At 37.6% G+C, this 576716-nt stretch overlaps 26 protein-coding genes, 2 long non-coding RNA genes and 1 pseudogene across 56 annotated transcripts in view; 8 read left to right on the top strand and 21 right to left on the bottom strand.

Moving 5' to 3' along the window:
* vars1 (valyl-tRNA synthetase 1) overlaps positions 1-11280 on the bottom strand; it is a 14348-nt gene extending 3068 nt beyond the window's left edge. The window contains exons 1-24 of the mRNA XM_058747049.1: positions 11144-11280; positions 10156-10500; positions 9795-9938; positions 8873-9080; positions 8563-8678; positions 8404-8479; positions 8219-8319; positions 7029-7156; positions 6667-6831; positions 6465-6546; positions 6167-6286; positions 4140-4248; positions 3969-4057; positions 3793-3883; positions 3581-3705; positions 3380-3483; positions 2025-2183; positions 1859-1949; positions 1669-1774; positions 1483-1553; positions 730-855; positions 441-545; positions 277-345; positions 101-179 (exon numbers count right to left, since the gene is read on the bottom strand). Coding sequence (XP_058603032.1) covers positions 101-179; positions 277-345; positions 441-545; positions 730-855; positions 1483-1553; positions 1669-1774; positions 1859-1949; positions 2025-2183; positions 3380-3483; positions 3581-3705; positions 3793-3883; positions 3969-4057; positions 4140-4248; positions 6167-6286; positions 6465-6546; positions 6667-6831; positions 7029-7156; positions 8219-8319; positions 8404-8479; positions 8563-8678; positions 8873-9080; positions 9795-9938; positions 10156-10500 — 2809 coding nt within the window. The 5' untranslated portion in view covers positions 11144-11280. The remainder of the gene's footprint in view (positions 1-100; positions 180-276; positions 346-440; positions 546-729; positions 856-1482; positions 1554-1668; positions 1775-1858; positions 1950-2024; positions 2184-3379; positions 3484-3580; positions 3706-3792; positions 3884-3968; positions 4058-4139; positions 4249-6166; positions 6287-6464; positions 6547-6666; positions 6832-7028; positions 7157-8218; positions 8320-8403; positions 8480-8562; positions 8679-8872; positions 9081-9794; positions 9939-10155; positions 10501-11143) is intronic.
* Positions 11281-12230: 950 nt separating this feature from the next.
* Positions 12231-16167, bottom strand: LOC131522596 (uncharacterized). Of its 2 annotated transcripts, none has more exons than XM_058748205.1 (2): positions 15533-16167; positions 12231-14327 (listed from the first exon to the last, which is right to left on the bottom strand). In XM_058748205.1, exons 1-2 carry the CDS (start codon positions 15827-15829, stop codon positions 13032-13034), a joined length of 1593 nt encoding a protein of 530 aa, XP_058604188.1. In that variant the 5' UTR covers positions 15830-16167; the 3' UTR covers positions 12231-13031. The 2 variants fall into 2 exon arrangements, with proteins under 2 accessions (XP_058604188.1, XP_058604189.1); XM_058748206.1 differs by having other exon boundaries at positions 12231-14324.
* Positions 16168-16300: 133 nt separating this feature from the next.
* On the bottom strand, positions 16301-20780 carry ino80e (INO80 complex subunit E). Of its 2 annotated transcripts, XM_058748208.1 has the most exons (8): positions 20262-20771; positions 20106-20176; positions 19962-20014; positions 19805-19877; positions 18838-18955; positions 18484-18582; positions 18084-18292; positions 16303-16424 (listed from the first exon to the last, which is right to left on the bottom strand). In XM_058748208.1, exons 1-7 carry the CDS (start codon positions 20340-20342, stop codon positions 18086-18088), a joined length of 702 nt encoding a protein of 233 aa, XP_058604191.1. In that variant the 5' UTR covers positions 20343-20771; the 3' UTR covers positions 16303-16424; positions 18084-18085. The 2 variants fall into 2 exon arrangements, with proteins under 2 accessions (XP_058604192.1, XP_058604191.1); XM_058748209.1 differs by lacking the exon at positions 18484-18582 and having other exon boundaries at positions 16301-16424; positions 20262-20780.
* A 1222-nt stretch (positions 20781-22002) lies between these two features.
* Positions 22003-29520, top strand: si:ch73-54f23.4 (zinc-binding protein A33). Its single transcript, XM_058746327.1, has 6 exons — positions 22003-22198; positions 22430-22525; positions 25079-25312; positions 25735-25757; positions 25885-26000; positions 27022-29520. Exons 1-6 carry the CDS (start codon positions 22133-22135, stop codon positions 27582-27584), a joined length of 1098 nt encoding a protein of 365 aa, XP_058602310.1. The 5' UTR covers positions 22003-22132; the 3' UTR covers positions 27585-29520.
* A 127-nt stretch (positions 29521-29647) lies between these two features.
* si:dkeyp-77h1.4 (cell surface glycoprotein 1) lies at positions 29648-42922 on the bottom strand. Of its 11 annotated transcripts, none has more exons than XM_058746314.1 (11): positions 42839-42922; positions 42728-42769; positions 41382-41449; positions 39846-39898; positions 38800-38820; positions 38424-38696; positions 37134-37430; positions 35936-36223; positions 35664-35842; positions 35123-35224; positions 29648-34975 (listed from the first exon to the last, which is right to left on the bottom strand). In XM_058746314.1, exons 4-11 carry the CDS (start codon positions 39889-39891, stop codon positions 34007-34009), a joined length of 2175 nt encoding a protein of 724 aa, XP_058602297.1. In that variant the 5' UTR covers positions 39892-39898; positions 41382-41449; positions 42728-42769; positions 42839-42922; the 3' UTR covers positions 29648-34006. The 11 variants fall into 11 exon arrangements, with proteins under 11 accessions (XP_058602297.1, XP_058602295.1, XP_058602301.1 ...); XM_058746312.1 differs by adding an exon at positions 40103-40205 and having other exon boundaries at positions 42728-42919; XM_058746318.1 differs by lacking the exon at positions 38800-38820 and adding an exon at positions 40103-40205 and having other exon boundaries at positions 42728-42919.
* Positions 42923-43096: 174 nt separating this feature from the next.
* Positions 43097-53864, bottom strand: mdc1 (mediator of DNA damage checkpoint 1). Its single transcript, XM_058746328.1, has 10 exons — positions 53736-53864; positions 53181-53321; positions 52491-53081; positions 52317-52401; positions 48776-49986; positions 44709-48106; positions 44443-44625; positions 43944-44069; positions 43737-43847; positions 43097-43645 (listed from the first exon to the last, which is right to left on the bottom strand). Exons 2-10 carry the CDS (start codon positions 53311-53313, stop codon positions 43436-43438), a joined length of 6048 nt encoding a protein of 2015 aa, XP_058602311.1. The 5' UTR covers positions 53314-53321; positions 53736-53864; the 3' UTR covers positions 43097-43435.
* Positions 53865-54777: 913 nt separating this feature from the next.
* On the bottom strand, positions 54778-62051 carry tubb5 (tubulin, beta 5). 4 transcript variants are annotated; one of them, XM_058746322.1, is made up of 5 exons: positions 61967-62051; positions 60062-60277; positions 57999-58107; positions 56804-56914; positions 54778-56685 (listed from the first exon to the last, which is right to left on the bottom strand). In XM_058746322.1, exons 2-5 carry the CDS (start codon positions 60116-60118, stop codon positions 55628-55630), a joined length of 1335 nt encoding a protein of 444 aa, XP_058602305.1. In that variant the 5' UTR covers positions 60119-60277; positions 61967-62051; the 3' UTR covers positions 54778-55627. The 4 variants fall into 4 exon arrangements, with proteins under 4 accessions (XP_058602305.1, XP_058602306.1, XP_058602307.1 ...); XM_058746323.1 differs by having other exon boundaries at positions 56804-56911; XM_058746324.1 differs by lacking the exon at positions 61967-62051 and adding an exon at positions 58774-59010 and having other exon boundaries at positions 60062-60185.
* On the top strand, positions 62039-71670 carry flot1b (flotillin 1b). The gene is made up of 13 exons (XM_058746326.1): positions 62039-62160; positions 62772-62826; positions 64500-64575; positions 65563-65653; positions 65738-65881; positions 66955-67074; positions 67980-68075; positions 68168-68320; positions 68425-68606; positions 68750-68795; positions 68886-69023; positions 69103-69267; positions 70448-71670. Exons 2-13 carry the CDS (start codon positions 62784-62786, stop codon positions 70469-70471), a joined length of 1278 nt encoding a protein of 425 aa, XP_058602309.1. The 5' UTR covers positions 62039-62160; positions 62772-62783; the 3' UTR covers positions 70472-71670.
* Positions 71671-71824: 154 nt separating this feature from the next.
* ddr1 (discoidin domain receptor tyrosine kinase 1) lies at positions 71825-114258 on the bottom strand. Of its 3 annotated transcripts, XM_058746307.1 has the most exons (19): positions 113879-114257; positions 97584-97736; positions 93099-93201; positions 89763-89991; positions 89519-89666; positions 89286-89388; positions 88144-88330; positions 85497-85746; positions 84553-84666; positions 83798-83845; positions 82519-82679; positions 81543-81744; positions 80815-80928; positions 78175-78470; positions 77890-78017; positions 76000-76197; positions 75664-75928; positions 74925-75074; positions 71825-74835 (listed from the first exon to the last, which is right to left on the bottom strand). In XM_058746307.1, exons 2-19 carry the CDS (start codon positions 97678-97680, stop codon positions 74695-74697), a joined length of 2934 nt encoding a protein of 977 aa, XP_058602290.1. In that variant the 5' UTR covers positions 97681-97736; positions 113879-114257; the 3' UTR covers positions 71825-74694. The 3 variants fall into 3 exon arrangements, with proteins under 3 accessions (XP_058602290.1, XP_058602292.1, XP_058602291.1); XM_058746309.1 differs by lacking the exon at positions 80815-80928 and having other exon boundaries at positions 113879-114258; XM_058746308.1 differs by lacking the exon at positions 83798-83845 and having other exon boundaries at positions 113879-114256.
* A 14263-nt stretch (positions 114259-128521) lies between these two features.
* gnl1 (guanine nucleotide binding protein-like 1) lies at positions 128522-137166 on the bottom strand. The gene is made up of 12 exons (XM_058747828.1): positions 136958-137166; positions 134638-134791; positions 134384-134520; positions 133056-133207; positions 132281-132352; positions 131797-131989; positions 131602-131700; positions 131332-131514; positions 130624-130802; positions 130342-130516; positions 130067-130207; positions 128522-129767 (listed from the first exon to the last, which is right to left on the bottom strand). The coding sequence occupies exons 1-12, from the start codon at positions 137028-137030 to the stop codon at positions 129517-129519; spliced, it is 1809 nt and encodes a 602-aa protein (XP_058603811.1). The 5' UTR covers positions 137031-137166; the 3' UTR covers positions 128522-129516.
* A 318-nt stretch (positions 137167-137484) lies between these two features.
* znf384b (zinc finger protein 384 b) lies at positions 137485-149351 on the bottom strand. 4 transcript variants are annotated; one of them, XM_058745995.1, is made up of 12 exons: positions 148503-149350; positions 147499-147557; positions 146898-147126; positions 146693-146782; positions 145990-146129; positions 144699-144772; positions 143838-144062; positions 140506-140673; positions 140302-140380; positions 139003-139161; positions 138565-138907; positions 137485-138472 (listed from the first exon to the last, which is right to left on the bottom strand). In XM_058745995.1, the coding sequence occupies exons 2-11, from the start codon at positions 147550-147552 to the stop codon at positions 138587-138589; spliced, it is 1539 nt and encodes a 512-aa protein (XP_058601978.1). In that variant the 5' UTR covers positions 147553-147557; positions 148503-149350; the 3' UTR covers positions 137485-138472; positions 138565-138586. The 4 variants fall into 4 exon arrangements, with proteins under 4 accessions (XP_058601978.1, XP_058601977.1, XP_058601979.1 ...); XM_058745994.1 differs by having other exon boundaries at positions 137485-138907; XM_058745996.1 differs by lacking the exon at positions 146693-146782 and having other exon boundaries at positions 137485-138907; positions 148503-149351.
* Positions 149352-149521: 170 nt separating this feature from the next.
* On the top strand, positions 149522-175908 carry LOC131521365 (uncharacterized). 2 transcript variants are annotated; one of them, XM_058745992.1, is made up of 16 exons: positions 149522-149916; positions 150162-150277; positions 150596-150750; positions 150959-151082; positions 151192-151313; positions 151674-151760; positions 152998-153087; positions 153192-153280; positions 153750-153978; positions 157902-158024; positions 158119-158284; positions 162641-162693; positions 163007-163276; positions 166448-166526; positions 168563-168682; positions 172886-175908. In XM_058745992.1, the coding sequence occupies exons 1-16, from the start codon at positions 149827-149829 to the stop codon at positions 172905-172907; spliced, it is 1935 nt and encodes a 644-aa protein (XP_058601975.1). In that variant the 5' UTR covers positions 149522-149826; the 3' UTR covers positions 172908-175908. The 2 variants fall into 2 exon arrangements, with proteins under 2 accessions (XP_058601975.1, XP_058601976.1); XM_058745993.1 differs by lacking the exons at positions 162641-162693; positions 163007-163276; positions 166448-166526; positions 168563-168682; positions 172886-175908 and adding exons at positions 161077-161162; positions 161374-161712 and having other exon boundaries at positions 149543-149916.
* A 146-nt stretch (positions 175909-176054) lies between these two features.
* cops7a (COP9 constitutive photomorphogenic homolog subunit 7A) lies at positions 176055-182318 on the bottom strand. 2 transcript variants are annotated; one of them, XM_058745999.1, is made up of 8 exons: positions 182184-182318; positions 181241-181363; positions 179986-180061; positions 179638-179726; positions 179188-179390; positions 178969-179074; positions 177576-177745; positions 176055-176380 (listed from the first exon to the last, which is right to left on the bottom strand). In XM_058745999.1, exons 2-8 carry the CDS (start codon positions 181361-181363, stop codon positions 176341-176343), a joined length of 807 nt encoding a protein of 268 aa, XP_058601982.1. In that variant the 5' UTR covers positions 182184-182318; the 3' UTR covers positions 176055-176340. The 2 variants fall into 2 exon arrangements, with proteins under 2 accessions (XP_058601982.1, XP_058601981.1); XM_058745998.1 differs by lacking the exon at positions 182184-182318 and adding an exon at positions 181450-181570.
* Positions 182319-182994: 676 nt separating this feature from the next.
* cldc1 (C-type lectin domain containing 1) lies at positions 182995-190020 on the bottom strand. Its single transcript, XM_058745661.1, has 6 exons — positions 189664-190020; positions 189438-189539; positions 185690-185851; positions 185397-185548; positions 184661-184782; positions 182995-183238 (listed from the first exon to the last, which is right to left on the bottom strand). Exons 1-6 carry the CDS (start codon positions 189758-189760, stop codon positions 183073-183075), a joined length of 801 nt encoding a protein of 266 aa, XP_058601644.1. The 5' UTR covers positions 189761-190020; the 3' UTR covers positions 182995-183072.
* Positions 190021-192956: 2936 nt separating this feature from the next.
* On the bottom strand, positions 192957-199563 carry LOC131521952 (zinc-binding protein A33). Its single transcript, XM_058747123.1, is given in 7 exon segments — positions 192957-193640; positions 193643-193972; positions 194168-194276; positions 198339-198428; positions 198550-198783; positions 198903-198998; positions 199105-199563. Coding segments are annotated over 7 exon segments (1377 nt in total). The 5' UTR covers positions 199516-199563; the 3' UTR covers positions 192957-193533.
* Positions 199564-200357: 794 nt separating this feature from the next.
* On the top strand, positions 200358-204184 carry LOC131522024 (E3 ubiquitin-protein ligase TRIM62-like). Its single transcript, XM_058747235.1, has 6 exons — positions 200358-200856; positions 201093-201188; positions 201458-201691; positions 201903-201976; positions 202080-202195; positions 202961-204184. Exons 1-6 carry the CDS (start codon positions 200368-200370, stop codon positions 203479-203481), a joined length of 1530 nt encoding a protein of 509 aa, XP_058603218.1. The 5' UTR covers positions 200358-200367; the 3' UTR covers positions 203482-204184.
* A 13186-nt stretch (positions 204185-217370) lies between these two features.
* LOC131521444 (zinc-binding protein A33-like) lies at positions 217371-220118 on the top strand. 2 transcript variants are annotated; one of them, XM_058746149.1, is made up of 6 exons: positions 217371-217638; positions 217894-217989; positions 218133-218327; positions 218419-218489; positions 218592-218707; positions 219580-220118. In XM_058746149.1, the coding sequence occupies exons 3-6, from the start codon at positions 218142-218144 to the stop codon at positions 220116-220118; spliced, it is 912 nt and encodes a 303-aa protein (XP_058602132.1). In that variant the 5' UTR covers positions 217371-217638; positions 217894-217989; positions 218133-218141. The 2 variants fall into 2 exon arrangements, with proteins under 2 accessions (XP_058602132.1, XP_058602131.1); XM_058746148.1 differs by having other exon boundaries at positions 218094-218327.
* Positions 220119-221104: 986 nt separating this feature from the next.
* Positions 221105-282240, bottom strand: LOC131521442 (obscurin). Its single transcript, XM_058746146.1, has 10 exons — positions 282128-282240; positions 281299-281601; positions 280850-281195; positions 266052-266359; positions 265656-265964; positions 235023-235337; positions 234595-234897; positions 231160-231240; positions 221395-221451; positions 221105-221242 (listed from the first exon to the last, which is right to left on the bottom strand). Exons 1-10 carry the CDS (start codon positions 282186-282188, stop codon positions 221151-221153), a joined length of 2175 nt encoding a protein of 724 aa, XP_058602129.1. The 5' UTR covers positions 282189-282240; the 3' UTR covers positions 221105-221150.
* On the top strand, positions 247135-291790 carry LOC131521443 (uncharacterized). Its single transcript, XM_058746147.1, has 12 exons — positions 247135-247178; positions 247262-247374; positions 247614-247925; positions 253639-253947; positions 285184-285498; positions 285684-285992; positions 286330-286431; positions 286879-286962; positions 289168-289196; positions 289311-289385; positions 290474-290542; positions 290736-291790. The coding sequence occupies exons 1-12, from the start codon at positions 247162-247164 to the stop codon at positions 290841-290843; spliced, it is 1842 nt and encodes a 613-aa protein (XP_058602130.1). The 5' UTR covers positions 247135-247161; the 3' UTR covers positions 290844-291790.
* A 6096-nt stretch (positions 291791-297886) lies between these two features.
* LOC131522087 (uncharacterized) lies at positions 297887-304587 on the bottom strand (annotated as a pseudogene).
* A 1577-nt stretch (positions 304588-306164) lies between these two features.
* On the bottom strand, positions 306165-321840 carry setdb1b (SET domain bifurcated histone lysine methyltransferase 1b). 2 transcript variants are annotated; one of them, XM_058747806.1, is made up of 22 exons: positions 321587-321840; positions 320013-320241; positions 318668-318831; positions 318541-318584; positions 317871-318168; positions 317516-317717; positions 317368-317441; positions 316878-317068; positions 316584-316713; positions 315364-315499; positions 315136-315267; positions 312154-312442; positions 311494-311846; positions 310718-310834; positions 310420-310589; positions 310026-310217; positions 309237-309401; positions 308411-308583; positions 308150-308237; positions 307596-307834; positions 307385-307473; positions 306165-306764 (listed from the first exon to the last, which is right to left on the bottom strand). In XM_058747806.1, the coding sequence occupies exons 2-22, from the start codon at positions 320237-320239 to the stop codon at positions 306647-306649; spliced, it is 3591 nt and encodes a 1196-aa protein (XP_058603789.1). In that variant the 5' UTR covers positions 320240-320241; positions 321587-321840; the 3' UTR covers positions 306165-306646. The 2 variants fall into 2 exon arrangements, with proteins under 2 accessions (XP_058603789.1, XP_058603788.1); XM_058747805.1 differs by having other exon boundaries at positions 309975-310217; positions 321587-321838.
* Positions 321841-323527: 1687 nt separating this feature from the next.
* On the bottom strand, positions 323528-324661 carry LOC131522527 (uncharacterized). The gene is made up of 3 exons (XR_009266546.1): positions 324367-324661; positions 323891-323955; positions 323528-323799 (listed from the first exon to the last, which is right to left on the bottom strand). It is a non-coding gene; the product is annotated as an uncharacterized LOC131522527 (long non-coding RNA).
* Positions 324662-326907: 2246 nt separating this feature from the next.
* Positions 326908-339571, top strand: znf687a (zinc finger protein 687a). 2 transcript variants are annotated; one of them, XM_058747544.1, is made up of 12 exons: positions 326908-327419; positions 328190-330245; positions 332360-332438; positions 332570-332654; positions 334856-335040; positions 335143-335334; positions 335478-335640; positions 335724-335951; positions 336431-336543; positions 336661-336763; positions 337677-338133; positions 339266-339571. In XM_058747544.1, the coding sequence occupies exons 2-12, from the start codon at positions 328205-328207 to the stop codon at positions 339301-339303; spliced, it is 3684 nt and encodes a 1227-aa protein (XP_058603527.1). In that variant the 5' UTR covers positions 326908-327419; positions 328190-328204; the 3' UTR covers positions 339304-339571. The 2 variants fall into 2 exon arrangements, with proteins under 2 accessions (XP_058603527.1, XP_058603526.1); XM_058747543.1 differs by having other exon boundaries at positions 326909-327419; positions 337677-339571.
* An 830-nt stretch (positions 339572-340401) lies between these two features.
* On the bottom strand, positions 340402-355741 carry otoa (otoancorin). Its single transcript, XM_058747279.1, has 29 exons — positions 355608-355741; positions 355377-355471; positions 354286-354307; positions 353921-353957; positions 353674-353803; positions 352666-352734; positions 352273-352463; positions 351982-352145; positions 351694-351774; positions 351223-351347; positions 350919-351061; positions 350243-350351; positions 349928-350149; positions 349686-349847; positions 349394-349534; positions 349253-349308; positions 348429-348549; positions 348191-348309; positions 347901-348036; positions 345241-345434; positions 344883-344973; positions 344408-344573; positions 344084-344283; positions 343818-343970; positions 342219-342361; positions 341958-342094; positions 341755-341852; positions 341097-341307; positions 340402-340906 (listed from the first exon to the last, which is right to left on the bottom strand). Exons 1-29 carry the CDS (start codon positions 355660-355662, stop codon positions 340827-340829), a joined length of 3651 nt encoding a protein of 1216 aa, XP_058603262.1. The 5' UTR covers positions 355663-355741; the 3' UTR covers positions 340402-340826.
* A 2286-nt stretch (positions 355742-358027) lies between these two features.
* Positions 358028-362564, bottom strand: LOC131521374 (RIIa domain-containing protein 1). Of its 2 annotated transcripts, none has more exons than XM_058746010.1 (5): positions 361530-362564; positions 358653-358821; positions 358360-358436; positions 358220-358266; positions 358028-358140 (listed from the first exon to the last, which is right to left on the bottom strand). In XM_058746010.1, exons 2-5 carry the CDS (start codon positions 358731-358733, stop codon positions 358076-358078), a joined length of 270 nt encoding a protein of 89 aa, XP_058601993.1. In that variant the 5' UTR covers positions 358734-358821; positions 361530-362564; the 3' UTR covers positions 358028-358075. The 2 variants fall into 2 exon arrangements, with proteins under 2 accessions (XP_058601993.1, XP_058601994.1); XM_058746011.1 differs by lacking the exon at positions 361530-362564 and adding an exon at positions 359064-359208.
* Positions 362565-419781: 57217 nt separating this feature from the next.
* On the top strand, positions 419782-445192 carry LOC131521687 (uncharacterized). Its single transcript, XM_058746636.1, has 6 exons — positions 419782-420069; positions 420525-420619; positions 420886-420939; positions 422830-422973; positions 436930-437030; positions 437118-445192. Exon 6 carries the CDS (start codon positions 443579-443581, stop codon positions 445190-445192), a length of 1614 nt encoding a protein of 537 aa, XP_058602619.1. The 5' UTR covers positions 419782-420069; positions 420525-420619; positions 420886-420939; positions 422830-422973; positions 436930-437030; positions 437118-443578.
* Positions 445193-453124: 7932 nt separating this feature from the next.
* Positions 453125-479417, bottom strand: LOC131521373 (uncharacterized). 3 transcript variants are annotated; one of them, XM_058746007.1, is made up of 7 exons: positions 475240-479417; positions 460848-461002; positions 460192-460329; positions 460041-460065; positions 459807-459839; positions 457948-458050; positions 453125-456318 (listed from the first exon to the last, which is right to left on the bottom strand). In XM_058746007.1, the coding sequence occupies exons 1-7, from the start codon at positions 475364-475366 to the stop codon at positions 456270-456272; spliced, it is 630 nt and encodes a 209-aa protein (XP_058601990.1). In that variant the 5' UTR covers positions 475367-479417; the 3' UTR covers positions 453125-456269. The 3 variants fall into 3 exon arrangements, with proteins under 3 accessions (XP_058601990.1, XP_058601989.1, XP_058601991.1); XM_058746006.1 differs by lacking the exons at positions 453125-456318; positions 457948-458050 and having other exon boundaries at positions 458092-459839; XM_058746008.1 differs by lacking the exons at positions 453125-456318; positions 457948-458050; positions 475240-479417 and adding an exon at positions 464729-466056 and having other exon boundaries at positions 458092-459839.
* A 58047-nt stretch (positions 479418-537464) lies between these two features.
* LOC131521686 (uncharacterized) lies at positions 537465-552972 on the bottom strand. Its single transcript, XM_058746635.1, has 8 exons — positions 552642-552972; positions 548409-548572; positions 547579-547713; positions 547415-547439; positions 544933-544965; positions 538014-538119; positions 537822-537872; positions 537465-537636 (listed from the first exon to the last, which is right to left on the bottom strand). The coding sequence occupies exons 1-7, from the start codon at positions 552970-552972 to the stop codon at positions 537827-537829; spliced, it is 840 nt and encodes a 279-aa protein (XP_058602618.1). The 3' UTR covers positions 537465-537636; positions 537822-537826.
* A 14088-nt stretch (positions 552973-567060) lies between these two features.
* Positions 567061-567516, bottom strand: LOC131521375 (uncharacterized). The gene is made up of 3 exons (XR_009266281.1): positions 567393-567516; positions 567255-567277; positions 567061-567180 (listed from the first exon to the last, which is right to left on the bottom strand). It is a non-coding gene; the product is annotated as an uncharacterized LOC131521375 (long non-coding RNA).
* Between the last annotated feature and the right edge of the window lie 9200 nt (positions 567517-576716).

Below are 576716 nucleotides of genomic sequence, written 5' to 3'. Positions count from 1 at the left end.
TATTTGTTAAGTACACTAATAAATTCACACTGTGGTGCACTTTGTGTACTACAATAACATTGCGTAAACTACTATTTCTAATACCGTAAGATTTTTTTACCCTGACTGGTGTAAGCACACAGAGCAAATCTGAGCGCATCTGTCCCGCATTCAGGAATTCCATTGGGATAGTCAGATTTCTACAGAGCGGACACAAACAGAATAGAATAGAAAAGCATTGCAGCAGTTAAGGGTACAATAAGAGATTTTAATAAATCTTAAGGAACCAGGTTATACCTGTCCCTGTTTGGCCTTCTCAATCTCCAGAGGGTCTAGATTGCTGTCTGCTAGCTGCACATGAAGACCCTACACATACACACACACACCTCAAATTAATTTTGCGCAATAACACCTTATGTAGCCACGTGGTGTTGCTGGAAGAACTGTTGTTGTTTAGTTACCTCCAGTGAAATGCCAGTGATGACGTCCAGAGGGTCGATGACGTTACCGAGAGACTTGCTCATTTTCCTGCCATGGGCGTCCCGTACCACTGCATGCAGGTACACCTGAACAAACACGCCAGGTTTATACCACAAGTTACGAAACATAAGTTAGTCGAGCTTTGACTGCAATGACACTGCAAGTTCGGCAGTTTAACAGACACTCACTTTTAAATTTTATTGCTCCAGGAGCTCCAAAAATAAAATATAGAAGATATTTAATCTAAAACACACACATCAACACACCCACCTCTTTGAAAGGTAGTTTTCCGGTGAGTTTGAGGCCCATCATGACCATACGAGCAACCCAGAAGAACAGGATATCATGGCCCGTCTCTAACAGTGTGCCTGGGTAGAAGACTCTCAGATCCTCTGACTAACACAAATATATTGCAAAATTACATAATCAGTAAGTCTAGGTATTGAAATTATGACATAATAGGACATATTGTCAAGATTTTGACAATATGACATAACAGCACCCAGGGACCCCCGACACAAAGAAACTAGACTTTTTTCTCTTTGTAATATATTGCTTATGTAATCATAATATATCATTAGAAATGTAACTATGATATGTTATGTTGTGTATCATATATCTATCTATCTATCTATCTATCTATAAAATAAATATTACATTATATATATACACACACACACACACACAAACAAACACACATTGCAGTGCAGCAATATCATATTTTAAATAACTAATTTTATTTCATATTTAAAAATGTAAAATTAAATAAAAAGTACAAATAAAATAAGTAAATCTGGTATTAGGCACTTATAAAAGTAATACAAAATTGTGTTCAACAATAATTAAAATTAAATTAACAATAAAATAAATTAAAATAAATCTAGCATTACAACAATCAGTCCTAGACCTAGTTCCGCTCATTTAGACTGAGTTTAAACTACATAGTGCCATTGCAGTCTTACATATTGCTTAGCGACGTGTGTGTGTGTGTATGTGTGTGTGTGTGTTGTATTAATATCTGACCTCAGTGGGCCAGCCAAAGATGGAGAAGGGGAAGATCCCTGAGGAGAACCAAGTGTCCAACACATCCTCATCTGAAACACAGACAAAGATGCTTTATTGACGCCAGGGGGTAAACACTGACATAAACAGAACAGGAGGAGAAAGCGACTCCGTTGTAATGAGAGCATGTGTATGTAAGACTCGTACCTTGGCGCAGAGAGATTTTGTCTGCAGTGACATTGAAGCGTTTGGCAGCGTTTTCTCTGGCTTCCTCCTCTGATCTCCCACTGACCCAATAATGTCCATCCACATCCTAAGCACAGACAACAACATCTTACTTCCCACCATCTGTGTGTATCCAGTGCACATACTGCAAGCTGCATGTGGCTCCTCTTACCTCGCCTGGTTTGACTGACGGATCATTCACAGTCACAAAGTACGCTGGTATCCTGTGACCCCACCACAACTGCCGTGAGATGCACCAGTCCCTGAAACCCAAAAAGCGTTACCACACACAGAAAAGACTCCAGCAGAGAACAGCTGGGCTGAGATAGACGGATCACCTGATGTTGTCCATCCAGTTGAACCAGGTTTTGAGGTGGTGGTCAGGGATGATCTTGAGCTCTCCGTTTCTGACGACATCTGCGGCCTGCTTTCCCATCTCTCTGCAGTCCACGTACCACTGAGGCTTCAGAAGAGGCTCCACTATGTCCTTAGAACGGCTGAGAAACACACTCAAAACCTTAATACATGTTAACATAACAGCTGTTATGTCTATTCCAGGATTAGATGGCATTTCAACATAAATTATGAATATATTGGAATACATTTTTCATAAATTATAAATTACAACTTATTTCATTGTAATTGTAATCCAATGGGTTGAATTTTTATGTAGCTTTGTTGTCCATGTTGTCCACCTGTCCATGTTTGCCTCTGCATAATTGGGCTAGCTTCTATCAAGTGACAGATGAATTAGCACCAAAATACCATATTTTGTCTTGGATTTGCAGACAAAAAGGGAAATTTTGCTAAACTAACTAAAAATGATACAATCGTTCAAAAGTTTGGGGTCAGCAAATTTATAAAGTTACAAATATATATATATATATATACACATATACATATATATACACATATACATATGGGTAGTTGACGTATCAATGTGTCCTATGGTGTGATGGAAAAATGTAAAAAGAAATTAATTAATAAAAACTCTAACATTGAAGATAAACCTCTCTCATGCTATTTGTAACTAAGAATGAAAATACATTTTTCTTATGGTATTTGTATGTTGTTTTTTGTACATTTTTTCTATGTCACTCCAATTTTTATTTGTCAACTATATCTCACTATATTGCTGTTTGTATTCTTACTGACCCCAAAATAAAAAATTTTTAAAAACCTGTGTATAACATTTCAGTAAATATAATGTCTGAGAACAGTTTTCAAAAATACCTGACAAAGCTTTTTTAAAGTATAAACTAGTAACTAGCAAGATTACTGTTTTGCGGTGAAGTTTACTTTGTTATTGTATGGCAGCTTCAACAATGTACTTTTAAAAATTGCATAATTTCTTCCTCTTTAAAAATGTATTAATTTTTGGGGATCTTGCATTGTTTACTTCTTTGTTATTCCACAAGGAGGCACTTGCACACCTGCAGTTCCCATCTAGTGATAAATACATGTTTGGTTGTCACTTTCTAAGTCATTGCTTGTAAAACACAATTGTATCATTTTATTTTTTTAGTTTATGCTTTAAATACAATGTTGTTTATAAAGATACATAAAGATTTTCAAGTAATATGACAGTTTGTAAACATTTTCAATTATGTTTCCATTGGCAGTACTGTATCCTACATGCCTGTCCATGACCACCTAGGAATATTAAGGAGTTGAGTGGGAGTTAGTGTCTAACCTGCAGACGGGTACCACCATGGGATTGTCTTTGACCTCCTTAAACTGGCCCAAGTCCTTCAGAGCCTGGAGCACAGCTTTCCTCGCCTCAAAGCGCTTCATTCCCTAAAACACCAGAGAAATGCAGATTATTCAAAGAACAATTAATTGGTCTACCCCGGTGTGAACAGGGTCAAATATATCACAGTATGTGCGTGTCTACCAGGAATGGAGGAGGAACACTGATGAGGAGGCCATTTTCATCGAGGATGTTGATGAAGGGCAGTTTGTGTCTCTCTCCCACCTCATAATCATTATGATCATGAGCAGGAGTGATCTTCACAGCACCTGAACAACGACACCATATTGTAGACTAAACACTGCCCAGAGAAAGACAATCTTACTGAAAATAACTTTCTGTCCTCCGTTTATTACCTGTTCCAAAGTTCACATCCACAAAGTCATCAAACACAATGGGCATCTTTCTGTCACAGAATGGGTGAACAACCATCTTTCCTTTGAGATGCTGGACAGAAAAGAAGCTTTCAGTTAACTTAACTCAAACGTTTTCAGACACAAACAGAGTTTTGGGAAGAAAACTTTTGTGTCACCTGATATCTGGAGTCATTAGGGTGGACGGCAACAGCTGTGTCTCCAAGCATCGTCTCAATACGGGTGGTGGCCACTACCACCTCCTCATCTGCAGCAGAACATTTCATTTTAAACACATCTGTATATCTCCTCAGTGCATCTAACCTCATTTCTCCTGACTTAACTCTCACCTGATCCTTCGACCTTGTAAGAGAAGGACACCAGCACTCCAAACTCAACCTTCTCTTTATAACCCGGCACAGGAAGAAGAGTTCGCCCTGTCAGCTCCTTTTTATCGACCTGGAACACAAAACTCATCACATGACCTCAGTAGAAAGAGACTTGGAGACTGTTAGTGAAGATGTCATTTCAGTCATCAGCCACTTTCCCACATAAACTTCAGCTGTTGTAAAAACTGCTGGATATTGTTTTCAACTAAAGCTACCATCTAAAAACTACACTGGCAAGCTTTTACTTGTGTTGGGATGGTTTTAAACTCAATTTTAAGAAAGTTTTCCAAAACAAATCATTGTTGCGGTGTCACTTACACTGCCGTTCAATAGACTGGGGTCTAAATGAAATTAATATTTGTATTTAGCAAGGATGCTTTAAAGGGTTAGTTCACCCAAAAATGAAAATTCTGTCATTAATTACTCACTCTCATGTCGCTCCAAACCCGTAAGACCTTCGCTCATCTTCAGAACACAAATTAAGATATTTTTGATGAAATCCAAGAGCTTTCTGACCCTGACAGCAATGCAACTGAAATGTTCAAGGTCCAGAAAGGTAGTAAGGGCATTGTTAAAATAGTCCATTTGACATCAGTGGTTCAACCTTAATGTTATTAAGCTACGAGAATACCTTTTTTGTTTTGTTTTTTCAAAAAAAAAGAAAGAAAAAGAAATCAACCAGTTCCTCTCATCTGTGTCAGTCTTTGATGCGCGTTCATGAGAGCACCACGACTCGTGAGTGATGCTGCTGATGCAGGAGCCGGCATTCTTTATGCACAAAATGTATTCTCATAGCTTCATAAAATTACGGTTGAACCACTGATGTCACATGGACTATTTTAACAATGTCCTTACTACCTTTCTGGGCCATGAAAATGTCAGTTGCGTTGCTGTCAGGGTCAGAAAGCTCTCAGAATTCATCAAAAATATCTTAATTTGTGTTCCAAAGATGAACAAAGGTCCTACAGGTTTGGAACGACATGAGGGTGAGTAATTAATGACAGTATTTTCATTTTTGGGTGAACTATCCCATTAAATGGATCACAAGCGACAGTAAATTATTAATGCTACAAATGATTTCTATTTCAAATAAATGCTGTTTTTAACTTTATATTCAAAGAATCCTGAATAAATTTTTCTTTTTTTTAAATCACTGTTTCCACAAAAATACAGTAACACAGCTCCTTAAAATCCAGCTTTGCCATCAAAAGAATACATTACATTTTAATATAAAAACAGTAATAATATTAAATTGTAATAATATTTTACAATATTATTTTTAAACAGAAAGAATGTTTTGCTGTAATTTACCACATAAATGCAGTCCTGGTGAGCATAAGAGACTTGTTTCAAATAAATTTAAAAAATCTTACAAACCCCAAACTTTCTGAACATTAGTGGCAGTGGATGAGTTTTCCCACTCAATTAATCACAGATGGGAGTGACTAACATTGAGACGTCAAAGCCATAACCACAGCCACATCACCCTGCAGCCAAAGACTGGTTGCCCACTGAAGCTAAGCAGGATTGAGCCTGGTCAATACCTGGATGGGAGATCTCCTGGGAAAACTAGGTTGCTGCTGGAAGAGGTGTTAGTGAGAACAGCAGGGGGTGCTCACCCTGTGGTCTGTGTGGGTCCTAATGCCCCAGTATTTTTACGGGGACACTATACTGTCAAAAAGCAGTCTTTCGGATGCGACGTTAAACCAAGGTCCTGACTCTTTGTGGTCATTAATACTCCCATGGCACTTCTCGTAAAGAGTAGGGGTGTAACCCCGGTGTCCTGGCCAAATTGCCACCACTGGCCCTTGTCAATCATGGCCTCCTAATTATCCCCATCCACTTGATTGGTTCTATGACTCTCTGTGGGAGAGAGACCCCCCACCCACATGATTGTAAAGTGCTTTAGGTGTACAGCAATTCACAATTAAGTGCTATATAAATGCATCGTTCATTCATTCAAAGTTTGCATGCAGATATGAACGTACTTCCATGTCAGAGATGGCAGAGTTGAGGGTGCAGGACCAGTTGACGAGTCTCTTGCTCCTGTAGATCACACCCTCCTCATGCATACGTATAAAAGCCTCCTGGACCGCAAATGACAGTTTCTGCAAGCAGACCATATTACACATGATTACAGACCAGCCATCATTAAATAATGACACTTTAATGCTAAGTTGCGTAAAGCTGGTTAACAACAACCAGACTTTCCACATGTCATTTAACACATGAATTGTGTATACCAAGTGCATACCAAGGCATGTTTGGGTTGAACATTGTACTCACATCATCCATGGTAAAACAAGCTCTGTCCCAGTCCAGAGAAGAACCTAGCTTCTTCAGCTGGTGATAGATGCGATCACCCTTTCTGTTCGACACCGAAAAGAAGAGAAATTTGTTCATATAATTGGAGCTAAATTTATTATTTATAGATCTAATGGAATTATCCATCTCCATTCCAGAAATCTCCTCAACCTCTCACACTCACTCGTTCTTCCACTTCCAGATCTCCTGGATGAAGTTCTCTCTCCCGAGATCGTGTCTGGTCATCTTTCGCTCTCTCATCAGTTTCTTCTCCACCACCACCTGTGTGGCGATACCAGCGTGATCACAGCCGGGATTCCACAGTGTGGTCTCTCCTCTCATCCTGTGCCTGCATCACACCAAAGCAATCCCATTCCACACATCATTACTTTTGACTTTTGTAATTTATGATATTGGGCTTATGCTTTATTAACAATAATATGCCTGTCTATTTTTTAATAACTACATAGCAAAGTTAATATTACAGCTTATAACTAATATCTATAACAATTGCGTTAATTATTTATAACAATTATGACTGGTTACCATCTTGTCAGGCTATCCTGAATAGCATTGGTCAAGGCGTGACCAAGGTGGAGGGATCCGGTTACATTAGGTGGAGGAATACACATCATGAACACTCCATGTGGGTTTGGCTCACTCACATTCTTCCTCTGGAAGCAGAAATAGAATTAAAAAATTGACACTAGTACCATTCAAAAGTTTGGGTTCGGTAGGATTTTTAAAAAAATGTTTTTAAAATAAGAAAAATGTTTTGCTCACCAAAGGCTGTGTTTATTTTCTCAAATACAGTAATATTGTCCAATATTATTACTATTCAAAAGAACAGTTTCCTATTTGAAAATATTTAAAAATGCAATTTATTCATGTGATGGCAAAGCTGAATTTTTTTTTTTTACTTCAGTCTTCAGTGTCACATTACCCTTTAGAAATCATTCTAATACGTTGATTCTTTCTTATTATTATTAATGTTGAAAACATGTTGTGCTTCTTGTACTTTTGTGGAACAGTTGTGTTTTTGTGGAAACCATGTAAGAAAGAAAACAAAAATAACGACTTTATTCAACAATTCTTCTCCTCCTCCACCCTATAGCACCATCTTGAAGAGTATTACATATGTAAACGATGTATTCTGTTCTGTGTCAGCAGCACCATATGCAGATATGCTGTTTACGTTGTTTCCGCTTTGATCTGATTGTAAACAACGTATTCATTGCATATGTTTACGTACGTGATACTCTCCAAAATGGCGCTATAGGCTGACGAGGAGGAGACAAATTGTTGAATAAAGTCATTATTTTTGTTTTCTTTGAACAGAAAATGTATTCTCGTAGCTTTGTAAAGTTACGGTTGAACTACTGATGTCACATTGATTAATTAACGATTTCCTTGCTACGTTTCTGAACCTTGATCGTGCAAGGATCCTTGCTTTCTATGGGAGGGTCAGAGAGCTCTCGGAATGCATCAAAAATATCTTAATTTGTGTTCCGAAGAAGAACGAAGGTCTTACAGGTTTGGAACGACATGAGGGTGAGTGACTGCATTGTGAATGACAGAATTTTCATTTTTGGGTGAACTATCCCTTTAATCTTTCCTTGCTAAATAAAAATACTAATTTCTTTTATCACTCTTACTGACCCCAAACTTTTGTATTATAGTGTACCTACAGTGTCTCAGGATGAACCAAAATACTTTTGATTATTTTTATGTCATACCCCATATTCAGGCTTGAAGAAACCCTGTTTTTCCCACCAGGAGTACCAGGCCGCTTCCACATACTGAGGACTGTAAGAATCAGGCAGAGGACTCAAGACATCTGAAACACATGAAGCAAGACACATAAGACGTTACATGACACATTTGAAAAATACAATTACTGCTAATGGAAGCAAAAACACACCTTTTTTCTCTCCAGGCGGTGTGGGGATGTTGTAGGTGATCACACCCAGTTCCTTCTTCTCAGGTTTGGCCTTTTTCTGTTGGAGGGAACAGAATAAGTTCAACTGTCTGTCTATCTCAGTGTTATTAAGAGAATAAGATGCTGAGATCATCACTCTACCTCAGTCTGAGGCTGCATCTTCTTCTTCTCTTCCATCTCTTTCTTCTGTTGAAACTTTTCCATCTTTTCTCGCTTCTTGGCCTCTTTCTTCAGCTGAGCCTCTGTTTTAGGAGGACCTGAGAAAAACAAGAAAACCGATATACAAACAAATCATTCAGACAACTCCTAAAAGCCATTCAGACTGTGATAAGATCAAATCTATCTGAAGTTACAAGAATATATCAGCTGATGTTTTAATCTACTAGTTTATAATGATCTTAAAATACATACAAAACACTATTCCTATTCTTCAAATCACACACATCCTTACCGTTAGCAGGTGTGCCGTCTGGTGTAGCCGCTTCAGAAGCAGCAGTTGCTGTGGCATTGACAGCAGCGCTAGGTTTGGGTGTCACAGGCACCATTTTCTCACACAGTGAGATTTTACCCAGCACCTTCAGGAACTGTGGCTGGTTCACACAGGTATCATACCATCTTGTCACATTCACCAATGACTTCCTGTCTGCAGGCTCCAATGCCTTCAAAAGAAACAAACATACTAATAATCAGGAATCAATCATTTTTGACAACAATAACAGCAAATTAAATATAAATGTAATACCTGTATAATAATAGAACTAAAACTATACTAAAAATAATTTTCATGAATTGAAATAAAGCTAAAATACACTAAATATTACACACACACAAAAAAAAAATGTTGGTCTTGGCATCTTACTGAAATCAGTTTAAACTTAAGCAGTAAAATTGCAAAAATTAAAAAAAATATATAAAAAATAAAGCCATAAAGAAATATATATATATATACACAAATCTATATACAGAAGTCTACATAACAAATTAAGTAAAACAGATTTTTAAAAACCTTTTCAAAATATTAATAAACTATGAAGGTATTTAAAATAATACTAAAATAAAACTAATCGGGGGTGCGTTTCCTGCCTGACTTTCTTCCATTAAGCAAAAAAATGAAAAATTTATTTTTGCCCATACAATGAAAGTCAATGGCATGCAACATTGTTTCTGGATTCCACTGACTTTCTTTGTATGGCCAAAATATTTTAAATATTCCTCAAAATGTCTTCTTCTACAGAAGAAAGAAATACAATACAGGTTTGCAGTGGCATGAAATATGATGGTGAGTAAATGATGACAGATCTGAAATATTTTTAATAATACAACCTGTTATAATAAAAGAGTTAAAGTGGACAAGCATACAGATGTGTACTCACATATTTAAATGGCAGGAGTGCTGCCACAGCAACAGCTATATCCGCCAAAGTCACACCCTCTCCTACGAGGAACGTCCGTGGCGCTAGAGTCTCATCTAGAGCTTTGAGAACACGCAGCAGCTCTGCTTTGGAACTCTGCTGGAGCTAAAATGAAAGATCAATTGATATTACATCAAAAGTAATGATAAAAAATAGTGCAAATTCTTTTTTTTTATTTAACGAAATATAAAGGTCTAAAAATGAGGTGCTGTGTCCTTGGAATGTGTTTTTTGCTGGCTATCAATCAACACATGGCGCACACACTGATAATTAGAGCATCAGGTGATAATGCATAAATAGACCTGTACAGACAAATACATACCTTCTTATCAACCCCCATGATCCTCAGCAGAGGGAATGTCACAGCACAGGCCACCGGCATCAGCTCGTTCTCAGCAAAGCTCAGCCATTGCCAAACCTGACTCTCCTGCTTTTTATTGCTGCCTGTCCGGTTGCCCGCTGTTGCCAGGTACCAGCTCACAGCATTAGCACCGGAGAGCACGGTGCCCCCCGAACCCACTAAGACCAGTGCAGGACGAGATCTGGCCACCTCAGCCGGAGGGTCCTCATGGACGATTCGTGGAGGAGATGAACAGAATTCAGCAGCGATCAAGGGCAACAAACTCCTGAAGTCATCAGGGTGGGAAGAGATGTATAGAGTGTCCATCTGACAGAGAGATATGAGGGCCATGTCAATTAATAATTACTTTTTTTTTTTTGGAAAATAAGTGAATGTTTTGTAAAATTCGCTTAAATTTAAAATTGTATTCAATTTCTACAGTTTTGCGTACTGTTATATCAATAATATTCCAACACAAAGCTTTAATACGGAAATGAAAGCAAAAGTATTAGAATGTCAATATTCTTTGTCAACTAACAAAACCCTTAGGATATTACTTCACTTTTTACTTTTATATACACATTTCATTTTGTGATCTAAGCCTCATCACTTTTACTTTAACTGTGCAAATAACAAATAAACTGTAACTCTCAGATCATATATAGAAAATGAGCTCACTGAATTAAGATTCCCTTAAGTAATTGTATTCATTTTAAGATCGCAATAAACCCTTTTACTCAGTAATATTTGTATGTTTATATTACAGTGTAATGCTGCCATAATAACATGAGTATTTTGCCGTAAATATAGACCGGCTAATTGGCTAAACGCATGATGTGTTTATTTCAGCATAGCTATGACTGCAAAAGTCAAGAAATTACAAATGAGATACACACACTTATGGTTATATCGATCAGCATAAATTCGGCAGTATCTGTTAAAGTCTTGTTGAATATCATTAGCAACTCACCTGTAGGCAGCAGTGGGGAAACGTCAGCCTAAATCCAGCATGCAGAGGACCCAATGCTTCTTAAGCGCTGCCGTAAAGTGATGTAAACGGTCGTAAAGCGCATCCGTCTGACGCAATAAATGTGTAACAGATAACTGTGTCCGATAGAGGCGCTATGAGCTACAATTACACTCAACGTTATGATGTAAACCACTGGAAATGAGAACTGATGGGCAATGTACAAATTAAACAATGGAAAGATTGATTAAAAAACAGTAGCCTACGCTGTTGCCAGTAAAGAACATTATTTGTAATTTTGAATGTATTGACAAAAGTATTGACAAACTTTTAAATTTTATGATTTTCAAGAGCAAATATTCACACATTTCATCTCATTAGCCTTTTTGTGACGATCTTGTCTTTTTAAATCAGGGGTTTTCAAACTAGGGACTGCAAAGGAGTGAAAAAAGAAGTAAAAACAGATAAATAAAAATAGGATTAAATAATATTAAAATAGGATTAATAAATAAATAAACGAGTAAATAATCAAATAAATAAAAATTCATTAAGTACGCCTAAGCAAATGAATACATCTAACAATACAGAAGGCTACTTTAATGAGTAGAGAAAAAAATGTATGTAATGAAACTATTATTTATAGGCTATTAAACATTTTCCAAGTAATATTTTAGGCATTTATAATATTAATTTCACAGCACTGGGTCTTTATAAAATAATTTTTATAGGTACCTTTTACATTTTAGGATGGGAGTCTCTTACACAAGGATGATCATATTTGGACATCTATGAAAACTCATCACAAGAAAAATATGGCTATAGTTAAATATTATGAACCTGTATATGTACTTCTTTTTTTTTTTTTAAATCACTTAAGGGTTTTGCTTCACTATCATATTTTACTCATGTAAATTACTGGTTATAATAAAAAGTGCTTTTCTAATAAGTGATGTATATTAAAATATTTTTATATTTTCCTCAACATTCTTTGCTGTTTATAGTCTTATTCAGTAGATTTATATTGATTACCTTGAAGAAGGTCTTGTGCTATAGATTAGACGATAAATGACAGAAAGCATGACTCACAGAGAAGAGGTTTTATTGCAGCATATAAACTATGACACAGCAAGGTCTTTATATGTCAGATGAAATTACCAACATTTCACAACAATTACATAATCCTTCTGACACTTGATAAACATTTCTCAGCACCTTGAAAGCGTTACAAATCACCCTGCACCTTCCTTTTTTCAAAACATTAGGAGGTTTATGTAGGTATTTTAAGGCAGAACGTAAAGAACGGAGGTTTCATGATTCATAACCACATGCCATATGGTTAATATTCAGTGTGCAGCCTGACACTTATAGAGCGCAACTGTCAGGATCCGGAAGTAAAAATCCCATTCAGTTTCTCCATAGGGGAATTGATTTTTAACAGTAACTTATAAATCATTAAAGACAGACCTACTGTGAGCTACAAGATTGGTAATCGATGGTATATGCTTTTGCTGAAGCCATCAGTCCGCATTATTTCTACTTAATTTTTAAAAGCTCAATTCCAAACTACATTACGATTCTGCAGAAAAATCTCCATTAGTTGGAGAATTGAATATATTTGGAAATATATCACATAAAATATATGTTTAGTGAACCTTTTCAAATACTATGTTTCTTTAAATCAAAGTTCGTAATGTTATGATTCACCTACAGTAGTAGATAGTTAGCTTGATTCATGGCTTATTACTCCTTAAAGACTTCTCTATGGGAAAAATAACTAGGAAAAATATTTCCGGAATCAAGGCCGCTAAAAAAGTGGACAGGCACTAATTCACTATTTGTGGTGTAATATGCAAATAAGGTCTCAAACACAGGCATTTACACACGTGTAAGTCTATTCACCGACCACTTCAGATTTCAGCAAGTCAGGCGTTTGCAATTCAGATGATTCCCCTGAGCTCCCTCCAAAAGCTTCCTGGACATTCAACAGTGTATTGTCCACTACTCTGCATATGATGGATGCTACAGTGTTAAGCATGTGGCCCACCCCCTTTCCACTTCTCCAGGTAAGTTTTCCAACCCCACTTCCCACTGTTGACACCTGGTGGCCCATTTCTGAGGATACGACACATAGGTAATCTACCATCTGATCCAAGACTGACCCGAGAATCATCCTGATGATCCTAAAACCATTCCCCACTGTTCCTGTCATGATTCCCAAGGAATCCGACGCCAGAGTGCCTGTCCCTATGAATCCTTCCTGGAAAGCCACAAACAGGCTTTCGGCTAACGGACTGAGGCAGGCGTAAGTCGTGCACACGCTTGTTTCTCCTGTCTGGTACAAGGTGTTCAAGATGCATGAAATGCCAGAATACACTCCTGAGACCAAGTTGTTGACCAAAGTGCAGCTGTCACCAGGCACCGAGGCCAGAACAGCCAGATCTTCCTGAAGAATGTAGGTTAGCTGGAAGGGAAGGTTAGTGACTCTGTTTACGATCGGAGAGAAAGGGGCATAAAGGAGATAGATGGTGGAAGACAAAACTTTGAGGAGGACAGACTCTGAGCTCTCTGTCTCATTGGTGCTCTCTTGAATCTCCATGTCTGAGCTCAAAGATGTGTAGCTTCGGGCTTCACCATTAACGTGCTCCGAAGTCACTTTCTCTGTTCCTGATTCTGATGTTTCTGCTTCCTGAGAGTTGTGTTCGCCAATGTGCTCTTCTTCACTTTGCACATCAGAGTTGGGTGTTTCGATGCCATTCGGTCGCTTTTTCAAGAGTGATGCAAGTTCCTCTTCGCTCTGATGTCCTACTTCACCACAACCTCCTGAAAACAGGCCTGTGACTCCTATTAGCTCCTCCAAAGCCTTAATGCTGAGAACCTTCACGTCCCCCTCCTTCACTAGCCCAACACTGAAACTACCATCTCCATCTGATGCAGCACAACACACTGCTGACCACAACAGTTTCCCCCTGCACTCATTTAAACCACCTAAACCAATCTGCACGTAAATGTCTCCGCTTGTCTTTGAACACCTTGGTATGATGGAGCTCCGTACAAACTCTGCTGTCAAAGCATCCCATTTAAAGAGAGGGTAGTTGTGATGGGGTGATGGGGTCTCATTGGTGGTTCCTCTGTACAGAGCTGGGATGGCCACAGGGGAATCGTCATTGATCTCTTCGTTGGCATCCTGCTGATGGGTTAAAAAAAAGATAGGTACACTTAATTATTTGTTTTTTAATTGCAAATGTATACATTAAAATGCATTTCTCCACGAAAAAAATATTGTATTTTTTGTTCCGCAGATAAAAAGATGTACAGTTTTGGAATAACATGAGGGTGTGCAAATAATGACAGAATGTTCTCTTTACACAAAGAATTTGAAATTGCCCGTTTTGTGGCTGACAGAGAGGAATGAGATGTTTGTTTTGAGGTGTGACTGAAAGAAACAACCTGTTCTGAGTCAGTTTCATGAACAGCCTTGTTAATTAAATGCAGTCATATAGTTGTAATGAGTTAGTTTGCATTCTAGATAACATCAATCTATCAGTCTATTTGTTGCACTTGTCTGTAAGACTGACCATAATAAAGAAATTAAAAATCTTAAAAATGTACTCAATATATTGATGCTAGATTCTGGGGAGCTGCACCACATGGCATTTTACAATTAACCTTGTCTTGTCATAAAAAGGTCCAATTATCTGATATTTTAGGAGACTTTTTGGCTTTGACACACTCTCTGTGATGTTATTTCCTGTTTGTTTTCAGCATGTTGGTTGCACATGACTGATTTTGCAGACATGTTTTCCAATTTGTATTAAGAAATGAAGCAATTTTGTTAAAATCTTAAAAAATTGTTTTATTCTATGTAAATATGTATATATTTAGATATAAAAAATACACACTGGAATACAACACTTGCAAGAGCAGCATGTTTTAAATCTGTATATTAAAAAAGTAAACCAAACAAATTAATAATAATGATTATGTTCTTTAAAAACACTAAATTAGTGCCAGTGTGCAAACTGCATTTTTATTTTTTGAATAAATTAATAGAAATGACAAAAATACGAATCATGTTGTTTATCCTACAAAAAATGATCCATGAAATGGTACGATTTTTCTCTTCCGCTTGACTTGACAGCCTTGTACATTTGCATGTCAGCAGAAACTGTAATGAATGTCGTTTAGCAAGACCACCTCTGTGGTCAAAATTTCAGACATCTATAACCTGTACTTAAACTCATTTAGTACTATAGCTCTACCCGTTAGATAATAACAACCAACACTTTATCACAACAATGCATTTTTTAGCAAATCTATATATGCTCAAATCTTCCTCTGAAGTCAACACAAGCTCCAAGACAGTGACTAAGAGAGAGAAAAACAGTGTCTCACCGTGCTCTGCTCTCCTCTGCCCCATCCATTATTCAAGCCGAGGTGAAGGGCTGTATAGATGGTGGTTTGGCAGTTGGCATTATAGAGCGATGCAAAAGGCCGTCCGGTCAGATGTCTGTAACACCTCTGCTCCAAACCCAGTTCAGACAGTGAGTGTGGAGGTGTGCTTCTGAAAAAACACTCTTGACACTGGAGGAACCCTGGATCAAGATCCGTGTGTGTACTTGCCCGGACTACACCACCGTTAAACAGCACTGCAGAGATGAACACAGCGAGTCTGGGCAGAGCAAACAGCATGGCCGAACCCCTCAGTACAACGAAGCAGAGTCTGCAGCTAACAGTGCTGAACTAGCAGCTACACAAAACAAGCTCCTGCTACACTCTCTCTCTCTCTCTCTTCAGCTATGCAGAATGAGCCTGGGCACAATCTCACCTTCTTCATCCCTCCCCCTTTCACTCTCTCGCTCTCATCCATCCCTCCCTTTCTAAATCACACTTTCTGACTACACCTAGTCTTTAGTATTGCTATAATGCACACAAACCAGTACACACACCTCTCACACGCCTTAACGATTACCTGTGTGCCAGCATTCCCCAGCATCAACACTACAGCATGCCATTTTTGCAGCTAAAGTCATTTTTATGGCCAAAAGAACATTTTGGCATCATCTACATGAAAAATGTCCAGTCATAAACTTGGAATTCCACAAATCAGAGGTGGTGCATGAAAACAGGTGCTGGTGTATTGACTCAAACTCTACTCAACAAAGTACAGACAGAAACACAAGGGAACATTTTAAATATTTAATTAAAAAAAATAACAGAGGACATTAAAAATACATTAAATGAGAATGATTTTGAAAAATGTTTTGCTTGCAGTTTCTTTTGGCATCTGTGTGAAGAAAGAAATTTGAATTGCATTAATTTTATATATTTTATTAGAGACATAAATAATCATGGTGATAAACTGTTAGAGGTACTGTCGTGTCTAGTTCATGTTCAGCTGGTGTGTGTGTGTTGTGTGTTGTGTGTGTGTGTGTGTGTGTTTTATAATCCCACAGCAACTTGCCTGGACTAGTGTTGATGTGCTCCTGGGTAAAATGGGTGTGGCTCTCTCAATCTCAGGGTGTTTTTCTCTCTTTGTTCTGCTCACTGACTCTTTTCCCCCCTTCTTATTGTCTAAATGCTGTCGCGCAACTATACATTTATGGCACACTTACAGGTAATACATCGCAGCTCAGCAGTCTTTAAAGAATAAGCCTATCCAGTATCTACAATGAGTCAGGAGTTTTTTGTAACCCAATCTGTTATACAACTAAACGCCAACATAACACAGATCTAATTTTCTTAATGACGAATCACAAAATCCTTTTTACTTGGTCAATCTCCAATTTCCCACACAGGATAAATGGAGTACCTACCTATCTGAAAGAGTCTGAATAATCTAATAATATGTTTATGTAAGGTGTGCACAACAGGTTCACAAAACAGGGCTCAACAATAACAAATATTTTTGGTTGTCAGGCCAACACTTTCACCAGCCCCACCAAGAAAAAAATGACCAATTATTATACTTAGCAATGTATTTTTATATTTGCTAGAAAGAAAATTGTATTTTTATTAAATGGTAAGTTTTCTTTTACATTTTTTTCAGCTATTATTTTCTTTTCAAAAGGAAACTAATATTATAACTCCATAAATGCATACTCACTTTTGCTAGAAAGGAATAAAGCAAAACATCTGTAGTTTTCAAGTCATTCTTACCAAAACGGAAAAAAAAAAGAAGTCATTTTTGCCATTTAACAAAGCCACATATACACTACATTTACATTTATGCATTTAGCAGACGCTTTTATCCAAAGCGACTTACAGTGCATTCAGTTATACATTTTGTTTTATCAGTATGTGTGTTCCCTGGGAATTGAACCCACAACCTTTTGCGCTGCTAACGCAATGCTCTACCACTGAGCCTCAGGAACACTACTGTTCAAAAGTTTAGGGTAAGACAGTTTTATTTAAAAAAAATAATAATAATAAAAAAATAATAATACTTTTATTGAGGAAGTATGTATTTTACATAGTTACAAAATATTTCTATTTCAAATAAATTTTCTTTTGAACTTGTCTATTAAAATCCTGAAAAAAAATAACCATAGTTTCCACAAAAATATCAACCAGCACAATTGTTTTCAACACTGGCAATAATAAATAAATGTTTCTTGAGCACCAAAAGATTTTTGAAGGATCATGTGACACTTAAGACTGGAGTAATGGCTGCTGAAAATTCAGCTTTGCATCACAGAAATCAATTACATTTAATATTATACTAAAATAAAAAAGTTATTTTAATATTTAACAGAATTTCTGTTGATAAAATAAATGCACGTTTGGTGAGCGCAAGATAATTTTTTCAAAAACTTTTGAATAATAGTGTATGTTAGCCAGCTAGATAACAATATCTTGCCAATCTTATTGTTGAGCCCTGGAAAAGCATCTTGTGTGTATTTTGAATGAAATAAAAAGCTCACAGAGGCCTGTATTTGTCTATTACCTTCACTCATTGGGTATGTCAATAACCAGCTCTGCCTCATCACCCTCTCCTCTCTCCTCCTCTCCACGGTCACTCTCTCCTTCACTCTCTCCCTCCTCCTCAGCTGCATCCTCACTCAGCATCTGCTGTGGTACCCAGCTGAACGGCCCACTCGCACCCCCAGCTGCACCACTGCCTGCAGGGTAACTGGATGTGAGTGGGCCAACCACCTGAATAAGAGGGACAAGCAGAGAAATGTTTGTTTTGACCGCATTTCAGAAACACAAATAACTAAAATGTATGAAGAGAAGTTACTGTAACTGTAAAATTATTACAAGACATGACAAACAGTGTAGTAATAAAGGCCACATGAATCTAGGCCATTGTGTTTCCAGGGTCAGCCTCTCTGTCCCTCTCTCACCTTCCCTGAACCGTCTTTCCTGTGTTTGGCCAGTTTTGTTTTTCTCTCTTTCTTCACTCGCTCAGCAGAGGGAGCCAAATACTCAGGAGGGAAGGGTAACTGCTCACCCAGAATCACACACACACACACAACACAAGGCCACCAAAGAGTAACAGTTATTCCCACAAACACACACACACACACCCAGAATGATGTGTGTGAAGTCCATATAAACCAGGTGAGGTGATACAAAGACAAAAAGAGAGAAAATGAATAAAATGACAAATTAACAGGTGACAAAAACAATATGAGTAACTGAAAAATATGAGTGCAGTATGAGACTATGAAGCGCACATGGAGGTGTGATGTACTCACAGTGTTGAGATACTGTGCCGGAGCAGATGACTGGAGAGGAACTGCACCAGAGCGGGACAGGAGTGAGAGATGAGGAGATGAGGACGACGGGACGGGAGGAACTCCAGGACTCCTCCTTCTAAAAAACAAATAAATAGATTTATTGAAGACACAGAGCCATAAAATTTAAAATACAAGGCACATGTTTTCTTGGAAAAAAGCAAAACAGAAAAGTTGCCACACCTGTCTCAAATGTAATTGAATTTAGCCACAAGCAACATTTCAAACTAATTTGTTATTTTAGTTGAGTACGTATCTTTTTTTATTAAATGAATTAACATTTTGCATTCAAAATTTATTCAAAGCTATTCAGAATTGCATTATCTGTCACTGCCTATGAGTTACTATGTTCTATGAAATCTTGTGGATATACAAGTTTTTGCTTTCACAAATCTTTTCCAACCAGATGGTTATTTCTTTTAAGGAGCATATAACTGGAAAATTGTACATTTTTAAGCTCAATGGGTGATTGAGAGGTAAATAGGCAGAGTACTACAGATTAGCATTTGCACTACAAAAACAATGCAATCTTATGTAATTCTGACTATGGCAAAATTCAAAAGACACACATGCATTAGAATGTTTATTCAACAACCCATTAAAAGTCTCTGCACTAGGTCGGTAAGATTTATTTTTAATGTTTTTTTAAAATAAAGACATCTCTTATGCTCACCCAGGCTGCATTTATTTGATTAAAAACAACGTAATTACAGAAGTATTGTAAAATATTATTACAATTTCAAATAAATGTTTTCCATTTAAATGTATTTTAAAATGCAGTGTATTCCTGTGATGGCAAAGCTGAATTTTCAGCATCATTACTCCAGTCTTCAGTGTCACATGATCCAGAAATCATTCTAATATGCTGATTTTGTGCTCAAGAAAATCTGTCAAATCCACAAAAAAAATCCACTTGTTGCAAACTCACTTCTTCCCTGCTTCCCTGTCTCTCTCTCTGGCTCCTTCTCCATCACTGTCTGAGGAAACTGTTGCATCAGAGTCTGAAAACAAAAACACTCTTAGCACACAAAATCCCTTGAATATTCCTTGAGGTTTGCAGACGATTATTTTCTTTAGAGACCTACCGGAAGACTCTTCATCCACCCTTTCATACTGCAACAGTCTGTCCAACAGAAAACTGACACAAACAAAAGTGTTTAATTACGTGCATGAGGGTCAAACAGGAGGAAAGCATTTGATAACTTTGATAACAAGACTACAGGTTTTACCTTTTGTCTCTAGAAACTTTTAACAGTTTCCTCTGAGCTCTTCTCAGCTCCTCCTGAAAACACTCTTGCTCCTGAACAGAAAATGAAGCCAGAGGGTTAACAACAGTCTGAAATGATAAATTTAAAAAAAAATTACATTGAAAAACAGATACTCACATATACCAGAAACTTTAATTTGCGTTTTAGATTTTTGTATTTTCTCTTGTAATCCACCTCTACTTCAGCTTGCCCGTTCATTTCTATTACTTAAACGAATATTTACGGTCGCTTTAAAACGGTTTTGCTAGTTTATATGGGTTCGAGATCGAAACTCTACTGTTGTCCTCCAAATGTTAATGTCTATGTTTGTCCAGAAAGATCTAAGACACTCAAACAGATTTAAGAAAGTACTGCTGCTCTGCTAGCCATGCTAAAGTTACATATTCAGCAAGCTAAAGAATTAACAAATTATGTATTTGTCGAGTATAGCAAACAAGTCAGAATCCACAAATTAGAGAATGACAATGTAATAATCTATATTATGTCAAACAAAACTACAGGACATTTAACGATGACAATAAACACATAATCTCACGCATGTCATGTACAGCGCCGAACCGCGATGTGCTCTTTGTTTACTTCCGCTTTCTACGTAATACGCACAGGAAATGGATTCTGGAGTCATTAGTCAATCTTCAACTAGAAACGAATCCTTGAGTTAGAAAAGTATCCTTTAGCTATTAAGTTTTTTTCTCGATCATCCATTGTTAGAGCACATCCCAACAGTATAAAAATAACAACAAAATATAAAATTAAGTTCAATTTACATTAACAATAAATGCATTAAAATGAATTAATATACACGTAATGAATTCAATTCAAATTCAAATTAAACTAAAAGGTAATTATTTCGCTGCTAAATCAGGGGTCGGTGTCCACTAGGGGGCCTCAATGACCTTCACATCACATTTCTTTTTTATTTGTACCACCAATACTGTTGGTTAATTTATTACTTGTTTTATTACTTGTTTTGTCATCATTGCAGTAGAATTACCAGGGGAAATAAATTGGGTCCCTAGGTCTCAAAGAATAAAAAGAGAGATACAGAGACACTACCCAATATCATTAAGTTCTAAAATAGCTTGTGTGATTCTGAAGTGTCTTACACGCGTGTTGTATGTGACTGTGCTTTAAAAATGATTGCACTCTCCCTTTTACTGAGTCTGCATCTCGGCAGTCAGACACTCAGGACAGGTCCATGAATAATACATTGCCTTGGCTGAGCAGTTTTCACAGAGAGAGAGAAAGAGAGAGGTGACGTATTCCACAAAGGATTTTTTCTTGTCATACAACTCTGCCCTCGACTATTCCACAGAAATATTCGAAAAATCTTCGCCTGACAGACTGCTCTTTATGAAACATAATCTTCCTCTGTTTGCACATACAACACAGGCACATAGTCTCTCTTTCTCTGCTGTTATATTTCATTTGTGCGTATACACACACACAAACAGACAAAATCCTTGTGTCAGACCCCTTACAGAGTGAAATATAAGCCCCTCACCAGCCCTGCTATCTGTCTTGCTGCCTGTAATAGTCTGCTTCTGTTCTCTGACGTTAGCTCTTGTTGCAGACAGAAATAGAATATCTCTTCCCTCACTTCCATAAATCGCTCGTGTGGTGCAGTGAGACAGCTGTGGACCCCACAATACCTCCCTTTGCTTTTCTTCTTCTGTATTGACATGCTATTATGTAAAGTCAAAGCCATTACAGACATTATATTGCTTTTTATTTTTTAAATGTAACTGGTTTAGATCAGTCGAATGTGTTGGTCACCTCCAGCCTCAGAACCAATCAGTCTGTCGCCCTCCTTTGATATATTGCCCTTATATTGCCTTTGTCCTTCCTCCTCTCTCTCTCTCTCTCTCTCTCTGTCTGTCTGTAAGAGTGTTTATACACACCTATCAGTCAGCTTGATTTAACCCTTCTCTCTCTCACATGTGAGATACTAGAGTTCTGTCTGCTTTGTTCTGACAAGGAAAACTGGAATGCACACAAATCACATGAAGGACACAAACAACAACTTTAACAACTCTCTCCTCGGTGCACAAAAGGTAAGAATAAAATGTCACCTTCATATGTCATGGCAAGGTGAAATACTCAGAGTGAACTGTTTTTATTTCTAGACGGTTCCAAGTGGGACGAGAGTTTGTGGTGTTTGCTCTTTCTAAAGTATAAAAAGAAAATATTTTGTTTAGGACTATGCAAACTGTTCATAATATAATTAGTGTACTTACTAAGTGAGATTGTTACACTAACTGACTTTGTGCCTGTTTGTGTTTCAGGAGAAGCTTATTCAGGCAATTAAAAAGATCAAACATGAAATTGATGAATGTTATGAAGCGGAGAACGAGGCCTTTGTGGACGCACTGGAGGTCGAGGTAATGCCTGATTTACCTTGGTAATATTTATATGTGACTAAAAGAGTATAATGGACTTTTCTTCATAACATAACTTACTGGCTGACATGGAAAGATAACTCACAAAACAAAAATATGATAGGGGTGATAAGGTATGTGATCACCCCTTCCAAAAATAGTCATGGCCAAAAATATCGGCACTCTTGCTAAATATAATCAAAGGAGGCTGTGAAAATTAATCTGCATTGTTAATCCTTTTGATTTTAAAAATTCTTTCATTGGATAAGAATTTAAAATGGGGGGAAATATCATTATGAAATAAATTTTCTCTAATACACATTGGCCACAATTAACGGCACCCTTATATTCAATACTTTTTGAAACCTCCATTTGCCAGTTTAACAGCTCTAAATGTTCTCCTATAATGCCTGATGAGGTTAGAGAACACCTGACAAGAGATCAGAGACCATTCCTTCATCCAGAATCACTCCAGACCCTTTAGATTCCCAGCTCCATGTTGGTGCTTCTTCCCTTCAGTTCACCACTCATTTTCTATAGGGTTCAGGTCAGAGGACTGGAATGGCCAGCAGAAGCTTGGTTTTGTGCTCTAGCAATTATCGTCAATTTGATTTCACAGATACCATTTAAACTAAACTGAGCTAAACAATGACATCTCTGAATTCAATAATGAAATGCCATTAACTGAAAATTGAGTGTTTAATCTTATCATTATACATTACTGACATTATACATTGCTTTGACACAATCTGTATTGTTAAAAGCGCTATATAAATAAAGGTCACCTGACTTGACTCAGTGACCCATTTTTGAGGTTTGTGTTTGGATTATTGTACGGTTGGAAGATCCAAACACGGCCCATTATAAGATTTCTAACAGAGTCAGTCACTTATTGATTTTTTTATCTGTTGGTATTTGATAGAATCCATGATGCCATGCGTCTAAACAAGATGTCCAGGACCTCCAGCAGAAATATAGGCCCACAACATCAAACATACAGCAGTATATTTCATTGCACACAAAGGGTGCTTTTTTTATCCCTGTGTTCACCAAACCCATCCTGTGTCACGATCCTCTCTGGATCCAGGGAAACGAGGGATAGAACCAAAACTTAGATTTTATTTAAACTCAGGAACACAGGAGACATGGAACATCCAAAAAGACAATTAACAGCTGACAAGACGACAGGGAAACACAGGGCTTATAAACGGAACAAAATCAAACGAGGAGAACTGTAACAGGTGGGGAACAAATCAAACACCGCTGGAGACTAAAGAACTCATAATGACAGGAACAGGAACAAACCAAACATGGGCACGAGAAGAGGGGAAACACAAGACACGGGAAGACAGGACTGACATCCTGTGTTTGCTGCTAAAAAGCCCATTTTTAGTTTCATGATCTGACCATAGAAGCCAGTCCTGTTTGAAGTTCCAGTCGTGTCTGATAACTGAATATGCTGGAGTTTGTTTTTGGATGAGCTAGGAGAATTTTTCTTGAAACCCTCCCAAACAACATGTGGTGATGTAGGTGCTGTTTGACAGTTTTCTGACGCCGAGACTCAACTATTTTCTGCAATTCTCCAGCTGTGGTCCTTGGAGTGTCTGTAGCCACTCTAAACTCTCCTTCTCACTGTGCATTGGGACGATATAGACACACGTCCTCTTCCAGGCAGTTTCGTAACATTTTATGTTGATTGGAAATTCTTAATTATTGCCCTGATGGTGGAAATGGGAATTTTCACTGCTCTAGGTCTTTTCTTAAAGCCACTTCACTAATTTGTGAAGCTCAATTATCTGCACATCAGAAATATATTCTTTGGTTTTTCTCATTGTGATGGATGATTAAGGGAATTTGGGCTTTGTTTTCCCTCCTGTTTATATTTCTGTGAAACAGGAAGCCATGGCTGGATAGTTTCATGTTCATAATAACCCTGGAGTGCTCAAAATTGTGAATATGAATGGGAATATACTTCTAGGGGTACCAATAATTGTGTCCAACATGTATTTGAGAAAAACATTTATTTCATAATGATATTTCCCCCCATTTTACATTCTCATTATCCAATGAAAGGTTAGATTTTTGTGATTTTTTTTTTTTAAATAAAAGGTCAAAAGGATTAACAATGCAGATCAATTTTGACAGCCTTCTTTGATCATATTTACCAAGGGTGCCGGTATTTTTGGCCATGACTGTATATAGGTTTTTTTTTCTTTTTTGGTAAATTCTAAACTTTTTTCTTCAGACCCCCAGCACCATTTTACAGCTTTTTATATGGCCTGTTCAGAAACAGTTGACATTAATATTTAAACAACTCTTGGTGTATATCATCCTCTAATTTGGCATTTGGCATGGGTTCTACAAAACATACAGATCTACAGTATTTAAAACTCCTAATGAACAATTTCTGGTATTAAATTTGAGTAATAACTTCATTAGTAAGCTAATCTCAGCCTACTCATTTTTCCAGAGTTATTAGTCTTTTATGTTATTAGTCTCTCATCCTTCGTGTTTCCCATTAAGTCATTAATGTCTCCTTTTTCCGTTCTTTCACAGAACAGATTTGAAGTGATAGAGCGTGAAATCCGAGCAGAGTTCCAAAACCTCCATCGTTTCCTGGATGAGGAGGAAGAGACGGATCTGGAACGGCTGAGGAAGGAAAGGGACAGACGAGTGAAGGTCTTAAAAGAGAGAGAGAAAAAGATTGGCATGCAGAGTAGAGATCTAGAGAAAGCCATAGAGACACTGAACTGCAAACTGCGGGAAGATGACAGCCCCAAACTTTTGAAGGTGGATTTCCATTTTAAATTGTATAAACTAACAGACTAAGCAGTAAAATCTTAAGTAGTGTTGTGACCAGCACTGGGAGATAAATAATACCTTATCCTCTATGGATTGTCTAATTAAAAGGTTTTATTTTATTTTATTATTGTGCATTTAATTGTTATGAAATCATCTACTCTGACCACATCAAATATGTACTGTAAAATACTAACAGGGTTAGTTGCATAAGTCGTGCAGTAGACACCCACAGAACATGCTAGATGTCATTTGACACTGTTCAGATCAAGTGCGAAAAAATCACATGATTGAAAGAGTGAGGAATCTGAAGAGCTGACTGCTGCAATCAGGCAGTGAAACGTGTTTGAATCTGAACATTCTTGCTCTAAACACTCTATTTTAATTTTAATATTTTATTTTAATCTATTTAGGAAATCAAAGAGCTTCTGAAAAGGCAAGTGTCTTTTTGATTTATTCTTTCTCACTTGGTCTCTAATTCTCATATAATCTTAATCATTGTTGTTACTTTTCTCATTCTGTTCACCATCTACCTCTGTTCTCGCTCTGTTTATCTTCATTAGATGTGAGGTGAATTTTATTCGTCCTCCGCCAATGGACAGCGAAATTCTCTCTAGTCAGTTTGTGGGGCCCATTCAGTACCGGATCTGGAAACACATGAAAACATCCCTCTACCCAAGTACTAAGACTAAATTTTAAATAATATTATTTTATTACATACTAAAAAGAAATCTGAACTATTTTAATTCTCACTATAGTGGTGGTGGTTAGGTTCATGCCAGGTGCTCTAATCTTTTGAATCTTTTCATCAATGATTCATTAAGTCACTATTTCTGCAGGTAACATTGCCACCAGTTGGTGGCACAAAACAAGGAAGATTTGTGTTATGAGACATTAAATGAAGTAATTGAAACATTCGGTGCGTCCAAAATTGCATACTGAGTAGGTACAACATTTGAATTGAACTTTCTTCGCAGCTGTTAAAACATATGCTCTATTTAGGATGAATTTGGGTATTATGACTGAATTTCGGACATACTATGTCCGCCATGTTGTTACTATCACATGACCTACCATACGTATTTTGAAGTATTTTATTTCGGACGAGTTCATTCAAGTCATTCAAACTCAAATCACTGATTTATTCAGTGAAGGAATTATACGTTCAGTAGGATGAATGTATGAAATACTTCAAAATGCTCACATAACATGCTATTATGCCAGTCGTTGAAAGAAGAAAAGCAGTCCATCAAGAGACTCTAAAAGATGAAAAATATAAGTTAATTTCAGAAAGAGTACAATAATATTTCATTTTACAAATAAAACAGCACTACTATAGCCTAGTACTGTAAATCCCTGCTAAAAAACAATATAGAAACCATCACAGAAATTGTTATGGTTTTACTGGTTATATTGGAACTTGTATTGGTTTTAATGGAAACTGTAATGGACCCTGTGGGTTTCTGCTATTGGCTTGTTAAAACCATTAAATCCTATTGGAATATGTCCCAAAAACGTTGATGGTTTGTAATGTTGTAGTGGAAACCATTAGAATTTCTTTGATGGCTTCTATTGTTGTTGTTTTTTTCAGCAGGGCTGTAAGGTAAATGTGTATTGTTTGTTACATTAAAAATATTGTACTATAGATTACTGATTAATCTGATGTAAATCAATTCTGAATAACTTATTTGCATACACAGACATATCCACGTTGACTTTTGACCCTGAAACGGCGCATCCCCTCTTAACCCTCTCTGCTGAGTTAACTTCAGTGACTTTCGAGGAAGACAAGGTGCTGCCCAACGAGAATCCAGATGAAAAGAACCCGAAGCACTTCCACTTCTATTATTGCGTGATGGGTTCAGAGGCCTTCACTTATGGGCGTCATTACTGGGAGGTGGAGGTGAAAGGCAAAACCGCCTGGCGAGTGGGTGTGGCCAGAGCGGACATACCCCGTGGAGAGATGGATTCTTCCTCAACGATAAACGGACTGTGGACACTGTCCCTCAGAAATGGCTCCATCACGGCCTGCACCCACCCAAAGCCCACAAAGGTGCTCTCACACACCCTCCCCATCCGCATCGGCATCTTCCTGGACTGTGATAAAGAGGAGGTTTCTTTCTACAATGCTGTCACCATGACACCACTCTTCTCATTCTACATAGGGACTGTTCTAGTGCCGCTCTATCCATTCTACAACCCATGTGACACAGATGAAGGAAAGAACTGCGCTCCTCTTTCCATATTTCATCCATCACTCTGAGGGATTGACATGGATGTTTGGTTACCACTTCCACTGCTGACACAGTTTGAAACGCTGAATTCTGATCACCTCGAAGCTTGTATGCCTGTAAAGCTAGAGCGGTTTTGTTGTGTAGTTGTGTTTGGCTGATCTGTTTAAGTAACACTAAACAGTGGCTGTATCCCAAATCGCCCCCTATACCATCATTCACTATTCATTACTCCACTAATATACGTCACTGAATAAATGTAAGAAATTAAAGGGATAGTTCACACAAAAATAAAAATTTTGCCATCATTTACTCACTCTCGTGTCGTTCCAAACCTGTATGAATTTCTTTCTTATGTTGAACGTAAAAGAAGATATTTTGAGGAATGCTGATAATCAAACAGTTGACTTCCAAAGTATTTCTTTCCCTACTATGGAAGTCAATGGGGACCAACAACAGTTTGGTTCTTTAAAATTCTTCACAATATCTTCTTTTGTGTTCAGAAGGAAAGGAAGTTATACAGGTTTGGAACGACATGAGGGTGAGTAAATGATGACAAAATTTCCATTTTTGGGTTTATTATTCCTTTAAGTGGGCAAATTCGAACTCTGAATGAGCTCGAAGTGCCATTTTCTCTAAGGATATTCTCTAGCAGCTAGCTGTTGAGTATACATTGGTTGTCCATTTGTTATTTAGGTGCATTATGGGATTAAATGAGTACACATTACACTTTTAGACATGAATTCAAATAATGCAGCATATAAGGGTATGGGGCGATTTGAGACACAGCCAGTGAGATTTGCTCTAGTCAGTTTATGTCATCCATTCAGACTTAAAAAGCAACGTTGAGATTAGATTTTTGCAGTGCAGTTCTTTATAGAACAAATTTCTCTTACACATAAGGAATATTTCACTCAGAAATGAAAATTCTGTCATTATTTATTTGTTTCAAAACTGTATGCCATTACTGTTTGATGTCATGATGTTGATTTTGAGACTCTCGAAAACTAGTGAGCTTTGATTTTATTCATGTCTGGCATGCACCATATCTGATTTGAGAGCTGCGGAGGAGGGGAAGATGATTATCAGCGAAAATAGTGCATGACTCACATGGACAACATTTATAGTGCTTTTTTGTCCTTTTTGAAGCTTGACAGGCTGTGGTCACAGTGAACTATCGATGTGTAAAAATAAAATAAATAGCAAAAAGCAATAAAAATGTATTTAAAAAATACGTATGAGTTTGGAATGTTGGATCTTGTCTAATCTCAAAAGCTAAGCAGGGTTTGGCTCGGTTAGTACTTAGATGGGATACTGCCTGGGAATACCAGGTGCTTTATCCTCGGGTGGCATGTTGGCTCAGTGTTAACCTTCACAGCAAGAAGCTCCCTGGTTTGAGTCCCAGCTAAGTCAGGAGGCCTTTTTTGTGTGGAGATTGAATGTTCTGCCTGTGTGGCTTATTTCCGAGTGCTCTGTGATGGACTGACCATCTGTCCAGGGTGTTTCCCTGCCTTTAGCCCAAAATGCTGGGTGGGCTCCAGCATCTCCGTGACCCTACACAGGACAAACAGTTTGGAGAACGGACGGATGGAGCTTGGAATGACATTAAGGTGAATAAATAATAATAGAATTTTCATTTGGGAGCAAACTATTTCTTTTTATTTTGATATATTTGTATGCAAATAAATAAAATACACGTCATTTATCATGCAAACTGTTTGAAAGTCACCTTTGTGCATGTATTGTATCGTAATAAGTGTACTTGCACAATAAAAATAGAAAGCCGTGAAAAAAAATGGTGAACTGTTTACCATTACTTGTCTATAAATAAGCTAGACAGGTCTGTTGCATTATGCCAGCTATGTGCTGTTGGAGTGACAAAACAAAAGAGGGAGGGTCTCTCTACACCCTGCCAGCAACCGGCCAGGGAGAAGTCAAGAAAAAGCTAGAGAGACAGATGAGTGACTTTGAATGAGATTGACTACAAGGGCAGAAAGCACTATCTTTTTGCAAATGTCTCACAGCCACAGGAGAGCCATGTCAGAGTGCCTTTATAACTGCTGTGTTACAGGTGTTAGGAGAAAAAACAACACACTTTGAAACATTTTAAAATCATTTATTATCATTTCTAGGCATGAAATAAAGGAAGTATCACTTCTTTACAAAATGTTTATGTGTTGTGTTTGTGCAAAAAGGAAGAACGGGGACTGATAAACTGTAGAGCATCACTCAGGTGGAATAAGGAGAGGAAAAGAGAGGCAGAAACCTCTCATGCACCTGTGGAACACAACTGCACGTTGAGTTTACTTAAAACACGCACAACACCACAGGATACTTGGGCTTCTCTATACATTCTCACCGCTCATTTTCCTCACTCTTGAGAGATAATTCCACACCCATTGAATTCTGAGTATTGATTAAAGGGATAATTCATCCAGAAATGAAAATTGGTTTGTTTACTCACACTCATGTTGTTTCAAACCTGTACTTTGTTCTTCCTTCAGAGACTTCAGTTTTAGAACGCAAAGATTGTGAGTGAAATATTCTTTTCTGGATGAACTATCCCTTTAATGCCCTTTAGAATGTTTTCGACCAATCAGGTCTAACCAATGGAATGGAAAGATATAGGGTGACATATTAAATGCAACATTTTCAGTGACATCCATAGCAGGGATGTTTTACACAATGGAATTATCCAATCAGAGACCTGCAGAGCCGTGCGATACATGAAAATCAGAGTACTTTTAGACATCTACACACTACCTCCTACATATGCATGACCACACTAGCACAGACGGGCACTATGGGAGCGTAACTCTATAGCATGCAATGACGATGCGTCGTTACTTTATTGTCTGAATTTTGTAAAGCACTTTGAGCAAGGGAAAAGCGCTATATAAACTGAATTACTATTCCAGTGGTGTAGCCTTGAGCGCTGACTAAATCAAAGTGACCTGTAACACAGCTATCTTGGTATCAAAACAGATAGCAGTCGGGTATCACAAGACAGCATGGAGTCCGTTCTGATAGAAATCTCGCACTGTGCACTCTCTTAAATTGAATCTGAATTTAATACCACTTAAAAAGGAACAGCAATTACCAGCCAGCCAGGGAGAAAAAGGACATTGCTAATTGCATTGAAATGACAGCTATCCAATGGAGTTTCTTGCTAACACACTGACACACACAGACATACTCACATGCACTTGTACAAACACATACAGGCCTCCTGATGTTGCCAATGATGAATAACATCTATAATCTCTCTTCATAAATACCAAATTGCACCCACATACATACAACACACAAAATACAAAAACAGACAGTAATCATGTCATGATACAAGACTAATATTAGTGGCAGTGTCCTGAAGGGAAGCGAATATCTTAAGCACGATAAGACACTGTGATGATTCAGGGAGGATCAGAGGAAAATTGATTTTGCCTGGAAACCTGTGTAATGTGCATTACTGGGATGCACTTAAGAGTGACATCATTTGCTGGAGATGAAAGTATTGGCATGTGAAATCAAGCTCACGCTTAACAGCCAATGGGATTAGCTGAAGGGAGCACACTACGTTCATAGGTTTTGTATTGTATAAAAAATGATAAAACCCCTCCTGTGTCTGCCTGCCTGTGAATCATCGTGAGAAACGAAAGAATCTGGAACTTAGAGGCCAAACTACAGAACCTCACAATACATACTTCAAAACAAGTTATTATTATGCATGTGTACATGTATCAGTGTGTATCTGCACATTTTTATATTGCTAAGATGTTCTTCAATACTGACTCTCTCTCTCTCTCCAAACAGAGAGTGTGTGTGTGGGGGGGTAACTTTAAAGGTGGACTCAGTAATTTAAAAAAAAAGCGTTTTACAGCTAAACAAATTAATAACACTTTTGAAATATGTTTAAATATCAGCCCAAACTGCTGTTTTTTTTTTTGTTGTTTTTTTACATGGCGTAGAAATCACATGACTAGCTGAATACTACTTTATCTCTTTATCTCGAAGACCCCTCCTATCATTAGACACTTTCATTCATTATAAACTGATCACAGTTGACAGAGCATTTCTACAATCTAAAACTATTGGTTTTGTGTTATTCTACCTCCACACCACTAGGTGTCAGTGCGGGTCCAAGACCAGTTTCAAGTGACCAGTGCAACGAACAAAAATTACTGAGTGCATCTTTAACATCACAAAAATATGGTTCAGGTTTGCTCATAAGCCATTTGAGTCAGATTTATTTACTATGCATCAAATTTGGTCACAAATCAAATTTTGTTTTGTCACATCATTTTACGTTTGAATGCTACAGTGCTCCTATGGTTATGACATCTAGGGTTTGTGATATTTACATTATGAGATGTGACACTAAGACTATATGACTTTCAAGTGACATTTCCTTGCACCGATATTAAAACAGCTGTTAAAGGCTGAGAAAGAACAAGGCCATTTTCAGAGGTTTGTGAGAAAGGCATTGCCAAATATCTGATTGAGTTTTGTAAACCTTAGATTGCATTTCAAACCTTGTGCTTTGCCAAAAATCTCTATATATATTTTTTAATTTAATGTCAGCATACATTACAATGTTGTTTAATTAGTGGTTGAGTACTTTAGTCAGGCTTAAATGTGAGGTAGTGATCATCAGTTAGAAAATCTACCCACAAACCTCCAGTCTATCAGATCTGCCCACACTTCAAGACGTTGATACGAATATCGAGTTAGCTACCATCCCCACTACTCACTGTGATTTAACATCAGCTCCCACAGATAGTGTGGTATTAGCGGGTTCCTGGACTCATACAACATTAACAGGCAGTGGTGTTCAGGTTTTACTGGAGGCACCAGGAATATATGTAAACTGATATGTGAGACTGTATTGTCTAACAACTATGACTATAAATCCAAAATTATTTGTGGAACATTGTAGCAACACAAACAATCCAGATCTTCTTACAAACCATGTCCACTTGCTCCTCAAGCAAATTTTACATTCTGCTTGCGCCACTTTTGCGCACTGTATTTCAGCATAAAAAAGTGTCTTATTCACTAACCACCTGCAATCACTGCCATTCTTTTTAACCCAAACACACCTGCTTTTCTGTAATTTGTCTATGTTTGAGTACATTTTTGATTGTGGGATTAATTCATCAAATGATGAATGAAATAATCACATGATGGTATGCAACCGAGAATGCTTTTTACATTTTAGAAAGCCAGTTCAGGTGTTTGTATCGCAGTGATTTTCGAGATTCTGTAAGGTGCCAGTAAAAGTACAGCATATTGCAGTAGTCTGCTGTATCCTCCACAACTGAGCACTCACTCAATATTTTGTCGCATTTTCCTCTTCACCTGATTTGCATAATTGCTTTTGTGAACCTAGCGCCAAAATGGTGCTAGGATCAATTCATTCCAATCACAATGCACCACACAACTCACTAATGATGGAGACAGCCTCACTATTTAGATATATCAGACACAGCTCACTCAATGAAGCAAACCTGTTTACATATACTGTTGCCAACATCTGTTTCTGGTCAACCATTTTTTTTTTCATCCAATTTTTAAACAAATTTTTTTAACTTCGTGGAAAGAGTTCAACAGCAATATTTTTGTTACTGACTGAACAGGAAATGTGCACTGTCACATCTCTGGACAAGAACATCCATAGGTTGGATTGATAGAAGAAGATTCTCAAAAATGTCCTCCAGGCACAGAGTCACAGATTAGTCTATGAAGGATTGTGATTATTATTATTTTTTTTTTTTTTGGTGAAATGGTATTTCTTCCTTCTGCTTTGCACTTCTGTAGTTCCCTCATTCATCTCCCTTGTCAAAATGACATGTTGACTTGCATGGGTCAAAGTGACACATGATTCTTCCACTTTTCCAGTCCTCTGACAGCAGAAGGTTGGTCGCTTTCTCAGTATTAGTCCAGCTATTTGGATTCTCCGACTGGTCGAAATGAGGCAGAGATGATCTCATAAAGAATGAAAATGACTAATGTCCCATGTTCCTGTGTGCCTTTCCCCAAATTCAACCACAGTAACTTGGATTACGGAACTGATAATATAATTTATTTTCTCAATATCTTCATGCAGTGATGTATTATTTCTGTGAAGGGAGATTTATCTTTGTACACTTTCTTGGAATATCCCAGACAGCCTCCCTCATTCTGTATTAAATTAGCCAATGGTGTAAGGTCAGAAATGCTTCTTCTCTCGAACTCTGCTACAGGGTGATTACATATTAGTAAACTGAGTGGATTTACAGTGGATCTTTCTATTGATGCATGTTAATTGTATTAAAAGTGAGACTCAAAAGACTGAGACTGAACCCACCCCCTTAGGAAGTCATTTAGCTCTTCTTTGTTGTTAAGACTAGTGTCTCGATTGTCTGTGGTGGTTAATACACTAGGAGGAGGCAGGAATGCGGCTGTGGTTTTAATCTCAGTTGGTGGCAGCTCCATCAGTGCTTGAAGGTGGTGCACTGTCATTGGGGGCAGCCGAGTCTAGACCTCCACTGGAGATGAGCTCAGGAGTTTTGACTGAGCTTTTCCCAGTATCAGGGGTTTTGCCCTTCACATCCAGCCCAGGAGATATGGGTGCACTTGGCTCTGACTCGATGTCAGCCTTGGATTCGGGAGTACCATTTGTGGTTGGTTTTGAGTCGAGAATCTGCGAGACTGGTGGTTTAGACTGTGGAGTAGGTGAACTTGGTTTAGGCTCAGGAGAAACCAGTTTAGGATCCGGAGTCTTGGGATCAGGTGTTGGGCTCGCAGCAGGTTTCTGTTCAGGAGTGCCAACTTTAGCTGGTGTGGGTTCAGGAGTAGGTGAAACTGCTGGTTTGGCATCTGGAGTAACAGCTGGTTTTGCTTCAGGAGTTGGTGTAACTGCTTTGGGAGGTTCAGGGGTTGGACTTGGAATTGGTTTAACTTCAGTTGTTGGTTTCGGATCAGGTGTCACAGGTTGCTTGGGATCTGGTGATGGGCTTAAGGTCGGTTTTGTTTCTGGTGGTGGTGAGATGGTCATTTTCGGTTCAGGTGTAGCTGCAGGTTTGGGTTCAGGTGTTGGTGTGACCGCAGGCTTAGGTTCAGGTTCAGGTGTTACTGCTGGTTTGGGTTCGGGAGAAGGTGGTGGAGGAGCAGTCAACTTGGCCACGGGTGCTGGTTTCAGATCAGTGGTTGGTGCTGGTTTTGGAGGTGAGGGGGCTGTCTTTGACTCTGGAGCTTGGTTGGGAACGGCTTTGACATCAGGGGCAGCAGAAGAACTCAATGCATCAGAATCTGCTATGGCTGCTGTTGGTGCATCAGTGTCACTGTCAAGCGGGAGCCCAGTGGTATTAAATCCTACTCCAGAGTCACTGGTCTCCATGTTCCTCTCTTGAAGGCTTGGCTCTTTAGTAGACACCTCCAAACCCTGAGGAACATACTCAGAACTTAGCGTTCCTAGAGCATTTTCACAACATTCAACATAATTCAGCATTTTGTATAGAGCAAATGCTTGAGGTTTAGATATACAGATAGAACTAGTGATTAAAATGTCTTTCAGTGTTCTGGTGCTCACCTTAATGCTGACCTCTGTGCTTTGTGATTTCTCAGTGATGTCTTCTTTCTGTGACAGGGCCGGGGCTTCATCATTCTGACGGGTGCAGGCATCTTTGACAACCTGCAAAAAATATGAGCACAGTGCTTAGCGAGTAAAACTTTTTTCTTTCTCCTTTCATGTTGGAGATGACAAGAAATACGAATATGAAGCATAAGGCAAATGTTTGTACTTTACATTTCTCACATATTGACACTTCAGCATAATTATTCAAGTAATTTAATATACTGTAACTTTTTTTTGCCATACAATATTCACAGAAATATCCCATTCCATTTTGGCTTTGATCATTTTCACCTTTCATACAAAGACATAATTATAAAGATTGATAAATAAAAATGAAAAATGAAATTAGCCTCATTTGTTTGGAGATGCCACTTATTTTGTATCTTATATCTAATTCAATGACATTCGTATATTTATAAGTCCAAACACTGTTTAAGGCCACTGAATATTCAATTGTTTTTATTCATATTTTGGTGGCGAGATAGGTGGTAAATACCTGTCTGAAGGCATCTCCCTCCACTTTGCCTGCATTCTGGGCTTTCTCCTCAATGGCTCTGGCCTTTGCTGCACGTTTGCGTATCTTCACCAGACATGACACCAAGCACACCAACAGCAGTAACACCAAAAATGCCACCAGAGCAATGATAGCAATATAGAGTTTAGGAAGCCTGTACGCTGAGAGAGGAAGATACACATCAATAATTCCAAAACATGAACGTTAAATTAACTTTTCATTTCATTTCCCTTTGTCACATTGTATATCCTCACGTTGTATCTCCAGGTGGACATCAGACACCAGGAATCCCTGACGGTCAGTCACACTGAAAACTCCAGCATCGCTGGCCCTCACATCCGTCAGAAGACAGAAAGAATCCTCCAACGAGAGACGACCCTCAAGATCCACGTTAAGAGGCAGGCTGAGCTCTCCGTTATCCATAATCAGATACTTATGTTTATCAGACTGAGGGATGTACAGAAGGCGAGCTAAAGAGCTATTCATGTGCAAGTTTATTTTCAGAGTGCCACCGTATGAAAGGGTCTCAAATATCTGATGTGCTGGTAGAAAGAAAGAAGGAAGGAGAAAAAGAAAGGAAAGCTGTTACTAGAGCTAAGATGATGTCATGAGAGCGAAGAAAGAAGAAAAAGAATCGTCAGGGAGGAGAAAGCATAAATATTTTAGGGAATAAATGCTGCAGGCAGAAAATGACAGACTCTATTCCATCTGTCTCTCTTCCTCTCTTTGTACTTCCTTTCTTTTTATGTTTTATAATGTACCTGAAGAGTTCTCTGCAGACTGTACACTTTCAAAAATAAAAGTTATTTATTGGCATCAATGGTTGCATGGAGAACTTTTAACATTTATGAAAGCTTTCCATTGCACAACAAGTTCTTGATAGTGGAAAATACTTCTTGTTCTTTACACTGGTTCTTTTAAGAACTGTTCACTGAAAGATTTTTTGATGAACCCAGAATGGTTATTGCATGACATTGCTGCAAAACAACTTTTAGAAGCTTTTATTTTTAAGAGTGTATATTACATACAAACAACCTCCTGTTGTATATTTCACACTCTCAGGATACCAAAAGTTTTTGTATGATGAACGCTAAACAGTTTTCCTACATTAGTTTCATATATCTCACATCACTCTGCGGCCTCTTTCTCTTCGTGAAATCAAATAATATCACCACAAATCAATACTTCCATTTATTTATAGACAATGTAATGTGCGGGGAAATGCACAGCTCTTCGGTTATAATTAGTGCAAAATAAATCTCTTCAGAATGATACAAGAACCTTCTACTTCACACAGTGGTCCTATTTATCCTTCACATATTTTATTTCTCCTTCAAAATGTTCTCCATAGCTAATCATATATTAATATTGTATTGTATTGATTAGGAAATTAATATGTTATTTGAAAATAATATAAGTGCGTTTTGCCTTCTCTCTTCTTCCCACTCTCACCTTTCACGTTCAGGCAGATCTTCTTCTGGACTTTCCCAATGGAATCACTAAAGGTGTAACTGCCTTCATCAGCCCCTGTAACGGCATGCAAAGTGAACTTTTGAGGAGTGATCTCAACGCGGTCCAGGTAATTCTCCTTGGGCGTTCCGTCAGCATTCAGCAGCTCGTCAGCCGGCAATGATGTCTGATTGGCCTCCACAGTGCTGTGGCGAAAGCCCACACGCACTGGCTCCGAGTTATCATGCAGTGATACATGAAAATCTAAGCCGTACATAACGATGACCTCACTTGAGCAATCTGGAAAAATGAGAGAGAGAAAGGAGAGGAACACATGAGACGGTACTTGCCCTGCATTTGAAAAGTGTATAGTATGAACTATTAGATAAACTACTATATACATTGAAATTAAACTAATGTAGCAGGAACAATTGTTAGTTCTAAATACATCAATTATCTGTACTCCCCCTTAAAATTGGTATTTTGGTCTGTCCCATGTCAGATGTAGATGCCAGACCTTCTCGACTGTATCCAACAAAATCAAAACATCTTCCAATGAATTGACATTCAGTTCATTTTAGTAAAACAAATTTGAATTGTTAAAAATGTTATTATTTCAAACAGAAAACAAGATTATTTTGCTTACCCCATTGGCAGATTATTTTTACTTGTTTCAAGCAAAAACTCACTTAAAGTAAAAAAAATTTTACTTCTTGATTTAAGAATTTTTAGATATTGTGGCTGGAAACAAGACAAAAAATCTAAGTAAGAAAAGCATTTTTTGCAGTGTGGGAAATATACGTTTAGCAGTAACTACAAACCAGCATATATTGAATGACAGCTTTGCTTTATTCTTTTTAATTTAATCCATTTTATCTGTTTAATTTGAACGTTTATTAGGAAAAAAACGACGTTGCGTGACTGCAAACCCCATAAATAAAACAGCTCATATCATCAGCTCAGTTTGACTTTCCTAAGCACTTCCTTTCTCTGACTAATTGTTAAATAGAAAAAAAAGCCAAGTGCCAGTAAGCACAGCTGATAATGGAAGAAACCGATAGCTGGGTAGAGAGAAAAAAGGATCTTTAGGTAGAGAAGAACGGAAGGCAACCAGAGTGGCTTGACAGAGCTACAATTACTGCAGCAGGTCATTAAACCTCCCTTACTGTTCACCACATGACTTCCTATAATAATGGAAGTCACTCAGAGCTATTCTAGGGCGTATGTGTGAGCGTCCAATGTAGTGTACAAGTACAAAATGTGCGAACAATTTTTTGGTAAATTATGCACTACCTCTAACATAGAGTGTGATGCGTGTAACATCCTCTGGATTTTGGTTAGATGTGATGGTGTAGACCCCTTCATCACTTTCTCCAACGTTCTCCAAGATCAGGTGGCTCGAAGCAGAGTTGAGTTTGGCACGGAGATCCACCACCTTTCCAGAACTCATCAGCGACTTCTCTTGGCTTCGGGCAATCGAAGCCCGGAACGTCACGTCAGCTCCATCGGCCGGCACGGGGATATGGAAGTCTTCCCGAAAAAACAGAGTCTGAGACATCTCTTGGGCTACAAGAAAAACAAAGATATATATTTGGGTATTTTACTTTTCACTTCTTTTTTTTTTTAATAAACAACAAATATTAAAAAGCAACTTGTGTTTATGTTTTACCTTTCAGAGTTGCAGAGAATGCTAAAAAGCCAAAAGCACAATTTTTTGATTAACAAACACATTCATTAGCCAAACTAATGTGACATCAACTAGTCAAATCATACAGAAACTGACAATGTACTTTATGCAATATTTGAATATTCATTATTACTACATTTACATTCATTCTTTTGTATTTGGATAATTATTTTTTTATTTATTTATTTATTTAATAGGGACAGTGCTCATTAATCAACAGTCAAAATACTGTAAATAAGCCAAAGTTGGCCCAACGGGCTAATTTCCATCTGTTGCTCCTTGCCGGATTTTAAAAAAGGCAACCTAAAATTAAAAGAAATAATTGAACACAAGTAACAAGACACATTTGTTAAATGAATTTAGGAATCAATAATGAAAAATGAACCACTGTTCATGACACCGTTTCATACTGTCTGACATTTTTAACGTATTAATATGACAATTCATAGGGAAAGACATTTTTAAAAGTTTATTTGAATATTTTAAAGAATTAAAGAACATTTTTAGTTAACACATGCCATTTGATAAGAGTTAAAGTACAAATATTAACTTTTCAAATCACATGTAGTAATTTACTGTCTTTTTCTATTTGGAAATATGACCACACATTTCAACTTTGAGTTTTGAGTTGAAATTCCAATCTACAAGTTATGAAAACTACAGCTTTCTATCAGAAAATGCAGTATGGCAAATATACCCATTAGAGATGGCACTTTTAATTCCCCGGGCATTTTGGGTCAGATATTCATTTTATAACTAAAAGCTATGTACGTATGGTATACAGTCCCTGCAAGCGGGTACATTCAATACTCCCATGCCGTTTGTGGGAACATTACAGCACTTAGAGATGATGCATTGAGCATCAGGGCTGTAATTTAAAAAAAAAAAAAAAAAAAATTACAATAGCTATTAGCATGTCAGAGCCACTGACCTTAACATTTCAGTACAAAAAAACAACACTTAAGTTATGTAATGTTGATAATGATACAGATCAAGCACTGAATGGATTCACAAGGAATCTTTCTTACCTGAGTAAAACAGCATGCTTAAGATGAGCAGCCTCAGATTCTGCATATTGGCACTGAAAACATTTACACATAGAAATGCATTTACATTCAAAGAGGATTTAAATTCTAAACACTGACATTGTGAATGTGTAAGTTTCATTGGTATGTTGCTGAAGTTCTCTCACATTCCAGCTAGACAAAAAAGAAAAAACTGATAAAAATCAATTGAGTGCTTTGATGTGGAGCTGTGAATAGGGTGTAACGGCAAAACAACTTACTTTATGTTAATGTTAGACAGATGTCTATGGCTCTGTTTTTCAGCTTTTATGGCTGATGTGTCAGCTCTGGCTTAGATCATCAGGCCATGGATCTAAAAGGGCTCTGTTGACAAATGAGCCTCTTTAAAGAGCTATTTGGACATGTCAGTAATTGTGGGTTTATTGGCTTGTCTTGTGCGTTGCTTATCTAACCAACATTGATCTGGATTCTCAGAGGGATTTATAATAAATAATAAGCAACAGTCTTGTTGCTTCAGTTATTTTATTATTCAGATTCCCAGTTAAGAGATCTCAGAAATACATTTCATTATTAATTATACTTTTAGATAAAGCGATGTCTGTATAAATGGAACGAGAAGCATATGACATCAACTGGGTGGATCATTATCTTCATAATCAGAAGGAGATTTAATGACTGAAGACATTAAAAATGTGAGAGAAAATGAAATCAGACTCAGTCTGTTAGCCTGGCTTGTTCTACAAAAAGTCTCTCTCTGATGTTTAAAACTAAATAGTGCGTTTCAATTCAGCAGAAAATGCAGAACTTTCTTTTCAGAGCAGATTCCACGTGGGCCTTCTCATAAATACTATTATTTACTATTTTTTATGGGTTTTAAAAAAAACATTTAGCCAATTAATCATTTTGGAGTAAAAGATCAAATAAATATATTGTCTATAGAAATAAAACGATATTGTTAATTTTCATTACATTTACTGGCCTGGAAATTTTTTTTTTTTTTATTCACTATTTTAAATTCCCTAAAATATTTTTCTGTGACAACACTTTATAGTTGATAATGACACAGAAACCCTTTTAAATTATAATTTGCACTAAACTTACACTTAACCTAATACATAAATTATAATTCATTTTAATTTTATTATAGGTGGTAATGGCAGGTATGATGTATGGTAATCTGTAATGTGGAAATATTAGGACAAACACATTAATTCACAAATGAAAGAAGCCAACACTTCATGCATAATGACATAGAAAGAATCTTAAGAAAACCTTTGCCAGGCCAGACATATTAGACAGCGAGGAAAGCATCCAGAACAGCAGACATGCATTTAGGCCATTCAGTGATTTCATAACAGACTTCTGCCCAGACGCTCAACTATTGCATTTGAACATTTTATTGCCATTCAGTTGCAAAAATTAGAAAAACAGCAAATGAGCTTCTCTCGCTCTCTCTAGACAATAAAACACATGTGCTGATGTGTAAATGCGTCAGCACTATTTTAGTTTCATATGGACAAAGCCATCTGGTCCACTTACATGCTTTCACTCTCTCTCTCTCTTTCTCTCAGTATGACACCTCTTACAGCAAGCTCACAGTTCCTCTCCTATAAGACACAGCATGTATAAAACATGGGCAATGTGGAGGTAGAAATGCAGACTGGGCGACAGGAAGCTCACACACAACATGCTTTTCTCCTGAGTACAATGCAAAAGCTGAATAGGAGCTCAAATCAAGCTGCTGCAAATATATGAACTGCAATATTGCATATTGGTAAATTACGCCAGTAGCAATCTGTGTAAACCAGGGAAATAAAAAGAGATGAACAGGAGCTCAGGGAAATCAACTTCAACCTTTGGAAAGGTGCTGTACCAAATTCATATGTGGTTATTGATGTTAGAAGCAGGTCGTCTCCTAAGAGACCAGGATGGGGCATCTGGAAATTACTTCCAGATCATACCATTTAGACTTATTTGACTACACTATCTCCTGGATCATAATCTATTTTAAAGCCTTGAATTAGATCAGGTCAAGGCGATACTGTAGTTAAAAGGGTCTGATATATGACATGAAAGGCGATGAGATCATGGCTGTGTCTCACAACCTAGTGAGCTGACTACCTAGGCTCCATTTTTAGGCATCATTATGGTTGAGAATATGGCGTATGGTTCAGCATCTGAATGGGTTTTGAGACACAGTCTGTATGTGTTATAAGCGGCGGGGGCGGCGGCAGCTCACATCTCCCCTCTATTTCTGACGAAAACCTTGTGTTATGATCTTTTCCCCTCCCAATCATAAAACTATTTGCCAGTCAAACAAATTTTCTGTCGGTCACAAGCTGAGAAAGATCGCCTACACATGTAGGGGTTATGATGGTGCACAGACGACAAAATGATACAGGCCAGTTGAGCCGCAGTACCGGCAAAATGAGCTGTGCACTCCCTGAGAATACAAAATCTAAATTATTAATTGCATTATTAAAATTATATTTATAGCTTATCGCGATAAAAAGGTCTATAATTATAATATTTGTTCTCATCGTTAATTGTCCTGTAATTTAATCTCAATGCGTATTTTAATAGCAACATTTCATGTTAATACAGGATGCTGAACCGGCGCTCGCGCGCTGACGGGGCATTAATGTGATGCTATGCAGAAACACGCGCAAATCTATTCTTCAACAAGCCGAAATGCTCCTCTAAATGACTAAATATGCATCTGACACCTTATTTCATTCGCTTTCCAACAGCAAACAGCAACTTTATCCAATAGGAAAAGTACCAGACGAAGCAGAAACTGCAGAATTTAACCCTTCAATTCCTGCAAGCCAAAGCCAGCTGCCCATTTATGACATCTCTGCCGCAAAATTGACATTCTCCCTTACCGTGTTCACCGCTCACCTCCAATATCCTCCTCAGCTGATAGTCTGTAATAGAAGGAAATTCCGTTATTCGTTCCTTTCTATCTCGAAGATCACTTAAGGACTAAGATGCACCTTAGGAATCTGTCCGGTATCTTGCAGCGTCTCGAGTGCGGTCGGTAGAGCCCGGCGCTTCAACCCCTTATGGGCGTGTCAGCGGATCTGAACACACACAGCCAACCTTTGCAGAACCGACGTGAGGGTCTTTAAGGTGTTCTTCAGATCGATTCATCACTGAGGCCAACGCCCTAATGAATATAAATGTGCACTAGACCATTTTGTCGTTTTTATCTACATTTTGTTTCTATTTATGCACAGTTTTTGAATGCAAAAGGGGCAAAAACTCACAATTTTCCTTTATTTTGGCTCTGAAAGCGTTTATTGAAGTAATACATTAAAAAATGAAAGGAGCTCATTCTCCCAACACTAACACTCATCATTCATTGGCATCCACCTCACACCCTCTCCAGCTCTCACATTCACAGAAATCAGTGGGTGTGTGGTTACAAGTGTAGCAGCATCTCATCTAACCCATTACTGTCTTCATAAAACTGAGATATTATGTGTCACATATAATCTTAAGCAATCTGTACTTAATTGTCCATGTATCCGATTCAATCACAGACTGGAACAAATGCATTACACAAGAAGTCCTTTCCTATGTCATTGTCACTACTTCCTTCGGCCCCTAGCAGCAGCTTTGGGGGCCGTAGGCTGATTGGACGTGTTGAGAGAGGAAGTGAGAGAATAGGCCTGCAGGTCAACTCTCTGCTGCAGAATGCCAGTCAATAGGAACTCTGTGCTGACCACGGGCAATGACATACTCACTGCTTTAACACAAAGTGCCCTGTCCTGCTCACATGACACCACCACAGTGCGCTCCTAAATAAAAAGAGGGAGAAATCGCAATAAAATATGAGAATATGTAACATGTGCATTGAAATAGGAGAATATATGCATTGGCTCTGGGTACCTTGTGAGCAGAGGGCATTTTGGGGAGGAAGCGTGCTCTGCAGCAGGTGATGATTTCTTTCATTTGAGATGGTTCCGGCATCACAGAAGGGGTTACGTGAATCTCATAACCCTATGAAAGCAAAATTAAAGGAGAAAATGTGTGATGCGAAAGGTACAACTTGAGGCTTGGGCTTGATATGCTAATGTGCTTGTGAGGGACTTATACCTTTAAAAGGGGTTGAGTTTGAGCAGTCTGCAGTGACGTCTGTAGGCTGAAACTAAACTTTTTTTCCTGCTCGGTGTCTTTCAAAATATATTCATCAGTAGAAAGGAAATGACCAGCTTTTCCACACTGAGAGAGAAAGAGAGGATGTTGCCATGCTTGAGTTGAGCTCAAAATAAAGTCTGTATTATGTACTAGTTACACAGCTAGAAACCCTTAAACAGCTTCTCAAATATACACATAAAAACAAATCAGCAATATCATTAGAAACCATTCTTGATCAGGAAATGCATGGACAAAACACATTAACAAATTTCTGGGTTCAAAAAAAAATAGTGTGGTGTGTGGGTAAGGTTATCGAAGCTTCGATACCAGACATGGTGATGGTCTATCACACTATCAACCAATTAAAGATGCAATATTTATACTGTTAAAATTCAATTTAACTTTTTTAAAAGGTATATATATACCAGGAATATTCCTTTATTATACACTCCCTCACCTTCTTTAGCCAATCAGGAGTCACAATTGGCAGCCCTCTGGCAACAGCGCACAAAAACTTAACAGTGCGTCTTGCTTTATCAGTCACCAGGTGAGTCATATCGTTCACTCCTTTCGCCAGACTTCCACCTAACCGGGAGACGACCCTTTCTCCGTCCTCATCTGTCAGCCCAGTGAATAACACCTAAAAGAGAAGATGACAGATTGGTGTCAGCCACACAGCGATAAACCTGTTAGTAAATGTCTGTATTTGAGGCTGCGTGTGACCTTGTGCGCCTGACTAGCCACAGATCGCCTTGGAGTCTTGGGTGTGGGTGAAGGAGCCTCTTCAGGGGATGTGCTAGTGTTGGCTGCTCTCTTACGACCTCTGCTGTTGGTTTGGGGTACAGCAGTGTTGTCTTCCACCACCTCAGCATCTTGTTCACACTCATTGTCCATCCTGACATTTACATTCTCCGCACCAGAACGCCTTCCTCCTCTTCCCCTGCCTTTTCCAGAAGTCTTAGCTTGGGAAACAACTTCTGGTTCTGGTAGTTTCATACTCTTCCTGCCTCTGCCTCTTCCTCTTGTCCCTTGGTTCGAAGGTCCGATACTATGAGCAGATCTTTCAGAACTTCTAGAACTGGAGCGGGATCGGGATCGGGTTGTTGAATTGGAGTCCTGCTCTGTGTCTTCAACTGCACCAACTGCTCCTCTCCTGCTAGACTGTCTAGCACTGATGGGTTGCTCATCAGCTGTCGGTTTCCCTCGGCCCCTGCCCCTGCCTCGCCCTCGTCCTCGTCCCCTCTGGCTGGACACCTCCTGTTGTGAGGATACAGACTGATCAGAGTTCTTAGAGGAGCTTGAGCAGCGGCGTGTTCGTCTGGCTGGAGGAACTAGAGGAGCTTCTAGTTCTGTCTTGTCCTCCTCATTCTTCTGTTTCTGATGGTTTCTCTCCTTTGTCTTTTTTTGTTCTCTTGCTCTCATCTGAAGTTCCTCATTTTCTTGTCTTTCCTTTTCTACTTGTTCTCTTTCCGCCTCTAATCTTTCCTTCTCTTTTTGTGCTTTCTCCTTTTGAATACTTTCCTCTTCTTCCTTTTGTCTTTTTTCTTCTAGTTCTCTCCTCTCCAACCTTTCCTTCTCTTCTTTTTCTAAATGTTCTTTTTCCTCTTTTTCCCTCTGAAGTCTTTCCTCTTCTTCTTTTAGTCTTTGTTCTTCTAGTTCTCTCCTCTCCCTTTCCAACCTCTCCTTCTCTTCTTTTTCTAAACGATCTTTTTCCTGCTGAATTCTCTCCTTTTCTTTTCTCATTTTTTCCTCTTCCCTTTTCAGTTGTTCTTTTTCCTCTAATTCCTTCTGCTCTCTTTCTAGTTTTTGTCTCATTTCGGTTTCTGCCCTCTTTCTCTGTTCATGTTCTTCTTGTTTCTTTCTCTCATACTCCAGTCTCTCCTTTTCTTCCATCTCTAACCTCTCTGTCTTCTCTCGTTCTTGGAGCTCTTTCTCCATCCTCTCCTTCTCTTCTTGGGTATTCTTCTCCTCCAATTTTTCCTCTTCTTCCTTTTCACTACACTTCAGTTTCATACCTGTCCGTCTGGTTCCTCTCCTTGTGGTTTTTTCTTCATCACTCTCTTCCTCGTCCTCAGACAATGCTTTCCCCCGCTTTCTTTTTCCTTCCTGCCCTTTTCTAGTTTTACCTTGGACTTTGCTAGATACAGTTGTCTCACTCTCCACCTCTGTCTTATCTTTCTTCTGTCTTCTGCTACTTCTGGCACTAGGTTCTTCTTGGGTGTTCTCCTTCTCCACCTCTGTCTTATCTTTCTTCTGTCTTCTGCTACTTCTGGCACTAGGTTCTTCTTGGGTGTTCTCCTTCTCCACCTCTGTCTTATCTTTCTTCTGTCTTCTGCTACTTCTGGCACTAGGTTCTTCTTGGGCGTTTTCCTCGTCCATGGGCTGTGTTTCAGCAACACTGAGATTAGAGTTTGGTTCAGCAGACTGTGCAGGTTCACCTTGATCTTTTTGTGTTCCTCTGCGGGGTCTTTTGGATCTGATGCCACTCAGATCTTCATCCCTTTCAGTTCTATCCTCATGAACAGGCTGCGTTTCTGTGTTAATGGAAACGGAGCTGACGGCAGCTTCAGCAGGTTGTGGAACGTTGTCCTCTTTTACCTGCCTTCCTCTGCGGGATCTCCTGGATTTCACTCCGCTGTTCAGATCTTCATCCCTTTCGATCACTTCTTCAGGAACTGGCTGGGTTTCTGTGATAGTCTGATGAACAGCAGCCTCAGCAGTTTGTGTTACCTCGTCGTCTTTCTTTGGTCTTCCCCTGCGTGAACTTCTGCTTGCCATCTTGCTGCTGAGGTCTTTTTCCTGTCCTTCATCGTCCTCATACATAGGCTGTGTTTCATCTATGCTGACATGGGAGCTTGAGGGTATTGGGAGTTCTGTGGATCTGTCTTCATCTATCTGTCTGGGGCTAAGCGCATTAATCAGATCTTCACATTGTGCCTCTTCTTCACACATAGGTTGCGTTTCAGCAATAGTGACACATGCTTTCAGGTCTGTTTCAGCAAGTTCTGGAGATTTTAATTCATGTGCTTGTTGTCTTTTACTCTGTCTCCCAGAGCTGACTTCACTTTTTAGATCCTCAGTTTGTTCTTCCTCACACATTGGTTGTGTTTCTGTTATAGTGTGATCAACAACAGCCTCGGCAGGTCGTGGGACTTCCTTCTCTTTTTTTGGTCCACACCTGCGTGATCTTCTGTTGGACATCTTGCTGCTGAGCGCTTTCTCTTGTCCCTCATCGTCTTCACCAACAGACTGTGTTTCAGGGATGGCATGATTAGAGGCTTTTTCAATCTGATGCACAGGCTCACTTTCGGTTTGTCTTCTGCTGACCTCATTGTTCAGATTATCCTCTGGTGCTTCCTCTTCCTCAAACATTGGCTGTGTTTCTGCGATGGTAATATGGGCACTGGAAGGTTTTTCTCTATGACTACTGCTGACCACATAGTCCTGATCTGGTGCGTCTTCATTATCACACATTGGTTGCGTTTCAGCTATAGTGAGATAGGAGCTGAAGTTGTTTTCAACAAGATGTGCAGAATCATATTTATCAGCCTGTTGTCTTGTACTTGGTTTCTGAAATCCATCCCCACTCAGATCTGCATCTGTTGCCTCTTCTTCCTCACACATGGGCTGAGTTTCAGCAATTACAAAACAGGAGCTGGTGTTTTTACCTTTGTGTACTGTCCCTCCACCACGGGATCTCCTACCTCGTTTCATGTTCTCCTCCTCACCCTCTTCCGTTTCTTCAATGGTGTCAGTCATGAGCTGGGTGGGCTCATTCTGATAAAACTCTTTGTCTTCTCCCCCCCAGCCAAGTTGTGTTTGGGCTGTGAAGAGAGAAAATGGCTGCGTCTGCTCCTCCCGTTTTGGGGTGCTGGCTATGATCAGAGTGTCTGCTGTGGAAAGGTGAGAGTCATTTTGTATCTCTTTATCTTCCTCCTCCTTGTCATCATCAGGCTTTGCTACTGGGATGAGCTGAGTTTCAGCAGTTGAGAGGTTGGAGTAGGGTTGGGTATGGTTCAGAGGCTCCTGCTCTTCCTCCATGTCTGTCTCTGTTCCATAAGCCTGTGTAGCCTCAAGATCAAACTGCTTTGGCTTGAGCCTAGCACTGGTTCCAGCAGTTCCTAAAATTGACATATAACACAATACCATACAAGGAATTGTATGGGTTCATTATAAATTAAGCTCAACTTATAGCATTAGTGGAGTAATACTGATTACCACAAAAAATTAGTTTGACTCATTCGACTCAAAAAGCTACAGTGAAACAGCTACTATGGAAGTTAACAAGGCAAATCCTTGGAGGATGTAAAAGCAAATATTTGAAGCCTATAATTCTAAGGCAATTTTTTAATTAATTCTTTGGTTAAGATTTGTGCTATGTTGCATTTAAAGTCATAAGAACGAAGTTATAAAATTGGATATATCAAGCACAACTGGACAAAACAAGCAATTTATCATACTAAAATCAACATCAACATATATTTTTCAAATATTCACATCTTGTGGCTATAGTTTTGCAGTTCACATACTGGCCCTATTTTCTTCCATTGTAAGTGCCTCACCGTAACCAATTTTTTTTTTTTTTTAAGAAAATTTGAAAATACTTGCTACTTGCAATTAAGTATTATGCCCCTCTAACATACTCTGGCAACCAAGTCTGAAACCCATTTCATAGGAAATATAAAAGGTTTTAAGAATTTACTGTTTACTGAACTGTACTGACTACATGAATGAATATTATAATTTAAAAAAAAGAATGAGAATAAGAAGGAAGTGAGTGGGATGGTTACCGTATGCTTGTGTGGGCAGTAAGTCCCACTCTTCTTCTAAGTGGCCAAAAGCTTGGGTTGGTTCTTCAAGATTAGTCTTTGCTTGAGAATGATGGTCTTGCTTTTTACGGGTGCTCTCTTCTGATTGCTCTGTTTTGCTATCTACAGAAACCTTGTGACTCTGTGCGGCCTTCACAGATTTGCCTGGTAAATGTTTAAAAGGATCCTCATCATCTGTTTCACTGGTTGACAGAAGACCTCTGGCCTTTACCTTTTCCTTTTCCTTGTCCTCATTCTCTTCATCTACATCTGTGTCACTGTCCATGTGGAGCTCTGTCCCTGGAGCTGATGTAGGCCTGACATCACTTCCCTCTCCAATGGGATGTGAGACCTCTTTTGCAATAGGAACCTTCATGGGATTATCATCTTCAACATCAGTGTCACTGTCCATGTGGAATTCTGTATGTGGTGGTGCTGCTAATGGAGGACTTTCTGTGACTGCTTCCTTTTTGGAGACATTTTCAGTTATAGAAGCCTCACTCTCCTCAACATCAGTATCACTGTCCATATGAAGATCTGATTTCACCTTTGGAGCTTCTTCAGTGTAAACCTTTGGTTCAGTCTTGCTTTTCTCTTCCTCATCTTCTTCAACATCAGTATCACTGTCCATAGGAAGTCCAACAGAAGAGACAGATTTATCAAGAGTTTCTGCTTCTTGAGCCTGTGGTTCAGCCTTACTTGCTTCTGGTTCCTCTTCCTCAACATCAGTATCACTGTCCATATGAAGATCAGCTGAAGATGCTGGACCCACCTTTGGAGCTTGTTCAATCTGAGCCTCTGTTTCGGTTTGATTTTTCTCTTCCTCTTCTTCAACATCGGTATCAGTCTCCATATGAAGTCCAACTGAAGATATAGATTGTTCTAGACTTACTGCTTCTTGAGCCTGTGGTTCAGCCTTACTTGTCTCCGGTTCCTCTTCCTCAACATCAGTATCACTGTCCATATGAAATTCAGCTGAAGATACTGGTTCCACCTTTGCAGCTAATTCAGGCTGAGCCTCTGCTTCAGACTTGCTTTTTTCCATGTCCTTTTCTTCAAAATCAACATCACTGTCCAGATTTAGGACTAGAGGACCAGGCTTAGATGACTTTGAACAAGGCTCATCAGGGGTTTGCCTCAGTCTGAACCGGTCTATGGAGGCTGAAGATGGAGTGATGGAACTTTCATCCTCACTGATAAGGAAGAAAATATGGTGAAGCTAATTTATTGGGAGATAATATATTGCGATCAATAAGTGTACTGCACAGTTTATAGCATTAAGGTGAATCACACAAGGGCAAAAAAGGTCTACTGTTAATAGTTTAAGAATATATGATGTGTAGTTTACATATAAGTTACTTTTAAACCGCACAGCTTTCTGTTGGTCTACATGGTCAATTTGTGTGAGCAACTTGAACCCAAATTTTTGGTTGCATGGTTTTCTACTAAAATGACTGGATTTTGTTGGTGTAAACAGTATATGCAAATGCACCTTCAGCCATGCAATAGCAGGGTTGCACTGAACTTCAAACTGACAGATTCCATTATATATATATATAAAAAATTCTGATTTATCACATTAAATGTTTCCTTTAATATTGGCCATGTATTTTATGGGTGACTAGGTAGGTGTGACATGAGGGGGATTATCACATTTTATGTGCATTTTTGCCTTATTGACCTTTATAATTTGGACAAAGACAACTGACAAACAAACATTATACAAATATCTTCTTTTGTCTTTCACAGAAAAAGGCGAGTAAAACAATCACATTTGGATGCACTAATATATATATATATATATAGTGCCCTCCAAAAGTATTGGAACAGTGAGGCCAATTCATTTATTTTTGCTGTAGACTGAAAACATTTGGGTTTCACATCAAAAGATGAATATGAGATGAGAGATTAACATTTCAGCTTTTATTTACAGGTATTCATATCTGGATCAGACACACAACTTAGAAGATATCACCTTTTGAACCCACCCATTTTTCATGTTACCAAAAGTATTGGAACATGTGACTGACAGGTGTGTTTTGTTGCCCTGGTGTGTCCTATTAATTGATTATTCAAACAATAAATAGCACTGAATGTCTGCGCTCAGTTTCAGATCCATGCAGACTGCATTTATAGTTAGTTAGACGTGTAACCAACATGAAAACCAGAGAGGTGTCTATGGGTGAAAAACGAGCAATTGTGAAGCTGAGAGAAGAAAAATCAATCAAACCATTGCACAAACGCTGGCAATAGCAAGTAAAACCATTTGGAATCTCCTGAGGTAGAAAGAAACCACTGGTGTACTAAGTAACACACCTCGAACGGGTAGATTTAGGAAAACATCAGCAGTTGATGACAGAAACATTGTGACGGCTGTAAAGAAAGACCCTAAAACAACTGTTAGTGACATCAGCAACAACCTCCAGTGGGCAGGAGTGAAGGTCTCACAATCTACTGTTCGCAGAAGACTACATGAACAAAAGTACAGAGGCTACACCAGAAGATGCAAACCACTCATTAGTGAGAAGAATAGGAGACGAGCCTCAAAAATTCTGGGACAAGGTTTTATGGACTGATTTTATGGACCAAAGTGATGGAAAGGCTAGTTTGGAGAATCTGAAACACAGTGTACACAGGTGTACATTATAGTACACATTACACAGGTAATGTAATGGCTTGGGCTTTCATCGCTTCTTCTGGGACAGGCTCAATAATCTTCATTAATGATGTAACACATGACGGCAGCAGCAAAATTAACTCCGAAGTCTTCAGAAATATTTTGTCTGACAATTTACAGAAAGATGCAACCGAACTGATTGGGAGATCCTTCATCATGCAGCAAGATAATGACCCAAAACATAGTGCCAAAGCAACAAAGGAGTTCATCAGGGCAAGAAGTGGAAGGTTTTAGACTGGCCAAGTCAATCTCCAGACTTAAAACCTGTAGAGTATGCATTTTACCTGCTAAAGAAGAGACTGAAGGGAGTAACCCCCCAAAACTGAAAGAGGCTGAGGTGAAAGCCTGGAAAGGCATCACAAAAGAAGAATGCAAAAGTTTGGTGATGTCAGTGGGTCACAGACTTGATGCAGTTATTGAAAGCAAAGGATTTGCAACTAAATATTAAGTCTTATTCACTTTAATCTAGTTTAAGTCAATCTGTTCCGATACTTTTGCTCACATGAAAAATGGGTGGGTTCAAACAAAGGTGATATCTTGTAAGTTGTGTGTCAGATCCAGATATGAATACCTGGAAATAAAAGCTGAAATGCTGATCTCTCATCTCATATTCATCTTTTGATGTCAAACCAAATGTTTTCTGTCTACAGCAAAAATAAAGGAATTGGCCTCACTGTTCCAATACTTTTGGAGGGCACTATATATTCAGACAAAATTCTATGGCGTTATATCGGTTACTCTATATAGTAACACATCAACATTACGTAATCGTTTTATGTGATGTTTTTTTTTTTTACTAGTTCAGGGGAAATTAGAAGGGAACATTAAAAAACATATTTAACTTGCCTCTCTGGAATGACTTTTTTTGCAGGGGTCAGGAATGATGAATTTGTGGAGCTACACAGATGAGAGGAAGACGCTGAGTCGGAAACTATAGCAATTAAGAAAAAAGAAAGCAAGCATGAAAATAGTGTGTTATTAAATCTTCCAGTAATATGCTTTACATCTCCAATTACCTACCAAAATCTTTCCGCTCATCTGGGGCACTCTCTCCATCTGAGTCTGATTCAGGCACCAGGGTGATCTCCGGCTGTTTGTGAGCTGACTGTGGTGAACTCATTTTGGGTTGTTCATCCTCAGGGCTCCATAAAGGCACAGGAGGCAAAACGCTCCTCTCTTTCACATTCAACCTATTCCGCACCCCTTTACTCAACTCTGACTCCGAGTCACTGCTTGATAACGCTGGACTTAATTTTTTCTCCTTTTTGGACACACCTCCTTTCTCTGGAGTTATGCATGTATCTTTCTTTGAGATCTTCAGGCCAGTGTACTGACATGGCACATCAGCGAGCACCACACTCTCTCCCTCGGTCAATGCGTATCGGACCTTAGGCGTCAGCTTGAATCTGCCTTTTCTGGTTCCATTCAAACTCCCCATGTCCCATAAAAGTGCTTCCACATCATCACCGTTACCGAAACGATCGTTGCTGGAGCGGAACACTGAGATGGAGATGACAGCATGCCGACTGGATACAGATCGGGCCGGAAACAGAACAGAACAGGCAGCAGGATCACGACCAATGACATTCTCTCCGATGTAGAGAGGGAATTCTGATTGAAGAGAGAAAAAGAGAAGGCAATATCATAATTTCAATAATGCACAGATAATATTAGTTTCTAAGATGTAAGTTAGTCTATAAGAACACTCACCTGTCTCTGGTATGTGGTCATTTTTGAACACCTTTAGTGTTGCTAACTGTTCTCTTTCTGGTCCTCCTTTCTCCTCCTCTTCCTGTTCTTCTTCTTCAGAGAAGGGATCGTCGATCTGCTGAGTGGCATCCATCCTCCTCTCTAGTTAAAAGAACACAAGTGTTGTTACAATGAAAATACGGTTGTCATAAATACCACCACAAGGTAAATATGGATGTTTTAGGCTCTATACACACAAGCAACATATTATACAATAGTATCAGCATTCTCTGATGAATAACGACGCATGTGTGACAAACAGTTTACTTTAACACACTTATTATGATATAAGGACATTACTATGACTTTCTAATCATTTCGTAATCGAATAAAGTTTTCATAAGTGACACACTGGCAACAGTGTCTATTTGGCTAGAATTTAATGTACTAATTTTCAGGAATATTTCATTAGAAATAATGTTTCCCTTCAAAATGCAAAGGAAAACATGCACGATTATCATTTTTTTTATGTTTGTACTGATATATTGTGTGTGATCTACTAAAATGTGCGCTTACCTTATCATGCAGAACACTTGGAAACCATTTCCTGAACACTAAGACACGCCCTTAAAACGAGCACTACTGATTCGCTAGTCAAGCTGTCTATCAGAAACTGAGTCTGCACTGATTGGCTGATAATGCGTCACTGCGGCTTGATTGGACATTTGAGGATTAGAAGGCGCCTTTTGTCCATGTTTTCCGCGCTTTCTGCAGAGGGGGCGTGTTTGAAAGTGTTTTTTTTAATTTATTTTTTCTTAATCCATTTGGAATTTGAGACGCAATAATTTAGATATTTCTTACTTTTCTTTACATTTGAGTTTTTAACCTCTATTTTAAAATAATATGTTATATATAATATATAATATATAAAAACAATGAATGTTTATTAATGATACAATTTTATTTATTTTACATTTTAGATAGACACACTAACACATATGTGACCCTGGACCACAAAACCAGTCTTAAGTGTCAATTTTTCGAAATTTAGATTTTTTCATAATCTGAAAGCTGAATAAATAAGCTTTTTAGGATTTTAAGATTGTTAGGATCAGACAATATTTGGCCGAGATACAACTATTTGAAAATCTGGAATCTGAGGGTGCAAAAAAAAATCAAAATATTGAGAAAATCACCTTTAAAGTTGTCCAAATGAATTCTTAGCAATGCATATTACTAATCAAAAACGACATTTTGATATATTTACAGTAGTAAATTTACAAAATATCTTCACGGAATATGATCTTTACTTAATATACTAATGATTTTTGGCATAAAAGAAAAATCTATAATTTTGACCCATACAGTGTATTTTTGGCTATTGCTACAAATATACCCCTGCGACTTAAGACTGGTTTTGTGGTCCAGGGTCACATATTACCTAACACTACTGTCATATGTATATTGTACTTTCCTATATCATGTGTTTAATGTTTTCATTAAGGCAGAGTTTATGTAAGTGCAAACCTAAATGTGACTTTATTGGTACAACCTGAGCTTCTTCAGTGATGTGTATGGTGTAAATGCAGCAAAAACACACCAAAAACCAAAGCAAACCTTGATTTTTAATGAAATTGTTTTCATTTTTATTTTGTTTTTTTCCAGAGGCTCAGTTTTTTTCCACACAGGGACAATCAATGAACATCAAAGCATTTAAAATATGTAATAAAGAATATTGAGTAACACTCAAAAGTATGGGCTCAGATATGAGATGGTGAAAAATTTGCACCAACAATCAATTCAACATTCTAAAACTCTCGTCTTTCCATCTGGATAATCTAAAATACTTTCCTGTATCGTCCATGTCATTAGTCATAGTCATTCCTCCTGTAGACGTTGGCTGGCGTCCAAGCGAGGTTAAGATTCAGTAAATAACCCTGTTATTCTGAACCTTATCTTTCTTTCAATCCGTTTCTTTTCCTTCATCTTTCACACAACATACTTTTCCAAACATTTGTCTAAATACTGCAATCAGACCCGCTGAGGTCACATTGAAGTGCCATTATCTCACAGAGTTGCCCTGTTCTAGTGCAAAAATAACAAAAGAAAACATTGAAACATTGAAACCGTCCTCCAAACCCCACCATCCATCCATTTATAACATTGATTCTAACTGGATGTTTGCCACTTTATTCTTCCCTGTCCTGTACAGAGAGGACCTGACCATCAGAATGGTAAAGAAATACACAAAAAAAGTGAGTGATTTATAATGGTAAACACTGTTATCCACCCATTCCATGTTTAAGAACATTCTTTCTGCCTTCCTCTGGTTATTTTTGGCCCCGTTTGTCTAGTGCTAATTTCTACTTGATTTGATAGAGACACTAAAAGTTGTTCCATATGCGTTTTGCTACATGTACTCAAACTTGTACACACTACCACCTCCCCAAACACCTTTTGTTTACTTCTTAAGCATCCTCATCGGCCTCTTCCTCAAATTCGCCTTCTTCCTCGGCGGTGGCGTCTTGGTACTGCTGGTACTCAGACACCAGATCATTCATGTTGCTCTCAGCCTCGGTGAACTCCATCTCGTCCATCCCCTCTCCCGTGTACCAGTGGAGGAAAGCCTTACGCCTAAACATGGCTGTGAACTGCTCGGAGATGCGCTTGAACAGCTCTTGGATGGCCGTGCTGTTGCCGATGAAGGTGACGGCCATTTTTAGGCCCCTAGGTGGAATGTCGCAGACGGCGGTTTTGACGTTGTTGGGGATCCATTCCACGAAGTAGCTGCTGTTCTTGTTCTGGACGTTCAGCATCTGCTCGTCGACTTCCTTCATGGACATGCGGCCACGGAACACGGCGGCGACGGTCAGGTAGCGTCCGTGTCTTGGATCACAGGCCGCCATCATGTTCTTGGCGTCGAAAACTTGCTGCGTGAGCTCAGGCACGGTGAGGGCGCGGTACTGCTGGCTGCCTCGGCTGGTCAGAGGAGCGAAGCCGGGCATGAAGAAGTGCAGACGGGGGAAGGGCACCATGTTGACGGCTAATTTGCGCAGGTCAGCATTCAGCTGGCCGGGAAAGCGCAGGCAGGTGGTGACACCACTCATGGTGGCAGAGACCAGATGGTTGAGGTCGCCGTATGTGGGAGTGGTGAGTTTGAGGGTGCGGAAGCAGATATCGTATAAGGCTTCATTGTCTATGCAGTAGGTTTCGTCTGTGTTCTCCACCAACTGATGGACAGACAGTGTGGCGTTGTAAGGCTCCACTACGGTGTCAGAGACTTTTGGGGAAGGCACCACGCTGAAGGTGTTCATGATGCGGTCTGGGTACTCTTCACGGATTTTGCTGATCAGCAGGGTACCCATTCCAGACCCGGTACCACCACCAAGGGAGTGAGTCAGCTGGAAGCCCTGCAGGCAGTCACAGCTTTCAGACTCCTTACGGACCACATCCAGGACAGAGTCAACAAGCTCCGCCCCCTCTGTGTAGTGGCCCTTGGCCCAGTTGTTACCAGCGCCGCTCTGTCCTGTAATGTGACACACATCAGACTGTGAAGGTGAAGCATTTCACATCCTTCGCGTTTGCCATTTTAATTGTATATTTTGAACATATTTTGCACATTTTCTTTTTTGCCAGTCACTCACCAAATACAAAGTTGTCTGGTCTGAAGATCTGTCCAAATGGTCCTGAACGCACGGAGTCCATGGTGCCGGGCTCCAGATCAACTAGAATAGCTCTTGGTACATATTTACCTCCTCCACGAGAGACAGAGAGACAGAAACAAGGGGAAAAGCAGACCAGCTCAGTACACATAAGAAATTAAATCTCTAAAAGAATGTATTTTAATGTATCTACATGTAGGTTTAGGTTTAAAAAAAAAAGATGCAGGATATGATGAGGTAAGATGCCCTCTTCATGTTTATTTTTTCGTGACCTCTAGATGTCACCAAGTCTTAACTCAACACATTTATTGAATGGTTATTATGCTTTAATGTTGACTTAATTACAGTGGTGTACAGTATTTATATTAGTAAAAATATTGTTTTATAATCAAATTTAAAAATTAAAAAGACACCCCCCAGAACTGGGGCAAAAGGTTCCCCGTGCAGTGTTGTTGCTGGTGTTAATTTAATAATTATTATAATTCATGGAGTTTTAATATAATTATTAAATATAACATTTAAAATAATTATATTCTATTCTATTCATTTAATTTAAATCATTAAAAAAGATTTAAAATGAGGTAAAAATAGGAAAAATCAGGCAGTTCAAACTTTCAAGTCCCTTTTTATGATTTTCAGATTTTGCTTTAGAAACCAAATTAGCAAATCTATTGCCATAAAAGTCAGCATTAAACAGAAATCTTTTCTTCTCCATCATGAGGTGTTTCCCAGTTAAACAGCTTCTCTCACACAAAAAAAATAATAATAATAATTTTGGGCTGGACTTTTCTCCATCGGGAATTGGTTGGATTGTTGGATGGACTGTTGTTGTTTGCTGCGTTTGTTTCATGTGAGTGACAGGTTTCTGGAGAGGAGGGATTTTGGTCCCGCCCTCACGCCAGGATACACATCATCAGAGAGGAGATGTCATGGGGGGAGGGGGTAGCAATGTTTTTGATTTCGATTACGGTGGTATTTTTTAATGATGTGCAGAGATAAATAATTTATCATAAAAATATAAACTTTTTTTTTTCTTGGTGACTTTAATAATATATTAGTTGATGTATCATCATCCTGTACATGCTAAATGCGTCTCTAAATATGTTACACTTTAGCAGGAAATGCACACTGTTCTTAAAGGGGCATCTTGCCCCAAACGTGTGTCTCAGTAAAGTACCTGTAGCTTCGTTGTAGTAGACGCTGATTCTGTCCAGCTGCAGGTCACTGTCTCCATGGTAGGTTCCTGTTGGGTCAATCCCATGTTCATCACTGATCACCTCCCAGAACTGCAAACACCACACAGCAATTTAAAGCATCTCCCCACATGCAATTAAATGTAACTCAGTATTCATTTCAGCAATTCATTTATGCAAGGCTACATAAAATCGTCCCATAAACCACATTTGAAAAACTGTAAACTAATCTATTGCTAGTCTGTAATCTGCAATGACTGGAATCCGTTCAATGAGTTTTAGCTGAGAAAGAGGCTTTATGGATGTCTAAATCATTAATTCTATGTTACTGTCCAAGTGACCTTAATCTGAGAGAGAATCGGAGGGAGAGAGGGTTGAGATGGACTTAACAAGGCTGCGAGTAAATGGAGAAAGAAAAGATTGTTCTTGGGATATATTGAAAATAATTGTTTTGAAAGAATGGGGCCAATAAACTAGAAGGCGCTGACTGACAAAGCCCTACTGTGACCCTGTTCTGACACTCTCGCCTATCAAAACCTGTTACTCCAGGCAGCCTACATTTCTGCTGTCATCACATCATATCATCATAATATACTGTGCTGACACATATGAAACCTATTTGATCTTTTTAAAATTAAGATGATTATCCCATCTTTCTTGAATACACTAAATGTGGCCAATTATTTAATCCACAAAATCAAAGGTCCCATAAATATGCAATTAACTCATTAATTATTCATATTTCATTTATATCTGTACCATAGTGGGGATGGGCTGCAGCTGTTAGAGCCATTAAGTCCATTTGTGAATGCCTCCTCCTCCCCACCCTGACCTCAGATGAGTTCAACAGACACTCACAATCTCATCATTTGAAAGGCATGTCGAAGTCTTATGAAGGATGAAGACGATTTAACCTCATTTTTGATGCCACAGAGGACGTGTGCATCTTTAATGAGGCCATGGGTGTGAATATGTCCTTGTTGCCGGCTTTAATCTCTGTGTTGATGTGATAGAAAATCAGATTTAATGGATTAATTGGATATTTAAAATTCATAATACTTTTATTACAACAATTAAAGTAAAAAGATAACTAATTTTAGCGCAAATTAAACAATGACTCTCACTAAAATAACGCGATTTAACTTCATAATTTCACGTTATTAGTCTACTTGTTAGTCTAAATGTTCATTGTTATTCTCCAGCGCCCCACCCTTCCCATCATCCACCGTTGGACCACTTAAATCACAGCGGTCAATATCCACACATCGATAAAAATACGGATTTAGTTCAAACTTAGACAATACTCTCTAAAATAATTTCCCGTGAAAATGATGTAGAGGTATGCGGTTGTAATATTAGTGCCACGTGTCACGGCTCGCGCACTGGCCCTGACAGCTGTTTAAAGGGCTCGTGACACTGATAACGGGTAGTCATGGTAATTACTGAGAGCGCTGCTGTTCACATCGGATCCGCCACACCCGGTGCATTGTAAAGAATGAGAGAAAGAAAGAGGACAGACCCCCCTTTCCCCAGCGAACCCCTTCACCCACAGCTCTGATTTACAGACAAAGAGATTTATAGTTGGAGTGTGCGGAATTTGAGCATCATTTATATGAAATAGTGGGAATGAAAGAGGAGTGGGACCCGCATATTTTAGGCGTGAATAAAAGGGGGTTCAGATGAGGGAAAAAAGACAAAGCATTGCAATGGAAAAAAAACTTTTCTTGCAAATAAACTGGGTCTGCTCAACTACTCAACTGCTCAACGTGTTGCCATAGAGTAATGCATTATTAATAACCTCTGGCTGCAAAGCAAAATAAAATAGGCATGTTATGCAAAATATGCCTTAATATATCTAATATATCGAAAAACCATAAGTACAGAAAATAGTTCTATTTTAGATCAGATAAAGATTTGAACTAGAATAACATTGGCATTCTTTACATATATTGGATTCATTGTTGCATTCTGAGACACTTGTACTGTTATTTAGTCGTAGATGCTAAATATAAATAACTCACTTTATACTCTGAAAAACTGTTCTTACCTTGGCACCGATTTGGTTTCCGCACTGACCGGCCTGGATATGAACAATCTCCCTCATTGTTAGAAATTGTGTGAGAAGTTCTCAAATAAACTTGAAAAGTAACGGCGAGGCTCAACAATAATTTGGTAAAGCCGGACAAAGGCTTTATATTCCTGGACTGTCTCCAGAACGAGGCTGGAATAGTAGTGGGCGGGGCACGACTGGATGTTGAGAAACCTGATTGGTGCAAGACACATTTTAGTGGCGGGGATTGGAGTGCAGACCGGAAGTATATAGGGAGTGCCAACAAGGATTGTGTGTAGAATATAGAGAAAAGTCTGCTGGTGGTATCCAATTGTGCTTTTCTTATTAAAATGTTCTAGTCACACTTTTAAATCAAATCTCCTTTGTATCTTTACTATCTAGACAAAATGTGCTCTTGAACAATTGCTCTTCTATGAAAATAATACACATATGATATAGTCAGTCATTGTTATGGTGTATAAATATGTTATGCATTATTGTTTAACTTTTTGTTTAATTTTAATTAATAAAGTTTACCCACTAATTTCTTTATGGATACAAAATGGGGACAATGATAAATATACATTGACTGGTACAGAGCATAAAAGATGGGAATAGTCAAAAGCTCGCTGCACTGACAAAGCCATTATGGAGCTGATGAACCTGAGACAGTGAAAAGAGTATCAGAGAGACTGTAGACTTCCTTAAGGGGAGACACTGCAGGCAAAAACACTGTTTTTTTTTTATGCACCTGTCAATTTTGAGATTTTGGGCTTTTTGGTTTTTCATAAAGTGTTTTTTCAGACTAGTAGAATGAAAACATCCAAAAGACACTGTTAAGTGTCTATTTGTGTCAATAGATTTCAATTACAACATATATATTTAAAGGCTGTTTTCTCAAAAAGAGTTTTTTCTCCTACACTGAGCCATACATCTCCACTTCAGTAGCACTTACACACACCAAACTTTACATTTTTATTTCTGTCTATATCCTGAAGGTTTTTACAGAGGGATTTGTTCATATATAATTTGCTTGATTATATACAACATTTTAATCCCCCAAAATTGTCAAAATATAGTGTTTTCTGTCTGTTCTAAGTATTTTCTGAATTATGGAGTGACAAAATGAGATACCCAAAATTCCCTCTGTAAAAACTTTTGACTGTAATATGTCAAAAAAATTAAACAAGAATTTTGAAACTGACTTCATCCAGTGTTTAGATTTTTGTACTAGAAATGTATGCAAATTAGTGCCTATTTCATTAAATAATGCCTCATTTGAATATTTAAACCTAATATTTGAGAAAACTTGTAATACAAAAAATGTTTGCAATTATCAATGCAATCAATCAACTAGGTAAGTAAGGCGATAACTATTAGTTAATTTTTTTTTACCCTATTCACCTGCAGTGTCTTGCCTTAAGTAACTTAAATATATAAGAATAGTCTAAAGGCATCATGAAAGGAATAAAGAAATATACAGAAAAATGACCTGTTTTGTGGTAAACATGTTCCTTAGTAGCCCACTCTGGACTTCTCACATTTGCTCTCACATTTCTCACAAAAATTATAACTGAAACAATTAAAATACTTAAAAAAAATAGCTATGAAATGAAAAGTCCAAATTATTAAATATAAAGTCATAGTTATGACATAGGCTACATAAATCGACTTTTTAGATCATTATGACTTATTATATTATAGTATTTCATAATATTTACATAATTGTGATTTAGAATCTCATAATTATTACCAAAGCATGATTTTAAAAGGATGAATTGGGCGTATTTGTTTAGATATCTAAGAGCAAACAAATGAAGGTGTCTTATTCCTCAGTTCACAGCAGAGAGCATTCTTCTTACTACTCTGTATGACCGTCGTAAATCCTAGTGAACTACCTACCTAGGCTGCATTTTGCGCATCGCGAACGCCCACAAGTGTAGTGAGGGTGGGGACCTCACTAGTTTTGAGACACCTCCTCAGTGTTGTGAATGGGCGTGACCGAGTTTGCGTGATTACGACGAGCTTTCGCCGTTGACCAAAGTGAGACAACCCGAGCCACATTTTCTTCGTTTTTTACGAAACATCAGCAATCGGTAAGAACTTATGGGCTTATCTAAATATCAAGAAGTTTCTGAACTTGTGATTCTCAACACCAAAGTGAACTTTAGTCGCTTTAAAAACAGCATAGCCGCTGCTAAGCAGCAGCCAAGCATTTCCTGTTCTGTCGCAAAATACATTAGTGCCTCTAAACACGTAACGTTAACGTTGCTAGGAGTTCTACATACATTCTATTCGCAGGGTTTGTTATTGTTTGTTTTCAGACCGTTTTATTGCGAGAGATACGTTTATTTATCGCCGAGGGTTATTGTTTTGGGAATAGTTTTATATGAAGATTTGTAACTATTTTTTTTTATCTTAATGCGTATTGTGTAATATTCTGCATTTTTAAAATTTTACATTTGTGATGTAAACTAAATTATTGCATAGCATTAACAGGTCCGTGATTTGAAAGTGAAAAAAAAGCTGTAGTTGATTTAAAAAACACACTCAAATGAGAGACATAAATTAGAAGTCAATATATTTCACTGAACTCTTGAGATTAACTAGTTCTGTCTGTGTTTTCTCAGATGTCATCTAAAATATTCCCAGCACGTGCTGATCTAGTGACTGATGCCTTTTAAATACTGCTGCTTTCTTTCTTCAGATCTAATTCAGGATGTTTTACACCTGTGGTCCCAATGAGGCGATGGTGATCTCAGGTATGCTGCATCTGTTCGGCTTTATTACACAGTTATGTCAGTTATGTATATAAATAAACATAATTAAAAATCCTCCTTCGAGGTTGCATATGATGAGAGAGAACTTAAAATTTAAGCAGCTGTTGATTGATCCGGATAGCTTATAACTAATGATTGACACCCATGAGACTTTTACAAGAAACCGTTCTGTAATGATCCTAAAGATCAATGATATTGTGCAAACTACATTCTTTTCTTAAACAATGTCCAATGCAGAACTGGTTTCAGCTGTTCATGTGACTTTCATTCACAGGTTAAAACAGACACAAAGTTCACTGTAATGGTTGTTATTTTTTGTGTAGATAAATGTCAGTGGTTACACATTAAAATGACTTTAATGCTCAGGGGAAAAACCCCAGCAGGCTCACATTTACTACAACAAGGTTAATGCAGTCAAACCACACTGTACAGAGGGGCAGAATATAAGTCACCAGTCACCATTATGTCTCTGTCATCCTCGTTCTCTCTGTAAACAGTTAACATGTTGCTGGAGACATGCGATGGTAGGAAGTGTGCTAACGAGTGTCTTTACTAATGTTGGAAATCCTGCACGGGATTGACCTTGTTTTTTGAATGGAGAAACATTTTGTGTCGTAATTTCTGAAATGTGTGTGGGTGGATTTGTGTGGATTTCCAGCAATGTAATGTTATGATGACATACGTTTCTCTGCTGTTAAACTAGAAGTGTGTCCTGATAGTAAAAGTGAATCATTTGTAAAGTGGTTGCCAGTTTTATTCATAGGAATTGGCTTCTTTTTTTTTTTTTTCATTTTTAAATGTTGTTAAAGTAGTAAAAGTAAAAAGACTCTTATTGCATTGATTTGATCAAAAATACAGTAAGTCATATTGTGAAATATTTTTACAATTGAAAATAACTTTTTTTTCTACTTTTATATGTTGTAAAATCTTAATTTATTCCTGTGACGGCAAAGCTGAATTTTCAGCAGTCATCACGTCAGTCTTCAGTCACATGATCCTAAAATGCTGATGTGCTGCTTACTATTTTTGTGAAAACTGTGATAGTTTTTTTTTTTTTTTTTTTAGGATTATTTGATGAATAGGAATTGCAAAAGAACAGCATATATTTGACATCATTATTTTTGTATTATTTCTTACTAAATGTATTAATTTCTTTAAAAAATCTTACTGACTCCAAACCTTTTTTAAAATAAATAAAATAAAATAAATATAAAACAAAAAATATAGTTTCATGACCAGTAATATTTATTAAGTATATTGTGCATCTATATATTTCTATTGGTAGAAAATGGTTATTTAATCATGCTTTCCACTTTAAAACACTTTATTTAATTATAATGATTTCAATTTCTAATAATTTATTTAGGCAAAATAGTATTGAACTGTATTATTGACCATTTATCATTTACTAGCCTTAAAATAAAAAATAATGATCAACTTATCTGTATCTGTCATTATTTTAATATAAGAGCGTTTGTATTATTGTTATATATGCACCGTTATGGTGTTATTAAATTACTGATACTATAGTGTAAGATTTTTCATTTTGGATATACCTCCCACCCCTAGCTAGTAAATTGCCACTTAGTATGTTTTCAATCAAGTCTTGACACTTTATACCAGCAAATAAAATCTCTTTATGTTGTCTCTTTCAGGATGTGGCCGCTCTCCTCCTCTATTGATTGCTGGTGGAAGAGTGTTTGTTTTTCCCTGCATTCAGCAAATCCAGCGGTATGTATAGAATTACAATAAAAGACGGATTATTAGAACATGTTAGTGCAAGAACACACGTGCATAGAAACCATTCTGTTTAACCAGATGCTGCAGTGTGAGTCACTAATGTAATTCCAGAAAGGACTAAGAGTCTCGGGCCTCATGAATGATGGGAATAAGATCAAGAGGCGGTCCTGTGTGCAATAGAGACTCCACTTGTGTTTACATTAATCTCCACGTATATTAATGAATCACTCAGTCCTCAAAGAATACTTTCTTCTCATTTTGTAGATCACTGCAGTGGTTTGTAGATTACTGCGGATGAATTTGCTTTAGCTCCACCAAGTCTGTTGATGATTTGATTACTGTACATCAGCAGTCACATCTGTGAGGTTAAGCTCAGCCATCAATGTGCAGAACTAAATGTGGGTGTTGCTTAATTTTGGGGGTGGGATTATCTATTTGCCCACATAATGGGAGACAATAGATATGTTTGTTTATGGAAGCTTGTTTAAAGGGTAATTGCAATATTTCTTTCTTGCAATGCTAAGTTTATATCTCATAATTCAGACTTTTTTTGTAATTATGAGAAAAAAAGTCACAAAACAGATGTTCACTCAAATCTGAGAAGAATAGTCAGAATTATGAGCTATAAACTCAGAACTGTGAGAAAAAGTTGCAAATATCTTTTTCATTTTTTGTTTTGTGGCAGAAAAAAACTGAATTGCGAGATGTAAACTGAGAATTCACAGCAAAAAGTAAGAATTGCCAGGAAAAAAACACTAAATTGAACTAAAAACTAAAAAGTCAAGATCTTTATTTCTTTTAATCTTTTTATTTTAATTTTAATTTTTTTTAAATCCATTGTGGAAACAGGCTTCCATATTCATGAAACCTGTGTGGGTAATCAAACTTTGAGCAATTTCATATGGATGGCATGTATATCTGCCTTGATTTAAGAATGGTTTGTTTGTAAAAAAAAATTACATTTTTCTTTGCTCCCAGGATCTCTCTCAATACTCTGACTCTGAATGTGAAGAGTGATAAGGTCTACACCAGACATGGAGTACCAATCTCAGTAACGGGCATTGCCCAGGTTAGAGACAAACACATTTTACAATCATTTGTTGCACACATATGTTGTACAGTCTGTAAGCGCTGCTGTTCATGTGTTCTGCAGGTGAAGATCCAGGGTCAGAATAAAGAAATGCTGGCCGCAGCCTGTCAGATGTTCATGGGGAAGTCCGAGGGTGAGATTGCACAGATTGCCCTCGAGACCCTTGAGGGACATCAGAGAGCCATTATCGCCCACCTGACTGTGGAGGTACTGCCACGTGCTAAAAGAGCTGTTTGTATTCTGTATCACACACAAAGAGATGGAAGAAACAAACTTTTATAAGAAGATTTCAAAGAGGACTGGAGGGTTTTAGTGCTGAAATAAACAAGCAAACTTTGCTGACTGAAACATGTGATGTGCAACTAACAGGGTTCCCACGGGTCCTTGAAATCCTTGAAAGTTTGTGAATCTGATTAAAAATTTTCAAGGCCCTGGAAAGTTTTTGAAAATAAACAAACATAGATACAGGTCCTTGAAAATTCCATATTACTCCCTCCGGTCCGCTATGCATACTAGCTTGCTTGATTTACGTTGCACATTTATGCGTTACGTTAAGTGTTTCCCACGTGAGGTACTTTGTGTTGTTCATTGCCATGACGTTCACACGCACACGAAACTACTAAGATGGTACCTCAGCGTTTCACAGACGCACCGTGAAATATTGCAAAAATAGGCTGAAACGTGATGACTGGAAAATGCAAGTTTCAAGATATTTGGCTCACCAAAGAAGATTACAAAGAATGGCTTGCCAGAGATCCAAAGGATGTAATGTTGAATTGCTTTGCTTGTTAAGATAATGTAAAGCCATGAGGCAAGAAAAACTTAAAAGCGTATTCATATATCTTAAAACTTCTGGTTACATGAGCCTAAGCTCTTTTCAATAAAATCCATGCAAAAGTTAATATCAGATCATTTTAGAATACAGTATAGTATGTACCAAATATTATTCAATTGTATGCAAAACAGAAATACGACAAATATCAGATTTCTGTCATATGGCCAAAAATAAATGCAAAAAAAAAAAATTTGCTTTTTTGCATAGTTGTGTTTGACACATGAAAACTGTAACAATGTATCTTACAAGGTGACGCGATGTAACCTTTGCTCTCACTTGAAATGTGTCCCCACATTAAGTCCTTGAATTTGAGGGTATTGGACCTGGAAAGTCCTTGAAAGGTCCTTGAATTTGAAGTTAACCAAGGTGTGGGAACCCTGAACTAACCGTTCTGATGCTGTTAGCTGATTATTTGTTATTTATTGTACAATCTTTCTCTCTGTAGGAGATCTATCAGGACCGTAAGAAGTTCTCAGAGCAGGTCTTTAAGGTGGCTTCCTCTGACCTGGTCAACATGGGGATCGGTGTGGTCAGCTACACGCTTAAAGATGTGCATGATGATCAGGTGACTATAATCATGCACCACACACCCTAAAATACAAATGCTTGTAGTCATTGTGATTTTATTTTTTATTATTTAATTTTTTTTTAAAGGTTTTTATGGTCACCAAGAATGCATTCATTTGACAGTAGTATTGTGAAGTGTTATTACAATTTAAAAGAACTACTTTAATTGAAATATTTGTAAATAAATGTAATTTATTTTTGTGGAGTTTTCAGCAGCACTGACGCTCCAGTCCAGTAATACATAGACCATTTGAAATCACAGCATTTATCTGAAATAGATCTTTTGTAACATTATAAGCATGTTTTATGTCACTTTTTATGTATTTAATGAGTCGTTGCTAAATAAAAGTATACATTTCTTCCAAAAAAAAACATTTCATGACCTCAAACGTTTTAAAAGGTAGCATATTTTTCTTTAATGCGGAAGTAAGCCTATATCAAGAAGAATAACAGCTTGCAGTAAACGGTAAAACTGTTTTCACTGCAAACCGTAATTAAGATAATACATTAAAATAAAATGGTAAGACACACCAATTTTCAATATCAAGCAGCACAACTAGCTGTTTTGTACAGCTAAAAATAGCTGGATGTGGATGAGACCGGAAACTAGACCCATAGAATTTATAAATAGCCGGGCCCATTCTTACGGGAAGAAAAAGGTGGATAATCGTAATAATATGTATATATGTATATCAATTCAATTCAGTTCAATATTGCTTTATTGACATGACTGTAAAACATACAATATTGCCAAAGCTTGAAATATATGTGGAGAAATATAATAACAATGAAAAGATCAAAATAATAGAATAAAAACCTTATAACAATATAAACTTAAATAAACAGTGTAACAAATAAGAACTTATTATCACTCACCTGAAACTCACTCGGACTTCCTTACAGAATTATCTAAGCTCGCTGGGTAAAGCTCGTACTGCTCAGGTGCAAAGAGACGCCCGTATCGGTGAAGCTCAGTTCAAGAGGGATGCTGTCATCAAGGTGAAAATTTGACATATTTCTGTAATCATTGATGCTTGTATAAACATTGATGTGATGGATAAAACTGTAAATGTGCTTGTTTGTGTATGTAGGAGGCTCACGCCATGCAGGAGAAGATCTCTGCTCAGTATAAGAATGAGATTGAGATGGCTAAAGCCCAGAGAGACTTTGAGCTGAAGAAAGCCGCCTATGACGTTGAAGTCAACACCAAGAAGGCAGAGTCTGAAATGGCCTATCAGCTTCAGGTAGCAAATGATATTCAACTTGGTTTTCACAACTAGGCAAGTACAACAAAAACGACAATTAAGTCACATCTACTGACATATTCACTCGCCGTCATTTGCATTAGGTGGCCAAGACGAAGCAGCGTATCGAGGAGGAGAAGATGCAGGTTCAGGTTGTGGAGCGTACGCAGCAGATCACTCTACAGGAGCAGGAAATCAGCCGCAGGGAAAAGGAACTGGAGGCCAAAGTCCGGAAACCAGCCGAGGCCGAGAGATACCGCATTGAGAAGATCGCTGAGGCAGAAAAGTGAGAACCGAGGGTCCAAAAGTTTTGGCGTTTTGTCTGATTTAACGCACATCTGTGCTTTAGTGGAAGCAAATCTGAAGAATAGAACTCATAGCTTGGTATGATAGTCTCGAAAAGCCATTTAATGTTCTCTCATCTAACAGGCTTCAGCTGATAATGGAGGCAGAAGCTGAGGCGGAGACCATCAGAGTGAGTTCACGAATCTCCTCACACGCTTGTTTTTTGCCGTTCACTTGTTTTTTGCCACTCAACATACATCTTTTCCTGTCTCTCTTTCAGATGAGGGGAGAAGCAGAGGCCTTTGCAGTGGAGGCAAAGGGTCGGGCTGAAGCCGAGCAAATGGCCAAAAAAGCAGATGCTTTTAAGCAGTACAAAGAGGGAGCCATGGTGGACATGCTGTTGGAGAAACTCCCACTGGTTAGTGCATCTGACCTTTTGAATGTCAGTAAATAAGTTGAATGATAAGACCACTTAATAATGGCCTCCACTCCTCTAGATGGCGGAAGAGATCAGCAAACCACTCTGTGCAGCCAATAAGGTCACCATGGTGTCCAGCGGTGGGTCAGAAGTGGGCGCAGCGAAGCTGACAGGAGAAGTTCTGGAAATCATGAGTCGCCTGCCGAGCACAGTGGAGAAACTGACTGGAGTCAGCATCTCACAGGTGACCGTGCTCACATCAGCAATTAAATCACTTTAGTGCTGATATCAGGCAGTAGATCACATGAGCTGCGACGTCTGCATTCCCTTGGCTAGTTGCCATAATTTGTTTTTGTTGCGTCATCATTTGTCTCTTTCACATGTCACTGCCTATAACCAACTATCATCAAAATGGAACTAGGGAAAATATTGGTCACACTTCATTTTAAGGTCCAATTCCTGCTATTAACAAATCATTAACTACGATTTTTGCCACAATAATCTCCTAATTTGTTGCTTATTAATAAGTAGTTAGTAAGGTAGGTGGGTTAATTGGGTAGGATTAAGGATGTAGAATATGGTCATGCAGAATATGTGCTTTATAAGTACTAATAAACAGCCAATATGTTAATAATAGGCATGCTATTAAGCAACTAGTTAATTGTGAGAATTGGTCCATATACTAAAGTTACCAATATACTATTTAACTTGAAGTAAAATGCAGTAAAAGTCTAGTTTAAAATAATCAAATTTCTTCACTAAAAAAATCTAAATTTACAGTATTTATTTTGTTAGTGCACATTGTTAGTCTTAAGGTGAACAGGCTCTGGAATGGCAGTCCTTCTCTGATGACATCAGTTTGATGGTTTGGGCAGAATATGCTTAACCACGCCCCCTCCGTTAGTTTGCTGTGAGTGAGAGATGAGAGGAGGAGCGCAAAAATAAAACCCCGCCCTCTATTCAATATTCCGCTTCAGTTGGAAATTCGTCACTGTACTGAAAAAAGTTGGCAGCAACTTCCAGTTCTTATATATTTAAAATTAAATATTAATATGTAATTATTGTTAATATATCAATTATATTTTATTTATATTTTATTAATTATTTATATGGACCTGTATAAATACATAATAACAAACAGCAATATTGTCCAGCGTATATATTTTTGTTACCGAAACGTTTAATTGAAATAAGACCGTTTGAACTGATTCAGGAAAATGTCTCAAACTTAATAACTCTAACAATGCTATTAAAAGTATTTTAAACTTAATGGCCAAATGAAAGCACATATTTATTTTTGCAAAATCTTCATAAATTGACTTTCTTGATTAAGAATTGCTCCTTAAGATTCCATTTGATTACTATAGAAATACAGTAAAAATGGCTTTTAAACACTAAATGTTAACTTCTCTTTTTTTGGCCAGGTTATTTCAACCCGCATGGGCTAATGTAGTTCATGGAGAAGGAATCGGGTCTGATCTGCTCTGATCGTGGATCTCAGCTCTTCCTGTCTGTGTGCATGCCTGTGTTTGTACTGAACCTGGAACATTGAGGACCTTTTCGTTTTTGTAATCCAGCATTTGTAATATTCAGTTTTTATATTCTGTTTTGTGAATTATTTTATCACATTATATGATCATTTTGTAAGTTAGGTGAAACTACATGATCTGCTCTAGAGCCTCTGTTAATGGTGAATATTCAGGGAAGCAGGGCTGGTCTTTCTTTCAGTTTTGAATAGTTTTTGAATAGAGCCACACGCCTGTTGCTTCTGGTACAGTTTCTTTCAAAACCAAAGTGCATTCAAGTCAAATGCATGTAAATTCACCTGAAGTGCATTACTGAAGCCATAGTCCATGTGCATGATGCCTTATATCTGCAGACACTGAAATGTGATGCTTTATTCTTGCTGTTTTAAGATTTAATGGTCCGTGAAGATTTTTTCCTGTAAACTGTTGCACTAGAGTTTGCAGGCACATATTGAAAATGATTTGGAATATAATACATTTTTTTGTTACGGTCTGTGTGCTCAGTAGAGTGATTTATGCAGCAAGTTGAAAAGTAAGAGGAGGTGGAAAGTGGGTGAAGAAAAGAAACCCTTTGATTTTTGAGGTCGATGAACAAACAGGAAAAAAATAAGAGGAAACTGGTTAGGTATTTAACAAAGGCTGCAGTCAGACATGTGTCTGCGGCCACAGAAACTCCAGTGAAGGCTGTTGGTGGTTTCATTTCTCATATCAACATAGTCTTTTTGTTTTATCATGCTGCTGTGTACTTCACACTAAAATCAACTCAACATTACCAAAGGTAAACCTATGCATCTCAGTTTATGCCTTCAAAGTGCCTCAAAGCTCTTTTTTACTTCCTCGCTGAATCAACCTGCCCTGATTGTGTTTCAGCAACAGGAACTGTGATATGTCATGTGATACTTCCTGGCCTTAATGACTCATTTCGTTCAGAATATTCAATTTGTTTGCCATTAGTTTGTTTTTATTGGTGTGAAGACTCATTATTGTTTTTATATGAAAAACTAACCCAATTTTATGTTCAGTGGTGATATAAACTGAAGACCTATATAACCAGGCTGAGATTTATACATATCAAGTATGTACTGTTTATTATAATCAATAAACTAGTAGTGTGCGCTGTACTTTATAACTTTACTGCTCTGTGTGAATGTGTGTGTTTGCACAAATGTAGTGTTTTTAATGCTGTTTTGAGTATGAATGTGACATGACATACAACTTAAAATTAACAAATTGTTTTTGAGCGTAAATGAAAACAAGCACCCGATTTCACTTTATTTGAAAAGGTTACTTTATTAAAACACCTACAAAAATAGACAACACAGGCAACGACACTGACTAACACAGGCAAGGAGTCTAAAACAGAGACAGACGGACCCGATTAATAACAGATAGCAATATTAATGAAGAAAATTATGTCCCATGAAGTATTTACATTTTTCATTATTTATGAAACATGAATAGCTGAGGACAGAACATGCCCAAAACTATATTTATAAAAATACAATAAAGGTTCAGGGCCTCAGTGTACCAAAAAAAGGTTAAAGGTCATTCAATAAGCATAATCAGCATGGTAATATAACCATTTGGGAATCACATTCTTCTGTGTATATTACAGTATACATGTTGTTTTCCACCCCCACCTACACACACAGTCTTGCTCTTAAATGAGGAAGAGGTGGCATCACCACACTAGGTTCAAGTTAAATCTACAGTCTGCTGTATGCAATTATGTACTGTAGCTTTAAGAGAGTTTCCTGCAAGTGTCCTACAGGTTTACATAGTAAATTCAGGACAAATGCTTTGCTAATTTTTCTGTTCATCCAGTTCATTTCTCATTATATAGCCTAGGCAATAACTTTGACACACTTATTGGTATAAATGTACATGGCTGTGACCATTCTGCTTTTTCTCTCACTAAATTCCTCCAGGCTCATATTCAGACTTTACAAATAGTCAATTGGTAGCCAATTCCATACAATTCCCATCCAAAAGCATCTTTAAATTCCACACAGAATATACTGATGCCCAGAAGTTCAGGGTGTGCGTTCAGCTTATTCAAGTCAGTGAAAGTCATTTTTTGTATCAGCAAATAAATCACATTCACACTTAATGCCCATTCACGCCAAGAACAATAACTACATTGTTGTCTAATAACTTTATATTTATCATAAGCATGTGATGCAATTATTCTGCCACTTTAAATGCTCATGCTCTTTAAAGTCAGGTGGATTCTCGTTGGCTGTCAATCAGCTGGAACATTTTTTTTTTATTTTTTTTTTTTAAAGTGATTCCAATGATATAGTTCCTTTGTGTCATTATTATTGTGGTTGTAGTATGGACTTATTATTAGAATTCAAAATATTAAAGCTTTATAGTTATCGTCCTTGGTGAGAATGGGCCTTAAAGAACATTATCATTGGAATTACTTTCAGAATATATTTTTTCCTAGCTGATGGATGATAAAACATCGACAGCCAATCAGAATCCACCCAGCTGTTCAGTGCTTGACTATTTAAAGTGAACGACAATATAACTCCAGCAAGTGCTTATAATGAACAAAACATTATCGGCTTATGGTGTGAATGCTATATAATTATCGTCATGGTCATTGTTCTTGGTGTGAACAGGCCTTTATAGTTAATGAAGGGAGGAGTGACTATAAATGGTGAGATAACTGAGGAAAGGCCCACTCAAACTAAGAATGAAAGCCATACCAACACATGATAATGCTCTGTTTATTACAAGCAAAGGCTGCAGTTTTGTCTTTGCAACTTTAAATGCTTAAGTTCCTTAAAGTAAGATTCTGATTGGCTGTCATCAGTTGGAAAAAAAATCATTCTGAAAGCGATTCCCACCATATTGACATCATTATAGCGGTGGAGTGGGTTTCCTTGTTCTTACAGAATTATAATGATACTTCACAATTGTAGTTTTTGTCCATGGTCTGAACAGACCTTAAGGGACCATTTAGGGGTGAAGTCACAAAAATCCATTTTCTATTTTGGCAATATCATGTTATGAGCCCGTGTTTCACATATCAGCCACTGATGTACATAATTATTTACATAATGTAAATAATTCAGCCATTTATGTACATAATTTTGAATAGACACCAAAAGATCTTTTAAATGTGTTATGGACATTTATAGACACTTTAAATGGTTCTTTAAAAATGATTTCATATCAATGAGATGAAAACGTCCCACTCAGTGTTGAATGTTTAACAATCTGTGAGCATTTCTTAATGATGAATTACCCTCCACCACAGAAAAGACATGAAAAATTGGCTTATACATCCTCAGATTGTCTACATGACTACGAATGCTAGCAAAGTTAGACTGAATTTACTGATAAAAATGTTATTCACTATTTTCACTTAATATGCAAGTAGAAAAACTATTTCTGTATTTCTGCTATTGTACGTTTTAATACGCATATCTGCCAAATGTTTCCCTAAATGGACAGTTTGTAGAGCCGTGTGCTTTTGTGCGGCCTGTCATCTAGCTATGAAACCCTCCACCAGTATATATGATTATGTTTTGAGATCTTTTCAGTGTTTAGGGAATGAAGAGACAGTTTTGATACAGGTTAGAGGACCAGATTTAAGGTTCAGAAGCCAAGCAACATTTTATCCCAAAATCAATCTCACATTATTCCTTTTAGACCATCGTCGGCGCTTGGTCATCATTACTAGACCTCACAGAACACAGAAGACTTCAGTTTTACAGCAGGAAACATTTACAGAGAGGTTTCATTCTTAGGTTCACAGAGAAAATATGAGGCAGAATAGTGTTTCAGAAAAAAAGAGCCATTTCTGTGGTGCATTCTGGGAGATTTGTGTCTCTGTGAAACAAAATACTGTGGAATAGTGATGTGATGAGTATTGATAGTGGGGGAACAGCGAGTCTAAAATGATTTGGCGATAAAATGTTGCTTGAAGAGTTCAGGATTTCAGGATAAGGGATGAGAAGTGGGTCATTTAGGGGCACCGAACCTGCGGCTTTTATTCGCCCCCAACCCAACCATCAAAAAATACACTAATTTACATAAGAGTGCTTAGCCGTGTCTGCTTAAAAACACACCACCAGTCTGTGGTCCACACACACTTTCTTACATTCTTCCGCTTTTCATCTCTCTGTCACTTTCTAAACCATGTTCATGGCGTCTTCGGTGAGGAAGGAGTGAATGTACGCAAAGGAAGGCCGTAGTTTACAGTCTCTGTTCCAGCAGCTAAGCATCAGCTCATACAAACCCTGTGGGCACACAGCCGGGCGAGACAGGTACACCTGATCCAGAGAGAGAGAGTGCGTGAGTGAGTGAGACTGTGTCAATGTTTTTCTTATGAGGGTTAATAAGTGTCAGCAAACACACATACCTGTCTGCCCTGGTCTCTGAAAAACTCTCCTGCGTTGTCAATGACCTGTTCATCGGTCATGTGACTGTACGGCTGCTCCTGACACACACTCAGCATCTCCCATAGCGTCACGCCGAATGCCCACACGTCACTCGCCGTTGTGAACTTCCCCTACAATAAAAAAAAAAAAGATGGGTATGCAGAACACCAGTATTATGTACATTTGTGAGCTAATAAATCTGAATATGCATATGGCATGTTGTTTATTTGACTTTATTATATCCAGTGGGGTCCAAAAAGAAAGAAACATGCTAAAATTATATTTACGATTTGTGACACTATGCATGTGAGCTCCATTGTTCAGATAAAAATGTTTCAAAGATTTTTTTTAATAAATGTAAATGCTACTTAATAAATATAAATTACGTAATTAAATTCAATTATAATAATGCAGAAAAACATGAAGCATTTTCAATAGTGGTCGCAAATCTTTTGGACCCATTATATATTATATTTTTATTTATTAATAAATTTGTAAAAATTCAACATGTTGTAATATATATATATATATATATATATATATATATATATATATATATATATATATGTGTGTGTGTGTGTGTGTGTGTGTGTGTGTGTGTGTATATGTGTGTGTGTGTGTGTGTGTGGATGAGTCAAGCTAATCAATAAAAAAAGGTTTTGCACTAAAATTCCTGTATATTTTCATTTATTGTAGAAAAGTTACAGTTTGTGTTCCCACCATGAGGATGCACTCCCATGCCATCCAGCGAATAGGCAGCACAGCTCGTCCCTGTATCCTGTAGTAATCGCCAGCATAGAGGTTCCTGCTCATGCCAAAATCAGCTATCTTTATCTGGCGCTCTCCGCCGCGGTCCTCCCCCTCCCCCTTCTCTCCACCCACCAAGCAGTTCCGCGTGGCCAGGTCTCGGTGCACAAAGTTCAGAGACGACAAGAACTTCATTCCTGATGCGATCTGACTTGCCATGGAAATCAAAGCTGGGTAGCTGAGACAGAGAAAGACATTTAACCTTCCACACTATGCATTTCTATTGCATAACATTGTGTGTTTGTGTACCTGATGGTTGGTGTATCATGTGAAGGTCCGGTCTTGTCCAGCAACACTCTATGAGAGAGGTACTGATTGAGGTCGCCGCTCTCCATGTACTCAGTGACCATACACAATGGGTCGCTGCTTACACACACACCCAGCAGGCTGATTATGTTCGGATCCTTCAGGCGAGATAAAATCTTCACCTCCTTCAGAAAATCATTCCTGTTGAAAGAAGAGCATGGAAAGAATGAGAGAGTAACAAAAGAAAGGGAAAGGACAGAACATTAAAGAGAAAATTCAACATTTTGTCAACATTTACTGAATGACATGAGGGTGAGTAAATGATGACAATTTTCATTTTTGGGTGAACTATCCCTTTAGGATATGAAGTGTATGAAGAATTTGAGTTTACTACAGTTTTATAAAATAAACAACAGGTATTGTTTTACAACTGACAACGTTTCCAACCAAATCTTAAAGGGGTCATATAATGGTACATGCACTTTTACAAGTTGATTGTACTGAAATGTGTGTTAGCAGTGCCTGTACACAACCATCATAAAATGATAAAAATCCATCCAGTGTTTTTTTTTTAATCTCCTTATTTGTTTTACCCTGTCTCAAATCAAGCCGTTCGACCGTGTGACGCCACACGGTCGGACGCCTCCCACGATGGTTGATTGACAGCAGTGTTTCAACACAGACCGCCCTTGCTCGTGAGCGAGCTGTCAATCATAGTCCGCGTCATTGTTGATATACGCTGGAGCTGTCTATGAGCAGAATGGCGTCTAAGCGATTGTGGTGTTCTGTTCTCGGTGCAATAATGAACACAGCAGTCATTTTGATGTTCCTAAGTCCGAACCGCTGAAGACACAGTGGCTGAGTTTTGCTTTTGAAGGAATATTCCCCATGAGCAACGCCAATGTTTTCATGTTTGCGCGAATCATTTTTCACCAGACTGCTTTATAAATGAAGGTCAGTATAAAGCTGGTTTTGCTAAGAAGCTGCTCCTGAAAAAAGAATCGGTACCAACTATTCGTGTTCCTGCTGAACCTCCAGAAGAAGTGAGTGTAACGTTTAATTAACCTTTATATTAATCTTTGCAAATCGCTAGCACGCTTCATGATGTATGTGGCTAATGTTTACATTCAGGGTACATGCATGTTTTCTATTCTGACGTTCTCAATATAATAAATAATCCCACGTTTATAATGAACAAAACGTTACGGTTGCACAGTATCCTCAGAGACTCCCGCTGCCATTCTTCAAAATATACCCTCAACTGTTGTCAAGGCAACACTCCACGTGTGTTGTGTCAAAAACGCCCCACAGAACAGAGGGGCGGGGCGAGCAAAGCTCACTAGCATTTAAAAACACACGCACTAAAACGGTGTGCTGAAAACAGAGCTGTTTTTGAGCAGGTAAAATTAGTGTTTTCTTACAATACTAATGAGAATTTTTAATTAAAGTATATTACAAACTTTCAATTTAGACCCTAAAGAATCATATTAGCTTGTACAAAAATGGCATTATATGACCCCTTTAAATTCTTTACAAAACATATGCAACAATAAGATAATACACCTTCGTATGCCCCTCTACACCTAAAGTGTACTAATATATCAGTTTTTTTTATTTATTTACACAATTAAACTTTTGAATTGCTCATATGGCAGTTCATTGAGGCATTCAAAATTGCATTAAAAATATTTTTAAAAAGTAATAAAAACAAAAAATAAAAACAAACTGAATACAAATTAATCAATAATTTTTTTTGTCATGTTAAAACATGACTTGCATTGTTAAGGCCAGATGGAGTAACATTTCAAAAACATCACAATATTTATAACATAATATTTAGAGAACTAAAATAATAATAATAATATATATTTTTTTCAATAATAATTCAGTTACCTGGCATTTTTAGAGGCATCTGGCCTTAAAATCTTCACAGCCACCAGCAGAGGGCGCCCTTTCCTGACATTAAATGGGAACTCGAGGTTTGCAAGGTCCTGAGGGTTTTCAATCTCACACAGATGAACCTATAAGGAAACATACAATAAATAGCTTGTTATACAGGAAACAATATTATTTAAAATGTCTGCTTTTGGCCACACATTAAGGTTTTTGAAATAAAGATTTCCTTAAAGCAAATAGAGGTGTTTTTATTTGTAATATTTATGTAATAATAAATTATACCTCTCCAAATTGTCCTTCTCCCAGCTTTTCTTTGAATACAAGTCGTTCCCGTGGCAACTCGGGCAGAGATGGACAATCAGTGGGCGTGGCTGAGAGGGCGGGGACTGCATATGTATTGTTACCACTAACGCCTTGCAGACTAATGATGTCAGCTTCTGCATAATGAGGAACGCTTCCCCCGCCTCCGGATGCTTCTCCATAATGAGCCGCTGACAGGCCAGGGGGCGGAGCTCCAGGGTAAGGAGGCGGTCCCTCCTGAATTGGTAGGCCTTTATCAACCATATCAATAGCACATGCTGAGGGGGGAAAAAAAGGTACAGAAGAAAAACTTTGAATAGAGAGCTAATCAGCCTTATTACATAATACTAATGAGTAATTATGAACCACACACACATGCACTTAAACACTCACATACACTGGAGAGGACACATTATGTACACGCATACTGTGAAAACACTAACATACTCCTGTGGGCTCATACGGTACCTCATCCCTGACAAAATCATAAACTACCATTTTGGGTTTTTTTGGCCCTGTAGACTTAGAAAACAAACTTTTACTTTTGCTCTCACTAATTTGTCCACTGACAATGTCAAACAGTGGACATACTACTGTTCAAAAGTTTGGGGTCAGTAAGATTTTTTTTTTTTTTTGAAAGAAATGAATCAAGCACAAACATTTGATCGAAAGTGGGATTATTAAAAAAATCTGTCAAATAAATACTGTTCTTTAGAATATCCTGTTCATCAAACAATCTGGTTGCCACATGTATATTAAAGGGATAGTTCACGCAAAAATGAAAATTTGCGCTTAATTTAATTTACTCACCCTCAGGCCATCCAAGATAGGTGAATTTTTCTAGTAAATCTTTACTGTTCTACTGAATTAAAAAAATAAAAATAAAATACATATTGGATGGCCTATAGGCAGAGCTGGGTAGATTACTTACAAATTGTAATCCGTTACCGATTCCAAATTACATGACAAAAATTGTAGTTAGTAACGTAATCCATTATATTACACATTTTACACAGATCTAGAGAGATCTGTTAGTGTTTAATGTTCTGTTGGGATTTAAAGGGTTTCTGTTGTCTGTGTTTTGTGGGTCACCATTGTGCTGAAGAGTAGAGTGTGTGCTTCAGTCCAGGAGAAGACCAAGAAACATTGATGTTATGCTGCATGTTGATTTATTTAAAGGCAGTAACTAAAAAAAAATAAAGTTTCACAGAGAATGTTTCACAATGATAATCCAGGAAATACCTGTAAAGTAACAGTTAAAAAAAAAAAAAACATTTAAGAAAAAATAGGATGTTTTACCTTAATTTTACAGTTTTTGTTTGGCAGCTAATTGCCAGTCATTGACCATTTAAAAAATAATAAATAAGATAAAATAAATTAAATTAAATTGATTTTTTATTTTATTAAAAAAATAAAATAAGTTCTTTAATCATTATTTCCATTGGTACAGTGTAGACTATTTCAGAAAGGAAAATTTAAAAGATAAAAAAGAGAAATTAGAGAGAATCAATAAATGATGAATAATTTATTGCTATTGTGTGAATAATATGTAATCATGTAATCAAAAAAGTAACTGTAGTCTGTTTACGAGTATTTTAAAATGTAACTTACTCTAATTACAAGTACTTAATTTTTGGAATCTGATTACGTAATCCAGATTACATGTAATCAGTTACTACCCAGCTCTGCCTATAGGGTGAGTAAATTTCAAATTTATTTTTTGGATGAACAATCCCTTTAAGCAGCACAACGGTTTCAGTGTTGTAAACAAAAATGCAGCTTGAGAACCAAATCAGCATATTAGAATGATTTCAGTTTTGCCTGACAGGAATAAATCACATTTAAAATATAGTTGTTTTAATTTGAAAAAATGTTGCATAATATTTCTGTTTTACTTTATTTTTGATCAAATAACTGCAGCCTCGAACATTAGATAATTAAATTATGGATTGTGTTTAATACCATTTTGTGGTGGAAATGATTCAACCCTTTAAAAAAATAGAAGTCAACAATATCTAATTAAGCTTAATATTTTCCCAATTTTTATCAAAAAAGATAACTGAATACAATTGCAGTTTTATTAGAAATTAGACATAAATTAGTTTATCATTTTGTTTTCTTCACACATCACCTCAAGAATCACTAACTCTGCCTCCTTGGTAAACAAGTACATTAAATCTTAATGCTATTATTTTTTTTTGAAAAGTTGAGGATTTTTTTTTTTTTTAATTGAATAATTAATGTTTATTTCATTCTGTTAGATCATCTTAGTTTTAAACATACGGATTCATATTTTTTGTGGAGGATTTTCATATTGCAATATTGAAAGTTTAAGTCTGGTGCCACTACAAGCTTCCAAGACAATTTTAAATGTGTCCTTCAAATAACAAAAGATACCAATTTAAATCTTTTAGTTTCAATGAAAATCAACCCCAGAGACATAAAAGTCCCAGAAACACATAACACACTTTTATGAATGTTTAATATCCTCTGTGCTGTTCTGGGGCCATTATATCACTCTAACCGTTACCTTTAGGACTTCAGGGGACTTTAACTGCTCCCTGGGGAGGACACCACCCCTCGCCCCTTTTCTTAGGGCAAAATTAACCCCCTCTCTCTTACCCTGGGACAGGTTTTGGGGCTTTTCTTGCTGGCTGTGGCAGTTTGTCAGCCTGTTGGGGCCATGTGTCAGGTCAGACAGGAGGAGATGATATGCTGGGTTGTTTAACAGCAGTGCTAGGAGGACACACACACACAAATCCCACGGACACACGAGTCCACGAAAGGCACGACAGTGTGAGCGGTCACCACATGAAAAAACACGACACGAAATGGCACAACCACAACCACAACCAAACCACAGCACAACACAACACAACACGAGACGACACAACACAACAACAAAACAAACAACAGGGCCGTTAAGGGGTGACAGAGCAAACCAGTTACATGTGAGATGCACAAACACAGCAGGCAGTGTTATCATTGATAATGACGCAGGCTGTTAATCATCTTTTCATTGGTCAGTCCATTATGGGACATTCGTTTATGTTAATTAAGATATGAAAACAATCACACAATGATTCAAAAATGAAGTATTCATCATGAATGCAACTATGGAAGGAAAAACAGATACATTTGAATACAAGTGGGGTATGAGTGAAATAAAATCTCCCTCCCTCCTCTCTCTGTCAGATAGGACAGTGGCTCTTTGTGTTTGGGTTGTGGATTGTCCTAAAGTACTTTTTCTGATGTCGTTTTGGCAGTGCTGTTCACTCTCCATGGTGACTTACTGAGTGAGGTATATGAATGCTGAGTGTGCGTGTGTGTGTGTGTGTTTTGTGTGTCACCTGTGCTGTCACGTTGCTCTCGGGGCCGCAGTACAGTGCTGGGCTCCTGGTATTCTCCCTCGCGGTCCCGGTCGTCGGGGAAGGTGTGTATCCGCTGGTAGCGGCTGGAGTATGTGTGGGTGTTAGTGTTATTGATCACCACATTGTCCGATGGAACCGAAAGATGAACCCGCAGCTCGTCGCTGGAGAGGCTGCCTTGGGCCTGGATACAGGGAGACAAAATTAAAGAGCCATGAAATCAAATTTGGAGTTTTGGATGCTATAACAGATAAATGCAAATAAAATGCAGTTTTCTATTATGAGAAAATGAATCAAACAGATAAATTACAAAAATATTTAGCTTTCATACAACAGTCTAAAAACAGGCCAGGCCGATATTAAGTATTTTCATGGTTATCGTTCATTTTCAACACCGATTTGTATCAATAGTTTAAAAGCATTTAAAGAACATTTTTGTCAGAGTCCTTGTAATTCTTAATTTTGATACACATTCTCATTTTTACACAAGACACATATACATATATATATATACATACACATATATATGTATGTATGTATATATGTGTGTATATATATATCTGTTATCGGTCTACTTGATCTGTAATAATCAGCATAATCTCTGAAAAACACATATCGGTCGACCCTTAGACAGTAGTGGCATTCCTGAATGAATCAGGATGAACCTTAAATGTTTTCAAATTAATATGTTGACTGAATAATTTAACGACTCACTCAAGATTTTACTTGATTTGGTGATAAATTAATCAGTGTTTTTGAATAAATCACCTCAGTGAATGATTCAATGACTTACCAATAAAGACAAATCACTTATTTTATTCCTACATGAATCAGTGCTTATAAACAAATCAGTTAAACAAATTTAATGAGTTAATGACTCGCTCACAAAGACAATGATACAAACACTGAAAAGTCCCAGTGCTTTTAAACTGTATAAAAACATAGTTAGGAAAAACACCTTGCCAAGTAGTTTCTTCCAGTACTGCCTCCAAAGTATGACAGCTATGACAGCCAATAGGAGCAGGATAATTCCAACCAGGCAGCCAATCAGGATGGCTGTGTTGCTGCTGTCATCTTTGGCCACAGGTAAGCCCGCCCTCAGAGTGACAGCAGGAAACTCTGTTAAAACCAAACACAACAGTTTTATGATTAAGTGTTTATGTTAGTGTAATGCCATTCTGACATTACAAATGATTACAAACACCATAAATGAGGCATTTAAAGACCTACAGTGTGTTTAGAGGGTAAAACCAAAGCTTATCTGTCCATTACAGCCACCTTCTTATCTCAGTGCTGGGTTGGGCAGTGATAAGTAAATGCCTTCATGGTCACTGACACAGTTTGTGTGATTTGACTTGCTTTCTTAGCTTTCTTATACACTGTCTGTCTGTGTGTGTGTATGTGTGTGTGTGTGTGTGTGTGTGTGTGTGTGTGTGCGCGTGTGTTTTTATGACAAATGAGGACATAAATTTGTATAATGACAAGGGTATGACATAGGTATTACAAGGAGAAGGTGACTTTTCAGGACATTACCCCATGTCCCCACTTTTCAAAACACTTATAAATCACACACAGTGTATTGAAAATCTGAAATAGCACAAAGTTTCCTGTAAGGGTTAGGTTTAGGTGTAGGGTTGGTGTAGGTCAATAGCACATACAGTTTGTACAGTATAAAAACCATTATGCCTATGGGATGTCCCCACTTTTCACAAAAACAAACGTGCGTGTGTGTGTGTGTGTGTGTGTGTGTGTTCTTATGTTGGTAAATTTAGGAGGCAGCTGTTGTTTTGGGGGACTGTAATAAGCTTTGACGGGAGTAAATGAGCTGTGAGAGTGGGCACAGTCCTAAAGCTGAGGAAACTGAAGTTAAATCAAAGAGGGACAACAGCAAGGACAGCTGGAGCAATTCCACAAAGATACTTTATGAGTTTGGCTATATGAAACGCTCAAAACAATAGAGCATTGTTAAAGTCAAGGGGGAAAAAAACATCCGAATCATGCAAAAAACATTCTCTCCAGGCTTCAAGATCGACACGCATGCACACACACAACAACCAACCACATTCTCAAGGGATTTTATGAAGGCAGGGTTTTCAATTGTAAAGAAGTTTAGAGGGGAGCATTATAAAATGCCTCTGTACTGGTAAACATGCCATAAAAATCTAAGACGCAAGAATAAGTATTGGAGACGGTACTCTTTTCCTCCCCTTGTCCTTCTCTCTTTCTCTCTCTCTCACCTGTTTGTATGCTGCTGGGCAGCAGTGAAGTAATGGTCATGAGGAGGTCTGGAAAAATGAGGGTGTACAAGTCAGAAGAGGGAGAATTAGAGAGACAGGGGTTGGTGACATGGGAGTGCTGAAAGGTGAGGTAGGGCAGACTGTGAGGATGGGATGAAGCTAGGCCTTTTCAGTTTGTAAGGATGCATTTTCTCAATAATTCTCCAAATAAACCACATAAACAGGGTTGGAAATCAAAAAATGAAAAAAATAAAATAAGTAAAATTTGATTGATTGATTTTACGTATTTAGTATCCTTGGTCCAGAGTATTTTTTATTTATTTTTTAAATAAAGAGGATTGTTGTAATTAAGGGTACTTTATATATATAGGCTTTTATTATTATTTGTATATATTTACACAATATATTATATATTACAAATAATAAAATAAGTAGTTTTGTTTTTGTCTTGTACATAGCAAAATACATTCTACAAAAACAATACAACTTCACACACACACACACACACACACACACACACACATATGTGTGTGTGCTTATATGTGAAGCGGTATTGTACTTTTACAACATATTCTTAAACAATTATTGGGTGGACAACATCCAAAAATACTAAAAGTATCATAAAAAAAAAATCATTACGGAAACAAAATCTTTGCGATTCCATTCCAATACTAACAATCAGCACTAATGCAAACATGGCAGGGCAGTGCATTGCATACACACTACGTGGAGGGGTTGACATGCGTCCGACTCACCGGTGGGGCTGCTGGTTCCGTTTGCGGTGCTGGGGGTGTGAGGAGAAGTAGCATTGAGAGGACGAGTGCTGGAGGAAGGCAGAGGAGGAAGGATGGATCCATCCTCAAATGGCACTGGAGACAAGATAACGGAGATAGAAAGAATTAGATAAGCAGGCTTTATCTCAGAGCCAAAATGATCAATATTCAAGCTTTATCTCTGTCTTATCTACAGACCCATCAAGTACGGGTCTCAAAGTGAATGCGACACCAAGTCTCACTTTTTCTCCAAATAACTGTTGTCAGCTGTAAGTATCCTCGCAAGTCACATTATGATGATTTGCTCATATTTTGGTTGATATCGACCAACCAATCAGAACCCAAAGTCACACACTCTGAAGAATTATTTAGTTGACAGTACTGTGTTACTTAATTTGGATAATTTAGCTATATTTCATTAAATAAGTGCATAAGCATGAACGCAAAACATTCAGAGAAGTCAAGATTTTCTTTGGAATTCTTTGTGGCAAAGGATCATACTATTCATTGCTTTCCTGCAAGAAAAGACATCTTAAACCAGTCTAAGCTGTTTTTGTTGGTCTCAGCTGGATTTGGGGCACTCTTCAACTGGTAAGGCTGGAAGACCAGCTCGACAGGACTGGGAAACCAACTAAACTTTTTTTTAGACTAAACTAAGTTCAGACCACAACATTAGGTTGGTTTAAGATGATTTAGCGGGTTTTTACACAACTCTCTAATAAAAACTCAACCAGCTCAACCGTCAAACTGCATAATAGGAAAAAATCCCACAAAGCACTTTTTCTTCTCACTTTGGTCTGAACTCAAATCAAACAGCTATGTAATAGGTCTAATAAATTGCTACTATATACTTGAAAGTGGCTGCAGAACTGTAATGCTAATGAGCCACAGTACTTTGCTGTGAGAGGTCAGGAGTGTGTTCATACTCGAGTAGAAGCTTATCTCGCTGATGAGGAGCCAGCGGTCACTGAAAGAAAAACGGCAGCGGAGAATTTGCGCCGGTCGTCCTCCGAGCGGCAGTGAGATGGTGCGGGACGAAGGATCATGTAGGTCAGACAGCGGCACTTGAAGACTGAATGCAGGCTCCGCCCACGGGCTCAACAGGCTGGCCTTAAACTCACACACCACTTCGTTGAACACCCGCACATGCTGAGTGTGTCTGTGATTACTGTGCACCTGAAACAGACATTTAAAAACAAAAACTGCAATCAGACACAACAAGACTGCAGGGAACAAAAATAAAGAGCAGTGGGAAGAATGGAGAAATAAACAGAAGTTATTACTACACAAATGAAGAAAAACAAAAGAAACAGGGAGCGAATGAGAGGTGGAGGGCAAGAACATATATAATGTGACAGGTTAGACATTAATGGTGCCGTTAGGTCAACGTGTAACTGCGCACATGTGTGGAAACACTTACTGATACATGAAACAAAACAAACTGCTACAACAGTGCCGGAGGTTAATGCATAGCAAAAGCTATCATGGTGACACCTCATAAGTCTCTTTCTCTCACACACACACACACATTATATATATATATATTTTTTTTGTAAACAAAATAAAGATTGTTCGACTACGTTTACAAGAAAATACCATTTCAGTCTTTCTACTTAAAAATCTATTATTTGTGAAATTTACAAGCAGTTTCTGAGTGAGAACTGTTTTAAAGTAAATCCAACAATGATTTATTCTCGGTGTGTGGCAAACTTTGCACTGGAGTTAATGAAGCAATTTCAGATTTGATTTGTAGAGGTAAAGTGCCGGTGAGCCTGGCGGTATTCCAAAACTGCAGGAATACAGCCGGAAATACTCTAAACAAAGGTCTGGGAGAGTGAGCACAGGGAGGCGACATAAATCATCTCGCAAAGGCACGTGAACAAGTGCTTGTTGTTATGGGAAATGTTTTAATAGGACCTCTGGTCCTTTTTCTTAGTATCTTTTGGGAATCTGCTGCAAGACTTGCAGGAAGCAAGTATTAGAGAAAGTGTTCAAAACATTGGGAAGCTGCAGGAAAAACAGGGGGCGACATGGGAGGATTATGGCGTTTCTGAATTGTCGGAGAGAAATGAATGAAGAGAATGCTCTCGAGACCGGAAAAAGCCAGAAGTGGTACAAACACATTAGCATTCCTGGTCAAAAAGACCCTTAAAAATGACAATGCACTCACACAAACACACACATGCAAATAACAAACTACAGAAATAATTATGGCGCCACAAATTGGATAACAAAACACACGGATGCCTCTCAGAATCACACAACCACAAATGCAAAGCCACAGGCAGAAAGACGAACAAAAACAAATCAAATGTTCATTAAAGGGTTGAAGGATAATGACAGACTCCTGAGGGCAGATTTACTGTGGGCAAAGCTTCATTACTGCCCTACTAACTGACTGAGATGAATTCTGGGATAGCGCTTGCCGTCTGGCATAATGGAAATTTCAGGCTGAAGATGAACAGCAGATCATTTACTCACCCTCATGTCATTCCAAACCTGTATGACTTTTTTTCATCTGCAGAACACAAAAGAACATATTCGAAAATATCTTTTTTTATGTCAATGTAATTCAATGTTATTTTGGACCCTAATGACTTTCATTGCATGGACAAAAACAGTTATTTTGTGTTCCGCAGAAGAAAGATGAAGATGAGTAAATGATGGAATGTTCCGTTTTTGGGCGAACTATCCCTTAAAACGTTTTTTTTTTTTTTAAACACTTGTATGTAAAAAATGTATACAAAAACTTATGGATGTCTAAAAATTGACTTGAAACTATAGAAGTCTCAGAAACTCAGAAATTACTGAGAAAAAGTTCTAGTATCATTTGTTTGCCTTGCTGTGATATTTTTTGTATCTAAAGCAGTGACATTAAGACATTTAAAGTGTGACTTAAAGGGACAGGTCACCCCAAAATTAAAATTACCCCAGGATTTACTCACCCAGCGTTCCAGCGGATGATGCAGGATGTAGCACGCAGTGTAAGCTCCCGTGAGAATATGCTAGTCTCACAAGAACCAAGTTTTGTTTACAGCAAAGTAAAACCAGTCTCCTCTTGTCTTATATCAAAATCCTCCGTCTTTTTTCTTTACAAATCCACATTGTGTACTTCTAGCTCATGACTGGTGTTTTGTTTTGCTTTGCTCTCTCTACTGCGCCTCCAAGTTCGTTACCGCATTCGCCTACGTCATCCGCTGGAACGCCATCTCTCGTGAACGCACCCATGTCAGTTAGTGGAAGCTAGAGATTACGCTTTATAAAGTTTTAATTGTGGATATGTTTCTTACACAAATGCATCGCTTCACTTCACAAAGCCTTTATTAACCCCCCGGAGCCATGTGGAGTACTTTTTATGATGGATGGACACTTTTTTGGCCTTCAAAATCTCGACCCCCCCATTCACTGCCATTATAAAGGTTGGAAGAGCCAGGACATTTTTAAGATAACTCTATTCGTCTGAAAGAAGAAAGTTATATACACCTAGGATGGCTCGAGGGTGTAATTTTCATTTATGGGTGTATCCCTTTTAAGTGTCCAAGCATATTTTGGGCTGCTTGTACACATACTGACCTGCATGGTGTGAAAGACCCGTGTTTTCTCGAAGTGAAACTCAATGTCAACAGTAGGCTGGCCCAAGGTTTCTCGATTCCAGCCGACGTAATCATATCCCGGCCACACTCTCAGCTCTTTACTCTCCATGAAATCATTCCCACCTAAAACACCATCACACAACTGGCCCAATCCTCCGAACATCACCCTGCGGAGAAGAGAGAGACATAAGTCATTAGGTATGTGCACACACACAGATGCATGTACTCACATACATGTTGGAATTTCCCATGCATACACATCTGGCTAGTGTCAAACGTTAGTTTAGCTATTGCAAACATTTCTGCTCCATTAAAACACATCTGGGAATGTTTCTACACAATATTCGTCAACCCCACCTGACAGATACACATACATACATGAGAAAGGGCTCTGGACTTTAACACACATCACAGAAAATTAAGCCTGACAGGAGCAGGTGAGATTTGAGAAGTTTACCTCTCAACTGCTTGTTTCTGACACACAGCATGAACCTAGGGTTGTGATCCAAGAAATCGTTGTTTTTTCTAATATTTTTTAAAAAATATTTAAAAATCAAATGTTTTGTACCATCAACGGTTCTAGAATGTGCATTCTTCTACGATTCTAAAAGACTTTGCAAGTATGATTCCAAATGCACTCTGAGCCAGTTCTTTTTAGCAAATCAAAAACAGTGAAGCAACCAGTGAATCTAAATACTTTACAAATTAATGACTTTTATAAGTCAATTATTTAAGAAAATCAAACACATCCAGCTTATGACCTATTTGATTTGAGAAAGTTATTGCGTAAAAAAAAAAAAAAAAAAAAATCTATTTATTTACTTGTTTATTTTTAATGCAATTATTCATTAATTTATGACAATATTCATTACTTTATGCCATTAATCATTTATTTATTTAGGCCAAGGGAATCTTATAATCCCCATCCCTACTTCAAACTACTTGTTTGTTGAGAGACAAGAAGTTGATGATTTAAAATTATATTTGATGGTTTCTACATGATTTTAGTTACTAACTTGATAGCACACGTACAATTTTCATGCAGATATAAAACACTTGTAGGAAGTATGAAATTGCATTCTTAAAAAATGAAAATAAAAAGTTGTGTGTTGTGTACATTACCCTGTCTCTTTACTGCCATCATAGATGGAGTCATTAAGGTAGACAGGAGTGCCTGACAGGTCCATCACATGACCCACAGGAGCGGTGTACGCCTTTAGTCCGTCTAAAAGAGAAGCAGCATGTCACTCAAAGGTAAACATCATTTTATTGTAAAATGTGCCTGATGTGAATGTAATTGAGTTGAGTGTGTGTGTGACCAGGATGATGGATTGCTTGTCATGTGTTGGACTCACCCTTCCAAACACAACCGTAGAGTTCAACTCTTAGACACACGCTCATCACACGGTCTGCCAGCGGGAAGAAGCGCACCATGCGCGCTATGATGGGCGGACCTAGGTCCTTCAGGACCACATCATATGTGTTCTCGTTCCCTGACACCACCTGAGCCAAAAACAACACAGAATAACTGTAAAATATCTAAGATCCAAATTCTGCTAACAAAACTTGATTATTAAAGTTCATACAGGGGTTACAAACCTCCTGTCCCCAGCGGTCCTTCCATGTTATCCAGTGTCGTCCATCACGAGAGTAACGCAGCCGGTAACTGCGTGCAAACTCACGCCCGAGCCCGTCTGCGTGGCGTCCCTGTGTGCCCACCAGAGACAGGAAATGAAGCTTGCGCAGATCCACCTGCAGGTACTCCGAGCCGCTGGGAAACACTGGACCAGCTGGACACCATGCACCGTCCCCCTCTCCAGTACTCAACCTAAGTCAGGACACAAACATACGTATTATGTACAAGCTCAAAATCCTGAAAGTTATCCTGAAAATAACATTCAAAATAATTCTCAAACAAATCTTATATAAAACAAAAAAACAAAACACCACAACACAAAAAGCTAAATACAACAACACCACAAACCAAAACAAGCAAAACAAAAAAACAATAACACGACTCAAAAAGTAAAATACAAAAACACACAACATACCAAAGAGAAAAAAAAAAAAAAACACAAACCAAAAGACAAAACACCACAAAAAACACAACACAAAACAAAGTAAAAATACAACACACAACAAACCAAGCAAAAAACAAAAACACAAAAAACAACAAAAAAATAAAACAACAACAACAAAAAACACTACAACACAAAACAAAGTCAAATACAACAACAAGCAAAACAAACAAGCAAAAGAAACAAAACAAACCATTTAAATACAAAAAATAAATAAAAATATAAAAATCAAATCAAATCAAATCAAACAAATAAAATAAAAAAAACTGCAGGCTAATGAGGTGATATGTAAGAGGTGAGGTCTGTGTATAAACACCATTACCTGGTTTTGCTTTCTCGCATGCCTCTAACACATACACACAACCATCTGTATGACATTTAGGCCATTCCCTCTTTTAAACTTCTTAACACACTTCACTCATTAACACAAGTAAAAGTCTAAGCTGTCGGCTGGCTCAGCATCAGTACTAAACGTTTCTCACTCATAGAAGAAAGAACAACACTAAATGTCTCTGCATTCAGCTACTGATATCACATAGGTGACGAGACACTGATGACAGACAGTGGAGACCACAAACACTCAAACGAAAAGAGAAATGCGCCTGAAATAAGATATTCCAGTGAGGTGAGGGTACTGTCACCTCACTGAGACCTCATTGTGACACAGCTGAGATCAAGAAACTGAGACCAGTCTGAGACATTTCAGATTCACCCTAGAATCTTCACCATGACCTCAGAGTCACAGAGACACACGGATCAGTCTCACAGACCCTTTCAAAATCAAAATGTGTTTTTCCATGAATAGTACACTTAAACCATCACAGTTCAGTCAAGTAAAAAGATCAGTGTTGGTCCAGATCCAATTTAAAAATTGCAAGTGCAACAAAACTACAAACAAGGTTTGCTCCTGCAGAACATTCCACCTCTAACCAGTTAACAACGTTTGTTTCCCTGTAATATTGTTTATTCTTTGGTAATTTAATCTGTGTTGCTGCTTTTCTTTTGTGAAGAGTGTTAGCTTGTATTTAACTTAATACACAGAGTTCAGCAATCGTGTTCTTGAAGTAAAAATCCTATTTATTTTCTCCAGAGGGGAACTGATGTTTAACATTAACTTATAAACTGTTAAAGACAGACCTACTGTAAAGTACATGGTTGTTAATCGATGGTATATGCTTTTGTTGCCATCAGTGTGCATTATTTCAATTAGTTTTTTAAATAATAGTGTTTAACAGTTGAAATTCACGTAAAATTTCATTTCCCATAATTCTGCAGTGTCAATAGAAAAAGGTGCAGCACTCACTCTTGAAGAGGTCAAAACTTTATTAATTACAATTATGTCTGATGAAGGCCTTGATAACGGCCAAAACGTCATTTTAATTAATAAAGTTTTGACCTCTTCAAGAGTGAGTGCTGCACCTTTTTCTATTGACATGGCTTTTTGATTTGTGGTTGCACCTCCTCTTTTGTTGGTAGAGCACCTCTTTTCAATAATTTCCATAATTCTGCAGAGAAATCTTCCCCAATCAGACAATCAGTGTCCCTATGAATCAAAACAAATGATGTAATGCTAGAAACTATATATATATATATATATATATATATATATATATATATATGTGTGTGTGTGTGTGTGTGTGTGTGTGTGTGTGTGTGTGTGTGTGTGTAAACAATGAAAAATAAATATGTAAAATCAAAATCTTTACACCAATGTCTTTTGTGATGCCTCATAAGTTTTTTTTTTTCCTTCAATAAAACCAATAAACACATTATTTTTACATTTGATATTTTCATACTTTTTTGCTTCAAGTCAAATTTGGAAATGTTGTGATTCACCTCATAGCTGGTTGGTTTTGTTCATAGCTTATAACTTTTTAAAGACTTTTTCAAAATCTCGGTAGGGAAAATGAATGGTGAATTGTTACCATATACTTTTTATACCATTTTTTAACACAATGAATAGTATACATTCATTATACAGAAGTCTTTGCACATTGTTTGAAGGACACCAATGTGCCAGATGTGGAATACATGTTCAAAAGATTATCAAAACATTTGTTAGTTGCAGCTCCTCTTCATTTGGTCTTTCTCTCATTGCATCTGTAGGTCTTCAGCATATTGTCACACAGCTGTTCTTCTGGGAGATCATGTGTGAGAACCCACCCTAACATTCAAACATCACACACACCCCCTAAAGCGCTGTATCCCCACCATAAATCCCATCTTCAGCACCTCTCAGCACCCCATCATTCCTCTTAACCTCCACCCTCTTTCTTCTTTATTCCCCTTCTCCGTTTAAGGCTATTTGTCCCTCTCCCTTGCTCCATTTTTCCTGTAAGCTCCTCTCCCCTCCATTCAAAATCCCCCTGCTGTCTTAAACAGAATGTGGACTTAATAACAACCACATGATCTGTGTGCTGCCAAAAAACAGAAACACCCCTCCCGCACACACATGCTTCTATCTGTTTCAGGGAGGAATAGTGACGCTAACCTCAAAGCTTATTAGACAGTGTGGTTTTGTGTCTGCTTTTGTGTTTGTTGTGTGTGTGTGTGTGTGCGCGTGTGTGTGTGTGTGTTGCGTCTGCTACCGTGTGTGTGGTATTGGCCTGTGTTCAGCAGCATGTGAGTCTAGTCCAGACAGACAGTGCTGTAATGTCATTACCTAATGCTCTATATCAGGATACGCTCCATTACTGACATCTCATGTAACCTAATCACGTCCCCTCATGAGCCTCACAGAGCCCACGAACACAAACAACCAACCACAAATCACAAACACAAAATCAGAGTGAGAATACTTTATTATGCACGCAGCTAGAAATCAGTGTGTGAATTGAAAGCATGTGTTCACACTTACCTGCCATGTTTGGCCTCGGTTGAGTCAGACCAGGCACTGGATGCGGTGACGTCAGAGTCGGGTATGGTGCCATCCTCCATCCCCAGAGCATAGCGACACTTAGCTGTGTGTTACAAAAGAAAACACTTCAGACAGGCTCTGAAAACACACTCCAAAACTAACTTATGAAACACACACATAATGAAGAATCAGGATTGTGACAGAACGGTCACTAAAACACTTTATTTTAAGGTCCAATTCTTGCTATTAACAAACCATTAACTATGACTTTTGCCTGAATAAACTCCCAATTTGCTGCTTATTAATAGTTAGTAAGATAGCTGTTAGGTATAGGTATTGGGTAGCATTAAGGACAGGGCCGCATTAATGCACAGGCTTACCTGGGCTTAAGCCCAGGGCCCCGGGCTGAGGGAGGCCCCAGTGATGCCGGAAAATATTGTAACCGCATTTTATAATGAGTTCACTGTTCCCTTAAAATTGCGCTTTATCGGTTTGCTTTGAATGCATGTGCGGGCGTTGCACGTCCTGCGCGAGAAGTGTCAGCCCGTCAGACAAGAGAAAAATTGCTAAAAATTTGGGCACATTTCGTTTTTTACGAAAATAATATGTATGAATGAGAAAATAATGCGGGAAGTGCTTGATGTTAAAACGAGATTAAGCGCAATAGGCTAAGCCACAAAAAAACCCCCGTAAAACCGTTGTGGAAAAATCGGATATCTGATAACATATTAGTTTAGCTTACTGTTTTAGATCTTAATATAGATACACCTCAAACAACGAAAGAAAGGAGGGAATTTCTCACTGCTCTTGACTGAATATCTTTTGTAGCTGTATTGATTGTACTTAATACGCTAAAGACTATGCAATGAGCATACTTACATTTGACTATTAAATTTCTGTATTAATCTTACTTGAATGCTTTTGTAAAGTAGATGTAAAATGAAAAAAGTAAAGCACTGTTAATTCCATTTTTTTCCATAGGCCTATTTTGTATTTGCGCTACTGTTGTTAATTTGCACCTCTGTATTTTTTTTTAATAACAAAGGTAAAATAACAAAAAGATTTGATTATTCATTTGCTATGGTAATTAAATAATTGGAGGAAAAGATGAATTGTGATGCGTAATCATAATCAAACAAATCGTGAGGCAACTGAAGATTCGCCCATAAGGGCTCAACAGTGGTTTAAATTTTTACTTGCCCTGCCACAAAAAAATATTTTTGATACCAAAATTATAGATACCAGTTAAACTTTACAATTCTTGATTCCAACTGAAGACAAGGGAACAGTTAGTAAGAATTAATTATTTATTTATTATTGACGACTTGCGCTTTGTGATTATCAAGATTGAGTGAATGTAGACTGTAGTTCTTGTTGATGAAGGGCCCCTCGAGAGGTAAAGCCCAGGGGCCACTTACAGTGTTAATGCGGCCCTGATTAAGGATGTAGAATATGGTCATGCAGAATATGTGCTTTATAAGTAATATATAGCCAAAAAGTTAATAATAGGCATGCTAATAAACAACTAGTTAATAGTGAGAATTGGTCCATATACTAAAGTGTTACCTAAATTTGTTTTAACTGAAATAAAGCTGAGAAGAAAAAAAAAGTATGTTTAAATTAAATTACTAAAAATACTTACAGAACCCAGTGAAATAATTACAATCAAATTAAAACAAAATTATAAAAATAATTCTGAAAATCTAAAAAATAAAAGCCAATTCAAAAATAATTACAGCAAAATTACTAAAACTAAAATGAAAATAAACTGAAAATCTAAAAATAAAAGCCAATTCAAAAAAATAATACTACAATAACACTGCATCTGACACACACTCGTATTTACCTAGCTTTTTCTATCTAGATGACGGTATATCATGCACTTCTATTCTTATTTTTTTATAAAGATAATAATTATTATAGACTAACCCAAACCCTACCCTGATCAACTAAAGAAAAAATGGCAATCAAAAACAAAACAAAAAACAATAACAAAAACAAAATAATCTGTCCATTCAGAATTTTTCAAACTAGGGACTCTGAAAAGGGTACACCAGACATTTGAGAGAAAACTGATGTTTATATTTTACACAAGTAACATGTTAACCTAAAATATATATTAAAATATATATTAAATGTTTTTTTTCCCACATTTACTAATAATAACAACAATACTAATACTAACAGTGTGGTAACCTGTTTAACATGACAGCCCTACAACAACATTTACTGGTTACTGATTATTTATTGAGTTATTGATTAAAAAACGTTAAGGACATCACTGGAGCAATGTTTTATCAGTCTTGTCTGAATTCTTGGGATATTTTTCTCCTTAAAATATAGGTAAATAAAGTCCCACGCATGGCACAATGTCAAACTCTCACAAAAATACCAACGCAAGGTTGCATTGTTGGAATTACTTCAGCAATGTCTTACAGATGTAGCACAGCGAGCAGAAAAAATGAAGAGATGAAATGAGGACAGTAGAGAAAATTTCTGGCACAGACACAGCACTGAAATCATCCGCACGGATCACATGTCAGTCCTGCCTTTGTGTCAGTCCAGAGGGTGTGCCTGTCAATGTGAGCTGAAGCTGGGGGTGATGGCTGAGGTTTTGGGGGGGGACGTACTCAGTTGCTGTAAAGTGAGTCATGAGATAAGAATGCAAAGGCTGGAAAACAAACCCTGCCCAGCCAGTGAGACCCTCTCACACACACACACACACACACACACACACACACAGAGAGAGTCATACTATGGACAGGTGCCTGTTTCATTACATCATCACTCCGCAGCCAATAAAATGCTCTCTCTCTTCCATACTCTCTCTTTCTCTCTCCATGACTCTTAATCTGTCTATCTCACACATCTCCAGCTAATACAGAGCAGATGAGAGCTGCGCTTTACAGTCATTCTGAATTATAAGCAGATGTCTTCTAGTTTCAACAATGAATGGTCTCGGTGACACGAATGCAGTCATTTTCTGCTCCTGATCTATTTGCACCTCCACGTTCATATCTCTCTCCTTAGGAAACACATCGTCCTCACTAAATCAACTGTCGCACTGGGTGATTTCACTAAATCTGGGGTTTTATACCTTGGGGTGTGAAAGAGGGTGGGTTTGTGGAAAATGTTAGGAGGAAAAACTGAATTGAAAGGTTGGGGTCAGTAAATTTAAACCAAAATTAACAGTAAAAGACATTTATAACGTTATTAATAAATGCTGATCTTTTGAAATTTCTATACACCAAATAATCCGGAAAACAAAACATATAACGGTTTCCACAAAACTATTAAGCAGCATAACTATTTCAAACATTGATAATAATAAGAAATGCAAATCAGCTTATTATCATGATTCTCTAAAGATCGTGTGACAGAAATATACTCGTCCACAGACACGACTGTGACACTGAAGACTGGAGTAATGATGCTGAAAATTCAGTTTTGCATCACAGGAATAAATTACATTTTAAAATATATTAAACCAGAAAAGAGTTCATTTAGATTGTAATAATATTTCACAGTATCCACTGTCCACTGTATTTTATGAAAAAAAAATAAAATAAATAAATCCTTGGTGTGCATAAAATACTTCTTTTGAAAATCTTACAGATCTTTTGAATAGGAATGTATAAAATTAGAATTTTACATATTTTCGGATTTATATAATTTGCTTTGGCTTCAATGCAATGTCTTTATCTAATATGACGCTTAAAATATTTTACAGACAATATAAATGGGCATTTTACATGAAATTATACTGCTGCATTTATATTTTAGTATGAAGATCATCATTTCTGGGAGACCTTAGTATTATACAATTTGAAAACTAAAAGCAATTAAGCTACTTTTTGCACTTAGTATTTCAGTAAAAATAAAAAAATAAAAAATTGTCTTATTCATTAGCCACCTGCAATCCAGCTTAACCAGATGCTAAATGAGCAGAAATAGTGCTGCAATTATCTGTTTGACCTCAGTTATAACGGCACATAAATGCACCTGACGTGTGCTAGAAACTCCTCTATCAGAGCATTTCAATTCATTTTTTTTTTTTTTTTTTTTATGAATTCCCCCACTATCTCTCCTTTCTCTCCTCTCCTTTTCAGTCTCTGGCAAGCTAACATGCAGACGCTCCAGCTTATTACATGATTAACTATCAGTAACCGGTCATGGAGAAAAACACTGCAGCTCATACGCATGAATCATAAGCCTTCATTCAGAGACCGAATATAATGACTTCTAATGACCACAGAAACATTTCACAGGCATTAAAAGCACATTAGAAACCCCAACAAACACAGGAAGAGAGGACAGGAAGAGTTTAAAGACAGGAGAGAAGACTTTAGGACTTTGGGAGGACCCACACATCCTCAGGGTCGGACCACAAAACCACAGTTAAATAAAACTGAGAAAGGGTGTTTCTCACACTAGCTTTGATGTATGACAGGAGCAGAAAAGCATCAGAAAACCTGACATTCTTACCAGGGTCGAAATGCCAATCCACGTCCTGAGCCGCAGTCCAGGAAACGAGGAGGACAGTGAGGAGGGCAGGCAACAACGGCAGCATCTGTGTTGCCATAGCAACAGTGACACCTGGTTACCTGTCCAGAGTTGAACTATCTTCTACAGACATACCTGAGGAAGAGAGACAGAGAAAATGAGTCAATTACATTTACTTAAGTGTATTAATCATTCATTTTAACAATAAATTGAATCTATACGTTCCAATACCCTTACCCTTTTCTTTTTTTTGGAGCCTGTTTATTTATTAGTAGGTATACCTGGCTGTAAAGTTTGTGTAATTCTGAGCTGTTGTAATTATTAAACATATAATTATTTAAAAACATTATAATAATTATAATAAAAAGAGGGTTACACTTTAGTATAGGGACCAATTCTCACTATTAACTATTAGCTAGTTGCTTATGAGCATGCCTATTATTAACATACTGACTTTTGATTAGTACTTATAAAGCACAAATTCTGCATGACCATATTCCACATCCCTAATCCTACCCAATACCTAAAATTATCAACTACCTTACTAAATATTAATTAGGAGTTTATCGAGGCAAAAGTCATAGTTAATGGTTTGTTAACAGTGAGAATTGGACCTTAATATAAAGTGTGACCAATAAAAGAATAACTTTCCACATACTGTACTAAGGATGCACAAAACATTGACACTGTATCAGTTGTAGGCTGATATTACAGTTCTAAAATATATTGGTAGTCAATATTATTTTTCTTTCGGTAGTTGTTTTTAGTTTTCATTTTCCCCTATTTTACAATTACATTTGCCATCATCAAACATTCACTCAAAAGTTAATATTTAAAAACACCAACACATATCACTGTTAAATGTAAACTTTTAATAACACCATTAAACACTGTTTTTTACTGCACACTATACTTCTGTGATGCCTGAATAAATTTGTAGCATTTAAAATCCCATTTATACTGCATTTCCAAATTCCATAGTGGAACTGTGCTGCTATGACAGTTATATTTCTATCCATTCAATTTTAGGACGAAATATGATCTCAGTTATGATGTCAAATGAAGGGAATCTCCATCTTTCTACAACTGATGAAGTCAGTTGGACTGAACAGATATAAACACTTGAGATCACTTCATTTACACTGGTGGTCCATCAAGCTTAGAAATTCTCCCAAACTCAACATACTGCATTCCAACAGCCACATGTATCAAAACACATTAGAAAAAGAAATGACACAGCATGCCATGTTTTCCATTAACACCAACTCCTTTTCTCTGTGAATATGGGATTTGTGTTTGCACATTAGGTTTCTTTTTTAACTGATACATTGATAATAATGCAAAACGTTTCTTGAACACCAAATGATTTCTGAAGGATCGCGTTACACTGAAGACTGGAGTAATGGCTGCTGAAAATTCAGATTTGCCATCACAGGAATAAAAAACCATGTCAAATAAAACAGAAAACAGGTATTTTAAATTGCAATAATATTTCACAATATTACTGTTTTTCCTGCATTACTGATCAAATAAATGCAGCATGGTGAGCATAAAAGACTACTTTCAAAAACATGAAAAAAATCTGAACGGTAGTGTTATATGCAGTGTTTTTTTTTTTTTTTTAAATCACACATGCTGTTATTCCAGCATCGTCTGGCATTGCTGTTATTCCATCCCCATTAAAACAAGGTCTCTGCGAATATGTGATTTGTGTTTGTATATGTGTATATGGAATGGGGTCTGTGAGTGTGTGTGAGGTGGCAGCTGTCCCGTGCGGAGTGACAGCGCTGGTTCTGGGCTCTGTGAAAGAGACAGACAGCTGATGCACAGCTGTGCAGACACAAGGACAAAGAGAGTAGAAGAGAGTAGAATCTGAAAGGAGGTGTGGAAGAGGTGTAGACGAGGCATGCATGTAATAGACCCAGCTAAATGGACTGCGTGTTAGTGTGTGCTTGTCATATTCAACATACTCTGTCTGTCTGTCTGTCTGTCTGTCTGTCTGTCTGTCTGTCTGTCTGTGTGTGTGTCTGTGTGTGTGTGTGTGTGTGTGTCTGTGCATAAGTGCAGCAGCCAGTGCAGCTGTCCTGAGCTTGAGACAGGCGGTGGCCAACACACACAAGCTGCAAGTGTTTCCAAAACCCAGGGAAAACAGAAAGGAAGAGAGAGAGAGAGAAATATCAGTCTGTGTGCCAAATAATTCGCTATTGTAATGCAAGTTTGAGTTCATTACAGTTGGCATAACGAATCCTCTCAAGTCTGTTGACAATAAGTGCCATCACTGTTGCATAACCTTAGCAACCTATCAACAATTTCAATTAAGCGAATCCAAGTGATTAATACGGATTAATACAAAATTAATACTCGCCAAGCGTCAAAGCGTGTAGAAATTGACTTTGGCGAGTAAATAAAATAGAGATAATTGCCAGTTGGCTGGTAACTTTATTATGCACTGCAACATTACCTCATCCAAGTCAGATTTTAAAAACAATAGTCTGAACTTATCAAATATTTATAAAATCAATTAATTCTTATGAAAAAGTACCCTATACTTTCAAATAGAGTACTGAATGGAATGCTTTGTGGTATTTAATTGCCTGTTTTATAGCTGAAATATATATTAAACGCAATTATCTGAACCTTACTTTTCTGACCCAGCATGTACATCTTTGAATGTAATTGAAAGTAATTGAATGTAACTTCTATTGTATTTAAAATATGGTTAAAGTGTACTGCCAAATGTACAGACAGGCATTTATATTAAACTAAAACATACTTTAATGTAATTTCTATTGAACCATGTATTCATGTATTTAAAAAATATATATGTAATAACAGACTGTAATGAAGTTGCAATTTAGTGCATTTAAAATACATTTACTTTAAAGTTATAATTCACTCAAAAATGAAAATTCTGTAATTAATAACTCACCCTCATGTCGTTCCAAACCCATAAGACCTTCGTTCATCTTCGGAACATAAATTGGGAAGTCGTGGCCTAATGGTTAGGGAGTCGGGCTTGTAACCTGAAGGCTGCTGGTTCAATTCTCGCGCCGGCAGGAATTGAAGGTGGGGATTGTGAATGAACAGCACTCTTCACCTTCGATACCATGACTTAGGTGCCCTTATTACCCCTAAATGCTCCCCGGGCGCTGGAGCAAGGCTGCCCACTGCTCCGGGTGTGTGTGTGCACTTGTTCACTACTCACTGCTGTGTGAGTGCACTTGGATGGGTTAAATGCAGAGCACCATTTCGAGTATGGGTCACCATACTTGACAATACGTCACGACTTAACTTAATAAATTAAGATATTTTTTATGAAATCCGAGAGCTTTCTGACCCTCCCATAGGCAGCAAGGGAACTACCATGTTCAAGGCACAGAAAGGTAGTAAGGACATTATTAAAATAATCCATGTGACATCAGTGGTTCAAGTGTAATGTTCTGAAGATAAACGAAGGTCTTACGGGTTTGGAACGACATGAGGGTGAATAATTAATGACACAATTTTCATTTTTGGGTGAACTGTCTCTTTAAATTTTGTTAAGAAAAGTGTTTTAATAACGTTAAATAATCATGAAAGTATGTTTTTATAAAAAATAATAAGTGGCATTTTATTTCATTAACAGTGCAGTACACTACAAGTGCACATTCAATACAATTAAGCGTACTTATTAAATGTTGCAGTTGCTTGTGTAAAATATGGCAATTATAAGACTGGAAGCCCTGTTTTACTGTAAAGGTCCAACCATGTGTTTGTTTACTCTAGTCTAGAATGCTCATGCACATTAGCTTGATCAACCTTTTTTATTTAATTTTTTTTTTTTGACCTTAAGAAGCACAATTTAAATTGTTGTCAGATTTTATTTCTGACTTGAAATTTAAGTAATTTTGACAGTCATGTAGATTTATTTCCCAACTGAGATAGATAGGAGCTGTATTCACATGGCTGGAAATATTCACTCTAGGGCCGTTATGAATATGACCGCTGAATGAACTGACTTGCATTTTTAATATGATGCAGAGACTGACAGAATGACCTGCACTATTTTTCAGTAATATGAAAGTAAACAAAATGGCTAAATCATCCCATTTTCATTAGTACAGAAATGTGTATGTGCGCACAGTTTCGCTGCCTGTAAGACTATTCTGGCTTGCAGCAGTATAACCTTGGACCCTGAGCGCAAAGGAGAAGGGAAAAAAACCATCAGAAAATATAAAACTCAGGAAATGAGTTCTGCTGTAAATTCAAAGGTAACGCAAGTTTATATGTTAAGTTTGATCTGATCTTTCATTTCCCCAATAAATGTCCATTTCAAGTTCTGCAAAGAAAGACATTTCTATATAGCAGCATTAGCTTCATGTCTCTTTGCTGGAGCGCGTGAATGAGCTAAACCTCCCCAGTGGTTACGCTGATCTGGTCCTGCGGGAGCCATACAGGAACCAGGCTGAAAAGACGCCCCTATGTACTGGGTTCAAACAGATGAGGATCTTAAACACTCAAATGACTCACTGCATACATCAAAAGTCAATCAGAACCCCTATACATTATATAGTAACAATGTGGCTCATAACTCAGGTTGACACCACTGAGGTTCACTCTGGGTGTGATTCTGCCCTAGGGAATTTCACACAGCAAATTCGTCAGTTCAGCTCCATTTAACAAAACCCTTTTTGACAAAGTTTTAACTGACTTGCCTGAAGCAAGTTCACACACACACACAAGCACATCAAGAACTGTCAGTATCAGACCTGCTGATAAAGCAAATCTCACAAATGCTTACAGTATGGGTGTTTTTGAGTCTATAACCCTAAGGACATAACTGCTGGGCAAACAACATATCACATCATCAATACACGTGACACATCATCACTGTTGACTTTAACCTTCATGACCCCATCTGCACTGGGTTTAACCCCCATGAGCTGGGACGGAGACAAACTTGGGGAAGAAAAAATTTTTTTTTAGCAAATACATTCTTAAAATTTCCAAAAAAAAGTCTACATCACACAAAGAAATGTCTGGTTAATATTTCAGCAAAAAAGTAAAGAATAAACACTTTAAACTGTACATATGAGTAATTTAAAAAACTAAAAGCCAGATTTACTAAATACTATTTGGTTTAAAACATCCTTTTTTGGGGGTAGTAAATAATGGAGCAAATACCAATAAATTGACTACTGCAAACCTTAATAAATCACCTTGTGTGATTCATTTAAACACTCTCCTTCCATAAATTTTGTGCCTGAAAGGGAAACTCTTACAAATGCATATGCAATGAGGTCAGCCAAAAAAATTACTGTGCCCACGCCTTTTGGCACAAATTTTTCAATGCGCGTTTTTAGTAAATTCTGACAATAGGTTAAAGCCAAAAGATTGTTTGCACTGACAAGCTGTTGGTAAATATAACCCTATATATTAAAAAGTGGTTACTTTTATTTTCTTTATATGCAATACAGTGAGGAAAATAAGTATTTGAACACCCTGCTATTTTGCAAGTTCTCCCACTTAGAAATCATGGAGGGGTCTGAAATTGTCATCGTAGGTGCATGTCCACTGTGAGAGACATAATCTAAAAAAAAATCCAGAAATCACAATGTATGATTTTTAACTATTTATTTGTATGATACAGCTGCAAATAAGTATTTGAACACCTGAGAAAATCAATGTTAATATTTGGTACAGTAGCCTTTGTTTGCAATTACAGAGGTCAAACGTTTCCTGTAGTTTTTCACCAGGTTTGCACACACTGCAGGAGGGATTTTGGCCCACCTCCACTCAGATCTTCTCTAGATCAGTCAGGTTTCTGGCCTGTCGCTGAGAAACACGGAGTTTGAGCTCCTCCAAAGATTCTCTATTGGGTTTAGGTCTGAGACTGGCTAGGCCACGCCAGAACCTTGATATGCTTCTTACAGAGCCACTCCTTGGTTATCCTGGCTGTGTGCTTGGTCATTGTCATGTTGGAAGACCCAGCCTCGACCCATCTTCAATGCTCTAACTGAGGGAAGGAGGTTGTTCCCCAAAATCTCGCAATACATGGCCCCGGTCATGCTCTCCTTAATACAGTGCAGTCGCCTGTCCCATGTGCAGAAAAACACCCCAAAGCATGATGCTACCACCCCATGCTTCACAGTAGGGATGGTGTTCTTGGATGGTACTCATCATTCTTCTTCCTCCAAACACGTTTAGTGGAATTATGACCAAAAGTTCTATTTTGGTCTCATCTGACCACATGACTTTCTCCCATGACTCCTCTGGATCATCCAAATGGTCATTGGCAAACTTAAGTCGGGCCTGGACATGTGCTGGTTTAAGCAGGGGAACCTTCCGTGCCATGCATGATTTCAAACCATGACGCCTTAGTGTATTACCAACAGTAACCTTGGAAACGGTGGTCCCAGCTCTTTTCAGGTCATTGACCAGCTCCTCCTGTAGTTCTGGGCTGATTTCTCACCTTTCTTAGGATCATTGAGACCCCACGAGGTGAGATCTTGCATGGAGCCCCAGTCCGAGGGAGATTGACAGTCATGTTTAGCTTCTTCCATTTTCTAATGATTGCTCCAACAGTGGACCTTTTTCACCAAGCTGCTTGGCAATTTCCCGTAGCCCTTTCCAGCCTTGTGGAGGTGTACAATTTTGTCTCTAGTGTCTTTGGACAGCTCTTTGGTCTTGGCCATGTTAGTAGTTGGATTCTTACTGATTGTATGGGGTGGACAGGTGTCTTTATGCAGCTAACGACCTCAAACAGGTGCATCTAATTTAGGATAATAAATGGAGTGGAGGTGGACATTTTAAAGGCAGACTAACAGGTCTTTGAGGGTCAGAATTCTAGCTGATAGACAGGTGTTCAAATACTTATTTGCAGCTGTATCATACAAATAAATAGTTAAAAATCATACATTGTGATTTCTGGATTTTTTTTTAGATTATGTCTCTGACAGTGGACATGCACCTACGATGACAATTTCAGACCCTCCATGATTTCTAAGTGGGAGAACTTGCAAAATAGCAGGGTGTTCAAATACTTATTTTCCTCACTGTATCTATCTATTGTTGGGGAAAACATTGAAAAATTATTTTTCAAAATATACTTTTAAACATTATTGTTCATTTGATTTGAATGAAAATTGACATTTCTTTACAATTATGTCAAATCTGCGGTGGCTCAGTAGTGCACAACACAATGCACAGGACTAATTTTGTTGTGTTGTGCACTACTGGGCCATCGTACAAATCTCAAAGAAACAATTTTTATAAAATCACCTGGTCAAATGTCCACTATTATTTTATAGAAATTATACAAAAATAACTTTTGCTATTTTCTAACTTTTTCAATTTTTATTTTTTTATTTTTGTTATTTGTCAGACAAAAGTTAATAGAGAAGAAAAATGAAGGAAGTTTTCAGGGAGAATGAAGGAACGGGATTTGGATTCAAATCTGGATCTCCTGTACGTGGACCACAGTTCAACATGCGCTGAATGCTAACTGCTAGGCTATGTCTCTGACAAATACTCCTTTTAATTTTCAATAAATCATACAGAGTATGCCATTGCTTTCATTTCATCACCATAACAATGTTATACAACACTGATTGAGTAAAACAGTGTCCAAACCGTTTAAATGACCGTGTTGATTGTGAATATGCGAATCCCGCTGGCTCCACCAGGCAGATGAAAACTTTCCAACCACTCTGTCCAAATCTGTGGAGAATGACTGAATCAATGTGTGTGCTCACGCTGGCATGAGAAAGAATCAGTGAGTAATGCTCATACTGAGGAGACTCGGCGTCCTCGGCTCTATTGTTTTGATGTTTCTCTTTAAACATCAGATTAAATGGAATTTCCTCAGTGCCTAAGTGACCTATGATTTTTTTAACTCAAAGAGGCCGACCACACAATCTCTGAAACACGTCACCTCTGAAGTTGGCTCTCCGACAGCGGCAGTGTTTTGAAGAATGAAGGGTCGTGTTTACACTTGGACACACCATTTTCATGCTAAATCATGACTCAGGTGTGCGTCAGTCCCCACACTGACTCAGTCACACGGATGAGCTGTTCCTTTGGCGGTCCTGCCAAGATGACCGTTAACTTATGAATTTGCGGCTGACAGGAAGAGGAAATCAGAATTACTTACTCAATGAACAGGAAAAGAGTCAGAGAGAGGACAAATGAAAGAGCAAGCAAGAGAGAAATGAGCAGGAGAGAGAACAAAAATGACAGGAAGGTTTAGTCACTTTACAAGAGGAGAATATTTTCCTGGAATTATCCGGGATGGGCCAAATTATTAAAGCCGCTGATATTTAAAGCCTCATCTACATGAAAACCTCACCCAGCAGACATTATATGGCTTTGACCCGCCAGGTACATTTCTGCACTTGCCAGATACACCTCATCACCCCATCAAACACTCACAGCTGACAGTTCCCACAATACACCCAGGCCATTTGAACAGGATGCCAAATCCACTTTCCCATGCACTGATATCCAGAGAACTTCACCCTATTCAGTTTCTTTGAGCTAATAAAACAAGAAATGTGTTTTCTTCTAAGTAACCATCTGTGTTGACCTACCAATTATCAAGAAATGTCAACTGAGGTCAGATATTCCATGAAATGGCAGAATGTGCTCCATTAACATTTTATGAAGTCTGAAACGTTCTATGAACTGAGTCTGACCTCTTTTACATGAAGGTTTGGGAGAAACTTGTTCATCTACTCGTGTCGATCAACACAAAGAAATGCTAGTCAGTGGCTTTACCTCATTTCTGAGACAACTTTTCCACCAGCATCTCTCCACCACTGCAACTCTGCCTTTATTTCATCTTCATTAATTCATTTCCAAGTGACAGTATTCCAAATCTAAAAAGAAACGGAGTCTAAAAAAAATTAAATAATCGACAGTAACCATTGGTAACTGGCAAACCATTGGTGAGATGTGCATCCACACTACTGAGATGTTTACCTGCAGAAAGCTGGCAAACTCACAACTCATCATAGGAGAATGACTTACTGTTTCGGTCAACCCTCCAAAGCCATTTTGGCTGAAACCAGAGTTCCTTTTATTGGTGCTTGGACCAAATATTTTCTGTTCCCGTAACTACTCTCAGTATATTGCTTATCAACAAAGATACTGGTTAAACTGTATTGTTGGTGGTTAGTAAATAAGATGCAGGTTTGTGTTGTGAAATACCACCCCTAAATATCTTCCTCGGGTTTGCATTACTTTATGATAGTAAATGTAGCTCTGTCATAGTAAAAAGAACTCTGAGATTAACAAAACAGTCCATTGCCATACAGTAAAGTCAGGTTCTGCAATGAGTAAATACAAAGATAGAAGAGTGATACTGCTCTTTTGTGCAACTGAGTTAGAGCACTTTGACTTTGGACCTTGATGTAAAATGAAAAAGAGAATAAAAGATGAGTACAGTCTTCAGATTGAGGGTTATTAGTCATTCAAAATGGGTGAAAATACAAGAAAGGATGGCAGTATCAAAAGGCAGACAGCCCAAAAGCAATAATAAACAGACCAAGTGGGTCCTCGCACCATTGGTGCTCAGGCCCTAGAAAGAAAAGAAAGAAAGAAAAAGAAAAGGTCAAAGCAGTGTTTTATGCCCAAAACAACACTAACCTGTTTGCAAAATCTCCTTCAGAAGCTTAGCATCAGATCGCACAAGATGTCTCTTGACTATCTGTTGATGATTTGATGCATTCACATATCGCAAAAGCAGAAAAAAGGTCACAAGCCAACGCAAACAGGCTAAAGAATTACTAAAACCTCAAGGAGACAAGCACAAAAATGCTTAAAACTGTTTTAATAAGCAGAAGTGAGAGTTGTCATGGTCTTGTTTTCCTCTAGAGTGTTTGGCGGTGTGGATTCAGGCAAAAAAAAAAAAAACACTTCCCGAAGCTGCAGCTTTGATGTTGAACGTTCCTGTTTTCACGAACAAGTTTCAAAAGCTTGTCTAAGTTTGCTTGAAGCCGTGTGTAATTACCGGAGAAATAAACGAGCCTGGCAGCAGTTGTGATGAAGCATGTGTATATATATGTTTGTTAGTAATCCTCTATGCAAATCAAAACTGTCCTACCTGTTCAAACGCATTTTCATATCACATTTAGGTTTATACACCTGCGAAATGTACCTAGGGGACATGCTAATGAGTTGTTTCCTCACTGTTCAAACTACATAATATAAACAGCTTGCCCACTTTGTGTTGGATGATGCATCATTTCATTGGGTAAGAAACAATCCGAATAACACTTTCATTGGTTGCTCTCCCTGCATTTCCATGAGCATATCTGGCTGTAATGTTTCACATTGTGGTGAACTCCTCAAGTCAGTATCTCATTAATAAAAGCAGAACCATTATGTAAGAGTGATTCATGAAGCCTTTCAGAGCATAACATACACACAGGCCAAGGATCTATGAACATTGATTTCTTCAATGATCCAGACAGGCTATGCGTGAACCATAAAATACATGAATAGCACATAATGAAGAGCATGATGAATCAATAAAACAGGCAGAATCAACAGGACAGTGGCCCTCCAGGTAGAGGTTGGACACCTCTGATATACAGCATTTGTTTATTTGATTCCATCAGTGTTCACATTATTTAAAAAAATGTTTTGACATTTTTCAACTTAATTGAAAATCTCAAATATTTCACATTAAAACGTGTTTTAACATGTTAATACAACTCTTCCCCCTGCATTTTTCTGCATGCTGCAGTAAAAGTCATAATTATGACATAAAATGTCAAGATTCTCATAATTATGAGCTAAAGTCATGGTTGAAATTGTCATAATTGTGACTTTTATGCCATAATTTCATTATCTTTTTTTTTTTTTATTAAACTTTTTGTCATAATTATGCCAAATCATGTTTTTTTCTTATGTGGTAGAAATGAGGAAATGGGTGGAAAGCATGGTAAACTACTTCTGGGTTTCTTTTTCAAGAATTTCATCCATTTAATGAGGTTTTTTTTCTTTATTACGATATCAAGCCTGCTGTATCACCCTGATATTTTTTACTTTGTCCAACAAACCAAAACAAATGTCAAAATGAAGTGTAATTTAGAGGGAAGAAATGCTCCTCATAGAAGGTGTATCTAAGCCAGTATGTCTGAATGAATAAATTAATGCATTTTTGAATATTCAACTTCTAAACAAAAAACATTTATATATTGACCTCTGTGACCTTAATAAATGTGTATGTACACACAAACACCCACAGCACGCTAAAGGAGCTGACAAAAGAGATTGAAGATGGAGAGAGTGATGTGTAACTGATAGATGAAGAGATGGATGGATGGATAAATGATTTACAGTTACCTCAACATCAAGATGGGACAGCATGGACAGACAGTGATGGAAGACAGAAGGTGAACAGAATGTGATATGAAGTAAAAACAGATTACTCAGGAAGATAAATTACAGAATCTAAAGTATGTGGACTGAAGAGAAAAAAATGAGAGCGAGAGAGAAAGAGAAGTATAGGGTGTGTCAAAAGACAATTTAATAGATGAAATAAGACCGTCTGATGTTAGTTCCAACTGAGAGGACATTTCCACTCGCTATGCTATCCGTGTCTCTTTCAATCCTCTATCATTACCCAACACACGCTAGTCAGAGATTACCTGGCTGTTTACACACATATGAGTGTGGAGACAAAACGGTTTAAGAGATGCATGAAAAAAACAATTCATTGTGAGCTTAAACACACACAAAGACACTCATATCAAGAATGAGGTGAAAAGTAAAGAAAAGCAATTTATAGTTATTTGTATTCAAGTCTAGCCAAACCTCCTGGGATAATGACCCAGCGGAGAGTTCTTGGGTGATTTCGAGACAAACAAACTCAGAATAAAACCCTCACTGCCCAGATCAATGCTTTCGACCTCCTCAGAGATGTTTGCGGAGTGTCTGTTTGCCTACACGCACACACACACACATTCACGCGCAGACATTCCTCTGTACCCCTCTTTGCTTTTGGTCCCTCCTTGGTGACACAGCACAATTCAGTGCACTTTTCATTGTGTCTTTATTCACAAGTCTCCGAAACCCATTTTAAACAGAGAGAGAGAGAGAGGAAAAAGATAGAAAAGGGGAGGGTGAATTTTCAGCTTCATGGTGCAGTCATTAGCATCTCTTCATTGCTTCTGCATACACTGCATTTTCAGAAAACCCAAAACCTCTGCTAAAATACCCATAAATCCCATAAAATACGATATTTATAATATTTTTACTAGAATGAAAAGTAGATGGAAATAATCTGACATTGTCTGAATGAAATCCCATAGCTCTATTACTATGGTTACCATGTTAATGTTCCTTCTCTGCTTCTTCAGAAAATTCACTCTCCTTTTAACGCAAAAGTCTATTTATGCGTCCATTTTTGTATGCTTGGTAATTTAGGTGCTTTGAAAGCAGTTTAAAGTTGCTCTCTTGACACTGATCCATCCAAAGGGTCTTGCGATGGTCTGAGGTCACCTCTGCCGCAGAAGGGTCACAAACAACCCTACTAGATCTCATGACAAAACTTTACTTTACAAGGTGGAATTTAGTGCACATTTGTATGATGTGATTTGTATGGAAACATATTTTTCAGAAAAAGGTAAACATGGAGGTCCACCTCTAACCTAACAGTCAGTGGGCGTTAACAGATTATACAAAACATATAAATTAATTTAGAAAAATTCGATTTAGCCACCAATTGCCAAAATGTAAAATATTTACAAATCGCCATATATTGGACCACTACTATTTTACCCATTTAATCCCACTAGTAACAGCTGGGAGCTAAATGTACCTTTCGCTTTGAAAGGTTTGAGTGGATGAATTTACATAGAGCTGTAAACTTTATAGCCTAAGTGCTGGCTTTATTAGTTTCATTTATACGTTTAGTGATAACAGTCACGTCGCTACAGCAGTTTAAATTCAATTTGTTCCAAAAAAATGTAAAGTGTTTATTTAATTTCTCTATCCAAGAAGTAAAACACATGTACTCAACAATTGTGATTAAATCAGTTAATGTGGTAAACCATCATTTACAAGCTGTAAATAAGTTCAAACACCAAGAGCAATCGTAAATCAGTGCATATAAGGTCTGATTAGTAGTTTGCATTAATCGTACTGGTTTAACACCATGACTCGTCAGTCTAGCTTGTTTTTGAGACTGCTCTGCAACTACAGTTTAAAGCAAGACTGCAGTAGCCCATAAATACTAACTGACGCGTAACGCCGGGGCCACAGGTGGGTAAATATACCACCAGAATGACTCACAGCAGTTTTCAAGCCATTTCACAGTATTTGTTCTAATAAATGTTCCCAATAAACCCTGGTTCCAGGTATCATAACCATAACTAGGAACCGAGCGGGTGTGAATAACAACTTCACAAACAAACAGCACGACTCCGCACCAGACCAAGCGCATTCCCGGTACCGTGGCAGACGTCCAAACTCCTCACATATACACACACACACCGAGACTCTTGGCCGCCATGCACGAGACAGAGACGGTTAAGTTTACTCGCGCGGCGACTTAACACATTTGAACACAGTCTAAAACAACTTGAGTTTATTGGAAAGCCAAATGCGTTTTCACGCGGCAGTCGAAACAACACTGACAATCGCAATCCTAATATACAGTGCATTTACTAAAAACGACATAGTAAAATATAACGTCTGCCACTTTGTTGACCATAAATAAACTACACTTATATGTATGTACACACAAACACCCACAGCACGCTAAAGGAGCTGACAAAAGAGATTGAAGATGGAGAGAGTGATGTGTAACTGATAGATGAAGAGATGGATGGATGGATAAATGATTTACAGTTACCTCAACATCAAGATGGGACAGCATGGACAGACAGTGATGGAAGACAGAAGGTGAACAGAATGTGATATGAAGTAAAAACAGATTACTCAGGAAGATAAATTACAGAATCTAAAGTATGTGGACTGAAGAGAAAAAAATGAGAGCGAGAGAGAAAGAGAAGTATAGGGTGTGTCAAAAGACAATTTAATAGATGAAATAAGACCGTCTGATGTTAGTTCCAACTGAGAGGACATTTCCACTCGCTATGCTATCCGTGTCTCTTTCAATCCCTCTATCATTACCCAACACACGCTAGTCAGAGATTACCTGGCTGTTTACACACATATGAGTGTGGAGACAAAACGGTTTAAGAGATGCATGAAAAAAACAATTCATTGTGAGCTTAAACACACACAAAGACACTCATATCAAGAATGAGGTGAAAAGTAAAGAAAAGCAATTTATAGTTATTTGTATTCAAGTCTAGCCAAACCTCCCTGGGATAATGACCCAGCGGAGAGTTCTTGGGTGATTTCGAGACAAACAAACTCAGAATAAAACCCTCACTGCCCAGATCAATGCTTTCGACCTCCTCAGAGATGTTTGCGGAGTGTCTGTTTGCCTACACGCACACACACACACATTCACGCGCAGACATTCCTCTGTACCCCTCTTTGCTTTTGGTCCCCTCCCTTGGTGACACAGCACAATTCAGTGCACTTTTCATTGTGTCTTTATTCACAAGTCTCCGAAACCCATTTTAAACAGACAGAGAGAGAGAGGAAAAAAAGATAGAAAAGGGGGGGGAGGGTGAATTTTCAGCTTCATGGTGCAGTCATTAGCATCTCTTCATTGCTTCTGCGCATACACTGCATTTTCAGAAAACCCAAAACCTCTGCTAAAATACCCATAAACCCCATAAAATACGATATTTATAATATTTTTACTAGAATGAAAAGTAGATGGAAATAATCTGACATTGTCTGAATGAAATCCCATAGCTCTATTACTATGGTTACCATGTTAATGTTCCTTCTCTGCTTCTTCAGAAAATTCACTCTCCTTTTTAACGCAAAAGTCTATTTATGCGTCCATTTTTTGTATGCTTGGTAATTTAGGTGCTTTGAAAGCAGTTTAAAGTTGCTCTCTTGACACTGATCCATCCAAAGGGTCTTGCGATGGTCTGAGGTCACCTCTGCCGCAGAAGGGTCACAAACAACCCTACTAGATCTCATGACAAAACTTTACTTTACAAGGTGGAATTTAGTGCACATTTGTATGATGTGATTTGTATGGAAACATATTTTTCAGAAAAAGGTAAACATGGAGGTCCACCTCTAACCTAACAGTCAGTGGGGCGTTAACAGATTATACAAAAACATATAAATTAATTTAGAAAAATTCGATTTAGCCACCAATTCGCCAAAATGTAAAATATTTACAAATCGCCATATATTGGACCACTACTATTTTACCCATTTAATCCCACTAGTAACAGCTGGGAGCTAAATGTACCTTTCGCTTTGAAAGGTTTGAGTGGATGAATTTACATAGAGCTGTAAACTTTATAGCCTAAGTGCTGGCTTTATTAGTTTCATTTATACGTTTAGTGATAACAGTCACGTCGCTACAGCAGTTTAAATTCAATTTGTTCCAAAAAAATGTAAAGTGTTTATTTAATTTCTCTATCCAAGAAGTAAAACACATGTACTCAACAATTGTGATTAAATCAGTTAATGTGGTAAACCATCATTTACAAGCTGTAAATAAGTTCAAACACCAAGAGCAATCGTAAATCAGTGCATATAAGGTCTGATTAGTAGTTTGCATTAATCGTACTGGTTTAACACCATGACTCGTCAGTCTAGCTTGTTTTTGAGACTGCTCTGCAACTACAGTTTAAAGCAAGACTGCAGTAGCCCATAAATACTAACTGACGCGTAACGCCGGGGCCACAGGTGGGTAAATATACCACCAGAATGACTCACAGCAGTTTTCAAGCCATTTCACAGTATTTGTTCTAATAAATGTTCCCAATAAACCCTGGTTCCAGGTATCATAACCATAACTAGGAACCGAGCGGGTGTGAATAACAACTTCACAAACAAACAGCACGACTCCGCACCAGACCAAGCGCATTCCCGGTACCGTGGCAGACGTCCAAACTCCTCACATATACACACACACACCGAGACTCTTGGCCGCCATGCACGAGACAGAGACGGTTAAGTTTACTCGCGCGGCGACTTAACACATTTGAACACAGTCTAAAACAACTTGAGTTTATTGGAAAGCCAAATGCGTTTTCACGCGGCAGTCGAAACAACACTGACAATCGCAATCCGAATATACAGTGCATTTACTAAAAACGACATAGTAAAATATAACGTCTGCCACTTTGTTGACCATAAATAAACTACACTTATATGTAATTTTAATTTATTTTCTTATCACTTACCTAGAAGTCTGTCAGAACGCGAAAACGTCTCCAAGTGTGCCGCCTGATCTTCTTTTTAATCCGAGTTGTTCACTTTGGCAGGTTGTTTATATACTAGGTAAATATAGTGGGGCACAGTCTTATGACTTTATGCTTAAAGCCACAAAAGCGCCAATAAATAAACCGAGTCAAGAAAGCAAAGGCAGAAAGTTCCTGAAAGGAGGCAAGCTGTACGTCCCACGCTCGAAAAGATTTGTAATAGTAATGTTCTTTAAGATCTGACTCCTCTATGAGCGCAAATGACACTAGCGTCCTTATTTATTTCTCAATCAGTGCTTCCCTCTCCGCTCATAAGCGCTTAGCTTTTAGACCTCTTTCTCTTCCCCTCAGGGCTTGCAAACACTACCAGGTGCTCATTTACATAACTGCACTAGCTGCGTCCAATGGCAGCCCTCAATCAGGTGCTTCTTTGAATATTTCATGAGGCAATTGACCAATCCGGAGCGAGTAAAGCAAGGAACCCGTGACCTGGCAGCGCCGCTGTAAATGATACTCAGCGCTTACCTCTGAGAGACTTAAAAAAAAGTGTTCAGGAACGGAGAGATTTGGGGAATATGAAATTTAATATTGCTGGTAAGGAAACAACAGGATTTACCTTGTTAACCCTTTCCGGTGTCCGCCGTAAATCTTGTATTGGCTACATTTCTAATAACTAATAACTAAACATTGTTGGCTTTTCCCCACATAGTTTGATGTTAGCGTCAAGAAACAAGCCTTTGTAGTGTTAAAAGATGGCATTATTACAGAGTAAAACTACAGCATTATACCATTATGTCCTGAGGCAAGACAATAAAGATAGTGTGTTAACAGACTAAAACCTGAGCTCAGAGGCAAAAAGGAGGAAAAGTAAAAGAAACGTTGTTAGATTCAAAAGTTCAAACGCTATGCTAGATTCTGCAGATGTACAAATAAAGGAGAATGAATGGGTGTGGAGCTTTAATGTCAGTGAAAAGCGATATTGAAGGTAAATAAGGCAGGTAGAGAAGGGTGGGTGAGTGAAAAAAGCTATTCCACAGCTATGTGTTGCTACTTGCCCATTCACTGGAAGGAGATGGGAATTGGAAACTTGTTGGCAGTCATTCAGTAACACTGAGGTAAATAGTGGACCGAGAGAAACAGCAGTCTACCTAGCAAGTCAATATTGTTTCTCAAAGCCTATTGACCGCAGGCATCGTGTATGTGTATGAGCATGAGTGAAGGTATTGCTTTTTATGGCACGGAAAGAATTTGCACAGAGAAGTGAAGCATATTTGAGAAAAACAGAGAGAGATATCATTTAACATCAGGTTTGAAACTGTAACAAAGGTGTGTTTAAGGAGAGAATGTGTTTAAAGAGAAAAAAAGAGAAGAATTGAAGGAGTTCCACTTCAAACTTTGAAAGCAGCTTGTTCTTTTGTACTCTTCGCACTGAATGAACAATTGTGCATGACCTGGTTTGACTTTGAATATGATTAACTCACACACAGTTTTAATGGTTAAAGATTCTGACCCAAATCCCCTGCTTGTTTTTTTTTTTCTTTTCCTCACACTTTGCTTTGTAATGCATGAAAAGAAATTCACCCTATCTAGTTTCTAAATGCATGTTATAGATCTTAATGTGAACAACTCATCTGTGCATGTTCATTTCAAGTGTCAACTGGACCTTTCAGTGAAAATGACAGACATCTCTCTGGTGTCTTACAGAGAACTTCTACAATCAATTTGTCCACTTAAACGGGATGTACATCACAATACAAAAAAAAAAAAAAAAAGAGAGAGATAGAGAGAGAGATCTGATTTAACTTTGGTTTCATTGCAACTTTAAAGTCGGCATGAAATGGAAATTCACTCCTCTTTTCTAAATGGTTTTATTTTTAATACTTCATGCATGCATGTGTTTTATTTTTATTTATTTTGTTATATCTTACACTTTTTTTGTAATTTTTAACCAAAATGCCAGACTTCATTGAAATGACAGACTTCTCTGTGGTGACATATGCCAGACTTTTCCAATCATTTAGTCTGCTTAAACTCCGCCCCTTTCTTACAATTGACCACAAGCTCAAGCCAAGCCCTATCCAATCAACAATAGATGGATAGAACCAAGTCCCCGCCCTACATTTTCTTTTTCTTTTTTGATAACCCATTTTACTTGGATATACATCACAATATGAAGAAATGATCTATCGCTGTTTCCATTACATCATGACTTCAAATTACTGACTGGTTCAGTGGCTGCACTTCTGTAGTTAAAAGAGTTGGGAGACATTTCACTGTTGAATTTTATGTTCCAAGTGATTCAACTAATCTTCATGTTTTATAATGAAAATCAATACTGTGAAGGGCATTTCACCACAGTGCAATAAAGCTGAGTGTACGTCCTTGAACAGAGCTCAGTTTACCAGGGTGCCACAAGAAAAGACAGGAAATATAACTTTTTCAGAAAATCGAATGCCTCCTCCAAAGGCTTAACTTGTGATATAACCTGATTACTTCTTCCACTCCTTCTCCTTTCTTCCCACTTCCCTCTCTGTTTTTCACTCCCTCCCTCCCTCCCTTTTTTTTTACCTCTCCCCCGCTACCCTAGCTTGCGTGTTGCTCTGGCAACCCTGTAATGTTGCAATGACCTTTGCACATTGTTTCTTTGGTTTCCACTACTTGCACTGGCTTTGTCTCGCTCTCTCTTTCATTCGTCGTCTTCCTGAAGATAAGGCCCTCTGTTACACTTGTTGAATGACTCTTTTTCAGCAGAGCTCTTCCACAGCTAAATTTCCAATCTTGTCTCTCTCTCTCTCTCTCTCTCTCCCTCTCTCTCTCTTTCTCTCTCTCTTTCTCTTTTTTTTTTTTTTTGATTCAGCTAAGCATGAAAAGCAGGCCTGATCCTGTGTGGAATTCACTGTGAAGGATGGAGAGGGAAGAGAGAAGTGTGGATGAAAGGAAAATGAGGTAACTCTAATCTGAGTGAAAAGTGAATCTGGTTAGAGTGAAAAAGAGAAAGACAGGGAAGCGAGATGCACTTGAGTTTTACCCCCTGAGAAGCCAGTAATGCATGACATTTTAATACATTTTAATGAAATGAAAAACTGAGGATATGTGGTGCATGTAGAATCAGCGAACAATAAGTTTCACAAAATGTGAATAATGAATTCAATTAAAAGACTATTTGAAAGTATAGAGCTGAAGTATGAAACACAAGAGGTTTAAAGCCTAAAGCATTTAGAAATTCATGTTACAGGAATGTATCACAAATAACAAATCCTCCGTATAATAGAAAATAATGAACAAATAACAAACCTTTCTCACCTTTTCAAATAGAAAATCTTTCTTCTTTCTTCTTCAAAAGAAGAAGAAAGTCTTCTGTTTTTATTTTATTTTATTTATTTATTTATTTTAACCTTCATTTGTGTTGTAATAAAAAAGATTTTAATAAAATATATATTTTGTATAATTGTATGTACATATAGACAAATGTATGAATCATACAAGATTGTTTACTATAATGGAAACTTTAAATGGAATTAAACAGGCTTTCAGTGTAGTTTTGGCACATTTCTGGTTTAATATTTGCTTCTATCCAAATACTTGTGCTGAATTGTGAATTGCTGAATTGTGTGAATAATTGTGTCATTGCATCAGACACTTGCAATGGCTTTGCTGCACAACCTTATGTATAACACAATGTACATCATCCAGCTTGCAATAAATAATTTGCATTTGTTCTAGACACATGGACAGACAAAACAGGATGTTTCCTGTAGAAAGGAACAAATGCAGGTTATGGTTGAACAATTATATGCTAGAAATTACTTTAAAAAGCTGCCAAGTTGCATAAATGTGCAAGCTGAGAGAGAGAGAGAGAGAGAGAGATGCGCATGGCTTTGAATATAAACATAATAGTTTGCATACATAAAGCATTCCATATTTTAATAGATCACTTTCACCAATGTCATCTATACGTTTTATGTAATTAAATGCTGATTAAAGTGAGGAAGCACAGATCATATGTACACCCATGAGTCCACATGTATGCACCCCTCCCCACCAACACACACACAGCTGTTGAGGGGCAGAGCGGCCTGATCACTCTCACAATGTCAGGCCTGCAGAATGTGGGGAAGCGACACAAACTGGCATTCCGCTCATTCCCTTACTAAAGCACATAATCTATCCATCTCTCCCCCTTTACTTGCTATGGATCCCTCTGGCTACCTCAGTTACCAATGTCACACACATAAATCCTCCCCCACCTTCACACACACACACACACACATACACACACACACACATGACTTGAAGAATGGCAGGACACTCTCTGTTCTGTCCTCTCCGGTGTCCTCTTTCAAAATGGCTGGTTGTCTCAGGGGCCCAGAGGTTAGAGAGCTTCTCTAAAGTGTCATAAGAGCGTAAAAAGACAGGGATGTTTCAGGGAGGCAGTATAGTGTGTGTGTGTGTGTGTGTGTGTGTGTGTGTTTTGTGAAATGAGATCAGCCACATTTGGTGTCTGAGGCTCAAAGGAATGCAAGACTTTTGACTTTGTCCTATGTGCATGATGTCGAATGACAATGACAATGACAGAGGGAGATTCCTCCTGGTGTTATGTTATAATCACATCACATTACTGCTGAAATATTAGACATTGTATGCAAGTCAGACGTGTTTTTGAAAGTTGGATGAAGGATGAAGTACACAGATCCTGTGTTTAAAGTATAGATACCCTGATTAAATATCACTTCTTACTTGAAAATATAAGTCCTTATTTTAATCATAATGACTCAAAGTACTTACCTTTGAATGTATTAAAGTGTTAAATGTATGCTAATCTATAATAATATAATACAATTATTTTATTTATATATTTTAATAATATATTATTTTATTTATATTTATATTATTATTAATTCTAATTGTTTTGTGTATTTATTTTTATTTTTTTTACCAATAATAGCACTATTATTATTATTCATTTAAACATTTAAAACGAATAATAATAATAATTATTATTATTATTACTCAAAAATATATGTATAATTTTATTATTTTAAAAATCTAATTATTATTTTAAAATTGCTAAAGAGAGGTGGTCTAATGTTCCAGAAACATATTTTTCTGAAATATTGTTAAATAAAAGATAATAAATTATCCATTCAAAAAGAGTGAAGTAAAAGTTTCCCAAAATTCAAATGCTAAAATATTAAGTATTTAGTAAATTATTAAGCTAAAATATTAAATGCTGAACTATGCGCCACATTTTACGGAGTGATCATGGTGCAAGATTCTAAAAAACAACAGTGAGGTGCATTGCAAAGGTCAAAGACTTCCATCTTGAGCTTGTTTATCCAGACCAAAAATGAAAAAACAGAGCAAATTGACCGAAGAACATGTCATATGTGAACCATCTCATAGTTTCTGTCATTAACATTGGCATTGAGTTTCTTCAGGCTTTTTATGTTGCATTGATTATGGTAGCATCGACCTATTCTGTTTTAAACATATTAGTTTGCACATTTGAAGTTACTGACCATTTTAGGTTACTCCCTTGAAGCTTTTCCAAAAGGTGAAGGTGTCAGAGGTCACAGGGTCAGGTTGCAGCCGTGGGTGGGGGTCAGAAGGGTGTCAGTTCTCTGATCTCTTTTTTGGGTATTGGGAAGTAAAAATGCACCAGGCACAACCTCTGCTGCTCATCACTGATATCAGTCACCTCACATATCTGGAGGATGTTCTGTGTGAGTCTGCTTCAATGCTTTCATGAATCTAAAGTCTGTCAAGTCACACTGACCGGCTTCTGCATAACCATCCTTTCAGTCAGGAACGGACAGCAGAGAAGCACAACCACTGGAAAAGAGGCTTAGCTCAGCGTGATGAGTTCAAACAGGTTATTCCCAGACCCATAGTCATTTCCTGAACAGTAATCCCATTTATTATTTGTTGAGCTTGTCTTTTCTATGTTGTGTAGTTTTCTGAGATATATTAGCATAGGCATTTATCATGTTTACCCCGATTAAGAGTCTATATATCCTTCTTTTGTGGGCCTGAATATTAATGCATTCATAATTATTTGTGTCTTAATTTAGATTTTTCTACATTGTTTTGTGTGTTTTCTCTTTCTAAGGAAAATCTCCTTGGAAGATTAAAACAGATGGGTGAGTGCGACCGCAGGTGTTCTTTAGCAGACAGTAATTGTGTTTGTGTCTGTCTGTGTTTTTGTGTCATTTTGTGGTTGGATGTTTTTGCTCTGGTTGACCGTTTACATTATATACTCCAAGACTCAGGATTTGCAGAAAGTTCACCCTAAAATTAAAATGATTTCATTGTTTACTCACTCTTATGTCATTGACCAAACCTTCTTCTGTGGAACATCAAAGAAGAAATTTTGAAGAATGTTCTGGTCTCTCTTTGTCATGTAGTTCCATACATTGAAGATGAACTTTCAAAAAAGGATGCAAAGTCACCATAAAAGTCTGAAGTTTTCAATACATAAGATATTTGAGGAACAGATAAAAATGTAAGTATTTTTAGATCAAGTTAAATCAAATCAAAATGTATTTATAAAGCACCTTAAAAACTACAGTGTGTACCAAAGTGCTGTATGATTTCATAAGAGTAAAATAGAATACAAGAAAATACAAATCAAAATTAGAAATTGCATTAGGGAATGAGATAAATCAATCACAAATAAACACCACAAATGGACGAAAATCTTGAATTCTGGCCTATCTATCTCTGGTGGATTCATGAGATTAAATTATTGTTTTGAGTCGGATATTTTCAACTAATCTTTGATTCAGTTTGCAAAACCTGCCTGAATGATTTGTTCATGAATCAGATTGATTCAGTTCACAAGGAGAATTCATTCAAATGATCAGTGAATCTGAGTTATTATTGGTAACTAAACTTAAAAATACAACTATTAAAATAATTATTGTTAATTTAAATAACATCAATTTTAAACTTAGAAACTTCAACGAAAATAGAAATGTTACTTAGGCAACTGAAATAAGTATCAAAATCTACAAAAAAAAATAGAAATAAAAAATTAACTATATTTCAAGCACATAAGAAAATTACTAATAATTAGTAATTATTTAAAGTAAAATAAAAACTTAAAATATAACAATAAAATCTAATTCAAAATAATAATAATAAATATTATAGTTACTAAAATAATGCTGCTAAATGTTCTGTATTTGTTTTCACCCAAAGATGTCACATGAGTTCCACTTGTATGATTCTTTTATGATGCTTCTAGTCCCCATTTATTGTAATTTACTCAAAAAGAGCAACTAGTAAATTTTTCATAAAACCTTGTTTCATGTTCCAGAAGGGTGAATAAATGATGATAGAAATTTCATTTTTGGGCCAGCTATCCCTTTAAGGCCCCACCCACAGACTCTTCAATCAGTCTGCTCACTTCATTCCCAGATCTCTACAGGACCCTTCAGGGACTCTGATTCTTTTAACATGAAGAGAGAAAAGGGAAGAGAGCCTGAAGAGGGAGAGAGAACTGGTATTTGGGTGTCTCCTTTGCAAATGTTGCTGGAGTTCACGCTGTGACAACAGCACAAGTTTCACTCGACTTCCTCTTTCTCTCCTCCACCGCCTCTCATTCTTTTCCATCTGTGAATAAACATGTTTGTCTTTTATTTGTGGAAGTCTGTGGCGTAATTCATTAGTTCCTTTGTTAGATGCTCATTGTGTTTCCTAATTATGGGTTCTCTCTCTTTCCCTCCCTTTCTCCCTCCCACATCAGACAGAATTTGATTCTCCCCAAATGACTGTTATTTTCTGTCTCTGCACTGAGCGTATGAGTGGTTAACAATGGTAATAACGGTTGAGTCAGGGTGTGGCGATCAGGTAGGTCGGCCTTTATAACAGCCCATCATACGGGGTTATTTCAAACTGTCTCCATGGAAACAGAGCAGGGAGGGTCTAATTCTGCATTGACTGTCTATGTGACGACACAACTGTCCCGCTCGCTCTCTTCCTGTCCGTTCCTGCTCTGTCTGGCTTCACAGTGAGAGTGAGTGGAGTGGGGGGTTGCTGGGATTTTGGGAATGAGTGCCATTGCAATGCAGTGAGAGCCCAAGCTAAAAATACCTATTGACACATAGACTCTAACAAACATGGTGATCGGCAAACAGTCACACCACCCAAAACACACATACGCACATGTGGAAAAAGGTTTAGAGTGTTAAAAAGGGATGACAATCTAAAACATCGCTCAGTGGATATCTAAAACCTCTGTGATGTGATTTATATGCTGTCTTTAGGTTATGAGTTTATTCTATCACATAATAGGTGACTTATGGTGGTCCTGTGGTGGGATATATCATAATGCTGTTTGATGATAATTTATTATGTCAGTACTATTGTGTGCCAGCATAGTTTGGCCTCTCTGACTTGCCGTACTGAAAGCAGAGTTTAGATTCGGGCAGAAGGCAGGACACCTAATACACTTCACTGCCATCGCCAGCACCCAACTCGGAAGCAGACTAGAAACAACTGCCTGCTCATAAATTACACCGGTGTGTGTGTGTGTGTGTTCCTGAAGCACTGAGCGCACTGAAATAAATGTAGGGGAAACTCCTATCCAAATATATACAATAAATACTATAAATCATTTTTAGACTCAAAATCATGAACAAAATTTGTTTATGTAGCCAAGTAAGGCACTCCTTAATAGAGCTCTTCAATCATGTGGTCAGTTTAAAGGCCAAACTGGAAGGCTAATTCGCTAAATCCTATTTGAGGTGTGACATAGATATATAAATACAAAGGTAATGCAACACTATTGTAATTTTGACTATATCTCTCATTATGACTTTATAGCTCGCAATTGCAACTTTATTTCACGTAATGACGACTTACATCTTACAACTGCAACATAATTTCTCAAATAACTCAAAAAAGAAGGCATCCCATCACAGTCAACTTGTTCAGTGAACTCAACTAGCAACTGACAACTTAAAAACTTAATCTAATGAATAAAAAGCAGTCTACTGAATATAAAACGAACGGCCACGTCAACTAAAGATTTAGCATTTAGGAATGCTAATCCTGTTTAGCAATCCTCTTTCATTTTTTCAGTTTTAAAACCCACTACATAATATGGGCAGTATCTTATGGAGGCCCGTTTCTGCCTCTGAATAAAAATAAAAAAGTAATTGCAACTTTTGTTCTCACAATCCTCACTTTGTTTCTCGCAATTGCGAGTTTTTATCACACAATTCTGAGAAAAAAGGTCAAACTTGCGAGACAAAAAGTTACAATCACCTTTTTTTTTTTTTTTTTTAATTTCGGTGAAACAGACTTCCATAGTATTTGCATCTTAAAATTAAAGGCAAATATTTGCACTGATAGAAAAATGTATTAAATCCAAAAGTTGCAATGAGATGCACATATACCTCCACACACGATTCTCAAACATGGTGAGGATCAACAAAAATCGATTCAGAAAAAAAACTAACTCTGATCCATATGGCAGCTAACTGACATTGACAACAGCAGCAGCAGAAATTAAAATATTTAAAAATGATAATATTTTAATAATTACCACAAAATATTTTCAAGCGGAGTGCATGCTGGGAACTTGCGCAATATTGTTCAACATAATATTGTGTGTTCAGATGACTCAGTTTGGAAAGTTGGGAGAACATTTGGACTTGTTGTTAACGAATACTTGAGTAAAGGTAAACAAACCAACTTTTACGAGTATTCTTGTTCAGGTCACAAAATAATAAACTGACACCTCCTACCAAACATTCTTTGTTACAAGCTACTTTCTTACATTAGTTAGAAGAACTTTTCACAAGTTGGATTTTTTACGGTGTTATAAAGTCAGAAATGTGAAAAATAAAGTTGCATTTACATCACACAATTGTGAATTTATTTTTCAAAATTGTGACTACTCAGTGTGAGTTCGTATCAGCACTTGCACGTTTATTTCTTGTAATTGTAACATATATGCAATTGCAACATTATTTCTGTTTTTCAGAACAGAATTGGGACTTTATATTGCTCTGTGAATTTATTTTTCAAAATTGTGACTACTCAGTGTGAGTTCGTATCAGCACTTGCACGTTTATTTCTTGTAATTGTAACATATATGCAATTGCAACATTATTTCTCAAATAACTCAAAAAGAAGGCATCCCATCACAGTCAACTTGTTCAGTGAACTCAACTAGCAACTGACAACTTAAAAACTTAATCTAATGAATAAAAAGCAGTCTACTGAATATAAAACGAACGGCCACGTCAACTAAAGATTTAGCATTTAGGAATGCTAATCCTGTTTAGCAATCCTCTTTCATTTTTTCAGTTTTAAAACCCACTACATAATATGGGCAGTATCTTATGGAGGCCCGTTTCTGCCTCTGAATAAAAATAAAAAAGTAATTGCAACTTTTGTTCTCACAATCCTCACTTTGTTTCTCGCAATTGCGAGTTTTTATCACACAATTCTGAGAAAAAAGGTCAAACTTGCGAGACAAAAAGTTACAATCACCTTTTTTTTTTTTTTTTTTTTTTTTAATTTCGGGGCGGAAACAGACTTCCATAGTATTTGCATCTTAAAATTAAAGGCAAATATTTGCACTGATAGAAAAATGTATTAAATCCAAAAGTTGCAATGAGATGCACATATACCTCCACACACGATTCTCAAACATGGTGAGGATCAACAAAAATCGATTCAGAAAAAAAACTAACTCTGATCCATATGGCAGCTAACTGACATTGACAACAGCAGCAGCAGAAATTAAAATATTTAAAAAATGATAATATTTTAATAATTACCACAAAATATTTTCAAGCGGGAGTGCATGCTGGGAACTTGCGCAATATTGTTCAACATAATATTGTGTGTTCAGATGACTCAGTTTGGAAAGTTGGGAGAACATTTGGACTTGTTGTTAACGAATACTTGAGTAAAGGTAAACAAACCAACTTTTACGAGTATTCTTGTTCAGGTCACAAAATAATAAACTGACACCTCCTACCAAACATTCTTTGTTACAAGCTACTTTCTTACATTAGTTAGAAGAACTTTTCACAAGTTGGATTTTTTACGGTGTTATAAAGTCAGAAATGTGAAAAATAAAGTTGCATTTACATCACACAATTGTGAATTTATTTTTCAAAATTGTGACTACTCAGTGTGAGTTCGTATCAGCACTTGCACGTTTATTTCTTGTAATTGTAACATATATGCAATTGCAACATTATTTCTGTTTTTCAGAACAGAATTGGGACTTTATATTGCTCTGTGAATTTATTTTTATGCAAGTAAACATAATAAATACTTTATGCAAGATGTGCCTTATATTTTAATATAAGGTTTCGTTTATTTTTCACAGTTGTAACTTTACATTGCTCAGTGTGACTTCAAATCTTGCAAATCTTTATTTTGTGCAACGGCAAGTTTATTTTTAAATAATTATGACATATCTTTTAATTTTTACTTTATTTATTTGCATATCATGCAACTGCGAGTTTATTTCTCGCAATTGTAACTAACATCTCACAATCTCAAAATTCTGTTTTACTTTTATCTCAAAGGCAGAAACAATGACTCTTTTATTGATTGTATTTATTAAGTTGTAGAACATAAAAGCCTCAAGTTAACAAACCTTGTATTCTCCACAAACAGAAAACTCCAATAACCTTTTCAAAATTCCATTCTCATGTCTGTAAAATAATTCATCATGTGGTCAAATATCACTGGAACCATAAATATTGTGGAGCTACAAGACCAAGTGACATTCCTAGGATTGCGGTGCTAGTGTTATCAGTTCCCTCTGCATTCCTAAGGGAGGTGATATAGAGCCTGTGAAGAAGAGAAGACCAAACGCCACCTCTGCATTTTCTGCAGATACTGAAGCACACAACCCCATACTTCCAATTATCATTCAGGATGATATACATTTTACTGTAGAAGACATTTAATCAACCAGACACCCTAACTGGGAAATCATTTCATGTGACAAATGGTATGGCTAACAGAGTCTGCCAAAATCACCAGATGCCTAAACAAGCAAGTTAACACCAATCAGATTAGAGATGTGTCTGGTTTCTGATTAACCCCTGCATGACCTATCGTATGTTTACCATTTTTCACACTGATAAAAACTCAGACTTTGTCTCAGTCAATACCAGACCCTTGATTATACTGTTTAAAGCCAGACTGGTTTAATAGGACAAATTCATTCACTCTTTGTCGATTAGCGGGTGTTGCAGGCTGGTTATGTACGTCATGTGAAAAGCAGGCTGCTCTACACTAATGCAACACATATGGACAGCACAAGCATGACCAATGACTCCTGTTAAAGACCACAGAATTTCATTTGGATAATTTACGAGGTCACGGTTGAGTGAAATATGAGACTAGCGTGGAGCTGTCGGCGGTTACAAACCAGCAAATAGTTTTACACAATCTACAGGAAATTAGCGAGTTGTTTTACTGTTTTACAGGGGGGAAGATTATTTGTGTTGGTTATTATGAGCAAATTATGCTTGTGAGGCACTTTAATGTATCCAAGTCACACCCGAAACCACAAGCATGTTTAATAGTTTTCCCTGTTTAATTAGAAATGTATTATAATGTAATCTACATGAAGGATTTTACATGACTTGTTTTTGATTGTGGTGCAATAATCAAATTAGATAGGAATGCTTCATTGTCTCCATAATGCTGCAGTGTTTACTGCCGGGAAATGATGAGTTGATGTGATGCAGTGCCGTGTGATCTCACTGCTTGTGATTGTCAAAGGTTTTATTTTCTGAGTGTGTTGCTGTAAAGCTCATAATTAGTACCAGTCAGAAGTGTGGACACACCTACTCATTCTTTATGATTACTATTTTTCATATTTTACAATAATAGTAATTAAGACTATGAAAAAACACTGATTGGAAGCATAGGAATTATGTAACGTGCAAAACTGTTAAACAAATCTTAAATTTTGCTTCTTCAAAGCAGCTACTCTTTACCTTGATAACAGCTTTTTGGAAACAGCATTTTCGCACACAAATGAGGTAACCATTTGATTTTTTTAAGGCTGGTTCAGTATTTTTGTGTTCCACTCTGCAGCTTTTTAACTGTATTTCTTTGTAAACATGCGGTAAACATATTTAACATATTTTAACCTTGTAAAGCCTGACCAGAGAAATTGATATTTTTATGATTATTTTTTATTATAGCTTACATAAAAACATATATTATATGTTTTCTTTTTTGTATCATTTAATACATCAGGGATTTATGGCTCATATAGTATGAAATAGTGAGAATATGGAGTGCACACTTGTGAAGGACAAAATACCTTATTTTAAGAGGCAGTTGTGGCCTAATGGTTAGAGAGTTGGACTCATAACCCAAAGGTTGCGAGTTTGAGTCTCAGGTCCAGCAGGAATTGTCAGTGGGGGGGAGTGAATGTCCAGCACTCTCAACACCGCAACTGAGGTGCCCTTGAGCAAGGCACTGAACCCCCAACTGCTCCCTGGGCTGCCCACTGGTGTGTGTGTACTTAGGATGGGTTAAATGCAGAGCACAAATTCCGAGTATGGGTAACCATACTTGGCCACATGTCACTTCACTTATTTATAATGAGTCCCAAACTGAGCAAAATATGCCATGCAGTTGCTGGTATTTATACGGCCAAAAAGTAGAATGAAATTCTGACAGCTTGTAAATCATTATAGCAGACTACTTACATAAATGCAAATAAATATTATTTGACACTATGTATCTCTCAATAATTTGCCTTAGCAAAAAACATTTACAGTAAATGCTAAGTTTTATAATCAAAGATCTTTAGTTTGTATTGTGGGGGAAAAATATATAGTGCAATACAATGATGATTGAGGGCAGTATAAATAAACATTCCTCAAAAGCCTGAATTTAACATGATTTTTCTAGAAAATAAGTGTATGGATAATCAAGTAAATCTAGGTAAGTGAGGATTACACAGCAAAATTTTTTTTTTTTTTTGCTTGCTAGATTGTGTACTACAGGTTTTTCAGCAGTTCTGATCATGCTAATAACTTAAGAGGCCTTAGAAAATTGTGTATCAAATATGATACAGAGGGCTTTATAGGGTTAAAGTAGGCATAAAAAAAAAAACTTATTTGTTTTGTAAATGCATGTAAGAGTATATATCTAATTTTTCTGCATAATGTCAAAGTCTTTTCCAGTTAAATGTTTTTTTTATGAGATTGGTTTATAAGATGTTAATTTGCTATTCTAATTCTAATTCTAAAGTATACATTACTAGTCCAGATGTTACCTTCAATTTCTGTATGCCTACATTATACTTTCAATTACAATACAGTATATTGTCATTTACATTACATACTGTTTGCATAAAGACATAAATAGCAGTGTCCTCTTGTACAAAAATAATGATGGCAAAGAGTTAGGGGAACATTTTTATTGCAGAGGGCTGTTTCTGTCAGTATAATAACATTTTAATGAAGAAAGAATGATCCACACACAATCACACCCACACAAATAAAGACACACCCACATGAAATCCCTAAGCAAGGGCATGCAGGACTGGAGGCTGAAAAGCAGGAGACCAGCACCCTTGTATCGGTATCTCTGCACATCATCATTGTTACCTGAGTCCTATAGCAAAAGTCGAGTTCTTCAAAACCAACCCACTCTCTAACAAATGCACTTTTTAGTCCAAAACAACATGACTCCAAAATCTTCAAGTGGCTTGTGTTAGTGTGCATGTGTTACACAATCGCACTTCTATAACTGGAACAATTCTATCAGGTTTTTCTGATATCTCTGTAAACTTTGCATAGTCTAGAACATCACTCCCACCGCAACCCTAAACAACGCTCTCACTTCATTGCCTGCATAATAAACGTAATATATCTGCTCAGAAATTAAAGTATTCAACAATAAAAGACTGCTGGTTGCTGCCACTTCCTTTAAAAAGTGCTTCAAGTGTCCATAACATCTTTTTATCAGAATAATCTTCTGAAGTCAACAGCCTGTTCCTGGCCTCTATCTCTGTTCCTCAAACACGGCTGGTTCTGCCCTGCATGCAGAGGTTTACGGTACTGAGATTGAGGGTAAAATACATTCACATGGGCAACTCACAGTTTGAGGTCAAAGCAGTGACGTTTGACCTCACCTGACCTTTGGCATCACTGCTTTGAGATTGATGATAAATCAGTGATTGTGTTCATCAATGTTTGTTTAGTAACACTGATTGTACAATCACTGGTTGTACAGACATTCCTTATGCCCTCTTAAAAAGGGAAAAGGCTGCATGCAGGAGGTACAAAAGTTTTCCAAACATTTTGATAAATTTCTGATGATGATAAATGAAAAGCAAGGAAGGTACAGAGGCACAGAGAGACTGAAAAAAAAAAAGAACACAAAACCAGTAAAATTAGGTAAAATGGGGAGTGTGTTGTCTATACGATGGGTACGCAAACCATGAGTACGCAACGAGTGTCAAATGCTAAATAAATGCGCAGCGTTTAAATTCAAAACTTTATACAGTCCTTTGATTGACAAGTTGCAGATTGAAATGAGATGGTCATAAAGAGATCAGTGATAAATAAAGAAACTGGAATGCATGAACATGGAATGATCATGGATCTCATCCCTCACTCACACTCGTTCTCTCCCAGCACACTGAACATGTTGAGAGTCAGACCCTTCCTGTCAGCCTTCACGGTATCATCTTCATCATCCCCATCAGCATCCTCATCGTCGTCGGCATCTCGATCGTTGTCCTCCTCCAGCTCGGAACTGGATTCGCCCTCGTCGTCTTCCCTGTCACCACACTCATCCACTTCTTCCGTCCTTCCCTGTAGAGCAATGATCTCGGCCAGGTCTGGGTGTGATTCCCATTCATCTGAAGAAATGGTTATTGTATTTCAATTTACTGCCATATCAGCTTTACAGATTATTACATGGAAGATGCAGATGCAGATGCAGATGCAACATTCAACAATATAAGAAGTTATAAAAAGTTGTTTTGGGGTCCATTTTACAAAACAAGTCTTTCCAAGTTTGCCCTAATAAAAATTACATTAAAAATTGGCAAACCAAAAACATATGTTAGTGCTACAATATTCTGAGGACATTGAAATTACACACCAAATCTGGTCTCGAGTGGTGGATGACATGAAAGATAGTGGTTTGACCTCTGACCTTTACTCTGAGTGTATCCAGGTGGTTGCAGACATAGGCACAGCCGTCCGTCGATGGCTAAACGCAGGAGACTATTGGCTGCTCGATAGACATCGTTACGTGCCGCCTTGGCAGTTTTATACCCTCTCCTCTCGGCCCAAGCTTTAAAAAAAAGAAAGAAAAACAGTTGTGACTATTGAAAAACCAATAAAAACAACTTCAGCTCTCCAAGTTTCTCCCTCCAGTTGAACGTTAAATATGAAATGAAGGATGCCAAATGAAAACAGGACAGGCACCTTCACACACATCCCATGCTGTCCAGTCCTGTGTTTTGGGGTCTTGTGGGGTTTCTGGGCTGTGGTCAGGATGTGTCAGCTTTAACACAGACAGGAAGTTGGTCCGTTCACACAAATATCCTACTGAACTGTAAGGCTCCCGCAGTTGGGACACTGGATATATACCAGCCAGGATCTGTTTGAGAAGATAAATAACACACACACACACACATAAAAACATAAACAAAACACAGACTGAATGACGTAACTTTCATAAATTATACAGAATCATGCTGGTTTTACCTGTAGTTGCTTGTCCACTCGGGAAGGGAAGACAAGCCCAGGACAATCACACAGTTTAACAGTGGGAGTGAGGTAGTATGTTTGGAAATATTTAGTGTGACCTGGGGTTCGAGACACGCTCACAACCTTCCTGCCAACCAGACTGTTCAGCACTGAAGATTTGCCTACATTAGGAAAACCTGGAGAAAGTGCAGATAGACTCCACATGAATTTTAAAGTCACGAATGAATTTAAATGTACACACTGAGGAGAAGATACTTCAAATAAGATATATGCAACTGATATTGATGTAGAACAACACTTTTTCAGTTTTAGCATGAAGTGGACATTGTGATAATATTATCTTTCCTGTTTTGACATATATTCAAGCAAAATGGCTTCTTGAATGAAAAAAAAACAAAAAATGTAGAGCTTGACTTGATCTGGTTCATTGTTATTTGTTAAATACTGCTTTCTCATGTGAGTGACAGTTTCCTATAAGGGATAGGTTATTTTCTCACACTCGCGCAAATGCATGTCGTGAGGAAATAGATGTTGTAATGTTTTTGACTAAAGATTATAAAAGGCACATTATTATTATTATTCATTTATTTTATTTTTTCAAATAATGATGTGCACAATTAAATCATTTATATAATAAACACTGCAATATTCCTTAAAATTAGTGTCAGTTTTGATTTCATAGTTACTTCAATCTCAGGTTTTTACCTATGCAGCCCAATGTTAGTACTCCATCTTTATAAAGTTCTTGCGTAGGGCTGTTCATTTCCATGGCAACGTCACTATGATGCTCCATCAACACAGATTCCGATCCATCATCAGCCTGATCCCTCTCTGTTCCCATGGCAACAGCATCCCTCTGGATCTTCTTCTCCCAGCTACTCAAATCCACTACAAACAACAACCATCATCATCATTTAACACTCCCCTGTATTCTCCAGTGCTGATATTTTGTTGTCTGGGAGGAAGTTGTCTAACCTCTTCCTGCTGTGATCTCCTGACACGCTCTCATGATGTGAAAAGGTCCTCCAGCCAGATTCCATCCTGCTTTCTTCCTTATCCTCTTCTTCTGTAGAACTGCAGAGAGTACAGATGAAGGTGACACTTTGATTCTTGTCTATTTTGATCTGTCATATTATAGATCAAGCAATGATACTGGAAAGACTCTCTCACGTGTGCTGTAGGGTAGTCCTGGGTGCGAGGTGAAGCAGACACAGTGCAGGTGTGGGAACTGTTTAGTCAGGTAGTGTTTCCATGCCAAAACCAGCGGCGCGGGACACAAGTCCACTTTATTGAGCACCAGAATGATGTACTTCTTTAACTCACCGGTGATGTAGTGATACAGAGCAGGAGGAAAATGTAGCACCTGCAGACAGAGTGATAACGTTTGCTTGTAATGAATGGCAATGATGACTCAACTATAAGTACTATACACTGTGTCTTCCACACCATCTTTCTTTTGCTCAAAACACACAGTATAATAAGTGCTGTTTTCTGAGATTAAATGTAATATAATCTCTGGCCCCACCTAGTGGAGATTTTATTACTTCAGTTTGCATAATTTGACACTTCCACATAAGGAGTAATGCCTATGCAATTTTGATGATCTTTTGAAAACTGCTAAAAGTTTCAACAGGCGTTACAGTCGCACACTCACTGAGTGTCTGATATCCACTATGAGGAGAATGACATCAGACATCTCCAATACTCTCCACAGCTGCCTCCATGTCTGAGAAAGAAAGAAAGAGTCAGTCAGCCAGTCAGTAGTAGAAAAGAAAAAACAAAAAGTGAATTTTTACAAATAGTTGTTATACAGGCTGTCTGAATTTCAGTAATCTGTTATTCACATTCTTTCGGATTAGCCAACTTGTTTGTAGTCCTTTGGCCCACTTTAGGTAAAATAATGACTTGAGAGGTTTTTGGCTCAGGCATTTTATGGTCTCCATTTTCTACATTAATCCAAAACTATCTGAAAATTGGAGACTGTTAAAAACAATGAATTCACTGTGATCCAATGCTCTGCACAGCTAAGTGGTTGAAACCTTTAGATGCACGTTTATGAGTTCTTAGAAACAAAGCCTGTTTGTCTTAAAATTATTTGCACAATACTGTGGTGCTTCTGTTGTCTGCAGCCAAATATGCATACTAATTAGTGTTATACATTTTAACTGTTGAAAAAAAGTGTTGCTCCTTTTGCACTAAGCAAACACAACAGTTTTATGTGTCACATAGCTAGAGAAAAGCAACGGCTCATAAATCAGTGAATTTGAACACTTAACAGTGTTTGCCTCCAGCACTGTCTGGCCAAACAGATGCTCAAGCGCAATAAAAAAATGCTATTGACTCAGCAGCAATCAAATTCTGGTTGCTGATAAAAATGATTTTTCAAAGTACTTCAGTCGTGTAGTGTTTGCAAACAGAACATGCCTCACCTCGAGATTGTGCTCGAAGTGGCTGAGGGTACCGGGTGGGTTTTTGGAGTGAAGAGCCTCCAGATACTCCAGAAATGACTTCTCCTCTTTCCGCAGCAACTCCTCTCGCCGCATGCTGTAATGCCATGAGGGCCGCCGTGGGAAATCCAGGCCTGTTATTAGACAAAATGAAAATGAAATGAATTAAGACTTAACAACATGGACCAAAACCAATATCACAGTAAAATTCAAAATATAGCCTAGATATTTTTGCTGGTAATTTGATGACAAAATGGGTAACAGGTTCGGGGTCAGTATGATTATTATTATTATTATTTTTAAAATTAATACGTTTATTCAGCAAAGATGCATTAAATAGATGCAGGCAGTTTTGGCCTAATGGTTGAAGAGAGATGGCTGCCCACTGCTCAAGGTGTGTGTTCATGGTACGTGTGTGTGTGTGTGTGTGTTCACTTGGGACGGGTAAAATGCAGAGCACAAATTCCAAGTATGGGACATCATACTTGGCTACACGTCACGTCACTGTTTGTGCAAGTCTGTTTTTTTTTTTTTTTTGTATAGATTAAAATGACAATACAGACATTTTAAAAAAGCATTTATTTTGAATCCTTTACATTTATATTCATCCTGAAAAACGTATCATGATTTTTAGAAAAATAATAAGCAATATTGAAATGTTTTCAACATTCTTATTAAAATAAATTTCTTGAGCACCAAATCAGCATATTAGATTGATTTCTGAAGGATCATGTGACACTGAAGTCTATAGTAATGCCTGCTGAAAATTCAGCTTTTGCCTTCACAGGAATAGATTACATTTTACAAATACGTATATTAAAATAGAAAAAAAAAAAAAAAAAAAGTTATGTTAAATTGGAATAATATTTCACAAAATTACAAATTTCTCTGTATTTTTAATCCAATCCAACCTTGGTGAGCATATAAGACTTATTTAAGAAACTTAAAAAAATTGTATCAACCCCAACATTTTTAACAGTATTCTGTGCGTATGTTATATTTTAGTGTTTGATTTTTCAGTTGTTTATGCAAAAGAGTACAGAATTTTAATATCGCAAACACATCTCCTTTTCTCATTTACAGCAAATGGACGTAAACAGATGCAGAATTTTTGACAGACAGTCATTGACCCATCTATTTGACAGAAAAGTCACACTATGCACTCTTTTTTGCAACGGATGCTGCAGCATCTGATGGTGTAATTGCGAAGGTGACATTTCAGCTAGTTTTGTGAAAACAATTCCCTCAAATGCAAAGTTTATCATCATAACACTCTGTCACCACTTCAAGTTACACAGTAGCATAAATACCCTTCTCTTCTGGGTAGATCTGGGTCATCTCAATCTCTAGTTCCTTTTCTGCCACCGGCTTCAGGATTTTCTCCCTTGCTATTTTCTTCCTCTTCTCCACTTCCTCCTTGCTCTCCTTCTCATAGTGCAGTCGGAATCTGCAAAACAAGCCATTATAAAATTGACAAACAGTACAATACATGCCCCTGCCAAAATATCTCATGTTAAATTAATAAGACAAAGCTGGACTGACTGTTTCACCTGTCCTGACTCACCTGTTAGGGTCATATCTGCCATCTCTGGTGCCAGGCTGATGGTTGATCCTCCTGATGTCTGTCGTCTCGCTGTCTGATGTATCCGACTGTCTGTTTCTGCCAGGTCCTCTCTCCACACTGGCATTTCGGCTACTGTGACTCGAACCGGTTTCTCCTGCACGCACACAAACATTAAAAAGTGTTTTCTATTTTGAACGTGACTCCAAAGCAAAGAAATGATTCCTGAGGTTTTTTTCTTTTCATTTTTGAATCCAATCCAGAGTTTCTGCAGGTTTTATGAAGGTAAATTTAAGACTTTTTAAGACCAAGTAACGAAGTGTAAGGAATAAATCAAAAGGAACACAATAAGTCAATACAGTCTGTAAATGAAAACATCTTAGCAAAGTTTCAAAGTTTTAAAATACAACTTCCAATAGATCTCCATTACTTTTTAATTCATTTAACAAATAAAAATAGCTACAACCACTTCTGTACCTTCTGATCACATTGCAATACAGTGATGTTCTTCCTCTGTCTTTTTGTATGTTTTCCAGTGCAAATCTAATCTAAGAATCTAAACATTCTTAAATGAAGATGCACATTTTTTTCATACCCATTGTATCTTCATTTAAGAATGTTTAGATTCTTAGATTAGGTATGAAAAAAAAAATTCATACCCCACTTACAGATGTTTGTTCTTGTTTTAAGCATAAACTCAATCAATTTTGGCAGCCTGGTAGGGCTTGGTAGCCCTTTTCCTGAAGACGTCTGAGCGTGGTGACTCTTAATGCACTGACTCCAGCTTCAGTCCACTCTTTGTGAAGCTCTCACAAGTGTTTGAATCGGCTTTGCTTGACAGTATTCTAAGCTTGCGGTCATCCCTGTTGCTTGTGCACCTTTTCCTACCCAATTTCTTCCTTCCAGTCAACTTTGCATTTAATATGCTTTGATACAGCACTCTGTGAACAGCCACCCCTTTCAGTAATGTCCCTCTGTGACTTACCCTCTTTGTGGAGGGTGTCGATGATTGTCTTCTGGATCATTGCCAAGTCAGCAGTTTTCTCTATTATTGCGGTTTCAAAGAACAAGAGATACCAGGAATTTATACTGTAGGGATGGTCATTTATTCAAACTCAAATGTAAATATTCTAATATTTTGAGATACTGGATTTTTTACTTTCATGAGCTGTAAGCTCTAATCATCAAAATTAAATGTTTACATAATACATGTATGTGTACTGTGTAGATTTCTTATGTATATATAAATACACACACACATGCATGTACAGATTTCAGAAATATATATTTTTTTATATATTACATATATTTATTTATAATATATATTATATGAATATAAATATAGACATGTAAATATTTTCAAAATATATACATGCAGGTGTGTGTATTTGTATATACATAATAAATATACACAGAACACACACACATATTATGCAAACAAAAACTTTTATTTTGGAAGCGATTAATCGTTTGATAGCACTAACATATATATATATATATATATATATATAGTGCATGCAAAATTTTATGCCATTTATGCTTCTGCTCTGATTTAAGACCTTTCAAGGCCTTAATATATGAAAGCACCTTCAGAAACCAGACATATCCCTCCATAATTAACACTTTGTAGCCATTATAGTTCCTATGAGAATAGTGCAGTGTGCTTTATACTGATGGCATGATTATGAAATTATTAACTAATTCATCTGCACCTGTTTTAGCTGGTTTTGCCGTGTACTGGACCTGAACACGTACAGAACTGCAGGCGACCAGCAGCTAATTCAGCCTGCCTTAGTGTGTATTGATCGCTTTTGTTTTTGTGTTACGTAACTTCACGCTGAGTCTGCGCACTTATATACCGCATAACACAGGCGCCAACTACAGCAAAACACGAGCTGCTCGAAATGCGTATCATAATCACCTCCTTTCACAGTTGACAAATCAGAATCGCAATTTAGTCTATACAGAAACATAACTGCTCGGGTGTGAGACGTTCGACCTGTCAAGACCAGAGTTGTTTACTGCACACAACCTCCACATCAAGCTCACTTATGATGCATTTATATTGTTGCTGGGCGTGAAATTCAGCGCTGCTCTGAGCCTGTCAAGTTTGCTTACAACTTAGCACAACAAACTTAGCAAACAAAGTAGTTGCAGAGGCACTGTAGCTCAATATATGCTATAATATGGGGGAACCTGTTTACATTACTACACACTAAAATACAAATCATAAAACAATGCGTCACGTGGCTAATGTAGCACGTCTGCGAGCGCGTTCAGCTCGCGGCGCGCTAACTCAGCTAAGCTAGTTAACGTTACCCACCTCTCTTTTTCTCGCGTTTCACCTGGAGCTGCTTCTTTTTCTGTTTGTTACTAAAAGGCTTTTTGCGTGGCATGTTCGCATTAGTCAAAAGAAGAAAACAGAAATAATGCGCGAGGACGTATCCTCCTTGTACGCTTTATATTTACATTCGTGAAGTTTCTCCGTTACTCGCGTGGACTTTTCTGTGACACCGCCCACTGACGGGTGGACTCTACCATTATAGTCTTCAAGGATTCAACGCAAGGTGTCAGAAATACATTTGATCGACTATGTTCAATTGCTCTGTTTTTTTACTACCTCTGTTCACTTCATGCGACTACTGTTTACTAAAATCAAACGATAAAGCAGTAAGTAATTTTGACCCCCATGTTTTTGACTAGTGGTGCAGTCTGTCACTGAAATGAAACTGACTGTTATACAATGGAATGTTAGAAACACCATTAATTGTCTTAAATTTAAGTATAATTAACTACAGATAAATCTGAAATTATATACAAAGTTAAGCACAAATAATTCATTCTGTGGTTCTTCATATTGTTTTGTATTGTTTTTTTGACATCTGACAAACAACTGTTTTACATTACATCATGAGGGAATTTACAAATCTTATTAAAGTTAAAAATCTACAAACCACAAAGAAAGTAACTCAGTTCTCTAAACCGACGAGGGTCCTTGTTGGTTCTGGAGGAATAATAATAATAATAAAAACATTAATAATAATATTCTATGTTCTTACTTAATGATTTAGTTATTATAAAAGGCAATACTACTTGCTAATGCAATAAATAAAAATTATTGAAAAACCCAGGATGACAGTCAACAGAGATTATAAAACAGATTATCACAAGGAGGCACATTAGAAGCAATAATTTCTTTTCTTTTTTTTTTTCATATTGTTTTAAAGGGTTAATGCACACTAATCTGTTTTTGTTAATGCCTAGAAGTTGTTGCATGTTAACAGTTATTTTGATAACAGTAGTTACAATAGAATATTATATACTCTATTAATGGAATAATGGAATATTACATGTCATCTGCAAATGGAAATACTAAACAGGATCATTTTTCAAGAAAAACACCATCTCATTAGATATTTGCCATCGACATTAGTTGACACACATCTTTTACTGTTGTCCTTTACTCATTCACACACAATACATCTTTTAACCATATATACGTGCTTTTTTACGTATGTGACTGCAAACAAATTTCCCTTTTTAAAAACAAAAACAGACCAACAATTCCCATACATACTGTGCAAGACACAATATTTCTGTTCTCATTGACAGTAACAATATTAATGTTGACAATGCAGTGATCGTACCAACAACTACAGACGCAGACAATCATACAAACAAGATAAATGGAAATTTCAGGAAAAAGACATGAGATATGAGCTGGGTACCCACTGAAACAGCAACAGTCTTCAAGGAAGCTTTTGGGAGGAAGATCAGGATTGCAAAAAAATACAAAAGTCTGTTTTCTTCAATTTTGTCCGTTTAAATCCACTTGCTCCTTCATACAAATAAAAAGGTATAGAGTAAGAAAAGTCATTCTATATCCACAGCTCTGTGTGGATCTCGTCAATTACAAAAAAATTTTCTAACCTCCAAAGTTTCATGGGATTCCTCATGAGTTTAGGTGTTGCACCTGTATGGCAGACGCCTCCACAGTGATGCAGAGGTCTTTGTGAGGGGAGATGTCAGATACACTGACAGTTTTATATCGCACATCTGCAGAGGGTACTGGTTTGTATTGATTCAAGTCGAATATGCACGGTGCACCGACCGGCTGGATGAAGGCATTGTTCCTCTCGGCTTGGCTTTGCCCGTCTCTATCCGAGCTACTTCCTCCTGCGTGACCGGGGCTGTGATTCTGTTGGTTTGATCCGGGTGGAGACGGAAGCATATCTGGGGCGTGTTTTCGCATGTGCTTCATCAGATATGTTTCCTACAGACAGAAAGTGATTCATATTAGGTTCATTTTGAAAATTAATTGGGAATGCTGCTCATTTATGGTGAGAGACTAGGCGCTGATGTTTGTACCGAGGTATATGTGCGGTTGCATAAACCACAGGAGTAGAGTTTGTCGTGCTTGACTGTGTGAGTGGACAGATGAACCTCCAGGCTGGCTGCGTCTACATAACCACGGTTACAGTGGTGACACTTATACGGCTTGTCCTTGTTGTGCTGACGCCGATGAGACTGTAAAAGATTGAGAGAAAAATATTAAAGTGACAATTCACCCCAAAAAAAATCATTATTTACTCACACCATGTTGCTCCAAACCTGTCCAAATCAGAGCTGCTTGTTTGCAAACAATGAAAGTGGAAGAGAAGCAAGGGTTGTCAAGCTCCTAACAGCATCATAAAACAACCCATAAGACTTGGGTGCTTGTTTTAAGTCTTTTGAAGGTGTACGATAGTTTAGTGTGAGGAACAGGCAAAAATGTATGTCACTATTTACTGAAAATGTTGCTTGACTGCTGGAGCAGGCGTCTGACAAATTCAAGAATTGAAGAAGAAGAAGGATTAGAGAAGAATTGGCTCCCTTTCAATTCATGAATTTGAATATAAATTGAATTGGCCACATCCCACAGGAAGTAAAAGAGGAATCTGAATCGGAATGACAGAAAGATCTATCTATTCATCTATATATACTACTGTTTAAAAGTTGGGGTCAGCAAGATGTTTGAATGTTTTTGAAAGAAGTCGCTTATGCTCACCAAGGCTCCATCTATTGGTTAAAAAAAAACAAAAAAGGTAAAAAAAAAAAAAAAAAAGTAATATTGTGAAATATTTTTATAATTAAAATTTCTGTATTCTAATGTAATTTATTTTCTAATATAATTTATTCCTGTGATGGCAAAACTGTATTTCAGCAGATATTACTCCAGTTATCAGAGACACATGATCCTTTGGTTAAATATCAATGTTAAAAACAGTTGTGCTGATTATTTTTGGAGAAACCATGATACATTTTTTTTCAGGATTCTTTGATTAATGGAAAGTTCAAAAGAACAGCATTTATTTGAAACCGAAATCTTTTGCAACATTATAAATGTCTTTACTGCCTCTTTTGATCAATTTATTGTGTTTTTGCTGAATAAAAGTATCACTTATTTCAAGAAAAATGGACCCCAAACTTTTGAACTGTAGTATATATCTACGTACATCTATCTGTAAGGCCAAACCTTACAAAAGGCATTAGAAATTTAACTCTGAACTGTGCACATCCTTTACTCAGTCACCATTTACTTTCACTTCATGGAAAAGAGCTTACAGGTAAAAGTAACACTTAAAAAACTGACGTAATATATTTAAATAAAGAAACAGAGTATGTCACCTGTAGGTTAGAAAGCTGAGTGAAAGACTTCTCACAACCAGGATGTGAACATTTGTATGGCCTGTCTCCTGTGTGGATCCTGAACAGGCACAAAATGTCAAAAGATAAGAAATTAATGGAAAACTCAACTGAATAATAAAGCAGGTGCAAACACAAATAATAAATGAAAAAACAACTGAAAGGAAAACACATTCTGTGTGGTACCTTTGGTGTTGTTGTAAGTGACTGAGCTGTCTGAAGGTCTTCTGGCAGTAGTTACAGGTGTAAGGTTTGACTCCTGTGTGTATTCGCACATGCTGAGCAAGGTAGCTTGTGTTGGCAAATGATTTCGTGCAGTGAGGACACTTGTGAGGTTTGGATTCTGTGTGGTTTCTGCAAAGAAGGAAAGACCAACATGCTTACTCAGGGGCTCATTCAATAATTTACACACACTACACAAATATTTGACACGACAATATTCTTCATTTCTATACTCACTCAGCTGACCTTTCTTAGGTGGTCCCTATCAGTACTGCCAACAATTGTCAAAAGTGTGCAGTGTATTTCAAAGACATTTGAAAGTGGTGTGGTAGGTGTTTGAATGAGGTTAGAGAAAGGGCAGATCCATTTCTCAAGAAAACATTTGCACTAAATCCTCACAGGAACTCTGTGAGCAGCAGAGCCCAATCCCACGTTCAAGTGTGATCAGGAGTGGACGAAACCTTTATGTGACCTCTATTTCAGAGCGGGGCAAAACCTCATAAAACTTCTACACAGTTATGGGACGATAATGTAGAGTCAAAGAGAACTGGGCTTTCACTGACAGCTGCAATTTTAGTTCAATCCTTCAGTCAGTGTGTGTGTGTGTGTGTGTTAAAGCTCCACAGTGTGGTGTAAAAGTTTAAGTAGTCTGCAGTAATAAAAAGTGTGCCAGAGGAGAAATAAATTAAACAGAGAACGAAATGAAAGGGAAATATAGAAAAAAAATACATAAAATGATATTTCTTTCATTTTTTGAAACCTGAGAACTTTTCCTGACAAGTTTTAGTTTCTTCTAGCAATTTTTCCTCCATCGGTGAGGCATATTTAATGTGTAATCTGCCCACTACACATGGTGACATCAGCTGCGCCATTATAAAGACTGTGGTATATAATTACACAGTCCATTACACATAAACTTACATATAAGCAAACTATCATCAGAGTATGTTGCTATAGCAACAAGCAAGAGAGGATGAGGCCCTGTTGTCAACCTTTCCACCGTGACCGCAGAATGTCTCAGAGGGTGGACACCCAGAACACGTGTTTGCTTTCAAAAACTGCTAGATGGAGCACAACAGAAAGCAAAATGCGGAGGTCACAAGAAGCACTTTAACCACGCAGGCTTTTTGTCGGTTATTCATAAAGTAAGTGGGCTGAAAACACTGTCAGCTACCGCTTTGGAAATGGGGGAAAAAAATTAAATAGCCTCCCTGACACTAGCATTAGGCCTTTATGAAAATAATGCCACAGAGAAAAATTTCCAAGTTAGATTTATTAAGCACTTTTTACATTACATACATAAATCAATGTGTTACATTATTATCATTATTAATGTGTAAATATTTTAAGTTGACACGTTAACTTTGACAGCCCTAAAATTACATTTAGTTAAATATTTATCTTTTCTTTCCAATTTTTCTGCACACTCACTTGTGGCCCACAATACTGCAATACTGGTCCTAGTACCAATAATTTTAATGTTTATTCATATAATGTTCTACAGACCAGGATCCAATAACCTCCAGGTGGCTGCAAATAGGTGTGCGAAAAATAATTTTACGCAATAATTAATGTAATAGTGTAACATATTGCTTTGTAATGATATGTATTGTAAAAACTGCTTTAAAAATACATCTAAATTTATCTAAAATGGTCCCGATAGCCTTGTAGGTAGGCAGTGCACCGACATACAGCATTGTTGTGCTATGGGCGTCCCGAGTTCGAATACCGACTCGAGGACCTTTCTTGATCCCAGCCCCATTTTCTCTCTCCCACTTTGTTTTCTGTTAGTTCCGATCTGTCCTATCATAATAAAGGCGAAAATGTCAAAAATAAATCTTTAAAACGGTTTCTCATTATGCTAAGTGCCACCCCACTCACAACTGCTGCTTCTGTCTCTTTTTTTTCTGGAAAGAACTGCATTTATTTAACCGCAGAATGTCTTTATGAACACATAAAACTGGCGACTTTTCAGATGCACACTCCAACTTCGCTTCAGCGCTAGGCGCGAGTCAAAGGAGCGTGGATAATGTACAGGTGATGAGGAGCTTCAATAAAACAACAGTAAACAGTCAGATGAGATGTTGTCTGGCCATATGTCAGTAAAAAGGAATTTTCCTGTCCTGTCAGCCATTATACTGTGCTCGTAGCCTGTATGATTTCATATTAAAGCATGAATGAAACTATAAGCATGCGTGTCAGATCCGCGTCACGTTCAGCAGTGACAGCTCTTAAAGTAATAGCAGCCAAATAATTTAATAACCCAGCTGCTGTGGTATCTGTTAATTAAAGAACAATAAATAACTTTTGTAGCTTTAAGGATTTATCTATACTTAGAATTTAGTGTTAGATAACTTTATTTAATTTCCTACTTGCTGAAGGGCACAGGTAAATATGACACTTATTATATTGGGTTTATGTGAAGATTGTTTTAAGCTCCCTTAAATTAGAAGCTGTTATTTTTTTAAAGTCTAATAAATGTTAAGACTGATAGCTCTCAATTAAACTGTAATAGTGAATAGCTATAGTCACTGGTTATTTCTAGATTAGTCACTTTATGTTGTTTCTAGATTAATTTGAAAATCGAATGTGAAATTATTGGAATATAAAAATATATTTAAAAACTTTACTGTTAGGTGGAATTAATCACGATTAATTTCAGAAAGAAATGTGCGATTTATTCTTTTTTTTTTTTTATCGATTGACAGCACTAATTTATAATTATTCATTTAAATTAGTTTGCTTGTCTGTCTTATGGTATTGAACTCTAATCATAATAATAATGTCATATTTGAAAATAAATATCATCCTGTCAAGATCGAACAGAATTTTAATACTGTTGCATCCATACACTGCACGATACTGGACAAAAGTTTAGCAAATCTCAAAATAAATATCCATTATTTATATTATACATTATATTGTTGTGATGCTGCACAAGTACGTGACGCATTTATAACTACTGATTTGAGTGTTGTATTTTTTTTTTTTTTTTTTTTTAAGTATAGAGCAGTAATATCAGCCATTTATTGGTTATGTATGAAAATGGATATCTTGAAAATCAGGATCGGCCAGAATTGTAATATTACTGCATCAATATGCTACACAATACTGGACAAAAGTGAAGCACCTGAAGCTCTTTTTAACATGTTTGATGCAGTACGATATCAATGTGTATCATGTCATGAGGAAGTTTGAATTATGGTCCATCACACACACACTCTCCATCACCCGCCTGCTTTGCCACAGACACCCACACACAAACACACACACTCTTGAGGTGCGGTGCTGAATACCGTGTGTGCTGCTGTAAGTGACTGAGCTGTCTGAAAGCCTTCTGGCAGTAGGAGCAGGTGTAGGGCTTGGCACCGCTGTGGATGCGGATGTGCTGGGCCAGGTAGCTGGTGTTAGCGAAGGATTTGGAGCAGTGCGGACACTGGTGAGCTTTCACCTCCGTGTGCGACTTGGAGTGCAGCTGCATGTCTGATTTATTGCAGAACGTCAAACCACACATCCGGCACCTACAGAAAGAAAAACACACACACACACCAAGGGGAGGACAGAGGGATGAGAGAAAAGGAAAACATGGGAGAAGACAAAGTACAAATGGAAACGGGACAAAGAGAAAAGGAAAGTTACAAGTCTGGTCCATCAATAGTGAAAGGAGAAACATGAGACATGACAAACAGGCGAGAAAGAGACAACACGAGCAGGAGGGTGAGAGACGAAGAGTTCAATAGAGAACGATCCAGAAGGAAATCGTAGACTCTAGTCTCCAGAAAAGAAAAACGAGAGGGAGAAGCCAGAAACGCAAGTGCAGATGGGTAATGAATGAGCAACAAAGAGGGTGACAGGAGTGTGTGTGTGTGTGTGTGTGTGTGTAGTTGTGTGTAGCTGAGGCCGCACATGCTGCTGAAAAAGATAACACACTTTCTACTGAAGCACAGCAGACAAACACGCAGATATGCTCATTGCGAAGCCTTGAAGCCAGGAGAGTGTACGTGCGTGTGTGTGTGTCGGCCGGGAGGGCCATGCATTGCTGCAGCATGAAAATGAAGTGGCTTAAGAATCCCTGCCTCTGTCTTCGCCTCTTCTAATAGATCATAAGAACACACACTGAGTGCATGCTGAGCCAATGTCCTTATGGAAAGCCTTACCTGTATGTTTTTCCACCCTCTTTCCCAGCATGTCCTTCTTCTGGAGACAGACTGTAAGGGTTGGCAGAATGATGCTGCAGAGAAAAGGAAAATTATTACTTATATCTTAAAATTACTTTGCAATAGATTACCATTCAAAAGTTTGTTAATCATCAAACGTGACAGAAAGACATTTATAATGTTACAAAATATTTCTATTTCAAATAAATGCTTTTATCCAAAGCGCCTTATAAATGAGGACAAAAGAAGCAATCAAAACCAACAAAAGAGCAATAATACATAAGTGCTTTGACAAGTCCCGGTTAGTCTAACGCAGTACATATAGCAAGGTTTTTTCTTATAATAAATAAAAAAGAAAACAAGTAGATAGAATAGAAAAAGAACAGAGAACACTAGTGTTAGAGGGACAATTTTTGTTTTTAATTAAATAAAAAGAAAACAAGTTGAAAGACTAGAAAAAGAATAGAGAACATTGGTGGTAGAGGGTCATTTTTATAATAAATAAAAAGAAAACAAGTTTAGTGCTGTCAAACAATTAATCGCGATTCATCAAGTTTTTGTTTACATAATATATGTGTGTGTACTGTGTATATTTATTACCTATATATAAATACAAACACATGCATGTATATATTTAAGAAAAACATGTTATATTTATATATTAAATATATTTATACATAATATAAGAATATGAATATATAAATGTATATACATGGAAATATCAACATCAGTACATCAAAATATATACTGTATGCGTGTGTATTTATATATACATAAATATACACAGTACACATACATATATTATGTAAACAACAATTTTTATTTTGGATGCGATTAATTGCAATTAATCGTTTGACAGCACTAAACAGTGCTAGTGTTAGAGGGTCAAGTGTAGAAAATTTCTATTTATCAAAGGAATGTATCAGCTTCCACAAAATGCAACTGTTTTCAACACCGATATTAATAAGAAATGTTTCTTGAGCACCAAATCAGCATATTATAATGATTTCTGATGAATCATGTGACACTGAAGATTGAAAATTCAGCTTTGCTGATTTATTCACTGGAATAAATTACATTTTAAAGTATATTAAAATGCATACATTTTAAATTGTAATAGTATTTCATTATTTCTACTGTTTTGATCAACTAAATGCAGCCATCAGAAGAATAAAAGACTTACATAAAAAAAAAAAAAATAGTATCCCAAACTTTTGAACAGTTGTATCTGGGCTAATCACTTATTCAGACAATATCAATAAGGATTCCTCCATATGCATGGCTGTCATACCTGTCCTGAAAGACCAAAAATCAAGTGATCTGTCCCAGTAGGTGAGCCAACCAATGGGAGAGGTTCTTTCTTCTTTCTGCCTCGTTTCGACGGTAACGGGATGATAACTGGTGAGCAGGGCATGGAGTCATTTTTCTTGTCTGATGGAGACATGCAAGAGTAAAATGCTTTAATTATGTGAGCTAAGACTGATGAGACAATAAGTGTATCGGTTCCTGTCTCAGGCATGTTGCACACACAAAATTAGAGAGCAATAATGCCAAGCAACACAGACAGAGATGTTTGTGATCTCAGTTAGAACGGGGACCCATGAAGGTCACTTGAAAAGCCGGGTACAAGTTTTACTTGTACAATATAATAATGATGATGATAATAAACTTATCAAGCACCTTTCCTACAGATCAAGGTCACTTCACAAGAAAGAAAAAAAACTGACAGACATGGACAAGCAAAAATATAAAACATAATTACGGTAAATATCGGGACACAATACTGCAAAGAAAAAAAAAGACGTCAGAGCGGGTTGTGCCTGGGCAAAAAATGAAAGTCATGGCTGCTCCTTCTTGTGAACACATCTGGCATAATTTTGATAGTAACAATCAAAATGAAAAGAAGGAAATGCTAAAAAGCATTTAAATAGCAATATTGTTGCAAAAATCATACAGTGTGCATGTTAATGTTTATGTGAAATAAGGTGCATTACCAGTCTGGACAGTTATCATGGTGGTGGATGGATGTCCAGGAATAAGGGACTGAGCAGATGACACTGGAGACACCAGAGTGACCAAACCCGCTAGAAAGAGTGAGGCAGTGATGGAAGATTTATGAAAGTGAAAGAAAGTGCAAATAAACTAACCAGAGAAACCCCTGCAATCATTAGCAATTAATAATAATCACACGTCTGATACCTGCTGTCATGATGCCTGTAGGCGGTACCGGCAACACTGTGATACTGTGTGAGGACTGAGACGGTTGTGCATGCTCCTGTTTTAGTGTCCTTGCTGTTGTATCCATGGCACCCCCAGCAACAGCCACCACTGCTGTGGTAGGATAGTGGGCGGGGCCATGTGAGTAGATGGGGCCTTTGTCCTGACCAAGCTGCTCTTTTACCTTATTGAGAAATACAGCATTCTCAATCTAAAAGACAAAAACATTTGGTTATTGGTTAATTGGTTAAAAAAAAAAAAAGTTTGCGTTTGTATAGCGTTTTTTTTGTTAAAGAGGTCTTATATGTTCACTAAGGCTGCATTTATTTGATCAAAAATACTTATTTATAAATTTTTTGTGACAATGTAAACATTTTTACTATCAGCTTTAATTAATATATATTTTTTTAATTTGATTTTTTTTTAATCTTACTGAACCTAAATATTTGAACATTAGTGTATATAATGTAAAATACAATATAAAGCATGAAAATACATTAAGTTTGTAATATATTAATGCTAACACAGGCCAAGCATAACATTCAAATGTAGACATTTTAAATGTGTATATCAGTGTGCTTACCTGTCCCTGTACAGGGGACCAGAAATAGGAAGAATTAAAATGGGAATCCTCCATCACCCCTGACACAAGAAAGTAAACATTTTGATAAGCAAAAACTGTGTACACACTATAACCTTTGACCTTTTAAAGTGAGAGGTTAAGGATAGAGACAGAGTTATACATTATACATTTAAATTTACCAATAAACATTTAATTAACACTAAACAATATACATTTAATTTACAAATAAATTGACCTGTGGGGGATATCATTTGACAAAAGATTCACAAAGAAAATAATAACAATAGTAAATGCACATTTTACTAATAAACACTTTCAATAACACAATTATATGCAGGGAATTTTATCCAGGAAGAGCTGGTGTCCATCATGTGTTTATTTATGGTCAACACCGCAACAAATAAATCATCCATTTCGCATTAGCTAGTTGCTATAAACCCCTCATACGTGACTGTAATGCACTACATATGACAGCACCACCATCACCCGTGAGTCTCTGTGTTTAGGTTATATGTTACAGATGTCGGGCTCATAGTAGCTCTTGTGTTTATCTGGGTGCAATTTATCATGTTGTTGCATAAAAGAGAATGTGCTTTGCTTTAGTCTTTATTAAAAACAATGCACTGTAAAATCATGCTTTTTGATTACATTAAAAATATTCTAATATTTATTAACAAATAACCCATCCCATCCAAATATCTGAATATTATTGACAGGCTGCGGCGAATCTACTGAACGATAACGAAAGCGGACCTGCAGCCCACAGCATGACGTGACCCGCGCGTTCACACTACTGCCTGCTAAAATAAAAAAGGAAAGGCGAAAAAGGATAGAAAAAAAAAAAAAAACAGAACAAGTGGGGAAAAAAACGTCGACGCTGGGACCGAGGCGGTTTTACGCAGACTTCCGGCACATGAGTGTCGGCGATCGGGCGACAGCAGCGCCAGCGGCTCACATCAACAGCCAAAAAACAAGCTTCAAAGTGAAAAATAAAGACCGATTACCAGCTCTCAAGACTTTTACTTCGCCCGCCGGGGATTTCCTCCGATCGGAGTAGTTTGTGAAGTCTTTCCGAACCCACCCGATGGAAGAATTTCAATGAGTTTTTTTTTTTCCTCCCTTGTGTTTTTTTTCTATTTTTTTCTTTTCTCACGGAGTTAGCCGAACTGTCTACACAGCACTTCCTCCCGAGCGGCGCGAATGCTGCCCGTGCGTCCTGACGTCATTTCCGTCCAGTAAGGTCAAACATGTCCAGGAAAATAGTTTTAGGATGTTCTCTTTAACTAAAATACAGTATTCTATCTTATGAAAACAATGATTTAGACCTTGAATTTATTGTTAGCGAAATTTCATCATTAATTTCATTTCATCATTAATTTACATTTTTTTTCGTTTAGTTTTTCACTTAAAGATGAGTACTTTTTCAGTATTCTAGTCCTTTAGATGTAATTTTAAAAAGATTTATATTTTTTCATAAGGTTTCGATTTTTCACTACAAATGCATGTTTCCAAATTTCCTGTCTCGATTAAATGTGAATGGGAAATGTACAAGGTATCAGGGAATTTTAAAATTGTATGAAAATCTAATAAAATGGCATGAAAATTGTATTGCAAGTGTCGAAATGGAATTTATCAAATATAAAGTACATAATTATGGATATCTACGACGTATTAAATTCTGTTTTTTGTTTTGTTTTGTTTTTTTTAATTTAGGCCTACGTGAACACACCTATTTTTAATTTCATTTGTACATTTTTGTTTATTATTATAACTGATTATGCTTTGTAACACTTTAGTTACTGTTGTATTTCCATTTGTATTACACTGTAAAAATAAAACCCCTCAAGTCTTCACATCTTCGTAGAGATGTTTTCTGTACAAAAATAAGTTTGCTTGTTTAAATATCTTAATTGCATGTGTCGCTGTCGCTTTTCAGAGATAAGAAATGTCATTTATATTAATAATGTCTACACTAGAAGCATGCAAATAAAGGAGAACAAACGAAAAGCGTTCTCCTAAATCCACGCGATGTCGCCAGAGAGATCCACAGACATGCTTCCTTCAGATGAGGTCACTTCTTACAGCCGTTGATTTCCGGCTGATGAGGTTTGCGTACACGTCTACTTACAGAATCCGTGAGTGTAGTCTGGAGTAGAGCAACAACAAATCCGTTAACCCTTGTCTACAGTATCAGCCGTGGATTCACTTCATATAAAAACATCGATGAAAGAAAGCATGCACGTCTAACAGAGAGCTCAGTGACTAGACGAAGAATCCTTTGCAGTTTGAAATCCATCGGCACTGAGTTTGTGTTTACACTGAAGTCAGATGGGGGAGGTGAGGAAACTCCAAAAGAAGTTAAGGCAAATTGAAAACTTGGAGATCAAAATTTCCCTCACTCCCGAGGAAAAAGTAAAGGTACAGAATTATCATGCTCATTATCACAGCATTATCACTCACATGAAATTTCTGTGTTACTTCTGCACTTGCACAATGAATAGTAAATAGAGTCCCATGTATGTTCAGTTCAGATCACACATAAAAAGATCACTCAGGAATGATTCACTGAATAGAAACACACCATTTTAAGGATAACTAATGTATTCAGTTAAACCACAATTTCAGTTTTGTATTTTATGATCATCACACATCACTCTTCCTAGGTCTCAAAGAAGGCGGAGCTTCGCTCCACATTGGCTGAGCTTCTGCTGCAGCATTCTGGCCCCCAGCAAACTCAAGGGATTGTGGGAAAGGAGGAGGATAAAATGAAAAGACAAGTGTAAGAATGAGCGACTAGGTAGGGAAGGGAGAGAGAGCGAGACGGCCGAGGTGCGTAAGATTAAACTCTAGACCTCTGCCCATGGCTAGTCTTCCGCTCTCTGGCGTCTAGGCAGTATTGATTCATCATATTTCTTTAAAAACTCTATCCTTGAACTCCCACACTGAGGCTTTCTGTCTCACACATTGCTATTTAATAATATACTTGTTACGACAAAGGTATAACAAGACAAGCAGTGTTTGTTGAACACTATGGACAGGCGTGAGAATAAGTCACAGTGATATTTTTGTGCTTGTTGATGTTTATTTTTCATGATAGCGAGGAGGTCAAAGAGCAACTTGTTGTTGCCTGTCGTCCTGCGCTGAAGATTGCTCGAGAGGAGAGACGAGAGAATGAAAGAAGCGATGGAAGCCAGACAGATGGCAGAGGAGAAACGCATCTCCCCGTCAGCCCCAGTGCAGAAGAACAAGAAGGTCAAATTAGTGCACTAATCACACACACAATTACAGTTACTCGCACAGATGTTGATTACAAGCCTGCTTGTCTTTCACAGGAAGTTCTGCCTTATGGCTGTCTCATGCGATGATATAACAGATGGTTAGTTTATCGGCATTCATGGGAGAGGAAAAAAACATGACCTCAGTTTATATGAAACCGTTTGTTTGTCTTCATACGTCGCAGATGCCGAGTTCAAATCTCGCAGACAGACTTGGGAAAAGGCCAAGTTTCGTCTCAGGACTCTGGAGGGTCATAGTGACATCATCACCTGTGCGGTCGCCGTCGACAATCTTGTGATTTCTGGCAGGTACCGGAAAAAGTAAATCGTTAATGATTAACCGACTGTGAAATTGCTGACGTATCCGTTAACACCTCTCTCTTCTCTGCTCTTCACCTACTGTTTCTACCAATTTAAGTCGAGATACAACAGTTAAAGTGTGGCACGTTCCCACGGCAACGGAGCAGCGCAATTTGGGAGGTCACAGTGGTGGAGTCACCTGTCTCAGTGCACCACCTCCAGAGTACTGCAGGAGACTGGGTACACACACACACACACACACACACACACACACACACAGACTCACACTCTCTCAAGCCCGGGAAAGTAAAGAATAATTGATCCTGTTGACGGGGCCAGCCGGCTGATACAGATGTACCTGCGATTGTTCACTCATCCTTTATGCTCTCTCTTTCTTCCCACCTCTTTTGTTCCAGCTACTTATGCCCTCCTTCCCATCTGTCCCTTTTGCTCTCCATCACTCCTTGTCTTGCTGTTTTGACAGTGCATTTATTCTTCACATCCTTTGTCCTTCGTTCTCAATTTTCTCGTGTCTTGCAGTCACTCTTTTTTTCTTGTTCTTGTCTTCAACTTTCATTCTCTTGATCTGTTTTTCCACAGCACATGTATTCGACTTGGCTGACAAGGAAAGATTTGTTCTAAGTGGTTCCACAGACTGTTGTGTGAGAATTTGGGCTTTGAGCTCGGGTGAGTTTTTCTTTCACACACACACACACACACACACACACACACAAATGTGTGGCCTCAGCAATCATTTTCAAATGAAGGTTGTGCAGCTTAAGCATTATGAATGTCCTTTAAATTACAAGGCAGAACTGTTGAATACTAATTTGATTATACGGAGGAATGCAAATACAAAACTATTTAATATATCAGACATGAAATGAATTCTCGTCTGAAATTCTGTAATTAATAGATCATAGCAAAACCGTTTTTAACATTGATAATAATACAAAATGTTTCTTGAGCACCTAATCAGCATATTAGAATGGTTTCATTTTAAAATATGTTAAAAATGAATATTCATGTTTTACTGTACTTTTGAAAGAAATGCAGTCTTGGTGAGCAAATAATACTACTTTCAAAAACATTAAAAAAAAAACCCTACCAATCCCATACTTTTGTATGGTGGGTTATTATAAATATTTACTTATTTTTATGATCTAAAACTGCAATTTCACTGACTAGTACAGACAAAACCATCACAAGACTATGACATTGTAATATAATCATATTTATTATTACAGTCATTACTAAAACTGTGTGGTTATAGTGTGTTACATAGGCTATTTGTTATATACAAATTTTGAAATGATTTTATTTTCTGTTTGAAACTTGTGTGGTGTTGGATGTACAATGATGAATCATTTGGGAAAAAAACTGTTCTGCGTATTAGGAAATAAGAAAGCTTAACTAGTCAAAATTAATGATGTAATCATAATTCTTTTGCTGCAAAATTAATTAAGCTAATTAAATCTTTCTTTGTGACTGTGCTAGGAATGCTTTTACATGGCAGTTCAGTCAATTTCACATTCTTTCATTTTAAATCAAATTCCAATTCAACATCCTGTGATGTGTGAGCAATGTGATTGAAATTCACATTCATGAATCAAATGGATGCCAATTTTCAAAATTCAGAATTTTGCCAAACCCTGCTTAAAATGTAGTGTAGCATTAGAAATGTATTGTCAAATCAAAAGTATCCATTGTAAACTATTTTTAAAATTGAAATGGTAAAGGATGGAGAGTATACAGTAGATGTGCTGTTGTTCTGAGCGTCCATTATCTGAATCTCAGTCATTATATAACTGGTGGAGAGGGTGCTACTCAGTCTTTTTTTGGACACCACAGCTTTTTTCGTCCTCTGCCGATGAGGGTGAATTAAACTCAAGTGTGTTTGCATCACATGTTGTTATTCCTGCAGGTCAGTGCATCAAATCCATCTACACATTCAATGCTGTCTCAAGCCTGTGCTTCATTCCTGAAGGAGAGGGCTTCATTGTTACAGGTTCAGGTAGGTATCCATGTGTGTGAGAGTGAGGTTGAGTTGACCATGCCTTGCATCAGTCTCCATATATCAGGTGCGTCTGACGCTCAGTGTTACTGATCTTACACTAGACGCTGGGAAGCTGCAGGTCTGGAGCTGGAGCTCGCTGGAGAACTGGCAGTCAGAGAACGCACACCTGGACGCAGTCACCACACTACAGGTGGGCGAGTGCCATGGCAACAGAACTGTGCTGGCATCTAGAACTTTCCGAGTCTGTCCTTTAGAGCAGCACATGTTTCAAAAAAAAAGAAAAAAGAAAGATAGTGCCTCTGCTCAAAGCTGAAGTGTTGCCTGTAGAGGAATCCCTTTAGAGCAGTTTTCTCCTCGCGATCTTTAAACACAGTCTAAAGTTCACAGAGATGTACAAGCTATTAAATGCCAACATTTAAAAATGAATCTCTTTTTATTTTGTGATTAATGAATTGTATGAAATGAAACTGGGCAGAGCAATATAATATAAAGAAATCAATAGATACAGAATAGAAGCAAATAAATCATGTAGCAATTGAGATAAGAAACAGAACACTGTAGCATCAAACAGCAGTGACTCTCTTTCCATATTTAATACTGTTAGTTGGCACGAGTTGTCATGGAAACACAGTGGCATTTACCCTTCGTTCTCTTCACAGTCCCAGGGTCCTCTGCTGTTCAGCGGCTCCGCAGAGGGATGTGTGTGTGTGTGGGAGGTGTCCGATAAATGGACGGAGCCCCTCCGCAGGTTGCACATCTGGGGGCCAGAAGTCACAGGGTGTGGTGGGGTTGACGGGGTGAACGGGAGGCTGATTCTGAGCCCCCGTGGTGACCGCGTGTTCCTTTCGTGTGGAAAGGCCAGCATACGAATCCTAAATTGGAGAACGGGTAATACATTCTAATCTAAGTTTAATATTAATATGAATTAGGATTATATTTATTAATTTAATAATTAGTTAATGTACATATATTATATCAGTGGTGTGCAGTGGTGTTCTGAAATGAGGTTTTTGTATCAAATGTAAATGTCCCAGTCACATTTTCTTGCTTAAATAAACATCACTAACACAGAGAAAGAAAAAGAAAAAAAGATTTTACTATATATTTTTACATTAACTATGATAATCAATATTCCGTTTATTAAAGCCATGTATGAAAGTTATTATTTTCAAGCATTTTACATTTATTCCAAAATAATAACTCAAGGCGGTGACAATTTAACAATATTTTTTATTTGTGAACTTATGGTGAGCTATTATTTTTAATAATTAACTTTTAACTATTTTTGATTTTTTTCACAGAGATTTACTTAAAATTTCACCAAGACTAAAAACTAACCCACTGTCAAGTCTTATTTTGATGAAAGTGGTTATATCTAAGTGTGCGAGTTGTTTACTTACTTTTTAAATTAGTCTTCTTATTAACATCATTATATTGTTCATTCAAACCGAATCATTAACGCGAAACGAGCATGAACACAAGAGGAGGGATTTAGAACATGAACCAATCACAGCCAATCATAATCTGTGATTCATATCCAGTCATATCGCGATGGAGGCTTTGCCTCCTCTCAAGTAACTTTTCCCCATTCATTCTGAGTAACCCCCCACTAAGCCTACCGCACACTTTAGGGGGTCTGTTAGAACTCAATGGGCTCAGGGGAGGCGAGAGAGACGCTGACTCCCACTGTAACTTTAGCTATCGGACAGTGTTTCTATAAAAAAACAAAAACAAGGAATTTATACAATTTTTAATGATCCAATATATTTTGAGGAGACACTGCCTCCCTTGGCTCTGATCCGCCCCTGATATATATATATATATATATATATATATATCACTGTCATAAAAGTGACAGTAACAAAAAAAAATCTATTATAAAAAATGCTGTTATTTTGCACTTTTAAGCATCTTGGAAAAAAAAAAAAAGCATATTAGAATGATATATGCAGGATCACGTGACACTGAAGATTAAGCTTTGTTGATTTATTCAGTTTACTTATTATTAACAGTGTAGTTATTACTGTTTTTACTGAATCTTTAATTAAATAATAAAAATATATATATATGAGTCTCAAAACTATATATATGTACACACACAGTGCCTTGCGAAAGTATTCAAACCCCTTCATTTTTTTTCACATTTTGTTATGTTGCAGCCTTATGTTAAACTGCTTTAAATTATAATTTTTTTCCACATCAATCTACACTCCATACACCATAATGACAAAGCAAAAACAGAACTGTCACAACTTTGTAAATTTATAAAAACTGAAATAAGTACATTGCATAAGTATTCAAATATTTCTCCAGAAATATTTGATTGGGTTCAATCCCAGGGCTCTGGCTGGGACACTCAAGGATATTCACAGAGTTGTCTATGCCACTCTTGCTGTGTGCTTATGGTCATTGTCCTGTTGGAAGGTGAACCTTCTGCCCAGTCTGAGGTTCTGAATGTTCTGGACTTGGTTTTCATTAAGGCTATCTCTATATTTTAGTGCATTGAGCTTCTTTTCTACTCTGACGAGTCCCTCAGTCACTGCCGCTGAAAACAGCCCCACAGCATGGGGCCTTCTACCAGCACACTTTACTTTTGGGATGGTACTCTGCAGGTGATGAGCAGTGCCTGGTTTCCTTCAAACATGATGCTTGGAATTGAGGTTCATCAGACCAGAGAATCTTATTTCTCAGTCTGTGGGTCCTTTAAGTGCTGTTTTGCAAATTCCAAGTTTGTTTTCATGTGTCTTCACTGAGGAGAGGATTGAGTCTGGCCACACCGGCATAAAGCACAGATTGATGGAGTGTTGCAGCGATGTTTGTCCTTCTGTAGGTTTCTCCTATCTCCACATATGATCGTGGAGCTCAACTAGAGTGACCATCAGGTTCTTGGTCACCACTCTAACCAAAGCCCTTCTCCATGAATTGCTTAGTTTGGCCAGGAGGCCAGCTCTAGGAAGAGTCCTGGTTGTTCCAAACATCTTCCATTATGGATAATGGAGGCGACATGCTTCTGTGACCCTTCAAAGCAGCAGAATTTTTGTAAAGATGCAATCCTATTTTTGAGCACTACAGGCAATTTTAATTTTAATTTTTTATTATTATTATTTTTTACATTTTTATTTTTTTACCTCAGGGCTTGTCTTTGCTCTATATGCATTTTCAGCCGTTAGACATTTTATTAAGACACGTCGTGTGCCTTTCCAAATCATAACCTGTGGCAAATTCAATTAAATGGGTAACTTCACTCAATGTGGGGTAACATTTACAAGCAAAATAAATGCTCCTGAGCTATATTTCAAATGTCCCAGATAAGGGTATGAATACTTATGCAATGGAATCATTTAAGTTTTTTTTTTTTTTTTTTTAATCTTTAATACATTTGCTAAGATGTCATTTGCTTTGTCATTACGGTGTATGGAGTGTAGATTGATATGGGGAAAAAAAGGAATTTAAAGCAGTTTAACATAAGGCTGCAACATAATGTGAAAAAAATGAAGGGCTTTGAATACTTTCGCAAGGCACTGTGTATATATATATATATATATATTAGTTTTGAGACTCATTTATATATTTTTATTTTTTATTTGATTAAAGATTCAGTAAAAACAGTAATAACTACACTGTGAATAATAAGTAAACTGAATAAATCAACAAAGCTTAATCTTCAGTGTCACATGATCCTGCATCTATCATTCTAATATGCTTTTTTTTTTTTTTGCCAAGATGCTTAAAAGTGCAAAATAACAGCATTTTTTTATAATAGATTTTTTTGTTACTTTCACTTTCGGTCAATTTAATGTATCCTTGCAGAATAAAAGTGTTAATTTCTTTAAAAAAATATTTTTGATCTTAAAAAACTTGACTGACTAAACTCTTAAACAGTAATAATTATATGTATATATAATATTAACTTTATGTATATTTGAATATATTTGCTTGAATTTACAATCAAATAAATCACTGTTAATATCATATATCAAATATTTGATAAAAGCAGCCCTCAAATTAGAAAAACTAGAAAAATATATTTCAAAGATATTACATAAAAGTGTGCAGATGAATAGGCCCACTTTTTTTTTTAACTTATTCACACCAAATAAACATGCTAAATCAGCTCCAATATTTAGTCAACATCTTATTTTATAAAGCACCTCTCATAGATATTCAGGATTCTGTCGCAATAAATATTTTACAACCCCCATTGGACCTTCATTTGTTCTTTGACTCAGGGCTATTTAACAGATTTATTAATGGAATACATCTTGACTGAGTCTGTTCGCTCAGAGCTGCTAATATAATCTGTGTTAAAGTCCCAGTGGCTCAGAGAACACAGACAGGAGAGGGGGCTGTTTGCCCCAGGGCAAAGGAAAATGTAAAAAAAACATCCACCACTTTCTCATTTTAATCCCGTTTTCTCACAGGATATTTGTGCTAAAGGCCATTATCTCAAAAGAAAAAAAAAACCTGTAAACAATTTCATCAGATAAATCAGAGTTACTGGTAGGAGCACACCATGATGTGACACTCTAATCGAGAGTGCTGAGATTCATAATGACCCCAGTTCATCAAACAACTCGTAGCTGGAGCTCTCAAAGAATTAATGAGCTTCTTACAGACAAAAAAATATTGGTATTAACGGCATAAAACACACAGCAAAGTCGGCAGCTATTGACAGAGTAGGAACAGAGTCTATAAATAGACAGATTATGTGAGTTTAATTACTTTTTGTTTATGGTTTATTTGCGTTTCAGTGGATAAATGTTAGAAAGTGCCCGTAATGATGTGTGTTTGCTCTCCCCAATCATGTGCAGGCGTGATGACCAGACTAACCAATCACAGCAGCACTGCTGGTGTCACAGATTGCGTCAATCAAATACCCGGCCTTTTGATTGGCTCTTGTTTTGACATCACTAATGGAGAGAGCACGATTAACTGTGAGTGAATTTAACATCAATTTTATTTTAACACCTTTGAAAACTGTGGGTTGTATAATCACCTCTTTTTTTTCTTTCTCTCACACTCTTTCAGTGTTCTCGCTTCCCCAGTGCAAATACCTGGTTTCACTCACTTCTTCAGATCTTCCCAGGATTCTTTGTTTTGCTGCGTGGCTAACAGCAAGTGGGGACCATCGTTGGGTCACAGGGGGTCGTAACCTCATTGTTTGGGAGCAGCTTCCTGGAAGTTTTAAAAAGAGGTGTGTCCCCCCCCCCCCCTAGATATAGAGGTCTCTTTCATGTATCTCAAATTCACTTTCTCTAAGAGATGTACTTCACAACCCCTTCTGCCCATTACTTACCCTTCACAACCTACTTTATATAATGAATTACTGTATATATCAATTCATAGGCATTCGCTGGCACATAGTTACTAATATAAGACACTCTGCTCAATGTTTCATTTAGTCAGTATATCAATATGTACATCAGTAATGAGATACTGGCTGGAATATAGTATCTTTGGGATGCTTATTAATGAGAAGTCTGCAGGAATGCTCCGGGCACAGTTTAATTGACAATGAGAACCGTAGCTCACATCGAGTGCTGGATGCCGAGCCAATGATCACTTTGTGTAAAAAATATTGATTTCTTTGTAACTTCAATTCTGTCTGGAGCTGCAGGTCTCAGCTGGTGGGTTACAGGAAAAACAATGCTGAATGCAAATAATCAAATGCAACTAGCCATATAATGCTGCATATTTAGATTTGTGAAAAAGACTCAGGTTTTTAAAGGGGAGAGAAAACGCTTCCCATTTCATTTGTTGTTGATGTCAAAGACTTTGCATTCTGTATTTTGGAGCTTAATCTGTCACTTGGAAGCTATCCAAATTAGGCAGATGCCAACATTTCATGGCGATATTAATATCAATGTTTAATTTCAAGGACATTTTTTCCTTATATTGCTGTTGGTTTTTGGTATTCACTGGTTTTACTGTAGTTTTGGGCACTTTTCAGCTGGGCAGGCTGGAAAACCAGATTAAATCATCTAAAGCCACCTTAGACTGGTTTAATTGGGTTTATCAGCAGAGCAATAAACGGTTTTGGTGCTGTGTTGGGCCACCACTCGATGTCCAATGTAAAAACCAAAACCAAAGACTTTGCATTCAATATTTTGGCACTTGTAACCTATCCAAATTAGACAGAGGCCAACATTTTATGTAAATTTTAACAATAATGTTTCATTTCAAGGACATTTGTGTTTACGTTTGTACACACTACTGGAAAAAATGTCTTAAACCAGCCTAACCTGGTTTGCCGGTCTTAGCTGCTCTCCCAGCCTGGTCGGGCTTGACTGATCAGGCTGGCTTTTGGAGTGGTTTTAACCACTTTTAAGCTGATCGCCCAGCAAAACTAGCTAAACACCATCTTAGAGAGATCAAATTTAACCAACTAAAACCAGATTATACTGCTTTAAGCAGGTTTTTTCAGCAGAATATTTAAACAATTGCGAACGAACCAAGAGGAGCCTGGAATGCGATCACAAACAAACTGACAGGGACAAACGCGAATGCAAACAAACCGAGTGGGACCTGGAACGCGATCACAAATGAACCGAGTGGGAAATCGCGATCATGAAAGAACCGAGTGGGACAAACGCAATCGCGAACAAACCAAAGTCTCTTTAAGACAAGTCATGTCACTCGGCGGCCATGTTTGAAACGCCTCTCGGGCATCCAAGTGCAGCTCCTATCTCTTTGAATGGTGAAACATCAAATTCTCCAAAACTGTTCACTAAGCTTACGATTAAATTTCATATTTGAAATCACCAAAGAAATCTGACAACAACTGTACCATAAATGTTGTCTCTTTTGCTCAAATAGTGTTATAAAAAGCATATTTTTCAGGCTAGATCAGCCAGTGCGCATGCTCAGTCCTGAGCGCACGTCTCAGAGCACTGACTGTTTCTATAGCAACCGGGACTTCTAACGGCAGCTGCAGTGATGCGCTGACTTTATCGATTAGCGATTGGCTCTTTCATTCAGAAGGCGGGGCTTCCTGCGATTAAGCGGCCATATTGAGCGTTGCATTTTTCCCCATTCAAAACTATACGAGTGACACGTCTTGGGTATTCTATAGTCTTTGAACAAACTGACTTGGACAAACAAGATCGCAAACAAACCGAGGGGGACCTGGAACAATATCATGAACAAACAGAGTGGGACAAAAGCCATCGCGAACAGACCAAGGGGGACCTGGAACACGATCCAAACTGAGAGGGACAAACATGCTTGCAAACAAACCAAGGGGAACCTAGAAAATTCTCACAAATGAAACGAGGGGACCTGGAACGTGATCCAAATGAACCGAGTGGGACAAATGCGATCGCAAATGAACCGAGGAGGACCTGGAACACAATCACAAATTAACCAAATGGGACAAATGCAATTGTGAACAGACTGTGGGGGAACCCCCACTGAACTGAAATGCAACTGTGTTGGACAAACGCGATCATGAATGGACCGAGGGGGACAAATGCGATCGCGCCGAGGGGTAACTGGAATGGGACAACCAAGTGGGACAGACGTGATGGTGAACAGACCCACCCCCCCCGACCTGGTGGGGGTGATGGGCGGCACCGCTCCCTCTCTTACACTGGGCCCCGTGCCAGCTTGAGACGGCCCTGGGTGCAGTGACACTTAACATTGTTTGTCAAACTTTCATACAATATATCCAATCATATATTCATGTTTCGCTACACTATTGAAAATAGACAATAGACCCTTTCATTGAAATGTTGCTAATGTGACACCTTAAGCCAGATATGAAGAAGAGTTTTAAGTTGATCTGCCTCTGCCTAACTCTTAATGATATACTTGCTACTTCAAAAGCAGTTTGTATAATGAAGTCATTCCAATCCCATTGACAGCGCATTGTTGTCAGCAGGGCAGCTTTGCTTTTTTGCTTCAGGCTGAGTTAAACATCCATCTGTCCTTGTAAACAGCGCGACCTAAGTGAACTGCACTGACGGTCTTCAGTTGTTTTTTCTCTAGAGGCGATGTCATAGTGAGACGAGACAGCCGATTGGTAGATTGTCTTCTGGAATCCGACAGAGACTCAGAAGACGAACAAAGCGAGGGTAAGAGAGAGAGCCAAAGATGGATGTTGAAAAATACCAGTCCAAAGAAAATCTGCAGTATTTTAATAATAAAAGCACCTTTTCACACACTTTATGGACTTTATTTTGCAATGTTTTCCAATAAATGAGTTAACAGCATTTAAAAAGTGATGCTATAAAACATTTAATTCACTTTGACAGCCTTTATGAAAACATTTTTTTTTTCCTCCAGTGGACGATGATGAAGAGTCCATACCCCAGGATGCATCTGAAACAGAGGAACCTGCGAGTTCTTCATGGCTGCGTTGTGTTCTTCAGTGAGCGAGAGGAGGGGTAAATGAAAAAAGAGAGAGCGAGGGGAAGGAGATTGAAGGAGGGTTAAAAAGAACAAACTGGAAAGGAAGAGAAAGCGAAGGCAAGGTCAAGGGGCGACGATGAAGTGCAAGAAATCACGTGAAGGGACTGAAGTGGAACAGATTGACTGACTGGCAGAAGGGAAGAAACAGAAGGAGGAGAGAAACAACAGACTGTTTTCTATGTAAACGTTGATCCAATAAAACCTACCATGTTATGTCTGTGTACGTGTGAGAGTATTTATCATCGCTGGCACTTCTGTCTATAAATATCTATAGCGTTGTTCATCATGTAGGGCTCCCGTCCAACACAACATTAATGTATATCGATTTTCCTGCCACTGCCTCTTTTCATTTGTCCTTTCTGAATACTTTTTATTTACTTCAGCTGGTCTTCGGAATATTAATAAGCTGCTGCTTTTATTCCGTCCGGCTATTTTCGCCTTCAAAATTCATTTATTTTCTTCTCGCTGCCTATTTAATTTGAACCAGTTAAGATGCATAATTAGTATTTCAATCTTTCCTCCAATCCTCTTTTCCTCCCTCCCTCCTCTGGCTCGCTCTCTCTCGCTCTCTGTTTCTCTCTCTCTCTCCTTTCCTCTTCTGCACTCTATTTCTCACTCGCGCAATTTCTACATGTCTCTGTCGCTACGGCAACCAATGCTTTTCCCCACTTCTAGGCGCTCTGCCTCTCTCCCACTCCCTTCTTCAGTGGCATGAGGTAGGCATGTGAGCCGATATCTGTCTTGAGAGTTTGAATCTGCATGTTTCCAAGTGTGTGTAGGTGTATTTGTGAGTGTTGCCTGGAAGTCAGAGTGTGCCGTCAATCTGGATACAGATGTTGAGTTTTGTTTGACGGCTCGAGAAGAGGCTTGACACAGGGAACGCATCCACAGGTGTGTTCGCATGTGTTTTTCTGTGGATTTTGTGGTTTGGTTCTTGATAGAGTGTGATCCGTTTTGATCCGGATGAGTGTGTATGCTTACAGTATGTGTGTGTTTTTATTTGTGTTGTCTCGGAGCCAGCAGAGTATTTCTCCACTACAGCCATCTGTTTGTGGTCTTTTAGTCAGTGTCAAGACTGAACCCTCCCCCTTCCAGCTCTGTTTCTCTTCTCATCCTTCTCTTTATGTTATTCTCATTTAAGAGATGATCGGAGCGGCGAGGAGTCAGTGAACAGGCTGAAGCGATGGAGCGATGGTAAGGCAAAGCGAGAGCGCCGAACAGACTGTTTTGGTTGCACTGTGCTCTCAGATCTGACCAGTTAGTTTCCTGCAGCCCGTTGGGTTGCATCAGCTTCTGCTTTAAGTCTCTTTCCATCTGTGCTCGATTCATGCCTCTCAGTTATGTGTTTTTTCCAATCTCTAGCTTTTCCTTTTCAATCCCTCCTTCCGTCTTTTCGTTGCTTTGTCTCTCCTTCCTCCCAGCTCCATCTCTCCCCACATTGGATTCATTCCCCTTTGGAGCTTCCTGCTGGTCACTGTAATTTTTTGCACTGCCACCGGTGACACAGATGACAGGAAGTGGGAGGAGTTGGGCGAAATGCAGATACCAGTCACAGCGCAGGCCAGCACCACTCAGCTGTGGGCAGTGGACTGGGGTCCCACGCAGCCCCTGGAGGACGAAACCCATCACTTGCTGTCCAGTCTGGAGACGGAGGGTTTGAGGGTGACTACGCCCGAGGACTGGTCGCACCGTCGAAGCGCGGCTGCCAATCAAACGCAACGCCCGACTACGGGAGAGAGGGACAAGATAGAGACAGAAGAGCAGGACACCGAGGAAGGTTGGTATCCGTGAAATGAGTTCTTTATCTGAGAGCTGCATCGCCAACAGGGCTCTGGGCTCATGCTGGTTCCTCATAGTAGAAAATCTGTGCTTGAGGAGAGCTTAGATTTCTCTCCCATTGAGCAGGAGGCAGGCATCAATCCAATCAATACAATTTTACCTGATTATGACACTCTGCCCACCCTTTTCGCCCCCACATTTCTCTCGCTCTTCTCTCCTGTAATGGCTTCTTGTTGCAAGTCTTTCTTCATGCTTTTTCTACATCTTAATGTTTCTCTTAATTGCTTTTTTATAGGAATGTGGGCCATTTGGAAGCGAAATGGGAATGAGTTTTGAAATTCCAGTTCAGTTCTTGCATTTGAATTGAGGTAGCAAATAAGCCAGAATTTACAATTATGCATTTTGCAGACACTTTTATCAAAAGCAACTTGCATTGCATTCAAGATATATGTTACACTGGGTTAATGCACAGCATGGGAATTGAACCCATGACCTTGGTGTTGCAATGCTCTACGGTTTGAGGAATGCATGTTTAATTTAAAGTAGAATCTAAGATGTTTTACGAATGAATTTCTTACAGTTGCCGTTCATGACATCATACACAATATTTTCAGATTAGGTGATATTGTTCAAACAAAGTCCAATAGTAGAGAGTGTGTTTCGGGGTCCTGGTGCTGTAAGGTCAAGGTGCTCTCTGGTCTAGGGTTTATCACAGTCCATCAAATAATACTTCAGAATGACCATGGCACTCTTGTGAATTAAAAAGCCTTTATTATCAAATGGCTACATCCAAGAAATCTAAAAACTCTCCAAAGAGTGCCATTGTCATTCTGAAGTATTCTTATTAAGTTGGCTTGAAAAAGCCAACTTACTGATCTACTATATAAACTTATTATTCTTCTTCTTCTGAGCCAAAATTTAAATTGTATCTCCTCCTAGAGCTTTCAAGCTAGAACCACCAAACTCGGCCCAGACCTTCAGACTGGTCTGACTCGGGTTGCTATATCTCTTCAGACTGATCCGACTTACGGTTTTCCTAAAAATGAGGATTAAAACTGCGAAAAATCCCATAGACTTACATTGCCGGAATGTTCAAATGAGCCAAGACCTTGCAAGCTCCAACTGACAAACATTCAAATGTAAACACACTGAAGCCCATTAGACTCAATCAAGCTTCCCTTCTATGTACTATTTCTAACCCATTCAAACTCATATAAACTTCCACTCTATCTAATACTATTTCTAATCTATCTAATCATGCTAGCAACATGCTAGTAACATGCTAATCATGCTTGAAACATGCTAACATCATGCTAGCAACTTGCTAATCATGCTAGTAACATGCTAAACATGCTAGAATCATGCTAACAACATGCGAATCATACTTTAAACGTTAACATCATGCTAGTAACTTGCTAATCATGCTAGAATCATGTTAGAAACATGCTAGCATCATGCTAGCATCATGCTAGATACCTGCTGTAACTTGCTAATCATGCTAAGAACATGCTAGTAACATGCTAATCATGTTAAAGACATGATGGTAACTTTGCTAATCATGCTAGAAACATGCTAGCAACATGCTAGTAACTTGCTAATCATGCTAACAACCTGCTAGTAACATGCTAATCATGCTAGCAACGTACTAGCAACTTGCTAATCATGTTAGCAACACGCTAGTAACTTTCTAATCATGCTAGCAACATGCTATTAACTTGTTAATCATGCTAGAAACATGCTAGCATCATGCTAGATACCTGCTGTAACTTGCTAATCATGCTAAGAACATGCTAATCATGTTAGAATCATGTTAGAATCATGCTAGCAACTTGCTAATCATGCTAACAACGTACTAGTAACTTGCTAATAATGCTAACAACATGCTAGTATCATGCTAATCATGTTAGAGACATGCTGATAACTTGCTAATAATGCTAACAACAAGCTAGTAACACCTTAGCAACCACCCCGAGTACCATAGCAACCACCTAGCAAACCACCGAGTGCCATAGCAACCGCATAGCAACACCCTAGCAACCACCCCGGGTACCTTAGCAACCACACAGTAACACCCTAGCAACCACCCCAAGTACCCTAGCAACTGCATAGCAACACCTTAGTAACAACCCTGGATACCCTAGCAACTGCCTAACAACCACCCCAGGTACCCTAGCAACACCCTAGCAACCACCCTGGTTACCCTAGCAACACCCTAGCAACCACCCCGGGTACCTTAGCAACCGCATAGCAACTCCTTAGCAACCACCCTGGGTACCTTAGCAACAGCATAGCAACACCTTAACAACCACCCCAAGTACCCTAGCAACCGCATAACAACACCCTAACAACTACCACAGGTACCCCAGCGATCTGTTCTTCTGATAGACTGTATTGCCTTTGAAACATTCAAACTTTAATCTTTAAAACTATTTTACGTATTTCAAACTACTTCAAACTTAAAACCTTCAAACTTAAAGCTTTTAAAACTTTTACAAACTTTCTGGCTAGGCTTTTTCAAGCCAACTTAAAGTTTGTATCCAAACTTTACTATCTAGTTGTTATTTGATGTTTGAAATCTAAGTATACATTTGTATATTTTAAACTGTATTTAATATTGAATTTATATGTACATTTATACAAATAATATATATATAATTATATTAAATATTTTTAGTGCATTTCATATATAATTACATATATGATATTTAAATATATTATAATTATTTTCAAATATTTAAATTATTATTATTATTATTATTATTATTATTATTATTTACTTATTTTAAATGAACCATGAAGAAAGAGCTTTATTTTATAGAATGTAAATTTATTTCAAAGTCTTAAAAAAATCCAACCAAATATATTTTCTTGTCAGGGATGTAAACAAATATTCAAGATTGTGTGGGTCCATATGAAAACATTTAGAAATCTGTAATTAAAAACCCACATTTGGAGGGGAGACGTCTTCTTCCATGTCTATTGTTTTTACGGTCCTATTTCTGTTGTGTGACTGTGTTGAATTCATTTGAATTGCAGTTTAGCACATCCTCTTCCTATCATTCCAATTGAAAGTAGAATTTAACATCACATGGGTTTAATTCAAACGTCTGTTCAAAGTGTCCCTTCACTTTGTCTAATTATACTTCTCCTGTGCTATTTCTTTCCTCAGTGGACCCACAGTTTTATGTGACAGTGACGATCTCATCTCTGCTGATTCTCTCTGCGGTCATCATCTCTGCTAAACTCTGGTGAGACGTTTCACCACTCCTCTGCCTGTATGGTTTTGTCATACATCCCCCTGAGACAGCTTGCTTCGTTGTTTGAGTGACTGAACAGTCAGTGTGTCATAATGGGTTCACACCACAGATGTACACAAACTTTCTGTCGAGGATTCTTCTGTTCAGTAAGAGTTCCCTGCAGAACTGTTAAAAATGCCATCTATGGATATTCTGACTCTGCAGACACTAACAGTGTGGACACCTTACAGTGTTTTATTGTGCTGGTTTAATTAGAAATGTAGCCTGGAGTGTCGAGGGCCATCAGGCACAGGAATGCATTTATATTTACTCGGACGGCATCATTCGATCGCATAGATGATCATTAAAATGATATAGAGACCTGAGGAACGGCCCATATCATCCTGAGAGTAACTATAAACATGGGGTGACAGGTTATGAGAGTGATTTATTACTACCTGCCTTAGTTTATGCTAGAATGTTCCCTTCGCTGAATTCACTTTTATTGCAACATGTCAAACTCTTCAGCCGACACACAATAACCATTTTAACGAATTGGTGGCTAATTTGAATGAATTCGTACAATCTCATTTGTTCGTTTTTCTATGATCTTCTTAGGCTCAAATTATACTTTGGCTTTTAAGTGTACACTAGGGTATGCGTTGTTTGTCATCAACATAGGCGTACATACATACTATATGTGTACTATACTCAGCTCGCACATGTGCCTTCAATGTTTTTGCAGTAGTTTGTCCACAAGATGGTAAGGCCTGTTGTTTTACAGTCAGCCATGATGACAAGTACTTGTGTGAGGGGGGTTAAGAGATACCCGCAACTCTAATTTAAGACATTTTATAACTTCTGGAGAGAAATAACGCAGACATTGGGCACTGGAAACTTTCAGGTATACTTAGTTTTCCACATTTCACTTCATCCCGTGAGCGTGCAAGCCTTTCAAAGTGTAGTTGACTTGTTAGTGTGGATAGATGTTTAAATCGTTATTTTCAATTTTCAATTACTTGCACATGCGCCATTATGTGCGCAGACATCAGCGAACTGCGTGGACGACAATTACGTAGCGCAGATAGTACACGGGCCTCGTGTTTGGGTCCCCTCTCCCTCCTCAGGCCCTTGGAATCATCCTAAACTTCGCAGACATGTAAAGTATACTTTCGGCTTTAGGGGTGGACCTTCAATCTTACATTCTAAAAGAGGAATGTTTCTGTACGAATCACAAATTCACACACGAAATCACCACCTCGTCAAATGTTTTATCGTAAGATTAGCATTCGGATGGCTTCAACCAATCACATCGTTTTTATACTGCGGCAAATCAATGGTGCAGATACTATAAATCAGACATTATGGGAATGTTTGTGAGCTTGTTTGTAAGATCGATAGAGAGGTTTAAAACTGTCACATCGCGAACTCCCGACAGGTTTATGTTAAAGTGAGACCGCCGCTCACGTAGAACTAAGATCAGACCGACGTTCATCTGAGCGAGCCGAGGGCGATTTTATTGCACAATCTACATCTCCGCAATTAATCTCTGTATTTCACACACTTGCCTTGACAGACATCCTCTCGCTCATTTAACAACCCCCAGTCCTCCGTCCGTCATCCCATCAGAGCAGAGGTGGAGTAAACTCACTCCTGAGTCACTGAAGATAAGTGCGTGTCGGTGTGGGGTATTAATATTACATGAGATGTCACACCACTTCTGCGACACTTTGTCTTCCTCATGGTTGCTGGACAAATATGATTTTAACTGAATATTTTAGCATCTTTCTCTCTCTCTTTCTCTTTCGCGTGCTTTAATTTCCCCCGCTCTGCTTTTTTCTTCTTCTTTCGCTGAAGGCGGTCTATTAAATTAAGCCAGCGAGTGAATGAACTTCCCGTCAGTGTCACTGAAGTGTTTGCCTTCTTTCCCGTTATACTCTTTAATCTCTCTTTTCATGCCTCTTTCTCACCTTCTTCAGTGCCTATATTCTCGATTCGTTCACTGGCTGTCGTCCTAATCTCTCACTCTCTCTCTCTCTTTCATTCAGTTACGACCGCAGTCTCTCTCAGCGCCCTCCGCCTCTCTCCCTCGCCATCCCTCGCTCCATAGCTCAGGAGGACAGCAGGCAGACTCTAAACAGCACTCCATCCTTCCCCGACAGAGAGAGGTAGCGTGCTTGTGCCTGTAAGCCTGTGGGACAGGGTGCCAAGACTAGTTTAAGTTCTTTGTGTGTGCGTGTGTGTGAAAAAGAAAAAGCCAGAGATAACAAGACGGCTAAGCCCTGTCAGAGGGAACAACATAAATAAAAGAACATGTTCCTAACAAACAAATAAATAAACACAACTAGGGGCTATACTAAATTACTGATTTGTTCGTTTAAAATCATGTTAGGGTGTCTGTGGATACTTATTAAAAAGTCGAAACATTAAAAAGTATTCTAAATATCACAGAAAAAGAAGAATGTTTAGAATATTGTTCATTTGTTGAGGGAAAGACTAGGAATTATGTATATAGGCCTATATAAAATCACTGTGTATTAATATATTGTTGCAAAAATAAAATTATAATTTTAAGTTTAAATTATTATTACAAAAAATAAATGTTAAGATTAAAATGTTAGGCTATTTTCTTTCATGACATGAGAAACTAAGTGGAAAATGTACAGTAGTGGCCTAACTATTTGAACTTGATTTTACGGTATTTTCTTTCCTGAATATATTATTGGAAATACATTGTGTTAATACATAATACATAAATAAATATTAATTTATCCCTCTACTGCTGTTCGGTCATTTTAGACCGGGACAAAAAAAAAATGTTTTGAATTTTTCAAAATCGCTACTTCATCGGAATGATATGAAACTTGGTGACTTTTATGGCAGTTGCTATGTGACTACAAAAAAAATAAAATAAAAATTGTGGACTTGATTCGAAAAAGCTAAATGGCTGTAAAAAAATATTGTCACACTTGTTGTTCGCGGTCAAAAATGACCACCATTGGAAATTAATTGGAAATACGCAAAAATACGAAAATACAGAGAATTGTTTGTGTACAATCTACAAATCATTCACGATGCAGAAAAAGAGTGCACAGCAATAGAGGGGTGACACTCTAAAATATCAAGAGTGCAAAATAGACACACTCCGTCCACCCCCCACAGACACACGTATATGAATTAGTGTGACTGTAACACAAAGCATGTTCCTGCAAATGCATGAAATAAAATCAATAATTCGGGCAAAAATTCAAAACACAGACACCAAGGAAGGGGTTACACACTAAAACATCAAGAGTACAAAACAGACACACACTAACTCACTCACAGACACACACACACACGCACTATTATACACATACACAAATGAACTGGTGTGGCTGTAACAATATGGCAAAATTGAGCCAGAAGACTCAAATAAGAGCTTGAAATCTGATTGATTAATCTCTGATAATCTTTGTTGAATTTTGATGTTATGTGTAACAAAATGCCTTTCTCTGTTTTCAGGTTTGACTATAGTAAAATTAATGCAAAAACTAACATTTCAAACCAAAATTTAAACCTTTACAAAAAGTTGAGAATGTCTAAATATATATCCAGATCCACGACTTAATAAAAATAAGTCTTTATGCCTAAAAACCACTAGAGAGTTTATAAGCCTTTTATATAGAGCTATATCAATTGGCTAAACCATGGAATTGCAGATGTATTTCTTTATTTACTCTGACCTGATGGCACTAATCTGACTTCAAAAATTGGATTTTAAAGACATTGCCTCTATTTTAACATGAAATACTGCCATAATTGAAAAGTAATATCAAAAGCTTAGACTATTTTTTTAAATTATTATTTTTAGTGGGAAAATATTGATCATAATTATTGCATAAATATTAATTAGTACCATGAAATTCTCTGAAAATACAAAAGAAAAAATATTATGGAACAAAAATATATTACATATGATTTTACTGAAAATAAAAAAAGTTACATTTCGGGTGTTCGGTCAGTTTTGACCGTGAACAACACAAGTGTGACCCCCGAATGAACAATACCAGAGGGTTATTATTCCTTCATAGACTAATTTAATGTAAAATAAATATGGAAAAATGGTATTTTAGTTCCTGCAGATATACACACTGAATTTTAAATAAATTCATTTAGGCTTAGCGTTTATAATGGTTAGATACATGTACAGTTATGGCCAAAAATATCGGCACCCTTGGTAAATATGATCAAAGAAGGCTGTGAAAATTAATCTGCATTGTTAATCCTTTTGATTTAAAAAAATTTACAAAAATCTGACCTTTCATTGCATAATAAGAATTTAAAATGGGGGGAAATATCATTATGAAATAAATGTTTTTCTCTAATACACATTGGCCACAATTAATGGCACCATTACAAACCTCACATTACATTATAAACCTCCATTTGCCAGTTTAACAGCTCTAAATGTTCTCCTATAATGCCTGATGAGGTTAGAGAACACCTGACGAGAGATCAGAGACCATTCCTTCATCCAGAATCACTCCAGACCCTTTAGATTCCCAGCTCCATGTTGCTGCTTCTTCTCTTCAGTTCACCCCACTCATTTTCTACAGGGTTCAGGTCAGAGGACTGGAATGGCCAGCAGAAGCTTGGTTTTGTGCTCAGTGACCCATTTTTGTGTTGTTTCTGAGGTTTGTGTTTGGATTATTGTACGGTTGGAAGATCCAAACATGGCCCATTATAAGATTTCTAACAGAGTAAGTCACTTATTGATTTTTTTATCGGTTGGTATTTGATAGAATTCATGATGCCATGCGTCTAAACAAGATGTCCAGGACTTCCAGCAGAAATATAGGCCCACAACATCAAACATACAGCAGTATATTTCATTGCACATTCATCATTTTTAGTTTCATCTGACCATAGAAGCCAGTGCCATTTGAAGTTCCAGTCGTGTCTGATAACTGAATATGCTGGTGCGTGTTTTTGGATGAGCGAGGAGAATTTTTCTTGAAGCCCTCCCAAACAACATGTGGTGATGTAGGTGCTGTTTGACAATATTTTTAAGGTTTTCTGACGCCGAGACTCAACTATTTTCTGCAATTCTCCAGCTGTGGTCCATGGAGAGTCTTTAGCCACTCAAACTCTCCTTCTCACCATGCATTAGTACGATATAGACACACATATACACACCTCTTCCAGGCAGTTTCGTAACATTTTATGTTGATTGGAAATTCTTAATTATTGCTCTGATGGTGGAAATGGGAATTTTCACTGCTCTAGCTCTTTTTTTAAAGCCACTTCACTAATTTGTGAAGCTCAATTATCTTTTGCTGCACATCAGAAATATATTCTTTGGTTTTTCTCATTGTGATGGATGATTAAGGGAATTTGGGCTTTGTTTTCCCTCGTATTTATATTTCTGTGAAACAGGAAGCCATGGCTGGATAATTTCATGTTCATAATCACCCTGGAGTGCTCAAAATTGTGAATATGAATGGGAATATACTTCAGAGATATTTCACTCATAAGAATTTCTAGGGGTGCTAATAATTGTGTCCAACGTGTATTTGAGAAAAACATTTATTTCATAATGATATTTCCCCCCATTTTAAATTCTTATTATCCAATGAAAGGTCAGATTTTTGTGAATTTTTTTAAATAAAAGATCAAAAGGATTAACAATGCAGATTAATTTTCACAGCCTTCTTTGATCATATTTACCAAGGGTGCTGATATTTTTGGCCATGACTGTATGTAAATCAATAAAAAAATCTAATTGTTATTATATTTATTAAACAAGTAATTAGTAAATTAACTTTTTAATTAATAGTAATATTACATTATTATTCTTCCATTAACTCATTTAGTGATGCAAAATGTACCTGTTTTTTAAATTTATTTATTTAAGTATTTTAGTGATTACTATTAACGAATGTGTTGATTAGGTTTAAACCTCATTACTTAATGACTAAAATATTATATTTTGTCTTTTATTATTAATCAGATTCTTTAAAAAAATGTGCATTCAATGAAAATGTGTTCAATTAATTAAATTAATATCTATTTAAATAAAAAATGCGGATACCTTGTATGTATGGCTGATTCTATGTGTGTACATCAGTATGTTAGTGTTGTTAGATCAGTGGTATGCCTTGCAATACAAAACAGCCAGCTAGGCGTTGTTGTGGAGGTTTTTCCTCAATTGTTGTGAATATTTCAACAGGAGAGACACAGAGAGTGAAAGCAAGCGTGCCATCCATGAAATCAGACCCCTTCCTGCTGCTCTCTGCATTTCAGAATTAATCTCACAGTCGATAATAGAGTGAGACTCTTATTAATTTAATTTGCCGTCTCTTTCTTCATCTCTTTACCCCACGCTGCAGGATACCAGTGGTCAATCTTTGAAGAGCTGACTGTTCCGAGCACGATAATCAAATCCCGCGGGCATGACACAGACTTTGGTGTGGCCGTTGGTGAGAACACGTGGGCAAGCCATGCGAATGTACATAACATGTTAGATAGACAAATGTGGATTTATGGATGAATACATCTGTTTGGACACTCTGATGGAGACTGTGAGGTTTTGTGGTCCAGTGGCTCTTCGTTTCTGGCTGTACCTCTTTCTTCCAGTGCTGTTTGTACAGTATTATTCTCATTAGCTCAACGCAGCCATTCACAAGGGCTCCGGGAATGCTATGTCCTCTACCATAAAAACAATCATTAGCTTCTGATCCTGGAATAAGCTGTGATGTATGTAGTCATTAATTTAGTAACCGGCGTGACATGCTTGCAGTAGCCTCTCTTTCATGCATACAAAGGTTACAGCTGCCTACTGCTGCCTTTATCGCACTTAATGTAGCATTTATTTGAGCTTAATGAATGACTGCAGTTATTTTGAAGAGTTAAATATAATTCACATCATTTGTTTTATAGTGTTTTGTTTCATATGGCTCCGTGTTCCATGGCAACAGTGGACTGCAATGACGTCAGCTGCTATCTGGAAACACCTCTGCAGTGTTACCTTATAATTTACACTAATTATCAGATGGACGTTTTCGTAAATCTGACTCAACATCTGTTGAGGTGTTGGTGAAACCTACGTAATTCTATTCTGAGTGTGTTGTTATGCTTCTTATTAGCTTTATACTTCTAAATCATGGCCATATAGCTCTTCTCGGGGGTCTTTTTTGGTTTAGCAGAGAGCTAGCACTCACACCACAGTGGCTGATGTGTGTGATGTTTTCATGTTGAGTTTATGGAAAGCACAATTAAGAACATGTATGAAGACACACTGAAAAATAAGCTTGGCGTTTCCATGGCATATTTAGTTTGATAAGCAATTAAAAAACCATGCCACACAAGTTTGTTTGATGTATCGCTACGCTAACAACCCATGGCTAGCGAGGCAGCTTGGGGTTTCTTGTTTATGAACTGCAACTATCAGGAGGGTTTGGGTTTTTAGACGATAGCAACATTTTAAAATCTGTCCTGAAGTCAGTGTTGCTACTAATTTTACTTCCGTATTTTGACTAATTTGATAATGAAAGTGGATATTCAACAGGAAAAATTAAGGAAGGATGTTTTAAAGGACAAGTGTGAAAAATGATCTTTCTATCACAGAAAAGAGTCAGACTGACTGCAAATTTGCAAAATCAGTGTGTGGATAGCTAATTGGCTAATCAATGGTTAACGTTATCTAAGTGCAACAGTGTCCGCCCACTTTATCAGCGGGCTTAATTTCTGAAGTATTTTTCCCATTCTTTTTTCCCCCATAGGGATTTAAAATAAAGTCTTTAAAAGTTACAAGCCATGAACCAAATCAACAAGGTGAATCACAACATTACAAACTTTCATTTGAAGCAAAAAAGTATTTGAAAAACGGACAAAAGGACAAAGGTGCAAGACTGTACTTCCATTATGCGTTGTGAATGACATAATGGAATTAAAAATAATGCAGAGATAGAAAACCATTGACTTAAAGACGTTTATTATATGTAGAAGTGATATATTTTAGGTTTATGGCAAAATATGCATATTATACAAATATTTAAGTCATTTGAGAGTTTAGGGAGACTGACTCCAATTCGTATTTGGCAGTGCTTCGTGGTAATGTGCAGGTGGTGAAGTGTTCTTTTGGCACTATTTGCTTATCACGATCCTCTGTAAGAATCGTGAGTAATTTAGATTTTCACCAAAAACAAGTCTCAATAATGCAGGTCGAGTGCTTCAACAGAAATCACAGTAGGTCTGTCCTTCATAGTTTATAATTTAATCATTAAAAATCAGTCCTCTAATGGAGAAATTGAATGGGATTTTTACTTCCAGAACCTGACTTTGCATTCTATAAACTGTGTGGTCTGTCTTAGTAAAAGGAGCAAGTTCGTACATTTGATTTACATTTAATTCAAAGACTTTTTTTCTTCTTCTTTGAAATAATGATGAATTGTTCACAATATGACCAAGAACATATATATATATAAAATGGTCGGTTTTACATATTGATACATTCTCACTTTAAACCAGAAGTAATATAAGCTGAATTTTCCAAGGAAATCATAATCATCATAACCCTCTCAAATAACCGTGTAACTCATGAAATTAAAAAAAATAAATAAATTACAACAGAGAGGGGAAAAAGAAACTAATGTGCCATTATAGTTTATGGGCACATCAAGATTGAATTCTCTCATAATTTTTCACATCATGCACAAGAAGCTACACCATGTGAGATATGTTTAGAGGTTTCACATCATTTATGTAGCACTGCCTTAAATATGTGATTCAATGTACTATGAAGTCAATAAAAAGCCATCTCTGGTGTTTTAAAACGTGTTTCTTTGGTGTGGTGTTTGAAAGGACTTCCTATATGACAGTGACTCATGCAATCACGCACGCCAAACAGCCAGGCCAAAGGGACACCGCGAACACTCATTAGCCATCGCACAGCAACAAAACACCAGGACACAAAGATGCTTCACACGTTCACTTCAGACACACACATGCTGTACGTAAGCCGCAAGAGTTCACAGCTCCCATCTGCTTAGAGCTGGGAGACTGAGAAACAGTGAACCTCAGTCACACCGACTGAAATTAACACCACTATTTATAGAGAGAAACAGAAGAGGGTGTGTGCGTAAAAAGGATCATGGAATTTGAGGTGGATGGATTTCTGCAGAGAGAAAGAGAGAGGAGGCAGGGGTTAATGCAAAAGTAGATCATCGCTCTCTGTTTTTTATTGTTCTCCTCATTTCTAAGTGGCTACCACAAGTTAATCGCTACCATTACAGACCATTACGCAGGACAGAGAGAGAAACATTGCTTTAGTCAGGCTTTATGGCTGGATAAAGGGCATTTCACATAACACAGTGGTGGGAAAGAGCGTATGTGCTGAGAGGAAGAGAGGAAACCAGGATGTTATTTCAGGGCCCCAACATTAAAGTGTGGCTAATTAATGCCATGACCTCTTAACAGACATGCCCCCATTGAGACGAAACATTTAGCAGCACTTAACATTAGAGGAAAGGAAACATGAAAGCCAGAGACTACACAGGGTGACAGATGGATATCATTTATTCATTGGCTTCATCAATTTACATCCAGATTTAATAACGAACAAAAAACAAACACGCAAAGGAAAAGGAGAATGAGTCAAATTAAATGACATTTACAGCATACACGTACATAAACACGCACCCAGCGTCGTGTAAAAGTTATATTAGACTATGATGGTGGATTGTGTCTGAGAAGAGGCAAAAGGTTTATTTATATGTCTATCCATGCAAGCAGTCCACAATATGTCTGTGAGTGGGTAACTGAAAATTGAACTCGGGGCTTGAGATCAATTTGACTTTGACCAAATCTTTCCGCTCCCGCGAAGCCTGAAAAATACAGAGAGAGAGAACTGTTCAGTGAGAATTTGATATTATAATGATTTTCCTTGTGGCTATAAATGGTGCATATTTTAATGTTGAAGGATTAGTTCACCCAAAAATGAAAATTTCCTGAAAATTTCCTCACCCTCAGGCTATCCGAGATGTAGATGTGTTTGTTTCTATATCGGAGCAGATTTGGAGAAATTGAGCATTACTTCACTTGCTCACCAATGGATCCTTTACAGTGATTGGGTGCCGTCTGGTATTTTGGCCAGAAGTCACAGTTTAAAGTTAAAGCTCATTAATGATGGATTATTTCTTGCAAACACACATCTTTTAACTTCACAAGACATCAATTGATGGACTGGAGTCATTTCAATCACTTTATTCAGATGTTTTTATCAGCTGTTTGGACTCATTCTGACGGCACCCATTCACTGTAGAGGATCCATTGGTGAGCAAGTGATGTAATGCTACATTTCTCCAAATCAGTTCCAAAGAAAAACTCATCTACATCTTGGATGGCCTGTGGGCGAGTACATTTTCAGCAAATTTTCATTTTTGGGTGAACTATTTCGTTCAGGACATGCCTTTAATGTATTTTCCTAATCATATTTTGATAATTACATAATTATTATTGGAAAATTTGCAAGGAGTAGTCCTAAAATGTTAATGACGAGTCTCCACTGAGATTCCTTTAAAGCCTTGGACTCAGATTAATCTGTGTCAGATCAGCCCTGAATAAATTATACCTCTTCTTAACTGACATTCTTCAGTGACAAAGAAAAAGCAGTGGTGATCAAAAGCCCTCTCTCTTTCCAGAGCACATCCTGACATGAGATTTCCAAACCAGGACAGAGACAATTTTAAACTCACTGAGGCTTAATTAGGACTATAAGCCTGTGGGTGATTTCTTATACATCACACTTAACTAAAGGTAGGAAGCAGTACATAAGCTCATCGAAACGGCACACACAAATACTCATAAATCATATTCTATGTGCTTAAAAATGCCATTAGTAAATATTAACTCCCTGAGATGTATGATTTATGGGTAGTGAAACTAGTAGCTTTAATAGCACAAAACTGCACAGGGCTTTTTAATATAAACCACTGTGATGTTTTCTAGAGTTATGGTACATTATAGAAAGCCACTGGAGGGGATTCTGAAGCAGTAAACCCTAAAATGCAGTTTACTTACCCTTTGACCTTTGAGCTCTTTTTTCCTGGTTGCCGTGGTTCCTGAGAGGAGGCAGGGTCTCTTGGCTCAGCCGGCTGGTCTGCATCTTGATTGGATGCTGCTCCAGCAGGGGCGGGGCCAGATGATGGGGAAGCAGAACTTGCCTTGAGGGTTTTTTGTAGGTTTGATACCTAAATAAAGAGGTGAGAAAAAAACTTGTCATTGAATCCTGGAGCTGTCAAAGTGAAATAAAAATGAACTCTTTAGATATACAGTGAAAAGATGCTTTGCTGTATACTAACAACACTACACTATGCTGTATACTAACATAACCAATAAATATTTTATTTTGCATTATCTCATTTTTGTGTAAAAATGTCTTAAAGGGCCATGACATGAGAAATCAAATATGCTTTGCTTTTGTTTACTCAAGCTCCAAAAACAGCTTGTTTGGATATTGTGGGATTCGTAACATACAGGCAAATATATTTGCGTATGACCGCTGCCGGAACAAGAGGTTAAAGAATAGTTATACATCATTGCACCATATGCCCCATCTACTGGCGTTCAGTCGCTTAACAGGTGACTTTTTGTGCAAAATAATTTATTAACATTATAACTGAACCTTAAGGAACATATTAAAATAACAAAAAATCCATGTCGTGACCCCTTTAACTTTTGGCAGTCCAATCACAAACTAAGCACACACTATCTATTCTGAACATCTTATATACTTAAAAATGTTTAATTTAACATTTAAACATAAAACTGCTTTTATATGTGGGTCGATGAACTAATGCTTATTTTTTGTTTGCAAATCATATACAAAATGACTTGAATATACTTCTTCAGTGATTAACATGCTTTAGATTCCTGAGTTGACATTCATTTTGATATTCTTGGGGGGGCTCAAAGTAAAAAAAAAAAAGAAAAAAAAAAAAAAAAGAGTCTGGGTGATGCAACTGTCCTGAAATCATAATGAAGAAAAAAGCTTCAAAAGAATGAATTTCATAGTTTTCAAAGTAGTTTGGCACAATTTTTATTATTTATATCAAATATATCTCTATATATCTATATCTAACTATCTATCTATCTATATATACATAGAGAGAGAGAGATAGATAGACATTTAAGTATTGTTAAATATCAAATGTATTCTGAAACCTGGAAAATAATGATTAAATGTGTACACTCGCTTATATACAAAGTGTAAGGGAAATATAAAAATGTTACTTTTAACATGACTTTTGTTACTTTTTAACTTGATATCGCATTACATTACATTTAAGGGTCATTTGAAACGCCAAATGATATTAAAAAATGTCAAAATCACATGAATACTTTTTCTTTCTTTATCACAGACATTATATCATACTGTATGTCACGTAGGACGGATAAAGATTCACACACAAACCTCTGTTTCCACTTGAACTTTGACCTTGAGCTGGCTTTCTCTGTACTGATTGGCTCTTGACACCTGCTCCTCAATGCCACACAGAACTGCTTCACAGCCTGCACACCTGGGAGAGACAAACACACAAAATATTTAATACCACCAGCCAGGCATTTTTCTCTTTACATCAGCAACAGAATCCATCACAGCATACTGACACAAACACAAATACGAGCTTACCACTCCTGCAGTGTGTTGGCAATGTTGGGTAATTCGTTGGGGCCCAGGTCTCGACCTATACTGCAATCTACCTCGACCTGCTGGTTCCTCTGGTCCAGTTTCCCATGGATAATGTCACTGTAAACAGCCTCGATCAGCAGGTCTTCCAGCTCACGCACATTCTTCAGCTCTAACTGCTGGAGCAGTAGTGAATACGGCAGACACTATCCAGAGAAAGAGGTGTTTTTGTTTTAAGCTTTGTTTCTTATGAATTGTATGCTATGGGGTAAGTTAAAACTCCTCATTTGTCCTAGTAATATTACAAAGTCTTGATAAGAGAATATTGGTTTAGTCAATCATGCAGTCAATAACACTAATAGCCCATACTGTTAACAGCTGTGTGCTTATCATAACGGAACTCATTAAAAACAGTGCTAATAAACTCTCAGTCGAGAACGGATGAATCACTACCTTTAGATTGGAGGCCAGGCTGATGATTGACAGGTGACGGAGTTTGTTCTTCTGGGCGGGTGTGAGTTCAGGAAGTGAGGCTGCCCTCTCTAAATGGCAGACATACATTAAATTAACATACATTATAACCATCCGCACAGCCGGGAGGAAAACAACTGATTACATTAAAGCCCTGGTAAAATCTGCAACAGAACATGGGCCAGAGACTCGCGCTTCCCCCTCAAAGGAGTTAACTTATTTAGCGAGGCAAAGGGCAGCATATACAGTCTCATTCTGAGTCAGAGCAGGGAATGAACCTGCCGCCCCAGGGGGCCAATATCTGGTCAGATCATTTGTTGTCATGGTTACCTTTATAGTCGCAGTAGGTTCCATACGCAAAAAGATTGAGAAGCTGGTACACTGGAGCGTGGGGACCCGTCTCCAGCTAGAGAGAGGGAAAGTGAAGTGCACACAATGATTGATATGACAAAGTGTTGAAGTATTTTGTGTTGAGCAGGTAAACACTTTAGCTGGGCTCTGTAGGAATGACGGTGCGATACACAAGTACTCTGGAATCTCTGTGCAATATGTGGCGGAGAAACGTGCATGTAATGCACTGATGATGACATTGATTTGTTTATATTACAGCACTCCTAACAAATATCAGTATAATGATATGTAATGTAATAAATATATATATATGTTATGTTCAAAAGTCTGGAGTCTGTACTCTTTTACCCCGAAAGAAAGAAATACTTTTATTCAGCAAAGACACTTTAAAATGATCAAAAAGACATTTATAAAATAAATTTTCAAATAAATGCTTTTCTAGTCAAACAGTCATGAAATAAATGTAGCATATTTTCCACAAAAATATGAAGCAGCACAATGAATGTTTCTTATGTAGTAAATCAGCATATTAGAATTATTTCTGAAGGATCATGTGACACTGAAGGCTGGAGTAAAAGCTGCTGGAAATTCAGCTTTGCCATCACCAGGATAAATTACTTTTTAAAATGTCTTGAAATAGAAAACAGTTCAATTGTACTAATATTTCATGTTTTTATTTGGATCAAATAAGCATGAGAGACTTCTGTCAAAACCCCACAAACTTTTGAATGGTAGTATATTACAAAATTTCAATTTAATATATAATGTAATAAAAATATCTTTATAAATGCATTCTGACCTCAAAAATATGGAATGCTCTGAATGGGCAAAAAAACAAACGAACTTGGAATGGCAACCTGACTGTTTGAATGTGAATCAAACCATAAAAAATATGATTTCAGACTTTAGATTGATCAGATGCCCTGTGCACGCTTGTTTATGTATATCCCATTCAAATTAAATTTGTGTAATATGCTCTTGAAAACTTTTCAACAGTGTACTACACTAATCAGATTTGAATGGGATATATAAAAAAATGAATTTGGTTTTAGACACCATGGCGAAACACATCAAGAAAGAAAACAAAACAGTTCTGTGCTTGAACAGATGATTAATCGCTTTGACATTAAATAATAACACACCAGCGCTGCCATTTAAAATAATTACGTTTGACACAGAACTCATGTAAAGTCATCATGTCAAACTGAAATAGATTTTCAGAAAAAAAACTCACCTCGCGGACGTTGGGCAGTTCTAGTATGTCTGAGAAAACATAGAGGCCTGGGGTTTCCAGTAGAGAGCTGATGGCCTGAGCCAGAGCTGAACCTGAGAGAGACAGCATCTGATCCACCTCCATCTGACAGAAAGAGAGAGTTTAAATAACTCAGATCCCAGCTTCTGAAAGCATGTTTCACAGATACAGAGGACTATGTTCAGACTTACAAAATGCAAGAGCTGTTCTTATTAAATCTGTACTTGCAAGCCTCAATAACTCATGTACAATAAACACATTTCATTAGGCTTGTTAAATTACTGTTGATCCACAGCAATATGCTTTTCGACGACACTTTGATGCAGGAATTTAATATGACAGGTGGCTCGTGGTAAAAATAACTACATTATCAGGGCGAAGTTATGCATGATGCACTTTCATGATGATTAAAAACAAGGCTGCCAAGTGCACTAGAAGATTACAGCTCAGAGACCGCCAGGAAGAGATGTATTTAAATGCACTTGACACAATGAGATTATTTAGGAGACTACAAATGATAACTAACACGCATGCATGTAGAATAACAACACATTTGAAAACAAGCAATGTTTTATTAATGAACAAAAGTGTTAATTTCGTTCCTCGACAAAGTTACTATGTTTTAGTACATGAATTCATATTCTTACTGTACGTTTACTTTATTAACTGGAGTCTAAAAGCATTGTGTGTTGTTTAATATTAATAAACATAAGTTTAAGAGAATAAACTAGTCAGCTCATGCTCAGTGTTCAGCACCCGGTATGAAGCACATCAACACACTAGCAGCTAGGCCTTGCCGTTGGTAAACTATGGTCTTACGTAAACACACATCGTTATATACTTTGCCAAGTACGCTTAAATGTTTAATATTAACATGCGACCGCATTTCGCGTGGTGAAACGTGCAGAAAAAGCGGCATATTTACCTTATTTATAAAGACTGAGGTTGTTTGTGTCAACTGTGGTGCCACTGCTACTTCCGTTAGCAAGCGTGCTGCGACATGAAAACGTGCTCTCTGATTGGCGGAGAGGTAGAAGGGTGGGCGTGACCACAGAGCGATTGCGAGAGTGAGCGGATACACATTGCCACCGTGTGGTTAGTGATTATTAAATTTGGAAAAAAATAATGACATTTAGGCTATATTAAACTTGTTTACAAAACCAATATGCATTTAGATTAAGTATTTAGATTAAAACATTTATATATTATTATTTATCTTTACATAAATGCAATCAGCTGTGTCCAGAAGTTTGATGTATCTGAAGAGGAGTTGTGTGAAGACACAGAATAGATTAAAATATTCTAACTCTTATGTAATGTCATGATCTTGTGTTGTATTATGTTTTATATTGAATTCTTCTTGTACCCTTCTTAAATCAACCTAAATGGTTTGATGGTCTTTGCTGGCTTGAGCTGGTTTCAGCTGAAAAGTGCCTGAAACCTTTCTAAAACCAGCCAACAGACCAGCAGGACCAGGTTAGAAGACCAGTTGAGACCAGCAAACCTGCTTAGACTCATTTAAGATATTATCTTTTCCCAGCAGAATGGTTATTGCAAAAAGTGCCTGGATAATTTCGTAGTTTGATTGCATAATACTTAAAATCTTAATTTTTTTTCCCTTTGGTGCCTGAGGTAAACGGGTGATGATGAGAGGAAAAAACATTATTGTGCAATGCTTTAAGAGTCCCAAATCTCAAGTCAAATCAAAAACACACAAACTAAACTGAACCTGGGAATTTACATTTCACTGTTTATTAAAAAGAATGAAGGCAATAGAAAAATAGAGATACATTTTTATACATTTTCTCTTCAAATCAAATGTTAATGGTGATAGGATCCATCTCGCAGATTCGTTTGTAACTGAAATCACAGGGCACGTCAAACCACGTTTTGGAGTGCGAGTCCAGCACTGCGCAGTCTTCTCCATGAATCCCACCTGACTGGTGGTTATTGGGCTCTTTATCCCATTCACTCCAGAACCTACAGAGAGCAGCAGAACAATCAGGAAAACATGATATTAATACCACCTCAGAGAAACCAATTTGCATTTAAATAACCACCAATGCCTTGACTGTCACTGAGACTTTTTTAGACAAATTCCTGCTTTGGTTTTACTTTTCTTTTTTTTTAAGATTTTTTTTTTACATTTACATTTAGTCATTTAGCTTTTATCCAAAGCGACTTACAGATGAGGACAATGGAAGCAATCAAAATCAACAAAAGAGCAGTGATATGCAAACATACATATTCAATTATTTTTCAGAAACAAGGACCCCCCAAATATGAAGGGACATAAAATATAAATGTAGCTATAGGCTATATTTTTATGTTCAGCTCTATATAAGTGACCCAAGACCACAAAACCAGTAATAAGGGTCAATTTTTTAGATTTATGTCATCTGAATGCTAAATAAATGAGCTTTACATTGATGTATGGTTTGGTGGGATAGGACAATATTTGGCCGAGATACAACTATTTGAAAATCTGGAATCTGAGAATGCAAAAAAAATCTAAATATTGAGAAAACTGCATTTAAAGTTGTCCAAATGAAAATCTTAGCAATGCATATTACTAATCAAAAATGAAGTTTTGATATATTTACGGTAGGAAATTTACAAAATATCTTCATGGAACATGATCTTTACTTAATATCCTAATGATTTTTGGCATAAAAGAAAGATCGATAATTTTGACATGTATTGTTGGCTATTGCTACAAATATACCTGTGCTACTAATGACTGGTTTTGTGCTCCAGGGTCACATATATACTGTGTGAGAAAAAAAAGTATACATGATACTTAAGCAATTGGCTTAAGTATTATCTGAAACATATTTTTACACCAATATTAGAATGAATGAACAAATGAATGAATGAATGAAAAAACAAACAAATAAATAAACGGGGAAGTTTAGCAAGTTAAAGGCGACAGCAGTGAAGAAAAGCTCTGTAGAAAGGTACAACACAAATAAAAAATAAAAACTATTAATGCATTAAATACATGTATGTACATTGAACATGTGAAAACCCCTAGTCGGTATTATTTTTGTTCAGATTGTCTGTATGTGTGTGTGTGTGTGTGTGTGTACCTACTTAACCATATTTTGGAGACAAATATGTACCCAAAAGTGAGCTAAACCTGACAAAATCTCCAAAAGCCTCCCTTTGGAGACGTCCTTATTTGTAAAACTGGTATTAAAATAAAGTAAACAATTTTTTGAAAATGAAAATTGTAAAAATGCTGAATGTTTTCTGTAAGGGGAAGGTTTTGGTGTAGGTTGACTATACAGTTTGCACAGTATAAAAAAACATTAAACCTATGGAATGTCCCCATTTAGATAGCTAAGTAAACGTGTTCGTGTGTGTGTGTGTGTGTGTGTGTGTGTGTGTGTGTGTGCTTACGTTGTATTAACCACCGTATTGTCCACCCATTTCCACACTCCCTCAGTCTCAATGTCTGATAAACCAATCCAGTAATGATAGTCAAATCCACCACGATTGCGTGCGACACTTTCAAGTGTGTGCTGTAAGAAAAACGGAAATATATCAATATATCAGCCATATTGACTGAACATAATTTCGTTTTAAAGTTTTCATCTTGTATACGTAAGAAGTCAACATGATCTCACAGAATTCCGTGTAATTTTCACGGACTTAATTAACCTCCGAATCTGTGGTGGCATCACGGAATCGCCGAAAATTCCGTGATGGGTTCACAGAAAAAATTCCGTGATGGGCTCACAGAAGTGATACCAATGTAAGTCAGTGACAGGCATCAGCCGTGCTCCACGCACGGAAACCTTTAGCATCAATATGCCGACGCTATACTGGGAAATTTATCGTCATCATTATTGTTCAGAACTGGGTAGGTTTAGGGTAGGGGTGGGGTCAGGTACTCCAGTGAAAGTATAACTGCATCGGAGTCGCTCTTTTTACGTGGTCCGATGCAGCGCTGGTGTTGAACCAGTGAATCTGTGCATGGACCACGGCTGATGCCTTCTGTGAGCCCATCACGGAATTTTCGGCGATTCCGTGATGCCACCACAGATTCGGGGTTAATTAAGTCCGTGAACATTACACGGAATTCTGTGAGATCATGTTGTAAGAAGTCCAATCACAAACACTGCCACACGCTTACATGTTGTTGGTGGCTGTGCAGTATAGTCAGATGGCCGCCCATAGACGCGCAGCTCTCTTTGCTGTGCTGCCAGTCAAGTTTATCCTCACTAAAGAAATAACACCTCCCTTCTAAATGCAGCCAGTCTTCTGGGCATGGCCTACATTTGATCACTGGAGAGGATAGATATTAATGAATGAAGGGGTGAAAGGAAGGGACAAAGAAAGAAAAAATAACAAAATAAGTTTGACCCTTGGGCATCAAATGTTATTCAAAGATAGGATGTACATACACACACATTTTTGTTTCCTCACCCGGTTTTGAACAAGTATTTCCAAGGGTTGTGTATTCAGAGCAAAGGCGGGAGAAACGCTCCTGCATGGCGGTGAGTTTGAGAATTAGAGACGCAGCCTCAGCCTTAGGTTCATCATTCTTGACTGGCAGCACAGCGACAGATGATCTGCGACTGTTTACCACTGCAGAGAGACAGAGTTTTATATATCAATATTTTAACCCAATAGCCGTGCAAAGACTTCAGACACCATAATGTTTTTGGTCTTAAATAAACTTATAAGTTACCAGCTAGCTACCAGCAAACCAGCTATTTATTATTATTGCCTATCAGGGACATTTAGAATTTATATTAAGAATTAGGTCTGCGTGTATATACTGATGCTGAATACAAAACATTTAACCAGTCAATAGCAAAAAAGGCTATTCTATTTTGTTCTATTCTATTCTATTCTATTCTATTCTATTCTATTCTATTCTATTCTTATGTAGAGATGTGCAGTATATTGTACAATATCACATTTTTGGCAATATTATAAAATTTTATTTATCGGTATTTGTCAATATTGTTTATACTTATTTTCTTTATTTTTGTTACATATAGATCACCTTTGCCATCACCCAATGCTTACCTAAATTTAGACTATTAAAAACACTATTAATTTAATAACAAGGTTAAATATAATCTTCAGCAATTCTTATTCTATTATACTTTTCTGATGCCTAAATTGATTTTCACTGTATTCATGAGTTATTTAATTGTTTTAATGTTTTAATTTTAATTATTTATATTTGTATATCGTTTCAATATTTAGACAGAATATTACAGCATTTTAATCAGCATATCAGTATATCGCAAAAGTTTAATATCCACGAACTGGTGCGTTCACACCAGACGCGAATGAAGCGTTAAGCGCGAGTGATTTACATGTTAAGTCAATGCAAAGACGCGAATAGACATATTGCGGCGCGGTTCGCGCGAATGAGGCGGCACGAATTACGCGATTCGCGCGAACGAGGCGGCGCGAATTGAGCGTTTTGGGCGTTTGACGCTTTGGGCGTACTAAGACCGGCGGAAAATGAAAAGTTGCGATTTTCTAGGCCGATATGATTAGGAACTATACTCCCAGTCCGGCGTAATAATCAAGGAACTTTGCTGCGGCAGCAGGCGCAGTGATATTACGCAGCGCCTGAAAGTAGTCCCCAGCTATATTATAACTAGTTACCCATAGATATATAGTTACCTAGCTGGGGACTACTTTCAGGCGCTGCGTAATATCACTGCGCCTGCTGCGGCCATGTTACGGCAGCAAAATTCCTTGATTATTACGCCGGAATGAGAGTATAGTTCCTAGCCAAATCGGACTAGAAAATCGCAACTTTTCATTTTCCGCCGGTCTTAGTACACGATATAACTACAGAAGAGTCAAGTTTTAAATAGGAAAACTATCGAAACTCTTTGGTCATTTTTGAACGCGATGCTACTGGTCTAATCGGATCCAATGATCTATGCTAAGCTATGCTAAAAGTGCTATTGCCAGATCCAGAGATCAGCTGAATGGATTCAAAAACGGTAAAACTCAACTTATTAACTCTGGGGGAGTTGGAGAATGAGCCTATTTCCAAAAAAAGTGGAGTGTTCCTTTAATAAAATTTTACAATCAAACTTTTTGTTCACTCTTTCATTTCTGTGCATAATGCAGACACATTTCTACATATTGCAGTATAGCTAACGGTATGTGGGTTATTCCACAGTGTTGGAATTTACAGGATGTCTTATTTCTTATTCTAACATTTCATATTAGACCACATTATTAGAGTACAAGTTAGACAAAAATATTGCCACGTTGAGGCTCAAGTAGGTGCAACTGTTCAAATACAAGATTAATGTTATAATGTATATAAATTGAAACCCTTCAGTGTTTTGCAAATGTAACACTTCTATAAAGGTTAGGGACTGCAAAATGTACTTTGCCATAGATTAACCCATGTGATGTCTTTATTATGTTATATAAAATGAGAAGATATAACAACAGTTCAAAAGAGCAATGTTGATAAATATTGTTTTATTCTGAATACAATATATTACAGACACATTGTTTTGTGGTGCATAGAATACTTTGCTATAGTTACAGTGCTACAGGCATATATTTGAATAATTATTTTAAGAGTATTATAAAAAATTACAAAGAAAATATAAGCTGTTCATGTTGACTGCGGCGCCGCGCGAACTGTTCGCTCTAGTCACAAAAAATGTCGTGCACACCGCCAAGCGAAATGAGGTCGCGCTAACCTTAGCGAACTTCTGCTAACACCGCGACAACGTCATATTTGGCGCGCGCACCCAAGCGAACTTGCGGACGCGTCGAGTATAAACCAGGCTTAACGCGTGATTCGCGCGAATCGCGCGAGTTGAAAAATCTGAACTTTGGCGAAAATTCGCGCCGCGTTAACCAATCAGGAGCTTGCTCTAGTAGTGACGTGATTACGACATAGAGAGGGAGGCAGAAATCCGAAACAACAATGGAGGACAAAACATCGTCGCTGTATGTGGATACCCGGAGCTGTACGATACATCTTCGTACTTTTATAGAAACGGGAATAAAAAGGATCTTGCTTGGTGTGTTACTTTGTGCACAACATAGTAAATCATAATTTATAGCCTATTTGTTACATAAAAATATTATTTCTATGTTAAGACTAGAATAGGTTACTTGGCAAACATTTGTACATTCATTCTAATTATATCCTATTGCAAATACACTCACAATAGTATAAAAAAATAGTTATTTGTGATTGGACCAGTGTAGTGAAATGAGACTGGAGCCGCCTGGCAGAAGCCCCTCCTTGACGCGAATTCGCGTCTGTTGTGACTTGAATTTCACGCGCGAATGAAGCGAGTAAACTCAAAATGTTCAAGCGTCCAACTACGCGCGAATAGCGCGATTTATTCGCGCAAGTCGCGTCTGGTGTGAACGCACAGTTAACCCTTTAACGCGTGCGATCACACCGGTGTGATTAGAACGTTCAGTGAATCACGTCATCAACTGCTGAATTCAAATCTGCTTTCTGGCGCGGAGCCAGATCAGACGCGCGAGCGCTTGTCATATTATCACTTATTCAGTGTTTTCAACCATATAATGCTTATTTTAGATTTCAGACATTTAAATACACATAAGTACTAGCAAAACCATACATTTATAGTTTGTGAAATATGCACTGATGTATATGGAAGCAGCAATAATGATCCTTACAAATATAATCTGACGACATGTTTTATTGATATCATATACAGATTGTGATTCTATTCTACAAAATATCAGTACCATATTTGATATTGGCCATGTATGCTCATTTCCCATATTATATATTTACATTACCTAAGTGTTACCTTAATTTAATAACAATTATTAATTTAATAAAACTTTTAAATATATTCTATAGCAAACTTCAAAATAATTGTGAACATATGAATTTAATAACACATTTAATAATTTAATAATGACATTTAAATAGCAGTTCTCAAATTGAATATATATTTTTTATACTGTACATTAAACATTATATAATAATTTAAAAAGTGTTTTTAGTTTTTGGTGCTTTATTTTTGTATTTATTTAGAGAAGATAGAATTTTAATATTTGCTTATTAGTATTGCCCAGCATATTGATATTGGTGTATCTTTAGTCTAGTCTCTTCTATTCGTTATGAAACCCTTTGCACAGAGTTGCGCAAGAGGCGTGCTTACGTGCATAATGTGTGTTTACTTACAGAAAATGCCAAGTACAATGTTTGCACAAACTGAGGTCAACAGAGCAACGAGCAGTACAAGAGAAGCCTGCCCCCTCAAACACTTCGCCCCTTTGTGAACACCTGATAAAACACAAAATTATAATCAGATTAGTTGATTACTACTCTGACTTGTCCCACATTTCTCTAGATTTATCTTCCACTCCCCCCTCAAGTTCACACACTCACATACACACACATACATTACCTTGTTTGCCCTGTGGTGTGAGTATAGGTCTGTTTCCACTATGAGAGGTATCATCTGTGAACTCTTGTAAACTGGTGTAATTTTCAATATTTTCCATTTTTAAACAAAAAGTTCAGTAAATTTGTCAAACACCGTCTTCTTTATTTAACAACAGAGCTTCTGTCTGACAAGAGTAATGTCTTTATCTTCTAGTCCTGTCCTCCAGATCAGCAATAAAGAAATAACAGACCTTGAGGAAGAGAGCAATCAAAAGAGAGCTTCCCTGGAAGAAATTAAGAAGAGAAAGTTCATCCTGAGTGTTTCTGCTCAGACTTGTATGAACTGCTCCTTTTCACAGCTCACCGGGCTCTAACTTTTATCCCCCGTTGTCTCCCTCCTCCTGTGTCTGTGATCACGTGCACATTTCAGGGCTGCTAAAGGGTAAACACCGACAGAATGAATTAGAGGAGAGCTGGTTATGCAATACTGAACTTTTCACCATGCACAGAACAACCCATTTTTTTCAGTGAGTCAGTAGATCATTCCAGCCAATAAAAAGAACAGTATTTTCATGATAGTAAAATTATTTAGTTGTTTCCCCCGCTTGTATTCCTGTAAAATGTTTTATACTGAACATGTTGGGAAATCCATCTGTACAAAACAAAACCAGTAAAAACAAGTTTTGTGTTTAACTTAACATTAAAGATTTACGTAATTTACATGGAGTCTACATTAACAGCAACCTAATTAATAAGAAGTGAAACATATAATTAGGCTTTTAATTCCCTTTTCTGGGAAATCTGACATCTAATTATTGAAGTAATTACAGCCATTCTTTTCAACCTGTTCACAGAAAGCAGGGGATTATGCTATAAATACAAAATAATAAAATGCAACTAATCATATAAATCTGCATAGTTAAGATAGGAAAAGAGCAAAACTTTTAAGGGGGTAGTAGTAGTAGCGCTTTTCATATCTTTTGTTGTCATTCCATTAGTCAGTATTTTGGTGGAAAAGCTAAAAAAAAAATAAACAAGCAATACAGTCTATAGGCTGAACATGTGTCTTGTGTTCCCGCCCACTTGTGTCCTTATTTGGTCATGTTCCTGTCCTTGTTAAGTGTGATTATTAGTTAATTCTCGTCCAGCTGTGTTTAGTCATTATCTGTTATTGTCATGTGCATTTAGTTCATGCCTGTTTAGTTAGATTTTGTCTGGTCTACTTGTTAGTCCCCCGGTGTTCCTGTGTGTCCCAGCCTTGCCTTGCCTTGTCTTGCCCTGTCTGTTTTGGATTAATTAAAGACTGTTATTTGAGTTATATTTGAAATATTTAGCAGATTCTGTTGTGCAACTCTCAGACATTGATGTGGCAACAAACTGTGAAGAAAAAAAATGAGTCAAAAGCATGACGCAGCACTGTCACAAAATCATGACTCAGGCTATTGAGCAATCCATGACTCAGAATTGATGTTAATTCATCTGGCCTGGTTTCATGTGACACTGCTGTTTTTCATTAGAGACTACCAGAGCTCTGTATTGTGAAAGTGAATTTATTGTTGCTTTTCTGTCTCCATCTTCCAAAATTCCAGTTTTACAGAGTTGAAATTTTCCCACTCTATTTTTCCGGTTGTGATTGAGCCATTCCCCAGATAGGAGTCACTTTATCATCACTTTGAGATAGGAGTGCAAAAAAAGGACATTCAAAACAGGAAAAACAGGATAAATGCATTTGAGACAAAACTGGATTGACTTTTTTTTTCTATTTTTTTTTAAGTACCCTTGATTCTCATTCATGCTTTTGGATATGGCTAATTTAGATACATTAGTTAAACAGAATCATTGTGTTTGTTTGTGACTTTATTCCTTCTTTCACAGAAAATCCATTTTCATTCCACTGCTGTGGATAAAGAGCTTTTCTGTGCATTTCAAGAATTACAGAACTAGAAGATATATTAGGACAAATTGTTTGTGATTTTTCTCATTTGTTGCTTCTCAGAAAAGTGTCTGCTAATTGAGTAAGTGTAAATGTGAATGTAAGACTTTAAATTGCAGTAGTTTATATTGATTTTTCACCCTATATATAAAGATATGCCAACAGGACAAATGAAGTAATGTTATTTTTATATGACCTGTAGAAAGTGCTCAGCTGGAGTCATTCTCAGTGCAGACTGCACACGTGGTTCTGTCTCTTGCAGCTGTTTATCCTAAAAAGTTAGTCTGCATGGCCTCTGCATTCCTTTTCCATGTCTCCAGCTGTTTCTTCACTTCCTCTTCCTGCTTTCTCAAAAACAGCTGCATCTCCCCCAAATCCACAAGAGATCTGTTCTGAGAGCAAGGCTACTTCTACTCTACTACTACTAATAATAAATAGTTTTACCTTAATCCATTAATTTTCAGTGGTTTGTGCCATATCATTCAGTTCTTTGTTGTCTTTGGCAAAAAACTCCTTCAGCACGTCCATCCTTCAGCACGTCCTTTAAGATAAAAAGACTCCAGCAGACATCCGTAAAAAGTCATTAAATGCTCCTAAGCTGAATGCGTTCAATTCTACAAGCTTTGTAACATTTTGAAAAGCAGGGAGTTGAAAACATTTGATTTTATTCCTCCTTTAATCACTTATCACGGTAACACTTTACAATAAGGTTCAATAGTTAACGACATTAGTAAACATGAACTAAGAATAAACAATACTTCTACAGCATTTATTAATCTTAGTTAATGTTAATTTCAGCATTTGCTTATCGCATTATTAAAATCACAAGTTGTGTTTGTTAACATTAGTTAATGCACTGTGAACTAACATGAATAAACAAGGAACAACTGTATTTTCATTAACTAACATTAACTAAGATTAATAAATCGTGTAATAAATGCATTGTTCATTGTTTGTTCATGTTAGTTAATACATTAACTAATGTGAACAAATGACAGCTTATAGTAAAGTGTTACCCTTATCACTTTCAGTTTAAAAAAAAAATGTTATCAAAGTTTTCCTCCACCTACCAAACCCTAAAAATCCTATAAAGTCCAATTAAAAAAACAAACATTTTTAGTGAATTGTTGGCCTTCTGGAAAGTATGATCATTTACTGTATATGTACTCAATACTTGGTAGGGGCTCCTTTTGCTTTGTAAATAGGAATGGGCCTATAAATACAGTAAATGAACATACTTTCCAGAAGGCCAACAATTCACTAAAAATTAAAAGAACCAAAGACTTAAACTACTTCAGTCTGTGTGCATTGAATTTATTTAATACACGACTTTCACAATTTGAGTTGAATTACTGAAATAAATGAACTTTTCCACGACATTCTAATTTATTGAGATGCACCTGTAGATTGTTCTCAAATCATTTCACATACGATACTGTGTGAAAAAATAGTTGTTTTTTTGCTTTAATTTTGTCATTATTTATTTTCTTCTTATTTTTAATCAACATTTCTCTGTTTCCCCAGCATCACTTTAGATGTTGTCAGATTTATAGTGGGCCTGATCTGCATAGGATCAACTCTTTTTTTAAAGTAAGACATACAGTTTAAACATGACGTCAAACCACATCAAATGACATTATGTTGGACAAGTTGTTTATTTTGTTAGATTGTGCTGACATCCTGTCAGCAAATATACATTTTGTCTGGTACCCAAAACTTGTTAAAGTTTTGTCTGGTACTCAGAATCAGAGTTTTTGTCTAGTACTCAAAATATTATCTTCAGCCCAATAGGTAGACTGAGGAAGATTTATAACAATAATCAAAATATTTATACAATAATTATAATTTATATCAAAATGAATTGGATGACCAGACTGTTTCTCAGACTAAATGGTTTATAAATGTAACTTATAATTCAAAGCAGGTTTAGTAAATGGAATGTTTGATTTCTATATAAATCTATTTATCTCCACACCACACTGTGTGAAGGAGAGTCATATTGTCTGCATTGCAAAAAACAACCTGACATTTCTCACTGTCCACATAAACCCCGACTCTGCTGGGGTTTCTTCACCTGCCCTTACAGCATACAGTCTGTCATTCTTTACAGAAAGAGATATGTTCTCAAAACATTTAGAAAACAGTGTCTGCCAGACAGAACCTTTTTTCTCCTTTGGGTAATATCTAACTGTAAGTCCATGTTCCCATCCTGCTTCAGTTCCTACGTCAACCTCCCAGTACACCTGACCAGGCTGTATGTTCTCCACATAATTGTCCTTATAACCATTGTGAAACTTCTGGAATTTGGCAAAGCAATCTTCCTCTTGAGACCGCAGATGGCTATCTTTTTTGATAGTCAGTTTCAGGTCTTTGTCTATTGTAGATGTATCTGATAGGTCTAAAGAAAAAAAGATTACAAGAAACAAACATTCTTGAAATTAAATGAAACTTAATATATAATAGAAAACTCATGTTTACGTAAATCTGATGACCTATAAAGTGTAACAACAGAAACTGCATGGGCAAGAAACAAAAAATGTTAAATTATGTTACATAAAACATTATGTGAAGTGTTGCTTTAGACCCAACTCACCTTTTTTAACAGAGCCTAGCATGTCTCTCCAAACAATTAGTGGCAGGTCAGTTTCATAAGGGCCAAGGGTGAAGTGGTCAGAAATCACTCGAGTACCATCATGTCTTGACTTAAAGGGATAGTTCACCCAAAAATGAAAATTCTGTCATCATTTACTCACCCTCAAGTAGTTCCAACCCTGTATGGATGTCTTTGTTCTGCTGAACACAAAGGAAGATATTCTGAAGAATGTGGGAAACATAGCAGTTCTGGGGCACCATTGACTTCCATAGTATTTTTTTTCCTACTATGGAAATGAATGGTGCCCCAAAACAGCCTGGTTACAAACTTTCTTCAAAATATCTTCCTTTGTGTTCGGCAGAACAAAGAAATTCATACAGGTTTGGAACTACTTGAGGGTGAGTAAATGATGACAGAATTTTCATTTTTGGGTGAACTATCCCTTTAAATCTGTAGAATATAATTGTTTCAAATGTTTTTAAGCCACACTGAATGTAAGAATCTAAGCTAAAGACTTTTTTTAAAAATTATAATTTGTGAGATTTCATTAAATAAAATAAGGAATGTGGTTAACACAAGCTCAAGATATTTTCATGTTTTATTCTAAGACACACAATGTGAATGTGGTGTAGTTCATTTATAGCCTAGCTTTTTATTCTGGCAATGTATTTACAGATTGCTGATTTTGTGGTGGTCTAATAGGTTTGCATAATTTAAAGCTCAAAAAACAGATTATTTTTCATTGAATCCTTGAATCTGGTTGGCTGACAAATGTTCTAAGATGTGCTTTGACTGCCATTACATCTCTATGTTACTTTGACCAAATGATTTCAGTTATTTCAAAGGTCCTTACAGCCAGAATAAGAACCAATAAACAATAAGATAAAAAAGACTGTCTCTCTCCTTTACAAACTCACACACATACAGTACGGACACACACTCGCACAGAAACGTGCTGTTAGGGCTGCTCTGACGATTATATTAGTAAAATAGTTTCTAGCATCTATATGACATGAGGTAATAACAGTATGTCAGGTGTTTCATGTTGGAGCATGGTGTTCGGATCCCGGCACTCATGTCTTGAGTTTCGGTTTCGTGTCGGGTTCGGACTCGGAGACGCGCTCTATGTTCTGTCTTGTCGTGTGAGCGTGCAGTCTCGAGTTCGCTCGTCCGTGCAGTCTTCTGTCCACGTGTGTTGTGTTTTGTGTCCAGAATTTTCTTGTCATCTTGTGGTGTTGCACGCAGTTTGCGTTTTTCAATGGCTGCGTGCTTTTCATGTTGTCATGTCTTGTGTGAACACGTGGCGTATGAGTATTCTCATTAGCTGCGTGTTGTGTCCTGTTTTGCACATGGCTAGTGATTTGTTTTGCTTGCCATGTGCTTGTGTTTTTGTTTTGTGTGAGCACATGGCTTTTGTCTTTGTTTTCTGTGTGCCATGTGCTCTCATGTCAATTGTCTTGACCCCACCCATCTTGTTACCTGATTATTGGTTAATTTGCCCCACCTGTGTTTTCCTCATTACCCTCCTCATTTGCTCCCTATTTATTCTCCTTGTGCCAGTTTGTCGTCGTAACTTCCCTGATTGTATCCTGTTCCGGCCTTGCCTTGTTGGGCCTTACCCTTTCCTGCCTGCCTGCCAGCCACACCCCCACACGTGCCCCACATTTCTTACTGGCACAGTAGGCTGCCTGTGAAGGGCTCAATTTCCTGCCCACAGTGGGCATCTTGCTGTATTAATGTTTATTATGAATTTCTTAAATAATCGGCTGCAGCTAATGATTTTCTTTCACATACTTTTCTCACATTCAGGGGGTGAGGCTAAGACTTACAGCATTCAGACTTAAGCATTATTTTCTAGAATTCAATGGATTGTCTTCAATTATTCTTTACATAATTTACAGTGTTGCAGCACCTGTTTTCATCTTCTGTCTGAAAGTGTTTTATTTGTGCATCATCGTTTCTTTCCTTGCTTCCTTAACTTGTGTCTTAGCGCCACCCCCTTTAGAATGTTAGGAAAGGATGCAAGGAAAGAAAATTAGGATGGAGGAATCAATGGAAAAACACCTATGCCTATATCTTCACTCAGTGGCGGCGCTAGGGCGGGGCTTGACGGGGTTATATCCCCATCAGAAACTTGCTTAGCCCCGGCACAGCCCCCCCAAGGATTTCCAAATGATTTAACTGTTTTTTAACTGTCGGTTGCACTCTCATTAACATTGAAAATTAACATTAAAAACCTAAAAAAAAAAAAAAAAAAAAAAGTGCTTACTATGTGGCCTATAAACAATTGATAAAATGGGGGAGGGGTCAAGCAAACTTTGCGTAAGACGGTGAACTTCAGTCAATTCACTAGAGAAAGTGAAAGTAAAAAAACTGACGGCTAACGCTGCATTAATGGCACATATTCTCTCTGAAACAACGAGAGACGAATCTACTTTAACATATGCTGATAATGGTATATAACTGTCTTAAATTATACCCTTAATATTTCTCTTATGGCTCGTAAAGTGAAAAACATGAGAAGAAACGTATTTCGCGTTAAACAGGTTGTTTTTCAAAATCAGTGCATGAAATAAAGCTGCTCTGAATTTTCATTGATGACTGCAGTGTTAATAATAATAATTATAGGCCTATAATTCATTGTATAAATTAATAGACCTTTTTAGAATTAAAAACCTTTTTAAAAACATTTTCAATGAGGAGTAAGCTAGCCTATTTTATTATCCTCACAGCGCATCATGCGGGGCAATAATTTCATGTCATTTAATAATAAAAGTAATCTAATAATAATAATAATAATAATAGGCCTAATAATAAGAAGAATGTAACAGGCCAATTTTTGATGCTTTTGACAATATCTCTGGCTATTATCGACACATGATACGATGCAAATCAGCACAGGGAGGTTATCGCCCACAATGCGTGCCCATGTGGAAATAGTTTTACGAATTGTCGGCACTATCTATTGGAAATGGTTAGAATTTACCATGTTTTCCTAACAGTTGACATTGAGTGACTGACACTTGATGGTCAGAAAAAAATTACTAGATATGTGTAAAAATAAAAAATAAAATAAAAAATAAAACAATGAAAAAAATAAAAAATCCCAACTTTCTTTCTTTTCTATATTCATTCATAAATTATATTACTTTGTAAGTGTCATATTTGGCAGTTGGCATTAGAAGTTATATTACTAATAACAGTAACATATGAGTTTAATACCACAGGAAAAAAGTTAAATATGCCTTTTTCGAAGCTGCTGTATATAAAAAACTGATAGCTAAATTTAGGCGTTCATTACTTTTTCTCAATTTAATTAGTTTTTTAGCACCCCCTCTGAATGGTTAAGCCCCCAGCACCCCCAACAAAAAAATCCTGGAGCCGCCACTGTCTTCACTCCAAGCTCCTCTGAAAGCTTCTTCACTCTTCAATCCTTGTCTGAGTCTAAAGGGCGCTGTTCACACAAAGAGTCGCCACTTCAAAGCATAAACTTTGGAGACAGCTCTCTAGGTCCCATCAACCTTAGTTAAGAGATCAGAATTTAGGAGTGGGCCACCTCTGTGGCCAAACCCACAGTTTCCACATCTTGAAGCAGGGGTGCTATATTGAGGCCTGCATCTGTGACAGAAGGTCTCTACTGGTCAGAATCTCACAAGGAGACCTTTCCAGGAGAGATATTGGGTTCCAAGAACCACACTGTGGGATGTGGTACTTTTGGATGCAACGTAGGCTTTGGATGCATTGAAAATATCACAATCAGTCAAAACCATTGCCATGAAAAATATCAAACTCTCATATTTAATACATACTACTTCTACTTCTGCATAACGGCTGGTTAAGAATAAAAAGCTGAAATATAATTATTTATTTTAACCCATAATGTGTTTCTTCCAAAAGTAATGTTGAGCATGGGTATTATACGGGTAGCTATTCATTCATCCATCCATTCATACATAGTCAATAAGTGAAATATGATCTCACAGTCTTGCTACAGAAAGCACAAAGTAAATGCAGCCAAACAGACACCTACAGGCTTCACTCGCAAATTAGAAGTTAATTGCGACAAATTGTGACAGTCGCATTGCCGTCAGCGTCTTACGTGCATACACATTCAAAATATTGAGGACAACAGGCAAAGCAGGCAAAAAATGTATGTGAAAATGCATTTTACATCTTACTTGGTTGGCAGAGCAGACTTGATGTCTTTGTTCTCACTGAGTGAGATTGCATCAACCAAAGGGAAACCTTTTTCACTCCACCACTGAAAACATTGGAAACTGTTTAGAAGCTTAATGAAATCTACCATGCAAATTCTGATAAATTATAGTTCAAATATGGTACTGATATTTGTATTTGTGTTAAGGAAAATAGAATGAAATTACCTCTAAAAACCTCTCAGGTTGGCTCATCTGTAGTCCTGACTCCAATATGAACTCCTGGTTGCTTCCATTTATTTGCAACTTTGATAAAAATTATGCATTTTGCTTCATTGATACTTTGGCACTGCTTGCTTGTCTCCGGAGTTGCCTTACCATTTCTTCCTCCTTTTTCCTCAAGAAGTCATGCATTTTGTTAAACTGAGCATGCATCTTTTCCTCAAGACGTTTGGCTCTTTCCTGTGGATTCACATTATGTGAATAGTAGAAGAAATGTGACAGACAGACAAAAAAGTTGAGAGTGACAGATCAAAAACATGAGGAAACAACAACATAGTAATGTATGTTCATAACCTTACCATAGACTTTGTCATTTCAAGCATCTGACTCAAGATCATGTCGCCCATTTGTTTGTTGTCATGTAAAATAAATCTCAGTGCTTCCCTCACAACCTTCTAAATGAACAATAGCAACAACACAACATTTTCATCTCAGTCTCAACACAACATTTTCATCTCAACTGTCGCATCTTATTTGTTTAATTAATAAATAATTAACAACCTCACTGATCTCCATAGCTTCTTTTACAGGCTTGAAACTGTGTCCACCGTGTTTCTCTCCCTCCTTGCAGATGAGGCAAACCAATCTCTGGTCATTCTCACAGAAAAGTTTAAGTGGTTCCATATGCTCAGAGCATAGCATTTCTTGAGCATTCTTTGGCGACTGTTGTCTTGTCTTGGGTTTTTGTTGTTGTAAGACGTCCACAACATTTCTCAGCACTCGGTTACCTTTAAGATCTTGTCTGGTGAAGTTTTGTCTGCATTCCGGGCATTTGTGAGCACCTTCGTGGGATTCCAAATAACTTGTAATACACTGTCGGCAGAAAACGTGCTCACAAGGGAAACTTACTGGATCGTTGAAGTCACTCAAACACACTGGACACATGAGGTAGAGAGAAAGTGTTGAAGCCATGTTCAACGAAAAACAGAAAGTTTCACCTGTTGTAGTCAGACTAGCAGACTTTCCTGATGGAACAATGAAGTTGTAATGTTTGTCCAGTCCTTTGAGTCAGATCACACCCTCTCACATCAGAGAACAAAATGTTTTGCATACTTCTGCACTGAATTCAAGAATGCTTAAAAAAACCCTTATAAAAACAGTACTGGCAACAATTTAAAACAGGGTTTAATTAATTAGTATTAGTTAATGCACTAGATGTTATGAACTAAAAAGGTACAACAGTTTTACAGTATTTATTAGGTTACTGGTAATATATAAATATAGACTACTATGATTGTATATTTATATTTGTTTATAATATAGTATAACCAATATGACGTACCAATGAATAGCACTGTATTGTAAAGTGTTATCACAGTATCGATGTAGTTTTTCGTTACTAAGTGAAAAACTGTAATTTTATGAAATTTGCTGGACTTTTCTTATAGAATAATCAGCTAAGCTGAGAACTTTGTGTTACAAATGTTGAAAATGGTTTATGGATTTTCACAACCATATTTCTCCCTAACTACATTGGGTGATTTTTGTGGGGTGCAAAAAAGTTCAAAATATTTGTTCAACTGTTATTATAATAGAAAAGGTTGTGAATAGAAATTGACAATGGACCTGTCTTTGCTTAGTACAAGCATTGACTGAAAACTATTTGTTCCTATACGATACAATCTTAGTCTGTATTCTATATTTTTAAAGGTTTATAGGTGTAAGGTGTGATATTCCGGTTTGGTTACTTTCTGAGTTATATAACCTGTGGGAAGAACCCTACCTAGTTATGCAAACCAAATATGAAACTGAAAGTGTTCGCTAATGAAACAAGGTGTTGGCAGAACACAGCTGAGGAAGGAACCAAAAATGCATTCAGCTTTGTCTTTACAAATAAAGTGCTCGGTGTGCTGGAGCGATTTTACCGACCCAGTTACACTTTCTTGCGAACACTCGTTCTGCCGGAAGTGTATCACGGGCCACATGCAGGCCAGTCTGGGACCAAAAGCCTGCCCAGAATGCCAAAGTCCGTACGACGAAGAAGACCTGAAATCCAGCCGTTTATTGAGGAACATGACCTCCACTGTGAGAGAGCACCTTGTCGAGCTGAAAATGGAATCTACACCTAAAGAAGGAAAAGCAAGCTTAAAGCTCTCAGAAATGGAAGGGAGGTTGATGTGTTCAGAACACGATGAGAAACTTAAACTGTTCTGTGAGACTGATCAGAAGCTGGTATGTGTTATCTGCAGGGATGGAGACAAACATAAAGGACACGTCTTTAAACCAGTGAAAGAAGCTGCACAGATCAACAAGGTAAACAACTATTTATATATGAGTCAAATCTGACTTCCTGATGAAAGCACTGCAGCTTAAAAGCTCCTTTCTTGCTTTTAAGTGTCTTTCAACCTATGCTATTTGTGCAATGTTATTCATGGCATAATTAGGTTTCTAAATTTGAATCCCAGGCTTATTTAATTTCAGATATCCAGAGAAGCTTCATTGTTCTCTGTCAGTGTTTTCAAATGTGCCTGACATGTCTTTTTCTCTAGGGGGAGCTGAAGACTGTGTTGGGTTTTCTTGCCAAAGAAAATGGACAGCTGGATTACATGATCCAACAACAGACAACCGAGATCACCAAAACTGAGGTATCAAAGTATGTGTGTGTGTGTGTGTGTGTGTGTGTGTGTGTGTATTTCACCCCCTTCCCCCAAAAACTGCTATTATCATCAATTAGTAATTCATGACATTTGTTAAAAAAATACTTTTTGCATTTTTAATTTAATAAACCAAATATATTAGGTCACACACACACAAAAAAGGGGGTATAGAAATAGCTCCACAAGGTAAGAATGACAACAAAACAAATCACTAACTTAAAGCCACAATCTATGTTTTTTTTTTTCTATCCATTTAGGATAAATCCAAAACTTTATCAACCCGGATCTCTGCTCAGTTTGAAGAAATGCACCAGTTCTTGAGACAAAAAGAGGATGCGGTGAAGAAACAGTTGGAGAAGGAGGAGAAGAAAGTTACAGAATTCATGCAGAATAATCAGTCTGTGATAAACAGACGGTTCATGGAGAACAAAGAGAAGGAGATTATTTTGCAATCGGCCTTGGAGATTGAGCAGCCTGATCACTTTCTACAGGTCACACATTACATGACCGTTTTATTTTTAAATGGTTTTGTTTTTTAAAAGGGACAGTTTTGTTAAAAACAAAAAAAAAAAAACAGTTATCACAATTTATTTATAATCTATTAGGATCTATTATAATGCATTACCTTTGAGTTTTCAATTACAGTTATGCTTTACACTGTACATAATAAATAAAGCACATAATTAGTGTATTTGTCTGCAGTGGTGGAATGAAAAAGGATTTCCAATGACAAAGAATATGAAGCAGAAAGCCGACATGACACCATCAAATATCAAGTAAATAAAACACAATGATATTACTGTTATTTAGGTCTAAATGATATCAGTGTGTAGGGTAGGAATTAGGTTTTGCTTTGCTGACTTTCTCTATAACTTTCAGGTACATGTCAAGGGTGAAAGATCTCACTGTGCTTCCTAACTCTCTCTTTCTTGGCCCTCATGAAACTCACCTGCAGTTCTTTGTGTGGAAAGAGATGCTGGGATCCGTCAAACCAGGTGAAGTATATGACAAAACACACGTTGTAAAATTCAGCTAAAGTGAAACAAGATTTGCATTCCTGGAAAATGCCAGCACTTATAAAGAAAAGTGCTAAGTGGGGTTAAATTTTAGACACTGGTACTGTGCTTGTCATGATCCTGTATTTGTCTTGTTTTCTGTCAGCTGTGTGTGAGAACTTACTTACTTACGGCAGATCTATTAAATGATTAAAAAATACATTAAATAGTAATACTAATAATACTAATGATAATTAAAATTTTTTTTAAAAGTATAAAACCTATTAGAATTCATGAATCAATCAATCAATAAATAAGATATAATTTAAATATTACATTTCTAAGAACTTGACACAGATTTTTAAAAGACACATCCTCATCTTTATCATTGACATATTTGGCAGTTTTTGTAAAGGTAGCTAAGACCAATCACAATTCACTAATACAATTGCATCAGACATCAGTGAAAAATATGCAAATTATAATCACAATGACATATTTAGTCAGTTGAATACTTTATTATACATTTTATTAATGAAAATCAACAGGAGATTTTCAAACTTTAACCGTAATTTCTTAAAAATGGAGGAAATCTGTACATTTAGTGGTTTGGGGAATTAATTTCAAAAGTTACATTTTTATGATTATGGGTTTAAAACAAACTGTAACCAGAATGTTCAGCACAGTGCTGTCTTGTAAGAATTGCTAAAACTTCTCATTAAACAAGTAATCTGCCTTTTAATAATGTTCCTGTCTGTGTTGTAGTTCCTGAGAGTTTGACCCTGAAAAATCCTGGACAGTCATATTTAAAAGTGTCTCCAGGGGGCGCCAGAATCCGACAAGCTGACAGAACGACTGGTCTATATAAAGATTTCAACCCTGGTACAGTTTCAGAGGAAAACTTCCAAACTGGCCAGCACTACTGGGAAATAGAGGTCAGAGAAAAGCCAGACTGGACTGTGGGAGTTAAGATGGGTGCAGCAAAGTCAGCTGAGAGTGAGATCCTGCTCCACCTTAAACACAGTAAAGGATACGTTCTGACCTGTGATGGAAAGGACACTACATTAAATACTCAAGACAAACCACAGAAAATAGGGCTGTATCTGGACTGTGAGAGAAAGCAGGTGTCGTTCTATAACGCTGACAACATGTCTCGCTTGGCCCAGATAAACTACAGCTCAAAGAAGCCTTGCTGTCTGACTCTGGTTCCAGGACTTTATCTGGATGGAAGGAACAGTGATCCTCTCACTGTCTGCTCATATGAGTTCAACGCTGACAAACGCTAACATGCTAGCACAGTTACTAGCTGCTAATTTTTTGAGACATGATAAATGTCTCAGATTTGAAATTGAGACATACAGGGATCATCAAAAATCAGATTATAACAAAGATGTTTTGAGCTTTACAGTTGTGACATCATGATAATATTTTTATAAAAAAAAAAAAAAAAAAAAAAAACCCCCTTAATATCAGGTATTTAACCCTGATATTAACCCAATATCAGGGTTAAATACCTCAACTGCTTTTATACTTTTTTGGAGTATAAAATTTTGGAGTATATATATATTTTTTATATACTCAAATACATTTTCACCACCATTTGTAGACCAAAAAAAGAAGAGATTTTCAAATTGTGAATTTATGTATTTATACTTAAAATACTTTACATAAAATCATGCTGAAGCATGTTGTGGGTGAAAAATACAATCATTCATGTATTTTCTTATTAGGGTTAAGAGGAAACATAAGTATTTTCCCAGCATTGAAATGATCAGTGAAAAAAAAAAATGTAAAATTTATTTATTTTATGATTTCTGTCTGTGTGAAAAACAAAACAAAACAATTCATGTTTATTAAGGTACCTGTCTTGCTTTGTTGATCACTGTATTTGATATCATATTTAAAGCAATCTGTATAATATAGAACAGCTGTATGCAAATATCTATAATATCCATAAAATTTGAAATAAATCTTGCTTTAATCTTATTATTTACATAGTGTTTTGTTGTAATACTGTAGGCATCTCTATTTCCTCTGGGTGGTGAGAGTTCTTCCTTCCTACAAGATATATCAATAAAAACAATTTACTGACCTCTTAAATAAGAAATAATTAATTAGTTGATTAATTGGTCAATTGATTAATTAATGAACTCATTTATTGATTGATTGACTGATTGATTGATTACACTGTCATGACTGCAGAATGATGTGCATCCTCAGATTCTGTGATGCTCAAGTCTCACCAGCTCTTCTTGCACAGATGATCTGAAGAAGAATCACAGTAGGAGCAGCATACACTGCAATCTCAACAATAATCACAATCACTACAGGAAAGATGTGCGGACAGATGATAGAGAGAAAGAAAGAATCTGTGAAACTGTAAATTGCTCATAGGGTATAAAACAATGATCAATTATTGACAAACCATTACAAATTCACTGATAGTTTCAGTGCATGCAAAGTCATTTCATACCTAATAATGATGCAGCAGTCATACAGACTATAGGTTCTGATTCTGTGCCAGCTGGACCTGTGAATCATGACTATTAGTTCAGTTCAAACATAATGTGACATGAATGAGTAAGTATAAGTAATAAATGCATTGTTGTGTAGTAAGTGTTGCTGAAGTGATCTGAGTGATCAATGATCTATATATCAGGCTATATAGGTTGAAGGAATTTAGTTCACATGCACTGTATTGTAGAGATGCAAAAACCATACAAGTAATAAACATTCATTTTATTCCTGTTTGGATTATTTGCATTATTTAATTATAAAGCAAGTGCAAGAGAAGTGAAACACTTCTAATATGTGTCAGTCATCATGTACCTTGTTGTGTAGCTGCTGCTGTAGTTTGGCTTGAAAATGGATGTTTAGATGCACCACACTGTTGAACATTATTATCATAATTTCATACTTGATAATTACATCATGACATAAAGCTTGTGATCCATCATTATTGTTTACAGTGGTTTAGTGGTCAATAGTTTTGGTGTGTGTTACCATTTTAAGGCTGTTTCAATCAATAAGTGGCTGCTTAGGTCCCCCAAGTCACCAAATGTGTTTTTATGTATGTATGTATTTATTATTTCAAACTTGGAGTTCTCTGGTGGTCCTGGAGGGCCACTGTCCTGCAGAGTTTAGCTCCAACACCAATTAAACACACCTGAACCAGCTAATCAAGGGCTGCATCCGAAAACTGAAAAATATTGCCTTCAGAAGACACATTCCAAGGTAGGAAGGCATCAAGGCACGTCCGAATCCAAAGGTAGCTTCACTTCCTGTCTCATGAGATACCTTCATCTGATCGATTTTTGAAGGCAGCACAGATGTATCCTTCGCTGCCTTTGATATCCCACAATCCTGTGCGTTCCATTCCGTGACGGCTGAGCTAAAAAATAAATAAGGTGTCTGAAAGTTGCGTTTGGTGGTTAGTTTGTGTGTAAATGTATATTTCTGATGAACTTTTTGCACTTTTGATGTTATTTCTAGCGAGAAATTAGCATTACAGTAATTAAATATTCGTTTAGTTATCACCAAAACTCATTCTATTTTGTTGTAGATCATTAAACCGTCACGCTGCCTCAGAAGCCTGTCCAAAATCAGTTTTGTGCGGTGCCTTCGTGCAAAAATGCTGCCTGTAAAGTCATTGCCTCATAAGGCAGCGAGGCAGCAAGTCAGCTGCCTAAGTTTTTGGATGCAGCCAAGGTCTTAGGCATACTAGAAACTTCCAGGCAGGTGTGCTGAGGTAAGTTGGTGCTAAACTTTGCAGGACAGTGCCCCTTCAGGACCAAGTTTGAACACTCCTGAAATATGCTGAAAGTAAGACTCGGCCAGCTGTTATGGCTCAGTTAGACAGTTAAGGACAAGGAGGAGAAACCAGACATAAATGTATAATTGTGAGCAGCTTCCTGGTTAGATGATATTTGTTTGTTGTCATGCATTAACTGTTAAAAATTAGGCTAGTATTTTGCAGTTTAAAAACTGCACGTTAGTTACATGCAGTAATTAAGGTGTAAGATACAGTGTAGCTATGAAGGCATGATCTTGCCTCCAAAAAGGTCATCGATGCAGAAATTCTGCTCAGCGATAATGAAGATAGGTAGGGTTTTTCTGAGGAACCCCTAACACTCAGTAATGGCCCACATGGTTACAATATAACCACATAAAGTTATTTGTGCTCATTTTTATGAGAGTTTCACAAAGCTGTTAACACCGCGCTCTTCTGTCCCTTGATCTTTTATTTTGGTGCGTCAATCTATTTAATTACTTAGTATATGAAATCATGACCTGCACTCGCAAAAACATTGAACTTGCAAAAACATTGAAAACAATGATCATTGAACTTTCCATTGTTATACATTAAAATTTTATTTGATGTAATGATAATGGTGATTGTTCATTTAAACTGCTTGTTTGTACAATAGTGGTAAACATGGAATCCTATGTAATTCATGTTCGAGTTTGAGGTATATTATGTAGAGTATTGGTGGATGTGATGATCTATATTGTATATACTTGGAAATTGACCAGTATTTAAATGGTAACACGCGTGTTTTTAGGAACTGAACACTGGTTAATGAACGATGACATCAATATAATTAACAATTTAAAAAGTGTGTGGAGGGATTGAATTGTTTAACACACTGAAGAAGGCCTTGAGCCAAAACGTTTGTGATTTTTCCCTATTTGTGATAAATGTATAATATAATGTAAAAAGAAGACATTTTTATGAGAGTGAAATAGTGAGCTGCAGCCCATAAACCTTCAGTTTGTCCTGAATGAATGACATTATTAATCATCATATTATGTCTCTGTGACAGAGAGCCTTCTGAAATTGAGTTAGGAAATGCAGATTTCTTACCTGAATACTTGACAGTATATGTGGCTGAGGTCTTCACTTTTCTCTGAGTATCCAGACATCTCCACTCTCTGTTGTGATCTTCATTCAGGAGTGTTGTAGTCAGAGTGCTGTTATAGTGTTTTGAGGAGAATGATATCTGATATCTGGAGTCTGTCTGCAGATTTACACCAGCCTGGTTCACCCAGATCAGCTGAACTCCCTCAGCACGGACCAAAGTATCACAAGAGACTCGATCATAATACAACTGACAGGAGAGAGTCACAGACCTGCCTGGTCTGATCTCAGTCTGTGAGGATGATGAAGAAACTGAAACAGAAATTAAGGTTCCACTTTATAACAGGTGGCCTTTACTACTATGCACTTGCACTTGAATCATTTAATACAAGGCACATATACACATATGCACATATACACATATGCATAATTTTGGAGCCAAAAGTTGGATTATCGGTTTACATATTCGTAAACTTACTTTTACAGTGTAAAAATAAAGAAACGTGCAAGTAGCACAGACAACAACAAAATTACCACAACAAAAGAATTTTGTACAACTGTGGTTATACCAATACAATGGTAAAACTATTAATAAGTGTAGTAAATCCATGGTTTAACTATAGTAACCATTTTTTGTTTTTATTTATTTTTTATATAATAAATGTATTAATTAATTAACTTTAATAGTAAAACCATAGGCAATGGTTAATTTTTGTAAGGGAAGTTGTAAAAGTAAGTACATAACCTTTCACAGTTAGAGTAATTTGTGCTCTGCATTTCACCCAGCCAAGCGCACACACACACACACACACAGCAGTGAACACACACCCTGATAGATAGTGGGCAGCCACTTTTTTGCGGTGCCCGGGGAGCTTTCTTTTTATAGCAAATCTAGCTAATAAGGCTGGATAATGCTGCATGACTTTTGCGCTGATTTGATTTTAATTTACAGTGTAACAAGTTAAAATGCAACTGAATTTAACCCAATTTAATTATCTTAACAGATCATTTGAAAGGACTCCCAGCAAGTTGTTCTTGTGCTGCAGGGACAGCTTTGTGCATCCGTACTGTTGCAGCACTGTACCAGACAGCACACTATTCAGAACTTGGAATCAGTTCAATTCCTCCTGTACATGACTGCACTAAAATGAAGCAGAGGTGCAAACCTAGAACAATGGTAAATCTCAGAGAATGATCAAATACTTTAATGAATGACATATATAATTAATAAACCTTGATTAATAATATTAACATGCCCCATTGGTATGTTTAGTCAAGCCAGGGCCTGTCAGTGGAATGGTGGGCCTGTTTGCAAGACTGAAAGAAAAACTCACTAAGATGATAAGGTAGGAGTAGACTGTAAATGTGTCTAATATTGTTACATTATCTTTTCATATCTTGCTATATTCATAATATATAACATACCTATATGATTAGGCCTTGCAGAAAAAAGACAAAACACAATCATAGTAGATATAGCACCGTTCGTAATGTATGTATTTAATGGTCAATTTACCCTATACCTGTCAGGATTCTGGACTGTCTGTGTGTGTGTTTTGCTGCCCATGTGCTCCCTTAGTGCCGGTCAGAGCAGCAATAATGAGGAGACGGGTGATCAGCTTTAGATGGTGTATTGGCTGAGAAAGGTAGGGCCACAGATGTACAATCAAAGGTGTAGACAGTTTTGCTGTCAGTGACTAACACTTTGATGTTAAATCTGCAGCAATCTCCACAAACAAACTAGAATAATCATCCTTTCAGCTAGTGGCTCGAATATGTAACCCTTCTATAGGAAAATACACAAGCACTAGGTTTGTAAGAGATTCAAGTAAGATCTTGTAACACAATGAAAAGACAAATTCCCTTTTGACAAATTTCAATGTAACTTTAGTAGAAAGTATTGTACAGAATAACAAAAGAATATAGCCAGCATACAAACAAAATTAAATAAAACCCCCTTTTTTTTTAAACAAATGTTGGTGGGTGCGTTTATCAGTGTATGTGTATCAGATGCAACCAGTTCGGCAATCCACGTAATCTTTAAAAAATGGTAAAGCAACAAAATGTTCTCCAATGTCTGGTAATTCCTTTGTTGGTAACAGTCCTACCACATGACGATTCTTAGAACTTCCGAGTTCAAAGTTCTCAATCAGACAGGAAATCCAAATGGGTGGCTCGCCATCAAATGTTCAACACTTTCACAGTAGATACAATGTGAAACTCTCATTGTGAAAAGACCCGACCTGTATTTACAAAACAGGTAACTGTAAAACACTCGTTTAAACATTCACATCATCAATTAGGCCTACACTGTAAAAAATTACCGTGATTTTAACTGTTAAAAACTGTGAAAATGCTACAGTAAAAAACTGTTAAATGGTTTATGGTAAGTTCCCCTAATATATACGGTGAAAAACTGTAATAGACATTTAAGACAATTTTACGGTGTAATACCGTTTTCGGAAGTGGAAAAGAATGTAAAATTTACAGGGAATAACCGTAAATTGATGTTCATAGAATGCCCTGCGTTGCATTTCAGATTGGATGTTTTTTTCTTTGAAATAACTATGTTTCTTCTTAGTTTTTTCTTATCAGTTATGTTTGGGTTGTATGTTACATCTTGTTGTTAAATTAATGTTTACTGCATATTTCAGTTTAATGAGTCTCACCATGATGGTGTTTAGTGTTTGTGTGAATGACACTGTGCACCATCTATATATGTTATTATTTAAAAGCTGCCTGTAATGGGCTTTGGTTCATCATGTGACTTTCTCATCACCACCTGCATTTGGTGGTTATCAGTGTATTTCAAAGGTACAAAACAGATTTCAGTACTTCTATACTGTAGGTTGGTATATTAACATTATATCAGTTAATGAAATTACAGTATTTAACTGTAAATTTAAGTTAAAACCGTAAAACCTAAAATGTTGCCACACACTTTCAATATTCAAGAAAATAGATCTTACACCTTCATTTAGGATGAATGGCTCATATGGCCCACAAAAAGCTCTTATATCACAGTTAATAAACAATGTAGAACTTCATATAGAAAATTATAATATAGAAGACAAACATTTCACTGAAATTAGATTAGTCAATATGTTATTGTAACTTGATCTTAATAATTGTGATGCAACAGCACGTTACGCAGTTAGAGGGCATGTTGTTTAGCCAGTTTAGCTAACCAGATCAAAATCGCTCAATATAACAAAACAATTGACAAAACTCACCAAGAAACACAAGGAACTTGATTAATAAAACAGATGAACAATCGATGCTGTTACACAGTGATATCCTGCCAATATATATAACTTTTTTTCAATCAGCAATCAGACGTGCTCTCTCTGTTTTTTTTGTTTGTTTGTTTTTTTATTATTCAAAGAACAATAACATACAACGTTATCAAGAAACAAAATTAAAAAAAGAAAAAAAGGAAAAGAAAAAAGATAGAAAGACAAATTACAACAAACAAAAGAGTTGCCAGGGGGAGGAAAGTGTTAAACATCAAAACAAAACAAAAACAAGATATACATATATGTATATATACAGTATACACATATAAAATCAAATAAATATATTGTAAAATTCACAAACTTTCAAAGTTCTTACAGCTTTCTTATTCACAGAGTCTCTGATACTGTCAATATAAATATATATTTCAGTCAACAAAACCATAAAATTGGGTTTTTATTAGTAAATTTACACTTATGAATGTGAAATTTGGTCAACAGAATAAGTAAGTTAATTAAGTAAAAGTACTGTTCCTCTTGGTCAGGATAGTCAGTAAAGCCAAAAAGTACATTTTCCCATAAGAGTGAAGAAGGTTTTAAACACTGAATATTTTCACTAATAAACTTTTGGACCTTACACCACAGTGTAACTGAGTATGTACAGTGCCAAAATAAGTGTAAGGCAGTTTCCTCATATTCATTACAAAAAGTACAATTTACATTTATTCCTTTTTTAAATTTTTGTAAATAATGATTTGCTGGATAAAATCTGTGAATGAGCTTATAAGAAACTTCTTTAATCTTATTTCTAAGATGATATTTCTGTGGTAACAACCACACTTTTCTCCAGCAAATCAATTTTCCATTCAATAAGGAGACCCAGTGAGACAAAATATAAGGTATAGTCACAATTTCCCTTTGGAAAAGAGTGCGAATAGCTCTATTATTATATTACTCTTGGGGTATGATGAAAAACAAATTTTACCAACATAAGATTTAGTAACATCAAAAGACACTGAACCGGGAGAATGGTCTTCATCAATACCTCTAAATAGCATTTGTGTACCTGAAGGAATTGAACCAAAAACCATTGCAAATTCTTTTTGAGTAACTGGTATTTTATAATAAGAAAGGAATTCATCATAAGAAAAGAGTGTTCCTTCTTTATTATATAACTGACTAACCAATTTAATATCGTTGTCAAACCAGTTTTAAAAAAAAAGAGATTTGTGTTTATAAAGAATATTTCTATTCTTCCAGATGAAATAGCGATGCGGAGAAAAATTGTGCTTATATATTAATGACCATGATAGGAGCGCTCTCTCTGTGTGGTGCGATCTGCGTAGTCTCAAAACCTAACTTGCCTGAGCAGATTCAACCAATGAGCACAGCCAAGAGTCGGGACAACATGCAATACACTATTTTGATTGGCTTAAAAAAAAAAAAAAGTAACTTATGTATTGATTTTCCTATTTTAAATTAAATTCTTCTATTTTGTAACTGGGTTACAAACAGATCACACAAACACAGCAAACAACAGCAGCTCAATGAACTACGCTGACCTCTTCCGTAATACTACTACGACTACAGTTTCATAATAAAAGTCCCTCTTGCAGGAGCCTTTAAAGGGGTCAAATGATGCAATTTCTTGTTTTCCTTTTCTTTAGTGTGTTATGTAGCTGTTTGTGTATGTATAAGATCTGCAGAGTTACAAAGCTCAAAATCTCCCACAAAAGGATTTATTCCATCTAAAAGAGAAGGCCTAAAACGCCTTATTCCAACACGGCCCCCCACATGTCTACCTCACGATGTGGAAATATTTGCGTAATGCCGCCCAAATGTGCACGCAAAGAAAGAAGACATGGTTTCAGTAACCGCAGTAGTGTTGATGCAGCCATGTCAGGGAGACGCTATGTGTTTCTATGTGAAGCAAAAGCACTTTATTTGGCCTTCCGAAAGTAGATGCAATTAGGAATCATTGTTAAGATTTGTTTGCAACAGAACAGCACAACCCAAATGTTCAAATTTGTGCAACGCATTTTATGGACGACAGTTTTGTGAACCTGAGAGTACAAGGCTGACTGTTTGTCAATTTCGACTTTGCTGTGTCAATCTAGGGCTTCTGAATCAGTGACTGTAAGTATGTTTTGTTAAGTATTTGCTATTAACTGTTCAAATGCGGAGTTTTGTGCAGTGTAGAGTAACGTGTCGTGTGTGTGTGAGAGAGAGAGAGAGAGAGAGCGAGAGAGACAGAGACAGGATCACATCACAGTGGAGTCAGCTGTCTTAACCGCGGCTTGTGTACTGCAACAGGTCTGTGGATGATGCAGTCAACATGGGACTGCACTTCATCCTGCAGCATCTGGACAGACCAAGGACTTATGTGAGGATCCTGTTTGTGGACTGCAGCTCAGCTTTTAACACAATCATCCCATCACTCCTCCAGCCGAAATTAACTCAGCTCTCCGTCTCCACCTCTGTCTGTCAGTGGATCACCAGCTTCCTGACAGACAGGCAGCAGCTAGTGAGGCTGGGAAAATACACATCCAACACCCGTACGATCAGCACTGGCGCCCCCCAGGGCTGCATCCTCTCCCCACTGCTCTTCTCCCTCTACACCAACGACTGCACATCTAAAGACCCCTCAGTCAAGCCCCTGAAGTTTTCAGATGACACCACCCTGATCGGCCTCATTCAGGATGGCGACGAGTCTGCTTACAGACTGGAGGTTGAGCAGCTGGCTGTCTGGTGCAGTTTTAACAAGCTGGAGCTCAACAAGCTCAAAACAGTGGAGATGATCGTGGACTTCAGGAGAAACCCCCCTGCTCCCCCCCCACTCACCATCATGGACAGCACTGTAGCTGCAGTGGAGTCATTCAGGTTCCTGGGCACCACCATCTCTCAGGACTTGAAGTGGGACATTCACATAGACTCTATTGTCAAAAAAGCCCAGCAGAGGTTGCACTTCCTTTGTCAGCTGAGGAAGTTCAACCTGCCACAGGAGCTGCTGAAACAGTTCTACTCCGCCATCATTGAATCCGTCCTCTGCACTTCAATAACTGTCTGGTTCAACTCAGCTACCAAATCTGACCTCAGAAGACTACAGAGGGCAGTCCGGACTGCTGAGCAAAACCCTGCCCACTCTCCAAGAACTGTACTTATCCAGAGTGAGCAAAAGGGCTGGCAAAATCACTCTGGACACCTCACATCCAGAACACTCAAGGCAATCCATCTCATGAACATTTGAACACTTAACAATAAACATGAAACACACAACACTATCATACATTTATTTATTTATTTATTTAACACTCATACTTATTAAATTTCAAATTAACATCTGACATTCCTGTACATACTAAATTGTCTATTTTGTATATTGCGTTTGTGCTATTTTGCACATTGTCTATTTTGTATATTATTATCTTTATTATCTGTGTCTTGTCTTGTCACTGTCATTCTGTCGCACTGTGGAGCTGCTGTCACCAAAACAAAGTCCTCGTATGTGCAAACATACCTGGCAATAAAGCTGATTCTGATTATTAACTGTCTTTATATTTACTTTGAAAGCTGAAGCTCGCGATTATGGTAAGGGAAGTTACATTTCCGACGCACGCTTGTGGTGTTCGGCCAATCACAATGCACTGTGTCAGCTGGCCAATCAGAGCAGACTGCACTTGTCGGAAGGAGGGGCTTTGTAGAAAACAACGCGTTTGAGAGAGGCGGGGCATAGAGGAACTACAATAATGTACAGTATTTGAAAAATAATGTGTTTTCGGTTACACCAAATGCACAAAATAATGATCTTTAAAATAGCATCATATGACCCCTTTAATACAGCCGCCCCCAAAGATGCAGAGCATTTTGCTTCCAGAAAGGCGACTTAACTAGTCAGTGTTGGGGGCCTTAAGTCTATCCTTTGGTAAGGCCAGCAGGATTACCAGGTGGGCTACCGGTCTGGTATAAACTTGACCCATATCAAGCAGACTTGATATGACCATCTGGACTTGGGTAGGTCTTGATCACTCGTCCTACAGGCCATAAACTCCAAGGTAGTTGGGGGTCTACAATCATAATATATGTCTGCTCCTTTAGGTTGGGAGGAGAGGCTTGCCATTTCTGCCGGGTTTGGAGGCTAGGGAGGTAGTCCCGTATGAACCTGGACAAGAATAGATCTGCTAGGATCTGGGAATGTCTCCAGTCCCGGCGCCTCAACATCTCCAAATCGGGGTAAACGACTTGAGGCAGAGTTTCAAAATCGAAACACGGTGCGGGTGTTTTTATATCGACTGTCTTCAGAAAAATTTGGATGTCATTTTAATTTTATCTGGAGAATAAGGTAAAATATTGACTCTATCCAACATTAGGCTTGTTTGAGATGAGCAAAATCTGCACAGAACTGATCACTGCGAGATGCCGGTTAGAAAAGTGTCCGATGGTGCATCCGAAATCGTTCGGACTTCCCTACTATATAGTATGCGAAAAACAGTATGCGAGGCGAGTAGTATGTCCGAATTCATAGTATTTGAAAAATAGTAGGCGAGAAGTACCCAGATGACCTACTACTTCCTTCCGAATTCTGTAGTAGGCATACGATGGACACTTTACTATCCCATGAGGCCGCGGGAGAGGCGGTGTCATATTCGAAAAATGGCGGAAAGCCGCGACGTGGCTGTCTTCAAGTGTAAAGTACCTCAGGGAAAAACATTGTTGATGTTCATTGTGGTTAACTTGTACTTGTTTAACATCATCCAAGTAAACGACTGACTTGTTGAGGGTTTAACAAACAGATGAAACTACATTAACCTCAATGTAGTACATCAGCTTGTTAATGCTGCTTTCTTTAAATAGACGGCTCATTAAGCGTTAAGAATTTAAATCATTAACGATGTTCGCGCAGTGAAGTGGGCTCTTTAAATTTTCGCGCTGTTGTGAAGACGCATGACACGTGACAACATCAACATGGCGGATGTAGTATGTCCGAATTCCATTCATACTACCCTCATTCATACTATATAGAACATACTTTTTTAACGGTCGAGTAGTACGTTCGAATTCAAATGTAGTACCTACACAAGTAGTATGCGATTTCGGAGGCAGCCCGAGTTACGTCCGCCTTGCTCTGATGTCATGCTGACGTGTGCCAAAAAACTCTCGCGACAGCGAGGCAGCTGTGTTGGATTGAGCAGTCGCGCGCAGTTGCTTTCCACCACTGATCAAAAACATGATGGCAAACGACTGACTGACGACACAGCTTAATGCTCATTGGTTCAGACAACCGTGATGCTGCATTCTCTTTTAAAATGATTTATTTTTTATCTGATTTCATGCTATTATGTATTTAAATTGTGAATATTCCCAAACACTATGACAGTGCGATCTCTGTGTGAGATATGTGATTGTTGTCATATTTTCTATAAAAATCTAACATACGTGTTTGAATTAAAATAAAAATGGATGATAAATAGGCCTTTCGTGTGGAATTAAATAGCAAGCACTTTGAGTGTCTTGTTCATCATATTTATATTCATATAAAAGCAACAGAACTGAAAATATATCATGTTTATCAGCAGCACAGCATATGAGTGAGAATAACGCCATATCTGCCTTTGATCTCTATGTATCTGTTCTACTTCGAGAGGGCAGAACTGTCCGTCTTGACTCCGCTTATTTCACTCCTCCCCTCACTGCAGCCGCCTAGGCGAGGCGAGGCGCATCTCAAACAAGCCTATTCTGCGCAGCGCTGCTTCAAGTCGAACGCTCCTTATGAGAAGCACCTTTAAGCTGAATCCCACCTGTCGCAAAAAGTCAGTGACTTCTCTTATAAAAAGGCTTTTTTTTTTTGTGATAAACTCTAAAAATAGTTAAATCTAAAAGTATTGTTTAGTTTAAAACATGTTGCAGATAAGCTGTCGATTAATTAAATAAGCCGTTTCCTCTAAAAAGCTGTTTATTCAGCGTAGTGGAACCTCTCCTCCATTGACATCCATTGAAGAAAAATAAAAACGGCCTCTGGTCTCCTTTCCCACATACTGCCAGACCGGAAACATTAGCTTTAGCCGTTATGCCTTTTCGGCTAATGGTTGCAGGCTTGCCTTCTAGTGGCTCTGCCCGGAACTAACTGAGCCGTTTGTGCCAGGCTGGGGAGAAATGTATTGTAATATTGTAAATTATGTGAAAAATAATGCATTTTTCAATCCACCAGTCATGAGAGCATGTTCTAGTACACCCCTAAAACAAAATCAAGACTTTGTAAAAGAGCATAATAGGACCCTTTAAGTAACAAAATATAGGCCTACATCAGAATATCATGAAACCATCTCCATTTTTTCCCAGTACTAAGAACGCGGAAGTGTGAAAAAGGCCTACGTTGAAGGTTTATGTACAGACCAGTGGTATTTTACTCCCCGAACGCCATGCAAATTGATTAATAGGCTACTTTAAATAAGAATGTTGTTAAACAGTTTGAAACAGAACATTTTGAAGCAAGTCTTCAGGCTTAAAGTTGAATAACATTGTTGAAAAACTGTTAGGGGAACTAGATAATGCTAATTTTATGGAGGGTTACTGCCTTGCAGTGTGTAGTTTATGTGCCCTGGATGTTGTCATGTGCTTATACCACCTGGGCATGTGCTGACCATCACACCAAGCAGACTTGAGGGAAAAAGTTGAAAATATTCTGAACAAAGCTGAAAGACTTTGTAGGCCACTGTATTTACTCTGCCTAAAATATTGTTTTCATTTGTCATCCATCTCCAAACAACGATGCATATTTTTCTGCATGATTTTTTTTTTTTTTGAGTGTGTGTGTGTTTGGAATGACTTGAAAGTCTAGTAGTGTCAGTTAATGTCAATTAGTGTACAATGTTTTCCTGTGTTCTCCTCAGCTGCTCTTGTATCAGTTGATACAATGCACAATATCTGGAGTTGAGTCAAGAGCGTGGCATGTGTACCCACCCAGCACATCGGGCACTGGGCCACAGCTAGAGTTGTTTGCATTCTCTACATGCTGTGGCAAGACCATTGAATACATGTTAAATATATTCACAACCGAAAGTGTTTTAACACTTTAGGAAACAAAGTCTTGCCTAAAGAACAAATACATCTGGCAATATAACATCATCTTTCTTTTTGAAAATAAGCTGCTTTTTTGATTTTAAAGAAATACAACAGGTTGCACTGGCAAGCAAAAATTAGAAATGGCAAAGGTGCTAATGTGTTCTGATCATGATGAGAAGCTTAAACTGTTCTGTGAGACTTCTCAGAAGCTGGTGTGTGTCATCTGCAGGGATGGAGACAAACATGCAAGACACATCTTTAAACCAGTGAAAGAAGCTGCGCAGATCAACAAGGTAAACACGTCCGTTTACATATGAGTCAATTCTGACTTCCTGATGAAAACACTGCCGCTTAAAAGCTCCTTTCTTGCTTTCAATTGTCTTTCAGCCTTTGTTATTTGTGTTATGTCATATCATATCATGGCATGCAATTATGTTTCTAAATTTGAATTTCAGGATGATTTAATTTTATAAATGCAGAACTTTATTTTCTTTTTATTTTCATTTTGCTCTTCAAATAATGCCTGATTGGTATCTTTTGTGATGTAGATGGTGCTGAAGGCTGCTTAAAATTTTCTTGATAAAGAAAATGGACAATTCAAATCCTTGATCCAAAAACAGAAAACTGAGATCACCAAAACTGAGGTATCAAGGCATTTTACCAAAGAGATCTCTTTTAGCATTTGATATTTATATTGCACGTTTATTTATATTGAATATTTATGTGAAGAATGTTTTTCACTATTTAGGATGAATCCAAAACCTTATTAGCAAAGATCTCTGCTCAGTTTGAAGAAATGCATCAGTTTTTACGACAAAAAGAGGCCGAGGTGAAGAAACAGTTGGAGAAGGAGGAGAAGAAAGTTACAGAAGTCATGCAGAAAAACCTGTCCCTGATTAACTTAAGGTTTACAGAGAGCAAAAGGAATGACGATATTCTGCAGCCAGCCTTGGAGATTGATCAGCCCGATCACTTTCTACAGGTTACAACAGGACATATATTTTTTGAAGGGTGTAAAAAGGGTTATATGTACATAAAATTATTTCTTGATTTATCTGTCTGTATTTCTTCAGTGGTGGAGTGAAACAGGATTTCCACAGACAGGGGCCATGCAGACAGACAGGGGGACACCCTCAAATACTCAGTAAATAATATGCAGTGCTGTTATTTAGACCTAAATCACATCAGTCTGTATTCGCTCTTATGTAGAATTGAAGTTTCTGATGCTGACATGACTTTGTTTCAGGTATATGTCAAAGGTGAATGATCTTATTGTACGCACTGGTTCCTTCTTTCTTGGCCCTCATGAAACTCACCTGCAGTTCTTTGTGTGGAAAGAGATGCTGGGATCCATCAAACCAGGTGAGGAATATGACAAACAATATTTTGTAACAGCTAAAGTAAAACCACAAGTTTACTATTATTTCAATACAATAACCATGTTTTAACCATGATGTAAAACCACTGTAATAAATTCATAATCTATCTGCCAAAAAATAAATAAAAAGTTATTACAGTTGTACTAGTAGTCCTACCTTAGTTGTTTTTCATTATGCTTTCTGTCACATAACACTACACTGTATTATGGATCAGTGACATGACACACTTTACATTTGTCTTGATCTGTAAAGTTTAAATTGCAATTTATGCAAACAATGATTTGAAAACATCTATTTTATGATGAGCATGCCTTAAATCTCAGAATTATAAGTTATGGAGTAAAACTGTCTATCATAACTCTGCAGATTTTGTTAATAAGGAAAAAGATAAAATGTCAAGCTGTGAATCCATTTTCATTTAAAATGATAATATTTGAAAAACCTTTGCCTGCCTTTTTGTCATGTGATTAATTGACGCATGGATTTTATATACGTTTTTAAGCATTTTTGCCATTCCTTATTTGTCATTGATACATTTGTAGTGCAAAAACTGCTATAGATGGTTAAATATGCAAGAAAGAATCCGAATTGGAATTAGCTGTGCAAATATTTTGTTGATGTAAATCAGTCAGAAACGATAATCTTACTTTTCTCAAAAATATAATAAAAATACATACATTTAAAACTGAAATTGTGCTTACCTGTTTAAGCAATTAATTATAGATTGTTACTGTAGTACTAAAACATCATCAGAATGTTTGAGGAATATGAATACAGTCTTGAAAGCACTGTAATAACCTGCACAACAGTTAATTCATGCATCTAATAATGTTTCTGCCTGTGTCTGTGCTGTAGTTCCTGAGAGCTTGACCCTAAAAGATCCTAGAAGCACATACTTAAAAGTGTCTCCAGGGGGCGCTAGAATACGACAAACCGACAGAGTAACAGTTCTGTATAAAAACTTCAACCCTGGTACAGTTTCAGAGGAAAACTTTCAAACTGGCCAGCACTACTGGGAAATAGAGGTTGGAGAAAAGCCAGACTGGACTGTGGGAATTAAAATGGATGCAGAAACACAGCTGAATGCAGCAAAGTCAGCTGAGAGTGAGATCCTGCTCCACCTTAAACACAGTAAAGGATACGTTCTGACCTGTGATGGAAAGGACAGTACATTGAATACTCGAGACAAACCACAGAAAATAGGGCTGTATCTGGACTGTGAGAGAAAGCAGGTGTCGTTCTATAACGCTGACAACATGTCTCGCTTGGCCCAGATAAACTACAAACTAATGAAGCCTTGCTGTCTTACTCTGGTTCCAGGACTTTATCTGGATGGAATAAACTGTGATCCTCTCACTGTCTGCTCGTACAAGTTTAACACTGGGAATCGCTGACATACTAGTTCAGTTTGGCCTCTAACTGCATTTTTTTTTTTTTAGACATGATACTTTTTTCTTGTTACAAACAGACGCATTGTCAGACAGACTGAGATATGTTTCAGTTATTTACCATTAGGTTTCAATGCAAGCGTCTGTAAATTTGTGACTTCCCCTTTAAGAGAAAGACGAACATTGTCTGTTGCAATAATATTTATATTATTTGTATACATGCAAAAGTGTTCTGGAAATATTATCAGCATCTACTGAGTCTGGACATGTTTGCCATAATTAGTTAATCATAAAAAATTAAGTAGAATTTCTAGACTAGCAAACAATTAACTACTTTAACTATGGAATATGTAATAGTATCTAATTATATTTAATGTCACAGACCACCACATGACTAAATCAAGATAAATGCTGTTTGGTGAGTGTTATTTATTTAAATTTTTAGCATCAGAATATTACTCAAACATACAAAACATTTGCAAAATTATATTGTCAACAAGAGGGCAAAACTTTCCAAAAAATAAAAATCATTACTACATAAAACAATCATTAATATATGTTCATCTATGTACATAAGTTATGTGATAATTACATGTAGCAGCATTATCAGTGGAAATGAATTTTAACCATTTAAAAAGCTTTCTGAAAAAAGTTTCATTTAAAGCTATAATATAGGAGAATTTAAGTTAGAAAGGTAAATTTACCATGTATGATTTCTGTCTGTGTAATCATTCATTTTTATGTTAAATACCAGTCTGTAAAATATGGAGTGCTGAAAAATAATGTTGAAAGCTGTAAGAAAATATCCATAAGATCCACACACATGAAGAAAATAAATCTTGCTGTAATCTTGCCTGTTATTTGAATAAAGTATTTCATTCTAATATTGTAGGTATCTCTATTTACTCTGGGTGGTGAAAGGCCTCTTTATCTACAAAATAATTAAATACTAAACCATTTATCGGCCTCTCAAATATACTTCTACCATTATTTACAATAATGTTACAGATCAGCGTGAATCATCAGATTTTGTGATGCTCAAGTCTCACCAGCTCTTCTTGCACAGATGATCTGAAGAAGAATCACAGTAGGAGCAGCATACACTGCAATCTCAACAATAATCACAATCACTACAGGAAAGATGTGTGGAGAGTTGATAGAAAAAAGAAAATGAATTGGTAAAACTGTAAATTGCTTCTTAACAGGTGAAACAATGAACAATTATTGACAAACAATTTACAAATTCACAGATAGTTTCAATGCATTCAAAGCCATTTCATACCTCTGAATAATGATCCAGCAGTCATACTGACAGTTTCAGGTTTTGTGCCAGCTGGATCTGTGGATTATGATTAAGTTCAGTTCAAACATAATGTGACATCAATAAGATGTTGTAATATCTGGTTTGGGTTTTGTTTCTTGTTCATTGCTCTCATGTCTTTTATTTCGGAGTTTAGTCATGGTTCATGTTCCTGTCATGTGTTCCTTGCCCCCCATTTGATCATGTCATGTGCTACGCTTGTCTGTGTGTCATGTTAGGCTTGTTCGATTGAAGTAGCGCTGCAATGATAAGTGTATGACATCAAAGTACCGCGAGAGCGATGAGAGAGCAGATGGATCCTTAAGCTTTCGAATCGCTCTCGCTGTACTTTGATGCCATACACTGATCATTCTGCGCAGCGCCACTTCAAGTCAAACACACCTATAGTGATTGGTTGTCTTAGTCATGTGTCTTGTTTCTCATTGGTTGGTTCTTGTCATGTGACCCTCATTGTTTGATATAAGTAGCCAGGGGCGCGGGAAGTGGGGGTGTTGAGGGTGCTGCAGCACCTCCTGTTTTTTTCGGTGGGCAACTGTTTAATTGTTGGGAAAAATCGGAGTGTCTATTTAAGTGCAAATAGCCATGTTGTTGGCAGAGGCTATTTACACTAACTCCACTCACAAACATATGATTGGGATAGTCAAATTTGCAAAAGACGGTCGTCAATCGTCCGATTCAGTGACGCAGATGGTAAAGCATGTACTATCGTTCTTTTGAGACGATCGACCGGGGTTCGAATCTGCCCTTTGGTGAACTTTTTTTCTCCCTTTTTAAATTTCAAACCACATCAGAAAAGCATTTATTTTTTAATAAAAATGAAGGAAATAATCAAAAATTTGAACAAAGCATCAGGTAGGATTAGGGTAGGTGTAGGGAGAGCTTTTGTCCCAATAAGGTGGCATCCATTCAATAATTTGAAATAAAATAAAAAAATTACACTCAATAAGTTGCATACTATTTTATAATGTATTACAATGCAGAGGTGCAGATAATTGCCACTATTTGCAATAAGTAATGTTTTTCTCTAATAATGTTAATTGCACTGTGTAAATAGCATATTACTAAAGAATACCGCTATTTTCACTTGGTGTAAATAGCCTCTATCGCAACTCACGACTCGCGGCAAGCAAGAAAGACCTATGAAGCTTTTTGTTACTTTAAATTGTTGTAATTTTACCCCTGGCATGAATTGTTTCACTTTAAATATTCTCATGAATGTTTTTGTGTTTTTGTGTTTTTTATGCAAAAAGTTTTTGCATAATTAAAAAAAAAAAAACTGCTCACAAATCTGTTTTTAGAACAGTAAAAGCTTTTTTACTGTATAGTCGCAATGTTATATTGAGTCACATTTAATAAAAAACACTGATAAAAGCAAATATACCCCCACTTTATTGGTATTTAAATAGTATATGTATATTTTTAACTTTATTCTTGAACAGATGGCCCTGTATTAAGCAGTATATAAAAAATGTTTCTGTTGCTCATGAAAACATTTCTGAAACGTCTGTGTATTTGACAAATATTGCATGTTATTCACTTTATCTGTGATAAGAGTATGCAAACACTGCGAGAGCATCACTACCGGGAGCAGAAAGTGTCCGACTTCACATCTCCGTTTTCAATTCCGCCCCCAACTGCAAGCGGCTATTCTCGCCGATAGGTCTGTGCGGCGCTGCATGAAGTCGAACACACCTATTGTCTCTCGTTGTGTACTGATGTAGTAACCTGCTGTCGGTGAGTCTAGTTTGTTCATGCCAAGTCAAGTCTGTTCGTGTCTAGTCTGTTCAAGTCAAGTCTGTTCATGTCTAGTCTGTTCCTGCCAAGTCAAGTCTGTTCAAGTCAAGTCTTAGTTTGTATTTTGGATTTCACTTTGTATAATAAAGCTGCACTTGGGTTCATCACAACACTCGCCTCCAGTGCACATTTGTTACAGAATACACAACCTCAACCATGAACCCAGCAGCTTGTTTATTGCGCCTTCGACAAGGTACCCGGGCCATCGAGGACTATGTGGCAGGTTTTTGTGAACTTTGTTATGAAGTGGACTTCAATGACATTGCTCTTAAGGACATTTTCCGTTTTGGCCTCACAAACAAAATCTCTCAGTTAATGCCACGTCACACTCCTCACTGGACTGCGGATGAGGAACCCTGCTATTCCTCAGTATCACACCAGAGTATTTGCACATGTCTGCTACTCCAGGGCCTAGTCACGTCATGTCTGCTAGTCCAGGGCCTGCTCACGTCATGTCTGCTACTCCAGGGCCTGCTCACGTCATGTCTGCTACTCCAGAGCCTGCTCACGTCATGTCTGCTACTCCAGGGCCTGCTAACGCGATGTCTGCTAGTCCAGGGCCTGCTTACGTCATGTCTGCTACTCCAGGGCCTGCTCACGTCATGTCTGCTACTCCAGGGCCTGCTCACGCGATGTCTGCTACTCCAGGGCCTGCTAACGCGATGTCTGCTAGTCCAGGGCCTGCTCACGTCATGTCTGCTACTCCAGGGCCTGCTCACGCGATGTCTACTACTCCAGGGCCTGCTCACATCATGTCTGCTAGTCCAGGGCCTGCTCACGTCATGTCTGCTACTCCAGGGCCTGCTCACGTCATGTCTGCTACTCCAGAGCCTGCTCACATCATGTCTGCTACTCCAGGGCCTGCTCACGTCATGTCTGCTACTCCAGGGCCTGCTCACGTCATGTCTGCTACTCCAGGGCCTGCTCACGCGATGTCTACTAGTCCAGGGCCTGCTCACGTCATGTCTGCTACTCCAGGGCCTGCTCACGTCATGTCTGCTACTCCAGAGCCTGCTCACATCATGTCTGCTACTCCAGGGCCTGCTAACGCGATGTCTGCTAGTCCAGGGCCTGCTCACGTCATGTCTGCTACTCCAGGGCCTGCTCACGCGATGTCTGCTACTCCAGGGCCTGCTAACGCGATGTCTGCTAGTCCAGGGCCTGCTCACGTCATGTCTGCTACTCCAGGGCCTGCTCACGCGATGTCTACTACTCCAGGGCCTGCTCACGCGATGTCTGCTACTCCAGGGCCTGCTAACGCGATGTCTGCTAGTCCAGGGCCTGCTCACGTCATGTCTGCTAGTCCAGGGCCTGCTAACGCGATGTCTGCTAGTCCAGGGCCTGCTAACGCGATGTCTGCTAGTCCAGGGCCTGCTCACGTCATGTCTGCTACCCAGGGCCTGCTCACGTCATGTCTGCTACTCCAGGGCCTACTCACGTCATGTCTGCTACTCCAGGGCCTGCTCACGTCATGTCTGCTACTCCAGGGCCTGCTCACGCGATGTCTACTACTCCAGGGCCTGCTCACGCGATGTCTACTACTCCAGGGCCTGCTCACATCATGTCTGCTACTCCAGGGCCTGCTAACGTGATGTCTGCTAGTCCAGGGCCTGCTCACGTCATGTCTGCTAGTCCAGGGCCTGCTCACGTCATGTCTGCTAGTCCAGGGCCTGCTCACGTCATGTCTGCTACTCCAGGGCCTGCTCACGTCATGTCTGCTACTCCAGGGCCTGCTCACGTCATGTCTGCTACTCCAGGGCCTGCTCACGTCATGTCTGCTACTCCAGGGCCTGCTAACGCGATGTCTGCTAGTCCAGGGCCTGCTAACGCGATGTCTGCTAGTCCAGGGCCTGCTCACGTCATGTCTGCTACTCCAGGGCCTGCTCACGTCATGTCTGCTACTCCAGGGCCTGCTCACGTCATGTCTGCTACTCCAGGGCCTGCTCACGTCATGTCTGCTACTCCAGGGCCTGCTCACATCATGTCTGCTACTCCAGGGCCTGCTCACGTCATGTCTGCTACTCCAGGGCCTGCTCACGTCATGTCTGCTAGTCCAGGGCCTGCTCACGTCATGTCTGCTACTCCAGGGCCTGCTATTGTCATGTCTGCTACTCCAGGGCCTGACGTCCAGGGCCTGCTAACGTCATGTCTGCTACTTCAGGGCCTGCTCACATCATGTCTGTGTAAGGAGTGAAATTATTTCCTTATGAAATTAATTCCTCATGAAGCTAAAACTCAGGAACTCACAAAACAGATACCATGCAATAAAACAATAAAACTGATCTGGAGAAGAGATCTCCAAAGAGAGCAAACAACACTACCCTGACCAAACTTATTCCCTCCCTGCCTCTGCCTCTCCCCTCTCACTCTTCTCCCCCAAAAGCAAGAATATCCATATGCCACGTGTTATATCTTGTGAATATGTTGTCTTTTCCCTTTCATGTTTGGTTTCGTTCTAAAGGTCTCTGTGCGATCGGTCTCAATTCTCAATTTCACAGTGGTCACTTATATTATTGTAGAATTGTGTTCTTCTTCTTCTGTGAATCTGTGAATTCTGATCTCCAACCAGATGCAACCCTGGAGCACGAGAACCCAAAATCCAAAAGGTATTTTATGGTTTTACAACTGATTTAAAGATTTTTTTTGTTTTTATTTTGGTAGTATTTAAGGGAAAGTTGCAAATCAGTCATTGTGATTCTGCAGCCAGATCAGCCCGTAGTGTGGAGTGTATTTCATATGCTCCATATTATGTATCTTCCTGAAGTCAGGTATACCTTTTTACTCTTCAAAGATTCATCTTTGAGAATTTGATGTTTTGTATTGATATGACTTGATATCTTTGAATTGGCTATGTAATTGTCATGATAAAATTTTACCTGCATGTCATGACTAATAATAAATTGTTATATTTGATTTATTCTGATCTCTTCTGAAATAATTTTTTTCTCGATTAAAATCGTAGTCTAGTGTTTCCACAAATCTGCGTCCAGGATAGATCATACTGAAGAACCAATGAATGAAACGGGGGCTTGTGATTAGGGACCTTTTGATTTCTGTCTGTCACTGGCTTAACAAGTTAGTTTTCGTGATTAGGGAAAAGTACACTTTTTGTTATGTGCTAGCAAGGTGCAGCCAACTTTAAGGTATCTAATCACCCTGTATCCTCTGAATAAGTACAACTGGCGAGTTTGTGCCATGCGTTCACAGTTGGCCGAGTGAATTGCAAAGTGACACTAGGTCGTTAATGAACGAATAATTGAAAGTTTGGGATTTCCAGAATAATCAAATATCTAAATTGATAAACAATCGATAGTTGAGATCAGTTTTTGATTAGAAATATTGCCTAAATTTAATGATCACTTGAAATTGGAGTCAGATTGAACACGGAGCTAGACTAAAGCTGAAACTAAATCCAGATAAGTAAAAGACCGAACATGCATTAAACCTTCGACCAGGCCGCTGGATTCCGCTTTTGGGCTGGCGGGTAGATCCTTACATCTGCTACTCCAGGGCCTGCTCACGTCACGCCAGAGTCTACGGTGCCTGCCCATGTCTTGGCTGATCTTCCAGAGTGCTGAACGTCCAGAGTCTCGTCACGTCTCAGCTGATCGTCCAGAGTCTTGTCACGTCACAGCTGTGTAGTAATAGCTAATAGTACCCAAGTTCCTGTGAATGCAGAGCTTTGGGCAGGACTGAAAAGACTGATTTCCAGTGTGGAGGATGCACCTCTGACGTCAGTGTGTGTGACTGGCATCCCACTGGCCTCTACACTTTCAAGCCTTGCAGCCTCAACACACTCAAGCCCAGCGGGCATCCCACTGTCTGTGCTGCCCGTGATGGTGTAGGGTCAAGAATAATCAAAGACTTCTGCTTTCTTGTCCCAAACCTATCTTGAGTAACAAAAGGGCCATTTGGCATTCCTAAAGGCACAGGGGTGCTGATAGTGATCAAGGGCTGTAGGCCAAGATGTGTATACATTGGGGTCTACTAATTGTCACAGCTTTTGCACAGTTGGTGAATCTTTAATCTGCTGATTGGTCAGTTTGAATGTCTCACATTTGGTTTTTAGTCACATGGTCCAGGAAGGGATAAAAGAAGATTGTAACTGTTGCTCTGCCTCTTTTCTTTGCTGGAACTCTTCTTGGGGCTCTGCCCTCTGTCCTTCATTTTCTTCCTCTCTCTATCCCCCACCCCCTCTCTTTCTCTCTCAGGTAACATTTTACATACATGTTGAGTACTATTATCTGGTTATGGTTTACCATTCTTCATCTATTTTGTAACCAATTCAAGTGTAACCATAACGAAATACTGTTATTAAACCATTTCAATTATAAATGATGTGCTAACTAGTCTTGATTTAACATTAACATTGAAGTGCTACCTATTGCAATACAATACAATAGCCACTCAATAGCAATACTCTCCCACAAATTTAGCTATTCTAACTGCACTTATTTCCGTCGTTGGTATAAGTGGCAGTGGGTGGTAATAGACAAGAAATGTACAGTTTTATACAACCTGATCTCACACTTAATTAACCCCAAATCTGTGATGGCATCACGGAATCGCCGAAAATTCCGTGATGGGCTCACAGAAGGCATCAGCCGTGGTCCATGCACAGATTCACTGGTTCAACACCAGAGCTGCATCGGACCGCGTAAAAAGAGTGACTCCGATGCAGTTATACTTTCACTGGAGTACCTGACCCCACCCCTAACCTAAACCTACCCAGTTCTGAACAATAATGATGACGATAAATTTCCCAGTATCGCGTCGGCATATTGATGCTAAGGGTTTCCGTGCGTGGAGCACGGCTGATGCCTGTCACTGACTTACATTGGTATCACTTCTGTGAGCCCATCACGGAATTTTTTCTGTGAACCCAATCACGGAATTTTCGGCGATTCCGTGATGCCACCACAGATTCGGAGGTTAATTAAGTCCGTGAACATTACACGGAATTCTGTGAGATCATGTTGGTTTTATACCATCGTGCTGATTTCTTTAGCCATTCAGCAATCCTACAGCCTGAACCACTGTAGGGAAACCACCCTTACAATGGCGGTGGCCATTTTGAGTGTGTGGGCTGCACACTGCACTCCAGAGGCCTTTCCTGTCCACGAGTCTGCCCTAGAGACCTCTCCTGTCCATGATTCTGTCTCAGAGATCTCTCCTGTCCACGAATCTGCCCCAGAAGCCTCTCCTGTCCACAAGTCTGCCCTAGAGATCTCTCCTGTCCACGAATCTGCCCCAGAAGCCTCTCCTGTCCACGAGTCTGCCCTAGAGACCTCTCCTGTCCATGATTCTGTCTCAGAGGTCTCTTCTGTCCATGAGTCTGCTCCAGAGGCCTCTTCTGTCCAAGAATCTGCCCCAGAGGCCTCTCCTTTCCACAAATCCGCTCCAGTGCCTCCAGAGGTGGTGGCTTCTGCTGCAGAACCTCCCGAGGCGGCGGCGTCCACTTCTGAACTCTTTGCCTGTCCTATCACAGCCATGGAGGCCATTCATGAACTCACAGTCTGCCCTATCACGGCCAAGGAGGCCATTCATGAACTCTCTACCTGTCCCATTACAGCCAAGGAGGCTTTTCCCAAACTCCCTGATTGCCTTGTCACAGCCATGGAGGCTGTTCATGAACTCACAGACTGTCCTGTCATGGCCAAGGAGGCCATTCAATAAATCTCTGCTGGCTCTGTCACAGTCAAGTGGTCTATCCATGTCTCTGCTCCACCATGGATTCCTGCTTTGCCGGCACCACCCTGCCTTCCTGCTCTGCCGGCACCCCCATGGCTCCCTGCTCTGCCGGCTCCGCCCTGGCTCTCTGCCCTCCCGGCTCTGCCGCTGCTCCATGGGCCAGATCCTCCTTTGCTCCACTGTCTGCCACTGCTTCATAGCCCAGGCCCTCTAATGTTCCACTATCTGCCAATGCTCCACGGCCTAGGCCTGCCATTGCTCCACAGTTCAGATCTGTCTCTGCTCCATGGCCCAGATCCGCCATTGCACCACGGTCCAGACCTGCCGTTACTTCACGGTCCAGGTCCACCATGTGCCCACTGACCAGGTCTGTCATTGACCCATGATCCAGGTCCTGTTCCCCTTCAAGGGCCTGGCCCTCCATCCCTCCCCCTGTTCTGCTTCTGCTGTACCACCCTCCTGGACTCTTTGGGTTTTGTTTATGTTATAGAGTGGGTGTTTCACTAGGTGCTGCCCTTAGAGGGGGGGATATGTCTGTTTTGTGTTTTGTTTCTTGTTCATTGCTGTCATGTCTTTTATTTTGGAGTTTAGTCATGGTTCATGTTCCTGTCATGTGTTCCTTGCCCCTCATGTGATCGCCATGTGCTACTCTTGTCTGTGTGTCATGTTGTGATTGGTTGTCTTAGTCATGTGTCTTGTTTCTCATTGGTTGCTTCTTGTCATGTGACCCTCATTGTTTGATATAAGTAGCCCTCATGTTGCCATTGTCTCTCGTCGTGTATTGATGTTGTAACCTGGGGCCTGTTCTTCGCTCGTTGCTAACTCAGCTAGCTGGATTTGATTGTTGCCGATTTCACTTGATCTTGAATCATTTGGTTCTTCGAAGCTCATCCCGGAGTTGCTGTCATAGCAACAGGTCCCTAAGCTTAAACCTGCTGGGGAGCAGGCTTATTTAATGTAAACAAGATTAGATTGCATCTTTTTAAGCAGAATTGATAAACAATCTTAAAATCGGCCCCAGCCACTGCTACTTTATTACAAGACTACCCTACTGGTCCAGGGACAATAATTTGAAATAATAATCATTTAAAAATTAATTTGAAAATAATATAATAATGTTGTGTAGTCTATAATAGTATAGACACAGCCAGTTTTACTCATTGAAAGATTTATTCGAGGTAAAATAATTACTTTATAATTGTATTTTCAGTCTTCAGTCTTACACACATGCTATACATTTAATCTGAGCCATGCATTAATTTGAGTGGTGACATCTATTATGGAAGTGGCTTGATGGCGCGCAGGAGATGCAGATAACTTGATCTTGACCCTTAAGAAACTTTAGTTAATGCTGTCACGTAACAAATCTGTTTCAAAGAGACAATTAAATTAATTTCTAATTACAACATTGAAATAAAAATGCAAAGCCTGTACAAATACTAGAAATCGTGAATATAAATAATTGGGAATCATTTAAACAACAACAAAAAAATAATACAAATAAATTAAAAACAGTGCACATTTCATTTATGTATTATAACATTTATGTAGTTTTGTTCGCTTGGCCGTTTCCTTATAAAAGTCCAGAAATTTGTCAAGTTTTTCGTCAGGTGTCTGTTTTAATTATACGATGTCATCACGTTGCTGTCTTGCCGCCAGCCAATCGCTGCACTGCGGATTGTGGTTTTGAGTATCGACACATCTGCCCTGTTCGGGGAACACGAGAACGCGCAGTAATTTTAGACAATTTAATCAAATCCGCTAATTCGTTTGAAGAACCAAATTAGCCAGAGATCAGTTATTAGGCATCTTTCAAATCATCTCAGATGTATTAAGAGAGGTACGAAGAACGAGCCCCTGCTGTCAGTGAGTATTTTGTTCATGCCAAGTCAAGTCTGTTCAAGTCAAGTCTTTGTTTGTATTTTGGATTTCGCTTTGTATAATAAAGCTCCAGTGGACATTTGTTACAGATGTATATAATAAGCATAAATACATTGCTATGTAGTAACAGCAGGTGTGTGTAGAGCTGAAGTCATCTCAGCGTTTGGGTTAGTGATCCATATATCTGTATAGATAGATAGATAGGTTGGAGGAATTTAGATGCAATGTATTGTGGAGATACGTTGCATCTAAACCTTCATAATAAAAAACTAATTTTATCCCCATTTGGCTTAATTGCATTATTTAATTATAAAAAACCAGTGCAAGAGAAGTGAGTGATGTGTGTCAGTGATCATGTACCTTGTATTGTAGGTGCTGCTGCTGTAGTTTGGCTTGATTTCTTCTCAGAGTTTGAGCTGCTCCGTGTTAAATTGACTGGAGCTGCAGAAGATGAATGTTCAGATGCATTGTGCTGTTGAACATTAATATTATAATTTCATACTTGATAATTGCACCATGATATACAGTTTGTGATTCATCATTAGTTTTGGTGTGAGTTACTATCATGGATGTTTCTAGGACTAAGTTGCTGCTTAGGGCCCCAAAGCCACCAGGGCCCGTATTCACAAAACATTTGATCTTACCACTAAGAGTTCTCCTAAATGGCAGTAAAAGTTTTTAGTTAAGAGTTTTCTCTTAGAACCTATTCCCAAACCTGCTGAGACAAACTTTTACTAAGGAATAGAGAGAAGTCTTAAGCTAAGAGTGAGGGTGCTATGGATGCTATGGATGATGTCAGCATACTTACTATGCACACAGTGATTGGCTGATAGGAGAGAGGTCTCTGTCAGAGATTTATTCATAGAAATATTGTAGAGCCCAATGTTATTTTTCCATATTCGAATGAAAGTTTAAAAATAAAAATATTTCCACATTCAAATAAATATTTTAAAATGCAGGCTAAGGCAAGTATTTAAAAAAAGAATGCGTGAAGCTAGAATAAAATGTTTTTGTTTACAGATACTCTGTTCTTTCTTTTGATGTTTTGTATGTTCAAATATTCATATAACAAAATATATACAAATGAATATCTAAATAGGGACATAGTAGTATACTTAAAGTATGATGTAAAATACACTTAAAAAAAAAAACTTACCAGAATGCTTTCAGTATAAAACTACTACGCTAGTAGTTTACTGAGACTATACTTCAAAGTGTACTAAAAATGCTACAAGTATTTAATTAGTAAACTGTCAGTATACCTATAAGTTCACATTTAGTATAGTTGCAGTCCTAGCAAAAACTTTTATGTAAACTAGTTTACTGTACTCAAGGTTTACTACTGTTATACTTAAAAGTATACATTTATATACTAGAAAGTGGGCCAATTTAGTCCCAAGGAGTATTGAAATAGTACACTTACAAGTATACTACTAGTACACTGATATTTGTATACTTACTACATAAAGAATACTTAAAGGGGTGGTTTACTGCGATTTCACTTTTTTCATTTTAAATAGTGTGTAATGTTGCTGTTGGTGCATGAACAGTATCTGCAAAGTTGAGGCGCTGAAAGTTCAACGTAAGCGGAGATATCGTCTTTTAAAAATCAGGAAGTTTAATGCCTACAAAAACGACTCATACGGGACTACAACGAGATACTTCCCGGGTTGCATACGTAAAAAACCCATCAAACCCCTCCCTCCGGAACATGCAAAAAAGGGGGCAAGGCCATGTTCTGCGGCTTTGTCGAAGAGGAAGAGTTATAGTGGAGAGTTGTAGCCATGCAGGTCGAAACGGTGTTATTTTCACCCAGCTGTCAGGTCTTCTGTGTTTGGGCTTCCTATGCTGTAGTTCGTCAACAATGGTTAAAATTTATGTTTGATTATGTTCCTGACAATTACAATCCTAATTTAGCTCTCTGTGCTGCGCATTTTACGGAAGACAGCTTCCAGAATCTACACGAGTTCAATTCCGGATTCACACAGAAACTATTACTAAAACACGGAGCGGTTCCTTTAAAACCAGAGGCAGCAGTTGTTGGGCCACAACCTGTAAGTAAGATTTCATAATTTTAAATGTATTTGCATGTATAATTTCAGACGTAATGTTTTAGTTTTATCAAGGACGTAAACAAATGCCAACGCTGGCTTTAGTAGCCAGTTAGTTAAATGCTATTTCGTGTGTCTATGACAAACGCGTACAAACATTTTTGACCCGAATTTGTAATTATGTACTAATTTTGTAAATGTATTTTCCATGTATACTTTATGACGTAATTTTTCATTTTGATCAAGAACATAAACACAAGCCAACTCTGTTTGGTTATAGTGGCCAGTTAGTTCAATGCTATTTCGTGTGTATATGACAAACGTGTACAAACTTCAAAAATTGATATGTAATCACAACAGCAAACTTCCATTCAGAAACGTTTGTAAGAGCCGTGCTTGCGGAAGTTCTGCTTGACTCTCTTCATTACCGCTTTCTGGGTCTGATTCTGGCTCAAACTGATACGGCAATATTGACACCATTATTTACATTTGACCGGAGCACATGCGACTGTCGCCCCGTGAAGGTAATGGGCGTGAAATTTCCGGACAATGTGCAGTACGCAGTTTAGCCAATCACAACACACCGGCCCAACTAACCAATCTGAGCCCATCGCCTGTTTCTGAGGGAGTGGTTTCAGAGAATCAGGAAGTCAACCGGTCGTTCAAATGACAGAGGAGAAAGCGGCTTACAATAAAGGTGAAACATATAAAAAATAAGGCGTTTTTTAACAAACGAAACACTAAGACATGTTATATTGCACCCCATAAACACAATCAAGCAAAGAAAAAAAGCAGTAAACCACCCCTTTAAAAATATACTTGAACTTTACTTAAGTATACTGAATAAAATAAACTTGAAGTATATTACTTTTTGGTAAGGGAAAGCATGGGGTGGAGAGTTGGCAAAGGACCACGAGTCAGGACTCAAACTCGGGTGCCAGAGGTGCAGTTGCACTATGTCAGTGCTGTAACCGCTAGGCTATCAGCACTGACTTGTACTGCTTTTAATGGAAACTGTAATGTTGCCTGTTGGTACTGGCAGTTGGTCACCTTCTATTGGTGGCTTGTTAAAACCACTAAATCCTAATGAAAAAATCTCTCAAAACACACTACAGGATACCACATAATGGTTAAAAGCTGATGGTTTATGTTTATAATGGTATTTGTAGTGGAAACCATTAACATTTCTGTGAAGGTTTGTATTGTTTTTTTCAGCAGGGAGGGTAGTTTGTGATTTGGTCTTAGTGACTTTGGAGTCCTCTTCACTACTCCTAACGTTTCACAGATTTAGGAGCTAGTTTTAGCGCTAAAACGCTTTGTGAAATACCCTTAGAGCAAAAATTTAGGAGTCCTAAATTTAGGATTAACACGCCCATTATTTTGAAGATTTTCTCCTAAATCGGCAAGTTATGAGCTACTTTTAGCCTTAAGATATTTTGTAAACACAGGCCCAGAAGATTAATGTTCAGATGCATCATCTGTAGGGCATTGACATCATATTTTCATATTTGCATTAAATCACTTGACATACAGTTTTTATCTGTATTTTTTTTATCATTTACAATAGCAGTTTTTGGGAAGAGAGCTATTCCCATATAACCTCATGAAGGCATTTATGCACAGTTTCAGAGCTGCAGCCCATAAACCTTAAGTTGGTCTGGAATGAATGACATTATTATGAATCATGTCATGTCTCTATATCAGAGATTATTCTGAAATTGATTTAGAAAATGTAATTTCTTACCTGAATACTTAACAATATATTTGACTGAGGTCTTCACTTTTCTCTGAGTAACCAGACATCTCCACTCTCTGTTGTGATCTTTATTCAGGAGTGTTGTAGTCAGAGTGCTGATACACTGTCCTGGTGGTGATATCTGATATCTGGAGTCTGTCTGCAGATTTACACCAGCCCGATTCACCCAGATCAGCTGAACTCCCTCAGTACGGACCAAATAATCACAAGAGACTCCATCATAATACAACTGACAGGAGAGAGTCACAGAGCTGCCTGGTCTGATCTCAGTCTGTGAGGAGGATAAAGAAACTGAAACAGAAAATAAGACACAAAAAATAAAGTTTTTACATTATGCAGAAAAAATTGAAGAGAGAATCGTGGTTTCCTCCTCTTCCTTCACAGATGTTTTACATGTGATTCACAGAAACACTGACCATGAAGAAAATGCAGATAAACACGTGCATCAGCTCCTTGTTGTTCTCCATTCACATATTGTCGGCAGCTGTAAGATCCATTATCTTCTTCTGCGACTTTCTTGATGTTCAGAGAGCAGTCAGAGCCCAGACTCAGTCTCTCATGTCTTTCTATGTTATTCTTCTTTTCCCCTCCAGCAGTCAGTTCAACTGACTCTGATTGTCTGCTATAGATCCATGTAGTTGATGCACAGTCAGAAAGAGCATTATTACAGGGCAGACGGACATTTTCACCAGAACTGCAGAACGTATGAGTATCTTCGGCTCCATTGCTTCCTGAAACACAACACATCTGAGTGAGATTAAATATTAACAAATAAAAAAAGGTAAAATTAGGTAAGTTAAACTTGTGTGATGAAAATGAACTCTATAGAATAAAGCAATGTTGACAATTGTAAAATAACTAGAAGTGTCACCAGAAGCCTTGCAAATTCAAGTTGCAATTGACCCCATTCAGTCTTATGTTAAATAAATAAGGTGCACAGATGAGCCATTACATTACAAATTCACCTGACATGAACCCAATAAAACATTTGTGGTTCAACTTGGAAAAGCGGGTTCACACTATATCACCACCACCCTGCAATGTACGGGAACTGGTGGACCAACTGTTGACATTATGGTAGCAGTCTTTACCTGTGAAAAGCAGACAGAGAGTCAGTCCCAGCAAACACACATGACGCTTATCAGCCATTTTCTGTTTCTGTCAGTCTTTCTTTTCATTAGTTACAGCTCTTCCTTTAAACATCATCAGACCCTTCTGTGGGTGTTAACTTCCTCTAATCTGAAACAACTGACTGTTTAGTGTCCTGACAAAGAAATAAATTAATATTGGCTTTACAGAAATCCTACCTTATGGATTTGCATGTTAACTTTTGTGTGACTTTTAAAGGGTTAACAAATTTTACTCCCTACATCCTCACTGAGGAAAAATCAATGGAAACCCCAGTGATGGCCACTTGTACCTTAAAAGGTACAGTTTTGTACCTCTTTTTTTCTTTTTCCTCACAGGCATTTTTAGATTTTCAAAAAACTTTTAAATTAATTTTTAAAAAATGTATTATTTATAAGCTTGTTTCCTCATGGGGACCTAAAAATGTCCCCACAAGGTCAATATTTACTGGTATTACTATACTTGTGGGGACATTTGGTCCTCATAACATGTGAATACCAGTAAAGTAGCAGAATACCAGTCTTTTGTTCTCTTTGAGTTCTAGCATCCTCAGAGTTGTGAGCTAACTGTTGAGGTTTGGAAATACGTCACTACAGAGTGCGAGAACCACACTGTTTGACCACTCTGGTTCAACCCACAGTCTTGTCGTCTCTGAAACCAGTTTAGACTGATGGATGTGAATTCCCACACATTCTGATTCAGTTCCTCTTGTTTTTTTTATGTGGGCTTCTACAACAAACTGAATTTTGCAACTTTTCCATGTATACATTTACAGATTCATCACACTCCAAATTACTGGCTGTAATTTAATGGTGCACTAAGCGGGACTTTGCCAAATAATTAAGTATAGACTCAAATAATAATTCCTTTCGGTCATTACTTATGATTCTATTAGAAGTGCGTGGTGGTGTTTTTGTCTATGTAGACATTGTTTGTCTTATTTTATACTTTTATTCTTCTATTGCTGCACTCAGTACATTGTTACTGACTGTGCCCTCTTAATTAAATCACATAACAGATAGATAGATTTACAAGTTATTTAGTATTCTAAAGTTCATGCAAGGACACATTTGTTTTGGTCTGAGAATCTCCCTTGTGAAAAATTGTATATAGCATCTAATGTTCAGCAGAAATGGGATTTACCAGTTTAAAATATATTTTGTGTATGTGTACATAAATTACAGTTTTAAACTGTAATATTTACAGGTTTTTTTTTGTTAATATGTTTACACTTTTTTTAATAGAGTTAGTTAAGTTAGTGACGTATTGTCAAGTATGGTGACCCATATTCGAAATTAGTGCTCTGCATTTAACCCGTCCAAGTGCACACACACAGCAGTGATTAGTGAACAAATGCACACACACACACACAGTGAACACACACCCGGACAGAGGTGGGTAGAGTACCCAAAAACTGTACTCAAGTAAAAGTAAAAGTACTTGAAGAAATATTTACTCAAGTAAAAGTAAAAGTAATAGTCTGAATAGTTACTTGAGTAAGAGTAAAAAAGTATCGGATAAAAAACTACTCAAGTAGTTAGTTACTAGTTACTTTGGATCATATACTGAATATAATCTATTTTTATTTAGATATATAGATATTTAGATACATTTTTATACACACACACACACACTGCCGTTCAAAATACCTTTAATTTTTTTTTAATGTAATTTATTTCAGTGATGTAAATCAGAATTTTTATTAGCCTGATTTATTATCAATGCTGTTCTTTTTTAGCTTTCTAATCATAAAAGAATCCTGAACAAACTGTCACAGGTTCCAAAAAATATTAAGCAGCAAAACTGTTTCCTGTTGAAAAAAACAGCATATGCTGGTTAGGTATGTTTTGAAGCATGGGATGCTGGTTTGAACTGATTTAAGCTGGTCCAACCAGCTCAAGACCAGCACATGACCAGCACAAACCAGCATCCCAGCTTCAAAACATACCTAACCAGCATATGCTGTTTTTGTTTTTGTTTTTTCAACAACACTGGTAATAAAACAATATATTTGAATGATTTCTGAAGGATCATATTACACGAAAACTGGAGTAACAGCTGATACAAATTCTGATTTGCATCACTGAGTTAAATTAAATTAAAAGTTTAATTATGTATTATAAATGTATATAACCTCTGACACGGAGAAGAGTAAAATCTCCTCACATGACCGCTACAGAACATCTGAACATAACGAAACAAATGCACATTGACGGATCTTCTTCCGTCTGTTCATAAAATGTAAACAAATGTAGCCTTTATTTCTGCAAGCGTAAATATTGTGAAAATTTCCATATTAATTGTGTCTAGGCAAGGCATTCCTCCTGGAACTAACGCGGGTTTGGCGGGTGTTTATTTCATACTCCGTCACAGCTTATTTAATGAATCAAATATACATTGTATTTAATGTGTAAGGTACATGTACAACAAACTGTAATGTCATAGTGGTATCGTGAACTGTAATCGAATCTATACCTGTGGAACCGTCAGCACACGCGGTGTTCTTCTAATAAAGATCTTCATAGCTAGCAAACCATAGCCTTTGCAGATTTGCTTTCAACTGACTGTTGATCCAGAGCCACGTCTTCAGCGCTCTTGATGTTACAACTCTGAGTGAGAACCGCCTCAGACGACTCAGCGCGTGCTGCAGGGAACTGAACGAATCATTCAAACTGATTCGCGAACCGATTCATTGGTCTGCCAACTGGTTTGATCAAGCCTTCGAATAGAATTGACTCAAAAGAATGAATCATTCGCGAACGGGCAACGCTCATTGCCCAGAAAAAAAAGTAGATGGCGCGCTTGGAATAAACTGAAGGATTTTTAACTTGTATGCATTAAGATAAAGTAACGAGAGGAGCGTCGCCCACAGTAACGAAGTAAAAGTACCGTTTTTTCACTAAAAATGTACTTGAGTAAGAGTAAAAGTACCCATTTTTAAATATACTCTAAAAGTATTAGTTACCCAAAAAATGTACTCAAGTAAATGTAACGAAGTAAATGTAACTCGTTACTACCCACCTCTGCACCCGGAGCAGTGGGCAGCTATTGCTCCAGCGCCCGGGGAGCAATTAGGGGTTCGGTGCCTTGCTCAAGGGCACCTTAGTCATGGTATCGAAGGTGAAGAGAGTGCTGTTCATTCACAATCCCCACCTTCAATTCCTGCCGGCACGAGAATCAAACCGGCAACATTCAGGTTACAAGCCCGACTACCCCGGCTAGATCGGTTATACATTTATTATTTCAGTGCATTTTGGGATTGAAACGCATTGAGTGTACTTGATAGTGTCCTCTACGGTTTCAGACACCAAATGGCTGTCCCCTCAATATGATTTCGGACTCAGTCTTTTTCTCTGACAGAGTTCTTTGTATTTGCATTATTCAGAAGCGACAAGTCAAACACATACAGCCTATAACTAACTATAAGACTTAAATCAATGAAGATGCATTTATGACATATCCAAAAAGACTGTGAAAAGCCAATTTGCAAAAAACTATCCAGAAGGATTGTAAGAGAAACGTATTTATTAAAATTATCTCATCATTTGGCAATCCATTCCTTGACGTAACAATAGTCAGTGGAACCATATTTTTAGCTCATTTTGCAGTCATCAAGAGAAAAACGTGACAGACCACACCGGTGCAGACTTCGACCCCATTGTCTCTCCCTCGCATATGGCCTTTCTAACACAAATCATGTCTTACAAAAGTTAAATCAATATATTGTTTTCTGTGAATTAGCGAACAAGATGATTAAAATGATTTACATTATTTTACAGCCAAAACTCTAGTCTACCACATCCACTTCTCAAATGTCTTGTGAACAAATGTTCTGTGTGTTTTATGGGCTTATTTGAGTGACTTAAACATTTAGTTTTTCAATAACCACTTATAAACGTTGTTTTCTCAAAAACACAAATATGTACATTCATGTTGCTTAAATATTATTGTAGCCCAGTTTATGCTGAATACAGTGTAATCAGACAATTTAAGATTTTAAGAATCATTACATCATAAAAATACTCCTATCCATAATTATCTCTTCTGTTTCTTCAGAACTCAGTACTTCTACAGTTGTTAAATTAAGAATTTCTGTGTCAGTCACAACTCACATATGCCTTAAGCACAGAAATAGTTTAAAAGAGGATGTTAACGCAGTCTAGCTTGAGTAATTGTTGGAAAGGAAGTTGCAACATCATATTTACAATGATAAACCACTGACAATTCTGACCTCACTGGCACATTCTGCACACTAACAGTAGACTTGCACAAACTGACAGTCAAACTTCACTGCATCTGTGTCCTAAAGGTTTGAACACACACAATCAAGAGGTTCCCAAATCTGCAAAACAATATATTTGTTATCATGGAAAATATATTTCACTGTAAATATATGTTTGACATAGGCTGATTCATGTTTTACATTTATTACTGACAAAAAAAATCTGATATTACTGAAAGCAGCTGCTCAAGTGGTTCAAACACCAAATTATCATTCACAAATGCAAGTTGACTGCAGTTATCCTGAGGTCCAGCTGTTGCTCATCTGATAGAAGAATAAGTCACTTTATCCTCATCATGAGCCTGAATGAACATCACAGATATTGTCAAAACAGGTGCAAGTGTTAATCCACAAATATTACAGCATGGCATAAGTGCTTAACTCAGGATACAAATGTAGAGGAACTGCATTTAAGTATAAAACTTATTTAGGTGTACAAACTATGTTAAGAGAAGGTGGATGGCATTAGTGGACATTGACAAGAATAGGGAAGTGTTTTACTCACCTTGTACTTTTTGTCTTGGATTTTACAGTATGTGGCAACCTCAGTATAAGTCACATCATCGTTATGCTCCTAAACATTAATGGAAAGATGGTGAAGTAAGTTATGAAAGACCTCAAATGTTAATTGCATCAGTTGGTTACATTATATTTTTTGTTATACGTGACATTTAAACAAGAAACAGTACAAATATACTACCTTTTCATTTAGTTGATGCATTTTAAGTCAGCAGCCATATCACCCTGCAGCCCAAGACTGGTTGCCCACTGAAGCTAAGCAGGGTTGAGCCTGGCCAAAATTAGGTTGCTGCTGGAAGAGGTGTTAGTGAGGCCAGCAGGGGGTGCTCACCCTGTGGTCTGTGTGGGTCCTAATACCCCAGTATAGTGATGGGGACGCTATACTGTAAAAAGCACTGTCTTTTGGATGAGATGTTAAACCGAGGTCCTGACTCTCTGTGGTCATTAAAAAATCCCATTTCGAAAAAGAGTAGGGGTGTAACCCCAGCATCCTGGCCAAATTTCTTCCTATGGCCTCCTAACATCCCCATACACTGATTGGGTTCATCACTGTCTCCTCTCCACCAATAATTCAAATTGTTTTAAGTAAAGAAAGATGGCAAGTTAAGAGACTTATAATACATTATAACTATGAGAAATATAATCCATTGTAACTAAAAGGTGCAGTGTGTAATATTTAGGAGGATCTATTAACAGAAATGCAATATAATATACATAACTATGTTTTTAGAGGTGTATAAAGACCTTACATAATGAAACTTTATGTTTTTATTAACTTAGAATGAGCAATTTCTATCTACATACACCGCAGGTTCCCTCACATGGAAGTCGCCACCATGTTTGTACAGTAGCCCTTAAAGGGGTCATCGGATGCAAATTTCATTTTCAAGTTGTTTGAACATAAATGTATGTTGGAAGTGTGTGTACACATCCATCCTATAATGATAAAAATCCACCCAGTGTTTTTTTTTTTTTTAAATCCCTATTTTGAAATCCCCTTTCTCAAATCAGGCTGTTCTGAGAGCCCTGTCAGAATGACGTAGTTCTGTACAGGCCCCTCCCACGATAGTTGATTGACAAGGCCATCTTACCTTAGACCTGCCCTGAGTGAGCTGTAAACAGTCTGACAGCCATTGTGTTGACTCCAGTGCAGGGGAAGACAAGATGTCTCATATTAAGCGATTGAGGTGTTTTGTTGTTGGATGTAATAATGAATATAGCAGTCGTCATTTACTCTCTACATCTGAGCCACTGAAGATGCAGAGGATTAACGTTACTTTCGCTTTGAAGGGAATATGCCGATCCCCGATCTACATGAATGCGTCTATGTTCGTGCGAATCATTCTTGATCCAGCTTCATCAACAGAAGAAGTGAGAATAAGGGTTTTTTATGAATCTTTGAAAAGCGCCTTTCCTAATAACATGCTGGTTAGCCAGTTTCGCAGCTAAAGTAAACGGTACTGCTCGTCACCCCACGGAAGAGAGGGGCGGAGTCAGCAGAGTCATTAGCATTTAAAGCATCATGGATTTTGACAGGGTAAAAAAGGTACACTACAATTGAGAAATTTTAACCAAAGTATGTTATAGGCTTTTAAATGAGACCCTAAAGAATCATAATGAACTTGTGCAAAATGGGCATCCAATGACCCCTTTAAAGGACAAACAGAGCGTGTTTCGTCACTATGTTGTTCTTGCGAATAAAACACTGTCACAAAGATGAACAAGTAACAATAATATTCACAATAACATATTGATTTATTGAATAACTAAGTAAATATAATTAATTAATTTATCTTTGTAAAGAAACCTCATTGCTGGCTACTCTCTGCTGTCTCAGACTACGACATCTTAGTCCTGTATCGGCCACCGTGCACGTCCTGATATTGCTGAGTTAGATGTGTTCCTGGGTCAACATATTTTGTTGAACAACATTTTAATCCAAAAATATAATCTTAACCATATTCCTACACCTAAACCTAACCTTACCCATGAGTAATCCCTAAAATCAGAGGAACTGATAGATGAATTACACTGATGTACAGGCACCAAACACTGATTGCAATCCTAAACTTCACAAAAACTAGAAACTGGTTCTTGAAATCTGATTGGTTAATCACAATGTTGTTCCAGGGTCAACAAAGATGTTGACCCAGGAACACATCGCACTCGGCAATATCAGGTTGTGCGGCCACCGTAGCTTCTCTAAAGGGTTGGTTACAATGGGCTAGTTGCATCATAGATATGTTTAGATGCCCCATTTGACCGCTCCAGGCATGTAGATGCGGCCGTCACCTTGGAGCAGTCAACTTGACGTCATTCACCATACTGTAGCAAAGACTATAGACGGTTTCAACAGCAACAACATAAACGTTACTGCGCATGCGCGCTTTTGTGGCCCTAACTTAACTTCCGGTAGACATCCAAATACAATCAGTAACAACAGCTAAGTCCCTCTAGAGTAGATTATGTTTTGATAACAAGCAAAATATGTTTGCTGCGTAAATCAGACGGACTGAGATGCAGTGATAACTGCTTAAAGAATTTTGCTTTGTTTCACACAATTTATTTGTGTTGGCTTTTGTTTGAATATGCTTGTGTGTCATCTTCACTTGTTTCCGCGATCTTCGTTGCCATGATTGTGTACGTGTGGGGTGGGGATTTCAAAATAGGGGCGAGGTCCTGTTGGGGTATGGGCGTGTTTGTTTTGGTGCTTTCAAATATCAACATCATTTGGCAAAAATCGCTTAGTGCACCTTTAATTAATCCATAAAACACATCATTGCAGAACAGAATTCAACTGTTCAATCAATATTCTGAAAAGTGTTTCAGTTGACTGAATTGAGTCTAACACTTCTGTAACTTACATTACAAGATCTTTGTGGACTGGTACATGCTATACCTGTCACGCTACAGTGAATAATGAGCGCACAAAGGAGAAAATGAAGTCAAATAGTATTTAATATAATCCACACAAGGTAATCCACAACAGAGAGGCTTGACACACACGTAGGGACGTAGTAGACCGGACAAGGGAGCACAGGACAGACTACAACTAAAATAGGGAGGCAAATGAGGATAATTAACACGACACACCTGAACATAATGATCAATCAAACATGAGGAAAAACTAGGTAACGGGCACAGAAAACACAACAAACAGTCCTGGGGCCCGTTTTCTGTACGTTGCTTATTACATCCAAGATCAAATGACACATCCAAGATGATGTCATCGCGCTAATCAGGATCTGGCTAATTTGGTTCTTTGAACGGACCTGTTGTTGATGATTAGTATGGCTGGATTGAGTTATCTGAGATAATTGCGCATTCATGGGTTGGTTTAACAGGGGTTATGTATCGATACTCGAAACCACGATCCGCAATGCAGCGATTGGCTGGCGGCAAGACAGCAACTTAATGACATCATATAATTAAAAAAAGACACCTGACGAAAAACTTGACAAATTTCTGAACTTTTATAAGGAAACAGCCAAGCGAACAAAACTACATAAATGTTATAATCAAATAAATGAAATGTGCACTGTTTTATTTTACTTAATTTATCATGATTCCCAATTATTTATATTCATGCTACCTGGTCTCATGGCATTTGTACAGGCTTTGCATTTTTATTTTAATGTCGTAATTAGCAATTAATTTAATTTTATCTTTGAAACTGATTTGTTACGTGACAGAATTAATTAAAGTTTCTTGAGGGTCAAGATAATGTTAAAAGCATCTCCTGCGCTCCATCAAGCCACTCCCATAATAGCTGTCGTCACTCAAATTAATGCACGACTCTACATTATCTGTAGAGCATGCTTGTAAGACTCTAATACAGTTATGAAGTAATTATTTTATGACAAATAAATCTTTCAGTGAGTAAAACTGGGTGTGTTTATAGTATTATTGTTACGGAGCCGACGAGACGAGAGGCGTGCGGATCCATTTGCAAGGCTTTTATTCAGGGACGTGGTCACAAAACAAGCAAGGTTCATGCAATGGCAAACAGGTACAACACAGGCAAGACAAAGAGTAATCCTAGGGCAAGCGTGGGTCTTCGATCGATGAACAATATCCAACAGGGCAAGGCAGAGAGATAATCCAGGTACACAAGCAATAGTCCAAGCGAGGTGCAAACAGAGTCCGAACTGCAAGGCAAAGAGTTAATCCAGGAAACACGGGCAAGTATCAAAACACGAGAAAACAGGCAAGGCAAGACTATGACAACTAAGTGGGCTCCGTAGAGTAGCTATCGCTAGGAGAGTGATATACACTATACAATACTCGGCAGTGAGGAAGAGGAAGTCCATGGTTTATGTAGCATGTCTGATGGGAATCAGCTGTGTAATCAGTGCATTAAGCTGTGTGTGTGTCATCAGTGCAATGGATGATAGGAACTGTAGTCCAGGGTGAAGTGCAACAGTTAGTGTAGTGCAAGAGTCAATATGATGGAAGAGCGACCTCTTTTGGTGAATGAATGGAAGTTCATAAACCGGATTCGTTACAATTATATACTACACAACATTATTATATAATTTTTAAATGATAAAATTATTAAATTATTGTCCCTGGATCAGTAGGATACTATGTAATAAAGTAGTGGTGGCTGGGACAGATTTTAAGCATCAATTCAGCTTAAAAAGATGCAATTTAATCCCTAACATGAAAATAGGCCTGCTCCCGAGCAGGTTTAAATTTACGGACTTGTTGCTATGACAGCAACTCCGGGATGAGCTTCGAAGAACCAAACAATCCAAGATCATGCCAAATCATCAACAATCAAATCCAGCTAACTGAGTTAGTGACGTACAAAGGACGGTGTGACAATACCCAGTCACTGGAAAAACAGTTAACAGTGCAGAATTTGACATGACAGAAGTAACAGCATTCTCAGTTCTTTAAAATAGATAACTTCTGAGTATTTTAGCATTAGCCACATCAGATGAGGTTGTAGGCCGACATAAAATAGGGTTACAATTAAAAATAGAATGAACTGATGAAAAAATCAGAGAAAATGGAAGATTTAATTGAATTATCGAATAAGAAAACTGTCCTCCAGTTCATCTACACGTAGACAGCTACTATTAAATAAACATCCTAAATTTACCAAAAACTACAAATAATAAATCGATCAACACTTAAATTTGATTATGTGAAAGACAGTTTACAATAGTCAAACTATGTACTGTAGATTCATATTTCTCTGCTCATGTTGTTACAAGGTCATTGTATAATTAATAACTGTTTGATTTATTTGTGATGGTTCTTGTTCACAAAGGCATAAAGTGGACTGCATTTATTTTGAGGTCCAGCTGTTGCTTCTCTGACTATCATGTTGAGAGAAGGTGTATGGCATTAAAGGACATCGATGGAAAAACAAGAAAATAATTCCTATCATCTTAGTGTTTAGTCAGTGTTTAGTTTTATTTTTATTTTTTTTGTAGCCAGGAAAGCTTGCAGCCTTGAATCAGTTACTGGGCTTGCAACAAAATCACCACTTGTACAGGAGGGTGAAGAGTGGAAAAGCGAATTTGTGACCCCTACTGGACACCATAAATATAGAGTTATGCTGTATGGCCTGGTAAATTCCCCTTCCGTAGGACAGGATTTCAGGAGTACCTCCACAGCTTTGTAACTGTTTACATCTTGGTGTACTCCACTCGGGACATCAGACTGCTCTTGCCCAGCCAAAAGCTAAGTCCCAAATATATTGGTCCCTTTCCCAGTTAGATAGATCATACCCCGTCATCTACAAACTCCACCTCCCAACAAACTATAGAATTCATAACACTTTCCATGTTTCCCTTCTCAAACCCTGTTATCCTCCTGTCTCTGATTCTTCCACGGAGCCTGGTCCCCCTGCCTTTAATTCTTCATATCCATCTTCCATATCCCAATAACTGTGAGATATCAAAGTCAGTCGTTGTTTATCCTCCATTCTGCTTATTAGTCATTTACTTACCTGCATTCCCATTACACATGCTTTTTCAATAAAAACTGGTTTATCCTGACAGGAGAAGGGTGTCACATATTTATGTATTTAAATTTAACTCTTGTCTGACCCTTATACTGACACAGATTGCCTTCTGAATCAACAATATGCATTGGCTAATAAACATTAATTTTGAGTAATTCCATAATATGCATGCCTATCTTTTTTACTTTATAACTGGTATTTTTCAAGCTTATCAATTGTATTATTTGAGGCATGATGATATATTGAACCAAAGTGCAGAGAGATTATGAAAATAGGTAGCAATCAAGCTAAATCATAAATGACAAAAATGACAATACACATTTGTATGTGGATATAGTCTGCCCAAACATGGAGTTCTGTTCTGAACTGAACAGTTATTTAAAGCCATTGATAGCTGTTCTTCAATGTACCCATGATAACCATGGTTAGTTTGCACACACAATACGATCATCTCTGATCATCTCTGAATCCAATTTAGACTGATGTGTGTGTGTGTGTGTGTGTGTGTGTGTGTGAAATATGAATCACTAGTTCCTATTCTTTCTTTTAGCGAGTTGCTTCATACCAGTGAATTCTATTTTGGTTTCAGCATCTGAACTGTAGAAGCTGGTGAGGATCTGGACACTTATGCTAGTCTTTGAGCCTACACATGACACTGTTAATTCAGTCAGTATAATAAATTTTCCTACAAGCTTGTTGACAAAGCACACATCTTTTCAACTTTCATAAAACGGTCTCTGTGATCACAGGAAGCTACAAGCAGAAGAGATGCTGATGATGTTAAACAGACAGAAACAGAGAATGGCTGATACGTGTCTTATGTGTCTGCTGGGACTGATCATTCTCTGCTCACTTTTCACTGGTAAACTAATTTCTATATGCTTTCTACAGCATTGGTGAAAAGTTATATATAATATACAAACAAGTAAAACACTGTTTTAATAGAGCTGATTTTTGTGATCTCAAGAGTTATTGTGGCATTTCTAAATACTGTTTTATTCCTGAATGCACTGATATTTGATACTAAGTCTTATTGTCACAGGCTTATGTTCATTCAGTTCAAGTTTTACATAATGATCAGTCAAATCATCTTTGTTTCAGGTACCAGTGAAACTCACGTGTTCAGCAGTTCTGGTGAAAATGTCAGTCTGCCATGTAATAATGCTCTTTCTGACTGTGCATCAACTACATGGACCTATAACAGAGAAATAAATTCAACTATAGTTGAACTGATTACTTTAGGTATAAAGAAGAATGACATAGAGACACATGAGAGACTGAGTCTGGGCTCTGAATGCTCTCTGAAAATCAATAAAGTCACAAAAGAAGATTGTGGAATTTATAGTTGCAGACAATTTGTGAATGAAAAACAAGAAGGAACTGATGCACCTGTTTATCAGCATGTTCTTCAGGGTAATTCACGATTACATGGTCAATTTAAAAAGGTTAAAATTCTTTTTTTAAACTCACATGTGCTATGAAAAGTCTGACATCTGTTGTGTGATTTATATTTTTAAATTTACGGACTTGTTGCTATGACAGCAACTCCGGGATGAGCTTCAAGAACCAAACAATCCAAGATCATGCCAAATCATCAACAATCAAATCCAGCTAACTGAGTTAGTGACGTACAAAGGACGGTGTGACAATACCCAGTCACTGGAAAAACAGTTAACAGTGCAGAATTTGACATGACAGAAGTAACAGCATTCTCAGTTCTTTAAAATAGATAACTTCTGAGTATTTTAGCATTAGCCACATCAGATGAGGTTGTAGGCCGACATAAAATAGGGTTACAATTAAAAATAGAATGAACTGATGAAAAAATCAGAGAAAATGGAAGATTTAATTGAATTATCGAATAAGAAAACTGTCCTCCAGTTCATCTACACGTAGACAGCTACTATTAAATAAACATCCTAAATTTACCAAAAAACTACAAATAATAAATACGATCAACACTTAAATTTGATTATGTGAAAGACAGTTTACAATAGTCAAACTATGTACTGTAGATTCATATTTCTCTGCTCATGTTGTTACAAGGTCATTGTATAATTAATAACTGTTTGATTTATTTGTGATGGTTCTTGTTCACAAAGGCATAAAGTGGACTGCATTTATTTTGAGGTCCAGCTGTTGCTTCTCTGACTATCATGTTGAGAGAAGGTGTATGGCATTAAAGGACATCGATGGAAAAACAAGAAAATAATTCCTATCATCTTAGTGTTTAGTCAGTGTTTAGTTTTATTTTTATTTTTTTTGTAGCCAGGAAAGCTTGCAGCCTTGAATCAGTTACTGGGCTTGCAACAAAATCACCACTTGTACAGGAGGGTGAAGAGTGGAAAAGCGAATTTGTGACCCCTACTGGACACCATAAATATAGAGTTATGCTGTATGGCCTGGTAAATTCCTTCCGTAGGACAGGATTTCAGGAGTACCTCCACAGCTTTGTAACTGTTTACATCTTGGTGTACTCCACTCGGGACATCAGACTGCTCTTGCCCAGCCAAAAGCTAAGTCCCAAATATATTGGTCCCTTTCCCAGTTAGATAGATCATACCCCGTCATCTACAAACTCCACCTCCCAACAAACTATAGAATTCATAACACTTTCCATGTTTCCCTTCTCAAACCCTGTTATCCTCCTGTCTCTGATTCTTCCACGGAGCCTGGTCCCCCTGCCTTTAATTCTTCATATCCATCTTCCATATCCCAATAACTGTGAGATATCAAAGTCAGTCGTTGTTTATCCTCCATTCTGCTTATTAGTCATTTACTTACCTGCATTCCCATTACACATGCTTTTTCAATAAAAACTGGTTTATCCTGACAGGAGAAGGGTGTCACATATTTATGTATTTAAATTTAACTCTTGTCTGACCCTTATACTGACACAGATTGCCTTCTGAATCAACAATATGCATTGGCTAATAAACATTAATTTTGAGTAATTCCATAATATGCATGCCTATCTTTTTTACTTTATAACTGGTATTTTTCAAGCTTATCAATTGTATTATTTGAGGCATGATGATATATTGAACCAAAGTGCAGAGAGATTATGAAAATAGGTAGCAATCAAGCTAAATCATAAATGACAAAAAATGACAATACACATTTGTATGTGGATATAGTCTGCCCAAACATGGAGTTCTGTTCTCGCGAACTGAACAGTTATTTAAAGCCATTGATAGCTGTTCTTCAATGTACCCATGATAACCATGGTTAGTTTGCACACACAATACGATCATCTCTGAATCCAATTTAGACTGATGTGTGTGTGTGTGTGTGTGTGTGTGAAATATGAATCACTAGTTCCTATTCTTTCTTTTAGCGAGTTGCTTCATACCAGTGAATTCTATTTTGGTTTCAGCATCTGAACTGTAGAAGCTGGTGAGGATCTGGACACTTATGCTAGTCTTTGAGCCTACACATGACACTGTTAATTCAGTCAGTATAATAAATTTTCCTACAAGCTTGTTGACAAAGCACACATCTTTTCAACTTTCATAAAAACGGTCTCTGTGATCACAGGAAGCTACAAGCAGAAGAGATGCTGATGATGTTAAACAGACAGAAACAGAGAATGGCTGATACGTGTCTTATGTGTCTGCTGGGACTGATCATTCTCTGCTCACTTTTCACTGGTAAACTAATTTCTATATGCTTTCTACAGCATTGGTGAAAAGTTATATATAATATACAAACAAGTAAAACACTGTTTTAATAGAGCTGATTTTTTTGTGATCTCAAGAGTTATTGTGGCATTTCTAAATACTGTTTTATTCCTGAATGCACTGATATTTGATACTAAGTCTTATTGTCACAGGCTTATGTTCATTCAGTTCAAGTTTTTACATAATGATCAGTCAAATCATCTTTGTTTCAGGTACCAGTGAAACTCACGTGTTCAGCAGTTCTGGTGAAAATGTCAGTCTGCCATGTAATAATGCTCTTTCTGACTGTGCATCAACTACATGGACCTATAACAGAGAAATAAATTCAACTATAGTTGAACTGATTACTTTAGGTATAAAGAAGAATGACATAGAGACACATGAGAGACTGAGTCTGGGCTCTGAATGCTCTCTGAAAATCAATAAAGTCACAAAAGAAGATTGTGGAATTTATAGTTGCAGACAATTTGTGAATGAAAAACAAGAAGGAACTGATGCACCTGTTTATCAGCATGTTCTTCAGGGTAATTCACGATTACATGGTCAATTTAAAAAGGTTAAAATTCTTTTTTTAAACTCACATGTGCTATGAAAAGTCTGACATCTGTTGTGTGATTTATATTTTTTAAATTTACGGACTTGTTGCTATGACAGCAACTCCGGGATGAGCTTCGAAGAACCAAACAATCCAAGATCATGCCAAATCATCAACAATCAAATCCAGCTAACTGAGTTAGTGACGTACAAAGGACGGTGTGACAATACCCAGTCACTGGAAAAACAGTTAACAGTGCAGAATTTGACATGACAGAAGTAACAGCATTCTCAGTTCTTTAAAATAGATAACTTCTGAGTATTTTAGCATTAGCCACATCAGATGAGGTTGTAGGCCGACATAAAATAGGGTTACAATTAAAAATAGAATGAACTGATGAAAAAATCAGAGAAAATGGAAGATTTAATTGAATTATCGAATAAGAAAACTGTCCTCCAGTTCATCTACACGTAGACAGCTACTATTAAATAAACATCCTAAATTTACCAAAAAACTACAAATAATAAATACGATCAACACTTAAATTTGATTATGTGAAAGACAGTTTACAATAGTCAAACTATGTACTGTAGATTCATATTTCTCTGCTCATGTTGTTACAAGGTCATTGTATAATTAATAACTGTTTGATTTATTTGTGATGGTTCTTGTTCACAAAGGCATAAAGTGGACTGCATTTATTTTGAGGTCCAGCTGTTGCTTCTCTGACTATCATGTTGAGAGAAGGTGTATGGCATTAAAGGACATCGATGGAAAAACAAGAAAATAATTCCTATCATCTTAGTGTTTAGTCAGTGTTTAGTTTTATTTTTATTTTTTTTGTAGCCAGGAAAGCTTGCAGCCTTGAATCAGTTACTGGGCTTGCAACAAAATCACCACTTGTACAGGAGGGTGAAGAGTGGAAAAGCGAATTTGTGACCCCTACTGGACACCATAAATATAGAGTTATGCTGTATGGCCTGGTAAATTCCTTCCGTAGGACAGGATTTCAGGAGTACCTCCACAGCTTTGTAACTGTTTACATCTTGGTGTACTCCACTCGGGACATCAGACTGCTCTTGCCCAGCCAAAAGCTAAGTCCCAAATATATTGGTCCCTTTCCCAGTTAGATAGATCATACCCCGTCATCTACAAACTCCACCTCCCAACAAACTATAGAATTCATAACACTTTCCATGTTTCCTTCTCAAACCCTGTTATCCTCCTGTCTCTGATTCTTCCACGGAGCCTGGTCCCCTGCCTTTAATTCTTCATATCCATCTTCCATATCCCAATAACTGTGAGATATCAAAGTCAGTCGTTGTTTATCCTCCATTCTGCTTATTAGTCATTTACTTACCTGCATTCCCATTACACATGCTTTTCAATAAAAACTGGTTTATCCTGACAGGAGAAGGGTGTCACATATTTATGTATTTAAATTTAACTCTTGTCTGACCCTTATACTGACACAGATTGCCTTCTGAATCAACAATATGCATTGGCTAATAAACATTAATTTTGAGTAATTCCATAATATGCATGCCTATCTTTTTTACTTTATAACTGGTATTTTTCAAGCTTATCAATTGTATTATTTGAGGCATGATGATATATTGAACCAAAGTGCAGAGAGATTATGAAAATAGGTAGCAATCAAGCTAAATCATAAATGACAAAAAATGACAATACACATTTGTATGTGGATATAGTCTGCCCAAACATGGAGTTCTGTTCTCGCGAACTGAACAGTTATTTAAAGCCATTGATAGCTGTTCTTCAATGTACCCATGATAACCATGGTTAGTTTGCACACACAATACGATCATCTCTGATCATCTCTGAATCCAATTTAGACTGATGTGTGTGTGTGTGTGTGTGTGTGTGTGTGTGAAATATGAATCACTAGTTCCTATTCTTTCTTTTAGCAAGTTGCTTCATACCAGTGAATTCTATTTTGGTTTCAGCATCTGAACTGTAGAAGCTGGTGAGGATCTGGACACTTATGCTAGTCTTTGAGCCTACACATGACACTGTTAATTCAGTCAGTATAATAAATTTTCCTACAAGCTTGTTGACAAAGCACACATCTTTTCAACTTTCATAAAAACGGTCTCTGTGATCACAGGAAGCTACAAGCAGAAGAGATGCTGATGATGTTAAACAGACAGAAACAGAGAATGGCTGATACGTGTCTTATGTGTCTGCTGGGACTGATCATTCTCTGCTCACTTTTCACCGGTAAACTAATTTCTATATGCTTTCTACAGCATTGGTGAAAAAGTTATATATAATATACAAACAAGTAAAACACTGTTTTAATAGAGCTGATTTTTTTGTGATCTCAAGAGTTATTGTGGCATTTCTAAATACTGTTTTATTCCTGAATGCACTGATATTTGATACTAAGTCTTATTGTCACAGGCTTATGTTCATTCAGTTCAAGTTTTTACATAATGATCAGTCAAATCATCTTTGTTTCAGGTACCAGTGAAACTCACGTGTTCAGCAGTTCTGGTGAAAATGTCAGTCTGCCATGTAATAATGCTCTTTCTGACTGTGCATCAACTACATGGACCTATAACAGAGAAATAAATTCAACTATAGTTGAACTGATTACTTTAGGTATAAAGAAGAATGACATAGAGACACATGAGAGACTGAGTCTGGGCTCTGAATGCTCTCTGAAAATCAATAAAGTCACAAAAGAAGATTGTGGAATTTATAGTTGCAGACAATTTGTGAATGAAAAACAAGAAGGAACTGATGCACCTGTTTATCAGCATGTTCTTCAGGGTAATTCACGATTACATGGTCAATTTAAAAAGGTTAAAATTCTTTTTTTAAACTCACATGTGCTATGAAAAGTCTGACATCTGTTGTGTGATTTATATTTTATTTTCTGTTTCAGTCTCTTCATCATCCTCACACAATGAGATCAGACCAGGCAGGTCTGTGACTCTCTCCTGTCAGTTGCATACTGATGGATTTTATTGTGATACTTTGATCCATTTTGAGGAAGTTCAGCTGATCTGGGTGAATCAGGCTGGTGTGAATCTGCAGACAGACTCCAGATATCAGATATCATTCTCCCCAGGACAGTGTATCAGCACTCTGACTACAACACTCCTGAATGAAGATCACAACAGAGAGTGGAGATGTCTGGTCACTCAGAGAAATGAAATGAAGACCTCAGCAACATATACTGTCAAGTATTCAGGTAAGAAATCTGCATTTTCTTAAAATAATTTACCTAACATCAGAATATGTCATACAGTGCACCAAGAGGAAACTGTGATATCAGAAAAAAATACTCTTTTTGCAAACAACAAGAAAAATAACAGTAAGATATAGTATTTTTATATATGGATTTTATGATTATTTGCATACAGTAGTCCAAATTACCACATACAGATTGCATTAAATATAGCAATTGACAAAATGTTTTTTTTTTCTGTTTATATTAAAGATGAGCAAACATGAATATTTATTTAAAATCACCAGAAATCATAATGTAAAGAAATTGTAATTTTACCTTTCTGATTTAGGTCTTACATATTTTTACAAAATGATTCTTAAAATGTATTAAGTTCATATATTCATTTTATTTACTTATTTTGTTTTTCTTTTTGTTTTATTAACTATATACAGCTCCAAACTCATTTTGCTGTACCTGTCTGCTGTTTCTCCAGTTATCTATTTATACTTTTGCTTAACTTGTGACTTCCATGTGCATCACCTGTGTCTTGATTTTATCAGTCAGTTTCAAAAACTAAGAGTAAAGTTCACATTTTACTTGTGAAATTAATTTTAGAAACACTTTGCTTTGGACTAGAAATGTTGACTTTTGTTTGATTATGATTTTGAAACATTTCACATTCTTAAAGGGTTAGTTCACCCAAAAATGAAAATTAGCCCATGATTTATTCGCCCTCAATCCTAGGTGTATATGACTTTCTTCTTTCAGACAATTCCAATCAGAGTTATATTTAAAATTGTCCTGGCTCTTCCAAGCTTTATAATGGCAGTGGGCAGGTGTTTCTGTTCAACAGTCTAAAAGAAGTCCAATAAAGCGCATCCATCCATAATTAAACATGCCTCACGGCTCCGGGGGTGAATAAAGGCCTCCTGTAGCGAATCGATTTATTTTTATAAGAAAAATCTCCAAATTTAAAACATTATAAACACTTTTCTCTCACTTCCGCTAACTGTCATACATACGTAGGACAGGGGTGTCAAACTCAGTTCCTGGAGGGCTGCAGCCCTGCAGAGTTTTGTTCCAACTCTGCTCCAACACACATACCATGTAGTTTTCAAATAAGCCTAAATGACATGATTAGCTGGATCAGATGTGTTTAATTAGGGTTTTATCTAAACTCTGCAGGGCTCCAGCCCTCCAGGAACTGAGTTTGACACCCCTGACGTAAGAAATGCGTAGGTGAACTAACCCTTTAAATATAATTTCTCAGTACTTTTTACACTGATGATGACCACTCACAAATATTACAACCATACTGTTTAATAATTCCTAATGGATTCCTAATAAATCCATTACAGGTTTTTTATTAAATAATCATATTTTCAAAATGCATTTACTCAAATTGCTTAGAATCAGCATAGGCCTACTATGAATCTGTTAATTGTTAAAACAATGAACACGGTTAAAATATGAAACAAGCAATTTTCAATTAGTATGCCTATTTGTTGCAGTTATGTTCTGTTTGAATCATTTTCATGGACTTTTAGTTCGTATTCATCAGGTTTCTGTTTCTTTTGTTTAAGTTTCCCGCCACTCATCAGTTTCTATAGAAACTCATTAATAATCACAGCTGTTTGTCATCAGCTTTTTGTGTTTAATGTTCCATTCACGTGCTATTGGAATTATCGTAAATACGAGCTTCCTAGTCGGAAATTTGACATGAACGGCCTTTGGCCGTTTCTCAATACCAAGTACGCAAAGTTCAGACTTGCGTCCTCGGTAGTTCTGACTCGGGAGTGCGGACTCCTGAGGACGGGAGGACACAAGTCCGGTAATTCTGCAAACGGAGAATTCAGCGGCGTAGGCCTACATGATAACGTCAGTTAGCTCGCCTATGTTATCTGCACTGTATTACAATACAACGAAATACGATATCAAAGACCACTGCCTCTTTTTGTTTTCATGTAATCATATTAATAGCCGCAAAAATGTAGTTCAGGGAACGTGCATTACAGTGAAACGAAATATATCAAACAGCGTTGCCTCTTTTCTGTTTCATTTAAAATATTAATAGCCACAAAAATGTGGTTCATGCAACGCGTACACACATTACAATAAAACGAAATGATATCAAACACCACTGCCTTTTTTGTTTTCTTCAAAATATAAAACACAGCCCTCTTTTCGTTTTCATTTTAAAAATAAAATATTAATAGCCTATGTGTTTTAGGAAATATGTGCACATATATGCTACTCTGATTCACTGTATGTAGCCTGTAATAAAATGAAATATGACAAGCACAACTCTACCTTTTTGTTTTGTTTTGTTTTTTGTTAAATTTCAGTTTTAATGAACAATAATAGCCAGAACAATAATGAACAGTTATGCTGGATGTTAGGCAGCATAACGTTTTCTATGACATCTCCAGATTCTGAACCGGCTCTCATCCATGAAAAGTTCTGTTGTTGTCTAATGAGCACAGGCAATGAACTGAAAGAAACCCAGCAGGCACTTGCACACATACGGCGCACACATATAAACATCAAAGGAGACTTGAGAACCTACCCTTTTTCTTACTCAAGAGAAAGTGCCCTTTTTTTCTAGGGAGTTTTATTTTTTTAAATAAATGAATATATGTAGGCTATATATATATGTATGTGTGTGTGTGTGTGTGTGTGTGTGTGTGTGTGTGTGCGTGTTTCTGTTTGCGCACAGCTTTCCCTGTCAAACAAATAAAAAATAAAAATATCTTTGTTGAGTTACGATGCATTTCTCCCCTCCGCGTCGCCGCGCAGCATAGCACACAATTGATCAGCTGCACATCGCACCACAGACAGGCAGAGAGCCGCAGAAGTGAAGCCCTCTTTCCCTTTCCAGTTGTGTTTGTCTTAGTGTGGAGGTGAGTGGTGATGAACAAAAGACTAAGCTGCCTGTGCCTCGAATTTACAGCTAATTATCCTATCCACGACTCCTGAGAGTGTTACCCAGAGGGAAAATAGACATTAGACACGGTCTCGTGCTGTCGTCTCTGCGTCAGTCTGTATTAGCTGTGTGATGTCTTTCTTTCATCAACAGATATTACTTGAATAACAGAACTGTGAATAAATGAATACATCAGTACATTAAATCACATCAATATGTGTCTGAAGCCAATAATACAAATACATCACTTCTATAACATTCATAACTTAACACCTTTGTCATCTTTCAACTGCAACATGAGCTATTCCCTTGTGATGATAACAATACAGTTCTTTTGTGTTCAGTATCAACTGATTCTTCAGTAACGATTCAGAATGAGAAAACGATTTCGAGTTCCCTCTCGATAAAACACTATTTCAACAATCCATTATAAAACACTGAACTCATTATGAAATACACAAAAAACGAACTTCATGACGCATAACATTTACTTTCAATTAACATTGTACAAATAGACCCTTCTGTTCCACTTAAACCACTGTGAGATACGTCTCATTTATGCCGAGTTCACACTGCACGATTTTCAAACTCGTCGGATCGCTGTTGTTTTCACACTGCGTGACTATCTGGGGTAGCATTCAGTCGCTGCTGTGTTCACATTGCACGATGGATCAGCGACAGGGGCTTTCACATTGCACGATTTCACAATAGGAAGAATCGCCGACAACTCTGTCTGATCCGCAAACTACGTTTCACAACAAAACACACGCGAGAAGTGATAAGGAAATAACGCGAGAACCTGCGTGCGTCACCCGTTGTTCTCGAGCGAGACTGGAAGTATTAAAAAAATATAGCCCGCAAATGGTCTGTGCCCTGATTTCCAGCAACAAAAAGAAAAACAGATTATGCAGGAGGGAGATGCAGGGAACAGGGATTGTGTTCTGCAAAGAGTGGTACATAATAATTTTGCAGTAACTGTTATGCTGATGTTGCGGCTGGTCAAGCGTTTGTGCTTGTTTCTGTATGATATAATTGTACATATTAAAATACTGATATGGTCTATAACTCCTCACCGAACTTCCCTCTGCCCTGTATCTTTGTCTCTCATTGGCTGAAGGTCATCGCGATAGTTTTCAGTCAGAAATCATTTCACACAGCAGGATTGTGAATCGCTGACAGCTCCAGATATTTAGCATGTCAAATATCTCACAGGCGTCGGCGACGTGTCGGCGATTCTCTCAGATCGCGTCTTTGGTAATTCACACTGCACGATTGTCACTCGCGTGAACGATCTCCGATTTGCCTCCGATTTCGGGCATTTGTCGGCGATTTATCAAAACCTGTAGGCGAGTGAAAAATCGGGCTAAAATCGTGCAGTGTGAACTCGGCATTAGTTCCTAATGTTTAGCATGCTAAGCATGCCGATTAGCATAGGTAACATTACAGTCTTTGTTTGCATCAAAAACCATGCTTTCGCATATTCACGGAAATAACCAGTCTCATGACTACTACATCGCTTTAACTCATTATGAAAATACACTGTTATGTATTTCATACCTGATAAAGGGAGAAAATAGACATTAATAAATGAAGACACGGATTCCTGCTGTCGTCTCTGCGTCAGTCTGTAGTAGCTGTGACGCACAGCACAGCTCGTGTCAGCCACAACCTGCAACCTTCGATCTAGTGGACACTCCAAATAGTACACTTAAAATCATATTGATTTTAACTCTTTTTTTCTATTACAGTTGAATCACATTGATTCCAGCATTTATATGATCATTTTGATCTTTTTAACCTCTACAAGAGCTACCAAGTAACTAAAAAGTTTAGCTAAGGCAGTAGGAAGTCTAGAAGGGTAGACCAGTGCACTTTCTTTTACTGCATGATTCAGTTTATTAAAATGCATTTAGAATGATCACAAAATTCAAGATAAGGGGGCAGAAATGTATATATTTATATAATTTCATATATTTAATCAGTATCACGCAAAGACTGACGTTTTTTCAACCAAAAAGCAGTTTTATGTTTAAAATATCAAAACAGTATTAATGCATTCGTAACTGCAGGTTAAATACATTCATGTCCTGCATTAAACAGTTTGTAAACGCATCTAAATTCCCTTTCTAATGCAGCTTCTGTGTTTTCTCTGCATTGCAAAGATTAATTTTGTCAATACTGATTTCATTTGCTTGGTAACAGCCCAAATGACTTATATTATTGACTGATTCAATTTAAGAATTTGACTGAAAAGATGATGCACACTCTTAGAAAAAAAAAAAAAGGCTTTATAAAGGTAAAAATGCCCATAAAAGGTAAAAGTCCATTTAAACTTATTGGAAAATATTAATTTCTGATTAACTTAATCAAGATCTTTAACTGATCACCACACAGAATATGCAGAATATCAAAAACTAGGAGTCAGCTGTCCACGGCAGTCCTTAAGATGTCAGCACAATAAAACACTCAGCAAAATATCATCTAATTATCGTCATCGATAAAATCCCAGAAAATATTGAGATATATTTGAGTCAATATCGCACACCCCTAATATATTTAACGTTTTGTTTAGAAAAAAAAATCAAATAAATAAGTGCCCTTTTTTCTACTTGAGCCCCTGCCCCTCAAAATGTCTGTGCATGTCCCTGAAACCCAGGGCTTAAATACCAGAGCCGTTGAGACACAGAGTCGCTTCAACTCCATTTGCTCCAATGGACCAATTTTTTACAGCAATGGCAGATCGTGGAGCCACTCAATAGTTCCTGATAGCTTATACTATCAGCGCCGTAGAGGACCAGCAGAAGAGACCGCTGTGATGAACTTCTAAAAGGTAACATTTATAAAACAAAATTGTATATTATCAGCACTGCTAATCAAATTACCTTGTGCATTAAAACAGATTCAGATTATTCCTCACTAAATTAGTAAATTTACGGGATGTTATTCATGCTCTTCATGCTGTGCTACTTAAGGCTTCTAAATGTGATTTAGAATTTGACTGATTGCAAAGGATGCTTATGGACCTAACTGAGAATTAAAAAAGTTTAAAATAGGCGGGCAGTTTTTATTTTAGAGTGATACTAAGCTAAATTACAGTAATATAAAAGTAATCTGCCATAAAAATTTGGCATAAAAAAATGCTAACATTTTTTGCATTGTAATCAACATGATCACTTCATGTAATACTTACTTTAATGTGTTCATTGTTTCTGCTGAAAACATGATGTTAACTAACTGCATGATTGGTATAGCCTAATTTTAGAACATTTCTGCCTTGAACATTACTTTAACACAGTTACACCCAGGGACGCAGCTGCACATTTGTCGAGGGGTTTGCAAGATCAGTGCCGGCGCCCCCCTGTATTCTAGTAGCCTCTAACACTAACTTGCGCAGAAAACTTTCTGCAAGTCAATGACCAAAAGCCCATTACTGCATGGAAGGATACAGACTCATCAGGAGTGAAAAAAGTGATAAAGGTTTGAACCCCCTTTTTTAATACCATAGGGAAAAAAAGAAAAGTGTGTCACATAACATCCCCTTTAACTCCTGATGGTAGACCCCATACAGTAGAACACTTTTTTTTTTCAATCACATGTAATATTGCTCACTTGTTATATAATATAATATAATTTATTTGCCTAAAGGTTATTCATATTCTTGGCCATTTTTATATAGTAAAATTTATTTATTTTTCTTTCATTTTTACTTAAAGAGATAATTCATGGAAAATTTGCCATGCTAAGTGGAAGATTAACAAATACTATTAAAAAAACAAATACTATTAAAATGAATGTTATGATTCCCACTATGGCCACTAAATGGCAGCAGAGGATCATTTATTGTCTCCTTTACCATTTCCACTCTGTAATATAGTTCTTTTCACATGTTTTACTAATGGATTAATATTTAGACATTATAAAATCACTATTATAACATTTAAAAATCTATTTTTTTCAAGAGTTTTCAACTCATTGAATCTACTTGAATTACACAGATGGCCTATTTAAAATTTACAACTGCAATTTTCAGTGAAAAGTGGCTAGTTTGTATCCTTGTTTACAATCTTCTCAGTTTCTCTCAAATTAATTAATTGTAACTGAGATAGTTGTGAATTACATTAAGTAATACTGAGTGAATGACAATGTTTGTATTATTTTTGTATTACCTAGGCTCCAGGTATTTTAATAAAAGGGCTCACTATAGCTTTATTGCTCAGTAAGCTTGGTTCTGGGTCTTAACACCCCCAAAATCTTGTTCTCCATCATTGCATAGACCCACTCATGGATGAGACATGCAGATATAGTCAACCTTCACTGAATTTTACATAATCAATGAACTCTGAAAAATGTATCAGTCATTCTATTCTAACATTCTATTAGTTGTCAAAATTAATTAATTGCAGCACTTTTGTCATACCTAAATCGAGCTCTGTACAAAAGAAAATAATGCAAGAATGTAAAATGAGTTATTTTATGCATTTTATGGTTTCATTTTCGTACTTTACAAGTCAACGAAAAATCAGTGCATATATTCAAGTACATTTAACTGCACTGTGCTCACATTTGGCCTACTTGTGCATTAAATTTAACAAAAAATAATAATAATTACATAGCCTATCATCTTGCACACTATTGAGATTTCGAATTGCAGAATATTTCAGTAGGCTGCATGCATCTGAGAGACGTTCTTAAATGTAATGCACATACATGCATGCACAGCTTTGCAGCTTTAATCGCCATTTTGGTAATTTCGTGACTTAACTGACGATGTATGCTCGCAGTTTCTAGTGCGGTTTTTTATGATGAAGTGATAGAGCGTGCGCCTCATATTCGCGTACAGAAGAGTGTGCGATGTAAGCACAGTAGAACGGCTGAAAGGACAGGAAAGTTTGTTTTACTGACATATAACAATATCCCATCAGACCGCAGTTCCCTGTTGTTCTACTGAAGCTCATTTGGCACCTGTAGCCTACCTTTTCCGCGCTTGTTTGACTGAAAAGTCTCCCGTTTGTTGCGGTCGCAAAGAGATACGGCCGTTCCGCTTCTCAAATAAGTGTTTAATAAATACATTTTTTAAATCATTAAAATGCTAAAAACTGTTAAGTAAAAATGTTGCATTAATTATTTTTCATAACTAAGCTTTTGATTATTTATTACGTTTTATTACTATAGAAGAGTTTCACAGAATGATTTTGGAAAAATGGCGCCCCCTATGTGTGGCGCCCTATGCACTGCATATACTGCATACCCCTTATTTGTCTTCACTGCAGAACACAAGATCCAGGGGGTGGAGTTGGATCTAGATCCAACTCCTCCCACCTTACATAGACCTAAACCTACCCGTCTCCACCCCCTGATCCATAAACCCACCCCTAAACCTACCCATCTCCACCCCTAAACCTACCAATCTCCACCCCCTGGATGTGGATCCAACTCCGCCCCCTGGATCTTTGTTCTGCAGTGAGGGGCTACTGCTTATTTGCGCCACTGCTCAGAGCCATTGAGTGCGTTTACATGGACCCTCTTAATGCGATTATAATGAGATTTTGGCGATATTGCGATTATGCTTTACCTCATGTAAATATGCAATACTTCGATCTAAATAATGCGATTAAGCTCATAATCGCAGCAAGCATAATCGTATTAACATAGGTGGCGTACGCCGATTTTAATCGGAATATACAGGCATGTAAACACCTTAATCGCAGTATTGCCGCTCTGACCAAAGTGCGCATGCGTTTGTGACATATATGAATAACGTGACACGCACCTGTAATAATACGAAGATTAGAAACGATGGAGGGGAAGAAAGCATCGCATTCTGAGGAAAACACAACAAGCTGCCAGCAGTCTCTGTTCTTTACCCTCATCCAGAAACGGCGAGCAGAACGCGACGGCAGCGTATAGGCAAACATATTCCATCATATTTCTATGGCGCCGAAAAAGCGTGGAATACAGCCATACAAAATCATTATGCATTAGACGTAAATAAATTAAAACAGCGACCAGTAACACTGCTCTTTCTGAGTCCATCATTTGTGCTGTCCAGTGGGGTATGTGAATAATGGCAGCGAATAATAAGAATAATGGAAATTGCATGTAAACGGGAGTAAGAGCTTTGCTCTTGACATGTAAACATCAAAATGCGATTAAGTCCACTCTGATTATTGGAAATAATCGCAATATTCGTGCGCATGTAAACGCAGTCATTAAAAAAAAATTCCCTTACTGTTAGTAGCCTTCTCCCTGTCTGCGATGCATACAATCCTCTTAGACAATAAATTTCCATCCATGTTGGCTGTTCGTTCCTCTCTATTGCCGACTGAAAGAGCCTTCTTAATCCACTGATTATTGCTTTAAAAGTCTACAGGCTGTTATGGTCAGTGACGGATGACTAATGCAACTTCGCAGATTTTTTTTTTCCCTCCGTCTCGAGTCAACTTCGACTGTTGCGTTTCCGCAACAATAACGGTACTTTTTGTTGGTTGTAATAAAGACTCGGAGCAATTATTTTTTTTTAGCAAAAAACGTGCAGAACAAGAAGTGCGTTACACTTTACTGCGTGCGTGTTCAATAACAGGTGCGTCTCTTCAGTTTTGTTTCAGCTTTTTTTTTTTTTCAAATCACTCATGAAGGAATCCATGATCACCGTCTGCGTGCAGTAGGCTACATTAACTCCGCCCGCGCTCTGCTTCTGGCAGCTGAGGTAACTAACGCGTGTTTTTTTTTTTTTGTTTGTTTTGTTTTTTCTTTCACTTTATTTCCCGCTCACAATTTTCTCATCCTAATTTTACAAACTGCAAGTTACAAAACACACGCATGCTGACTGACACTGATCACTGGCGGGTGCGGTGTTCTCCGATCGACTCGGGTATTACACACAATGTTAAACAGACCCGGGACCCAAAGTAATAGAATTTGGGACCCGACCCGGACCCGGCTGACCATTTAAAATATAGACACGAACCCGTACGGGTCCCGGGTCGGGTCCCAGGTCCTCCGTGAAGACCTCTAGCTTGCATCATGCAAATAGTTAATAATAAATTATGCCATGATTTTTCTGATTGCAGACATCTTATGTGTTTCATGACTAAAAGAATGCTTTACATTAAATATACTATATGTTAATGTAATTGTGTAATTAAAATACATAAATCTTAAATTTAGACCTTAATGTTGTTTACCCACCTGGATTTAATAAACAACATCGTTGTAATGTTTGTGAGTGGTCATCATTAACGTAAAAATGACAGAGAGATAATATATTTAAACACGTGAAACAAAAGTCAACATTTTTAGTCAAAAGCAAAGTGTTTCTAAAATTAATTTCACAAGTAAAATGTGAACTTTATTCTTAGTTCTTGAAACTGAATGATAAAATCAAGACAGGTGATAAGTGTGGAAGTCACAAGTTAAGTATTGTATATTAACAATAAAACAAGAAAAAAGTGGGGAAAACTCTCCAAATAAAATTAATATATGAACTATTAATACATTTTAAGCATCATTCTCTTAAAAACATGTAAGACCCAAATTAGAATATCCATAAAATCCTTATATAAAAATATATCTTGCTGTTATCTTTCTTGTTGTTTGTGAAAAGAGTATTTTTTTCTAATATCACCGTTTCCTCTGGGTGGTCTGACTCCTTCTTCTTTCTTAAAAAAACAAACATAAACAAACAAAAAAAGAACATGTACGTTTTACCCTGTTAGAAGACTGTTATATACTGAATGATCAGATTCTGTGACATTCAAAACTCACCAGCTCTTTTTGCACAGATGATCTGAAGAAGAATCACAGTAGGAGCAGCAAACACTGCAATCTCAACAATAATCACAATCACTACAGGAAAGATGTGCCGAGAGATTATAGAGAGAAAGAATGAATAAACCTGTGAAACTGTAAATGACTATATGAAATCAAAGGTATAAAACTATCAACAATTACTGACAAAACATTTACAGATTTACTACGTTCAGTGTTATAAAGTTAGCGAGATAAATGAACTGTATGCAAACTCATTTCATACCTCTGAATAATGCAGTCTTACTGCCACTGGTTTCAAGTGTTGTGTTAGCGGCATCTGTGGATCATGACTATTAGTTCAGATCAAACATACCGTGATGTATGAAAAAACACCAAAACATCATCAACGTCACTTCACACATTTTATATACACATATTCTCATCAAAAATATATAGAGAGACAGTATTAAACTACATATCCAGGTTAAACCTGTTTCAGTTATTCCTGGATGTATGGTTTACAGTTTTATCATGTTGATGGTGAATATTAAGAAATATTTGATCACTGAATCCTATAATTGACCAATCAGAATGAAGTGTGTCAGAGAGACAATGAATTATATATATTACTTATATAAATAGAATAACACGTTTATTTAGATACTGATTCTAAAACTGAAAACTAGTATGTCAGAACCACTGCAAATCACTGAAGTGACCGTGACAGTGGTTGTTATTTTGGGATTACTGGTGTGTTTAGAGGTAAAGGATCTAAAATCATCTGGAATCAGTATTTGATAGAGCTACACAAGATGAATATTCAGAACCATCACACTGCAGAAGATGATTATCATATTGTTATTCTTTGCTTATCATACAAATTTATACAAAGTGTTTGTCCACAATTATTTAACCTTTAACTGCAGTTATGTTAACATTTAACTACATGAAGCAGTTTCTGTCTACTTGTTTAGGTGAATCACAGTGAAGTGCAGCCCATAGGACATATCCTGATGTTATTCAGAGAAATTATTTTAAGAAAATGCAAATATCCTACCTAAATAGTTGACAGTATATGCGACTGAGGTCTTCAGTTCATTTCTCTGAGTGACCAGACATCTCCACTCTCTGTTGTGATCTTCATTCAGGAGTGTTGTAGTCAGAGTGCTGATACACTGTCCTGAGGAGAATGATATCTGATATCTAGAGTCTGTCCGCAGATTCACACCAGCCTGATTCACCCAGATCAGCTGAACTCCCTCAGTACGGACCAAAGTATCACAAGACACTCCATCATAATACAACTGACAGAAGAGAGTCACTGAGCTGCCTGGTCTGATCTCAGTCTGTGAGGAGGATGAAGACACTGAAACTGAAAATAAATCAGAAATGACATGGCAATTAAGATGTTTAATTTGGAGATTTTTAATTAATCACATAATACTGAATTTACCCTGAAGAACATTCAGATGAACACGTGCATCAGTTCCTTGTTGTTCTCCATTCACATCTTGTCGGCAGATGTAAAATCCATAATCTTCTTTTGTGGCTTTCTTGATGTTCAGAGAGCAGTCAGAGTCCAGACTCAGTCTCTCATGTCTCTCTATGTCATTCTTCTTTATACCTAAAGTGATCAGTTCAACTGTCTCTGAACGTCTGCTATAGATCCATGTAGTTGATGTACAGTCAGAAAGAGCATTATTACAGGGCAGACGGACATTTTCTCCAGATCTGTAGAACACAAGACTGTCATCCTCTCCGCTGTTACCTGAAACAAAGAAGATTTGACTGATCCTTATCCCTTATGTGCTGTTCGGGGTCATTTAAAAAAAAAAAAAAGTTATTCTCATCTGAATGGCATGAGCCTTCATGACTTTGTCAACACTTGCTAGCTCTACAAAAATAAATAAATAAATTGAAATGATATCTGGTTGTATGTTAGTGTGACCCCATATTAAAATGAATAGGAAAAGGATAAAATAGAATCTGTTTCTTTTTAATTTTCTCCAATAAAATCCCTAAATCAGCCACAATGCAAATACACAGAACTGAAGTGACAACACTCTCACGCATCCACAATGTGGAATGCTCACACTCATACACTCAATGGCAAATTAGGCATTGAGTAATGTAGTTGAAATTCCATGTCATTTTAATTTATTAAAATGTTTATTTTTGTTCATTTTCAAAGTGTTTCCCAGTAGATGGCAGCAATTTTCAATTAAAAAATTGAAAAAAGATCTGCACACTGTTCATTTTAAAAATGTAAAAGTGGCAACGTTTCAGTCCAAGACCTTCGTCAGGCAAACACACAATTTTCAATGAAACCATGGCACATTGGCAATGTTATCTCAGTAAATGAAAGTGAGAAATGTGGGTCTTGTGAACTTTACATAAGAAGTTGCTATTTTATAAAAACCTATTTAAAAATATTTTTAATTTATTTATATAAATTTAAAACACCCCACAAATATACAAATGTAGAGGAAAACCATTAATAAATTGAGTGATATTATATTTGTTCAGAAAAATTACAGTATTATGTTACAAAATCAGATTTTGCTGTCTGGGAATACCCCAAACATCCTGAGTGTACACCCCAAACGAACAGCGCATAAGAATTTAACTACATGAACATACCCCTGTGACAACAGGACATACTCAGTATCAAATATCAGTGTATTCAGGAATAAAACAGTATTTACAAATGCCACAATGAGAGATCACAAAAGACCAGCTCTAATAAAATGTGTTTTACTTGTATGCATATTAGTATTTATTTAACTTTTTCAATGTTGTAGAAAGCAAATGTTTACCTGTGAAAAGTGAGTAGAGTATTATCAGTGCAAGCAGACACATAGGACACTGCTGAGATGCTGGTATTGTGTGCTGAACCGGTGTGGGCAAACTAACCATGTTTAGCATGTTTACAGGTGAAGAACAGCTATCAATGTCTTTAAATAACTAGGGGCATTTACCAGGCCATGCAGCATAACACGATATTGACAGTGCCCAGTAAGAGTCACAAATGCAGTCTTCCACTCGTCACCCTCATGTACAAGTAGGGAACGGAACTTAATAGTGATTTTGTTGAGAGTCCAGTAATGCAAGGCCGCAAGCAAAAGAAAGCAGCAGGGGAAGTGGAAGGGAGGATGCAACATCTACATTTTACACTACAGCAGTCTCAGTGAAATGCAGCTGTATCACGAAGTGCGTGACTAAACAGTCAATTGGTCAGATGAGAAGAATTGTGTTCTTGCGCTTCCATCAATGTCCTCTAATGCCATCCACCTTTTGTTTGTTTACCTAAATCAGTTTTATTCTTGAATGCAGTTGTACAAAATATGTATTTTGAATTTAACTCCAATAAAATGTTGTAGTATTTGTGGGTTAACACTTGCAACTTGTTTGACGAAATCTGTGATGTTCATACTGTACAGGTCCATGTCAATGATAAGGTGATTTATTCTTCCAACAGAGAAGAAACAGTTGCTGTAGTCAACTTCATGCCTCTGTGAACATGAACCATTACATGTAACTCTGTAATATCATGAGCAGAGAAATATGAATCTTCAGTACATATTTGGCCATTGTAAATACTGTCTTTCACATAATCAGATCCAAGTGTTGATCATATTTATTTTTTGTAGTATTTTAGTCAATTTGGGATGTTTATTTCATAGTGGCTGTCTGCTTATCAACTGGAGGACAGTTTTACTATTATCATCCAGTTAAATCTTACATTTTGCGTCAGTTCATTCTCCTGTAACTGTTTTCAATACTTACACAATTTTACTTACAACATCCTCTATTGTGGCTAATGCTGAAATACTCAGAAGTGGTTTGTTTAAAAGAGCTTTAGAGGAACTGTGAGACCGCAGTTACTCATGTCAAATTCTGCACTGTCAGCTAAACATTTTTCAAGTGATTGGGTATGTGACTCACTATTTTGCCCATTGTGATTTCAGTTTTATCTGTTGTCTGCTTAAAAGTCTCTTAATCTCTTAAAAGTAGGATGGATTCTGATTGACTGTTGATGTTTTTTTATTCCAACAATATTGTTCCTCTGTGCCTTTATAGTTATAGTTGTGGTGTGGACTATGGTGTGGCTGTTCTTTTAAATTTAGAATGACTTTTGTCTTTATTGTTATCATTGGTGTGTACTGGCCTTTAGACTTTTAACAGATGCTTTACATGCCTGGTTTAAATCTCTTGTTCTCTGTAAAATCACAGTGATGATCTTGTGCAGATGAATCAGTTGTTTTGCTGGGTTTCTGTGGCTCAAGTTGTGTCTAAATATGGAAATCACCAAATATGAATGCTAAACACTTCAGAGAATAAAATACAAATGCAATGATTAATTATAATATGTTAACAAAATCAAGAAGAAGAACAGACAGACGATGTGTCATTGGGATATTTACATGACTTTAATATACAATTCATTCTTGAAGGAAGTGTTCATGAACTCATTGAGTATTCCTGAAATAAACTGACAGGTAGGAAAAAATAACAAGATCACGAAAATGTTTTATCTAAACATATACAGCATAATAAGCATGATTTTTACATATACAAAAAGTTAAAATATTGTTATACATGTATGTATTTATTTATATATTTTATTTATTTATATTTTTGTCAGTTGATTGATTTGATATTAAGTATCCTAATTACAACCAACTTATTGACCAGTTTGAAACTATTAAAACTGCAAACATTTTTACTTTGCCTGATTCTCTTCTCACCATCAGCCAGTGAGTTTTCCATGTGGTAAATATATATATATATATATATATATATACAGTTGTGTGAAAAAGTGTTGGCCCCCTTCCTGATTTTTAAATTTTTTGCATATTTGTCACACTTAAAAGATTCAGATCATCTAACAAATGTTAATATTACACAAAGATAATGCAAGTAAATACAAAATGCAGTTTTTAAATGATGATTTCATTTATTAAAGGAAAAAAGCTGTCCAAACATACCTGGCCCTACGTGAAAAATTAATTGCCCCCTCCTATTAAATCATGAAAGAACTGTGATTAACCAGCTGAGTTAAATTTCACTAGCCAAACCCAGGCCTGATTCCTGCCAGACCTGTTGAATCAAGAAATCACTTAAATAGAACCTGTCTGACAAAGTGAAGCATGTTTAAAGAGCAACACATCATTCCGCGATCTTAGGAAATTCATAAACAGATGAGAAACAATATAGTTTACATGTATCAGTCTGGAAAGGGTTATAAAGCCATTTCTAAGGCTTTGGGACTCTGGCAAACCATGGTCAGAGCCATTATCCACAAATGGAGAAAGCTTGGAACAGTGGTGAACCTTCCCAGGAGTGGCCGGCCTACCAAAATTACTCCAAGAGCACAAAGACGACTCATCCAGGAGGTCATAAAAGAACCAAGAACAACATCTAAAGAACTGCAGGCCTCACTTGCCTCAATTAAGGTCAGTGTTCATGATTCAACAATAAGAAAGAGACTGGGCAAAAACAGCATCCATGGGAGAGTTCCAAGGCAAAAGCTATTGCTGACCAAAAAGAACACAAAGGCTCGTCTCACATTTGCCAAAAAATATCTTGATTATCCACAAGACTTTTGGGCAAATATTCTGTGGACTGATATTCTGAAATATTCTGAACTTTTTGGAAGGTGTGTGTCCCGTTATATCTGGCGTAAAACCAACACAGCATTTCATAAAAAGAACATCATACCAACAGTCAAACATGGTGGTGGTAGTGTGATGGTCTGAGGCTGCTTTTCAGTTTCAGAAACTGGATGACTTGCCATAATTGATGGAACCATGAATTCTGCACTCTATCAGAAAATCCTGAAGGAGAATGTCCGGCCATCTGTTCGTGACCTCAAGCTGAAGCGAACTTAGGTTCTGCAGCAGGACAATGATCCAAAACACAGCAGCAAGTCCACCTCTGAATGGCTGAAGAAAAACAAAATGAAGACTTTGGAGTGGCCTAGACAAAGTCCTGACCTGACCTGAATCCTATTGAGATGCTGTGGCATGACCTTAAAAAGGCGGTTCATGCTCGAAAACCCTCCAATGTGGCTGAATTACAACAATTCTGCAAAGAAGAGTGGGCCAAAATTCCTCCACAGCGATGTGAAAGACTCATTGCCAGTTATCGCAAACGCTTGATTGCAGTTGTTGCTGCAAAGGGTTGCTCCCACCAGTTATTAGATTTAGGGGGCAAGCACTTTTTCACACAGGGCCATGTGGGTTTGGATTTTGTTTTCCCTTCATAATAAAAAACTTCATTTAAAAACTGCATGTTGTGTTTACTTGTGTTATCTTTGATTAATGTTTCCAATAATGAATCCAATCCATGCCCTTCCGTCCAATTGACACCAGAGGTCGCTCTTCTACTATATTGACTCACCCTGGACTCGCAGAGGAGGAACACAACACCGTGTCTGTGCCTGTAATGGCGGCTGCTGAACTCAGTAAGTCGCAAGCTCTGGGACATTCAAGTGTACTAATTGCTACTCCAGTGATTCAACCCGCTCGTGAAATAGCAGTCGCACCGGAGCGCGCTCACAAGATGGCGGCCACAACAACACCCCGTCATGTCATTGCTGCCATTCATGAGTCAAGTCAGGTCACAGTTGATCATCATTGTCATGAGTCCAGTCAAGTCAACGCTGATCTTCATGAGTCCAGGCAAGTCACAGTTGATCGTCCAGAGTCACGACACATCACAGCTGAACGTCCAGAGTCACGTCACGTCTCAGCTCATCGTCCAGAGTTATGTCCAGAGTCACGTCACATCTCAGCTGATCATCTAGAGTCACGTCCGGAGTCATGTCACGTCTCAGCTGATCATCTAGAGTCACGTCACGTCTCAGCTGAAGAGTCTCATCACATCACAACTGATCATCTAGTGTCTCGTCACGTCCCAGCTGATCGTCCAGAGTCTCGTCACGTCACAGCTGATTGTCCAGAGTCCTGTCACGTCTCGTCTGTTCGTCCAGAGTCCTGTCACGTCTCGTCTGTTCGTACAGTGTCCTGTCGCTTCCTGTCTGTGGCACCCAGATCTTCGAGGTCAGTTCTTCAGTCTCCCAGACTGGCATCCAGCATGGAGGATCCACCGCTGGTGTCAGCACGTGCAGCTGGTATCCCTAAACCAGCGCTCTCAAACCTTCCTGTTCCTGAACTGATTCCCCTGTCTGTAGCGCTTCCCACAATGAGGATCACTTTATGGTGTATTTGGGCTGCATACACCACCACTGAAACTCTAAAGACAGCGGCGCCCACTATGATATCTCCAGAGGTGGCAGCTGATGCTGCAGAAACTTCCGAGGCGGCAACGCTCGCTTCAGCTCCTTGTGCAGTGGTGGTGCCCAGCAATGCACTTTCAACCTGTTATGTCGAGGTCGAAGGAACCGATGCTGAACTCTGTACCTGTTCTGTCAAGGAGAATGTTAATGAACTCTTCCTGTTTCCTGATGGTACTGCTGTAGAACCTCCAGAGGTGGCGACATCCGCTGCAGAACCTCCAGAGGTGTCAGTGGTACCCACCTATGAACTCACTGCCTGTCCTGTCACAGCTATGGAGGCCGTCTGTGAAGTCTCGGCCTGTCCTGTCACGGCTATGGAGGCCGTCTGTAAACTCTCTGCCTGTCCTGTCATGGCTATGGAGGCCGTCTGTGAAGTCTCAGCCTGTCCTGTCACGGCTATGGAGGCTGTCTATGAACTCCCTGTTTGTTCTGTCATGGCCACGAAGGCCGCTTCTGAACTTTTGCCCTTCTCTGAATCAGCCAAGGAGGCTATCTCTGAACTCTCGTCCTGTTCAAAACCAGCCGGGATGGCTGATTGTGAACTGTCTGTCCGTCTCGTCTCAACTAATGTGTCTGATTTCGAACGGTCTGTCTTGCCTGGCACTGTCAAGGAATCTAAACCTGAGCTGTTTGTCTGTCTAAATGCTTCTGTTGAGTCTGAATTTGAACTATCTGTCGGTCCTGATTTAATCATTGAGCCTGTTGCTGAACCATCTGCTAGTCCAGGTTCTCTCAATGAGTCTGATTTTGAACTGTCTGTCTTGCCAGTTTCTGTCACTGAACTGTCTACTTCAGCCTCTGTCAATGCCTTTGATTGTGAGCTATCTGCCAGTCCCATTCCAGCCAATGCATTTAATTATGAACTGTCTGTCTATCCAGTTACAGACAATGGACCCGATTATGAACTGTCTGTTTGTCCAGTTACAGTCAAAGGACCCGATTATGAATAGTCTGTCTATCCAGCTTCAATCACTAAACTGTCTGCCAATCCAGTACCCGTCAATGCATCCAATTGTGAACCCATCAATGCATCCAATTGTGAATTGTGAAATATATTGACTCTCACACCACACAGACTGTTACACATGACCCTGGACTACATTTCCCATGTTCCATTGCACGGATTGGATTCACCTGCACTCAACTGACCTATCAGCAAGCCCCGCCCCCCTTAGTTACTGTTGCTCCCTCGGACAAACAAACGGAGTTGCTCACTGTCTTACAATGACAGCTACAGTGTGAAAAACTTGTCCCACAATGTTTTTGCACAATTTTGGACACAGAAGGCCACCAAATGGGAATTCAATATTCCATGGAGGGATTTATAAAATATTTAAAAATAAATATGGTGGGTAACTCGAAGGAGGGTTTACAGATCACAATGCAAGCGGATCACGATCGCGGATGACAACATGCAGGATCAACACTGTTCATGTATCGCAGGGTACGATTAAATTAATGCACATTTAACCAGTTTAATATGGAGAGGCACTGAAATATAGACCTTCGTTTATGTGTTTTTGACCTACACTGTACAAGACGGGAGAACAGTCCGCTATTTAGGTTTGTACGTTAGCATGGACTCACTAACTTTAACGTTAGCTAGTTTTAACCAGAGATACCTTCCTTAAGCACAAGATAACATTAACGTTCTGCTTGAGCAGATGAAAATTGTAACTTAATGAGTGTATGACAACCAGAAAATGAACGTTTTTGTCATCATTTGTATTGGGGTGAATACTTAGGGACATTTTGCTCTGTTTTGTTTGGATTCATAAAATGTAATAAAATAAATGATATTGCCCATCCTCTCAGGATACCTGGAATCAGTGTTACAAGTACCCCAGGCACATCGTTTTTCCATTTTTGAAGCATAAACCCCATAAAACCGATGCGAGCTTCGGCTCTTCCAATGTTTCTCTATGGCACTGAATCCTAAAGATGTCCGAGTTCTGCACCCATGCAACTGATACTCGACTGCCATTGGCTAGTCTTGTCTTGTGATTGTCTGTTACCTGATTATCTGCCTGTTTTGGACTTATCTCGTCTTGTCATTTGGATTATGTTTGCACCTTGCCTGGATTACTCTTGTTATCGGATTACCCCTCTTGTCAAGCCCTCTGGATATTGTTAGTCGTCAATCGAACACGTCCGTTTTTGGATCTCTCTTTTGACTCGCCTGTGCCATACCTGTTTGCCATTGTCAGAACCTTGCCTGTTTTTTGACCATGTTTAAGAATAAAGCTTTGCATATGGATCTGTACGCCTCTTGTCTCGTCGGCTCCGTAACAATATGAGTAAATATACTCACATCATTCATTGCGACAGGTTTCCTGCTGGAATCCCAGAATACATCACATATGTCAGCACATAAACATAAATAAACTGGATATGTGGAAAATGTCTGTCACCTTCACAGTAATTCCCTCAGTATGGACCAAAGTATCACAAGTATCACTCCATCATAATACAACAGACAGGAGAGAGTCACAGAGCTGCCTGGACTGATCTCAGTCTGTGAGGAGGATGAAGAGACTGAAACAGAAAATAAGACAGAAATCATATGACAGACTTTACTACTTTCAGTAATTAATATGAGTTTAATGGGAGAATTTTGAATGGGAAAAAAAAACAGTTTACATTATCCTACAATTACCAGAAATTACTATTTCAGTAAGTCTACTTTAAATTTTCACATTTAATTCATTTATTTGCCATTTCTTTGTAATTCTTTGTGAAATTTGCTAGCAAATTTTCTATCCATTTTTTCAGTGTGCTTCTGATTTTCAGACTCTTTCCCCTTGTCCAAATATCCACACTTGCGGTCTTGGCCACTTGAGAGCACATGCATGGGACAGGAAGTAAGTATGCAAGTCTGTCCCATGTCTTCAAAATGGCAAAAGTGCAGTGCCCTTAATGGATACTAAACCCACACTATCTCGAATACCAATTCAGAGGGGTATTCGAGGCTAAGCGTATCCCATCATGCATCATGTTCTGGATATAAACCATCAGATTGTTTTCCCAGACCTTGCGAGATGTCGCAGAAAACTTTCCAGTGTAAGTTAAATAATTACATATAATTTGTTGGTAAAATGTAAAGTGTTGCTCATTTAGGTTATGTATTTTGTAAAACTTTTGAAACGGCTGTTTATCACATAATAATAATCACAGAATAATCATTAACATTTATAAAATTATTTACAGGTGCAAAGAATTCTCCATCTGAGAGTAAGTGCACATAATTATCTTTAAGTTCAGCTAATGTTCATTTCAAACAAACCAAAAAAACAGTTGGTGCAACTGTCAGTTGCTGTCTTCTGTCTTTAGACACATTTTAGGTGAAATGGGTTTAGACTTCATGGTGACTTATGACCAGGCCAAAAGAAACTAGGAAAACCTCAAATTCAAATACAAGGTAGCCTATTGTATTGTGCATATCCCTGTGTCCATGGCACTTTGTTTTTCTGTAGTGTTCAGCAGTTCTCTCGTGTAGCTTAACCACCAAACCTTAGCTGCAGAAGCTAACTGACCAAGGAACTGGTATATATATATATATATATATATATATATATATATATATATATATATATATATATATATATATACTACGTATACTTTTATCCAGTTAAATCTGATACACTTAAGAATGATTCTGCATGCTTATTAATTTTGTGCATAAATCCTATGTCAATATATCTCTTAATTGTTTGTTAGGAAATGAAACAGAAATCAAAGGTGAAAGGGTCGGGGACAGAAGGAGGAGAGGAGACAGCCTTCTGTTACCCCGATCAATTTGGTACAGAGCAACATGCAAGGTGTGACATACCTTCAGTGGCAATTACTCCGTCTTCACCAGGAAATAACCAGCTGTCAGCAACAGGCGTCCAGTGCCTGGGCACTCTGGAATGCAAGATAAATCAAAGAAGAAAAGTCCACATAAAAGAAAGGCAAGAAATGAAGTGCTTGAGTTTCTCAGGGAAAAGGAAGAAAATGCGAACAATTACGAAAGGGGGAGTTAGACAGAGAGGAAAGGAGACAAGACCAGACCTCAAGACAGATAGACACATTATTGAGTCTTTTCACAAAGACATTTATTTATTTAAATTTTTTATCAGTCAAAGTGTCATGGTACACTAGAAACAGTGTTGACAAATAAAAAGCATATATGAAAATAATAGCCAGGTTCTGTCTCACTTCTCAAATGTGTTCAAGAGACCTTCACCTCCAGAGCTTTGAACAGAGTGGATCTCCACCTTGTTTTCATGATGCCAAAGGCACACTCAATGATTAAACGTGCCTTTGAATGATGACGGTTAAATCATCACTGCACTCTCCCTTGTGGCATCCTGTATGATGTGACTATTGCAACCGGTGTTTCCAGACAGGGGTAGCCTCCGTCACCTAAAAGAAATGACCCCTTAGGTGGGTATTCAGCATTTAGGTAAATTGGGCTGGTTTTAAAAATCCTTGTGTCGTGAACAGATCCAGGATAACCAATGAAAACATTTAGGAAACGCCCTGTATCATCACATATAGCTTGCATTTGGATTGAATAAAACTGTTTGTAATTAAAATAGTCTTCCTTGTGTGCTTGGTGGTTTTATGAGAATGTGGCACCAACTGCTTTACTGAAGGCATCATGCTGTGCCAAACGAGCAAAGCCTTGACTAATGTTGTCAAGCTGATCTCGCTGTGGGTAACTTATGATTTTACCCTCCCTCACAATTTTTTTTTTTATTTGAGTTGTGATCTTGTGGACATGAAGACAGACTGTTGACTTAGGCATGCCAAAGACGTTTGCAATCACTCTGTAAGACAGTCCATGAGCCAGCCAATAAACAAACAATAAAACCTCCAAGGTGTGTCCCCAACCATGGTCCCCCGTTTGCATTAGTTGGATCAAATTGTTAGTTGATGTTGGAGAAAGACGGAAATTAGAATGAAAGTCAGCATGTTCATCAAGATAGAGCTGAACGAGAGGCACGACAGTATTTATCACTGCATATCTTGATGCTGTTACCTAAATTCACAAAACACAAGACACACTTATTAATTATTTATTAACTGTCATAGTGATTTGCTGTTTACAAATCATTTAGTTTTTGTCCTTCTAAGAATAATAAAACAATTAAATATATAAATAAAATATTTAATTAATTAATTTAAAACATAAATTTAAATATAATATACGTTTCAATCTTACAACAGAGTGTCGTTTATTGTTCTCAGATGGACAAAAACTCAAACCACGTTACCCAGAAAATATATTTCACATACCCTAATTGCAGAAATCAAAGTTAGGTCAGTAGTAACAGTGTCATTGCGCCGATGTGTTCTGTGGTAAGTTCCTAAAAGAAAAGAAAAAACAACAAGAACCGCGGCCACTACCTGGATTAACATCTTCACACTCGCTAAGTGTGTCCCTTTAGTTAAGAAATTCTACATGCACACTTGGTATCTTCACACCCACTTGAAGACTTGGGCCAAATACAGCAAATACATCATGAAAGTAGTCAAGTGGTCAAGTGCAAAGATCGCAAGTGTGGGTATTTGGACAAAGCATAAGACACACAAACTTTCGTTCTAACTCTTGACATTTTCATGCTTTGTATTGTTATATGTGAAAAAAAATAACTCACATTTAAGTTTTGTGACATATGCACACTTGAGGGAGACTAAATTGCTGCTAGAATTCATTTCAAGACACTGTTCCTGTCTTAAAAAACCTGCTAATTATATTCAATCAAACAATGTGCCTAATGACTATGATCATCATCTAGCCTCCTGCTCTCCTGGACTCTTTCTGATCTGGACTTTCTCAATTTACCTTCAGTGGTGAAAGAAACTCTGTGAGAACAGCAAACACTTCAGTCACATTCAAATGAAGCTTCAAGACTCACTGAGGTATATGCACATGTAGAGCATCATTTAGGGATTCCTCTATATAAATAGAGGACTATAATAACATCCTAGTGGAGTTTTATTTTAATACTTTTAATAGTACACAGTTTTCTATTGACAGTTAATGTTAACTGTCATGTCATGTGTGGTTTTGGCCACTTTGAAACTGATCACAGATGTAAATCATTTATTTTTTAATACATAAGTCAAGTCATAGTCCTATACTTATCTGAAAAACAGCCATGAAAGTGCCTCATTAGAAGTAAAAAGAAAGAAAGAAAGAAAAAATCCTTTTTCAGGATGTTGTATTTTTTAAAATTTTCATACCAGAGTTTCCGAGTTTAAACTTTAAACATGGTGGAGGGGACAACAATTGCTGCTGTCAATGTTAGGCAATATATGAATGATCATTTGAAGCATATTACATATAAGCATACAATACATAAGCATGTATTTGACCAAAATTCCAGAATTGTCAGCAAACTGACTATTGGTGAATGTTTATATGATTGTCAACCAATGGGATGCTACATTTTATTCTTTCCAACAACAAAGCACTTGAATGTGACAATCTTGTAATCATGACTTCATAAGTGGGAAATAGGAAATTTCCGATAGCACTGAAGGCAGCATTAGACTGTGCCTCAGGAAGACAGGAAGGACAGCTGATCATCATTGCAGCAGCAAACCACATAAAACCATGAGTCCCTCCAGACATGTTTGAGAACTTAAAAGTGGTGGAAGAGTGGAGAAACATCTCACATCAAGAACTGGACAATCTGGTGCTGTCCATGAGAATGAGATGCTCTGTGGTACTTCAAACAGCTGGTGGACACACAAGATACTGTTGTGGCTTTTGATATTGACCCCTTTGTTCAGGGACTCATTATTCCATTTCTGTTAGTCAAATGCAGTTTATGTCTCAGTTGTTGAGTCTTTTCGTGTTCATACAAATATTTAATTGTGTTGGTTTTAATGGAAACTGTAATGGTCCCTATGGGTTTCTACCACATTTTATTGATAGCTTGTTAAAACAACAAAATCCTAAAGGAATACGTCCCAAAACACACTACAGAAAAACATTTTTTAATGTTTTTAATGGTTAATAATTGTTGGTTTGTAATGGTATTTGTAGATGAAACCATTATAATTTCTGTGATGGTTTCTATTGGTTTTTCAGCAGGGCTGTCAGAAGCTTATTGATGATGAAAAATGATCATAACCTAAAATAAGACCAAAAAACCCAAGACATGAGAAACCTGGACACAGGTGGAACAGGATACAAAAGCTCAGAATTGCAGTGTAACCAATGTACAAGACTTAACAATGATGACTGAGTTAAGGCTTTTGTAGGGTGAGCTAACTGGGTCGATGAGACACAGCATTAACAGGGATGATTGAAGAGTCCGGACAAAGGATTATGGGAGATGAAGTCCATGACGGAATGACAATAATCTAGGGTGGAGTGCTCTCTAGTGGACAACCGGGGCACTCCAGCTGGTGATTGTGGCAGCAGCAATGGATAAAATTAATTCCCAATGGACAAAATCCCCACCATAATTTTTTTATTTTCTTTTACTTTTACTTTTTAAAGAGGTATATATATATATATATATATATATATGTATATATATATATATATACATGCCATAATGAGGAAGGAAAAAAGCAAACACAATTTAATTTTAATGCTGACTTGATCTGAACACAAGTTCTTGAACAATGCAAAAACCTGCTTTTTTCTGCTTTTAAAATATTATTTCCACTGTAATAGAAAATGGATTTCAGAGGTCTAATCTTAAGGTTTTCAACTTTCAAACAATATATAGTGTATGAAGATGAATTGTACACTGATGATGTATTTATAATATGACTTATGCCTGTGTGAAGTAAATAACCATAATTATCCAAACACAAGAAGATAAATCTTTCCTGCTGTTTGAATGTTTTATTCTAAAATTGAAGACATCTTTATTTCTTCTGAGTGGTGGTCCTTCCTCCCTACAAAATAATTAAGTAATAATAATAATTTTTTTTTAAATCATACAAGTTTTGAGTTTTGAGATGTGAATCATCAGATTTGGTGATGCTCAAAACTCACCAGCTCTTCTTGCACAGATGATCTGAAGAAGAATCACAGTAGGAGCAGCAAACACTGCAATCTCAACAATAATCACAATCACTACAGGAAAGATGTGTGGAGAGAATAAAGAGGAGGGAAAAATAATGAATCTGTGAAATTGTAACATCAAGCATTACAGGATTTATGGACAAACAAAGCATTTACAGTTTCACTGATAAGTGTTATAAAGTTATCAGTATAAATGAACTGCATGCAAAGACATTTCATACCTCTGAATAAGAATCCAACATATGTCATACACACTAGAGTTTCTGATGTTGTGTCAACTGGATCTGTGGATCATGACTATTAGTTCAGTTCAAACATAATGTGACATGAACAAGAAAGATTGATAAACAGTTACAGATGTGTGTGCCGTTGCAGTCCCCTCAGACTTTTGGGTAATAAATGGATATTTCTGTATAAATTGGTGGATGGATTGGTGCACCGTCGTGTAAAAATAGAAGAAATAAATAAGTAAGGTATAAGTATATATGTAAGGTTTCTGTCCACCCATTGAAAGTCAAGGTAACCAAAATTTAAACTTTATGAAAACAATTATTTACATATAAACATCAACACAATATTATTATGCATGTTGGAGCCTCTGATACATACATCATACTGCATATGACAATCATATTTTAGTTAGCACACAAGATGAAACCAGCATTGTGCATGTCTGACAGAGACTCCTTTAACACTGATTATTTGTTTCTTACCGGAATACTTAACAATTATCTACCTGGATGTGTGGAAGTTACTGGTGTATTTACAGTTGTGGTTGTCCTTGAGCTAGAAACTGGAGTCACTGTCTTCGTCTCGAATGGGGCTGTAAAATATTAATTTTCAGATGCATCATTCTGTAGAATGATATTTTAATTCTTGATGTTCAATACAAAGTTATAAATAATTGATATTTAACTGTTTACTTGGATACTTGACAGTATATGTGACTGAGGTCTTCAGTTCATTTCTCTGAGTGACCAGACATCTCCACTCTCTGTTGTGATCTTCATTCAGGAGTGTTGTAGTCAGAGTGCTGATACACTGTCCTGAGGAGAATGATATCTGATATCTGGAGTCTGTCTGCAGATTCACACCAGCCTGATTCACCCAGATCAGCTGAACTCCCTCAGTACGGACCAAAGTATCACAAGAGACTCGATCATAATACAACTGACAGAAGAGAGTCACAGAGCTGCCTGGTCTGATCTCAGTCTGTGAGGAGGATGAAGAGACTGAAATAGAAAGTGAGACATTAATCACATTATGACATATTTTAGTTTTTTCATTACTCCTACGAGTTTTAAATAGAAAAGTGTTCCTAAAAGTGAACATATAATTTACAGAAACACTGACCATGAAGAAAAAGCAGATTAACAAGGGCATCAGCTCCTTGTTGTTCTCCATTCACATATTGTCGGCAGATGTAAAATCCATTATCTTCTTTTGTGACTTTCTCAATGTTCAGAGAGCAGTCAGAGCCCAGACTCAGTCTCTCATGTCTCTCTATGTTATTCTTCTTTTTCCCTCCAGTAATCAGTTCAACTGTCACTGATTGTCTGCTATAGATCCATGAAGTTGATGTACAGTCAGAAAGAGCATTATTACAGGGCAGACGGACATTTTCACCAGAACTGCTGAACACACGAGTCACTTCTGCTCCACTGGTACCTGAAACGCAAGTACACATTAAGAACACATTATCCACCCATTCTCCATACACCGTTTATCCTCTGTGGGGTCGTAGGGATGCTGGAGCCTAAATCAGCAGGCAGAGGTCACTCTGGACAGGTAGCTAGTCCATGACTCGCATATATACCCAGGCAAATTTTTTCTCTCCAATTTACTTATATTGCATGTCTTTGAATTTAGAGTTGAATAAGAGACCTTCTTGCTGTGCGCACTGACAACACATCATCCAGAGTAAACCAAACTTCACTGAAAATGTATCTTGCATCAACTGACTTTTGAATGTGACAACAGGACACACTCAGTGAAAGATATCTGGGCATTCAGGATTAAAATAGCATTTACAAATGACACAATGACTGTATGTCAGGAAGTATCAAATAAGTATGTTTACATTTTCCCAGATTTCAATCCAGATATTTACAGATGCTCTACATATTTTTTTATATATATATTTAAATATAACTCTTTTCCAGATGTCTTACAGTGCTTGAAGAAATATGTTTACCTGTAAGAAGTGAGCAGATAATGATCAATCCCAGCAAACAAATGTGACACTTATCAGCCATTTTTGTTTCTGTAAGTCTTCCCTTCCCTTTAAAATCATCAGCTCCTACTGTTTGTAACTTCCTGTGATCACAGAGACCGTTTTAATGACGTCTATGAGACTTGCATTACTTCCACAGATTTATGATCTGATTAGTTAATTACACTGAGAGAATTAACAGTGTCTAGAAGAGAACAACACCAAATTCCTGAATGTGAACATTATAAACTTCATCACCAGGTTTGTACACATCCTCATACACCTCCTCAAAAGGTTCAGCAATACCTTCCTTTTCGATAGATAAAGACTATTAAAGAAGAGGAAGAGAAACTACCAACAGATTTCACACCCATCAGTCTAAACTTGGCTCAGAGATTATCACTGCTCTGTTATGGGTTGAACCAGAGTGGAAAAATATCACACTTCTCTCAGCAGGCACTCAGCACCTCTGGCTAGATAGGTTTATATATTTACCTGCTCACAGTAAATTGTGTAAAAACGACTGAGAAAGTTAAATATGGGAACTTAGGTATTTCAAAATAGTATTCACACAAAAGTAAAAAAAAAAAAATTCTAGTCAGAATCATGTTTCTACGATTTCTTTTACAAGCAAAGTACAAAAAACTTTATTGTTCGTTTTTGTAACTGACTGATAAAATCAAGACACAGGTCAGGTGTGTGGGAGTCAACAAATGGGTCAGTTTTGTGAATAATAAAAAGAAAAACAAGAAAAGAAGAAACTTTCCAAATAAAATTAATATATGAACTGGTATAAATAAAGTTTAAACAAAAAGTATTTAAAATACTTAAAGACCTAAACTAGAATGTTGAAATTACCGTTACTTTAATTTTTTAAAAACAAAAATACAACTTGTCAATTACTCTATTTAATGTAATCTGTTCATATGGACTACTAGAAAAGTACCTAAAAGTAGTATGCAAATAGCCATTATATCCTTTTATAAAAATAAATCTTGCTCCCTACTGTTTTAATGGGAGGTATAGCAAAATCTGACAGGGTTCGTCAGAACAGCAGCAGACACACAAGATATCTGTCTTTTTCTGTTTCTGTCATTCTTAAGAAGAATTTGTAACTTGTAGCTTCCTGTAATCATGCAGACCACTTTTACTCAATTTTTACACAAGATGTGTGGTTCATCAACAAGCTCATCAGAAATGTGTTTATTATACTGCATGAATTATCAGTGTCATGTGTAGATTCATACAGACCGAGTGTCCAGATCCTCACCAGCTTCTAGAGTTCAGATGTTGAAACCAAAATAGAATTCAGTGCCATGAAGCAACTTGCTAAAAGAAAGAACAGGAACTGCTAACGGAATGGTTCTGATTTCACATCCATCAGTCTAAACTGGGTTCAGAGATGATCACCTCTGTATATGTGGGTTGAGCCAGCATGGGCAAACTAACCATGTTTACATGCGATGTGTGAATTTTCTACCTGACATGTAAAGAACAGCTATAAATATATATATTTTTAAAAAACTATGTTCACTTAGTGGAACAGAAATCCATGTTTGGACAGTCCTTTTTTTAATTTTGGGTGATTGCTGCTCATTTTCTTAATAAAATCTCTGTACCTTCAGTATATCACTGAAGGTGATCAGTATACCTTTGAAGGAGTGGATGCCGAGCTGCCATATCCTTCATATTGATATTAATTATATTATTATATTATTTCTTGTTTGACTATTAATCAAGTTATGGCAAGAGTGAAATGTGTAACCTTATGTGCGCTTATGAGATATTAAAGAATCCTGCTTTATGCTGTACTTCTACTCTCTAAGATGATGACTTCATAGTGTGTGTGTAACGAAGGCAAGGCGGCCTTGAAGTTCTGATAGTGCTCTGTGTGTATGTATGTGTGCTGGTAGCTCTGTCTCTCTGTGTTAGAAGACTGTCTCTGTCAGCTACCGTCATCCTGACCAAAAATAGGTGTCCGGAAGACACCTATCTTGTATGATCCCTGATCGCTGACGTCTGCCCAATCTGATGGAGATATGTTTGAAGCGTTTACGTCCATATGTGGAGATTGTCTAAGTTTATCTAGGTTTTAGAACCTATCAGAATTTTGATGACTTATGCATTGACGCAATTAGCAACCTCTGTTAGGGTATAATTGCTGGTGTTCTTGAATTGTACGCAGAGCGGCCTACGAACTCGATTGTGAGTCTTGAAGCTGATGAAACTGCAAACTGTCTTCAGTAAATTTTCTTCGTTTTTGATCGAATCTCTTGACTTCTGGTCTTCATTCAACACACCTGGTCAGAGGGTCTTTACTGTAAATTCCCCTACACCTTTCCTTAGTTTGTTACAGATATTTTGCTGGATAAGGTTGAAAAAGTAGGCATGTGTGAAGCAGGAAAGCATGCGTATTATGTAAATTACTCATGCTACATTTTTGTTTATGTTAAAATACATGAACACGTGACACACTTCTCCATTACAGTGTCATTAAAAAGCAACTGTATCGTGAGGATTGTGACTAAACAGTCAGTTGGTCAGATGAGAGGAAGTTAAAAACTGCTAGAAGGATTGTCAGGAGAAAATGGGTGATAAGTGCTATATGCGTTTTCTGGGACTGATAATTCTCTGTTCACTTCCCACAGGTAAAGAAATCTGTAAGATATATATTAAATCTGTATAATGTGAACAACTATTTATTTAAAAATAATAATTTTTAATTTCCTTACTCTGGCACAGAGTCTGGCTAATACTTATTGAACATTTATTCTTGCTGACGTTCATGTTGTGATCTTATGTGCTGTTTGGTACATAGAATTTACTTACACATGACAGTGTGTAGTAGCCATGTTCTATTCTCACTCTCAGGTGTCTGAAGCAATATGTTCATGTTAAGGGGATAGTTAAAATTAAAATTCTTGTCATCATTTACTCACCCTCATCATGCTCCAAACCTGCAAGACTTGAAAGAATATTAATTATTTATTATCAAAACATTCTTGAAAATCTGATCAATCATATGTGCTTTGTTTCAGGTATGAATGGAGCAGAAGTGACTCGTGTGTTCAGCAGTTCTGGTGAAAATGTCCGTCTGCCCTGTAATAATGCTGGTTCTGGCTGCACATCAACTACATGGATCTATAGCAGACAATCAGAGTCAGTTGAACTGACTGCTGGAGGGGAAAAGAAGAAAGACATAGAGAGACATGAGAGACTGAGTCTGGGCTCTGACTGCTCTCTGAACATCGAGAAAGTCACAAAAGAAGATAATGGATCTTACAGCTGCCGACAATATCTGAATGGAAAACAACAAGGAAATGATGCCCTTGTTAATCTGCTTTTTCTTCATGGTCAGTGTTTCTGTAAATTATATGTTCACTTTCAGGAACACTTTTCTATTTAAAAATCTTAGGAGTAATTGGGAATTGATGCACGTGTTTATTTACATTTTCTTTGTGGTAAGTGTTTATGTAATTTAAGTGATAATATATTAAAACAATGAAAATTGTCATATCTGTCTTATTTTCTGTTTCAGTGTCTTCATCCTCCTCACAGACTGAGATCAGACCAGGCAGCTCTGTGACTCTCTTCTGTCAGTTGTATTATGATGGAGTCTCTTGTGATACTTTGGTCCGTACTGAGGGAGTTCAGCTGATCTGGGTGAATCAGGCTGGTGTGAATCTGCAGACAGACTCCAGATATCAGATATCATTCTCCTCAGGACAGTGTATCAGCACTCTGACTACAACACTCCTGAATGAAGATCACAACAGAGAGTGGAGATGTCTGGTTACTCAGAGAAATGAAGTGAAGACCTCAGCCACATATACTGTCAAGTATACAAGTAAACAGTTATTATCTATAATATCAATTATTTATAACTTTGTAGTGATCATCAAGAATTAAAATATGATCATCTGAAAATTAGCCACAACTATAAATACACCAGTAACTTCCACACAACCAGGTACATAATCAGTTTTTGAATGTTTATTAATTAATGTACTGTATTTAAATATGTTTTTATATTTATCTATCTTTCTCATTCGATTGGATTACAGTAGCTCCAGATTGGAAAAATAATTCAATAACTTGATGTTGTTCATGCATTTTTTGTATTTCATTTTTTGTTCATTATTTTTTTTTCATATTTCCACAATATGGCTCATCTAAACCAAAAGCGTCAACTACACTGATCCTAACTACCACAAAAAACTCTGTGAAGCAAACAAGACCTACACCAACACCTCCAGATGATCTAGATAAACATCATTATCATTCCTGTGAGTTTTTTAAGAATCGCTATGTAAATGTACAAAATGTACAACTCATTTTGCTTTGGAGATGTAAGAGCATTGCTGATCGCAAGCTTTGAACATGTTTAATTTGTAATTTTTTTGTCACTACATCAGTCACTTGTAAACACATGTAGTAAACATACAAGCTTATACTCTATTATTAATTGGGTAGATGGCTTTCACCTCATATATAACAACACGTAAATTGGCAAGTGGCAACAGTATAGCTCAGAGGATTGTGGACTCTTTCCAGCTGTAATTAACTCTGATTTTTCTTTTTTCTTTTTCATTCTAAATATAATTATGCTATTAAAAGTGTAATTTCTTATTTTGCTCATCAGTACTTGAAATGACAGCAATGTACAACAGAAGTTCTGCTGTTTTTTTCATCTGAATCTGAATGCGTCTCTCTATATACATTCTCTCCCTCAGTGATTGGGACTGTTGTTGCTGCTGCTGCATTAGCTGTTCTCCTTCCTGCTGTTATTCTTTGGGTGATTTGTAAAAAAAGAGCTGGTAAGTTTTTAAATTTAACTCAGATTTTATGACAACAGACAAAAAGTCCAAAACATCCAAAGACAAACACGTCAGTTTCAGTTTTATCACATGATTTTAATTTGGAAAGATGTGATGATAAAAATGTTGAAGTACTTGGCTTGAACTATAGTTTGTGTCATTTTGCTGATTTTAAACTTGTGTAATTTCTATCAAAAGTTAAGAGAAAAGAATGAATTACATGGATAGGCCATCCAAAAATGTGGCCACCCAAACCTACAGGTGCTGGTCATATAATTAGAATATCATCAAAAAGTTGATTTATTTCACTAATTCCATTCAAAAAGTGAAACTTGTATATTATATTCATTCATTACACACAGACTGATATATTTCAAATGTTTATTTCTTTTAATTTTGATGATTAGAGCTTACAGCTCATGAAAGTCAAAAATCAGTATCTCAAAATATTAGAATATTTACATTTGAGTTTGAATAAATGACCATCCCTACAGTATAAATTCTGGGTATCTCTTGTTCTTTGAAACCACAATAATGGGGAAGACTGCTGACTTGGCAATGATCCAGAAGACGAACATTGACGCCCTCCACAAAGAGGGTAAGTCACAGAAGGTCATTACTGAAAGGTGTGGCTGTTTACAGAGTGCTGTATCAAAGCATATTAAATGCAAAGTTGACTGGAAGGAAGAATTTGGGTAGGAAAAGGTGCACAAGCAACAGGGATGACCGCAAGCTTGATAATACAGTCAAGCAAACACTTGTGAGAGCTTCACAAGGAGAGAACTGAAGCTGGAGTCAGTGCATCAAGAGTCACCACGCTCAGACGTCTTCAGGAAAAGGGCTACCAAGCCACTTCTGAACCAGAGACAACGTCAGAAGCATCTTACCTGGGCTGTGGAGAAAAAGAACTGGACTGTTGCTCAGTGGTCCAAAGTCCTCTTTTCAGATGAAAGTAAATTTTACATTTCATTTGGCAGTCAAGGTCCCAGAGTCTGAAGGAAGAGTGGAGAGGCACAGAATCCATATTGCTTGAAGTCCAGTGTGAAGTTTCCACAGTCTGTGATGATTTGGGCTGCCATGTCATCTGCTGGTGTTGGTCCACTGTGTTTTCTGATGTCCACAGTCAACGCAGCCATCTACCAGGAGATTTTAGAGCACTTCATGCTTCCTTCTGTTGACAAGCTTTATGGAGATGCTGATTTCATTTTCCAGCAGGACTTGGCACCTGCCCACACTGCCAAAGGTACCAAAAGCTGGTTCAATGACCATAGTGTTACTGTGCTTGATTGGCCAGCAAACTCGCCTGACCTGAAGAGGTCAGGCGGTGAAGAGGAAGATGAGAGACACCAGACCCAACAATGCAGAAGAGCTGAAGGCCACTATCAGAGCAACCTGGGCTCTCATAACACCTCAGCAGTGCCACAGACTGATCGACTCCATGCAACGCCGCATTGCTGCAGTAATTCAGGCAAAAGGAGCCCCAACTAAGTATTGAGTGCTGTACATGCTCATACTTTTCATTTTCATACTTTTCAGTTGGCCAAGATTTCTAAAAATCCTTTCTTTGTATTGGTCTTAAGTAATATTCTAATATTTTGAGATACTGATTTTTGACTTTCATGAGCTGTAAGCTCTAATCATCAAAATTAAAAGAAATAAACATTTGCAATATATCAGTCTGTGTGTAATGAATGAATATAATATACAAGTTTCACTTTTTGAATGGAATTAGTGAAATAAATTTTTGATGATATTCTAATTATATAACCAGCACCTGTATATGACTTTCTTTCTTCTGAGGAACATAAAAGATGTTTTGAGAAATGTTTGGTTACACTTTATTTCTAGCCCACTTTAGACATTCTACTAACTATAAGAAACTTTGCAACTACACACCAGCTAACTCTTATTAGAGTATTAGTTGAGATGTTGACATGTAGTTGCAAAGTTATGTTTCTGTGTGTGTTTCTGTCCATACAGAGGAAGTCAGTGGTAACCAAAACTGTTCTTCTTTTGTGTTCTGAAGACCAAAAGCCATATGTATTTAAAATAACATAAATGAAGGATGACAGAATTTTATTTTATTTTTTTAAACGAACTAAGACAAAAATGAATTTGAATCAATTGTCAATTTGCATTAATGTGTTTTACTCATTTGTTTTTATCATAAATATTCCTATTTCATGAGGAACCATTATTTTTCAGATAAAAGAAGAGGGGCTAAAGAATCTGTGGTAAGTATCATAATGCCAAAGTCCCTGTTATATGTGGACTGTTTTTATTTACATTAGATTTAAGCATCAGCTAAATGTCAAGTCAGTCATATTTTTACTGTTTCTTGTCTAAAGGTCACACATATGAATAAATATGATGTAACCAATGATACAGTCAACATTTCCAAACATCCTACTCCTAGCACTAATGTAAGTAAACTATATGATTAATTTTCATGTTTAGATATTGTGTATAAGTGACAGTTACTGTAGTCCATATTATTCTCTGTAATGTGCATTATACTATTTGTTACACGGCTACTCACCAACACCAAAATTATAAGGCCTACAACACTGGATTAGCAACAAGATGAACACTGTAATGATTAATCTGGTCTTAATAAGTGGCAGTTGCATATTTGTCATTGTTATATTGCTTTCATACAACAATTGGACAGAACAAATATGTACACATTTGAAGTGTCCTGTAACCTTCTTATATGTGCAAACTACTTTTTTTCAGCATTGATTCAGGATATGCAGTTGCCGATATGCACTTTATAAAGGACCTAGATTATGTATTTTTCACAACTCACAACTTTGATAACTGTATTATGGAGTTTTTGTCTACTATTTTATTTTATTTTTTTCAGACAGATAAACAAATGGCATGTCGTTAAACAACAGTACAATCCATTGAACACACTGTAGGCTACTTCTATCCCTCGCGCCCTCGCTTTCATTCCTGTCTAAAAATTAAATATGGCACTACTCTGTCTAAGGTCTATTCTCTGTTACTAATTTGAAACCGTCGCTACACTGTAAAAAAAAAAAAAAGTTGAGCAAACTTAAAAAAATGTTTTTTACCAGCTTCAGCAGATTTGTGAGTTTGCTTAACTTATTTTTGTGGGAGATTCTCAAATTTTTGTTGTATAAACTTAAAACGACAAGTTGAGAAAACTCAAAAATCTGCTGATGCTGGTTGCCTTAAAATTTTAAGTTGGCTCAACTTTTTATTTTTTACAGTGTAGAAACAGTGTCCTGGGCTTTTTCTAAGGAGCTATTAAAAAGGAGACAGCATTATTCCGTGATATTCTTTGTATACAACAGTTCGGTATTAAGCAATTTACATTCAAATATTTACATATTTCCAGCAACAATTGTTTTTCATTCAGTCATGACATAATGGTACACCGTGCAGCAGTGGTGTTTCGTTCTTCAATCAGTTAGCACCTGCAGATAAAATAATTAACCTACTTTACTTTTTTACTAGGTTAAATTTTTGCATTGTTTTTTAGGAGCAGAAAGATGATGTGACTTATACTGAGGTTGCCACATACAGCAAAATCCAAGCCAAAAAGAACAAAGTGAGTATAACACTTCTTTGTTGTTCTATCACAGCCTGATTCCATCCACCTTCTCTCAGCATGATATTTTGCACACCAAATCAGCTTTTTTTCTTTCTAAATTTTTCCAAATTTGTTTCTTGAATTAAGATCTAACATCATGCTATAGTTCAAATTTACGGCTAGTTTAACAGTATCTGTGATGTTCGTTCAGGTTGATGATGATAAAGTGACTTACGCTGCCATCAGAGGAGTAACAGCTGGACCTCAGGATAACTGCAGTCAACTTTATGCCTCTGTGAACAACAACCATCACAAATAACTCAAACAGTCAATAATTATACAAAGACCTCATAATATCATTACCTGAGAAATGTGAACCTATAATCGACCTTGTAAATCTTTGACATGTTTATACAAACAAGTGTTGGTCAGATTTATTTGTAGGACTTTGGTCAGTTTGGGATGCTTATTTCAGAATAACTATCTGCTTGTTGTTCAAATGAACAATTTTAATCTTTGATAATTTCAATGAAATCTTCCACTTTCTCTGACTGTGCAATGGTCCGATTCCAATAACTGTTTTTAAAAGTTATGCTATTTTACATTCAGCATCCTCTTTTGTGACTAATGCAGAGATGTTTGAAAGTGTTCTGCTTGGCAGAGCTGTTGAGGAACCGTTGGGGACCGTTGCAGAAGAATTGTGAGGTCAAATTCTGCTGAACATACGACATATGATTGCATTGTATGTACCAGTCCACAACGTTTCTGTCACGAATCTGGTCTGCACTCCCGGTCACTCACCACATGGACTTTCACACCACACATCACATGGACTGCATTTCCCATCAGCCATCTCACCAATCACACGCACACAGCTGTCACCAATCATTCATGGCACTAATCACATGCACACCTGATCACACAGCATCACTGATCACACACACTATTTCAACCCTGGACATTCTCTCCCTCGTTGCCGAGTATTGCATGCATTATCGCTGCCCTACAGAGCTCCGTTAGTTTTCCTAGTCTAGTCTAGTCTTGCCTTGCCTAGCCCTGCCTTTGTTTGGATTGTTTTCCCTTGCCTGGACTATCGCTAACGTATTGGATTACCTCTCCTGTCTCGCCCCTTGGATACTGTTTGCCGATCGTCGACCCACGCTTGCCCTAAGTTTTACTCTTTGTCTTGTCCCTGCCATACCTGTTTGCCATTGTTTGACCCTGCCTGTTATGACCACGTCTCTGCCTAATAAAAGCCTGCACATGGATCCGCATGCCTCTCTTCTCGTCAGCCTTGTAACAGTTTCCATCACTTCAGTTACAGAGGTGATAGATTCAATTCAGTCCTGTGAAACATTTGGTAGAAATTAAAAAATGTTGGTTGAACCAGATGTTTGAAATTCTGTTCCACACATAAAGTTGAGAGAACTGTAAAGCTGATTTGAAGAAATTGTGCTATTATGGATAAAGTAGGTTCAGTTAAGAATACATTTTTTTGTGATTTCTCTGTAAAATCAATGTCTGGTGCAAAATAATCAGTTTTGTTGGTTGCCTGTGACTCAACAAGTAGATGTCTCTAAATTTGGAAATGACTATATATGAATGTCCAAATACTTCAAAGAATAAGATACAAATGCAATGATTTATTATAATCAGATAACAAAATCAAGAAGGAGAACAGACAGCCGATGTGTCATTGGGATATTGAAAAGCCTTTAATATGCAATTCATTCCTGAAGGAAGTGTTCATAAACTCAGAGTATTCCTGAAATGCATTTACAGGTAAAAAAAAAAACATCACAAAATGGGTTTCTACATTTTAATGTAAACACTGTAAGAAACATCAGCATACGCTGTATAGTTATTAAAATGTTGTTATACATGTATTTATTTTTTATTAGTTCGTTGATTTGACATTGAGTCTATTACAACTGATTCATTAAGCAAGTATTAAACTCTCTAAGCTGCAAATATTTTTACTTTGCCTAATTCTGTTCTCAACATCAGCCAGTGAGTTTGTTTTCATGTGGTAAATTCTAGAAGGAGTCAAAAAAAAAAATGATGAGAGTTACTTAAATATTTCTTTGTTCTATAAAACAAAATGAACATTATTGAACATAATGAAATCCCTTTGTGCATATCTTTCAGGAAAAGCTTACGTAACAAATAAGTCAAGTTATATAAACTTTCCTGGTAATTTACTCTGATTATGTGTGTAACAGGAAAATGAAGTATGGACAGTATCTACTCACATTATGTTTTGCTAGAATCCCAGAATACTGCACATCACACTGCAATGACCATCACAGAGACTACAGGAAGACACATTCAGACCTCAGTTGTATGTTTACACATGTGACAGTTAACAGCCATTTTGTGTTTCTGCCGGCCTTCCCTTCCATTTATCATCATCATCAACACTTTTATTTAGAGATCATGAAATTAAAATGATCTGGTCTTGACTACGACATGTCTATGTAATGTGTGTTACTTGAAGAGGTGGACAGGCTTACGAGCTAATTGGTTAATTATACAGGGAGAATTAACAGTGTCTACAATCAGGGGCGTAGCACCAAATGTTGGGCCCGGGTCACACAACCAAGGGGGTGAGCCCCTCACAACACAACACCTCATCAATCATATTAATAATAATGAGTATATCATCACGCCCCTTCCACTATTACCCCCTGTCTGGCAATACTGACAATATTGAACAGCACCAGATTCCTGAATGTGAACAATATTTAGAAATATTGTTAGACTCTGTTAGAAATCTTATAATGGGGGGGAGAAAGATGGCGCAGTAGAGTTTAGACGCAACCCGAACGAGCTTCGGATAATTTCTGTTTAATTATCCTTTTAAGTGCCTGCTAGCTTATCAGGAGGGCTGATTCTTGTTTTGAGAACCAAAGGACAAGGAAAGCGAAAAAATTGACAAACACCGGACCAGTCGAGGCTGAACAAGCTAATATGGAGGCCAAAGAAACGGAGCCGAACTTATTAATGGCAATGGAAAAGATAATAGAAAATATCATGTGTGCTATGGACACTAAAATTAGTACGGTCTTGGAAGCAATACATGATCAAACAGTCCAACTTCAAATGGTGAGTCAGCTAATAGGTGACGCGGAAGAGAGGATCACTGCTGTTGAGACCCTGACTTCATCCGTGGATGTAAAAACAGCAGCCTTGTAGAAACAGTTGCGGGATTTTGAAGATCATGTCGACGACCTGGAAAACCATGGACGCAGATGCAACGTTCGAATTGTCGGAATGCCGGAAGGGACTGAGGGCTCGGACCCAGTTAAATTCTTTGAAAAGTGGATTCCTGATCATCTTCAAATCACTGCTAAAGCTGGGCGCATCAAGTTGGATCGGGCGCGTCGATCGCTAGCACCGAAACCGGGTCTGAGTCAATGTCCCAGGTCTGTGATCTTGAAGTTCCACAACTTCACGGATAAACAACGTGTTATGGAGGCAGCATAAGTGATAAATCACTGAGAGTCTTAGGCTTAGTTCACACTGCGGGTCTTAATGCTCAGATCGGATTTTTTGCGCTGTTGTTCACATTGTCATTTAAATGCGACTGCCATCAGTCTCATGTGTGAACCGTATACGGCCCTGAAGTGACCCGCATGCTCAGAAGAAGACGTGACGTCAGACGCAGCGCACTGTGTTTGTGGAAATAAAAATGGATGCTGTTCGTGTTAGCGTGTGTTTAGCAATTTTTAAGTTAATGTGCAATTGGAGCCTAAATAACGAAGTGATAAGAAGAAGAATATTAAGAAGGGGAGCACGATTTCCTCCAGCGCAGAATTGTGACGTCGTATGTCAGTGACGTAAAAATCGCATGAAATGCGACATGGCCGGTCAGACTGAAGTCGCATTGCAAAACATCGGATATGTATCTGATTTAGGACCACATATGAAAGTGGCCTGGGCCTGATTTGAAAAAATTGGATTTGTGCTGTTCAGACTGTCGTACGAAAATCAGATATGGGTCACATTTGAGCAAAAAGTCGGATTTGGGCCACTTTAGCCTGCAGTGTGAACCTAGTCTTATTCTTTAATGACTTCTCAGCGGCATTGGTAAAGAAACGGAAGGCATTTGATCAGGTGAAGGCACGGCTGAAGGAGAAAAAGGTCGACTATGCTCTTCTGTACCGGCAATATTGAGAGTGATGGTCGACGGAAAACCCAAGAAACTGACTAGCCCAGAAGAAGCATCTGCTTTTATGGAGACTTTGGAGTAAATTTGTGCAGGTTTGTCATCTACAAGTGGGGCATTATAGTGACTTACTACTCTTTATAACAGAGTATATATTTTGTTTAGCAGCCCTATATTATAATGTTTTTTCTTATTTGCAAGCATGCCTTGGATGGCTCAAGTGGGTTAGGATTTAAATCTGTCTAAGGACAGGAGCGCTTTGAAGTGGGATAGCCTCATCATTTTTTTTCTTTTTTGTGTGTTATGCAATTCATTTTAGGATGTAGATGACCAGTTTAGGGATAAGAAGGAATTCCCTTGTAAGTTAAATAACAGGGATTATGCCCAAGTTCGTTTGATTATGTTTACTTGTTCATGTTTTTTAATTTTTTTATTTTATTTTGGACTGCTCAATAACCTGTTTAAAGATTATAGCGCATACTGGTACAGAAGTTGGTGGAACAATTGTGAAGTATAAAGCTCAAATAAACAGCAGCCTGAAAATTTGTATGTGGAATGTTCGGGGGTTCCATAGCACTACAAAACGGAAAAAAAATTATTTGCTATCTTAGAAAAGAAAAGATCGACATTGCACTTCTCCAAAAAACCCACCTAGACAATGTAGAACATATGAAGCTACAGCAAGGTGTCTTTGGACAGGTGTTTTTCTCGTCATTTTCATCAAAAAGTAGAGGCGTAGGAATATTAATAAATAAGAATTTACCCTTTAAATTGGAAATATTGGTGAATGATAAATATGGGCGATATGTTATGATTAAAGGTTCTGTTCAGGGACACGGAATTTCTTTGATGAATGTGTACTGCCCTCCAGCACACCCAACAGATTTCCTCACTAAAATATTTTTTTAGAATTCTCAGCAATGAATAGTGAAAATTCTGTAGTAGGAGGAGGGGATTTCAATTGTATTTTAAACCCTATTATGGATAGATTTCCCAAAAAAATATCCCACTCTCTCCGCAAGCAAAATCTTTAAATGCAGTTTGCAGGGACTTGGGTTATGTAGATGTCTGGAGATTTTTTCATCCCCTGAGCAAGGAGTTTACCTATTTTTCAGCACCCCATGTGTGTCACACAAGAATAGATTATTTATTTATACCAAGAACCTCACTGGACATCATATCCGATAGCTGTATTGGGAAAATAGTTATATCAGACCATGCTTGTGTAACAATAACTCTTAATTTGAAAGGAGATTTTGGACAGATCAGACATTTTCTGGATACAAAATTAACTTTGTCTAAGTCTGAAGCCATGCCTCTTGGTAGCTTAATTGATATGCCGTTTCCCTTTAAATGGTCCCCAGCAGGATTTAAGTACTTGGGAATCTTTGTCCTAACTTTAGTCAGATGCATAAAATGAATTTCACGCCCTTGTTTGAGAAAATAAAACAGGATCTTGATCATTGGAACTCCCTTCCAGTTTCATGGCTGGGTAGGATATCATTAGTTAAGATGAATGTTCTACCTAGGTTGCTTTATCCTATTCAGATGATCCCAGTTGTGTTCTCTTAAAGGGTCCTAAAAGATTTGAATGGATGGTTAAGCTCTTTCATATGGAGCAAAAGACGACCAAGGCTTACAATTACCAGGATCTAAAGGAGGTTTAGATCTACCCAATATTTGAACATATCAGTTAGGTGCCCATTTGAGAAATATTTCTAATTGGATAACAAAAGATGTCTCCTCAGTATGGTTAGATATAGAAACAAGTTTATCCAAATATTCATTACCAGACTTATTGTTTTTTTAAAAGTTTTAAAATCATTAAACAAAGTTGTGTTAATCCTGTTACTCTTAATACGCTTAGAGCATGGCGGCTAGTTAGACGCCTGGAGGGTAGGTCTAAATTTACCTCTGTATTTTCTCCAATTTTACATAATCCAGATTTTCAACCAGGAATGATGGATACTGGCTTTAAGCTCTGGTGTGAAAAGGGCATTGTTAAGCTACAAGATTTGTTTATCGATAACAATTTAATGTCATTTCAGCAAATAATGGATAAATATGAGTTATCAAAATCAGAATTTTTCAGATTTTTACAAATTAGGCATTTCATCCAAAAGAGTACAACTTTAAAAGACAATTTTGAAATATCTGCAGTTGAAAGACTGCTTTTTCAAACTGGGAGAACATCGATTAGCCTTTTCTATAACACTTTATGCTCTATGAATGCCTCTGACTCACAGAATATTAGAAAGAAGTGGGAAAAGGAACTATCAATTGAGGATGTTTGGGAGGAAGTCTGGGAGTGTGCTAAAAAAATATCAGTATGTAAACGTGCAAGAGCAATTCAGCTGAAGATACTGCACAGACTACGTATATCTCCTAATCGTAGACATACTTTTAACAGTTCCTTTTCCCCATTATGTCTTAAATGTAAGACCGAAATTGGTACTCTGACTCACTGTTTATGGTCATGCCGTTTGATACAGTATTACTGGTATAAAATACTTCATGAAATGCAAAAGATTTTGAGTTTGGATCTAGATTTAAACCCTTTGTCAATATTACTAGGATTGCCTGATAGTAAGGTAACTTCTCTGGCTAAAAGAAGGCTCATGACGTTTTCGGCACGGAAAAACATTCTTTTGCAGTGGACCTCTTGATAAAGCCCCCTCTGTGAAGGGATGACATGTTGTTGATGTCTTTGTCTATTGTGACTTTCAGTTTGTGGAAAATCAATAAAAAAAAGAAAAAAAAGAAAGAAATCTTATAATGGGCCGTGTTTGGATCTTCCAACTGTACAATAATCCAAACACAAACCTCAAAAATAACACAAAAATGGGTCACTGAGCACAAAACCAAGCTTCTGCTGGCCATTCCAGTCCTCTGACCTGAACCCTGTAGAAAATGAGTGGTGAACTGAAGAGAAGCAGCACCAACATGGAGCTGGGAATCTAAAGGGTCTGGAGTGATTCTGGATGAAGGAATGGTCTCTGATCTCTTGTCAGGTGTTCTCTAACCTCATCAGGCATTATAGGAGAACATTTAGAGCTGTTAAACTGGAAAATTGAGGTTTCAAAAAGTATTGAATAAAAGGGTGCGTTAATTGTGGCCAATGTGTATTAAAGAAAAACATTTATTTCATAATGATATTTCCCCCCATTTTAAATTCTTATTATGCAATGAAACGTTAGATTTTTGATCATATTTACCAAGGGTGCCGGTATTTTTGGCCATGACTGTAAATCCATTGATGAATGTACAGTATGAGAACAAATAAGAAACACAAAATATGAAAGGTAATTAAAAAAAATGTAAACAAACCATTAATACTGCAAATTGAACAGAAGATTTACACAGTCTTGGGAACTGAACACAAGACACTACCAGGATAAATTTGAAAATTCTGAGATTATTTGTGTATTAGTTTAATTCTGATGATTGCGGATTAATGTTTTAAATATTTGCATTGTTTAAATTCTCTCTCAATAAATAACATTGTATTAATACAAGTAGTCATTTAAAAGTGAATTCTGCTTTTAAAATGTTCCATCAATAAAGAGCAAGTTCAGTTCTGATTTTACTGGAATTGAAGACACAAAAACATTTGGGCTTCTCCATGGAAGATAAAACGATTTAAGATAGAAATCAAACTGATAAACCTTCAAGCCAACGTTACTGTGACCTGACCAAATACATAATATAAAGTTCTGTTCCTTAACATACAATGAATCTCATAAATGCATAATCTCTGTAGATGCGAAAAACAGTGTATCTGCTCATAATATGAGGTCATGCAATGATTTGCATAATTAACAACCGTTTTAATGTTTATTTGTGAGGGGTGGTGGTGGTGGTGGTGTTCACAGAGGCGTAAAGTCCATCCTGAAGTGCATATTCTGTTCCTCTGATGGCAGCGTACGTCACTGTATCATTAGAATGATTCTGAAAGAACATCACAGATTTTGTCGGTCAATGTGTACGTTTCAACCAACACCTATTATTACTACTTGTTGTTAGAGCTTCATTTATCTGCAAATTCAGAGCTACATATCAGCAGCATATAGATCAGAGAAGGTGGGTGTATTTTCTCTGAACAGGATTGTTATTGGGCAGTGATGGAAGTGCCGTATCTATCTACTCACATAGTCCATTTGTACTTGTTTTTTACTGGAAGCGGTAACCTCAGAATAGGTCACATCATCTGTCTGTTCCTAAACATCAATAGAAACATGGCAAATAATGTTTAATACAGTTAAAAGACATCTGACGGTACAGTAAATTGCATTAATGTATAGACAAATAGACACATAATCCTTTTAACTCACATTGGTGTTTGGCATAGTAGGAATGGACATGTTGATGGTTTCATAGGACCCTTTATCTTCATTCCTATCTTTGACCTTTAGATAACAAGTAGTTATTAGTAACTGCATGAATTACACACTTTACTGAACTTAAAATACAGTAATCACATCCAAATAACTGGCATTACTGGACTCACCACAGAGCTGTCTGTCCCTCTTTTATAATCTGTAAAATGTAATGTGCTCATGTAATGATAAAACAGACATGCAAAACACAGAATGTCTCCAATGCTAATTACATTCAAATAAAAAGGATTTGGTTGCCCCACTGAAATCAATGATGAAAAAGATTCTTTATTTTAACTTGAAAAATCTCACTGATATATCTAAACTTGATTTTAATGATAAAGTGAGATCTAATTATGTTTTTATTATTATACAAAGGAGGAAATACAAAAACTTACCAGCTCTTTTTTTACAGATCACCCAGAGAACAGCAACAAGGGCAACAGCTAATGCAGCAGCCACAGCAGAGATCACAATCACGATCACTATAGGAGAGAGGACAGGCAGACATAGTCATGTGCAGGAATCATCAGTAATGAGTGTTTCCTTTATCTTGGCTTTTTTTTTTGGGTTACCTAGTAAATTTTAACCCTTACCCCTGCCTTTTGATTTACTCCCTGTGGTTTATTGCTCTTGCTATTTTTAAATTACATTTTGCTATTGTTTTAAATGTATTTTGCAAATGCATTCAAGTTCAAAACCTAAATCAATGTCTACACACAGACAAATACAATGATAAAATGCAGCATCCTTTTTTAATATTTCTATGACAATTAGGTATAGCTTTACAGAGAATTTAGGTCTGGAATCAGCCACATAGAACTGGTATCATTTGCCATCTGAGCTATTTATTCTGAATGATAATATGCTTTATTTGCTTTATTTTTATGCTTCATTTCAGACCTGAATGTTGTAGTGCTAAAAGTACTCTTCACTTTCTAACATGGGAAGTTATGTAGATTTATGTCATGAAAAAAATTCTACAGTCAAGAAAGACAAGGGAAAAGACTAAAATATTTCAGCAACTCTTTATATGATGTACAATTGTATTACAAAACTACAAAGGTTAACAACATTTTTAAATTTAGAAAGCAATATTTTTGGAAATGTTTCTATATTACAATACTGTTCAATGGTAATAAAAACCGACAACAACAGTGTTGTTTCTTATGATAAAATAAAAATCAATGCATTACAATATTTGATGTCCCTAAATGCTATATGTAAACACAGCCATTAAGAAAATGCAAAACTGTATTGTTGTAAACTATGCCAACATTATTATTATTATTTTTTTCTGTAGAATTATGTTAGACAAATGTCATGTGGCTTAATTAGCATAATCATTGTGTACCTTGTTTATGATATTCTGATGTGTTTGTAGTTGAGGGACCTGTGCAGGATGAAAGATATAGTTCAGATGAAAATATAATTACATTGATAATTTTTTAATACTTCATCATCACATTACATTAAAAGTTACAATACTTGCTGCTCAGTTTAAATTCCTTTATTATGTACAGCAGCATTTGTTGGGCTGTTATCACTAAATCACTAAATTCATTTGTTTGAAGCAATGCTTTGAGTTCAGATTACTTCGATCAGAGTACAAGAGGCTTTTGTTTGCCCGGTTTGATCTGATGATTTTGGTAGTCATTGAGACTATGAGGTTATTTTAAACTGATTAAATATTGTCCCCTCACCTGTATACTTGACAGTATATGTGACTGAGGTCTTCAGTTTATTTCTCTGAGTAACCAGACATCTCCACTCTCTGTTGTGATCTTCATTCAGGAGTGTTGTAGTCAGAGTGCTGATACACTGTCCTGAGGAGAATGATATCTGATATCTGGAGTCTGTCTGAAGATTCACACCAGCCTGATTCACCCAGATCAGCTGAACTCCCTCAGTACGGACCAAAGTATCACAAGAGACTCGATCATAATACAACTGACAGAAGAGAGTCACTGAGCTGCCTGGACTAATCTGTGTGGATGATGAAGAGACTGAAAAAAACAAATGACAGACTTAATTTATTTTTATTGCACATTTGAGTTTAAAAGAAAACATAAACATAAAATTACCATGAAGAAAAAGCAGATAAACACGTGCATCAGTTCCTTGTTGTTCTCCATTCACATATTGTCGGCAGCTGTAAAATCCATTATCTTCTTTTGTGACTTTCTCGATGTTCAGAGTCCAGACTCAGTCTCTCATGTCTGTCTCTGTCATCCTCTGCCATCTTTTCCCCTCCGTTAATCAGTTCAACTGACTCTGAATGTTTGTCATAGATCCATGTAGTTGATGTACAATCAGAAAGAGCATTATTACAGGGCAGACGGACCTTTTCACCAGAACTGCAGAACACAAGACTGTCATCCTCTCCGCTGTTACCTGAAACACAAGTACAGTCGAGTAATCAATATACTGAATGAAAACACAAGCACACTGGCATACAAATCAAAATATTTAAAACTAAATTTTCCTCGCTTAAGGCAAACAGCACACTATTGAGAAACTAGTCTCTTATCAGAGAAAAGAGTTGTTAACATTACTAACATTCTCTTAATATGAAAGGAAATGTGCATCATATTTCTGCATGTGACACTATACAGTACTAGTGCATTCAGGAATAATACAGTATGTAAACCCAGCAAGCAATAGCCGTCATTTCATCGTCTCGGTTAACTATAGACCAGGCCGGGCGCCAGACATCCCTGACAGTGTTTGCAAGTTGTTTGGTTTCATTTCTTTGATATGCTCTTTGCGTAGCCTGTGCATAGCCTCGGTTTAGCTCGTAGTCAGAGCGTGTATTTGTAGCCCACTGATCGTCAAAATGTATTCATTGTAGTTTTTTGCCATGCATGAGATGGTTAATATCCCATCATGTTCGCAGTGTCAATAATATCTACAAAGATATAAGTGTAATTTCATGACATGGTCTATATGTAGCCACGTTTTAGCTCTAAATTGGACGGGCTACGTGCAGGGGCGGCGTTTCCGTATGGCAGAGTATGGCAGTTGCCATACTAGCCCAGTCAGGTGCTGTGAAAAATTATCCAAACTTGAAACTATTATAATTCGTTATTATTATTTGAAATCAGAGGGTTTTAAAAATAGTTAACCAATGATAAGCATTAAGAAGAGCTTGTCAGTAAAACTTCGTAACGCCATTGGATCATCAAACTCTCAGCGAAACCTCGTAACTTCACCCCGCCTCCATTCAGACTGACGCGCCGCGCACAGCCTGGAGACAGATCTCCGCTTTTTCGCAATGAAAGGGTAAATAAATAATTGATGTTTAAATAGTACAGCGTTTTCTTTACTTAAACACTATGTCTGTAAAGGATAATGTTTTTGTGTGTTTAAAGAGCGGAGAAGAATTAGGTTATTTGCCACGTTTTAAATATCCTGAAAAAGTGCATAAGCGCTTCATTTGAGATTTTGAAAGAAAAACTAAGCGCCCATATAGCTACAATCAACGTTATATAACCTGTAAAAGTTGATGAAAGCATGTATTCTCTGGTCAAAAACATTGTTAACTCCATTTGTGCTTGATTTTCATATAATTTTAAGAGCAAGTGCCTGATACAATACCAACGCTAACGACGCAGAGTTCTTGAATTCTTTTCACTCCCCTCTTTTCACAAATAGCTCAGATGTGCAATGCAGCATTAAAACCTAAACAGTACAAACAGAAAACATATTGTAATAAAAATGGTAGGGGTGAATTTATTGTTCCATCTACGTTTATCGCGGTTTGAACATGCACGGTTATCATACCGTAAACAATTGCATATCTACGTTTTTTTTTTTTTTTTAATAATGCAAAACAAATAAAAATCTCACCCGCGCATATGCAATTTATTTCGGCTGCTTTACTCTGCATTCACGTGGCTGCTACACGCACTTGCAGCGGAGGAAATGGCAGAGACAGATTATATCTAATCTCCATCCCCCATCGAAAAAAAGTTTAAATCTGCAGTATGGGAAAAGGTAAAGCCTTCAAAACGTGTCACATCAAACATTGTGGTGTCAATACTCAATAATAAAGAATTTCTTTACTGGTCATTTTGAAATGTCAAACTTTGTCCACAATGTTAACCATCTCAATCTGTATTATATTTTAGGGTTTTAAAAAATTCCCTCATGTCCAAATTCAACATGAAGGGGGGTGGTCTGCTGCAGAAGGAGGCATTTGAAAAGACTGCACTGTTCTCGGTCATTAGAGGTATTTATATACAACACACAACATTTACCAGAGACCATCTCTCTTTTTTTAATACACTGAATGGTGATACACAATATATATCTCGTTTTTGTTTTTAGTTGGCATCCAAGCAAAAGAGAATGACTCCCTGTCACAATTAGTGTAATTAAAGAAAATTAAAAAGCTTTTCTTATGCTATTTTTTTCTTTTCTTTTTCTTATTTGGCAGATGCAGTGATGACCAACTTCCCGGCAGCAACAGAGTTGGACTTGAGAAATGCAGCTGGGAAGCATTTTAAACAAGAAATAAAACCAATAATAAATAATTTCCTTTAAGTTCACTGTTGGTTGTTTTATTTGTTAAAATAAGTAAACTAACAAAAGGGTTAATCTTTTTTTTTTATGTTGTCATTTAACCGTAATGTTTTAATGTTAAGTGTAATAATATGCTCTTGATTTGTATTAGATTTTTTTTTTCTTTGAAATATCTTATTTAAAATATTTCTTTCATTTGTTTATATATTTTTATTATCTTAAGTTGTCAAATTTCAGATTTTTTATCATAATATTTATATTTCAGTGTATTGTATTTATAATATTCTTGTCATTATTATGTCATTAATTCTTTTGTATTTTTATCATTTTGTTAAAGTTGTTAAAAATGATATTTTTCTTAATAAAAGCTATATATTTAATTTGTTTGGATGGATTGCCATTTTGTTGTCTATTAGACATATATATGTAGTCGTTCAATAGCGGTCTAACTGATGTCTAGTCTATTCTTGGGCTATGATTCACTGACGGCCCAAATTTAGCCTTGTTTTAGCCTAGACATCTGGGCTGTGTTTGGACGGCTATTAGACGTGTATAAAACTGAAAATTGCTTGCTGGGAAGTAAGCAACACTATATGCAACTCAGAAATCTCAACATGAAAAGCTGCAAGATTAAACTGAGCTGATATTCAAACAAACTCTTTCCCAGACTAATTCAACTACACAAGGATTTGTAATAGCATGTGCTGTAGAGAAAATATTCTTTACCTGTGATAAATGAACAGAGGACTATCAGTCCGAGCAGACGCATATGACGCTTATCAGCCATTTTCTCATCCATTTCAGTTTTATTATATGATCACAACTCTTTATTTAAACAGTATCAGCTCCTCCTGGGGTTGTTAACTTCCTCTAATCAGACCAATTGAATGTTTAAACCCTGCTATTCAGTGATGCTATGACAGTGTTGCTTCACTTACAAATATTCATTTAAATTACTGCTACACCAACCCTAGTAGTTTACATCTCCTCTACAGTCTTGGCTGTGGTCGAATAGGAAACGTAACTCAGTGTAGAGACCTTTGTGTACAAGTGCACCATAGTTAGTTTCACTTCTTTAAGCACTTCTTTTCCTGCATTCCATTAACCCCTTATCTGTCACTCACAGTTTTGAACATAGACATTATAGTGCACTATCCAAACTTAAATTTTTATAATTCATGAATGAAAACATTTTGTAACATGATTTTGATGTACCATTTCCATGGTAATGCAATGTCTGATTTTAAAATGGGTTTCAAAGGATGAATTTTGAGATTTTAAGTTTTCAACTGATATATAATTTCTTATCATTTCTAAAGCATGATAGAGAAAAAGGTGACTAAAAAGACTTTGTGACAAAGGTCAGAACTCCTGTTATGATGTAGATTTTTCAGGTCCACTCTTGTCATAAATTAATCTATTACTTTTCCCACATAATTTTTAACAAAAGTGGTAAAATACCTATTTAGCACTCAGACCTTTCCAACGATATATAGTTTGTCATGATTAGATTAGGATTTAATTGTAAAATAGTGAAGTAAACGTAGGCATCCCACAGAGGGGACGGTGACAGTTAAGAGGTTAAATTCTAGTAATAATAATTTGTTACATTTATATAGAGCATTTCTGGGTCCTTAAAGCGCTTTACATGGAAGGGGGGAATCTCCTCATCCACCACCAATGTGCAGCATCACCTGGATGATGCAACGGCAGCCGTATCGTGCCAGAACACCCACCACACACCAGCTTATTGGTGGAAAGGAGACAAAGTGATGCAGCCAATCAGTGTATGGGGATGATTAGGAGGCCGTGATGGTCAGAAGCCAATGGGCGAATTTGACCAGGATGCCGGGGTTACACCCCTACTCTTTTTTGAAGGACATCCTGGGATTTTTTAATGACCACAGAGTCAGGACCTCAATTTAACGTCTCATCTGAAGGACGGTGCTTTTTACAGCATAGTGTCCCCGTCACTATACTGGGGCGTTAGGACCCACACAGACCACAGGGTGAGCACCCCCTGCTGGCCTCACTAACACCTCTTCCAGCAGCAACCTAGTTTTCCCAGGAGGTCTCCCATCCAGGTACTGACCAGGCTCAACCCTGCTTAGCTTCAGTGGGCAACCAGTCTTGGGCTGCAGGCCAGGGTGATATGGCTGCCGACAATAGTGACAATCATTAAATTATAACTAGAACGCTGTTGTCTCGAGTGCTGCAAAGGTTCTTAATTAAAATTCGCCTGTATGATTCTATTTTACAAAAACCTTAAGCCATCAAACTTCTTTGAACACTCGACAGAGCAAGGGAAGAGTAGTTGTTGGATGTCAGATGGACTAATTGCACTGAGCTTAGAAACAGATTTCCATTTTCAAGTAATATGGCTTGCCAGTTTCCAGCGATGTACATTTTCAACATGCTGCGGTCACCTCAAAAACCACTTAAAAAAAGTGTGAACAAGATCAGTTTGTGACTCATCACACTGCTAGTGGCCTTGCAACATTTTCTGTGAATTGACAATAAATGTTATATTTAGCCGTGTGAACCAAGTGTCACAACACAGGATGACATTTTTGGTCTTTGTAGAACTTTAATTCAAATTGTGACAAAAGTACAATTTTGTCTATTTTCAAACTTGTTGACCAACAAAAGCACATTTTACACATTAGCATACAATGACAATCACAAAACCATGAGTTAAATGAAAAAAGAAGAAAAAAAAAAGATCCTCATTATCAGAACTACATATATAAAAGCAAAACAGGGTATTGAGATTGATGTATAAAAAAAGAAACCGCTGTTTACAGAAAGGATTGCATAAACCATAATGATAGATGAGTGGGGGGTTTAAGGCAGAACTCTGTGAAGCAGGGCAATTGAAAACAAGCACACATACACTTTTTTACAAATTCAGTAAGTTCCTGAACAAATTGCTTTTTGTTCAGCTTCTGCTCAGTTCTCATCAGTAGCACAGACCGGATAAGTCCAACTTCCAGAAGCTCCAAATAAGTGTTCCCTAGCACATCTAGAATAGGAGGTATCTTTAGTGCATTTGTGTTACAGCAGTCGTCCTCTGCATTCTGTTGATCCACAGCAGCACAGAAGCTCCTTGCCCTCCACACTGCCAACTTCATAATTATAATCCCACGTCAGCTCTGTCCCTGCTCGGATACGCCTGTAGAAACACACAGGTTAATACAACGACCGCAGCTACATTTACATAAAGCATAGTCTGTAAATATTCCAACTAAAAGCTCAAACACATAAATAATTCTGTACTATAAACAAATCCTAATTGTCATTTAAAGGCATTGTCATTAAAAAGAAAAACAACTGTCATGTAAAGACTTGATTACTTCAAAACGGAGTGGCACATGATGAAAAATTGTGCACATATGAAGACTATTAGAGATGTAAACACGATAAATATTTTAATGTTATGGCCAATAAAAGATAAATGGCTGGTATTAAAATTCTATACTATTTGAAATAAACGAAGCTCAAAAACTAAAATAAGTGAATTCATGCATCACAACATGATAATGTACAACATGAAATATATTCATTTTGAGATTTGCTAAAGATTTAATTCATGTGTTATTAAATTACTAAATTATGTTTTTAAAGATTTTACTTTCAGTGAACTGTTGATGACAGTATTAGACGCCAATATTAAATGCAAAAAAAAAAAAAAAAAGTAAAATAAAATAACATTAATACCAGTCAATAACGGGTAGGTAAAATTATCACATTTAAATGCACAATAAAATTAAATAAGTTATATGTTATGCTCACTTGCTAGCAAAGAAGGCCACCCATGGGAAGCGGAGATCATGAGTATCCACAAAGACATTCTGGACGAACAGATTGGGGCTGCAGCTATGCTGTGGGACAAAGACAGCGGAAGGATATAACTATCAATGAATTAAAAGAATCATACCCTGAGATCTTGGACTTATGTAAATGTCCAATGTAAGTCACTCATGTCTGGGTCTGTTGTACTCACGTTAAGGTAGCGTCCGAGGTTGCCCTCCAGTTTGGCATCAATGATATAACAGGATTCCTCCCCATCAAAGAACTGGCGGGTGTTTTTAGGGCCACTGTCGCCCCCGCCACCTCCCTGTCCATGAGATGGGCCTGACCCGCCTCCTCCTGCACCCCCACCCCCTGTTTTCACCATCATACTGTGGGACTTCAAAGCAATGCCACGCGTGGACTTCACCGCCACCTGCCTCTTCACCACAGCTGAGAGAGAGAAGAGATCTAACAACGTTCTGTATAATGGCTTGTTACAGGGACTTGATGAATGCAAGACTAGTCAACCTTCTAATTGGTAATTTGGTTTTCATAGCCTTTTACTATGATGATAACTCCAGGATGAGCATCTCTTTCATAATAAAGAAGGAGGGACATAAAGGGTTAAAAAGGTTTCTGGTCATCTGCCTCTAGTACAAGCAGATTCAGTGAGCTGACTGAAGCGTTGCAAAAGTTACACTGCAGGAAGTCTACTGACTGGATGTAACAGGAAAACAAGCAACTTCCCCTTTTCCTCCATCTTACCCTGAGTCTTTTTCTCCCTCTCCTTGTTGTCATCTGATCCTGAGCTTATAGTTTGCACATCATCACTGTCAGAGAGGGTCATTACATCCTAAACAAAAGACAGATGGAAAAATTATGATAAGAGTGCAAGATGAGAGGAAAAAAATAGAGAGAGACAGCAGAGTGCGTATCAGACAACGACACAGAATGAAAGAGGAACAAAGAGACATTTCATGTGAAAACTTAAAAAAAGGAAACAGGGTGTGTGAAAACTAAACTGACCTTCTTCTCCGTCTTCATCCCTCCCTCCACCTTGACGCTCTGATTTGCAGAAGTGGAAGACTGGCTGGTGAGCCAAGATGCCACTTTACTCTTCCCAGTCTCCTCTGGCATCGGAGGTGGCTTCCTCTCCTCACCTGTGGACACACTCAGTCCATCCTTGCTGTCCTGACTCTCTACAGCCAAGACAGAGAATGAAGGGAAAGTCAAATATTACTGAAATTAACAAATTAAGTTTCAATGTACATAGCATTTGTTTTAACAGCTTATTAATTTAAATGATACAATATATATATATATATATATATATATATATATATATATATATATACAAAAGTAAACCTAACAAAAACATGTCCAAATATATTTCACCACAAAATAAAATGCAGAAAGTTAACAATATATTCTATAATTAATATGTGAAATAGGATGCGATAATAACAAAACAACATCAAATATTATTAGTAGTAATTAAGACATTTTAATCACAAAAATAAAGTGATATTATACAATATAACAATAATAATGGTGATGATGATAATAATAATAATAAACTGTTCAGAAATTTCACCACCAAATAAAATTGTTTATGAAATAATACGACTACTATTAATAACTCTTCAAAACATTTACCACAAAATAAAATCAAATAAATGAAAATGATATACTGTATGAGACATTATTATCATTAATAATAATTATAGTGACTGTCATGCAAATCCTACTCAGACCTTGTTCTTGACAGGTTTTGTGAAAATTTATAAGACTTCTACTCAAGCCTGCCCTCTAGGGCTTGTCTCAGTGTTAAATCTATCTGTCTTCTCCTCACCTTCCTTCATTCCTTTGGCCTGTCTGCGGGTGGTGTAACTCCTCCACACTGAGCTGGTGGAGAAATACGTGTCTTTCACAAATGTGTCGTCTGAGCTGTCGCTCTCATCCTCATTAGACTCTTCATCTTTGTCATCATCACTATCTTCAGATGAATCATCTTGGCCTAGTAAGTGGGGAAAAAAGTATTATATACATTTAAGAAGATTATAACCTTCGCCTGCTGGATATACATTGAAGGATAACTTGTGCTCAAAATCAAAGAAAATAAAACTAAAAACTAAAAATGTCAATTCTATTATAGTACACTAAAAATAAAATTAATGCGATCAATTAAAAAAAAACAAAAAAACATCAAACCACATGCAATTTATTTTAAAGAAACATAAGGAAGCTTTTTATTATATTTTTGCAAAATATTTCACAAAAAGAATTAAACTAATGGATTATGTACAGAGTTAATGTGATGAACTACACCTGCTAGGAGACCTGTGTGAACTTGAGAAGAACTGACTTCACACTAAATCACCTAGAGAGCAGTTTGGTAAAAGTGATTATTGGAAAGGTGTCTCTGAAAAGTTAGGAGGATTCATGATTTTGACTCCCAATTACTGTACTTGGTTCTATGGACATTACAAAAACTGGAGTTGTTAGTTTTTTGCCCATTAACATTGATATCCCCACAGCCACTAATTTTTATAACAAGCAGAAAGGTCAGATGTGTGCATAGGTCTCTCACTTTTGCCAGTAGTGCTGCTGTTACGCTCCTCCATCTTGATGGTGGATTTACCGTGTTGGGAGGAAGCAGGTAGTTTAACCCTGCTCATGTCCACCCCGCTGCCCTCGCTGTCGGAGCAGTGGGCCTCACTCTCGTAACCTTCCTTAAAGTTCTCCACGCTCTCAATGTGGTCTAGATTGGCAAAGTATTCATCACCCATTTCCAAGCCTTCTTTATCAGCAAAGTCATCTGTCAGGATTTTACCTGATAGAGAAAGAAACGATCATTACTATAACACAATAAAAGCCCAGTGGTGGACATCAGCGTACAATCCTAATGATGAAAAATATGTCATGCAGACAGAGCATACTTTAAGCTTAAGAGGGAGAAGCTTAGGTAAGACCGAACACTGGATTGATTTTCTTTTAAATAAACTAAAGTCAAAATTACGTTCTGAGTGGGTTACCTGCATAGATACAAACAAATGAGCCTTTGGCAATGTCATCAAGGCAACGAATGCCCCAGCCCTTATTTTGGGTCTTAAAGAGTTGCAGTCGGACTTGTAAACCGTGCTGAACCAGGCGGTTAGTGCACATCTGCGGATTACAGCGGCAGCGCTTATTACATTCATAGATCCTGAGAATGCAAAGGAGAGGGAAAAAGCCAGGACAATTAACAGGAGATGGAAGACAGTAAGCTGAATGGTTTCACTGTAATTCAACATGATAATGGCACTATGGAGGGTTGGTTATATAATCACAGACCCTGTAGGGAGACACTCTTCCAGTCTCTTGTGATGGTATCCAGCATTGGGGTTGATCTGCCCACCTGGCGCACACCCTGTAGCCTGCAGAGTCAGCTGATGACACGAACACTTGGATCTATAAACAAACAAAATGCATAGAACAAAGGACAATAAGTTTTAGAAATGTAGTCTTCATATTTATGTTAATTTCATAAGGTTTAAAAAATGTATCCTATCATTAGGAAAAAGTTGTGATGTAACAATAAAGTAATAACATTCTCCTTTTACCTACATGTGAGTTTACACCGTTATTTTAATTACATGAAGTTGCATACTTTACAATCTGAACTAATCTGGGCATAAAAATGTCTGATGAAAATGATCTAATGTTGAGACTTGTTGACCTTTACACACAATGGGCTGTAGGGGTCCTTTCTATATAATTTCCTGTTTCATGTTGTTGTTTTTTTCTGCATGTTGGTTTTACCACATGACTTTGACAGAACAAAAAAAACTTAAAATGATAATTAAAATGAATATGCTTAATAAACGTGTCATTTTACTGGAAGATCCAGTTATGACATTTTGATTAAATTACAAGGTCAAAAGAGGCACATATGCATGAATGAATGAATCAATCAATCACAATAAGATTAAAACATACTGTTCTCTATGTCAGCGGCAGTACGAACACAGATTTGAATGATCTGGTAATACTGGTATGACTTTGTCAATGGTTTAATAGACACAGACAAATCATTGTCATCTAGAAATATGACCGTGTGAGATACTAACTTGTCTCTGCAGCCATCAGTGCAGTCACAGCCCACCAGGAAGTCTGAGCTGGTGTTAATAAACACTCCATCTGCTGGGATCCTCTCTTTACTGTAGGCCACACTGGGCGGAGGAGTGTTGTCGATCTCATTCACACAGGACAAAGGAATGTCTTCACGACCACTTGTAATGTCCCGGATGAAGTAGAATGGCCTCTGGGGTTGGAATCGACGGTCCACCAGCACATAGGGGTCCAGACAGAACATCTCCAAGAAGATGAAGTCACAGTGTGTCTGGAAGAGGTAGCGCTGGATTTCTGCCATATTTCTCAGACTCAAGCCACACGGGGACTTGTAGATGACATGGAATGACATCTGAGCAAGAGAGAGGAAGAGGGTTAATATAAATTAGTATGTGTATTAGTAACAAATCAGCCATTGAAAAACACTTCTTCAGTTGAATGTTAGTTTCTAATTTGAGCGAATTTCACAGGGGAAAAAAAGGCCCAACCAAGCTGCTTTTTGTTTGTCAATGTGACCAACTTGAACCAAATGCAAAATCTCCAAGGGGAAATTGCTTACCCTCGCTCAAAACCTTCAAATCGCGCAGATTTCTTTTTGAACGCACAATTTGGCAGAACAGCAGTAAATGTGACAACAACCTTAAGACACAAGGACAAACCTTGCGGTTAAGGCGTCTGCGGCCAGTCATGCGGCGAAACTCGTAGAGCAATGGAGTAAGAAGTGGGTTGCGTCCTCGATGCAGGTTGGGGCGGGTGGGCCGGATGCGCTTTAGACAGTCTGGGGTGCAGTTGTGTGTAAGGTAGAAGAGTCTGTCATTTGGAGCCTGGTACGATGGCTCCTGAGGAATACGCTCACTTGTGTAGGTTGACACAGTTGTCTGCAAAGTATGCAGAGCTGGTGTGATTGGCGTCAATGTATGTACAGGTCCAGACTGCAGAAGAAAGAGCCTGCAGAGTAAGAGAACAAGACGTTCTATATATTACATTTAAAATATATTACATTTAAATCACACTATAAAAACTTTGACTTTCATTTTGGTTGACTGATGGTTGAGCAGGAAGTCTTCACTGTTGGATAACACAATGCGGACACATGTATTTCTGAATAATATGATTTGAATTGAATGATTGGCATAAAAAAAAAAAAAAAAGTGTTGGGCCACTTGATCGGACCACCTAAAATACTAATAATGCTGAAAGAGAGGCAAAGTAAAGAAAATGTGGTATAGCAGATAAACAGTATCTCACAGAAGTGAGTACACCCCGCACATTTTTGTAAATATTTTATATCTTTTCATGTGACAACACTGAAGAAATTACACTTTGCTACAATGAAAAGTAGTGAGTGTACAGCTTGTATAACAGTGTAAATTTGCTGTCCCCTCAAAATAACTCAACACACAGCCATTAATGTCTAAACCGCTGGCCACAAAAGTGAGTACACCCCTAAGTGAAAATGTCCAAATTGGGCCCACGGAGCTGGTGAATGTTAGAGACCTTGCGCTCCTCCACCTTCCATTTGAGGATGCCCCACAGATGCTCAATAGGGTTTAGGTCCGGAGACATGCTAGGCCAGTCCATCACCTTTACCCTCAGCTTCTTTAGCAAGGCAGTGGTCGTCTTGGAGGTGTGTTTGGGGCCGTTATCATGTTGCAATACTGCCCTGCGGCCCAGTCTCCGAAGGGAGGGGATCATGCTCTACTTCAGTATGTCGCAGTACATGTTGGCATTCATGGTTCCCTCAATGAACTGAAGCTCCGCAGTGCCGGCTCATGCATCCCCAGACCATGACACTCCCACCACCATGCTTGACTGTAGGCAAGACACACTTGTCTTTGTACTCCTCACCTGGTTGCCTCCACACACGCTTGACACCATCTGAACCAAATAAGTTTATCTTTGTCTCATAAGACCACAGGACATGGTTCCAGTAATCCATGTCCTTAGTCTACTTGTCTTCAGCAAACTGTTTGCGGGCTTTCTTGTGCATCATCTTTAGAAGAGGCTTCCTTCTGGGACGACAGCCATGCAGAACAATTTGATGCAGTGTGCGGCGTATGGTCTGAGCACTGACAGGCTGACCCCCCACACCTTCAACCTCTGCAGCAATGCTGGCAGCACTCATACGTCTGTTTCCCAAACACAACCTTTGGATATGACGCTGAGCACGTGCACTCAACTTCTTTGGTCGACCATGGTGAGGCCTGTTCTGAATGGAACCTATCCTGTTAAACCGCTGTATGGTCTTGGCCACCATGCTGCTGCTCAGTTTCAGGGTCTTGGCAATCTTCTTATAGCCTACGCCATCTTTATGTAGAGCAACAATTCTTTTTTTCCTATCCTCAGAGAGTTCTTTGCCTTGAGGTGCCATGTTGAACTTCCAGTGACCAGTATGAGAGAGTGAGAGCGATAACACCAAATTTAAGCAACACTTGTAACATTAACGAGTCACATGACACAGGGGAGAGAAAATGGCTAATTGGGCCCAATTTGGACATTTTCACTTAGGGGTGTACTTTTGTGGCGAGAGGTTTAGACATTAATGGCTGTGTGTTGAGTTATTTTGAGGGGACAGCAAATTTACACTGTTATACAAGCTGTACACTCACTACTTTAAACTGTAGCAAAGCGTTTAAAAGCACCGTGCACATTTTACTTTCACTTTTAAATTTGCTGCAATTCAACGTCAAGCAGTTGTTTGTTTGCTTCAGTTTTCCCTCCGCGTTTAAAAGCACCGTGCACATTTTACTTTCACTTTTAAATTAGCTGCAATTCGGCGTCAAGCAGTTGTTTGTTTTTAGTTCGTTTGAGTTTCCCCACTTTCCTTTGCTTAAATAGCTTGTAAAAGCACCGTGCACATTTTACTTTCACTTTTAAATTAGCGGCAACTCAGCATCAATTGCTTGAATTCAATTCAAGCAACAACAAAATTCAAAGTAGAACATATAACTTTTATTAACAAAATGAATAAAAATACACCATAGGCTATGCCTAATATAAAATAAACAACTTACGAATTTTAAATAGGTATACAAACTGAAAATTATTAGCAAAACGATTAAGAAAGTTTGGAGGCTCGGACTGCATACACCTTTATGTAAAATAATGGGAAAAAATTGCACAGTTTAAATAAAATAAAACTCAGTAAATACTGTGGAACCAAATAAATGAGAAACGAATGTTTAAAAAAACTTCCAATATCACCTTAGATAAATGGCAGGTCAACAGGCTTTTCAAAATCCACAACATTTTTAAAACAAGCGCTTTTACATTTCGTTTTGAAACTCTTCTGCCATCGTCTTGTCTGTCTCACCTCTCTCTTCTTGTCAGTCAGCTCGATTCACTCTCCTCACGTGATAAATGAAATCTGGTCTGTGATGCGCGACTGTCGTTCCTTCGGTGTGCTGCACTGAGCAGCCGCGTTCAGTTTTAATTGTAGTGTCTGTTCTCTAACTGAACTAAATTATTTTATTACTATTAAAAAAATGTTTTTTTAAAAATCAAAATGACGGTGAGGGACGGTGGGCAAGTTACGTAACCGGTGTTGTGGCTTAACACCGGTATCACCACCAACACCGTCTATCGCAGAAAGCCTAGATCACAGTAGTGACAAGTACCAAGTGCCTGGTTGTCACACTAACCTGGAGGTATTGGTTTGGTGAACAGTGCCGATCAGTGCTTTGGGCTGGAGGTCAGAGGTCACGGCCTGACGAGGCTGCAGTGCAACCTGACCAGTGCTCTTTTTAGCCATTTGACTCTTTAGACTAGGACTTCTGAAATGGAAGAGAATGAGACAAACATGGTTTAATCATTGACCAGGATCAATTAATTAATTATTTTGAAAGAACAATAACTCTTGAAGCACTCACTCAGTGCGGGAAGGCTGTGGGGGTCCGGCAGCCACTGGACGAGCTGGTGGGATCTGTGGGGCTACAGGCCGACTGGAAGCAGAAGCACTGTTGTCACTAGTGTACTGCACAACAGGGCCCTTTGTCCTCAATGCCCCTAAAAACACATACACCGTTTTAGTAAGATGACAATTGGACAGACCAGGAAATTCTTAAAAGACCAGTTGTAATAAGAAATGTGTACATAGGTCTGAGTGATATAGCTAAAAAATGTATCACAATATAATGTTTCATATTTGATAATTTCAGATTTTTCTTAATAATCAGTTTTAAAACAAAGAGCAATAGGGAAAAAAAAGTGAACAAATATCTCCTTTCTTATGTTTTATATGGAGATTAAATAAGTGTTAAGAAAACTTTTGGCTTGTCTCCTGAGGCCACAGGAGCGCGCAATGAGCAATGTTTATTCAATGCAATAAAATAAGACTATCTATAAAAAAAAAAACATGCATAACGTCTAAATTAACATATAAATTAAATATAATTTCACAAATTTCATAAGCAATTATGAACAAAACAGCATCATGTATTGAGATGCAGTGAAATGGAATAAAGTGTTTTCTAAAAGTTAAAACTCTTAACTTTGCATGACTTTCTATAAAGTTACATCTCTTGTGAGAGACGCAAATTAAACAGTCATAGTTGTCCGTCTAAAAATGTGCAGAATATGCGTTCTGTGTGAATGGCTTGGTTTCAGTTTTAACCTAATCAAGATTTTCTCCGCATTGAGCTTTTATATTTCTCTAATATTCTGAACGAAAAATGCTACAAATCATTAAAACGCAACGACACTTACATCCTCATCATCGCATCTTGTGCGCCACTGATGAGGCTCCTTGACAAACCCCGTACATTCGACTGCACTGTTTTTGCATTCAAATACAATTTTTTTTTCATTTGACTAATATTCATTTTTATTTACAATCTCCTCAAAGGCAGGCACAGCACTCATTTCAGCAGGTGTTCTGTCTGCTTGTCACTCATAGCATTAAATGAAACCAACATGAAACTATTGTGCACTATATTGAACTTTTTTTTTTTTTTATCATTACCAATGAAGGTGTACCGTCAATAAATACAGACACCGTTTTATCACCCAGGCCTATGTGTGTATAAAAGTTTACCTAAAAACATAAAACTTAAGACGAACACATTTGGACAAACACACAGCAGTCCGTTACCCATATTAGGCCGCTGTCTTTGTTGACCAGCCATTTTCTTCTCTTGACTGCTAGCTGTGTTCATTTTCAGATTAAACATAGGTTCTAGTCTTGTAGAGCCACGATAAATCCACTCACTCCGCTTATCATCCTGCAACATTGAATAAACAATATTGCTCATGTTCAAACATCATTTAACACAGCAACTCTGCATATGAACATGAGTGTTGAAGGACGATCAAAGAAATCAAGCAACAAATGAATTTAAAAATCTTTAACTATAACACTTCTAGCTATACGTGCTGCTGAGCTGACCAGAAAAAGCATTTTGACAAGGCTGCCATCCACTTCTTCCACACGACTTTTCCACCACGTTCCTTCCCATTCTGTCTTTATGATTTGTCCTGGCTTAAGCAGCACCATGGGTCTGTTGGGATACGACGTGATGTACTCTTCAATGAAATCTTTGCATGATGCATCCTCAATATCCTCCCAGGTCTTTTTTACTAAGCACAGATTGAGAGAGACAAAAATAGACAGGTCCATTGTAAGCATAATTACTATTATTCATTTTTTTATTATTTATATTTTATAAACTAATAAAATGCATTATTGATTATTTAATTTATTATTATTTATTGATATTTTATATTTATTTAATTTGTTATATCTGAAAGGTGATTCAATGAAAAATCTAAATCACTTAAAAATATCAGCAGTGTTTAATATTACATTAAAAGAGAGAAGGCAAAAACAGAAATTTCTGGAAACTAAAAAAAAAAAAGGCTAAAAACAAGTTTCTTACATGGTCTGCAGATTGGGTAGAGCTCAGGCAGGCCCACATATGAGGCATAACCATCATCGAAAAAGATCAGAAACCTGCAAAAACATTCAATCAGTAATCAATGCATTCTATCCGTCTATACTGTCCCAAGATATTCTGTTCATCTCACCTCATACGGTTTTTGCTGTTGGGCATCTCAGCGACTACACCTGCATAGAGCCAGACTTGATTGCCATCCTTGTATCTAGCGACAACACGGGCACCAACAAACAGTCTCTCCAGTGTTGGGTGGTATTCAAATGCCACGTGGTTCCCAGAGAGAAGACTCTTCCCTTTATTCTCAAACTTCACCTTGTACTTGAAATTGTTCCCTGTGAAATTTTGATATCAAAAGAATGAATCAAGCTTTTCGATTTTTAAATTTTTAAATTTTATCCCTCACATACACACATAGCAGGATGAAATGTACAGTACGATCCCAGAGAAGGATTATTCAATACAGGCAATAAACTGCATGCACTTACCCACTTGTTTGATGGCAACAAGTGTTCCACGATGCCATGTCTTAGTGCGTTTTTTACCCAAAAGTGTCATGTTGATCTTGATATTATCCTGTTTTAAATTAGGGTTTGGTTGAGTGGGCGCGTTCCTTGGGCCTGAGGACATAAACACTGCTGGAACAGCCAGAGCACCATGGGATTGTGCGGGAGGGGCCACTGCTTTAGCTGGTGTGATACTCGATTGGGCCGTTCTGTTGACAGACTGAGCCAGGTTCTGCACCTGCTGAGACGTTCTTTGAAGAGCAGCTGAAGCCTCCTTAAACTTTAAATACAATACAGACACAACACAGCACAGAAAAGGAAACGGTATAGCATTAAGATGTGGTCACATTAGTGAAATTTTGGTGCATTTGCACAGCCAAACATGTCCATTGTAAATTTTACTGTCTTTTGTCAATTATGAAGCAAACTCACACAGAAATCAATTTCAAACCAAGTAGCTTTTTGTTAATCAACGCGGCAAATTTGAACTTGATGTAAAATCTGTGTGGGGAAATATTTCACCGTCATGGGAAATTCCTGGACTTCTATTGAAATGACTCGATTAGTCCACTAAAAATTTCCAGACAAGGTTAAACTTCACAGCACCTTAAGAGTGGTTTGTCAAGTGATACAAATGACACACTTCTCTTACCGCCGAGTCCTTGACTGGAGTTACAACCTTCTTGGGAGGAACCACTGTGGAGGAAGTCATGCTGTTACTGTACATATTTTACATCTATAAAATGAAATAACTAAATAAAATATAGCATCTAACTTACCACATCCCACAGCAATGACATCATCGTCATCATCATCATCAATCTCAATGACCTCAGAAGGGTTTGCTCCGCCTCCTCCCTCATCCTCCGAGCTGCTCTCACGATACACTAGACCCATATTACTGTACACTTCCTTCACCAGAGCTTCACACTGACCCACAGACCTTTGAAAACAGACAGATTTATGTACTTCCTCCTCTGGAATTCAGAAATATTACATTTTTAGCTCATAAAATGGTGGCTTTTGGATATTTACACTAAGTGAAAATAGCAGTATTTTTTTAGCGATTTTTACACAGTGCAAATAGACATACATTCTCTTTACACTATGTTAAAATAGCAGGATTTTCTGCTATTTATACTACGTATTGCAAATAGTGGTAATAATCTGCAGCCCAGTATTGTAGTACATTATAAAATAGAATGCAATAATAAAGTATTGAATGTAAATTATAATTTTAATTAAGATTTTTAAATGGATGCCACCTTTTTCGGACAATAAAGGCCTCCCTGCACCTACCCGATACTTTATTTTCAACTTTCCAATTATTTCCTTAATTTTTATTGAAAATAATTGCCATTCCCATGTGATATGAAAGTGAAAGTGAAGTGACATATGGCCAAGTATGGTGACCCATACTCGGAATTTGTGCTCTGCATTTATCCCATCCAAAGTGCGCGCACACACACACTGTGGACACACCCGGAGCAGTGGGCAGCCATTTATGCTGCGGTGCCCGGTGAGCAGTTGGGGGTTCGGTGCCTTGCTCAAGGGCACCTCAATCGTGGTATTGAGGGTGGAAAGAGCGCTGTACATTCACTCCCCCCACCTACAATCCCTGCCGGTACCGAGACTCTAACCCGCAACCTTTGGGTTACGAGTCCGACTCTCTAACCATTAGGCCACGACTGCCCCCTTTTTCATATATGAGATTTGAAAAAGGAGAGAAAAAAAAAAGTTTGGCAAAAGGCGGATTCGAACCCGGGTCAACTGCGTCAAAAAGCACAAGCTTTAGCATCTACGCCACTGGAACTGGTGTTAAACATCCGTCTTTTGTAGTGTTGACTATCCCAATCACACGTTGGTGGGTGGAGTTACTGTAAATAGCCTCTGCCAACAAGGCGGGCTATTTACACTTAGTGTAAATAGACCTCCCGATTTTTGTTTAGCATATCAGTTTCTGAAGTTGTTTACCATATGATTTGAAGAATATGTATATTGCATTAAGGGTTGGATATTTCTCAAGAAACAGTTTGGCGGTTTGACTGAAGTCTCGTTAGTTTCAGCTTTTCATTTCACTTTTAGCTTTGTTGATCTCAATCATCTCTCACACTTTAAACTTACTCTGAGGCATTAGTGCAAAGCGCATCCATATCAGTGACCTCCTTCTCCCTCTGCTCAACCCATTCCTGCAGCTGCTCCAGCTGAGCTTTCCTCTGTTGCACGGCTTCACTGCTGTCCACCTGCTCCTCGATCCACTTGCGGAGCTCGTCCAAAGACACCCCTAACTCCTCCAACTCTGGATCCAACTCCATCTCCATTCCTGAGGCCAAACTGGCATCCACCTCCATAACTTTAAAAGAAAGGGAAGAAAGTGTTAACATGTCACAGCAGGAATCACAAAACAATGTTTAAAACGATGTATTCTGTAGGTCAACTGGCAGACAGCTACATTTCCCATCAACTGTGGATCAGTCCCGTATATTGGCCGGGAGGAATTTGTTGGTGGGCTTCCTTGCACAAACTGCTCTATGCAGGATGTTCCACACCATTTCGAGGATAAAGTCCTGTAATGGTCAGAAATTTAACTTGGCTATTCCAAAAATAACTTCTTTGCCACAGGATCTACTTTCAATAGAGAGTTAAAGGGTAATTTTGCTATTTTCAGCCAGCTTTGTATTATTACAATGTTGGTAGAAACAATGTGTAACACATTTTGCATTATTTTTCTGTGTTTCATGCACCAAAATATTAGCAAAAGTCCATCTGGATGACATAAAATGCATCATCTAACAGATTTTTGACAAATCCAGCTATTTTTTTTTTTTAATTACAGGTTGTACTTCTGCATTTTTTTTCCACACCTAGTGCATTATGACCAACTTTTTTATTTATTACAAGACTTAAATTAAGATACCTATAAAGAAAAAAAAAACAGACTACTCTATTAGTTCACAAACTTTCTAGGGTGACTGGTCAAATCAAGGCACCTTCACACAGCCAAGTTAAGGCTGCACTGTGCCTGCTAAAAATTCATTGTAAGGTCACAATTCCACAAATAAACAAGACTGTATTATTATTATGCTGACACAAAGTATACAGTAGTTTGTGCAAATTGCATTTATGCTACTTCTGAGCAGCATTAAACAATCTATTTAAATGCCACTTCAGACCCTCTTCTGGCTGAGCCACCTTCACAGTGCAAGTTTGGAACCAGTGTCATATTTTCCCTATGATTGTAAGTGCAATATAGAACTCCAGCATCATCAGATACATTGTTGCAAATATACATCACAAGAGCAAAGTAACATTTCTGTAAACATTTAAAATGATTTCTTTTGGGATGTGTAAACTCAACCTGTCTGATCATGGCTGTAAACGGCACTTTAACTGACATTCAGCTGATAAGGAGAAAAGCTATATTCATATTCATAACACATGAAAATGGTCGCTATGTATAACAACACTTCAACAACCACAATTCCTGCAGGTCAAGACCCCTAAACGGCGCGCAACACACGGATGAGAGGGCTAAACAGATCATTTGTGTCCATTTAAGGTCGAAAAATGTAAATACACACGGCGCACTTTAGTTGTCTTAAAAAGTAAATATATGAACATATAAACAAAAGATCTGTAAAAAAGCAGAATCGAGTGAGCTCTATTCAATTGTGTTGATGCTAACGGGGTTAGCTTACCTCTCCTAGCGTGTGTGTCCCTCCAGCTCTTTTGCGGATTTCCTATTTTCGCCGTGCATTAACTTAAATGAACAGAAAAGCGACAATAGAATGTTTACAGCTTTTTTTTCTATTCCAGGGGTATTTTAGTATAATTTTATTTGAACAAGTTTTCCGATCCTCGAACACCGCTCAAAGAACATCAATGAATGTATTTGGCTGATGACGATTCTACGAGCTGACCAATTGGCTTTTGCCTGAAGAGTGAGTGGCAGGTGAAGTGAGCAATTGGATGCAAGCAAAAAAACGTGAGCACGCTCCCACGATGCACTGCCTGCCCTGCAGGGCCACTCTGCACAGCACAAAGTGAATCAAACACAATTTAGCTCCATAGAAACTATCGTTACAGCTAAAATATCTATGAAAACAATTTACTGAAATACTGACCATACCGCTGTATTAACTGACGGCTCAGCATTAATGAATACGAAACTTTTTATATATATATATATTTTTTTTTTTCTCAGATAAAAAGAGGTGTTAGGCCCACAGCCACAACCAATGCAAGAACCTACACACTGGGTCATTCCTGGGATTCGGTAATATTTCCCCAGAGTTTCTAAAGTGGTGGTTCACCAAAATTAATTGTTAGAAGCTTTTTACAAAAATCTGGGATGCCCATTATAATGAATAAAAATAATTATTGCATTTTAATATTTTTTTAGCATAAAATAATGTCTTATATCTATCTTGAGCCAAGCATTTTGTCATGTCCCTGAGGCACTTCACTGAGTTTGTACTTAGAAAATTAACAAAATGTGCATAGTGTCTGTGATTTTTGGCAACAATGTAAGCATTTATTTGTGTTCCTTTCTTGTAAAAAATATTTTTCTAAAAAAAAAAAAAAAGCAAAATATTTTATTTAAAAAAAACAGACTTTAAAGTTATGTCCCTCAGTCTGAACTCAACCCTGTCACACTAACCATTCTATGCCCATAATAGTTTAGTCTCTGCTCATATGTGACATCATTTAAGTCAAATCAAGTCAAGTTGAGCTTTATTGTCATTCCGCTACAAGTGTGGACATACAGTGGAACCATATGTCGTGCCTCACAGGACCACGGTGCTATATAAATACAGACATACAACAATGAAGTACAAACAGTAAAAACCTATACCCAACTAACCTACATACAGATTTTGACTATAAATATACTATATATAAATGGTTACCTGTACATAAACTAAAAAATACAAACTATACGAATGCTTCACATAAATACTGTACATGTGCAAAGAGAAACATCAAGAGACAACAAAGATGATTTGTAGTGCATGAGCATGTAAACATACATATATTACTGAGTCTTTTGTGGGATTATGTACACACAGAAGTGTATGTGAAAAGTGTCTAGTGCGCAATGTGTTACTACAGGTGGTTTGTACAGGCCCACTCACTTGTGATTTGCACAAAAAAGTTTCCAGAATCAGAATCAAAAAATCATTTACCAGAAATCACATCATTCATGTCCCTTTAATAGTAGTGCAGAAAATGGTTAGTAGTAACATACTTTTTATTCATATTTTTGAGGCATGTAATAGTCAGGGAGGGTACTGTCAAGCTTAACAACTCAACTCCATTACATAAAATAAAGGTGGAAAATTATTACTTTTTCAGCATTTTATTTTAATCCATAAGTATATACACACTGTTAAGACATTTCAAAGGGTTTTTACAGTAACTTACTGGCAACACTGTTGCCAGTAAGTTACTGTAATTAAGATTTACAGTAGCAAACTGCATTTGATTTATCAGTATACTACTGTAATTCATTCATTTTAATATAGATTTCATTAGACTTTATAATTTTTATATAGAATTCATTTTATTTTTACTCTACATAGGTACTACTGGCATTCAATTAAAACAGACACAATAATTACAAAATATCAAATTCTTTATTTAAAACATTGCATGTATAACACTTAAAAATACAGTCTTCCAATGCTGGAACAGTGCATCTTCACCATTTCTCCTGTCTTAGGACGTTTTGCAGTGCATTATGTTGTGTCCTCTGGATTCATCCTCACAAAGAATATTTAGGCAACAGAAACATAATGGGGGGAAAAGACAAACAGCCAAAAAAATACATAGCCCTCTGCAAAACCCAGGTGCTGCTCCAAAACGTGGCCACCATCTTTGCTCACCGTCCACTTTGACAGAAATGCCTTCTCTGAAAAACAAGATGTAGAAATAGCACACTTTTAAAAAGTAAACCCCATATAGAATACACAAATCTCTCAAAACCATAGTTGTTTTCTTACCATGAATTATCAGTCTCAGGGTGGCTGGCCTGCTCATGTCTTTCTTGATGCTTCATTGCAGTTGCCTTTAAAACACAAATACAAAAAAATGCAGTAAATTTTAAATTCCATTAAAAACTATAACAAACTAATTCTAAAACTAGAAAGGCAGCTAGCCATAAAACTAGTTTATCCTAGCTAACATACGATTTTATTTTCTCAATAGGCTACTGGCCAACATTAACTACTAACACCTGAACTAAATTTCACATTAGTTAACCTAATGTTAATATAAGATAAGCGTTGCTCGTTAAAAACAATTTTAATTCGGTAACTTAATTCAATAAGCTGACAAAAGTCGTTTGAAACGACAGCGCAGTTTACCATGGCAACGTTCTGTAACCGCCATGTTGACCAGTAAATGTTACTAATGTTAGGTAAACTGGTGTGCAAAAATCTGACACAAACACACAGACAAACGTACATATATTTTTTACCTTGCTTGCTGGTCTTATTCTCTCCTAAGGTGCATCGACACACAGCGCAGATGTTCTCCGGAACTCTTCCACTCTCGCGGGTTCATCCCCGGGGAAAACCGGCGGCGCTGCTTCCGTGTCTTCGTCGGACGCGAGTGGCGCGGCGAGGCGCGACTCGACAACAGCCAACAATATAGAACCCATTATATATATTATCTACAGTGGATGCGGACAGTAAACTGATGCCCCGGTATATTTCTGACGTTCAGATGTACTCCAAGCGCTTGCGCTGTTTCTGACACGAAGTACAAACGGATTTTCCAATCATTAGAAGCGATGTAACACGTACTGTAGTCAGTTCCAAGCTGATGCGGCGTTGTAGACACGGTGTAGGGCAAATCGTGTCAATCCAAATGTAAGAAATTAGGAAAATAAAACGACCTCAGTATAATGGCGCCAAAGAGAGGTTACAGTAGTATACAGCAATTTAAAAAAATACAGTAAGTCTCTGTATGTGGGGTCTGACGTCACAGAAAATTGCAAAGGGTATTACAGTTATTTACTGTAAAGGGAATTTGCAGTATTACACTGGGTGATATACAGTAAATAACTGTGGAAATTACAGAAATGTCTAACAGTGCAATGTACTTATTTTATCTACTCTCCTACACTACATGAGGAGCAGTGGCTATTTTGAGTGAAAAACCACAACCCCGTCACAAATATATGTATTTCTCATTGTTACGGGGTTGTAAACTTGTGACAGGGTTGAGTTATTTGCTTTATTTATTAATAATTTTAATGAAAAAAATATAAAATAGTCATGGTTTCAGTAAATATATACTCCAAAATCATGACAACTCATATTTTTGTAAATAGAATTTTTGAAGTACCGTATTGACCCGAATATAAGACGATGTTTTTTCCTTGGAAATACATCTGAAAAAACGCGTTCGTCTTATATTCAGGGTCTAGACTTTGGCATGTCAATAATACACCCGCAACAATAGGTGGCGCCAAAAACGCATAAAACGAGTGTGCCATTAAATATGTAATGTAATGTGTGCTGTAAAGATCGCAAATGAAAACAAATGAAAAAGAAAAGCTTACAGCAGCATGATCGTGACTGTCATGTTAGCCTGATGGGACCAAACTTCCTCTGAAAGTGATTTTAGACAGTACCCAGATTTGAAGACTACAATAAGATATCACGTCTACTGATAATAACATTTTGGTAGGCTTCTATGAGTTGGATAGCCTAATTGTTATATGATTCAGATGGGCTACCTATTATCTACCTATTATTTCAATGGTATATCAAAATTTTCCAATGTCATTGTTGATACATTTTACCAGTATTTACCATACTTTCAAAACAAAAATTTGAATTGGAAAAATATGCAATATGAAAATAATTTGAGAATAAATGTGTTTTACAGAGAGAGAAAAAAAAAAAAAACAAGATTTGGTTTTCAAAAAGCCTTTTTCCAACAGGTACATCTGGAAAAAGGGGGGTCGTCTTATAATCAGGGTCGTCTTATATTCGGGACAATACGGTAATATGTCCACTTAAATGTTGACAACATCATACATCAGAATTTGCTCCCACATAGAAAGACAATGTTGGCCATGCAGATATCTTGACCCAGAAACAAGGAGACAATATAATAAAGAAACAAAACCAAATGTTTTTATTTAAGGCAATGTATCCCTTCAAATGTGTTACAGTCTTCAACCCCGTCACACCATGTCATATTAATAATTTTAGAAAAAAATAGGTAAGACAATTAAGAACTAAATTATTTCTTGCTGATTACCATCTGACATGTTAAGGGCTAAAACAATAAAATTGTGCTTTTAGTTAAAATGGTGGTGTCTAAAGCTGAAAAACCCTGAAAATAATAAAAGGTCTTTAATGCCTGAGGTGGGAAAATATGATTTTTTGGAGGTTTGATATGTGCCTAATGATGTGGGGTATTTAGAAGTTGAATAGCATGTAGTTTGAAAATACATATATTACAAGTTGAAATGTTACCGAATACCTGGAATGACCCTGAATCCTTTTGTTATATAAAGGTCACATTAAAACTATCCTGTATGTTTTTTTTTTTTTATAATTTATGTTGAAGGTGCTTTCAGTATTTTTCTCACATTAAAATATTTTACACATAAACAAATGAATACTGTGTTGAAAAATGATGAGATTTCACATGAGATTAATATAGACTCCATTGTACTGGCCTAACAGACTTGTTTATTAGTTAACTGAAGCATCTTCTGATGTTTAAATAGAATGGCTTACTTAGTTAAAATGCAACATTCCATGTAACAAAGAAAATTAGCTCAGTGAAAACAAAGTTAGCCTACACGTGGAAGGAGAGGAAGTTAGGAAAATTATCGATACATAATTAGACATAAATCACATAAATAGTAATGCAAATGTAGCAATGGTTGTCTTTTGGACGACAGGAATGTTTGTACGGCGCCTCTGACCCACAGTCAGTGATGAGAAGTTCTATTCATTTATGCGAATCGGTTCTTTCGAACAGTTCGTTTCAGTGAACTCGGTTCTTTTACGTCGTCAGGTTGCTTTATGTCATGCGTGGCATATTACATAGCCTACATGCTAATCTTTAATATAGATTCAAAAGATCCGACTCGAGGGAACGATTCTTTGAAGTAGTTATAGCGCAGCAGAAACTGTAGCTGAACAACGTCTTTCTCCGTCACAAACACACACTCACAGTCATACATTTGCTGTATAAAGTTGTATAAATCAGCATCAACAAGTTGCCCGTGTGTGGTTATGATGGGCATAAAGTCCTTTTCGCCGCTGTCATAAGCAACAGGGAACGTTACGTTACGCTTTGATAATAGCTGCGTCGTAGTTTCATGACAGCGGCCGTTTGAAAAGCAGCTGAACACAAGCAAATAAAATAAGAAATCAACGGCTCTCTTTTCTCTGTTTCACTTCTCGACATTTGCATGTGTACGACTTGTTTTTCTTCAGAGGTGACGCAAATGCTGTGCGCCGTCCTGGGTCAGTCCAGGAGTAGACGAGAATATTTGGTCAGGTAAAAAAGTTTTACGCTTGGACACAGAGGAACGATACACACATTTATCGCTTTACTGTCACTATAAATATATACGCGGACTAATAATTGCCATCATCATCGTATGAACTTCTTGTTTGTTGTATTATCGACGTCAGACGTTGCAGACTGCGCATTAGCTAATCTACTGTAACGTTAGCTGTTGGGCTAGACACTTTAGCAAGACTATTATATTTGACAGATACGATTCATAATGGCGACCTGCAGACTGATAGTTATTGCTGAACTACATTCTCTGTGAAAATACGTAGCCGTAATGTGTCGCAAAAGACACCTGACATATTTTTGAAATATTTTTGGTTTAGCTAGCATATGAAAGGACTACTGTAAAGTTATATTTGCAGATCAAGTTATAAACGCGTGCACTACGCGGTATCCCGTGCATTCACATATTAAATTGCAGCTGGGCAAAGCTACTGCTTAAATGTAAAATGTGCATATGCAGGACATCTAATGTTATTGATAAGAACTAATGTTATTGATAGCCTACTTCCTGTCAAATCCCTGACGTTTATTTCCTGCTATTTAATGTAACGCTAGCTGTTAACTAAATGTGTGTGTGTGTGTGTGTGTATGTATGCATATATACATATATACATACACTCACACCTTTTTATATTTATTGACATTTGACAAGGAAATTATGTGCCTTTTCTCATGTTTTCCAAATGTTGAATACACTTTTTCTACATAAATTATTTTCTACATTATGAATTTTTTTTGTGATGCAGGTATTTGTCATCCACATGGGAATGGGGGACATGAAGACACCAGATTTTGATGACCTGCTGGCAGCGTTTGACATTCCAGACATTGATGCCAAAGAAGCAATTCAGTCTGAGCCTGATGGTAATCATAATGAGCGCAGTGGTGTTGTTGGAAAGGAGAGAAGTGGAAGTCCATGCCTAAGACCTCCAGAAAGCCCTGAGCCTGTTCCTTTAGCTCCTCATAATGACCCCTCCATGGTCAGTGTGATTGTAAAAAACAGTGTACATTCTGATGACAAAACTGAAGGGAATGTAACTGAAGGGGACATTTCTGGTGCTGATGCCTCACATGAGTCTCCCCAGAAAGGTCCCAGTGAAGACGGCCTGGTGCCTCCAGATGCGTTCATCTATAATGGACTCAAAACCGTCTCAGATGTGCCTACAGAACCCTCTCCACCACCAGCTCTAACCCGGATGCAGCCCAATGGGCCACTTTGGTCTCTCTCTGCTCCTAGTGATGACAAGCAGGATGGCACTTCTTCTAAGCACCCTTCTAGCACTTTCTCCCCGACTCGGTCTTTACATCTGACTGATCCTCCCATCTTATCTTCACATTTAATTAGTTCAGACTTTCCTCCAAGAGTTGATTGTGAGGAAGCACCACCATTAAATGGCACTTTGAGGGCAGGAGTCCGCCGACGCTTATCTGAAGATGAAGAATCTGAACCAGACCTCGGTAGCCCTGCGCTTGTCATACAAGAAAGCCCGGATTCCCAGCGGTGCTCCGCTCCCAAGGTACCACGCATGCAGCGGTCTCCTTCGAGTGTGTTTCAGCCTCCCTCTCCCTCATCCCCTTCCTTACCAGTTAGTAACACTCAAATCGAAGAGCCATCTGTCCAGAATCCAACACTTCTACAAAGTGGTGTCAACCCAACCTCTTTGACCTCCACAAACGATCTGCCAATTGAAGAAAAAGACGTGGAGCACATAATCGAGGAGAGAGATTCTCCTGAAAGCCCTGAGCCAGAAATCCCTCAACATCTGCCATCAAATCAACAAGAAGCCAATGAGCCAGAACAGAAGGTCAGAAAAGAAGAAGCCCCTCAAGATCAAGTTATTGACATGAACTTATGTGTGCAGGAGAATAGTGGTCTTCAACTACAAACAGAGGATGGTGGAGGTGAGGAGACACAAGGGAAATCCACCAAGACTGGTTTGGTAGATTCCCCCACTGATGTCACAAGCTCCGGAAAGACCTCCTCCAAGCCTCTCAAAGTCAGAATCAAGACTGTCAAAACGTCTGCTGGAAACATCACATGTACTGTATCTAAAGTGGCACCCAAAGGAGGGATCTCCAAGGGCCCTGGTGGCTCTAAAGCTCAAGCAGGGGCCCATAGGATTCAGAGGTCTGGTAATGCTCCTCAAGGGCGAGCTCAGGGTTCAAAGGTGACGATGTTGCCAGTGTCCACCCTTCAGGATGCCAGCACAGCTATGTTATTTGCAGCCAGCAAGGCACAGAATCAAATGGCCGCCAGTCTTTCCACCACTGCAGTCAAGATCACCAGAGCATCAACCCTCCCCTCCGTCACCTCTTCACCCATGCCTGGGGTTCGCAGTTTGGGGCAGAAAACGATGAATGGGAATCCTGGGACTGCCAAACCAGCCTCCATTGTGAACAGCCCGGGAGCTGTGATCTCACGCAGCCAGTCTAGCCTCGTTGAGGCCTTCAATAAAATCCTAAACAGTAAGAATCCACTGCCAAGTTATCAGCCAGACCTCTCCATCTTGCCTCCCCCAGAATGGGGTCTTCGAGTGCCCTCAACAGGATACCGTTGCCTTGAATGCGGGGATGCGTTCGCTCTAGAGCGTAGCCTGGCGAGGCACTACGATCGGCGCTCCATGAGGATCGAGGTGACCTGCAACCACTGCTCCAAACGCCTGGCTTTCTTTAATAAGTGCAGCCTGCTGCTCCACGCACGAGAGCACAAGGAAAAGGGGCTGGTTATGCAGTGCTCACACCTCGTTATGAGTCCTGTCAGTGTGGAGCAGATGATTGGCCAGCAGGATACCGTGCCTATAGGTTTGTGTCTCTATCAGTGTCAGTGTATTTATAGATGCAGTATGAAAGGAATACTTATAAGACCTTTTCTCAAAAACTCTCAATATTTGTAGACTAACAGGACTTTTGAGTGAGGGAGTAAATATTTTAGATTTACATTGTGCATATTTTGGATCAGGCGTTGTCAAAATATGGTCCACGCAGGGATGATAGGTGGTCTGTGGAAAATATGAGAGAATCCAAAAAAGTTTTACAAAATGTATTTTAAATCTTAAATTAGGATCAATTAGATTAATTTAACACACTTTTTTTCATTTCAGTTTTTAATTTTGCTTTCTAAAAACCTGTCAGAAATCCTGACATTTGCAATTGCAATTGGGTCAAAGATGAAAAAGTTTTTTTAAGTATCAAAACAACAAGGATAATACAGCTTTTAATTGTTGTTGTTGTTTTTCAATACATTACAAAATGCCCTGTTTATTTAAATATATATTTTTTGCACAAAAAAGAAATATCATACATTTTTACCATGATTTACAGAAAACAGCCACTAAAATGTCATTCATTGTGACAATCTTGTTGGCATATTTACCACAAGAATCAGTTTATGACATATTAAAAGAATACTATTTGTAATTTTCCATTTTTAAACTTTGCCGCTATACAACTTTGGCCATTTGTCAGTAAGAATTTTTTACTCGTTTAAAATATAATAAAATTTAGAATGCTCTCTTATTTTGTATATTTTAATATGTACAGTTCAGAATAAGTAGCCTATGTTGTTTCAATTTTACATAAATATAAGTGTTTCACCGAATGACAATGGAACATTATTTTACCCAAATTTTGACATTTTATTCTCCCAAAACTTATTTGAAACTTTAAAAGCAGACACTTTACTTGCATTTCATGGGCTTTCTATGTGTATATAAAATCACTTTTGTAAAATTTATTTTAATGTGGACATTTAAATGTCTTCGACACAATTATTTTACTCTGTTGACAGCCCTAGATTTTCAGCGCAAGAAATACAAAACAAATTTGCATAAAATATTGTGGAAAAAAAGTACATATTTATATGTACTTTGTACTCACACAGTACGTACTCATAAAGTCTTTTTACACTACCATTCAAAATGTTGAGTCAGTAAGATTTTTTTATTTTATTTTAATTTTTGTCATAATTAATTCAGTGTGAATGCACTAAATTGATCAGAATTGACATGAAAGACATTTATAATGTTACAATAGATTTCATTTTAAAATAAATGCTGTTCTTTTGAACCTTTATAAATTAATCCTGAAAAAAGGTCTGCAGAAATATTGAGTAGCACAACTGTTTCAATATTGATAATGATAGTCAGTATTTTAAAATGATTTCTGAAGAATATTGTGACACTGAAGACTGGAGTAATGGTAAAAGGAATAAAGTGCTTTTTAACATTTATATTAAAATTGAAATCAGTTATTTTAAATTGTAATAATATTTCACAATATTATAATATTTTTGATCAAATAAATGTAATCTTGGGGAGCATAAGAGATTGAAAAAATCATACCGACCCCGAACTTTTGAACATTAGTGTTTAATAGCCTGTATACCTGCTTTTATATTTTAAGAAAGGAGTTCCTCGCAAAAATATCATCATATTTTGGGGTCCTTGTTATTAAATTTTTTGGAAATCCTTGTCTGGATTAAATTTGATTCTTAATTTTAGTTTATTATTTTCTTTGTCTGAACAAATTATATTTATAAACAGTCCAGAAGTAAAAACAGACATGAAACTCATAGTTGTAGGTAACAGTAGCAGGTGTGCACACAGGGATCAGGGAGCAGTCACTGTCTCAATCCACAGGGAATCTGTGCACTGCAGAACAAAGGACTCAAGCATTGATGCAGAATAATTCAACCGGGGCTTGTTCTTTCTGCAAGCTTTTTCAAAGAACAGTCTCTGTGCTCAGTGCATTGCAAAAGTACTCTTTAGGGAGCTGAACTATAAATCATAGAAGGTTTACAGTGTTACGTAGATAATTGACCACGATTATCTAGATTAGTACATTTCATTAACCCATATTCATTTCAGAATGATTTAGCTGATATGTTATTTGTGCTTACAGTACAGTCTCTTTTACAGGTGTGCTTTCTCCAGCTGCCTCCGCTCTGTCTGCCATTAAAGAAAGTGGTGTCCATCTGTCACAATCTTCTGATAACAGGTAACAGCGCACTGTCAGATCATGTTTATTTGTTTTTTATGTTTGAATGAATGAGAAATAAACAAAAAAAATGAAAGGAGACTGAGTGATTAAGATGCTGCCTGGTATGTTTGTGTACTCTATGTTCTCAGCTGTCCAGAGTGTTGGAGTCAATTCAAAGGGAAGGCAGAAATAGTGGCACACTTTCAAGAGGTGGAGTCTGGTGGCACTGAAACTGTGAGTGAGTGCATGTGTGGGTGTCAGGACAATAACAGTGTGCATTTTTTTATTTGGGCCAGTAGTTTAGACGTGCATTTGCCCTGCTAACACTTTTCCAAAAATGTCCTACATACATTGGAAAAATAGATTTACATATTTCATTGCAGTTTTTAATTATTATTTTATATTATTTAACATTAAAATAAATGATAAAATGAACAATATTATTATTATAAATTTTTAATATTACTTAAAAATGAAAAATTGCTGAAAATGTATTCACCCGACCTCAGGCCATCCAAGACAGATAAGTTTGTTTCTTCATTGAAACAGATTTAGGGAAAATTAGAATTTGCTTGCTCAACAAATGTGGATCCTCTGCAGTGAATGGGTGCCGTCAGAATGAGAGTCCAAACAGCTGATAAAAACATCACAATAACTCCAGTCTTTCAATTAATGTCTTGTGAAGTGAAAAGCTGTGTGTTTGTATTAAACAAATCAATGATTCATATTTTTTAACTTCAAACCATTGCTTCCATTGAGTCTTCTATCTATAATATTGCTTTCTCCAGTGAAAAAGTTCTCTCATCTTAATCTGGAGAGAAATATGCACAGATCAAACGCCTTTTACAAGTGAAATCAGTCCTGAACCATTCTAACAAATATGTTGGTGGATTTTGATGCGAGAGAACAATGGTTTAAAGTTTAAAAGTCTTATTGATGGATTAGTTCACAAGATGTTAATTGAGTCATGTGGATTGCTTGTGGATTATTGTGTTGTTTTTATCAGCTGTTTGAGCTCTGAGGATCCATTTGAGGATCCAGTGGTAAGCAAGTGAAGTAATGCCAAAGTCCCTTTCAAGGAAAGTCTGTTCACCTTTGGCCATATTTGCAACACCTCCAGGCAGCTCAAACAAGACCAAATCTTATCTAAATGAATGGGGGAATCCTGAAATCTCAAAAACTGCTCGCTGAACTCGCAATTAAATTACATATTTCAAATCAGCAACAAAATCCGGACACAAATCACAAGTCTCTGAGGTCCAAGTCAAGTCTTTGAGTTGGAGTCCAAGTCAAGTCTTAAGTCTGAGGCAAATCCGTTTTGAAATACTGATTTCACAATATGATTTTCTCAGAAAAAAAATGTAACAAAGTTTAAGACAAATGAGAAATGAAAAGGTGTCAATTTATTGTCAGACAAAATGCTGCACATTTCTTTGTAAAATTGAAACGTGCCAAACAACAAAACTAAATTGAAATTTTAAAACAAAGCCAAATCAATCAAATAAATAACACAAATGAAAGAAATCTCATATAAACAAACTAAGGCTTTGTCTGTGCTCTTTTTCAATTTAAAATTAGAAGCAACCACTGTATTTTAAACACAACCCAATCCAAACAAATAGGCTGCATACATGCAGCATGAGCAGTTTTTAATCTAAATTGGATTGTATAATTTCGAAATGGTCTGACTTTAGTTTTGTGAAACAGCAGACGGGCTGAATTAATGCAGATTCACCCTCTGCCAGCAGGTGGCGCTTGAACAGCAATTAAACATCGTTTCCTTGGTTTCCGCTGTTAACAAAGCAGCGCTGCGGTTATGAACACTACTTTAATATGCATTATACAGAGGCAAGATGAAAAGAAAATACCATCTAAACTTTCCTAAAGACAGCCAGTTCCCCTCAGAGATACATTCATAAACTCCCATACCAAATGACTTGCGTTTTTTACGAGTCTCACGAGTCACGAGTCTTTATTTATGCGACTTAAGTGCGACTCGAGTCCAAGTCGCAGACTCGAGTTTCCATCTCTGACAAAATCTGAAATGAACTGTCCCATGAATTTTGTTTCTTATGCTCAAATAGTGCTTAAAAAGTTTTCAGGCTAGACCAGCCAGTGCGCATGCGCAGTCATAACTGCGTCTACGGCCACTACACTGACGCAGTGACTTTACCAATCAGCGATTGGCTCTTTCATTTGGAAGACAGGACTATTCTGCCAGATTGTGCGTTGCAGTTTCTCCCATTCATAAGTATAGGAGTGAACTGTCTTTGTATTTCTATAGTCTTTGGTAACACTCAGTTTTTTCAATGAAGAAAAAAAAACTCACATACATCTTGGATGGCCTGAGGGTGAGGAAATTGTCAGCAAATTTTCATTTTTGTGTGAACTATTCCTTTAATATTAATTAATATTACATTATGATTTCTCTCTAGTGTTGTATGCAGTGTACACCTCCGATGCCGCTGTGGAACTCATGTAGTGCTGCGGCTCACCGGCGGTTACATCAGAAGCTCCCTCCGCTGGTTTGTCCTGAATGTGGTGTCACCTGTCAGTCTCACAACCTCAACACTCATCTGAATCAAACCTGCCTCCACTACTCACGGCGCCTTGGATATAGGTAACCACCTAGCCATACAGACTACTAATAAAACCCTTGTTTCGTCTGTTGGTTTTAAAAGCGCAATTTAACGCGTTATATTCTCTCTCATTTTCATTGCAGATGTGCTTGTTGTCATTTGGTGTTTGGTGGAGTGAATAGTTTGAATGCTGTAAAGACTCACATGCAGACGGCTCACTGTGAGGTCTTCCATAAATGCCCCTCCTGCCCCATGGCTTTTAAATCTTCCTCTAGTGCTGAAGCCCACTGCGCCTCCCAGCATCCTGAACTCCCTGAGACAGCAAGGCAGTCCAAGTAAGTTTGGGAAACTGCCTTGAAACTATAGCTACAGGAAAATGCAATCAAGCAACCCTTTTAAAAACAGTTTGAATAATTTGAATGTTCACATTTTTTTGAGTTGCTAATAACCATTGTTTTTTTGTTTTTTTTAATGACAGGGAGATCTATAAATGTGTGATGTGTCGGACTGTTTTTACTCAAAAAGCATTGCTCAGTGTCCATATTGACACTCACTTAGCCAAGCAGAAGATGCACGTCTTTAAATGTCCCGACTGTAACAAGCTGTTCACGCAGAGAGGTTCCCTTCTTGAGCATTTTAAGGTTTGCTTTCTATTTAATTCGGCAAAAATAAGCTCTGTTCAGTGGCATTATGAGTGTATGACCTCATTGTAATTTGTCTTTAGGACTCCCATAGGGACTCTAGAATTTATGATACATCAACACAGAACAACTTGGTAAAAATGGATAGCTCTGATGGGGAGGAGTGGGGACGGGATGAAGACGAGGACAGAGGAAGAATGGCGAAAGAAGATGGGAACTCTGCTACCCCGAGTTGGAGCTGCTCACAATGTCAGACACACTACACAGACAAAGAGAACTACATCACCCACATGTCTGAGCAGCATGGCAAGGTCAGGACTTCATCACACAGAACTCAACAATAAGGAGATTATTTGCACTGACAAAATGTTTCAATACCCCTACCTCAAAAAAAAAAGAAAGAATATATTTGTCAGTATTTTATACACTACTATTCAATAGTTTAGGGTCAGTAAGATCAAAAAAAATTATTCAGCAAGGATGCATTAAATTGATGAACAGTAAAGATAGTGACAGTAAAGACATTTGTAATGTTACAATAAATAAATAAATAAATGCTGTTCTTTTGAACTTTCTAGGCATCAAAGAATCACTGTCTTCACAAAAATATTAAGCTGCACAACTGTTTTCAACTTTGATAATAACAAGAACATTTCTTGAACACCAAATCAAGATATTAGAATGATTTTGGAATTAGTTTTTTCTTTGTTAAATTGGAATGGTTTCCATTTGCCCTGAACCAACAAACCTAAACTAACAGTTTCATCGTGATTTTATTTTTTTATTGAAGGAACTGAAGAAATTTCCATGCACTCTTTGTGAAGGGTCCTTCTCTTCATCCTCAAGTTTAAGACGCCACATTCGTGTAAAGCACAAAGGCATCAAAAGAGCGTTTTATTGCCAGTAAGTAAAAAGTATTCAGTAGCGTTTTTTTCTTTATTTATCACTATTTTATGTTTTTTAAAATAACACTCATTCTCTTATTTTCAAAGTCATTTACTGTCATTTCTTGTTATGAAGACTCTGTACAGGTGGGAAGAGGAGTTTCAGCAGTAAGCTGATTCTTGAGAAACATATTCAGGCTCAGCATGGAGGAAACAGAGGAGCAGCCACACAGAGTCAGGTAAAAGCTCAAATACACTCTTAGATGAACAAAACACACCCAAAGCCATGATTACCTGACTGTTGCTTAAGTTCACCGTAACATTTAGCTTTTGAAAATGTTATTACACCTTGTTTCTACACCGATCATATATGTGACCCTGGACCACAAAACCAGTCATAAGGGTCAAATTTTCGTTTGTTAGGATAGGACAATAATTGGCTGAGATACAACTATATGATTATCTGGAATGTGAGGGTGCAAAAAAAAATCAAAATATTGAGAAAATCGCCTTTAAAGTTGTACAAATGAAGTTCTTAGCAATCCATATTACTAATCAAAAATTAAGTTTTGATATATTTACGGTAGGAAATTTACAAAATATCTTCATGGAACATGATCTTTACTTAATATCCTAATGATTTTAGACATAAAAGAAAAATCAGTAATTTTGACCCATACAATGTATTGTTGGCTATTGCTACAAATATACCCGTGCTACTTATGACTGGTTTTGTGCTCCAGGGTCACACACACATTTTATATATATATAATAAACAGGAAAATAACAGAAGCAATGTTGCAAACTTCATAAATTGAGAAAATTCAAATTCTGCTGTAAAGCAGCTCAAAAAAGACAATAGTGTCATTGTTTAGCTCCAGTCAGTTCAATGTTGGTTCAGTTTAGTTTGTAAATTATGAAATTCAGTGACAAGCAGCTCTTCAGAAGCTTGAGTCAGTTCAGTGTTGATCCAATTCTCTCAAAATCAATCAATTATGAAACAAATTCAATTTTCTCAAGCATGAAGTCAAACGTTTCACAACTTTATCAAGTAACTGGACACAATTTACCCATAGTAAAGTTTGTTGAAAGTGAACGACTTCCTGTAGTGTTGGCACAGTAAGCCACTTTCATTCTCTCTCTCACTTTCAGGCAGTTCCTCGCATCACAGATGCAGCTGACAGCTCGTCTGAGCATGATGGTGGTCCTGGCACTTTGGGCGGGGCCTCAGTTGAAAGCCAATTGGCCGAGAGCAGCCTGATCAGGCCTGGCAGAGGAGCTGCAGCTGAGGAGCAAGAAGCTGCAGGATTCCGCTGCATGCCGTGTGGTTTTACCACAGAGCACAGAGAAGAGTTTCTCCAGCATATTGTTGGTCACCGTGACGGGGGCAGCAGCTTTCAGTGTCAGCAGTGTGGAGCGTGTTTTGCATCCTCCTCCTCTCTCAGCAGGCATCTCTTCATCAGCCATCGTGTGCGTGATTCCCCCTCTGAGCATGCCGAGGGTTCTCCTATCACTGGTTCAAATTCTGTGACCTCTGACTCCGCAGTTGCAGCAGGGTCCCCAGGGTCACCCTCAAGTGTAGGGGGGACACAGGCGGAGGATGGGGAAGGTAAGCACACCTGTAAGGTGTGTGGACGTTACTTTAGCAAACCTGCTGATCTTAATACACACTTCAGAACTCACGGCATGGCCTTCATCACCGCATACAAAACAGACAAACCAGCGTAGAGAGACAGGAAAGGGTGAAACTCGTGATACCTGTCAAGAACATGTCACCCCAAATTCAACACCAAAAAATAAGAAATTATGTTTTCCTTAAAGAAAATGAAGTATAATTTAAGATTTTTTTTGTGATATTTATTTTACTTTGTGACTTTTCGATTTTAATTAAGCACACCAATTTTCATTACTGTAATGCTTAAAATGTAATTTTCATTACTGTAATTTAAATTTATTTATCTAATTTATAGCCCTTTATGCTGATTTAAATTTTTTAAAAAAACTACAGCATCACAGATAACAAATGAACAAATACCAAACCAATAACATACAATAATAAATTACGGTATTACATTAATGAATATCTAATTACAGAAAATCTCGAAAATGTTAAGATTAAGATAAAGACCGTTTTGGTGAGAATTTACTTAATTGTAATATTCTTGTAGATTTAAATTTCTTAATGCAAAATATAATTTCTTATATGTATTTTTGGGGTGATTTTGTAAGATTCAGCATAAAGTGTGTATGCAATTGAAAGTCTGTGAATTATAAACATTTGGGTTTGTCACAGGCTTTTAACACTCCACATTCTCACCTAAAAACTAGAGAAATACACTGCATCAGGGCAATACATGTTTGTAATAACATGTAGTAACTCTGCTACACAAGTTTCGTAAAAACACAGTAGAGGGGACAAGTAATACTATAGAGGAATGATTAGGTTTGATCAACCTAAAAAGTGATTGCTACTAGCTCTTAATTGATCTGAGAGGTTGAGAGACACTGCACTGAGCATCATATTCAGTGTCATACACACGTTTACCAGCCCTGCTAAATTCCTGTGCCTACTGATTCCATTGTGCAACAGTCCGTTCTCTTTAATGCAAAATGCAGCTGCTTATAGATAAAAAATTACTAACAGTTTAGCACAGCCAAATGCTCCCGAATCAGGTGACTCCTTTGTGCTTGAATTATTTTTATGTTTAATGTTTGTATTTCTTCTATTTGTGTTTCCACAGAGGCATTAAAATCAGGAAACTTGCTGAATAGTTGCTGATCTTTAGAATGAGAACAAAAAAAAGTGCCTTCTTCATTTAGTCTAAGATTACTGTTAAAGGCTGCAGATGATTTGAAAGAGTTGAGGTTTTTTTTTTTTTGTGCTGGAATTATGTTTTATTGGTGCCTTACATATCTTGTCTACTGGTTTTCTTTTTTTTTTTTTTTAAAGATGATTAATATAGATTTGTTTTACTGTAACCTCCTGAATTTTTCTGGCTGTTTCATATGGATTGTGTTGAAATAAATAATAAACTTTAATGGCTAAATCACTACTCAATGCCTTGTTATAGTCTACTATATATACTCATTTGATAAACCTATCAATAATAAAAATACATTTTTTCCCCCTTTTTTTTTTTGCAAGTTCAGTCCTGTAAAACTTAAAATGTTGCTACTGTATTTTTTACAGTAAAGTTCTGGCAACTACATTTTTTATACCAAGTATTTATTTTATTTTTCCCAGTGTACTATTTAAAATAACTGTTTTCTATTTTAACATATTTTTAAAATGTGCTGATTTGGTGCTTAAATATTTTCTGATTATTATCAATGTTGAAAATGGTTGTGCTGCTTAATATTTTAGTGGAAACCATGGAGCATTTTTGTTTCAGGATTCCTTGATAAATAGTTCTTAAAGCACATCATTTATTTAAAATGGAAATCTTTTAGAGCAATGTCTCTTTACTGTCACTTTTGATCAAATTAATATGTCCTTGCAGAATAAAAGTATTAATTTCTTTGAAAACAAAATCTTACTGACTTGAATGGTAATGTATATTGCATATCTTGATATTTTTTTAAAGCATTTGGGAGTTTGAGAGACCAAATGTATTTCATTTACCTTAAACTATTTGATGATAAATGAGGTGTAATAGCTATTTTGAATAATTTACATAACCCCTTTATGTGACAACAGCAGACAAAGACTGCTTAGATGGCTTGTGCATCTGACGAAAGGTTGGCATGAACTTCAGGTCATCAGAAGCTTACCAGTTATGGTTAGCTTCTACACCACATGAGGGTGTGAAAGTCTCAGCTTTGACTATTCGAATCTCACACTTACTCTCTTTACAGACAGATCTTTATTAACCCTTATGTTTGTATATAAATGATTTGAAATAGTACACATCCTCTAACTAATACAATCATTTAACTGCAATTAAATATCTGATAATAAAACTACATCTTAGATACACTTTAATGAAGTATACACAGTGTTTACTGTCTCTCATAGAATAATAATAGATGTGCATTTGAAAATACCTAAATAGCAGTATTATCAAATATAGTTTCTTTCTAAAATACATTTAATAAGTTAAAGATGGACTAGACCCAAATTTTATCAAACCACCATCTCACCATCTTGTACTATCTTTGGTTGTGGTCTAATTGCTTAGTTTAAACATGCAATCAGTGACTTATTTTTAAATATTTCTTAAATCTACTGGTTTGCTGGTTGATCATACATCAGCATCCGCCATCGGACACATTGCGTCCTGTGGCCTTTGACCCTTCTGCTTCTTAGAAAATATATCCAAACAACAGCAGTGCAATGGCCTGCATGAGGAGGACACATCCTGCCATGCTCTCTACAGCTGCACCTGGAGTACGAAAAGAAACATATTTGTAAATTTGTTTTATAATTTTTTTTTTTTTTTGGAATAAAAGATCCCTTCAAATGCAATGGTCATTATTAAGTAGAATTTTCCAAAAAAACTAAACAAAACAAAATTGTGGGTCACATTGAGATTATTACCAAACAGGTTTCCTGACCCTTTTCCTGTCACTTACCTCCTTTTAGTGGCAGTGGGACTGATCCACTGGAGCCTGGACTGGAGATTCCGGTGGAGTTTCCAGTGGTCACTTCAGTACGTGCAGTTTTCAGTCCCACGGCTTCATCCAGTGCAGCCTTTTGATCGTCCCTCAGCCCTGAACGCTGAGCCTCTGTTACCGCCGCAGCATTGTCAGGACCCAAAGCCTTCAACTGGCTGACCGACAGTGCCTGATCACAAATGACAAGAGTCACTTTTTCTTTATTACAGAGCAACTCAATTAAAGGGATACTCCACCCAAAATTCTCTCATCATTAACTTACCTTCTCACTCAATCTCTGGGTTCATATAATGCAAGAGTATGGTACCTCCAAAGTTGACACTTCAAAAACCACATAAAGCGAACATGACTGTAAACCCTATGAATCGGTATATTTTCAAACTGAAAACAGTGGGTGAGTGAGAAAAAAACTGAATAGGTTTTGACACTATAAACCATTTGCATTATGTGGACTCAACAGAGATATTTTTCTAAAAGTCAAATACAATGGCACGAGGGTGTTAATGATTAGAGAATTTTCTTTTTTGGGTGGAGAATCGTCTTAAGAAGTAGTCAAACATAAGATATGCAGCAAGAAATAAAACATGAAAGTTTGCAAACAAGAGAGTAAACTTACAGCTAAGCGATCCGAGGATATGAGAGGGATGGCGGATGGCTGAATGAATGGCAGGACGGCTGAATTTAGACTTCCCAGCTCGTCAGCACTTAAACCAGCTAGAAAGACATTAAATGACAAAGGTAGCTCTTACATTTTAAGCTTGAACTAGTCAAGTGTAGATATATAGTGTAGTTTATCACTTAGTGTTCTTTGTAGCTCACCAACGATGTTGCCCATAATGCTGACTTGAGCTTCAGTCCAGTTGTGTGATTTTCCAAATTCAGCCACTGCCTTTTCCTTCAGATGCTCTCTAATGTTCAGAGGACAAGGAGCACGACCCAACGCCTCTACTGACTCCCTGAGAAACACACACATCACAGGAAATCAGTGACCAGGTCTGTATACAGCAGTTTTGTTGTGCTGTAGGGTAAACAAACAGTTCAAACTGAGAATATAACCATGAATGTGGAAGTGTGTCTAACCTGAAGCTGGAGGAATTGAGCTGATCGATGTGGCTAGGTTTTAGACCGCAGATAAACTGTCCCAGACCCACCATCTCCAGCTGTCCTATTCTAGACACATTGATTCCAGCCACCCTTTCAAAGGCCTGCCAGACTGCTGTCCTCTGCAGAATTCATCATTTTCAGTATATGCTTTTGTATATTTTTAATACAAATTTGTATATTTAATACATGCTAAAAATAAATTAATTCAAGTGTTCGGGGTTGGTAAGATTTTTAAATGTTTTTGAAAGAAGTCTTTTATGCTAACCAAGACTGAATTTATTTTATCAGAAATACAGTAAAAACAGTAATATTATGAAATATTTTTACAATTTCAAATAACTATTTTAAAATGTAATTTATTCCTATAATGGCAAAGCTAAATTTTTGGCAGCCTTTACTCCAGTCTTCAGTGTCATGATCCTTCAGAAATCATTCTGATATGCTGATTTGCTGCTCAAGAAACACCTATTATTATTATTATCAGTGTTGATAATGTAACTGTAAAAAAAAAAAAAAATCTGGATTATTTTATGAATATAAAGTTTGTTGATTTTAAAATAGATAAATGTTTTTGTAACAATGTAAACATCTTTACTGTGACATTTGATCAATTTAATGCATCCTTGCTGAATAAAAGTTAAAGGGATACTCCACCCCAAAATGAAAATTTTGTCATTAATCATTTAACCCCATGTTGTTCCAAACCCGTAATAGCTTCGTTTGTCTTCGGAACACAATTTAAGATATTTTGGATGAAAACCGGGAGGTTTGTGACTGTCCCATTGACTGCCAAGTAAATATCACTGTCAAGGCACAGAAAAGTATAAAAAAACATTGCCAAAATAGTCCATCTGCCATCAGTGGTTCAATCTGAATTTTATGAAGTGACGAGAATACTTTTTGTACGCAAAGAAAATTAAAATAACGACATTTATTCAACAATTCGTCTCCTCTCTGTCATTGGTAACGCATGGATAAGTTGTGCGTTTATTTACGTTTTGATTTGAACGGAAACAGTGTGTCCATGTGTTACTGATGACAGAGAATAGCGTACGCACTTTGCATCCATCTGATGCTCTCCAAAATGGCGCTACGCTGACACAGAGAGACAGAGAGGAGATGAATTGCTGAATAAATGTCGTTATTTTTATTTTATTTGCGTATAAAAAGTATTCTCGTCACTTCATAAAATTTAGATTGAACCACTGATGGCAGATGGACTATTTTGGCAATGTTTTTTATACTTTTCTGTGCCTTGACACTGTTATTTACTTGGCAGTCAATGGGACAGTCACAAACCTCCCGGTTTTCATCCAAAATATCTTAAATTGTGTTCCAAGGACGAACGAAGCTTTTACGGTATGGAACGACATGGGGGTAAGTGATTAATAACAAAATTTTCATTTTGGGGTGGAGTATCCCTTTAAGTTCTTACTGACCCCAAACCTTTGCACAGTAGTGCAAGTAGATAAAAAAATAAAAAATCATAAAATTTAAAAAAAAAAAATTTTACTACAAGTTTTATATATAAATTCTTGATGCTGTTTGGTGACTGAATGTGTGTGTTTGTATTACCTGTGTCTGGGTAAAGTTGCAGGTGGTCATAGTCTCAAGAGTGTCAAGTGAGGCAATGCTGAGGTTGCCCAGCTCTTCAGCACTGAAGCCCTGGCAGATGCAGCCCAGATCAGCAATCTGGGACTCATTCAACATGGACACACTCCCCCATGCCTGCCATATACAACAGACATTGGCTTTGACCACTGAAGTCAAGTTGTAAAGGTTTTCTTATATTCTGTTGTGTATATATTAGAATTTAACTTGCGGGGTTTGTGTGTGTGTACCTCCAAAGTTTTTGCTCTGAGTGCAGCCAGTTGTTCTGTGCTGTAGTTGGTTATCTCTCCTAATGTTGGCACAACATCTTTGAAAGTCTGCACAGTCATTTTACTGAACTGGGCGGGAGTCCAGTATACATTCCCCTGTTTGAGGTCCTCAATATATGTGAGTGTGGGCTCTATTAGTGTGTACACCACTGTGCTAATAACTTTCAGTGTCAAAGAAAGAAAGAGAAAAAAAGAAAGAAGACAAATGACATATTGTTATATATCACTAACATTTCCACTATTGATTATTCTGGTTGTTTCATATGCACTCTCTGGCACACCTACCTTCACGCTTCCTGCGGTTTTGTAGTGTGATACTCGTTTGGAGCTCAAAAAGTTTGCGACGAAGTGCAGATAGATCAAACCAAGAGCGAAACTCCTTTGGAGGAGGAACCACAGGCTGACTGGGCAAACTGTCCATCAGGTCTGACAGATATGACTTTACCCAGCTCTGCCAGACAGATTAGCAGAATGGAGGGATGGATGGGTAAATTAAAAATAAATATATAACACTGTGTAAAATTATGGCCATTAAAAATAAAACTAAGGAAACAATTATTAGGTAAAAATATAAGTAATAAGAAACTCAATACAAATGTAAGAATTAAAATAATCATTTATTATTTATTGTTTGATTTTTAATTATTTGAACATAAAATAATTTCATTTCATATTAAATACATTTTAAATTATGTACATTTAATCATTTAATCCTAGTTTTTCATAATCTACTGGTCAACAGCATTGCTGAGATTCTTACTTTGGATGGCAGCTTTTCAATGGCAGTGTCATTAAGTAACAAAAGTGGCCCAAGAACCCTCATATCTTCCTCAGACCATAAAGTAGGGTCCCTTGTTCAAAGAAAAGACACATGTATTATTAACAGCATTGCAAAATGTCTAATTGCAGCACAGGTTGCGTGACTTAAGCCTAGAGATGAAAGCTGTTTAATGTGAGGAATTTTTCAAATGCTTAAAAAACATGTTTTGAAGCCACAGCAGGCACAGTCTCTTTAACCACGAAACAACTAGAATATGTGGGATGTGGGATCTGAGGTCTGCAGAGGTGGGTTGTGTGAAGCCATTGTGGGTTGTGTGTGATTTTGCACATGCTGTTACCCATAGGTGGTCGTAAGCAGCCTGAACAGATGTTCTCTGTGCTGTTGCTGGATATACTGACAGGACGCGAGAGCCTGAAGGGTGGAGTTGAGAGTCGCAGGGTTCAGAGAGGAAATCCAGGCTGGGTCTAACTCACACACCAGAGGGCCTAGAGTCAAAACCTCTGCCGCAGACAGATCAGATGCGTTCCTCTTCTGCACAGATACAGGATACAGATTAGGACAGTGCCTGTAGTTGTAGTACTGAAGAATCCTTTTCTGCATATGTCACATGGTCTGCATTGTCTACTGGATAATGTTAAGCATCAGCCATTTTGTATTCTACTGTGCTTCTTTTCTATTGTTTTTCCATGTAAACATCCTATAAATGTGTGCTTTACTAAAAGCAAAAATGTGAGACTCTGAAAAAAACAACACAAGGTTTACGCTTAACTTGAGCACTGCGTTTTTGAACTCTGGGTCATGCATGAGACTTTGCAAAAGATGCTGCACAAAGGTCAAACACTTCCAACTAGTGCATGTTTACATAGAAAGTCAATGAAAAAAGAGCAGTGAAAAAAAAAGGTGTTTTTAAAAGGAGCCATTCCCAAAATGCATTGCAAGGTTGTAATTTGAAGTTATATTCTGCTGCTTCTTTTTAAAAAAAATATTTCAACATATGATACATGCAAAATGTAAAAATATTAAATCTACTCCACTTTACTGAAACGCTGCAATCCCGCAGATTTAAAGTTTGCATTATTTTAATTCAGCCAAGAGGTCACGCTGTGACATATCGATTTGGAGAGCAGCAAATTTGCATAAGTTTGCGTTTCCTGTCTCCTGCATTTCCATTGAACGTACAGTAAGTCAATAGAACGAAAAGTATACTGGGATGCCCATTAAGTCTGACTGGATTCTGGTATGTAATGCACACCATCCAATCAGTTCATGATGGATAACTCTCACCCTGCATTTTTTCTTGTTAAATATTCTCTTTTACTCAGAAATGCATCACATTACAGAACTGAAATGGCTTGTAAAGAGCAACATGTTAAGTTTAGATGAGTGTGGGTTATTTTGGACAGGAGAAGAAAAGCCTTTGTACAGTGGGGCAAAAAAGTATTTAGTCAGCCACCAATTGTGCAAGTTTAATAATTTTCATCATAGGTATACCTCAACTATGAGAGACAAAATGAGAAAAAAAAATCCAGAAAATCACATTGTAGGATTTTTAAAGAATTAATTGGTAAATTCCTCGGTAAAATAAGTATTTGGTCACCTACAAACAAGCAAGATTTCTGGCTCTCACAGACCTGTAACTTCTTCTTTAAGAGGCTCCTCTGTCCTCCACTCGTTACCTGTATTAATGGCATCTGTTTGAACTCGTTATCAGTATAAAAGACACCTGTCCACAACCTCAAACAGTCCAACTCCAAACTCCACCATGGCCAAGACCAAAGAGCTGTCAAAGGACACCAGAAACAAAATTGTAGACCTGCACCAGGCTGGGAAGACTGAATCTGCAATAGGTAAGCAGCTTGGTGTGAAGAAATCAACTGTGGGAACAATTATTAGAAAATGGAAGACATACAAGACCACTGATAATCTCCCTCGATCTGGGGCTCCACGCAAGATCTCACCCCGTGGGGTCAAAATAATCACAAGAACTGTGAGCAAAAATCCCAGAACCACACGGGGGGACCTAGTGAATGACCTGCAGAGAGCTGGGACCAAAGTAACAAAGGCTACCATCAGTAACACACTGCGCTGCCAGGGACTCAAATCCTGCAGTGCCAGACGTGTCCCCCTGCTTAAGCCAGTACATGTCCGGCCCGTCTGAAGTTTGCTAGAGAGCATTTGGATGATCCAGAAGAGGATTGCAAGTTGAGTTTTTACTTTTTGGTAAAAATTCAACTTGTCGTGTTTGGAGGAGGAAGAATGCTGAGTTGCATCCAAAGAACACCATACCTACTGTGAAGTATGGGGGTGGAAACATCATGCTTTGGGGCTGTTTTTCTGCAAAGGGACCAGGACGACTGATCCGTGTAAACGAAAGAATGAATGGGGCCATGTATCGTGAGATTTTGAGTGAAAACCTCCTTCCATCAGCAAGGGCATTGAAGATGAAACGTGGCTGGGTCTTTCAGCATGACAATGATCCCAAACACACCGCCCGGCAACGAAGGAGTGGCTTCGTGAAGAAGCATTTAAGGTCCTGGAGTGGCCTAGCCAGTCTCCAGATCTCAACCCCATCGAAAATCTTTGGAGGGAGTTGAAAGTCCGTGTTGCCCAGCGACAGCCCCAAAACATTACTGCTCTAGAGGAGATCTGCATGGAGGAATGGGCCAAAATACCAGCAACAGTGTGTGAAAACCTTGTGAAGACTTACAGAAAACGTTTGACCTCTGTCATTGCCAACAAAGGGTATATAACAAAGTATTGAGATGAAATTTTGTTATTGACCAAATATTTATTTTCCACCATAATTTGCAAATAAATTCTTTAAAAATCCTACAATGTGATTTTCTGGATTTTTTTTTCTCATTTTGTCTCTCATAGTTGAGGTATACCTATGAAGAAAATTGCAGGCCTCTCTCATCTTTTTAAGTGGGAGAACTTGCACAATTGGTGGCTGACTAAATACTTTTTTGCCCCACTGTATATGTGTGCACATATTACCAGGCAGCCAATGGCTCTTTTGGTAAGTGCACTGCGTGCTGGAGAGCTGTTTGGTAGAGAGGACAGGTTGACTTGATTCATCTTCTCCATGAAAGCGGGACACACAGCATCAGACAGGTTTTGAATCTTCTCCACTCTGAATGAGTCATGACAGAATGGATAGTGTGAGAGGGGACAAGCAAAAAAAAAAAAAAAAAACTCATCTGTCTTAGCATATGATTTAACCTGAAGTTAAATTCAATTTGAACGCATTTAACTTTTATGCATATGCAGCACTGTTCTGTTCTTACGGTAGATGGATGAGCATCACAGCTGGGATGGCCTGGATCTCAGAGTTGTTAAAGTTACTGAAATTTCCTTGTCTCTGTTCCTCCAGACTTGCAAAGAGTTTTTGAGCTGTACAGCGAATCTAAGAATGAAAAGGAGATCGGGATGGAATTCATATTTTTTTTGTATATTTAATCATGGAAAAGTGGCAGAGCTGATGAAAGAAGGTGTGTGGAAGCATGATGAATATGTGACGTTTACCTGAACCCTGGAGAGCCATGCGCAGGAATTGTTAAGTGTCTGTGCCATTTCCAAAGCATCGGTTCGATTGATTTTTTCAATCATTTCACAAGTGACACCCTGTACAGCCTGACCCAGCTTCCTGTTGACAACACCATGAGCTTGATTAGAATACTACATCTTAAGCCTGCAATTCACTACATAACTTGTGCACAGATTTTTGCCCCAATTTGCAGTCTGGACAACTCAACACGAGCTGTTGAAAGTCAAAGCCAGTCTGCAGATTCTAAGCAGTCAGCGTTGACAGATTTCACAGAAAATTGCGTTGTGTATGAGGGGTACAGACTCCAGTTTTTTTTAGCTTCAGAGTTTGTGATCCAGTCAGAGGCTATCAAAAATGTTTCATACTTTAAGCCAATTTTAGAACATTTTATCTGTTTTTTTTTTTAGTTTGTCATGCATTTCCTAGCAACGAGGCACACATTTCTGCATGAGTTTATTGTGGTCAGAACGACCTGAAAGCCGAGTAGTGTGTGATCCTCAGTCGTTTAGTGTATGATCCCCAGTTTTTTTACAAAGTTGACAAGTGTATGATGCTCCAATTTTAAAATCTGCTCCAATTTTGGAATCTGCTCCAATGTAAAAAGTCATGTACTTTATTCCAGCCATTATGCAGACAACAATTTTTTTTTTATTAAGATGCAATTCTGTTTCATTTTCATTTAGTTATTTTCTTATTTTTTTTTTAAGATCTTATCCATCTTATTTAAAAAAAATAATAATTCTTCTATGTGTACATAATGTATAGCGTTGCTTTATTAAGTTACAGTCATTTATAATCTCACCGTAATTCGCCAAGATTGATCTTATTACCCAAAATCTTCTTCAGAAGGAAAGCTGACTACAGAGAGAAATAAGGAAATTAGAGAAAAATGAGTGGAGTGGTAATGGATTTGGATTTTTATATTATTATCTAGTGTGTATACTTGAGCACGAGTCCAGCCACGTCCCTGCAGCTGATCCACAGAGCTGAGGTTTGCCTTCTCCAGTGTGGACAGAGACAGAGAAGAGAGGAGAGAATCTGGCAACCCCTTCACCAGTTCAGATGCATTTACATCACGACGGAACTGTGGATTTGATAAAACCGAGAGAGAGAAAGAGAGAGCAGAATCAAGGAGGAGGTAGGAGGGATTTCACTGATAGTTTGGTGACTTTTTTATTCTTCTTATTTGGGGAAGCTTTTCCATCTCTTTTTGAATTAACTCATCTCATTCGTACCGCTTCCAGTAGTGCTGTTCTTTGTAGGGAGGACATCTTCTTACTCATAGTGTTCAGGGCTTCATTTCCCAGCAGCCCTTCTGCCTTCACATTCTTGAGGAGGGAACTGGCCACCCCTCTCACCATTGTACCCAGAGACAACAACTTCTCACCACTTATATTCTACAAAAGACAACATTCTTGTGAAAACAATATATATAAACAACAAAACTCAGCTTTATAAACTGAGCAGAAAATCTAACCTTAGCAGCTTCCAACAGTTTCTTAGCCAGAGTCTTAGCTCTAGCTGGGCTCCAACTGGCCTGACTCAAGTTGGTGAGGGCGTTGTTCAGGTCCTCAGAGGTGAAGTGGGACAGCCAGGAAAGAGGAAGGGCAGACACGGCGGATCCCAGAGACAGCAGAATCTCAGAAGAGGAAGAATTGCTGTCGTTCTCCAGAATGTTCTGTACTAGCTGTCTTTTCACCTGAGGGACGGTTGAGTGGAAGAAAAAGTAACATTACCGTTATGCTACAGAGATTTGGGAGCAACAGCGATTCAATAAAGTGGCAGTTCTGACCTTGTCTATTTCAGGGTTGTTACAGGCATCAAGCTGAGACAGTAGTTTTCTACTAAGGTTCAGATTCAGAGACTGTACACCATCAAAGAAACAAGCCAGAGAGCCCAGCCTGTGAAAAAGGAAGAAGTTGATAAAACAGGAGTGAATATGTTATATATCCTTGGAGGCCTGTTTCGATATCAGAGTATATAAACTAAAAACATAACGAGACTTTACATTTTGCAACTCTGTTTCAAAAAAATTGCGACTTTATATTTCATAGTGTGACTTTAAATCTCCCTGTTGTGATTTTATATATAAGAAATACAATGTTATTGTTTGCAACTTTGTTTCTACTAATTGCGACTTACACTTTCACAATGTGACTTTATATCTAGAAATTATGAATTTGTTTGTTATAATTACAACTTACATTTTACAATGTAACTTTATATCTTGAAATTTCAACTTTATATCACACAATGTGACTTTTTGTATCGCAATGCAACTATATATTTAATAAATGTGACTTAATTTCTTGTAATTGCAAATTTCTCACGAGGCTATATTTTTTTAATCACTCATTCATTCAGAAAAGCAACAGGCTTCCAGAAGAATCAGTGTATTACTGATGATAACCTAAATATCTTTTACCAAACACATGCACTAAACACACACTAATGATGGAAATCCTGACCTGTCCAGGTTTTGAGTGAAATTGTCGCTGCTGGAACACTCTTGTTTCAAGCGTTGAAATAGTGTTCGGCCAAGGGCAGGCTGTATTCCATTAACATTTTGAAATGATGGAGAGAAATCTGGACTCCTGAAAAACTCACACAGCTGAGAAAGAGAAAAATTACTATAGTCATTGAACTTGCAGAGTTATAGGTGGTTTTGAATTTAGATTATGCTAGTATGGTATGCTCTGAGACACGAAGGCAATGGAACAATACGAATATGAATTATGGCATTGGATTGCATATCATGTCACAGACACTGACCTCTTCTTTAGGGATGGTTTTTGCTTCTTCTAAAGACAGTCGAGATAGAAAAGGCCCCATCATTGTCAACACATTCGCCTTTAGCCAGTGCATTTTTGGAGGACATTTTTGGAGCGCTGTTGAAGCTAAAAAAAAAAAAAAAAAGTGTATAAATAAATAAATAAACAATATTAAAATATCAATAATTCATATTTATTCTAAATACAAAATATCTATTTGTATTTCTGCATTGTTTATCTTTGGTGTTTCTCTTTCTTCACTCTTTATGTTTATGATCATTACAGATCTACCTATAACTCTTTTCTTTCTGAAACATGCTTGTCTGTCTTTGTATTTGGCTTTTCTTTTCCAATGTTTCCTCTCTACCCTCTTCTCCACTTTGCCATTCCATTTCAGTTCTCCAGTTTTTCATTTTTCATCTCCATTTAGTTTTTAGTTTTCAGTTCTTTCATTCACTTCTTTCTCATTTACCATTCATCACTGGATGTTGAATTTCTTGAGCTCCTAGTACATTCATCGTAGTCATCACTGACTTGACCGATGGGCCATTTTCTAGATTAGTCAAGAAAATAATTGCACAGATTATTTATAAACCATACATTTGAAAATGATCAAAAACATGTATTTTAAATGCCCAGTTCAACTAATCCAAAATTTTTCTGTTTCATTATATTATATTATATTACAGTATATATTATCACATTTAAAATGATCAGGTCTGTTTTGATGATAAAAGCTTTAAGATCACTCAAAACTTACGGATGATAGGTTTTCCCAGTGATCCAGAAGGCTGAATGCCAAAGGCAGGTACTTTCAGAAGGCATTTAAATTCATTTAGTGCAACTCCCTCTTTGATCCACCCTATAACTGCATTCCTCTGTTCCTCAGACAGAACTCTGAACACCTCACCAAACACCTTCATCCTTCAGCATCATGAGGGAGAAGAGACAACAGACACAAACAAGGAAACAATGTTTTACTTCAAAACTGAGGATTAAGAACAAGATATTCCATATTTTTAGTCACTTGAGTTTAATGCAATACGCTCACATTTCAGCCAGGTGAGAGCTTTGTGAAAACGCCGGCAACACAAAGCTAGATGGAGGCATTGTTTCTAAGAAGGGTTTAGCCGTCCATAAAAGCTTTTTTAGATCTTCTTTATTGAAGTCTGTTCCATTCTGCATGATCCTTATCCAGGAAAGAGGAGCCATGAATGCCCGCATGAAACAACGAGGACCTTCCTAAGTGTGTGCAAATGTAAAAAATAAATAAAGAGAAAAAAAGAGAGAATGGAAAAAAGGTGTGTTAATTTGCCTCCAAAGAATAGTCATATTCATAGAACAGTTCTACAAATATGAAGCACTGAACACCACATAGATAAGTGCTATCAAAATTATTATATTATATTGTATTATATAATTTTTCTGATAGTCCAGCACTAACCGTACTATTCCTCATGAGATCAATCATATGGCCCATGTTGGTGCTGTTCCGCATCTTCTCAGCAATATTCTAAATTTAATGTTGATTTCCCATCAGGATGAACATAAAATAAAGACAAAATATGGACATATGGGAGTCTCTCCTGTGTATATCTCTGTATGTAAGCCAAAAACATGTATTTGCCAATAAATGTTCCAAGCACTTAACTAAATCTAAAAGAACCCTGCAAAAGATTCACAAAGAGACTAACAATGTATTTATTCATTTTAAAAGTTGCAAAAAGTTTTATTGTTGGATTGGGGTTCGGCTTTGGGTTAGAGTTAGTGACACTTTGCATGGAATTTGATTGACAGGCGAGCTGACCAGTCATAACACAGAATCTGCCATTTTTGTCCAACAAATAAACCAGACAAGAGAGTACATTGATGTTGGTAGAACTTGAAAACTGTGTGCATTGACGTCTTTCCACGGCTGAAAAAAAGATACCTTCTGGTGTTCATTCATGGTTATTTCATGCTATAAGTAGTAAAGAGGAAGAAATGATCGGTTCACATGCCGCTTGAACTGAGGCTCTACAATGATCTGTCACGATACATTCAAGAGCCACAAAACGGAATTTATTGTTTGAGCAACAATCAATAAAAAAATTACAACATTTAAAAGCTGACACTTTGTTTCATATCTGAAGTAACCTGCTCTGTCTTGCCTGTCGGCGCATTGCGGACCAAAGAGCAAACTGGCAATGTAGTTTTCACTGCGTGAGAAAATGATGTGTGGCATGAGAGCAACATGGCTTAATCTTGTACATTACTGACACTCTATCCTCCAATTTGATACTGTTAAGAGCTTTGACACAATCTGTATTGTTAAAAGCGCTATATAAATAGAGGTGACTTGACTTGTCGCACATAGCTACAGTAACAAAAGGAGAAGGTCTTTGAGAAGGTTCAATTGTCTTATTTTAGCTATAGGTAACCGTATGCATGTGTTTGGGATATTGAGAGTTACCCAGACTGACTCTTGCTCCTCTATCGTTTCATTGGACTGTGGTTTAGAGTGAGAGGGGACAGGCTGAGTGAGCGAGGAGAGAAGCTCTGGAAAAATAGAGATGGGGCTCTCCATCATCTGTCCATATGAGCTGAAAGATAAACAAAGAAAATGTCGTAGTTTTCCATGCAATGAAATGTGATCATTAGTATTCAAATATACACCTGGCATATAGTTTCTCTATAACATTAGCTCAATGTCAGTCTACCTGTTCAGTGAATTGTTCATAACAGGCACCTGGTAACCTGAAACAATACAACCACATCATTTAACAAAAGACAGAACTATTGAACAATTGTTATCTGACTTCATGATATATACTGCACTTATGACGGCAGATTAGTAATAAATTGTGTTCAGGTTGTGGGCATGCTGGAATGGATGCAATATGCAAATACATCCTACACTATTTCCTTGGGCACTAGTATTTGCTTATGGTTTATGCAATATAGCTCCCTTCATTTATTACATTAAACACAGGTGCAACACATAAGTCATTTTGATACCATGATTATGCAAGGCCAAATGTGTTCAAGCTAACAGATAATGAAAATGTGGCTGTACAAATTTTACCTTTCTGGAAGCATGTGCGCATCTGTCAGGAAACAAAGGAAATGTAAATATTACATTACAAAACAATGTAAAGCAAAAAATGCAGTTTCTTCTGAATAAGACTTACACGCATGCACGAAAATATATGGTTGGTTAATGACTGTTGAACAATGCTAAAATCAACTAGTTAGGAATAAATTCATATTCGAATGTTAGTTTCATCTTGCATATCATACTTGGGTGTTTCTTCAATTTTATGACCCAGAAATTGATTTTATTACTTTATTACTTTTTTCCTTTCTTTTTTTTATATGAAGGTTGGACCAAAAAAAGTCTGTTTTTACTACATTTTTGTATTTTTCAAATGCCTTAATGTGAATGTTGTTTTACCCTTAAATCAGCTTTCAATATTTAAATATGAAACTCCATAATAAAAAATATAATTTTTTTTTTTTTGTATTAAGATAATCAAAAGAGTGAAATAAACAAATATTTTCAATATTTATTGTATGAAAATTATTTATATATTTTTTTTTAATGTTTTTTCTTCTTCTTTTTTTGTTGTTGTCAAAACCAGAGTTAAGAGCATGATCAAAGTTAGTATTCATGTGATAAGTCATGGGATGTGTGAAGGACACAAAGAAAAATCATGGTAAATATTACCTATAAACTGATTATTTTTTTGTGAGTTTTTCTAATCAAGCGGTAATTTAAAAAATTGTGCAAAAAGTGTAATCTCATAGTAATTCGTACATATTTTACACGGAGTCTAATTCATATGTATTCGTATCTGTGAGGGGTAGGTTTCATACGAATTTGCCATCTTGTAAAATACGTAAAATTTTTCATGAAACGTATGAATTTGTACGAGTGAATTGGTCGTACGATAGCGTTCAAAAATATTAAGATATATGATATCTATGAAGTTAGCCTCAGCAGGACAAGAGGTCAGCCATTGTATTAGTGTCATTTCCACGTAATGCTATGGAAGTTACATTGTTTTTCAGAAAAATAACAATTTAGAAAGTCTATAGTTAAAGAAACAACCCATTTAGTACATCATTGTAATTTCTGTTTGAGATATAACTATTAAATATGTGGTAATTAGTTACCAGTTTCTTGGCCATTTCCCTGAAGTCTGCAGGTGGTCTAGGAAATTCTATTGTTGACTGGTTGAAGGGCTTCTCCATCATACCCTGGGACATTACTGTAAATAATAACAACACAGAACATTCATACTGAAATTAGTGACATTTTTGTTCATTGTACACAAAACTGTGTCTCTTCTATTTAAGATCCAAAATTATGAAATTAAAAAAGTGTAATACTATTAAACCAGTTACCTGTAGCCCACTGGACAAGACACGAGAGGATCAAAACCTCTCTATACAACCCCATTTTGCTGTTCCCTGTTCTCTTTCTCCAGATGAGGCTCTATGCACATTCAATATGGAATAAGAAGATTTCAATGAATTCATCACATTGTAAAAACCGCACACAGACATTAAAATAACCATATTACATAATGCTCTTCTGCAAATACTTTATTTAGAGTGGCAGCTTTATTATCTGCAATGGCATTATCTGACAGGGGTAATTATCAGACAATACAGACATATCTGATGACACGCAAAACAGTTCCATTCAATTCCCTCAATGTTTGCATAGGCCTATAGTACAAAAACTTTGCATTATTTAAAGAACAAAATGAAACTGTAGATACTCAGATCATCATGTCAAATATATATAGGGATAATGTTTGAATTGCAATAAAATGCATACAAACCACATAGGATAAAATCACCGGAATATTACATTAAATGGAGATTTCTACTGCAAAGACCAGAACCATATTTCCTCCTGTTTTGCGGTGTCCCTGATCTATTTGTGTTGTTATTGCATAAACTTGTATCGTATGTTCCAATGTTACTATGGTTTTTGTAGGCATGCCAACTGACTCAGATACTGCCTCATTCCCTACATCTACCTGTGAGGATTCGGGATGAGTGCTAGGATACTGCCTGTGTGAGAACACTCTCCCTGGAATACGGCTAGACAAAAACAGCCTTTATTTCTGATCTAGAATAGCTGTATGACAAAGCAAATCTGTACAATGTAACTAATGATTGAGTTTCATTCGATTTGAATAGCTTATTTGCTTTGGTTCTGTGGTATTATGTCATCAATGCATGACCTGAACACACATTTATGACAGATTTGACACAAATGTTTTTTTCTTTAGTCTGCTTCAAAGTGAATGAACCATAGCAAATAAGTTACATAGGTTACCTCAATTGACATAATTTTAGGGTGTTACAGCAAGTAAAAAAAGATCCTCAATAGATTCGGATGTCTTGTCACCACATACATACATTTATTATTTCTACTGCAAAACCCAGAACAATATCAGTCCCTGTTTTGAGGCGTCCCTGCCCTGTTTATTCATTTTAAGGGCTTTGTGCAAGTAAAAATAGATTCTTAATAAATCTTGATGTCACCAGTTTTTACAATGTACAAATCATCTAATAAAATCATCAAATCATTTTTAACAAATGTTCCAATAGATAATGCACGATCTGATACTAAATAAGATTCTAAATTCACAAGTGTACTTTAAAAATGTAAAAAGACATTAAAATGTTGTCACATTTAAGGGTTCACCAAAAACTCAGACATTTATGTGTATTTAAATATTTAAGAAAACAGAAATAAGCTAAAGCAATAAACTACAACAAGGACTTTTAAGATGTGATGGAGGTACTCACCGCGAGCGATGACACAAGTATACTGCAGCTGAGAGTCTTGCTCAGCAGGTGCACACTGGGTTCATTTCAACATTTTCCTCTCAACCCCACCCAACACAGAATATGGGAGTCTGTCTGTGCAGGTGTGTCGGTTATATGAAATTACACGTGTGGTTTTGTGGGAACAAGATGTGACTTTCCATCACCTTGCATTTTTAAATTTAAAATGTGATTTTAATAATCTAAGGCATGAAGTCACAGACTTCTCTTATAGCAGTTGAGATTATTACACATTATTGACACAATACGCTACTGAACGTATCTTATAAGTACATGATGAATTATGTTGGTATAGGGGTTAATGAGTTGATGTACTGTATTAAAGTCAGATGTTATGTTAAAAGGACAATTAAATGTTTCTGTGAGAATGAGCAGTAACTTATTTGGTCCCTGGTGGCTTGTTAAGACCAAAAAAGAAACATGACGCTTGTACATTAATTCACCCTTTGGTAGTGGAAAAAAATAAAAATAAAAATAATTGGAAAAGAATCGCCAAAAGTTAAAAAAACAACACTACTGTAAGTTGGACTGTTAAGTTTGACTTTAAGCTAAATACACTCAAAAAAATGCTGGGTTAAATACAACCCAGTGCTGGGTTTAACCCAACCTTCTGTGCAGTAACCCAACCGCTGGGTTTACCCAGCATTTTTTAGAGTGTACAAATTTAGGATAAATCCATGAAACATTTGAATGGAAACAAGTAGCTTAAAATGCTCTACCAAACAGTTTATACTAAAAAACATAATAGAAATAAGTGAATAATTAGGCTAGCCCTAGCATGTCTGGACATACTTAACAGAACAGAAAGACCTGTTCAATTCAGCTTAATTTGCCTTTCATCTCTGTGGATTCATTTAGCAAACTGGCCTCTCCCCTGATACCTGCACATTACTGGTTGCTGATCATGAATAGTACAACAAAGATGCTTTCATGTATACAGGGATCAAGACAGACACACATTGTATAATTTTTCTCTTTTATTAGAAAACACTATAAATCCATATTTTTCACTTATTATGGATATTCATTTGCTCCTGAATTTTCTTTGGCAGTCCTGGGTCACTGAAATGATCTGGAAAAAACGAGATGTTGGCTTTAATTTAAGAGTACAATTTCACACATAAAAGATTATTATTATAAAATCAATGTACCTGCTGCAAATTCACGAATATCTGTAGGCCTTTTCAGAAACACATCCCTGTTAAAAAGAGAGAGTGAGGGAGAGAGAATGGATTAATATTTTTTTAAAAAGGTTACATGATCTTGATGGACATAAAACATAAAGACTGACCTTAAGAAGTCACTCAGTAACATTTCCACCTCTGGATGAGACCTTAAATATTTTTCATTAGCTATCCTCGTCTTGACCTGGAGCACGAGAAATCACACACAATTTGCATTTTGCTTTAGAAAAAACAAAAAAAACCAATCACATTTCCCATACAATTTATTTAATAAATGTCATATATCTATAGGTTTAGGCTACTGTTCTTTAAAGTTACGAGGTTAATTAGCAGATCTTCATCCAGCGCCAATAAAATCTGCAGACTCGTTCATAATTTTCAGCAGAAGAAAATGAAATACCTTGAACTGATGCAGCTTCTCTTGCTGCTCGGGGCTTAATGCGCCGAGATCGAGTTTCTCCAGAGTGTTTCTCTCCGCCATCTATGCGTCTCTGCTGTTGTCCTCAAGCACCTGATGTTGACGTGCGACACGCATTCTGTTGCTAAGCAACACTTCCGTATGCATTTTTCTGACATACACACACACACACACACACACACACACATATATATATTCTTCAGCTCATAAATACATTTTTTTTTTAGCTTTCTGTTGTTTTTGTGTGTATTTTAGTGGTGTCAAATTATTATAATTTTACTTGTTCGATGTTTAAACTTGATTGTGCTAATTTGTTTGAATTGGCTACAATGGCATTTTATGCAAATGAATAAATAAACAATTAATCTCCGTTTATGGGTAATGTGGGCTCACTTCTCAGTGGGCTGCGTTGGATGATATCATTTTCTCCATTCAGCAACGCGTCATGGCAACAAATAAGATAACAGTAATAATTCCAAGTGGTGACTGCAAACTCACTGAATTAGTTTGCATTCGATGTAGCAGCCTACAAACCGAGACAGATGGCATGTAAGGCTGTTGCCCACCGGTAAGTGAGATTTTATTTGTTAACAACGCTATAGTTCTTAGCTAGTTTCTAATACCACTTCTAAATCTGTATAAAGTTCACGTAGGGATGGTCACTTGGTTATAGCTAACCGTACAATCAACTCAACGGCGAAATTCAACATTTCAAAAAGAAAAAAAATCGCATTATCATGTTTTCGTCAATTCAAAGAAATGTTTGAAAGCACTTTTTGTTCAAACACACGTTCACAAAACCAAGCGTTGGCGTTACAGTTTTGAATTGCTTGTGACTCGACAGATTTAAAGACTTGAATAATTGTCAAAGATTTAATGGAAATTTCAGAATATCCCAAAACACAAAGATTAAATAAGAGCTACAAGGATGGAAATCCTGAAATAAATAAGAACTGCCCTATAAGAATGCCCTACAAGCAAACAAGATTTACAGCAAAACGAAACAAACAAAAAAGGCTAACAGATGAATTTTTGTAGACAGTGACCTCGTGTGGAAATACAACGTTATAAACTTTATATTAGCCTTCATAATATAATAAATATATAATATAGTTATATTTATATTTAGTATACTTCTTATATATTTTTTATATTTAGTAGGCTATATATATTATATTTTTATTATATTTAGTAAAACTCACTATATTTCACTGTCTGTGTCACTCAGGGGTGGACGATTTGGAGGCCCTAAGCAAATTCCAGGTATGCCCCCATGCAATAACTATGTGTCCTTTTATGCTTAACCCCTATTTTGCTCGCTCGCTCTAGTTTTTAGTTTATTTATCCCTTCACAACCAGTAATTAGTCAACTAGCTGCTGTTCTAAAGCCAAATTAGGCTACTTTATTTATTTTTTTCGGATCACAAAAGGAAGACATTATCAAAAAAGAAATAAATAAAAAAAGAAAAGAAAAATGCGTGCACTTGTCCATTTAATAAATTGTAAATTTGTTCAATCTTTTACAAACATAAAACTATCCCATGCAACTCATTCCATATTCACTGATAAAAATGATTTTGTGGTGAAGTAAATACTACAGAAAAACAAATGTAAATTTCTACATTAAATAATTTAGTTCAGGCAAGAATTCAAATAAAAGAGTAAATTCAATATTAGTACTCAATTTAAGCTTGTAGAATTTAAAGTTTATACGTTTATATATAAATATCAACGTCATGATCCCGTTGTTCCCATCATGCACTTGGGCATGAATAATTAATAAGGTAATTTTTTATTTGCTGTTTTCGAGATGCATTTACGCTGTTTTGTGGTTGCTTTTGTTGTTAGGTTAAGTAACTTGCTGTTTTGTGACATCTGAGTAATTTTTTACTCAAAATGACCCATTCATACTCAAACACTATTCACTGATTGTCACCGTCATTGTGTATGTGCCAAGTATTCAGGTCTCTTCATTCAGTTAATAACTATATTGAGTCAACATATTACCTTAAAATGAATAACGAGCAGTCTACTTGCTTACATACGTGCTTGTAACTTAACCACATGCCTTTTTTTCTATGTTGTTTGAGTAAAGTTTACAAACCGTGACTGAGTGAAATGTACTTGAGTATTGTAGGGTAAACTTAAAATAATTCAGTAGAAATTACTCATCAAACTCTACCTGGTCACGTTAAATTTACTTATTTCCTTTACTAATTTTAGATAACTTATTTAAGTAGATTTTACTTAATTCCGTGCAAAAACTTGCAAAAGAAAAATTAAGTAAATTTAACTTCTTATTTTTTTCATTGTTCCAAGTGTTTATAACCCTTATCAGCCTTGAATTTGCGCAAAGAGCGCTCCCTCATAATCACTATCTGTCTCTCACTTCAATTCATTGCGATCTCACGACGTTCTGTTAATAAGCTCTACACTGCACAATGAATCTCTTATTTACAGTGTATCTACACTTTGTTATTATGAGATGATCCCCGACCCTGCAGAACTCAGCACTTGACAAAAACTCGGCATTCTCTGTCACTTAGGGCCTGTTTACACCTGGTCACTTCATGCGTTTTCTCTGATCGGATATCTATCTGATTTGTTAAAACGTTTCCATTTACACTTGGCCACATAAATGTGTCTTCGCAAAACGGATATCAATCCGTTCTTCAATATGCAAATTTAACGGAGTTCACGTCAATGAAAGCAATACATAGGTGCTGCATTTTATTAATTATCAGCTAATTTCAATATCAGAGACCGCAACAGGAGAACGCGCGACATCAGCACTGGAAAGATAGGTTAGTCTCACTACTTTTAATGAGGATGATTGTGTGTTGAGAGTCTGCGACTTACTTTCAGTTTCATTCGCGGCAGTTTGCGAGTCGGCTTGCTGAAGAGATCCTCAGTTACTCATCTGCGGTGATGCTGTTGCATTAGTGCTGTCATATCAATCTGACTATAACATATAGCCTATAAACCCTGCTAAAACAAACAATAGAAGCCCAATAGAAACCATCACAGAAATAATGGTTTCCATTAAAATACCATTATAAACCATTAGCTTTTTCCAGTAAAACCATTACAAAATTCCTATATAAAAAATATTTTGGGCATTTTTCCAATAGGATTTAACATCCCACCAACAGAATCCATCACATACCAGACACCATTATAGTTTCCATTAAAACCAATACAATTCCCATTATAATCATTAAAACCATTACATTTTCTATTGTGTTTTGTGCAGGGTTCTATAGTTTTTTTTTTCAGCAGGGAAACGTTCTCACACGTTTATTATTTTTAAGTGACCAGGTGTAAACAGCCCCTTAGTGTGTCTGTGTTGTCTCTCACTGTAAGAGTGGTGTTTCTCTAACCAGAAATACAGTATAACAATACAATATAATATAATAATATATAAATCTAATATAATGTGTGTTATGTCAGGGGTTCCCAAACACGTTCCCGGAGCCTCCCCAACACAGCACATCAGATCCTGCCCTGCGTCCCAATGTTCATACTATCCATCCTAAATAGTATGTGAGATTACAATAAGTGTGTCCCAAAGCATAGTATGTTGAAAAGAGTATGCCAAAAGTCCCCGGATGGTCTACTATTTCAGGAACTGTGCACACTCTAATGGCTAAAACTGCCCACAATCCATTGCGCTTTGGCAAAGGATTCGGTCCAGAACTACAAACACGAATAAAAAGCGTTAGAAAAACTACAAACGTGGCGGATGAGTTACTAATAATCAACATTTAAACTGATAAAAACTATTTATTTATTGTTATCCCTGTTATATTCCATCTGCAACAGCAATGTGAAATTTTATAAACATCTATTTGGTCGTTAACTTTTAAATGCATTATTATGCAGAAAATCTGAGCAGAGTTCTCCACATGAAAGACCTGCGACTGGAAGATCAACAAGCTACTTCTTTTTTTCTCCATTACGGTAGGAAGTTAAATGAAATGAAATTAAATGTGGAGGATGTTAACAGTGACAAGATGATTGACAGGCCAGTTTACAGTGACAGGGTGCATGTAACAGATGCGACAGAGCGGTCTGTTAAAGACGCAGTTGTGTGACATGATAGTATGTCCCAAAGCTTGCCTACTCTTCTACTACACACTCAAAAGTGTGTACTTTTTCTTCACCAAAAGAGCACATAATTAAAGAGTGTAGTATAAGTAGGCACATTGGGACACAGCACTGGAGTTGCTACTAATGAGCTGATGAGTTGAATCAGGTGTGGGGTGTGACTGATAAAGGAGACATGCAAAATGTGCAGTGTTGGGGAGGCTCCAGGAACGAGTTTGGGAACCCCTGTGTTATGTTATATGATAATGTGTTGTCATGACTCCACGCCATGAGTTGTTGTTTCTAGTGTAAGTACAGTTGCCTCCTTAGGCTAATTCTGAACCAGGCTGGTTTTGTTCATCAGCTGAGGCTCTAGTTGGAGCATATTTTGCAGTTCTAGAAAATAGAAAATAGTGTTTTGTGCATATGGCATTAATGCCATATGTGTTAAATACCTGTTTGTCCTGCAGATGAGGAAAGCCAAAATGACCAGGGTTATGACAAAATCGGTAGCAACAGCAATGGCACAATCTGTAGAGAAGAACATTTCAACAAAATAATGTATACAACAAAAATACACAGGTGTCTTGACATTTGCTCTAAGATAAATGCTTTATGAAAAATTCATACACTGATATTAACTAAGGTACAAAATTAATAGTTCTAATTTAATCTAATATTAAAGATAATTATACTAATGATCTATGATTTGCTGCTTGTCCATCTGGTCATATGTTCGCTCTTTTAATGCATTTTTACATGGTTTTACTCACAGCAAACTCCATTACAACACCACTTGCAGTAATGTTTTTCCTTCCCCTATTTCCAGAACTGCTTCCTCATCAGGAATCTATTTCCTGTTTATATATTTTTAAAAGGTTCCAAAGAGAATTCCCTTAGTTTAGTGCTGTGTATCTTGTTGTTTTGGGTTGTGTACTTGGATCTGTTTGCTCTTTGAGATTCAACTTAAACGTTGAATTTGTTTTTAGGAGTGGCTTGCAAAACAGGAATTTCCAGATGGCGATTTTCACAAGGTTCAGCATTTTACATTTACATTTATGCATTTAGCAGACGCTTTTATCCAAAGCGACTTACATTGCATTCAAGTTACAGTTTTTACATTTTATCAGCTCTTGCTTTCCCTGGGAATCAAACCCATGATCTTGGCGTTGCTAGCGCCATGCTCTACTATTTGAGCTACAGGAAAGCGTGAGTTGATGAGCAAAACTATAGATAGAGAACTTGCATTATTTTTACATTCTGTGTTTCCATAACTTTGACCAACAAAATGAGGATAATTATTACTACTGTTATTTTTCTGTTTTGTGTGGAATTTCTGAACTGCAACCATAACAAAGACAGTGAAGTCTGGTAAGAAACAGTGTGCATGTGATTTGCAATACTTGTTTTGCATGTATATTTTGATGGTAAAATGGTGATCATACTGATTGGCAATGTCTATGAAAGTTTAGCCCTACATTTTTAACCATACTGTATTTTAACCAATGAGACAGTAGTAAACTAGTAAAAGGTTATTGCCTGATGACTTTTTTTCAAATGCTGGGTATTTGGTCATTTATATTTATTTTACAGACTATACTTACAGTGTTGCCTCACTGATTAATCAGTTTTGATGACAGAGAAGGACATATCTGTAAATGCAGTTATATTACAAAAAGTCAGTACATGGATTTGCAAAATCTTTCTCTAATATGACCACATACTATATCCCTACCACCATTTCCTGAAGGCATATTTGCTGTACACTGCTGTACAAAACTACAACTACTCTAACACCAGACTAAACGTTTTAGGTTATTTTATTCCAGTGTTGCAAAAGCAACAGGATTTAGAAACATGGTTCAAGGTAATGATGTTTAATACCTCTAGATAGCAGGGTTGTGCTAAAGCCTGGCTTGTCGGTGGAATTGATGCCTGATAAAACAGACAGAATTAGATGCCACTTTTATCTTATTTATACATAGTTGTTGTATAGCTTTTGTTAATGTGGAGAACAAAAAGTGAAAGTACTCACAAGAACATCTGAGGTAATTAGTCTATTTCTACAAGAGAATCAAAAAGCATTCAATTTGTACAGATACAATCCTTAAAATAAAGAGCAAATATATTTTAAGATGAATAATTGTTACTGTACTCACAAGACAAGAGACGTGGAATCTAACTGAAAATGGACAGTAAGATGCACTTATTCCCTAACGAGTTATGTTTTTGAAGGGATGAGAAAAGTGTGCTGAATTTCCATCCAGGATTGCTGTGAATTGCTAGTGGAGAATTGTGAGACAAACATGGTGAAACTTTCACACGTTGAACATTTTGCTTCTTTTCACTAATGCCTAGTACAAGACAAGGCAAAACTATTTTTGAACAATCACAAATAGTATCAGAAAAACCACAGAAAATGTGTGCATAATAAACTAGATTAAATCTAGATGGCAGTTATATCAAGGCACATTTCGGAAGTACTGCATAATAACATGAAACCTTATGCCAACCTAGTGTTTTAGTAGCCATTTTGAGAATGAACACAAGCGCCACTAATTAAAATTTTGTAGACAGTGACCTCTTGTGGTCAACATGACAACGTAGAGGAGTCCCCCCTCCCCCAGCCCCCTTGTGCACGGCCCTGAGAACTTGCATAACTCCGTTGGAAAAGCTCACCAACAGCCTATACGCCCATTTTCGTTCTTTAGCGGCACTTACCGGTGCACATCATCACAGTTATAAAATGCATTTTCGTTAACAATTAAAATGGGAAAACTTACCTTCGAATGACTTTCCCTCGATAAGAGAAAAGCACGAGAACAAACCAAGAAACAATAGAGCGGACTGCATGATGATACTGTATATGATAGACTGCGGCTGAATAAGCGCAATGTGTAAATCACATGCTCTACTTAAAGCCAAAGTCGTCTTTGTTAACACCCACTGCCTGAGACCAACCTGTGAGACCTGTGAGTAACGCAGTCAACTCAAACTGATCCGGTGTGAACGGCTGGTGACAAAGTGCACAACACTGAGATAACTAATAAATGTTTCGTTCAGTGACAGTCTCTTTAATAAAATAACTCTCAGTGCAGTCTTAAGATGTCTATCTTTATTTTTCTGAACATCAATCCTGTTTTCTTTTTCTTCTATTTTTTCATTGCCTCATATCCAACAAATAACACTTAACACAATGCCATCTATTGGCGATAGAGTAACAGGCACAATCGATCGATATCGTTACATTAACTGGTCTTGGTCACTTTACATGTCAGTCAGATGGCCTCTTTCTAGTAGGGTGTCCTCTGTGTACAATGAGTCACATTTGTTCTCATCATTGGTTGTAAAAAAACAGCACTGCTGGGTTAAAGTAAATATTTAGTTCAATAATAGGCTATACATTACTTGTAGTTATTTATAAAATGTATAATTTTATTTGATGGGAAGTTCTTTAAAACATAAAACATTAGGAAGTGTCAACAATATAATCGGTGTGCTTCTGGCATCTGTAGGAAGAAGAAAACTGTTATGAACTCTATTTGAGTTCAAAAGATGCCAAATTTCGCATTTGTTAAGTGATGTTAAAGAAAAACAGCTTGTCTCCTAGTCTCACCCTTTTCATGTCAAAACCTGGCCCTGTCTAAGCCTGCCGCTACTGTTGTTGTGACACTCCAGCAGTTAGTTACTTCCTTAGCTGGCTGAGCAGGAACATCATGTCTACAGTCAGCGAAATGTAACCCAGCAGTGGGTTACACAAAACTACCTTTTCAAAACAGTTTAAAAAAAACCTCAACAGGCAGAACCCAGCAGTCTGGGTAAAAAAATAAAACATATAATATATAAATAAATAAAAATAATGCAGACATTTGTAGAGAGTTTTTATTTTTAGAGAGTTTATGGCACATATGGCCTTTTGCTAAAAATATCTTAAACAAGATCTTAGGAAACAGACACATATAGTCACAAAACATTCATACTGTATGTCTTTTGTCATCTATGTCATGCTGAAGAGCGTTCATCTGTATTTGACCTCTGGAAAACAAGGCAGGGACATTTAGGCAATGGTTTGTTGCTATTAGATGCATTCAACAAAGAAAGCTGCATAGCACTATTTTGATATGCTGAGGTTTTGAGCAACCATTGTTTTCACCGTGACTCACTGAATGGCTACAGATAAAACAGATATACACACAATTCAGGCAAAATCAAGGCCTATTTGATTGTAAGATGTGGCAAGATATTTATTTATTTATTTTTTTAAGAATCTTTCACTCTTTCGAGAACCAAAAATTATGTTTGTCTGAAAACTAAGGTTTGGATTTTGTCTGCCATGTACAGAAAATTAAAGACATTCGACATCTGTAGCACCAGTGCTATATGCAAAAAAAAAAAAAAGTTAACGTACAGCCCTGATATGATATTTATTGTTTTGACTGGGGGAAAAAGAGGAAAATAATAAATAATAAAATAGGTGTCTTATCTCCATGCTGCCACCAGAGGTTACTTGTACAATCACCAACAAACACATTAGGCTACTATGTTTACAAAATTAGTGTTTACATTAAGGACAAAAATATGTCTTCTATGTGTTTGTTTACAAATGTGATTATTTCCTCAAAAAACAAAACAAAAAGTACATCTCTCTTATAATGTTGGGTCATTAATATTCGACATACAATTACCATACTGCACAAAAATGCAAATTAAAAAAGTTCTATGTTAATTTCAGGATATCTTTGGTCTAAAAAGTTAGTAGTAACAAAAAAAAAAAAAAAAAAAAGCATGAGTTTTAATTTTTCTTAACAACCCTCCCGTTTTCCCCAGGATTCTCCCGTATTTTACCAGTCTATCCCACTATCATCCCGTTTAAACATTTTCCTGTATTTTTAATCTTTCTATAAAAAAATCCCATTGGGCGTATTTTATATGTTTGCTACATTCGCCTCCGATTATTCATACATCGTTATTCATACGTCGCATGAATAATCACGTCAACATATTTCAAGGTTGTCCAGTTGCCAGATCTTGTATGAAGCGCATCCTTCTCACAGAATTGACACATACAAATTTCAACCCATTTGTGCTCTCAACTTAATTGGCAACCTACAACCCAGTGGAGCTGTTGATATCTGCGCAGGCAGTCCCGTGGAAAGGAAACAAGGATCACTGGTAGAAATGGGAGGAGAAGAGGTGGTGCTCAGGTGAAAATACATGTAAATTGAGATATAACTCCAAAAGGCCATGGTTTAATTGATTACCAGGGACACGGCTATATTCCTGGCGAAAAGCGCCATCTGCTGGCAGAGAATGAATTTGCATTTTTCAATAAGCCCTTCTGCTCTTTGTTTAGACCAAAGCCAAAAACAACCCTTATTTTTACGCAGAAAACACGCAGTTGTAAATGTGAACTAGTGGATGGACAAGAAGATAATGAATTATAAAACACTAAAGATAAAGCCTACACTAAGATATATTTAGGCTATATGTTACTAAATGAATATAAATGAATATTATTGTTTAATAATAATTGTTTAAATTAATATAATAATAATATAGTATAATAATTTATACTTTTGACTGCGCCCCCATATGCAACAACAACCAACCCCATCTCCCGTATTTTGGTACCCAAATGTTGACAGGTACAAAAGACACTGGTACCTAAACACTACCTAAAAATAAGCACTAACAGTAGCTAATGAATAAGTACTACTAGTACTTAATGGCAAAGATACTATATCTAAGGCGACATTCAACATTACAAAAGAAAATTGCGCTCGCTGAGTCTAGCTGTCGTGTTATCCTCAATTCAAAGAAATGTTTGAAAGCACTTCTTGTTTAAACACACGTTCACAAATCCAGGTGTTGACGTTACAGTTTTGAATTGCTTGTGACTCGACAGATTCAAAGACTTGAGTAGTCATTTGCAAAGTTTAATGGCAGTTTCAGAATATCCTAAAACACAAAGATTACATTTAAGAGCTACAAGGATGGAAAAACCTGAAATATATAAGAAAATCACTATAGGAATGCCCAGAACTACAAGAAAACAAGATTTACAGCCTTGAGCAAAAAGAAACAAGAAGGCCAACAGATGAACACAAGCACCACTACATGAAATGATTAAAACTTTGTAGACAGTGACTTCTTGTGGTAATATTCCATTTTGTGTAAGTAACAGTGTGTAACAAACAGAAAAGACAGGGAACTATTGTAAATTCTGAGGACATACAAAGTTATAACTTTTATTAGCCTTCATAATATAATATAATAATCATGTACAACTGTGATTATATTTATTAAAACTCTGATAATTCACTGTTTGTCACTTAGTATGTCTGTCTCTCTAACTTGTTAAAAATAGGAAATCTGTAGTGAAACTGAAGCAACATGATTGCAGAAGGTATTGAGCAAGGAGAGGAATTTGATGTTGTTCCACTCCCACATACTCTGTGTCCTGTGGCAACACCAAAAGCATGATATTGTTAAATTAGCTTTATACAATATTGATTAACTTGAGTAATATTAAGTAACTTGAGTAAATTAATAAATGACTAAGTATCTTGTTAAAAAGACATTCAATACAAACCCCTTCCGTCATCACCTATTAGCGTAACCAACAATCAGTGAAAAACTCTCCCCAGTAATGGAATTTGCAAACACAGACAAGCGGAGTGATACAACAGTGAAAAATCCCAGTTTTGGACTAAAATATAATATAATATAAATTAATATAATATATGAGCAATATCACACGAGTAAGAAGTGAGGTATGGCTGTACGTTATCCACCTTTTTCTTCAACGCGGAAGTAAGCCTATGGGTGAGACTTCCGGTTCATTAGCCGCTATAGGTAAATAACGAGGAGAATAACAACGTGCAGTAAACGGTAAAACTTTTTGCACTACAAACCAGTGTGTTCATGATTAAGATAATACATTAAAATAATATGATAAGACACACTAATTTGCAATATGAAGCAGCAAAACGAACTGTTTTGTACAGCTAAAAATAGCTGGATGCGGATGAGACCGGAAGCTAGACCCATAGAATTTACAAATGGCCGCGCCCATTTTTACATCAAGAAAAAGGTGGATATCGCGGCCGAGTGCCTTGGGTAATCACAGCCGTGGCGATATACAGCCATATCTCACGTCTACGAGTGTGATATTGTGTTTATACAACAGTTCAACGGTGTGTTTAGAAATAACAATGGAGTATCTTTAAAAGCCCCCTTTCGTGCAGAACTACTTCCGCCATGGATTTAAATCTAAAGTTGACAGTTTAACAGCTGATCCCGTCTCCGTTACTAATTCCAAAACATCACTTAAGATTAGTAACGAAGGAACTTTGAGTTGCTTCATTGAAAGCTTTGTATTACTGTAGTAAAAGTTTGCTGTATTATGTAAAACAAGCGAGAGAGAGATGGACTGAGCGACTGTGATTACCTGCATCTGATACAGGCATCTCATTCTCCTAACGTTACTTACAATTAAGTTTGAATGTCCACTGATGAAAGCGTTTGTCGTAACGTCATATCCCTTCATTGATTTGTTAACTTCGTAAAGCTGTTGTTGTAAGTAAAAATATCTTCCGTTTAGAAAAGCGTTTATTTTTCAAAGTAAAAGTCTTTACTGCAGCGCTGACTCATAAAAACAGTTTGTTGTCACCATCTAATGGCTGAACAATGTAACTAAAATCACTATCACGACGCACCATGTCTCAGTACTAAATACTATGTTTATTTATATAAAATACTAATAATTGAATAATCATATTTAATAAACAACAACAACAACAGCCATCATAAAAGTTGCTAGGCAAACTATGATGTCACTTTGTAGGCTAAAACCCGGAAGCGAGTGCATTTTAGTGCTTCCGGTTCTATGGTCTCAGAGTCAATGGGTTTTTTTGAATGGGATTTTGGTTAAATCCCTTAAATAAGGTCCGTGGTTCACACAAGCTCAAGATACTTTCACGTTTTATTCTACGACATAAAACACACCAGTCACACCGCACTCGAGATTTTTTTAAGCTGTTACGTTTCTTAAAAAAGACGGTTGCTAACAAGTTGCTAAATGGGACTACAGGCGCTGTCGGAGACATTAAACGTCATCACATCAACAGTTTATCAATTTAGTATTTTCCAGTTGTAGTATAATTTATAATACAATTAATTTTAGGATAACCAATGAATAGTTTACAGCATTTTATATTGTTGTTCGACAATGTTTTTTTGCTTTGCCCCGAAATGTGACACATGTCTTCGGAGGGAAGATGCTGGTTTTATCGCTTAGGCCTACTGATGCGGAGACTCTGGGTTCAGACCACAAGGTTAATTCATATTATGATTATTACATGTAAACACCACATTTACTGGCTTTACGTGGTGAAAGTGAAACTTTAATGATGCATATAGTGCTACGTCAAAAATAAATGTGTACGGCCGCATGAAGTTGTTAGAAAGAGATTGTAGAAGCAAGGATAAAATAACATTTTGTGTACCCACCCTAACAAAATGATAGCTGAAATGTGGTACTTTGTTCACTAAAATAAGTTTAATCTTACCATATCCAAAGACTCGCTCACTGTTATTTAAAAGATTAAATACGTGGGGATACGTTTTTAATTAAAATATTCATATTAATCAAGGATTTATTGACTTTTAATGCACCTTATTTCGAAATGTACAGAAATACGTGCTTTAAATGTCCTTTAGTTAAGATTATTTCATTTATTCACTATAGCCTACTATTTATTACTATGTCTCATTTCAGTTTTATTTTGGCTCTAGTTTTGTATTTATTCCAGTTTATATGAAAAGGTTCATGTAGTGTGGATTAAAATTCATATACAGAGTAAATATGTTTCACTGAACATGTTAAAAATAAGTTTGAAACAGTTGTCGGGAGCGCGCTGGTGGTGACGCTGAAGGCGAGCGACCGTGGTGCTGTAGTTTGTTTATAGCCTAAGTTTAGCTTTTCAGTTCTGGCGCTTTTATTTAGACTTCAAAATTCATCAACGTTATATTATTTTGTGAAGATTATCTTGAAGGACAAAACGTGTAAATTTCATGAACTAGGATTGAACAGAGAGCTTTTTTTTGTTGCGATAATGCAAAGGCCTATGGGAAAATCCCATTGGCTTTTTGTCGAGGAAACAGTTTCTTGCTAACCGCCGATCCGTCTACAAAGTGACGTCATCATAGCTCCCCCGCTCTATTCAGTCAACCCTAAGCAAAGGCACCGCCATACAGCATTGAATTTACATAAACATGATAAACTTTTGCCAAAACTGTTTGCTCTGGAACAAATAATAGTTTAATGAGACCAAAGACTGGCCGTCAGATTTACCCAACATGAATTTATATCTCGTGTTTAACCACTATAGAGACATCAGAGCCAGCGGTAATTCCAGAAGATCTGGCCGCGGTGAGGCGCTCTCTGCGGGTGTAATGAGCGCTGAACTGCCGCTGAACCGCTTGAGATCCTGTCTCCGAAAACGTTGAAGCAAATTTTCAAACAGACCTTATCTTTATTAATAAACCGCATATTTTAAGTCGCAGCAAGCATATTCTCCCCTAAAAAATCCTTAAAACTGCATTCCGTGGCACAAAACAGTATTATTTTAAAATTATAGTGGATTTGGGCGTCCGCCATGACACTAGATCGACAAAACATAGATAGACCCGGCTAGAACAAGCGGAGTGATACAAAATTGTGAAAGGGAGTTCCTGTAGCGATACCAGTACAATAGCTCACGGTTCTCAACCAATCAGATTTGAGAACCAGAACAAACTGTTGTATAAAATATAATATAATATAGTAAAATATCATATAATTCAAATATATAATATAATATAGTATAATATAATATAATATAATATAATTCAAATATATAATATAATATAGTATAATAATATGTATTACATTATAGGATAATGTGTTCTTATGACTCCACGCCATGTGTTATTGTTTCAAGGGCAATTACAGTTTCCTCCTCAGGCTATTTCTGCTGAACCAGGCTGGTTTTGTTCATCAGGAGCATATTTTGCAGTGCTAGAAAATAGAAAATAGTGTTTTAGTTTTTGTGCATATGGCATTAATGCAATATGTGTTAAATATAGGGCTGGGTATCCTTCCAAAATTTTCGATATAGATACCGATACCTTGACTTTAATACCGGTTCCTGAACGATACTTTTTTTGATACCAATTTTATTAAATCAATTTTAACACTGCATTAGCTCAAAAAAAAAAAATAAATAAATAAAAAGCTTTATTTTTTCAGCTTCTTGACGTTTACAGACTCCTGAGCCACTGCACAAAGGAACAAAATATATCCAACACAATAAATCAGTACAAATAATTTTAATAAAGCTCAAATAGTTTTCAGTTTACACATCTGGCTATGTTTACACTAATGCATAACATATTTCAGCAACATTACATGGCCAAAACACACATTAGACGGCAAACGGAAGTTATTACAAACACTCGATGGTGGTATAAAGTGAGTTTTGAGTAAAAGCGGAATATAAATCTTATTTATTGTCTTATGTAGCATGATGCTACAGTGTGCATGAATGGTCACGTAACGCGCACTTTCGGTCGTGTTGTATGGACGGATGCGCGGCGCTGCGCTGTACCGCGAGAGCTATGATAGAGCAGACTGCTCCGTACGCTTTCGAATCGCTCTCGCGGATGTCAAACACGATCTGCGCGGCGCCGCTTCTAGTCGAATACACCCAGTGCTGCAGGCTTTATTGGCTCACTGACGTTGACGAGATTAACCCCTTATTAAGTAAGGTTGGTACTCAACGACAAGACATTTTTCGATACTCGATGGTATTATATCGAGGCAATTCGGTCGGTCACGTCGGTGCCAAAAAAGTATCGAACTCGATACCCATCCCTAGTTAAATACCTGTTTGTCCTGCAGACGAGGAAAGCCAAAATGAAAAGGCTTATGACAAAAGTAGCAGCAACAGCAATGGCACAATCTGTAGAGAAGAACATTTCACCAAAATATCAATGTATACAACAAAAAATACACAGGTGTCATGACACTTGCTTTAAGATAAATGCTTCATGTAAAATGCATACACTGATATTAACTACAAGTTCTTATGGTCACATGCCAAAATAATGGTTCTAATTTGATAATAATAGATTATAAAGATGATATTAAAGATAATAATACTAATGATTAGCTGTCTGTCCATAATGTTCTCTCTTTTAATACATTTTTTACATGGTATTACATATGGTAGTAAACTCCCTGTTACAACACCACAGTAATGCTTCCTCAATCAGGAATCTATTTGCTGTTTATATATTTAAAGACAATTCACTTAGTTTAGTGCAGTTGTTTTTGGTTGTGTACTTAGATCTGTTTGCTCTTTGAGATTGCTCAACTACTAAGTTACGACACTGAACTTGCAAGACAGGAAATTTAGGGTGGTTCAGAAAATCTGGAGAGCTGCATTATTTTCGCAGTCTGTGGTTCCATAACCTCAACCAACAACAAAATGAGGATTATCATTACTGTTATTCTCTTCTGTTTTGTTTAATTTCTGAACTGCTACCATACGAAAGACAGTGAAGTCCGGTAAGAAACAGTGTGCATGTGAATTGCATTAGACTTGTTATGCTGGTACAATCTGATGGTAAAGTAGTGATCCAACTGATTTGCAATGTCTATAAAAGTTTTATTTACAACTAGTATGTATAGTACTGTATTTTATCCAATAAGACAGTAGTAAACTAGTAAAATGTTATTGTCTTTCACTTTCTTGCAAATGCTAGGTATTTGGTCATTTATCAGGGGTATTTTAAACTTACAGTGTTGTCTCACCGATGAATCAGTCTTGATGGCATCTGTAAATCCAGTTATATTACAAAACATCAGGACATTTGCAAAATCTCTCTCTTAATATCACCACATACTATATCCCTACCACTATTTCCTGAATGTATATTTGCTGTGCACTCTAAATAAATCTAGGTTATGTGTTCTGCTCCAATGCTAGACTAAACATTTTAGCTAATTTTATTCCAGTGTTGCAAAAGCATTTAGTAAGATGTTTCAAAAGATGTTTACCTCCAGATGGCAGACTTGTGCTAACTGGATTGTTGGTGGAATTGGTGCCTGATAGAAGAGACAGAATTGTATGTCATTACTATCCTATTGTAATAATATTGTTGTATAGCTTCTGTTGTAGAGAACAAAAAGCAAGGAAATACTAAGTGAAAAAGTACTCACAATAACACATGAGTTCCCTGGTGTATTTCTACAAGAGAATCAAAAAGCATCAATTTGTACAGTAAATGACTACAATCCTTAAAAGAAAGAGCAGTAAAAGTATTCTGGGAAGATGAATAATTGTTCCTGAACTCACTGGACAAGAGACGTGGAATCTGACTGAAGCTGGACAGTAAGACACACTGATTCCCTGATGAGTTACGTTTTTGAAGGGATGAGAAAAGTGTGCTGAATTTCCATCCAGGATTGCTGTGAATTGCTAGTGGAGAATTGTGAGACATACAGTAAGCATGATGAGACTTTCACACGTTGAACATTTTGCTTATTTTCACTAATGCCTAGTACAAGATGAGGCAAAACAATTTTTTTTGAACAATCAGTGATAGTATCAGAAAAAGCACAAAGTTAGAGCTTGTTTAATCCACTAGGGGATGTTACAGTGATATAATCTCTAGATCAAATCTAGATGGCTGTTATATTAAGGCACATTTTGGATACACTGTAACATGAAACATTATGCCAACCTACACTCTCAGAAATAAAGGTACAAAAGCTGTCACTGGGGCGGTACCTTTTCAAAAGGTACATGTTTGTACATAAAAGGTCCATTTTGGTACCTTAAAGATACATAGTACATAAAGTGTACATATTTGAACTTAATAGGTACAAAAGTGTACCTTTTGAAAAGGTACTGCCCCAGTGACAGCTTTTGTACCTTTATTTCTGAGAGTGTAGTGTTTTAGTGGCCATTTTGACCACAGTGAGTCTTTTCATGGACTTTTAGCCTTATGGGGGATTTTACCCCAACTACTATCCCTCCCTTCCCATATCCAAAAAAAAAAAAAAAAAAGGCAAGGAAGAACGAAGTGCCTTTTCATGGTACCCTAAATGGTGATATTTAACTTTTCTATCAATTAATCATTATATTTAGGGTTAAATGAAATAAAATGCAGAATTGTCTGGGGAAAAAACAAACAAACAAACAAACAAACAGCTAAAATCAGCCTAAACTGGTTGGCTGGTCTTAGCAGGAAGTAGCTGGTTTTAGCTGGTCTCCCAGCCTGGCTAGTCAAGATGGTTTTAGCTGGTTGTTTCAGCTGGTCTCCCTCTAAAACCAGCCTGCTGACCAGCTAAGACCAGGCTGGATAACCAGCAAAAACAAGCCAACCAGCTTAGGCTGTTTTTAGCTGTTTTTTCTTCTTCTTCTTCAGCTTCAGCAGGAAGAGAAGGGTTATTTACATCAGTACTCCACTCTGCATCACAGTTGCTGTCTTGCACGTTTTTGATGACAGCGTCGGGCAGCTCAAAGGCATAGGACGAATCTTCTCTCCGAGTTCCATCACACGTTTCACCTGCAGCGCGAAATTCATCAAATAAATCAAATCTGTCGTAATCCTTGCATTAAAACAGGATCAAAGTTAAGCGTTACGGCTACTTTGAATCGACAGGTTGCCTATGCCTAAACTCGCATTGAACTTCATGGCCATATTTGTCTGAAAATACAAGGAGACTTTGGAATGAGCTCCTTGTTTAAAACAAGTAAAATGTTAAGGTACGATCTTTAATAACTCAAAAATAGCGCGTCATAAGCCTATATGCCTGTTTTCGTTCTTTTGCGGCACTTATTCGGTGCACATCATCTTAGTTATAAAATACATTTTCCTTAACAACTACACGGAATTAAAATGGGAAATATGCCATCTTACCTCCGAGTGACTTTCCCTCGATAAGAGAGAAGCATGAGAGTAAAGCAAACAACAGAGCGGTCTGCATGATAACTGTATATGAGAGGCTCCGGCTGAATTAATGAATGAACGAACGATCCGGATGTGTGCGTCGACTCTTATGCAGGGGCGTAAATTTCATCTAACAGTAGGGGGGGACAATAAACATAAAATTTCTCAAGAGCAATTTTTGAAGGGGGCACAAATAATACAGCCAAAATTGTACTTGTAAGGATAGACATGTGTACACAGCATGGACCGTGTTTAAATATGAGTTCGGTTCACCACGCAGTCATATTATAATTATTATTTTGTGTCATTAAAGTATTTTAGGTTTCGTCTGAAACCCAGTATCTCTTTAGATATTCAGCCGCATTAAGCCCACTGATCTGCCACTTAACATCATATTGAGCAAAACCCAACACATTGGTAGGTCTACAATATTAGCCTAATATCAGTTCACACACAGGCTTATCGCCGTTTTAGTTGCAGTGGGACAAGCTACGGTATTAAATTTGTTAACCTTATAATCGCTCATAGAAAAAACATGGGATATCATAATTTTTTTGTCATGACTAATTTATTAATGATCCAGCATCATCTGTATTAAAGAGAAAGAATAATTTCACCCGATGTTTAAAGAGAATAAAATAGCATTGACAGCCTAAGTTACTTACATGACTAACTGTTACTGAGTAACTTGTTCTCTCACACCAGACTCGTGTGTGTATCGGTAAAAGAAGAAAGCAGGCAGTGGACCAAACCACTGTGAGGCAACAGAGGGGGGAATCAAAACACTTCTGAACTTAAAACGGTTTTTTGTGTTTATTTTGTTTTACTACTCACACAATTAATTTAAGTATATGTCCATTGTATTATTTTTAATACACAGAGTCGCTTGTAATGATATTTTTAGGAGGGACTGATCTCAATTAATTATAGTTACATGTGCATCAGCATGCAGAGTGGGGCGGGGCCAACACACATAAAAAGTGTAGGCCTATGCTGAAATAAACATACAGAAATAATACAGTATTGGTGGTTCAGTTAATCCTTACAGAAAGTTGTGTTATGTTATGTAGTTGTGTTTCTTTTGGTTACTGATTTCTGTTTAAGTGTATAAATTTATATTTTTGGCTGACACGTGACATCCGTGACAGGCCATGCCACATTAAAAAAAATCTAGAAATGTAAACAAGCTTTAGAGTCTCTTTAGATAGAGTCTCTTACTTTTCCCACAAAGTAAAGTAGAGTAGAGTGCAAAGTATTGTTTACAATAAAACAACAAGCTTTTGATTAGACTTGCTGATTAGAATTTCAGAGCATAATCAGAATAGTTTTTTACTGGCCATCTCAAATTTCTTTAGTAGAAGTTTCTGACAATGGACACCAAGAAACAGAAGAATACAAACACGTGCATGCAGTAATACAAATAACTACGAAGAAACAAAAATGCCATCGTTGCAAATGTATACAGCTGCATTAGTATGGGCATACTGTAGTATATGTACACTTTCATATTTAAAGTCCATGATATTAAAGTGCAGAGTCAATAGTAAATAACTTTTATACTAATAAGCTTAAAGAAGTTTACATATAGCCAGCCAGTAGTTAAACGTATCCTCAGATATGTTGCTCAATGCTGGCCCTTCATAAAGATCCAGCACCCATTGATGATTGATGATATGGTATAATATGATATGATGGTAGGTTAGCTCACATGCCTACAGTAACCAAGAATAATGTCAGATATTTCCTCATACCTTATTCAGCTGAAGACAGGATTCCCCTGTGTTTTCTTTTAATTTATCCCATTTTGAGGAATTGGGCGTTGCTTTGACAAGGTTGTTGTTCAGACCACCACACCAGTGTTGTGCTCTAACAGTCTGTATAGAATCGAATAGTTTTGTTTTTAATTTAAATGCAATTCCATTTAAAACTAGAGAGGAACATTTCCCTAAATGTGAGTTTAAAAAATTACTTTTACAAAACATGAATTTGACAAAATCCACTACTATTCTATAGTTCATGGCATATGAGGCTCATTTTCAGTGTAGGTTTATGGTGGTTTGTTTTTGTTAATGTAACCAAATTTACAGGCAGTGTTTTAAATGTTATAACCTGTTTTATATCTCGTATCTTCCATCACCAAGGTGCTGGATGCTATTGCCAGTAAACACACATCAGCTCAGTAAAGGGAGGAGTATCAAGTACAGAACTTCTGTTGCTGCCCTTTATATTTTGTCTATTTCCACCATAACTTTGACTCATAACACTGAAGAGGGATCAGTGGGATCATATCTTTGGATCAGAATTTCATGGAAACTTTGTGTTAGGATCACTTGGCCTGGCTAGCAAGGAGTCTTTAAAGATGTCTGGACAATGTCTGGTGATCAGGGTGCGGCCAGCTGCAGAACCAGAGCTACTCTCTTTGTTTTGTGTTGTTCATTTATTTATTTATTACTGTTGTTTTTGTCAAGTGAAGTTGCATATGCAATTTAGGATTTGATAGAATAATGGAATGAGAATGGAGCTTGCCGGAAAATCCATATATACATGCATCTTGATTTTCTCCTTTATATTGGGGTTAGGATTAAGCAATCAGATCGTGGTTTAAACCAGGGCAGTAATAATTTGGCAGGGAGTTTAAATTTGGCTAAACAAAATTAAAAAAAATTTTTTTTTGAAAGTAGTTTTGAACTGGCAGTTCTTCCGTCCCTTGAGAAACCAGAACACAAACCCCATTGCAGCAAACAGGATAAGAACATTTAGATTTTTACCCCCAGCAGTTATTTTATGTAAATGATCATAAATATCTTTTAAATAACTGAATCTGCTAGAAGAAACATGTACGGATGTAAATGGTGGGTGTAAGACATTTTTAATTTCTTCTCAATACTTTAAAAGGTATGCATTATAGTCTTAAATGTAAAACTTAACTTCACAATAGATTTTATTAAAGGAGACACCTTTAAAAAGACAACTAGATAGCAAAGGCAAAAGATAAATAAAAATATAATACAATGTTAAAATAATGATGTAGAAAAAAGAATTAAAGTAAAATTCTTACAACTGATGACAGAAATAACATATTTTACATAATGCTTTAAGTTCATCTCATTAACACAATAGCAAATGTTGGAGAAAGTTACTTATAAAAGTAATGCATTACAATATCATATTACTTCATAAAAAAGTAACTAATTGGATTACTTAGTTAATTTTTATGGAAAGTAATCCGTTATGCTACTTTTGTGTAAAAATATTGAGGAAAAAAAAAAAAAAAAATTTACAAAGACAACTAAAGAAAAACTAATGAATGGAAAGAAATGACAGGGACAATCTCTCTGGAGCAGCCTGGGGTGCAGAACAGGCAGATTGTTTCAGATCCTAAACCCCAGACATTTAATTTGTCCTGTGGTAGAAAATAAAATAAAAAGCATCGCAAGATGGAACTTAAATCAAACAGATAGCTTTTGTATATGACCAAGAAAAATATATAATGCAATCTACACACATTTTAAAGACAGAAATGTAATGGTCCTTATGCAAATATTTCTTCTTATCAGATAAAATGACCACAGTAATCTTACCTATACACAACTTTGTAAATCCACCTATTTCCAGAGTTTCGATAACAATACCAAACAGATGCAAAAATGGTTCCAACTACAGCCACAATCCCAGTCACAATCACAGCAATACCCCAGTTAGGGAAACCCACTGAAACATAGATGTAAAAAGATATAAAGCAGCAAAATCACAGATGAAATTTAGACTAGGCCTATTAAAGGTTAGACAATTTCATTTACCATTGCCATCCTGTTTGTGCATGTTTGTGTTCAAATCTGTAACTTCAGACAAATACACACAAAATCAGACTTTATACACTGAAAGTACACTGGTTTCTAGAGAATGTACGATGGATGCTTCATGATGCTTACCTGTGTAAGTGATCATACAGTTATACTGTAACAGAAAGAAAAAATACACGGTTAGAACCTCTGTCCGTCTAAGCACAGTGGAGCCACACATGCTTGTTTACTGAGGTGTACATGCACAGACATATTCAAAGCTACTACCTTGACACAGTGAAGTTGCCATTGCAGGTTCTCGCAGGTGCTGACAGTCAGGTTCTCAGGTGTTACATTAACTACAATTTCTAACTTATTTTTACTTCCACCCATAGCTGAATCGACAAGAAATGTCCCATTCTATACAAAGAACAGAAAACGGAGAAATTACTCAAACATTATACGTTTTTTTAAAATGACAATTTAACAATGAAATCCCGAAACTCGCACACCGGAAAATACCATCCATGTTCGCAATGCTTTGTACTCAAGTCTCTCATGTTCTGCGGCAGCGGGTACGTGTAGCCCGCAGAGGTGCTCAGACTCTCGCAGAGTATTTCCTTTTCTGCAGAACATTCTGGCAAAGACAAAAGTAAGTAGACACTTTATCTTTATTTGCTTACTCTTTATATTTTAATAGTCACTACATAGCCTACTGGATAATTTAGTAGGCTATACGGAGTTCTATAGTCGGTAATAAAATAAGTGCTTTATAAGTCTTTTTAAGATTAATGGAAAAACTCTTACCGTGCAACCTGATCTCACAGAATTCTGTGTAATGTTCACGGACTTAATTAACCTCCGAATCTGTGGTGACATCACGGAATCGCCGAAAATTCCGTGATGGGCTCACAGAAGTGATACCAATGTAAGTCAGTGACAGGCATCAGCCGTGCTCCACGCACGGATCCACTGGTTCAACACCAGCGCTGCATCGGACCACGTAAAAAGAGTGACTCCGATGCAGTTATACTTTCACTGGAGTACCTGACCCCACCCCTAACCTAAAGCTACCCAGTTCTGAACAATAATGATGACGATAAATTATCGCGTCGGCATATTGAAAGTGTTGAACCAGTGGATCCGTGCGTGGAGCACGGCTGATGCCTGTCACTGACTTACATTGGTATCACTTCTGTGAGCCCATCACGGATTTTTTTCTGTGAGCCCATCACGGAATTTTCGGCGATTCCGTGATGCCACCACAGATTCGGAGGTTAATTAAGTCTGTGAACATTACACGGAATTCTGTGTCCCTGCTGAAAAAAACAATAGAACCCTGCCCAAAACACAATAGAAAATGTAATGGTTTTAATGGTTATAATGGGAATTGTATTGGTTTTAATGGAAACTATAATGGTGTCTGGTATGTGATGGACTCTATTGGTGGGATGTTAAATCATATTGGAAAAATGCCCAAAACACACTACAAAAAGGAATTTTGTAATGGTTTTACTGGAAAAAGCTAATGGTTTATAATGGTATTTTAATGGAAACCATTAGAATTTCTGTGATGGTTTCTATTGGGCTTCTATTGTTTTTTTTTTTTTTTTTAGCAGGGGTACTGTCTCACAAAATATTATATTATGATTCTTCATTTCTAAACTTATTGTAATTCTCAACCTCTTAGCCTTGTGCCTGAATACTGAAATAATATGGCATTCCTAAACTGACAGAGATTCTGATTATGAAATGTGAAATTTTAGTACAGTGGCGGTCCACTGTCTTCTGATTAGGCAGGTGGAATGTCTCAGGTTTGGCTAAGTCACATGGTCAAGGAAAGTATAAAAGTAATATTCCACATACATACTGTATACAGTGCAAGTGTTTACTATTAAAATCATTTAAGCGTTCAAAGCAGTGCTGACAGCCATGTGACACACCCATGACATAACCAAAATGACTGTCTGCTCTATTACTTAGTTGAGATCATAGAGTACTAATGGGGCAAAACAGGTGTGTTAGTGTGTTAGTATGTTAGTATGTGACATCTGCAGTCCAGGAACAAGACTGAGTAACACTATATACAGCAGGCTGGCCGGCATTATCATGTTTGGGCATGTTGGATATAGGCCTAAATCTAATTTAGTACTGATTTCAAATTAATTGTTTACAGTACCGTAGAACTCTACTCTACTCTACAAGTGGTTTGGATTGAATGGAATGATAGATGTTTATAACCATTTCACCACAGCAAACTAAATTGTACTACAGTAGGTCTATATGATAACATTTCTGTCCTAACATTTTGAAAAACAAAAGGCTTCTCTGTAAACCCATCTGAATGGAAGGAAACACTTGGTTCTGTGACTGATGTTGGCTGTAGACACTATAGTATATATTAATGGGGCAGTTTTTCATAGTCTCTGAGTGAGAGCGTGAGAGAGTGTTAATTTAGGCACTTAACCAACTGTAAACCAAGTCCAGATTACAACTATCAGACTTGTCACCTTGACCAACCGCAAACAAATTGTTGGCACTCTCCATCAAGTCACAGATGCAACAACAGATTTGATATGTTATAAACTTGTTTGAAAATGGTTTGAAAGTGATCAAGTGTGCATACTTTCCTGATCAGTGTGTGTGCCAGAATAAACAACAGGTAATGAAAGTGAAACTTATTTTTCAGTGGAAAAATGACCACAAGACCTTTTTAACATTTCTGTGTTTCTCGTCATTTTTGGGCAAAGTTCTATAGTAGGGAGACTACATAAAATACATACTTTTTTTGTACATATAAAATGAATTACAGTTCTGATGACCATTGGAATGTTATTTGTTTCCATGTTGTCAAAGACAACCTGACACCACTCCTTCAGTCATTTAACAGAAAAGTTTGGGAAACATGCTCTTTGAGTAGTTACAGTTAAAAGTCTTGTCATTCATACAGTATAATGTTTTCATAAAACTCTTCTTTAGACATAGTCTTTAACCTTTTTCTGCCTTTTATTTGTTCTGTTTGTCTGGTGAACGTCCACAGCTCAGCTTGGGTTTCTGTGTGTTACCAGAAAATGAAATGAAATGCAGGCTAAATGTGAGCCTCAGATTAATGCTCTTGATTGTTTGGCATGGACCATGATGTGTTCTTGTGTTTTTCAAAGCTTGACAGTTACAGTTACTATGTTAATACTTTTGCAAAGTTAGCTGAGGCCTATGTTTTTCATCATTTGTCATTTTCACAGTTGAATATGGCTGTCAAGTATGCATGAGTTAAGGTACATTTATTCAGAGTTATATATATATGATATATATATGGTTTTATTGCCGTCCATTGTTATGGCACAAAGAGCGCTCCGTTTATAGTCACTCATCTTACTGTAGTTCATCGCGATCGCACAAAGTTACATTATAATGACTCTCTTATTTACAATGAATCTCTTATTTATCTCTTATCTCTTTATTATTTAATCTCTCATCTTATTTGTACACTTGGTTCTAATGAGATGATTTGTGCTGAACATGCGACACCTGCACAAAAACTCCAAATTTGAGATTGGTGAGTGGATTCTAACTTAAATCACAGATATGTCTGTGATTGGCTACACTGCTCATCGCTGCAAAAACACATTGGAATAGAAACCGTTCTCCAGAGCGCAAACCATAACACACCATTTGCCAAATCTTTAACTGAGGGTGTTATTGATTTGATTGAGTTTGAATCCCGGCTTGAGGACCTTTCCGATCCCGCCCCCTCTCTCTCCTAATTAATTTCCTGTCACCTCTACACTGTCATATGATAAAGGCAAAAATGCAAAAAAAAAAAAAAAAAAAAAACCCTTGAAGTTGTCATTGCACTGTTATACTGTTTGATTCTGTTTGTGAGACGTGAGAGTGTCGCATAGATGATGCCCAAACAATTATTCATTGTGTATCCAAGAGATTTGTGTATTCCAATTAGCTGTTTGCTTATGCACCTCAAGATGTCACTGGTTAGAGCTGTTTTGTAGTAATGTGCAGGGATTAAGACAAACAGAATCCCTAGACATAATGAGAAAAAACTGTACAAAGGTAATTAACATAAGTATTTTGAAGTGATGATACCAAAACCAAATTTTCTGGTCAAATGAAATCAACAGGCGCCGCCGGGGATTCTGGGCCCCCTGGACAGCATATTCGCTCAGGCCCTATAGCGCGGCACGTGTGCGAGTTTAACAGAATTACCGGCCCGAGTCGAGCCCTTCTTTTTTTCCCCTTCTCCCAAATCAGATTATAATACTGTTTCAGCTATTAAAATAGTTAAGTTTTGTATGTAGGCTAATGGCAAAGTGATTATATTTCGTTTCGTTTTTTATTATTAAGTTAATTTAGTAAAACGTTTGGTGCATTTTTTTTTTTTTTTTGTTCGTTAAATAAGTTTTTTATTATTATTTCTTAAAGTAACGACCAAGCGGCCAGCGGCATCATAGCCTATGTTTGATCAATTTAGCCTTCTCAAATCATCACGACTTGCCTAAAATAAAATCTATAGATATAGACAGTTCAAGCATATAATGTTTAAACGTTAAACCTAGATAAATGTGCGCTGCATCCTAAAGCTAAAGCGCAGGACATGGAGGCACCAGCGCAATCATTTGCATCCCCCTAAAGGGTCTACTTTTATTTGTGTGCACTCACAAATTCAAATATCAACAAAACGTCGTGCTTTTAAGAAAACAATCAGTACGTTTACATGGACATCAATACTCCGATTTTAATACGATTAAGACAATACTCTGATTAAGAGTCTACCATGTAAACAGAGATTTTTGATGACCTTAATCCGGCTAAAGTCATAATCGAAGTAAACACAAATCGAATTAAAACATGTGGAGTAGCCTATTCCTATTTTAGTCGCAGTACCGAGGTGCAGTAGGCCTATATTAAGACCTCTATTATAAATTGACAGCTAAGCGTTTAACAAGTAATCTAACTAAATACACAAAGGCTATTAAATACAAGTATTTTGCTACAAACAACATATAGCATATACCTTTATCTTTTGCTGTTTACATGTTTGTTTGTTTTTTTTTCATTTGAATGAAGGATCCCCCAACAACATATAGAGTAGCCTACTGTCAGGCACTGACTTCATTTTTTACAGCTATTTGGACAACTTTCATTTCCCGTTTTTTCCCCCGTTGGGTCTCATTTTTACAGAGAATAGCATGTGAAAATGATAGCCTAAAGAAAATATATCAGTCAACTTTAAAGCACGCATTTGAAATACTGGTAGCCTAAATGTCATGTGGAATATGCCAAGTGTCTAGGTATGAAGTGCAACCTAAGTGTTTTTTTTTGTTGTTGTTGTTGTTTTTTTCCATGAGATAATAGGTTAGCTGTGTCAGCGTTACACCCACGCGCGTGACTCACTGGGATTTCCGTCTTTGAAATTACAAGACAGAGGTGCGAGGGTATCCCAGCCGCTAATGCCCACTCTTTCGGACATTTTAAGCATGAAAATCAATCTTGTGTATAGTGTCATGTGACCTTTAAACCGTTAGATTGTATTAATAACTGCATTAACCTGCATATATGGCTCAAGCCTCTGTTATTCCTCTAAAATGACGTTTTGGAATTTGCAACGGAAGGTTTGGGGTGAGGCCGATACTGCAGAACCTGTTCCTTGCATCAAACAGAGAAAAGGAGGGGCATGCGTTGGAAAGGCAGCAGAGCTATCACTGATAACACCCACCTTTTCCTCTTGAAAAATGAGTATGAGTAGAAAAGTGGTGTGATTGTTTTTCTGGCATATGAGTGGCTGGAGTACTGTCAGACGACCAGACCACAGGGTTATTGCAGGTCACACTTTCTTGTCCTTTTCTGAGGTGAAAAAATGAGGTAATATCACTGGCACATGACTGACTGCATAGTTGGAGAGTGTTTAATCATGATGTTAATTTGGTAACTTGCAGCTTCTGAGAAGAGCTGAAATCGCATAGCTGAAATTCCCAGCATTCTTCTGTAGTGCAGTAACATTTATCTGTGTTACTGTTGTGACAAATTTTAGGTGTTTGAAGATCTGTATCAGTACTAAAGGTCTATATTTAAGAAAAACATTGATATGCATTTAATCGCCCTGATGTTGTTCCAGTCCTGTATGACATTCTTACCTATTCGTTTTCAATATAGAGAAATGCATTTAAAAAAAAAAATGAGATTAAGTAGTGTATGCGTCTGTATCTACAAGCGAGTTGCAAGTAATTGTAGGATGTTTTTACAGAAAGTGCCAAAAGAGCTAACCTTTTTTTTTTTTCTTCCATTTTTCTAAAAGTACCATTTTTGGACTTAAAATGTTGCACCTGACAGGGACGTATAGTTTATTGCTAAATATATACCTAGTCAGATTTTGTATATTGTACCAGCATTTTTGGTTAAATTTTGTCATTTGCAATGCCTCACAGAATGTGTAGCACATTGCCTTGAAAGTCAAACACTATAGCATAAGCAGTTGAATCTTTTCTTAAGAAAGTGAAGTTGTAGCACTGATATTACTTGCAATATGTTATTCTAATCAGTGTGGGCAGTATAACATCAAATCCTTTGTTTTGAGTACTTGATACTGGGTGTACAGAATATTAAGGACTAATATTCAAGTTAATTTATGTAAATTAGCCTACTTCATCGGTCATCTCTTTTAAATATTAGATCACTTGCACACAAAATCTTTACTTTTCTCACAATTTCTGAAACCTGACACTCAAACACCAGAACCACCCACCAAATCTGCAAAACCATACACTAATTCCCGGCTTTTGACAGTTCTCTATGTAACACTCAAAAATCTAACAGGAAGTATCTTGATTTCCTTTTTTAAAATACAACCAATCAAATTGCCACACACTCAGTGCCTCACACTATCTCCTCACATGTGAGAACACTCATTGCTTTACTTAACACCAACCAATCAAGGCTTTAGAATAGGCCTATAAATACACATCTACACAACTACACATGGTTTAATGCTTTTTTTCTTTTCTTTCGTACTGTGTAATACTGTATTCACGACCACAAATGTTTACAGGAAAAAAAAGTTCAGTCTTCAATCTAGTTTCAATCTTGCTTTCGTGTTTACCATGAATTTTCCAACATCTCTCTGCCAATTGCTTTCAATCTTGTACAGAAATGTACATAGGAGCTCATGAAAGAAGAGCTTTAAGTTTTGAAATACTGTGTAAAAAACTATCTAAAAATATGTTTGCAATATAAGGTGAATGTTTGCTTTTGAGATGTATTTGTGATATTTTAAATGCAGTGCTTCATTTTGCAAGTGATATGAGGCATTTTGAATTTTGTGTGTGCAATTCTTGGATTTGTAAAGGTTGGCAAAGGTTTGAAAATGTGTGTAAGCAGTTGAAAAACAACAACTGAAATCAGGGTTGAAGCTAAAGTCGGCAGGTCTGTGGCCCTCCAGGAACTGAGTTTGACATCCCTGCCCTAAATGATGAGATGATGAAGTAATTACATTATTTACTCCATTTAGTGACTTGCTGTTGTCTTGTAGTGGTGACTTTTTACAAAGTAGTCATCATTCGATCTATCAGTTCACAAGCCGAAACAGATGGCATGTTGCCCACCAGTAAGTGATCATTTATTAGTTTACAGCACTAGCTAGTTTCTAGTAACGATTCTGAACTTTCTCCAGTTCACTTTGTAAGGCTCCACCCGCTAGCCCAAACAACGGAATCCAGCGGCCTGGACGAAGGTTGAACGCGTATTCGGTCTTTTACTTGCGCTTCTGAATTTATCAGGATCTAGTTTCAATTTTAGTCTAACTCCGTGCTTGATCTGACTCCAATTTCAAGTGATCATTAAATTTAGACAATATTTATAATTAAACTGATCACAGATATCGATTGTACATTAACTTAGATATTTGATTATTCCGAAAATCTCATACTTTCAATTATTCGTTCATTAGCGACCTAGCATCGCTTAGCAATTCACTGGCCAACTGCGAACGCACGGCACAAACTCGCCAGTTGATCTTACTCAGAGGATACAGGGTGACTATAATACCTTTAAACAAGCTGCACCCTGCTAGCACATAATAAAAAGTGTATTTTTTTCTATAATCACGAAAACTGTAACTTGTTAAGTCAGTGACAAACAGAAATCAGAAGATCCCTAATGACGAGCCCCCGCTTCATTCATTGGTACTTCAGTATGATCTGTCCTGGACGCAGATTTGTGGAAACACTAGACTACAACTCTAATCTACTAGAAAAAATGATTTCAGAAGAGATCAGAATAAGTCAAATATAACAATTTATTATTGGTCAGGTAAACGTGTCGTACCAATTACATAAAACAATAAGCCAATTCAAAAATAAGAAAATACAGAACATCAGTTGTTCAAAAATGAATCTAAGAATAAAATGTTTACTCTCAGATCTTCTTGTCTGATTAGAGAGTTTATTGTCTTGCGGCATGACATTTGCATTGTAAGAGTTCCTAAGTTTTGGCTTCACGAGGAGTTATTTTCATAAAGGAAATAATTTAACTCCCTACAACTTCAAACAGGCAAGGTCGCTTATAGCTAACAGTGCTATTGCCAACAGCGGACTTGTCAGTTGTTTTGCACATACATTTGAGTCGCGTTATCATGTTATCATCAATTCAAAGAAATGTTCTTGAATCTTGAAAGCACTTGTTCACACCCCCCAGACAGAAGACAGTGAAGTACTGTAAATTATGCGCCATTCTGGGGAGGAATAAAAAAGGTAAAACATGTATTAGCCTTCAAAATATAATATAATACAATATACATCATAGTAGGCTACTGTTGGTTTTTGGGCAAGAAGATGCTACTTTAGATTACTTTTACTGAACAAGTCAGATTTTCTCTGATAAGAGCACATTTTGCAGTGCTATAAAATAAGGTTTTAATGTGTTAAATGGTTAATAAACATCTTGTAGCTGTAAATAGTTTTAGTTTTTGTGCATATGGCATTATTGCAAAATGTATGTTAAATACCTGTTTGTCCTGCAGATAAAGTAGGCCTACGCCAAAATGACAAGTACTGGGACAAAAGTGGCAGCAACAGCAATGGTGCAGTCTGTAGAGAAGAACATTTCACCAAAATATCAATTTATACAAAACAACACACACTCTCAGAAATAAACTGTCACTGGGGCGGTACCTTTTGTAACTAAAGGGTCCATTTTGGTACCTTAAAGGTACACATTAGTACTTAAAGTGTACATATTTGAACCTAATAGGTACAAAAGTGTACCTTTTGAAAAGGTACCGCCCCAGTGACAGCTTTTGTACCTTTATTTCTGAGAGTGCACAGGTGTCACTTGCTTTAAAGGCTTCATGAAAAGGCTGTTTTCAGAACAAAATGCATACACTCTGTTGATAATGACAAGGTTCTAATGGTCACATGACAAAATAATAATAATAATAATAAATTATAATAATTAATTGATTATAGAGATGATAGTAAAGCACTAATAATGATTCATGATTTGCCTGTCCATCAGGTCATGTTTTACAAATTGTATTATAGTGTTCTCTCTTTAAATGCACTTTTTTTTCTTACAGTAAACTCCGTTACAACATCACTTGCAGGACTGTTTTGTGGCTTCATAACTTCAAAGAGATATGGATATGTATTACTGCTGATATTCTTTTTATTTTTTGTGGAATTTCTGAACTGCAACCATATTAAAACAGTGAAGTCTGGTAAGAAATGTGCATGTAATTTGCATTAAACTTGTCATGAAGGCATACTTTGATGCTAAAATGATAATCATTCTAACTTTTCCCTGTAGTCGGTAATACTTAGTTAAGTTTCTAAAGAGACAGTAAACTAGTGTAAAGTCATTGCTTGATCACTGCTGCAAATTTGGTGATTTATTAAGATTTTACTCACAGTGTTGTCTCTTTAATAAACCAGTTTTCATGGCGGCAGAGGTTTCTGTAAATGGAATGATATTGCAAAAAGTGAGTACATGGATTTACGGAGACTCCCTGTTCTATTACCATAGATGCAGTACTATATCCCTGCCACCATTTCCTGAAATTTCTTACCAAAATGAAGTTACATTTCTATAAAAACCTAGGTAATGTGTGCTGTGTATGCTGGACTGAATTTTATCCACGTTTTTTATTTTATTCTATTTTATTTTTTTATCCAAGTAGCCTAATTTTTTAAGTGTTGCAAAAGCAAAAGGATTTATTAACTTGATTCAAATTTAAATGTTAAATAAATAAAAGGCTAAATGTAAAAAAAAATGTTTACCTCTAGATGGCAGAATTGTGCTACAAATGGAATCGGTGTTTGTGGCATTGGTGCCTGAAGTAAGAGACACAATTGGACATCATTGTTGTTTTATTTTAATATTGTTGTATAGTTTCTCTTAATGTGGAAAACTATTAGCAAAGAGATGCAAAGTGAAAAACTGGAGAGAGAGAAAAACACTCACAAGAACAATTGAGGTTCTTTGTGTATTTCTACAAGAGAATAAAAAAACATTCAATTAAAAAAAAAAAAAAAATACAATCTTTAAAATAAAAAGCAGTAAAACTATTCTGAGCAGATGAATAATTGTTTCTAAACTTACGGGGCAAGAGGCGTGGAATCTGACTGAAGCTGGACAGTAAGATGCACTGATTCCATAACGAGTTAATTTCTTGAAGGGATGAGAAAAGTATTTTGAATTTCCATCCAGGATTGCGGTGTAGATTTGCTAGAGGAGAATTGTGAGACAAACATGGTGAAACTTTTAAACATTGAACATCTGCTCCTATTTTGCTTCCTTTGACTGTCTCTGGGGCAACAAGGCAAAACAATTTGTCACAGACAGCCACTTTAACCACGAGGTTTTGTTTTTGTTTGTATTTTTTTCCCACTTGGGCCTTTAACCTTAAACAACAATCTATCTCTATATGTATATATTTGATAAATTACTTTCAAATAAAGATGTTTTACATATTTGTAAGACATTTATATAAAAGGTGATGGTAAGGTGGATGGTGGTTTGTACAGAGTTTTACAGGATGCTTTTTTTTTTTTTTTTTTTCAATTATGCAGTTTTATTTTGGTGGTGATTGTTTTTGTGTGAAGGGAAACATGGTAACACTTCACAATAAGGTGTCATTTGTTAACATTAGTTAATGTATTAACTAACATGAACGAACAATGAACAATTTATTACACTATTAAGCTTTGTTAATGTTAGTTAATAATAATACAGTTGTTCATTGTTAGTTCATAGTGCATTTACTAATGTTAACAAACACAACTTGTGATTTTAATAATGCATTAGTAAATGCTTAAATTAATATTAACTAAGATTAATAAATGTAGAATTGTTCATTCTTAGTTCATGTTAACTAATGTAGTTAATTACTGAACCTTATTGTAAAGTGTTACCGGAAACATCTGTAAACGTTTCATTAGTTATGTTTGACATTTGAAAGAGTTTCTGTCATTACTATTGTGCATAAGAGTAGAGCTTGTGGTTTTGTTGTGGATAACTGCATGTACTACCACCACGAGGCCTTACGGTTTGGCAGTAGCTTTACTAAAGCTGGTGGTGTAGGAGCCAATGTTTTAATGTCGATGTATTTTCACCACTTGGGGGCAGTATGTGCACATAGGGTTTTTAAGTCGGCGCTTCATTCACGCAGAGTTAGCAGGCTTGGTGCAGGGGACGTGAAATGTGACAACATGCTCCATGGGTGGGGTACATTGTAAAATCTGTACATCTGAGGGCAACGTTATAACATATGACAGCTTAAAATGTTAATTGATAAAATAATAATAATAATAATTTATATATATATATATATATATGAGTTTATTTGCAAAAACAGATAACTAATCATGTTTTTTATTATGTTATCATGTTTTTATTGTGTTTCATTGTATTAGTTAGCTGTATTTTAGTTATTTTTAACCTAATCAAAATAACCCAACTGCAGTTTGATTAACTGGAATGCACAATGAAAAAACATGATTTTTGAAAATTGTTAAAAACGGAGTTATCCGTTTTTGCAAATGAACTCTTCATACATACATATATATATATATATATATATATATATATATATATATTATATATGCATTGAGAGTTCACTTGCATATATATATTTATACACACACACACAAGACAAACTAAAATATTTTGTCAATGAAATAAATTGATTAGCTTTTTCAAATAAAATAATGGCTTTTTTTAAGAATGAAAGAGTATGCCTATTTAATTTTGGAGTTTGACATAACACATTGCGGCCCTGATCGCAAGACACAGCTAAACACATCTCATACAGCACATACAGCTCTCACAGATCACGAGACACATAAACGAGACAAAATGCTTTACATTTCTTGAAATGGGCGAATAATTTCTGAACATTAAACATTGACTGTCAGTCTTAATTCACCTTTTTCTCGTTGTTTCTCATTAAAATTAAAAAGTAAATAGTGTAAATTACATCGCTAATGTCATAGAATAGCATAGTTTAATACTAGCAGGGGACACTGGTAAATAATAGATTTGAGATTAAAAAAACAGCAGATTTGTCTCATTTTTAATGAATGCTGAAACCGAGATGAAAAATTTACTCCAGGCAGAAATGTAATTTTCCTATGGTAAAATAAATAGCCTATTCAACAATATATTTTTTTGCATTTTGGCGCACTTTTTTCTCTATATAGCCTTGACATGGCAACTAGTAAATACCGTAAATTTGGTTATGCTAGCATGTGTGGAAATATTTAAACCACGTGTTACAACTAACCCCGCGCTATAGTTTGTGCCCTATATTTAATATATTACCTCCTATTGATGAGAATTTGTGAAAGTATTTAGCAATAAAGATTTGTTTAGCACTGTGGGTTTTTGTTGCTATTTCATTTTGGCGAAAAATAAAATTAAAAAGGCAATATGTTGTACAATAAGTGGTCACCTGGCATTTCGTTTAGGTTATTATTATTTATTAATTACATTTAAGATTAAAAATTGCAGAATGGCCCGTCAGAGGAAGAACCAGTTTTTATAGCCTACTTACATCAATGGTCCATTCTGCATCACACGCAGGGTTTTGCACGTGCACGGCCACAGCGTCAGGCAGGTCGAAGTCATATGAATCTTCTCTCCGAATCCCAAAACACGTGTCACCTGTGCAGCGACATTGCATAACTTAATCAAATCTCTAATTCCAGCATTAATACTGGTTTTGCTTAGGCTTGAATGAATCGACAGGTTCGGTCACAATAAAACCCCTGCTCAGATTAAGGTTTAGGCTATAGCCTAATTTTTTCCTCTGAATGTAAGTAGGCCTATATTTTGAAATAAACACCTTTTTAACGCACAAAAAAAGGTACGTCTTATGAGAACTTTAATAACTCCGGTCAAAAATGGCTCATCATATAGGCTTTGCATATTTTCCTTCTTTATCAGTGCATATCATCATAGATACTAAATGCATTATCGTTGCCAGTGGAATTAAAATGCAAAGTTTTACCTTCAAGCGACTTTCCCTCATTAAAAGAAAGACACGGGAACAAAACAGCAAACAGCCAAGCGGTCTGCATGATGAAACAGTTGTGCTTATATCGGCAGGCGGAGGTTGAATGAGCGGACTGCAGGAAACTGCCGGTCTCGTGTTAAAGAAACACCCACTGCCTGGAAACAGAGAGAGGATGACTCAGAGACGGCCTTAGTGAGGATACGGGTTTTTATTCCATCTATTTAACTTTAGCCTAATAATAATGTTCTTTAACCAGAACTATTGTTAGGAATTCAATCTTCGTCTCTCTCAGTAGTATACTATGACAGCGTCGACCAACCTTTGACAGCAATGTAACAAACGGGGTAATAGGAATTGGGGAACAGTGCCCCACCAAAATATTCATCCACTAGAAAGAGCTCTATATAAGCTAAATCAATAATAAATTGTAATGAGGCATATATTTTTCGGAGTCGTAAAGTGAGCAGAATTTAAAATTTAGCGCATGGCTTCGGTAGGCAGGAAAAAGAACTGGGCTATAATAACACCTACAAATTCAACTCATTATATACACTAAAGTGATCAAAATTTGTTAATACTTTACTGGGTAGATCATTTTATTATTTGTTTATTATTCATGCAACATAGCCTACTTACTGTAATATTTTTCATTAGCAAGCATTGCTTTGTTTTACAATGTTTTAGCATGACTTTATGAAAGGTTAACTACTAAACTAAATAGCCTGCAGTGTCTGCATATTTGGCATATTTCATTCTTTTTCTGCAGATCTCTGTAGTGCTATACTGTTTTGGATAGTGTTGATGCCGTTTCTTTCGGATAATATCATGATATGCAGACTGTCTGAGCGTTGTGGAACCGGTGCATATTACTTACGCGCTCTTAAAATAACAACAAAAATACTCCGCCAATTTCATTTGCCTTAAACAATGCACCTGAACACGATTCTCCAGTTAGAAGTCTCCAGTTATCTGTCTGTAAATATGTTAATGGATTTGAACTAGTATGAAATAATGTATTTTAAGTACAAGCGCCTATATTTAAGGCTAATGCATTTTTCTTCAAATTGGTCTGAAAGGAATTGTACCATAATGAACTAAAATTGCAGCTCATAAGAAAGCAAATACAAACATCCTTTGCATAGCCATCCATCTCTAAAATAATTTGCTGTTAAGTGAATGGAAAAATGCATGTCTTTGTGATCATTTGTCATATTGCTTGGTCATTGTGTGTGTGTGTGTGTGTGTGTGTGTGTGTGTGTGTGTGTGTTAAAAGCAACTGGAAAGTTCCTTTCACTGGAGTTGAGGAAGGTAACAAAACAGAGTGTAGCATACTAATGTAATGACATCATGGTCAACAAAACATCTTAACAAAACATTCATACTTATTGAGTGATTCACTGTGATGCTGATGCATAAAAAAAATGAACATGGGCTGCAAGTCACCACAGAAAGATCTAAATGAAAAACCGGTTTAAAGTTCACACAAAAAATGAAATCTCTGTTATCATTTACGCCCCCTCATGTCATTTCAGATTTGTGTTCCTTTGAAAGAAAATTACACCTTTCTTCTTTACATTCAAATTCTTTACATGGATTATATAGAGAGAGAGATATGGTGCCACATCCTGTATTCTTTGGAATAAAAGAAAATGGTTCATGAAACATCTTACACTGACTCTTTAGAGAGCAAAAAATATTTTATAACATAGCTGTGAAAAATTTTTTTTGCTTCTTCCTGGTACCTTTATTTACAAGAGTAAAGGCCAATCAGGTGATCAAGAGTGATAATAATACTTGTGTGTTGTTAAAATGTAAACTAACATCAGCAAATATGAGGCTATAGTAATTAAATTTCCCTTTTGCTGAAGTCTCTGAATGAACCAGAAAATATATAGGCTATGTGATGGATGTGGCCAGCTTCTCAGCTGAAAGCTCAGCTGAGAAGTACTAACTAAATGCATGACATATTTATTTAAAAGTTGTAATTATTATTATTAGTTGGCTAATAAAAGTTGAGAAAACTCAAAGATCTGAGGCAGCTTTAAGACTTAACTCAAATTATAGAAAATTTTGTTGTATCAGCTTAATTTATTTTGGTCTGTGCTTTCATTGAACATAATGTAATACAGTCTCTAAACTCTAAAACATCTATATAATAACAAACATTTACAATATTTATGATATACACTTGCATACTAAGCAACTGTTAGTCTTTAAGTCTTATTTTTATGCAATGTCAACTTTTTTTTTTTTACATTCGATAGTTCAAAAAATCTTAAAAATAGTTTTTTTTATAAAAAATTTTTTTTTATCGGATGCTCAAGACAGAAGTCAGAGGTTTTATGCTAATGCTGAGTAAAACAATAGTTTATGAAACATTATGAAATATGGCGCGTGACGTAGCTGACTAAATCATAAAAAGTCAGTAAATCATTAAATCCAAATGCTTTCATCATTAACCATATTTTTTAGTATCCTAATAATTCACACATTTACAATAGAAGAGTACAATAGAAGAGTACCATTTACAAACACTGCACTCTAAGAAAAGTACATAAAAATTGGTCCCATTGTACTGTTAATATGAAGGAAATTTTTTTGTTTTTTGAATTAAGCATTGCATTTTTTAGGGTTATATAAATGTCTGTTAAATAAATGGACAATTGGCAAAAAATTACCGTTTTTCCATTTTTCTACAGATTTTGTTTTCTCACAGTGTCTGAGGAGAGTCATGAATTTAATCATATATCAAGTCATGTTAAGATGTTCTTGTTTTTTCTAGTTTATTAGGGTTATGTGCAGGGATTATCACTCCTGTAATGATGGTATTGACAATCATTACAGGAGTGATGGTAAAATAAATGGTAAATGGTAAATGTTATGAACATATGTGACCGCTGTGTGATGTTAAAATTAGTTAAAATAAATAAAAATTAATGAAACAAACGTAATTAAATAAATGTAAAAAAATGTAAATACAGTATGTAAAGGTAAACAGTTGTATCCTAAAACCAAGTCTCAAGTCTGATCTTCTCCATTTTGCTGCATTGCTTCAAGTGTTAGACCCTATACAGTAAGCAAGTAAAAAAATGCGTTATATATGAACAACCCTTTAGAACAGTGTATGTGACACACCTTTCTAATAAGGGAAATAACAGTTGCTTATTACTTTTGTTTTAGTTATAAGGATGTGTTCTTGTGGTTAGGATTGGTTTTTTTTCTGACATGCTAAAGTCATAGGGGGAAGGGGCAGAGAAGAAAAAATCCCTAGACATAGTCAGAAAAGAATGTAAAAATGTACGAATAGAGAGATGGGAGTCAATAAAGTTGTTGTCATGACACTAAAACTTGTCTGGTTAAATCAGGACACCTTTAGCCTCAGACGTCACACCCATGGATCACACACACAGTTTGCTAAATGTCAACTAGTGGAAATATTTTTGCCAACTCTGAGATCTAATCTGAGACTAACGGATTTCTACTGAATTCTCGTGAGTGTGGTGGTCTTGAACAGGAAACAAAGCCTTTCCGAAAGAATTTATTAAGTGTCGTGTGTGCTGGTGACAAAGTGCACACCACTAAAATATCATTAATGGTAAATTAAATAAAATTCTAAGAAATAGCTGCTTTCTCTTGGTTTTTAGGCAATTAATTAACTTTAATACTTATCTTGAATCATTGACATATGGTTGAATTCTGGTCTGTTATTGTTGTGACATTTACTCGCCCCTAAACATGATGTAGAACAAAACAAACCATTCTTGGTCACTTTTCATGTTATTCAGAAAGTTTCTTCCAACTACCAAAGTAGTCAGTCATTGGCCAGTTGAACGACCTGTAAAATCCAGACATGGCATCGCTGCTTCAGGCAAGAATAGCCTTAAATATCCATTTTAATGAGTCACAGTTGCTCTCATTATTGGTTGATCTGTGAGGCAATTTCAGGAATGAAAAAGATGTATGTTGATTCAGAGGGTGTCAGTTTGTGTCATGCTAGGCTACAAAATATCCCTCCAGAATAAAGAGTAATGGTAATTTAATATCAGAGCCATATGTATTATAAAACTATATGCCAACAAAATATACAAACAAAGTGCTGCATTATGTGATTATGTAATAGTATGTGGATGAACTCTGCAAAGACGCAAACCATGTTGTCATAATGTTACTCATTTTGCTTCATGTTATTTATTCATAATAATGTTACTCATTAACACCGACAGACCCCAAAATAAATTCTCTACCTTATTCCTTATGCCATTACAGTTTATTGTCATAATTGTTGAACTATGTATTTTGTCAATAATTAAATATGTTTCAAAGTAATCAGTGAAGTTTAAGCCTTGTGGTAGAATTTAAAAATTGTGATTTGTCACTAAACTTGGTCATGTTATGTGTGTGTATGTGTCTTTTTAAAGGCATTGCCTTCCACTGGACTGGAGGAAAGGTAACAAAACAGAGAAGGTTTAGCACATTTATGCACATTTTGGTCACCATTGTGCGGATAACGTTTCTTTAGTCATTCTGCAATCCTACAGCCTAAACCACTGTAGGGAATCCACCTTTACACATGTGAACATATATGAAGTATGTTTTACCAGCAGAATGTCATAGTATGACTAACTTAACGTTTTCATTCTTGGTCAAATAAGGTCAAATTCAGAGTGGCATATTGAGATAATGGCTGACTGCCTGTGAAGTCTTCGCATATTTTTGTGTTGCAAATTGTAAGGTAAAACGTGTCATATAATCAAGGCAATGGAAACAAGTTGATTAAATGTCAATTCTGCTTCTTATACATATTTAATGACCTAACTTAAGTCATAAGGCAGCACATAAAAGCAAGAATATTTACATAGATTATATTACACCTGTACAAATTACTTCATGGTCACTCCTGTTTTCACGCTTTCTGTTGGGAGGGGCGCCCTGTGCTTGTAGACAAACTGCACTCTAAGCGTGTCAAAATAGGCCTCAATTAAGGTTTTTCTAGGGGTGTGCAGCAAAGCCAGTATTTGTATCTGTATTTATATCTGTAACAATCACAAAATTATTCGTATCTCTATCTGGGCGAGTGGCCTGGGGCACCAGCCAATAGGGGGGCACCAAGTGAGTAAGATAATGACTAGACCTTTAAAATATTTTTCATGTTTTGTAAATATATTATTTTGCTGGAAGAGATGCAGATACATACAAAAGGAACAGTTAATGATACAATATATACATAAAGAATTGCGATTGGGTCAGGTCGCAGCTTTGCCCCCTGCCCCCTGTCAGAGTGCTAGTATTCTTATATTAGCCATGGCGATTTTAAATTTGGTTGTAAATGTTGTTTTGCTGCAATACTTGCTGTAAATACATTACAAATGCATTGGCATAACAAAGCTTGGAATGTTGTTAGCACCAGGACCTGAATGGTGTTTGCATGAAATTTGCCACAATTGTTAGAGTGACTCGTAAACACTGCTTTTAAAATGGTTGTTTTATTAGTTTAGCATTTTGTTTCCATCTGGTTTGTGGTTTTGAATGGTTTCCTACGATATTACACTGATATACACAAATGAGAGAGAATATAACAAGGTATTTCTGGTCAGGAATGTCAGATTTGTTTATGATTTGAACTTATGGCCTAGTCCCAAGCTCATGAGTCATAGAAGACAGGAAGTGCCATTAGAACCTCATGTACACTCTCAGCAATAAAGGTACAAAAGCTGTCACTGGGGCGGTACCTTTTCAAAAAGTACACTTTTGTACCTATTAGGTTACAAAATGTACACTTTAAGTACTAATATGTACCTTTTGAAAAGGTACCGCCCCAGTGACAGCTTTATTTCTGAGAGTGTACAACAACGTAATTAACACACACTTTACCCTTTGTCTATATGCGTTATTTGATGGTGAACCATGATAATGCAGGTCCATATACCATCATTACAGAAGTTATAATATTTCCCCGCACATAACATTAATAAACTGCATATCATCTAGAAAAGCAAGAAAACACGTCAACATTGTAAGATAACTTAATAAATAAGGAAAATACTATTAATTATTAATTATGGAGAAAAAGAATCCATAGGCCTATAAAAAAGGTCATTTTCTGCCAGGATGTTATCGGTTATTTTTCGCCGTGCATCTCTCATAAATCAAAGCTTGGCAAGAATATTACCTAAAATAATACATCATACACGTTCTACTATTTGTGTATATTTAAAAGGCAATGATTTAAACCTTATAGGCTACGATACTACACCCGAATGAATGGAATAAGCACGGTGCAATCACCAGTCAAACAGCCGCGTTGCGCGTCTCTGCACGTCTCTCAAAAACCAAACCAGCTCTCTCTCAAGAGTAGGGCAATAGTCAACTTAGATACAGATACATTTTCTTCTAGGCCTACATGTTTGCTTCTTTATCTTTTGCTGGTTTGCGTGGCACACGCACATTTGTTTAGTGAAGTTAAAAAATAAAAAGCTTAAAGAGTTCTGCGTAATGAAAATGTGCGCCTTGAATTATTTCAGTCGTGTTCAAATGATCACTAAATGTTAGTCATGAAATATCTCTACTTGTATGATAAATGTATTTTTAGAAATTATTAATTTAATATTTTAGAACACTGAATAGGGCAAATGGTCGAAACACAAATATTTTTCCATACTCTGTTCTCTCTTTTTTTTCCATAGCCTACTTTTTCAGACCTAATACAAGTCCAGTACAACTTTTCCAGTACAATACAAGGGAATCGGCTCCGACTGTTAGAAGCAGGCCCGGATTAACACAGTGCAGTGCCCTAGGGTGACCACATTTAAAGGCCTTATTAGGCCTATAGCGTTGTAGAGCCCTGGCTGTGTCTGATATTTTCTCTTTTTTTAATATACGTTTCGCACAACCGCTAAACTGATGCTTCCTATCATGAGAATTCAGTCATTCATGATTGGCCATCGAGCAATTCTGGCAAATGCCAGAGGAGCCGGACCATTTTTTTTTTTATGTGGACCGTTCAGATTTAAAAGAACATATATAATATAAATGTTTTTTACAGGCCAATAGCGCGTAGGATGGGTTTTTATCGCTTGCACAATTTCACTATAGTTATAATAATAATAATAATAATAATAATATTAATATTAATTATAATAAATGTTAAGCATTTCGCCCAGTCGGCCGCAGGTCCCGAGATGGGCCGACCCAGTGGCGGACTGGCCATCTGGAGTAGGCCTACCGGGAGTTTTCCCGGTGGGCCGCTGTACAATGTGGGCCGGCCCATTGCTTAAATGTAAAGAATTAATTAATTACAGTAAATATGGCCTATCCCTCCATCGGCCCAGACGAATGGCCCACGCGGCCCACTTGAGACAAACATTCTAATTAATTTAGAGCGACTTCTGGCTCAGCGGCTCAAAGCGCTCGTCAATGTCAAAATGTTTTAACCAATCAAATTGAAAAAGGCGGTATTTACTGTCCACAGAAGCTGAGCTGAGATAAGATGTAAACTAAACATGATGAGACAATTCAGCAATATTTGCCAACGGTTTACAAAAAATGTTTAATGACAGACATTCATTTTCAGGCATGCAAACTATTAGGCCTATTGTCCTTTTCAAATGTCTCAGATTTGAATGCCATTTACATTGTTTGCCACAGTGTAGCTACATAGAAACATTAACGTAGCCGTTTTCAGCAGACGTTTGTATATCGTTATATTTCTTCTGAAATTTCTCGTGTCTAAGAAAAAAAACAAAAAAAAACAAACAAAAATAAATTCTTAAATATTAAATTCTTAATATTTTTGTGGAAACTATGACACTTTAACTTTTTTTATATATATAAATAATTTTGAATAAGTATATCTTTACTGTCACTTAAATCAATTTAATGAATGAATGAATGAATATCTTGTCATTGTACAAGTACAACGAAATTGAATGCAATCCTTCCACTTTTTAATGCAACCTTGTTGAATAAAAGTATTATTAGGCTATTATTATTATTATTTTAAATCTTATTCTAGACTTAATGGTGATGTATCACATTTTCCACAGAAAATATGAAGCAGGACAACTGTTTTCAACAGTGATAATAATCAGAAATGTTTTTTGAGCAAATCAGCATATTAGAATGATTTCTGAAGGATCATGTGACACTGAAGACTGGAGTAATTATGCTGAAAATTCAGCTTTGATCACAGAAATAAATGATTGTTTACTATATATTTGCATAGAAAACAGCTATTCTAAATTGTAACTATATATTTCACATATTACAGTTTGCTGTATTTTTCATCATCATACAATTCTTAATTCAAAAAAAAAAAAAAAAACTCTTTCAAGCAATTGAAAGGTACAATAAAAACAGTCCACATTCTGCATTACATTCCACGTCTTCTAGAGCAGAGCATTTTTATGGACTGATATTATGGTAGGCATTTAACTTTAGTGATATTAAACTGTCCCTCTAAGAGATGTGTAAATATATTATTTACAAATTGGCATATACACCAGAAAAGACAAATTATAATGTAAAGAAATATGACGGTCATTCATTAATGTTAATGATAATAATATTAATGAATATATTATCATTAATGATAATATATATATATATATATATATATATATATATATATATATATATATCTGCATTGTGTTATATTTGTATGTTAGTAAGTGGTGTTAAAAATAGCTGTATAACGAGCTGGTGGGTTTATGGTGTGGTGGGCCGCTCTGTGCCAAAAAGTCCAGGGCCACTTTTTAGCCCCAGTCCGCCTCTGCTCACCCTCATGTCATTCCAAACCCGCACAACTTACTTTCTTCTGGAGAACACAAAAGAAGATAGAATTAGGAGGATACTGTGGCTATGACAAAAGTCTCCTTTCAGTATGCAAAACCATTGCCAAGATGTAACTTCACTTCCTTTTTGCTATCTTTGTTTCAACTTTGTGAAGTTACAGTATTAATGAATGATTTTAAATGATCATAAAAAAATGTAATGATAAACTGAACTATATCTTACAACTGTCATATTAGTTTGACACTGAGGTTTTGTTTCATAGTAACGTAAAAAATGATGACTCTGGGTAGAAAAATGAATACCACAACACCTAACAAAGTTGAGCAGGTTTCCACTGGTAAATTGTTTGTGTGAAGAGAAAATAGAAGGTGGTGTGATTATTTCTCTGGCAAATGAGTGGCAGTCAGTGCTGAATGTCAGGGTCATTACAGTTCACTAATTTCTGCATCATTACATCCTGGTGATATGTGTGAGGTGATCTAACTGGCACATGATTGGCTGCACCAGTAGTTAGACTGCCTTTAATTTGCTGTTAATATGGCAACCACTGTAACCTCTAAGATGAGGTGAAAACTCTTCTGCATGGGGAATTCCCAGCACTTCTATACTGTAGTGTAGAGAAGTTTGTCTATTGCTGTTGTGACAAAATATGAGAGGTTTGAAGCGAACAATACTATATTTCAATACTAAAGGCCTGTGATATTCCTTGCATAAATAATAAATTAAGCATGCAGGGGTCACGGGAATAGTACTATGTCACATTTGGAATCATCAAAGCAAACTTTTACAATAAGTTGATCTTTTGTTGCTGCTGGTAACATGTAAACAGAATGATTCTGATAATCTGATCAACAGTTTCCCGGAAAAAAACATCTGTGTAGATTCCTAAAGGTTGTGAAACTGGAACTGGTGCTTTTTAGCCAGTTGTGGTCATTTAAATGTACAGCATACATCAGGCCATGAACTGTCTGTAGTTAATGTGTAAAATAAACAGTACATTTAAAGCATTTATTAATGTTACATTTTACATATACTAATATATTTACATTTTAAGTGTTAACAATAGTGGATTATGAATTAGTATGAATTAAAGCAGCTGTATATTGTTTTGTGTATACAGTATATAAACACTGTAATCCTAACCCTAAAAATTGTAGTTCACAAAAGCTAATACATTAATGTTAATGAATCAAACCTAATTTAGTGCTGTATTTTGTGACAAATGTCATTTCTAAATATCCAGTTTGAAAGCTCAAATTCAGTGTTCAGATATGATTAACTGCTTGATATGGAGGGTATTTTGCGTTCGCAGTGTTGAATGAGATGGAAACCTCAAAGACCCCTTCAATGTCAGGCAAACCCACCAGTGTATATGTGGCTACCTGTCAGATGACATAATGAGTTTACAGACTCAGTGTCAGTGTTAACGGAGCCACACCTTCGCAACGCTGCTCTCGTCTTCTCAGCTGCTGACTTTCTGAACTTATCTGAGGTGTAGAAAAATAAATCGGGAACAAACTGAAATGTTCTTATAGAATTTTATTAACAGAATAGATGTTTTGCACCTAGACAGGCCTTAAAAGAGAAGTGTTTAAAAGGAAGAAGTCGTTACAAAGAGCATAGTGATGCTGCACAATACAATAGCCAAGCAGATAGTATTTAACAACATTCATGAATAATGTTTTAAACTGACATTTTATACAAATCTAATCAAATCTAGCAGTGCCATTTTCCTTTCCCACAAAGTGATAGTGGACACTGTATGGATATAAATCAATGGCTACAGTACAAGGGGGAAAGAACTTTTATCAGCAGATAGCACATAGTGACTATTTTGATTTAAACCTCGCCCCTCACACCCCTGTAATGTTAATACGTGTATATAATGTAGCTATTGTGGATTTACATTAATTGTTTGTGTGTTTTTTTTATTGTTAATATTTGAGGCCGGATCTGAAGCAGTGGCATGTGCTGAGTGGATCTGATTAGTAATGTATTAGATGTGTGTACTCACTGCCACAGCATTTCATTTCATTTTGCTTCCACAGCAGCAGTTAACAGGAAATACTTGCCCTGGTCATACAGTTACTTTTATGTTCACACACATTTTATGCTCAATATAGTGCCACGCAATCCACCAAGTTCTTTCCCACAGACTGATTAGACCAATAATATAGATATCGATAGATATATCAATAATACAAATAATGCAGTATTAAGTTACAATACTATAAGTTAAATATATTAAGTTATTTATTTATAGTTATACTTTCATATGCAGTTATGCATACTAAATGTGTCCATTTGCATAAGACACAAAAATGCATTTTATAAGATATAGCATTTTCAATACATTTTCATTTGTGCTTATCATAGGAGGATACGTGTATTATTTATGAATATAATAATATAAATATATAGTATACAATATTTTATATATAGAGAGAGTTCTTTAATATATAACTAAATAATTCATGTAGCTTCATTTAAGTTAGTCAGTCATGATCAGTTTAATTAAAAAGACAAACACAGAGCTCTATAAGCTTTAAAGTCCTGATATGTAACATATGTAGCATGAATAGCAAACACAAACAGAATAATAGAGCTAATGTTAGGCTATATGAACCCGGTCTAATGTTCAAGACACAGTTATGGTCTTGCTATAGAAAAGATAAGAATATATAAAAGATAAGAGCATTGAAGAACGTCCAGGTGTAATGATGCAACTTCTCCTGTGGTAAAATGAAAAGGAAAGGGAAAGCCTTTTAGCTGTAGTCACTACTGTTTGTACTGTAATTTACTGCCTGATATAATGTGGTCTATTTCAAAAGATAAGATCAAAGATGAGATCAAACTATTACACATCATAACAACAGTATTTTATAAAATACCACTGATGTTACATACCACAATCAAACAGCCTGTTCAGCAGGAGCATATTCCAACCTATAAACACAGAATCATCCATAGTTTTACAAATATTAACAGGCAAATATTACACAAAGCCATGTGTTTAACTTGTTCATGCCAATTTTTAAGAGGACCTCACCTTTGTCTTTTCCAATAAAGCACAATGAAGACAGTGACAGTCACCAACACTGCAAATGCACCCACAATATAAATATAAACTCTCCAGTTAGGAAAGCCCACTATAGGAAAAACAAATAAACAAACTGCATTATTTAACAAGACAAAATTAAAGGCTAAATTAATTACATTAAACTTTTCCTATGCACTCTGTCATCATGTTGTTCCAAACCTGTATGACTTTCGTTCTTCAGTGGAGCTTAAAATTACATATTTTGAAGAATATTAGGGTCCAGACAATATAAGATCCATCTGACTTTGATTGTACGGACAAAAAACAGACATTCCAGTTGTTCCACTGAAGAAAAAGTCATACATATATGCAATGATTTGAGGGTTAGAAAATGATGACAGTTTTCAATTGTGGGTGAACTAACCAATTTTTACCATATTGAAAAGTTTACACTTTATTACTTTTGTTAACTTTCATTAATTACTTTGCTTGTAAAAATCACGGTGGAGAACCTGCAGCATATCAATCAGAATCCAGAAGTACAAATCAATTTTTAACTAACAATTCCCATTAAAACCTATAGAAACCAATTTTAATCACTAGCATATCTTAGATTGTAAAAAATTTTATTCGATTCTGTCATTTGCAATAGTTTGGTTAATATACCTTTTTCAGAAATCCCATTTTCCACAAATCCCTATGACAAACAAATCAATGCAAAATATTTCAAAGTCACTGAAAAGCTGGCAGTCACTGTTGCATTCCATTATGCTTGAAGGATGATGTTTGATTGTTATTTTTAATCTGCCATGCTAAAGAACTTTATACAAAATAACAATATGGATGTGCATTCTGGTTTCTGTAACAGGAAAATAGCTTGTTGGCCAGGAAAGCCTCTCTTTGCCAACAGAACATGCGTGAGTGTACAGTGGCAACACTTTATTTGAACACTTTCATGTTAACAGCTTGATAAAAGTCAGTGCTATAGTAAAAGCAGCTGATCTTACCTTCAGGAAGTGTAGTCGGAGGAGAAGCATCACCTGCAATACAAAAATTTCACTCAGTGCACATGCTAGTGCAATAAAAGTTCTCTAGTGTTTTGTTCTTAGTCACTTGATATTACTATGCGCTAAACTGTGTGTACAGAAGACACCTGTGTCAACATCTGTCCCAAAATCTGTCCACAAGTGCCAGATGCAATGCTGTTGCTAATGTATCTTGTTAGCACCTGCTTTACTGTTTGAGCTACAGGAATACTTATATTCTTGTATTGCAGACAGCAAATTCTTAACGGGGTAATAAGTATCCTATTGTCATGATAAACAGGCATGTTTATAAAGATCACGCAGTCAGTCAAATTTATGAATTACTTACAAGGACACTGCTGCTTTTCATTGATCTGCAAAATAAATAAAAACAGTCCAAAATGAAAGCATAAAGCAAAGCAATGTCAGTTCTGTTATGCTGTTAAATTAATTTAATGGCCTAGTAGTGCATAAAAAATAAAACACATAAACAATATTACACTAACATTGCCAGTGGGGCAGATGAGCAGGCATTCAAGTCTTTCAGGGCACATCTGTAAGATGGCTGTCTTCAGTGTTGCCATTACAATTGGGGATATGAATGTCATATTTCCTTCATCATCAGAAATCCCTGCCACTTTCTCCTGATCAGGAGAGGGAGAGAGAAGGAATAATGAAGGATGGTAGGATGAACAGACATACTGTATGTATACTATATTTACTTTTTGTGACAAGAATACGTTTGCAAACCCTTTAAAAATATCTGAATTTCTGTTTTATTACTCATAAAATGTAGTCTGAGACAAACACAATCTGATTTAACTAATAACACAGAAACAACTGTGCTTTCACTCAACCTCATGAACTGCTGTCCTGACAATCTGCTGTAAAATTTCCTGTAAGTGTCTGCAGTGCCCTGAAGCAACAAATCAGCTACTGTGCATTTTTGCCAAAAGGTTTCAGCTTTTGTCTTAACAGTTCACAGACCATTTTCCCAGAAGTGTTGGTTTTGTGCACTCTTATTTAAAGGCCATGGCACTTGAGCAACCCACACTCCCAATCTCAACTCAAATTACAGTTGTTTGTCTTTAATTGTGACTTAGTAATCAATGCAGAAATCCAGATATTTTCAAAGGGCTCACAAACTTATTCATGTTTACTTTAGACATAAAGACATAAAATATATACATCAACAAGCCATTGGGTCTCGCAATCACGGACGTCCTCTTTAACGTCATAGGACATATTAAAGTAGAACTGTCCATCACTCAGTCTCTCCCCTGTGCATTGCAGCACATCAGATGCTTCTGATGACAGTACGATACATAACAGCACGGCCACAACTGAAGGAGACAAGCACAAAACAAACAGATTCATGTGTACTGTTACAGAAATAATCAGAGAGAAGCCTATGCTGCTCTACAAAGGCAAAATGCAAAGTGTGAATTATGATAGCGCAAACTAAGAAAATGTTTTTTGAATTAATATTGATTTGATATCAACTTTTACACTTTTGCTCTGAATCTGTGCATTGCCAAACCCACCTGTCACAGGACAGATCTAAGACAGGGGTTTTCAAATTGATTTTAATTTTTTTACCCCAAAATGACATAACCCCCCCACAAAGGGGGTTGCTTTTCTAATATATATATATATATATATATATTTATATGTTATGATGCCATTTTGCTTAAGCCAAAATAAATATTTTGATTTAATATTTAATTAAGCATTATCTGGAAATTATTATTCAATTAATTCAAATAATTCATTTTTCACAACAAACATTTTTTGTTGTTGTTGTTTTTTGTTAACACTGACCCACAAGCGGCCTTTCCTGGAGTCCCCATATCATTTTGAAAACTCCTGGTCTAAAGAGCCCAATTTCTCAATTTTGACATGCGCAAACATGCACAGACACACACACATTCATGTATTAACAGCATTTGATGAGAACTAAATTACAGCCCGGGTGTTTATATAAGCACTTACACAAGCTTTTTCAACAGTGGCTTACTGCTAATCTTATTTAAACATCCTTTGAGCTCAACAAATGTAAGGATTTAACATTTCTCTTTCCTCTTGATTGTGCCAATGAGAGACAGATAAAATTGCATTCAAGAAACTGAAGTTAATAGGGGATCAATTCAAATGAGTAAATGTTGTTTGTTTACATACTGTGTATAATGAAGCTTTCACATAATCCACATGATTACTTATGAAATAATAATTCATTAATTACATGATTAATGAAACATGAGCTATCAATTTTATAAACTTAGGAAAACACATATTTCACACAATATCTTTAAATAATAAAACTGCCCACATATAACTGGCTTTTAATCAGACCAACAAAAATGAGTTCTGTTACTTACTGTGTGGTGCTGCTTGTAATAATTTACTGTTACAATAATTAGATCACAAAAAGTTAATTATTATGGTATAATATCATGTGTGTAACCAGGACAGTGTAAAATGTGTGTGTGTAAAGCTTTACATTGTAGGAACAAATATTCCCAGAGGGTTGAGGAGATACAATATCATTAATTGCAACGCACCGTGACCTGAACTGACATTAGTCAAACATTTATGTCACTGCAGGGTGTAAAACAATAACATAAGCCTGAGTGAAAACATATTTGACATATTTGGCATACTAAAGATAAATCTGTTAACGTAGTTTAAAAAAATGATTACCTAGAAATGAATATATTATTATTCAAAGAGCTTACCGAGAACAGCTTTCATCTTGAACTGAAGAACAGACCCTGCAGTCCCTTGCTGCCACACTCTCTGCTGGATACTTACATACTGACAGAAACTGAAAGGACCTGGCTGCAGCCTGCCGTATGGGTGGGGCTAATGTGTTACTTCCCCCATACCTACTCTGGCTCAACTTCTACAGGCCTTCCGCAGGCTGCAGCGAGGTCAGAGCCATAGAAAAAGACCACTAATTTGATGACTATTAAGAATAATAACTGAACGCAAGTTAACAAAGAAGATACACTACATATGTTTATTATTTCTCCAAAAAATTGGTAAAAAAATGTATGCCTATAAAAACATACAGAAATAATACAGTATTGGTATTCCTTACAGAATTTTTTGTTGATACAAGTTATGTTATTTGTTATTATGTAGTGGTGTTTCTTTGGTTGCTGATATTTGTTTAGGTGTATGCTTTCATTATGACATCTCTATGTCAGGCTGCATTAAAAAACAAACAAACACATCTGATTACAGATTACAGAAATGAGTGCAAAACACAATGTTTACTATGAAACAACAAGCTATTCTTTACACTTGCTGAGTCAGTATTAGAACACTTTTTTACTGACCATATCAAATTTCTTTAGATGTTGCAGTTTCTGACAATAGACACCACTTAAGAAATGGAGGAAATACAAACATGTAAATGCAGACATATACAAATAACTAGAAAGAAACAAATGTCATCACTGCAGATGTACAGTACAGCTGCATTGGTATGGGCATGTGTAGTGTATGTACACTTTCATATTTAAAGTTCATGATATTAAAGATTCCACACCTATCTACATATGTATTTTATTTAACTCACGTGTCTACAGTAACCAAGAATAAAATCAGATAGTACCTCATTCCTCATTCATAATATTTGTGATAAGAGACACTTGAAGAGGGGATTCCCCTACTGTTTTTTATAGTTTCATCCTATTTCCAATAAATGGGTATGACTCTGTTTACCACACCAATATGTGTGTGTTTGCAGTGCTGTTGCTAAGGTTACGGTAAGGCTTAAACCACAATGTCCATAACAGGGACTTAGGTTTGATTTTCACATTTGGTGTGGATATAACAGCAGACAACCCTCCCCCCTCTAAAGTCTTTATTTATATAGCTATGGTAGCCAACATATTCATAATTCATTAAAAAAGAGTTTTTTTTTTTTTTTTTTTATGGTAGTATGTTCAGAGTGTTACACAACTGTGATTATATGAACCAACAACATTGCAGCTGAATCAGAACGCTGGGTGTCTTAATCACGCTGTACACCGCACTCTCTTGTTTCAGGGTGGATATTTCAGCTAACAGTTTACTTTTTACATTCATTTAATTATTTTTTTTTTTTTGTCAGAACATGACAAACACTGGTCAAACAGGTGAGCAGTTTAAAAATCTGAGGTACAATATTCAAAATATTTATAATAATAAAGGAAATTTTCTACTAAAGCAATAAGCCCCAAGCAGCCGTGGTTTACAGTGAATTTATAACAGCTAAAGTGCGTTGTTACAACACCCTTAGCTGTTATACATTCACTGTAAACCAGGGCTTCATGGGGCTTATTGCTTTTATAAAACAGTTATTCCATATACGTAGTTAGGTTTCACAAAATAAAACAGAGCAAATAAAGTGTAATGATATTTATAAAAACATTATTCTTCCGCCAAACCTTTTTCACAAGAATCGGAAATTACGTCAGCGCAGGGTAAAGTTAGTTCCGTTACAGGTCTATATCAGTGTGCCCTTTTGTCAAATAATGCTTCTTACCTTTTCTGTTTTGTCTGTTTTCCAAGTTGTTGTTATATAATCTATAAAGAAATATAATTTTACTTGTTTGTAACTTATATGGCCACTCAGACCGCTGACTCGTGAGATAATGCGCGTATAGCGCTGGATGGATCGATTCTCCGTCTCCAGCAAAGTCCCTTTTTAAATAGTCCTTGATCTCCGGCACATTTGAGCGTATTATCTCAATTTACTTTAATTTATCATGACGTGGTGATTCCTTATTTCCCCTCGAATCACCACATCATGATAAATTACTTCAAAATGACAACATTTATGTCCAGATGCACATTTTTCGAAGAATACATTAAACAAATTGTCAGTCTGGTTATTGAAGCATATTAAACTCAACACAACAACTTAATCCCCATAAAATAGGAACAAAGCAACCGAGTCATCTCGTTTAATATGTATTTCCCAGGAAACATTATACAAAGTACATTTACTCCATCACATTAATGCAAAGGAGAGCAAGTAGAAAATTCAACAATACTTTATTAATAATAATAATAATAATAGCGAAAAAAATCATGTGGAGAGTCATAATGCACAGCCAGCATCAAATGGACAGAACGGCAAAGCTATAACTGAACTGCCACCATTTAGAACTAAACAAACTTGTATTTGTGATGACCCGAGCTGACCAACATGTGAATGAGTTTGATAGTGTGTGAGAGATGGGTTTTTTTTGGGTGTTGTATGGGTTTGGTCCCCCTCAGGTAGGGGTGGGCGATATGGCAAAAATATCACAATTTTTTTTTTTTTAAATATCACGATTCACAATATTATCACAATTCTTTGTCATGTTGGATTTTCGCAAGCTGTTTGAGCAGTACAGCCAGACTAATTTCCCTACTATAAAGACAAAGCCTTTCAAGGTAACAAAATATAAAAAAGTATGGCGGATATTTAGGCCAAAGTGGGTGAAGATAAAAATCGTTGTCATTATTTTATCTTTGTTATTAAAAAATTAGAGCAAAGATACACATTACAAATACACATAATATACAAATAAAATAAACAGTGTTTTATTGTAGTCTACAGTAGGTGTATTTAGCAGGAGCATTCAAGAAATTGAATGAACAAATATAAAAATAAAACACTATATAGATTGATTCCTATTAAAGCAACTGTATTAAAGTTTTTCAGTCAATAGTAGTGAGTGATTTTTCTCTTTGTGTTTGGTGTTTTATTAACATTAAAGGAATAATTCACCCCAAAATTAAAATAGACTAGTGTTTGATTTTTATACCTTCATTTACTCACTCAAAAGTTGTTTTAAACCTGAACGAGTTTCTTCTGCTGAAAATAAATGCTATTTTGAAGAATGCGGAAAACCAAACACTTGCTGGTCTACAGTGACTTCCATAGTATTTTTTTTTTCCTACTGTTAAAGTCAATGTGAACCAGCAACTGTTTGGTTAGCCACATTCTTCAAAATATCTTCTTTTGTGTTCAGCACAAGAAAGAAATTAATACAGGTTTGGGACAACATGTGAGTGAGTAAATAATGACAGAATTACAATTTTAATAACTATCCCTTTAATTACAGTCGGTAGCATGTTTAGTACTGCCCCTTTAAGACCTGCAGGCATCTAATATACAGGCACGCATGCGTTTCTCTCAGCTGTTTACCTTCATTTTAGACATAACCAACTGAGTCTATACATAAACCTTGTGTGTTTTGACAGTATTAGCACAAAACATAACTTAGTTCCGTAATCAGGCGCTGTTTGACGGGCTTTTTAGAGCACGCGCTTTGGGTGTATGTGCTCAGAAAAGGCGCTCGTCAGAACAGAACACTTGAGTGAAACATTTAACCAGTAAGTCTTAGAAGCAGATGCAGATAATGTACTTTTGTGACTGCGAATAAGTGCAGTGTCCCGTGAGAGTAACCCTACCGCTGAGTTAACACTGATGTGAATGTATGTGGCGTTGTACAGTATATAGAGACGGCGGCGCCAGAACTGCAGCTGATAGAATGCGCGTTGAAGTACAATACTACAATATTTCTTCAAAAAAGCAAATCGTGGAGACATTTTTATAGTCCACGATCAAAAATCGTCATATCGAACACCTCTACCCTCGGCAGAAATCGCAGACCGGGGGCACCGGACCTTAAAGGCACTTTACCGTCGGACCTCAAAGGGGCAGGGGCTCATGCTGGCCTACAAGGCTTTGGATGGTTTGGCACCACATTAATTATGCATATGTGTCACTGTTTATAATCTAAGCTGTGATCTCCGTTCCTCTGATTCTGGTCTTTTAGTGGTACCCCCTACTCGTTTACAATCTATGGGTGATCAGGCCTTTTCTTCTTGTGCACCAAAACTCTGGAATACTCTTCCCCCTGAAATCAGACTAAAACTTACTTTTTCAGAATAGCTTTTAAGTGATTTCTTTGTGTCACATGTATTTTGTTTATTTTACTTTTTGTTTTTTGATTGTTATTATTGCCATTATTTTTATTTTACCACTTTTTATTCTGTGTAAAGCGCTTTGAGATGTACCTTTTAAAGGTGCTATAGAAAATAAAGTTCATTATTATTATTATTTACACAGGAATTAGTCATGAAAAACAATACTGTTTTTACTGTTCATGCAGCATTTAAAAAATTTTCTTCTTTAACACCAAATTAAGAGTTACTGGGGGTGTAAAAATACACTCCTGACACGATTTGGTTTGATACATGATCCTGATTTCACAATACAATACTCTCAGCATAATACTCTCACTATAATTTAAACAAATCACCAACTCATTAAATAAGGTGCCACTGAATGACAGTGTATGCATACTGAGAGTGTCAATCTGCCCATAGAAATAGGCAAAGCTTAAGAAATTAACTCTAATATCTAAACTGCCTTTTAATGTTTTTTTGACCAGGCATGTAAACTGGACACACCTCTTGGTTCTTTAAATACTAACAAATCTCTAAAATTCCGAAATGTAGTTTTAGAAGAAGATATTTCAGATCAAGTTTCAGATATTTCAGATCATGTATGAGGAGACATGCTTGTATACTCATCACTGTCTTATGCTAATAAACAAAAGTTCCTCTGCCACCCATCTGACCTGCACCCACTCATAACTTGTGACTACAATATAAAGCTGAACTATATTGCTTGGTATGATGAAACACAGGGGGAAAGGGCGTGTTTTTTCCATCAACACCTGACATGACTTCAAACATCTGATGCAACACAACAGCAAGATTTTTAAACGGCTCTATGGATGATTGCTACCCATGTCTGCAAATTCAACTAATAAAGGAAAAATGAATGGCATAATTTTTTAAGGTAGTGCTCCTGTGCTCTAAACTTAAAAATGTAGTTGGTGACCTTAGTTCTGTAAAAGAGAGAAATCAATAAAGGCACATTAGCAAAGGAAACAGAAAGTTCAATCCACTTTCTTATATTTACACTAGGCTACTCAGTTACAGCAACAAAAAAAGATTGGCCCACAGTTTACAATAGGGAAATGTTCACATGCTGGACTGCTTCTGATTGCTATACAATAGTAAGTAAAGATAGTGTAAGAAGGCGACAGAGGTGAAGTAGTTCAGTTGGAGTGTGTCCGTGGCCTTTGTGCCAGTGTCAGTTATTTGAAGGTATAGTCAGCTGTTAATGCGGTCAAAATGCTTGCGCAACACGGGTGTGGCTGGAGGGGTGCAAGCTTCCTCTTCTCTGGGAATTTCTGTCTGATACTTGTGACACGTTTTTCTGTAGTTCACAGAAATCACTTCCAAAAGCAGCAACAGGACATGTTTACCCTTGTTGTGTACAAAAAAACACACAGGTGGGACACATAATGTCAATTTTCAAGTTTCAAGTTTATAAGAGCAACCTTTCAATAAATCAAGTCAAGTCAAGTTGAGCTTTATTGTCATTCCGCTACATGTGGGGGCATAGTGTGTGATTATATTTAATTGCACCTATTGTCAAGCGGTACATCTTCCTACAAGACCTCACAAACTATTTCTGCAGCCAGTTAGGTCAAAACAAACATAAAACCCAAGTTTTTGTCAGTAGTTCGATTTGATGTGATTTATTCTAACATTGGCCAAAACAAACCTTGTTTCATTCAAGTCAGGGCTGTTTTTGAGTGTCAGGACTGTCTCTTTAGCTTAATCAAACCCACTTGATCCCTCGAGTTTATTAGTCTTTTAATAAGTGTCTGCAAGGCTACGATGCTGATATTTCACCAGAATCAGACACTGCTCTTCGTGGTGTGCTTGTTGGAGGGGCCAGGTTGGTTTTCCTGCCTCAGACGTCGTCAGGGGGAATTTCCAGAAGACAATTCGACACACGGTAAAAATAGATTAAGATACAAAACTACAAAACAACAAAACAAAAATACAAAACTACGCAACTTTTATTTAAAAGTGAAATTTTGTCGTGACGTGCTGCTTTACACCACGGAGTAAAAAAAAAAGGAATAATAATAAAGAAATTATCACTTTATTTCTTGTAAGTGTGACTGTCTCACAGTGTGAATGTATTTTTAAGTTTATACCACAATGATTATTTGTAGACATACACTGTCGAATTAATTTCACTACAATTCAATGCCTTAAAACCGCAGGTCAAACCATTCTGACAACTTCTTGTTTGTGGCTATATTGAATCGGCAGAACCCAGTCTGGGAAAATAAATAAGTAAAATAATAAATAAATACGCAGACAATTCTAGACAGGCTGATAGGCTATGAAATAGCCCTACAATATGATTCTTTTTGACATCAGAGCCATATATAGATCATAAAAATTCATATATAAGATCCTGTCACTGTTATTCAACCACAGACATCTCAATTATGTCATTTGAATACAAATAAAGTGCTGCATAGTTATGTGATTCACAGATTTCTGCAAAGCCGCTATCCATGTTGTGTCATTAAGTGTTATGTTTCTCATTACTCATCCCTTCATGTTACATCATAATGAAACTCATTCACACACTGACACTCAGAATTATGCTCATATTCAGGGCTGTTTCTAGCCATTTTGATGCCCTAGGCGAAATCCCTATTAGAACCCCCCACCCCCATCCAACTCCCACACCCAAACAAGATAATTAATATTACATATAAAATAAAATAATATATATATATAACATTTCTTTTTCAGACATCAGTTCCTTGTCACATTTAAAATCGGTTGTCATAGTGACGACACTAATTTGTGGAAAATTCAAATTGTGAGTTCCTGAAATCTGAATGCATTAGGCCTATTTGTAAATTGACTGTTAAGATAAAACATTTTGTTACACCATTATAGCCACTGGATGCCTGTATATAGCTCTATGTAACAACCCCTAGTTACTAAGAAATTGTCATCACACATAAATAAATTTGATTACATTTGGATTTGGATACATGTTTGGATATTATCAATGGCTACTTTTTGATTTTATCCGGTTTTTATATATATATTTTTAAATTGTTTTGTTGTTGTTGTGTCAGTTATTGTATTATTATTGCAGTCAAACCTATAAAACCTTTTGTTACCCCAAACCACATAGGCCTATAAAAGCCTGATCAGTAACATAAAAGTAATCCGAATGCAGCTACTTGTTCTTTTATTACTCATTGACGTGTGAACTTCCCCTTTAAATAAGGTGACACTCTGCACTCTATATGTATGACGCTACTCCCTTTAAGCGCTATTGGAAGCAAATTAATTTTATTTATTATTTATTTTTTTTGGAAGCGAATTAATTGACTCATTTCGACACTTCCGTCAGGATGCGTTAAATTTGACAAAGCGGTTTAATAAAGTATGTATTGATCTTAATTGTATTGATTTTAATTGGCTGTAAAAGTTTTATATGTAAATATTACCTTTAACAATGCATGGCACTAAAACGCACACCTTTTAGACCATGTTATGTTTCTCATGAAACATGATTTCTCGACTGCCACATACTGCCTAAACAAAATACTGATTTTGTGCACTTTTTATGTAGCCTACCGATATTTTAAATTGGCCTTTGAACTTGCACGGCAAAAAAAAAAAAAAAAGCCTTACCTTGCCAAAACACTGACAGAACCCACTGATCTAAAATCTAAACCCGCTCCAAATCCAAATGCAAACTTTGCATGATGCAACAATCAGAGGCAGCAACAGCGCTCTGATCCAATGGCATACAGGCATCGTCAGAATGACAGTCCTCTAGCCCAATGATGTTGGGGGATCCAGTGGGGGCGGCAATCATATTTCAGTGTCCGTGCCACTCTTGAGCTGTGTCCGAGATCGCTCACTCGTTCACTCATTCACTAATCCCTAGTGTGTGGCAGTTGAGTGCACTATATCAGAAGGAGTGAATGAAGTGAACGGATTCGGACGGTGACGTGTACACTGCGCGTGAGACTTGGCTGTTGCAAAAACATCTTATGTAGCCTACTTTTATATTTTAGAAAATAATATTAATAGCAATAACACTTAAAATGACTTTATATTGTAATCAGCTTTGTGGTTTCATTGGTAGTATATTATTAATTTGTTTTGTAATGCTTATAGCCTATGTTCATAATCATTAAATACTATTAAAATACTGTCAACAAAAATAAACTCACATTAACACGTTCATAATTTTATAGCAAACTGACATTTTTTGGTTGTAACGGTCAGTATCGATCGTCAATCAAATTTCGATTTTGAATCAACGTTCATTATTTGGTCGGTACATCAGAACGTTATTACGTCGAAAATGAAACATCGATTCAACGTCGAAACCACGTTGGCTTATCAACCGACACAGCCGACGCATCTGATCGAAATCATAACGTCTGATACAGGTTGAAAATTGGTCAGAGGAATCGGAGATCTGCGCCTGCACTCTCACAGAGGGGAACAGGCCTGTAACTGTACCCGGGCAACTAAATAGTTTTATTCGTTATTTTATATTTATCCGTCTGTCTCTAAATATTAGCGGAAGATGAAAGCTTTAAAAACAATGAATGACAAAACATTTTAACTCGAGCTTTGTCGAATGTTTTGTTATTTTTTTCTGCAGACATTTTTTACACCGCTGGCATGTATAGGATAGGCATTATCATTTTAAAACTCAAATAGCTTCAGTTTTAAGTTATAACTGCATCTGTCTCGGGTGTAGACTGGTGAATTATGTTAATAAACCTATGTGTTCTAGTAGGTCTACTGGCCCATATTCAGATGTTTGTGTGGAGTGTGGAATGCAGGACGGGGCGGCCGCGAGATCATTTGCTTTTTTTTTTTTTTTCCTAATAATGAAACGACATCAGTTCGAAACTCATAATAGGCCCAACTCATATTAATAAATAATTAAAATTACTACTTTTTTTCCCGACACATTCATAATCATTTGGCGACTTTTTCCTGTGCTTTGTGGCAAACTTTATGCGTGTGCTTGAGCGCGGAGTTAAGGTTCACTGTGGATTATAAACTTTGGATAAACATGCGATTAGGCCTAGTTGGCTTAAATGAACGACTAGTTAAATTGTTGGGGGCAGCTCTATTAAATAGCTACCCGTCTCCGCTCTTAGAACTGTCAAGTCCATAACGGAGAGATCACGTTGACTAGGCTACATTGATTTTCCCTCTGAAACACACACACACACACACAAAAAAAATAAAAATAAAAAAAATGTATGAATAGACAACCTTTCTACATCCGGCAGATATTGCTGCTTATGGCTTGTGCATTGTAAATCGTACAAAACGCCTATGTTATCTCCCCAAAAACTCGTATATAAATAAATAATATAAAACACGTTTATAGACTGATTCTTTTTTGAAGTCTAGACTCTATTTTAGGGAATTTAGAAAAATATAAAGAGATGGTTCAACACAGGTCTAATAGCCTATTTATATGAGAATTTATGTTTTGTCTGCGAATGTCACGTCAATAAAGCTGGAATTGCTCTAATGTGATGCTGGTCTTTGAAATACAGGTACTTCCTTTTTTTGTCCAAAGTTGTGATGCTAGTTTTTGAAACACTGTTTTTTTGTTTGTTTGTTTTTTGCAATTTCAAAACTGTTTTTGTGAACGTTCATAAAATATTGCTTCACATTTTCATTCATTTACTGTTTTTTTTTTTTTTTTGTTATTTATTTATTATAAAGAATCTAGTTAGGTGTGTTGATCTGGCCCTCTTAACTGACCAAGTTTCTCTTGGACCCTTAGAGAAATTAACTGCCCACCCCTGGTCTACATGCAAGCAGGCTTTCTAATAAAATAAGGTGGTTGAGTGTTCATTAAAAAAAATAAATAAATAAATATATATATATATATATATATATATATATATATATATATAAAAGTGCTGCTTTATCCGACAATAACGTGCAGGGTGTCATAGAACTACATTTAAATAAATTAAATGTATGATTTAATAATAATTTAATTAGATTTAAGTTATTTATTTATGCAATGTTCTAATTTTATATGATTGTTTATGTAAATTCTGCGTGACTGTGACGTGTTTTAATGCGTGCGTGCTGAACGTTCGAGCCGCGTCGGTTCAAACACTGGAGCAGAGGGAGTTGCCATGGAAACGGAGCGGCAACACAACGACTGACAAGCAGGAAGCTCCGTTTCTCGCTGCTGTTTTTACTGTTTTCGGTAAGTTTAGTTCCTAAAATCTCACAAACATTAAATACAGTTATTCCTGACGCCTCTCTTGCTTGTATTTGACTCGTTTCTGGTGAAATTAGTTAATAGAAATGGTTTAGTGTCTTCGAACAAGTCCGTTAGCATCTTAGCCATTTTCAGAGGACGTAACGTTAACATTAGGCTAACTCCATAGACAGCTCTTATTGAATGTTTGGGATTTTATTCACATCTTTATGTGTAGATGAGAGGTTTTGACAGTTCTGTAAAAGTTTTGCTGGTAATTTTTCAGTGAGTGATTGGAAATAGGCTCATTTATTTAACCTAAACATATAGTCTACTCTACACTGTACCGTTAATCGGTGACGTCACTTACATCAGCGGGACAATTAACTGAATCTAGTTCAAACGTATTTTTATCTCTCATGGTAAACAAATGTTGATAAAAAACTGTTCTGTGATTTCAGAAGAAAAACAAAAGCACGGCAAGATGGGAGGCTCCAAGATTTCACAATTTCTGAAGGGAGCCGCAGATGGAGAAGTAAGGAACACAAGTGAACAGGTGAAGCTTCTTAAAATTTTAAGAGGGCTTTGACATCCACAAATAAGAAGTATGAGCAATATTAAATAAGTAAACCTAGAAGCAAATGATGTTATGTTAAAAGAATGTTTTCTGTATATTCTTCTTTCTCTTTTCTACATTTCACCTGCTCTAGCTTGGTTCCTTGTAATAAACCTGGCTGGCATTGTATACTAAATATTGTTGGCTCTGTGACAAATTGCTTCTTATGTTCCTACATTTTTCCATGTTGATGGCCTGCACCCCAGACTCAGAGCGGACCTCCTGTCGGACAACATCTCCCAGGCACAATGAACAATATGGTTGGTAAGTTAACCTCAAACATGCACTAACGTTCAAAATTCAGTCTCTTATGCTCACCAAGCCTGAATTTATTAAACAATTCAGATAAAAAAACAAACAAAAAAAAACAGTAGTATTACAATTTAAAATAGCTGTTCTCTGTGTGAATGTAATTTATTCCTGTGATCAAAGCTGAATTTTCAGCATCATTACTCCAGTCTTCAGAGCCACATGATCCTTCAGAAATCATTCTAATATACTGATTTGCTGCTCAAGAAACATTTCTGATTATTATCAATGTTGAAAATAGTTGTGCTGCACAATATTTTTGTGTGTGTGTGGGTTTTTTTTTCAGGATTCTTTGATGAATAGAAATTTCAAAAGAACAGCATTAGTTGAAACAGAAAACTTAACACTCATTTTTGATTAATTTAATGCATCCTTGCTGAATAAAAATAAGAATTTCCTTTAAAAAAAATCCTGATAAAAATAAACAAACAAACGAACTTTACACTGTTAAAACAGAAACATCCACTTTTGGTACTTTTGGCAAGATGTCTTAAAATGTATTTCTTTTTTTTTAAACTTAGACCACATTATTAGATTACCTTTTTACATTATGAATACACATAAATGACAGCTTAATGATTTTTTAAATATTTTTAGTAGATTTATTTAAAGACCACATGTAAAAAAAAAAAAAAAATTGTCACTGGTGTTACCTTCTTTGTCAATTTTAGAAGTTTTTGTGAAATATTATTTCTCGATTTATTTCAGCACATGTAGTCAGTTACATGAAAACAATGATAATGCAACAAATTAGATTGTTTTATTTATTTTAATCAGGTTTGTTAAAAGTGTGATTGAATGATGTTAGTACATTTGTGCAACCATGTATTTGTTATAACAATGAAAATATTTTTGGGGGAAAAAACAGTTATAAACAAGTAATGATGCAATCCTTAAAATCTTAACTCTTGAGTGAAGCAGAATTCAATGGATGTAAAATTATTATCGTGCCACGTGACACATTTTATGTAATGTGACAGAAAAAAAACACGATAACACCAGTGACACAATGAATCACCAGTGACATACATTAGACCAAAGATACTTATTCTTCAACTATAATTAATAGATGAGACTAAATTGTTACGTTTAGCAATTAGTGAAAGCAGTTAGTAAAAGAACATAAACATAAACTGATCTTCACTGGTGTAACCCATAAAGAAGGTGACACCAGTGACAGTAACACCAGTTACAGTTTTCATGAAAAATGCATTTTGCAGAATGTCTGCTGCAAGGTATCAAACCACATGTTGTCAGTCATGGTATACTCACTAAATTAAGTAGTTTAATCCATTTGTATTCCAGATTTTTGAGTATTCTCAAAATAAAGCACTTTCCCTCTGTACATGGCTGTGGGGACGAGCAGTTTTGTGGTGCTTGGAATTCTTTATAATTAATTAAGAACAAATATTGCCACATTGATGGCTCAAGAAGGTTTAATTGATCAAATAACATATTGTTTCAATTTAAAATATATAAAACAAGTTGTAACCCTAAAGTCTTTTTCAAGTGTTATATTTCTGTAAAGGCTAGGGACAGAAAAATGTACATTTCTATAGAATGACCCATTTATCAGAAATGCTTCTTTGGTAAAATCAGCATATTAGAATGATTTCTGAAAGATCATGTGACACTGAAGTTTGAAGTAATGATGCTGAAAATTCAGCTTTGATCACAGCAATCAATTACATTTTAACATTCACACAAAACATCTCATAACCTTGCAATTAAGTTATATTTGATTAAATAAATAATCTTTTGTCTGAAATAATATGAACAGCAGCTATTCTAATCTTTCTCCTTTTGCTTTCCTGTTTATATCTCGGGATGTCCATCCCAAGGTTACTAGAGATTACACCAGTTCCAGTTTGGATCCAGCCTGGCGTGTGAAGACGCCAACACTCACAAAGACTTCAGATGATGGCAACTAGATGAACATACAAAGCTGCCAAATAATCCTTATATTGTAATCATTGCCCTAAAAGGTAAGTTTGCAGATTTTCAACCAGCTTTGTATTGTTACAGTGTTGGTAATATATGTAAATGAACAAGGTTTACCTGTTCTCTGAATTACTTGTATAGAGATTTCACCATTTGTGACCTGTGCTGGCAAAATGAGCAAATTTTCAAATACTTTTTCACTTTTCAAAATGATATATGAGTTGTTAGAATCGGACGAAAAATTACTGCGCTACACCCGTTTGAAGTCGATAAAGATAAAGCTGTCACGGCCCTGCTGGTGTGCCCTGGTTGGCCACCAGATGTCACTGTGTGTGTTAGCACATGGCTTATTGTTTGTTGTTTGTGCCATGTGCTTTCCTGTCTATTGTCTGACCCCACCCTCCCGAGGCGGCGGTGTCCGCTCACGTTCCTCCCGAGGCGGCGGTGTCCGCTCACAAGGCTTCCGAAGCGGCGGTTTCCGCACACGTTCCTCCCGAGGCGGCGGTGTCCGCTCACAAGGCTCCCGAAGCGGCGGTGTCCGCACACGTTCCTCCCGAGGCGGCGGTTTCCGCTCACGTTCCTCCCGAGGCGGCGGTGTCCACTCACAAGGCTTCCGAAGCGGCGGTTTCCGCACACGTTCCTCCCGAGGCGGGGGTGTCCGCTCACAAGGCTTCCGAAGCGGCGTTTTCCGCACACGTTCCTCCCGAGGCGGCGGTGTCCGCTCACAAGGCTTCAGCGGCGGTTTCCGCACGTTCCTCCCGAGCGGCGGTGTCCGCTCACAAGGCTCAGCGGCGGTGTCCGCTCACAAGGCTCCCGGCGCGGTGTCCGCTCACAAAGGCTCCAGCGGCGGTGTCCGCACACGTTCCTCCCGAGGCGGCGGTGTCCGCTCACAAGGCTCCCGAGGCGGCGGTGTCCGCTCACAAAACTCCAGGCGGCGGTGTCCACTCACAAGGCTTCCAGCGGCGGTGTCGCTCACGTTCCTCAGGCGGCGGTGTCCGCACATTCCTCCCGAGGCGGCGGTGTCCGCTCACACAAGGCTCCAGGCGGCGGTTTCCGCCACGTTCCTCCCGAGGCGGCGGTGCCCGCTCACGAGCCTCAGGCGGCGGTGCCGCTCACGTTCCTCCAGGCGGCGGTGCCCGCCACGCCTCCCGAGGCGGCGGTGTCCGCCACAAGGCTCCCGAGGCGGCGGTGTCCGCTCACGCCTCCCGAGGCGGCGGTGTCCGCTCACACAAGGCTCCCGGCGCGGTGTCCGCACGTTCCTCGGCGGCGGTGCCCGCTCACGAGCCTCCCGAGGCGGCGGTGCCCGCTCACGAGCCTCCCGAGGCGGCGGTGTCCGCACACAAGGCTCCAGGCGGCGGTGTCCGCACACAAGGCTCCAGGCGGCGGTGTCCGCACACAAGGCTCCAGCGGCGGTGCCCGCCACGTTCCTCCCGAGGCGGGGTGTCCGCTCACAAGGCTCCCAAGCGGCGGTGTCCGCACACATTCCTCCCGAGGCGGCGGTGTCCGCACACATTCCTCCCGAAGCGGCGGTGTCCGCACACAAGGCTCCCGAGGCGGCGGTGCCCGCTCACGTTCCTCCCGAGGCGGCGGTGCCCGCTCACAAGGTTCCCGAAACGGCGGTGGCCGCTCACGATTTTCCCGAAGCGGCGGTGTCCGCACACAAGGCTCCCAAAACGGCAGAGCCTGTCATTGCCCGTTCCCAGGTGGCAAATCCACACACACCGCTGTGGTGGCCGCGGGCTCTGCCCTGGGTCCCCATCCTGCCGGCGCTGCCTCAGTCCCCAGGTCCCCCTCTGCCGCTACATGGGCCTGGCCCACCATCTCTCCCCCTGATCCGCCTCCGGCCCACCGCTCTCCTAGACATATTTTTTTTTTCCTCTTCTCAGTTTTAGTGTGTGGAGCGTCTAGAATCCGCTCCTTAAAGGGGGGGTTGTGTCACGGCCCTGCTGGTGTGCCCTGGTTGGCCACCAGATGTCACTGTGTGTGTTAGCACATGGCTTATTGTTTGTTGTTTGTGCCATGTGCTTTCCTGTCTATTGTCTGACCCCACCCTCCTTGTTATCTCATTATTGTTTCAGTTACTTCACCTGTGTCCTCCTCGTTTGGCTCCCCATATAGTCTCCTGGTGTCTGCAGTCCTGTGCTGTTTCGTTGTTAATGTTGGATGTTTGGTATCGTGTGTGGGTTTGTCTATGTGTGCTGTAGCTCTCTGCCTGCCTGCCTGTTTTCCCCTTGGGGTGGTTTTGGTCATCTTTTGTTTCTTTTTAACCTCTTCCACTCTAAGGCATATTTTGGAATTCCGCCTGAATTTAACACACCCAAGTTTAAATGTTCACCCTAGACACATACAGTGTAGGAAATTTAAATAGCTAGTGTCATTGTACAGGAAACCCTTCAAATTTACTAAATCAGATTGCAAAACGTCATAAATAGCATTGTATGCTTTTAAAATATTATGATAAACATAAAAAAAATAGGCCTTTTTGTTTATTTTATTTTTTAAATCCTGTCTTTGAAAATCTGTGATTCAGGTTCTGTTTGCTCTGGGGACCTGCTGATTATATTGTTTGACTACACTATGTGCCAGTATCCACCAGAAAAAAAGATTTTTTCTCTATCACATTCTGAACAAGAGTTATTCAAATATAACCAAAGGGAGGCAAAGTGTCATTTGTAGTGCATGTGTCCTTTGGATCCAGCGTCACTTTCTCTTTCAAGCTCTTCTAATATTGCTTTGACGCAAGAGAACACCTTTTTAGCTGCTTTTCCCTCTCCAGATGCCATTTTTTAATCAAAACGCTCGAAAAATACAAATATATCTACAAATTTTCTGTCAGTCGTCTCCGTCACTTGTCACTATCTACTCGCCTATCATCAACAACAAACCGGTCGTGATCCCGCCCACCTACTCCACTGATTCGTTCATGGATTCATTGGCTGATTCAGCATGTGATTGGACTACTAGATAAATGATTGACATGTTATTGGAGAGCGGACAACCTCAGCTTTGAACACGTGCCTGATTATGTATATAATCGTCATGATTAGAGGACCCTTGCACGCTTTGATGATGGTGTGTAGATCGCGTGTAGATCGCGTGTTTCTCGCGTCGAGCGCATTTTGTGTTCTGGACATCCGCGACATAACAGTGGATTATTTACCAAGAGGAGCTCACAGAAAAGTACAAATGGGCTCATTTGAAAGAAAACATCCTAGGGTAAAGATGATATAGTGTTTGTGGCTGATTTTAGCTTAGAGCACCTGTAATCGAAGCAGAAATGAGACGTTTGTCTTTGTTTTTTCACAGAAATCATATTTTACTGCCCGATTCTTATGGAGATAATGTGAATTATGATGTTAAAACAATAAAACAAACGACACAGTCACATTTCTGAGAATGAGAGCTTTCTTTTGATGTATGATTTTTCTGTTTTGTGAGGTACATAAAATATATATATTCATATTTACGTTTCTGCATCGCCATTTTGGGGGAGGAGCTATTTTGTGACGATTGTTTTTTAAAGCTTTATATTCATTATTTGTGTTCCATATACACAAATATCATTATATTCTGTGTAAAGATGAGGTTTTAAGATTTTAAATGATACTATATATGGGGTGATAGTATCTCCAGAAACATAAAAAAAATAGGTTTAAATATAATGACGTAGCTCTTTTGCCCGCCCACGGGCAATTAGAGTGGAAGAGGTTAATAAAAGACCCACTTTTCTCCTGCACTTGAGTCCTCGCCTCATCTCTCGACCGATCCCTGACAGAACGAAACAGCCAAATGAGGACTCAGCGGAGAATGGGCTCACACCATCCACCAGCCTCTAACGTCAGCAGCCCCCTCTACCAACGCATCCTCCAGTTCCAGGCCCTGAGCTCCCTCCGTCAGCAGGGCACTGATGTGAGGAAGTTTGCCCTGAGGTTCTGTGGTGCAGCAGAGGGTTTGGGGTACAATGATGCGGCCCTCAAGGACCTTTTCAATAGTGCCCTTGAGGAGCCCCTCAAATGGTGGAGGATGAGGGGGCTGGACCACCTGACGTTTGGGGAATTTGTGGAGTTCCTGGCACGTTCCCCAGCTAGGGTAGCTGGAGTGCCTCAGGCAGTGCTCGCCGAAGCTGCAGCACCTCCAGTGGTGGCCGACAAAGCTGCAGAAGCTGCAGGGCCCCAGTGGCAATCAAAGGGTGTCAGAGGCCTCGTCTGCCGCACCCAATACCTCCAGCCCGCTTCCAGGCGTCCCGGGCTGATACTGGCGTGCAGGAACCCCACTGATGTCAATGCGGCGGCGTGGTCTGCTCGCGCTCAGGCGGCGGTTTCCGCACACGTTCCTCGGCGGCGGTGTCCGCTCACGTTCCTCAGCGGCGGTGTCCGCACACATTCCTCCAGGCGGCGGTGTCCGCACACATTCCTCAGCGGCGGTGTCCGCACACAAAGGCTCCAGCGGCGGTTTCCGCTCAGAGTTCCTCAGCGGCGGCGTCCGCACACAAAACTCAGGCGGCGGTGCCCGCTCACGTTCCTCAGGCGGCGGTGCCCGCTCACGTTCCTCAGCGGCGGTGCCGCTCACGTTCCTCAGGCGGCGGTTTACGCTCACGTTCCTCGAGGCGGTGGTGTCCGCTCACAAGGCTCCCGGCGGCGGTGTCCGCACACGTTCCTCAGCGGCGGTGTCCGCTCACAAAACTCAGCGGCGGTGTCCGCACGTTCCTCAGCGGCGGTTTCCGCTCACGTTCCTCAGCGGCGGTGTCCGCTCACAAAACTTCAGCGGCGGTTTCCGCACGTTCCTCAGCGGCGGTGTCCGCTCACAAAAGGCTCCCAGCGGCGGTGTCCGCACGTTCCTCGAGGTGGCGGTGTCCGCTCACAAGGCTCCAGCGGCGGTGTCCGCTCACAAAACTCAGCGGCGGTGTCCGCACACAAAGGCTCCCAGCGGCGGTGTCCGCTCACGTTCCTCCAGCGGCGGTGTCCGCACACATTCCTCCAGGCGGCGGTGTCCGCACACAAAACTCCAGCGGCGGTTTCGCTCACGTTCCTCAGCGGCGGTGTCCGCACACAAAACTCCAGCGGCGGTTTCCGCTCAGGTTCCTCAGCGGCGGCGTCCGCACACAAAACTCCAGCGGCGGTGCCGCTCACGTTCCTCAGCGGCGGTGCCCGCTCACGTTCCTCAGGCGGCGGTGCCCGCTCACGTTCCTCAGCGGCAGTTTACGCTCACGTTCCTCGAGGCGGTGGTGTCCGCTCACAAAGGCTCCCAGCGGCGGTGTCCGCACACATTCCTCAGCGGCGGTGTCCGCTCACAAAAGGCTCCCAGCGGCGGTGTCCGCACACGTTCCTCCAGCGGCGGTTTCCGCTCACGTTCCTCCAGCGGCGGTGTCCGCTCACAAAACTTCAGCGGCGGTTTCCGCACCACGTTCCTCCAGCGGCGGTGTCCGCTCACAAAACTCAGCGGCGGTGTCCGCACGTTCCTCCAGTGGCGGTGTCCGCTCACAAAACTCCAGCGGCGGTGTCCGCTCACAAAACTCCAGCGGCGGTGTCCGCACAAAACTCCAGCGGCGGTGTCCGCTCACGTTCCTCAGCGGCGGTGTCCGCACATTCCTCAGCGGCGGTGTCCGCACACAAAACTCCAGCGGCGGTTTCGCTCACGTTCCTCCAGCGGCGGCGTCCGCACACAAAACTCCAGCGGCGGTGCCGCTCACGTTCCTCCCGAGGCGGTGTCCGCACGTTCCTCAGGCGGTGTCCGCTCACAAAACTCCAGCGGCGGTGTCCGCACACGTTCCTCCCGAGGCGGCGGTTTCCGCTCACGTTCCTCAGCGGCGGTGTCCGCTCACAAGGCTTCAGCGGCGGTTTCGCACACGTTCCTCGAGGCGGTGTCCGCTCACAGGCTCCAGCGGCGGTGTCCGCACGTTCCTCCCGAGGTGGCGGTGTCCGCTCACAAGGCTCCAGGCGGCGGTGTCCGCTCACAGGCTCAGCGGCGGTGTCCGCACACAAGGCTCCAGCGGCGGTGTCGCTCACGTTCCTCCAGGCGGCGGTGTCCGCACACATTCCTCAGCGGTGTCCGCACAAAAGGCTCCCGAGCGGCGGTTTCGCTCACGTTCCTCAGGCGGCGGTGTCCGCACAAAAGGCTCCAGCGGCGGTTTCCGCTCAGGTTCCTCAGCGGCGGCGTCCGCACACAAAACTCCAGCGGCGGTGCCGCTCACGTTCCTCAGGCGGCGGTGCCCGCTCACGTTCCTCCAGGCGGCGGTGCCCGCTCACGTTCCTCAGCGGCAGTTTACGCTCACGTTCCTCAGGCGGTGGTGTCCGCTCACAAGGCTCAAGCGGCGGTGTCCGCACACGTTCCTCAGGCGGCGGTGTCCGCTCACAAGGCTCCCAGCGGCGGTGTCCGCACACGTTCCTCGAGGCGGCGGTTTCGCTCACGTTCCTCGAGGCGGCGGTGTCCGCTCACAAGGCTTCAGCGGCGGTTTCCGCACACGTTCCTCGGCGGCGGTGTCCGCTCACAAGGCTCAGCGGCGGTGTCCGCACGTTCCTCCAGTGGCGGTGTCCGCTCACAAGGCTCCCGAGGCGGTGTCCGCTCACAAAACTCCAGGCGGCGGTGTCCGCACACAAGGCTCCAGCGGCGGTGTCGCTCACGTTCCTCAGGCGGCGGTGTCCGCACATTCCTCAGCGGCGGTGTCCGCACACAAGGCTCCAGCGGCGGTTTCCGCTCACGTTCCTCCAGCGGCGGCGTCCGCACAAAACTCCAGGCGGCGGTGCCGCTCCACGTTCCTCCCGGCGGCGGTGCCCGCTCACGTTCCTCAGCGGCGGTGCCGCTCACGTTCCTCCCGAGGCGGTGGTGTCCGCTCACAGGCTCCCAGCGGCGGTGTCCGCACGTTCCTCAGGCGGCGGTGTCCGCTCACAAAAGGCTCCAGCGGCGGTGTCCGCACACGTTCCTCCAGCGGCGGTGTCCGCTCACAAAACTCCAGCGGCGGTTTCCGCACCACGTTCCTCAGCGGCGGTGTCCGCTCACAAAAGGCTCAGCGGCGGTGTCCGCTCACAAGGCTCCCAGCGCGGTGGTCGCTCACGATTTTCAGCGGCGGTGTCCGCACATTCCTCAGCGGCGGTGTCCGCACACAAGGCTCAGGCGGCGGTGCCCGCTCACGTTCCTCCGGCGGTGCCCGCTCACAAGGTTCCCAGCGGCGGTGTCCGCTCACGTTCCTCCGGCGGTGTCCGCACACAAGGCTCCCAAAAGCGGCAGAGCCTGTCATTGCCCGTTCCCAGGTGGCAAATCCACACACACCGCTGTGGTGGCGGGCTCTGCCCTGGGTCCCCATCCTGCGGCGCTGCCTCAGTCCCCAGGTCCCCTCTGCCGCTACATGGGCCTGGCCCACCATCTCTCCCCTGATCCGCCTCCGGCCCACCGCTCTCCTAGACATATTTTTTTCCTCTTCTCAGTTTTAGTGTGTGGAGCGTCTAGAATCCGCTCCTTAAAGGGGGGGTTGTGTCACGGCCCTGCTGGTGTGCCCTGGTTGGCCACCAGATGTCACTGTGTGTGTTAGCACATGGCTTATTGTTTGTTGTTTGTGCCATGTGCTTTCCTGTCTATTGTCTGACCCCACCCTCCTTGTTATCTCATTATTGTTTCAGTTACTTCACCTGTGTCCTCCTCGTTTGGCTCCCCATATAGTCTCCTGGTGTCTGCAGTCCTGTGCTGTTTCGTTGTTAATGTTGGATGTTTGGTATCGTGTGTGGGTTTGTCTATGTGTGCTGTAGCTCTCTGCCTGCCTGCCTGTTTTCCCCCTTGGGGTGGTTTTTGGTCATCTTTTGTTTCTTTTTTTAACCTCTTCCACTCTAAGGCATATTTTGGAATTCCGCCTGAATTTAACACACCCAAGTTTAAATGTTCACCCTAGACACATACAGTGTAGGAAATTTAAATAGCTAGTGTCATTGTACAGGAAACCCTTCAAATTTACTAAATCAGATTGCAAAACGTCATAAATAGCATTGTATGCTTTTAAAATATTATGATAAACATAAAAAAAATAGGCCTTTTTGTTTATTTTATTTTTTAAATCCTGTCTTTGAAAATCTGTGATTCAGGTTCTGTTTGCTCTGGGGACCTGCTGATTATATTGTTTGACTACACTATGTGCCAGTATCCACCAGAAAAAAGATTTTTCTCTATCACATTCTGAACAAGAGTTATTCAAATATAACCAAAGGAGGCAAAGTGTCATTTGTAGTGCATGTGTCCTTTGGATCCAGCGTCACTTTCTCTTTCAAGCTCTTCTAATATTGCTTTGACGCAAGAGAACACCTTTTAGCTGCTTTTCCCTCTCCAGATGCCATTTTTAATCAAAACGCTCGAAAAATACAAATATATCTACAAATTTTCTGTCAGTCGTCTCCGTCACTTGTCACTATCTACTAGCCTATCATCAACAACAAACCGGTCGTGATCCGCCCACCTACTCCACTGATTCGTTCATGGATTCATTGGCTGATTCAGCATGTGATTGGACTACTAGATAAATGATTGACATGTTATTGGAGAGCGGACAACCTCAGCTTTGAACACGTGCCTGATTATGTATATAATCGTCATGATTAGAGGACCCTTGCGCTTTGATGATGGTGTGTAGATCGCGTGTAGATCGCGTGTTTCTCGCGTCGGCGCATTTTGTGTTCTGGACATCCGCGACATAACAGTGGATTATTTACCAAGAGGAGCTCACAGAAAAGTACAAATGGGCTCATTTGAAAGAAAACATCCTAGGGTAAAGATGATATAGTGTTTGTGGCTGATTTTAGCTTAGAGCACCTGTAATCGAAGCAGAAATGAGACGTTTGTCTTTGTTTTTCACAGAAATCATATTTTACTGCCCGATTCTTATGGAGATAATGTGAATTATGATGTTAAAACAATAAAACAAACGACACAGTCACATTCTGAGAATGAGAGCTTTCTTTTGATGTATGATTTTTCTGTTTTGTGAGGTACATAAAATATATATATTCATATTTACGTTTCTGCATCGCCATTTTGGGGGAGGAGCTATTTTGTGACGATTGTTTTTTAAAGCTTTATATTCATTATTTGTGTTCCATATACACAAATATCATTATATTCTGTGTAAAGATGAGGTTTTAAGATTTTAAATGATACTATATATGGGGTGATAGTATCTCCAGAAACATAAAAAAATAGGTTTAAATATAATGGCGTAGCTCTTTTGCCCGCCCACGGGCAATTAGAGTGGAAGAGGTTAATAAAGACCCACTTTTCTCCTGCACTTGAGTCCTCGCCTCATCTCGACCGATCCTGACAGAACGAAACAGCCAAATGAGGACTCAGCGGAGAATGGGCTCACACCATCCACCAGCCTCTAACGTCAGCAGCCCCTCTACCAACGCATCCTCCAGTTCCAGGCCCTGAGCTCCCTCCGTCAGCAGGGCACTGATGTGAGAAGTTTGCCCTGAGGTTCTGTGGTGCAGCAGAGGGTTTGGGGTACAATGATGCGGCCCTCAAGGACCTTTTCAATAGTGCCCTTGAGGAGCCCCTCAAATGGTGGAGGATGAGGGGCTGGACCACCTGGCGTTTGGGGAATTTGTGGAGTTCCTGGCACGTTCCCCAGCTAGGGTAGCTGGAGTGCCTCAGGCAGTGCTCGAGCTGCAGCACCTCCAGTGGTGGCCGACAAAGCTGCAGAAGCTGCAGGGCCCCAGTGGCAATCAAAGGGTGTCAGAGGCCTCGTCTGCCGCACCCAATACCTCCAGCCCGCTTCCAGGCGTCCCGGGCTGATCTGGCGTGCAGGAACCCCACTGATGTCAATGCGGCGTGGTCTGCTCGCGCTCCCGAGGCGGCGGTTTCCGCACGTTCCTCCCGAGGCGGCGGTTTACGCTCACGTTCCTCAGGCGGCGGTGTCCGCACACATTCCTCAGCGGCGGTGTCCGCACATTCCTCAGCGGCGGTGTCCGCACAAAACTCCAGCGGCGGTTTCGCTCAGGTTCCTCCAGCGGCGGCGTCCGCACACAAGGCTCCCGAGGCGGCGGTGCCCGCTCACGTTCCTCAGCGGCGGTGCCGCTCACGTTCCTCCAGGCGGTGCCCGCTCACGTTCCTCAGCGGCAGTTTACGCTCACGTTCCTCCAGGCGGTGGTGTCCGCTCACAAAAGGCTCCCGAGGCGGCGGTGTCCGCACCACGTTCCTCCAGCGGCGGTGTCCGCTCACAAAAGGCTCCCAGCGGCGGTGTCCGCACCACGTTCCTCAGCGGCGGTTTCGCTCACGTTCCTCCAGCGGCGGTGTCCGCTCACAAAACTCCCAGCGGCGGTTTCCGCACACGTTCCTCAGCGGCGGTGTCCGCTCACAAAACTCCCAGCGGCGGTGTCCGCACCACGTTCCTCCAGTGGCGGTGTCCGCTCACAAAACTCCCAGCGGCGGTGTCCGCTCACAAAACTCCAGGCGGCGGTGTCCGCACAAAACTCCCAGCGGCGGTGTCGCTCACGTTCCTCCAGCGGCGGTGTCCGCACACATTCCTCCAGCGGCGGTGTCCACACAAGGCTCAGCGGCGGTTTCCGCTCACGTTCCTCCAGCGGCGGCGTCCGCACAAAACTCCAGGCGGCGGTGCCGCTCACGTTCCTCCAGCGGCGGTGCCGCTCACGTTCCTCAGCGGCGGTGCCGCTCACGTTCCTCCAGCGGTGGTGTCCGCTCACAAAACTCCAGCGGCGGTGTCCGCACACGTTCCTCAGCGGCGGTGTCCGCTCACAAAACTCAGCGGCGGTGTCCGCACACGTTCCTCAGCGGCGGTGTCCGCTCACAAAACTTCAGCGGCGGTTTCCGCACACGTTCCTCAGGCGGCGGTGTCCGCTCACAAAACTCCCAGCGGCGGTGTCCGCTCACAAAACTCCAGCGGCGGTGTCCGCACACGTTCCTCCAGTGGCGGTGTCCGCTCACAAAACTCCCAGCGGCGGTGTCCGCTCACAAAACTCCAGCGGCGGTGTCCGCTCACAAGGCTCCCGAGGCGGTGCCCGCTCACGAGCCTCCCGAGGCGGCGGTGCCCGCTCACGAGCCTCCCGGCGGCGGTGTCCGCACACAAGGCTCCCGGCGGCGGTGTCCGCTCACAAGGCTCCCGAGGCGGCGGTGTCCGCACACAAGGCTCCAGCGGCGGTGCCCGCTCACGTTCCTCCAGCGGTGTCCGCTCACAAGGCTCCCAAGCGGCGGTGTCCGCTCACGTTCCTCCAGCGGCGGTGTCCGCACATTCCTCAGCGGCGGTGTCCGCACACAAAACTCCCAAGCGGCGGTGTCCGCTCACGTTCCTCGAGGCGGCGGTGCCCGCTCACAAGGTTCAGCAGCGGTGGCAGCTCACGATTTTCGAGCGGCGGTGTCCGCACACAAGGCTCCCAAAGCGGCAGAGCCTGTCATTGCCCGTTCCCAGGTGGCAAATCCACACACACCGCTGTGGTGGCCGCGGGCTCTGCCCTGGGTCCCCATCCTGCCGGCGCTGCCTCAGTCCCCAGGTCCCCCTCTGCCGCTACATGGGCCTGGCCCACCATCTCTCCCCCTGATCCGCCTCCGGCCCACCGCTCTCCTAGACATATTTTTTCCTCTTCTCAGTTTTAGTGTGTGGGCGTCTAGAATCCGCTCCTTAAAGGGGTTGTGTCACGGCCCTGCTGGTGTGCCCTGGTTGGCCACCAGATGTCACTGTGTGTGTTAGCACATGGCTTATTCCTCCCGAGGCGGCGGTGCCCGCTCACGTTCCTCCCGAGGCGGCGGTGCCCGCTCACGTTCCTCCCGAGGCGGCGGTGCCCGCACACAAGGCTCCCGAGGCGGCGGTTTCCGCTCACGTTCCTCCCGAGGCAGCGGCGTCCGCACACAAGGCTCCCGAGGCGGCGGTGCCCGCTCACGTTCCTCCCGAGGCGGTGCCCGCTCACGTTCCTCCAGCGGTGTCCGCTCACAAGGCTCCCAGCGGCGGTTTCCGCTCACGTTCCTCCAGCGGCGGTGTCCGCACAAAACTCCAGCGGCGGTGTCCGCTCACAAAACTCCAGCGGCGGTGTCCGCACACAAAACTCCCAGCGGCGGTGTCGCTCACGTTCCTCAGCGGCGGTGTCCACAAAAGGCTCCCGAAGCGGCGGTGTCGCTCACGTTCCTCAGCGGCGGTGTCCGCTCACAAAACTCCAGCGGCGGTGTCCGCTCACAAAACTCCAGCGGCGGTGTCCGCTCACAAAACTCCAGCGGCGGTGTCCGCACACAAGGCTCCCAGCGGCGGTGTCGCTCCACGTTCCTCAGCGGCGGTGTCCACACAAGGCTCCCAGCGGCGGTGTCCGCTCACAAAACTCCAGCGGCGGTTTCCGCACACGTTCCTCAGCGGCGGTGTCCGCTCACAAGGCTTCGAGCGGCGTTTTCCGCACACGTTCCTCCAGCGGCGGTGTCGCTCACAAAACTCCCGAGGCGGCGGTGTCCGCTCACGTGCCATGTGCTTTCCTGTCTATTGTCTGACCCCACCCTCCTTGTTATCTCATTATTGTTTCAGTTACTTCACCTGTGTCCTCCTCGTTTGGCTCCCCATATAGTCTCCTGGTGTCTGCAGTCCTGTGCTGTTTCGTTGTTAATGTTGGATGTTTGGTATCGTGTGTGGGTTTGTCTATGTGTGCTGTAGCTCTCTGCCTGCCTGCCTGCCTGTTTTCCCCCTCGGGGTGGTTTTTGGTCATCTTTTGTTTCTTTTTTTAATAAAAGACCCACTTTTCTCCTGCACTTGAGTCCTCGCCTCATCTCTCGACCGATCCCTGACAAAAGCATTTTGAGAAAAACTGATTTAAAGTTTTCTGAAGGTTCCAAAGCAAAATCACCAACATTAATTATTTCCTCCCAATTATTTTCTTAATAATCATTACTAGATTAATAATCACAAAATAGCTATTTTTTTATTTTATCTTTGTTGTTATTAATATGAATCAATGCAAAAAAATAAAAGATATATATACACACACACACAGGAAAGAAACAAGTAATGTATTACTTTTTTCATTTTACATCTAAACAAAAGCATTCAAGTAAGTGAAACAAATAATCAAATGTAAAAATCACTTTAGTGTGTTTATTATGAATGAATTGATTACAAAAGCAGTTCAGTCAAGAGCAGCGAATGATTCCCTCTTTTCTTTTATTATTAGATTAGCATTGAGACAGACGGCCTGTATATTAGACCTACTGTACTGAACGGATATAATGTCACACATCTGATGTTTTTACCCAACATTTCCCCAAACGTTCACTTAAGACATACAGATTATTTTTGCATGAATACTTAAATACTGTAATTCCGTGTATGTGTGTATATTTATCGGGATCACACGCCATCAGAAGCGCCGTTAAGCTTCAGATGACAGTCAGCACGAGATGCGAGCGGAGAAAAGGTACTCCTTTCAGAAAACATGTAAATAAAGATATATTTAGATGTTTAAATACTATTTAGAGCATTGGGATCGCTAGAAGAGGGCTTAATGAACTAATTTTTGTGAAAAACTCAAATTCGACCAAAATCAACATCTTTCACTTCTTTTGCCTGTAACTCGAAATTAGCTCGTGTGCATTCCGACTCATTTTGCCAGCACAGGTCACATTTATTAGTAAGCAAAACTCTGCCAAATAATGCAAAATGTTAGGAGGTGATTGTATGTCTCATTTCTTTTTCCTGTGTACTATAACTTCTGAACAGGAACTAATACTTCTTTGACTTGTTTGAGAAGATTTAGATGGAGGGTTTAGCTGTGTTTCTCCCTTTTCTCTATTCTATTCTATTCATTTTTTATATACTAATTATTAATCAGTTTAGAAATCTTTTTACCACGTTTACTAAGGAGCACTTTGGGACTGAGTATGTATTTATGATGCAAATGTAAATGCCTGTAAACTAACCTAAAAAGCTGTTACATGCCTTTCTCATAAGGTCCCGCCTGTTAGCAATGCTAATATTATTTAGCGAATGACTTCATTAAATTATCCACTATGAAAAAACTGTTTTATCAATGTACTTTTAGGGAGGAACTTGTCAACAAATCTACCTCACAGCGCATCAATGACAGCAGTTTGGCAATTACAGACGGGCGTGTTGGATCAGGGTTAGATCTGAATTCTGCAGGTGGGTAGATCTCCAGGAACAGGATTGGGCAGTCCTATTATATTGGTTATGCATGATGGATTTTGAACTGTACTGTTTTTATTGCAGGTTTTCTGGATTCCCAGTTGAAGACATCAGTACATCAGATGTTGCCCTGGACAGCTGTATCTACAGTACACCACACTGACCTCTGCTTTTGCATAGATGGCTGACTACTACCATAGTATTATTGGTATTATGTTCTAAGGCAGGGGTACTCAAGTTCAGAGGCCAAGCGGGCCGCATTTAAACTACATATTGCTATAATATAAAGCACAAATTACAATTTGCATCATCAGACTTTATTTAAGACAATATTTGCAGATTTACTGATTTAGAAATACAGTTTATTACTTATCTAAGTCTTGCTTGTCCTTGTCCTATTTAAAATAAGACTGAGCATGAAATAAATATTAGATATATATATATATATATATATATATATATATATATAATTATTATTTTTATTTTTTAAAGAGTAAAAATCTGGAACTAAAAATTGGATTAAAAGTTTGTTTTGCTATATTGAACAGAGTAGCCTATTGAACAAACTCAAAATGCTAAAACTAAAAACATTCTTGAGCAAACATAGTTCACAAAGTACTTTAGGAAGAAGTAGTATTATTTTTCATATTTATATTTTTAAAATAGATATCACTATTCTCCCACCATGATTCTGAAAAATGTAATTTACTAGAGTTTCTAGAAAAAAAAATTACTGCTGTCTATGTATAGAATACAATATTCAACCAACTGATAAAGTGAAACAAATGATTCATAACTCATAACTTCATGACTTGCTCATGAAGACTTCACTTGTTTCATTCCTGAATGAATCAATGTTTTTTGAACGAATCTCAGTTTAAGTCACTTGTCTCCACCTGCTGGCGTTATGTTGTAATTGATACAATCTTTATTAGAATAAATAACCTTTTTGAAAGTGAAGATGCTTCAATTTTGATCGCTTCTGTATAACGATACAAAAGACTTTGTAAAGATGTTTCACATAAGTAAACTGCTCTCTTTGGATCAGCGCGAACGCAGATTTGAACGTTACATTGTGATTTAAGGCTTTAATAGACATATGAATCCTGTCATTTATGAACAAGATTGCGTGGGTGATTGAATCTGTTCGCGATCTGACTATTTATTTAAATATCCAACAGTATACGACAATAAACATACGACGCGATATGGTTTAACTGTGTTCTTCCAGCCATCTTTGGTATTTTCATAATATTTATAATCCTTCATTGCACAGAATTTGTGCTGTGAGACAGACTTTCACGTGCGCTTTGTGTTTGTTTGTCCTGAAGCTCGATTGCGGCTGCGGTTAAATGCACTTGCATTTTCGAATATTTTTATACGAAATTGATGTACACACAGTCAGTTATGTTTTCAGAGCAGAACAAAACATCTGCTATATCGAAATAGATCTGTGCATTAACTAGCAGTCATTAGAGTATTAGTAGTATGTCTGCTAAATATATGCTAACACTTTCTTTTGATGATTCCCCAACAGACAAACTGACTATAAGTAACTTTGCAAGTACGTCAACATTCTACCGACCCTAACCTTAACCTAAGCCTACTAATACTCTAATGAGAGTTAGTTGACATGTAGTTGCAAAGTTGCTTATAGTCAATAGACTAAGGGGACCATCAAAATAAAATGTAACCTAATAAATAAACACTGCATTTTTTTTCAGTTGAAATTATTAATTAGCTCACATTAAAATTAATATTAGCCTCACAGGGAACACTCAAATAACACTCCACACCTAACCACTTACAAGATGTACTGTAGTAAGATACTATGTAGATCTTAAATAATGTCAAGATATATAGTCCATTATAAATGAAGTAGATTTAATATGGTGTTCATTGTGTTATAAATAATCATTAATCTTAAAAGTTATAACCACAAATGCATATGCATTATAATGTATTGTAATTGTTATTATGATTATTTATAAGACGATATAACATATTATAAGGTTTTTTATAATGCATTATGCATTCATTATAATGCCTTAAGAATATCCTTATAATGTATTATAAATATGGGTTTCAAAGAAAGTGTTACCGTAATTTTTTTTTTTAAAGTAGCCTGCTTATATAATAATAAAAAAATAAAATAAAGTACATTTTGAACAAAATAAAATTGATATGAAAATGTAGCCGTGTGCAGTAATATTGAAAACTGAGAATGTGACGCATCGTGATATTAAGTTGATAATGATAATCGTAATTGAATTGAATCATGAAACCAGTGAAGATTCACACCCTTATTTTTAAGATGGCAGTACTGACACACAGAGATTCCAACTATAAACAAAAAGCATAGAAACTGCAATTTTGGTTAAGATGTAAAGTTGTAAAGATTAATTGGGGAAAAAATGTAGATCAAGAATCGTTTTGGAATCGGATCGTGACTCCCAGAATCGGATCGGATCGTGAAGCGCCTGAAGATTCCCACCCCTACCGTATAGAATATATCATCTTCCTCGTTCTGTGACAAAAACCGCACATCAGCTCACAAAATGAAGTTATTTCAAACACTCGACTGATGTTGTGGAGTAAAATCATGTTGTCCTCTTTTGTTGGACAACGCTTCTGTTTTAAGTTGTTTGGGGTGTGCCGTGCGTGGTTAGTTACAGCGCTTAGAGATCGAGCAGCTTTTACTACTGTGATTGTATAGGTTACATTTAATTTATAAAAAAATCAAACTGCCTAATATTTTGAGCGCAACCTGTAATAAAAATACATTAATCTTCAGCATGACGCAGGCCACAAAATTAATGCGGACGGGCCACCTGTTGAGTACCCCTGTCTAAGGTATTATTATAGCAAAACTGAGCACCTGTGACAGTGGAATGTGTAGGTGTAAAGAATAGTCACACGTGCGTATTACAGGTAGTAAATTTACAGTCACAGAGAAAAGTGTTTTTTTGTTGTTGTTTTTTTTAGGAGTTCCAAATGTTTTTTTTACTCTTTCTCTCTAACAAACACAACACAACAGTTACATCATTTCAAATTCTGAGATTCAAATCATATTCTACAAATCACAAATTAAGAAACTTATGTGAATGTGGGGCAAAACACATTCACACACCCGAATCAAAAATGTGAAGTCATGAACAAATTTTGCACATTTGCATATATACAGTCATAGTCAGAACTATTGGCACCCTTGGTAAATATAAACAAAAGTCTATAAAAATAAATCTGCATTGTCAATCCTTTTTAATAAAAGATCAAAAAGTGGGTGGGGGGAAGCTCATATTTTTTCTCTAATACACATTGGCCGCAGTTAATGACACCCTTTTATTCAGTACTTTTTGCAATCTCCTTTTGCCACAATAACAGCTCTGAGTCTCTCCTATAATGCCTGATGAGTTTGGAGCTCACCTGACAAGAGATCTTTGGAGTCTTTGGCCACTCAAACCATCCTCCTCACCTTGCATATAGACACACATCCTCTTCGAGGCAGATCTGTGGCATTTTAAACAGTACATATTTATTTTTACAGCCTTTTTCGATCATATTAACTAAGGGTGCCAATAATTCTGACCACAACTGTAAAGTAGAACTTTTATGTGAGATCTCACATGACATATCAGAATGTGAGATTCCACTTGCACGCTTGATTAGAATTTGAAATTCGATCAAACTGAATAGAATTTAACTGAATAGAATAGGTAAGTGATAGCATTAATTGGTCAGGTGTTGATGAAAAAGATGCGTCTTTAGACGTTTTTTGAAAATGGCTGCTTGAATTGAGATGGGCAGGTCATTGCAACATGAACTTATCTACAAATACCACAGTTAAATTCTGGAAAAATGAAATATAGCCCCGCATAAATCTGGTATAACAGCCTGTGAATTTCGTAATTTGTGATTTGTAGAATAGGATTTATGCACCTGCAGTGAAGATTTTGAGAAGGTTTTGTTGGTTTGAGAGAGAAAGAAACAAAATACAAGTTTGCAATTCCTAAAACATTTTCTTGATGACTTTACTGAAATATTCTCTACAAATACAAATTCCACGGTCGCAGGTGCTCAGTTTTGCTACAATAATTCTAGACACAATAGACATGTACTGTATGCAAATATAAAAAAGGGACATAAACAACTGAATATTCAGGGATGCAAACTTATCACCTTTAAGTGAAAATTGTAATTTTGAATCTAAAATAGATAATTTACGTGATTTGTGTAGATCCAGAGTTTTTAAAAGTGTGAGTAGTAAGTAGTAAAATTAGTATTGACTCATTTTAGACACCTGCTGAAATTGACTTCTTTCAAATGCTCCTGTGTGTATATTTGTGGTTTGGAATTAGTAAAATGTGCTTAGAAAAAAAAAGATATAATCCGAATATTAACTGGCTATCGACTATAATGCACGCTCTGTATAATCCATTCACAAGTGGAATAGTGACAACTGTATTTACCCAATTACAGGAATCAATCTGCTGAAATATTCTGCGAGTCACTTCTTAAACTGCTATGATTGAGATAATAGACTAATATACTAGCAAAAGCAAAATTTAGCAGCTTCAACATTTAGATAAAAACTTAAAGCACTTTTTTCACGTCGTTTTTTGGTTAAAATAGACCTATATGATGTGACAGAAATCGTCCACTAAATAGCAGATGGCATATTTTACATGTTATTTACATTAATGAAGATTAGAAATGTACATTTTACATAAAATGTTGTCATTTTATATGAAAATATACAAAATATAATATTTTTGATGCAAATAATTAAAAAAGTACCCCCCAAATGCTGCACAACTTTAAAGAAACTGTAATTATGGAGTGATATTACATGTATAAAAAGCAATTAAAAATTAACTTTGTGTATGACTGATATTACAATTGTGGGTTAGGTATAAAATAACATATTTTTTTATTTGTAACTTGACACTATTTAAATTTGCCTATAATTTACTTAATACCTCTTTGTGTGTATTTGATTGTAAATGTAAATGTTATATGGTTTGTGCTAATCATGTATTTGTAACTGTTTACAAGCTGTATTGTATAAATAATAAAGAAATTATGACTGAATGTGATGTGTTTAGTATATTATTAATAAACTAGATTAAAAAGTTCGTCGAGACAAACTTTAGGTTGGCTTGAGAAAGCCTAGCCTGAATGTTTAAAGCAGTTGTGAAAGCTTGAAGTTGTAAGAATTACAGAACCTCAGACACTTTGAACTTCTGAGATGGACAACACCAACACGGTGTATTAACATACAGACATCTGTCTCCACATCCCACTGAGAGAAAATGCAGGAAAACGCCTCTCTCACATATGCATCAGTGCATTTTCAACCCCTTCCTTCCCCTCACCCATCCTTCCCTTCACTCAACTCACTCAGAATGGTCAATAGTGGAATATAATGTTCTACATTAATGCAAGTGATATTAACAGTCATGTTTGGTATCATTTGAATTGTCTCAGGGCAACTGGTACAATGGTCTTATTCTTATAAGAAGTAAACTAAAAGGTAATACAGATCCTAAGAGTTTAGAGAGATTTTGCATACTGTCGAGGGCAGGTCAGTTTCAAGTGGTTTCCATGCAAAATTTCCACTCGTCAATGCAAATTCCAATCGTTAGCTCCTGTCTCCATCTCGGGGGATGTTGGTCTTGTTCTGGGGTACTTAAGGAAGTGTTGCAAAAGGATCGGGGCGATCTGTAGCCAGAAGCCCGTAGTGTGGTGTCTCTATACTTCACACTATGTATTTCTATAAAGTCAGGTATGCATCTTTTACTCGTAGATTTATCTTTGAGAATTCGATGTTTTGTATTGATATGATCTGATATCTCTGAATTGGCTATGTAATTGACATAATACATATTTACCTGACTGATAATAAATTGTTACATTTGATCTTATTCTGTTTTACTCTGTAATTATTGACTCTAGTAGAATATGTTGTATCCTTGTTAGAGACATGAGCACCTGAATGAACGAGTAAATATAAAGTAAAGAGTCACCAGAATAATCAAATATCAGAAGAATACTAATTAGAAATAGACAAACAACCAATTTGCATTTCAACCTAAATTCGATGTTATAATAAAATGGAGTCAGATTAGATATTAAAATGGAGTCAGATTAGATATTAAAATGGAGTCAGATTTGAAGTTAACCTAGACTGAACAATTTTGCGCGCTGAAAAGGCCGAACGCGCAGGAAACCTTCACCCACGATTGGATACCGTCCTTGGACCAAATTTGTGGACCTTACAGTGGTGACCAACCTCCGTGATCTCCCTACCTAGGCGAGTGACGTCTTTCCAGCGCGAATTTTGGTTTCATTCACACCGAGGATATGAGGCTTGAGCTCCTTCTTCCCTGTCTACAACTGCTGTGGTAAGTTCGTTCCTTTTATTTTTAGAAGAGTCAGGGAAAGCTTTTTGCATCTCACATATAGACATTTTAGAACGGGTCGACATACCCATTGTTAGACCGGAGACCGTAGAAATCCGGTGGGAAGAAAACTAGCTGGGAAACATGACTTTTCAGGGACAGTACAGCGCCAGTGTAGATCAGGAGATCATGGAAATTCAAGCCTTACAAATAAAAGACACCCTCCTTCGTTTAAACGATAAAGGATTAAACCTTAAGTGGAAAAACAACGAAATCATATCTTGGTTTTTGGCCGAAGGAGAAAAATTGGCATCTAAATCAAAATATAAAAAAACAACAGCTGCCATCGTCTACTTGCTTAGGAAAAACGACCTAGAAACATTAGCCGAAAATGAACGCATGATAGAGAGTATCAAAGAAATCGAGAAAGCACGTTCGGATGAATTACAAAAGCTTAGAGCACAGGTCGAGGCGTTTATATACGAAAGACAAGGTTGGGCAAGAAAAAGTGAAAACATGGCAAGAAAAATAGATGCGCTCCAAAAGAAACTCAAAGCCGGCAATAATTATATATCAGCCCTTGAAGACTGCTGTGATAATGCAGGCTTCCCGGTGGCTGCAGTAAAGAAAGCAGCACTGGATGAAACTTTTGATTCTGAGGAAAACAGTGATAGCGATGATGATGATGATGTTGCTGCGTTAGGGAGTCGGACACGGAGAGAAACTCGTAACCGAGCTCCCGTTCAGAGACATGAAGAACGAAATCAGCGAAGTCCGATCAAAGCAAGAGCAAAACCCAGCGAAAGACCACCCAAATCAATCAGAGTCGCTGTACTAAAAACCATGACTAACGCTAACGATGAAATAACCACAATTAGCCGTCCATTAACATGCGAAGAGTGTACAAAACACAAACAAATCGTGGGAATGATGCCCAAAAGAGGGCCATTCCAACCCTACTGGGAAACACTGATGTTACAGGCTACAGTGTTTAAACTAGAAACTAGAGATGTGTGGCAAATAGCACTCCTTACGATCCCTGAAGAACTAAGATCGAAACTAAGCCCAGAGATGAAATCCGGTGACATAATCAAACGAAATAATAATGAAACCGACGAAAGTATCTATGAACGATTAAAACAAGCATTGCTAGATATGAGGGGACCAACGACCGCGGATTGGAGCAGGATACTAGAAATTAAACAGGGAAGCAATGAACCGTTTGAAACATACGCTGAACGTCTGTGGGTGACATACAAAGAACATTCCGGTCTAGAAACTGCAAGCCGTGATCACGAACCGTTATTACAACTCATAAAGAACAATGCTGGCACTCCAGTCCAAAATGCATTGTCAAACGGAGTAGATCCGTCCGAAAACACGTTCAGAACGATAGTAGATTGGGGTTCGAGGATAGAAAACAGATGGAAATCAAAGGCCCTCAATATTGCATCTGCACAGGGGTTAACAGAAGAGAAAAGCACAAATTATTCTAACAGAAATGGGGCTGAAAAGCATGTCCACTTCTTGGAAGAGGTGACTAGCTGTGATGACTCTAGAACTCTTAGTTCTTGGAAAGCATGTGCCACTGCTCAAGATAGCGTGCCAGTTTCAGTTCTTAAGGTGATGCAGCACAATAATGGCACAGAGTCATGTACCAGAATGCATGGTGTAAGAGAAGCATTAGGAGTCATGAAAACCTCAAACTTCAGGAGAACACAGCAGACAACCCTATGGCAAAGACAGCAGGTTTTGTAGTTCCTGTCACAAAATAGGCCATACAGAAGAAAAATGTTGGGCACTGGGAAGGAGTAGACCTCCACCTTATTTTCTGAAACATAGGAAATCACTTTCTAAAGGCAAAGATCAATTGTTTACATGTAACAAGTCATCCTCAGGTAAAACTCTTAGTGAGTTAACTGCATTGCTCACACAAGGCTTCCAGATACTGACTTCACTTGCTAGTGGGTTAGCAGCTTAATAGCGATGAGTTTAATATGTAAATATCCCAATTTCAATGATCCTGTTTTATTTTCAAATTTGTAATTGTGCTAAACACAATGTGCACATATAACACACATCATAGATGTTTGTGCTACTACATGTACACATAGACTAGTTGAGTTTATTCTTTAAAAACACATGACTGCTTTACTGTAAGTGTGCGAAAAACACTTAGGTTTAAGGTTGTAGATGCTACATGCATACTAGACCGTGTGTCTTCTGTGAAATTGGAATAACTGTTATACTGGAATTACATAGCAATTTTAAGTTGCATGTGTGTCTATCTATGTTAAATTTGTTTGTCTCCTGAGTGGTACACTCTGCTATTTTCCATAGCTGCAGTTAAACCAGGTACAGGAGCATAGAATTGCTATATGGCCACAGAATGTTTTCACAATTGTCTTAACAATGAAAATGACCAGCAAGACCAAATGAAATAAATAGGCCTTGGAAACGTAAAAACAATGACTGTGCATTGCATCAGCTCTGAACCTGCTCAAACTCCTCAACACCTTTTTCATATTCAAATGAATTAACACGTGAATGCAATTTGTGACAACTTAGATCTTGTTGCAGATTGATATGCTACCCAGTGCCAAGAGGGAGGAGATGTGTCTTCATTTTAATAGTGTGGCACAAGCGATAGCAAACCAATTCATTCTTCGCTGGGTAACACCAACCAAAAAATTAATCTGATCAGAAGGACTGATTAGCATTAATATTCCACAGTTAAACACCAACTGATTTTCTAAATTTACTAGAAAAAATAATGAAAGGGAGGTGAAAAATACTCAAAATTAACTGGGTTCTCTCAGTATTTGTTTCTGTCTCAGGTTGACCACTGCAATTCCTTGAAAGTGAGATACCAGGAAAGCACCTGATTCCAGCTACATCAAACCAGGACAGCGGAATTGTCAGAATATAACCTGAAATTGCGAGAGATGGGTGCAACGACTCTTCAAGAGGCCATTCACACTTCACAATAGTACATTACCACACAAATCTCTACATGGCCTTCCGGATTAGCACCGGAACTAAATTTTGCAACACAGATTGTTAGAGATGATTTTTTTAATTTGTCAAAAAATAATAATAAATCCAGCATAGGTCTGAAAAAAATTTCACACAGAAATGAAGGCCTGGTACTAGATCACAAATGCAATGTAGAAAAGATGCACACACACGAATTTTTATAGAAATTGGCAAATAAAATCAATAAATTCTGCATAAATCTGAAAATGTCCACACAACAAAATCAAAGTCTGATACTAGAGCACAAATGCAATGTGGAACGAGCATACTCACTCACGCACGCACACACACACTCTCTTACACACATACCGCCATTCATATCTGCTTATTGCAGTTGTTGTTTTAGTTTAGGTTTTTTTTCTTCGTTTTGATTTTATTTACATTTATGTAAAAAAAGTTTTTGTGGCATTATTGCAAAAGCGAGCACTTCAAAATACATCAAACAAACAAAAACAAATTCTAACCTTTGGGAAAAATACTGTTTTTAATGTATTTTATAATTTTTCAATATATAATTAAAAAATATATATCAGAAAAGATGTGAGAGGAGTAACTGACCACTTCCAGAAAAATGAATGGCTCTCTATGGGCCTCTGCTGGATATATATGGTCATTACACTATTCTTTCAAAATCTGTGATTTCCACAAGTTTTTCTCTAACCACCAGATGGCAGTATTGTACACCTAACACCTAGCTCAATATCCAGAAACAGTTTAAATTAAATTTAGATCATCATTTATGAGATTTATTCATAAAAATGTAATATTTCACATGCAAGCTAATGGTGTAGCTGAGGATTTTTGTGGTAAACAGGTACAAAAGTACTTCATATCTCCCAAAACACAGCATTAATGTATAGATGAGAAGTAAACAAACAAACAAAAAAGATATATTATATGTATGATTAAAAATTTATAAATGTTTTACAATTACTCTTTCAATTTTGGGGTCATATTGCCCCCAAAGGACACAGGTGTAAACAGGAAAAACAGGTCTTATGATTGAAAGGTCTATGTTTGTTTATTTATTTGTTTGTTTGTGTGTGTGAGGCGTGTCTGTGTGTCTGTGTCTGTGTGTCTGTGTGTGTGTGTGTGAGGCGTGTCTGTGTGTGTGTGTGTGTGTGAGATAGATCTCAGATAGAGAGATAGATGAGTTTGATTGGGTTAGAAATAGTACATAGAAGGGAAGTCTGATTGAGTCTAATGGGCTTCAGTGTGTTTAGATTTAAATTTTGACAGTTGGAGTTTGACGGAATGTTCAGATGAGCCAAGACTATTCAATGTAAGTCTATGGGATTTTTATGATTTTTAATCTTCAGTTATATGAAAACCGTAAGTCTGATCAGTTAGAAAAGATATAGCACACCCGGCGAGATCAGTCTGAAGATCTGGTGCGAGTTTGGAGTCTGTAGAGTTAAAGCTCTAGGAGGAGTTAGAGTTGTAAATTTTAGTCTCAGAAGAATAATAAGAAGTTTAAATAGCATTTCAGTAAGTTGGCTTTCTCAAGCCAACTTAATAAGAAGTTTAAGTACAATATCAGTAAGTTGGCTTTCTCAAGCCAACTTAATAAGAAGTTTAAGTACAATATCAGTAAGTTGGCTTTCTCAAGCCAACTTAACTAGATTAAAAAGTTCGTCGAGACAAACTTTAGGTTGGCTTGAGAAAGCCTAGCCTGAATGTTTAAAGCAGTTGTGAAAGCTTGAAGTTTAAAGGTTTTCAGTTTGAAATAGGCTAGTTAAGTATTCATTTACTGGTTTTTAAAAGGTAAAAACCAGAAAAAGGTTGATAGCATGATTAGCATGTTACTAGCATGATTAGCAAGTGACTAGCATGTCACCAGCATGTTTCTAACATGATTAGCATGTTACTAGCATCTTGCTAGCATGTCGCTAGCATGTTTCTAACACGATTAGCATGTTACTAGCATATTGCTAGCATGATTAGCAAGTGACTAGCATGTCGCTAGCATGTTTTTAACATGATTAGCATGTTACTAGCATTTTGCTAGCATGATTAGCAAGTGACTAGCATGTCGCTAGCATGTTTCTAACTTGATTAGCATGTTACTAGCATGTCGCTAGCATGTTTCTAACATGATTAGCATGTTAGTAGCATGTTGCTTGCATGATTAGCAAGTGACTAGCATGTCGCTAGCATGTTTCTAACTTGATTAGTATGTTACTAGCATGTCGCTAGCATGTTTCTAACATGATTAGCATGTTACTAGCATGTTGCTACCATGATTAGCAAGTGACTAGCATCTTGCTTGCATGACTAGCAAGTGACTAGCATCTTGCTAGCATGACTAGCATGTCGCTAGCATGTTTCTAACATGATTAGCATGTTACTAGCATGTTGCTAGCATGATTAACATGTTACTAGCATCTTGCTAGCATGACTAGCATGTGGCTAGCATGTCGCTAGCATGTTTCTAACATGATTAGCATGTTACTAGCATGATTAGCATGTTACTAGCATGATTAGCAAGTGACTAGCATCTTGCTAGCATGACTAGCATCTTGCTAACATGACTAGCATGTGACTAGCATGTTGCTAGCATGTTTCTAGCATGGTTAGTATGTTGCTAGGATAGATAGAAAGATTAGAAATATTAGATAGATGAGTTTGAATGGATTAGAAATAGTACATAGAAGGGAAGCTTGATTGAGTCTCAAAGGATTCTGGGAGTTTAAAAGTTGTATTTTGACAGTTGGAGTTTGAATTGTCTTGGCTCATTTGAACATTCCGTAATGGTAAGTCAATGGGATTTTATTATTTTTAATCTTCAGTTTTATGAAAACGATAAATCCAATCAGTTAGAAAAGATATAGCACACTAAGTGAGATCAGTCTGAACAGCTGGGCTGAGTTTGGTGATTCTAGCTTGAAAGCTCTAGGAGGAGATGCATTCAGAAATTTAGTCTAAGAATAATAATAATAATAATAATAATAAGCTTAAGTAGCAGATCAGTAGGTTGGCTCTTTCAAGCCAACCTAATAAGCTTAAGTAGCAGATCAGTAGGTTGGCTCTTTCAAGCCAACCTAATAATAAGAAGAAGTTTAAATAGGATTTCAGTAAGTTGGCTTTCTCAAGCCAACTTAATAAGAAGTTTAAATAGCATTTCAGTAAGTTGGCTTTCTCAAGCCAACTTAATAACTAGAATGTACATTTCCTGAAGAAAATGTGAGTGGTGCTTGCAGTGGCAAAACTTGGCACTCGGCAGATACTACCGTGTTCTGCGCGATTGTAGAGAGCCAACTCCCATGACTGTATGATGTTGTGGAGCTGAGATATGGCTTCTTTATGTTGCTATACGGTTGCTAGGGTTCTCTATATGGTTGCTAGGGTGTAGCTGCACAGTCGCCATGGTGATACTTACAGACTAGTTTTTCAGCCCGAACAAAAGAGGCCACGCCGATATCTATACCACTTTCTGGTGCTGAGAAATTGCTTATTCATGAGTTTGTTCAGTTGCTAAGGTACTCTAAATGGTAGCTATGATGTGCCCATACAGTTAATGGGATGGTATTTAAAGACTATTTGACAGTCTGAATCCACTGAGCCCAACGCCATGTTTCTACAATGTTTTGGTGCTGGAAAATTGTTTGTTAATGTCCTTTTACGGTTGCTACGGTGCTGTAAGTGGTTGCTAGGGCATAGGTATGAAGTTGTCATGTCAGTACTTATTGGCTGCTTGATAGGCCGAGTCAAAAGAGCCCTCCCCCAAGTCTCTGTGACCTCCTGATCCAAAGATATAATCTCACTAATTTTGTGCCAATGTTAAATCTATGGGACTTTTTCGCCCCAATTTTTTCATCCATCAGACGAACATTGTACACTCAATTACTTATAAAGATATAGCACACCTCTGTAACTGGGAGGTTACTAAGCGTATTGCTAAGCGGTTGGTAGTTGTCACACATCATTACTATGTAGATTTATAGAGTTATTCGTATGTTCTTAGTCCGATTTAACACTTAGCTAATCACTATTAGCATGTAGCTATTCACTGCTAGCATGTGTAGCATGCATGAGGGAATTCCTGTTTGCGATCATGAGTCAAAAGAGCAAAACCTGCATGTTTATATGACACTTTTATCCAAAGATATCCCTTTTGATCTGTTTTCAATGGAGGTCTATGGGGTTGTTGCTAGGGTGCTGTAAGTGGTTGGTAGGGTGTGGCTATGAAGGTCATAGGTCATTATTTATTGGTTACTTAAAAGAGGAGTCAAATGAGTATGTGTGAGTTACAGAGAGAGAGAGAGAAGGGGCTCTAAGGGCCTGCTTGTGTGTGTGTGTGAGAAAGTGACAGTTGAGATTCAAATTCACGAACATTCCACCATTGTAAGTCAATGGGATTTTTTGCCCACTTTTTCGTCCGCTGTGTGAACATCGTAGGTCCGATTGCTTAAAAAAGATATAGCCCACATCTCCTCAATAAGCCGGTCGATTTGACACCTCTTTCATGGGTCTGTGACAAACGGTGCAGGAGGAGTAGCGAATCGAAATTTTTGTCCAGAAGAAGAATAAGAAGAAGCAGAATAATAAGTATGCAAGATAACAATAGTGATGCCTTGCCTTTGGCAAGCACCACTAATAAGCTTAAGTAGCAGATCAGTAGGTTGGCTCTTTCAAGCCAACCTAATTATTACATAATACAGGCTAATTTATCTATGAAGTATGTGAGATTTCTAAAAGGAGCAGAAAAATGAGAATTTGGTGGATTTTTAAAAATGTTCGTTGGTAGTGTATTCATTCTGATGTCAAATTAACGGTCGCCTGAGGGCGCTCTACGGTCATCTTATTTGAGTGCAAAAACGCTGCTCGGGAGAGTTTCAAGATACTACAAATAATAAATACATACAATTATTAATATGTGCTAATGTGAGTTGATTTTTGTTGACAATATTTTAATAGTACATAATGATTATGACCATATACAGAACAAATGTATATATACCATCAATGAAACCACAAAGCTGATTACATAGTCATTTTAAGTGTTATTGCTATTAATATTATTTTCTAAAATGAGGTTCATGAAATATAAAAGTACATCTAAGATGTTTTTGCAACAGCCAAGTCTCACGCGCAGTGTACACGTCACCGTCCGAATCCGTTCACTTCATTTCGTTCACTCCTTTCTAATATAGTGCACTCAACTGCCTTACACTATATAGGGATTAGTGAATGAGTGAACGAGTGAGCGATTTCGGACACAGCTCGAGTGTACATCGGTTGTACACTCGAAATCAGAATGCATTGTGGGTAAAAATTAGTGAACGAATGTAGTGAATGAAGTCGTTCACTCAGAATTCGGACAGCACTACAAAATGGCTGACACCCGATATAGTGCACTATATAGTGGATAGGGAGCGCTTTCGGACACAGCTTTGATCACAGCCCTGTTAAAATGTAGCGGCAGTAGCCTACGTGCGCTCATTGGCGCCCCGCTCCAGCTGGTGGCGCTCTAGGCGACCGCCTAGCTTGCCTATACTTTATTATGCCATTGTAATTTAATGCCTTAATGGTTGAACTATCGTCTACTAGGTGTTTTGTCAGTTATTGGATACAGTATATTCTAAGTAAGTTTTAGCCTTGTGGTTGAATTTAAATAGTGTGATTTGTTCACTATCCCCAGGGATACACACGTTATCCCTCAAATTGGTCTGAAGGGAACTGCAATTTGGTATAATGTTACTACTTTGGATTTACACAACTCTAATGAATCACAAAAGCAGATCTTAAGAAAGGGAAATATAAACATCAGTATAACCCTGATGTGTAAACACCCATTTCTAAAATAATAATGCACTTTGCACATGTCCTTGTTCATGTTGTGTGTGTGTGTGTGTGTGTGTGTGTGTGTGTGTGTGTGTTTATAGGCAGCTGGAAAGTACCTTCCTCTGGCAGGGGTTAGGTAACAAAACAGAGAAGGTTCAGAAGGTTTTTGGTCCCCTGCTGGGAAATTTAGCCAATGCTTTGTTAATCGTTGTTGGTGCATTCAACAAAATACCTCAACATATCAAAATAGTGCAATGCCACTTTAGTTCTGAGTAACCTCATGTGACTCAGACAAAAGCCTTCAAAAATGAAGGCCTGTACATTTAAGATGTGGCAGCCAACTAGTTGTTTAGTATACTGAACACAGCAGGGGTTCACAGAAAATCCTGAAAATGTGTGAACATTGTGTATACGACTGCATTCTGCAGCTGTGTGAACGTGGTCTAAAAGTCACCATGAACAAATCAAAATTGGCTAAATTCTCTGAATGTACCAGAAAGGATATGGATGATAAACAATTGTTACAGATTTCTATTCTCTTAGATAGGCATATTTAAATCACTTTTCCTTCACTGTAGTTTAACACTATCCATTGATGTTTAATTTCCAGGAACGCAGGCTGGTGGTCTAATGGAGGGCTGGACTTGGAACCCAGTCAGCAATTTACTTAAGGTTGAAGGTCTTCCAGTAAGGTTATGCAACTCAGTTGTATAACACAGAACTGCAAACCTGAACACAAAATGTGAGTAAAATCATCTATATTTATTTTTTATTTTTATTTTTTTTTCCTGAACTGTGGATTACTATGCTGTTTGGATGAAGAAAACTGTGGCCTGTACTTATCTGAAAAGGGACACCAGCTTGGTAAGACTTTGCATTTTATTTAACATTTGACTTGACAAACATTGTTGTATCCAAGTATTCAACATCCTGCTACTGTATGTCTGTGTTCTTAACAGGTCAGTAGATATATCAATCATATTTAAGTTCATTATTTGTTAGCTATAGTAAACACTTGCATGCACTGTAAATATTAAAATATTGTAAAAATTCAACTTAAATTCAAAACTTAATTTAAGTTGGTCTTTGCTTTCATTAAACAAAACAATGCATTCTCTAAACTGTAAAACATCCATATAATGTTCCATAGGATGTTACATATTGCATATTATACCAAGCACTGCACTGCCCTTGTTTTGTGTTGGTTTATATCAAGTTATATCCATAAATATTTGGCAAAAAATGTTTAATGCAGTTATCTAATACTGTGGTTTCTGGGTGCCATGGAACTACTTTGTTGGCCTGATCAGAGTATTATTTTATTCATAACATAAATGTACCAAAGTGTAACTGGTTAATACGCACAAGGCAATAAAAATAAAAAACTTTCTATTTTGGCAGCCTGATAAAGTTTCTTATAAATCCATTTCTTTCTTTTTGCCTTCAGTGAGGATGGAGAGACATCATAAAGTTGCATGTATCACCTTCAAATTTAAAACAATATCTTTTTGAGTTACGCTGTAAATATGACATATCTTTTCTACTTTAAGAAGACTTCAATGTTGAGGTGAATGTTGGCATACTTTGTAAAACGATCCGAGGCATAGAAAAGCAAGTTAACGAGACTGCAGGGGTTTAAGTGCTTTCAAGGTAGAGGTTTTGTAGTGATGCTACTAAGATAAGATAGTAATGGAATATTGCAAAAGCATAATGTGTATAATGCATGCAGCTTAGCTGACACAGCATCAATAAATCAATCCAAATGGCTTTCACATTATATGACATACTTAGAATACAAGAGGAATACATGATGAATTTATAAGCTTTATATTCATTAATGACAGGTGGAAGAGACCCACGTCAACATTTTTTTCCTTTTGCAAAATTGGCAATATCAGCCAGAATTAGGTTCAGTTTAGAGCAGCATGATTACTGGTAATGCAATAATCACAGACAATTAAGTCTTTACATATTCTTGTACTGCGAACTGTAACCTGAAAAGTGTTGTCTTAGAGGTTTTGTTTCAGAACATTAAGGTAATTGAGAACTTAGAAAATGAAGATGCACTCACTAAGGGCTCTGGGTAAATGTAATGAATATATAGGTCAACATCAACGTACACAAAGTTGAGCGGGTTTCTTCTGGTGAATTGCTTGTTATAGAAATTCAGTATGAGGAGAAAGTAGAAGGTGGTGTGATTATTAATAAAACACAATCTGACAGGTAGTATTTTTCATTGTCAAATTGTGCTCTTGTTTTAATGGGAGACAGCAAAATCTGATGGGGTTGCATACATCTTCAGAATTCCGGCATTCTGATCATCTGATAAACAGTTTCCCAGCAATTATAATAATAGTAATTATATATAAGGCCATGTCTGTGGGTGTGCTGAATAGGCTATACCAATTTGTTAATTAATATAATTATATTAATCAATATAATTATAAAAGTTTAAATCATTTCTTAATGTTAATATTACAAATACTATAATATAAAGTGTTCCCCTCAGCTGCTGTTTAAAAAAAAGGTGTAGAAAAATAAACCAGGTACACGCTCGAAATGTTTATATAGTGTTTTATTAACACAAATCCCCCCAAAATATTTTGCACCTAGACAGAAGGAGTTCAAGTGCTTAAAAGAAAAGTCATTACAAAGAGTATAGTGATTCTGTGCAATACAATAGCTAAGCAAATATTATTAAACAACATTCATGACATGTATAATGCTTTAAACATACATTTATTTCAAATCTAGCAGCGCCATCTTCCTTTCCCACAAAGTGATAGTGTACACTGTATGGATATAAATCAATGGCTACAGTACAAGGGGGAAAGAACTTTATCCACAGATAGCATATAGCACATAGTGACCATTTTGATTCAAACCTTGCCCCTCACTCCCCTGTAATGTTAATACATGTATATCATGTAGTTATTGTGGATTTACATTAATTGTTTGTGTGTTTTTTTTAATTGTTAATATTTGAGGCCGGATCTGAAGCAGTGGCGGGTGCTGAGTGGATTTGACTAGTAATGTATTAGATGTGTGTACTCACTGCCACAGCATTTCATTTCATTTTGCTTCCACAGCAGCAGAAATACTTGCCCTGGTCATACAGTTACTTTTATGTTCACACACATTTTATGCTCAATATAGTGCCACGCAATCCACCAAGTTCTTTCCCACAGACTGATTAGACCAGTGATATATATATATATATTAATAATACAAATAATATAATTAAATGTATATACTTTATATATATTAAGTTTTATATATTTTATATTACAATATAATTTAAATTATTATTATTTTTATTTATGGATATAATTGCATATACAAATATAAACTTGTACATACTGAATGTGCCCGTTTGCATAACAGACACAAAAGTATTTATGATAAAATAATTTCAATTGTTTTTACTTGTGCTCATCAAAAGAGGACACAAAGTGTAAAATATATTTGGTATTTCATATTTAAATATAAAGTTCTGTAATACAAAACTAAATAATGCCATTATATTATCCTGTAGCTTCATTTAGGTTAGTTAGTCATGATTTAATTAAAGAGACAAACACAAAATCATGAAAGCTATAAAGCCCTGACATGTTAAATGTGTCCAGCGCAAACATAGAGCTAATGCTATATAACAGGGCCGTAACCACCATAGACATTGAGGGAACAAGTCCACCTTCAGAACTGAAAATATAGGCATATTAAAGAAAATAGGGCATTTAATGAATGTCTGAAGACTGAAGAACGCCCAGGTGCAATGATGCAACTTCTTCTGTGGTTAAATAAAAAGGAATGGGAAATGCTTTTAGCAGTATTCACTACTGTTTGTACTAGGCCTGCACGATATCTTGCATACGATATTTAATGTGCATCTTGTCAGTAAAGCCGGTTCTGTAATCAGCTGTAATTTCCATCACGTGGGTGATTTCATATAGAGCTGCATTTACCACACAGAGCCGTTGTTCACGGACAAGCTGAGCAAAACCACGTTGACGAATCAAAGAACCTCTTCAGCGGGACCTGGACCACAAAGAGCATATCCTGACCTATAAGCACAGAATTATCCATGGTTACACAAATATTCATTGACAAATATTATACAGACCCATGTTTTTAAGCTTTTTCATGCACTGTAAAAAATAAAAAGTTGAGTTAACTTAAAAAAATTAAGCAACCAGCTGCAAAGCTTTTTTGAGTTTACTGAACTTCAGGCCTACACTGTTAAAAAAAAAAGAAAGTTGAGCCAACTTAAATTTTTAAGGCAACAAACTTAAAATGCCTTAAAATGTCAAGTTATGTGGACTTAAATTGTGAAGTTGTCTTAACTGACAATAAAGTTGACAGGACTTACAAAAACAAGTGCAATAAACATCATTTACGTTTTGTGAACTTAAATTGTGAAGTTGTTTTAACTAAGAATAAAGCTGAATAGACTAAAGTGCAATGAACAATATACAGTCAGCTTGTGAACCTCAACAATGGTGACTATTACGTTTTTTTTTTAATCATGCTGCAATGCATGCTGGGATCCATGGATGAGTTTTGTACTATGCTAGTACCCAGCATGCATTGCAGCATGATTAAAAAAAAAAAAAAATGTAATAGTCACCATTGTTGAGGTTCACAAGCTGATTCTTGATGTCTGTGTGAGTCTAATTGCTCCCATAGATTAAAACTTTTTTTTTTTGTGGAAAAACTGCTTGGAAAGTCCTTTATATCAACTGACTGTCGCAGAACCAGGGGCTCTTAGAATCACTTTTACTATAATCAATACAACATCCATTGAGTCAGAGATTAGACACACAACATGTCCATGTTTACGCTAAAATGAGATCAGATCACTAACAAATGATCTTCATTATAAACAAATAACAACCAACTACTGATTATTTTCTCTAGGCTTTTGATTTGTAACTAATATGTTGGAAGAACACATGGTTACAACAGCCAGGAGAAAAAAAACAGTTAACACAGAAGTCAAGGGTCAAGAGCCCAACTAAAGCAGACACTGATCTCTAACATGGTTACTTCAAATGAAACAAATCAACATCTAAACCTTAGTTAATTCTCAATAAGATCTTCTGTAGATGTCTGACAGAAATAAAGTCAGTCACTAACGAGTTAACGTGACTAGTCGGGTTTTACAGTGAACTTGTCATTTTAAATTTTTAAAGTGATATTGTTCATTGCATTTTAGTCTATTCAGCTTTATTCTTAGTTAAAACAACTTCACAATTTAAGTTCACAAAACTTGACATTTTAAGGCAGCACGAACACTTACTTTTTTAAGTTGAAACAACAACACATTTTTTTTACAGTGTTGAGCGAACTTACAAAAACATTTTTTACCAGCTTCAGCAGACTTTTGAGTTTGCTCAACTTGTTTTTTGTGGGAGATTCTCACATTTCTGTTGTATGAACTTAAAACAACAAGTTGAGAAAACTCAAAAATCTGCTGAAGTTTGTTGCCTTAAAATTTTAAGTTGGCTCAACTTCTTTTTTTTTTTTACAGCACTGTAAGCCTATAGGCCTGAAGTTCAGTAAACTCAAAAAAGCTTTGCAGCTGGTTGCTTTATTTTTTTAAGTTAACTCAACTTTTATTTTTTACAGTGTGCCAGCACTTAATAAAACACTGTATATGACTGAATATTCACACTTTTTTTAGAGGGCCTCACCTTTGTTTTTTCTTATAAAGAATGGTGACAATCAAAGAGAACAACAGAATCCCAAGCACACTCGCTCCAATCCAAACACCAACGCTCCTGTCAGGCAAACCCACTGGAAAAAACAAACAAACAGAAAAACAAAGTGTGAGTAAATAAAAGCACTTTGACATGAACTGAGATGACAAACCCTCATGTCTTTCCAAACCTGTATGACTTTCTTTCTTCAGTGAAACATTAAAAAGATATTTTGAATAACATTAAGAGCATTTCTGATCATATGATCAACAGTTTCCCTGCAAAAACCTATGTGCAGATTCCTAAAGGTTGTGAAACAACTAGCCAATGAAACCGGAACCAGTGTGTTCTGTATATATCAGTGTATATCAGGTCATATATGGGTGTGCTGAATATACCATCCTGTTAAATTTGTTCATTTCAATTAAAAATAATTAGCTACTGCATTAGTTAAAACATTTCTTAATGTTAATTTAGATAACTATATTAATACACGGTGATAACAAAGAACGTTTTTGAAGAAAGTAAAAAACATTTCAGCATTTAAAATCTACTGAAATGTTTACACAAATACACACAAGTCTTTCATTATTTACTTTTTATTTATCATATAGAGAAATTATTATTATTATTATTATTATTTTTAGATCTTAACATACCTGATTGCTAAGTGCTTCTGTATAAGCTACAAGTTTATTTAATTTTAGTGTATGATTTAAAACAATAATAATAATAATAGTGGTAAATTTACAGTAAACAACTACGCTACCCACAAACTTTTACCATGGAAAAGAAAATGTGCCAAAACAGCTCAGTGGTGACAGTCCACTCCCATGAATCATTGTAATGTACACAATCACGTCAGTCTGTCTACAGTCTTAGAAGAATGGTTAACTCCAAAATGAAATTTCTTCTATTTACTCACCATCATGTTGTTCCAAACCCATTAGAAATTTAGGTAATACTTTATATTAAGGACCAATTCTCACTATTAACTAGTTGCTTATTAGCATGCATACTACTAGCATATTATTAGTACTTATAAAGCACATATTAATGCCTTATTGTTCTTATACCCCATACCTAAACTTAACAATTATCTTACTAACTATCATTAAGCAGCAAATTAGGAGTTTGTTCAGGGAAAATGTTTAGTTAACACTTAATATGTGTTCCGTATTACCAAAAGTGTTCATTCATCTTCAGAACAAAACTTAAGATATTTTTAATCAAATCTGATTTCTGTCCCCCAATTGAAAGTCTATTCACCCAAAACTCAGATGCTTCAAAAACGTAACATATATCCATTTTAATCCAAGTCTTCTGAAGAGACATGATTGCTTTATATGATGAACAGGTTTAATTTATGCTTTTATTCACATATAAACATTGATCAGCGAACATAAAACTCATACCTCATACTTGCTCGACGCATGAGGACAAAACCCTTGGTTCTAGCTGAAATGTGCTTGTGTAACATGCAAGAATTAACCACATTGTTTCTTGCACGGCGAGCAAGCAAGCATGCTTGAGCTTCTGCTTCCGCTTTTTTGATATCTTTTTAAGTTTTAAGTGTCACAGATTTTGGTGAATGGACTTTTCGATGGAGCAACAGAAATCTCTGACGTTTGTTTGTGTCATGTTCAAACTGTTGCACATTTTCTAGGCAAAAAAAAACTTGCAAAAAATAAAAACAAGCATGTGCATTTCATAGCATTCTAGTGTCTGAAACAGGATACTAGCTTGCTGGTCGATAAAGCTTATTTTTGCCAACAGAAAATATGTGAATGTACAAACTTTATTGTTAATAGTTTGATAAAAGTTAGTGCTACAGCATAAGCTGTTGACTTTACCTTCAGGAAGTGTAGTTGGAGAAGTGATATTACCTACAAAACAATGTTATTTCACTTTAGTGCACATACTAGGACAATAAAAGATATTTAGTCATTCATAGTTAGTCACTTGATATTACTATGTGCTAAACTGGGTGTACTGAAGATTACACACTTTTTTTTTTACAAGATATCTAGGCATGTTTAGAAAGATCATGTTGTCAGTCAAATTATTATAGTAAGTCAATTACTTACAAGAGCACGATTCCTTTTTGTTGATCTGCAAAACAAATAAAAAGTCCACAATGAAAGCATATGGGTACAAAGCAATGTTAGATAAGTTATGCAATTACATTTATTTTTGATGGCCATAAAACCTGAAACACATAAACAGTATTACACTTACACCGGCGGAGGGGCAGATGAGCAGGCATTCCAGGTTTTCATGGCAGGTCTGCAGGATGGCTGTGTTTGCTGTTGCATTTAGAAGTGGGAGCATGCACTCCGTAATTCCATCAGCATCAGAAATTCCTACCACACTTCCCTAATCAGGAAAGGGAGAGAAAAGGAATAAAGATTGGTCGGATGGCAGAGTTAAGAATAAGCATATGTATGCATTTACATTTTCATGTGCAAATGTTTTTTATAACACCATGCCATCTTTACGTTTAGGCTAACGACCCTATAGTCAGACAAACAGTTTGAGATTTAATTGCTGGATTTATGTATTAATAGACTGTAAAAGCCCAACAAATAGAGCAACTCATCAGTCAGTAGCTGAAAAAAAAAGAAGATATTTACAGTGGCAAGAATCACTTTATGAACCTTTTATTATTTAAAGGCTGGGGCACCCAAGTAATCCATACTTTCAACATGACTACCTTATCTCTCTTCTGTTATCTTGTGAAGAAATCATGAAGCAGAGGCCTTGTAAATGATCACTTCAATTGTTTTCAATTAAATGTTGAAAAATACAACTGTTTGTATTAAATTGTGACTTACAGAAGATTTCACATCCTTATTCTTGCCACTGTATATTTTTGTAATATGTAAAATATTTACATTGATGACCCATTGGGTCTCGCAGTCATCAACACCCTCTTTAAGGTCATAGGTCATGTTGAAGTAGAACTGGCCGTCACGCTGTCTCTCCCCTGTGCATCGCAGGACATCAGATGCTGTTGCTGGCAGTACGATGCATAACAGCACGGCCACAACTGAAAGAGACATGTACAAAACAATTAGTATACTAGGTTCATTTGAACAGGTGCAAAAATAAAACATAATATAAAAAATAAAATATACAGAAGCTTATGCTGCCTGCCAAAGCAAAATGCAAAGAAGAAGCATGAAGAAAGTATGACAACGAAAATGCCTTCAGAGTTTTTTTGATTGATTACTAATTGATTCAGCATCCATTTTTACACTTTTAAATCTTTGAAACTGGGAACAGCCAGACCCACCTGTCATAGGAGAAATCGTAGTCTAACACACTTTTTTGATGTCAAGGATAAATAACTCAAATGATAAAAAGGCACACAATTTCCATCTAAATTACACAAAATGAGGAAACCAAATATGCATAGCAGTACACACATCACATGAATTAAGTTAATTTGATAATAGGCCTAATGATTTAATAATTGTTCATTTATGATACACCTTAGCTTGTACCTGCGATTGTTGATCAGTTCTAGATCTAGAAAAATGGAAAAGGAACTAGTAAATTTTCAGGACATTATGTGTTATCCATTATCCGTTGTAACCAATGTTTGCGCAGAAGAAACAATGTGCCGCGCACACGCAAAAATGAGTTGGGAAAGCCATTTGATTAAAGCGAATGAATTGCAATGCTCGGGTAAACCGCTATAGAGTTGATATGCGCCAAATGAGTCGCTGTAGAAACCGAATATTTTAATGGTTGCGGACAAAATAGCTCAAATCGAGAACCAGTGCAAACGCATTGACATGTGAAATAAAACGTCCTCGTGTATTAAAGAAGAGTGGCTTGATTAAGTGCTGGAAACAACGGTAACAAAACTCAGAGACATTTACAGTCACACACAGGTGTATGCGAACTGTACTTCATAGGGATGTTTAGAATTCACGTTCACGTTTTTTTCTTTCTTTTTTTTTTTTATATTTAACTTACAGATCTCAGTTTAAATGTTTCAGTTTATTTTGATATTATATTATGTTAGGCCTATATTATAAACCTAATAAATAATTGACCTTGTTTTTAACGGGTCTCTAATGCTAATCAAGGATGTATTTATTTGATCAAAAATACAGAAAAAAAAAGCAGTAATATTGTGAAACATTTTTGCAATTTCTAATATTGGTTTCCTATTTTAATATACTTTAAACTGTAATTTATTCCTGTGAAGCAAGTAGTGCTTGTATTTTTTTTATCAAATAGATACAGCCTTGATGGGCATACGAAACTTATAAGCTTTTCTGATCCCAAACTTTGGAACGGCAGTGTATTATACTGCAAAGAAAAAAAAAAAGTTTTCTCAGGTAACCTAAAATGTACATCATTTAGTCAAGGGTCAAATAAAATATTATAGCACATTAAAGTTAAAAGTGACACACTTTTTTTGTGTGCGCACTGTACAGGTATGGTAAGAATGTTTTTGCTCAGTTGGCCGAAATGTCCGCCCAATAGAGAAAAGTTTTGCTCAGCAAGAAAAAAAAAACATTGGTTGTAACCCTGTAACCTGAAAACACAAAATACAATGGGTAATTTAAAATGCAGATAAAAAAAATAAATAAATTCCTTAATATTAACATAGTAGATATACTTTTTTTTTTAGAGTGTAGCACACTAACTAACTATTAATACACTGCTTAAAACTATAACTGTTCAGAATGTGTAGTTTTATAAGTTTATTAGCTAATAAAAAAAAAAAAAAATTAATGGTTCAAAACTGTTCACGTGTTCAATAATTCAGTGTTGTATTTAAAAATACATTTATTTATATTTTAATATTATATTAGGTATTTATATTATTTTACAAACAAATATAAATTAACATATATAAAATATATATATATATTTTTTTTGCTGAGATTTGATGTAGTGACAAATTTTCCCGTCGTAATTACGCAATGATGTCATAGCGCAATGACATCACAACGTCATTTAGCAACTTTTAGAAACAAATCGACCTTCCTTTAGCAACTTTCCCTGAAAATTAGTTGGCAACACTGACCACCTTACCGTGGTCTGATGCAACACAGGGAAAAGGACGTCCATATTAGGACCTTCACAGCCATTTTAGAGAGAGAAAGGAAACATTACCTTGTTCTGTTTTTTTTTTTTTTTCACCAATACTTGAATTCAAACATGATGCAACACAACAGCGACATTTCTAAACAGCTCTGGATGATTGTTACTTCTGTTTGCAAATTGAACTACTAACAAAGGAAAAGTAAATGGCATAATTTTAAAGGAAGACATCTGTGCTAAACTTAAATGTCATGGGGGACATTGTTTCTGTAAAAGGCACATTAGCATAGAAAATAGGTATTAGTCACTTCTTGTACACACTACTGCTCAAGTTACAGCATCAAAGATCTCACCCCTCTCATACAAAGGAAAAACACTCACAAGCTAAACCACTTCTGATTGCCACAATAGTAAGAAAAGATAAATTGGTTAGAATACCTGCTGAAATATTAATATCTTGAGAACTGAGAATGCCTCACAACTCAATTGTATACTGGTGGCAGCAAAATGTTCAACGAAATCACGCTCAGGGGATTTTCATGGGTGACAAAGTTTTTCTGAATGACAACATAACATTTTCTCAGATTAACAAAAATCACTTCCAGAAGCAGAGATAAGGAACTGTTTTCCCTTAGAAGATGTGGTGGTACACAATCCATATAAGACCTCATGTTCTGAAATAGCAACAGCTTTGCTTCGGTTCCTATGTACAAGTGCAATCAGTTGCTTTTGTATGGTTTTGTATGAGTTTTATTTTACAATTTTTTTTTCTTTCAAATTTTTGTATTTGACAGATTAGAGTCAGACTAAAGAAATGCGACCTTTCAATAAATGTGCTGAGATTAATTAATCCTACTGTCAAGAGGAAAATTAAAGTCACTTTCAGATTATGGTAAAATTTATTGTCAGCCACCCTAAATGAGAAGACGTCCTATCCTTTTCACTGACATTTGTTTTTAAACAGTTAATTAAAATATGCATATGGCACATGAAAATATATTCCCAAAACAGTATACTAGGTTAATAGTGCTAATAGTTCTGTACAATGTAGTTATCCTTGCCCACAAACAACAAACTAATGAGTTGTTTGATTTCCACAAGGCGCTGGAAATGTGATTTTATCTACCACTACAAAAACATAAATAATGGGTGCCTCTTTAGTTTTAACATTTTAATCCCTCAGGTGTATTAGTCTTCTAATAAGAGTCTGCAAAGCTATGCTAATATTTCACCAAGTTGTGGCCTACAGACTGTCCTATTTGAAGGGTTGCTTCTGGAGGGGAATTCCCAAATAGACAACTCGACGCACGGTATGAAGACCGAATCAAATACAAAACGCAACTTTCAGTTAAAAGTGAAATTTTGATGTTGGGTGAAAAACCGTTAATTCTGGGTGGCCACATTAATGGAACTGTTTTCATCGCGAATGAAAAAAAAAAAAGTAATAATGATACTGTCACTTTATTTATTGTAAGTGTGACTTTGTATCTCACAGTGTGACGTTTGCATAACAATAACTGGCTATTTGTAGACACACACCGTCGATTCATTTCACTATCAATCGATGACTTAAATCCGCAGGTCAAACCATTCCGACAACTTGTTATTTTGTGGCTCAAGCAAAACTGCGGATGGAAAGTTGGTACACAGAGATGGAATAATAATAATAGGCTAATGAAATAAAATAAATGTTGTAATCGAAAGAACTTACCGAGAAATGCTGCACTTCTTGTCATCTTAAAGGGTGAACGCCGAATGACTTAATCTCTGCTTGACTTCCTGCTCCAGCAAAGTGAAAGCAAGCTGACGTAACGCAACCGCATGTGCTGAGCAAAACAAGACCGGCTCAATGCGTTTTAGGGAAAATGTTCATTGGAATTTTGCCCAAATAATATTCAATATCTTATTATTATGATTATTATTATAATTAAGTTGCTATCATATTTTGTTTTCTGTCCGAGTCGACTCCTAGTCCTTAACGAATTGTGTTTGAGTGGGAGACGTTTATTAATGTCTTTTTATCTGATGTTGTAGTTTTTTTTTTCTTTCATGTCACACATAACGTGGATTGCTGCGTACTTGGAAAATTGTCCAAAATGTCCGAATCTGAGCCAAGTTTAAGTCCAAGTTCATTCATAACTACAAAACAGACAGTTTTGTAGCCATGCAGCCAGTAGTTTAGTTAACAATTTTAAAAGGTTGCATGCCAAAACAACACATGCTTTCCAACTGGGGAGTCCTGAATTCTTGTCTAGACTTTTCTTAAATCGAAAAACACAAATTCTCAGTTTCACTATGAATTTCATGAGCAGAAAAGGAACATCATAGCCTCATTCTAGCATTCTGGCAAATTTATTAGCGCTAGTGCTTCACAGAACTTTACACCACGGTTGAAGTTCAGTGATATGTGGGGCTCTTTTTCAGTTAAATTATGGAGATTTTTATTTTGTGGGCATAAACTGCACCTCTAATCCAAACTCAAACAGTAATAAACTCAAAGATTTTTGTTTTGTTTTGTGTACTGTGTATTTGTGTTTCTTTTCTTTCTTCAACTCGTAACATTGAACAGGGATCAGTGGGATCATATCCCTGGATCAGAATGTCATTGTGTTGTGGCAGCAAATTCTAAATTCAAGCAACACAATCATTTTCTTATATTTAGTATGTGAAAAACTGCACCATAAGTAATTGTTACATGTTCCCTGTGTGTGTCCTGCCCCTGTTTGCTGAGTGTTTTGTGTGTCCATAGTTATCCCTTGTTTGTTGTCACGACAGTTAACTAACATCCGGCCATGTCATCTACTCGCTCATTAAACTATGACAGGTGAGGTAGACTATTGCAAAAAGGTCATTGCATAGCATCTTTCAAGTATGAGTTGGGCAACACTTCCGTGTTCAGGAAATAGGTGCATATATATATATATATATATATATATATATATATCCTAGTGTTTCTTTGTTTCTGTAATGGTGTTGTTTTTGCTTGTGTTTACTGTTCCCTGTTTCTTGTGTTCCCTGACTTTTGTTTCCTTTGTTAATTCCCTGCATATAGATTCACATCTCCGCTAGCCTGGACTCCATCCCACATTACAGTAGTAGGGGGACTAAATTACATTCTACCAATATGTCATATGTAAGTTTATTTCTCTTATTTAGTGTTATGAGGGGCCTTATATATGAATGAGCCTTATATATGAATACATTAACCTTTTGAGCGGTACGGTCCCACATATGGGATTTTCATTTCCGTGCCACTGGGAGTACGGTCCCACATATGGGATTTAGAACGTTCGGTGACGTCGCATAACTGCCAAATTCAAACTGCGTTTTCGCGCGTTGACTGATGCTGAGATGCAGCTGCACTTGTCATATAATCGCATCTATGCAGTGTTTTTAACCACATAATGTTTATTTTATGCTTTAGACATTTAAATACACATAAGTACTAGTAAAACAATACATTTAGAGTTCGTAAAATACACTCAGATGTTTATGGAAGCAGCAATAACAATCCATTCAAATATAATTTTCAGACGTGTTTTATTAATACCAAATACACATAGTGTAAGTAACTATAAAGTTCACTCTATTCTCCTCCCATCTCACCCGCCACTTACTTGCATGTATTTCGAGAAATTGATGAATTTACGTGATGTAAATCCGACTGACAGGACTCTCTGAACTGCCGCGCGAACAAACATGGCGGCGCCCATCTCACATTACAGATCACGATCAAGATCATTTAGAACTGTTTTAAACGATAAAACACACTCATTTGCACATATTTGTGAATCGGAATATCAGATAGTTGATTATATGGTAAGCAGGTTTATGAATATTTTGAATAAAAAAGGAAAAAACGAAATAAAAGCGATACATCTGTCATACAGTGTTATTGTGGCCGCGGTGTGTCACGTGACAATCATGACGCGTCGCCATGGAAACATTAAGGGGAAACGTTCTAAAATAACGGTCGCCTAAAAAAAACTCACTCTGGGGGGACCGCTGGAATATTTTAAACTCACCACTGAAAAGGTTAAGACAGTTTAAATCACTATTTACTCACCTTTATGTTGTCTAAACTCATATGACTTTGCTTCTATTGTGGAACACAAAAAGGAGAAATTTAGCAGAATATCCATACTGCTCTTTCCAACACAATAAAATTGGATGGTGCACAAGAACAACCGTGGCATTCAAACCATAAAAACATTCAGTTTGTTAGACATTTTGATAGATAACTCCCCATAACTTATTTTCACTCCTCATAACTTTTGTTATAATATATATATTTTTTTCTTCTTCTTCTTTGGTCTGCAATTATGTCAGATAGACCACATCAAGTGTGATTCTGGTTTCATGACTAAAAAAACTATTACAGCACCACTAAGCACTTTTTTTTGGGTTAGTTCACCCAAAATCAAATAAGTCATGATTTACTCAGCCTGAAGTTGTTCTAATGCCGTTCTTTCTTTATCAGACCACAAACAGAGAAAAAAAAACAAAGTCCCATGCACGCTTGTCCATATATGGCAGTATGTTTGTGCAATCTCAGAGAAAAAAAAAAAAAAAAGATACAAAAGCTGTCACTGGGGCAGTACCTAGATAACAATGGTGCCCCTACAAAATATTGACACTTGGGATACAGTTTTGACATGTTCACTTAGGGTGTACTCATTTTTATTGCCAGTTATTTGGACAATAATGGCTATATGTTGAGTTATATTTAGAGGACAGTAGATTTGTACTTCTATACAAGATGCACATTGATTACTCTAAAATATATCCAAGTTTCATTTGTGTAGCATTGTCCCTTGAGAAGATATATTATAATTTTTGCTGAAATGTGAGGTGTACCCACTTGATATGTGGTTTCATGGCAGCTTCTGTGGTTCTTGAATTTCAGCCAGGGAGCACAGTGAGTCATTTTCCTACACTTAAGATTGATTTAAATCCTGTAATTGCACATATTTAACAACTCGTGCTTATTGTGTGGTTTGGAGAGGAGGGGTGGGAGATTACTGTAACTCACAGCGACTACTCAGGCATAGTGTTTGAAGTTTCTTTCTTTCATAATTCCATTTCTCTGCACTGTCAGTTCTCAGAAATCCCTAGTCTCTCATGGTTAAGCTAGAACATAAGCCCCAGTACATCAAACATGACAAGCATATTTTGATTTTTACCACCAGCAGTTATTTTATGCAAATGATCATAGATATATTTTATATAACAGATACTGTATAGCAACAAAAAAAACTGTACCCTTAGGGGTGTAACTTCTTTTTTCCTCTATCTATGACAATCCTGTCATCACATTATCATGTTGTCTGACTGTCTGTTTTCTATGGAACACAGAAGATATTTTTGAAGAATGTTTTTAACCCAACAGTTTTGGTGCCCACTGATTTCTACTGTACGGACAAACATACATTTAGAATGAAGAACACTCTAGAGACACAACACATGGCTGGATATATTGATTTTCTTAATATACTTAGTATATTTGTTATATTTTAACATTCATTAGAGAGGTTAGAACCAAATAATGGACAACAAATAGGGAGTTCACTATGTAATGACAAATAAATGTTTGTTAAGAGGTGTGACGAGAATAAAAACTGACATGTGGGCTGTTTTGCTTTGTTGCTGGTGTTGTGCCAAATTTTGCTGATTGCCTAATCCAGGGATTCCCAAAAGTATCAGCCAAACCTCTTACATGCAAAATATTGATTTGAAGCAGCTCCTAAGATTTTAAGTTAAAATGTCAATAATATAACAACACATTTGCATGTTCAGTGTTTTCTGATGTTGGTTAATCACATAATATCTCTCTTTTTTTTCCCCCTTTTTTAAATAAATATATTTTAATTATCACCTTGACCTTGTCAGTTATTGCCTTTTCCATGGCAACCTAATATTTATGTGTCATAGCCTTGCTCATGTCCACACTATATCTTTGTCAACATTCAGGATGAGTTAAAATGAGCTCAAAGTACAGTATTTATAATTATACAGTATGAAACACATAATAGAAGTCAAGTCAAACTTTATTTATAGAGCACAACTTCAACACAACCATCGTTGATCCCAAGTGCTTTACAATAAAAGGTTAGATAAAAAGCAACAGAGATAAAAAGGGAAGAGAGATGAAAAAAAAACCATACATCAAAATTTGATTTTAAATTTGATTTAAAAACACTGAGCGATGGAGAGGCCCTGATAATGAGGCGTAGACTGTTCCAGAGTTTAGGGGCAGCAACAGAGAAAGCTCGGTCACCTTTGGTTTTACAGCGAGAACGAGGGACAGATAAAAGAAGCTGGTTTCAAGATCTTAATGACCTAGAGGTTTGCATACCAAATTGTGCATATGTCCTATTTTTTGAGAGAGATTCAATAGGCCTAAACAACAGCTAATGAAACTTAAAACTTATTTTTCCCTATTATTTTCAAATCATTATAAAAATTACCACAAACCTTTATAGACATTTATTTGTAAACTCAAAACTGAAGTTAAACCATCAGTCTCACTAAGCCTGCTGTCCATTCCTGAGGTTAAAAAAACAGCTTTTCAGAAGTAAGTTATTATAAATGCTAATTTTATAAGTATAGTTATTATAACATAATACAAAGTATAGTTTTATAAATGTACATACATAAAAATGAAAATATATATATTTTTTAAACTTTGCAGGATTTATGATGGTGATTATGACCAGTGAAATGCATCATTACAGTCTGTGAAAAGGTCCATTGTTTGTTTCCATGTTGTCAAGAATAAACTCCCACTTTGCTGTGTGAGAGAGCAGCACACCAAAGAATCACTGGCACTACTCCTTAAGTCATTTACCAGATGTTTGAGAAACATGACTCTCATTAATTACAGTTAAAAGTGTTGAGGTAATGAGGACTTTTATTATTCGTACAGAATAACGTTTCAATAGAACTGTCTTTTTTAGCCAGTTCTTTTAGAAACTCTTTCTGTTTTATTTGTTCTGTGTGTCTGGTAGACTTCCCCAGTTTGGCTTAGGTTTTCTGTTTTCTAAGGACTGGATGAGAGTGTGTTACCAGGAAATGAAATGAAATGCTGGCCAAATTTGAGCCTCAGATTATTGCTCTTGATTGTTTGGCTTCAGAAGGCTTGGAATATGTCACCCTGGACCACAAAACCAGTCTTAAGTGTCAATTTTTCAAAATTGAGATTTATACACCATCTAAGCTGAATAAATAAGCTTTACATTGATGTATGGTTTGTTTGATATGACAATATTTGGCTGAGAAAAATCTGAAAATCTGTAATCTGAGGGTGCAAAAAATCTAAATATTGAGAAAATCGCCTTTAAAATTGTCCAAATGAAGTTCTTAGCAGTGCATATTACTAATCAAAAATGAAGTTTTGATATGTTTACGATAAGAAATTAACAAAATATCTTCATGGAACATGATCTTTACTTAATATCCTAATGATTTCCGGCATAAAAGAAAAATTTATAATTTTGACCCATACAATCTATTTTTGGCTATTGCTACAAATATACCCCAGCGACTTAAGACTGATTTTGTGGTCCAGGGTCACATATAACACACAAGTCCTGTGGACCATGATGTGTGTTTACGCTTTTCAAAGATGGACAGCCACAGTTATGTTTAACAGTTTTGCAAAATTAGGTCCATCTTTTTCATCATTTGTCATTTTTTGGTACTTCACAGCAAATTGGAAGAAATGCAATATCCAGCACAATGTGGCCACTGGGAGCAAATTAAGAGTTAAGGCTAATTCACATTGCACCGACAGATGCCAACAAATGCCGATAGACACATTTACTAGGTTTTGTCTGATTAGTGTCCCTGTCAGCATCTGTTGACATTGGTTGTGCCTGTTTTCATCAACTGAACATGTTTGTTGGGTCTTTGATAGTGATTGTAACACTGAAGATTTGTTCTTAATAGGAGGGGATTTCAACTGTAAATGCCACAGATAAGAGTTATGTTAAGCCTCCTATGGTTTCTCGAAAAAGATTAATTCAGTTAATAAAAAACAACATGATTAGTAGACATATGGAGAAATTTTCATAAGACACAGAAGCAATATACATGGGTTCATTCATATAATAATATGTTGTCTTTAGCAAGATTAGACAGATTTTATAGTTTCAGTCATCAACTTAATTATTTCAGAGATTGTTCTATTATTGCAGTCAGTTTTTCAGATCATGGTTTAGTACAGTGCTTTCTAAATTTAGGATCCATAAAACATAAGAGTGCATTTTAATAACAGTCTTTTAACTGATTTAGAATTTAGAGATATTTTTATTATGGTGGGACTTTGGTAAAATACCAATTAGACAATTGAGTCAACAGTATGCTTACAACATCACTAAAGACTTAACTCGTTTAATGGTAAATTTAGAAGAAGACATAAAGAAACTTCAGGGATCTATTGAAATGATACAAAATCAAGAGCTTAGTGGAATTTTAGATGAAAAAAAAAAAAATTCTCTATGAGATGATTAGTTGAATCAGGTGTATTAGATGAAGTACAAAGGCCCTGTCCTAAAGGAAACCCTAGACCTTGACAGTTTTCCACTGAGTCCATATTTTCTCTACGGTCTAGTGGACTTAATGGACACACATGCAGCAGGTCCACAAGTGCACATGAAGTGTGCCATTTGGTACAGGGCTTCTATGTGCAGAGCAGGGGGCCTTCAGTATGTGAAGCAACTGCCCTAGACAAGGGTTTGTGTGAACCCCAAGTGTAAGCTGAGGGACATTTAAAACATCCACACTCAGCAGTTCAGAAGCTCTTGCATCACAGACTGACCTCATCTTCATGTGACATTCAAAAGGAATGTATGACTGTGTCTGTGTGAACAAAGGCTGTTATAAATACTTAGCCTACACTACTGCTTTTTCTCAACGGATTTTTGAAAAACGTATTTTGGTCGAGTAGTAGGCTAATTTAATATTCAGGATTACCTGACAGTCATCATTTATATTATTTTGCCATACTTAGACATCACTTACAGCAGGTTAGATTAAAATATAAATTTGTGGGATTTACGCACTAGCAGCAGCAAGTATTTTTCTTGTTATCTACTGTTTTGCATGCATTTCTTCTTCTGGACGCTCTCCCAGTCACAGCCACAGCACAAAGGTTAACTACATGTGAAAATCACTGCTTTACAAATGTTTTAACAACTTAATTTGCTCTCAGTGGCGGTGTTCTGTCGATTTGTGCTACCCTGTCAGATTTTGCTACCTCCCATTAAAACAGTAGGTAGTACAATTCGACATGAAAAATGCTACCTGTCAAATTATGATTTATTAATGTCTACACCTACGCCAACCCTAAACCTACCCTTACAGTAATGCAGATACATTAAATATTGTTGTTCAGCATGAGAAAAAAGACAGGACAGCGGCTCATCGGGAGAGGCCGGGGAGCCACAGCTTCCCCAAAATTTTGAGGTGAAAATGGGAGGAGGACGATTTAATATTAATAAAATTCACAATTCATGTCAGTTCTTGTCTCAGAATGTGTATTTTTTTGGTTGTAAATTCACAGCTGCAACACCATAACACTGAAATTGGAAAGCGCTGCTTTTCTATCGCGAATGTGCCGAATCTGCTGATGTAATCACAACCGCTAAGTGATAGAGAAGGGGAGAGGGAGGCGTAATTTTAGTCACACTATACAACAATAATTACTTTTTTTTTTTTTTTTCATTATTGAAAGGGGTAGGTTTAGGGTTGGGGTAGGTGTATACGTTAATAAAACACAATCTAATAGGTAGAACATTTATTTCATTGTCCATTTCCGGTCGGAGCTGTATCCCTATAGCCTTAACGGGGAAGAGTTGAGCACCGTTGGTAAAAAAAAATAAATAAATAAAAAATTAGCCAATCATCATCGAGTGTCCACTTTCAGCGCTGAGGAGTGTTGAGAAAAGAAACCTCTCAGGGGAGGCTAGCCTCCCTTCTAGTATATCAACCAATCATCATATAGAGACGTACATTATGTGATATTAGTTTGAACGTCTCCCGCTGCGCTGATAATGTACCAAGTACTTATGATGAGTAGCAATATTGAATATTTGATTGCCAAAAGATTTACCAAGCTGTCATTCAACACAGACCTTTAAGAAGGAATGGATGTTTGCTTCAAGTGATAGGCTAGGTAAGTGAAATTATATTATCTTGCTGTATGTTTGTCGTTTTTTTTACGTTTTCCGACCAAAAGCAACCAAAAAGCCATTTTAAAGTGGTTAAGCAAATAATTATAATAATAATAATTATAATAATAATTGGCATGGGATCCCCAGTGTTTAGACCACCCCTATAGTCAGGGATTTCCAAGGTACAAATGTGAAATTCAACGAAAAGAAAATGACAGCCGCAGTCGTCGGCGCCTACACCATATCTTGTTGCTAATCTTCTAAAAATGCCCTTTTCAAGACACTCTTTGGAGACAAAATAGAATAACATTAACTGAGAAAGGAAGACCTGCACCCAAACTGAATTTGCTAACAAAGGCCAGCAAAGTTTTTATGTGCCATTTCATTATGTCTACAAACCATAGTATTATGAAAACATTATACTGATGACAAGGTCAAGTAAGAAAACCATGTGTTTCGTGATACCTCTGAAATCACTTTTAATTGTAACTAGCCAAAGAGTCATTATTTCCTAACCATCTGACAAATGACTGGAAGTGCGGTGCTGGTGAATATACTGCTCTGTCACATAGCAATGGGTAAGTATATTCTTGGAAATGTGGAAACAAACAATACTAAGAAAAGGCTTGTGGTCATTTGACATTTGCCAAAAAAGGGGAAAAATAAGTTTTAGCTTAATTAGCTGTTGTGTATTACTTTTCTGTCTCTTACTAGTCAATACAAAACACACATTTGATCACAAGTTGGGCATTTTAAAACATAGAAAATCTGTTGTTGCACCTGTGACTAGTTCAAGTGTGTCACCAATACATATACGAAAGATCAAATATGACAATTTTGATAGTTTGATAATGGTATTTCAGGAAACACTGTCCCACTATAGTGTTTGCAGCCAACATGAGTCACAGATCCAAGTGTTTCCTTCCATTCAAACGGCCTTACAGAGAAGCCCTTTGTTTCTAAAAATGATAGAACAGAAAGGAAAGAGGACTTGAGGGTTGAGGTGAAGGGCCATTATAGCATTCTTTGATTTTCCTCTCTCTTCCCAGTGGTGCATATTCAAGGTCAGGAGATATAAAAAATGTCAATATATAGCATTTTTATCTGTGCTTTTAACTATATTAATTAGTTCAAAAGAGAGCTGTAAGACAATATTTCCAATCTCACGATGTTCACTTTCCTTAATGCAGAGGTAAAGTGTATTAGATGCAATATAAATAAATAGACGTTTGAATTTTACATTTAATAAACAGAAACACTTTATATTTAATAAGTTATGTTTTGCTTAATTGTCTATGGGGTATTGTCAGGAGGAAAATGAGAAACAAGAGACCAAAAAATGCAGATGAGCTGAAGGCCACTGTCAAAGAAACCTGGGCTTCCATATCACCTCAGCAGTGCCACAAACTGATCACCTCCATGCCACGCCGAATTGAGGCAGTAATTAAAGCAAAAGGAGCCCCTACCAAGTATTGAGTACATATACAGTAAATGAACATACTTTCCAGAAGGCCAACAATTCACTAAAAATGAAGTATGAAGTACTTATGAAGTATTCTAATTTGTTGAGATGGTGAATTGGTGGGTTTTTGTTAAATGTGAGCCTAAATCATCACAATTAAAAGAACCAAAGACTTAACCTTTTGAGCGGTACGGTCCCACATATGGGATTTTCATTTCCGTGCCACTGGGAGTACGGTCCCACATATGGGATTTAGAACGTTCGGTGACGTGGCATAACTGCCAAATTCAAACTGCGTTTTCGCGCTTTGTCTGACGCTGATATGCAGCTGCAGTTGTCATATAATCGCATCTATGCAGTGTTTTTAACCACATAATGTTTATTTTATGCTTTAGACATTTAAATACACATAAGTACTAGTAAAACAATACATTTAGAGTTCGTAAAATACACTCAGATGTTTATGGAAGCAGCAATAACAATCCATTCAAATATAATTTTCAGACGTGTTTTATTAAGATCAAATACACATAGTGTAAGTAACTATAAAGTTATCTCTATTCTTCTCCCATCTCACCCGCCACTTACTTGCATGTATTTTGCGAGAAATTGATGAATTTACGTGATGTAAATCCGACTGACAGGACTCTCTGAACTGCCGCGCGAACAAACATGGCGGCGCCCATCTCACATTACAGATCACGATCAAGATCATTTAGAACTGTTTTTAAACGATAAAACACACTCATTTGCACATATTTGTGAATCGGAATATCAGATAGTTGATTATATGGTAAGCAAGTTTATGAATATTTTGAATAAAAAAGGAAAAACGAAATAAAAGCGATACATCTGTCATACAGTGTTATTGTGGGCGCGGTGTGTCACGTGACAATCATGACGCGTCGCCATGGAAACATTAAGGGGAAACGTTCTAAAATAACGGTCGCCTAAAAAAAACTCACTCTGGGGGGACCGCTGGAATATTTTAAACTCACCACTGAAAAGGTTAAACTACTTTAATACACGAGTTTCACAATTTGAGTTGAATTACTGAAATAAACTAACTTTTCCACGACATTCTAATTTATTGAGATGCACCTGTACATCAGTGTTACATATAGACTCATAACACTTAGACATGGTTAGATAATGAAGCATTTGCATGACGTCAGAGAAACATACTGATATGAGCAGCAGTGGAAATATGGGCCAAAGTCACACATTCCTTTTGAGCCATGAACACTGTCTCTGATGCAAGAGCTGAGTGTTGTTGTTCTGAACTGCTGTCCTGTTGTAAATTCTGCTGTCTCGGGCAGGCTTGAAGTTGTCGTTACATTTATTCATTGTTAAGGATCCAAAAGATTTGTACATTCCAATTTCAATTCCAATTAGCTGTTTGGTTATGCACCTCAAGGTGTCTCTATGGTTAGAGCTGTTTCGTAGTAATGTGCAGTGAGAAAAACTCGTGGGAAAAGGATAAGGGAAAAACAGAATCCCCAGACATAATGAGAAAAGACTGACTGTATACAGATAATTAGCCTGTGAAATGTTGTAGTGATGATGCCAAAACCAGATTTTCTGGTCAAATGAAAACAGTATAGTCAGGACGCTCATAGGAATGTTGCACTAGACAAGAACATCTAATTAGAATTATTTGTTTTAATGTGTCACAGTCAGTCTCACTGGGTTTCTGGAAACAACAGTGGAAGAAGCCCTTTCCCTTTCCCTCTCCCTTTCTTTCCTTTCCTTTCCTTTCCTTTCCTTTCCTTTCCTTTCCTTTCCTTTCCTTTCCTTTCCTTTCCAAACCTTTAGAAACTATTATCACTGGCTTCCTGCAATTGCTGTACACACATTCAAGAGAGAGTCGAGTTACGACGAAAAGATGAAGATCTAACTTACACAGTGACTTTCATAAAAATCGTTCAGGAAACGCAAAACTTAAACTTAATTCAAGTAGGCTCTAACCAGACATGGTGAAAATAAATGATTCTTTCAATGAAATGAAAAAAAAAAAAGATGAAATTACTAGTAACAAATTAAATTTTGGGGTTGCACCCTGGACACTTCTCTGGTTCTGCCATTAGTGAACAATTAAAATGATTTCCTGCTTGTATTTGTAACCTGTATAGTCTGCTTTTGTTTCATTTTTCAGTCTGTTCCATGTTGTGCTTTGCCTGAGTTCTGTTTGCTAGTTAGTTTCTAATTAGATTACACCCACCTGGTTATCTTGTTATTTGTCTGGTTCCTCTGTTCATAGTGGTCACAACTTCAATGGAGTGAGGAGCGGTAGGAGAGTAAACTCAAAAAGTCTTTAATGACAATCCAAAGGGAAACACAAATGTAGAGCAACTCAGGAATACAAGCTGAGGAACACAGGGAGACATTCAGGGATGACACACAACAAATCAAAAAAAGAAAATTTCCATTCCTTGTCTATATCAATAGAATGACAATCATTTGTAATGGCATAATATACTGAGAGTGTCAGCACTGTTGAGTAAGCATAACACTACACTGTGAGGACACAAAAGCCACATTAGGAAAACACAGGGCTTAAATACTAGAACTAAATGAGGTAATTAATCAAACACAGGAGGAACTAAATGGGGACAGGAACAGGAACACCAAATATGGACATAAGGAAACACGAGGGAAAATTAGGAGCACAAGGGAACAACAACAAACACTAGGCACACAAGTTTGACAATAGTTCCATATAATGTCTTATGTTGTGTTATATATTTGCAGTTTCTCCTGAGATTTGTCATTAAAGAATGTAATTTTAATATTTCTTCTTATTCACTACAGCCGCACGGCACAGTATTCAAAATGTACTTGGAAATCAAAGCTGCACATGTCGAAATTAAAGGATTTCAGCATGTGCAGCCTCGTGTGTAAGATCCTGTCACTGTTCAATCACAGATTTCACAAATATGAACTTGTCAGGAAACATTCAAACAAAATGCTACACGTGTAGCTAATGTGGCTTTTTTGTCCTCACAGTGTATTCAACCGTGTTGACACTCCCAGTATATTATGCCATTACAAATTATTGTCATTCTATTGATACAGACATGGAATGGAATTTAAATGTTTTTTGGTTGTGTGTGTGCAACTTGGGAAGTGCCTCTCACTGGCTGGGAGAAGGTAACCAAACAAAATAAACATAAAGCACTTTTGTGGACATCTGCTAGATAAAATGCCTCAGCAAACAATATCTTACAACCAAGGCAGAGACCTTCTGTCACAAAACATTCATACTTGCTTTGTTGTTTTCTATGATGCTAAAGAAAGCTCATCTGTATTAGACAGTGGTGGGCCGTCAGGGGCAGCAGGGCCTGCTGGCCCTATAAAAAATAAAATTGTGTGAAAAATGTTTTTATTGATTATTTAGGTATCATTTTCATTTGTGTAATGTCCACAAAATTGCCTATGATTAGTTTCGTTGAGGTTGAACTGGAATATCCTACATAAAAAGTCTGCGGCCAGCACTACAGATAGTGCTACCCTTTTGTTGAAAGACGTCACATCTGATTTGTTACAAGCATTAATGACAGAATCATCAGCCAATCAAATTTTGACGTTCAATGACAGCACGCCCTCTGGGTCTAGCGACGTGCCCAGTGCTACCCCCAGTGTTTAGACCGCCCCTATGGTCAGGGATTTCCAAGGTACAAATGTGAAATTCAACGAAAAGAAAATGACAGCCGCAGTCGTCGGCGCCTACACCATATCTTGTTGCTAATCTTCTAAAAATGCCCTTTTCAAGACACTCTTTGGAGACAAAATAGAATAACATTAACTGAGAAAGGAAGACCTGCACCCAAACTGAATTTGCTAACAAAGGCCAGCAAAGTTTTTATGTGCCATTTCAAAGTTTGCAACTATGAGTGCTATGAATAGCTAACAGCTAGTACCGAGCACAAGTTATTTTGTTGGCAGTGTTTACTTTTTAATACGAGTAAAGGGACATGGAATGACAGACCCATGGACTTTATTTACATTTTAGAGTGACGTGAATGTGCATAGTTACCCGTGTATTGGCTGATTACTTTTACTGATCCATGTAGGGAAATTTACTCTGCCTTTAACCCACCCTAATCTGGCCTACTGTTGAAATTGTTGATCAGCCGTCATTGTTATTGAGAGCCTGTGTGTGACATAATGGGCATTATATGTGCATTATTTTGTGACTGCATTATAAAATGTTCCTATCACTGTGTTAGCTGTAACAGAGATGTGTCAGATGTGTGCATGTAGTTTACAGTTGCTTACTGAAGGTCCTGACTGAAACCCCACGGTACGCCACTGGTATTAGACCACTTGAAAACAGGGCAGGGACATTAAGGGAATATTTTTTAATTGCTATGAAATGTATTAAACCAGGGGTGTTCCGTTCCTGTTCCTGAAGGCCAAGTAGTTCAGGTTCAGTCTGACCAAACACACTTGCCTGAAAGGTAATCCTGAAGACTTTGTTTAGCTGGTGCAGATGTGTTTAATTAGGATATATGGCAAATATACCTGCCTATTTTACAGTTCCAAAGTTAACCTGCCAAAGAACACCATTCCTACAGTGACAGTGCAGTAAAACTGCTATGTTTAGTAAGGGTGACTGTGGAGTGTTGTAACAATGGGTTAGATGCAAGACTGCCTGTGCTGTGCTGATGTTGTTGTTTACTTCACAAGCTCAAATCTATTTTGTTTTGTAGATTAATATACTTTTTGAATGATGAGGACTGTGGATTGCACTTCTCTGAACATGGAGACCAGCTTGGTAAGACAGTGTGCATTTTAATGACTTGATAAATACTGGTGCATTCAACTACTCAACCTCAGAACTCACAACTAATGCCTCATGTGTGTTCTTGAGAAGTGACTGGATATATCAGTCGTTTTTAATCTTTTTAATGGGCCATCAGAGGCCCATTTTCCACAAGTTGGTATGAATCTTTAGGGTCTTCGTGAAATGACTGCAACATATGCTGGTTAAAATTCCTCCCCTTTTTACCTTGTCAAAAACAGCTCTGTTTACAGCAACCTATTTCAGTGTATGTCTCTTTAAATGCTAATGAGCTCTGCTCACCCAGAACTAATCCACTGTGTCCTCAGTGGCTCTTATGTTCACTTTTACATCCAACTAAAAAACACATGCATTGCTAATACAGGACAGTACATCAGTGTCACTAAAAACAACACAACCTCACTCTTTTTACACTGATTAATATTATAGGTCAAAGAAGTTCCACTGTTTGAACTGCTTGGTATTACTATGATTTCATCATGTGGAAGGAATTCATATTATGCCCTTCCAGACTCTGTCAACGAAGCAAAGCGAAGTAGTAGAGTTTGGTATTACCAGGCGGTGTTTATTTGCAAATGTTTTATGCATATTCCAATTTTGCGCATAAGTTTAATTCGTTACCATCTTGTATTCAGTTGAAAGTTAATAAAATAAAAAAAAATAAATAAATAAAATAAAAAATAAAAATATTTTGTAGTTGTTTACAGGGGTATCACTGATCAGGGAAAAGGGTGCCCAGAGGATGACAGGGGCCCACAATAGCCGTGTTTCCACTGTAGGGCTAAAAACGGGCGTGCTAGTGCGTGCCAGAGCCAGTCGTGTTTCCACTGTCACTTCCGGGGCTTGATCGTGCCTCGTCGGTGCTTCCTCAGGGCCAACGGCCGGTGCTTTCTGGCCCGATGAAAACCTTGGGCCAAAGCGAGCCACTTGGGGCTAGAGGAGTGGTTATGAACAAAGGCGGAGTTTCTCCGCGTCTTGAGTGCGTCAGCGCTGCAGATCATTTCATAAAGTTAACAGCTAACACCAGCATTAAAGACTTTTAAAATAATTTTAGCTCAATAGGCTATTGTAATCCTTAGGCATCGATGCTTTTGGATTTAAATCTAACAAAACATGTAAACTAACGGCCGCTTTTATCATGTTCGTTTTGTGATCGCGCTATATTTCCAGTGACTTATTTCTGATTAGTTTTCTGACAACTTCTCTTTGTTGATGAAATGATGGGGTTGCTTGACGTTGTTCCAGAGAGGCGTGTAAAGGGCGGGTTTTAGTGAAGCACAGCGGAGCTTCTGGCCCGACGGTGGAAACGCATCGTGATTTTGGGCTTGGTGCTACAGGTCTGAGGCTATTAGCCCCGCCCGGCCCGTTTAAAGCACTGGCTCGCACTGGCCTGACAGTGGAAAAGCCGCTTATGATGTTCTCTGTGGGGCCAGATCACATTTTTATGAACATATGTCTTGTCTTGTTAAATACCATTAAAAAAGATTAAAACTAGACAATGAAAGTTCACTGTTCAGGGTAAAAGGAATAGTTAACACCCACTAACACTTGAGATTTATAGGCTGTGTGAGACTGGCCAACACTTCTTGGAAGTCACAGAATTACCCACACGTGTAGAGCCAGAGCCCTTTGTGAAGAGGGAGGTGTCTGAAAATGGTGAATGATTCAGCAAAATGGTGAGAATGAAATTACAGGCCCTGTCCCTTGCATCAAGCAGAGGAAAGGAATCTCAGTCAAGGAGCTATAAAAACCAGCAGAGCGATTACTGAAAACATCTTTTACTATATTACTACGTGCCTAACAGGGTGTACAGAGTTAAAGATTTGCTATTATACTGTAGTTCACATCATCCAAACTGACATAAATGTTTATGCGTGAAAAAAAAATCTGTAGTGTAAATCTGGCAGAATTTCTAAAAGAAGAATCTGCAAAGAGTCATTTCCTGTAGATAAGTGCCACTGCATTCACTTACTAATAACTTCCTTCACACATTCACAATATCTGCCCAACAAGAGCCAGATGGTCATTTCTCTCACTAGCACCCTGCTCGTCTGCTTAAACTACTGTACTGGAACATGTGTATGTTTCTTTTCAGACAGCCAAATTCTGTATTTTGTATCAGATTATGTGTTTAGTCAAATAAGTATATAATTATGAATCAGTATGAATACTTACAAGAGCACTGCTGCTTTTTATTGATCTAAAAATAAATTAAAACAAGCATAAAGCAAAGTCAGTTCAGTTATGCTACTAAATGTCAGTGAAAATTCATTTGATGGCCTAGCAGTACGAAAAAAATCAATAAAAAATACATTAGAGAATACTTCTTCTCCCATCCCAGTGTATACAAGCCCTATTATTACTGAGGCCATAAAATGGGGACATTATCACTCATGAAAGAGATACAAACAGTCGTAATTTTTATAGACTGAGCAAAAACAGATTTGTATGCTGACACATTGTTAGGTCAGAATGATTTCCTGAGGACATGGGAGGAAGGATAATACATCTGACTTTTAATCAGACCAATAAAACTTCAAAAAAAAGAGAAAAAGTTCTGTCAATTACTGTGTGGTGCTGCATTAGAATAGTGTAGGATACCACAAATCATGTAGGACAGTAGGTCACGGACTGACTTATTCTACTACAAATATTTGAATTTTGGTGCTGGTCTTCCCAGGTCACCCTGATCACCTTTTTCATATGCCCCATGACACTTTGTGTGAATTATGGAAGTAAAATTGCTTTATGCAATATTAATCATTGACTGAGTTAATTATTATTATTATCATTACTACTACTACTACTACTATTATTATTATTACATTTGGTTACACTTTATATTAGGTGGCCTTAACTACTATGTACTTACATCAAAAAATAAGTACAATGTACTTATCGTGTTCATACTGTATTGCAAAACACTTTTGCTGCTATTGAGGTGGGATACGGGTAAGGTTAGGGACAGGTTTGGTGGTATGGGTAGGATTAAGGGTGGGTTAAGGTGTAAGGGATGGGTCAACAGTGTAATTATAAATGTAATTACAGAAATTAATTACAGATGTAATTACATATAGGTATTTAAAAAAATATAAGTACAATGTAAAAACATGTATGTACACAATGAGTGCATTGTACCAAATGATTAATTAAAATGTAAGTACATAGTAGTTAAGGCCACCTAATATAAAGTGGGACCTTACATTTAAAATTATTAGTTTCATAAATTCTAAGAGGAAGTTCCCTAAACTGGAAATGCCACCCATAATTTAAAAATGCACAAGGCTTGTTTGAAAAAGGTTGTGAATTTAGTTTTTGAATTAAGAATGATAATTTCCCATTCTCTTTGGAGCACATGCTGCATGCATAACATCTGCTTATTATGTTTCATGGAAAAAAAAGTCATGATAGAACCGTCCAAAAATTAAGAATTCAACAATAACATAGATATAGCATCAAGAATTAAACTATAACATTACATTAGCTGTAGTTTTTCTTCACAAATATATAGCTACAGAATGGAAAAACTAGCAAACACCTTTGTCCTTTAATGTTTATCAAAACATATCTGTAATCTAGACACGGCCCTTTGTTTTTAAAATACTGACAGGCCTATAAACTGATTCAGAATATATTATCTCATATCAAGTGTGAGGAGATTATATGGTCTCCTAATAACTTTTCCCCATAGTGCATACCTCTATCTGTTCTTTTACCCTACCAAACCATATCATTCACCCACTCATAACTCGTGACTACAATACAAAGCTAAACCACCTTACCCGGTCTGATGCAACACAGGACGTCCATATTTGGACTTCCACAGCTATTTTAGAGTAAGAAATGAAACGCATGACAATACCCTATTTTTTTTTTTTTTATCAAAACCTCACATGACTTCCAACATCTGATGCAACACAACAGGGAGACTTCTTGTCAGTTGTATAGATGGCTGTCACTGAGAAAGACAATGCTATATGTAAAAAATGACTTGCTTTTTTGATAGCATGTTCATACAGTACACAACTACACACAAGCACAGGAACTCTGATTGACCTCTGACCTCTGATTTATAAAACATGTTTAGAAACTGTTTCTCCTTATGTGAGCAGATGGTTTACATTCCATTCATCACTATATATAGGCTGTAGGATGTGTGAAAATAATTGTAAGGCAGTAAGGCTGTAAAACCTGAAATCAGCTACATTGTGGGTACCAGCCAACACTCCCAACAAAACAATAATAATAATTATTATAAAAAAAGATTTCTTGAGGGTAAGAAAATGTGAGGGTAGTGATAGAGAGATACTGATGGCTCAGTAAAAGCAACAGAAATCAATGGAAAGTCCCCATGAGGATGCATGAACAAACGTGTGTGTGTGTGTGCGTGTGTGTGTGTGTGGACTGTGTCTTGTGACAGTTCTACTGCATTAGCTTTAATCACTCAAGGGAGTAGCTACTACAGTCTTCTCAGTTGAACAGGATTTGAGGATTACGTTGAGGATCCTCTCAAAGGAAACACTAGTTTCATGTAGCCAGACCTTCAGACTGACAGCAAAAGGTCTGGGAACCTTGTCCGATTTGAATGACTAAGGCCACCCAAGAGGCCATATGACTGACAGATAAAGCAACCAATCACATTTTTCTTTTGTGCCACGTCATGTTTAGGGGCGTGGAAATGTCCCCACAATAATAGACCTTTGTGTAAAAGTTTTGGAAATATTTTAAAGATTTTGTGCCATGAACTTTAAATATTTCACATACTTTTGAAAATCCAACGTTTAGTTTAGTTGATCCTGATAAGCTCTCTTCATCACAGTTGTAAACACAGCGGCTTTCTTCTTCCACGATGGGATTTGGCATAATGGCATCTTTGTTTCCAGGTGGAATATTAAAGAACGAGATCCTGTTTAATTGAACCAATCCGATGACAACTTCAAAACTGTTTCCCATTTTGTGTGCGATATGCATCAGATTTTCAGTGAACAACAGTCTGTAACATCTGAGGCGGAGATTAAGGAGATACTAATAAGGACTACCTCTTATTCCATAATTTCAGAATCTTCTTTCATAACTATGTTTAGCCAACTCAACACAGTAAAGCCACAACAAGTGCAGCGTAAAACAACGTAAACAGTAAAAAGTGTACAAAACAGTAAAAAAAGCCTGAGTATTTTCGGTGTAGGGATGCTAAATCTATGGAAGATAAGGTTGATGTTGATCTCAGAGTGAACCTAAACAATAATTTACACCATTCTGCTGAACAAAATGTTTTGTATAGGAGCAAAAAAAAAAAAAAAAGAGTAGTGTTCACCCAGATATTTTGAAACTGCTTCTATCTCAAATATCGGATATATCCTTCCTCTGGCAGATACTTGCAGACCACAGAACAATGTGTTTAGGAAACCATATTTGTCAACGGTTAACTCAGTTTAACCAGGTCATGTGTTATGGTCTGTTCACTTTACAGTATATGCAATATGTAAGTAAGGTAATATTTCAATGGTTTATATGTTTTATGTATGTTTTATATTTTTATTGGCCATCTCAGTTTTATTTTATATGTAGCAGTCTCTGATAGACACCACTTATAAAAACGCAAGTATAAAAACGTAAGAATGATTCAAATAACTAGCAAAGAAACAGAAATATCATCACTGCGAAATGTACAACTGTATTAGTATAGCGTATGTACTTGCTTGTTTAAAGTCTATGAGTGCAGAGGGAGTAACTAGATGTCCACAACAAGCATGTCCTGATCTGACCTACAGGCCATCATGAATGCTACTGCTGGATAGGGTATTCACCCTGCTGCTTTTCCAATAAACAGGTGTGACTGATCTAAGTATGTCAGGCTCGCAGATTTCTGGCTCACATACTTAGATCAGTTTGTTGGCATTTGGAAGTGTGTAGGCCTTCTTGCATTATTATGTTGTTACATTATGATTATATATTCAGTGACATAAAATGGTCTTTAAAATGACAATAATATCGCTTATTGCAATTATTTCTGGGGCAATATATCGCACAACAAAAAGTTGTTATCGTGACAGGCCTAACAACAACGACAATATTCTGAACAAACATTTAATCATGTTTAATCAGCAAACCAAGTTGAATGAATCTCACACCTAACATACAGCATTATGGTCAGTTCACACTTTCACAAAAACTATAAAAAACTATTAAAAAAAACTTACTTATTTGTTTTGCTTGGTCATTCACAATGCTCATTTTGGCCTCGGTGGTGAAGTGTGCAGAAAATTCTGCTGGACTGAAATTTAGTCTTTGGTGAACAATCTTCAAGAGTGCAAATAATATTTTAAGTTTTAAGTATCTTTCAGGCTCGCGTGAGGTCTCCACAAGCAACAAAGTCTGCTTGAACAAAAACTGTTCTTTAAACATTTAAAGTTTAGAAAATAATATACATACAGACCGTTACAGTTTGAAGTGAGGTGCATTCACAGTACTGGTTCTTTCTTACCGTTATTAATTTTAATTTCAAAGAACTTTTTTATTATCATCTGTGTCTTTTTTTGAATTATGATTGACCCCTCTGTAGGTTGTTGTGTATGAAGTGTCCTCAGAGCAGAGTTAAACAAGATGGCCTTGTAGGACATACAGGAACTCAGACAGCAACATAGTGTTGGCCCAGATCCGGCCCACATGTGGCCCGCGTGAAATCCAAAGAGCGCAGACTTTTAGGTTAAATTAATTAGCTTATAGTGACTTCCATTTATCTATAGACAAAGTATCAGCAAAACATTTACAAAACTATCAAAGCCGCTCATCTACACATAAAAGGTGCTTAAAAGCTCAAACGTCCATTAATAAGAGCTCAAATCTATAAGTTAGCTTACCTCTAATTGTTAGCCTAGTTAACGGTTGTGATGGTAACGCTTTTTTTGAAGACACTAAACCACTCCTGTTAAGTAAAGATTCAACAGAAACGTGTCAATTACATGTAAGAAAGTGTCAGGAACGGTTGTATGTATTATTTGTGTAACTTTAGGGACTAAACGTACCTGAAAGCAATGAAAACAGCAGAGAGACAGCCTCTCTCTGAGTGAGTTGACGCCCTGTTACCATGGTAACCTCCTCAGCTCCAGTTTAAATGCGATTTGAATGCTCAACGTGCGCGCCCATTGGCCGTCCACACGAACGCGGTTATTTTCAAAACAGCAGCTTTTTCTATGCGGTTTGGCCGTTCGTCCTCACGCAAAGGCTGCACCAGGTCACTGAAACTGAACATTCTGAAAACTTCTGCCAGGGGGAAGATTTAAAAAAAACTCCGGTTGCAGTGTTTTTGGCTTGTGACCTCGGAGCCTGCGCTGTTATCTCTGCCTACTGGAAACTTTTTCAGGCTTCTGATTGGCCAATATGGCCTAAAACACATCAAAGTTACGTATTTACATAAATAGTACATACAATGTCATGAAACTTCAACATCTATTGTTTAGTAGGCCTACATCAAACTGTAAATTGAATGATGAAAGCAGTGAATGCAAAACATTGTTTGAAGTCAGTTGTATATAAATAAAACAACAGGATATACTATTTTATAATATAACATATAATATCATATCATATAATATCATATGAGGCATGAATATAATTTCACATGAAAACACAATTAAACACACAATATGAGCTTAATGTTATGCATTTTAAAAATATATTTTCAAAATGTATTTAAATATATTTAACAGTGTTTCACATATATGTGAATATATTACCTTTCTGTATGGGAAAACATTGGGATTTTAGTCAAAAATATTTGAAATGGATTTTAAATGTAGGTCAAGATCGGCAATACTTATGTGGCCCACATATCTACATTTGATATTTGGCCCATGTCTTGTGTGCCGTCTTAAACACGGTGCCACCTCTGCCAAACCCGGGCCATGTTTGGCCCACATGCTGTATGCCAGTGCCGGATGAATGGCAGATGAATATATATATATAAAACAACAGAATATATTATTCTATAATATACTATATAATATCATATGAGGCATGAATATAATTTTGCATACAAGTAAACACATAATAACACACAACATGAGCTTCATGTTATGCATTTTAAAAATATATTTAGCAGTGTTTCACATATATGTGAATATATTACCTTTCTGTATGGGAAAACATTGGCATTTTACTCAAAAATGTGGGTCAAGATCGGCAATACTTATGTGGCCCACATATCTATATTTGTCATCTGGGCCAAATACTGCATTTGACATCTGGCCCATGTCTTGTGTGCCGTCTTAAACCCGGGCCATCTCTGGGCCAAATTTGTTTGCTGACTGGGATCTTGACATAAAAACATTGTAGCGACATCAATGTTGGCCCTTTCAACTTGAGACATTGTACTGAGGTCATTTATAGAGGCCTATTGGGATCTCTAGCCAATTTTCTGTACCAGAACATCAAAACATACAGATTTGTTTCCCTTGGACTAGTGTACTTAGGTTATGGGACAATAAAGAGTAACATTCAGGTTGTTTGTGGGACATTTTGATAAATAACTCCCCATAACCAAAAGATGGGAACTGTATTGTCTGAGGTTTAGGATTGAGATGCTGAACGCTGTGTTGTTAAGGGTCACCAGATGTTTCAGGTTTGAAGCTGTGGATGAAGACGATCAGGGTTTTTGTGGTGACAGAGTGCATGATCATGGTCTGTACTTACCAGAAAAAAGTTAACCAGTCGTTTAGTGTAAGTTATAGAGACCCAGAGACAAGTGTCAGACAAGCCACATCACTGTGGTTCTGGGGTGTGTTTCACAAAAGCATTGTTAGTTTACTATGATCACAACTTCCCTCATTTAAACATAGTTTACCGATTCACCATCTCCTGAAACTATAGTTCAAACAAACATTTGTAAACAGTGACCATGTTTCGAAAACAGTTGCGTCTAGCTAGTCTAGTTCTATGCATCATACTACGGTAATGTCAGTTAATCAGCGAGTTACATGGGAAACACACCCCTGTTTTAATGACTGTAAAATCAATTCAATGCCACTGAGTTTTATTTAATATTTTCCCAATTTTTAGATTTACCGTATTTTTTTTTCCAAGACATTGTCAGATGCCAGTGTTTCCTGTCGTAGCTATGCAAAGATTTGATTTCAAAAACAGTACATCATAGCTATTAAACTGTTTTGATTTTAATCAAATTTTATCTGTATTTAACCTCAGAATGATCTCAACGTAAAAAGAGGTGCTTAAGTCTTATTTTGGGGTGGCTGAGGTTTAAAATTAAATTCTTAATTTAAATGAAGGATTTTGAAAGTCTGACAGTGATCAGTGTTGAGTACTACTGTAAGGTTAACCCTGCCTGCTTTAAATGTTTTAAAATGATTAACAGTTGAAAACATTCGCTAGAAGTTTAGGAAAGTAATCAAATGTAATCAGTTACATTACTTTAATAAAGTAATTAAAATAGTTACACTATTATATTTTAATTAGGGTAACTTGTAATCTGTAACCTATTACATTTCCAAAGTAACCCTTCAAACACTGGATATAAATAAATTTGGTTTAAATAACCATTCAGCTAGAATATGTAGTTAGATGGTCCATGTAAGGCATTTTGAATTACTGCATTTCTCAACATGTCAAAAGAAAAGAAAACATTTAAACTTTAAGTGTAAAACCAAGGAAGCAACTTCACAAGACATGGTAGGTCTTATCAAATTTTATTGACTGAAATACCTCCAACAAGATCGCTAGATGGCAAAGTCAAAATTTTAAAAAATTAAAAAGGATTGAAAAGGTTGTATAATATAACAAAATACTTTTGAAAAATAAATGTATAAAAATACATCCAAGCATAATGCTTACACACAGCTAATGACAGAAATATAATATGTTTTGCATAATTCTCTACAAGTGCAAATTTCATCTAACAATACAATGACAGCTGACACTAAACTTATTTATCAATATCATATTATTACACACAATATGACTAAGTGTAACAGCATCCTTTCATTTTTTTTTTTTTAAGGTATGACAGTCAGTATTGATAAATCAGTAGTAATATAAAGAGCACTTTATCATATATATAGCTTGGCACACAGCAACAAAACCAATTGTCAGAAAAAAAGGTTAAATGGCAGTACCCTCAAAAGTACTCCTTTGTACGTTATCCCTTAAGGTATTAATACATGGTTTAGGAGCAGACAATGTAAAAAGGTGTACCTTTGAGTGTACAGATGAGTTCATATTTTGCACTTTTTTTCTGACAGTGTAGACAGGCCCTTTTGATAACAGTTTTCTTTGGATTAAACTAATAATGCATTGTGTGTGTACTCACTGGAACAGCATTTCATTGCATTTTGCTTCCACAGCAGCAACTTAAATACTTGCCCTGGTTGTACAGATACTCTGCGCCGCCAAGCCTTTAGAGAGGGTTCACACTGACATTATTATTTTCATCGTGATTGCAATTTCTGGTGAAAACTTTATGCAAATGACCAGTAGAGTGATGCAGTGATTACCAATGTCATTTACATTTAGTCATGCCGCAGAAACTTTTATCCAAAGCGACTTACAAATGTCATGATACAGGATACAACAGAAAATTACGATTCCCTACAAGAAGAGAAACAATCTCCAGCAATTTAAATGCTGTCAGTGTGAACGCGGCTTTAGGCCAGGGATACTCAAATCTGGCTCGCAAGATCCACTTTCCTGCAGAGTTTAGCTGTAACCCTAATCAAACACACCTGAGCAAGCTAATCAGTGTCTTCAGGATCATTAGAAAATCACAGGTAGGAGAGTTTGATCAGGGTTGGAGATAAACTCTGCAGGAAAGTGGATCTCGCGAGCCAGATTTGAGTATCACTGCTTTAGGCAGTGAAGGATTGACAGTTGTAAAAATTATCCAAAGTAAATATGGATCTGTGTGCCATGCTACACACACGCATGCATATTTATTTATTTATTTATACACACACACACATTTATTTATATGATATATATAATTTTTTTATTTATACTGATATATCTATATATCTAGTGCTGGGCGGTATACCGGTTCATACCGAATACCGGTGTTTATTTTTCTTATGATATGAATTTTTAAAATACCGCAATACCGGTGTTATTTAAATAACGTTCGGAACGCGACACACTGTTTGAGAGGGGTCTCTTTTCACTATTGCATTGTGGCAAGAACACAGCTGTATGTGTTACTAAGCGTGTTCTGAAGCTGTAGAACTAGTAGAACGTGATGACACAGAAGAACTCATCCACAATATCCACCGCGCGCCGCCACCAGCTCCCGCGTCTCACACACACGAGCTGATTTTAGCACTATATTTAGCAACTTCCAAACCCTTTTAGCGGCTTTTTTCCATAGAATATACAAACTGACAAACCTAGCGAATGTTTTGGATAAACCTTAGCTATGGTTCAGTTGGAAGATGTCGCCAGTGCTGCCCCACGAGCGCGAGATCTGACTCCCAGCGCAGCGTCGCGTCTCTGCGTCTGTTCTGTGCAGCGGCGGCAGAGAAGCACCGCATTCATTTGGCCGCATGCGACTGTTTGGAATTACAAATATGAGCATAGTTCGTCTGTTAATATTATGCACTTTTTTGTTTTAGTTTACTCAGACGCAGGCAGTGCGCTGCATGAGACAAAATAGTAATATAGCCAAAACCACCGCATAGCCGCTCTTTAGTATAACGTTAGATGCATGTTGATTTTATCAGACGATGTCGCGATTATAAATGAAAATGACTCCTGGTTAACATGTATTAATGGGTCGTGTTTAGTCACTATTTAGTGTGGAATTTTTCTACAATATTCTCTCATCATGACAGTAAAATAGGGCATTCTAAGTCAATCTACTGCAGTTTTTCCTCTCTCAATCAGTAGAAAATGTGGTTAACACCCGATCATGCATGAAAAAAATAAATACCGTCATATACCGTGAAACCGGTATAATTTTGAAAAATACCGTGATATACATTTTTGGTCATACCGCCCAGCACTATATATATATATCTATATATCTATATATCTATAGTCCCGCATGTCATATAGCACAAGACAGAGTTAAGGTTACATTTGGATTAAAAGGCATACACACAGTCCATAAAGACGAGATGCACAAAGCTACCAAAACAACAATGTTATATTTGTGAAAATCATGCAAGTATAAAATAAGTGGAAGTAAAGTAAAAAAAGAGATTATTTTGGTCCTAAATGGCTTACAAAACGTTTTCCAGACACAGTCCCTCTGGAGCAACCTGAGGTGATTTACGTTACAGCACAAAGCATTGCCACTATAGCACATCTTCATGTTGTGGTTTACGGTTTTTTGCCCTGTGGTAAGAAAGTCGAAAGTCTTTCAGTCAAAGTAAAATTACACACACACACAAGTTAAATGAATTAAATGTAATGGTATTTATTGTATCTAATGGGACAGAAGGACACCATCAACTTTACATATTAAACCCAACTTTGTAAAATGCACTCACCTTCTTCCAATGAACAAAATGGTGATAAATACCCCAACAACCACAATTCCGATTAAAGCAATCCCCCAGGCAAGTAAATCTGTTGAATATACATGTAAAAACAAAAGAAGATTATAGAAGATTTAGATTTTAAGGGAGAAATAGCATCAAACTTTTAAAGGCTAAACTATTGCCTTTAACGTTGCCTTTATGGTTGCCATCATGTTCTTCCCCTGATGTGTTATTTTTTGGGAAGGGGTCACGTGCTGCTGAATGTTTCAAATCTGTAGCTTTAGACAAATACAAACAAAAGCATACTTAAAATACACAGAAAAGTACTAGTTTCTAGAGTAGGTCTATGTATGGTGTGAACCTTCATATTGCTTACCGGTGTAGTTGATAAGACATTTACACTGTAAGAGAAGGAAAATGATATTTTAGAACTTGGTCTGTCCTAATGACTTGACAATGTAGCACTGCTTTTAGAATCACACAAACAGGCTTATTTAATGTGTAAATGAAACCGACACATTCATTGATAATACCTTGCAGTCAAGTTGCCACTGCAGGTTCTCGCAGACACGGATCGTCAGATTCTGAGGCGTTACATGCACTACAATCGGTAACCTCCCTCCGCTGGCATTCGGAGTTGAGTCGACAATAAACGTCCCATTCTATACAAACAACAGCAAACCGATGAGTTACTAAACATTTGACCGGTTTGAAATGATAACGTCAACAATTAAATCCAGAACATAAAACGCTCACCTGAAAATACCACCCCTGTTCGCAATTTCCAGCGCATGGGATGCCCGGTGGCACAGTGTATGTGTATCCACTGGACGAGCGCAGGCTCTCACAAGATATTTCCTGATTTGCAGGGCATTCTGATGAGGAATACAAAACTTCATTTAGCCTAATTACACGCCATATTTTATACTCTTGTAATATTCACTAGCGAGTTTCAAACTAGATAAATGTAGTTCACCACGCTTAGATTTTATGAACAAATAAATCTTTACAGTGGGAAAAACACTCACACTTACCGTTAGATGCAGATGCAGACGCACACCTCGCAAAAGTAATAAATGCTAATAGTATTGTCTTAAAACTGGGAATCGGATGCATCGCTGTTGCTGCAGCACTCACACACTGACTCGAGCGAGAAGAGGCAGAGCGGTTTTATAGCATGACGCAAGGTGGGCGCGGCACTAGAGAAACACCGCATATGCAAATTACAAAATACACTTAACCCTTAACCCAACCACACACGGATTGTTAGAGGGAGGCAAGCGCTAGAAACTGCAAAAACCTTCTCTCAAGAATAAATCAGCACAACACTGGAACTGTGACCAGGCAGGGTCTTAAAAATGTAGCTTTCCATCTTAGTTGTAGCATCTGTGTCTGAACCTTATTGTCTCGCATCTTGCCGAGGTATACAAACTTTCCCCAAACATCCAGATATGAAGTACTTTTTCCAAGCTAGAGGCAGTGGCGGTTCTGAATTACTCTCCGGGCGAGACCCCTTCTGAGCGCCCCCCACCCATCCGAGAAAAAAAAAAAAAATTTTTTACACAAACAGCCATGTTTTACTATAACAATATAAGACAAGCTTAAATTTCTCATTTGCACAAATCCTTCATCAGAACATTTGAAAAACACAATTCTGCACAAAACAGTATAAGTTATCAGAACTTAAATAAATATACTCTATATACATAAAAGTGGCAAAAATATGTACAATCAGAATGTAACAAGAGCAGAGAACAACAAAATGCAAATGTAAACATTTGATAATGTAAATAACAGTCGGCAGTGCAAATGAGCATAATCCAATTTAGGTATGGTAGTGCAAGATACAAAAGTAAACAGTTGTTACTGTAATAAAAATTTACATTCAGTAGTGCAAATAAGGCAGATGTGAGGTAGGAGAGAAGAGTTAACAATATATGAGGAAGTGGATCAACAGGGGTTAGAGTTCAGTAAAGAGACAGCTCTGGGGAAGAAACTGTTCTTTAATCTGCTGGTCCTGGTCCGGAGGCACCTGAAACGCCTGCCGGAGGGCAGGAGAGAAAACAGTCTGTGGGCTGGGTGAGAGGAGTCCTTAAGGATGCTGCGAGCTCGATGCAGACAGCATTTCCTCTGGATGTGTTCGATGGCAGGTAGTGGAGTCCCTGTGATGCGCTGGGCAGTTTTCACCACCCGCTGCAGTGCCTTGCGCTCCGCAACAGAGCAGCTCCCATACCATACTGTGACACAGTTGGTCAGGATGCTTTCTATTGCGCAGCGATAGACGTTCACCAGGATAGCCGAGGAGAGCTGATTCTTCCTCAGTGTCCTCAGAAAGAAGAGGCGCTGGTGAGCCTTCTTGACCAGGCTGGAGGTGTTGGTTTTCCACAACATGTCCGCCGAGATGTGGATCCCCAGGAACTTGAAACTGGAGACACGCTCAACAGCCATTCCATTGATGTGGATGGTGTCGTGTGCCTCTTGACTCCTTCCTGAAGTCCACGATGAGCTCCTTCGTTTTGGTGGTGTTGAGGAGCAGGTTATTTTCAGTGCACCATGTGGCCAGGTGCTGGATCTCCTCCCTATAGGCAGTCTCATCGTTGTTACTGATGAGGCCAATCACCGTAGTGTCGTCTGCAAACTTGACGATGGAATTAGATCCATACACAGGCTTGCAGTCGGAGGTGAAGAGGGAGTAGAGAAACGGGCTTAGCACACAGCCCTGTGGTACACCAGTGTTAAGTGTGATGGATGTGGAGCAGGTGAATCCTGATCGAACATTCTGGGGTCAGGAAGTCCAAAATCCAGTTGCACATTGAGGTATTGATGCCCAGGTCTCCAAGTTTGGCTATTAACTTGGTTGGGATGACAGTGTTGAATGCTGAGCTGAAGTCAACAAACAGCATACGTGCATAAGTGTTCTTATTGTCCAGGTGAGTGAGCTCAGAGTGCAGTGCCATGGAAACTGCATCCTCTGTGCTCCTATTGCTACGGTAGGCAAACTGGTGTGAGTCCAATGTGGATGGTAGAGAGTCTTTTAGGTGTTCCAGGACCAGCCGCTCAAAGCACTTCATAACGATGGGTGTGAGTGCTACAGGGCGGTAGTCATTAGGGCATCTCGGGCTAGAGTGTTTTGGCACTGGCACAATGGAAGTGCATTTAAAGCATGTTGGTACGGCTGCTTGGGCAAGAGACAGATTGAAAATGTCTGTAAAAACCCCAGCGAGCTGCTCCGCACATGCCCTGAGAACACGACCAGGGATGTTGTCTGGTCCAGCAGCCTTGTGCTCGCTGATCCGGCTCAGTGCCTTGCAGACATCTGTGGAGGAGAGTATGATTGGTGGGTGGTCAGCTGAGGGATTGAGCTTGGTGGCAGTTTCTCTGTTGTCTCTTTCAAAGCGAGCATAAAAGTAATTTGGGTGGAGTGGGTGGGTTTGTAGTCACTGATGGCCTGAATGCCCTGCCACATGCGTCGAGGGTCAGAGTTGGAAAAGTGTCCCTCTATCTTTAGCTTGTAGCAGTGCTTGGCCTTTTTGATGCCCCTCTTCAGGTTTGCTCTGGATGTGCTGTAGGCTTGTGCATCTCCTGATCTGAAGGCAGTGTTGCGTGACTTCAACAGGAGTCGCACTTCCTTGTTCATCCAAGGCTTCTGATTTGGATATGCGGTGATCTGTTTCTGGGATGTAACACTGTCAATGGTGATATTGATATGATCCAATACAGAGGAGGTGTAGGAGTCAATGTCTGTGTGAGCGCCACTGGTGGCTTGAGAAGCAAACATACTCCAGTCTGTGTGTAGAAACCTTTCCTGGAGTGTGGAATCTGCCCCCGCAGGCCACACCTTGATGGTCTTCACTGATGGCTTCACACGGTTGATGAGGGGTGCATATTTGGGGGTGAGGAACAAAGAAAGGTGATCTGACTGTCCCAGGTGGGAGAGGGGTGTCGCAACGTAAGCTCCAGCCATGTTTGTGTAAACATGGTCTAAGGTTTTGTTTCCTCTGGTGTGACAGGAAACATGCTGGTGAAACTTGGGTAGCACTGAATTTAAGTTTGAGTGATTAAAGTCACCTGCAACAATAAAAGCCGCTTCCGGGTGATCAGTCTGTTGTTTACTGATGGCTGCATGAAGTTCTTTCATAGCAAGCTTGGCATCAGCATCCGGGGGAATATAGGCTGCAGTTATAATGGTGGAAGTGAACTCCCACTACTGGAAGAAATAAAGATTTCCCCACTGTTTTCAAAAGGGAAAACACTCACATGCTGGACTGCTTCTGACTGCCACACAGTAAGATAAACTGGTTACTAACCACTGAAATATTAATATCTTGAAAACAGAGAAAGCCTCACTGTTGACCTTTCACTTGCATCTGCACTCAAAATGCATTGCTTAATCATTCTTTGCTGGTGCCTGGGGACAGTGTTAAATGGGAACTACTGGCAGGCAGAGAAGAGAGTTGTTTTTGTTCACCCTCAGGGGATTTCCATCTACACAGGTGACATGTTTCATAACATTAGATGCTCTTCAAAAAAATCACTTCCAAAAGTGGTGCTAAGGAACTGTTTACCCTTGTTGTGCACAAAGAATATGTGGTGGAACACAGAAACCATGTTTTGAAATAACAGCTTTATTTTGCTTTGGTTCCTAATTTAAAAGCGCAAATAGCCAGCTTTGTATAAAACTGCTTACAACTGTCTTTTTGACAGATTAAACAAAATAAGTTCAACTTTCAATAAATGTGTTGAGATTAGATTTAATGGCTAAAGAAAAAATAAAGGTGGGGTACATCTTCCCCTACATAATACTGTATATTCATTTCCTAAACAGTATTACAATGTCTTAAATCTCAGAAATCATCAACACTTCACAAACTTTTTTTTTTTTGTTGCAGCAGCAGCAGCAGCAGCAGCAGCACTAGCAGCAAATCAGGTCAAAAACAAACAAATCAAATTTTTATCAGTTATTTGATTTCCACAAAGCATTAAAACATGATCTAATCTAGCATTAGTAACAAAAAGATTAATAATGGCCAAAAATAACAAAGAAATTCTTGCTTTGTTCAAGTCAGAATAGACTATCGTGAGTGTCAGGACTGCCAAGTGTCTCTTTAATTTAATCAAACCCAGCTTCGGTCCCTCAAGTTTATTAGACTTCCAATAAGTCTGCAAAGCTACAATACTGATATTTATGGAAGCCCGTTTCCGCCACTGAATAAAAAAATAAAAAAGGTTATTGCGACTTTTTATCTCAGAATTCTGAGATATAAACTCGCAATTCTGAGATATAAACTCGCAATTCTGACTTTTTTTCTCAGAATTCTGAGATATAAAGTCGCAATTCTGAGATATAAAGTCGCAATTCTGAGATATATACTCGCAATTCTGAGATATAAACTCGCAATTCTTACTTTTTTTCTCGCAATTCTGACTTTTTTTCTCGCAATTCTGAGATATAAACTCGCAATTATGAGATATAAACTCGCAATTGCGACTTTTTATCTCGCAATTCTGACTTTTTTTCTCGCAATTGCGAGTTTATATCTCACAACTCTGACTTTCTCGCACAATGAACTCCGTGTAAGGCTTTGCAGTGCTTTGTTCAATTTGCACTATCAAAATGAACTAGATGAATGCTGCGTCCGAATATGATTTTTGAACAAACATACAAATGACTAATTATTCTCCATTTCTGTGTTCTGCGCTCGCGGTTGGACAGTACCATTACCGCCGGGCAGGGTGCGGGAGGGGGGACGGCGCCGTATTCACAATATTCTTCATTTCTTTATATTTCTGAGTTTGAGGCAGCTTCTATCGCGTTATTTTAACAACAGCTGTCAAGTAAAGAGCGTATTATTGTAACATGAGAATGAATATATGAATGCACGCAGTTGGATTTCCTTCACTCTCGCATAAAACGCGCTTTCATCTCTGTTCTTGCTCTAGCATTATCTTATCTCCTGTATTTAATGTTGTAAGATATCGACCAAGCAAGGCATCTCCGATGAAAATTGTAAATAAATTAAGGATTCATTATTTATTAGTTAGTAGCATATTAGTTATTATTTTAAGTATTTTATTTTTTATTTTATTATTTTTATTTAGTCAATTATATATGAAGGGTTCAGATGCAAAAGCCTCTAAGTGCTATCTGAAATTTTCTTCTAAACTGAGAGCATTTTTCTCAGGTACAGCTTCTCAGGTAAAGTGAAATAACTGAACATAAACATATGAGCCTGAGAAAAATGCTAATTTTAGAAGAAAAATTCAGATAGCACTTAGATGTTTTTGCATCTTCATATATAATTGACTAAATAATTAAAAAAAATACTTAAAATAATAACTAATACTAACTAATAGAGAATCCTTAATTTATTTACAATTTTCATCGGGGATGTCTTGCTTGGTCGATATCTTACAACATTAAATACAGGAGATAAGATAATACTAGAGCAAGAACATAGAGATGAAAGCGCGTTTTATGCGAGAGTGAAGGAAATCCACCTGCGTGCATTCATATATTCACTCTCATGTTACAATAATACGCTCTTTACTTGACAGCTGTTGTTAAAATAACGCGATAGAAGCTGCCTCAAACTCAGAAATATAAAGAAATGAAGAATATTGTGTCTGAAAGCTGTGCGCGCCGTCCCCCCTCCCGCACCCTGCCCGGCGGTAATGGTACTGTCCAACCGCGAGCGCAAAACACAGAAATGGAGAATAATTAGTCATTTGTATGTTTGTTCAAAAATCATATTCGGACGCAGCATTCATCTAGTTCATTTTGATAGTGCAAATTGAACAAAGCACTGAAAAGCCTTACACGGAGTTCATTGTGCGAGAAAGTCAGAGTTGTGAGATATAAACTCGCAATTGCGAGAAAAAAAGTCAGAATTGCGAGATAAAAAGTCGCAATTGCGAGTTTATATCTCAGAATTGCGAGTTTATATCTCAGAATTGCGAGAAAAAAAGTCAGAATTGCGAGTTTACATCTCATAATTGCGAGTTTATATCTCAGAATTGCGAGTTTATATCTCAGAATTGCGACTTTATATCTCAGAATTCTGAGAAAAAAAAGTCAGAATTGCGAGTTTATATCTCAGAATTGCGAGTTTATATCTCACAATTCTGAGAAAAGAAGTCAGAATTCTGAGAAAAAAAGTCAGAATTCTGAGTTAAAAAGTCGCAATAACCTTTTTTATTTTTTTATTCAGTGGCGGAAATGGGCTTCCATAGATATTTCACCACTTGGTGGTTAGTTTTATTCACTTTAGTCAGTAAGTAGCCAGTAGCAACTTTAGTCAGTAGCAACTTCTGCCTCTGCCTAGCAACGTGGAGTTGGTTCTTTTGACTAGAGACAGTGTACTAAGGTCATTTGTGGGCCCCTGGGGGCCTCTAGATCAAGAATTCATATTGCAATATTATGTCAGAAAATTCTAATTTCTATTTTTTATTTCCTAAATTTGAGCACCATTAACATTTTTGTCAGAATCTTATTTTCTATAAAAAAACTTTGGCACACAGTTAGTTGGGGGACTAAACTAACCCATACCTTTTATGCCAAATGTGGGTTTATTTAACTTAGTGTTATGAGGAAAAGCAAGAAGCCTTATATTTTAAAGGAATATGATTAAATTAAGAAAGTTTCAGCAAAAAAAAAAAAAAGGTCACCATTTACTCACCCATATGTTGTTTAAACCTGTGTGACCTTCTGTTTTCTGTGAAACACAAAATGGAGATATTTAGCTGGATATTCAAGGTGCTTTTCTTAATAAAATTGGATGGTGCCTAGGGACGACCATGCATGGCCGATGTTCAGTTTGTTTGTAGGACATTTTAATACATAACGTCCCTTAAGTTATTGTTGCAGTAGAAGATTATTAAGAAATAGGAGTTCACATGTATTTCAGTGGCTGAGGTTTAGGACTGAGGACGACGGTTCGGCTTTAAAAGCTTGGATTAAGGCGATCGGGTTTTTGTGTTGACAGTGTGCATGTTCATGGTCTGTAGTCTAGTCAGATAGACCACACCACTCGTGTATGGTTTTGGTTGATGACTATTTAGCACAACTGAGCGATTAGAGGTTTAGTTCACCCTAAAATGAAAATGAAGTCATCATTTACTCACCCAGGTGTTGTAATACCATATGACCTACTTTCTTTTTTCGATTTTTAAAAAATGTCCCGCACGTCTCTATAAATGACTGCTAATGTATTAGCAAACCCAACTGACTGTGCTTTTCGGAAAAGATCAGTTTCTAGTCAATCGCAGTCACGTGAGCAGTAATCGAAATCAGCTTTATGCACCATGGCATGTACTGTAAGATAAATATGTTGTTTCATGGCAGCTTCTGTGGTTATTAAGCTGTAAAAAAAAATCGGTGAAATTTGCCATAACTTAACCGTAAACAATATGGCAGCAACATTAGGTTTTGCAGATTTCATTTCAATTTATAGTAAAAATGTATTTCATTAACTGATATAATGTCAATATACCAACCTATTACAGTATTAATATCTGTTTTGTACATTTGTAATACACTGGCAATCACCTACACAGGCGGTGATGAGAAAGTCACATGATAATTTGAAACACATGACAAGCAGCCAGAGGTGGACAGTAACAAAGTACATTTACTTGAGTATTGTACTTAAGTACACTTTTTGCATATCTGTACTTTGAGTATTTTTTTTTTCTGGAAACTTATGACTAACTTCACTACATTGGAAAGACAAATATGTGACCATGCATGGACCACAAAACCAGTCATAAGTAGCAAGGGTATACAGTATTTGTAGCAATAACCAACAATACATTGTATGGGTCAAAATTATCGATTTTTATTTTATGCCTAAAATCATTAGGATATTAAGTAAAGATCATGTTCCATGAAGATATTTTGTAAACTTCCTATTGTAAATATTTCAAAACTTCATTTTTGATTAGTGATATGCATTGCTAAGACCCTCATTTGGACAACTTTAAACGACGATTTTCTCAATATTTAGATTTTTTTGCACCCTCAGATTCCAGATTTTCAAGTAGTTGAATCTTTATCCTAACAAATCATACATCAATGGAAAGCTTATTTATTCAGCTTTCAGATGTATAAATCTGAATATCAAAAAATGTACCCTTATGACTGGTTTTGTGGTCCAGGGTCCCATATCGTACTTTTCACTCCACTACATTTCTATCAAGGTCCTCAATGTCGAAAGTCGGTAATATGTAGCAGCTTTGAAAGTCAGTGTTTTTGTTTTGTTTTGTTTTTTTAGACCGCCTATCAGTCACTCAATCACTCTTGTTTGGTTACATGAAGTGATTTCCCAGCATTTTTTGAACACTGACCACTTGCAAATGTGATTTATTTACAACAATTTAATAATAAGAAGTTAATATTGTGATATATTAGACACAATATTGTCTGATTTAGCAAAATTGTGTAAACAAAAGTTGTAAACAGTTGTTTATTATTAAAATCATGATCCTTTTTTACAGTGTAGATTTCAGTAAACACATTCCTGTCAACTTAAGAATACAGTGAGTAGGTATTGCCCTACATTTAAGCTTTGTTTAAATCCTGTGAATGTAATTGTCAGTCACGTTTCTGTTGTCAGTCACTTTCAAGATAACTTTCAGCATACAAGTTTTTATATGATTACATTATTCAGCTTTTTTATGAGTTGTTGTTAATATGATTGATTGTGGTTGAAAAGAGAGATGTCTTGTCATCAGTCATGTGCCTTTCCAAATGTTGTGTTATTAAATGGTATCTTGTGTTTATCAGAATGTCCTGGAAAGCAAGAGATACTGTGTAAGAGCCTGTGCACTACTGCACTCTTTAAAATGCTGGGTTAAATACAAACCGGCACTGGGTAAAATATGGACAAACCCAGTGACTGGGTTGTTTTGACCCAGCGACAAACCATTTTTAATGTCTTATGAAGTTGTTTTCCATGGGTTTACACTTTAACAATTTATTTAAGTTTTTTTTTTTTTTTTTATGTTTATGCCCATACATGTTTGTACCAAGAATAAGACCAGTTTAACCACTTCACTATGACTACTCTACTACCATCCTGAGGTGCCTGTGTACAAATACTGTATAAAGGATTTAAGAGGGGGGAAAAAACAATTCAGAGGTGAAGAAATATCCACACTTCATAATATTTGCAATCAAGTTAATGAAAAAATAACAAATATCAAAATTAATGTATAAGCTGGCATTTGAACAACTAATATTGTCTAACAAAATAAATACATGTGCAAAAAAATAAACGGATGCCCATGTTTTCTGTATTCAGAAACTCACTGAGGTATGTTTAGCAAAGGCATTTTAGACTTATGACATTGCAGAGGTTAAGTAACTCTCTGTCTCACCTGTGTCCACATCAGCTGGACAGGGGCAGGGAGGTGGGATTGGCAGTGAAGCAATCGTATCATTACACTTGGTTTGGCTTGCTTCATTCTTCAATTATTTTGGTGAGAGTACATTTTTGGTATTAGAAGAATTTGTTGTTGAAAATGCCCTGCCCTCTGTGTAAACATAGTGGCTTTCATGTAAGTACATGTCTTACAAAATATTTATATATGATTCTTGATTTCATGTCATAATCCCTAATCTTTTGGCCTTGAATTCATAACCTTACAAGCATGTGAAATGAGGTAGCGTTCCTAAACTCACAGAGGGTCCGATTATAACCAGAGTTGGATGAAACATTTCTACAATTACAACCATTTAAGCGTTCAAATCAGTGTTGACACCCAACGTGACACACCCTTGTCTATCTGCTCTGTTACCCTGTTGTGATCATGTTAGTGTGTTAGTGTGTTAGTATGAACAAGATTGAGAAACGCTATATACAGTAGGTTATATTATGTAGATGGGATTATGGTGTTTGGCTGTGTCGGATATATAAATCTAATTTACTATTTCAAATTAATTGTGTACGGTGCAGTACAGTAGAATATTGTCTACATAGATGTGGTTTTGAGATTGGATCAATGGATGTTTATAATCATTTCACCACAGAAATTATGAGTTAATTTGCTGTACTACAGTATATGATGACAAAATGCTTCTGGTACTTTAGCCCTGTTAATTCATCTAAACTACGATAGATTAAAGAATGGATATTACAGGTTGTCACGGAATGAGAACTCGGGATCCAGTTGCAAGTGAGAAAGGTTTATTTAGGAAAACAGTGAAAACAAGGTAATAAGGTGAGGAGCCAGATGATCTCAAGCAGACGGGCAGGTCTCAGAGGCACGGAGACTGTAAGGCACTGACCCGATCCAACACGGCAGGAGAAATCCAACAACTGCTCGGCAGAGTATCCGTACAGTAGGTAATCCGAGGCAGGAAGTAATCAGGAGACAGAAAACACTGGAGAGAACGACAGGCATGAGCAAAACAACGATCTGACTGACAACATGCACAGCAAACGCGAGACAGATAAAGGCAGCGAAATGCACAACAGGTGCGGCCGCGCCGATTTGCTCATCAGCACAGAGGTTGCCGGAGCAATGCTGACAAGCAATCAGACAGGACAACACGCAGACACGCAGGAATGAACACAGACCCGTGAACCGTGACACAGTTGCTGTAGACAGCTATCCTATAAAATACTGTATATTGTTACCTTTTTACCTGTATTTTGCATGTACACTATAGTGTATATTAATGGGACAGTGTTCCCAAAATCTTCCTGAATACCATACATTTTAGTCTCATACTGTGTGTTTAGGAAGTGAGAAAGTGTTCATTTAGTCACTTAACCACTTCTAAGATCAAACTTGTCATTTTTATATTTTGTAAATTTATCGGTGACAGACTTGAACTATTCACAGGTGCAACTACAGATTTTACATGTTTTAAAATGGCCAACTTGTAATCAGGTGTCTATGCTACGACTAGTAAGAGACAGAAAAGCAATACACAACTGCTAATAAAGCTCAAACTTCCCCATTTTGGCAAATGTATAATGACCACAAGCATTTTCTTAGTATTGTTTGTTTCCATGTTTCCAAAAATATACTCTCCTTTTGCTATTTGACAGAGCAGTAAACTAAATCACAAACAACACACTTCCAGTCATTTGTCAGATGGGAAGAGTGACTCTTTGGCTAGTTACAATTAAAAGTGATTTTAACTAAATCAATTAAAGAGGTAATAAGGAACACGTGATTTTCTTACTTGACATTGTCATTCTTACAGTATAATGTTTTCATAATGTGTTTTTAAACAAGGTATTATTTGTTTAGTTTGTCTGGTAGACAAGACTGGTTTCCTTTTTTCCCCCCAAGGACTGGTGAGGTTGTGTGTTACAAGGAAGTGAAATTAAATGCAGGCTAAATGTAATTTTAAGATTATTACTTGCTATTGCTTGGCTTCAGAAGACTTGGAATGTAACACACAAGTCCGTTGGGCCATGATGTGTTTTTTGTGCTTTTCAAAGCTTGACAGCCACAATTACTATGTTAAAATATTTTTGCACACCACTCCACCCAGGCAAAAATATGTCACTTTTTCTGGTCCTCCAAGGTCCTTCACAGCAAATGGAAGAAATACAATATCCAGCACAACATGCGGTAAGCTGTAGTGTCTAGACTAATGAGAGAAAATTAAGTTGTTAATACATTTGCAAAGCATTGATTTTCACATGTACAGTAGTAACCTTTGGCAGTGGTCATGACTGGGACAGAGTCCAGAAGAGGAAGTGCAGTTGCAAAACACTCCATGACTATAACAAGAAAATCACTACTCACTGCCAGCGTGTAAATCCCACACACAATTCTCTGGCTGTCATTACAGTACTCAACCAAAATAGACTTTTCAAAAACGTTTGTGTCTACCGTTGCTGAAACTGAGGAAATACCCATTTCCACTTACTTGAAAACAGACATTCAGTGAATTCACATTCATTGGGCCTCAGTCATGAAACACGAGCAGAACGAAGTTTTGTGTAGATCATATGTAATGTAATGTTCGTAATGTTCGTATTTTCAAATCTCATATACAGGTGCTGGTCATATAATTAGAATATCATCAAAAAGTTGATTTATTTCACTAATTCCATTCAAAAAGTGAAACTTGTATATTATATTCATTCATTACACACAGACTGATATATTTCAAATGTTTATTTCTTTTAATTTTGATGATTAGAGCTTACAGCTCATGAAAGTCAAAAATCAGTATCTCAAAATATTATAATATTACTTAAGACCAATACAAAGAAAGGATTTTTAGAAATCTTGGCCAACTGAAAAGTATGAAAATGAAAAGTATGAGCATGTACAGCACTCAATACTTAGTTGGGGCTCCTTTTGCCTGAATTACTGCAGCAATGCGGCGTGGCATGGAGTCGATCAGTCTGTGGCACTGCTCAGGTGTTATGAGAGCCCAGGTTGCTCTGATAGTGGTCTTCAGCTCATCTGCATTGTTGGGTCTGGTGTCTCTCATCTTCCTCTTGACAATACCCCACAGATTCTCTCTGGGGTTCAGGTCAGGCGAGTTTGCTGGCCAATCAAGCACAGTAACACTATGGTCATTGAACCAGCTTTTGGTACCTTTGGCAGTGTGGGCAGGTGCCAAGTCCTGCTGGAAAATGAAATCAGCATCTCTATAAAGCTTGTCAACAGAAGAAAGCATGAAGTGCTCTAAAATTTCCTGGTAGATGGCTGCGTTGACTGTAGACTTCAGAAAACACAGTGGACCAACAACAGCAGATGACATGGCAGCCCAAATCATCACTGACTGTGGAAACTTCACACTGGACTTCAAGCAACATGGATTCTGTGCCTCTCCACTCTTCCTTCAGACTCTGGGACCTTGATTTCCAAATGAAATGTAAAATTTACTTTCATCTGAAAAGAGGACTTTGGACCACTGAGCAACAGTCCAGTTCTTTTTCTCCACAGCCCAGGTAAGATGCTTCTGACGTTGTCTCTGGTTCAGAAGTGGCTTGGTAGCCCTTTTCCTGAAGACGTCTGAGCGTGGTGACTCTTGATGCACTGACTCCAGCTTCAGTTCTCTCCTTGGGAAGCTCTCCCAAGTGTTTGAATAGGCTTTGCTTGACTGTATTCTCAAGCTTGCGGTCATCCCTGTTGCTTGTGCACCTTTTCTACCCAAATTCTTCCTTCCAGTCAACTTTGCATTTAATATGCTTTGATACAGCACTCTGTAAACAGCCACACCTTTCAGTAATGACCTTCTGTGACTTACCCTCTTTGTGGAGGGTGTCAATGTTCGTCTTCTGGATCATTGAAAAAGCCGTGAATCGTATGTGTCCAATAAATATGTGTATTTGTGTTGTCTGGCCTAAAAAAACTGTCGTCATATTATTTTATTGATAATAGCAAAGAGGAAGGAACTGTTCTTTGCAAGCAGCAATGATATTATCAAAATGTCTGGTTAATTGACTTTAGAAAATGCTCATTTGGTGGATTTGAGTGGTCACAATGTCCGCAGAATTAAAAGCACCGTGAGATAGGCATTGTTTTTTTCTGGTATACAAGTCACGTACGATGTCTGATACCCAAATCCAAGATCTTGTCTGGTACCCAAAATCAGTTAAAAAAAAAAAAATACGGTTTTGTCTGGCACCCACAGCATGAGAGGTTGACAGAGGAAGCCACAGTGATTATCATAAAAAGTGAGCAGGGTTTATTCAATAATCTTTGTTGCACATGTTTACATGCTCAGACTTCGTCTGAATGGTGTAGCAGGCTATGAATTTTCATTGCAGATACTGCTTGTGGGAAGTGAGAGTGTCACATCTCTGCTAGTAGATAATGTCTGAATTATTTATTACAAAGCATCTAAGAGAAATGTGTATTCCAGGTGTATTTCAATTCCCATTAGCTTGTTTTGGTCATATGCACCTCAAGGTGTCACTATGGTTAGGACTGTTTCAGTGCAGATGAAGACTCAAAGGAAAAGGGCCATGGATAAACAAAATCCCCACCATAATAAGAAAAGAATGTAAAGTCATGCTGTATTCAGAATTTATTTTGATTCAAAGGATTTGTGCAGACCTTTATTTATTGCAAAATAACTCTCCAGATCCAATAATTGATATGTTTGCTTTGATATCTGATATTATTGACTATAAAAAAAACAGCAATTCATGTGTCTGAACAGTAGATCCTGTCACTGTTATTCAGCCACAGATACCAAACATGAACTTATCAAGAACATTCAAAGTGCTGCAGCTTGCACAGTTATGTGAATCCTGTGAGTGAAAACTGTTGTGTGATCACAGTGTAATGTTGCTTATTTGGTTTCATGTTACAGTACTCACTCATCAGCTCATACAGACACACCCAGTAATGCACTCTATTTTGTCTGTATCATGCCATTACAATTTATTGTCTTGTTAATTGTTGAAATATAAACCGTCACAGGTAAAAAAAAAATTCACTAACTAGATACATGTCAAGGTAATCAGTGAGGTGTTAGTCTTGAGGCAGAATTTAAATATTTTGATTTTTTGTTGAATGGAGAATGTCGAAATTCCTTTCAGTTGGTACACAAAAAGTAGTTCTGACACTATACACAATGACTGGAAAATTAAGTTTGTTCCAGTGATCATTTTTTTCCATATTGGTCTTATGTGTGTGTGAGAGCGAGAGAGACAGAGAGAGAGAAAGTGCCCCTTTGTCATTAAAAGAAACTTGGAAAGTACCTCGGGGGGGATGGCAACAAGACAAAGACAGAACATGGACATGTTTGTATCCTGCTAGATAAAATGCCTCAACAAACAAAATTCTACAACCAAAGCAGAGACCTGCTGTCACAAAACATACTATTTTCTTTGTTCTCTAATCTCTAATGAAGGTTTTTCCCCAACATAAAAATAAAGGGGATTTAATATTGATAATAACATTGAAGACATTGTATGATTATTCCTTAAAGATAAGGTTTTAATAGTTTTAGTAGCAGTAGCCTATTACGTTCTGCCCAATGTCTTCAAGTGAAACCGAACTTTTATTTTGACGGGCCGTGAATACCTTTACATTTCTGTGTAGGCTATATGATATATGAGAATAGTTTTTCTCAAATGAAACGCTCGAATGCTCATGAAGTGACTCTCAGAGCAGTTCTGGAGATGTTGTTCATGTATTTATGTCCTCATTTAGTGAGACGACATATCACCGCAAGCGTCGCGCGCTTCTGTATGAGTAAACAAACCCGCGCGTCTGCGCCATACATTAAAACAGAGACACGCAGAAGTCATATTTAAATAGACGTTTTGCGGCTTAATATTTCCAAATAGGAGTGGGAGTGTGCTCACTTGTGTGTGCGCTTACGTGTGTGTGTGCGCGCGCGAACCGGGGCGGAACTCCGCTGTGCGCGCGATACAGAGAGCGCGACCATGTAACAGACAGAAATGACACGCTGTCGTGCAAATAAGATAAATAACATAAGGCTATTTAGTTTGTTTAATAAAAGAACAAGGTATAGACTTGTTCTATAGGGAAGGTAACATTGAATGACTTCTTTTGTGGTCTGGTGCTATAGACAAAATAAAATTGACTTGACCTTCAAGGGGGGCGGGGGGTGCCGTTGGGGGTCGCCCCTAAAATAATGTTAGGGGAAACACTGTATATATATATTTGGTTTTCTATATTCTTGGCTTTTTGATATATTTTATTACAAAGCATATTTCACTGTAGGCTAATGCTATTTTTTATTTTTTTCAGTCCTGAAGCCCTGAGAGCTGTTTACCTCTGAAGTGTCAAACGGATTCCAGTCAGCTTATGCAACTGTGTTGCATAACAGCCCAGCACAGCACAGCACAGCACAGAGCTGCAAATTCACACACTCAAAAAGGGAAGAAAAACATCTATATTTTGATTTTTGGAACTGTGGATTACTATACTTTTCGGATGAAGAAGACTGTGGATTGCACTTCTCTGAACATGGACACCAGCATGGTAAAACAATGTTAAGAAAATGTATTGAGCATTTGATTGATGAAAATTAGTGTATTCAACTACGACTATAGTAAACAACAACCTCCACAATGTCTGTGAAGAACTTGCAGTATGAATGTATAATACTGTACTGCTTTTGTTTTGTGCTCTGATTATGTCAGAGTATATTCATTAGATCCATTAATTTGGAAAACGTAAAATGTCATTACATAATATTCTGGTTTCTGATATCAAGGTATTATATTGTTGGTCAAATGAAATCTGACAATACTTAATCCATTTCAGAAATGTATCAAAACAAGTAACTTGAACAAATATGCAAAACCTTTTCTATTCTTTCTTTCTTGACAGAGAGAGAATTTGTCACACATAATGTCTGCAAATTGAAAACACTGAAAGTTATATAATCTCTGTCTTTGCACATTTGATTTATGTTTTATATTTATATTTATATATTTTGAGCTGCTTGGTATTTATATGATTTGATTGATGTAGAAGGAATTCATTAAGAACTTTAAATAGCATGTATAACAGAGTAAATATCACATTGTACAATTCATGCCAGGAGAATCTTTGGCTTTTGCTGTTGTAAAGCTGCAGAAAAAGGTCAAATGTATGACTAAATGGTTGACTAACTCTTCCTACTTCCCTAACACACATCAGCCACATGTTGTTGGAAAGGGAAAAGACGTGTGAGAGTGGTGTTGTCCAGTTACAGTGCACAGCATAAATGAGTACACCTCCTCTGAATAAATTCAAAAGATATATTTTCTGGTTACACTTTATTTTGATAGTCCACTTTAGACATTCTACTAGCTATAAGTAACTTTGCAACTACATGTCAACTAATTCTCATTAATTTGCAACTACATGTCTAACTCTTAGAGTAGACTGTTAGGTTAGGTTCAGGGTTAGTCGAATAAGTTGATATATACTTGCAAAGATTCTTATAGTCAGTATGTTGTGGGCCGATCAAAGTAAAGTGTTAGAAGATATTAAGCAGACAGTCTACTAATACTCTAATGACTGCTAGTTGACATGTAATTGCAAAGTTACTTATTAGCTAGTAGAATGTCTAAAGTGGACTATCGAAATAAAGTGTTACCTATTTTCTTAATGATCACTAATAAAGGTGGCAAAATTGAAATGTATTAAACGTACTTAAAACAGAAAAAAATGTAATTATTATCTGTAAAATAAGTGCATTAGCCAATTTTGTTTAAATGAAGGACTGCAGAAATGAGTACACTGGAATATTCCATTGTTAATTTTAGATTTAAAAGAGCTATACAGGTGCATCTCAATAAATTAGAATGTCATGGAAAAGTTAATTTATTTCAGTAATTCAACTCAAATTGTGAAACTCGTGTATTAAATAAATTCAATGCACACAGACTGAAGTAGTTTAAGTCTTTGGTTCTTTTAATTGTGATGATTTTGGCTCACATTTAACAAAAACCCACCAATTCACTATCTCAACAAATTAGAATATGGTGACATGCCAATCAGCTAATCAACTCAAAACACCTGCAAAGGTTTCCTTCAAAATGGTCTCTCAGTTTGGTTCACTAGGCTACACAATTATGGGGAAGACTGCTGATCTGACAGATGTCCAGAAGACAATCATTGACACCCTTCACAAGGAGGGTAAGCCACAAACATTCATTGCCAAAGAAGCTGCACAACCAACCGAGAGAACCACAGCCTTTTGAGGATTGTCAAGCAAAATCGATTCAAGAATTTGGGTGAACTTTACAAGGAATGGACTGAGGCTGGGGTCAAGGCATCAAGAGCCACCACACACAGACGTGTCAAGGAATTTGGCTACAGTTGTTGTATTCCTCTTGTTAAGCCACTCCTGAACCACAGACAACGTCAGAGACGTCTTACCTGGGCTAAGGAGAAGAAGAACTGGACTGTTGCCCAGTGGTCCAAAGTCCTCTTTTCAGATGAGAGCAAGTTTTGTATTTCATTTGGAAACCAAGGTCCTAGAGTCTGGAGAAAGGGTGGAGAAGCTCATAGCCCAAGTTGCTTGAAGTCCAGTGTTAAGTTTCCACAGTCTGTGATGATTTGGGGTGCAATGTCATCTGCTGGTGTTGGTCCATTGTGTTTTTTGAAAACCAAAGTCACTGCACCTGTTTACCAAGAAATTCTGGAGCACTTCATGCTTCCTTCTGCTGACCAGCTTTTTAAAGATGCTGATTTCATTTTCCAGCAGGATTTGGCACCTGTCCACACTCCCAAAAGCACCAAAAGTTGGTTAAATGACCATGGTGTTGGTGTGCTTGACTGGCCAGCAAACTCACCAGACCGGAACGGTATTGTCAAGAGGAAAATGAGAAACAAGAGACCAAAGAATGAGTTGAAGAGCTGAAGGCCACTGTCAAAGAAACCTGTGCTTTCATATCACCTCAGCAGTGCCACAAACTGATCACCTCCATGCCACGCCGAATTGAGGCAGTAATTAAAGCAAAAGGAGCCCCTACCAGGTATTGAGTACATATACAGTAAATGAACATACTTTCCAGAAGGCCAACAATTCACTAAAAATGTTTTTTTATTTTTTATTATTGGTCTTATGAAGTATTCTAATTTGTTGAGATTCACCTGTAAGTACCTAGGGAGAAATCTGGAATCACTTGTTCTGAGAGACTGTTTATGATTTATTGTGATTATAAAACAAAATTAATAGGTGAATGTTTATCATTACAGGCTGGTTGTTTTCACAAACTGCAGCCACACAACCATATTCAAACACCTTATAAAAGTGTTTTTTGCATAATAGGTCCCCTTTAAAGTTTGACTAATAAGTGATTCTGTCACCAATTTGATACTGCACAATGGCACTTATAAAGCTTCACATTATAACTCCAGTGTATTGCAGAGGTGCATGCAGCCTCAGATTTTTGAGTCTGGCAAAAGAATGGACCTAAAAAGCAGATGAGTGTTACATTTTGATAAAGAAAGACATGAGTCATCTTGGTGCTGGGCCAACATGAAGAAGATATAAAGAGGGAGGTCAGACAGACGAAGACTGGGACAGAGAGACAGTCCATTTAGCAAACATCCAAGTTAGAGACTAGAGGGGAGTCAGACAGATGAGAGGGTCAAACCAGGGAGTAAATTGCCAAGACAAGGCAGATTAGGACCAAAGGTCAGATGTGAGCAGAGATCAAACACGGCTAGACAGTCCAATACAGCCAACAGTCCCAGCAAGATCAGCATCAGGTGGCCATTCCATTGACTGGTGAGTTCTAGCGGGACAGTAGATAAACACAGCACTAACTGGGCAGAGGAGAGGAGCATGTATGGAGTGAAAACAGTATCAAAACCTCCTACAAATGCACGCGAGAGATCCACATGCGCGTACACGAATCCACAAATGCACGCGCGAGAGATCCATACACACACGAATCCACACGCGTGCGAGAGATACACACACACACACACACACACACGAACGAATCCACAAATGAAAGCAAGATCCACACAGGGCAATCCAGACAAAGGCAATATGTGCATTGCTTCTTTGCTCACAGTATACACAACAAATGGCAAGTCCTTTGCAGTAGTGTTCTGCCTTAAGAATGTCCGTGAATATGCGGTTTTGTATTTGTGGATTCTTTTGAGACTGTCATTCCGCAGCTTAAACTCACAAATGCACACAGGCCTATCTGTACCTGGTGTGTCTCACTGGTCTTTACAAGTGAAGCTGCTGGCTCTTTGATCGCCCCCTGGTGGCTGGCTGCAATTCAGGTCATAAACCCCGCCCTCTCCATGTAAACGAATGGGACTTCAGTCAAAATAAAAAAATAAATTACACTTCCAATACAATTTTCCGAAATATGGTTTTGGTCATATAAGGTAGTTGTTATCACACTGATATATGTTCAATTGTTCGTTTTTGTGATAAGTTTGATTTTAGCTAGTAATTTGATGCTATAAAACGGGCATGTCGTTATGGTTGATTGGGTCTGCGGGAGTTTGATTCCAGCGGTGATGTATGTAGAACGCGTTCGGTGACGCCGCATAACTGCCAAATTCAAACTACATTTTCGCGCTTTGTCTGACGCTGAGATGCCGCTGCACTTGTCATATAATCACACCTATGAAGTGTTTTTAACCACATAATGTTTATTTTGTGCTTTAGACATTTAAATACACATAAGTACTAGTAAAACAATACATTTAGAGTTCGTAAAATACACTCAGATGTTTATGGAAGCAGCAATAACAATCCATTCAAATATAATTTTCAGACGTGTTTTATTAATATCAAATACACATCGTGTAAGTAACTATAAAGTTCACTCTATTCTTCTCCTATTTCGTCCGCCACTTACTTACATGTATTTCGCGAGAAATTGATGAATTTACGTGATGTAAATCCGACTCACAGGACTCTCTGAACTGCAGCAGGAACAAACATGGCGGCGCCCATCTCACATTACAAATCACCATCAAGATCATTTAGAACTGTTTTTAAATGATAAAACACACTCATTTGTACATATTTGTGAATCGGAATATCAGATAGTTGATTATATGGTAAGCAAGTTTATGAATATTTTGAATAAAAAAGGAAAAACGAAATAAATGCGATCCATCTGTCATTCAGTGTTATTGTGGCAGCGGTATGTCATGTGATAAGCATGACGCGTCGCCATGGAAACATTAAGGGGAAATGTTCTAAAATAACGGTCGCCTAAAAAAAACTCACTCTGGGGGGACCGCTGGAATATTTTAAACTCACCAATGAAAAGGTTAAATGACCAAAACCATATTTCGGAAAATTGTATTTGAAGTGTAATTTATTTTTTTATTTTGACTGAAGTCCCATTCGTTTACATGGAGAGGGCGGCGTTTATGACCTGAACTGCAGCCAACCACCAGGGGGCGATCAAAGAGCCAGCAGCTTCACTTGTAAAGACCAGTGAGACACACCCGGTACAGATAGGCCTGTGTGCATTTGTGAGTTTAAGCTGCGGAATGACAGTCTCAAAAGAATCCACAAATACAAAACCGCATATTCAGGGACATTCTTAAGGCAGAACACTACTGCAAAGGACTTGCTATTTGTTGTGTATACTGTGAGCAAAGAAGCAATGTACATATTTGCTTTGTCTGGATTGCCCTGTGTGGATCTTGCTTACATTTGTGGATTCATGTGCGCGTGTATGGATCTCTGGCGCGCATGTGTGGATTGGTATGTGTGTGTATGGATCTCTCGCGTGCGTGTGTGGATTCCTGTGTTTGTGGATCGCCATGTGTTTGGATCTCTCGCGTGTGCATTTGTGGATTCGTGTGCACGCGTGTGGATCTCTCGCGTGCATTTGTAGGAGGTTTTGATACTGTTTTCACTCCATAAGCATGAGCAAAACAATAACTAGACAAAAAAAATTAAAAGTTACATTTTTAAGCTTGGCAAGGCATTAACAACGTTTGTCAATGTCAAAATGATGACCAGATGGCCAATCAACTCAAAGTAGGCGGGGCTTAAATATTCACAGAAGTAGAGGACAAATTTCAGCCTAAAGTGTCAGTTTTATAACTGAAAAAGAGCGAGGAAAGATGGAAGTACCAAAACGTAATATTTGCCAACTGATTTACAATAGAAATGTTAATATCCAGTATAATATTTTGTTAGGCAAACTATTCGATTTTCTTTCTAATTTTGTGTTTTTTAATTGAAAATATGGTATCATTTACGTGATTGATGTAATTCCTAACTGAAGGTGAGACGACATGAAACATTTTGTGTTTTCGGGAATATTGGACATACACAAAAGAGCGAATGTGTGCATGTTTTTTATATTATTTGAAAATAGTTCATAATGATTACTTTCCAACAAAAATTAGACCTAGAATTTCCTTCACTGTTATGTTTCTTAATAGATCTTATGTAGCCCCTCCCCTTTTTCAGAGATGTGCTCGTTGTCTTCTCCACAGTGTGTGAAGGTAATTAAGGTTGCATGAATTTATGAATGAAACGCTCGTTTTAAAAAAGAAGAGAAGGAGACATCAAACCTGAGTCCTGACCCTTGCCATCAAATTCATTGATTCGTTAAACAAGGTTTATCCAAAGGCTCTTCATAACTGTAGCCAGCATGGCCATACATAGGAGGATTTGGAAAAAAATGCAAAATGATAAACCGGCAATATGGCAGACCATGGTTAACATAATTTTACTCTACATTAGTCTAATGAAAATAGGCTATATTACAGTGTATTTTCCACGCATCATAAAACAGAGAATCTCAGTCAGAAGGGCTTCAAATGACGTGTCAGAAAATAACCCCTGTTTCATTACTAAAGGTCTGTCACATTTCCTTCACACGTGATATCTAAAACATGCATATACCAAAAATCATCAACAAAGTATATATTTTTTTTTACAATATGATAATTGTTTCCTGGCAGGCTGATGATCTTATCAGCTGTTTCCCAGCAGAAACATCTGTTCAGACTGGTTCTTCGAGGTTGACCCACCATAGGTGTAGGCCTATTTGTGAGTACAGCTATCTGTCAGATAACATAATGATTTACATACTTGAGTCATCAGCCAACACCACCCTGACAGTGCTGTTCTTGTCCTCTCAGCTTCTGAACTACTTTGCTAAAATGTTTGAACTGTAGAAATCAATTACCGGTAACTACACATCAAAATGTTATTCATAGCATTTTATTAACAAAAATTCCCCAAAAGGTTTTGCACCTAGACGGCAGGTTTAAAGAGCTTTAAAGGCAGAAGTCATTACAAAGAGTATAGTGATGCTGTGCAATACAATAGCTAAGTAAATATTATAACATATCAATCATGACACATATAATGCTTCATCCAACAGACAATAGATACAAATTTGATCAATAGCAGTGCCAGTTTCACCTCAGGTTTTTGTTAACACAAGTTAATATTTGAGGCCAGATCTGAAGCAGTGGCAGGTCCTAAGTGGATTTAACATGTATTAGGGCAATAAATCTTTTGTCAAATCTTTTGTTTTGAGTAACTTGATATTTCTATGTTCTAAACAGGGTGTACAGAAGACTCGTTATTACAGTTCACAACTTGATAACTGATATCAATATATCAAATTCTTAAGAAGTATCTGTCAAGATATGCAGGCATGTTTAGAAAATAGTATATACTCATAAATCATTTACTTACAAGAGTGCTGCATTTAATTGATCTGCAAAATAAATAAAAACAAGCATAAAGCAAAGCAAAGTCCGTTCAGTTGTGCTATTAAATATCAATGACAGTTAAATTGATGGAACAGCTGTAAATAAAGACAATAAAACATAACAGTACACTCACATTTTTGGTTGGGCAAATATGCAGATATTCAAGATTTTCAAGACAGGCCTGCAAAGGTGGCAGCGCTTGCATGCAGTCAGATTTGTAATGGAGAGATGAATGACAGTTTTCCATCTGTTAAAAGTCCTGTCAGAAGTCCCTAATGAAAAGAGGGAGAGAGAAGTAAGAAGCATGGTGTGAATGGCAGAATTAAGACCAAAGAGAATAAACATATGTGTTACTTTTTCACTAAAGCTATCTGAAATACAGTGTTTAGCATGTATAATGGTACCGGTAACAGAAGAATAGAAACTATTTCGTCTTTAAGGTTTAGCAACCAAACCTAGCCTTACAGTTGTTTACTCAATCAGGTGGCTACTGTAAATGACACAGGAAGCAAATAAATTATTATAAATTATTACTCAGTAAATGGTTTAAAACCTCTTAACTGTCACCGTCCCCTCTGTGGGACACCTAAGTTTACTTCACTATTTCAATTATATCCTAATCTAATCATGACAAACTATATATCGTTGGAAAGGTCTAAGACTCCTAAATAGATATTTTACCACTTTTTTGTTTAAAAAAATTATTTAGGAAATGTAATAGATTCATTTATGACAAGAGTGCACCTGAAAAATCTACATCATAACAGGAGATCTGACCTTTGTCACAGAAAGTCTTCTTAGTCGCCTTTTTCTCTATCACGTTTTAGAAATCATAAGAAATTATATATCAGTTGAAAACTTAAAATCGCAAAATTCATCCTTTGAAACACAAAATTCATCCTTTTGAAACGCATACTTATGACTTTTAATCAAACAAACAAAATTGAGTTATGTCAGCCATTATAGCACCATGTCATAATGTGTAACTAGAACAATGTAAAATACCACAAATTGTGTAGGACAGTAGGTCAGGGACTGACTAATTCAAAACAAGTACTTCACATATTTGAATTTTGGTGCTGTCTCTACAGGTCAACCTAATAAATCCACCTTTTTTAATGTCCCATGACACTATGTGATTTCTATTAAACTGTGAACACTCAGTAATTATGGCGATGTGGTGCAGTGAGTATTTAAGACATATTGCTGCTGCAAAAATGGCATATAAAATAACTCTTTAGCAGATCTATACCAGTGGAGCTGGGGAAGGTGGAGGGTTTCAGAGGAACTCTGAACGTATGCTGTAAAATGGTCAAGTGGATGTTAACCATTTAAATGTAAAGCTGCAAGTTCATTGACTATATATACACAACATGAACCAATCAGCTTGTGCCAAGTCCTTTAACGCTGTGAATATAATCACTTACTTTAAGAACCCATCAGCCTGCATCATCTGGAGTTGCATGAAATAACTTATTTCATATGTTATATGTGCAACAGCAGCATTTTGCAGATGAATTGGCAGTAGACAAGTCTCCGACCAACACCTACTCAAGAACTCATGACTACAGTACAAGGCTGAACCTTCCCCATTCTGATGTAACCCAGGGGGAAAGGACATCCATATTAGGACTTCCACAGCCATCTTAGTGATAGAAAGGTGCGTTTATTGTGAAATGGTGGCGTGCCAATGTGTCCTGGTGTGGTGGAACAGTGCTCCGAGACCCGCTTTTGCCATTAATCCAAGTGCTTGAGTGTTGGGTGTCCGTGCGGTGCTCGTGCGTCGTGGCTGGCCAGTCACACACTGCTCTCTGGAAAGCAAGGAATAGGTCTGTTAGCAGATGGCCTTCAGGAGACATGTCTCACCAGTGTGTGCGACTCGGCGGTCTTTGTAGCTGCCTCTTGATTGGGTTCAGCTGTGACCGGCCAGCCCGTGCAGGTGTTCCTCCTCCGTTTCCAGGGCGACGCTGATGAGGGCTCGGGACACCCGTCACACACCTTAATCTTCATCATGTTTGCCATTAAATATTGTTTTTGGATTAATGTATTTCTAGACTTTACACCAAAAAATGTTGTTTTATAAGAAGTCACATACAATTTTGAGACACAGAATTCAGTTTGCGATATTTTTCAATAATTTCTATAGTATCCACAAACAGTGATTAGCTGTCGCACAACTCTGACTGAAATTCATGATGTCAGGGCTGTGATGTGAGTGATTATCAAGGCAAACGTAATCCAAGTTAACTGTAACCCTTTCTCCGATGATAGAACCTGGTATCTCCCAATGATAACACCATCTCCAAATAACTACCTAAAACATTAGCAGTCTATGGAATATTCCCATTTAGATAAATAAGTAAATGTGCATGTTTACACTGTAGGACCATATGTCTCAAAGACAGTGAAACCTGAAAGCAGCTAAATTGTGGGAAACAGCCAACACTTTCCACAAAACAGATTAATAATAACATCTACAAATGCAAGTTTCTGTGATTAGGTTTTGGAGTAAGTATAGAGAGAGAAAATTTCAGAAGCTCAGTATAAAAGCAACAGAAGTCAATGGAAAGTTCTCATGGGGATAAAGTGTGGACTCTTTAATGGACAGTTTAATCACTTTAATCACTAGCTTTAATCACTTGAGGGAATTATACAGTCTTTTCAGTTTAATAGTATTTGAGGATTAGCTACTGATACACAATATCCTCTCAAAGGAGACTAAGGACTGCAGCTGCCTCTTATTCCATGCTCCTTTCATAATTACAATTTGAATGGACAAGTTCCAAATAGCCAACTCAATACTGTGAAGCCACAAGGAGTACAACACAAAACAAAACAGTAACATCAGTCAAATGTGACCAGCGGCTAAGGGTATAAAACGATAATAAAATGTGTGAAATACGAGTGAAAATGTAGTACATGTACACTTGACTATAAAGTCCATAATGTTAAGAAGTGCAGAGCCAGTAACGATGTACACATGTCCGCAAGTCTGGCCTGATCTGATCTAGGGTATCATGAATGCTGCTGCAATATAAAGGATTCACCCTGCTTTTTTATTATTCATAACATTTTCTGTAAATGGGCATAACTTGCTTTGCCAAGGCGGTTTACTACAACAATTTGTTTACATGAGTGAGATTCTGCTGCTAAGGCAGTTAGGTCTATACTACATCTAAATATGTGAGCCAGAAAGCTGCAAGCCTAGCCAAAGGCTTTAGCCACAATTCTGTTATCGTCCATTCAGAACTTCTACTAGCAACTCAAAAATAAAAAAAAATAAAATCAGAAACAATCCAGATTGTCACAGTACATATAAAAAAGATATGATGAATGATGAAAGATAGTTATCTTTCATGCCTCATTGCATAAAGCTGGTTTCAATCACTGCTGAACTGTGATTGTGTGACTAGAAGCCAATTCATTCCTGAATAGCACAGTTGTGGAGTTTGTTGAAACTCATTTGAAGATCATTGTAAGTGCCCAGTGGTGTTGAAAAGATTTTACATTCATCAAGCCACGGGTGTGTTTCCTCGCTGATTAACTATATGATGCATGGTAGAAATTAGCCATGACTGTTTCCTGAATGTCTGTTGTTTGAACCACATTGGTTCACAATGTCCACCTTTTTCCCCCTGTAAGAATGGATGCGGACATTTGTAAATTTTATGGGTCAGGCTTCCGGGTCTGAAGAAAGAAAAAGTTGGATAGGACTGTGGTTAATGATGTCACACTCATGCGGTGCAGTAATAATTACTGCTAAGATTCGAGATCTCTGAGATGCTGTAGTAGCGAATATGGCACCTGATGACTTCTAACTAGTGTTTCCTCTCATTATCAGAATCAGAATCAGAAAGAGCTTTATTGCCAAGTATGCTTGCGCATACAAGGAATTTGTTTTAGTGACATAAGTTTCCAGTACACAGAGACAACAACACACAGACAATAAAAATAAGATGAGAATTAAAAATACACACATGTAAATATAAATAGAAAAAAATTGAAAAATAAATTGAAAAATAAATTAATTGTGTGTACAGTTGTGCTATAGATGATAGAATGGAATAGAATAGAACGAGATGCATGGATGTGCTGGAATGGAGGTGGTAACTGTCACGAATCCGGCCTATGAACTTCCGTTCACCCACCACCAGAGGTCACTCGCTCACCACATTGACTCTTGCACTACACTACTGTTGCACGTCACCCACGGACTACAAAACCCGCCATCATCCATTGCACTGACGACACACACACACACACACACACACACACACACACACACAGCTGATTGCACTGATGACACAGCTAATTGCACTGATCACACAGCTTACTGCGTATAGCACTCCTCAAGCGCTAGCTGCCTTACCGAGCCATTCCGTGTTTCTGTTCAGTTCCAGTATTGTCCTGCGTTTATCACTCCCCTAGTGTTAGCTGCGATACGGAACCTGTTTCTTGTTTCCTTGTCTGTGTTCCCTGTATTTACCCCGTCTCTTTTTTTACAATGGAGTCGATGTGAGTGTCCCACTTCAGGTCCTGAGAGATGATGGATCCCAGGAACTTGAATATCTCCACTGCAGCCACAGTGCTGTCCATGATGGTGAGTGGGGGGAGTGCAGGGGGGTTTCTCTTGAAGTCCATGGTCATCTCCACTGTTTTGAGCGTGTTCAGCTCCAGGTTGTTGTGACTGCACCAGACAGCCAGCTGCTCAACCTCCTGTCTGTAAGCAGACTCGTCGCCATCCTGGATGAGACCAATGACTGTAGTGTCGTCTGCGAACTTCAGGAGCTTGACAGAGGGGTCTTTAGAGGTGCAGTCGTTGTTGTACAGGGAGAAGAGCAGTGGGGAGAGGACACAACCCCGAGGAGCACCAGTGTTGGTGGAGCGGCTGTTTGACATGAATTTCCTCAGTCTCACTAGCTGTTGCCTATCTATCAGAAAGCTGGTGATCCATTGACGGATAGAGCTAGGGACAGAGAGCTGGATTAGTTTGGTCTGGAGTGTTGGAGTGATGGTGTTGAAGGCCGAACTAAAGTCCACAAACAGGATCCTCACATAAGTCCCTGATTTGTCCAGATGCTGCGGGATGAAGTGCAGTCCCATGCTGACTGCATCATCCACAGACCTGTTTGCTCGGTAAGCAAACTGCAGGGGGTCCAGTAAGGGTCCAGTGATGTACTTTAGATAAGTCAGAACCAGTTTTTTGAACGACTTCATGACAACAGACATTAGTGCCACAGGTCTGTAGTCATTAAAGGGGCCACATGATGTTTTTTTAAAGATCATGATTTTGTGTATTTGGTGTAACAGAATATGTTGACATGCGTTAATGTTCAAAAAAACACATTCTTTTTCAAATACTGTACATTTATTGTAGGTCCTCTATGCCCCGCCTCTCTCAAACATTTTGTTTTCTACAAAGCCCCTCCTTCCGACAAGCGCAGTCTGCTCTGATTGGCCAACTGGCACAGTGCATTGTGATTGGCCGAACACCATAAACCGCGTCGGAAATGTAACGCCCCTTTCCATAATCGCAAGCTTCAGCTTTCAAAATTAAAGTAAAAACCGTTAATAATGTCCTTAGTTTTACCATCAGTTCAAGCCCGAAAGGGGAACAGAGTCGCATGACAGACACAGTGATGATGCTCGTATGTGTTTGCAAACAAGCTGCAATTAAGACGATTTATGACGGGCTGTACACTCCGCTGTGATGTGACTCTCTCTCTCTCTCTCTCTCTCTCTCTTACACACCGCGATTAAGATAGCTGATGTACTGAGATGTGACCCTGTCTTTTTCTCTCACACACACACCCGACGCGCAAAACTCCGCATTTGAACAGTCAGTAGCAAATACTTAAACTAATAACAAAACATACAGTAGCTGATTTACAAGCGGTCAGCACAGGTTTTCAGACAGGGTGGCGTGACAACGTCTGGGCCTGGTGCCTTTCTTCTCTTGTTCTTTCTGAAGACCTGGCGCACATCATCTTCACTGATCTGTCGTGCAGGAGTGGGGGAGAGGGGGGTTACAGGAGGTGTTAACGGTTGTGATGGTCAGGACGGGTGTGGGGGGTTTCAAATCTACAATAAAACTCATTCAGGTCTTCAGCAAGTTGTTGATTCGCCTCAGTGCTGGGGGATGGGGTCTTGTAGTTGGTGATGGCTTTCAGACCTTTCCACACTGAAGCTGAGTCACTGGAAGTGAACTGATCTTCCAACTTTTAGCATAAGTCCTTTTAGCTACTCTAATCTCCTTATTCAGTGTGTTCCTGGCCTGATTGTACAAGACTTTGTCCCCATTTCTGTAGGCATCCTCTTTGACCTGACGAAGATGTCTGAGTTTTGCTGTAAACCATGGCTTATCATTGTTGAATGTTAAATAAGTCCTGGCAGGAATGCATATATCCTCACAGAAACTAATATAGGATGTCACAGTCTCTGTGAGTTCATCCAGATCAGTGGTAGCAGCTTCAAAAACACTCCAATCAGTGCAGTCGAAACAGGCTTGTAAAACCCACTCTGTTTCGTTGGTCCATCTCTTTACAGTCTTTACTACAGGTTTAGCAGATTTAAGTTTTTGCCTGTAGGTTGGTATAAGATGAACCAGGCAGTGGTCAGAGAGCCCCAAAGCTGCCTGTGGGACAGAGTGGTATGCATCCTTTATTGCTTTGTAGCAGTGATCCAGTATATTACTGTCTCTGGTGGAACATGTAACATGCTGTTTGTATTTTGGCAGTTTACAGGAGAGATTTGCTTTATTAAAGTCCCCAAAAATGATTAAACAGAGTCTGGGTATTGTTGCTCTGTCTCTGTGATCTGATCAGCGAGTTTTTGCAAAGCCAGGCTCATGTGCGCTTGCGGAGGATGGTAAACATTCACGAGAATGAACAAGTGAAACTCCCGGAGCGAATAGAACGGTTTACAGTTAATGAAGAGCGCTTCAAGATCGGGACAGCACATCTTCTTTAATACTGTTACATCTGAACACCACCTTTCATTGATGTAAAAGCATGTCCCACCGCCGTGCGATTTCCCAGTTGTTTCTGCATCGCTGTCTGCTCTGAACAGCTGGAAACTCGGCAGATTTAATGCGCTGTCCGGTATGAGGTCATTCAGCCAGGTTTCCCTGAAACACAGAGCAGCAGAGTGTGAGAAATCCTTATTTGTCCGGGAGAGCAGAAGAAGTTTGTCCGTTTTGTTGGGTGGAGAGTGTAGATTTGCCAGATCAAACCGATCTCATGAAAGTGCGTATAAATAGTACGTTAAATAAAAATGAAAACTTGTGGTATTGATATGCAAAAATGGACTTTGGCGTGTCTATGCTAAGCGATGGGTAGGATTAGGGTTGTAGTGTAGATGTGTATCATATGTACGCGGAAACTGTGTATTATATGCACGCCAAAAACGAGCGTAGCATATAAATGCCAAAGTCCATTTTTGCGTATCAGTACCACGAGTTTTAGTTTGTTTTTTGTTGTTGTTTGTTTGTTTAAACCAGCGTTTCCCAATCCCAGTCCTCGCATCAAAGTACCGCGAGAGCGATTCGAAAGCATAAGGATCCATCTGCTCTCTTATCACTCTTGCGGTAGGCTACTTTGATGTCATACACTGATCAGTGCCGCTTCAAGTCGAACACGCATAACTCTTATCACTCACGACATTTGTTCTATTCGAACGTAAGTGTCCTGACTCCTGAGAAGTGAACATCATGGGGGTGGGAGTTGCGAAGTGATATAAGCCTGGTTACTAGCCAAATATCTATGATTCTTGTCCAAAGATCTGATCTCGGCCAAAGCATTGGTATAAGAAAAGTAAGATGAAACAGTGACTGAATGCCTTTACTGAGTTGATGCGTGACAGATGATGGTAAGCTTTCTGGAGAGGGAATGCCTGTATACTCCCTGAATGTGAAATTCATGCTTCTGGGAAACCAGCCAAATGATTATATCTCTGTGAAAGAAAAAGCCCCTGCTGACATGCAGACAGCTCATTGCAAAGTCTTCATGAGGCTTGTAGCCTACACCTCCTCACTCTTAGGTGTAGTTTATGCCCACAATAAAATCCCCCCATAAGCTTACATTGAAAAGAAGTCCCACACATAACCCAGATGTATATTATTATTATTATTATTAAATGTGGGCATACAGTACAGTTTATTCTTATTGTGTAAAATGTATTTTAAAATACTTATTATATAAACTGTATTCTTATTATTCCAAGCATATTTTATAATATATAATCCTATTTATTATTTGATTATTTAAATCTCCTGTTTAAAAATAGGAAAATAGACGCGCTATTGTATATAATTATACAAAATATATATCTGTTTATAATACACATTTTAAAATTGTATTGCATAGGCCTACCTGCTGCTGCCATAATAAAGACCCATTTCGAATTTGTAAGTGCTTTTCTTTTTCTGCTCCCAGTCACTGTGGTGAAGCAGTTATGAAGTATGTTCTTTTAAATACTTTCCAGAATTTCAGAAATAAATATGTAAATAAATATGCAAATTACCAACCCAGTCTCACTCCCAACTCGTCACATATTAGGTGTGTTCGAGATGCACTACACCAGAGCCAGGCGTAGGGAAAGGCGCAAGGTAAGATCCGGAAAGAGGACTGCAGTCTCGCGAGAGTAAGCTCCAGGGAGAAGCGTGTAATCTTGCGAGAACCAAGTTTTGTGTACAGCACAGGAAAATCATGTGAACAAGTTGTATCTGTTTTGATTAAAATGGTGCATTTTTTTGGATACCCAGGATGTTTAAATAAATTCGTAACAGGTGTTTTGTTTTGCTTTGTCCTCTGTGCATGCGCGTTCGTCACTCTCTCCCCGGATCTTATGTTCGCCTTTCGTTACGCCTACGTCATACACTCGACCGCCTTGTTGTGAACCCGTCCACTTGAGAGACCGGAAGCTGCACATTTCAGTTTATAAAGTTTTAAGAGTCTACATTTTTCTTAAACTAATGTATTGTTTCGCTCCAGAAGGCCTTTACTAACACCCCGGAGCCGTGTGGAGTAGTTTTGAGATAGATGGATACTTTTTTTTCAGATTCAGAAACAGGGGCACCATCCACTGTCCTGTACTGTTCCAATCTGTATAAATGCAATGTCCAATGTGTTCGTCTGAAAATCGTGGACTAATTTTCATTTTTGGGTGACCTATACCTTTAATTTTAAACACAGATTAACAAATTGGGGATCAGAATTCTAACCTGCAATTAAAACTTCCATATAGGATTAATTTTCTTTGCCATGATGGATTCGCCATTTTAATTAAACAGCAACAATATTAATGTTCCATATTCTTCTTTATTGACAACCAGAAACTCTCTCTCGACATAAGTAGCTCTTGTGTATAAAGGAAATAAACTTGTAAAAGGTCAGGCGTCTTTATAAACCGCTACGTAGAGAGACCTTTATTTGTAATAAACACTTCTCTGAGACCTGATGACACACCCAACGTTTCTGTCTTTGTTTAAGCAGCATGTTTAAGCACATATTGTAATTGTACCACCTGTAGGTTTAAAGTTAATTAAATTTCAGTCGTGACCTAAAGTGGACCGGTCTAAGGCATGAAACTCCAGGGCTCAAAATGAGTCCCACTCCGGCCCTTGTGTAGCCCCACACCAGAAATTGGCCAAAAAATCTAAAAGTCCTTCTGACTATAATATATAAATGCGTTAACATTTAATAACTAGCTACCCTCTTTCTAGTTGAACTGTAAGCAGTTTTTATTAATTAGCATATTGTGGATGCTTCAGGAAAATGCACCCAGACTCTGCAACAACGTGAAGTTTAGGTTAATTATGACAAAATTTGATAAAATTTTTTGGGTAAACTAATAAATGCATTTTAAGGTGTTAGACACAATTTAACAATCTTCACTAGCAAATTAAAATAGCGAAATTAAAATGAAAAGAAAAATGTAACAAAAGCTAAAACTAAATTTAGCTTAATCTAAAATAAGCAATGAAAAACTAAATAGAAATTGACCATTTTAAAGTGAACACGGATTAAAAATGGACTAAACTAGAAAACTAATTTATAATATATATGAAAAATATAATTCAAAGTTATAATAACTTTGGTCTGAACGTGGATTATACTGAGGCAGAACATCCATATGCCTCATACCAAAGCACAACAGTGCACACGGTTCTGGAATCAGATCTGTTAGTAAAATATAATAATCTCTTTGCCTCAACCCTCAACTTCTGTCTAATTTTTGTCCTATCTTTTTAAAAAACAAAGCAAAGGGCTTCTCTGTAAGCCCATCCGAATAGAAGGAAATACTGTATATACTCGATTTTCTTACTTGACCTTGTTATTTGTACAGTATAATGTTTTCATGATGCTGTCTTTTTTAGACATGGTGTTTAACCTTTCTCTGTCTCATTTGTTCAATTTGTCTGGTGAACTTACCCAGCTCAGCTCAGGTTTCCTTTTTTTCCCCCCAAGGACTGGATGAGGGTGAGGCTGTGTGATACCAAGGGAGTGAAATGAAATGCAGAGCCTCATATAATTGCTTGCTATTGTTTGGCTTCAGAAGACTTGGAATGTAACCAGTCCTATGGGCCATGATGTGTTTTTTGAAGCTTGACAGCCACAGTTTTTCAAAGTTATCTGAGGCCCATCTTTGTCTCTACACCACAGCACTCCATCCAGACAAAAATATGTCACTTACAAAACAGTCAATAATGTTAACAAGAAAATAATTAAATAACTGTAGTCTGCCAGTTTGCCAAGGACAACTGATGCTGGTTATTTCAATTACAGGGCATTCCCTCAGTAGGCAGCGTGTCGTGGTTGTAGTATGTAGCAGCAGTTAAAGTATTTATAGACACACAGTTGCACATACCTTTAAAATGATGAGCTCAGTCTGTGATGCAAGAGCTTCTGAACTGCTGAGTAGGTTTGTAGTAAATATTTCTCACCTCACACTTTGGGTTCACACAAACCCTGAAAAAGGCTGTTGTTGTCATTGCAGATATACTGTTATACTTGATACTGTGATACAGTTTTTGAGATGCGAGAGTGTGTCATCTCAAGAGATTTGTGTATTCTAATTTAAATTTCCAGCCATCTAGAATCAGGATTCCACTGAAAGTGCTAGTTGCATAGGCTGTCAATAAACAGAAACCTCTCAAATTTCATTACAAATATCTTCATTAGTGTTCCAAAGAAGAACGATCGTCTTTCAGCTTTGAAACCGCATGAGGGCCTAATTAATGACTTAATTTTTGAGTGAATTGTCCTTTTAATTGTTAAAATATCATAGGTATAAACGGTAATTTGTCTGTAACTAGATACAAGTATAATCAGTGAGGTGTGTTAAATATTTAGATTGTTGATGTGATTTACTGGCTGAATGGAGGATGTCAGCATATTTAGAGTGAAATACTGAGTTAGTAAATAAAATGTCATCCTGGTGCTGTACACAAATGAATGGAAAATTCCACAACACACTTGTCCCGGTGATCATTTTTTTCATAATGGTCATGTGTGTGAGTCCTCACGTTGGCTGGGAGAAGGTAACAAAACAAGACCAAGATAAAGCACTTTTATGGACATCTTTGCTTCCTGCAATATAAAATAACTCAACAAACAAGATCTTACAACCAAAGCTGAGACCTGCTGTCACAAAACATTCAAACTTCTTTTGTTGTTCTACGTGATGCTGAAGAGAGCTTATCGTGTATTTAGACCTGTTAAAAACAGGGCAGGGACACTCTGGGATTTTTTTTTTCCCCACTCAGGAATGCATTAAAGGGTTGTGCAGTCCTGTTTCTGGAGGCCAAGGAGTTTCGACGCAATCTGACCAAACACACTTTTCCTGTTGCCTGGAATTTTCCGGTAATCCAAAAGGCTTTGCTTAGCTGGTTCGGGTGTGTTTAATTACACTGTTAAAAATTGCTGTTAATTTACGGCAGAACTTCAACAGTATAATCCTGTTATGTTCAAAAGCAGTACATTACTGTTTTTTTCGTTTGTGTGAAATGACGTAGACACAATATAACGGCATTCTACTGTATTTATAACTCGAAGGAAATAAAACATTACTATCCAGTATTTTTGTAAACTGCAGTGAGCACGCCGGGACTTTCATCCGTCTTGTTAACAGGTAAATTCCCCTTTGCTTTGCGCGATTTCATAGACAAAATACATTACATTTGCTACTGCAACTAATCTGTATAGTGGATATCGGAAGTGACACTATCTTTTATTTGCTCTTTTCAGTGATAAACGCGCCAAATGCGACATCATCGAGTGCAACTGGATTTCTGACTCTGTGGCTCGGATTATATTATTCCCAATTACAGGGTGAGTTTCATTCGTTATGAGATAATTCCTATGCAAAGTTAAGTTTTCAAACACTGTTGCATTGAAATCACATCGATGTCTCTGTAACATGCTGAAATGGCCGGTGTTGTTTGCTAATAGGCTAATAGGCTATCAGTTTGCAGAATTTGCTAACGCGTTAAACCTCGACTGTTTGAAAAAAACAAACGAACAAACTCAAAATTTCGGTGTCATTGTGATTGCAAATTTGGGTAAGCATGTTCTTGTATGACATGCTTATTCTAAGGGGGATTTTTACTGTTGTGCTTATATTGTTTTTATGTTGGTTATGTTTTGCATCAATCCATGTTGGTTTTGTATTTAAAGTGATAGAATACTTATTAGCTGGATTTCTGAATCGGAAATCATATGCTTGGAGCACTTAAAAATGTAAACACCAAAGCTAAGTATGAGAACCAATGTTTTCATGTGTAAAGCTAGCATGTTTGAAATTGAGTTTTTATTTACCATGCACTTGTGTGGACTTTCAGTGGATGGGCTTTCTTTGTTGTCTGAATATAAATGAAAATAAATTTTACAATACACAATTTACAGTATACACATTTTGACTTAAAGGTCTGTCCAGACCAGTCCATGTTGAAATGCTTTTCTTATGTTAGAAGTGCTGAACTCTGTGACTGTTTACAATGATTTTAGTTTTCTTTGCATTCAATTGTAATCTGGCAATGTCAAATTAATGTTATGTCAATGCTGAAATTAAATGTGAATTAAATTAAAACATTAAATGTGTTTTTCTTTTTAAAGGTTCAGGTGAAACACCAGGAAGAAGAATCCAGCACTGGATGATCGGCCTTGAGGAGCACATCATTTGTGAGGGCATCCAGCCAGCTTTTCTGTCTGGGCTTGCAGCTGATTTTTCTACTTACAACAATTTCAATCTTCAATACCAAGCTGAAGACGCATGCATGTTGCAAATTATTCAACGGTTAGATACTTGGATGCATACATTCAATTCACTTCACATTTTATTTCTATATCACTTTTACAATACATATATTTTTAAAGCAGCTATACAGAAAATGTATGTTTCATTGAAACATTTGGCCCTAATAAACAGGGAATAGCATCAAATAGAAATTTCCTGTCAAATATTTGAGCCCCAGTGAGCAGTAGGTGAATGTCAAGGAAATAAAATGTCTATCGGTGGTGAGGTGTTGGTGGAAACCTTGAAAGGAAGCAGATTCATCTAGGACCCATCCTTCATCATTAAAATGATGATCATGTGCATATGTTACAGTTCTGTCAGACATGGCTAAAATAGTAGGGTATAAGATGTGTTATGTCAATGCTTGAACAAAGAGATATCTTTAATCTAGACTGAAACACATCATTCAGTCCAAAAGATCTGAGTGTTGGAGCTTCTTAAGAAAGCTTTCCTTTCCTGACAAAGTAAAGTGAAGTGTTCTTGATACAAGAATATAATTTTATATACTTTTAATATTTATATGTTATCCGTGAGTACCCTTTTGGCAACACTTTAGAATAGGGAACACTTATTCACCATTAACTACGACTTTTCCCTCAATAAATTCCTAATTTGCTGCTTATTAACAGTTAGTAAGGTAGTTGTTAAGTTTAGGTATTGGGTAGGATTAGGGATGTAGAATAAGGTCATGCAGAATAAGGCATTAATATGTGCTTAATTAGTGCTAATAAATGGCTAATATTCTAGTAATATGCTAGCTAATAAGCAACTAGTTAAGAGACCCTAAGATAAAGTGTTACCATCTTTTTTTCCCCTCCACACTAATTCTAAACACACATTTGTTTTTCAGGTGGTTCATCGAGATAAATCCGGAAAAGGGACCAGGGCTGGAGGAGTCATATCAAAGCTGATGGGGAAGGTCACCCAGAAAAAGAAAACCGTGAACCCTCGTGTCTGCAGTCTACTTAAAAAAATTTATGGATTTTGAGTTGGACTTTATACAAGTATTACACACCACAGACCACACACTCACATCACACACACACACGTTTGTTTTTGTGAAAAGTGGGGACATCCCATAAGCGTAATGGTTTTTATACTGTAAAAACTGTATGTGCTATTGCCCTACACCTAAACCTACCCTTTACAGCGAACTTTGTGCTAGTTCAGATTTTCAATACACTCCATTTTGTGTGATTTATAAGCCTTTTGAAAAGTGGGGACATGGGGTAATGTCCTGAAAAGTCACCTGCTCCTTGTAATACCTGTCATTACACAAATTTATGTCCTCATTTGTCACAAAAATGTGCGTGCGCACACACCCACACACACAGTCTCTTGATCTCTATTTTTTCAGGTATTCATTAATTTCTATTCACTCAAAAACATTTACTCAGGTGTTCTCTAAGTTTTTCACTTAATCTTTGTGTCCAGAGTTATTTTTTTGGACAGCCTGCATGACCTATTAGAATTAATTGTTAAAGAGTTAAAGCAATTTATTTATCATTTATACAGCTGAAATTACATTTATTGTCATAAATGTAATAAGCTTTGGGCTTTATTTTACAATTTTTTTTCATTTTGTACCAATGTTCTGTAAGTCAGAATCTGATTTGGGGAATATGTTGAGTTTATTTCTGTTATGACCACTTCTTCCCCTTAAATTTCAATTGTCTTTAATGTTTTTTCTAAGAAAGTTTTTTTTTTTTTTTTAATAAAGCAAAACAAGTTTTGAATCAACACTTTAAAGCTGCTTTACTTGTGTTACATTTCAAGTCACTATTTCAAAGGGTACAAATATATATTAAAAACCAAGAAGAAAATGTTGTCCTTTTTACTAGCAGGCCATTATTCAATAGCGTGCACAATGGCATAGTATATTTGTATTGTAGTTTACACATTGTTTGTTTAGTTGTGAAGAAGAGCAAAAAAAGTATTTGCGAAAACAGTAGTCAACTGTAAATTTCACCAACAGTAAGACACAGTTAATTTTACAGTTCCTTGCTGGCAACCAAGCTGCCAGTTATTTACTGTTTTTTAATAAACAGTAACCAACTGTAATTTTACCCAACAGTAAGATACTGTTAATTTTACAGTTCCTTGCTGGCAACCAAGCTGCCAGTTATTTACTGTTTTTTAACAGGACAATTTTTAACAGTGTAGGATTGGGGCTAAACACTGCAGCACAGATATGCCTGCCTACAGTTCTATAGTTAACCTGCCAAAGAACACCATTCCTATCATGCCAGTGCGCAGTAAAACTGCTCTGTTTAATAAGGGAGCCCGGGAAGTGTTGCAACAATGGGCTTGATGTAAGATTGTCAGTTTGACTAGTTAGAAAAGTACTGTGCTGATGTCATCAATAAATAAAAATGACATACTTCCCTAAATACACTCTAAAAAATTCAGTTTTGTTTTTTCAACCCAAATGCTGGGTTGAGATTTTAGGTCATTTTTTTTTCAGTGTTTGGGTAGATTTTGTGTTACCCAGCTCCTTGCTCAGATGTAACAACCCATTGTTTGGGTAGTTTTTGTGATCCTGGGTCAGATTTAACTCAGCGGTTGAGTTATCGCAGGGTTTTTACGTCTTCTTCAGGAGAGAGCAGTTGTAAGCACCATCAAACTGATGTATTTCTTTGGTAAATTTTATTTTCATTTAATTTTATCTATAAAATCATTACAGTGCTGTATACTGTTAAATTTTATGCAAAGCAACATAGAGGGGCACGACGTGAGTCACACTGATGGAAGGGCCTGATGCTTTACATAAAATAAATGATTTTATTCATAGAGATATTTGGATGTTAAAATATGTCCTCAGAGCTGTTTACTGTTTGTTTATGGGCACCGAACACCATTCCAGGTTGGACACAGGAACCAGTGACTTTATGGTGGAAACATGATAACTAAGACTAATAACTAAGAATAACTAATGATTACATGTGAATTACTTCTAATGTTTGTTAAACAAGTTTAAATGTAGGCAATATGTATGGCCTATGTATAGAAACGACATAAAATATGCTGTTCTGTAAATATGATATGAATAAAGGAAGTTGTCATGCAAACCAGTGCTTGTGTGGAGTATTTTACAAAAGTTTAGAGGATTTAAACTAATCTGAAATCCTTAATTCATGTATGAAGTAAACAAAATAAGGTAGTATTATAGTAAAATGAATCAACCCAGCTGAGTTCAATGAACAACCCAATTTGCTTGGTCAAATTAATCTAACGTATTCTTTCCTATATTTGTCTTTGAGTTGAAAATAAACCAAATTGGGTTGTTTTTACCCAGTGTTTAGAGTGTAGAGGCAGAGACGTGAGGGAAAGATGCACAAGAGTGCATCATATAAAGTTCTCAACTGTTGATACAATGTCCAGTAGCACTGGGACTTTTCCCTGTTTGTCTCACTTTCATTAATAAATATCGAAATGCAAAGCACAGGAACAGGAATAAGGCTAAATATGACATTCCAGTGGTGGCTCGTTATCAACTCAAAGAAGTGCAAATCTGAAGAGGGAGGTCAGACAGATGAGGGTCAGGTCAGAAACAAAGTCTGAGCTGAGTTAATATCAAACACAGCTAGACAGTTCAATACAGAAAACAGTGCCAGGGAGTAATCCAAAGGCCAAAGACGAGAGTAAGAGGTTGGATTCATGGTGGGAAGTTCATTGACTGGTGAGTTCTAGCGGGACAGTAAACACAACAGTAAGAGGAGCATGAACAAAACAATAACTAGCCTGGGAGATGAAACTGGTTAACTGGACAACATTAAGAAACTAGAAAAGACAGAAAGAAAGGCTTCTGCAAAGTATGAGAAGCTCAAAATACACTGGCAAAGAAAGGAACAAAGAAGAAAATATAAAGCAGAGAAATCAAGAACAGAGTAGAAACAGTCTATTACCCTGATAGCACACGTACATCACGGAGACGTCTATTTTCTCTTTTTTTGTGTGTGTGTGTTTTCTCATCTGCACTACATCTATAGGATGTTTCCTATCAGATGTCAAATACACATTTAGAAAATGTCTGTAAGATGTTTATGATTTAGAATGTATGTAAAACTGATATCTTGGAGACGTCTATCAGCTTTTTGTACAATACACAGCAGCTACTTAAGCAATCTTTAACAGACATCTTGCAGACATGTCCTATCTGGGTAATGACACATTTTTTATGTTTTTATAAGCATTACTGACACGCAGTAATTAATTTCTAATGGGAAGAGGGAAGATACATGTTTGAGAGACGAATGTTTGTGTTTATTTAAAGACTAAAAATAGAAAATAATGGTGCACTGCATGCTCAGGGTACAAGAAATAGTTAACATCAACATAATGCAAAAGAATCTGATATCTTGAGATTTATGGCTATGTGAGACTAGCCAGCACATTTCAGAAACCCCGAAATTACACACATACACAAGTAGGGCCCTTTTGTTGTGAAGGAGGAGGTGGGAGTCTGGACTGTATGAAAATTAGGGATGACAAAGCAGTTCAAGGGCTTATATAAGGCAGCAGAGCCATCATACATGATGGCATTTCCTGTTGGAAAAAAGAATGGGGAGAAAAAGTGGTGTGATTTTCTTTCTGGCATGTGAGTGGCTGAAGTAATGATCAGACCACAAGTTTATTATAGTTCAGTTTATTGGTTGATTTCCTGTTCTACCAAAGCTGAGGTGATCTTACTGCCACATGACTGGCTGTATATTTGGTGTGTCTTTATTTCTGAAGTTAATCTGGTAGCCTACAGCTGAAACCACACGGAATTCCCAGCATTCTTCTTCTAGTGCAGTAACATTTATCTCCATTACTGTTGTGACAAATATCAGTTGTTTGACGACACTAGTTTCATAGGGGTGGCACGGTTCGGTATGTACCTCGGTTCGGGGGTCACGGTTCGTGGGGATCTACTATGCTGTTTCTTTTCATTTATTTTGAACAGACAGTAGTGCAAATTACCATTTTTTCCATCTAGATGTGAAAATACTAAATATTATTACATGTTATATATATATAAAATCTGTTTTGTTTTCATTGTGAGTGTACACAAATAAAAGTAGACCTTTATACAGTGATTATTAATAAGACAATAAGTGTTTAAAGTTGATTCTGCTGGTATAAGGAAACAGTTGAAGTGATCGCGCCGGAGCGCGCACACACACACATAAAACACATCAGTTCCAGCATTGCTAACTTGATAGCTCTGTGTCACTGTTGGAACGCGACTGAAGTACAAAGCCTATCATTTACATAATAAATAATAGTTTAGCATTCAGATACGTTACATCGCAAATATGGAAATATTATGGAATATTTGGATTTGTGCCGAATGAGAGAGGTAGGATACTCAAGCACAAAGCTCCATTTCGCAAACAGTTGAGTGCGCAAGCCTTTAAAGTATACTCCCTTGTCAGTCTATGTGAGAGACGCATTCAGAATCAGCACATGGTCACTGTCTAGGGGGTTTTATTTTCAAGTGCGCAACTCATGGCATTCGCTGTTCTTCTGCTGGCGCTGACGGTTATCAAACAGCGCTGCATTACTGTGCATTACCCGTTCTGGATTGGGGGTGAATTGCCATGCACCGAACCGAGACGCCCGTACCGTGACGGTTCGGTACGAATACATGTGCCACCCCTATAGTTTCAGTGCTAAAGGCCTGTGATATTCCATTTATAGATCAAATCTAAAGCATACATGTGGGATTCACGTCACAAAAAGTCATTAACAAAGTGAACTTTTACCACGAGTTGTTCTTCTGTTGCTATACTGGTAACATGTAAACGGAACTGTTTCCCGGCAGAAACATCTGTGCAGATTGACTCATGGATGTTGTGAAACTGCCTGCCAATCTAATTGGAACGGGTGATTTTAGCCATCATGGAATATGGCGAATCAATTAAAACAAGAAATTCATGTAAAATGGAATCTTGTCAAATTACCAAAACTCTTGAGTTTGAAAATTTACATTTAAGATCAAATTCAGTGTTCAGATATGGAGAACTGGCTGACCACTTCAATGTCAGATGGGTCCACCGTGTTCATATCAGTGCACATCAGCTCTCTGTCAGATGGCATAATGAGTTATAGACTTGACTCACTCCATCAGCAAACACAGCCCTCACATTGCTGCTCTTGTCTTCACAGCTGCTGAATAATGTTCTGAGCTGTAGAGAAATAAATCAGCTCCATCAAAATGTTAAAGCATTTTATTAACAGAAATGAAGATTCTTCACATACACAGCAGGTTTTAAGTGCTTTAAGGCAGAAGTCATTACAAAGAGTATAACGATGTTGTGCAATTACAATAGCTAAGCAAATATTATACCATATCAATCATGACACATATATACTTTCATCTGGCAGACATTTGATACAAATCTGATAAAATCTATTGCCCTGCCAGTTTTACTGATGATATCGGACACCTCAGTATAAATCAATGGCTACACTACAGACTAGTGGAAAGTTCTTCAGAAGATAGCATGGCATAAAGGGAAAATTTCAATTCAAACATCTCCCCCTTTAATTAAATTGTAGATTATAGATGTACATTTACTACATTAATGTAGATATACTATATAAGTGGTTTATTAACAGACATGTTAATGTTTGAGGCCAAGGCATGTATTTATCAAGATTCTCAAAGTGCCATTTTAGTCTTAAGTGCTGAAAATTCATAAAATTTACTCCTCCTTTCATCTTAAAGTATAAAAGCAAGTTATCAAATTTCTTAAAGTTAAGAATTATTATTATTATTATTATTATTTATTGTCCTTCAAAAATACAGTAGGCACCTATCCAAAGACCAGGTAGCACCTATCTGTAGTGATGAAGTGCGGAGACACTTTAAGTGTTCCACGGAGCGGCTGGTATAAACACAAGCATTGACTAGAGTGGCTGCGATCAGCTCTGGTGGCCATGTCAGAGCCGTAACTTACAATGTTTCTATTAAATTATAATGTTAAATACAAATTCAGTCATATTAAAAACATAAGGCTGCTTTTAGCCTTATGCTGGAGTTGGTTCACTTTCTGGCAATGAAACTACAGTAAGTAAGTAGCCTAAATAATAAACATTTGCACAATATCGTGTATCGGCAACCTCACAGGCTGACGATAGTATATGACAATTGAGCATATCGCCCAACACTAGGTCAATTAATAGCACACCGGTTTAAAATCTGTAATTAAGACATGGTGGAAAATGTGTTTATCTTTCATTTTAAATGTGTATGTTTCTGGCACAGCAAAGTGTGGTGAATCATCTCTAAGACTGACACTTAAGATTTAGTACCACACTTCACTTAAATTATGACTGAGATGCTTGATAACTAACTTTTAAGTGCAGCTTTGAGCCAAGAATTTTTTACACTTAAGACAATTCTTAGCAATGTTCTTGTGAGTAATTCTCAGAGGCTTGATAAATACGGGCCCAGATCTGAAGCAGTGGCAGGTGCTGAGTGGATTTGACTAGTAATGTATTAGATCTGTGTACTCACTGGCACAGCATTTCATTTCATTTTGCTTCCACAGCAGCAGTTTATAGAAATTACTTGCCCTGGTCATACAGTTACTTTGCTTCTACAGTACAAAACCCTAGCCATAGTGATGGCGTGTGTTTCACACACAATTTACATGCACTACGTGCCATGCAATCTACCTAGTTACTTCCCACTAGCCAAATAGACCAGTGAAAAATATATTAATAATACCTGTATTGAATGATCATTTAAATAAAATATATGATTTTTATATTTATATACATAATATATTTATGTATTTATTTATATTGATTTATTTTTATAAATAAATATACATACTGAGCATGTACCTGTTTGTGTAACACACATAAAATTCACTTTTATGATAAAACATTTTTAGTACACATAATCTGTGCATATCATAGGTAGACACATGCAATACTTATATGTATATGTGTGTGTATATATATATATATATATATATATATATATATACACACACACACACATATATATACATATCATATACACATATATATATATATATATATATATATATATATGTATATGAGTTTTATCATTTATAATAAAATAAGAAAATTATTTTGTCATGTAACTTCATTCAGGTTAGTGTCAGAGATATGATCATAATTTAATTTAATATACAAACAAAATCCTACAAGCTGAAATGCTAAATGTTGCCTACACACATAGAGCTAATGCTATATAAATGATGAAAATGATAAAAAGATAACCGAAGATAAAACGTCCAGGTGTGATGTGGTAAAAACTTCCAACTTCTTCTGTGGTAAAAGAAGAAAAGAAAAAAAAAGCTGTAGCAGCTGCTGTTTTTTTTTTTTTTTACTTTAGTTGACTACCAAATATAATGTATATTTCAAAACATAAGATTAAAGTTAATGATTTGGATTATTCATATACATTATAAAAGCAGTATATTACAGAATACTACTGATGCTACAGTACATACCAGAATCAAATCTCTTCAGTAGGAACTGGACCATTAGGAGAAAATCTTGACCTATAAACACAGAATCATTCGTGGTTACACAAAAATTAAAAAGACAAATATTACACAGGGCCATGTGTTTAGTTTGTTCATCCCAGTACTTAATAAAAGCACTGTGTATGACTAAATCTTCACATTTTTAGAGGACCTCACCTTTGTTTTTTCTTATAAAGTCCAAAGGCGATAATCACAAAGATCAACAGGGTCACAGACACAGTCACTCCAGTCCAAACACCAATGCTCCAGTCAGAAAATCCCACTGGAAAACAAACAAACACAGGTTAAATGATTACATCCTGTGCACATACTCTCTACAAACAATGAAGCTGTGGGCTTAGTTAAAAAGCGATTTTACCTCCTCGTTGCTGATTAATAATGTAGAGATCCATCTATTGTATCTAAGCTATTAGAAGAACTCTGTGCCTAGCAATTATTGTTGATGATACTCACCTGTGTAGGGCTCTATTTAAGTTGCCTTTAGCCATTGTTTTTTGTTCAATCTTGAGCCTACCTACCTGTGTATCCTGTTGCAGACCGTGAGTCTTTGTAAGCCATTGTGCTTGTTTTGTTTTCCCTTTTTGTAACTATTGGAAGCTTTGCTTCTGGTTTTGGTTGTACTTTGTTTCTTGCCTTTTTTTGACCTTCTACAAGTAAAGCCACTTGAAGTTATACCTCTCGTCTCCCAATTGTGATTCCTCTGCACTTGGGTCTCAAAATCCTCAACTTAGGTTAGCTCACTTAGGAAGAACACCAGCTCTGTGTCCAGAAGATATGGGTTCTAGTCCTGCTAAGGACAACCTTCAAGATTTCAGTTTATAGTCTGGCAGTTCCTGCTTCTGTATCATTACATCCAGTGCAAGCTCGTGAATCCTCTCATGGGACAAAAATATATGTGAAAGTTTGTGCATCGAGGCTAGAGCACACTCACTAATTTCTAAAGCACCCTCAGTATTTAATTCTGGAACTGGGCCTAATATTGTGCATTATATTAGAAACTCACGATGCAGGACACCATCAATGCGTTTATTATTATAGAAAGGTTCAACGGAATGAAGGTACAATGTATTCCTGCCGCATATACACACGAGTGCAGGGGCAGAGGAAAACCCCGAACCAGAGTCTTAAAGGAGCAAACACCCAGACATTACATTGTGTATGAGTAGTTTTCACAGTCGGCTACAGTTCATATTTAGGCGATCGCAAGGAGTTTTAAAGAGTCTGCAAAATTAGCAGGATATTTGTTCATTTCCTCCATGAAAATTTCTATACAGTTAGAGTAAACATGCAAATGCTCTTCATACTCCTTGCATCTGTCGATTCCATCTTATGTGTGGATTATTTGGTTTTATACTGAGCAGTTGAATGCTTGAATCTGATTGGCTGACGAACGTTCTCTACGGTGTGCAATTATTTTCAGGGAAACGCACGGCGAATGTAGTTCCAGGCAGCTCTTGACCACATTTAACATGGCTGTATCACTTTGCCAAATGATTTGATTTATTTCAAAAGGTCCTTACAGCCTAAAACAGCAAAAGAACCAAGACCCACAATAACACTGGCCAAACAAATAAATATAGCAAATAAAAGGATTTAAAATGACAGATCGTGTCCACAAAATTACGTTTTATTATGTACGGAAACTTTCACTATAAGAGACATTGCTGCCAAGACCCACAGAGGTTCTCTCTCTCTCTCTCTCTCAATTCAATTCAATTCAATTCAAATGAGCTTTATTGGCATGACTGTGTAGCATCACAATGTTGCCAAAGCAATACATATATTATACAGATAAATAAAATCATGAGGAAACACATATGTCCATATACATGTAGGTAAAAAAAAAAATAAATAAATTAAAAAATAAATAAATGATTAAATGAATACAGAGAGCAGTTATAAATGGAAAGGGGGGATCAGCCTTTGTCCCTCATTTGATGGCAGGAGGACACATACTGCGCTGCCAGGTGGATACACTTTTCCTTTTCTCCCAGAATATAAGAGTTTGTCTAAGTTGCTTTTATGGTTAAATTCAGGTGAAACTAGAGCTATTTGTTTGAAATAGGCATCTCTGATGTGTTTATATTTGCTGCACTCTGTGAGGAAGTGCAGCTCGTCCTCTATGAGTCCCTCAGTGCAGTGAGAACACAGTCGCAGCTCTCTGGCTCTCCAGCTCTGCTTGTGTCGGCCCGTCTCCACACACAGACTGTGTTCACTCAGACGATACTTCGTCAGCAGCTTTCTCTGACCATACTCTTTAATACTGCTCAGGTATGGCGCTAATTTATAATCAGATTTTATTCTGTGGAAGTAAGTTAATTTCTTTACTTGAGTTACTTTTTGCTGCCAATCATGAATGTATTCTTCCTGGGTTATTTTTTCTGTTTCTTTAATTTTTGAATTCTTTAACTGAATTGTGGAATTGAGTTGATGTTTTTCCACTAAATAGTGAAAGGGGTCAGTCTCTGGGTGTTTCTGTCGATAAGTGAAAGCACTGTGGTGGCAGCTATCTGTCGGCGCGTCTGAAAGATGGATCCAGAACTTCGCTGCTCTCTTCTGGATCTCAGAGAGCAGAGGGAATCTGCCCAGTTCTGCCCTGCAGCCGAGATTCGGGGCGTTTCTGTGAATTCCCAGGATGCTTTTGCAGAATTCAAGGTGGAAAATTTCAACAGGGTTTTTGTCCCATGATTCATAGTTTAATTTAAATTTGGGGCCCCAGATTTCACATCCATAGAGGAGAATGGGTTTGATGATGCTATCGAAGATTTTCAGCCACAGTTTAATGGGTGGGTTGAATCTGAACAGGGGTCGTCTTATACTGTAAAAAGCCCTGCGTGCCTTATCCGTCAGATCTTTGATTGCAGTATTGAGCCGTCCAGAGGCTGAGATCGTCAGACCCAAATAATTATAACAGGTGACGTGATTAAGAATTGTTCCACCGATTGTGAACTCATATTTTTTGTCAGCAAGACGAGGCTTTTTCTGAAAGATCATGATTTTTGACTTCTCCATGTTTATCGGTAAGGCCCAATCGTTACTGTACTTTTCCAGAATGGAGAGCTTTGGTGCAGCCCTCTTCATGAGGAGACAAGAGCAGAAGATCGTCTGCATACAGGAGGCATTTGATTTCTCTGCCCTCGAGGGTCAGACCAGGACCAGAGGACTTATCAAGTGCTGATGCCAGTTCATTAATATAGATATTAAATAGAGTCGGGCTGAGGCTGCAGCCTTGACGGACTCCTTTCGCCTGACTGAAATTATCGGTTCGTTTGTCGTTGATTTTGACACAGCATTTGTTCCCGTTGTATATGTCCTTTATGATGTCATATGTCCTTCCTCCTATTCCACTCTGGATAAGTTTTAGGAAAAGTCCATCGTGCCACACGAATCGAAGGCTTTTTGGAAATCAATGAAGCAACCAAATATTTTTCCTTGTTTTGTCTGCTGAACGTATTTTTGTATGAGTGTGTGGAGTGTGTAAATGTGATCTGATGTTCTTTGTTTAGGCATAAATCCAATTTGACAGTTGTTTATAATTTTGTGTTCTTGAATGAACTGAACTAATCTGTCATTAATAATCGAGCAGAATAGTTTTCCGAGGTTGCTGCTGACTGTGATGCCTCTATAATTGTTTGGGTCATACTTCTCACCTTGTTTAAATATTGGAGTTATTAGATTTTCTTTCCAGATTTCGAAAGTGTCCTGATTTTAGTGCGAGATTGAATAATTTCAGAATAGCATCTTTCAATTTGGAGCTGCTGTGTTTCAGCATCTCGTTAGATATTCCATCCAAGCCACAGGATTTTTATTTTTAGGGATTTCATTTTGTCTATTAGTTCATTTAATGCTATGGGTTTGTCTAGATGGTTTAGCTGCTCTTTAATGGTGAATTCTAGGTCGTGTAGTTCAGAGGTCAGATGTTTTGGGTAAGGGTAGGTTCATTTTGTGAAAAGAGTTTTCCGAAATGTTCAGTCCAGATGTTTGGGTCGTGGATGGGAATGTGTTTAGCTTCTCTGGATTTATCTAAATTATTCCATAATTCCCAAAAGAATTTTGATCGACTGCCTCCTCGATCTTGTTGAGCTTTATCTTCATGTGATCAGCTTTTTTCTGTATTAGCAGTGACTTGTATATCTCAAGGGTTTGTTGATATGTGGCTCGTGTTTGTTGGTTTGCAGGGTCTCTGTGTTTTTTATTTGATAATGATCGTAATTCTTTTCTTAGTTTTTGGCATTCTTTATCAAACCAACCAGCTTTAGCGATTTCCTTTTACATCTGTAATGTTTTCTTTTCTCAGGGCTTTTCTGACTACGGTAGAGAAAATTGAAGTTAATTGTTCTGTTGCTAAATTGATCATTTTCTTCTCTTCACCAAATGAAGTCAGTAGAAATGAGTCCATCATGTTCTCCACATGAGTGCTGTGGAGCTCGGCTTCGTACTGGGCAGGACTGTCTTTACTCCATATAAATGTGGAGGGGAGGGGGTACAGTTTGACCTTCTGCTCTGAAGATGGCAGAAGATTCACTGACGTGTTCAGACTGAGGACTATGTGGCTGTGGTCGGATAACGGTAGCTGTGGCATCACTGTGAAATAGTTGATTTTGCTTTGGTCTAGATCCGTAATGGCGTAGTCTACTGTGCTGCTGCCCAGACAGGAGCAGTAGGTGAGTCGACCCAGAGAGTCACCCTTTATTCTGCCGTTAACTATGTATAGACCCAGGCTTTTGCAGAGCTGCAGGACCTGTTTTCCATGTCTGTTTACTGTGTTGTCATAATTCTGTCGTGCTTTAGTAAAACGTTTTTGTTGGTAATGCATGTGAACTGTTAATATATTTATCTCCATCTGAACTAATGTAGTCCGCTTCTCTCCCTGTTCTAGCGTTCAGATCCCCCATTAACAGCACTGGGCCTCGAGACTGAAAGTATATGATCTCTGACTGTAGAGTTGAGAAGGTGTCTTCATTATAATAAGGCGACTCACGTGGAGGGATATATGTGGCACATAGGTACAGGTCCTCATCTAAACACAAAATCTCTTTTTAAGTTTTATCCAAATGTGTGTTTTCCTTTTTCACAGGCTGAATATACTGCCACAGATGGTCTTTGAACCAAACTATGATTCCTCCTGAATCTCTTCCGTTTTAACATTAGGCTGTTTGATTGAGGGATACGCAGCTCTCTGTAGTTTGGAGGGTGTAGGATTTGGAGTCTAAACGACTCCACGTCTCAAGTAATATAATTATATTTGAACTATATACAATATTAACAAAATCAGAGTTAGTAATTTTCTCCCCAAAAGCTGAAGAGAACATCCCTTGAATATTGTAACATGTGATTTTAAACGATGACATTGAGTATTATTGTAATTACCAGAATAATGTATGAGTTCATGACACAATCATATAAATATATAGATTAGTCAATTAAAAAGATGATATAGAGAATATAGAGAAATACAGTGAGTGGGTCTATTTTACAAATGTTACATTTAAAAATAAACAAGTAAATAAGCAAAAAAATAAAATAAGTCATTAAGAAATAATGATCATTCTTGACTATAGACCCATCGTGTGCTTAAGTTAATAGATTATCACATATAATTTTCAGCATGTTTTTGATCTGGATGAGGTCAGTGGAGTCTGATGTACCTCGTCGTGCCGCTACAGCGGCGTAGCTGCCGGGAAGCTGCCCAGCTCTCTCCTCCCGGTCCGGATGTGTCTTCTGAGGGCTGTTCAGGGCTGCCTTGATGGTTTTTGCAAACAGTCTCATGCCCTCTCGGTGGATGTGGATATGGTCGTAGAGATGCTGATGTGTGATTTGCTGATGGTTGGCTATGTGGACATTCGGTATTGGGAACCTCAACCTCTCTCTCTCTCTCTCTCTCTCTCTCAACCTCTCTCTCTCTCTCTCTCAACCTCTCTCTCTCTCTCTCTCAACCTCTCTCTCTCAACCTTCCTCTCTCTCTCTCAACCTCTCTCTCTCTCTCTCTCTCAACCTCTCTCTCTCTCTCAACCTTCCTCTCTCTCTCAACCTCTCTCTCTCTCTCTCTCAACCTCTCTCTCTCTCTCTCTCACAACTTGGTTGACCGACAGCATTTTTAGATTGGTCGGCTCGCTGATGGTGTGCCGATGGTGGTCCGACCGTATTAAGCCACTGAATTTGTGCCGCCCAAAAAACGCTGGTGGACCCGCCAGGTTGTTTGCTGGGTAGGTTTAAAATGACATTTTGGAATTAGCAACGGAGGCACTGGACGAGATGCAGAAGAAATGATCCTACTCACAATAGCGATTTAAGTAGAAAAACCGGACAAATGCCTTGAAATATTTAATCTGAACGATGTCTTGAGGTGTGGTAACCGCGGTATAAGCGGAATAATTGACTTCGGTCCGTTGAATCCTTAAAATAATGCACAGGCGTCGTGGCCGCATTACCACCTCGGGTGTGCATTATTTTCTAAGAATTCAACGGACCAGTCAAGTATTCCTTACTTGAAACCACTAAAATCTCCAGTTTCATCAGCTCTGATAATAAACAACATGATATGCGGCCAGCCAATGTTCACTTTTAATCAAAACAAAGCATTATTTACCCCGTTTGCATCTGCGAGGCGCTCTTTACACATTTTCCTTGTGTTAACATCAGTATTTATATGATATGACATATGACTGCTGAATGTCTGACAACTTAACACTTGGTAATGTCCCTCCCTCCTACCCCACCCTCCACACACATGATTCGACTATCAGTCCATTATAGACAAGATTCAACAATCATGATTAAAGGTGCTGTATGTAGGATTGACACCGAGTGGTTGAAATAGTTTTTTTTTTTTTTTGAAGAATCATCATTAATCCCTAATATATCCATGAAGAAAACAAAATAGTTCCAGAAGCAAAGTCAATGAAAAAGCAGTCGGTCACTTTTGCCCTCTATTTTGCTCGAAGGATGATTATTGCCTTCTGAAGTTTGCTGACTTAAAAAGCCTATTTTTGCATAAAGAAAATGTGCAACTGATTCGTAACAATTTATTTACTTGATTTAATTCAGCACTATAGCATAAGCAGTTGAATCTTACCTTCAGAAAGGGAAGTTGTAGCGCTGACATCACCTGCAATACAATGTTATTTTACTCTGTGCATGTCGGGCAATAAAAAATCCAATCCTTTGATTTGAGTAACTTGATATTACTATGTGCCAAACCGGTTATACAGAATATTAAAGACTTGTTATTACAGTTCATATCACAAGAACTGACATCAGTGTTTATGGGTAAAAAAAGTCTGGGTAACACTTTCTATGAAGCGCATATTTATAATACATTATAAGGATATTCTTAAGGCATTATAATGAATGCATAATGCATCATAAACAACCTTTATATTAAACAACCAATATGTTATATCATCTTATGAATATTCATAAGAACCGTTTTAATGTATTGTAATATTTACTTATTTGTGGTTACAGGTTTTAAGAGCATGATGATTTATAACACACAGTGAACATGTTGCATCCACTTAAGTTACAATCGATTATATTTCTCATAGTTATAATGTATTATAAGTCTCATATCCTGCCATCTTTCTTATGATACTTTACTTAAAGCAATCAAAGACCACTTATAAGTATAGTAATAATAATAGTTTTGTTTAGTTTTTTTCCCCTCAAACAGCCATAAGATCAGATATCAGATCAGATGAATGTGTAATATGACACATTTGCTTTGAACTATTTTTATTTTTAATATCAGTTTGATTATTTTGATGGCACAGACAGCTGTTGATAAGTAACTCTGCAACGACATGTCAACTAGCAGTCATTGGAATATTATTAGTAGTATGTCTGCTAAATATATGCTAACACTTTATTTTGATGCTTCCCCAGACAAACTGACTATAAGTAACATTGTAAGTATGTCAACATTCTACCGACCCTAACCTTAACCTAAGCCTACTAATACTCTGAGAGTTAGTTGACATGTAGTTGCAAAGTTGCTTATAGTCAATAGACTAAGGGGACCATCAAAATAAAATGTATCCTAACATATAAATATTGATTTTTTTTCATTAATTAACTAGCTCACATCAAAATTAATATTAGCCTCACAGGGAACACTCAAATAACATTCCACACCTAACCACTAGTAGTAAGATACTGTGCAGAACTTAAATAAACAATGTCAAGATACAGTATATATAGTCCATTATAAATGTAAAGGTAGATTTAATATGGTGTTCATTGTGTGTTATAAATAATCATAATCTTAAAGGGTTAGTTCACCCCAAAATGAAAATTCTGTCATTAATTACTCCCCCTCATGTCGTTCCAAACCCGTAAGACCTTCGTTCATCTTCGGAACACAAATTAAGATGTTTTTGATGAAATCGGAGAGCTATCTGACCCTGCATGGACAGCAACGCAACTGAAATGTTCCCAGGTCCAGAAACGTAGTAAATACATCGGTAAAACAGTCCATGTGACATCAGTGGCTCAACTTCAGTTTTCCGACGTTACAAGAAGACTTTTTTTTTTTGCGCAAAGAAAACAAAAATAACAATTTACTCAACCATTATTCTCCCCTGAGTTACATCTTCTGCCATTTTGGAGAGTACCTAAGAACGTATTTGACTTAATCAGCGTTGTTTACGTTTGGGGGAAAGCGCGTGAACGAACGTATTCTGAGTATTAAGCATTGTTTACGCTTAAGAGAAAGCGTGCGTATGCATTGTGATACTCTCTAAAATGGCAGACGACATAACTCGGGGGAGAAGAATGGTTGAGTAAATTGTTATTTTTGTTTTCTTAGCACAAAAAAATAAAGTATTCTAGTAGTGTCTCAAAATTGAAGTTGAGCCACTGATGTCACATGGATTGTTTTACCGATGCATTTACTACGTTTCTGGACCCGGAAACATTTCAGTTGCATTGCTGTCTATGGGAGGGTCAGAGAGCTCTCCGATTTCATCAAAAACATCTTAATTTGTGTTCCGAAGATGAACGAAGGTCTTACGGGTTTGGAACGACATGTGGATGAGTAATTAAATGACAGAATTTTCATTTTGGGGTGAACTAACCCTTTAAAAATTATAACCACAAATGCGTCAAGCATTATAATGTATTATAATTGCTGTTATGATTATTTATAAGATGATATAACATATTATAAGGTTTTTTTATAATGCATTATGCATTTATTATAATGCCTTAAAAATACCCTTATAATGTATTATAAATATGGGCTTCATAGAAAATGTTACCAAAGTCTGTAGTGTAAATCTGGCACAAAGACTAATCTACAAAGAGTCATATCCTGTTAGATAAGTGCCACTGCATTCACTTACTAATAACTTCCTTTACACATTCACTATATCTGGCCACAACAAGAGTCAGATGGTCATTTCATTTCTCTCACTAGCACCGTGCTCTACTTTTAAACTACTGTACAGTTACATGTGAATTCTCATATTCAGAAAGCAAATTCTTAGAGTAAGAAGTATCCTACTGTCAAGATATGCAGGCATGTTAGAAAATAATATAGTTATAAATCAGTTACTTACAAGAGCACTGCTGCTTTTCATTGATCTGCAAAATAAATAAAAACAAGCATAAAGCAAAGCAATGTCAGTTCAGTTATTCTACTAAATATCAACAACATTTCATTTGAGGGCCTCGCAGTACATAAAAGCAATAAAACATATATCACAAACAATTTTACACTTACTCTGCCAGTGGGGCAGGAGAGCAGGCACTCGAGATTTTCAGGACAGGCCTGCAAGGTGGCGGTGCTTGCAGTCAGATTTGTAATCGGAGAGATGAATGACGGATATCCTTCTGCAAACAGTCCTGTCAAAGTTCCCTGAACAAGAGAGGGAAAGAGATGTAATGAAGAAACATGGTGGGAATGGCAGAATTAAGACCAAACAGAATAAACATGTGTAACTCTTTCACTAAAACTATCTGAAATATATGTTTAGCATTCATAATGGTAATAGAAGAATAGAAACTCGGTCGTCTTTAAGGTTTAGCAACCAAACCTAGTTTTACAGTTGTTTAATCAGATGGCTACTGTAAATGACACAGGAAGTAAACAAAATATTAAAATATAATAAATTATTACTCAGTAGATGGCAACCAAACCTAGGATTAACCATAGGAAGTAAATAAATTATTAAAAAGCCAACAATAGTGGGTTTTCTCATTACTCAGTAAATGGCTAACAAATGTATTTTTAGTATCGCGATTAATCGCATCCAAAATAAAAGTTTTTGTTTACATAATATATGAGTGTATATATTTAAGAAAAATATGTTATGTTTATATATTAAATATATTTATATATAATATAAAATACAGCCTAATAATATAAATACATAAATGTATATACATGTAAATATTTTCAATATATATACTGTATGTGTGTGTGTTTATATATACATAATAAACAAACACAGTACACATACATATATTATGTAAACAAAAACTTTTATTTTGGATGCGATTAATCACGATTAATCGTTTGGCAGCACTACTTTTTAGACATAAAATACTCACATTGACAAGCCATTGTTTCTCGCAGTCACTGAAGTACTCTTTAATGTCATACAAAATGACAAAGAGGAATTGTCCATCATTCTGTCTCTTCCCAGGGCATCGCAAGACAACAGATGCTCCTAATGTCAGTTTAATGCTCGTATACATGAACAGAATTATTTTAACTGAAAGAGAACACACACAATGAACTCTTACAAAATATAGAGGCATATAGGAGACAAAGTCAAAACACTGCATGCCAACACTGGAACTGAGGAAATAGCTCCAGTGGTTTTAGATTGAATACTAATTGATCAGATATTCATTTTTTCACATTTTTACTCTGAATCCAAGTATATTTGGGTTAAATTCATCAGTCACAGAACAGATTATAGACTAAGACAGGAGTTACTGAACATTTTTTAAAGCCAAAGTCCTCTAAATGTTGTGTGCAAAGGACTCCTTTTTAAAATATAATATATATTTTACACCTAATTTATACTGTGTGAGAAAAATGGTGATAATGAAAATAAAAATTAAATAATTGTCATTTTAACTAACCTCTTTAAATCAAAAGTATAAAGAAGTTATGCATAGTCAAAGAATTAAGAACGACACTGTAATAAATATATATATATATATATATATATTAGTGGTGGGCATAGATTAATTTTTTTAATCTAGATTAATCTCACTGTAATCTTGGAATTAATCTAGATTAATCCAGATTAAAATGGCTCATTTGAATTCTGCCAAGTAGATCAGAATAAGTTTACTACTAGTAGTAAACAACTAGCAGTCATCAATAATTTAATATTGATAATAACATCGAAGACATTGTATGATTATTCCTTAGAGATAAGGTTTTAATAGTTTTAGTAGTAGTAGCCTATTACGTTCTGCCCAATATCTTCAAGTGAAACCGAACTTTTATTTTGACGGGTTGCTGTGAGGATAGTTTTTCTCAAATGAAACGCTCGAATGCTCATGAAGTATTTATGTCCTTAGTGAGACGACAGACGTTAATATCGCCGCAAGCGTCACGCGGTCTTCTGTATGAGTAGTGAACAAACCCGTGCGTCTGCGCCATACATTAACACAGAGACACACAGAAGTCATATTTAAATAGACGTTTTGCGGCTTAATATTTACAAATAGGAGTGGGAGTGTGCTCACTTGTGTGTGCGCTTACGTTTGTTTGTGTGTGTGTGTGTGTGTGTGTGCGAACCGGGGCGGAACTCCGCTGTGCGCGCGATACAGAGAGCGCCACCATGTAACGTAGAGACAGAAATGACTTGCCGATTTCCATTGGGAAGCTTCTTAAAAATAAATTTTCCCTGAAGCAAACCCGGCGGCTTCATAGCTGCATCCATGTTAGCACGCATACACACAGGTTCGAAGACTCGTTCTCGCCCCCTACAGTGCAATTCGGCAAGGTATATATCCGCGCTAAAATATCAAGGTGAAAGTCATCATAGCTTGCGTAGTATAGACCCAGCTCCCAACCCAACTTTGAGAATAGATTAACGGCGATATTTTTTTTATCGCCCGAGTCTCATGTTAAGGCAGCACGTTAACGCCCATAACGGCCCACCACTAATATATATATATATATATATATATATATATATGGCAAATTCCAAATGGAAGTGATAATCCCTATCCTCTTGGAGCGGGGACTTTGGAGTGAACAGGGCACGTGCGTGCCATTAGGCGCATTCGACTTGAAGCAGCGCTGCGCAGAGTGATCACTGTGTGACATCAAAGTATCGCGAGAGCGATAAGAGAGCAGATGGATCCTGGTACTTTGATGTCATACACTGATCATTCTGCGCAGCGCTGCTTCAAGTCAAATGCGCCTATTATGTAGTCCTTTGGAATGCACTTGGTAAAGGGAGAAACGTAATTTCCTCATTATCTGCAGCTGGGATGTTCCCGTGACAATGCAGCACGGTATGAGTCAGCAGATTCGCTGACTGACACCAGCATAAAAAAATATATATATATACACACATTTTTATTTTAAAAAGTTTTATAAATATTTAGTATGTATGTTCATTTGCAACAGTTATACTAACAACACTAAAAAAGACGTTTATGCTATGCCAGTGTGCGTTTGACAACGCAGCGCTGCACAGATCGATCAAATTTTGACTTGAAGCAGTGCATGCCGGTTAGAAATTTTGTCCGCCTTGAGACGCCGACACCACGTGACTGTCACGTGTGGCATCAAAGTTCCAAGAGCTTTTCGAGAGCAGCCAGCTGTGAAAATGGAAAACGCAAAATGAAAATTTGCGATTTTCTAGGCTGATATGGCTAGGAACTATACTCTCATTTCGGCGTGATAATCAAGGAACTTTGCTGCCACTTGCAGATGTTTTTTTTTTTTGCGTGGTGCCCCCCTGGACGTGGTGCCCCTGGGCACTTACCCAATTGCCCATATGGTTAATCCACCTATGCGCACACCATGCTGCGTTATCACGGGAACATCCCAGCTGCAGATAATGAGGAAATAATGTCATAGGCTTGTTTGAGATGAGCAAAATCTGCGCAGAACCGTTCATCGTTGATCACTGCGAGATGCCGGTTAGAAAAGTGTCCGAGTTACGTCCGCCTTGGTCTGATATTATGCTGACGTGTGCCAAAAAACTCTGGCGACGGCGAGGAGGCTGGGACAGATTGAGCAGTCACGCGCAGTTGCTCTCCACCGACTGCGCTGATCAAAAGCTGACTGACTACACAGCTTAATGCTCATTGGTTCAGACAACTGTGATGCTGCGTTCTTTTTTTGATTTTTTATCTGATTTCACGCAATTATGTATTTAAATTATGCATGAATATTTGAGTGAGAATAACGCAATATCTGCCTTTGATCTCATTGGTATCTGTTCCACTTCGAAAGGGCAGAACTGTCCGACTTGACTGTGCTTATTTCACTCCTCCCCTCACTGCAGACGCCTACTCTCGCCTACATTTCAGGCGAGGCGAGGCGCATCTCAAACAAGCCTATTCCCAAACAATGAAACATTGTTTTATTAAACGTGCCTCTGCCAACTTTTTTGGAGAGTGTTGCAGCCATCAAAATCAAACTTTGTTCACATTAACAAAATACATTTATGTTGGTCAGTGAAAACTTTGGAAATCTTTTCTTTGTACTTTTGTCAATTAAATTAAAGTTAAAGAGAATGAAAAAAAAAAAAAGATTCTTGATTTTATTGCATTTTACAAAACGTCCCAACTTCTCTGGAATTGAGGTTACAGACCTGACAAGTTAAGACCAACAAGATAACTACCTATACATAAAAAAAATCTATTTATATATTCTATTTATTCTGTAGCCTACTGGTTTACACTGTGGGACCAAATGTCTCACAGACCAAGACAGTGAAGCCTGAGAAACAGCTACACCAGGGGTAGGCAACATCAGTCCTGGAGTGCCGCTGTCCTGTAGAGTTTAGCTCCAACCCTAATCAAACACACCTGCACAAGCTAATAAAGGTCTTCAGAATTACTAGGGCTACAGGCAGGTGAGGGTTCTTTCAGGGTTGGAGCTAAACTCTGCAGGACATCGGCACTCCACGTTGCCTACCCCTGAGCTACACTGTGGAGACCAGCCAACGTTCCCCACACGGTAAAAAGTGATAAGTTGACTTAACTTAAAAAAATTGAGGAAACCCATTGTCTTAAAATTATTAAGTAAATAATCATTTTAAAAAATAAGTTAAAACCCTTTAGCTACCCCACCAAGAAAAAGGCAATTGACAAATTCTTTGTTTGCATTTCTTATCTCCTTATGTCACAGTTCCCACACTCAATGTATTTTTTTTTTCAACACATCCCATAATTTTTTAAATATCGGCCTCTACCAAATGGTTGATATGTCACTTTATGGTAAAAGTACCGGAATTCATACACATACTATGAAAATCTGAAAATTTGAACTATAATAGTAATTTATTTAAAAAAATAATCCAAATAAAATATATTTGTATATTGAATCTTCTTTATTTATTGAAGTATGCCATAAAATATTTCAGGTTTTCATTTTAACACAGGAAATTATATGCTTTCTTGTTTTTTAACAATAAACAAAAATAACACATAAAATAACAAAAAAAAAACAAAAAGACATAACATTCTTTCTGCATTCAAAAAAATAAAATAAAAATAGCAAGAGATAGTAATATAATGGCATTTTAGGCTTTTGTTTCAAGAAAACGTTGGCTCCTAAAGGTAGCATCTGCTCCTCTTCACTGAGGGCGACATTGAAGAATGTGGATGCCCCTTGATACAGCAGCAAGTCATGGATGATGCCAGATGAACTGGCTCTGCAGAAGGCTTTAAAGCCCCACTTATCTGGTTTATTGCCAATATATTGGCAGAGGGTGCCAGCTCTTGTGCCTTTATATCTTATCATGACCTCATCCACACTGTGCTTGTAAGTGGATGGTATTAGGAGACACTGCTTGCGAAGCATCTCAAAGTGTGGACGGATTTTGTCAAATCGATCTGGATTCTCACTGCACTGCTGATTGTCATCGAAATGAACATAACGGCGTAACAGCTGGAATCTCTTCCTTGGCATGATATCAGCTATCACACTGAAGCGTGACTCATGGTGCCAGTAATCCTCCAGCTAGGAGCAGATGAATCGCCTTCGATAATGAACGCGATATTGCGTAGCTTGTCAGCGAACTACGGCTCTGTGTATTAAATGGCGCTCTATTTGAAAACAGGTGATGGAGATTTAGCGCTAATCATGGAACCGGCTTTACTGATGAGATGCGCATGAATATCGTGTTCGATATATCGCCCAGCCCTACGCTCCAGCGATGGAAATTTGAAAACACCCATAAAGAGTAGCATGGAAAGAAAATCTTCAATCTTTTCTGAGCTGGTCTTGATTGGATCCCCCAGCTCCTGGGCAGAGTACAGGTTGGTATGATGAGCAACATGCTGAATCATCTCATCAGTGAAGAGCATTTTGAAGTATTGGAAGGATGACTGTACATCCACAGGGGGTTCAAACCTTGATTCTGTGACCTGGAATTCCTCAATGTCTTAGAAGAAGTGTTGTGACAAGTGCTGTTGATTGACTTTGTGACATCTAGTGGATTTTTTTGGCATAACATACCTCAACCAGATGGTAGAGATGGCTCAATCAGCTTGAGTTAAGTTAGGTACTCCTCTCAATAAAATATAGTGACTCAAAATGTGCTCAACGGTTTGGTGGAGCAGGCAGTTGAAGGGTTAAGTGAATTGTCAAGTTCACTTAATTTTTTTTTTATTTTTTTATTATTATTTACTATATTATTATTATTTAGTAATAATTTTAAGGCAACGGGTTTCCTCAATTTTTTTTTAAGTTAAGTCAACTTATCACTTTTTACAGTGCATGAAACGGATCAATGATAACATCTAAAAATGCAAAACGATTTATGTGAGTATTAAGTTCAGGGGTAGGCATAGAGAGAGAAAATATCATTAGCTCAGTATAAAAGCAACAGAAGTCAATGGAAAGTCCCTATAAACATACACACACAAACGCCTGTGTGTGTGTACCTGGTATTCCCTACATTATGGGGACCAAATATCCCCAAAAGGCTAGTAATACCAGTCATTTTTGACCTTGTGGGGACATTTTTGGTCCTCATGAGGAAAGAAAGCTTATAAATCATACAGAATGATCTTTTTCTGTGAGAGGCAGGTTAGGGTAACGGGATAGAAAACACAGTTTGTACAGTATAAAAACCATTACACCTACTGAATGTCCCCGTAAAACATGTAAACCCAACGTGTGTGTGTGTGTACTCTTGACAGGTCTACTGCAGCTCCAAATACAGAAGTACAGTCTTCTCAGGTTAACAGTATTTGAGATTAGTGATACACAATATCCTGTCAAAGGAGACTAAGGACCGCTGCCTCTTATTCTACACTTTTTCATAATTACGATTTTAGTGGAAGCGTCCTAATAGCCAACTTACTGTGAAGCCACAACGAATACAACGCGAAACAACGTAACTAACACCAGTTAAACGCGAACGGCGGCTAAGGGTGTAAAACATGGTGTAAAACAATTATAAAAGCCGAGTGAAAACGTATTTTCGGCATACGATGTTAAATCTGTGGCACATAACTAACTCAATTCACACCATTCCGCTTTAACAAAACGCACCGTAGCCACAAAAAGGATAATTAATAACTAGAAAAGTAGAAAAATCAGTAATGTTCAAAAGGCTTAACGAGATATTTTGATACAACCCTCATCTCGAACTGAAGACGAGACGTACTACTATCCCCGTGGAGCAGCAGAACTCTCACGCCGGATCACGGACCAATTAAAATGCGGCAGGGTGGTACTTTGAAAACCACACCAGCAGTACAAGTGTAACAGGTCACGTGTGATGTTCTGTTCACTATAGGGTAATATAACAGGAGGTACCGTAACATTATAGCTAAGTAGATTATAAATATTACAAAATTATAAATAACAACGAATCTGAATACTTTTACAAAAATAGATATATCACACCATGGCAAAACAAAAGTGTACAGAATTATATATATATATATATATATATATATATATATATATATATATATATATATATATATATATATATATATATATATATATATATATATATATATAAATACCACATCGCTATAATAAATAACTTATTATTATTTTTTTTTTCTGGTAACACTTTACAATACGGGTGCACTAATATGCATTAAATAATGCTTAACTAATGCACAGATAATCACAAGTTAATGTATAACTCATGAAGAACTAAAACATTTTTAATGATAAGTGCTTCAGCAATTTATGAACATATGATTCATAGATTAAGCAATCAATAAATGGTTATTAGTTAAATGTCATAATGTATAATTCCTTAATAACATATTACATTAACTAATGATGTAAATTCATATGCTAATTACCACAATGGTCAAAGCTATGTACCTCAACTTCCAGTTGTCTGCTTTAATTAATTATTAATGATTTGCAAAAGGTGTCATTATGTTATGACTTTACTAGCTATCCAGTCAGTATAGGCTTATAATTTTGTAATTCTTATTGATTATATTCTTTTTAATTTTAAGCTGCCTGTACTCTGATTTTGCTGTAAATATTTGTTAAAAAATCTAATAACATGAAAACTGGACATTTTTCGTAATTGGATTATAATTTATGTCATTGTCACTGAAACTATTACAACTATTCTGGACACATTTAGCTTTTGTTTCACAGAAGAAGAAAAAAAAAAATTACACGGTCCTTTAGAGGGGCGTTTTCCACCACTCTACCCTACCAATTCTGGCAGTTGTTCTCGGATTCCCAATGATATTGTTTGTGACCATTGTTTGTGCTGCTGACATACCCTTGCCGGTAGTGATATGTTGCACCGACACGTCTTAGTCCTGTGTATAACTACAAACTCCGTGCTGGACTACATATATTCTGTACATCATCAGAGGATAACTCAGTCAAACAACAACATACTGAACTGTACAACCCATTGCCAGACCAGACCAGGTGTATCACACAGGATCCTATAGCCTAAAAAGCATACCAAATTTTGTTTTAATGATATGTTTTAATGGTTCGTTTTTATTGTTTTGTGCGATTTCAAAATTGCTATATTACTGTATTTATTTTCGGAATTGTGCACAATAATAAATAGTGATTAATACAAATTTCTATTAATATTTAATAAGCTCAGGATAAGTGATAATTGAGGGTGACCCCAAGTCATGAAATGACCAAAAAGTACCAGTAATTAATTTATGTATTTATTTGTTTATTTATTGATATTTTTTGTCAAACGAGATAGGCCTATTGCTTTGATCCCATGTATTAGGTATTCAGCTCCATCTAGTGGTCAATCTGATATTAGCCCATTAAATCCAATTATTTCCCTAGACATAGAAAATATCCAAATATGTAGGCTAATTACACATTCGAGGTTTACTATTATACATAAAAAACCTTATACAACACTGATTGATTACCAACTGATTAAGCATTGCACTTCAAGTAATGTACCATAAGGCTTCGCTTACCTGTTCTGAAAATAATTTTTGTACATATGTCACTATAAAGACATTTTTTTTTTTTGTCATAAATCTGCCTTAAAGATCATTTTTGTAATTAACCTTTAATAACAATGCACCTTTGTGGATATAATAGATTCGATATGAAAGGATATGATAAATGTAATTAAAATGTAAACAAATAAATGCAAATAAAAATCTTCACAAACCTAGCTGACTGGACATTTTGTATCTGACACACACACACACACACACACACACACACACACACACACACACAGACACAATCTCATGTTTGTTTCTGTGAATTGTGGGGACTTTCCATAGACTTCTATTACTTTTATACTGACCAAACAATATTTTTTATCCCCTAACCCTAAGCCTACCTCTTACAGAAAACCTGTTTGCATCGTTACAATTTCAGATAAACATCATTTACTATTTATTTGTTTATTTATTTATTTAATTTCTCTCATGGGGACCGCAGGACCCCACAAAGTCAAAAATTTCAGGTTTTACTATCCTCATGGGGACATCATATTGACATGTCTGTTTTGGGTTCTGTTTCATGTTCTTGTTTTCATGTCTTTTATTTTGTAATTGTTTCATGCAGTTAGTGTCATGCTTCCCTTGACCTCTTGTATTCCTGCTATTGGTTCCTCTGTCTTAGCTAGGTTGAGTTGAAGGTGAAGGTCCTTCATCCAGCAAGAAATGTCTGTTAGACATGCTGAGATGCGAGCAGCTATTGTCGGATCATCAGGATGGAATGAGAGGTAGAGTTGAGTGTCATCAGCATAGCAGTGATATGAAAAGCCATGTTTATGAATGACAGAACCTAATGATGCCATGCAGACAGAGAATAGAAGTGGTCCAAGAACTGAGCCCTTAGGCACCCCAAGTAGCTAGATGTTGCGACTTGGATACCTCACCTCTCCAAGATACCTTGAAGGACCTATCTGAGAGGTAAGACTCAAACCACTGGAGTGCGGTTCCTGAGATGCCCTTTCTCAATAGGGTTGACAGGAGGATCTGGTGGTTGACCATATCAAAAGCAGCGGACAGATCCAGCAAGATAAGTAATGAAGACTTGGAAGCCGCTCTTGCAAGTCTTAGGGCTTCAACAACCAAGAGCAAGGCAGTTTCAGTCGAATGTCCACTTCTGAAGCCAGATTGGTTGCTGTCCAGGAGGTTGTTCTGTGTGAGAAAGGCAGAGACATGGTTGAACACAACTCGTTCAAGTGTTTTTGCAATGAAAATTAGGAAAAAATAAAAATTCATACCTATCGGATCATCAGTTAGTAGCAGTGAATGATGAGGTATCATGTCCATCACAAATGCAGTATAGAGTATCACAAGGCTTAGTACTAGGACTGTTGCTTTTCATGCTTTACATGTTACCCTTAGGAGATATCATCAGGAAACATGGTATTAACTTTCACTGTTATGCTGATGAGAAAAAAAACAAAAAAAAAACAGAGGTGTCAATTATCGGACCAAAAACCTCCACATGTAAAAACCTAGAGCACTGTCTAACACTTGATGGCTGCTCTGTCAATTCTTCGTCATCAGTTAGGAACCTAGGTGTGCTATCTTTCCTTCGAAAGCCACGTTTCTAGCATTTGTGAAACCACTTTTTTTTTTTTCATCTTAATATATATCTAAATTACGACCTATGCTCTCAATGTAGAAAAGGACATTCATGATTGGGTGGTTGCTCTGCATGCTTAATAAACAAACTCCAGCTGGTTCAAAATACAGCAGGTAGAGTTCTTACTAGAACCAGGAAGTACGACCATATTAGCCCGTTTCTGTCAACACTGCACTGGCTCCCTATTAAATATTGTATACATTTTAAAATCTTGCTAATTACTTATAAAGCCCTGAATGGTATAGCACCTCAGTATTTGAGCAAGCTCTTATCGCATTATAGTCCTTCATGTCCACTGTGATCTCAAAACTCTCTCCATAATCCCTAGAATATCAAAATCAACAGCGGGCGGCAGATCCTTTTCCTATCTACCTTACATTGTTCAGGAGGCAGACACACTCTGTCAGTTTAAATCTAGATCAAAGACCTATCTCTTACACATAACACACTATCACATTTCTATAATTCAAATCCTAAGGATAGTTGCTTTATCCTAAGCTGCATTAATTAGGTCAACTATAACACCCGATGTACTTGTTACATCGTAAGAAGAATGGCATCTATACTAATATTAGTCTGTTTTATTTTTATTCTAAGATCACTGTAGCCACCTGCAAAGACATCGTCACCTCAACGGCCATCGGCATAAGACCACAAGAACCAGACGAGACCTCTACACAATTCTGACACAGAAAAGATCTGGCCCCCCGACTGAGCCTGGTTTCTCCCAAGGTTTTTTTTCTTTCCATTCTTCATTCTTTTCATTTCAAGTATTGTTGACTTGATTGTAATCATCGTCCAGCTCAATTTAGTTCAAACAGTATATATGCATTTACATTTATGCATTTAGCAGACGCTAAAAGCGACTTAATTTACATGCGTTCAAATTACAGTTTTTACATTTTATCAGCTCTTGCTTTCCCTGGGAATTGAACCCATGATCTTGGCGTTGCTAGCGCCATGCTCTACTATTTGAGCTACTGGATGATATCACTGAATCAATGATGAACTAACTTTAACTGGAAAACTTAGTGTTTACTATTTCTTGCACTATCAACACACTATTACTGTTAAATACTGTAAAGCTGCTTTGACAAAATCTGTACTGTATAAAGCACTATATAAATAAAGGTGACTTGACTTGACTTAATGTTTTACAAGTGGAACCCCAGATGGTGGATAGAGGAACCTTAAAACTGGCATAATGGCTACATATCCAAAGTATGGAATGGCAGAGGAGCAGATGAGAAGGACTGGAAAAGTCACATCAAGCACAAGCAAGCAGACTGGTTTCTTGCAAAGGAAAGCAAACCGAGTCAACCTTTCTTGTTAGTACAATTGATGAGATTAACACTGTTCACGACTATTTAAAAATATGAACAACAGATCTGACCACTCTTCGTTGTTGCAGTTTTTACTTGTGCTGGTACTGTAAAGTGGTAAATTTTCTTTATACTCCAGACCGATTGCACTTTTATCATAGCTTGTTGTTAATTTAAACCATTTTATTGCGTTTATAGAAAGTGTCTTTCATACAACCACTGTTTCAAAACATATTTATTGTGACGTTTTGCTAGTATAGTATATTTTCAAATGTTTAAGCATATTATTAACTGACTTGCAAAAGTAATGTATCACAAACATTATATTCTAAAAGTTCAAGATATGTAGCATGCCATTTAGGAAGGGCTCTAACCCCAAACTATTAAAGGATTTGATTTGTTTACATGTGAATAGTTAATAATATAAGAGCATACTTAATTTATCGTTTGTTTTTTCCTTCTTTGTATGCCGTACAATTTGAATTTGCAAATAAATCTTTAAATAAATCGCAAATAAAACTTTTGCACAAGTGTCTGTCTATGTGCATAGAAAAGTAGTGCAAGCCTCGCAATGCTGCTTAAGTTATATTGTTTGTTTAGGGGAGATATGGTCATTAGGCTTTGTTCTGAATTTCATGCAGTACCCATTTTAGCATTGTAGGTAGGACCAGCATTACAGAAGACTTAATTGGCAGGATAAGTAGAGAGATGTCTTCAATGCCATTAGCAAAAACTGGAAAGACTCTCTGAGTAAATGTGTGTGTGAATGTGTGCAGATGTGTGTCAGAAAGAGGATGGGAAAAAGACACTTTTCCTCTGTCCAGGTCTAGCTCTACTCTGATTCTCTGTAGTTTGTCTCTCACTGACAGGGTGGTAGTTGACTGTATTGGCGATTCTATTTCATAATGACCATAAAAATAAGCAAATTTCCAAATCTCATCCTTGCTCCCCTTGACAGACGCTTCCATTACACCAACCATCCAGTCTGCACTGTCTCCAACCTCAGTGTCCCAGCAGTGTGTTCCTGATTTAAAGCCCTCAAAACCTCAAACAGATGGTTGATCACAAAATCTCTCTGGAAGCTGCGATAGCAGAGTATCCTCTCGGTTTTCTTCAACTTCACAATCTTCACAACTTCTTCTTCTTCTTCTTCTTCTAATTCTTCTTCTTCAAGACAAGCTTCAACTTCTATATTACAGTAAGTATTTCCTTCTTCACCATTACAAACATCTTTTTCTGCACACTTTGCATGTGCAATACTTTTCACACTGGTAAGATCATCAGATAAAGTGACATATTTTGATGCAGTGTTGGGGTCCAGAATAGCAGGAGCTAGAGAGAGAGAGAGAACATGAAAACATATGTATTGTTAAACATGTTGTTTGTTTTTACTGATCCAAATTAAGTATTTGATTTATCATCATGTGTGACACACTATGCTGGTGTAATAAACATAATAGTAAAAAAAAAAAAAAATGCTTTAATTCTTTGAATCTTTAAAATAATAATAATAATAATAATAAAAGCAAATGTGGTTGCTCCATCACGTAACTGTAAACTATTTAAAAAGAGCTCTAAAGTTTTTGGGAAATAAAGATGGGTAAATTATTTTATTGGTAATGTCACAGGTTAACCTGTTGACTCTATAGACTTGGACTTACAAACACACCCATTTCACTTGTACTGGACATTGCCGGCAAATTAACATCTGTGTACACACCAGGAAAGTGTTATGGAGTTTTTGTTTTGTTTAGGCTAAGTTTGTTACTGCTGTGTTTGTTCTAGTTTTCAACTCTTGATAGTTTTCCTTAAATCACAATTTTTCTAAAAAGTACAAAAGGTCAGTACATACAATACATGTGGTGATTTATATTTATTTTTCTATAAATTTTCTACAAACCTTGTTCAGTTAAATTTCCAGGTTCACACTCTGTACAATCAAACCCTTAATCTAGGTCCAACTGGTTTTTAAAACAACCGCCACCTCACTTCCTGTGGAAGCTGCCATTTTGTTGTGATGTCAGAGGGGGGGAGAAATTAGGAACAGTTAGTTTTCCATTTAATTTGTTGGTAAACTATCTTCTGTTAATGGTTGTTGTTTTACTTGTCCGGAGGGTTTAAGTCTGGTTGTGCTGGATATTTACATTATTTCATTTGTTTGTTACAGACAATTTTGTTTGTTTTCTCCCCAGTTGGTATGCCCTGTAGGAGGGGCATTAGCCTATAAATAGGCTTGCTAGCTGAAAGGAAGTCAGTTTTACATTTTGTCTTTGGTTCTGATTCGGACTGAGCAATGTTAGATACTTGGGCCATTTTGGTGTAGCCAAAGAAAGCACATTGTTGCTGTTTGTTTCTTTTTGTACAGTTTTTATTTATTTTTGTTTCCTCATGCACTTGATGGTATTTTTCACCTTCCAATAAACCACCAATTTTTGATTATTGCACCAACATTTTGTACAGGACGTCATTTCCTTTACCACTCCAACTGGTTGGCCTTCCCACATATGGTGTCAGAAGTGGGATCTTCTCACCAGTGAGTGATTTGCCTGTATAAATTGCTGCCCTGCTGACATGCCACCCAAAACGAGAAGTCAGCCTGTGGAGGGCACGGGTGCAGATGAGGACCAAGGTGCTGCTGGAGGTGTTGCAGAGGAGCAAGTGCGGCCTATAGATGTCCCTGCTACTGGGGGTGATGCTGCCATCACAGCACTGGCACAGATGTTCCAGTCATTCCTGCAGTATCAAAAGGAGCGGGATGAGAGACAGGAGAAGGAGGCTGCACGACGTGAGCAAGGTTACAAGGTCCTCAGCCATCAGGTCACCCAAATGCAGTTTGACATGGAGCGGACAAGACTTGGATCTTCGGAGAGAGCTGCATTACGGATGATAGACCATGAACCTCGGATAGCCAAGCTGGAGGACAGTGATGATATTGAACATTATCTTACCACTTTTGAAAGACTTGCAGAGGTTTACCAATGGCCAAGGGAAGAATGGGCCATTCATCTTATTCCCTTGTTAACGGGCAAGGCCCGAAGTGCTTTTGTGGCTATGAACCCTTCACAAACCAGAGACTATGACCAAGTAAAAGCTGCAATTTTAAAGAAATATGAAATCAGTGCAGAAACCTACCGGTTGAGATTCCGGACCCTTAGTACATCTGCAGAGGAGACCCCTACAGAACTCTACATCCGATTGAAGGACCTATTCTGCAAATGGGTACACTATGAACAAAGAAGCAAAAAGGACATTATGGAAACACTTGTCCTGGAGCAGTACCTGCGAGTGTTGTACCCTGATGTGAGGACTTGGGTCAAAGAAAGAGATCCCACCACTGCTGCAGAAGCTGCGACGTTGGTTGAGGCGTACATCACTGCACGGAAGGGACCAGGAACTACTCGATATGCTGGTATCCTGCACTCTTCGAAGGGTAAGTCAGAGGGGTTGGGGGTGGGTTCAAACTCTCGAAGTTGTGCCAAGATCTTAATGCCCAGTCATGCTAAACCCCCAACATTTAGCACCATAACCAAGACAGCAGTTAAGGGAGAGAGTGTTGTATGTTTTAACTGTGGGGAGCCCGGTCATACTAGGCCCAATTGCCCTCTCAAAAAGCCCAAGACAGCTGGTCTTTGTTATGTACCCCGTCCAGAACAGTTAAAAGCACAGCCCAATCGGGAGCCAGTCGTCACTGTACTGTTAAATGGCCAACCCCTTCCAGCCTTGGTGGACACAGGTTGTTCCCATACGTTGGGACAGGCCCAATATATACCTAGAGATTTCTGGAGCGAAGAGGATACAGTAGCAGTTTGTTGTGTACATGGGGATAGCACTGAGCTGCCTACTGTTGAAGTTTATATTGAGGTTTGTAATCAGTCATATTTGATGAATGTTGGTGTTGCTACCAAGCTGCCCTATCCTGTCCTGTTAGGTACTGACTTCCCAGTCCTAGCTGACTTGGTGCGAGAGACTGTATGGTGTGGCGTGGTCACAAGAGCCCAAGCCAAGCAGCTAGCACAGGCTTCACAACCCCAAAAGATACAACCTGACATACTGCAGGAGATGCCTTTTAGCTCCGAAGCTAGCGTAAGTGAGTTAAGGCCTACAGAGCAGGAAAGGCTTCAGAAACGTAGGGAGTGGGTGGAGGGATTGTTGCAAATGTCTGGACAGGCAGAGGAAAAGACAGAAGAACCTGAACTCGCTGAAACAGACAGAGTTGTCCCTAGTGATCTAGCCCAGCTTCAGCATGAGGACTCAACCTTAACTGAATGTTTTAAAAAGGCTGATGAAAACAAGGGTGTTGTGTCTTTGCTTGGTGAGACTTTTGTGGTGGAAAATGGTCTTTTGTACAGACAGAGTATGGAAGACGGACTGCAGTTGATTGTACCCAAGGCATACAGGAAGGAGGTATTAGAACTTGGGCATTCTATTCCCTGGGCAGGTCACTTGGCATTTATGAAAACCTTAATGCGAATTGCCAAAAGATTTTACTGGCCAAAAATGTACAGTGAAGTTAAAGAGTTCTGTAAATCATGTCCAGAATGCCAGCTTACTACTGGCCGTACCCCTGCCTATGCACCACTCATACCACTTCCTGTAGTTGACATTCCTTTTGAGCGAATAGGAGTTGACCTAGTTGGGCCTGTGGAGAAGAGACAGAGAGGGAATAGATTTATCTTGGTTATCTGTGATTACGCTACCAGGTACCCAGAAGCTTACCCACTACGAGAGGTCACTGCTAAGCAAATAGCCACTGTACTCTTACGTTTTTTCTCGCAGGTTGGCATACCTCGAGAAGTGCTCACAGATCAGGGCCCAAACTTCATGAGCCACACCCTCCAAAAAGTGTATCAATTGTTGGGCATAAAGAGAGTGCGAACTACCCCTTACCATCCTCAGACTGATGGTCTGGTTGAACGTTTTAACCAAACCTTGAAAACGATGCTGAAGAAGTATGTTTCTGACACAGGCAAGGACTGGGACAAATGGCTTCCATTCCTCTTGTTTGCATATAGGGAGGTGCCTCAGGCATCTACAGGATTTTCACCTTTTGAACTGCTGTATGCTCACCAAGTGCGAGGGCCTCTGGATGTACTGAGGGAGAGTTGGGAGGTTACTGATAAACCAGGCAAGAAAAACATTATCTCATATGTGCTTAAGATGAGGGAGCATCTGCAAAAGACAGCAGCTCTGGCACGAGAAAACCTTTTGCAGTCTCAAGCACATCAAAAAGTGTGGTATGACCGCACAGCGAGAACCCGTACATTTGAGCCAGGTGAAAATGTCTTGTTGTTACCAACGAGTGAGCATAAACTACTGGCCAAGTGGCAAGGCCCATATCAAATAAAGCGGAGAGTGGGCCCTGTGACTTATGAGATCGAGATCCCATCCAGGACCCCACCCTTGCATATCTTCCATGTCAACATGTTGAAAAAATGGTATGCTCGTTCCACACAACCAGACTCTACATCTGAGGAAGTAACAGAAACAGCCACATCCTTGTTTGTGAGATCCGTGGAAGGAGAGGAGGAAATGGAGGAGCAATACCTTCCTGGTCGTCAAGGCAACAGTTTGCTGAGCCTCGAGCATTTGGAAGATGGACAGAGGCAGGAACTTCTACTGTGCCTTCCAACACAACTCTTTATGGAAACGCCTGGCAGGACAGATGTGATCTACCATCACATCACTCTCAAAGATCCGAACCCCATTCGTCAGCCAGTATACCGGGTCCCAGAGAGACTTCTGCCAGTCATGAAGGAAGAGTTGGAGACCATGCAGATTCTCGGGGTGATTGAACCTTCAACCAGTGAATGGAGCAATCCTATTGTGCTAGTGCCTAAAAGGACGGTAGTCTTCGCTTCTGTTTGGATTTCCATAAACTCAATAGTGTGAGCAAATTTGACCCATATCCAATGCCAAGGGTGGATGAGTTAGTGGAGAGACTTGGAAGAGCAACGTATCTCACCACACTTGACCTCTGCAAGGGATATTGGCAGGTCCCGCTGACTCCAGAGAGTAAGGAGTTGACTGCATTTAAGACACCCTTTGGGCATTTTCAGTTTCGGGTCCTTCCTTTTGGGCTTCATGGTGCTCCAGCTACATTCCAAAGGATGATGGACAAAATCCTCTGGGGGACGGAGGAGTTTGCTGCAGCATACTTGGATGACATTGTAATTTACAGTCAAACTTGGCAGGACCATCTGGATCATCTGAAGGACGTGCTATTAAGAATCAAGAATGCTGGTCTAACCATCCGCCCAGATAAATGCACCCTAGCTAGTACGGAGACACAATACCTAGGATATGTGCTGGGACATGGGGTAATACGTCCACAGGTGGGGAAAATGGAAGCCATTAAGAATGCAGCCCAGCCAGTGACCAAGAAACAAGTACGTTCTTTTCTAGGACTTGTCGGATGGTACAGACGTTTTATCCCCAACTTCTCTGAACGAGCCTTTGCCCTGACTGATTTAACTAAAAAGGAACAGCCAAATAAAGTCAACTGGACTGAGCATTGTGAAAAATCTTTTCAAGACCTAAAGAACTCCCTATGCACAGGGCCTGTTTTACAGAGTCCAGACTTTGAAAAGACTTTCACGGTGCAGACTGATGCCTCTGAGCATGGTATTGGAGCTGTGCTACTTCAGGAAGGTCAAGGGCAGTTACAACCGATTGCCTACATCAGCAGGAAACTCCTTCCCCGTGAATCTAGGTATTCTACAATTGAGAAGGAGTGAATTTTCTACAAACCTTGTTCAGTTAAATTTCTAGGTTCACACTCTGTACAATCAAACCCTTAATCTAGGTCCAACTGGTTTTTAAAACAACCGCCACCTCACTTCCTGTGGAAGCTGCCATTTTGTTGTGATGTCAGAGGGGGGGAGAAATTAGGAACAGTTAGTTTTCCATTTAATTTGTTGGTAAACTATCTTCTGTTAATGGTTGTTGTTTTACTTGTTCGGAGGGTTTAAGTCTGGTTGTGCTGGATATTTACATTATTTCATTTGTTTGTTACAGACAATTTTGTTTGTTTTCTCCCCAGTTGGTATGCCCTGTAGGAGGGGCATTAGCCTATAAATAGGCTTGCTAGCTGAAAGGAAGTCAGTTTCTCTGTAGCTTGCAGGCTACATTATTCCCAAAGATGTAAGTCATAGTGATGATCAAGCACAATTTATCTGGAGGGTGGCGGTAGTGCGCTAAGTTAGTCCGCATCCGCCGTTAAGCAACCAAAGAAGAAGAAGAAGGAAGTCAGTTTTACATTTTGTCTTTGGTTCTGATTCGGACTGAGCAATGTTAGATACTTGGGCCATTTTGGTGTAGCCAAAGAAAGCACATTGTTGCTGTTTGTTTCTTTTTGTACAGTTTTTATTTATTTTTGTTTCCTCATGCACTTGATGGTATTTTTTCACCTTCCAATAAACCACCAATTTTTGATTATTGCACCAACATTTTGTACAGGACGTCATTTCCTTTACCACTCCAACTGGTTGGCCTTCCCACAGGTAACATCAGAATGGACAGTAGGCCTCCTAGTAAATGTTATAGTATTATGAATATAATTTCCTCTGCATAGGTACAAGTATGAGATATTAGTTAATATACATAAATTCACACCATTTGTAATGATAAAGGCTAAGAAAACTCACTGTATTGAACAATGTGCTGCATCTTCTCCCATACTCTAAACTTAAGATTTCCAAGATGTTTTGCCACATCTAGCAAAGATCTTGGAATATTTTCTGGATCTTGTTGTGTGCATTGGGCTCTGTAAAAATACCAGGAATCAGCAAAGTTTTAAGTTTGGCTTCTAAACAACAGAAAAGACTGAAGATGACTTACCATTCCATTGTATAGTTGAAGTTCTAAAAAGAGGCAGGGAGATTCAAGAAAAAGTTATGTAGCTACTAAAATAAATAGCTGAAAGAAAGCCTGGCAACTCTAGACTAATGATATACATTATAAATGACTGTGTCATACCTGTATAGGAATGAAATATCCCCAGCTTTGAGCTCATCCTTTATGAATCGGATTCATCTCTCTCATCATCTCTTCACTCTTCTCCTTCAGCATCTGACTTTTCTGCTCTTCTTCCTCCCTCAGCTAACCTGGCTGTATCTTCATCTTGGATGAACTGGGTAAATCTCTCAAATTCTTCCTTAATCTGTTTCTCTGTGTTCTTAGCCTGAACCTAGAAATATACAACCAGCATGAATATAAGTTATTGGTATGCACTGTCATATTAATCGCACTGGTCCATATCACACATTTCATTGAGGCATTACATAAGGAAGGACGTGAGATTCATGAGATTTATTTATGATGTCTTCCATTGCATTCGTTATTTGTAGTGCGCCAGCTTTGTGCTTTTAGTGCTTTTAATATAAAACAAAAGTCTCAGCTTTCAAAATCAGTTTTATAGCGAAACACAAATTATGTGTCTTACAATAATGTGATTTTCAAGCTCTTTAATGTAGCATGACAGATCGCTATGTGAATAACTTCATTATAATTATTGTGAAAATTCCACCACCTACTCTGCAAAAACAAACTTCCATTCCGTACATAGCCTGTTTAATTAAACAGCAATAAAACGTTCTAAAGGTTGAAGTGGACATACGTTATATTGTTGTCTTTTCTGCTGTAAACTTTAAGTGACTATTCACAAACTGTTTTATTCATGGTATACTGTAAATGAGGACATAATATTTAAGGTCTTCCATTCATTATTTGTAGCGCCCCAGCCAACCAGTAATCGCAACAATTTTGTGCTTTGTTGCTTTTACACACAGCTCAGCTTTCGAATTCTGTCAGTTTTATAACGAAATACAAATTATAAATGTTTTTTTGCTCTTTATTTCAAGTTTATAGCAAGATATAAAGTGAAGGAACATCATAAGGCATGAAAAAAAAAAACAGTTTAGCCTAATTTATAATGAAAATAATGTCTCGTCGTTCGATCGTTATTGTAGTCGGAAAGTTTATTGACTCACATGCCTCTTGACAAACACATTATTGCAGTATAGCCTACATATTGTTTGTATTTCGCTATAAAACTGACAGATTTTGAAAACTGAGATTTGGAATATCTCCCGGTGCTCTCAATCCGGGCCATTTGCATGCGCAAAAGGCTAGAATATCCTATCTCAAAATACTATAACTATAATCTTTATTCTCGAAACATTTAGACTTTATTCTCGTAATTTCGACTTTATTCTGGTAGTATTTCGACTTTATTCTCGTAATTTCTACTTCAATCTCGAAATATTACGACTTTAATCTCGTGGCACTAAAACGCCGTCGTAAAATACACACAACATCCATAATTTAAAGGAAATGTGGTCCACAATTCACTTTCTTAAAATAATCTTTTTACACTTTTTTTTTTCTCAGTTTTGTGTCGTTTTTCAATTCCAATTCTGACCACCCTACCAAATTTAGTGGCTTCTGCCACCTCTTAGTTTGCATACACTGTACATTGTACATTTGCAAACATATTGATTGGCCTCAACGCGCTGCAACTTCAGAAAACACATGCAAATAGAAAAAGCACCAGCAAATCAAGAAAACATCTTCATCAATCTGACAGGTGCTGCTAATGCTCACAAACAAATAAAGAAACGCACTGCAAATGCTCACAACACAACCAAATAAAGAATTTTATTTGCAGCGCGTTTCTTTGTTTGGTTGTGTTGTGAGTATTTGCAGTGTGTTTCTTTATTGGTTTGTGTTGTGAGCATTTGCAGCGCGTGTGTTGTAAATTAGATGAAGTTGTTTTCTTAATTTGCAGGTGTTTTTTCTATTTGCAGTGCGTTGAGCTCTCTCGGCCACCGTACTATAATGCTGTTTGGAGGGTCTAATGTACATTCAGAGAGTAGGTGAGAGTGGGGCACAACTTAACACTTTTTTGACTTTCTCAGTTTATGTAAATCCACATGGGGATCAGAGTATTAATTTCACACTTGTCTTGTAAATACATGGTTTTGTTTCATAATTACAGTGTATACTTTTTTTTTGTACCCCACAAGAATGAAAGTAAAATTTGACAACATGCTCCATAGGTGGGGCACATTGTAACATGACCATATGACAGCTTAAAATGTTATGAGTCTTTATTCACCTGTTTCTCATTAAAATTCATGAAAGTAATTAATGTAAATTGCATTGCTAATGTCATAGAATAGCATAGTTCTAATAATAGTGGGCCACAGTGTTATCTTTCCCATCTGCACAACTGGAATTTAAAACTGGTTAGTATCTTCTGCTAGTTAACAAAGCATTAAAGAACTATCTAAACTGATCTAAGATTAAAGTGATAGCAGATTTGTCTCATTTTAAATAAACACTAAAAATGAAAATGAATGAAAAATAAAAATGAAAAATTCACTTCAGGCAAAAATTTACTTTTACTTTTAATTTTGGCATAACTTTTTTGATATGGCAACTAGTAAAAACCGTACGTGTTTTTTTTTTTCATACTAGCATGTATGGAAATGTTTAAATCATGTATTACAACCTCATGTCAGTTTGTGCCCTGCTCACCCCATTACATTGATTGTTGATGTGTTGATCCACTTGAAATCAGATGTAACAGATGCAACATACCTCAACGTGTTCTATGGTACAATCACAAGTGAGTTTAACATCTTTAAAGAGCTTCAGTTTTTCTCGTAGTAGCTTCTGTACAGTTTGGAGCTCTGTCTGGAAACAATCAGCAATATATAAAGCTTTACTATGACCAAAAATCATTGAGAAGTAAAACTATTTAATAACAATTATAGTCATAACAGTCAGAAAGGTTATGGTTTCATCTTTTCGTATGTCTGGCCTTTATAAATGCTTATCTTCTGATCTTGCACAACCTCATCAATCAGACAGAGGTCATGATTTTTATGCTTCTTTGATGTTTGGCAAACTAAGCAGACAGGCTGTTTGTCATTCAGACAGAAGAGTTTCAGTTTCTCATGGTGCAGACTGCAGAACTCTGATGAATCTGGAGCTTTCTGGTTATTGTTCTTTAGGAAAACCTCACACAGGTTCTTCAGCACAGGGTTGCATGGAGGTTCAGATTTAGAGGATCTTCTTCTACAAACAGGACAATCCTGAAATTCATTGGTTATCCAGAACTTCACTAGACAGTTTTTGCACAAACTGTGGCTATAAGACAACAAAACCGACTCATTGAAGATTTCACAGCACACAGGACAGGAGAGATCCTCTTCAGAGAAAATTGGTTTAAAAGCCATTCTGTTATTTAAATTCCTTTTGCCTTTGTTAAATGCATTTAAAAAACACAAACAAATTGCTACTCTTCTCAACAAAAACCTGCCCTGCAGACCACAATGAATCAAGATGTGTGCAAGACAGGGTAGCAGAATCACTTTCACTTCCTTTTTTTCAGATAAGAATAGGTTTTGATTTCAGCAAAGGAGGATTGTAATTGGTCAGGTTGCCAGCTGACCAGTTTTACAGACACTTACTATGTGACATCAGTTCTTTTTAATAGGTTCACTCAATGTGGTGTGACGAATATCTGAAGCCCTTATCCACCTTATTCCTAAACGTGGAAATAGGCCTATGGGCGAGACTTTGGATTCATTAGCCGCTATAGGGAAATAACGAGAAGAATAACAACGTGCAGTAAACGGTAAAACTGTTAGCATGATTCCAGAGGCTGTTAAGGAGCTCAGACGGGTAACTGACTCGGTGCTTAGAGCTACCAATCATACTGCCTGGACAATAGACTGGTCCATGGCAGGAATGGTGGCAGTTGAGCACTATCTTTGGCTTACTCTAACTGACATCAAAGAAAAGGACAAAACTTTCCTTTTAGATGCCCCCATGTCTTAGGACGGTTTGTTTGGAGAATCTGTTACTGCTGTGGTGAAAATATTTTGGGCAGTGAAGGAGCAGTCTTCTGTTTTTTTGTTTATGCAGTTGGCCTGCTCCACATGAGGCCATTCCAGTGGTGGATTAAAAGCCAAAACATTTCACCTCACTGCCACCCGTTCCACAGAGTTATGATGCTGCGCAGAGGCTTTCGTGGTCTGCATCCATGGACAAGGCACCATTTCTTTCGCAGAGGAGTCCAGCTAGACACGTCCCTCAAGGGCTGAGGGCAGCCCTGCTGAAAAATCCAGCATTGCTGGTCTCCAGCACAAGGTATGTTTTGCATGCTGTGACCAGCTTGGGACGCTGGTGCTGGTATAATACTAGCAAGACCACAACAAAACTTGTGTATGTTACATATCACGTTTCTTTTGAAATTGGTTTGTGTTTGGTTGTGTGTTACATGTTTACAAAGTAAAATCCCCAGTGTTAAACAAACACTGCTCAGTTTTCACATGGCCCTGACCTATAGTGTGTAAAAGTAACACTGAAGCAGTGTTGTAGTCAATGAAATAAAGTAGATTCACTCTACAAGTGATGACTGAGCATTAGTGATGACACCTACGATTAACAAGCAGAATTACTGAGTATAAGAGGAACAGCAAGAACAGAAAAAAGGGAATTCCTTTTTATTCCTTATTCCTTTCATATGGTACATGTAAAAAGGTTGCTGAAGTATGTTACTATTATGGTGGTTAGTGTTCCTTTTATCATCGGTGCCCCTCTCCCCTCCATCCTGGACATTTTCCTTGCACGATGCTCCAGTAAAGCTACCAGTATCGTGAAAGACCCCACCCATCCCTCCCACAGTCTCTTCCAGCTCTTGCCATCAGGAAGACGGTACCGAAGCATCAGAGCCCGCTCTGCCAGACTGCTCAACAGCTTCTTCCCCCAGGCTGTGAGAGCCCTCAATTCCAATCACCTCACCCCCCTCTGAAACCTCATCCATAACTCTAGCTCCTGAAACCAGGATCCTCTCTCACCCCCATCCCACAACACCACACCACACGCACCACTAGAAAACTGTTGGAAACCTCAAAAACATTATGGAATTCTGAGTGTGCTACACACAGGTGAGTGGACTATACAAACCACCTGTGGAAAAACACACTATTTCCTCTCCATACGCACCAGACACTTTTTTATAGACACTCCATGTTTCAAGAAAAACACTGTGAAATTCTGAGTGTGCTACACACAGGTGAGTGGGCTGGACAAACTACCTGTGGAAACATACTCTTTCTCTCTCTATATGCACCAGACACTTTCTTAAAACCCTCCATGTTACAAGGACTTAATAAGATAATACAAAATGTTTACTTGTGAATGCACCACAGATCATATTGCACTACTTCCTTCTTAACCTCAAATACCTCTATTGCACAATATCATGTACAGTTGTTGTTATTATGTAAGTAATTGTATAGTCTGTCTTAGGTTATGTGTATGTATAGTCAACTGTTTATAGTATATGTACAGTCAGATTACCGATTCAGTAAGTTAGCTATGTAGGTCTAAAAACTGTTCTTACATCTAGTGTTGTATGTTTATATTTATGTTTATTTATGTAGCACTGTGGTCCTGCGAGACATGATGTGTGTGTTCATCCACACATGTAGCGGGATGACAATAAAGCTCGACTTTATTTATTTTACGACTACTTGGGGTTAGTCGTGGCCTAATGGCCTAATGGTTAGGGAGTCAGGCTTGTAACCTGAAGGTTGCTGGTTTGATTCTCGCACCAGCAGGAATTAAAGGTGGGGATTGTGAATGAACAGCACTTTCTCCACCTACGATACCATGACTAAGGCGCCGAACCCCTAATTCGGGGCAAGGCTGCCCACTGCTCCGGGTGTGTGTTCACTGTGTGTGTGTGCACTTGTTCACTACTCACTGCTGTGTGTGTGCACTTGGATGGGTTAAATGCAGAGCACCATTTCGAGTATGGGTCACCATACTTGACAATATGTCACGACTTAACTTAACTTGACTTGACTTTTAGTTGGAGATGGTCCTCACTGCAGAACACAAGATCCAGGGGGTGTTTTTAGTGCAGTTTTTAGACCTACATAGCTAACTTACTGAATCGGTAATCTGACTGTACATATACTATAAACAGTTGACTATACATACACATAACCTAAGACAGACTATACAATTACTTACATAATAACAACAACTGTACATGATATTGTGCAATAGAGGTATTTGAGGTTAAGAAGGAAGTAGTGCAATAGACCTAAACCTACCCGTCTCCACCCCCTGATCCATAAACACACTCATCTCCACCCCTAAACCTACCAATCTCCACCCCCTGGATGTGGATCCAACTCCGCCCCCTGGATCTTTGTTCTGCAGTGAGGGGCTACTGTTTAGTTGGGCACTTGACCATTGACTTTGGTTGAATTAACTCTATTTCAGCAATCACATGCAGAAAGTGCACGCTATCACTAGTTTCTATAATATTTCATGGTCTTCACTGCACTGACATACTTTTTACTATTTTACTATGTGTACTTTTTACTATGTTTACTTTTTGCTGGATGTGGACATTAGTGACGTCCTAGATAAGTATGAAAGTATTTTAAAACAACAACTTTCAGTTTTGAACTTTCATTATCAAGTTGGTATTAACTGTCCCATTGAAATAGCTCTTCTCATAACCCCTGTTATTAAACAAACTGCTTATGATTAAGCTTCTATTAGGCTTTTTTTTTTTTTTTGGTTTTCATATCTCTAAATGAATTTGTAATGCAATGTACTGAAGCTCTTTTTAACTGATTTCAATAGATCTTACAAAACAGGAGACAATTCCTTTGATGCTTTGAAACGTTTTACCAGTGACATTAATTAATAATGAAATCATAACTAAAGCAATTAAATTTTTCAGTTCTACTTAAAGCAGAGGGAGCAAAAGAAATGACATAGTTATCATATAATTCAATAAATCATGTTTTAACCTTATATTGTTTTTCTGTTGCATCATTAATGTGTTAAATAGAGAAATAAGCAAGCAAAATCTATGTTTGTCCCCCAAACACTACTTGCATACAGACAACTGGCCTACTGACACTCAACCCTGCAAGACCATGCTGGTGAACAAGCGTCACCAGCTCCATTTTGCCTGAGAACAGCATGGATATGCTGGTCCACCACATAGACCAGCACTATACCAGCATAAACCAGCCTGGACTAGCACTATACCAACACTAACCAGCATAAACCAGCCTGAACCAGCACTATACCAGCATAAACCAGCCTGGACCAGCACTATACCAACACTAACCAGCATAAACCAGCCTTAACCAGCATAAACCAGCACTATACCAGCAATATAACAGCACTATACCAGCATAAACCAGCCTGGACCAGCACTATACCAACACTAACCAGCATACACCAGCCTGAACCAGCATAAACCAGCACTATACCAGCAATATAACAGCACTATACCAGCATAAACCAGCCTGGACCAGCACTAACCAACACAAACCATCCTGGACAAAGGACACCCGATGTTTGGAACTTGGACAGATATGCATTGTGGCTGGCACATAAATCGATTAGAGATGCTGGCAGTGTTTCTGCTACTCAGACGGTTCTTACCCAATCTGAGGGGTTGTCACATATTAAGGGACTTTTGCACCGGAGGACCCTTTTCACAGTTCCTAGAACTATTGGCGGAAGTACCCGCTTTTTGGCATGCTTGCCGAGTTCTAGGATCTCCGTTTGGGGGAACTAAATTAGCTCCTATTTCAGAGTAGGGTCTAAAATAGGTCTATAGGAACTACCATTGTACACTGTTTGGCCAAATGCATACAAAACACTTGCTACCTGGCATTTTTAAAAAAGCCATGTAAAAATATTTACTCCACAAACATGGAAAACAGTGATAACAGGATTTAGCTATCTGTTGTCTGCAGTGTTGTGTTCTGCAACCAGCAAAACGGCCCAAGGGGGAAATTAGTTCTCTAGGAACCACCATGCTGGCTAGTTCCTAGAACTGAGTTCTAGGCAGAATGGAGATTACACCCTCATATGGCAGAGGTTCAGATAAGCGGAAGTGGACTTGTTTGCTTTGAGCATGACTACACATTGCCTGCTCTGGTTCTCCCTGTCTCCTCCTGCTGTAGCGTCTGGACCAGTCAGACACACAATCTTTTTAATTATATTTAACAAATACTCCGTAACACCCCTCAATCAACAAGCCAACTATGAGGGTCTATGGACCCTTCCCCCGAAAATGGCAGAACAGGCCTCTGGTTCCATGGCAACCAATGCTGATAACACTGGTTTTATTGCCCAAAGGAATGCAGGCAGAGCAACTCTCACTACCTTTTGCCCATAGGAAAGACATTATGCCTGTAAAAATGGACTCTTCTCTAATTAATTAATAGAAAAACCTTTCTTTGAATGAACACACATATCCTTCAGGTCATTGTGTATATTATTACTGTTCTTGTATATTGTCTTTAGTATTGTATACTGTTTTATGCATGCCAATGATATAAGCACTCGTTCATGTAACCTTACGTATACCATGTTTGGTCTCTATGAATTCGTCTTCGGATGATCTAATTGAGAGTGTATATTATATGTTTATACCTATGCAACACATTAGTGTTCTAAGAATCTTTAGTAGTCTTTGCATCAACATCCAATCCAGTTACATATGCAAATTACCATGTTCGGAGACAAAGAGTCATAAACTTTCCCTCCAGAGGTGCAAGAGGTGTGACATCCACAGAATATAAAAGGCCTCACTTTAGTGACCCACCTTGCTTTTAGTCTCTTTACTCGTCTCTCATCACCCTCCCATCTTCTGGTTGCTAAGTCCCAGAGCCAGCGCTGCTGGCTTCTTCACTTTTCACCTGGGAAGAAACTCCCAATCACCACTGAGTCAGAACATTGTTGGAGTTCATCATTCTTCAAACCCAGAAGAACTTGATCGCAAGTCCAAACCTTGAAACCATCAAGACTTTCATCCGAGACTGCATCCGGACACTCGTCAATGATCAAGGCAATGCAAGTATCATACATTTAACTAAACGAAACAGAGGTTTAGTATAAGTTGTAGACCCCGTTGTAAAATAGCACTGATGGTTTTAACTCAGGTGGTTCTGACTCATTTTCCATAACTGCATTCTCTGGTTTCTCTAATGGCTTCATTCATCCACTTTAGCTCCCCTTTGTATGTACGCGTGAGTGTATGTTTACTCGTTTATGTCTTAGCATTTGGTTAATAAAACTTGTGCACACGAATTACATGAGTTTCTGATTCTGTCACCGCTTGTGAATAATGTCCCTTTACGATTCTGATCCAGCCACATGCTGTAATGCATTAATACTTTAGGAAAGATATTTTCTGTGGCCACAAAAATATCCTTTCTTAGAGTTGAATGTTTGTTGGACAAA

This window comes from Onychostoma macrolepis, chromosome 16 (genome assembly GCF_012432095.1).
Source record: "Onychostoma macrolepis isolate SWU-2019 chromosome 16, ASM1243209v1, whole genome shotgun sequence".
In the NCBI taxonomy this organism is placed as follows: domain Eukaryota; kingdom Metazoa; phylum Chordata; class Actinopteri; order Cypriniformes; family Cyprinidae; genus Onychostoma; species Onychostoma macrolepis.
The sequence above is the reverse complement of the archived record's forward strand: the minus strand, read 5'-3'. Positions and strand labels throughout refer to the sequence as shown.

Excerpts from the sequence above, each read along its gene's own strand:
- LOC131522596 (XM_058748205.1), bottom strand. The coding sequence starts at position 15,829 with ATGCTGTTTGCTCTGCCCAGACTCGCTGTGTTCATCTCTGCAGTGCTG. Across the intron at positions 14,328-15,532 it reads GCAGAGGAGAGCAGAGCACG|CAGGATGCCAACGAAGAGAT; the intron begins GTGAGACACTGT and ends TTAACCCATCAG.
- ino80e (XM_058748208.1), bottom strand. The coding sequence starts at position 20,342 with ATGAACGGGCAAGCTGAAGTAGAGGTGGATTACAAGAGAAAATACAAA. Across the intron at positions 19,878-19,961 it reads GGTGGATGAAGAGTCTTCCG|ACTCTGATGCAACAGTTTCC; the intron begins GTAGGTCTCTAA and ends TTTTGTTTTCAG. Across the intron at positions 18,956-19,804 it reads GACAGGGAAGCAGGGAAGAA|AAGGAGGAGTCCTGGAGTTC; the intron begins GTGAGTTTGCAA and ends TTTGTTTTTTAG.
- si:ch73-54f23.4 (XM_058746327.1), top strand. The coding sequence starts at position 22,133 with ATGCACACAAATCACATGAAGGACACAAACAACAACTTTAACAACTCT. Across the intron at positions 22,526-25,078 it reads TGGACGCACTGGAGGTCGAG|AACAGATTTGAAGTGATAGA; the intron begins GTAATGCCTGAT and ends GTTCTTTCACAG. Across the intron at positions 25,758-25,884 it reads ATCAAAGAGCTTCTGAAAAG|ATGTGAGGTGAATTTTATTC; the intron begins GCAAGTGTCTTT and ends TATCTTCATTAG.
- si:dkeyp-77h1.4 (XM_058746314.1), bottom strand. The coding sequence starts at position 39,891 with ATGCAGAATCTGAGGCTGCTCATCTTAAGCATGCTGTTTTACTCAG. Across the intron at positions 38,821-39,845 it reads AAGCATGCTGTTTTACTCAG|CATTCTCTGCAACTCTGAAA; the intron begins GTAAGAAAGATT and ends TTGGCTTTTTAG. Across the intron at positions 38,697-38,799 it reads ATTCTCTGCAACTCTGAAAG|CCCAAGAGATGTCTCAGACT; the intron begins GTAAAACATAAA and ends TTTTTCTTGTAG.
- mdc1 (XM_058746328.1), bottom strand. The coding sequence starts at position 53,313 with ATGGATGCCACTCAGCAGATCGACGATCCCTTCTCTGAAGAAGAAGAA. Across the intron at positions 44,070-44,442 it reads CTCCTGATTGGCTAAAGAAG|TGTGGAAAAGCTGGTCATTT; the intron begins GTGAGGGAGTGT and ends TTTCTCTCTCAG. Across the intron at positions 43,646-43,736 it reads AAATGCCCTCTGCTCACAAG|GAGCGCACTGTGGTGGTGTC; the intron begins GTACCCAGAGCC and ends CTTTTTATTTAG.
- tubb5 (XM_058746322.1), bottom strand. The coding sequence starts at position 60,118 with ATGAGGGAGATTGTTCATATCCAGGCCGGTCAGTGCGGAAACCAAATC. Across the intron at positions 58,108-60,061 it reads GAAACCAAATCGGTGCCAAG|TTCTGGGAGGTGATCAGTGA; the intron begins GTAAGAACAGTT and ends TGGTGTTTGCAG. Across the intron at positions 56,686-56,803 it reads ACCAGACAACTTTGTATTTG|GACAGAGCGGCGCTGGTAAC; the intron begins GTGAGTGACTGG and ends GTCACATTACAG.
- flot1b (XM_058746326.1), top strand. The coding sequence starts at position 62,784 with ATGTTTTACACCTGTGGTCCCAATGAGGCGATGGTGATCTCAG. Across the intron at positions 64,576-65,562 it reads TGCATTCAGCAAATCCAGCG|GATCTCTCTCAATACTCTGA; the intron begins GTATGTATAGAA and ends CTTTGCTCCCAG. Across the intron at positions 67,075-67,979 it reads AAGATGTGCATGATGATCAG|AATTATCTAAGCTCGCTGGG; the intron begins GTGACTATAATC and ends ACTTCCTTACAG.
- ddr1 (XM_058746307.1), bottom strand. The coding sequence starts at position 97,680 with ATGGCAACACAGATGCTGCCGTTGTTGCCTGCCCTCCTCACTGTCCTC. Across the intron at positions 93,202-97,583 it reads GGATTGGCATTTCGACCCTG|CTAAGTGTCGCTATGCTCTG; the intron begins GTAAGAATGTCA and ends TGTAACACACAG. Across the intron at positions 82,680-83,797 it reads GCCCAGCAGCATACAAACAG|AGTTTCCTGCTGTCACTCTG; the intron begins GTGAGAGAGAGA and ends TGGTTTTAACAG.
- gnl1 (XM_058747828.1), bottom strand. The coding sequence starts at position 137,030 with ATGCCACGCAAAAAGCCTTTTAGTAACAAACAGAAAAAGAAGCAGCTC. Across the intron at positions 133,208-134,383 it reads GATCTACCCAGAAGAGAAGG|GCCTGGATTTCCCACGGCGG; the intron begins GTATTTATGCTA and ends GTCTAATAACAG. Across the intron at positions 129,768-130,066 it reads TGGATACACTCAGAGTAAAG|ATGAATGGGAATCACACCCA; the intron begins GTCAGAGGTCAA and ends CCATTTCTTCAG.
- znf384b (XM_058745994.1), bottom strand. The coding sequence starts at position 147,552 with ATGGAGGATTCCCATTTTAATTCTTCCTATTTCTGGTCCCCTGTACAG. Across the intron at positions 147,127-147,498 it reads GGTCCCCTGTACAGGGACAG|ATTGAGAATGCTGTATTTCT; the intron begins GTAAGCACACTG and ends TTTGTCTTTTAG. Across the intron at positions 146,130-146,692 it reads CATGATAACTGTCCAGACTG|ACAAGAAAAATGACTCCATG; the intron begins GTAATGCACCTT and ends TGTCTCCATCAG.
- LOC131521365 (XM_058745992.1), top strand. The coding sequence starts at position 149,827 with ATGGGGGAGGTGAGGAAACTCCAAAAGAAGTTAAGGCAAATTGAAAAC. Across the intron at positions 150,751-150,958 it reads CAGTGCAGAAGAACAAGAAG|ATGCCGAGTTCAAATCTCGC; the intron begins GTCAAATTAGTG and ends CATACGTCGCAG. Across the intron at positions 153,088-153,191 it reads CTTCATTGTTACAGGTTCAG|ACGCTGGGAAGCTGCAGGTC; the intron begins GTAGGTATCCAT and ends ATCTTACACTAG.
- cops7a (XM_058745999.1), bottom strand. The coding sequence starts at position 181,363 with ATGGAGGTGGATCAGATGCTGTCTCTCTCAGGTTCAGCTCTGGCTCAG. Across the intron at positions 179,391-179,637 it reads GCCTGGCCTCCAATCTAAAG|TGTCTGCCGTATTCACTACT; the intron begins GTAGTGATTCAT and ends TTCTCTGGATAG. Across the intron at positions 177,746-178,968 it reads AAGTTCAAGTGGAAACAGAG|GTATCAAACCTACAAAAAAC; the intron begins GTTTGTGTGTGA and ends CTCTTTATTTAG.
- cldc1 (XM_058745661.1), bottom strand. The coding sequence starts at position 189,760 with ATGGAAAATATTGAAAATTACACCAGTTTACAAGAGTTCACAGATGAT. Across the intron at positions 185,852-189,437 it reads CATTGTACTTGGCATTTTCT|TGGTAAACAGTCGCAGATCA; the intron begins GTAAGTAAACAC and ends GTCTCTCTGCAG. Across the intron at positions 183,239-184,660 it reads AATACGGTGGTTAATACAAC|GTTCTGGAGTGAATGGGATA; the intron begins GTAAGCACACAC and ends TGCTCTCTGTAG.
- LOC131522024 (XM_058747235.1), top strand. The coding sequence starts at position 200,368 with ATGAAACAAGGTGTTGGCAGAACACAGCTGAGGAAGGAACCAAAAATG. Across the intron at positions 201,977-202,079 it reads ATGACACCATCAAATATCAA|GTACATGTCAAGGGTGAAAG; the intron begins GTAAATAAAACA and ends TATAACTTTCAG. Across the intron at positions 202,196-202,960 it reads GCTGGGATCCGTCAAACCAG|TTCCTGAGAGTTTGACCCTG; the intron begins GTGAAGTATATG and ends TCTGTGTTGTAG.
- LOC131521444 (XM_058746149.1), top strand. The coding sequence starts at position 218,142 with ATGCATCAGTTTTTACGACAAAAAGAGGCCGAGGTGAAGAAACAGTTG. Across the intron at positions 218,328-218,418 it reads AGCCCGATCACTTTCTACAG|TGGTGGAGTGAAACAGGATT; the intron begins GTTACAACAGGA and ends GTATTTCTTCAG. Across the intron at positions 218,708-219,579 it reads GCTGGGATCCATCAAACCAG|TTCCTGAGAGCTTGACCCTA; the intron begins GTGAGGAATATG and ends TCTGTGCTGTAG.
- LOC131521443 (XM_058746147.1), top strand. Across the intron at positions 286,963-289,167 it reads GATTTGTAAAAAAAGAGCTG|ATAAAAGAAGAGGGGCTAAA; the intron begins GTAAGTTTTTAA and ends ATTATTTTTCAG. Across the intron at positions 289,197-289,310 it reads GAGGGGCTAAAGAATCTGTG|GTCACACATATGAATAAATA; the intron begins GTAAGTATCATA and ends TCTTGTCTAAAG.
- LOC131521442 (XM_058746146.1), bottom strand. The coding sequence starts at position 282,188 with ATGGCTGATAAGTGTCACATTTGTTTGCTGGGATTGATCATTATCTGC. Across the intron at positions 266,360-280,849 it reads GTCAAGTATCCAAGTAAACA|CGGAGAGGATGACAGTCTTG; the intron begins GTTAAATATCAA and ends TTCAGGTAACAG. Across the intron at positions 234,898-235,022 it reads TTATCTGCATTTTCTTCATG|TTTCTTTATCCTCCTCACAG; the intron begins GTCAGTGTTTCT and ends TTTCTGTTTCAG.
- setdb1b (XM_058747805.1), bottom strand. The coding sequence starts at position 320,239 with ATGGAGGTGGATGCCAGTTTGGCCTCAGGAATGGAGATGGAGTTGGAT. Across the intron at positions 317,718-317,870 it reads TGTTGCCATCAAACAAGTGG|GGAACAATTTCAAGTACAAG; the intron begins GTAAGTGCATGC and ends AAAATTTCACAG. Across the intron at positions 309,402-309,974 it reads CAGCAGCACTACTGGCAAAA|GCCAAGATGATTCATCTGAA; the intron begins GTGAGAGACCTA and ends CCCACTTACTAG.
- znf687a (XM_058747543.1), top strand. The coding sequence starts at position 328,205 with ATGGGAATGGGGGACATGAAGACACCAGATTTTGATGACCTGCTGGCA. Across the intron at positions 335,041-335,142 it reads TCACGGCGCCTTGGATATAG|ATGTGCTTGTTGTCATTTGG; the intron begins GTAACCACCTAG and ends TTTTCATTGCAG. Across the intron at positions 336,544-336,660 it reads AAAAGAGCGTTTTATTGCCA|ACTCTGTACAGGTGGGAAGA; the intron begins GTAAGTAAAAAG and ends CTTGTTATGAAG.
- otoa (XM_058747279.1), bottom strand. The coding sequence starts at position 355,662 with ATGGGGTTGTATAGAGAGGTTTTGATCCTCTCGTGTCTTGTCCAGTGG. Across the intron at positions 348,310-348,428 it reads CATGGCTCTCCAGGGTTCAG|ATTCGCTGTACAGCTCAAAA; the intron begins GTAAACGTCACA and ends TTTCATTCTTAG. Across the intron at positions 348,037-348,190 it reads GTGATGCTCATCCATCTACC|AGTGGAGAAGATTCAAAACC; the intron begins GTAAGAACAGAA and ends TGACTCATTCAG.
- LOC131521374 (XM_058746010.1), bottom strand. The coding sequence starts at position 358,733 with ATGGCGGAGAGAAACACTCTGGAGAAACTCGATCTCGGCGCATTAAGC. Across the intron at positions 358,437-358,652 it reads AGAAGCTGCATCAGTTCAAG|GTCAAGACGAGGATAGCTAA; the intron begins GTATTTCATTTT and ends CTCGTGCTCCAG. Across the intron at positions 358,267-358,359 it reads TTACTGAGTGACTTCTTAAG|GGATGTGTTTCTGAAAAGGC; the intron begins GTCAGTCTTTAT and ends TCTTTTTAACAG.
- LOC131521687 (XM_058746636.1), top strand. The coding sequence starts at position 443,579 with ATGACTTTTCAGGGACAGTACAGCGCCAGTGTAGATCAGGAGATCATG.
- LOC131521373 (XM_058746006.1), bottom strand. The coding sequence starts at position 475,366 with ATGATCTTGATCGTGATCTGTAATGTGAGATGGGCGCCGCCATGTTTG. Across the intron at positions 461,003-475,239 it reads TTCTCGCAAAATACATGCAA|TTGTGGCCGTGCTGTTATGC; the intron begins GTAAGTGGCGGG and ends TGTCTCTTTCAG. Across the intron at positions 460,066-460,191 it reads TCATCTGCCCCTCCGCCGGT|ATCAACAAAAAGGAATCGTG; the intron begins GTAAGTGTAATA and ends TTTGTTTTGCAG.
- LOC131521686 (XM_058746635.1), bottom strand. The coding sequence starts at position 552,972 with ATGCCAAGGAAGAGATTCCAGCTGTTACGCCGTTATGTTCATTTCGAT. Across the intron at positions 547,714-548,408 it reads AGAAACAATGGCTTGTCAAT|GGAACTTTGACAGGACTGTT; the intron begins GTGAGTATTTTA and ends TCTCTTGTTCAG. Across the intron at positions 547,440-547,578 it reads TCTCCTGCCCCACTGGCAGA|ATCAATGAAAAGCAGCAGTG; the intron begins GTAAGTGTAAAA and ends TTTATTTTGCAG.